Source organism: Lagopus muta, chromosome 4 (assembly GCF_023343835.1).
Source record: "Lagopus muta isolate bLagMut1 chromosome 4, bLagMut1 primary, whole genome shotgun sequence".
Lineage (NCBI taxonomy): Eukaryota > Metazoa > Chordata > Aves > Galliformes > Phasianidae > Lagopus > Lagopus muta.
Window position 1 is genome coordinate 983,774 of NC_064436.1, and position 502,850 is coordinate 1,486,623.

General features: G+C 43.2%; 6 protein-coding genes and 6 long non-coding RNA genes across 47 annotated transcripts; 7 read left to right on the forward strand and 5 right to left on the reverse strand.

Annotated features, from left to right (window-relative positions):
• Window positions 1–52,942: 52,942 nt before the first annotated feature.
• On the reverse strand, window positions 52,943–61,948 carry LOC125691814 (uncharacterized). Its single transcript, XR_007376271.1, has 3 exons — window positions 61,853–61,948; window positions 60,474–60,579; window positions 52,943–54,187 (listed from the first exon to the last, which is right to left on the reverse strand). It is a non-coding gene; the product is annotated as an uncharacterized LOC125691814 (long non-coding RNA).
• A 479-nt stretch (window positions 61,949–62,427) lies between these two features.
• LOC125691810 (uncharacterized) lies at window positions 62,428–83,000 on the forward strand. Of its 5 annotated transcripts, none has more exons than XR_007376262.1 (4): window positions 62,428–63,236; window positions 75,886–75,948; window positions 76,036–80,334; window positions 81,136–83,000. It is a non-coding gene; the product is annotated as an uncharacterized LOC125691810 (long non-coding RNA). The 5 variants fall into 5 exon arrangements; XR_007376263.1 differs by having other exon boundaries at window positions 76,036–76,123; window positions 78,910–83,000; XR_007376264.1 differs by having other exon boundaries at window positions 76,040–76,123; window positions 78,910–83,000.
• Window positions 83,001–83,115: 115 nt separating this feature from the next.
• Window positions 83,116–129,878, reverse strand: LOC125691811 (uncharacterized). Of its 4 annotated transcripts, none has more exons than XR_007376268.1 (5): window positions 129,812–129,878; window positions 99,099–99,170; window positions 94,102–94,158; window positions 93,279–93,398; window positions 83,116–86,533 (listed from the first exon to the last, which is right to left on the reverse strand). It is a non-coding gene; the product is annotated as an uncharacterized LOC125691811 (long non-coding RNA). The 4 variants fall into 4 exon arrangements; XR_007376267.1 differs by lacking the exon at window positions 129,812–129,878 and adding an exon at window positions 103,461–104,153 and having other exon boundaries at window positions 93,279–93,391; XR_007376266.1 differs by lacking the exon at window positions 129,812–129,878 and adding an exon at window positions 103,461–104,153 and having other exon boundaries at window positions 83,116–83,209.
• TRIM2 (tripartite motif containing 2) lies at window positions 91,104–176,329 on the forward strand. Of its 11 annotated transcripts, none has more exons than XM_048941638.1 (12): window positions 91,104–91,477; window positions 138,496–138,677; window positions 140,667–140,904; window positions 146,898–147,049; window positions 147,739–147,919; window positions 150,810–151,533; window positions 158,878–158,981; window positions 160,268–160,435; window positions 166,733–166,901; window positions 168,064–168,134; window positions 170,804–170,944; window positions 171,948–176,329. In XM_048941638.1, exons 2-12 carry the CDS (start codon window positions 138,544–138,546, stop codon window positions 172,098–172,100), a joined length of 2,235 nt encoding a protein of 744 aa, XP_048797595.1. In that variant the 5' UTR covers window positions 91,104–91,477; window positions 138,496–138,543; the 3' UTR covers window positions 172,101–176,329. The 11 variants fall into 11 exon arrangements, with proteins under 11 accessions (XP_048797595.1, XP_048797602.1, XP_048797601.1 ...); XM_048941645.1 differs by having other exon boundaries at window positions 91,104–91,384; XM_048941644.1 differs by lacking the exon at window positions 91,104–91,477 and adding an exon at window positions 91,991–92,168.
• Window positions 172,608–180,517, reverse strand: LOC125691812 (uncharacterized). Of its 2 annotated transcripts, none has more exons than XR_007376270.1 (2): window positions 179,400–180,517; window positions 172,608–177,903 (listed from the first exon to the last, which is right to left on the reverse strand). It is a non-coding gene; the product is annotated as an uncharacterized LOC125691812 (long non-coding RNA). The 2 variants fall into 2 exon arrangements; XR_007376269.1 differs by having other exon boundaries at window positions 172,608–178,516.
• Window positions 180,518–180,599: 82 nt separating this feature from the next.
• MND1 (meiotic nuclear divisions 1) lies at window positions 180,600–215,265 on the forward strand. 7 transcript variants are annotated; one of them, XM_048941654.1, is made up of 9 exons: window positions 181,033–181,179; window positions 181,757–181,822; window positions 182,553–182,610; window positions 183,191–183,244; window positions 184,335–184,483; window positions 195,860–195,934; window positions 197,660–197,774; window positions 211,109–211,153; window positions 211,905–215,264. In XM_048941654.1, the coding sequence occupies exons 1-9, from the start codon at window positions 181,177–181,179 to the stop codon at window positions 212,009–212,011; spliced, it is 672 nt and encodes a 223-aa protein (XP_048797611.1). In that variant the 5' UTR covers window positions 181,033–181,176; the 3' UTR covers window positions 212,012–215,264. The 7 variants fall into 7 exon arrangements, 6 of the variants coding, with proteins under 6 accessions (XP_048797610.1, XP_048797611.1, XP_048797609.1 ...); XM_048941652.1 differs by lacking the exon at window positions 181,033–181,179 and adding an exon at window positions 181,207–181,394 and having other exon boundaries at window positions 211,905–215,265; XM_048941649.1 differs by lacking the exon at window positions 181,033–181,179 and adding an exon at window positions 181,397–181,501 and having other exon boundaries at window positions 211,905–215,265.
• Window positions 215,266–225,290: 10,025 nt separating this feature from the next.
• TMEM131L (transmembrane 131 like) lies at window positions 225,291–292,451 on the forward strand. Of its 6 annotated transcripts, none has more exons than XM_048941626.1 (35): window positions 225,291–225,471; window positions 225,653–225,723; window positions 232,101–232,144; window positions 253,398–253,469; window positions 254,475–254,598; window positions 255,053–255,169; window positions 257,477–257,584; window positions 261,747–261,824; window positions 263,641–263,794; window positions 265,339–265,397; window positions 265,760–265,868; window positions 266,808–266,913; window positions 267,472–267,625; window positions 268,249–268,419; window positions 268,709–268,778; window positions 270,159–270,276; window positions 271,039–271,183; window positions 271,706–271,815; window positions 272,553–272,625; window positions 274,680–274,822; window positions 275,417–275,559; window positions 275,886–276,072; window positions 277,052–277,237; window positions 278,728–278,877; window positions 279,439–280,055; window positions 281,442–281,575; window positions 282,893–283,017; window positions 284,572–284,729; window positions 285,149–285,334; window positions 286,452–286,530; window positions 287,533–287,615; window positions 288,531–288,642; window positions 289,576–289,664; window positions 290,453–290,595; window positions 292,036–292,451. In XM_048941626.1, the coding sequence occupies exons 1-35, from the start codon at window positions 225,348–225,350 to the stop codon at window positions 292,315–292,317; spliced, it is 4,824 nt and encodes a 1,607-aa protein (XP_048797583.1). In that variant the 5' UTR covers window positions 225,291–225,347; the 3' UTR covers window positions 292,318–292,451. The 6 variants fall into 6 exon arrangements, with proteins under 6 accessions (XP_048797583.1, XP_048797588.1, XP_048797582.1 ...); XM_048941631.1 differs by having other exon boundaries at window positions 271,042–271,183; XM_048941625.1 differs by having other exon boundaries at window positions 225,292–225,471; window positions 287,530–287,615.
• Window positions 292,452–302,597: 10,146 nt separating this feature from the next.
• LOC125691799 (toll-like receptor 2 type-1) lies at window positions 302,598–377,002 on the forward strand. Of its 4 annotated transcripts, XR_007376253.1 has the most exons (8): window positions 303,152–303,369; window positions 306,244–306,317; window positions 307,255–312,732; window positions 314,358–314,425; window positions 341,547–341,628; window positions 342,209–342,353; window positions 348,676–352,489; window positions 376,168–377,002. XR_007376253.1 is itself a non-coding variant. In XM_048941632.1 (4 exons), exons 3-4 carry the CDS (start codon window positions 306,259–306,261, stop codon window positions 309,638–309,640), a joined length of 2,445 nt encoding a protein of 814 aa, XP_048797589.1. In that variant the 5' UTR covers window positions 302,598–303,003; window positions 303,270–303,369; window positions 306,244–306,258; the 3' UTR covers window positions 309,641–309,655. The 4 variants fall into 4 exon arrangements, 3 of the variants coding, with proteins under 3 accessions (XP_048797589.1, XP_048797591.1, XP_048797590.1); XM_048941632.1 differs by lacking the exons at window positions 314,358–314,425; window positions 341,547–341,628; window positions 342,209–342,353; window positions 348,676–352,489; window positions 376,168–377,002 and adding an exon at window positions 302,598–303,003 and having other exon boundaries at window positions 303,270–303,369; window positions 307,255–309,655; XM_048941634.1 differs by lacking the exons at window positions 303,152–303,369; window positions 314,358–314,425; window positions 341,547–341,628; ... (1 more) ...; window positions 348,676–352,489; window positions 376,168–377,002 and adding an exon at window positions 302,598–303,003 and having other exon boundaries at window positions 307,255–309,655.
• On the forward strand, window positions 312,687–342,234 carry TLR2 (toll like receptor 2). 4 transcript variants are annotated; one of them, XR_007376255.1, is made up of 5 exons: window positions 312,687–312,732; window positions 314,358–314,425; window positions 316,181–319,518; window positions 341,547–341,628; window positions 342,209–342,234. XR_007376255.1 is itself a non-coding variant. In XM_048941635.1 (3 exons), the coding sequence occupies exon 3, from the start codon at window positions 316,212–316,214 to the stop codon at window positions 318,555–318,557; it is 2,346 nt and encodes a 781-aa protein (XP_048797592.1). In that variant the 5' UTR covers window positions 312,687–312,732; window positions 314,358–314,425; window positions 316,181–316,211; the 3' UTR covers window positions 318,558–321,384. The 4 variants fall into 4 exon arrangements, 1 of the variants encoding a protein (XP_048797592.1); XR_007376254.1 differs by lacking the exons at window positions 341,547–341,628; window positions 342,209–342,234 and adding exons at window positions 322,454–322,521; window positions 337,119–337,138; XR_007376256.1 differs by lacking the exons at window positions 341,547–341,628; window positions 342,209–342,234 and adding an exon at window positions 322,454–322,563.
• Window positions 352,414–355,756, reverse strand: SFRP2 (secreted frizzled related protein 2). The gene is made up of 3 exons (XM_048941655.1): window positions 354,850–355,756; window positions 354,215–354,295; window positions 352,414–352,718 (listed from the first exon to the last, which is right to left on the reverse strand). The coding sequence occupies exons 1-3, from the start codon at window positions 355,508–355,510 to the stop codon at window positions 352,414–352,416; spliced, it is 1,047 nt and encodes a 348-aa protein (XP_048797612.1). The 5' UTR covers window positions 355,511–355,756.
• Window positions 377,003–377,126: 124 nt separating the features above from the next.
• LOC125691808 (uncharacterized) lies at window positions 377,127–381,394 on the reverse strand. Its single transcript, XR_007376258.1, has 3 exons — window positions 378,944–381,394; window positions 378,670–378,827; window positions 377,127–378,220 (listed from the first exon to the last, which is right to left on the reverse strand). It is a non-coding gene; the product is annotated as an uncharacterized LOC125691808 (long non-coding RNA).
• A 38,526-nt stretch (window positions 381,395–419,920) lies between these two features.
• LOC125691809 (uncharacterized) lies at window positions 419,921–427,691 on the forward strand. Its single transcript, XR_007376259.1, has 4 exons — window positions 419,921–420,062; window positions 420,319–420,514; window positions 421,788–422,000; window positions 424,392–427,691. It is a non-coding gene; the product is annotated as an uncharacterized LOC125691809 (long non-coding RNA).
• The last annotated feature ends 75,159 nt before the right edge of the window (window positions 427,692–502,850 follow it).

Below are 502,850 nucleotides of genomic sequence, written 5' to 3' on the forward strand. Positions count from 1 at the left end.
CCCCGGCTCCCCAGGTGCCTCTGCGTAACAGGTTTGAGGCCCTGGAAGTTGAGGGGGGGACGAGTGAGAGTGCGGAGACGGGTTCACCCGTGAGGTTGCCTCAGGCGAAGCGGTCGCCCCCAACCCTCAAGACTGCTTCTACCCGTAAGGACAGGAGGGTGATTGTCATAGGCGACTCCCTTCTGCAAGGAACAGAAGGCCCTATATGCCGGCCCGACCCTACCCGCAGAGAGGTGTGCTGCCTTCCTGGAGCACGGGTCAGGGACATTTCAAAGAAAATTCCTGGGTTGATTTGGCCTTCAGATTATTACCCGCTCTTAATAATTCAGGCTGGCGGCGAGGAAGTTGATAAGGAAAGCCTGAGGTCTATCAAGAAAGACTTCAGGGGAATGGGGCGAATACTTGAAGGAGCTGGGGTGCAGGTGGTCTTTTCTTCTATGCCCGTGGTGTCAGGGAAAGGTACAGGGAGGATCCAAAATACCCAACTCTTCAATAGATGGCTTAAGAGCTGGTGCAGGCGCAAGAATTTCGGCTTTTTTGACCATGGGGCAATTTACACTGCACCTGGCATGATGGCTGCTGATGCATGCAGCCTGTCCCTGAGGGGTAAGAGGATCTTAGCTGAAGAATTAGCGGGACTCATTGACAGGTCTTTAAACTAGGAATGAAGGGGGAAGGGGACACAATAAGGGCTACTGGAATTGAACGGGTCATTTGAGGGCTTATACCAAACTCCATGGGCAATGACGGCAGAGTGCATAGGGAAGGACTAGGGCAGGGGGATGCTGGGGATGCTGCTGTTCTAGGGGATCCTAGATCCCTTATAAAGGGAAAAGTGGCGAGACGGATAGCCCGGCTGAAGTGCCTTTATACCAACGCACGCAGCCTGAGTAACAAGCAGGAGGAACTGGAAACTGTGATGCACTCGGGAAGTTATGACCTTGTTGCTATCACAGAAACATGGTGGGATGACTCCCACAATTGGGATACTGCCGTCGACGGCTATAGACTCTTTAGGAGAGATAGGCGAGGTAGGAGGGGTGGGGGAGTTGCTCTCTATGTCAGAGATTGAATAAACTGTGAGGAGCTCCCTACGAGAAGCAGTCAGGAACAGGTTGAGAGCCTGTGGGTTAGGATTAGAGATGGGACAAATATAGGTCAGCTGGTGTTAGGGGTATACTACAGACCACCTGATCAAGGGGAGGCTGTCGACGAGGCTTTCTTGCTCCAGATGCGTGAGATGTCTGGCTCACGGGCTCTTGTCCTGGTGGGGGACTTCAACCATCCGGACATCTGCTGGGAAAACCACACGGCGAGCTGCAAGAGCTCCAGAAGGCTCTTGGAATCCATTGATGATAGCTTTCTGGTTCAGGTATTGGACAGACCGACCAGAGGTGAAGCGTTGCTGGACCTGCTGCTCACCAACGCCGAGGAGATCATCAAAGGCGTCAAGGTTGGAGGCTGCCTGGGCTCCAGCGACCACGCCCTGGTTGAGTTTGTGATCTCAAGCGATGTGGGCCTGGCAAAGAGCAGGACCAGGACACTGAACTTCAGAAGAGCAGACTTCAAGCTACTCAATGGATTGCTGGCCAAGATCCCCTGGCGCGCTGCCCTCAAAGACATGGATGTTGAGGAGAGCTGGCGGCTCTTCAAAGAGGCCCTCCTGGAAGCACAAGAGGTCTCCATTCCGCTGAATAAGAAAGTGGGCAGGCGAGGTAGGAAACCGGCATGGCTCAGCAAGGACCTGCTGAGAGAACTGAGGGCGAAGAAAGGGGTGTACAAGCTCTGGAAACAAGGCTGTGTCACCTGGGAAGAGTACAGGAATGCCGTCCGGACTTGCAGACGTGGGATCAGGGAAGCCAAGGCGCAGGCAGAACTGAACTTGGCAAGGGACGTGAAAAACAATAAGAAAACCTTCTACAGGTACATTGCCCAGAAGAGACAGGCCAAAACGGGCGTACCTACTTTGGTTAATTTAAAAGGAGAACTGGCTTCAACAGATGAAGAGAAAGCCGAGGTGCTGAACGAGTTCTTCACCTCGGTCTTCACTGGTGGCCAGGATTCTAGTCTTTTTCACGTCCCTGAACCCTGCATCCCCAAACCTCTATGTGGGGACCAAGGAGGTAAATCCCTCCCCACTGTAAGGGCAGAGCAAGTCCGAGAGTGCCTCCTTAGACTGAATGAATACAAGTCTATGGGGCCGGATGGCGTGCATCCCAGGGTCCTGAAGGAGCTGGCCGAGGTGGTTGCCGAGCCGCTCTCCATCATATTTGAGAAGTCGTGGCTGTCAGGTGAGGTCCCGGACGACTGGAGGAAGGGTCACGTCACTCCCATATACAAGAAGGGGAGCAGGGAGGACCCAGGGAACTACAGGCCGGTGAGTCTCACCTCCGTGCCTGGGAAGATCATGGAACAGATCCTCCTGGACAACATGCTCGGTCACATAAAGAATGAGCATGTGATCCGAGACAGCCAGCACGGCTTCACCAAAGGAAGGTCATGCCTAACTAATCTTGTGGCCTTCTATGATGGAGTGACGGCATTGGTGGACGAAGGGAAGGCGACCGATGTCATTTACCTGGACCTGAGCAAGGCCTTTGACATGGTCCCCCACCACATCCTCATCTCCAAATTGGAGGGAAGTGGATTTGATGGGTGGACGACCCGATGGATAAGCAATTGGTTGAAAGGCCGCAGACAGAGGGTGGTGGTCAATGGCTCTATGTCCAGGTGGAGGCCGGTAACAAGTGGTGTCCCCCAAGGGTCTGTCTTGGGACCGGTGCTCTTTAACATCTTTATTAATGACATCGATGAGGGAATTGAGTGCACCCTCAGCAAGTTTGCTGACGACACCAAGCTGAGTGGTGCGGTTGATACGGTGGAAGGAAGGGATGCCATTCAGAGGGACCTCGACAGGCTGGAGGGCTGGGCTCGGGTGAACCTGATGAGGTTCAACACGGCAAAGTGCAAGGTTTTGCATTTGGGCCGGAAGAACCCCAGGCACCTGTACAGGCTGGGAGGAGTGGTCTTTGAGAGCAGCTCGGCAGAGAAGGACCTGGGGGTCCTGATGGACGAGAGACTGAATATGAGCCAGCAGTGCGCTCTGGCAGCTCGAAAGGCAAATGGGATCCTGGGCTCCATCAGGAGAGGGGTGGCCAGCAGGGACAGGGAGGTGATTGTCCCTCTCTACACGGCTCTTGTGAGGCCCCATCTGGAGTATTGTGTCCAGGTGTGGAGCCCTCAGTACAAGAAAGACATAGAGATTTTGGAAAGGGTCCAGAGGAGGGCGACTAAGATGATCAGGGGGCTGGAGCACCTCCCCTATGAGGACAGGCTGAGGGAGTTGGGCTTGTTCAGCCTGGAGAAGAGAAGGCTGCGGGGTGACCTCATTGCAGCCTATCAATACCTGAAGGGAACCTACACCCAGGAGGGGAGTAAACTCTTCAAAAGGGCTGACGACAGCAGGACTAGGGGAAATGGTTTTAAGTTGAAGGAGGGAAGATTTAGGTTAGATGTTAGGGGGAAGTTCTTTACTAGGAGAGTGGTTAGGCCCTGGAACGGGCTGCCCAGGGAGGTTGTGGATGCCCCGTCCTTGGACGTGTTTAAGGCCAGGTTGGACGGGGTCCTGGGCAACCTGATCTGAATATGTATGTTGGTGGCCCTGCTAGGCAGGGGGGTTGGAACTACATGATCCTTGGGGTCCCTTCCAACCCGGGTGATTCTGTGATTCTGTGATTCTGTGTGCAGCACAGCAGGTTTCCCTGCATGTCACCGCTGAGCTCTGGTCAGCGCCGCTGGATGTTTTTGCCAGTGATCACAATGCGGGAGATGAGAGCATCCTTGTGAAATCCACCGGGCATCCTAAGGCACGAGGTGCTGCTGGCATCCTGAGGTTTTCAAGGGGCAGCAGGGGGAACTGGAGGGCTCAGGGCAGTAGCTGGGGGCTCTTGAAGGGACCGCGAGGTGGCAGCAGGACCCCCAACAGCAGAGACGTCGGCTCCCCAGAGCCCCGTGTATGGCTGTGAGAAGGGTGGAGGGTGTAAGAAACGTAGAATGTGCACAGGGCTTATGATTGCCATGACTCAGGCTTGACATATTCATATATCCCTTTCCCTGTTTCCCTTTTTCCCTTTCCCTTTTTCCTCTCCCTTTTTCCTCTCCCTTTCCCTCCACAAGAGAAGACGGCTGTACTCTGAGGGCAGGCGGAGGTAGGACAAGGGTCAGGAGCAAGGGCAGAAGGGTTTCTTTGTTGCTCAGTGGAAGGAAGGGCTGTGCTTAGCGCAGGCGGATTTGCCCTGGTGTTTCTTACAAGGACTGAGGGTGGGATGAGAGGCGCCCTGCAGTGGGCGTGCTTGCCAGTAGGCAAAGGAGAAATGCAAATGATGCCAGTCAGTCTCTGCGCTGTACTGGGGAGCCAGCCTGGGAGCAGAGCGACGTGAGAGCCCCACTGCCTTCTGCCTGTGAGCTGAACGGAAGGATTCCTGGGCTGAGATGGATCTCCATCTCTGCAGCTCCTGACCTCTTGGATTTGGTGATCTGGTGCAGGGAAGCTTTTGGCCATGATTTATCATCGCCGTAGCTAACCTGCGTGGGAAAAGTGTCAACTTTAGATCTTGCATCCAAGCTTTGAACACAGCTTTGACTTGCCAGTGCTTCCCGTTGTCTCCACTTGTCTGGTGCCTCCCTGAAAAGTATGCCTGGTCTGGAAATCTGTTCTTATGTCCTAGCTTTTGTGCAGTAAAGGAGCTTTTGAAACGTTGCTTCTTGCAGCAGTTCAGTGTTTCAGGAGAGAGAAAAACACAGCTGGCAGAGGCTGGATTTCTGCTGTTAGTGAAGCTGAGCTGAGCTCTAAACTGGCTCTTACACTGGGAACGTGAGCAAAGCCTGCAGGCACAGGGGATTAGCTTTTCCCTGCGGGCTGAGCACGTCAGAGGCAGGTCATCGCTGGGAGAGCTCGTGCTTTACAGCATCAGGCCGTACAGAGAAAGTAATTCTAAAAGCAAGCTTGCCAGTTCTTTTTGAGCTGAGCGGTTGTTGAGCAAGGAAAGATTGGAGATGCTGTTCGCTCATGGAAGGCGGAGAGGCAAAAAGCAAGGAAAGGGTGTGCTGTGCATGGCCAGCTCATCGCACCTGCACCGCTCCCCCTGCTCCAAGGAGGAGCAGCTCAGCGAGCTTGGCCTGGGCCACTGAAGGGAACACAGCAACACCTGGACCAACCCCTCCATTCCCGCCCCCTCCGCACGCCTCGCCACTTTCCTGCTTTTCATGCCAGGGTGGGGCGGAGTGGCTTTCAGCTGAGTCCGGTCACGGCGCCGGCGGAACCGCCGTCCCCAGCACTGGGCCGTGTGGGCGACTGGCGGTGGCGCTGGGATGGATGGACTGCTCTGCACTGCAGAAGGAAAGCAGCAGCCCATCCGACTCCGTTTAGACTGCAATAAAGGACATATCTCACCGTAGCTACGAGCCAGTTGAGTCAAAAGGAGCTCAGCACCTCAGCTTCCTGGAGCGTGGCATCTCGTTTAAAATAATGGGGTTTGAAAGCTGAACAGTGTCTAGTCCAACAAGCTTATTCTCTTAGGCCGTGGTGAAGCTGAGGAAACCAACTCAGGAATGGGACACGGCATGTGTTGTGTCAAGCAGGTGATGCCTTTATTACAGCCGGGTGCGTGGGATCGCTCCACCAACACGCACAGCCAGAGAAGCAGGGACTGCAGATTTATAGGCGTAGCATGTACGTATCCATCACATTCCAAGGACATGGGCAGAAATTCCAAGAAATAATTCACATCTCTGGTGGTCATGAGATGAAGGCTAATAGTCATCCTCGCTGTCAATTTCCAACCTTTTAAGGGGGCCTGCCCAAACCGGCTCCCACTGATGTTACGTCATGCTGAGGCATCCGTTTTGCCATCTGATCTTCAGCAAGAGGACGTCAATTCTAAGCCGATTCCAGAAATCCCATCAGAGGGAGCAGATGTTCCGGCAGACAGAACAAACTGTGATCTTCAAGGACCCTTGCGGCACAAACCGTTCTATAGTTCAATGATCACTAAGAAACATCCCAACCCATGCCATCCTGTGCCTCTCTGATCTTCCAGGACCCTTCCAACACAAACCAATCTACGGTTCTTTGATCAGCAAGGAACTCCCAACGCTGGCCATCCCAACCAAGCCATCCTGTGGTTCTTAATGATCTTCCAGGACCCTTCCAACACAAACCGTCCTATGGTTCTATGATCTTCCAGGACTTTCCAACGCATCCATGCTGTGGTTCTTCATGATCTCCAAGGACCCTCCTGTGCTGGTGATGTCACAATGCCGTGCTGAGCTCACAGAGGCCCCGGGGCGGGGCGGGGGCAGTGGGTCAGCGCTCACCCTGCCGGCCCCATTCTGCGGGTGTGCAGGTCTGCGAGCAGCTGTGCGAGCGGTGCAGCCATGCGGGCCCAGTTTGCCAGCGGAAATTTAACAGCGCTGCAGCGCGTGAAGCTGCTGCAGGAGCTGATGCAGGTGAGCTCTGGGTGGGCGGGCACAGAAGGGCCGGCGGGACGAGCTGCCGGCTGGAGGGCGCCCTGCCCGTGGCGCGGCAGCAGAGGGCCGGGCACCTCCGGCGGGATGCAGAGCTGCCGGCAGCGCCTCGGTGCCAGCGCCGCTCCTCTCTCCTCCCACAGGCTCATGAGCGGGTTGTGGAGAACCACAGCGCTGAGGCCAAGGAACTGCTGATGAAGGTGAGCGGATGCAGCGGCACGGGCCGGTGTGGGTGTGCGGGCTCGGCAGTGCTGCCGTGGGGCGTGGGGTGGGAGAAGTCCCCCCGTGCGGGGCTGCAGCTGCAGCCCTGCGGGCGCCGGTCGCCCCGATGGAGGAGGTGGGAGGGGACGGCGGCACGGAGCTCCGTGGGAGCGCCGGTGCCCTGATGGCCTCTCCTCCTTGCCCGCAGGAGTGCCGGAAAGCACGGGATGAAAGAGGGGCTGCTAGGCGAGAGGAGCTGGAGCAGGTAGGGTGGAGCGGGGGCTCGTCCTCAGAACTCGGCGTCCTCACGGCTCTGGCTGTGAGGAGGACCTCGGTCCCGGTCCCTTGGGTCCGTGGGTCCCAGCACAGCCATCCCACATGGCCCAGCTGTTGTCTTGCAGGAGAAGCAGCTCATCGCCCAGCTGGAAAAGCAGCTGCAGGCTGAGAGCGAGGAGATTGAGGTAGTGTGGAGGGGCGAGGGGATCGGGGCTGCCCGCCCCCAGGCTGGGGACCTGGAGGAGGGCTGCAGCGGGCACAGCGCTCACGCTTTTGTCTGCCAGGTGCTGCGCCAGGAGAAACAGCGCCTGCAAGAGGAGCTGGAGGAGCTGGAGGTGGAGAGTGCCTGGTGAGTGGGACTGGGCCCTGCAGCCCACGCCTGCACCCCGGGGTCTCTGCAGCACCCGGGGCAGCAATGGGGCTGCAGCGCTGCTGGGCTTGGGGCTCGGGTCCCGTTCGGCACGTGGCGGGACGGAGCAGCCCCATCCCAGCCCTGGGGTGGGCGCACACTGCTGGGGAGCCCCCGCGGTGACAAAGGCCGGCACCCTCCGACCGAGCCTTGTGCCCTACAGGCAGCAGCATCAGATGGAGCTGGAGGCAGCCCCCGTGCCTGGGGCTGTGCTGCCGGAGCTGGTGGAGGCACAGCTGGTAAGGGGCAGAGCCCACCGCACCCCCACCCCACCCACAAGGGTCTCCCCGGGGACGGGGCTCCCTGCAGCACCGGGGCTGTGCTGCTGCGCTGCCGGCTCCCGCTGTCCCGCACGAGCCCCGGCTGTGCAGCAGGGCCTGACCACCGTCCCTGCCCCGTGTTCACCTACAGGAGAAGGAGGAGCGGGCGAGGAGACGAGGACTCGCCTTCTGGATGCAGTGAGTGTCCCCTCGTTGCCCCGTGCCCAGCCGCCAGCAGCCGGGCTCCCGGCGGGGGGCTGATGGCCCGGACCCCCACTGCAGCCGGTGGGGCTCCCAAACGGCCCCTTCGGCACTGTGTGGGGCTGTGCTGCCGTGGGGGGGGACGCCTCATTCCCGGCCCCCTTTCTCTTTTGCCCCGCAGGACGATCTGCGTCATCCTGGTCTGCCTCCAGCTGCTCCTCGTTGTTGTGCTGGGCTCTGCAGTGCTGTACGCCCAGCACTTCGACCAGGAGCTCTTCTATCGGCTCCTGCCTCGAGTGCTGCCCCGGGCAACGTACGCTTCCCTGGCGTACTTTGCGAGCAGCACCCTGCGTGTGGTCTGTGATGGGCTGCTGCCCATCTGACCGCCGGGCTCGGTAGCCCCTCCCAGCTCGGGGCTGCGCGGTGGGGCGCGGGGAGAGGGCTCTGTCCCCATGGAAGGGGCCTCTCCTGTGCTCCTGCCCCCCGGGGCGCACAGGCACAGCTGTGGGGCAGTGCTGACAGGCGGCTGAGTGCCACCCCTTTGGACTTCTCAGTGAGTTTCTACTGTCGTCGTGAGCCGTCGTCGGCTGAACACCACCTCCTGCAACGACCCAGCACACTGGAGGGGTCCGCACCTGACACCAGGACGTGGCTGGATCTACGAGCGCTTTGCTGCCTGTCCCTCTTTCCCCATTTTCTGCCTTTTTGTCATCTGGTATTCTTTGGCTCTTTGTCACAGCCATTGCCTACAGTTGTTACATCTAACGTTATTCATTGCAATCAGCCCATTGGCCAATGTTACCACCAATTGGTTGTTGCTGGCTGTTAAGAAAGCTCTCAATAAATGGTCATCTATTATTCCTCTGAGTTTGGGTGACTCCATTGCGGTAGCGGCCCTTTGCTGACCAGGGGAGGCACGACTCAGGAGACGGAAAGAGATTCCGCCCTTCAAAAGGCACCGAGTGGGACGAGACGTAGATGGGAAGAGAAACGGGATGAGCAGCGCCCCTCTGCACACAGACGTCTGCTGCTGTGTCTGCACAGATCTCTTCTGCCCAGTGGAGTTTGTCCATGAAGGCTGCAGCAAAGAAAAAGTGTCTCTGCTGGGGGGCTCTGGAGAGGCATAGAGATGGAAGACAGGAGAAATGAAAACCAAAAGCAGAAGCCCAAGGTCAAATGGTGCCAAACAGCATAACCCCAGGAACAAGAGGCTGAACCCCTTTAGCAAAAGCCTGAAGCCAAGGCCCAAAGATTTCACCCTTTTAACAAGAAGTTGCACCCCAGTGCCAAATGCTGCACCCCTTTCACCAAATCCCGCGTTAGCAGGACTGGTGGCTGTGGCTTTAGACCCCTGCCAACATTTATGGGCGGAACAGCTTCAGGGAAGGGGACGCCGGGCGGTCAGGGGACGGCGGCGCGGGGGCACCGCCGCCGGCCCCGTCCGTCCTCCGTCGGAACCGAGCCGTCCTCCGTCGTTGCGGCGGGGCGCCGCCGGGCTGCGAGAAGCGGCGGCTGACCGCGAGCGGCGGGACCCGGCCGGTGTCGCTTGATCGCCGAGGTCCGCGGCTCGGAGCTGTCTCTGGCAGAACCGCCGCGACTTTTAGCGAGGTACGGGGGGATTTAACCGCTTTCCTCATCGAGGATTCCCGCGGCAACCGCGCGGACACCGCTCTCAGTCGGGCTAGTCTCGCGAGAGCAGCTGACGCAGCGCGGGCGTTGCCTAGGCAGCGGCGGGAGATTTAAACGGGCGCAAACCGGAAGCGGCCCTTGATCGCTGTTACAAAAAGCCCTCGGGACACGTCGCTGCCCACCTGAGACACAGCGAAGGAGGTAGTACGGCTCTCTCCCAGGCTGTCTGAACGTGGTGCTTTTGTAAGGTACCCCTGTCTGCACTCCCCTGCAAGGAGTCCTGTTTTTGCTATTGGTGGTAAGTGCCCGGGCACTAAGCGAACCCGGCAATAGTGGGAGGGTACTGGGCAGCAGGGCAGGGCTGATCACTTGCACCCCTATAGGACTTTCTTGTTGAGTCAGTGAGCCTGCTGGTAGCCATGGGTGCACCCCGGCAGAAGGCTTCAAACACAAAAACTGTGAGGAGCCATGCAGAGGTCCCGAGCACGCGCGCCAGAAAGACAGTAACCAAGAAGACGGTCCAGAGCCAGGCTGAGGTCTGGTGCATGCATAGAGAGGAGAACAAGGGTATGAAGTGTGTGGCGACTCAGACAGAGATAACATCACGAGATGCTAGTGTGCAGGTCACTGGCTGTGAGGAGTGCCACAGCCTGGCCTTTGCAGTGCCACAGGAAGCAGGCAGCACTTGTACAAGGTGCGAGCAATTGAATGACTTGCTCAGCCTTGTGATTAGCCTGAAGGAGGAAGTGGAGATGCTGAGGACTATAAAAGAGTGTGAGAGGGAGATTGACTGGTGGTGTCAGTCCCTCTCAACCTCAGGTTCTCGGCACACAGACGAGGCTCCTCACGGAGCACGTCCGCCCCTGCCACCTTACAAACACCTGGTAAAGGGGAACCAGCCAGCTGACAGCGTTTCAGCGAGCCCCCTGTCCTCTCTTCCCCCTAACAGCAATTTGAGAAGGGAGGAGGAGTGGAAACGGGTACCTGCTCGGCGGAGGGGGCATCCCCCATCCCGACCATCCCCGGCTCCCCAGGTGCCTCTGCGTAACAGGTTTGAGGCCCTGGAAGTTGAGGGGGGGACGAGTGAGAGTGCGGAGACGGGTTCACCCGTGAGGTTGCCTCAGGCGAAGCGGTCGCCCCCAACCCTCAAGACTGCTTCTACCCGTAAGGACAGGAGGGTGATTGTCATAGGCGACTCCCTTCTGCAAGGAACAGAAGGCCCTATATGCCGGCCCGACCCTACCCGCAGAGAGGTGTGCTGCCTTCCTGGAGCACGGGTCAGGGACATTTCAAAGAAAATTCCTGGGTTGATTTGGCCTTCAGATTATTACCCGCTCTTAATAATTCAGGCTGGCGGCGAGGAAGTTGATAAGGAAAGCCTGAGGTCTATCAAGAAAGACTTCAGGGGAATGGGGCGAATACTTGAAGGAGCTGGGGTGCAGGTGGTCTTTTCTTCTATGCCCGTGGTGTCAGGGAAAGGTACAGGGAGGATCCAAAATACCCAACTCTTCAATAGATGGCTTAAGAGCTGGTGCAGGCGCAAGAATTTCGGCTTTTTTGACCATGGGGCAATTTACACTGCACCTGGCATGATGGCTGCTGATGCATGCAGCCTGTCCCTGAGGGGTAAGAGGATCTTAGCTGAAGAATTAGCGGGACTCATTGACAGGTCTTTAAACTAGGAATGAAGGGGGAAGGGGACACAATAAGGGCTACTGGAATTGAACGGGTCATTTGAGGGCTTATACCAAACTCCATGGGCAATGACGGCAGAGTGCATAGGGAAGGACTAGGGCAGGGGGATGCTGGGGATGCTGCTGTTCTAGGGGATCCTAGATCCCTTATAAAGGGAAAAGTGGCGAGACGGATAGCCCGGCTGAAGTGCCTTTATACCAACGCACGCAGCCTGAGTAACAAGCAGGAGGAACTGGAAACTGTGATGCACTCGGGAAGTTATGACCTTGTTGCTATCACAGAAACATGGTGGGATGACTCCCACAATTGGGATACTGCCGTCGACGGCTATAGACTCTTTAGGAGAGATAGGCGAGGTAGGAGGGGTGGGGGAGTTGCTCTCTATGTCAGAGATTGAATAAACTGTGAGGAGCTCCCTACGAGAAGCAGTCAGGAACAGGTTGAGAGCCTGTGGGTTAGGATTAGAGATGGGACAAATATAGGTCAGCTGGTGTTAGGGGTATACTACAGACCACCTGATCAAGGGGAGGCTGTCGACGAGGCTTTCTTGCTCCAGATGCGTGAGATGTCTGGCTCACGGGCTCTTGTCCTGGTGGGGGACTTCAACCATCCGGACATCTGCTGGGAAAACCACATGGCGAGCTGCAAGAGCTCCAGAAGGCTCTTGGAATCCATTGATGATAGCTTTCTGGTTCAGGTATTGGACAGACCGACCAGAGGTGAAGCGTTGCTGGACCTGCTGCTCACCAACGCCGAGGAGATCATCAAAGGCGTCAAGGTTGGAGGCTGCCTGGGCTCCAGCGACCACGCCCTGGTTGAGTTTGTGATCTCAAGCGATGTGGGCCTGGCAAAGAGCAGGACCAGGACACTGAACTTCAGAAGAGCAGACTTCAAGCTACTCGATGGATTGCTGGCCAAGATCCCCTGGCGCGCTGCCCTCAAAGACATGGATGTTGAGGAGAGCTGGCGGCTCTTCAAAGAGGCCCTCCTGGAAGCACAAGAGGTCTCCATTCCGCTGAATAAGAAAGTGGGCAGGCGAGGTAGGAAACCGGCATGGCTCAGCAAGGACCTGCTGAGAGAACTGAGGGCGAAGAAAGGGGTGTACAAGCTCTGGAAACAAGGCTGTGTCACCTGGGAAGAGTACAGGAATGCCGTCCGGACTTGCAGACGTGGGATCAGGGAAGCCAAGGCGCAGGCAGAACTGAACTTGGCAAGGGACGTGAAAAACAATAAGAAAACCTTCTACAGGTACATTGCCCAGAAGAGACAGGCCAAAACGGGCGTACCTACTTTGGTTAATTTAAAAGGAGAACTGGCTTCAACAGATGAAGAGAAAGCCGAGGTGCTGAACGAGTTCTTCACCTCGGTCTTCACTGGTGGCCAGGATTCTAGTCTTTTTCACGTCCCTGAACCCTGCATCCCCAAACCTCTATGTGGGGACCAAGGAGGTAAATCCCTCCCCACTGTAAGGGCAGAGCAAGTCCGAGAGTGCCTCCTTAGACTGAATGAATACAAGTCTATGGGGCCGGATGGCGTGCATCCCAGGGTCCTGAAGGAGCTGGCTGAGGTGGTTGCCGAGCCGCTCTCCATCATATTTGAGAAGTCGTGGCTGTCAGGTGAGGTCCCGGACGACTGGAGGAAGGGTCACGTCACTCCCATATACAAGAAGGGGAGCAGGGAGGACCCAGGGAACTACAGGCCGGTGAGTCTCACCTCCGTGCCTGGGAAGATCATGGAACAGATCCTCCTGGACAACATGCTCGGTCACATAAAGAATGAGCATGTGATCCGAGACAGCCAGCACGGCTTCACCAAAGGAAGGTCATGCCTAACTAATCTTGTGGCCTTCTATGATGGAGTGACGGCATTGGTGGACGAAGGGAAGGCGACCGATGTCATTTACCTGGACCTGAGCAAGGCCTTTGACATGGTCCCCCACCACATCCTCATCTCCAAATTGGAGGGAAGTGGATTTGATGGGTGGACGACCCGATGGATAAGCAATTGGTTGAAAGGCCGCAGACAGAGGGTGGTGGTCAATGGCTCTATGTCCAGGTGGAGGCCGGTAACAAGTGGTGTCCCCCAAGGGTCTGTCTTGGGACCGGTGCTCTTTAACATCTTTATTAATGACATCGATGAGGGAATTGAGTGCACCCTCAGCAAGTTTGCTGACGACACCAAGCTGAGTGGTGCGGTTGATACGGTGGAAGGAAGGGATGCCATTCAGAGGGACCTCGACAGGCTGGAGGGCTGGGCTCGGGTGAACCTGATGAGGTTCAACACGGCAAAGTGCAAGGTTTTGCATTTGGGCCGGAAGAACCCCAGGCACCTGTACAGGCTGGGAGGAGTGGTCTTTGAGAGCAGCTCGGCAGAGAAGGACCTGGGGGTCCTGATGGACGAGAGACTGAATATGAGCCAGCAGTGCGCTCTGGCAGCTCGAAAGGCAAATGGGATCCTGGGCTCCATCAGGAGAGGGGTGGCCAGCAGGGACAGGGAGGTGATTGTCCCTCTCTACACGGCTCTTGTGAGGCCCCATCTGGAGTATTGTGTCCAGGTGTGGAGCCCTCAGTACAAGAAAGACATAGAGATTTTGGAAAGGGTCCAGAGGAGGGCGACTAAGATGATCAGGGGGCTGGAGCACCTCCCCTATGAGGACAGGCTGAGGGAGTTGGGCTTGTTCAGCCTGGAGAAGAGAAGGCTGCGGGGTGACCTCATTGCAGCCTATCAATACCTGAAGGGAACCTACACCCAGGAGGGGAGTAAACTCTTCAAAAGGGCTGATGACAGCAGGACTAGGGGAAATGGTTTTAAGTTGAAGGAGGGAAGATTTAGGTTAGATGTTAGGGGGAAGTTCTTTACTAGGAGAGTGGTTAGGCCCTGGAACGGGCTGCCCAGGGAGGTTGTGGATGCCCCGTCCTTGGACGTGTTTAAGGCCAGGTTGGACGGGGTCCTGGGCAACCTGATCTGAATATGTATGTTGGTGGCCCTGCTAGGCAGGGGGGTTGGAACTACATGATCCTTGGGGTCCCTTCCAACCCGGGTGATTCTGTGATTCTGTGATTCTGTGTGCAGCACAGCAGGTTTCCCTGCATGTCACCGCTGAGCTCTGGTCAGCGCCGCTGGATGTTTTTGCCAGTGATCACAATGCGGGAGATGAGAGCATCCTTGTGAAATCCACCGGGCATCCTAAGGCACGAGGTGCTGCTGGCATCCTGAGGTTTTCAAGGGGCAGCAGGGGGAACTGGAGGGCTCAGGGCAGTAGCTGGGGGCTCTTGAAGGGACCGCGAGGTGGCAGCAGGACCCCCAACAGCGGAGACGTCGGCTCCCCAGAGCCCCGTGTATGGCTGTGAGAAGGGTGGAGGGTGTAAGAAACGTAGAATGTGCACAGGGCTTATGATTGCCATGACTCAGGCTTGACATATTCATATATCCCTTTCCCTGTTTCCCTTTTTCCCTTTCCCTTTTTCCCTTTCCCTTTTTCCTCTCCCTTTCCCTCCACAAGAGAAGACGGCTGTACTCTGAGGGCAGGCGGAGGTAGGACAAGGGTCAGGAGCAAGGGCAGAAGGGTTTCTTTGTTGCTCAGTGGAAGGAAGGGCTGTGCTTAGCGCAGGCGGATTTGCCCTGGTGTTTCTTACAAGGACTGAGGGTGGGATGAGAGGCGCCCTGCAGTGGGCGTGCTTGCCAGTAGGCAAAGGAGAAATGCAAATGATGCCAGTCAGTCTCTGCGCTGTACTGGGGAGCCAGCCTGGGAGCAGAGCGACGTGAGAGCCCCACTGCCTTCTGCCTGTGAGCTGAACGGAAGGATTCCTGGGCTGAGATGGATCTCCATCTCTGCAGCTCCTGACCTCTTGGATTTGGTGATCTGGTGCAGGGAAGCTTTTGGCCATGATTTATCATCGCCGTAGCTAACCTGCGTGGGAAAAGTGTCAACTTTAGATCTTGCATCCAAGCTTTGAACACAGCTTTGACTTGCCAGTGCTTCCCGTTGTCTCCACTTGTCTGGTGCCTCCCTGAAAAGTATGCCTGGTCTGGAAATCTGTTCTTATGTCCTAGCTTTTGTGCAGTAAAGGAGCTTTTGAAACGTTGCTTCTTGCAGCAGTTCAGTGTTTCAGGAGAGAGAAAAACACAGCTGGCAGAGGCTGGATTTCTGCTGTTAGTGAAGCTGAGCTGAGCTCTAAACTGGCTCTTACACTGGGAACGTGAGCAAAGCCTGCAGGCACAGGGGATTAGCTTTTCCCTGCGGGCTGAGCACGTCAGAGGCAGGTCATCGCTGGGAGAGCTCGTGCTTTACAGCATCAGGCCGTACAGAGAAAGTAATTCTAAAAGCAAGCTTGCCAGTTCTTTTTGAGCTGAGCGGTTGTTGAGCAAGGAAAGATTGGAGATGCTGTTCGCTCATGGAAGGCGGAGAGGCAAAAAGCAAGGAAAGGGTGTGCTGTGCATGGCCAGCTCATCGCACCTGCACCGCTCCCCCTGCTCCAAGGAGGAGCAGCTCAGCGAGCTTGGCCTGGGCCACTGAAGGGAACACAGCAACACCTGGACCAACCCCTCCATTCCCGCCCCCTCCGCACGCCTCGCCACTTTCCTGCTTTTCATGCCAGGGTGGGGCGGAGTGGCTTTCAGCTGAGTCCGGTCACGGCGCCGGCGGAACCGCCGTCCCCAGCACTGGGCCGTGTGGGCGACTGGCGGTGGCGCTGGGATGGATGGACTGCTCTGCACTGCAGAAGGAAAGCAGCAGCCCATCCGACTCCGTTTAGACTGCAATAAAGGACATATCTCACCGTAGCTACGAGCCAGTTGAGTCAAAAGGAGCTCAGCACCTCAGCTTCCTGGAGCGTGGCATCTCGTTTAAAATAATGGGGTTTGAAAGCTGAACAGTGTCTAGTCCAACAAGCTTATTCTCTTAGGCCGTGGTGAAGCTGAGGAAACCAACTCAGGAATGGGACACGGCATGTGTTGTGTCAAGCAGGTGATGCCTTTATTACAGCCGGGTGCGTGGGATCGCTCCACCAACACGCACAGCCAGAGAAGCAGGGACTGCAGATTTATAGGCGTAGCATGTACGTATCCATCACATTCCAAGGACATGGGCAGAAATTCCAAGAAATAATTCACATCTCTGGTGGTCATGAGATGAAGGCTAATAGTCATCCTCGCTGTCAATTTCCAACCTTTTAAGGGGGCCTGCCCAAACCGGCTCCCACTGATGTTACGTCATGCTGAGGCATCCGTTTTGCCATCTGATCTTCAACAAGAGGACGTCAATTCTAAGCCGATTCCAGAAATCCCATCAGAGGGAGCAGATGTTCCGGCAGACAGAACAAACTGTGATCTTCAAGGACCCTTGCGGCACAAACCATTCTATAGTTCAATGATCACTAAGAAACATCCCAACCCATGCCATCCTGTGCCTCTCTGATCTTCCAGGACCCTTCCAACACAAACCAATCTACGGTTCTTTGATCAGCAAGGAACTCCCAACGCTGGCCATCCCAACCAAGCCATCCTGTGGTTCTTAATGATCTTCCAGGACCCTTCCAACACAAACCGTCCTATGGTTCTATGATCTTCCAGGACTTTCCCAACGCATCCATGCTGTGGTTCTTCATGATCTCCAAGGACCCTCCTGTGCTGGTGATGTCACAATGCCGTGCTGAGCTCACAGAGGCCCCGGGGCGGGGCGGGGGCAGTGGGTCAGCGCTCACCCTGCCGGCCCCATTCTGCGGGTGTGCAGGTCTGCGAGCAGCTGTGCGAGCGGTGCAGCCATGCGGGCCCAGTTTGCCAGCGGAAATTTAACAGCGCTGCAGCGCGTGAAGCTGCTGCAGGAGCTGATGCAGGTGAGCTCTGGGTGGGCGGGCACAGAAGGGCCGGCGGGACGAGCTGCCGGCTGGAGGGCGCCCTGCCCGTGGCGCGGCAGCAGAGGGCCGGGCACCTCCGGCGGGATGCAGAGCTGCCGGCAGCGCCTCGGTGCCAGCGCCGCTCCTCTCTCCTCCCACAGGCTCATGAGCGGGTTGTGGAGAACCACAGCGCTGAGGCCAAGGAACTGCTGATGAAGGTGAGCGGATGCAGCGGCACGGGCCGGTGTGGGTGTGCGGGCTCGGCAGTGCTGCCGTGGGGCGTGGGGTGGGAGAAGTCCCCCCGTGCGGGGCTGCAGCTGCAGCCCTGCGGGCGCCGGTCGCCCCGATGGAGGAGGTGGGAGGGGACGGCGGCACGGAGCTCCGTGGGAGCGCCGGTGCCCTGATGGCCTCTCCTCCTTGCCCGCAGGAGTGCCGGAAAGCACGGGATGAAAGAGGGGCTGCTAGGCGAGAGGAGCTGGAGCAGGTAGGGTGGAGCGGGGGCTCGTCCTCAGAACTCGGCGTCCTCACGGCTCTGGCTGTGAGGAGGACCTCGGTCCCGGTCCCTTGGGTCCGTGGGTCCCAGCACAGCCATCCCACATGGCCCAGCTGTTGTCTTGCAGGAGAAGCAGCTCATCGCCCAGCTGGAAAAGCAGCTGCAGGCTGAGAGCGAGGAGATTGAGGTAGTGTGGAGGGGCGAGGGGATCGGGGCTGCCCGCCCCCAGGCTGGGGACCTGGAGGAGGGCTGCAGCGGGCACGGCGCTCACGCTTTTGTCTGCCAGGTGCTGCGCCAGGAGAAACAGCGCCTGCAAGAGGAGCTGGAGGAGCTGGAGGTGGAGAGTGCCTGGTGAGTGGGACTGGGCCCTGCAGCCCACGCCTGCACCCCGGGGTCTCTGCAGCACCCGGGGCAGCAATGGGGCTGCAGCGCTGCTGGGCTTGGGGCTCGGGTCCCGTTCGGCACGTGGCGGGACGGAGCAGCCCCATCCCAGCCCTGGGGTGGGCGCACACTGCTGGGGAGCCCCCGCGGTGACAGAGGCCAGCACCCTCCGACCGAGCCTTGTGCCCTACAGGCAGCAGCATCAGATGGAGCTGGAGGCAGCCCCCGTGCCTGGGGCTGTGCTGCCGGAGCTGGTGGAGGCACAGCTGGTAAGGGGCAGAGCCCACCGCACCCCCACCCCACCCACAAGGGTCTCCCCGGGGACGGGGCTCCCTGCAGCACCGGGGCTGTGCTGCTGCGCTGCCGGCTCCCGCTGTCCCGCACGAGCCCCGGCTGTGCAGCAGGGCCTGACCACCGTCCCTGCCCCGTGTTCACCTACAGGAGAAGGAGGAGCGGGCGAGGAGACGAGGACTCGCCTTCTGGATGCAGTGAGTGTCCCCTCGTTGCCCCGTGCCCAGCCGCCAGCAGCCGGGCTCCCGGCGGGGGGCTGATGGCCCGGACCCCCACTGCAGCCGGCGGGGCTCCCAAACGGCCCCTTCGGCACTGTGTGGGGCTGTGCTGCTGTGGGGGGGGACGCCTCATTCCCGGCCCCCTTTCTCTTTTGCCCCGCAGGACGATCTGCGTCATCCTGGTCTGCCTCCAGCTGCTCCTCGTTGTTGTGCTGGGCTCTGCAGTGCTGTACGCCCAGCACTTCGACCAGGAGCTCTTCTATCGGCTCCTGCCTCGAGTGCTGCCCCGGGCAACGTACGCTTCCCTGGCGTACTTTGCGAGCAGCACCCTGCGTGTGGTCTGTGATGGGCTGCTGCCCATCTGACCGCCGGGCTCGGTAGCCCCTCCCAGCTCGGGGCTGCGCGGTGGGGCGCGGGGAGAGGGCTCTGTCCCCATGGAAGGGGCCTCTCCTGTGCTCCTGCCCCCCGGGGCGCACAGGCACAGCTGTGGGGCAGTGCTGACAGGCGGCTGAGTGCCACCCCTTTGGACTTCTCAGTGAGTTTCTACTGTCGTCGTGAGCCGTCGTCGGCTGAACACCACCTCCTGCGACGACCCAGCACACTGGAGGGGTCCGCACCTGACACCAGGACGTGGCTGGATCTACGAGCGCTTTGCTGCCTGTCCCTCTTTCCCCATTTTCTGCCTTTTTTGTCATCTGGTATTCTTTGGCTCTTTGTCACAGCCATTGCCTACAGTTGTTACATCTAACGTTATTCATTGCAATCAGCCCATTGGCCAATGTTACCACCAATTGGTTGTTGCTGGCTGTTAAGAAAACTCTCAATAAATGGTCATCTATTATTCCTCTGAGTTTGGGTGACTCCATTGCGGTAGCGGCCCTTTGCTGACCAGGGGAGGCACGACTCAGGAGACGGAAAGAGATTCCGCCCTTCAAACGGCACCGAGTGGGACGAGACGTAGATGGGAAGAGAAACGGGATGAGCAGCGCCCCTCTGCACACAGACGTCTGCTGCTGTGTCTGCACAGATCTCTTCTGCCCAGTGGAGTTTGTCCATGAAGGCTGCAGCAAAGAAAAAGTGTCTCTGCTGGGGGGCTCTGGAGAGGCATAGAGATGGAAGACAGGAGAAATGAAAACCAAAAGCAGAAGCCCAAGGTCAAATGGTGCCAAACAGCATAACCCCAGGAACAAGAGGCTGAACCCCTTTAGCAAAAGCCTGAAGCCAAGGCCCAAAGATTTCACCCTTTTAACAAGAAGTTGCACCCCAGTGCCAAATGCTGCACCCCTTTCACCAAATCCCGCGTTAGCAGGACTGGTGGCTGTGGCTTTAGACCCCTGCCAACATTTATGGGCGGAACAGCTTCAGGGAAGGGGACGCCGGGCGGTCAGGGGACGGCGGCGCGGGGGCACCGCCGCCGGCCCCGTCCGTCCTCCGTCGGAACCGAGCCGTCCTCCGTCGTTGCGGCGGGGCGCCGCCGGGCTGCGAGAAGCGGCGGCTGACCGCGAGCGGCGGGACCCGGCCGGTGTCCGGGAGCGGCTCCTGGCTGAGCCGGGCAGCCCCGGAAGAGAGGGAGCGACCGCACGGATCGAGACGCGTTCGAGCCCGGCACGGAGTCCGCAAGAGCCTTCGGCTCTCGCCGGCTCCAATCATCGGCAGCGCTGTGCTGAGCTGCTGCCCCGCAGCCGCAGTCCCCAAGTGCCGGTTTCCGTCTGTGCGTCCCCGTGCGGAGCTCCCGGAGCCGCGTGAAGCCGACGTGGAGCCGCTTCGTGTTGGCCCCGAGGAGGGAAGCCGTGAGGGGGGGGTGATTGTTCGGGTGGGAGCTGGTTGGGAATGCGGTCATTTCTCTGTTTATTGCTCTGTATGTTCAATGATTAAATGTTTAGCGTTCGTTTTTCAGCACTTCTGTGTGCAGTCAATTCTGCAGCTCTAAAGACCCCCCCGTCCCCGTCCCCGTCCCCGTCCCCGTGCCCACCGCCGGGTAAGGACGGGGCGGCACAAACCGCTGTCATAGGACTGCAACCACCAGCCCCGTTCCTTCCCCCAAAATCCTTGCCCCTCCTCAACGCCGCGTGGGAAATGGTTGGGGTGGGATTCTGGGAGAGCTGGGGCAGCTCAGCCTGCGCAAGAGGAGGCTCGGGGGGATCCCGGGCACGGCCATCGGTCCCTGCAGGAGCTGCGGAGAGGACGGAGCCGGGCTGCACCCGGCGGTGCCCAGCAGCGGGACCGGAGGCTCACGCTGCAGCACAGCAGGTTTCCCTGCATGTCACCGCTGAGCTCTGGTCAGCGCCGCTGGATGTTTTTGCCAGTGATCACAATGCGGGAGATGAGAGCATCCTTGTGAAATCCACCGGGCATCCTAAGGCACGAGGTGCTGCTGGCATCCTGAGGTTTTCAAGGGGCAGCAGGGGGAACTGGAGGGCTCAGGGCAGTAGCTGGGGGCTCTTGAAGGGACCGCGAGGTGGCAGCAGGACCCCCAACAGCGGAGACGTCGGCTCCCCAGAGCCCCGTGTATGGCTGTGAGAAGGGTGGAGGGTGTAAGAAACGTAGAATGTGCACAGGGCTTATGATTGCCATGACTCAGGCTTGACATATTCATATATCCCTTTCCCTGTTTCCCTTTTTCCCTTTCCCTTTTTCCTCTCCCTTTTTCCTCTCCCTTTCCCTCCACAAGAGAAGACGGCTGTACTCTGAGGGCAGGCGGAGGTAGGACAAGGGTCAGGAGCAAGGGCAGAAGGGTTTCTTTGTTGCTCAGTGGAAGGAAGGGCTGTGCTTAGCGCAGGCGGATTTGCCCTGGTGTTTCTTACAAGGACTGAGGGTGGGATGAGAGGCGCCCTGCAGTGGGCGTGCTTGCCAGTAGGCAAAGGAGAAATGCAAATGATGCCAGTCAGTCTCTGCGCTGTACTGGGGAGCCAGCCTGGGAGCAGAGCGACGTGAGAGCCCCACTGCCTTCTGCCTGTGAGCTGAACGGAAGGATTCCTGGGCTGAGATGGATCTCCATCTCTGCAGCTCCTGACCTCTTGGATTTGGTGATCTGGTGCAGGGAAGCTTTTGGCCATGATTTATCATCGCCGTAGCTAACCTGCGTGGGAAAAGTGTCAACTTTAGATCTTGCATCCAAGCTTTGAACACAGCTTTGACTTGCCAGTGCTTCCCGTTGTCTCCACTTGTCTGGTGCCTCCCTGAAAAGTATGCCTGGTCTGGAAATCTGTTCTTATGTCCTAGCTTTTGTGCAGTAAAGGAGCTTTTGAAACGTTGCTTCTTGCAGCAGTTCAGTGTTTCAGGAGAGAGAAAAACACAGCTGGCAGAGGCTGGATTTCTGCTGTTAGTGAAGCTGAGCTGAGCTCTAAACTGGCTCTTACACTGGGAACGTGAGCAAAGCCTGCAGGCACAGGGGATTAGCTTTTCCCTGCGGGCTGAGCACGTCAGAGGCAGGTCATCGCTGGGAGAGCTCGTGCTTTACAGCATCAGGCCGTACAGAGAAAGTAATTCTAAAAGCAAGCTTGCCAGTTCTTTTTGAGCTGAGCGGTTGTTGAGCAAGGAAAGATTGGAGATGCTGTTCGCTCATGGAAGGCGGAGAGGCAAAAAGCAAGGAAAGGGTGTGCTGTGCATGGCCAGCTCATCGCACCTGCACCGCTCCCCCTGCTCCAAGGAGGAGCAGCTCAGCGAGCTTGGCCTGGGCCACTGAAGGGAACACAGCAACACCTGGACCAACCCCTCCATTCCCGCCCCCTCCGCACGCCTCGCCACTTTCCTGCTTTTCATGCCAGGGTGGGGCGGAGTGGCTTTCAGCTGAGTCCGGTCACGGCGCCGGCGGAACCGCCGTCCCCAGCACTGGGCCGTGTGGGCGACTGGCGGTGGCGCTGGGATGGATGGACTGCTCTGCACTGCAGAAGGAAAGCAGCAGCCCATCCGACTCCGTTTAGACTGCAATAAAGGACATATCTCACCGTAGCTACGAGCCAGTTGAGTCAAAAGGAGCTCAGCACCTCAGCTTCCTGGAGCGTGGCATCTCGTTTAAAATAATGGGGTTTGAAAGCTGAACAGTGTCTAGTCCAACAAGCTTATTCTCTTAGGCCGTGGTGAAGCTGAGGAAACCAACTCAGGAATGGGACACGGCATGTGTTGTGTCAAGCAGGTGATGCCTTTATTACAGCCGGGTGCGTGGGATCGCTCCACCAACACGCACAGCCAGAGAAGCAGGGACTGCAGATTTATAGGCGTAGCATGTACGTATCCATCACATTCCAAGGACATGGGCAGAAATTCCAAGAAATAATTCACATCTCTGGTGGTCATGAGATGAAGGCTAATAGTCATCCTCGCTGTCAATTTCCAACCTTTTAAGGGGGCCTGCCCAAACCGGCTCCCACTGATGTTACGTCATGCTGAGGCATCCGTTTTGCCATCTGATCTTCAACAAGAGGACGTCAATTCTAAGCCGATTCCAGAAATCCCATCAGAGGGAGCAGATGTTCCGGCAGACAGAACAAACTGTGATCTTCAAGGACCCTTGCGGCACAAACCGTTCTATAGTTCAATGATCACTAAGAAACATCCCAACCCATGCCATCCTGTGCCTCTCTGATCTTCCAGGACCCTTCCAACACAAACCAATCTACGGTTCTTTGATCAGCAAGGAACTCCCAACGCTGGCCATCCCAACCAAGCCATCCTGTGGTTCTTAATGATCTTCCAGGACCCTTCCAACACAAACCGTCCTATGGTTCTATGATCTTCCAGGACTTTCCCAACGCATCCATGCTGTGGTTCTTCATGATCTCCAAGGACCCTCCTGTGCTGGTGATGTCACAATGCCGTGCTGAGCTCACAGAGGCCCCGGGGCGGGGCGGGGGCAGTGGGTCAGCGCTCACCCTGCCGGCCCCATTCTGCGGGTGTGCAGGTCTGCGAGCAGCTGTGCGAGCGGTGCAGCCATGCGGGCCCAGTTTGCCAGCGGAAATTTAACAGCGCTGCAGCGCGTGAAGCTGCTGCAGGAGCTGATGCAGGTGAGCTCTGGGTGGGCGGGCACAGAAGGGCCGGCGGGACGAGCTGCCGGCTGGAGGGCGCCCTGCCCGTGGCGCGGCAGCAGAGGGCCGGGCACCTCCGGCGGGATGCAGAGCTGCCGGCAGCGCCTCGGTGCCAGCGCCGCTCCTCTCTCCTCCCACAGGCTCATGAGCGGGTTGTGGAGAACCACAGCGCTGAGGCCAAGGAACTGCTGATGAAGGTGAGCGGATGCAGCGGCACGGGCCGGTGTGGGTGTGCGGGCTCGGCAGTGCTGCCGTGGGGCGTGGGGTGGGAGAAGTCCCCCCGTGCGGGGCTGCAGCTGCAGCCCTGCGGGCGCCGGTCGCCCCGATGGAGGAGGTGGGAGGGGACGGCGGCACGGAGCTCCGTGGGAGCGCCGGTGCCCTGATGGCCTCTCCTCCTTGCCCGCAGGAGTGCCGGAAAGCACGGGATGAAAGAGGGGCTGCTAGGCGAGAGGAGCTGGAGCAGGTAGGGTGGAGCGGGGGCTCGTCCTCAGAACTCGGCGTCCTCACGGCTCTGGCTGTGAGGAGGACCTCGGTCCCGGTCCCTTGGGTCCGTGGGTCCCAGCACAGCCATCCCACATGGCCCAGCTGTTGTCTTGCAGGAGAAGCAGCTCATCGCCCAGCTGGAAAAGCAGCTGCAGGCTGAGAGCGAGGAGATTGAGGTAGTGTGGAGGGGCGAGGGGATCGGGGCTGCCCGCCCCCAGGCTGGGGACCTGGAGGAGGGCTGCAGCGGGCACGGCGCTCACGCTTTTGTCTGCCAGGTGCTGCGCCAGGAGAAACAGCGCCTGCAAGAGGAGCTGGAGGAGCTGGAGGTGGAGAGTGCCTGGTGAGTGGGACTGGGCCCTGCAGCCCACGCCTGCACCCCGGGGTCTCTGCAGCACCCGGGGCAGCAATGGGGCTGCAGCGCTGCTGGGCTTGGGGCTCGGGTCCCGTTCGGCACGTGGCGGGACGGAGCAGCCCCATCCCAGCCCTGGGGTGGGCGCACACTGCTGGGGAGCCCCCGCGGTGACAGAGGCCAGCACCCTCCGACCGAGCCTTGTGCCCTACAGGCAGCAGCATCAGATGGAGCTGGAGGCAGCCCCCGTGCCTGGGGCTGTGCTGCCGGAGCTGGTGGAGGCACAGCTGGTAAGGGGCAGAGCCCACCGCACCCCCACCCCACCCACAAGGGTCTCCCCGGGGACGGGGCTCCCTGCAGCACCGGGGCTGTGCTGCTGCGCTGCCGGCTCCCGCTGTCCCGCACGAGCCCCGGCTGTGCAGCAGGGCCTGACCACCGTCCCTGCCCCGTGTTCACCTACAGGAGAAGGAGGAGCGGGCGAGGAGACGAGGACTCGCCTTCTGGATGCAGTGAGTGTCCCCTCGTTGCCCCGTGCCCAGCCGCCAGCAGCCGGGCTCCCGGCGGGGGGCTGATGGCCCGGACCCCCACTGCAGCCGGCGGGGCTCCCAAACGGCCCCTTCGGCACTGTGTGGGGCTGTGCTGCTGTGGGGGGGGACGCCTCATTCCCGGCCCCCTTTCTCTTTTGCCCCGCAGGACGATCTGCGTCATCCTGGTCTGCCTCCAGCTGCTCCTCGTTGTTGTGCTGGGCTCTGCAGTGCTGTACGCCCAGCACTTCGACCAGGAGCTCTTCTATCGGCTCCTGCCTCGAGTGCTGCCCCGGGCAACGTACGCTTCCCTGGCGTACTTTGCGAGCAGCACCCTGCGTGTGGTCTGTGATGGGCTGCTGCCCATCTGACCGCCGGGCTCGGTAGCCCCTCCCAGCTCGGGGCTGCGCGGTGGGGCGCGGGGAGAGGGCTCTGTCCCCATGGAAGGGGCCTCTCCTGTGCTCCTGCCCCCCGGGGCGCACAGGCACAGCTGTGGGGCAGTGCTGACAGGCGGCTGAGTGCCACCCCTTTGGACTTCTCAGTGAGTTTCTACTGTCGTCGTGAGCCGTCGTCGGCTGAACACCACCTCCTGCGACGACCCAGCACACTGGAGGGGTCCGCACCTGACACCAGGACGTGGCTGGATCTACGAGCGCTTTGCTGCCTGTCCCTCTTTCCCCATTTTCTGCCTTTTTTGTCATCTGGTATTCTTTGGCTCTTTGTCACAGCCATTGCCTACAGTTGTTACATCTAACGTTATTCATTGCAATCAGCCCATTGGCCAATGTTACCACCAATTGGTTGTTGCTGGCTGTTAAGAAAACTCTCAATAAATGGTCATCTATTATTCCTCTGAGTTTGGGTGACTCCATTGCGGTAGCGGCCCTTTGCTGACCAGGGGAGGCACGACTCAGGAGACGGAAAGAGATTCCGCCCTTCAAACGGCACCGAGTGGGACGAGACGTAGATGGGAAGAGAAACGGGATGAGCAGCGCCCCTCTGCACACAGACGTCTGCTGCTGTGTCTGCACAGATCTCTTCTGCCCAGTGGAGTTTGTCCATGAAGGCTGCAGCAAAGAAAAAGTGTCTCTGCTGGGGGGCTCTGGAGAGGCATAGAGATGGAAGACAGGAGAAATGAAAACCAAAAGCAGAAGCCCAAGGTCAAATGGTGCCAAACAGCATAACCCCAGGAACAAGAGGCTGAACCCCTTTAGCAAAAGCCTGAAGCCAAGGCCCAAAGATTTCACCCTTTTAACAAGAAGTTGCACCCCAGTGCCAAATGCTGCACCCCTTTCACCAAATCCCGCGTTAGCAGGACTGGTGGCTGTGGCTTTAGACCCCTGCCAACATTTATGGGCGGAACAGCTTCAGGGAAGGGGACGCCGGGCGGTCAGGGGACGGCGGCGCGGGGGCACCGCCGCCGGCCCCGTCCGTCCTCCGTCGGAACCGAGCCGTCCTCCGTCGTTGCGGCGGGGCGCCGCCGGGCTGCGAGAAGCGGCGGCTGACCGCGAGCGGCGGGACCCGGCCGGTGTCCGGGAGCGGCTCCTGGCTGAGCCGGGCAGCCCCGGAAGAGAGGGAGCGACCGCACGGATCGAGACGCGTTCGAGCCCGGCACGGAGTCCGCAAGAGCCTTCGGCTCTCGCCGGCTCCAATCATCGGCAGCGCTGTGCTGAGCTGCTGCCCCGCAGCCGCAGTCCCCAAGTGCCGGTTTCCGTCTGTGCGTCCCCGTGCGGAGCTCCCGGAGCCGCGTGAAGCCGACGTGGAGCCGCTTCGTGTTGGCCCCGAGGAGGGAAGCCGTGAGGGGGGGGTGATTGTTCGGGTGGGAGCTGGTTGGGAATGCGGTCATTTCTCTGTTTATTGCTCTGTATGTTCAATGATTAAATGTTTAGCGTTCGTTTTTCAGCACTTCTGTGTGCAGTCAATTCTGCAGCTCTAAAGACCCCCCCGTCCCCGTCCCCGTCCCCGTCCCCGTGCCCACCGCCGGGTAAGGACGGGGCGGCACAAACCGCTGTCATAGGACTGCAACCACCAGCCCCGTTCCTTCCCCCAAAATCCTTGCCCCTCCTCAACGCCGCGTGGGAAATGGTTGGGGTGGGATTCTGGGAGAGCTGGGGCAGCTCAGCCTGCGCAAGAGGAGGCTCGGGGGGATCCCGGGCACGGCCATCGGTCCCTGCAGGAGCTGCGGAGAGGACGGAGCCGGGCTGCACCCGGCGGTGCCCAGCAGCGGGACCGGAGGCTCACGCTGCAGCACAGCAGGTTTCCCTGCATGTCACCGCTGAGCTCTGGTCAGCGCCGCTGGATGTTTTTGCCAGTGATCACAATGCGGGAGATGAGAGCATCCTTGTGAAATCCACCGGGCATCCTAAGGCACGAGGTGCTGCTGGCATCCTGAGGTTTTCAAGGGGCAGCAGGGGGAACTGGAGGGCTCAGGGCAGTAGCTGGGGGCTCTTGAAGGGACCGCGAGGTGGCAGCAGGACCCCCAACAGCGGAGACGTCGGCTCCCCAGAGCCCCGTGTATGGCTGTGAGAAGGGTGGAGGGTGTAAGAAACGTAGAATGTGCACAGGGCTTATGATTGCCATGACTCAGGCTTGACATATTCATATATCCCTTTCCCTGTTTCCCTTTTTCCCTTTCCCTTTTTCCTCTCCCTTTTTCCTCTCCCTTTCCCTCCACAAGAGAAGACGGCTGTACTCTGAGGGCAGGCGGAGGTAGGACAAGGGTCAGGAGCAAGGGCAGAAGGGTTTCTTTGTTGCTCAGTGGAAGGAAGGGCTGTGCTTAGCGCAGGCGGATTTGCCCTGGTGTTTCTTACAAGGACTGAGGGTGGGATGAGAGGCGCCCTGCAGTGGGCGTGCTTGCCAGTAGGCAAAGGAGAAATGCAAATGATGCCAGTCAGTCTCTGCGCTGTACTGGGGAGCCAGCCTGGGAGCAGAGCGACGTGAGAGCCCCACTGCCTTCTGCCTGTGAGCTGAACGGAAGGATTCCTGGGCTGAGATGGATCTCCATCTCTGCAGCTCCTGACCTCTTGGATTTGGTGATCTGGTGCAGGGAAGCTTTTGGCCATGATTTATCATCGCCGTAGCTAACCTGCGTGGGAAAAGTGTCAACTTTAGATCTTGCATCCAAGCTTTGAACACAGCTTTGACTTGCCAGTGCTTCCCGTTGTCTCCACTTGTCTGGTGCCTCCCTGAAAAGTATGCCTGGTCTGGAAATCTGTTCTTATGTCCTAGCTTTTGTGCAGTAAAGGAGCTTTTGAAACGTTGCTTCTTGCAGCAGTTCAGTGTTTCAGGAGAGAGAAAAACACAGCTGGCAGAGGCTGGATTTCTGCTGTTAGTGAAGCTGAGCTGAGCTCTAAACTGGCTCTTACACTGGGAACGTGAGCAAAGCCTGCAGGCACAGGGGATTAGCTTTTCCCTGCGGGCTGAGCACGTCAGAGGCAGGTCATCGCTGGGAGAGCTCGTGCTTTACAGCATCAGGCCGTACAGAGAAAGTAATTCTAAAAGCAAGCTTGCCAGTTCTTTTTGAGCTGAGCGGTTGTTGAGCAAGGAAAGATTGGAGATGCTGTTCGCTCATGGAAGGCGGAGAGGCAAAAAGCAAGGAAAGGGTGTGCTGTGCATGGCCAGCTCATCGCACCTGCACCGCTCCCCCTGCTCCAAGGAGGAGCAGCTCAGCGAGCTTGGCCTGGGCCACTGAAGGGAACACAGCAACACCTGGACCAACCCCTCCATTCCCGCCCCCTCTGCACGCCTCGCCACTTTCCTGCTTTTCATGCCAGGGTGGGGCGGAGTGGCTTTCAGCTGAGTCCGGTCACGGCGCCGGCGGAACCGCCGTCCCCAGCACTGGGCCGTGTGGGCGACTGGCGGTGGCGCTGGGATGGATGGACTGCTCTGCACTGCAGAAGGAAAGCAGCAGCCCATCCGACTCCGTTTAGACTGCAATAAAGGACATATCTCACCGTAGCTACGAGCCAGTTGAGTCAAAAGGAGCTCAGCACCTCAGCTTCCTGGAGCGTGGCATCTCGTTTAAAATAATGGGGTTTGAAAGCTGAACAGTGTCTAGTCCAACAAGCTTATTCTCTTAGGCCGTGGTGAAGCTGAGGAAACCAACTCAGGAATGGGACACGGCATGTGTTGTGTCAAGCAGGTGATGCCTTTATTACAGCCGGGTGCGTGGGATCGCTCCACCAACACGCACAGCCAGAGAAGCAGGGACTGCAGATTTATAGGCGTAGCATGTACGTATCCATCACATTCCAAGGACATGGGCAGAAATTCCAAGAAATAATTCACATCTCTGGTGGTCATGAGATGAAGGCTAATAGTCATCCTCGCTGTCAATTTCCAACCTTTTAAGGGGGCCTGCCCAAACCGGCTCCCACTGATGTTACGTCATGCTGAGGCATCCGTTTTGCCATCTGATCTTCAACAAGAGGACGTCAATTCTAAGCCGATTCCAGAAATCCCATCAGAGGGAGCAGATGTTCCGGCAGACAGAACAAACTGTGATCTTCAAGGACCCTTGCGGCACAAACCGTTCTATAGTTCAATGATCACTAAGAAACATCCCAACCCATGCCATCCTGTGCCTCTCTGATCTTCCAGGACCCTTCCAACACAAACCAATCTACGGTTCTTTGATCAGCAAGGAACTCCCAACGCTGGCCATCCCAACCAAGCCATCCTGTGGTTCTTAATGATCTTCCAGGACCCTTCCAACACAAACCGTCCTATGGTTCTATGATCTTCCAGGACTTTCCCAACGCATCCATGCTGTGGTTCTTCATGATCTCCAAGGACCCTCCTGTGCTGGTGATGTCACAATGCCGTGCTGAGCTCACAGAGGCCCCGGGGCGGGGCGGGGGCAGTGGGTCAGCGCTCACCCTGCCGGCCCCATTCTGCGGGTGTGCAGGTCTGCGAGCAGCTGTGCGAGCGGTGCAGCCATGCGGGCCCAGTTTGCCAGCGGAAATTTAACAGCGCTGCAGCGCGTGAAGCTGCTGCAGGAGCTGATGCAGGTGAGCTCTGGGTGGGCGGGCACAGAAGGGCCGGCGGGACGAGCTGCCGGCTGGAGGGCGCCCTGCCCGTGGCGCGGCAGCAGAGGGCCGGGCACCTCCGGCGGGATGCAGAGCTGCCGGCAGCGCCTCGGTGCCAGCGCCGCTCCTCTCTCCTCCCACAGGCTCATGAGCGGGTTGTGGAGAACCACAGCGCTGAGGCCAAGGAACTGCTGATGAAGGTGAGCGGATGCAGCGGCACGGGCCGGTGTGGGTGTGCGGGCTCGGCAGTGCTGCCGTGGGGCGTGGGGTGGGAGAAGTCCCCCCGTGCGGGGCTGCAGCTGCAGCCCTGCGGGCGCCGGTCGCCCCGATGGAGGAGGTGGGAGGGGACGGCGGCACGGAGCTCCGTGGGAGCGCCGGTGCCCTGATGGCCTCTCCTCCTTGCCCGCAGGAGTGCCGGAAAGCACGGGATGAAAGAGGGGCTGCTAGGCGAGAGGAGCTGGAGCAGGTAGGGTGGAGCGGGGGCTCGTCCTCAGAACTCGGCGTCCTCACGGCTCTGGCTGTGAGGAGGACCTCGGTCCCGGTCCCTTGGGTCCGTGGGTCCCAGCACAGCCATCCCACATGGCCCAGCTGTTGTCTTGCAGGAGAAGCAGCTCATCGCCCAGCTGGAAAAGCAGCTGCAGGCTGAGAGCGAGGAGATTGAGGTAGTGTGGAGGGGCGAGGGGATCGGGGCTGCCCGCCCCCAGGCTGGGGACCTGGAGGAGGGCTGCAGCGGGCACGGCGCTCACGCTTTTGTCTGCCAGGTGCTGCGCCAGGAGAAACAGCGCCTGCAAGAGGAGCTGGAGGAGCTGGAGGTGGAGAGTGCCTGGTGAGTGGGACTGGGCCCTGCAGCCCACGCCTGCACCCCGGGGTCTCTGCAGCACCCGGGGCAGCAATGGGGCTGCAGCGCTGCTGGGCTTGGGGCTCGGGTCCCGTTCGGCACGTGGCGGGACGGAGCAGCCCCATCCCAGCCCTGGGGTGGGCGCACACTGCTGGGGAGCCCCCGCGGTGACAGAGGCCAGCACCCTCCGACCGAGCCTTGTGCCCTACAGGCAGCAGCATCAGATGGAGCTGGAGGCAGCCCCCGTGCCTGGGGCTGTGCTGCCGGAGCTGGTGGAGGCACAGCTGGTAAGGGGCAGAGCCCACCGCACCCCCACCCCACCCACAAGGGTCTCCCCGGGGACGGGGCTCCCTGCAGCACCGGGGCTGTGCTGCTGCGCTGCCGGCTCCCGCTGTCCCGCACGAGCCCCGGCTGTGCAGCAGGGCCTGACCACCGTCCCTGCCCCGTGTTCACCTACAGGAGAAGGAGGAGCGGGCGAGGAGACGAGGACTCGCCTTCTGGATGCAGTGAGTGTCCCCTCGTTGCCCCGTGCCCAGCCGCCAGCAGCCGGGCTCCCGGCGGGGGGCTGATGGCCCGGACCCCCACTGCAGCCGGCGGGGCTCCCAAACGGCCCCTTCGGCACTGTGTGGGGCTGTGCTGCCGTGGGGGGGGACGCCTCATTCCCGGCCCCCTTTCTCTTTTGCCCCGCAGGACGATCTGCGTCATCCTGGTCTGCCTCCAGCTGCTCCTCGTTGTTGTGCTGGGCTCTGCAGTGCTGTACGCCCAGCACTTCGACCAGGAGCTCTTCTATCGGCTCCTGCCTCGAGTGCTGCCCCGGGCAACGTACGCTTCCCTGGCGTACTTTGCGAGCAGCACCCTGCGTGTGGTCTGTGATGGGCTGCTGCCCATCTGACCGCCGGGCTCGGTAGCCCCTCCCAGCTCGGGGCTGCGCGGTGGGGCGCGGGGAGAGGGCTCTGTCCCCATGGAAGGGGCCTCTCCTGTGCTCCTGCCCCCCGGGGCGCACAGGCACAGCTGTGGGGCAGTGCTGACAGGCGGCTGAGTGCCACCCCTTTGGACTTCTCAGTGAGTTTCTACTGTCGTCGTGAGCCGTCGTCGGCTGAACACCACCTCCTGCGACGACCCAGCACACTGGAGGGGTCCGCACCTGACACCAGGACGTGGCTGGATCTACGAGCGCTTTGCTGCCTGTCCCTCTTTCCCCATTTTCTGCCTTTTTTGTCATCTGGTATTCTTTGGCTCTTTGTCACAGCCATTGCCTACAGTTGTTACATCTAACGTTATTCATTGCAATCAGCCCATTGGCCAATGTTACCACCAATTGGTTGTTGCTGGCTGTTAAGAAAGCTCTCAATAAATGGTCATCTATTATTCCTCTGAGTTTGGGTGACTCCATTGCGGTAGCGGCCCTTTGCTGACCAGGGGAGGCACGACTCAGGAGACGGAAAGAGATTCCGCCCTTCAAACGGCACCGAGTGGGACGAGACGTAGATGGGAAGAGAAACGGGATGAGCAGCGCCCCTCTGCACACAGACGTCTGCTGCTGTGTCTGCACAGATCTCTTCTGCCCAGTGGAGTTTGTCCATGAAGGCTGCAGCAAAGAAAAAGTGTCTCTGCTGGGGGGCTCTGGAGAGGCATAGAGATGGAAGACAGGAGAAATGAAAACCAAAAGCAGAAGCCCAAGGTCAAATGGTGCCAAACAGCATAACCCCAGGAACAAGAGGCTGAACCCCTTTAGCAAAAGCCTGAAGCCAAGGCCCAAAGATTTCACCCTTTTAACAAGAAGTTGCACCCCAGTGCCAAATGCTGCACCCCTTTCACCAAATCCCGCGTTAGCAGGACTGGTGGCTGTGGCTTTAGACCCCTGCCAACATTTATGGGCGGAACAGCTTCAGGGAAGGGGACGCCGGGCGGTCAGGGGACGGCGGCGCGGGGGCACCGCCGCCGGCCCCGTCCGTCCTCCGTCGGAACCGAGCCGTCCTCCGTCGTTGCGGCGGGGCGCCGCCGGGCTGCGAGAAGCGGCGGCTGACCGCGAGCGGCGGGACCCGGCCGGTGTCGCTTGATCGCCGAGGTCCGCGGCTCGGAGCTGTCTCTGGCAGAACCGCCGCGACTTTTAGCGAGGTACGGGGGGATTTAACCGCTTTCCTCATCGAGGATTCCCGCGGCAACCGCGCGGACACCGCTCTCAGTCGGGCTAGTCTCGCGAGAGCAGCTGACGCAGCGCGGGCGTTGCCTAGGCAGCGGCGGGAGATTTAAACGGGCGCAAACCGGAAGCGGCCCTTGATCGCTGTTACAAAAAGCCCTCGGGACACGTCGCTGCCCACCTGAGACACAGCGAAGGAGGTAGTACAGCTCTCTCCCAGGCTGTCTGAACGTGGTGCTTTTGTAAGGTACCCCTGTCTGCACTCCCCTGCAAGGAGTCCTGTTTTTGCTATTGGTGGTAAGTGCCCGGGCACTAAGCGAACCCGGCATTAGTGGGAGGGTACTGGGCAGCAGGGCAGGGCTGATCACTTGCACCCCTATAGGACTTTCTTGTTGAGTCAGTGAGCCTGCTGGTAGCCATGGGTGCACCCCGGCAGAAGGCTTCAAACACAAAAACTGTGAGGAGCCATGCAGAGGTCCCGAGCACGCGCGCCAGAAAGACAGTAACCAAGAAGACGGTCCAGAGCCAGGCTGAGGTCTGGTGCATGCATAGAGAGGAGAACAAGGGTATGAAGTGTGTGGCGACTCAGACAGAGATAACATCACGAGATGCTAGTGTGCAGGTCACTGGCTGTGAGGAGTGCCACAGCCTGGCCTTTGCAGTGCCACAGGAAGCAGGCAGCACTTGTACAAGGTGCGAGCAATTGAATGACTTGCTCAGCCTTGTGATTAGCCTGAAGGAGGAAGTGGAGAGGCTGAGGACTATAAAAGAGTGTGAGAGGGAGATTGACTGGTGGTGTCAGTCCCTCTCAACCTCAGGTTCTCGGCACACAGACGAGGCTCCTCACGGAGCACGTCCGCCCCTGCCACCTTACAAACACCTGGTAAAGGGGAACCAGCCAGCTGACAGCGTTTCAGCGAGCCCCCTGTCCTCTCTTCCCCCTAACAGCAATTTGAGAAGGGAGGAGGAGTGGAAACGGGTACCTGCTCGGCGGAGGGGGCATCCCCCATCCCGACCATCCCCGGCTCCCCAGGTGCCTCTGCGTAACAGGTTTGAGGCCCTGGAAGTTGAGGGGGGGACGAGTGAGAGTGCGGAGACGGGTTCACCCGTGAGGTTGCCTCAGGCGAAGCGGTCGCCCCCAACCCTCAAGACTGCTTCTACCCGTAAGGACAGGAGGGTGATTGTCATAGGCGACTCCCTTCTGCAAGGAACAGAAGGCCCTATATGCCGGCCCGACCCTACCCGCAGAGAGGTGTGCTGCCTTCCTGGAGCACGGGTCAGGGACATTTCAAAGAAAATTCCTGGGTTGATTTGGCCTTCAGATTATTACCCGCTCTTAATAATTCAGGCTGGCGGCGAGGAAGTTGATAAGGAAAGCCTGAGGTCTATCAAGAAAGACTTCAGGGGAATGGGGCGAATACTTGAAGGAGCTGGGGTGCAGGTGGTCTTTTCTTCTATGCCCGTGGTGTCAGGGAAAGGTACAGGGAGGATCCAAAATACCCAACTCTTCAATAGATGGCTTAAGAGCTGGTGCAGGCGCAAGAATTTCGGCTTTTTTGACCATGGGGCAATTTACACTGCACCTGGCATGATGGCTGCTGATGCATGCAGCCTGTCCCTGAGGGGTAAGAGGATCTTAGCTGAAGAATTAGCGGGACTCATTGACAGGTCTTTAAACTAGGAATGAAGGGGGAAGGGGACACAATAAGGGCTACTGGAATTGAACGGGTCATTTGAGGGCTTATACCAAACTCCATGGGCAATGACGGCAGAGTGCATAGGGAAGGACTAGGGCAGGGGGATGCTGGGGATGCTGCTGTTCTAGGGGATCCTAGATCCCTTATAAAGGGAAAAGTGGCGAGACGGATAGCCCGGCTGAAGTGCCTTTATACCAACGCACGCAGCCTGAGTAACAAGCAGGAGGAACTGGAAACTGTGATGCACTCGGGAAGTTATGACCTTGTTGCTATCACAGAAACATGGTGGGATGACTCCCACAATTGGGATACTGCCGTCGACGGCTATAGACTCTTTAGGAGAGATAGGCGAGGTAGGAGGGGTGGGGGAGTTGCTCTCTATGTCAGAGATTGAATAAACTGTGAGGAGCTCCCTACGAGAAGCAGTCAGGAACAGGTTGAGAGCCTGTGGGTTAGGATTAGAGATGGGACAAATATAGGTCAGCTGGTGTTAGGGGTATACTACAGACCACCTGATCAAGGGGAGGCTGTCGACGAGGCTTTCTTGCTCCAGATGCGTGAGATGTCTGGCTCACGGGCTCTTGTCCTGGTGGGGGACTTCAACCATCCGGACATCTGCTGGGAAAACCACACGGCGAGCTGCAAGAGCTCCAGAAGGCTCTTGGAATCCATTGATGATAGCTTTCTGGTTCAGGTATTGGACAGACCGACCAGAGGTGAAGCGTTGCTGGACCTGCTGCTCACCAACGCCGAGGAGATCATCAAAGGCGTCAAGGTTGGAGGCTGCCTGGGCTCCAGCGACCACGCCCTGGTTGAGTTTGTGATCTCAAGCGATGTGGGCCTGGCAAAGAGCAGGACCAGGACACTGAACTTCAGAAGAGCAGACTTCAAGCTACTCAATGGATTGCTGGCCAAGATCCCCTGGCGCGCTGCCCTCAAAGACATGGATGTTGAGGAGAGCTGGCGGCTCTTCAAAGAGGCCCTCCTGGAAGCACAAGAGGTCTCCATTCCGCTGAATAAGAAAGTGGGCAGGCGAGGTAGGAAACCGGCATGGCTCAGCAAGGACCTGCTGAGAGAACTGAGGGCGAAGAAAGGGGTGTACAAGCTCTGGAAACAAGGCTGTGTCACCTGGGAAGAGTACAGGAATGCCGTCCGGACTTGCAGACGTGGGATCAGGGAAGCCAAGGCGCAGGCAGAACTGAACTTGGCAAGGGACGTGAAAAACAATAAGAAAACCTTCTACAGGTACATTGCCCAGAAGAGACAGGCCAAAACGGGCGTACCTACTTTGGTTAATTTAAAAGGAGAACTGGCTTCAACAGATGAAGAGAAAGCCGAGGTGCTGAACGAGTTCTTCACCTCGGTCTTCACTGGTGGCCAGGATTCTAGTCTTTTTCACGTCCCTGAACCCTGCATCCCCAAACCTCTATGTGGGGACCAAGGAGGTAAATCCCTCCCCACTGTAAGGGCAGAGCAAGTCCGAGAGTGCCTCCTTAGACTGAATGAATACAAGTCTATGGGGCCGGATGGCGTGCATCCCAGGGTCCTGAAGGAGCTGGCCGAGGTGGTTGCCGAGCCGCTCTCCATCATATTTGAGAAGTCGTGGCTGTCAGGTGAGGTCCCGGACGACTGGAGGAAGGGTCACGTCACTCCCATATACAAGAAGGGGAGCAGGGAGGACCCAGGGAACTACAGGCCGGTGAGTCTCACCTCCGTGCCTGGGAAGATCATGGAACAGATCCTCCTGGACAACATGCTCGGTCACATAAAGAATGAGCATGTGATCCGAGACAGCCAGCACGGCTTCACCAAAGGAAGGTCATGCCTAACTAATCTTGTGGCCTTCTATGATGGAGTGACGGCATTGGTGGACGAAGGGAAGGCGACCGATGTCATTTACCTGGACCTGAGCAAGGCCTTTGACATGGTCCCCCACCACATCCTCATCTCCAAATTGGAGGGAAGTGGATTTGATGGGTGGACGACCCGATGGATAAGCAATTGGTTGAAAGGCCGCAGACAGAGGGTGGTGGTCAATGGCTCTATGTCCAGGTGGAGGCCGGTAACAAGTGGTGTCCCCCAAGGGTCTGTCTTGGGACCGGTGCTCTTTAACATCTTTATTAATGACATCGATGAGGGAATTGAGTGCACCCTCAGCAAGTTTGCTGACGACACCAAGCTGAGTGGTGCGGTTGATACGGTGGAAGGAAGGGATGCCATTCAGAGGGACCTCGACAGGCTGGAGGGCTGGGCTCGGGTGAACCTGATGAGGTTCAACACGGCAAAGTGCAAGGTTTTGCATTTGGGCCGGAAGAACCCCAGGCACCTGTACAGGCTGGGAGGAGTGGTCTTTGAGAGCAGCTCGGCAGAGAAGGACCTGGGGGTCCTGATGGACGAGAGACTGAATATGAGCCAGCAGTGCGCTCTGGCAGCTCGAAAGGCAAATGGGATCCTGGGCTCCATCAGGAGAGGGGTGGCCAGCAGGGACAGGGAGGTGATTGTCCCTCTCTACACGGCTCTTGTGAGGCCCCATCTGGAGTATTGTGTCCAGGTGTGGAGCCCTCAGTACAAGAAAGACATAGAGATTTTGGAAAGGGTCCAGAGGAGGGCGACTAAGATGATCAGGGGGCTGGAGCACCTCCCCTATGAGGACAGGCTGAGGGAGTTGGGCTTGTTCAGCCTGGAGAAGAGAAGGCTGCGGGGTGACCTCATTGCAGCCTATCAATACCTGAAGGGAACCTACACCCAGGAGGGGAGTAAACTCTTCAAAAGGGCTGACGACAGCAGGACTAGGGGAAATGGTTTTAAGTTGAAGGAGGGAAGATTTAGGTTAGATGTTAGGGGGAAGTTCTTTACTAGGAGAGTGGTTAGGCCCTGGAACGGGCTGCCCAGGGAGGTTGTGGATGCCCCGTCCTTGGACGTGTTTAAGGCCAGGTTGGACGGGGTCCTGGGCAACCTGATCTGAATATGTATGTTGGTGGCCCTGCTAGGCAGGGGGGTTGGAACTACATGATCCTTGGGGTCCCTTCCAACCCGGGTGATTCTGTGATTCTGTGATTCTGTGTGCAGCACAGCAGGTTTCCCTGCATGTCACCGCTGAGCTCTGGTCAGCGCCGCTGGATGTTTTTGCCAGTGATCACAATGCGGGAGATGAGAGCATCCTTGTGAAATCCACCGGGCATCCTAAGGCACGAGGTGCTGCTGGCATCCTGAGGTTTTCAAGGGGCAGCAGGGGGAACTGGAGGGCTCAGGGCAGTAGCTGGGGGCTCTTGAAGGGACCGCGAGGTGGCAGCAGGACCCCCAACAGCGGAGACGTCGGCTCCCCAGAGCCCCGTGTATGGCTGTGAGAAGGGTGGAGGGTGTAAGAAACGTAGAATGTGCACAGGGCTTATGATTGCCATGACTCAGGCTTGACATATTCATATATCCCTTTCCCTGTTTCCCTTTTTCCCTTTCCCTTTTTCCTCTCCCTTTTTCCTCTCCCTTTCCCTCCACAAGAGAAGACGGCTGTACTCTGAGGGCAGGCGGAGGTAGGACAAGGGTCAGGAGCAAGGGCAGAAGGGTTTCTTTGTTGCTCAGTGGAAGGAAGGGCTGTGCTTAGCGCAGGCGGATTTGCCCTGGTGTTTCTTACAAGGACTGAGGGTGGGATGAGAGGCGCCCTGCAGTGGGCGTGCTTGCCAGTAGGCAAAGGAGAAATGCAAATGATGCCAGTCAGTCTCTGCGCTGTACTGGGGAGCCAGCCTGGGAGCAGAGCGACGTGAGAGCCCCACTGCCTTCTGCCTGTGAGCTGAACGGAAGGATTCCTGGGCTGAGATGGATCTCCATCTCTGCAGCTCCTGACCTCTTGGATTTGGTGATCTGGTGCAGGGAAGCTTTTGGCCATGATTTATCATCGCCGTAGCTAACCTGCGTGGGAAAAGTGTCAACTTTAGATCTTGCATCCAAGCTTTGAACACAGCTTTGACTTGCCAGTGCTTCCCGTTGTCTCCACTTGTCTGGTGCCTCCCTGAAAAGTATGCCTGGTCTGGAAATCTGTTCTTATGTCCTAGCTTTTGTGCAGTAAAGGAGCTTTTGAAACGTTGCTTCTTGCAGCAGTTCAGTGTTTCAGGAGAGAGAAAAACACAGCTGGCAGAGGCTGGATTTCTGCTGTTAGTGAAGCTGAGCTGAGCTCTAAACTGGCTCTTACACTGGGAACGTGAGCAAAGCCTGCAGGCACAGGGGATTAGCTTTTCCCTGCGGGCTGAGCACGTCAGAGGCAGGTCATCGCTGGGAGAGCTCGTGCTTTACAGCATCAGGCCGTACAGAGAAAGTAATTCTAAAAGCAAGCTTGCCAGTTCTTTTTGAGCTGAGCGGTTGTTGAGCAAGGAAAGATTGGAGATGCTGTTCGCTCATGGAAGGCGGAGAGGCAAAAAGCAAGGAAAGGGTGTGCTGTGCATGGCCAGCTCATCGCACCTGCACCGCTCCCCCTGCTCCAAGGAGGAGCAGCTCAGCGAGCTTGGCCTGGGCCACTGAAGGGAACACAGCAACACCTGGACCAACCCCTCCATTCCCGCCCCCTCCGCACGCCTCGCCACTTTCCTGCTTTTCATGCCAGGGTGGGGCGGAGTGGCTTTCAGCTGAGTCCGGTCACGGCGCCGGCGGAACCGCCGTCCCCAGCACTGGGCCGTGTGGGCGACTGGCGGTGGCGCTGGGATGGATGGACTGCTCTGCACTGCAGAAGGAAAGCAGCAGCCCATCCGACTCCGTTTAGACTGCAATAAAGGACATATCTCACCGTAGCTACGAGCCAGTTGAGTCAAAAGGAGCTCAGCACCTCAGCTTCCTGGAGCGTGGCATCTCGTTTAAAATAATGGGGTTTGAAAGCTGAACAGTGTCTAGTCCAACAAGCTTATTCTCTTAGGCCGTGGTGAAGCTGAGGAAACCAACTCAGGAATGGGACACGGCATGTGTTGTGTCAAGCAGGTGATGCCTTTATTACAGCCGGGTGCGTGGGATCGCTCCACCAACACGCACAGCCAGAGAAGCAGGGACTGCAGATTTATAGGCGTAGCATGTACGTATCCATCACATTCCAAGGACATGGGCAGAAATTCCAAGAAATAATTCACATCTCTGGTGGTCATGAGATGAAGGCTAATAGTCATCCTCGCTGTCAATTTCCAACCTTTTAAGGGGGCCTGCCCAAACCGGCTCCCACTGATGTTACGTCATGCTGAGGCATCCGTTTTGCCATCTGATCTTCAACAAGAGGACGTCAATTCTAAGCCGATTCCAGAAATCCCATCAGAGGGAGCAGATGTTCCGGCAGACAGAACAAACTGTGATCTTCAAGGACCCTTGCGGCACAAACCGTTCTATAGTTCAATGATCACTAAGAAACATCCCAACCCATGCCATCCTGTGCCTCTCTGATCTTCCAGGACCCTTCCAACACAAACCAATCTACGGTTCTTTGATCAGCAAGGAACTCCCAACGCTGGCCATCCCAACCAAGCCATCCTGTGGTTCTTAATGATCTTCCAGGACCCTTCCAACACAAACCGTCCTATGGTTCTATGATCTTCCAGGACTTTCCCAACGCATCCATGCTGTGGTTCTTCATGATCTCCAAGGACCCTCCTGTGCTGGTGATGTCACAATGCCGTGCTGAGCTCACAGAGGCCCCGGGGCGGGGCGGGGGCAGTGGGTCAGCGCTCACCCTGCCGGCCCCATTCTGCGGGTGTGCAGGTCTGCGAGCAGCTGTGCGAGCGGTGCAGCCATGCGGGCCCAGTTTGCCAGCGGAAATTTAACAGCGCTGCAGCGCGTGAAGCTGCTGCAGGAGCTGATGCAGGTGAGCTCTGGGTGGGCGGGCACAGAAGGGCCGGCGGGACGAGCTGCCGGCTGGAGGGCGCCCTGCCCGTGGCGCGGCAGCAGAGGGCCGGGCACCTCCGGCGGGATGCAGAGCTGCCGGCAGCGCCTCGGTGCCAGCGCCGCTCCTCTCTCCTCCCACAGGCTCATGAGCGGGTTGTGGAGAACCACAGCGCTGAGGCCAAGGAACTGCTGATGAAGGTGAGCGGATGCAGCGGCACGGGCCGGTGTGGGTGTGCGGGCTCGGCAGTGCTGCCGTGGGGCGTGGGGTGGGAGAAGTCCCCCCGTGCGGGGCTGCAGCTGCAGCCCTGCGGGCGCCGGTCGCCCCGATGGAGGAGGTGGGAGGGGACGGCGGCACGGAGCTCCGTGGGAGCGCCGGTGCCCTGATGGCCTCTCCTCCTTGCCCGCAGGAGTGCCGGAAAGCACGGGATGAAAGAGGGGCTGCTAGGCGAGAGGAGCTGGAGCAGGTAGGGTGGAGCGGGGGCTCGTCCTCAGAACTCGGCGTCCTCACGGCTCTGGCTGTGAGGAGGACCTCGGTCCCGGTCCCTTGGGTCCGTGGGTCCCAGCACAGCCATCCCACATGGCCCAGCTGTTGTCTTGCAGGAGAAGCAGCTCATCGCCCAGCTGGAAAAGCAGCTGCAGGCTGAGAGCGAGGAGATTGAGGTAGTGTGGAGGGGCGAGGGGATCGGGGCTGCCCGCCCCCAGGCTGGGGACCTGGAGGAGGGCTGCAGCGGGCACGGCGCTCACGCTTTTGTCTGCCAGGTGCTGCGCCAGGAGAAACAGCGCCTGCAAGAGGAGCTGGAGGAGCTGGAGGTGGAGAGTGCCTGGTGAGTGGGACTGGGCCCTGCAGCCCACGCCTGCACCCCGGGGTCTCTGCAGCACCCGGGGCAGCAATGGGGCTGCAGCGCTGCTGGGCTTGGGGCTCGGGTCCCGTTCGGCACGTGGCGGGACGGAGCAGCCCCATCCCAGCCCTGGGGTGGGCGCACACTGCTGGGGAGCCCCCGCGGTGACAAAGGCCGGCACCCTCCGACCGAGCCTTGTGCCCTACAGGCAGCAGCATCAGATGGAGCTGGAGGCAGCCCCCGTGCCTGGGGCTGTGCTGCCGGAGCTGGTGGAGGCACAGCTGGTAAGGGGCAGAGCCCACCGCACCCCCACCCCACCCACAAGGGTCTCCCCGGGGACGGGGCTCCCTGCAGCACCGGGGCTGTGCTGCTGCGCTGCCGGCTCCCGCTGTCCCGCACGAGCCCCGGCTGTGCAGCAGGGCCTGACCACCGTCCCTGCCCCGTGTTCACCTACAGGAGAAGGAGGAGCGGGCGAGGAGACGAGGACTCGCCTTCTGGATGCAGTGAGTGTCCCCTCGTTGCCCCGTGCCCAGCCGCCAGCAGCCGGGCTCCCGGCGGGGGGCTGATGGCCCGGACCCCCACTGCAGCCGGCGGGGCTCCCAAACGGCCCCTTCGGCACTGTGTGGGGCTGTGCTGCCGTGGGGGGGGACGCCTCATTCCCGGCCCCCTTTCTCTTTTGCCCCGCAGGACGATCTGCGTCATCCTGGTCTGCCTCCAGCTGCTCCTCGTTGTTGTGCTGGGCTCTGCAGTGCTGTACGCCCAGCACTTCGACCAGGAGCTCTTCTATCGGCTCCTGCCTCGAGTGCTGCCCCGGGCAACGTACGCTTCCCTGGCGTACTTTGCGAGCAGCACCCTGCGTGTGGTCTGTGATGGGCTGCTGCCCATCTGACCGCCGGGCTCGGTAGCCCCTCCCAGCTCGGGGCTGCGCGGTGGGGCGCGGGGAGAGGGCTCTGTCCCCATGGAAGGGGCCTCTCCTGTGCTCCTGCCCCCCGGGGCGCACAGGCACAGCTGTGGGGCAGTGCTGACAGGCGGCTGAGTGCCACCCCTTTGGACTTCTCAGTGAGTTTCTACTGTCGTCGTGAGCCGTCGTCGGCTGAACACCACCTCCTGCGACGACCCAGCGCACTGGAGGGGTCCGCACCTGACACCAGGACGTGGCTGGATCTACGAGCGCTTTGCTGCCTGTCCCTCTTTCCCCATTTTCTGCCTTTTTTGTCATCTGGTATTCTTTGGCTCTTTGTCACAGCCATTGCCTACAGTTGTTACATCTAACGTTATTCATTGCAGTCAGCCCATTGGCCAATGTTACCACCAATTGGTTGTTGCTGGCTGTTAAGAAAGCTCTCAATAAATGGTCATCTATTATTCCTCTGAGTTTGGATGACTCCATTGCGGTAGCGGCCCTTTGCTGACCAGGGGAGGCACGACTCAGGAGACGGAAAGAGATTCTGCCCTTCAAAAGGCACCGAGTGGGACGAGACGTAGATGGGAAGAGAAACGGGATGAGCAGCGCCCCTCTGCACACAGACGTCTGCTGCTGTGTCCGCACAGATCTCTTCTGCCCAGTGGAGTTTGTCCATGAAGGCTGCAGCAAAGAAAAAGTGTCTCTGCTGGGGGGCTCTGGAGAGGCATAGAGATGGAAGACAGGAGAAATGAAAACCAAAAGCAGAAGCCCAAGGTCAAATGGTGCCAAACAGCATAACCCCAGGAACAAGAGGCTGAACCCCTTTAGCAAAAGCCTGAAGCCAAGGCCCAAAGATTTCACCCTTTTAACAAGAAGTTGCACCCCAGTGCCAAATGCTGCACCCCTTTCACCAAATCCCGCGTTAGCAGGACTGGTGGCTGTGGCTTTAGACCCCTGCCAACATTTATGGGCGGAACAGCTTCAGGGAAGGGGAAGAACTGAAGGGAGGCAGTGATGTGGGGGGTTGAGGACTGCAGGGATCAGAATGGGGGAACTGGAGGGAGGAGGGTACTCCAATATTCAGATGGGAGGGGGACCATAGAGCAGGGTGTGACCCTGGGGGTCAGAAAGACGGACTAGGGGGGTTGTTGCTGAACCACTGGGGGGACACAGGGCACCTCCTACCACCAAGCAGAGGTCCTGAGCGATACAGAAGCTCCACTGGGCCAAAGCAGAGCAGCATGTGGCCCCGGCTCCCTTAAGCCCAGTCCCCTCCTTGGTGCCCCCCCCCAAACACCCACCTGTAGAAGCTGAGGCAGCACACACTCCCCATCTGAACTGCTGCATCCAGGTGTAGGGCCCTCAGTACAAAGAAGACAGGAGAGGGTCCAGAGAAGAAACACAAAGATGATCAGGGGGCTGCAGCACCTCCCCTACAAAGACAGGCTGAGGGAGCTGGGCTTGTTCAGCCTGGAAAAAAGAAGGCTGTGGGGTGACCTCACTGCAGCCTTTCAGTACCTAAAGGGAGCCTACAAACACGAGGGGAGTCAACTCTTTGAAAGGGGATATAACTGCAGGACAAGGGGAAATGGCTTGAAGTTGAGGCAGGGAAGATTTAGGTTGCATGTCAGGGGGAAATTCTTTCCTATGAGAGTGGGGAGGTGCTGGAACAGCTGCCCAGAGAGGCTGTGGATGCCCCATCCATCCCTGGAGGTGTTCAAGGCCAGGTTGGATGGGGCCCTGGGCAGCCTGGACTGGCAATAAACGTGGAGGTTGGTGGCCCTGCCTCTGTTGGGAAGGTGACAGAGATGGTATTTGAGATCCATTCCAACCTGGGCCATTCTGTGTGATTCTGTGATTCTGTCCTGGTTCTGTCAGCGCTCCATGCCATCCTGCAGGCTGCACAGCGCAGTGCTGTGGAGCTGTGCTTCCCGGCCATGAGCTCTCCAGCACTCTCATGTGATTTCCGCCTTTCCCAGGAATCTCCTGTTCCCAGGAACCTCCGCTGCTCCCTTACACACACATCTGTGTGCATAATACGTGTGCAGAACCACACACCCACATGCAAGGACTTCCCTGCACACATAGCTGTGCATTCACACACCTGCAAGCACATCCTTGCACAACCCTGTGTGCACGTTCCATCCACGTGCACGCAAATGTGAGCAAAACCACACAGCCATGTGCAAAGACTTGCAGTTGCTGCAACAACCCTGAGAAATGGATAAAGAACTCTGACAGCAATGCAGCACGGGGAGGAAGGAATGGATCATGGTGCAGAAGAAGGACGGAGAACATCAGCAGGTGGGATTCCCCTTTTGCACGGTCACCCACCGCTACGGGACTCTGCAACAAGAAGCTGCACCCTGCTGTGGTCAGCACAACTCTGTGTGTCAGCTGTGTGCTGCTGGAAGTCATCTGACCTGCTACGGTTTGGAGAGCGGCAGAGAAAATATTCTAACGTCTGCAGGGACAGCACAAGTTAGGGTCAGTGACAGAGTGTTGTTGCTCAGCAGACAGATGCTGAGCAGAGCACAGCAGGGCCAGGACATTCTGACCAGGGTCAGGTGAAGACTGCACACGAGATAAGGCACAGGTACAGGACAGAGCCTGAGACACAGCAAGTGCAACAGCTGTAAGAAATCCTGCCTGCCTGTCTGCATAGAAAAGCACACAATAACACGAAAGGAACAGGTTGGCCGTTGACCTCATCTGGAAAAACAGCACAGCGGATGCATGGTGTAGACTGTGAGCCTGCAGTGCCCAGCCAAGAGAGAAAAGGAGAGCAGGGCCTGACAGCAAGCAGAGCTACAGGAGAAGAAGCAGCTCACTGAGCAGCTGCATGTTTTGTCCCTCAGCACGAGGAGGGAGAGGGCAGTAATGCCATAGCAATAACGATGAACTTTGCTGCTGCACCGAGAACTGTGCCTGAGGGAACAGCAGTGACCAGAGCGTTTCTCGCACACCCCGTGGGCACTGGGGGGATCTGCTGGGATGGGGGGAAGCCCTACAACGTTGTGGGACAGCTAAAGGAGGACCCCAAAGGGGCACTCTGGGGCAGCTATGGGGCAGAGCCACATCTAGGAGCTGCCTTTACCCAACACACTGCTGGTGGTGGAACTGCTGCTGGCTGCAGGCAGCGATGGGGCTGTTCTTGGGTGCTCTAGGATGGCTTTGGGGCTGCTATGAGGCAGCTATGGGACACACCCACAGCTCAGTGGGGCTAACATACCCCCACACGGAGCTGGTGGTGAATCTGCTCCATAGCCCCCCATTGCCCTTTTGACCCCCATCTTGCCCAGCAAGACGTGGGCAAGGTGAGGGTCAGGGGACGTTATAGGCAGCTGATCTACAGCAGCCCCAGAGCCAACCTATAGCGTCCCCTGAACGACCCAAGAACAGACCCATCACTGTTCACAGCCTCATCTGGGGTTATGGTGCTCACAGGGTTATGGGTCATGTGGAGCCCTGGGGTCACACTGAATTCTATGGGGTTATGGGGTCACATGGGGCTATGGATCAGAGCTTCACTTTTGGGCCACAGGGAACCCCAACCCCCTCTCAGGAAGAAATCAGTAAATGCACTCCAACACCACCCCACCCCACATGCCCCCTTCTCACCCCAAACCCCTCCCCACGTGCCCCCACACCCCCTACACCCCTACACTACCCCATGTCCCTGCTCCCACAAGTCCCACCTTTCCCTCATGCTTTGCCTTCTCCTGTGCAGCATCCTGCTCCTGCAGCCTGTGGCCCGTATCCCCATATTCCCCCATGCTCCTGTGCCTCCATATCCCCAATGCCCCCCCCACTTTCACCCACATCTGTGTCCTACACCTGCTTCAGCTCCACAGCAGTCACCCCAGCCCCAGCACCGTATGGTTGTATGGGATCTGGAAGGAAAAGGAAGGAAAAGGGGGTGAGGAGGTGGCCTGGAATTGATGACAGGGGTCCTGTCAGGGACTGTGGGTGTCTGTGAGGTCGCTAAGGAGCCCTTGAGGTGGTAAGGGAGGTCTGAGAGAGGAAATAAGGGGGTTCAGTGAGAGTCCAGTGGGGAACGTGGGGTGCTGCTGTGGAGGTCTGTGTGGTTTTTGGCCAGCTATGGGGGAGGAGTACCAGGTCTGAGGAGGCCATTAAGGAGCTGTGGGGTGCCTATGGGGTCTTGCTGAGGAAATACTGAGGGAGCTATTGGGGCTCTGAGGTAATTATGGGTGAGCTGTCATGGGAAGGTAAAGGGTGACCTTGGGGAAAGCAAGGAGCAGTCTGGGCGATAGAAGGGACACGTACAGGAATGCAAGGGGAATCCAGGCTGCGGCAAGGGGACAGCAAGGGGATGAACAGGGGAATGTCCCAGGAACTGACTTCTTCTTTCAAATCCACATCTTCTGCTTCCTGACCTAGCTGCAAAGCTGCCAGAGGAGCTGCAGTACTGCTGCCCGTCTCCTGCCTGTGTCACAAAGAGCTGCACGTTAGCGGGGTGCAACTGCCATTAAAAAGCCAACTCCATAATTGCAGTCACAAAACCATCGCCTTCAGGATCTGCAATTGAGCACAAGAACTTCTTTAGGTGAGGTGACGGAGCACTGGAACAGGTTGCCCAGGGGGGCTGTGGAGTCTCCTCTAGAGATGTTCAAGACCCGCCTGGACACCTACCTGTGCGACCTGCTGTAGGGAACCTGCTTTGACAGGGGGTTGGACTCGATGATCTCTGGAGGTCTCTTCCAACCCCTACAAGTCTGTGATTCTGTGATATCCATTAAGAGAGACAGAAAGAAAAAGCTACAAGGTAAGAGTTCTTTTTTTTCTTCTAGTCAGCACACCACAGCTAAATCTTCCATACTATGACTTTTTTCTTGACAGTGATGATCCCTTAACCTCACACCTTTAGCACAGTGCTTTCTGTTGAGATTCCCACCAGTGTCAAAGTATTAGTGCCACTTTTCTGCCTGTCTCTTTTGTTGTCTGTATTTTCTGGAATGCGAGGATTTCTTTTAGTGGCCTGCAAACACTGTCCAGATAACCAAGCACTGCAGGAAAAGGCAGGGACAAGAGTCAGGGGCAAGACGGTAATCCCAGGAAATCCTGTGTTGAAATCACTCAGTCCCATGAAGGAGCACAATCCACACAAATCAAATTCAGAGCAACCCAGCTCCTTTGGGGCAGAAAGGAAGGATGCCTGTATATTTCAACTGTACTAAGTCTGTAAGTACTATAAGCAAACTGAGTAACTCTGTCTTGCAAACAACAAAGGAAGTGCAGGCTCCTGGTGACAAAGATCCACAAGGACCTGAAGACATGAACATGCTTAATACATGATGAATCTCGAATGTGGGGTGTGGAGAAATCTTATATAGTCAGAAGGATTACTAAATGCAAAGATGACTGGATTTGTACCTATCCTCTTTAGTGAGAAGGCCAACCCCCCATGCTTTCGTTTTAGTTTAGATTTTTCAAGGGATTTAGGAGATTGAAGGCTCGATACCCTCAGGTGTCTGTAGGAACCTGCAGGATGTGTATGTGCAGGAGCAAGCCCCAGGAATTGCAAGTAGCAGTTCATTGTATGCAAAGTATGGGCAGTGAGTGCCGTGGCCGGAGCACACCCAGCTGTGCTATGGTAGGTCTGACACTGCCGTCAGCCCCTCAGATTCTTTGCGGGGACATCTCTCAGAATATAATGCAGAAAGATAATTTATCTGGGGACAGCATGGTGAGGTCTGTGCCATGAACAAGGAAGATGCAGCACTGCAGACAGACTTTATGGAGCTGCTGCCCAGGAGATCCAGAGGCTCCAAGTTGCGCCCAAGCATGTGCCATTTTAAGAGATGTGAGATGTTCACTTTCATCCTCTCCTCCCTCTCCCAAGAGCACTACTATATCCACACACATGCCCATGTGTGTTCCTGCACCACAAGTCCTGGCAACAGGAAATTATTTCATGTTTCCACACAATAACTGCACTGTTGTAGTTCAGCTTGTGCCAAGTACCAGCTTCAAAACACAGCTCCTCCGCTCCCTTTGAATCACTGTGCACAGTTAGTGCACAAAAGCAAGTTCTCTACAAATTCACAACCTGTCTCTGCATGCAGCAATGACACTGCACCAGCACAATGTGGCAACAAGCGCTCTCTACCACACACAATTCAATGCAGGTTGCAAATGCATGTCTATTCTGTATGCACTTTTTTTTTTAGCACCCAAGAAAGGTCAGCAGAACCATGCAAAGAGATTTAAAGAGAGGGACACTTCACAGTGATTTCCCATTAATACTCAGTATGAATTGCTAAGATAGATGCTCAGAAGTGCTGAGATGTATCATGAAAAGAATTGCTTTGCTGAGACCAGGAAAATGCCAAACACAGGAATCAATTCTCAATGGAATTTGCCAATGCAATCCGTCTCCCACAAATAATGATTTCATTCAGACTATTAAAACATGGTAACCTATTATGCAGCATTTTATCAAGTCACTATCCCTGTACTAGCAGATGGGGAGTCTATAGTACGAAGCAGCAGATTCATTTGCCCAGAGCACTGTGATACCACAGTAGCAGGGCAGTGAGAGGTGTCAGTGCTGGGGGTGGATCTGCCCCCAGCTCTGCTCCCAGCAGCCTCACCACCAGCACTGACTGCAGTCCTGCACATGGATTTCCTCTGCTTGAATCCCTGCTGCGCTCATGCATGCTCCATGCAGTTGTCAGGCACACACACGCATGCTTGTGCCCCTGGCTCATATTGTGGAGCTCTGCACAGACTGGGGCAGACAGCATCCTTCTGAGGCCTGAGATAGAAGGGAAGAGGAAAAATCCCACACATGACACAGAATTATCACACCAAAGTTTTATGAGGCTCTGTTACTAAACACAGTGCGACACGGGCTGTGAAACGATGCTGGGGGAGAAAACAAGGCATTTACCTGGTCTGAACAAGGTAGACAAGTTCCTTGAATCTACAGCCATTACTCATCATTTCATCCTGTTCTTCCAGAAGCAAAAGCTGCACCAAGGGAGCAGGCAGAGGGTGGGGAGAAGAGGGAGAAAGAGCTGGTCAGTGAGCGGGGCTAAGCCAGACATGGAATAACGCACACAGCAAAACAGCCACATCAACTTGCTCCAAGACATGCTAAGTCTCAGGGAATTGAGGAGCAGAGTCATCAGATAGAAACTATTTCTGAATAAAGATGCAAATCAAACTGAGTGATTGTCTCTCTTCCAGCAGCCAGTCCAATGCTTACCATGAGACAAAGAGAGAACAGTATACACAGGGAGATCTATTGGCTTTATCTTATGGTGTAACTGCCCTTATGACAAAATTCCTTTGAAATTCACTTATGCTTATTAATTTACATACCCTGTTCCCATACAATTTTGCCAAAAAGAGCTGTCCGTGCTAGCCAAGACTTTATTGATAACATTTACAGGCAGGACTAGCTTAGAAATGCTGCTAGTTCCTGTGGTCCTCTCACTGTCTGAGAAAAAGCAGCCCACGTCCAGTAAGCTAGCAGCTAAGACAGTGATTACAGGAGTCCCCTGGAGAGGATATCTTATTGGCCATCCCTCTTGTAGAGATAAAAAACACCAGAGGGGAAGCTAGTCACAATACAACACATATGGAAGTCTTACACGAAAACTATTACAAATAGCTTCATAATGCTATGTGTGTGCAGAAGAGGGGTCAGCAGCAGTGAAACAAAAGCTCTCTGCTGCTGTTTCCACAGTGGCCTTAGAAGCTCCTGCTCTCCCTCCAAGAATAACCCTTCCATCAAGCTCTGGTAGATCTGAGCTTGGAGCAAAGCAACAGGCATTTTACCGTCTCTTTTGTTTGTCTGGAGCTCCACATGTGCTGAGGGAGCTGGTGGAGGTCATTGCCGAACCTCTCTCCATCATCTTTGAGAGGTCTTGGAGGATAGGGGAGGTCCATGAAGACTGGAGGATAGCCAATGTCACTCCGGTCTTCAAAAAGGGCAAGAAGGAAGACCTGGGTAATTATAGGCCAGTCAGCCTCACCTCTGTCCCTGGAAAGGTGATGGAACAGCTTGTGCTGGATGTCATCTCCAGACAACTGGGAGAAAAGGAGGTTATCAGGAGCAGTCAGCATGGATTCACCAGGGGGAGGTCGTGCTCAACCAACCTGGTGTCCTTCTGTGATGCTGTCACATGCTGGGTGGATGGGGCAAGAGCAGTGGATGTAGTCTACCTTGATTTCAGCAAGGCTTTTGATACTGTCTCCCACGACATCCTTATAACAAAGCTGAGGAAGTGTGGGATAGATGAGTGGACAGTGAGGTGGGTTGAAAACTGGCTGACTGGCAGAGCGCAGAGGGTTGTTATTGGCGGTACAGAGTCTGGTTGGAGGCCTGTAACCAGCGATGTTTGTCAGGGGCCAGTGCTGGGTCCGGTCTTGTTCAACATCTTCATCAACGACCTTGATGAGGGGATGGTGGCCACCCTCAGCAACTTTGCGTATGATACGAAGCTGGGAGGATTGGCTGACACGCCTGAAGGCTGTGCTGCCATTCAGCGAGAGCTGGACAGGCTGGAGAGCTGGGCAGTAAGAAACCAGATGAGGTTTAACAGAAGCGAGTGTAGTCTTACATCTAGAGAGGAATAATTGCATGCATCAGTACAGGCTGGGGGATGAACTGCTGGAGAGGAGCTCTGCAGAGAGGGACCTGGGCATCCTGGTGGACAACAGGCTGGCCATGTGCCAGCAGTGTGTCCTCATGGCCAAAAAGGCCAATGGCATCCTGGGGTGCATTAAAAAGAGCGCGGCCAGCAGGTCAAGGGAAGTGATCCTCCCCCTCTACTCTGCCCTGGTAAGACCTCATCTGGAGCACTGCGTCCAGTTCTGGGCTCCCCAGTACAAAAAAGACAGGGATCTCTTGGAAAGGGTCCAGCAGAGGGGCACAAAGATGGTGAGGGGCCTGGAGCATCTCCCCTGTGAAGAAAGGCTGAGTGAACTGGGTCTGTTCAGCCTTAAGAAGACTGAGTGGGGACCTGATCCAGGTCTATAAATATCTAAGGTGTGGGGGGCAGAATGGCAAGGCCAGACTCTTTTCAGTGGTGAGTGGAGACAGGACAAGGGGAAACGGCCGGAAACTGCAGCATAGGAAGTTCCACATGAATGTGCATAAGAACTTCTTTACAGCGAGGTGACGGAGCACTGGAACAGGCTGCCCAGGGAGGTGGTGGAGTCTCCTTCTCTGGAGATGTTCAAGACCTGCCTGGATGCCGACCTGTGCGAACTGGTGTAGGGAACTGCTTTAGCAGGGGGTTGGACTCGATCTCTGGAGGTCCCTTCCAACCCCTACAGTTCTGTGATACTATGATTCTGTGATCATGGTGGATCACCACTGTCCCATTTTAACCTTTGAGTCACAAGGTGGTGCAAGAGATTAGTTTTTTGCAGCATTGTCTCAAAGCTTGCTAAGGAACACAGATGGACATGTCCTGGGCAAAGGCGGAGAAGTCCTTTGTCTGAGGGACACAGGACACATCCAGGCAAGCCCCAGGCAAAGCTGGCAAAGTCTTTTGGGTGAACATTTGCAGGCCAGGGGCAATGAGAGAGAGAAAGAGAGAGAGATCAGCCACAGCTTAATGAGTGGGAAGCAGTCTTCTATGTAGGCTTATCTCAAGGAAGATGCCATCTCAGAGGTACTGCACACAGCTCTTACCCGAATGCCCAGGAATGCCATGCGGGTAGCAGAAGGAAAATGAAAAAGGGACGAACAACCTTGAGGAAAGGTGTCTGACATCAGAAGGCTCACAAGCTAATGGACTTTCCTGAGCCTGCTACCTGAGACCTGCTCCTTCCTCCTGGACTTGCTCTGTTGCTGTACCGGCTTGCTGCCTAAGGCCAGCCATGCTGCTGCTGCTCTCCCCTGCACTTTTGCCTTGGACCATCAGAACAGCATGCAACAGGATGCTGCTGGATCTTGGTGGTGACTATTCCTGCTTTAAGCAGTTCTTGCTTCTTTTCTACCTTTCCTATCACCCACTTTCCCTTCCCCATCACCCTCATTCATAATAATCACTGGCCTCCCTTTCCCTGTCTCCCTATTTAAGATTTGTAATAAACTGGTCAAACCAGTATTTGGACTGGTGTTTCTTAATCTCTCTCATGTCAGGTATACATATACCAAAGAACCTCCTCTTCCTCCTATAAATTAGAGCTAGACACAGAGCCAAGGCCACGGTCAGTGAAGGGCACAAGGAATAGAATAAGGATGGCTGACTCAATCTGGCCAAAGGATATTCCATACCACATGACATGAAGTGGAAAGAGTTTCGAAGGAGGTGGGAGTCCATCTCATGCTTTTCCACTACCTGGGGGCTAGCTAGGCATCGTTTGGGGATGGTGAGCAATTCCTGGTGCATCACTTGTCATACAGACACAAACACGCTACATAAATATAGTCATAACTACTATTATTTTCACTATCGTAGTAAATGGCTTTATCTCAACTCATGAGTCCTGTATTTTTGCTCCCGATTCTCTCCTCCATCCCACTGGGAAGGGTGGTGTGAGCGAAGGACTGCATGGTGCTGAGCCACCCCACAGCAGGAGCACAGGGCAAGGGGGCAAGCAAGAACTGCACTGTGTCCAGGAAAAAATGAAAACGGCCTTGAGGTACACAAGTCAACTGTTTCATTTTCCAAAAAACAACATGAAACATTTCCCTCAGTAGAAGCATTTGCAAGGATATTTTAAATGACTGAAAGCATAGGAACCCATTAACATTACACTGCTGACTAAATGTTATTACACAAAATGCAGCAACTCCTGCAACCGATACCTCCAGGTACAACAAGCAGAAGGTGTTGGGTTGGTTTTGATGTAGAAGAGTTTGAGCAGAAATCTGAGGCCTTCCTGGAAAGCGCCTTGCAGAGCACATCATTCCTGCACCAGGCAGAGCACTGCAAATCTCTCATCTTTCTGAACTTGAGGTTTGAAACCACATGGTGTTTGTTGGGAGTTTGTGCCCCTAAACTCCAGAGCACATTGAACTGTTCCCTGGCAATTCACAGCTTGCAAAGTGTGAAACACAACAAAGAAAGGAGGAGATTTAGGCTGGACTTTGAGAAATACTACTCTTCTGAAAGAGTGGTCAAGCACTGGAATGGGCCGTGATGCTGTGAAAGGAGGAAGCAAAAGCCACAGCTATGCACAGAAGTGTGCTGGAAGGATTCAGTAGGAGAAAGAAACCAGCACAAGTCAACTAAACAGATTCCAAAGAATCAATTTATATCTCACAGTTACAGAATTTTTCACACAAGAAGCACTGCTACACATACAGCACTGTATTTTGAAAGCAGCATGTCCAAATCAGCCTCCTTACCCTGCTCTAACTGCTCAGCCAAACACAGAAATAAAAGACACAAACTGTTTCTTTGCTCATGGCAGCAATGAAGCTCATGTTTTAGTGACACACAGAACTGCATCTCCAGCTATTGTGTCTCGCTAACCACAAGCTCAGTTGTGAGCTGTCACTCAGCCTGACACCACAAGCAGAAAATAAACATACATAAAGAGGTGCCCTTATCTACACATGCAAATCTGGGTGTGAGGAATAAAAGGCTCATTGGGCCACATGCAAAGCAGGCAGCAGATAGGCAAGAAAACAGGAAGGAATGCAAGTCCAGCTCCTCCACACAAAAGACAGGGAGAGCTGAGTCAGCACAATGGGAGGAGTTATGGCACAGCTTAAGAGCTTACAGTCACTTCAGCTTTCCAAAGGAGGGTGCCTGGGTAACTCTCACCATTATTCTGCAGGGGTCTTACAGATGCTTCATACCGATTTTCAATGCCTGAATTTGGGATAGTACTAAGCTGCCTGTGGCGGGAATGCTCGAGGTAGGCACGTGGACAAAGTTGCTCACAGAAAGTCCAGGTGGCAAATACTGATTTTGTCCAGTTAATGGTTCTATGACTATGAATGAAAAATAAAAAAAAAATACAGAAAATAAAAAGCATGCAATCCTTTAAAAAGTTACCTGTCTACTGCTTTCTGTTGCTCCTGTCAGCACGACACCTAAGAGGAGCATTACATGTCCCTGCACCTGACTAAAGATGCATCCAAATCTATGTTCCATGCAGCTCCATCTGTGTAAAAAAGAAACATGTACATAGATGTTCAGAAAATTCTATGTGCAGATAAAACTGCAAGGTGATTACATATTCCTTTTAGCAATAATATTAATTTATAATTCTAAGATAATTTTTCATGAAGTACTATGAAAGATCAGTGAAAAGGAAGTATATTATGAAGCATTCTGATTTGAAAAAACAAAAAATCTTACTAAATGTCTCCCCATCCAAAAGGAAGCATTCCAGGTACTGTTAACTGCAGTTCAGAGCACCATAAAATGTGGCACTTTCCTTCCTACACAGGCTCCTCATTTCTCTAATTAATGCAAGATTTGTGGAAATTAAAATAAATCAATGAGAACAGTTCTGCTGAGGTAGAAACCCACTGCTGGGACACCCCCAATCCTGTTCCCACCTATTTCTTCATCCCTCATCAGTTCCCCTCTCAGGCTGATTTGCTCAGCACAAAACCTTCCAAAAGGCCGCAAGTTAATCTCTGCAAGCAGGGCCACAGCTTGCATTATCCCCATCTTTAAAATCTGAAAGACAGGACACAAAAATGCAATACATACACAGCCCCTCCGAATTACATCTGCTAATTCTGCAAAGAAATCACTGCCTGTTTAATGGTAGTCGATTCATTCTTTATTGTCACATTAACATTTAGTGCTATCTGTAAGGCTTTCTTTCATCTGCTTTTATTTTAGCACTGCTGTTATTCTGGGCCAGCAAACAAAATGGATCTTACACCAAGTACGGAGGAACTTCTGAAAGGCTGTGTGCTACTTCCCCTGCTCCAATGATCTGCTCTTTCCACAGGTGGATCCCCAGTCAAGGCCTAACAGTTCCAGGTATCTCAGTTTCCCAGAAGCTAACTGAGAAAAACTTCCAGACACTGGCTCTGTGCTGCAAGAGCTCCAGGACAGCAAAATCAGATCAAACTCCCCACATTCAGTTCCCTTGCTCTCCTCTCTCCCTGGTGCCACTGCTTCCTCAGACCAAGGTGCTTAAGAACAGCATTTAAGATCTGCCTTCACAGCCCTGTTAGCCATTTCCACACTGCCCATTTCATGCTGAATTTGCACAATAGGACAATCAGTGGTGTTCCTTTCTCTCCCACTCGCTGTCTTACTGGAAATTCCCACAAGACAAGCCATAGGGTTTCACAAGAGGCAAGAGAAACAGAGGGATATAAAACACACAGGGATTGCATTCGGGTGCAGCAGAGAAGTCTGCTGCCAGGGCTCTGAAGGAAAAAAGTGACAGCAACCTGACACCATGTGCCTGAAACACAGCACAGCTTAAGGCAAGCCAATTCCTCACCTTTCCTTCTTTTCCACTGGTATCAAACTGCTCAAAGCTAAAGCTCTGTGAAATTCCCCTGAAGTCCCCAGTGCTGTGCAAGTTGCAAATCCACGCACGATAGGTGCCCCAGCTCCCCAGTACAACAGAGCTCTGTTCACTGCACGTGTTCTCTGAAGAAAATGAGTATTCCAACAGTGAAAAGTTTGCAATCACAATCCTCCCTGTTCAGCTAACAGCTACAAACCTTCACTTGTCTGAGGTGTCTGCAACTGTGATCAACACCAACAGGATTTTACCATTCAGTGCCTGAGCATTGTAACCACTAACAAGATCATTCCTTCCTCTTACCCCTAAATTTGAGGGTCCCTGTTAGGTGCATGTGGTAATGCCAACATCAAAAGTACCACAACCACACCACTCAGCACTGCACCTTCCCAGTACTCCTGCTAGCACAGGACATGGCAGTCACTCCTGCACACAAAGAACAACCAACCATGCATGCAGTTTTTATTTTAGCCACTCTGCCCTTGCCTGGCATTTCTTTCACCATTGAAGGAAGGAGCACCATCAGCTCCCTCTTTGCACAGCTGTGCGTTTGAACTCTCTGATTATAACAGAAATTTTAACATCTGATAGTTCCTCAGCATCACTTCATGTTGCTATATCAATGACTACCCAGAAGCCTGGCCAAATCCCAGCTGGCCAGGGAAACCTAACCCAGCCAGGGAAGTGACCAGGTCACTGCGAATGCCCTCAGCTCCCAGGAGCAGGCAAGAGATCACCTGAGCACATCAGCTGCTGGCTGGGAGTGCAGGCAGCAACAGGGGTGGGCTGGCACAGAAGTGACAGCAAATCGTCACAGGCATCCAGTGATGCTAATGCAGTGGCTTGTTCCATTAACACTGCACTTCAGGAATTTCCCATAAGTTCATATTTTGAGTGTAATACTGCAGAGTACAGATCTCTCTCGTCACACTTTTTACATTTATATCTGCAACAAGTAAAGCCCATGATGCAGGAGGATGACAGAATTTTCTCACTCCAGCCTCTATACCTGTTCTACTGCCTGGGTGCAACTTTCCCAATTTTCCTTCCCAATTGTCCACAGTTGCAATACACTTTAATTCATTTTACATGCCCTCTTATTCATTTCTTATGTGGAAATACAACCACTTCTCTAAGGAAACTTAACAGAAGGTGCTATTTGTTGCTACGTTTTCAAGCATGACAAGCTGCAGAATTGAGAAAATTGCCTCTTGTACACCTATATACACAGCATTGTGGCACACCAAGAAAACACACAGTAGTAAATAAAGGAAGTTGGCACTTTTAAATGCTACAGCTTAAGCCACCTTGCCAACAGCCTCACTTTGTGCAAAACTAGGCAACCAGCAATCAACAGCCTTCCAGCCGCTGCTCCCTCCTGCTGCCCCTTCGCCCATCTAAACAGCAAGTCCCAGCCCCTCTCTGATAGACAGAGAGCGATCCCTGACACAGAACTGGTGCCCCCAGCAGGCTGTCTGACATTGGCACAGAGGTTACAGGAAGTGACAATGAAAAGAATCTCTTCTGAGGTGAGAAGAATATTGGCCAAGGCAAACAGCGTGCTGAAATGCCCTGCAAAGCACCAGAGAAATGTAGGAATAGCATTCCTACTACTGAATGCTTGTGTGTTACTTTACTAAGTAATCGTATCTATTATTCATAGGTCATATTATTCATAATGAGCTGAAAAACATCTCACCAGTGTAAGAAAAACCTGATTACAAGTTTTGTCCCCCATCTTAAAGCAACCACACTACTTGTTTACACCACTCCTATCAGACAACTACAGTCCTCCTAGCAGAAACACCAGTAAGTAACCAGAATGTTCTTCCCTCAACTGACAAAGCAGATTTTATCCAGCTGCAAGTTTGACTCTTCCCTAAACTCTATTAAATAAAATCATTGCTCACCTCCTTTCAGACAACATTCCATTCTCAAAGAAGGGTTAACACGTTTTCCTGCTAGCAGAAATGGTATATGCTAAGAAAGCCACGTTTTTCCTCTTCCTGCTCACTTACAACCAGCAAAACATTCCCACTGCTCTCACAGGTAGAATCTCTACACTGGTGTATAATCTATGGATACACAGCGCTATAATTAAGTAATACATGAGAAAGTTTGGCTATGTAGGTTATTACACCTAAAAGAACAGATACGGGACTAACTTGTCCTAGGCTCACTGGAAAACTCCAAAAGGCGTGATCTCCAGAAAGAGATCCTTCCCTACTGCTAGTCAGCACTTACATGGGGTCTAGGAGAGGTGGAGCCACCCCTTCCAGCAGCAGAGGAGAACTGTCTTCACCTGTGCTCCCAGGGCTGATTCATTGCTTGCCTCAGGTGATCAGAGGTTCAGGTCAGGATTCAGCAGTTCCCATACAGCTGGGCACCAGAAAGGCAAAACTCTTAAGTGTGGCAGTCAACACCTGCTAAACCCTAGTGACCATAATAACAGATATTTGGAAATAAGCGCTCTGATAGACCAGGTACACGTGCCTACTCCAGTGTGATATTCGTTGCATCACAGGCTGTGCTCAGAAAGGGAAAAGTAGCTGTTTCCAAATTACTGTTCAAAGGAAAAAAGGCAATTCAGTGCAATGATGGGTTTCCATAGCCATTTGGTGTTTCAGAAATGTCAGGGTTCTGATAGGATGTTGGTATTTTGGTACATGTTTAAAAAATGCTGTTTACCTTCCACTTACTTACAAAGTAGCATATTTTTTGACGTTTACAGCCAAATTGAAGCATTTCAAGTATTGTGAAGGGCTCCAGTTTTTGCCGCTACTGTGGGCAAATCATCAGTTTCTCCTGTCCTTCTGTACCTCCAACCCTCACTTTGCTCCAAAAATACCAAACTGTGAGGATTTTTGACAAATGGCTGCTCATTACACTCAAGCTTTTTTGTAGCCATTGTTTTTTTTCTCCCCTCCTACGTCATGTCACAGTTAACCATAGTACTCAATTTTCTGTATTATTCTGCTAAAACTAATCACTGAATGAAATAACTACAGAAGTTGTCAAGGACAAATGACAAAACTGAGTACAACAACTAAAAGAACTTTTCTAATAGCCACTGACTGACTAATCTGAAGCAGCAGGGATCCAGTTTCTGCTAAGTTGTGCATGGGGAAAAAAAGTAGAATCAGCAGCTTTCTCAGCTTAACTTTTAATTTACTTTATCTTCTTTCTTTAACTCTCCTACTGCAATTGCTTCTGAGCCTCAAAGCAGCAACAAAGAAATGAATATTGAACTCGCACTTAAGGTTACACTTCAGCATGACATAACTCAAACAGAAGAAAGCTTCCAAAGAGAGGCATGTGAGGAAGCAAACAGTGATAGCCTAGCATTACCTCAGGTGAAACAGCCCCTCTCTCCAACTCATGTTCTAAATGAGGTATTGACTTTTGCACAGGTAAAATGCAAAGCTCCTACCTTATGGAAAAGGTAAATCAGAAAATGTAATAAAAATCTGGAGCTGTGTATCAATAATTTAGGGCCCTTATATCCACTGGAACTTCACTTGAGAATTGTAAGGAATTTTAGATCTTTGACTTATAAAATAAGCTATTTTCCAGCCAATAACAAGATGAATTTGTATGATTCAACTGCAGCTTCAATTCAAATGCCATATATAGTTAGCACACACTGGCGTACAGGGTTCAAATACAAATTTCAGATAAAAAAAATATCTAAGGGTCTGATCCTGTTAGTTTTTCATGCCTGCAACTACCACAAGAGGTCAGTAAGCAAATAATAGAACGGCCTGGGTTGAAAAGGACCTCAAAGATCATCTTGCTTCAAAGCCTGCCATGGGCAGGACCAGAACTCACAGGATTAAGGTCTCTGTTCTAGAGAAAAATCAGACAAGCAAATCACATGTGATAACAAAGAAACTTTCACTTTTGAGAAGAAAAAAAGAAAGAGACATATCTTGATCCATTTCCTGTGAAATGCCCATTCATTCCTTATCTATAAAGCAAAAAGTAAAATCCATTTCAAGAAATCAGTATGTGTTGAAACATAATGTAATCACACATATACATAAATAAATCTTTCACAACTATTACTGAACTCTTCAGTTTCAGTTTGCCAAAGGAAATAGCTCTGATTGGTTTTATCAGCCCTCCAGGAAAAATATTCTGTATGAAAGTTCAAGACAGACGCTTGTTTCTCTCATTCTTAAGCCCACTGCTGCCTGTAGTCTTGCTGAAAAGAACACTCATGCTGTGAGAGCTCTCTACAACAGTTAGCCTTGTTACATATTACATATTAACAATGGCTCTACAGCTTGTTAGAAATGTTTTTCTCCACTATTTCTCTTCAAGACATGGTCATAGGGAATGTCAATAACAACAGGGAAACAAGATATTATTTAAATACTTCATACGTAGAACTTACATTCAACTCTAAAAGCACTGCAAGGCAAAAACTCCTCTCAAGTACACATCTTACACCCCACACCCTCTCCAAGTTCAATTTCTCAAGCATCCATGTGCTCCCCAGAGCCCAAGACTGACACTGACAAAAACAGTCAGCAAAACAAAGGGAAGCACTCCTGCAGAGATACACATCGTATACACCTCCCATATTACAACAGAAAGGTTCAGACTTTCCTAGTAGGATGGGAACCATAACTTCAGAAACTTTACTGTAGACAGCAAACTTTTTATTATTCAGAAATGCAGCCCTCATAATAAATCATTTATATTCATCACTGTGATTAAGTCTAAGCATTAATGTCATTTGACATGAGCAAATCATAAGAAAGTCATTGCCCATAATATAAAGCAAAAACAGTCTGTTTGAGAGCAGCATCAATGTAAGCGTACCAAATCCTAAGGATTCTCTACCTTGCGCAGTGCAACATAAAAACATTGGTCCACTAAAACAACTAAGGGTCAGACATATTAGTTAGAAAAAAATATATAAATCTGAAGGCTTGTATTAGTTTACCAATTAGTTTTGAGATTGCTCTTAGCTTCTCTCATCAGCCACAACTCACAGCCTTGGAAGTCATTCTCATCATTTTCATGGAGCTTATGGGAAGGCCTGGTGTCGTCTAGGAAGGAAACAGACAGGAAGTTCACAGTTATCTTCTGTGTCGTGAGCTGCTGCACATTATAAAGTTCTCTGCAGTGCTCACTGCCACAGTATGCAAGCAGGCACACAGCTCCAAAACAGTTCACACATCCTTTGCTCTGTACTTCAGAGCAAAATTAGTTAAGCAGTGAAGGGAACAAAACTGCCACTCTTCAATATCAGCATATTAACTTTTGTTGTGATGTGATCAGCTATTGGGCATTTTCTGTTCCTAGAAATAATGCTAAAACCTGTATTTATGATTACCTTAGCCTCAACAACCACTGGGAAATTCACAGCACTAGGATCAAAAGGAAAAAAAGCACCACTGAAAGTACAATTAGCAGGTCACAGAATTATAGAGTCATAGAATGGCTTGGGTTCAAAGGGACACCAACGATCACCAAGTTCCAACCCCCAAGTTACAGGCAGGGCAACCAACCTCCAAATCTGGTACTAGGTAGGTTGCCCAGAGCCCTATTCAACTAGGTCTTGAACACCTCCAGGGACAGTGCATCCACAACCTCTCTGGGCAGCCTGATTCAGCACCTCACCACTCTCCGTGTAAAGAACTTCCCCCAGATGTCTAATCTAAACCTTCCCTCCTTGAGCTTAAAACCCCTTGTCCTATCACTGCCTACCCAAATAAAAAGTTGATTTCCCTCCTGTTTATAATCCCCTTTTAAATCAAGTGGACATATATATATAGGGGTGGGTGCAAGCCCTGACGTGCATTCCTAAATCGGGGTAGCCCAATCTCAAACAGCAGCATGCTGGGTCACCCATTTGAACCAGTGCAGTCACTTGTCTCCTCCATTAAAAGAAGAATCACAGAAAATATTAGGTCCAGTTGTTGATCACAGCAGCTCTCCAGAAGCTGCCAGTTACTCCATCAGGAGGAAGTTCTCGACAAGAAGGAAATTACCCCACCTGGCAGACACTAAAAGGTGGGCAGTGTGCTGACAAGGTCAGTACAGAAAACCCACACCCATGGTACATAGCTTTGAAAATCTGATTTGAAGAAGGGAATAGACAGGGCAGCCAACGCATGGAGCTAGAGCCTCCTGCTGACTCCCAGCTACCTCCCATTAACCACCCTTCACCATCCCAGCACCTCCCAGTATCCCCACCCACATTCCCAGCGGCTCCCAGTAAATCCCAGTCACTCCCGTTTCCCTATTGCAGTGGTCCCACTACATGCCGGTGACCCCCGATATCCTCTAGCCCACCTTGCATACACTCCCAGTGCCTACCTATTGCCTCCAGGCAATATTTCTCCCAACCCCTTCCCGCTTCGCCACACACACGCAGATCGCTTATGCCCTTTGGGGCGGCACAACCAATCAGCGCAGAGCCGAGCAGAGAACCCACCCCGCCTCCCCCGCCTGCGGAATAAGTGCACTCAGTGGGAGGTCCCGCCTCCTCGCTGACCAATGGGCGATCCTAGAAGAGTGGCAGTGCGGAATACCAATAAGAGAGAAGTGACTGTGATGGCTTGTCCAGCGGGAGAATGAGGAATGCCTGTAACGTGTCTAACCCCCCCATTCTCGGAGGTAAGTTCTCGTGGCCTTATGCAGGCCCGTTATTGTCTTTAGCCAAGTTACACGCAGGCTGCAGAGACGCAGCAGCAGGCGGCGACGTAGGCGGCGCGGAGGAAGGCAGCATTGCGGCGAGCGACGTGGGCCGGGCGGAGGGCGGGAGTGGCGCGACGAGTGACGGCAGCGGAGCCAAAGGGCAACAGCAAAGGCGGGGTTGCGATCTCTCTTCCCTGCGGTTAGGGGTGGGGTCGGAGCTGCTTTCTGCAGCGAGGGGCGGTGGCAGTGGGGAATAGTCGGAAGGAATTCTTCCTTGTTGAATTTGTTTAAGCCCTTCCATTATTCGGTGCCGGGTAAAAGTTTAGCAGCCGTTCTGTCTATAGGAATAGAAGCCTCGCGGAGTTTTACGCCAGTTTTGTCCCAAAGCTCTCCATCAAAGGAGAATCCAAATTCAGGGACGTTTTTGCTTATCCATTTGAGAAAAGTAGCTAATGCTGAGGTAGATACAGGCTGATTCTGAAACGTTAAAGCTAACCATAATGCTGCAAGATTTCCTTGCTGCTGCATCGTTAGCGAACTGCCCATCGTTCCCAACCGCTCGCCTTCTGTCCTGCAGAACGCTGCGGGCGCCAATCTCTCCATCGTTCAGCCAGGTGGCGGTGCCGGGCCGGGCTCACTCGGCCTCGGCTTGGTTTGCCCCATGCAGTGGGCACCTTTTGCAGCACCTGATGCACGAACTCAGATATAAACGATCCAAATCATTTATTACAAGTTCTAACATCACTTATATACCTTCACAAGTTTTCTTTTTCTAGCTTTCACATCCACCCCTACAACTTTCCCTTGCTCCTATAACTTTATCTTGCTCCACAGCTGCTACTCCGAACAGTTTTTCTTGTATTCCCACAGTTTTCTGCCATCGATCAGCATTCCTGGTCAACTTCAGAGGACTAGAGGCTTGCCAGCATGGCTCCCATCTGCAAGGAGGGTCATAAGAAGGACTCGATGAACTACAGGCCTGTCAGCCAAGAACTCAGTGCTGGCAAAGTTTATGGAACAGATCATCTTGAGTGAGATCGTGAGGCATTTATGAAACAACCAGGTGTACAATCAATGAGCGTACAGAGGTGTAAAATCAATTGGCATACAGATTTTTAGGCTAAGTAGGATTATTGTAATAGAAAGATAATAAGTGGAAAATGCTTACTGATGTTGTAGGCTCACAGTGTTCTCCATGAGGAGTGATCTCCAGGAAGAGATCCTTCCTCAGTGGCAGTCAGCTCTTAAATGGGGTTTAGGAGAGATGGAGCAAGGCTCCAGCCCTTCCAGTAGCACAGGTGAATTACTGGGAGTGATGGTGAATGGAGTTAAATCCAGTGACTGGTCATGAGTGGTGATCCCCAGGGGTCAGTACTGGGTCCTATCCTGTTCAGTATCTTTATTGATGAAGAGATGGATGAAGAGATTGAATGCACCCTTAGTAAGTATGCAGATGACACCAAGTTGGGAGGAATTATCCAACTTCCTGAGGTTAGGAAGGCCATACAGAGGGATCTGGACCGGCTGAATCATTGGGTGGAGGCCGATGGGGTGAAGTTCAATAAGACCAAGTGCCAGGTCCTGCACTTTGGCCGCAACAATCCTGCACAGTGCTACAGGCTTTAGGCAGTGGCTGGATGACTGTGCAGAGGAAAAAGAGCATCAACCAGTACCCTCAGGTCAGCTGAACATGAGCCAGCAGTGTGCCTGGATAGCTGAAGAAGGCCACTGGCTTCCTGGCTTGTATCAGAAATAGCAGAGCCAGCAGGAATAGGGAGATGATTGGCCTCTTGTACTCAGCTCTCATGAGGCTGCATCTTGAGTACTGTGTTCTTTATTACAAGGTCTTTATTACAAGGAAGACATCAAGGTCTGAAGTGTGTTCAGAGAAGAGCAATAAGGCTGGTGAAGGGACTGGAGCACAAGCCTTATGAGGGGTGGCTGAGGAAACTAGGATTGTTCAGTTTGCAGAAGAGAAATCTCAGGGGACCTTATTGTTCTCTACAGCTCCTTGAGAGGAGGTTGTGGCATGGTGGGGTTGGTTCTCCTGGGTAACTAGCAATAGAACTAGAGGAAATGGCCTCGAGTTGTGCTAGCAGGTGCCCAGGCACATGGTTGAGTCACTGTCCCTGGAGGTGTTCAAGAAATGTGTGGATGTGATAGTAAGGAGCAGGATTTAATGGATAGCGTTGGTTGTAGGTGGATGATTGGACTAGATGATGTTAGAGATCTTTTCCAACCCTAATGTTTCTATGATAATTAAATGATTAATTAATTCTGTGATGCAGTGTGAGACTTTATCTGCCACTCATGACAGGAAGAAGTATTTTGTAGGGTACAGTGAACAGAAGAACAAGCTTGTTCTTCATCTTCCTCTGATCTTCCTCTGATTTTCCTGTTTTTTCCAGTCCCATCTTTAAGTTCTTCCCTTATGTACAGACTCAGCAATTTTGTGGATGCAGAATTATGCAGTGATGTCAGAAAATGACATGTGCATGTGAGCCCTGAAATGCAATATGAACTTATTAAGTGAGGCTCTCGGCTAAATTTCTAACTGCCCTCAGTCTGTAGAACTGCAGCTGTTTCCTGCAGTGATAATGTCATCTTGTTCTTGTACGTGTACAGGCCCACCACTCTAAAATGGGAGGCATTACTTTCAAAGCAGACCTTGAACACTGGAACTCAAAGAGGCAAGGCCCAGGGTCTCAAAATCTGAAGTTAGCACTGTGTAGAAAAGGTTTTTGGGCTAGCTGACCTCCGCACATTGCTTACGACCAAAATCATTTTATGAAGTAATTCCTCTGCAGTCATTCTCACCTGTTCCTTACACCAAATTCATTCTGGCTGTGTGTGACAGGACTCAGTTTTTTACTGCAGGATGACTCAGAAATGTCCTTGGTTTCAAATCTGAAATTTGTTTTTCCCCAGTCTTTTCATCCCTGTGGCTCCATCTCATAAGTTACTCACATGCATGAAGTAGCTGGATTCTTGTCTGCTTTCCTGCATTTGGGGTGCTCTGGAATACAAGCTCTGGAGTACAAGAAATTAACAATTATTAAAAGAAGCGATTTCAACTTATAGGCCAGTTCTTCACTAATATGAATCTGTCATTTATTTCACTGTACAGTAGTCTGAGATCAAAACAGCAAATGTTTCTTTAAGGTAGTGAAGTAACAGCTGTATTTCTGCTTCCTTACTGGGAGTTAGTGGCTTAGGTAATTGGGTTTGTTGCTATTGGAGCATCATCAGCGTGCATTCATTCTCTGTGCAGCCAGCATATAAAATTTGCAAGAGCTGCACACAGCATATACTCAATGTACATCACTTAGCAGCCTACAAATAGACATCTGGCGACTGGACTAAAAAAAGCACTTGGTAATACAGGCAGATGAGTTAAGAACAAGTTTTCCTTTCTTATATAAATGATTGTATCTGTAAGAGACTGAATGCTGAACAGGCCAGCTTTCCAGCCAGAAGAGGGGAGGATGAAGTACTGTTGCAACATTTTCTTGTATTTTTAATACTTTCCTTCAAGGTCTAGGTGGCATTTTGCAGCAGTTAATTGTTATGGACACAACCCAGTTCTAATCACCTGAAGGACTGGACACTTTGCTCCTTTGACTGAGGCCTTATACTGGTGGTGAATATGTTTAAAAAAATCCTGTACTGAAAGTAAGTTTGGACTTTTGAGCAGAGTTTAATGGTTGCAGAATCCTCCCTGCCTGAATTGGAAACTAGGAAATCTTCAGTTTGCTTGAGGAGCAGTATGCAGTTGTGGATGTTGGAGCCTCAGCTAATAATTCAACAGAGATTTCCTGGGATTAAGCTGTCAGTAAGGGTATTGTCGTCATTTAGACCACTGACACCTGAGTAGGGGCGTGTTGGCTGACTATCAGCAACTGCAAGGAGTGCAGAGGATGAGCTTCCTCCTTGCCAATGAATGTCAAATCCCTAAACATTTTCACACAGTTCATGTGTATTTGCCAGACAGCAAATGCTGTGAGCAGCAAAGCATAGATTTGAGCTCAGTTTCTTTCCTTCCTCAAATAATGCATGTGTAACAAGATAGGATTGTCTGTTTCCATTGCATGTCTTTCCATTTGCATTTCAATCTCACATTATTATCAATCAATTTTACTATTCTAATTTGAAATGAGAACTAGTTCTTCTTAAGAGAAGAACTCTTCCCACTATTATCTTAGCTGGATTTTGCCTAGATTCTTACAAAATCTTCTCTTGTCTTCATTCTTCCATCCACTCTCTTGTGTTTGTCTTGTATGTGCACCCATGTCAGGTTAAACAGACATCTTTTTGAGCACAACCTTTAGCTGGCTTGTTGCAGAGGAAAGAATGCTGTGTGACTAACTCATTGTTTTATAATGTTTGTATAATGTCTCATTAAGCAGCATTTGGTCCCACAGGTCTAAATAAATGGTTAATTTTTGTAATGAAAGTTTACAGGAGGATTTTTTGGCAAATGTTTTTATCTGTGTGTGTGCTTTTACTTTCTGGGTATTTTGCACCTTGTATGCAGTCCAAGACCTCCAAGTGTTTTATAACGATAAGAGTTAATTGGCAAATGTTTGCTGCTTGGGGAAAAGAATACTGCTCCCGTAGAAAAATACAGTCATGGAAAGCTGCCTTTGTAATACTGCCACACATGGGTGAAGCATTTTACAAAGATTTGATCTCCCTACATTCACAGCTCCAACTCTAAAAGAGACAAAGGATAACTATTCCGCAGGGTTACAAGAGCAGGATTAAAAGGGCATAGGTTATGGATCAAGGCTGTAATGTTTTGTAAACGAGAATGTGGGACCCACCTCTAGGCCATGGATTCTTTTCTTGAAGTTTATCTTTTTTTCCTGACCTACAGATGGGCCTTTCTACACACACTTCTATTTATTTGTTTGTTCTGTGCATCAAAGCCCTTACCTTGGGTCAGAATGGTGTGAAGCTACCTGCTGTAGAGAAAAAAGAGCTTGAAAGGGCTGACAGGTGACTTGTGTGAATCTCAGCCTCTAGTTCAATTGCTCTTCAGTAAGTTTCACTTATGTGAACAGAATTGAAATGGAGAGCAGGCTAAAATTTGGCCTTTAAAAATATGTAAGAAAGATTTGTCCCATTACATGCCATATCTAGCAGTGCAGGAAAGCCATCATGGGGTATTTCCGTGTACTGGCCTAGGCTGGTTGTGAAAGCAGTTTGTGCTGAGGTAACTTTGCCCTGTCTTGCTTTGTGCAAGTGCTTCAAACTGGTGAATAAAAACAAACCCGAAAGTCATCTTTAGGGATCTAGAAGTTTAAAAAAAGAAGTCCACTGAAAATGGAGGAAAATGTTTCTACTGGACAGCTGATTATGCAAAGAACCAGGCTGTGTTTCTCCATTCTGTTTGTGTGTAACAACAACAAAAAGATGCTAGTTTTTTTTTTCAAAAAAGTCATTTTGCAGTGAAGCAAACAAACAGATCTAGTCAGGAATTTTTCCTCAAACTTCAGTGGTGACAGAAAACATGGGAGGATAGATGATGATTTGTTATGCAGATGTTTGCAGAGCTGTTGGTATTTATGACTAAAGACTGTTCAACCCTGAAGCTGCAGTGCTTTGGTGAGGAAGAAGCTGACAGGTTAATGCGAGAACCTCAATTTCTCTTCCTGTCAGTGTAAGCTGATTTCAGACCTGATAGTAAACTGCAAGTAGCTAGCTGCAGTTGTAGTACAGTATTCAGTACAGTAAAATGGGTCTTCCTTTTTTATCCCGGGTCTTATTTGCTAAAAATAACGTGGTCAAATCTGAGTGGACTGATAGAGGAACAAAAAACTGTTGTGTGATAAATATGACTTAAGTCATCAAATACTTTTTAAATATTCATTCAGAAGTGTTGGTGTTGAGCAATTACCATGTTTGTGTTGACTGATCTGTTGTTTTGAGCTTTTGTTTGAGCTTGCGATAATTAGACCAGGACAGCAGCTTTGGCCCAAGAGAGGGGAAAAAAAAAAAAAAAAAAAAAAAAAAAAAAAAAAAAAAAAAAAAGGCTTAAATGCACCTGTGTTGGAGAAAGCACAGTCAGTTAGAACCCAGTGTTAAGAACACAATGAGCTCCTGAGCTGTTTTCTGAAACCTGTTTTTCATATGGGTTACTGCTGTCTGAAGAGCTGTGCTACCAGTGCTTGGTTGTGTGACTCCTTTTCCCCCTCTGCCCAGCCAAACTGAGAACAGAAGCTCTCAGCTAACTGTGACTCTGACCTCTGTGCCTGCCCTGGCCTGTAAAGCTAGAAGTTAAAAACCTCCCTTCATGCTCTTGAGAGAATGTCTTGCCCTATGTGTGCTTGCACACTGATTTTTTTGGATAAACGTGTGTAGAGGAAAATGTATGTATGCCTGTCTGTCTCGCTCCAATTTATGGGAGGGAGATGAGGTTCTTTAATATCTGTATACCCGGTGTGAGATTAAGAAACAACGGTTCATATGTTGTTGCATCCAGTTTATTACTAAGAACTAATCAGGGAGACGGGGAAGGGAAGGAGGGCGATAGAAAAGGTGGAAAAGAAGCAGGAGTTGCGTAAAGCGGGGATAGTCACCAGCAGGATCCAGCAGCGGTCCCGTTGCACGGTGTTTGAAGGTCCCGGGCAGAACGCAGCAGAAGACGGGGAGCAGCAGCGTGGCCGGCCTTGGGCAGCAGGCAGGTAGACGAGGAAGTCGAGAAGCCAAGTCTTGAAGCAGCAACAGTGGTCAGGCAGCAGGCTCAGGAGAGTTCAGCAGCATGCAGGAGTCACCTCAAGAGGAATCTGATCGTCAGGAATCCCTCTTCTTCTTCAGGAGGAATCTCTTGTCAGAAAAACCTTGAGTTCGTCATGAGGAATCTGTTGTCAGAAACCTCCCGTTCTTCATGAGGAATCTGTTGTCAGAAACCTCCCGTTCTTCATGAGGAATCTGTTGCCAGAAAACCTCCCGTTCTTCATGAGGAATCTGTTGCCAGAAAACCTATCCTCATGGTTTTCAGTTCCTCTTTTATCCTCCTTGTTCTCCTGCCTACGTGACAAGGATGGGCCTCGAGCAAGAGTCATTGAGTACCTCCTGAGATGGCCATCATCCGGAGATAAGCCCACACAAAGGAGCACTTCACAGCTATTCAGCTGTAGTTCATCTCGCTCTCGTTGCCCCTGGCCTTGTCCATCAGCGTTCCCCCAGACAAAGGATCTCACAACCTTTGCCCAGGACTTGCCTGAACTTGTTCATCTGTGTCCTTCAAACAAAGGATTTCACAATCCTTGCTCGGGACTTGAACAAGTCCATCTGTGTCCCCAGCAAGCTTTGAGACACAGAAGTTAACAGTATAGTCTCTTACACCACCCCGTGACTCAAAGGTTGCTTTAAAATGGGACACAGATGATCCATGATGGTGAGAGAAAAAGATAGCAAGCATAGGGGTAAAGAAGGGGGAAGAAGGGGGTAGGGAATCAAAAGTTTCATACAATCATTACAAGAGATTCATCAGGGTGGGCCCTGATGTGCTTGACTTCCCCATCAATAGAGGAGGTTACAATCTACATAGGTGATACAACACATCTTATAAAACACAGAACCATACAATTAACAAACATAAGAGTTGCAACAGCACACAATATCAATTTGCCAGAGACACCACTCGGTGATACCTCGGGAGTGGTGACACGAATGTTACATGGTGAATAAAAAGTTGAAAATGAAAAGAGGCAACCATACATTCGGCAATAACCAATAACAAATAAATATAACAAATAGAGATACAACATTACTACCCACAACACAAAACATAGTGCTTTTGCAACCAAAATACAAAATGTAATCAAGAGGTATATTCAGTATTCTAACATGATCAAATTTTCAATATTTCTGTCACAAAACATTAGAGTTCTTTCTGTGTTCAGCCAAGGTCCATACGAGTATTCTGAAAAAATAAAACGAGACACCGACTTGCCCTTTTTTAGGGGGGGTCTTTGTTAATATGGTTAACAAAAAAAAAAAAAAAAATGAGGGAACAATCCAGCAAGTGTTAATTTTATATTCCTTTTTCGCGGTGTCCTTGGCCTTCCAAGGATATTTGTTAAGGTATCCCGTTAAGGTTAGGGAAACAAGCCTCAGGTTAGTTGAGCCAAACACAGGCTGGCCCAGGCGATAAGTGTTTCCCCTTTGTTGTGAGCTTTCTAATACATCCACCCTTCACCGCCCCCACCCCGCTCACTTGGGAGGGGCGGAAACATCAGTTTACTAATGGCTTGGAGAGCCCTTCAGGTTCCCTGAGAGAGGCCCTAGGACCTGGGGTTTTGCTCTCCTCGAGATTCTGGAACTTTTGTTCTGGCCACCAGTTAACTAATTTCTCTAACCTATCAGTTGTCAATCCATCCATCAAATTTCGTGGAATGCCCTTTTTCCAGCCCAGAGTCCAAAGTCCATTACGTTTATGATCAATACTCCGTCTACCTGTTTTTATTGGGGGCAAACCCTTTTCAGCTCCATTAAGTTTTGGGCTAGGTGGCCTGGGGGCAAGACTGGCTGTTGCAAGCCTTACACCTCTTGGCTCAGATTTACTGGGAAAAGAAACCACCGGCCCATATTTTCTTCCATAATTAATTAACTCTTGGGCTACCTCCCCCCACGTCCATACTTTGCATCCTGACTGCAGATGGTTGGGGGTTACAGTTTCTTCTAACACTGCCCGGGTTCTTTCTCCTTGTGACATAGCTTGTATCCTTGCTTGTAATTGTATGCCTATGGGTTTCAGTGATTCTGGAAGCCCTCTAATTAAAGGGGTCATTCTCTCAGGATCAACGGGCATCATCATGGGCGATTCATGATGTGGCTGCAGCTTTCTATCATACATCAGTTGGAGACAAGCAGCCTTTTGAACGCTTTCTACTAATTGGTCAGTAGTTCCAGTAATGGCAAGAGGGTCTCCCCTTTCTAAAGGGTTGAGACCACCTGCCCAATAGGCAGCCCTTTGCGTTAATGACCAGGGAGCACGATTGTTACCAGTAGTTAAAAATACTCCTGGTCCCCAATAACCTTCTGCTTCCTTTTCTGTTAACCGAATCTGATCGCCACCAGTGAGACTCACCCTCCATACATATTCTGTTTCTGATTCCTTTGGAGAGCGGCTAAAGTCCTTTTTGAGTTTTGCTAGTTCGGTGGCCGAGAACGGAATTTCCTTAACATTCATTTGAGGATCTAGATCCTCACTGTTATCGAACGTATATTCTGTTTTTATCAAGGGACGCAGTGGGGCTATTGGGATTTCTAATTTGTCTAGTCTTTCCTTTATTTCTTGTAATTCCTCCTGAGGAAAAGTTTTTTCTTGAGGCAACCTATGGGTGACAGTATCGCCAGTATCTTTACGTGTTAACAGTTCCTTGAAAGCCATCTGCAACAAGGCCGAATTATGTTTCTCTCTTTCCAGTTGTTCCTCGAGATTAACTATTTGATTCTGCAGAGTTTTTACGAATTCTTGTGTAACTCTAACCGACTCCTGTAATGCTTCTATGGTTTGGAGTTCTACCGAATGCTTTTCATTTCGGAACTCCACGGCAGCTTTTAAAGCAGCCCCGAGAATGGCACAAATAAACGACTTTCCTTTCCCAGCTCGTGAACGAGCCTCATTCTGTAAGACACTAATACGGTCCGAAACACTTTGCAAGTTATACCAGTTCTGTCGTGCCCAATCCATGCCTGATAAAGAGGGTCGAGCACCATGTTTTTCTAAAAGATCAAATAATACATCTTCACTTTTCATGGTGGCAATGCTGTCGCTCATTTTTTCAATACAATGAAAGGCCTACACTAAGGGAGGAGGAGGTACACGTGTTCAAAAGCTCAGTTACTCCTCACCGCTCCTCCCAGGGAGATACACCACACCTAAACAAATGCAAATGCTCCAATCACTCCTCCCTTTTGTTGACAGGAGCACACAAAGACAAGAAGCTAGAACAAACTGTAAACACCACACCTAAGTTACAGTTCACTACTTGCAACTCCAGGAGGTGCACACAACTCAAACCACTCCTCCCTTTCTTTGGGGGGAGCACAAAAAATGTGAAGCTAAAGCAACACTTTCTAGGTTTCAATAGGGTAAATAAAACTTCTTGGAGAGGCACACACGTTTTAGTCACAAAATATCACTACCTCACTTCCCCAAGAGGCGCAAGCACGCAGACACACCAAATTTCACACTTCAGTTACCAAATAACCAGAGAAGTCTTCCCGAGGAGGCACACACGTATTAATCAAAATGCAAATAGTCAAAATACGTCCCCGAGAGGTACACACATAAAAGGTAAAGTTTCAGAATATGGAGCGGTCTTCCTGGAGAAGGACGCACGTCTAAATTTTCAAAACTATCGCTCCTTGCAACTCCAGGAGGTGCACACAGAAAAAAAAGTTTCAAACTATATCTGGAAGGACAACACTCTCACAGCGGGTATCCTGCAACGACTACGCCAATAAAAAAATGTCTCGCTCCAATTTATGGGAGGGAGATGAGGTTCTTTAATATCTGTATACCCGGTGTGAGATTAAGAAACAACGGTTCATATGTTGTTGCATCCAGTTTATTACTAAGAACTAATCAGGGAGACGGGGAAGGGAAGGAGGGCGATAGAAAAGGTGGAAAAGAAGCAGGAGTTGCGTAAAGCGGGGATAGTCACCAGCAGGATCCAGCAGCGGTCCCGTTGCACGGTGTTTGAAGGTCCCGGGCAGAACGCAGCAGAAGACGGGGAGCAGCAGCGTGGCCGGCCTTGGGCAGCAGGCAGGTAGACGAGGAAGTCGAGAAGCCAAGTCTTGAAGCAGCAACAGTGGTCAGGCAGCAGGCTCAGGAGAGTTCAGCAGCATGCAGGAGTCACCTCAAGAGGAATCTGATCGTCAGGAATCCCTCTTCTTCTTCAGGAGGAATCTCTTGTCAGAAAAACCTTGAGTTCGTCATGAGGAATCTGTTGTCAGAAACCTCCCGTTCTTCATGAGGAATCTGTTGTCAGAAACCTCCCGTTCTTCATGAGGAATCTGTTGCCAGAAAACCTCCCGTTCTTCATGAGGAATCTGTTGCCAGAAAACCTATCCTCATGGTTTTCAGTTCCTCTTTTATCCTCCTTGTTCTCCTGCCTACGTGACAAGGATGGGCCTCGAGCAAGAGTCATTGAGTACCTCCTGAGATGGCCATCATCCGGAGATAAGCCCACACAAAGGAGCACTTCACAGCTATTCAGCTGTAGTTCATCTCGCTCTCGTTGCCCCTGGCCTTGTCCATCAGCGTTCCCCCAGACAAAGGATCTCACAACCTTTGCCCAGGACTTGCCTGAACTTGTTCATCTGTGTCCTTCAAACAAAGGATTTCACAATCCTTGCTCGGGACTTGAACAAGTCCATCTGTGTCCCCAGCAAGCTTTGAGACACAGAAGTTAACAGTATAGTCTCTTACACTGTCAAATAATATACAAATATATATGTTTCAGTAACACTTACTAGCTCTATCTGTAGACATTGATTTTCCAGGTTTTTTCATCCTTTATTGTCCTGACAGCTGATTTTACACCCGCTGCTTCCTTGCCTGATTATAAACTAGTCTTTACATGATTGCTATCACAGTGATTTATGCCATAACCAGCAACTCCTTACTGAGCTGAGGTTAGGATTTTGAAGCAAATAAAAATCGTAGTGTACCAAGCTGTACTAATCAGAATGCACTGTGTTCTAAAGACCAGAGCAGTATTAATACTGATGAAATGCCATCATCCTCAGTTTCTTAGAAATCTCAAAAGCAGACTGCGTCCACAGTCACATTTCCTTAGTCTCAAATACTGTGAGTCAGCAATTCTTGGGCTTGAATATGAGTTAGTACTCTGAGAGAGGTCAGCAACATCCCCTGTCCTGAACGAATATTAATTTTAAAAAAATATATGTGCCTCCCAGCTGTTCGCAGAAACAGTTTAGCAGTTTGATAGTGGTAAGAGCACAGAAGGGTGATGTAAGACTGAAGAGAAAACTGAAAGAGAGAGGAAGTGATTAGACAATCATATCATATATAGAGTAGGAAGGATGCCGGAGGTCTCCCTCAGGCAACCTTGTAGGCAGCATGGATGTATTCCTTACGAAATGGGACAGATACATAGGAAAATAATAGCAAGGAAGTGTAAAACATTGCTGTGTGTAAATTAGGAGCACAGAAGAGAGAAGGCCTGGGGGGGGGGGGGAAGGGGGGGGGAGGAAGAGAAAAAAAAATATATGAAGTGTATATAAAGAAAATGGTCTTTGTCGAGCTGACAGAAGAAAGACCTTAGAAGAGAAAGTTGCAAAACTGTAAAGAATTGATGCTTATGAAATGCCAAAACACAAACCCTGGCAACAAGGGAAAGGAAGAACTTCGGATCTTACAGGTTTTCAAATAGACTATAGAATACTATAAAATTTGGAGTTAATTTTTACTCTCATCCTTTTGAATGTCTGTTGATCAGGGATTATACTAAAATTCTTGCATTTTCATGGGCAGAAAAGTCACTGAGAATTTTAATATACTATATAATTTTAGTGGCCTTTTCTGCCAGAGATCTCAGTTTTTCATGACCACCACTGGATGGCATGGGGAACCACCCAGAGAGCCTAACACTTGAGGACTTTACTTTTTAGCAGGTCTAGCTCCATCAATTTAGGTATGCCTGCAGTATATCAGAGAGGAAATATACTCCAGGTGGCTTAAGCTAGGTTCGTGTTGAACCATGACTGACGTAACATAAGGCTATGTGCCAAATTTTGTACTCCTCTCATAGCATTTGTCCGTGTTCTTGAAAGCTGTATCCCCCTGTCCTGTTACCTTTTTTTTTTTAAATGTTAATTTTGAAGCACTTAGGAAGAAAAGGAAAAAGGATCAGAAAACAAAACCAAAGATATAAGTAGAAAAGACTCAAGATAAAAACAAAAAATGAAAAACAATGCAGATGAAATAAAATCCATCAGTCAAACTGGTAAATTTTCTAGGCCTGCAATATTCTTGAAAAGTTGGGAAAAGAGGAGTGCGACAGAAGCAACTTTTATTTGTTCCAGTTCTTCAGAAAATTTTTTTACTAGCCAGTGCTGCAAGCTCACCTAAGAGAAAGAGTTATTTGTTCCTATTTCTGAGAAATTGCATTTGAGAATTTGGAGTACTGCCCTCATAATAATCCCCCAATATAATAATTCTCGTGCCCCTGTGCAGTAGCTCTTCAACATATAGTCATGCCAACGTATGCATTTTTATTTAGAAGGTTTCCACGTACAAATTATTCTTGCTGCCTCTGTTGAATAAAGAAGCCACATGGGGCAGTTTGACTCATTGGTTCATACGTACACTAGCTTTAAAAGAAAAACATCTTTGATAAGTTGTTTGAATCTACTGACATCTTTCTGTGGAACTGTGATCTTGGGCAGATACGACCATCTATTCATAATTATGCTTTGGATCTGGAATTTTAGCTTGAAATATTCACCAAAAGCTCTGCTGTAGCTCTGCACTCATCTTCTTGTGAATGGCGTAGGCACTGTAAGTGAGGAGATACTCATATGCCTCATATTTGTCTGTACATCACCTGGCGGGATTGGGAGAACAGGCCTTGAGTTCATGTGCTGGAGTAAAAGCAGCACACTCCATTTTATATTGATTATATTATTAAATTAGAATTTGTAGCCCTGATCATGCTGTCATTTGTCTCTAGTTATGATAAATCTTGTTCATCTTCACTGCTGTGGAGGCCTGCAGATCCTTACATCAGTTACAGGTAAATGTTTGCTCATTTGTGCAGATGCTTTTTGCTCTCTAGGTTCAAGTCCTGTCCTTACCTCCTTTTTTTTTTTTTTTTTTTGAGAGAGAGAGTGCATCAGACATCACCACTGTGCTTGGCTACTGTTGCTTGTTCTGGTCTGCATTCGGAGTTTCCATTGACCTTCTGTGAGGTTTGTTCTGTAGGCTACATTTGTCATTACAGAAGTGCTTTGCAGTATGGGTGGAGTAGGTCATAAGCATCTTCCTGTGTGTATTGAACTAATGTGAATCTCTCCTAATGTTATGCTCCTTAACACATGTATATCAGCTAAAAACATTAATCCCTGAGCACCAGATAGTATTCTTTGATAAGCTTCTGGCAGTTTCAGTAACCTGTTTTTATGGCAATAGAGTGTAGGGGACTGGGGGTGTAAAGGACATTTAAGGTAGGCCAAACTGGAGATACAAGTGATAACACCTTCATAACATAATACAACAAAATGTTTCTCCATACTGAGGAATATTTGTGAGCAGTTGAGAAGATCAGCTGCCAAGTAATATTCATCCCACTTCAACGCTTGTGCTTAAAATACCAGAGAAGCTAAATTCCTGTAAGAGTACAAAATAGTCTACCTATAGGGGACATATCTGGCATAAAGATAGTACATCTCTTTAGTCAGTCTTATGCAGAAACGCTGAGGAGATTCAGTCCCACCAATCATCAAAAAATGCCAGTCTTATTTTCTGCTGCAGTGAAATCTGTCTATTTGCATGCAAATGTTCAGCACTTCAAACACTGGAGCATCAAAAGTCAAGCTCATTATTGCCTAAAGAAATCTATAAGGGGATTGAAGGAAGGAATACGAAACTAAAAGCATCAAAGGTACTTCAGTACAGTTACAGCAAGGTGCTTCATGTCAATGTGGTGTTGAATCTGTGTAACATTAGTTTAGCGATGGGATGTGACACGTTGATAAAAACAAGACTCTAGCAAAGCAGTTGCTGACAAATTTAAGGCCAAGTGTAGGACTTGAAAGGGACACATCATATGTAGAAGGATGAATAAGATAAATTCTTTTGTAGAATACTTTGGAGCTCCTCAGACATCTGAAAACATAAGGGTGAGGTAATGTGTAAGAAATTACGCAGACCCTCGGTAGCAAGATAAATCACACTGATTAGGAACAACCTGATCCCTAGGGACATGTAGACATCTCTTTGCAGCTAGAAGTCCAAATGCCTATGCTGATTTCTAAATAGAAGACATTGTTCTGTGATATTACTGCTCTTGTAATTCCTTCAGATATGTCACAGAGTCTGTAGTGAGGTAGCATTTAAATAGAAAAATAAATATGCATTTCTTGGGAGCTAGAGTGCTTTTATCATAATAGCCATTCAGCACTTTGTAAGCACTGTATAAAAATCTGTGTATCATGGAAAGAGTTGTTCTGTTTCTTCTCTGAATGTTTCATTACTTGATTAATTTAGTCGTATACAAGCATAGCATGATATTCCTTAGCTGCTTCCTTCCAAGTGGAGGGAAAACATTTGATAAAGGACATGATTTTCAGCAGATCAGTCAGAGCAAAGCCAATTGCAATTTCTTTTTATATAGTCATCTTACCTGCCAAATTTGTACATTCTGCCTCCAGCCATTTCACCGCAAGTGTTTTTTACACTGTTTGTATCACTGTAGGCGAAGAAATGCTAACACTTGTGTTTATTTTTCATACTGCAGTTATTAACCTGCTTTTGCGTAGATTTTACCTTTGCCCTTTTAAAAACCAGCTGGAAATTATCATCTTGTAATGTGAGTTTCAAAACTTCACACAACTCATATCAGAGGATAAGAAGAGGTTAGGGATTTTCAGTAGGAAGATTCTTCATGTTGTATCATAGCTAATGAAGCTACCTGTGAGGGTTACTATCTGCAGAGAGGACATCTTGGCTCCATTTTTTTTTCACATTCAGGCAGTGCAGTGCAGTGTTCTTTCAGTAGCTTCCAGCAGCTCACTTGTCCTCATTTAGTGGAAATTACTTGTGCCAGTGTGACTGGCTTCAAAACTAGGTCTGGGAAATGGTACATTTAAAATATGTAAATAAAATATATTCAAATTTCAGTAGGACCAATCCATTCTGTGGCACTGCTTTAGAGTGCAGTCATGCCAATAGTTGAATTATGCAGGATATGAATTTCTGCCAAAGGGCTGCATCTCTGAAGGATGGAACTAAGGGGCATACAGTACTAGATGTCCTTTTGGAGATGACGCGAAATCACAGTCCGAAAATACGAGATCTCTTTAGAATTAAAAAAAGTAATATTGTCATTTTTGCAGACTCCTCTGTATTTTCTACTACTACAGTGAAGGAACTAGTCTCTGTCTTAGGTATTTCTAAACTCCAGTGTTTCCTACAAGTGTTTTACGTGCATATTTTTTAATATACTACATGTCATGAATGATTTGAACAAGTTATACCTAAACTTTTTTTTTTTTTAATATTTTGCACAGTGAAAGAAAGGATGTAAAAAAAGGAAGGATCTTATTCTTTTAGCATCTGATCAAAGACCTTTTACAAGTTGTAGGAAGTCACAATTGGTTTCAGTGAATGTTGAATCAAGCTCCAAACCAATGAACTCATGTTCATCGATGCAGACCTTGAAATATTCTAACCAAGTGGATAGAAAGCTTTTCCAGAGGATTCCAGCTATCATGTGACTCAGTCTGGTTCCTAACTCTGCATAGGTCCCTCAGCAGTATAACTGCTTTCACCTTCTTCTGAGCTTTGCAATAGCCTGAAGCAACAAAAAATCCCTCCCCTCTTTGTGCTTTGCTGTGTATATTTTTGATAACAGACATACTTCAACTGCCACTGAAGTCTATCTAAATAGGAATGTTCTGTGGTACTTTTGTTGCTGTTGTTGTTGTTTTGTGTCGGAGATATGTTTTGTTGATTTAAGACATTTCTGCAATTTCAGAGACTTTCACTGGTGCGCTTGGTGTTCAGAAGCAGCTGGATTTTTTTATCTAAACTTCCCAAATGGGATTTATTCCACAAACTCTTTCCAGAATATATTTGATTTAAAATACATATATATGTGTGTCTTGATATTTACTTGTGCTGTCATCTTGTTTTCCTGGTATTTTTAGTACAGAATAAAATCTTGAAAACATATGCGTAAAGCAAGTGGTTTTAACACATTTCAAAAAGAAGACCAGGGGGTAAGAGACAAAGGCATATCAAAACATAGACCTGCGGGGCATCTAGAATCAAATGTAGATCATTAGTTTCATGCTGCAGCATGCAGAGAAATCTCAGAATTCAATCCAGATGTAAGTGAACACATGGAAATAATTTCTGTGAAAATGCAAAATCATGAAATGTTGTATTGCCCATGTAGTAAACAACACTATTTCAATATTTTCACCATTTCAGTGACTCCTGCACTGTCAGTTTCTCAGCCAGGCTAAACTGCTTAGAAAAAGGAGGCCCTCCTGAGCTTTATTCTGTGTGATGATATTGTGATCAGATGTTGGCACTCTGAGAAGTGGTCTGACCCCCATGTCTTAATGATAATCCGCACCCATAGGAGAGGAATGTTTTAATTATTGCCAGCTAACTGAAAATCCTCCACAAGATGAAAGTGGAAGAATAATTTGTTTACATAAACCAAACCATAGATAACAAAGTTAATAGGTACAGAGAGAAGCCAAAAGAAATACAAACAACCCCTTTGCACCTACCTGTATTTTAGCTCAACTTCTGCTAGCAAAGAGTCAGAATACTTTGTCTGGGATCCAAGTATCAGACAAAAAACCCTGCTCTGGATTTAAACTCTGTTTAGAGGTTACCTCTATCTGACAGATGCCCAGGCTCTTAGAATTCTGTTTAGATTCAGATAGTCTCTCTTCATGTTATCTTTTAATGCAACAGTTTCTTAGAGGCCAGCTCTAATATTTCTCATACAGGACTAGTGCCATATTGTGCATTCCATACTGTATAGTGTCATACAGTACAATAAAATAGGGGGCAGTTAGCTGGAGGGCTGCTACTGCCCAAGGAATGGCTAGGCATCAGTCAGCAGGCAGTGAGTAATCACATTTTGCTTTGCCTGTTTTGTGTATATATAATCTATGATTATTTTCCCTTTTCTGTCCTTGAAAAATGTCTACATCTCAGCCCACAAGTTTACTTTCTTTTTTCCAGTTCTCTCCTCTATTCCACTTTGGAGGAGAAGGTGAACAGCTGTATGGTACTTATCTGCCTACGTATCCTTGTAAACAAACACTTTCAATACTGAGAACAGACCAGAAGCTTAGTGCATCAACATGTCAATAATCAGTGTCTTTGGTGAGGCAGTGGATTCGCGATCAAGGATCTTCAAGCCTTGAGAGACACCACTGTAAGTTGCTTTCTGAACCCACTGGTAAAAAGGAATGGAGAGGACCGACTTTTTAGGTGCTGCGTGTATGCAGAGAAACATCGTTACTAATGGCAGATAAAGAGTTGTTGCTCTGTTTAAACATACCCAGGATAAAATTAGATTCTGCGTAGTTAAGGGAGTGGGAGCATTGCTTCCAATGCTGCTGAGGAGCAGGGGCTGTAGAAAGTCTGGTGTTTTTTTTGTTTGGTTGGTTGGTTTTGTGGTGTTTTTTTTGTTGTTGTTGTTGTTGTTTGATACCATGTGAATTTATTGAATTATTCAGCAGTCTAATGTAATCTCCATCCAGCTGGTCTAAAACCCATGCACTGGTTGTGCAACGTGAAGGAGGTAGCCACCGCTGTACCACAGTATGTAAAGGTCTCTTACTGAAAGTATGTAGATTAGAGGTCAAAATGAAACCTGACTATGGAGACCCTGGATTGCTCCTTCGTAATAAAATTGCTTCTTTCATGTAACATTACAGCTCAGAACAAAACACAAATGTATTAGAATTAGTAGATCTGATCTTAATCATCATATATAATTTCACTTTTTCAGAGGAACTGCAACTTAGTGGAACTCTTCTAGTGAGAGAAGTAAATGAAAGATAACACCTATATTAACTTTAGTTGTATATCTTGACTCTGGTTGTATATCTATACTGTTTTCCAATTTTTTTTACATCCGTACGTACATAAAAAATTGAGAGCTCTTTAAAACTACATGTTCCATGCTGGTTTTTTGGTTTTTGTTTTAATTTTCTCCTTTGCTCTTCTTCAGACCGTAGATCCGGTTCTTAGATGCTGTCAATGAAAGCCCAGCTCCACTGAGGCCTGCAGCAGATATCCTATCAATTTCAATGAAGCCACAATTTTGCCCTGAATTTACAAAGTTGTCATGGTTTTATGATTTTGGTTATCGGTGTTCCACATCACAACATCATGTAGTGCACCGGGAGTTAAAGTGTTAATGCTCAATAGCATTCAATTCTGATTATATTGTATTATGGTGTGCTATCTTGCATTCCAATACCATATTTAGTAAATTAGTTTGTTTCTCCTCAGATCATTGCCGCTGTTTTTAATTATTTCGGGGTCCTGTTTCCCTTTTGCAGAGGCATGGATTCACAAAATCCCTCTGCCCTGCTGGCCATGGAACTGGACCAAACCAGCCTGTAAACCGTTGACAGAAGTGGTGGAGCACTACAAGACCATGTGTGCCATAATGCACACCCTAAATGCCAGTGGTCTTTTTTCAGGGTGCTAAGACTTTTAACAAGGACAATTAATTGCACATGACACCTTCTCTCTACAAATAATTTGGTATAGATTACTGTGCATTTCAGAAAGTAGTGCTGTCCTATCACTTCTAAGTTGGTCTAGGTACAAACCTTCTCTCTGAAACTTGGAGAGTCTGTAGTCAACACTACTGATATGTTTGAGATCTGAACACTGTTGTAGTCACACAGACTGGAAATTGTGAGAAACACGCTCAAGATCAAAAATTTCTGATCAGGCAAAAATCTCTGCGAAGAGCAGTTTATTCATTATTGCAATAATGGGTGCAACCTCCTACTGATGGGAGGAATTGCAAATCTGATCAGTGGAATCTATTCTGTTACATACGCCGGGTCCGACACAGGTAAAGCCTCTCCTGGCACTCATTGGTTGAGCGTCTCAGGCTCACAATCTTTTGCAGTTGCTACGTCACTCTTCCATACAATGTCTGTCACCAACCCATTGTTTTTGGGTACGTTCCGTACTTTGTACGGTGATAGAAGGACAATATTTTCAACAATCCAATTACCTAGTGCCTGTGCCAATTTTACCTAGGTCAGAACACCCCAGTCTCAACTTCACTCTGTTAAGCAACTTTCTTTGTGAAAGGCAAAGTATCCTGTGCTATGTACAGAAATACTGGAAGTTTCCACTGCAGAAACACAATCTACTTCTCACAGAATTCTGGAGAAAAGCATGGATCTGTAACAGTGGCACTGATTGCAAGCAATTTAGTAAGATAAATGAAATAGATGTAGATGCATCATAGCTGACTCATTTAAGACTAGGGTTCTTCTCTTGAGTGTAATGCAATTATCCAAAATCACAGACCTTCTTGTGGGTACATTCAAACCAGACTGCTTTTCATAAGAGACTCAGCTCATTGACTGTGCTGGATGTCTTTTGTCACCATATCAAAATGTATTTTTGTTTCATTCACTGGATTAAAGGAGGTTACTTAATGTAGTGACTTAATAGAGGAGGGAGATACTCTAAAGGTGTAGTTCTCCTAACAGTCAAAAGATGGTAGTACAATTTCTATTCCAAGCAGCCCAGCAACACAGGGTAGTTGCCATGCATCCATTGTTTGTGTTTATGCAAGGGATGAAGAGAATCCATAAGAGTGTGTCTTTTAGCCCTCCACAAAAGAAGGGTAAAAGTCCATACTTGGGATCACAACAACCAGCTGTTTATCTGGCAGTGGTTATGATCTCCCAGCCCCGAGGACACGAAGAGGTGCTCCTGCAGGGGGCTGCTATGAGACCCCCGGCCCTTTGCACTGCGGCCGGAGCCGTGGCCCAGCACCGGACTCCTTCATTTTGTAGCTGATTTTGGTTTTACGTTTTTGTTTTATTTTTGGGGGGGAGGGTTTTGCTACTGGTTTTGTTTTGGGTACTGTTAATCGGTAATTCTGAATATGGTCCTGATAGCCAGGTTTAATTAGCTTTAGTGCAGGTATGGAGTCAGCTGGTACCAGAATGGACATGTGTAGTGAAGGCTTTAATTAAGGTCTAAGGATCCGGGAGAGCATGAACTGAAAATGTCCTCATCATCCTCCGTCTTGCTTTCAATGAGGTCTAAAAGAAGCAAATGATAAAATTAAAGCAACAAGATTAATTAGGTCTAAGTATTTACTAGATAATATTAATTTGAAATTATTTTATGGTGTGGTGCAAGTTGTTCATAGCAAGAAAACAATGCCTATGTGGAAAACTATACTAGAGTTCCCTTAATTAAAAAGGAGTAAACACGCTGTGCACTAAAGTGCCCAAACAGACGTTGATGACAGGCAGTTAGCTGAGAACTGTGGGCTTTTCCCTACTAATTTTGTTTTGTGGAAATACAAATCAAGTAAGGTGCTGACACTAAAGAAAAGAAACTATTTACTTGCTTTACTCGCAAGTCAACAACGAAATTTAAATCCCATTTTGTCTGTAATAAGTTATGTTAAATTAATTGCTTGCTTGGCTATACTGCTGATTGTAGCAGTACTTGGAAAGCTTATTTGACACAAGAGATACATAATGTTTGAATCACTTATGATATTGTATCCCTAAAAAAGAAATGCTTAGATGCACGTGGTACTACATCTGAACTGAGAAAGCTGGAACTTGGCAGTACTCAGTGAATGCAGGAACTGGGGAGAATTTTTGAATCAGATGAGGTTCCTCTGTACACCCTGAGATGCTACTGTGAATTTGCTTAGAAATAAGACTAACAACTTGAAGTGTTGTGATACAGATGTAATGCTTTTAGGTATGGAATATTTACTTGAAGAATTCCAGTTCTGCACTACAGTACTGTGAATATTGCATTCAGTCCCAACACATGAAGCTCAGAATTAACTACCCTGGGGGGTCGGTGAGAAACGTTAATGCTCAGCATAGAAATAGCCAATAGAAAACAGTGAGCACAGGATTTCATCCTTGCTTTTAAGAGCAAAAGCATTGCTGAAAGTCACCTATTGATGTTTTTCAACTCAGGATTCCCATTTGAATGTCATCTGTTGTGACAGGACTATTCAGAGGCCAAAACAAGTAGTGATATTTTTCAGTTCTCAGGCTTCATAATGAAGGATATATTGCTGGAAATGCTCATCCAGGTGTGAGAGCATTACGCTGCAAAACCAAGGAGTTGTTTTCTATTCTGTGGTTTCAATGTCAGCCTAAGAACAGGAGAGAGTTTATAACTCCTAGAGTTAAAAGATTAGTTTCAGGCACTGGGATTATCTGAGATCTGTCTAAATCAATCTCTAAGTTATGTAGGGAAAATGATAGCAGGAAAAGGCTCACACCTTTGATTCCTTCTCACCAAGCTCTAACTTTCAGAAATCAAAGAACAATTTGTGCATGGAAGATGGCTTCTGTAAAGTCTAAAGGAGAGAAATGATGCCCATGCAGACTCAATTAAGCAAAAGAGCTTAAATTAATGATCTCTTATTCTTCTAGCTCCTGGTCTGAAAAGTCTGAAAATGCTGGGTAGACCCTTGCAAACGGCATGGTGTACAGTGTACAGTGCTCACTAGATATAATCTCATTAAAGCATTTCCAGATGTGTTTGAAATCATGAATGGATGTAAAATGCAGAACTTGCAACAGTGAAAGAGTCTTAGATGAGGCTAAAATTGTGAGACAGCTAAGAAGCTCTGCTCTGCCTCTTAGATGTGGTGATCTCTGGGTATGAGACAACTTCAACAGTTGTTTTTTTTTTTTGTCTTCTGAACTTCTGCTCATAGATACAATCCAGAGAAAGAAGGAAACTTGGACAGTTTTCTGGCTGAACTAGGAATCCTCTCCTGTGGAATCTTGCAGAATTGTTTCCCACTTTTCAATTATAATGTTAATGGTTATGTATCTGCTTTTCCTGACTCTCTAGACAAAGTAGTGAAGCATGGATGGACACTAGAACTCTACAATTTCAGGTGGTAAATGGCAAATCTTACTCTTCTGTTTGTTGTTACCTTAATGTAGCTTCCTCTACTTGAGCTGTATGAACTCAGTGCAGCTTCTTTCTACTGTATCCACTCTGTGCCTACAAATCAGATCAAGATCACTAGCTAACATACTGCTCTTGATGTTGTGTGGCTTTAAAAAAATAAATCAGTGTAAAACATTCAATTCCATATTTAATTTGCAAATTTAATTTGCAAAAAATGAGTACAGAAAGAATCAAGTAAAACAGAGTGTGAAGTGGCAATAGTTGGGATTGGAACCTTTTGTCTGGTCTAGTGATCTAAGCATTTTGGATTGAAAAGGGAAATATTATCCTGCAGTCTTTGGTTAGAAATTCCGGATCCATCACCCTGTGGAGCAAAGAAAACCATCAGGTTGCAAGCAAATAGTAGAACTATAAGGCTGTTTTAGGCACAAGGCAAGAAAACCTTGCACCAAGAACAAAAAAATCAGAGAACCCTAATTATCAGCATTCTGATATAATACTACTTGATCCAGTAAGGGAAGTCCATTGTCAAATATTTCTTGGAAAAAAAAAAAAAGTAAAATCTAAAAATTGGGAGAATTATGGACTTTGTATTGGAAAAATAGCAAAACATCCTGAGTTCAGGGCTCAGATGTTGAGTTCGTACTTAAACCTTATGCAGGTGTCTTGAATTTTCTACTCATTCAGCTCCCTTGGGAATAGGCTGACTTGTTTTTAGGTAATCAAGGTTTGTTTTTTTTGAGAGGAAGTGCCTTGTTGGGGGATGGAATTTTGCATGTTATGCTGTCACAACATGTAATTTCACACAGTAGTCTTTGTTCCACTCTCCGGGCAGTTGAACATTATCTCTGCATCTCACCCTAGGGAGTGAGTAATTCACATGCACTCGTATCACAAAAACCTTGGGGATTGCTGGTTTTTAATCTGCCCTTAATGAAGCCTGCCAGATCAGTTTACACTACTTGTCACTATTTGCTGGCCTGGCTGCCAGAGCCTTGGCCATGATTTCTGCTTCTAAAACAAGGAAAAAATAGGCCTGCAGCTGTTGATTGAAATTGAAATCCATGAGGAACTCAGACAGAAATCCACCTTTGATGTGTATCCTGTGTGTTCTAAGCTGGATGAAATCAGATTCATTTTAACCCCTATGATGACCATTTCCGTGGCTGAACTCAGGCAAGATCCATGCAGGGACTGAGATCAGATGCAGGACCTACCAGCTCTCAGGAGTAAGATAGTGTTCATGAACCCATGATCTGGAAAAGTCCCACAATAGAGTGAAACTTCTTGCACAGTTCTGCAGCTTTTTAATGACCATGCACAGAGCAAGAGTGTCTCTGTTACTGCACTCAACTCCCCAGCATTGCAGGTTTATGAAGCAGTATGCTGATCGCTGCCAGCTCAAGATGCATCTGTTCCCATGCTGTAGATGTGGCCTCAAGTACTTGGCAGTCACTGTAGCACTTCAGGAAGAAACATAAGAAATATAAGACTTTGAAACCCTCTAGGTGTCTGGAGATATTCACAGCAGCAAAAGAGCACCTCTTTTACCTGTACACATCTGAACCAGCATAGAAGACACTCTGCCTGTCTTCTCTAAAAGCAGTTATTCCCAGGTCATAAAGCACCTTTTGAAACCCCCCAAAATTGCTTTTACCACCAGGGATGTACTCTTGGCTCTACTCTTGATGAACAGAAAATATCTGAAGCAGACACACGACTTTCTGTTAGTGCTTTAACCAACAGTCCAGCTGCACAGTCTTTGTTCCCTCCTTCACTTGCTTCATTATTTGCTAATAACAGGACAGCAGCTTCAGAAAGATTCCTATCTTAGAATAACCTGGAAAGATCTCATTTTAAAAAGAGAATGTTGGTTACATTTTCATCTTAATGCTAGGAGAGTTGAATATTTAAGTACTGAAGTTCCCTCCTGTCTTTTTGCCCATCAACCTTTGTGAGGAGTACACGAAGGCATAGGCAGTGAATTCAAGATAATGGATACCTTTGAATGCCATTGGAGCAAGCAGGAGATACTTGTAACCCGGATGAGTTCATGGAGAGATGATAAGATTTCTTGGCATTCCCCATTAGCTACATTACACAGCTCTCTGCTAATGCGGTGGCTTTTGTGTGTGGTTCCTATGAATTGCTTAAGCACAGAACTCCTGAGAAGGGGATCTGCAGCTGGTAGGTGTGGTTAGAAACCAACACCCTGACAATCCTGCCTGTTTCTTTGTGAATCCGTCTCACCCTTTTTTTTCTGCTAAAATTTTTTCCCCATCCAAATCATGTCAGTGCAAGAAAACAGAAAGAAGGCACTTTTCTCTATAAGAGGATTATGGGAGGAAAGAAACTGCAGTATGAAAAGTAGTACAAATCTGGTAAATGGTCAATATTCTGGAATTAAATGTAGCTACATTTGTACAAGCAAATGTAGCTAATTATCTATGTAAAAGCCTAGCATGAAGTGTATTGAGGTGGCATGTGCAAAAAAGGAATGTAATATTGTACAATGTTTCTATTCACACTTCTCTCTACCTTTGAACAAGGCCATCTGTAATATTGTGTTACTAACATATTTTTTCGTAGGGCTAATGTAACGACATGGGAAAAGGTATAGGAAATGTATAATAAATACTGCTGGTATACCATTTTGGACAAGCCCTGGAAGTCTGCCTTTCTGAGCTGTAGGATTGCTAGAATGTTCATTGGCATATGCCAAACAATGTCCTGGTCATAATACCTCAATTACATGTTTTCTGAGCCTATTCTCTGAGAGACTGTTATTGAGCATGCTGAGATATCAAGAGAAGCTTGTACTCCTGGAGTGAGCTAACTCTGTGCTGGAAGGAAATTCAACAGCAAGTTCACAAGTTATAGCTGCATCCCTGCGGGGCTGAGTCCTGCTGTACATGCAGATCTGTCTTTTGTTAGTCTAACTGCCTTCACAGCAGTATCCCAGCCAAGTCACTTAGTGAGATCAGAAATCTGTGTAACTTGAAATCCCCAGGTAGCTAAAGACAGAATTTAGGATAAGAAATGTAAGTGCTGCAAAGTTCCTTCTTAGGCTAACTTACTGGAACTGCACTGGTAGTAGTGAGATGCTGACTTATGCCCCTAATGCCTTTACACCCTATGTATGCTTGAAGAAGCAGCAAGCAATCATGAATTGAATATTTGCATAGTTAAGTGGGGATGGATTTCCTCCATACTAAGCTGACAAGATGTTACTTAACTTGGCCTAAAAATCATATAACCATGTCAGCTGTTATTGTGCTTAAATTGATAATCCGTGCTGGGAGAATTGGTGCAGCTATGAGAATTAGTTGAGCTTTCTCATTTTGTGTTAAATGTTTGCCTTAAAAGAAAAAAAAGTTCATTTCTTTACCATCTTTTGTTATAATATTGATTTCTCAGTTTGTCCCTCTTATCTTTGTACAGTGTACTCTCTGAAGTTCAATGTTTTACATAGCAAAATACCAGAATAACATGAATTTAGGTGTCAGCTTAGCTCTTTCTAATCTGATCATGGAGTCTTTTCATTTTATTGCTTTTCTTTTGAGTATGCTATCTTTCCTAGGACACTAAACAGTGTTTCGGTACACATTGTCTAATTACTATGTAATTTGTGTGTAGAATTAATTCAGAAGCTGATGAAAATATATAACTTTTTTTTTAAGAAATCAAAATATCGTTTGTAATACACTGTGGTTGGTGTGTCCTCTGGATAGAAGGTGAGAAGTGGGGTTCAAAGATCTGATAGGCCTGACTCCTGTCTAGATATGCAGTAAATCATAAAAATTTCAACCATGCAAGGTGCAGAGAATGTTCTGGTGATGGTGAACTTTCACAAACCCGGTTTAAGTTAACCATTACTCCAAATTCCTTTGTTTTTCTCAGGAAAGAAGAGAAAATGTTTAGTACTCTCACATCTTCATTGAACACTTGAGTTTCACAGATAGAAAGGATGAACACATAATCTGTGTGCATTGCCTCTGGCAAAGACAGTTAACTGTCAGCATGATTCTTAAAGGGGGTGTTCTGCATATATCGATTGCGGCTTTCAAAGCAATTCATTGAGGAGTTTTCTTTTTTAACTTACAAGTAAACTTTTCCAAGTTAGAGAAATCCCATCACAGAGGGCTTGGCTTAAAGAATGTGCCACTTACTTGTGTCACTGGCACCTTTTTTGTGAAACCCTGGACTTGGTTCTTGAATAGCTGCTTGGAGAAGCAAAATCCCAATCAACACCTTGCCTTCAGGCAGCATGAATTGTTCTCATACACAAGGCAGGAATGTAAAAGCTGTGTGGTTTTAAACAATGCTTCCTGCCTATGTTGCCCATCTACAGTGAATGCCCCTTTGCACAGTGCAGCGCAGGGGGATCTTAAAGATTTTGGGAAATATTCTGTAGGCAGGCTGTTTACTCGTTTGTCTTTTGGGGACATACAGAGGAGATCAGTGCCCACGTATATTAATGCATGTTATGCTAATAGGAGTTGTGAGATCAACAGGTCTGCAGAGATAGTGAGCCACTGAGACTCAACACACAAGGTAGAATTTTATTCATGTTTCCTGTCTTAGTTTCAGCTGAGATGGAATTGTTTTCTTCAGACTGGTGTAATGCTATGTTTTGGCTCTAGGAGAAAAACAATGTTGATAATACACTGATATTTATAGTTGCTGTGAAGCAGTGTTGTACAGAGCCAAGGCCATTCTCAGCAAAGGGCCCAAGGAGGTGGGAGGGAACAGAACTAGAAGAGCTGACTGAAACTGTCCAAAGGGATATTCTGTGCCATATGACATCGTGCAGAAGGAGTTTTGAAGGTGGTGGCAGCTCACTGAGCTCTCTGAGCTCAAGGGGCTAACTGGGTATCGATCAGGGGGTGGTGACCAATTGCTTGTGCATCACTTGTCATACACATTCATAATTATATGTATATGTACATAAAAATATATATGAATTCATAATTCTTTTCCTTTTCTCTATCTTAGAAAAAAGGTTTATCTCAACCCACGAGTTCTACTTTATTTATTTATTTTTTTTCCCTGAATCTCTCCTTCATCCCACTGGGAGGTGAAGGAAATGAGCAAGTGACTACGTGGTGCCTAGCACCTGCCAGGTTAAACTTGCCCAGCAATATTCTTCAAACTCAAGTCATATTCTTTGTGTAAGTAGGTGTTCTGAGTTCTTAACCATTTGACTTGTGATGCCTCCTACCAATAAAAAAAGCTGTTTACAGGCATAGCTGGCAGGAAGGCACATCCCCTACCTATCTCACAGGGGCCACTAACCATCTGTTACATGACCACCACGTCGTGTTATTCCCAGCCACGCAGGTTTTCAACTGCTGACTCTTCTCAGCCTGCACAGCCCCAGGACTATCTCCCACATAGGATCTGATAGATCTGCTCTCCCTGCTGTGGTTGTGGATAGGTTTGTCTCCTCTCAGCTGAAAGGAAAGCCATGTGAACAGCAATTTGCCTTCTCTGTTTCTGCTCTGATGCACGCTATGCCTCACTGACTCTTACAGCTCCTTTCAGGCACTTCCTCAAGTTTTAATGTGGCACCATTTCATAACGTGTAATAAGCAATGGTGAGGCTGATGCTTCATTTTTGAACAGAGTAGACATAGCGAGATCCTTGTTGCTGGAAGAATAAGCTGAAAAAATCCTTTGCACTTCAATATGCAATATTGATTGCTGTCCTGAGACCTGATGTCAGCTGAATGTCTTCCTTCCTCCTCACTTCCCACAAATACAAAATAAATGGATCTTGTTTACTGGAATTCAGAAGGTTTTTTTGTTTTTGTTTGTTTTTGTTTTTGTGAGAGGTTCTCTGACAGTGCCCCATGCCCTCTCATCTAATCTGCAATATAATTTGTGCTGTATTTTACATTTAGATAAAATTTTTAGGTAATTATGTTTCTTGCCCCTAAGACAAATCCGCTCCAATTTTATAGTGAGAACTTCGGCATCACCTTATTATGACAAAGAATCTAGGCCATATACATTACATAAGGTTGCCATAGTAACACTTTCTCCAAGGGGAAAACCGAGCAGCAGTTGTTTCCACAGAAACCACTCCCCGCTGAGACAGGTGCCTCCGGGGGCACTGAAGGGAATATAAATGAGAGAGAGGCACGCACAGATGTTGTAAGATCTCCACAGTGTCTCTGCGTCGTTGCAAATCCAGCTATCCATTTCTGGGTTGATTTTCAGTTCGTTGGTTTGGACCGTGTGACTGGCACCTTCTCTTGGCACGTAAACTCTGCCTGCCCCTTCCTTCCTTGGAACTGGTTGTGCGGATGGAGGTATGGAAATGCTCCATGTTGGCAGTGAAGTGACTGCATCTGATAAGAAAGTCCAGAGCTATAGGAGCCACAGTGCGTGGAAGGATTTAAATGGTAAATGGGAATTTCCCCTTTTTATTAACTCTGCTTTTCTGAAAGAAGTCAGCAAGGACAGGTATGGACATAATTCCTTCCGAAGAGGAGTCTTGGCTAATTTGTCAGATAATGGTTTTGTTCTTTTGGGGTACAAGCACGTGCAGCTTGGCGAAATGTATGATTAAAGGTCAGGGTGTTTTGAAAAGGAATTAAGTCCTAGGATTTGTTAATTGACAAAAAAGGAGCCATTTCTTTAATGTACTTCAGTGTCACTGAAGGCAAGTATGGATTCATATTTCTGAAATCCTTTTGCATGTTTATTTGCAAGATTAGTTTTTCTGGGTTTTTTTTGTTTTTTTTGTTTGTTTGTTTGTTTGTTTGTTTTTCTGCAAGAGCAATAAAATGATGATATACATTTAAGGCTTAATGTGGCCATAGCTGCAGATTAATGCACTGGCTACTTCATCTTCATCCTGTCATCTCTCTGCTGCTTTATGGGGAAAGCAGGCTGATATGGTCATTAAATCTGGCAGCTGTGTTGTATGCGCATGGGAAGCAAGCAGAGCACAGCATGTAGAAAATGAGTAGCTTTCAGATATCAGCCTTCCTTTCATTGCTACGAGACTTGAAAGGCAGACTGAAAAACTCTCCTTTTTGTAATCACCAGTTGCTGGAACGGTGTGCAAGTATTAAAAATACTGAGGCAAATGTAAGTATTCTTTTCCTGTGCAGTGCTTTGATTGCTAATTGGGATTTCTACCTTTGTGTTCAGCTTGGAAAAGCAGAGGGATGAAAGCTGAAAACATCCTGAGAGTGAACGCTTCTCTGCAGTATTGTTTTGGCTTTCTGTGGAGAATCTGCTGAGAAAAAGGGATGTATGAAAGCTTTCCGGAAGAAACAGTTTGCAGTTGTGTTTGTTGATCTGGGGGAGTCTGCTTGCCACTTTGTGAGTGGAGAAGCCTCGTAAATGCAGGAGGTGCTTCTAGATAGAATGTTTTCAGCTTATATTAGGTAATACTAGATACGCAGTGAGAAAGAAAAACTTCAACATTAACGAGCTTCTTGTGAACATGCAGGAGAGAAATCTACGATGGTATTTTTCACATTGAATCATTAAAAATTCATACATGCAGAACCAGACTTCTTATTAGGAATCTCAGCAGTACCTCATTATTGGAAACGCAAACAAATAATCATCGTAAGGGGCACAAATCTGACCTGCTAAGAACAATGAGCATACCGCGGTGAGCAGTGCATGTTTTTAACCCATTTTACTCTGTTTACACGTGAAGAGAACGTTTATCTGAGGTGGTTGGGAAGGAACGGAGTTGCAGGTTTCTTAGTGCTGTGGCAATACCATAATGAAAAGAATCAGCATTTGGGTTTTTTTTTTTTTTTTTGATCTCTTGCTAAGGAAGAAACAGTATCATGTTTCTTAACTTCCTTTCTGATTCAAAATTTCTGTGGTACCGTTGTCCCATGGAGTTTACGAGTAATGAATTCTTAAGCTGTGAATTAAATCTGCTTATTGAAAACAAGCATACAAGTATGCATATCAGGTAATTGCATGAGAAATACAGGATGCAGCTTTGTTCATGTTGCCATGTCGTGTTTCTTGCTTTGTTTACATGATTTGTTATTTCTTAGGCATACTGTAGGCTTTTTGTGAGCCTTGTGAAAAATGCGTTGTAACAGATAACAGGTGACATTAAGCAACTAGAGAGAGAATTGTTCTTTGTAAGGAAAGGACTAAATGTATTCACAGTACTAGTACTGTGTCCCTAATGCTGTTGTAACACAGGTTACATGTTTTGCTTACCTGTTGTCTTGAAGCTATACTTCAGCTTCATTTTGCAGACATATACCTAGAAATGCTTATCTTCATTGTCACAACTGAAAAGAGGTTTTGGAACTTCTCTTCCTCTCGTCTCCCTTTTTCCTCATACACAGGAGAAAAAAAAAAATCAGAAATTCATATTTTCTATGAAACTAAGCTGTGTAAATGGTAATTTCTGATGACAGCTGTGGAGCTGGTTTTCCTGAGCCTGAGTGGCAGCTGGCCAACTGCTGAGGCACGCGGTGACCTTTCAGGACAATGTCTATCACAGAAATATCAAAATGTTAAAATGGCAGACGTCAAATGCCATGTGCATAGGAAAAGGCTTGTCAGCTGGAAGGCTTCAGCTGAAGGCAGTTAATCTACTTCTTGCCTGGATTAAACATTGAAAGCTGCCTCCTAAATCTGTACACAGGAAAGAATTCATATGTGTCCTGAATAATTTCAAAAGTTCTTCTGTAAAGATCTGGGGATGGATACACATTTTCAGAGCTGTTTCATTGAAGATCTGCTCTGGAGTGTCCAGACAGATGTCCAAAAAAGCAGCATCTTTGCCTTTTCTTCTGCACTTTGCATCAAATACTAGCTTTCCTCCCAAATCTCTCATCCACAATGTAAATTGATTTTGATCAAAACTAATCATTGCTCGTTGATGGGCAGCAGGATGCTGAAATTCTGATAGCATGTGCAGTGACTTTTAGGCATGTGCATACTGAATATTAAACAGTCTCCTGCAGTGCTTGGTCCTACAGCCCTGAGCTGAAACCTCATTTGTAATTGCATGCACTGATGCTTTGTAGCTTACTTTGAAGGCACTGAAGTCTGACCGTTCCCATGCTCGGTTGTGTCTCAGCTTCTCGCTCTGTAAACAGTACAGAATTAGATCAGTGATGCTTATTGCCAGCACTATTGGTTCTCTCCCTGCCAAATATTTCTGAGAGGTGTGAAACTGCTTCATCCTTTACCTCAGTGTGTATCAAAACAGTATGTGTGGCTGATCAGGAAACTAACCTGTTTACCTTTTGGTTCACCTCAGAGAGTAAGAAAGGGCATACCTGTGGCCAGCCTTGTCTGGGCAGTTTGCAACTGGCTACAGTTCAAAAAATTCTTAGTATTCTCCAACCAAGGCACAGGGTGCACTGCTAGCACAGGTCAGAACAGTCAAACTGACTGCAAAACAGTCAACAGCCAGACCTTATGGCACAAATTCATTGATTTTCCAGTGTTCCTTTATTTCTCCTTTATTTTCAAAACAGTTTTATTGTCTCTCCGTGTTTTCTCTCTTGCTACAAGTGAACAGTTTTCCATCTGTATTTTAATGCTCTTCACATCTACTTTTAGAGGAAGCCCCCTCACTCACTACCTGTTTAAAACTCAGAGCATTGCATTCTCTGAGCACCTTCTTGTTTTGGAAAGGCTGTCTCCATATTGTTTTTTTTCTTTACAGTCAGTATTCTGTGATCACTTCTTCTTCTATTTCCCTACAGAAATTATGTAGCACATGAGGTAGGTAACGATACATTCTCTTAAACGTATTACAGAAATTAAACTTTCATCCTCTTCTTTTCCTCTTCTCTCCCTTCTTACTTCCCTCCTGTCTTTTAATTGCTGTCTGCTTTCACACAAGCATATCTGTGATGTGGGACTTAGCAAGATGTAGAAATTTTTTGGCCTTCCAAACAGAGCATTATGCAGACCTAGCTGAGGAATAAAACAGTAATTATGTCTGAATTAACGTGACCAACTACAATAAAGCTACCTAGCAAGAGTTTGGGATTTTAATATTCAAACAACAAGTCATATGTAGTTGTAATCTTTTTTTTTATTATACGTGATGTGGAAGAACAAATAAAATAAAGATGCTGCTACTTCTCTGTGGACTTTGTGTGAAGAAGAAAACCAAGAAAAATAACTGTGTATATTCTGCGTCCAGTTCTGGGCTCCCCAGTACAAAAAAAGACAGGGATCTCTTGGAAAGAGTCCAGCGGAGGGCCACGAAGATGATGAAGGGCCTGGAGCATCTCCCCTATGAGGAAAGGCTGAGTGAACTGGGTCTGTTCAGCCTTGAGAAAAGGAGACTGAGAGGGGACCTGATCCAGGTCTATAAATATCTAAGGTGTGGGGGGCAGAATGGCGAGGCCGGACTCTTTTCAGTGGTGAGTGGAGACAGGACAAGGGGAAATGGCCAGAAACTGGAGCATAGGAAGTTCCGCACAAACATGTGCAAGAACTTCTTTACAGTGAGGTGACGGAGCACTGGAACAGGCTGCCCAGGGAGGTGGTGGAGTCTCCTTCTCTGGAGATGTTCAAGACCTGCCTGGATGCCGACCTGTGCGACCTGGTGTAGGGAACCTGCTTTGGCAGGGGGGTTGGACTCGATGATCTCTGGAGGTCCCTTCCAACCCCTACAAGTCTGTGATTCTGTGATTCATGAACCGTTATAATTTGTTTTAAGCCTAATTATACAGAGCCTGGTTGTTTAAAAACAACAACAACAACCAACCATGCAGTGTCAGATCAGCTCACTAAACATTACACCTGATATGAAATTCTGACTGCAGCAATGGCATTATCACTTTATTCTGCATATGACGTTATTATTACTCTTTACTGTTGCAGTACCAATGAACACTCTTACTGGAACAGCACTGTACAAAAAGGTGTCTATAGGTACTGTACAGAAATATAAGATAATCCTTGGACTCAAATAATTTAGAAGCTGCTTTAAAAATAAAGCAAGAACTTAGCCATGAGGGAAAGAAGCAAGTATTTTAAACATGACCCAGATGTAAGAACCCTTATCATACAACTAGTTTTCTCATTTATTTTTTTTATCTGAAGTCAGAATACAGAACATTATAACCAAAGTGATTCTTAGGATACCAGATATTGAGAGAATGCCTAGATGAAATTTAAAATTGTAATTAAAATAAGCAAATGACATAGACTTACTGTTACTTTATTCTAACACTATCTTACAGGTTCACATGGGATAGCTCCCTTGGGCTGTAACTGCTTAGCTATGAAGTTAACAAAATGTATTAATTGAAATTAACTCCACTGGCCAAAGCATGCTACGATTACAAGTTGTTGTGGAGTACTGATGAAGATTCCCCATAAAATATTGTCTTAATGATTTTATTATTAACTTTGTCACTGTCAATTACCGGATTAAGAAGGTTCATGATACTCTTGATCACTGGGGCAATAATATGCATTATTAGGTTCAATGAAGAATGTTTACCCAAGTTACTTACATGTTCTAAATTTCAGTGTTAATTATTGGAATGAAACAGCAGCAGTGACACTTGGCTGACAGACAGTAATGGATTTGTCAGGAGTCATGTGCTGTGACTCAGCCAGGTGAGCAGTGGGCATTACAACATCTGTGTTTTCTGTGTGGCACACTTTCCTCATTTCTCTGCTCCTTACCCATCTTGCAAGTAGATTTCAGAAGAAGTCACATGTCTATTAACATCACCTTTTCTGCTACATTTTGTTTGTTAGTATATAGTGAGCTAGGCAGTGTTTTTTATACCTGTAAAGTAGGACTGAATCTGCCACCTGCCATCAGTCAGAAGTACCCTGTGATTAACGGTGCTGTATTATAATAATATTATATTTCATTCTGAACATATTTCATTTATTCAGTTCACACGATTTTTAGATCATCCTTCATAAGCAGTATTGTAGCATGTGAATACAAGCTATAACCTAACTGAGCAATGTAACTTGCATAACTAAGCAAAATTGAGTAATCAATCTTTCTGAATATTTATATTTTGCAAACCACTATGACTTCTTAGTTCCAGTTCTAGTCTGAGGGCATGAACCTAGCTGTATATGCGGGAGTGATGCTAAAGAATCCCAGAGGATCAAGGTGCAGTTGGAAAGATACAATACCTTGAACTTCCAGGTTTTTTCTTTGAGGTTGAAACTATGCTTTGCAATAATTGTATAACTTGTAAACTTGTATAACTATGACAACGTATGCAAAACTAGCAGTGGGCATTGGTATGAATAAAAATTTAAATGTATTCTCACAGCAGCACAGTTGCCAGTTCTATAAAGCAATCATAAGAATCTAAATGAACAGAAGCTGCTGAACATGAAGTCTTATTGTACTCATTAAATGCATTATTTGTCCTTCCATACCGGGAGCAATAAATAAGTGTTCTGAAAGATAATTTGCAACCATGCAATTAATCATAAATCTAGCTTGATCTGGTTGTATAAAGCAGTGTTTTATCAATCTGGTTAGCCAGCACTTTGAATGGATTTTGTGGAACTCGCTAGTTCAGGAGTATTAGGGCAGGTGCCTCATTTTATTTTATTTTTTTAAGAGAAGTTACCATGATCCCCAAATGGATAAGCTGGAAGGTCAAAGGCAAAATGATTTATCCCGAGGAGCTGTATGTATTACTGTTAAAAAGGTTCTGAAATCCTATCCTACAATTCATTCCTGAAAGAAATGACCAGATTTTGAAGATGGTAAATCAGAAGCAACCAAACCACTGCAGCTTGTTTGTCTCTTAGAAGGAAGATTAATCTTAATGTAAAGACTTCTGGACTTTTGAGCTGTTTTTACTTACCTGAGGGAGTCATTCCAAAACAATAAGCATTCTTTCTGTTCTGTTTCTGTTTGGCTTGTTTGTTTGTTTGCTTGTTTTCTGTTCTGTTTTTGTTTGTTTGTTTGTTCTTCATCCTGATTCACTGTGAGTTCACTCAGGGGGCTTCTTTAGGAACCAAGTGATCTTCCTCTGCTGAATGCATCATTAGGAACTAGCTTCTTTTCTTCTTTGGATGGAAATAAGTTCACTGAAGTATGTCTTCAGTTCAGCCTCAGCAGACACAGAAATTACTCCTCTGGGTTAGCAAGGCTGGGGTTTTTCTTTTTGAAAGAGGAGGTTGATGTGACTCCCTTGATATTCTGAGTGCTGCCAGGCTAACACATCTGAATCCATAGGCTGTTCTGCTTTGTTACATCATGTGTAACTCTCAAAGAGATTTTAGATTTGTCATTAGTTCATGCTGAGGCATTAGGTAATTGCTATGTGAATGTGAAACAATGAGGCTGAAGAACTATTGAAGAATTAAATAAACTAAAACTCCAATTATTTTAGTATGCTTGAGGTTGCTGGGACAGTAAAAATATTAGTCTTGAGACAAGATGAAGCCAACCTACAAGTGAATGTAACTCATTGCGTATTCTCATGGTAAAGTTTTACCCTAAAGAGGCTTCTAGCAACTGTCAAGTTTTATCCACAGAATGGCACAACAATGTTTTTCTTTCCAGAATGAAGACTGTGCAGTTTGAAATGGGAAACAAATAATGTGTTCCATTTATTTTTGTTTTTAAGAGCATGCTCAGAGTTAGCAGAATGAAGTTTACAACTTTGAGGACTTTGTATCGTGCTTATAGTGAACACTGCAGCATGGACATCAGAGACCTTCGAGAAATCAATAGTTATCGATGAGGAAAGGCATTATGCTCATGGTAATTACTAGGAGGCTTGTAATGGCTTGTTTTGATTCTGACCTTGATTCTACATGTGGGAAGATGATGGCAGCTAATTCCGGTTTCTAGAAATGTTATTGTTTAGTGTCAGTACAGAACAGAGAGGGCCACATTGCAAAGAGCTTGTTATGCTTGTATCTCAAGAATTAGAAGTTTACATTGTTGGGGCAATTAAAGGCAATGTTTTTAACAAAACAATTCTGTCCTTTAAAAGTTTTCTGAAGAGTTTTGCACTGCTTTATCTGTGAATATACAAGGGTAGTCAAATGCAGAGAGGATCTCACCTGATTCCAAATGCTGTGGAAAACAGAGAGAAGAAAGCTTTCTGATGCTCCTTGGTCCTTAGCCAGCAAGCCCTAGGAGAAGTTAGCATGGGTGTTAAGTAGCCCTCATTTATGGAACTGGGAAAAGGTTACTCAGATGTTTCAGCATCAGAGGTCCCACATTAACCTGATCCTATCTTCTGAAATACCTTTTCCTTTAAGTGTACTTCCTCTCTATTTGTCACTGAGGCAGGTTTGAGGATGGTTAGAGCAAGAAGTAGCACATCACTGTGTTGTCATTTGTGCTCCTGGTGAGCTATCCAAATAAAGGCATTTATTTAAAGGATTTAATTGAATGTGGAAATTAAAAGTAGGTGCATGGCTGCCCGCCACACTATGGTTCCCCAGGTCGGTGAACTGTGGTCTCTTTACTGAACTGTCTGTGAGTGGCTGTGTGTACAAAGAAGTTCTTAGTAGTTTGTTTGTTTCCTGAATCAGAGCAGTTGCTCAAATAGCCCAACTTTCACGAGGGAAGATTTGATGAAGAGTGCAGCTGGGATGTGGTTTGTTCAAAAAACTCCATCCATCATTTCCCAAAAGGCACAATGAATAGCTTAATTGTTATTGCTAATGATTGTTAGCACTTTATTTGCTATAGACAAAGTACGAGCCAACTCAGAGCAATACTGTGATAGGCATTTTTCCACGTCTTGTCTACCAGGAGCTGTCAAACATAATTCTGAGCAAGGAAAGGAACACTAAGGGAATACTCTTAGTACAATATGCAAAATAAAATAAATAGTATTCTGTGCTGGGGAAAATTTACAAGGGAAATAAGTAAAGACGCTGCTTTTTGAGAGAGCCACCCATAGGAATACTTATCCTCAGATCAAAGTGTCTCTTTCCTTAGTGTCTTGCTGGTTTAGTTTGGCTGCTTCTGCTGAAGTGGATTCGGTGAGCACTGTTTAGTTTCCTTCTCTGCTGCAAGGCTTACACTGAAGGCCATTTACGGTGTAACCCTGTATAAATTTCAATGCAGTTCTAACATCTCTAGAGGACTTCAGAGAATGACAGGGTTTGTTTTTCTTTTTGGATCAAATTTTCTACCTGAATGGGATTTATATTTTATATATTTACATATATCAGTCTCCTCTTACTATCTGATTGACTCATCCTTTTTTGCTATCTTTAACCTATCCTTAAAATTACAAAGAAATATAGGTTTAAAATAATTACATTAATTCAAACAGTTGCTTAGTTTTAGCAATTATCAATGCCTCTTTCTGTGAGTCTCTGTTTGCTTGAATCAGTGAGCCACTAAGAGCAAACAGTAATTGGTTCAGAGCAAGAATCCTCCTTTAACTATGCCACATGGCTGATCTTGACAAGCATGCAGAAAAGTACAAGAGAAATTGTCAAGACCTGCTGTTTGCCCAGACTCTCAGAACCAGGCAATATTGCCTCACCACAGATTTTGTTCCTTGCGTGCACACAGACTGCAGTGTGCAAACTACAATCTAATCCATGTCATAGACAGAGACACAAAAGCCCTGGCAGGGCACTGGTCTGCCATCAGCTGAAAGTGTTTTAGGAGAAATCAGGGAGTCCACGCTCAAGGAATGCAGCAGAACAATCATTACTAATAAAGCAATAAGGCAACCAAATGTTGAAAGAAGTATTTTATTAACATGTTTTTCTAATGGCAGGTAAAAAAAAAACTACAGAACTACAAGCAGATTCAGGTAACTGTGATTTCATATTACTATAAAATTATCATAATGACGCTGAATCTATACTACAGAGACTTTTAGTCTTTTTCTGCTTTCAGAAAACCTTTACTTAGATAGCATTGGTATTGTTCTAGCATAGTTGTTTTTCTTTTAGTTGCTAAAGGTAGAACACATAATATCCCCAACTACTTTGCTGGTCAGCCAATAATTCAAAACGCTTTAAGTTCCTTCCCCCAAATAACATTAGCAAGAAATCTGTGTAGATATATTTCTTTGCAAACAAAAGCTACTAAGCTGATTTTATAATCATACTGAATGAAAAGTTGAATATCATCATGTTTAATTCTCAGACATGTTCTCTGTACTTCCATAGTAATTACAAGTATGTTCCTATTTGGATTTTTCCCCCTAGCTTATAGTTGCTTTATCCAGATGCATTTTCATACAACCATTTTCTTAAGGCAATTGTTTTAAATGCTTGCAGAATTCTAACACAATATGTATTTCTGGAGCATTATATCATTCCATGGATTTCTCTTCTTGTGAAATCAGTGAATCTGTATGAAATGGGTGTTCTTCCAGTATGTGTTAGTTCGGCAGTTCTGGTTGAATCTTTCCAACCATATGGCAATTATTGATAGCATTGGTGCTTTCGTTCTGCAGTTATCCATTTGTCTCTAGACTTTTTTGTTACTTTTGTCTTTAATAAGAGCCTTTATATACTCAGTTTGCTAATGTTGTCTGCTATCTGTTTTCACCGTGGTTCTTACGTGTGTGATTGACAGAGCTCTCTTGGAGTATTTTGATTTTCACTTTTTTTTTATTAGGCTGCTGCAGTTATTATACAGTATAATTAAATCCAGACATGAGGGCAGCTTGGTCATGACTGCATGACAGCTTTAGCCATATGCTACTTGGATCAGGGACTTTTATGTTTTAACTGAATTCTCTTGCCTGGATGAAGTGTTTAATGTCTCCTGATATTAAGCTCTTCCCTATTCGTGCTGTTCAAACCCCTGTAACAGAGATCTGCTTGCAGACTAGTATGGCTCTGTTTTTATAAGGAACAGGGTGATCACAAGGAATCTGACTTGAAAACACCTGGAAGTCATCAAAAATTCCCTCTTACTGTCCATTTATATGAGGATGCTTTTGTGCTTGCTTACAGTCTTCTGTAGGTGTAAACTGCCACCTTTTGAAGCTATCTTTAAAAGCATTTGTTCATTCATATGGATGATTCTGACTTTTGTTGTGCCTCTGCAGTTCCATTCCAAATATTTAATTATTAAATAGTTTCCACATGCTAAGTAACTAACACTTTCTCTAGGCTTGCTAGGTAGAAAAGCAATGCAGATGTAAACTGGGTGTCACATTTTCTTGGTATCTCACTCACGATTCAGCACCTTGACAGCTTGCATAAAACAGAGGAGTAGAGTCTTTCATTCAAGGAGAGAGAAACTGCTGATTTATGATGAGAGTGGGAAGGGATGAGGGGGACATGTCACTTCTGCACTGTGAGGTGCAGAACACTCCGGCCATTATTCACAGTGCGTGTGAGGGGAGTTAATTCTTTTTAGTTCCTGGCTAAATCCCTGACTGACCTCACTGATGTGAGACCAAAATCAGCAGGAGTTCTCATATGCTTGAAAGGAAGGCACATATTAAAGCACTTTCCTTGAAACAAGATCACTGATTGCTAATTGAGAACCTGAGATGGGCAAATATCTCCTTTTCTCTGAGCATTCTTTGGACTTGTTTGCAAAGGTTTGGTCCTGTGCCAAACAAGTGAGTGGGATATTTATGGCTAAGCTCACAGTGAACAGGAAGACACTGCTTTCTTGAAATGAATCTTCTAATTTTTTGTATCTATTTGTTGTTCACTAGCAAAGATTTCACAGAGAGTGCTTCTGAATATTTTCCCCAAGTTTCCCTAAGTAAGCAGGGACATCTCTACCCAGAAAAGCATGAGGAAAAAGTTCACGTTATAAAGGCCATATCTAGTAAGGGAGATGGCATATTTCTTCAAATCGCTTTTTCTGTTCCAAAGATACTGGTTGAAATGTTTATCCTGTTATCCGGAAAAGCATTTCTTGGAGATAAATTTTCTTGTGTTATTTTAAATTAGGGTGGATGTATGTGCTGCTAGTGTTAGTGGCTCCTTTTGGAAGTACCTGACACTCCGAATGTAGGTCTGACCCAAAGGCAAAGCATTTGTCCTTATGGAGTACATTTGTGAACTCTTAACGCTAATCATAGCTACGGGTTGTTTCAGCAGCCTTTGAAAAATCCCACTAGAAGTAGATGTATTGTGCTGTGTCGAGATTCATTCAGAGAATTTAACAGAGAAATGGCTGTAGTGTAGTACAGCACGGCTCAAAGGAGTTCCTAGCCACCTGGGGTACAGGAGAGGTTCCTTTAGGGCACCATGGTCTCCCAGTCAGGCTAATTTACTTTGCATGTCCGATAAAAGCAGATTTTATTCGCGATTGCAATGGCGGCGTCCCGCAAGCAGGAGCGCCTATGGACACAACATGACAGCCTTTATACCCTGTTTTCTCCCCTTGCCTCCCCCCTCCCGTTTCCCCACTGGCTGGGTACTCCAGGTTCACAATCTGGTTTACATTTGCTATTTACTTGTTAATTTATCTGTTACCTGGTGTCACTCAGCAGCCGTGCTGTTGTTTCCAAGCTGTCTCGGTGCTCTCCTTGCCGTATTGATATGGCGATTTTCTTTAAAGTCTTCGTTAAACAAAGAGCACTGGGGATGATGCCAGGCCTTCTGATGTCTCTTCAGGCGCTTCCTCGGGCAGGCTCTCGTTTTGCTCTCTGGTTTGCTCTCGTGCAGGATATTCTTGCAGTATGTACGACAATATATACATCTATACACCTATATACAGAGTGTGCGTGCCTGGGAAGGTTCGTCTGGAGGATCAGTGATGTAGACTATCAGAGAGCTTCCCCGGGTTAAGTAGAAGGACTCCCAAAAAGAACTATGATAGCGGAGATCATGAAACAAAAGAAATATTATCCAATTCTAATGCAGAAACAACATTTGATTCCCACACTACTAGTCACAGTGAAGTCTAGACATGACTTGAGGCTAAAAAACTCTGATTAGCAGACTACTAGGTGAGATGGGAAACTGAGGACCATGCCCTGCAAGTAGGATAGAACACATCTGAATGGCAAATAAAAGGCCCACACTAACAGTAGTTAGTATTCAAAATGCCTTCTCCAAGCTCTGTGAACCACCTCTTGAATTCAGGGAGAGAAAACACGGAGAGAAGTTGCATAAGAAGGAGAGTAAGCCTGCATATTTTCTGTGCTCTATGTCCCCGGAGTTAATCATTATCCCCACTGCATGTATTTTTTGGATGCACCTTTTTTTTTTTTTTTTTTTTTTTTTTTTTTTTTTTGGTATATTTGTGTTATGTTTGGAAGGAGTGACCTCAGATGTGTCAGGAAAGTAGAAACAAAATTTACAGAAAAACTGCTTCAATTAAACTGAATGGAGAAAAAAAAAAATCCTGGCTTACTCTCCCTTCTTCTTTCTCTGCACCTTGACTTGTCCAACAGTATTTAATTGGCGTTCCAGACAATCGAAGTCCACATTGAAAGTGTTCTATTTTCCAGCCTACTCCTTTTGGAAATAAAACCTTGCTTACGTAGTTGCCTGTGCTTATCAGCTCTACAAAGACGACTTTCCTAAATCAGTATTGGAAACAGTAACAGTTCATATGTCCAAAACACCTTCAATGAGTGTTTCAAAGGGCTGTAAATGTATCCACAAAGTAGTTCCATTAAATAGGTAAGACATAATATTGCCACTTCACATAGGGGTATAAAAGTTACATCCCTAGTCCACACCTAGCTATGACACCAGGGATAGTCAAATAGGATAGAAATTATCAGGCAGCTGTTGTACTTCAACTATTTTACCTTGTTTCTCTCCACACTGCTTCTACTGCTATGGTATTTTTTTTCTAACATTATAGTTTTATAGTAGTATGCTGCATTTTTGCTGCTGCGGTGGAGATAAGCAGGTCTCTGAGTGCAGTGCACCATTGTTTCCACTATTAAGTTCTGGATGGTTATCTCTAACTTGATCCTTGGTGTGGCATTACTGATGAGCATGGAGGATGCATGACAAGCCTTGAAGATATACAGACTCTGAATGGGAAGCTGGCAGAATAGGGGATGTCCCATTAATACCTCAGTGGTCTAGGAAGGAGAGTAGTTGCAAGTCTGATCTTTCTGGGCAGAGAGCCATGAAGAGAGAGGTGCACACAGCAGTTGATTCACCAAAGCATTTGGAGCACAAGGATATTTCCTGTAGTGAGACGTCACCTCCAGGGGCTAGACAAATCTGGAGATTCTTTTCTGGTATTTGCTTGTGCAACGGGGTATTTGTGTGCATGAGGCACCACAGAAGGGTTAAAGAGCTCCGCAGTTTGTCCCTTGCTCTCTAATTAGAAAATGGTCCAGGAGCGTAAAGTTCAACACACACGTGATCTGAGCTGGGACTAAACCCAAGTTCTCAATTGATTGCAGCCTTGTGTGTTAGTGTGCTGCATTTGCACACCATCTCTTCTCCTTGCCATTTCTACAATTCCTTTTCCTTTTTGTAAAAGAAAAAATGGAACAATTCGTGTACAGAGTTTCACTTTTGTCACTATCTAAAGTATTCTGTTGCTTCAGCTTGTGTGCTTTCTGGGAATAGCTTGTTGACCCACTTTATGGTTGAAACCAGGCCAGTAAAACATGACAAAAAATCTTCTTGCTCCACTCTATTCTGTAGTGTCTTGGCTACTGCTGGGTAAACTTGAGAAGTCTGCTTCCAGAGGAGGCATGCAAACTGGCCAGCCTGAGCCTCAGGGGAGCTGAAGTTTCTGGTTGGCCTCCCAGAGGCCAAGAGGGGCAGGCAAAATGATGTCCAGCTGGGATGGTGTTTGGAGAAGAAAGACAGAGGGTGAGATTAGGGAAAGTGAAATAAAATAGTTTTACTGAGCAAAGTATGTGCAGTAGAAGCCAGATGCAAAGATAGCCAGAGAAAAGGTGACAAATTCAGAATGTTACTCTGTGCAGCCTGTAACATAGGGAGTGGGCAAAGTTCAGTTCTGATGATTCAATCCAAGTGCTTTGCTTTCAGATGCAGAAAACTTACATATTTTCCTTTTTGGCCCATCGGAATCTTCCTTCTATTTTTTTTTTTCCTACAAAATTAATTTTTTTTTTTTGTATGTTTTCAGAAACTTGCATTTAACTAAAATAGAACCTCTATTTGAAAACATTTTGCTAAAAGATTTTAGTGCTCGCTGGAGAACAAGCAAGTGTTCTCAAGAGCTTTGGGATCTTGTGTTCAAGAGTGCCGTGATGTTGCAGCTCATAGTTTTAGGTCCCACCCCAAAATGTTTCTGGGGAGAATAGCCAGGTTTCTGCTAGTAGAAAAAGAAAATGGAGATTCTATCTCCAGCTCTTCACTTCTGCTTCCAGCTACAGGATGATTTCTTTCATCTGCAGGATCTCATGCTATTTGACATGGCGGACATGAGTCAGATCACTAATCTGTTTGAAAAATATATCCAGCAAGTAGAATTGTTTCTGTGAGCTGTCACACTGCTCCTGGAGAGGTACGGGAGGGAGGGGACAGGCCTGTGCAGCTGGGAACTGTGATGGTTGCCTCCAGAAGCCTCAGCCATAGCTGGCACTTGGGCTTACTCCCTTGGCAGTGCTGGTAACAATTTTCCTGTGTCGTATAAGGACAAAGAAGCAGTTTCATCCTTAGCATAATTAAATGAGTGGAGTGACAGGAGTTATGCCCAGAGTGACTTTGTTTAAATGTGCCTTTTCAACAAAGTTCACTAAATCAGCTCATTCTTGTTGTCTCTTTTGTTTCTTTATTTGTGGCTACACTGAATTAGCATCTTAAATAAATTGCCATGGGAATCAGAGATGCAATAGCTAGCTTTCTTTCTCTTGTCCATCTACAAACAGCCTTTTCATAGCAGTCTTTTCACAATTTCATGTACTCTGTTTGAGCACTTGATCTATTTCCATCAAGGCTTTTGGTACCCATTCTCTCGGTTAAAAATCAAGCAGCAAAAGATATGTGAAATATGGCATACAATTGATTGAAAATTTCTAGCACATATAATTTACATGTACTGATGGAACATCTTTCTGAAGTGACCTGTAAAACATTTATTGTTCCCAACGTTCATTCTGATACGTTATTTCTATGTTTTGTGAGCTGTGGATTGTAGAAAAGAAAGATACCTTGATTTGAACAAGGAGGGTGTTCTGTGCATAGAAGACAAGTTGAGAAAAGGGAGCTTTGTAGGAAGGAAGAAGGCTGAAAAGGCAGGCCTTGTGATAAGGGGAGCAGTAGGAGTGGGTCAGTAAGAAAGGAGAAACTCTGAAAAGGCCTTGAAGCTCTGGATGAGAAAGCTTTGCTTTCATGGGGTTGTAGGTAATGTGGATGGGATATGAAACAAAAGATGACCTCATGCTGAATTTTCGAGGGACAACAATGCAGGTGCATTGGGAACAAGATCAAATCCCAGTAATCAAAGTGACTGAAGTAATCAAACACTGTGATCACACAGTGGATCTGGGCAGAGATCTATGAACTGAAAATGTGAGCAGAAAAGAGCTCTAATAAAATAATACTGTCAATGTGGATAGCTTAGGGTTAACTAAGCAGTGGATCTGGATAACAGTACAGGCGCTGTAGATTGTATGACAGCTGGTGGAGCCATGCAAGTGCACTAGAATCTCAGCTATCATTGAGGAACAGGCCTCACTGTGAAGAAAAACTTGCAACTGTGACCCAAGCACATTGTGACATGACGATATGTGCCAGAACTCACGCACAGGCTGTCAGCAGGAGCCTGAGAGCTGCGATATGCCTTCCCATCCAAACAAGGTGCAAACTTCAGCATCTGCTTTTGCAAGGGTTCAGATCCTAGACTAAATTAGAGGGGAAGGGAAATGACTGTAAAGACGGTAATTAATGTAACAGCCTGACTTAATTTGCTCCCTGAAAAGGAAATCAAAATTAGGAGCTGTTAAAGCAGTTATTACAATATGCCTAGAACACATAGTAAGGACCAAATAGAAGCAGAAAGCTGAAAAATAGAATTGCACATTTACAAATTGTTACTATAAAAGTGAAATGGGAGCCTGCACAGGTAAATAGTAAAAGCTGGATAAAAAAAAATAACAGAAAGTAGCATGCCTTGGGAGTGCAAGAGAAGAATTAACCAGAAGGGTCAGGGAGAAAACAGTGAAAGCCAAGGAAGTGACATGGTATTTAAGAAGGATTTTAACTATTTCCACAGCAGGAAAATTGCTCAGAGAGACGAAGGCTGAAGTACAAAGAACGATATTAATCCAGGAAGCTATTACAAGAGAGTTGATGAGACAGATTTTAGTAGCAGACAGGGCTCACAGCCAAATTAGAGGCATAAGAAAGTAGGACAGGGCAGGGATGAAATGAGATCAGCAGCTGTAAGCAGAGTATTCAATTAAACAGGAACAATTCAATTCAAGCAACAAAGGAGATAGGAGCTTGGAGAGACAGGTGGGTTCAGAAATGGCTGATTAAAGATCTGAAGGAGCTTAAGTTTCAGAGTGCTCGCTTATGCAATAACTCTTCTGTCTCTTTGTTAAGTTCATCAAACTGACACAGAAAACTTTGCTTCTGTGCTACGTTACCTTCCTTGAAATGATAGTGGGAGCATGAAGAGAGGAGACAGTAAATTGCTCAATCAGCTTAACTGTTTCACAAAATCTTGTGCTAATGTGCCCGGGTTGTGACTGTGCTCTCTGGGGGAGAACAGGAGTGAAAGACCAAGCAGGTAAGGCAGAGAGGAAAAGAAGTATCAGTAAGGGCTGGGAGGTGAGGTCCAGAGAGAGAGTCAGAGTAAGACTTGTGACAGACAACTGAGAAATGACAGCATCAGCAAACTAAGTGTGTTAGGAAGGATGAGAATACGAAAAGGGTGAAAAGAAGAAAAATCAGGGACTTCTGAAGTTAAACATTCTCTACGGTGAATGTGAGCTGGACTTAATTCACAAGGTTTGTTTGTTTGACCTAAAAGAAACAATGCACGGGGATGCTTGTGGATTATCTAAAGGCAGTGGGCAGTAGTATAAATACACAGCAAATGTGTGGTTTTTTTTCCTGAAATTCTTCGTCCTTCCGCCTTTGGCATTTTACTGCCCGACAGTAAGCTGTCGAGCACCAGTCCTTCTTAGCAGCCCCTTTTGTTCCTCCGCTTAAGAATGAAACACAGTATCTCGAACGCCCAGAGGGTGAAGCAGCTAATCATTGGCTCGAATTGCGGCCGGCAGGGCAGACCCGCCTCTTTGCCTTGCGCTGACAAGCTGTTTGTGTCTGTGCGAGGCCGCCCTCCAACGCGGCGGCCGGATGGCCGTGATGGGACTGGCTGAGCGCTGCTCCTGCCTACACTCTGTGGGATTGCAGTAAGTAGCCTGCTGACTCGCCGAGGCTTTTCTCATAGGACAGATGTTTTAGCAAGGCAGACAGGTGCTGTCATACAGAGAGGCAGCGATTGAAGTGCTTTCTCTGGTCTGAAGTAAGAGTGACTGCTTTGTATGCAGTGTCATGGCTACATTTCAGCCTCAAAGGAGACCTTCCGGAGAGGCAAGAGGGGAAAAGTCAATAAGGACACAACCCATTTAAACTTATATATACATATACACAAGATTTTAGTTCTTTAGAATCTTATTCTCCTTTATAGTGGTGTTTCCAGTACTTAATCATCCAGCTGTGTCTTGAAGAGTAGCAGTCTTCGCAAGGTCATAAATGACATTGCATGAAATGGCTAGATGTGAGATACAGTGAAATGAACATTGTCCATAATGCTGATAGGTGCTGTTGTATTTGAAGATATGCCTAGCTGTAGAAAAGTCCTGTTCAGACTTTTCTGAAAAGCCCAAGTCCTGTTCAGAGATTTCAGTCTACTTTACTGGCTGTTATTAGGAGAAGTTCACAGCTCTATAGAACAAAAGACTGCAGAGATGGAATGAGCTCGACTCTTGCCTCTAGTGCCGTTTTTGATGTTCAAAATTTTATGAACAGTAATCTGTTTGGATGTATGCTTCAACTTAATCCTGCATATCAAATACTGATGGACTTTTCAGACTTTCTCTCTCATCCTTTCCACCAGCCAAAGAAAATCATCACGTCTCTATCAGAGCTGAGCACCATGCAGAATCTCAGACGTTCTCTGCCCCTAAAGCTTTGATCAATCTAAATTTAATGTGTTAGCTGCAGTGCTCATCTTTAAATCTCCATTTTTAAATGAAGAAAATGAAAATATGACAGAGTAAGTGACTTTGCTGTGACAATAGAGCATAGTAAGTATCATCACTCAGCAGTCTATGGCAGCTGGACTACAGTATTTATTTTTCTTCATTTCATATGTTTTACAAAATCCTACTGCATAGTGCTAAAATTACTATCTCCTGCGGTTCAGATTGGCTAAGAAAGATACCTTATACTTTGGCTGCTTATCTAAACTGCTTTGAGCTTGAAACTGAGTGGAAAGCACCAAACAGACCAAGCTGCATTGTTGGTTCTGCTTCCCTTTTCTGGCACAGCTGGAATTGCCCCATATGGCACAACAACAGCAATTCAATATTGTTTCCTTTCTTGAGGACCATCCTAGTAATGTTGAATTGCTATTCTGGTCTATTTCTTCAGCTTCCTCCTGAACTAGAGGTACCAAGATCTGTTCAGGCTTTGAGTTCAAGATACCTAGGGGAAAAAAAAAAAAAAGAAGCTGTCACTGTATGCGTGTTCACAATGCCTATTTTTAAAGTAACAGAACTAATCTAAATTTCAGTCACATTCCAGTTAGCCTTGGATTATAACAAAAAAACAAAAAAACCCCAAAAAACCAGGAGAGGTATGATGCCGTGTGCTTTCTAGCTTGCCCACATTGCCCTCTGTGGATGGGCCCAAAAGGAAGGTTCCCTGAAAGCTGTGCATTTTTCTCTGTCCTGATGCTCATGTTTTGGGGTGTTGCACTGTGTCTGCAGGCAGCCTGAATGCAGTAGTAGACACAGTCACATTTACGGTATATCTGCAGTCATGCTGTCATTCAGTAATACAGCAGTTGATGGAGGCTATTAATTTAGGGGTGACCAAAACCCTGACCTCTTACTAATATGCTCGTGGTTACCAGGTTATGAAGCCCATGAAGTTGAATATAATAGTCTAGTTTTCTACTTCTTTGCCCTTGACAATGTCAGCTGAGCTCCTGAAACTGATGGATCTCTTGGGAAAGAACAGCTCCCTAGATTAATACAAGTTTTGAGTTGTAATTTATGACACTGAGCATTCAAATTCCTAGTGAAAACAGGAGGCTTTAAGGGCGCTTTTCCTCTGAGGGCTTCATCTTATTAATGTGTACTCTACTGATGCATCCTATATGCTTGACATTTAACAGCTAGTGTTACCGTAAGAGAGAGACATCAGCTGTTTGGGTCTGACCAGAAAAGTGAACTGTCATGTAAAAGAAAAAATATCAAAGTGCTTGAAAGAAGCAGTAGCAGCTTTCTGCCAGGTGTGGGTAGATTTCCACATAAAATCCCTCACCATCAATACTCGGGTATCTCTATCCACTGGGATAGAGGCAGGGGTCTGCAAACAGTCCCTCCTCAGCTTCTATGGATAGATTGTCCTCTCAATTAAATCTAAACCGTCTGACTAATATTCTTCTTGCTAACATGGAGGATATTAGCAGCCCTGAGGAGGAGGGTTTGGGGGAGTAGACTCACCATGAGCTGGCAATGTCCAGAAGGCCAAATGTATTATCCCGGACTGCACCAAGAAAAGTGTGACCAGCAGGTTGAAGGAAGTGATTCTGCCCCTCTGTTATGCTCATGTGAGACCCCACCTGGAGTAGTGCTTCCAGTTCTGGGGCCCCCAGCACAAGGAGAGACAGAGCTGTTGGAGAGGGTCCAGGGGAGGGCCATGAAGATGATCAGAGGGCTGGAGCACCTCCCATGCGAGGACAGACTGAGAGAGCAGGGGCTCATCGGCCTGGAGAAGGTTTTGGGGAGACCTTACAGTGGCCTTCCAATAACTGAAGGGGGCCTACAGGAAAGCTGTGGAGGGACTTTTTACAAGGGCGTGTAGTAATGTGGTGAGGGGAAATGGCTTTAAACTGAAAGAGAGTACGTTTAGACTAGATGTTAGGAAGAAATTCTTGCCTGTGAGGGTGGTGAGACACTGAAACAGGTTGCCTAGGGAGGTTGTGGATGCCTCCTTCCTGGAAGCATTCAAGTTCAGGATGGATGGGGCTGTGATCCATCTCAACCTGCATCTACACCTGTGAAAGCTTTTAATATTTTTAATTGTATATATATTTTTTTCAAACTGTTTTCCTAGGTATTGGATCCATTTCTAGGTAAGGAATGTTGTTGCTGCTAAAGAGCATCATGCTACTTGGTCATATAAAATGAAAACTATGGCAGGCATGCAGCCTTTTATGTTTAAAATAAGAAAAATAGAAAAGATTGTTGCAGTCAGATATCTCTTGAACATCAAGAGCAGAGGATCTCTTGCTGTCAAAGATTTTGTTGTTGTTGTTGTTCGGTTTTTTTGTTTGTTTGTTTTTGGTTTTGGTGGCATTACTCAAAGTACTGCATTTAGGAAAGAGAACAATTTTGAACCTATAACCTGCCTCAAAATTCACCTCAAAGGAAGAGCAGAAGTTTTTCAACCAAGAAGCTGCTACAAGGAAACACGGGTCAAGGCAGAAAGAAAAGGGAGTGCTGTGTACTCTCCTTGCATATGGCAGAGGGAATTGCAGGGACTAAGCTGCTTTCAGGCCTATGCTGCTTTAAATGTGTTTAACAGGCTCCACTGGTCTCTTTGACTTTTCTCCCTCCTGTTCTGTGTGTATCAGGCCTTTAAGCTGGCAGAGAATGCTGAAGGAAACAGGCATCAGCAATATACAGATACTTGTACTGGCTCTGCTGTGTTCTCATGCTGGGAAGATGATCCTTTGACCTCTGCAGGCAAGCTCTGTGCTTTCTCCTTACTAGAATCGCTGGTTTACAGGACAGAGCTGTCTGCATTGTGCATTGTTTTGATAGTGTGGGAAAGGCGCATCTAGCTAACCAGCTTCTTTTAGGGTACATACAGAAGTGGTATAAAATGAATCGCAGTCACCAGATGGCCTGCCCAGATTCCTCTCTTTAGCTCGCCTTTCTCAGACCTAGAAAACCACGTGTGTCCCAGGATCTGCTCCAGTAGGCAGAAAATAATATAGATGCCACTATTCCTTCATCCACAAAGGAGCTTTTAAATAATTCAGTTTCCTTCCTTTTTGCCTGTCTAGTTGGGTCAGAGGTTTAAGAAAGCAGCAATTTGAGCTTGTAGAATAAAAAGACCTTAATTGAGTGGGCAGCATGCTGTGTTCTGTCCTGGTTGCCGCTGTCTTAAAAAATTATCATAGCTGTCGTTAGCCCTTCCCTCTTATTGCTGGTTGTTCACAGCATGAGAAACTGAGAAGCACAGTACCCATTAAGCTTCAAGGCTGGCACTGCAGTTTCCCTGATCAGTTCCTACTGGGGCTTGCTTTCCTCCTGACCTCCTTTTCCTTGCACGGTGTCTTCAGTGCACAATTTACCTAATGCTCCCGAAGGTATAGTATAATGCCCTAAATCTACTCTAATTCAGATGTTATAGCCATATAATGGCATGGAATTCTGCAGATCTTACTCTGGCAGAACTCCTGCTAATTCTATGATTCCATAATGGCAGCAGCAGACCTGGTTACTTCAGGGCTGAAAACGGACTGTGAGAATCACAATATATTATTTTGTGTGTGTGGTTTAATTTCTGCTTCTAATTGGGATGCTTAATACCCGAGCAGTACCTTTGGCCTTCTTTTCAATTAGTTTTTGAACGTGTAAGAATAAGTTGACAGCTATTTGATATTGTTAATGTGAACTCTCAGCACTGTAGTATGTGAACTCTCAGCACTGTAGTATCTGAACTCTCAGCACATGACAGTTGTTTAGACATTGCATTCTTGAGACTCGGTGTCTAAAGAGATTTTCCTCTTTTCCTCCATTTTCCTCATCATTTCTTCCTGATACTCTCTCTTAGGCTCTTTGATATCTATGCTTGCTTCTCATATACATTCTGGGATCCAGAGCTACACCAAAACATTTTCTTGGTTTCCAGTAGCTATAGAAAATGTAATGATTTTATACTCCAATATGCAGATTAGAATATGTGAGCCAGAATTACTGTGGCTCTGGCAATAAGAGTAGGAAGACTTGCTTGTGTGGGTAGGAAGATCGGGGAAACATTCTCAAATACATGCTCAAGTAAATACTGAAATACTTCGCTTAGGATAACCTCAGCTGAGATTACACCTGCTTCAAAGCCCTGCACCCCATGCTGGGCTTGCACTCTAGATTTTTGTGTCTCCTAGCCTAAAGGCCCTCACTGTTTGCCCCAGTTTCCAGTTCATTCTAGTTCAGAGCATCTAGATCTATGCTTTCTACAGCCCATGCCCCTCTACATCAACCACATAGTTCACAGCCTCTGCAGCTTTTTGCCACAACTCTTCCCACCAAAGAGCTTCATTTTTGCCCAGGCATCCCAGATCCTCTCCTCCTGCATCTCTTCACTCCATGCCGGTTAAAATGCTTATTCTGCTCATCTCACAGTCCTTAAAAGCTCCTTCAAAGCCTTCTGCTCCCTAAAGCGGTCTCCTCCTGTCCTCAAGTCTTTCCCACTACATTCCAGTGTTTGCAGCTGGAGATACAGGAGGCTGTTTCTCCTCCCCTAGAATTTCAGGTTCCTCAGTGCAGGGATCTCAACATACCTCCCTTTTTCCTCTTGTACTTGAAGGCAGAAAAGCAAGGTAAGTTAGGGCATATAGCCCTTTCTATGCTGTAAGAATGGACGTCTCCAGGCAAGGTCTGGAGAAAGACTAAGCCAGGAAATGTTTTAGCGTGGTATGTTTTTTAGAAGAGTAGCCTTCCTTATTTCTCTTTCTAAATAAGCTGTCCGGTATTCAACACTTGTCTTGTGAAGGAACTTCATCCCCCCAGGGGCTTTTAAGCTGTTCGATGTGGTTCTCAATGTGCTCATTTCTTTTGTACTTCTGGTCACATGTTAACATTTCTGATTCTTCTGATTTTCAAACAAAAAGGATTTGGACACATTACTTGTTGTTCAGAACTTTTTATGAATGCAGCCATGTGAAAATATTTCTTGACACTTGCTTTTGAAAGAAAGCTTACTTCTGTAAATGAAAGTTTGTGAAAAACAGCGATACTGAGACATCATGGTTTAGCAGGAGTCTGGACTGACAGTGTGCCCCAGGCGGACCCAGATCCCTGCCATCACAGATGTCAGTGAGAGTCGTGAAGAAGTGGCTTAGTGCTGTGCTTATTCTCCCTTTTTCCTGGGGACAGCCAGGGGCTACTGCAGCCTGTAGTGAAAATACCACCAGCCTTGGGGCTTCTCTGATTACGACATCAAGGTTGTCATTGTCTGAGCTGTTTGTTTGCTTTATGTGAAAGAGGAGTGATGCTGCAAAATACCAACAGCGGTGAAGCAGCCTACTCTGGACATAGCACTAGGAGCAGGCTGCGAAAGATTACCACAACACATTTGCTCTTCAGATCATCACCTGACAATCGGGTGCCTTTCTAGAGCTTTTCAGGCTTTTGCCAAACTCAAGTCTCTGGACAACAAGCAGAAATGCTAAAAAGAAATCCACATTAAGTGAGGTCACTGTAAATTGATACTGACTCAGCACCTGAACCTAGATCCAAGGTATTTCATGTGCTGGTTTTAAAATGCTGGTGGTAATACAATTTATAATATAATTAGTAATTCTTCTGTAAGAAGAATTGGTTATTGGTTATTGACAGTGCCGAAATCTACATTATTATAATTGATCAGCAGTAAGTGAATTGAAGCTCTACCTTAAACTTCTTCAAGGGTAGATTTGTCTCAGGTTATCTGACTTATGATTTTTCTATCTGTACAAAGCATGCCAGCTTGTTTGCATCAGAAGATTCATCTACAACTTAAACTGTGACTGATTTGAAATCTATGTAAAGCCCTACACCAAGTAGTTTACTATTAGAATGAAAGGTGAGCACACAGCTGTGGCGCATTGCTGGCTTGTTAATCTGCTATCCTGAGTTCCCATCATTTTGGCAATTTCATAGATTAAAATTTTAAGGGAAGATGCTTCCTCCACTGAATTCAGACCTTTTGTGTATCAATTTCTTGGTATTTAAACTTCAAAACAACAAGACACAGAATAAATTGCTTTTGTCTATATCTTTACAGTACAGAAATTCCAACACAGCCTCACTATGGACTCAATGGGAGCAGAATCCAACTTGAAAGAGGCATTTTCTACCATCTCCCATGCATCATAACCAGTGTCAGTTGCTGAGGAGGGACAACTTTCCTTGCTTTTACAAGCATACAGTGTCATTTAAAAAAAATCTTTCAAAAATTTAAAAAAAAGCTGAGTATTATCAGTATAGTCAAGGTTCAAGCTGCATCCTTCTCCTTATTTTGAGAAAGCAGACATATTGAAGGTTACCCAGGAGATAAGTGTAAATTAATGTCTTTATTCTACAGGGAAATAAAATGCTGTCTGCACCAGCATCACAAACCGACAGTTGTAATTTGACTCTCCATTTCAGTACCACATCTGACCAAAAATGAATTTTTATTCTGAAGATAACAGCCATTCAATCTGTCATGTGCTTTATCAGTGTGAATGGAAAGAGAGCCTGTATGTCCGGAAGGCCACACAATGGCTTCTCTGTTGCACCCTCGTGAAACATTTTTGTCCCCAGGTCTGAACTCTGCTCTTCCAGAGAAAAGAATCATAGAACCCTCAGAGTTGGACAGGACAATCCTGGAGGTCTTTTCCAACTGTAACCAGTGTCAAGTCCTTTTATTTTTGGAAAATATCAGTCCTGATAAAAAACAAGAAGTAGTGGGTTCACCTCATTTGATCACTCGGTGAGAGAAAAATAACTCATCTCTTAACAAACCCTGTTTACTGACATATCAAAAAGATATCATCTTCACTTTAGCCGATGTCTTTGCATTTCAAGTGCTTCCAATTGACGGTCTCATTAGCTTTGTGGAGCAACTCTGATAAAACAGTGAAAAGTTTTAAGCGCATCTGGGAATCTTTGTATGGCTGAAGACACGTTTTAACAATGAGAATGAAGTCATGGAGAGATAAACCCTATGACAGGATCTGAAAGTAGCAGGTCCAACTCCAAGTGTTAGCAGTGGGGGAACAGAACAAAAGAAAAGGGAAAAATGCTAGAATGCAGGCCAAAGATGTGGTATCATTTGAGTTTTAGGACACATGAAATCTGTTCTCATGTACTTTTTGTATGCCTAATAATATGGCTGAGCTCATGTGTAGCCTTTCACATTGGATAACAGGGTTGTATTTCACTTACCTTGGATTGCTGCCTGTTTTCACAAAAGCTAAGGGGATATAATATCTTTGAGAGTTCTGGCCCTCTATCAAATTCGATTGAAATTATTCAATGACTTGTACAGCTATTGGAAAGAATTGTAACAACACAAGCAAAAATACACAAAAAGAAAATTAGATCATAGTTTTCTCTTTTTTTTTTTCTTCTTTTTTTTTGAGGATCAATCCAATCTAGTTGTATCAATCCCAGAACCAGGTAGAGGATCATAATCATGTAAAGATGAGAAATTGAGCACATGACGAGAACTTGGGATTTAGAGGCAGACTGTTTACAATGGTTTTTATTTTGTTAATGACTCCATGCTCTGATTCATGCTTTAATGAAAGCTGCCTCATTTAGAGATTCTCAGTGTTTAGCTGAGTGAGATTATTCCTGGCAGAAAAGGTTGCAGAAGTCCTCTGGTGAAACTGACGGCTAAATAAAACTTGATATTTTAAAGTAAAAGAGTGCAAAAATAACATTAATTCAGTAATGTGAAACTTCTTTATCTGACAATGAAGAAGACGAGAGGGAAACAGAGGGCAGAGATTTATAGACGAGAGGGAAATTGTTTCCCCATTTTTTTTGTTAGGAAAAAAATGCAGTTTAGTACTGACCTTCAGCTATCAAAAAAAAAAAAGTGTATGCGCACTTAAGCCTTTGGAACTTGAATTTAATCAGGGCAGTAGACCTTTGAATAGCTGAAAACAGTATCTCTGATAATAGCAGATTATATTTGCAATTGCAATGGTTGGTGTCCTGCAAGCAGGAGTGCCTGCAGAAAACAGCGTTGCATTTTTTATGCCCTATTACCTGATGATTATCTTTTCCTCCCGATTTCTCATTGGCTGAGTACTTCAGGTTCACAAATCTTCCCGACTAAACAAACATAAATTACTTCTACCTAAACACATATATTGCTGATTATTTAACCTCTAACATTTGCTTCCATTATTTCTGGACATCTGCTCACCCTTGGTTAGAGATAAGTTTGGGAGGAGGATAAAGGGTCTTGATGCCTGTCTGTTGCATCCCAACCTACCTGTAGAGCAAGGCAGTCTGGCCTTGTCTGGAGGCCCTGGCTTCTTTGATGTTTGTTAAGTCTGTTTTTCTTTTGCTGAGGGTCTCTTATCGAAACAGAACAGCCTTACAACCTGCTTTCTAGTCCATAGTACTATAACCATACTATTTGCAACATTTAAAAACTACTGCAGTTTAATTACATAATTCAGCAATTATATTTCTAAAATATGCTACTAAAATATATGGTATTTGTACTTTTTCACATCAGCTGTTCCTAAGGGCAAATTAGAAAATACAAACACATTGTGCTCTACTTCTTCAGCTCAGTTTCCCCTTTTTCATATCTAATGCAGAAACAACATTCCATTCCTACAGGAGCTTTAAGCCACCAGCTTTTTCTAGGTGCTTTTAGAGATTTTGTTTGTGACGCTTTTGATTAAAATGCTCATTGTAATTAATGGAGAGGATCACCTCAGAGGCTTTCCATCAGGCAGCTCTTTACTAATTTTCGTGAGAGGAAATTACAGCTAAGAAACCCTTCCCACCTGGAAGTGTTTAAAGTATGCGAGTCAGCATTCTGTTCGCTGTTAATAAAAACCAGGTTGTTCTAAATGGCTTGCTAAACTATTGAACTGTTTTAAGCAATGTGCAGTTTATCTTGTATTTACAAGCACATGCATTTATTTTAAATTCCTGTTCCAGAAAGGCTGTTCATGCTGGGAGGGATGCTGCAGGCTCACTTTGCTTCCCTGGGGGGGAGCGCTGCAAGCACCTCCCTGGGCAGTGTGCTTCTCGCAGGGCCTGGGGGCTGCTGGGGGACTATTAGCTAGCCAGCCAGCCCAGCCACGTGCTTGATAGAGAGCAGATCAGTGTGTAGCTGGCTGTTTATTTTCAAATCCTTTGTACTTCAGGTTACTTGTAAGGCTGGTGCCTGGGAGTTCAGCATAAACCAGGCTGTGTTTGTTGCCTGCTTTGCTTGTAATTTGCAATTTGTGAAAACCTGATGGATGACTCCGTGCTCTGCAAGTTAGTGTGGAGATGGGAGCTTCTAACACAAGAGCAGCTTTTACAGAAAACACTGAGTTAAGAAGATTCAGGCTCAAGCTAGGTTGCTTCTTCCCTCCCCCTCTTTTGTCTATTTTTACTGCAATGTTGGTATGTGTCCAAGGAGAGTCAGCCATGTCACTCGGAAATACGAGGAGATAAACTTTCAACTGTTGGCTTTCTTCATGCTGAGCGACTCCAGAGAAAACGAACAGGGAGAGAAACAAGAGAGATCTCCTTAGGTGTACTTTTTTGACTGTCTTCTCTGCCAACGCCAGTGTAGAATACTGAAGAAACCGCAGCAGTCCTTTCCCAGCATTTCTCTAAACAACGTAAGTTACCCTTTCACACGTGTCTCTAACTGTCCTTGTGCTTTTTGTGCTCTCGAGTGCTTTGGGAGTGTAGGGGTTGAGCAGCGAACCCTTGCCAGGTGCTCTGCTGTGCAGAGTAGTGAGTGCTTTGTCTTCATGTCTCTTCGCACATCCAGGGAGGCGGAGGATAAGTGCCTTGACACCACCTTTCCTTAGCAGTCATGCTAGCTTGACTTTGGGTGCCTGTCAGAACCTTTAAACCTTCTCAGAACGTGCGCAGAAATTCGTTTGTAGTTGGCAAATACAATAGCAAATGTTTTGATTGAACTGCGTGTCGAGCTTGCTGTAGGTGCCAGAGTTTCAAAGGGAACTGTGTGACACTGTGTAAAGAGGACAGGATGTGACAGGGGAAATGTTTCCTGCTCTTTAATATTTAAAAGAAATAATTGAAACAGAGCCAAGCAGCTTGCCTAGGAAGGAAATAGTGATGCTTATTCAAAGCAAAATAATGACTCTGTTAAGCTGAGAGGACAGTGTTGAGGTATAATTAGGAGGGAGAGTTTTACTTCTCACAGGTGTTAGATTTTTTGAAGGTGGCAGCTGATGCTAAAGCTGCCATGTTCTGTCGTTCTGCTTTTGTGAAGAACAAGTAAAGCTATTTCCTGACGTTTATCTCCCTTGCTAAGCATCCTTCCCCACACCCCCTCCTTCTCCATGCTACTTTAATTTTATTGCACTATTTTCAAAATGTATTCCAGGCAGACCGTCAGGCAGATTGACAGGTTTAAGTAAGAACAAAAAATTATAACATACCAATATACCAAGAATAAGGCAATAATCACCCTGAAGTTAAATATCATCAGGCCAAAACAGTTATATAAATGCCTGCTTGTATGTGTGTAACAAAACTATGGCAAAAGCACAGTGACTAAGTATTCATCAAGTAAGGATGTGATATGAGAGAAGCTGCCTCCTGTTGCAGCCTCAGACCATTTGAGGGCATTTGTTACCCGGCTAACAGTTTTGAGACCAACTATTGTGATACAATCATTAGAAGCTCTTTCCTTAAAATTCCACACTTCTCATGTAAGAGCTGAACAAGAATTGACTGGTGATGCTAACAAGAGCTTCAGGGTAATGTATATGTTTAATGCCTTTATTGCATCAGGTAAGTGGTGTTGGGTCTCAACTGTTTGTCTTCTTTGTGGAAGTTATTTTCTAGTAGAAGTTCAGCGGTATCTTGGTTTTGAGGCAAGGTATGAGACAAACAATGTCCATGGCCTGATAGCACACACACTGAATTCTGCTATATCCCACAATATGCACTGCGTTTGGAAACTCAGGTCTTGTTTGCACCAAGATGGCAATCAGCTGGGGGATTTCCCAAACTCATGATAGTATTTTTCTCTGGCAGTCTTACTCTGGAGGTCACTCTGTTTCCTGGAAAAGCCTAGATAATTGATGCTTGAAGCCATCAGCATCTTAGGCTTGTCTTTGACTGATAATGGAATTTCATCAATTCATAATAAAACTAGGATTTGGACAGCTTATATAAACACAGTTTATATAGTTTATATATATATATATATGTATGTGTGTGTATATATATATGCATATACATATACATATGATTCCTTTGAGGAAAATTAGATAATTAAATGAACTGGAAAGATCTGGGTGTTCTAATTCAGAGAACAAGGAGATGTACGTTGCTGTAGTAAAGCAAAAATGGAATAATCTGCATAAAATATTGAATATGCAGTTTTAGAGAAATGTAATACTGTGACACATCAATTCGTACAAAAACAAAGGCACAATGTACATTGGTATGTTGGGAGAGATCTTTGAGCCAAATGTGAAAAAACTGGATTTGATCAGTTGGCAAGCAAATTACCTCATCAAAATTAAGTATGCCTGAGGACATGAATACAGCTGGTTTGAACTACATGTGAACATATAGCAGCAAACACATCTTTACTCCAGATAATAACTTCCGGTTCATAAGTTATAATCCTTAATACTGTAGAAGAGCTGTAGAAAATAATCTTTCAATTTTTTTATTTTTTTATTTTTTGTTAATGACAGTGCAGTGTTCTGTGTTAGAAAAATCCGTCAATTCTGAATCTACAAATGTTTCTTGAGGTTTTCTTTCTTCTCCTTATACCTAAAACCCCCAAAACTTTCTCCTGGACATCCACCCACCCGTGATTTGCTGGATAACATACATGAACTTGCTTCTTACGTCAGGTTTCAGGAACCGTGTTGAATAAGTCCTGTGAATCTCACAATAGAATGCACAATCTCTGATGTTATGTTTGGCTGACACCTTCAGTCAAAATTAGATATGTTGTTTCCAGAGAATGTAGGTTGTGGTTTAAGGAAAAAAAAAAAAAAGCAGCTGTCCATGTGTCATGAACAACAGAAAACAAAAGGCTCCAAAACAAAAGAAGAAAATAGTAATTGCCTGGAAGTTACTCAAGTATCCGAATACTGGCAGGAGAAGAACAGGGTCTATGATTCATATAAGTAGGTTTTCATCTCTTTGTTCCTCTATTTTTGATGGCTGATTTTTTTTTAAGATGTACTGCTTCTGTTTGGGCCTGCTGTTGTGTTTGGATGACCCCACTGGGGGTGGTCTGTTGGTGTGCTGTAAGGTCACTTGTGCCTGCAATAGCAGCAGCTGCTTGGCATTTGTCAACCTTTCTGAGCCATTTTATTTATATGAAGACCAGGTTTCATTTATGCGATTTAAATAACTGAATATTTATGGTATAAATTGTAGTATTAAAGTCAGTTGTTTACTATTTTCTACCATGTTTTCTCCACCCCTGGAGTTTTTCAAGAAAAAGATAGGTGACACACTGATACACATGGGTTAGTGGTGATGGGCTGACGATTGTACTAGATGATCTCAGTGGTTTCTTCCAACCTTTTATGAAAAACATTGTGAACCTTTTCTGTCACAGAATCTGTACGCATATCCTGACATTGCATCTCACTCCTCTTAATAATTGGGGTGTTCTGCTGTATTTGGATTAGGAATTGCTTATTTTAAAAGGTGAAAGTAGAAATACGGTTTGAACTGGAATAGTATGAAGTGAAATAAATGACATAGCATGCCATTCTAATGGGGAGAACAGGGAATTGAGTCAGCTGAGAGGCCTGCTGGCCACCAGGCAACCTTCCTGCTTGCCAGGTGGGCGTTAGGGCACAAACTCACAAGTAAATTACATTATTTAGCGACAGTAAGGTTAAAAAAGGCACAGCTAAATTAAGAAGGCTGCTAATCACGGATATGTGCAAGATGTTAACAGCATGTATCCTGGCACCTCATATGTTACATGTAGATGTGGTTGACACAAACATCAAAATATATCCTGTATAACCGGACTGCTAGTAGTTTACAAACAAACTGCTGCAGAAATGACTCTATGACACTTTACTGTTAGATCTAAAATCCAGTCTATAGTAACTTTAAGAATGTGCCTTGCACCCTGGAGAAGACAAATGACACAAAAATGAGCCATAATTGTCTACAGCCTAAAAGGCCCCCTGGTACTTACTGGACAACTCAGCTTTTTCTGGTCAGCACTTTTGCTCAGGTGTGACAATATTATTTATTCTCTCTCACTGTTATACTGCTGAATATTTTCAGTCTTGGATGCACGGTGTCTGTAGGTGCATCGTTGTGCCTCAAGTCAGAATGGATTCTTTCTGCAAAAGAGACATAAAGATTGGAATAGATGCAGTTTCATTTTTAAACCATTCTAAATGTTTCAAATGCATGTTTCAAATGAATGTTCAGCAATCTGATCCTAATCCAGTATGTATTTATTTGCTTTAATGGTATTAGCCTAAACATGTGTATGATCAGTTTATTTCTGGATGACTTTCTGTTTTTGTCATGTAAAGCCACTCTGACTGTTTGGTTTTTTTCTTTCCATTCTGAAAATGTAGAGTGAAGATCCTTTCTATTTATTTATTCTTTTTTTTTTTTATAATGTGTTGAATGCTAGCTGTCCCTTCGTTGAACTCATGATTTGAAAAACTATCACGTGGAGTGATGCCATGAAGGAAAAGTATAAATTTCAGACTCTGCAAAGGTTTCTACTGTATTTGCCTCCTCCAATGCAAAGTTTAGTTGATCTGGATTATTTTGAGGTCAGAGGTACCTGCTATTCTCTGGTATGTTTTGAGGAGTGCTCAGAAGTTTATTTAGCGAGGAAAGAGCTATGGTTTAATTTTTCAGAACTGCTTAACTCTGAGTAATATGAATATGCTCCTGCCACTTCTGCAGAAGAATAAGCCCTCAAAAAAGAGGTGGAATGTTAAAGAAAAAATGCACTTGACAGAGTAACTTACAGACCCCTTCTGGAGGGGGAGGGAAAAAAAAAAAAGCAAAAAGAAGAAAAGATTGCATTCAAAAGATTTTGCTGAACTTGGAAATACTCTGGCAAAGATTCCAACAATTATGTTTAAGGCCTCTAAATGCCTTAAATTCTACAGTAGTCCTTGGAGAAACTTAATACGTGTACCATGTTTAACTCATGGACTCATGGTCTGTATTATTAGAGAATTTGCCTGCCCTTTAAGAAGCACATCTTCCAAAAGAGCAGATGCTCTTTTTTTTCTCCAGTTCTTCTGAGAACAGTTTTATGTTGTACTTACTGTAAAAAGATGTTTAGAAGTTCCTCAGGAACTAGAACGACCATTAGGGATAAGAACTCAGAACTGAAGAATGAGCCTTTGCAACACACATAGACTGGAGGAAAAGAAAAAGGAGGAAAAGTGAATCTAGTTTGTGTGCATTTACACCATGATTTTTTTCCTCCTCTTCCAATGGGGAAACAGAATTAATGAAATACACTGTTACAACTTTCTCTCCTTTAATACTCATGTTGGCAGAAGAGATAATGTAAACATTCAGGGATTAACTCTCAGGAGATAAATCTCTGTAGGTGTTTCTTGTTATATTTAGAGCTTAAGTAGTTGCACTCTGTCAGAGCTGGAAAACCTAGGACCCAAGAAATCAGAACCTGAATGTTGCTGAGCCAATACTATCGTACAGCTTAGTGTGTGGTTTTCCCAAAGTACTTGGAGGGAAACAGGAAAAAAAAAAGAAGTGAATATTTTTATAAAAAATTTCTTGTGTTTGTTTCATCAGAAGATGCACGTTGCACAGCCTTGATTCCATGTAAGAATAGCAGGAAGGCTTCTTCCCATATTGAGCTTCCAGGATGCATATCTGAGGTGTGCAATGGTTGCCTTCACCTTGTGAGCAACCATCATTATTTTGCCCCAAAGTGTGTACTTCAGAAGGCATGCTCTGTGCTGTGCGCCCTCTGTGCAGCAGCTTCTGTTGGGGAAGGTGGACAACTTTGAAATGAGAAAGGGCAGCAATAAAAGCCTAGTTTCCTCCAGATCTATTGCACTGCATTTAGAATAATGCAGAATACTTCTGCAGAAAAGCAGAACAAACGTCAGTCTTAAGGAAGTACTACTCTTTTTTATTTCTTATGGATGAGCTATGTTTGAAAAGGAGGAGGTGAGGGGAAATGCTGGGTTAGTATTAATTTACCATAAAAATGCTCTGTCTTTGAGGTGATGACCAGTCAGTCTCACTGTTGGTGCCTTGTTCATATGACTCAGAAACTTGCTGAAGATGTACTGTGGCCCTCAGTGACATTTTCCATAAACAGTAGTGTATTAAGGCAACTGTCTGATGGATTAATTTCATCTGCTAATCATAAATGTCATGGCTCTGCTAAGCAATAGGAACAGCAATAAGAACAGCCCTGTAGCTCCATTATTATCCATTTGCTTTGCCAAAATGGAGTGGCTGCTATGGCAACTCGTGTGATATCTACACCAAGTATTTTGAAGCTGTGTCTGGGTCAAGTCAGAAGTAAAGCTAGCTCAGCCTTGTAATTTGAGTGGTGGCTGATGGTAGATGCCTGCAGAAGAGCATAAGAATAGATCAGACAAATAATGGTACTCCCCAGAGCGCTCTTTCATCTTCAGTGATTTGTGCTTCCAGCTCTGCTTCTGGTAGAGGTGGTTTCTCTGTAGTTAAAATTCTTTAATCAGTTTATCCTTCATGAGTTTGTCATTCTTGCCCGGAATGAATGTAGTATATTAAAAGCTGTATCATCCTGGGGCAGTAAGTTGCATAGATCACAGGATGGAGTAGTATCCAGTACCTTACTGGTAGCCTTAAAGGAGCTTCTCTTCTGTGGCCAGTAAAAAGAAAGAGTGAAATGCAACAAAATACTGGTTGTGAATAAGAATTAAATTGTGAATTAAATTTAACTCGGTATACAAGAGTGTTTTTTTGGAATGTATCGTAACAGTCCCTCACTGTGGTACTTGAGCTGGACAAGAAGAACAGCTGAAATAGTGCAGAGGCTCTATGCTGTATCTGTAGCTCATTTCCCACAAAGATTTCTCTATTACTTCTGATAATGGTGCCTACAGCTGGTTACTTCACATAGTTCTCTATCTATGTTGATGTTTTGATGATAAGGTGTATCACCTGTCTCAAAAACAGCACAGTACATCTTGTCAGAGTCATCGTGAGCATTGCTTCTAAATTCTCAGGCAGCACTTACAGCTCTTCATGGCATCCGCAGAGAGAAGCTGCAAAGGTCTGATCCTATTTTCTGACTCCAAAATATTTGAGCTGCATGTGCTACTGTCTTGCATCTCTTTCCTTGCAAAAATAGCCCTCATCCAAACTAATGGCTTCCTACAAAAACTTATTTCATAGCATAGAAAGGTACTTGGTCAGTTTGTGCTACTGTGGTTAAACAGCAATACCTGAACTGTAAACTCATGGACTAAGCTATGCGTGCACAGGCTGTGTTCTGTTGTAGCTGTGGGATTCTGGTACTTGAGTGAGACTGCCGGGTGCTGTCATAATCCAGATGATATCACAACTAATTTAAGACAATATTGCTCTTGTCCTGAGACCAGTGTTTTTTCCAAGTGCATTTCTAATTTAAAAATACACCTGTATTCACGTGGTTAATGTTTGTGAATCTTTCTTCTAACTTCTGCTTCCAGTATTTCTAAAGGTACTGAATTTCCCAGAAAATAATAAGGATGTATTTTGATATAGGAATGTGTATACCATGTATTGTATCTCAGCTTGAGAATCTTAAAAACAATGTCATGTGAGTGGTACTACTTTCCTCGTATTTCGTTAGCTATTTGTAAGTTAGGAGGAGTAAGTCAGTTTTAAGAGACTAATATAAATGGAGAAAGGTGCATATGAGGGTCTTTTATGAATGTAGTTTTTGCAGAAGTCTGGCATATTGTCAAGTGTTGGGAATTTGCTTTTGATCAACCTTTCAGTGCCCCTGTAGGAGGCTTGGACATGGCAGCATCTACTGTGGCTGTAGTGAAACTGCCATGGCAATGCACATTGAGAATTGGTGCGTTTCTTTAGATAAGGCACAAGACCTGAGGAACACATCATCTGTGCTGTAGGGAAGTTTCTGCTTTTTCCCATAACAACAGTTCTTTACATAGGAGCGCTGAAGCGCCGTCAGCAAGCCAGTGTCCTTGCTACAGGCTTGTTTACTAGGTGTAGTTCAGCCACTGGGTGTTCCCAAGTCACGAAGTGCTGGAGCTGACTAACGCTAAGTCACATGGAGTGACCTGTGAGTGTGAAGGAGGAGACGGCAGCTGACAGGCTCGGAATCTGTGTCTTTGGAGCTCCCCGGGGGGAGCCATTGATTGCTTTTTGTTATTGTGGTTTGGTCGGTTTAGCTTCCGTATATACAGCCATTGTTATAAGGAGGGAGCTCGTCCTGCCAAGGTTATTCTGACACTGCTGCACTGTATCTGGTGCTGCCGGAATACCTGTGTGTGCAGCTGCGTGCTTACCCAGTGCTGGGAAAGTTCAGTCGTGTTATTACAGGCATAAGGATCCTGCCTGGGCAAACCTCTGCCTGCCACTTAATGCTTGACTGAGGGCTTCTCCGAATGCAAGGACAGTACGTGTGCTTAAATGTACCACTGTGTGTTTGAAAGACATCTTGGTTCAGAAGACTTGACAGACATAGAAGGTAACGTTGCTGTTGGGCTCCAAACAAGAAAATGAGGTGAACATTGTGCAAAAGTTCAGGTATATGCAGAGATGCAGACAGCAGTATTTTATCCTTAAAACAAGCACTGCGGGGTATGTGAGCCTGTGCAGGGGTTGGAGAGGGGCTTTTTTTGCCCCCATCCTTCCCAGTCCCTCTCCCATGTGTGCAGAAACCTATCTGCTCAGGCAGCTTATTTTCCCAAACTGTGCGCTATGGAGAAACTGTGTGCTTTCTGCTTCTGTTGTTTGCTTTTTGAATGTTAATATTCTATCCACTGTTTCTTGCTGTGAAAGATCTAATTTTTCTCCCGATTTATGTTCCATACTCTGTTTCTGCTGAGGTGTGACATTCTGAAGGTTTCAAAGGAAAAACAAATAAACAAAACAACAAAAGGGCTGGGAGTATCTGTCTTAATTTAGTGTACAGGTTGTGTGGCATATGATGAGAGCTGGGTGCTGTCCTGTCCTTTGCTAATTTGAACTTTGTGCTAGATCATCCAAATCCAGCAGAGGTAAAAGGAAACGGAAGAAGAGGAGAGGTCAGCAGGGAATTATGTGACTGAATTCGGGTACCTGGTGGGTGTCATCTCTCCTGGAGGGAGAAACTGCAGAACAGTATGATTAAGCAGAGATGCAGTGTGGGTTAGGTCCAGACCAGTGCTTCAGGACAGATTGGAGTGGGTGGCCTTTGAGCAGTTCAACCTTCACTGCTCAGGTATCAAACGAATCAAGCATTTGCATCTACCTTTTACTTTTCTGGCCATTGCTTAGCAGCTCTGAAGAAAATGCCTACAGCATTTTTCAATGTACATTATATCTAACAGTATGTAGAAAAGTCCATGGATTTCTTCCCAAAGTGATTCCTGCTCTGCCTCTTGCTTTTTGTTTGTATTGCCTGATGTCCTGTGCCTGGAAGTGGTTAATAGTGATTAATATGGAGTCTCCACGCAGCAGTTTTATTTCAAGTAGCATTTCAGAGCAGCTGCTTATGGAAGCTGCAGTGATTTGAGGAAAAGTTTTTTTGCCAGCTTAGCTTTCCCCCCCCCCCCCCCCCCCCCCCCCAACTTGCATGCATATAGCATATATGCTCTATCTGCTCTGGGTGTCGAGTGTAGAATTTAAGATCTTTTTACTTAGACCATCACAACCTTTAGTCCCTAAAAGAATTACTTCAACCTGCCTTACCGTGGATTTTTACTTTTAAAAATAGCTCACCTGAGAATATGATGTTTTACAACCCTTTCTATGTTTAATAAACAAAATATCTGAGGTTGACATTTGACCTGACGTGATAGTATTTCTTGACTTGCCTTTTTCCCCTCATTTCTTGTCCCTTCTGTCTGAAATATTTGGAATAACTGGTCATTTGGTTGGGGACTCCTGGACTTCCACTCCATGCACTCGGATCGTCCTTGCAGGCATAGTAAACCCTGGTGTACTGCTGTGGGAATTAATTGTGCTAGGCCCTATCCTACAGTGAGGTTTGAAGAGCTCAAACAGTCAAATTGCCTCGAAGTTAAGTACCACATCTCAGCTGTGTGATTACCGTGTGATGGCACGACTCTTAACTTGCCATGTTCCTGGATGTGTGCACAGCAGCTACCGGAAAGTCTCTTAGATCATCTAAATTTGGGTAGTGGGAACACGAGGTCTGTAGGGATGGAAGCAGAACTGCCAAAGGGCTGTAGGGGTACTGCAAAAGGAGACAGAGGTTCTGGGTGGGGGGGAACAAAAGGAAAGGGGTCTTTAAATGCCAGCTGTTACGCTTCCCTCCTCTACACAGGAGGGTATTTTTGTATGTTGGAAATATCCAAGTAATGTTTGTCAGGACGGTATCTCTGATAAAAGCAGATTTTATTCGCGATTGCAATGGCGCAAGCAGGAGCGCCTATGGACACAACATGGCAGCCTTTCTCCCCTTGCCTCCCCCCTCCCCTGTTTCCCCACTGGCTGGGTACTCCAGGTTCACAATCTGGTTTACATTTGCTATTTACTTGTTAATTTGTCTTTTACCTGGTGTCACTCAGCAGCCGTGCTGTTGTTTCCAAGCTGTCTCGGTGCTCTCCTTGCCGTATTGATATGGTGATTTTCTTTAAAGTCTTCGTTAAACAAAGAGCACAGGGGATGATACCAGGCCTTCCTACGTCTCTTCAGGCGCTTCCTCGGGCAGGCCATCCCTTGTTCTCTGGTTTGATCTCGTGCAGGATATTCCTGCAGTGTGTATGACAAAATATACATCTATACACCTATATACAGAGTGTGCGTGCCTGGGAAGGTTCGTCTGGAGGATCAGTGATGTAGACTATCAGAGAGCTTCCCCGGGTTAAGTAGAAGGACTCTCAAAAAGAACTATGATAGCGGAGATCATGAAACAAAAGAAATATTATCCAATTCTAATGCAGAAACAACATTTGATTCCCACACATAGGAGGCCTACTCTGTTATTTCAGGCTTGCACCCTATTACAGACTTTGATTATAAATTCAGGAAAGTAAGGAGGAAAAAGCATTAGAACAGTAGAACTGTCAAGCTTTTGTTTATAGCAGTGGCTTCTATTCTTGTTATTCTGGTCTTTAGCAGCTGAGAGCTTTTAAAGAAACCTAATTAATGGCATTGACTTGTGATAGTACTGAAGGTAAGCCCACTGCTGTGGCTGGCCCTCCCATCTCAATGGCAAATACCCAAAAGGGGAAAGAATAACACAAAGATGGGAAAAGCAGTTTGTGCTCAGTTCAGCTCTTCTTGTGACATCAGTGTCAGAAACAGGCAGGGAGTGCTGTTGTGTGAGTCAAGTTTGCATTGGCAGAGAGGGGAAACCAGGCTGTTTCAGCCACTGCTCTGAGCAGCCTGCAAGCCTTGGCAGGCTGAGCTGTGCATGAGCAGAAGATAGGAGGAAACAGAATAAGGTGGCAAAGGCAGTAGAGAACATGCAGTGGGGCTGTGGGTCTGTGAAGGTCTCCAGTAACCCAGCATTACATCCCTGGAAAACCTTTCAAGTTCTTTTCCTCCTCAGTTGTGACGAGCCATGTGCTGGGTCACAAGCTTTGAGGAAGAGCATCTGCTGTACTAGATCACGAGATGGGGGAGTGATCGTGGCTCGAGGCTATGGCTGGGGACAAGCATCTGAAACAGTTGCCCTCTGGTTGGGGGGAGCTTACAGTGGAAGGAAGCCCTGGCTTTTCTTGCCAGTGTGAACTACAGCCTGGGCTGGTTGATTGTGTGAGTTCAGGCTGCAGGCTGTGCTTGCTCTGTGGGAGCTTCTGGGTCTGCATGCATGCACAGCTCCAATAGAAAAAGGTGAAGGTGACTCTGCCACCACCATCCCATCAAGATGACTAAGGCCCCATGATTCCCGGTGTGGCCACAGTCCCACAATGACAGAGCTTGGTTGTTTCACCCTACCTGCTTTCCTGGCGCCAGGGTCAAATTAGCGATGTGGAGCCAGATGAGGGTTGGAGCAGCCCATTCTCTCCTGTATTTGTATTCCCAAGCTAGCCCCTGTTCCTAGCAGGATGACTTTGTGTAATTGATTTCTGGTCTGTCCCGTCTCATATTTTCCAGTCAGGCTTACTTCCTAGAACTGTACTATTTAGCCATTTAGTCTGGGCTAACCCAATCTTTTTTTTTTTTTCCTGCTGACTTCAAAATCCTCTGTACAACAGACTGAGTTAGACTGCTTTTCCCTCAGTTAATTTAAAGTAGAGACTAGAGTTCAGACCATTAATCTTAAACTAGAGTGTTTGGATGACTTATTTAATAGTAGGGGGAGCATACAGCAATCTATAGAATGCTCTGTAAAATAGTTGTGGGTGGGGTTTGGTGTTTTTTCTTTATAACCTGCCAATTATGAGATCTCTCAGAATGTAAATTCAGGTTATGCTTAGAAAATGAAAAAGAAGAAATTATTTAAAAGACAGAACAATTAAAGGAGATGCTAGCAGGAGCTAAAACACTAATTTCTGCATCATTATAAAGATGGCATATGCCATATATTTTCTTCTGAACTTACTTCCAATGAGTGCTGTAAACTTCTGTGGTTGGGTGGCATTTCCTCCCTTACTCCCTTCCTCCTCCCAGATTTCCCTTTCTCCCTTCCTTCTCTCTCTTTTTTTCTTTCTTTCTCTTTCTTTCTTTCAAAAAAAAAAAAAAAAAAAAAAACAACAACCCCCAAGCCCTTCCCCCAACTCAAAACACACACACAATAAACCTATTTGAAACAGGCTGGTAATAACTGTTATGGGGTAAAGTGCAAGATTGTTCACTGAGCCACAAATCCATTTCCTCTTCACAAGGGAGAAGAAACCCACATGTTAACATTAAACATGCAAGAACAAAAATCTCAAGGGAAATGACATCTTGTTTTCTTATTTTTTGGTTGTTTCATTTTCCTTGCCACAGTCCCATGGTTTTGTTTTGTTGAAGAAGCAGAATAATTTCCAGCATATAAGATCTGTGTCAGCAGGCAGCTTCCTTGGAGACAATTGTATAAGAATTGCACTTTGAAGCAATCTCTCATTTGGAGCTGCAGCTCCCTGTGAGTGGATGCAGTTCTGACTCCTGCAGTCTTCTTTGGCCATGAGGTACGTTCTGGGGTCGGCTCTGATTTGAGGGGTATGTAGTCCTTGGGATGGACTGTAAAGAGAAATGGTAGGTTGAGCAACACTTGTCATTTTGCTTCAGTGTATGTAAATAGGATGCTAGAAATAGCAAGGAAAAGCAAGAAGCTGAGTGATGCCGGTATGCTTCTGTCTGAGAGTCTTCCACCTCGGATTTGGGAGTTGCAACTTGGTCTCAATTTTTTGTTTAAAATGTGGCTTTGTTCAAGTGGCAGGAACAAAAGACTTTGGTTCTTCTGGCTGTGGGAGTTAAAAAAAAGAATTTTTTTGCTTGTTCTTTGGAGTGAGGTTCTCTAGGCAGTTTAAAGGAAAAAGGAAAAAAAAAACAACCTGAAGAAACAACAGTAAAACCCCACCCCCTTTTCTCCAAAAATGTGTCTGAAACTCTCTGGCCTTTTTTTAAACTGTGAATCCTGCTGTGCAGGTTCCTGCTTCTTTCAGCGTGCTAAAACATGGAGCTAAAATGAAGCATGCTACGTTCTCTTTGACAGAGTCGAAGGGAGTGAGAGGAGAAGTATTTTGGCACAAGTACCCCAAGTCCTAACACAGGCACGCATGCTGCCTGATGTTTCATTTCAGGTTATAAACTGGATTACAGCATGCTTTTGCCCTGTGCGCATTACCCAGGGAAACCAGGCCGGATCTGCGTGATGTATGAGCAAATCTGGTGAAAGGATTGCCAAATGGGAAATAAATGACATGCAGAGATTCTCTATTTTTAACAAGAATTTAAATTTCACTCGTGATAAATGACTATCAGTACTGTTTACCTGGTCATTCAGTCCAAGATTCAAAAAGTACATTTGGGAGCCTGCATTTTAAGAGTGTTGAACAATATTTTAAACTGTGATTTTTAAAATAACTATATCTGTTCTAACTAAGAGTAGTGCAGACCAACATTAAAACCAACATTTGTTTATTCCTGATGTAAATGGGCTTTTGTGCCTTTTTATTTGTGGGAAGCTTTGTTGGACTCACTGAGCTGAAATACTTGCATATGATTTGTGTTTTTCGTTTTGTTGTCCAAAAGAAAAGATTCACTGTATTTAGAGACGCAAATAGTACCTTGTCTGCAAAACCCACCAGCTGTAATACTGGAGGACAAAGCTAATTCTATGTTGCTTAGCTTCAGTAGCATCTGTGTGTTCAGAATTGCATAGCTGAGAGTAAGCACTGACACCAAGGATCTGTTTATTTCCTTCGGTAGTAGTCTGGTAAAATCTAAACCAATCTCTGATTTGTTATTTGAAGAGAGTAGATAAAAGGAATGCAGCTCTGTATTACTGCTTGTACGAACGTTCAGCAAGTGGCCAGCTTGGTCTCTCTTGGTCCCTCAGCATGAGGTCACCAATTTTGCTGTGAAGCTTTGAGCTGGTCTGGGTTAAACACGCTGTTCCGTGGCATGAGGCACTGCTGCTGGTTTGTGTGTCAGTAGCGCAGCTTTCTGAGGGGACTCCTTGGCTCTGCTTGAAACATCTGCACAGACAAAGGGCGCTTGTTGGGTCTGTTGTTGCTGCTGGAAGTTGAAGCAGGGGAGCACTGCTCTGGGAAATGCTGTGACTCCTGGAAAAATCAGAAGGCGCTCATTAAATGCTGGGCTTTATCTGCCTCTCTCAATGAAAGTGCTTTAGTTCCGCCTGTGGCGATGGTTCCCATAGCAGGGTTGCGTAAGAGCCGCCCTCCCCGTGGGAGTTAACCCCCCCTTCCAATTTGCGAGTAATATTTGCATATGTATTTCTCAGCTGCATTGCCATGCCAGATGCACAGTGGTGGCTGTCTCTGCCAGCTAATCCTGTAATAACATTCTGGTGACCGAATTCAGTGGCCCTGTGTGGAGCCTCCAAACAGCTGATTGCTGAGTAGGGAGGGAGAAAAAATCACCCAGCGAATCTCGTCGCAGCTCTCTACTGCATCCCTATCCCACAATCCCTTGCACGATTTGCTGCAGTCTTTCCAGGCTGAGTGAGAAAAAGATGTGCTAAATAAAGATTGATTGGTCTGAATCCTGAAGGGGTCTCCCACTTGTAAATGACCTGGGGGAAAAGAATTCATGACGACTTCACTGGGCCTCCTCTCATTCTTCCCTTTTTCTTTCCACCTGTCCTCTTCGTGGGATGAAGCATCATTCCTCAGAGCACAAAATACCTTGTGCCTCTCATACTGACCGTGCTGTGATAGGGATCCTTTACCAGTTTTACGTGTGAGCCTTGAGATACTGACAGATGATGTTTTATCCGTTTGGACTCCTGCGGAACTGCAGCTCCATCCCTGCAAGGATTTTGTCCTCAGCACTGCACTGATTGAGCAGTTTTTCGACAAAGATGGGTAGGTCTAAAACGCTCAAGTTTGCTCAGTGTTGTTCCTGGTGGCTGCTGCTGGGTTGCTCCTTCTGTTTTGGCCCCGAATGTTTGTTGTGTTTCTGCATGCTGTAAGAGTGAAGAGGGTTGCTGTATTTTAAACAAGGCACCAAACTGGTTGCAAGAGTGTGAGAGAGAGGAATGCAAATGTAGCTTATCGAGCCTTCTCCACCAGTCGTCTGTGTGGAAATTCTGATTATTAATTTACACAATGTGTTCTGTACTGGCTGATTTCGGTGTGCTGCTATAAATGCCTCGTACCTGTCCACTGAAGCGTGGACAGGCACTGTATCTGTTTTAAGCAGTTTTAAACCCCAGCACCCCCAGCATTTCAAGCGACATTATTGAGGTTCCCCACCCTTTCTTACAGCTCCCAGGCCTGACTTCCTTTGCAAACGTTGCCAAGGGAAACCTGTCCATTCATAATGCATGAATAGACCCTCTGGGTTGTGAATGCCATTGATAAGAGGAGGATGAACAGGCTGCAAGCTATTTGTTCTCCTCAGGCTAGAGTTTCAGGCTTGTTGCAGTTCTGGCTGGGTGGAGTTCAGTGATAGCAGTGTATTGGCAGCAGAGGGTTCTGCTCTTTTAGACAAAAATCCTGTGAGATATAGAGTTAGAAGTTTTCCAAGAGTCTCCCTCTTGGTTGGGCCACAAAAACTGAGAATTCGGTAATGGCTCAAAAATTGTAGAGCTAATTCAAAGAGACTTGTAGATAAGGGGCATTTCTCTGTTACATGACTCAGTTAATATGAAGCAGCTCTTCTGGAACTGTTACTTGCTGTTCCTGAACGTTTTCCTCCCTTTCTCGTATTGTATATTATGGTGTTCTTTCACAGATGCCTCGGGCCACACCCTGACTTCAGCTCCTGAAGGCATGCATGCGTAGCAGGGCCAGGCTTTATGCTAGCTTGGAGATCCATTGTTTCCTCCTTTCTTTGCCGTATAGCTTATTTTGAATGGAAATTAACAGTGAAGGAAAAAAGAATAATGTCAATGTTGGGGTGGCTGGAAAAATGATGCTCCTTGAGCTCAACAGAGTGACAAAGGGGACACTTTTCCCAACCCCTTTTTGCACTAGATTTGGCAAACCTGATGTAGGTTTCCAGTGTGTGCTTCTTAAAGATAAATGGGTGGGGTTCTGTGTCTGGTGTGATGCAAGGTTTCAAAAGCCTTTAGCTTTCCATTTTACATTCTGAAGTGTAAATATAACGAAAAGTGATTCTCAAAGTTATTTTCAAAGGTCGTCTTTTGGCTGTGTTTTTGGACTGTGTTTTTGGATGTGAGGCAAAGGAACCCCTGAAAATCAACTGTGGCAGATCCCAAATCCAGAAGATGCTACTAAAAAAATATGTTTGTCCTGTTAAAATAGCAGTCATACTTGATAAAAGCTCCCATTGCCATCTGAAACTTACGTTCTATTTTTGAGGCATTCCAGTTAATTATAATAAATGCTGCCATTGTCTAAATTCAAATGGATCATCTAAAATGTGCAACCTTTCCTCAAAGAGTCTTTGGTTATATGATTTTTTTCATTGAAACAATAAGTAACATCGTCATTTCCATAACTGCATCACATTTAGCAAAACTGCATCAAAGGTGAAGTTGGCTCAGGGAGGCTGCAGCATCAGATGTTCAATCCTGGCAATAACGTACTTAAGAAACTTTGTAAAATGAACTACTTGTATAGTTATTGTACCATACAGAGGCCACAGCTTGAAATGTTCTGATGAAATTCTGTTTTCAGGTGCACGATTGAAGCTTGGTTCATGTCAGTGTAGGGGGTAAATGACAATGATGGCCTACTGTGATCCAGACAAAATAACAAATATTAAAAATGTTTATTTCTGAACTCATGCTAATGCTCTTACACTGGTAGTGTGAACATCTGAAAATCAAGGTGGCTTGATTTTCAGGCTTACAGACGAAAATGCTTGATTATGCAGTGAGACTGGGGGAATTTAGAAAACAAGGATGAAGATCAGATGAAATGCGCATGAAATTTTACAGGCAGAAGCGAGTTCTCCTCATGTAAACATTTTTTGCTGGTGTAGCTGTATTTGATAGCTGAAAAAGAAATTACAGAAAGTCATATTTGTTTGCTAGAGAACTGCTATTAATGATAGGCAGCTATACGGAGAGCTTTCATATCTTAGGTACTTTTTTTTTTTTTTTTTAATAGTCTGTACTCAATGCATAACAAAGAAAAGCTGCACTGTTCATAACTTACTGGTGACTGGTTTGGATACTGTGCTTCTGATGAGAAGTCCTCCTGATTCTGATTATCTTGCCTGTTGTGTTTGGGTTCCCACCCCTCTCCCTCTTGGTAAGGAAAGTGCAGCTGCATCAATAGTGAAAACATTTATATTTAGAAACACATCGCTGCAGGTCCAGCTGAATGCATTAACACATATTGGATAGTGTTCTCTTTCTACTCCCATCTGTGAAAGCTGAGCATTTTCATTCGTATTCTTGTAAAGCCTTTTTTAACTCCAGCTTTTAAAATGTAGCGTGGGTTCATAACTGACACCTCAAGGTTTAACATGTGTCATTTATGGCACTTAGATAGCTAAATTAATTTGTGTTTATACAATATTCATATTTTTATCTTAGTGTGAGAGAAGAAATGGAGAAAAGGAAAACAAAGGATCAATTCTGAAGTTCCATGTTTTTAGGTCATGAACAAACATTGCATTGCAGGAATATTATAGCTTTTTTTTTTTATTATTATTTTTTTAAGCTCTCCGGTTTCACCATTTTTCAGGGGGAAGTAAAATGGCACATAAGGGCCTCCCATCAATTTTGTGCATGGAGTTTCACATTGGATACTGCTTTAGGGTAGTTTAACTGTGATTAACTTTGTGCTGCTAGCTGAGAGGTAGATCTCCAGGGCTCTGTTAGCAGGAGGTCAGTAGAAACTGCTCCTTGGTCACCTCTGTTTTCCTAGAAATAGTCACTGGTGTCTTGCAATAAGCAAGTTGTACCTGCCCTGCTAAATACACAGCTCAGGGAGAGCAGCTTAGCCCTGGCAGAAGAGCAGGCTGTGTGTTCAAGCACTGGAAGATCACATGTGTCACTGCTGATAAATGTCATGGGCCACAGAAACCTTTGCAGTATCAAGTGACCTTTAAATGAGCGTGATCAGCACCTGCAACAGAGGGCTTGTCACTTCTGCCTTGGAAAGCCTGAGCTGCTTAGAGACCAAGTATTGACTTGAGCCTCCTTATATTCAAACCTGCTGTATCTTTGGCACAAGGGGCACTTATAAGTGGGAAAAGTGTTAGGTGAACCATTTTTAAACTCTGTGTTGCAGCCATTTGGCTTGTGCAGTTTCATATTAAACATTTTGCCAGCAGTACTGTAGATGTAAGAAATCCGGTGTTTGTTAGTACTGGCTTCGCCTTCTGGCACAAAACCATTTTTGTTGTGGTATGTCTTTAAAACCAGACAGCTCTGTAACTGTTAGAGTTCAGAGGCAACATGCCTTTCCAGAATGCCTACTCTGACAGAGGTGGTATAGGTTGTTTCCCACGCTCTCATCAGCAGTAAGATGTTTTAGAAGTTGAATTCTCCCTTGCATCCATCTTATATGGAAATATAAATACCTGCATCAGGATGAAATATGGGTGAATTTATTGTTGATTATGTTATTTCATGGAGACTGTAAGACATCTTTCTTCTTTTTTTTTTTTTTTTTTTTTTTTTTTCCTGCCATCAACTGCAGCAGTGCGCAGGGTAGAAGGGAACAGGACCCATATGTCAGTGGTCTAGGATGGCCAGTGAAGGCTCCAACATCCCAAGTCCTGTGGTCCGTCAGATTGACAAGCAGTTTCTGATTTGTAGCATATGCCTGGACCGCTACAAGAACCCCAAAGTACTTCCCTGTCTGCACACTTTTTGTGAAAGGTAAGTCCCTTCTTTGTGCTTCTAAATAGGCATTTGTCTTGTAGGGGGAGCAGTGACTTTTTCCTGGTAATGGACACGTAGAGGGACAATAAATTCTGGGAAGGCTGGAGAAGCAGGGATGTAGCAACTTTTATTTGCATTGGGCAGGACGAAGGGACATATTTGGATTATGTTCCCTTTATACTGGAGTAAATAGAAAGGAAATGCCATGAAAGGCATGAAAGCTGCACCAGTATGTGTAAGGTGGCAATCAGAATTTGGATCTCTAATTAATAACCTTAAATTTATACTGCTTACTTAGAAACAATAAAAGCCTTTCTTTGTTGATTTACTAATTATAGAAAAAATTATCCCATCCTTTAATGTCCAAGGGTTCGACACGTTATTTACATTATTAATAACTCGTGATTAAGTATTCTCATTATTTTGCAACTTGGTTGAATGAAGTAGAAAACCTCTCTGAAAAGCAGTGGGGGAAAATACTGCAGTCTTATACTGTATTCAGCTGAATGTAATGAACATACCTGGTGATGTTTTAATGTTATATTGCCCATTCAAATAGTGGAGAGAATACAGCATCTGCAAGATTTATTGATTAGAGGTCTTGATTGAGGTGGGTTGCAGCTGTTTGGGTTATACGTGGAATGGTAGGAAAATAATAGTAAAAGATGCTTTGTGTGACCATTAGTTTACCTTTTTATAATTACAATGAACATATTTAATTTTACAGGATGCAAGAAAAATTGTGGGGTTTTGAGTGTGTAAGACAAAATGGTCTTTTGTAGAAGAATAGGAGACTGATTTTACTGAAGTCAGCAGTGCAACTCCTGCTGCAGTCAATGAAGCTAAGATTTTTCACCGTCATGTCTTTCTTGACTTTGGTTCATGTGTCAATCCTAAGGTCAGCTTCTGGTTTTCAGTGTAACCTTTTTACGCTGATCTGGTTATGGAGAGAGGTTGGAAGAACTCCTCCAGCGTACAGCTGATGTACAAAGCCTAAGCTCTCCTTTCACAGAGCCCTTCCTGAGGGTCAGAAGAAGGGCAGCCAAGGGAGGATGAAGAGTGGTGCAAGCAAAGCCTTTGGAAGTGGATGAGAGCCACACAGCTCTGCAAAGTTGCACTTTCTTGATTGGCATCTTGTGAAGAACGTGGTGTAGCACTGCTTGCTTTTCAGACTCCCCAAGAACTGCTTTCTGCAAAGCTTCCTGTCCTTACAAGACTATAGGGAATTGCCAGTTGCAGTCAGATGTTGCACAGTTGTTAACTTGATATTCCAAGGCAGGAGTAGAACAAACCGCTGCATTTTATGGCTCGCAGAATTTTTGTGTCAGATTAGTATTCTGTATAAATCAGTCTTCCTAAAACAAAGAAAAATAAAAAACTCAGACACAAAAATTCTCTTAAACTTTCCTTGACACAAACTGATAACTTAAGGCATGCTTCTCTATATAGTAAAGAGCAAAGCAGAATGAGATCTATTGATTCTTGCTAACTGCCAAATAACATTCCCAATTGAAATAAATGGAAAATTTTCCATTGTCATCATTAGGACCAGGTTTTAGGTCTGAAAAGACTGCAGATAGAAGCTAATAAAGGAGATTCTATTGGAAAGACAAAGGTCAGCTATTGGCTGATGCAATAACTTCTTGTCTGTCAAATTTTATCGGATAGTTTATCATTTTTACTGTCTTGGGAGCAGTACACATCTCAAAGAATGGATCCACTCAGCATGAATGTCTCAAAGAAAGTGCATAACTCTTACGATGATGTCTGCTTATTGAACATTTTTTATGTGGCAGAGAAAAAAGATTTAAAGGTTAAAAAAATCCCTATAATACTTTACTTCTGAAGCCAAGAATATGATTTACCTTTCCTTTTATAAGTAGAGACAGTGCTTTTCAAATGATTTCTTAAATGAAGGAAGGTTTTTTTCCTCTTTGACAACAGCTTCTCTCTCTCTTTCTCCCCTTCCACCTCCTGTTCCCATAGGTGCTTACAGAATTACATTCCAGCCCATAGCTTAACCCTTTCTTGCCCTGTGTGCCGCCAGACTTCCATTCTGCCAGAAAAAGGGGTTTCTGCACTCCAGAACAACTTCTTTATCACCAACCTGATGGATGTCCTGCAACGAACACCGGAGAACAGCATTGAAGAGTCCTCCATCTTGGAGACTGTCACTGCTGTTGCTGCAGGCAAACCGCTTTCCTGCCCCAATCACGATGGAAATGTAAGTGAGATGAACTCCTGTGAGATGCATAGGGATTGATATGTACTGACTGGTCCAGTTTACCATGGGTATTTTATTTTGAATTAGAGACAAGGGGAAGGATTGAAATGAAGTGAGTTATTTTATAACTTTTATAATATTTCAGTAAAGACAGGTGGCTTCTTAAAATTAGCAGTACTCAAATACATTTAGTGGAGTAGAGGATTGCATCTTAAAGTAGTCATGATATGGTTTGATTTTATCAGCTATTTTGGATGAATCTGCCTTCTGGCTCATTGGGTCATAATTGCTCCTCTACAAGCATCAAACCTTTTGTCTTTGGGATGGGTTTCCATAGCTCTCTGACTTGTAGGCTCAGAGTTGCTGTGGGAACCTGTGCACTTGTTTTGGCAGTATGAGGCAAGCACCTTATAAGCACAACTGACATGCGTATTTGCCCAGTAAGATCTGAGGCAGGCCCCAAAAGCCATGTGAGCATATTAATACAGGAGCAAGTAAAAGGGTACTCCAGCTCTAGGTCAGCTCTGGGTCAGCAGAATGAAAACAAGGTGTTTCTGTTTCACCACTGTGCTTTATGCATCTCATGTACCAGACCTTGTACCAGACCCTGTTTTGTTTTGTTTCTTTCCTCCACCTACTTAATTTGCCCAGCATCCCCTCGCATTCACCCGCAAAAAGTATCTGTCACTGGCAAGTGCTCCCAAACTGAGGAGGTGCTCCCACATTGCAGTAGCAACTCTGCTCTTACTTCAGCATTTTCAACATTAACCTGTGTGACTTCATGGTAAACGTATCGGCTCCTGTCTCACAGCCAGGCTTTTGCAAGCATGGAAGTACACCATATTGCAAAGCTGAGCCACACTGCCTGCAAACTTCTGTGCAAACCAAAAAATGTATGCCAGTATTTTAAGACAACTTCCTCAGAACTGTTTCATTTGATACTCAGTTTAGGTCTATAGATTGTATAGGAATATTTCAGTTGATAGGTATTGGTTGCTTTTAGAGGGACAGCTTGTTTCCCTCTCCTTTACTAACCTGCTGCAATTGGGTTGACTTACAGAACAGATATGCTGTACAATCCGATTAATGTGTAAGTGATGTAGCTTTTTTTAATGTGTGCTACACCTGTATATGTGTAATGGCTATTGGTTAATACATTTCTAGTTTTCCTTTGCATTTTAATGAATTGCCTTAAAATGAAATACCGTTCTTTTTTGATATAGTGGTTGTGACAGGAGCCATTTGATTGTGAAATGCGTAAAAACATCAGAATAAGATGTTGCTTGTTTTGCATTTTGCATTATCAGCTGATAATTCTTTGGCTGTGCTTAGAAAAAAAAAAAAGCTTGTCTGCAGTGAAAACAATTTTCACCTTCTACCTCTCTGAAAACTGCTTTCTAGGAAAAGTTGATATAATAAGTCCTCTAAAATAAACTTACTAGGCTTGCCTTGAAACACAGCGTGTCTCTTCAGGTGCTGATATTGATATGATGGAATTATCTTCTTGCTCCAGTAGGTTTTTGTGAGGGAGTTGAGGGGAGTCTGAAGGCAACTCCAGATTAAAGCTTTTGCTAGGAGATTAAAAGTCAACTTTCCCACATTCCTCCTTGTGATAGGAGGAGCTAAGTTTGTAGGAGAACTGATTGAGGTTGGGGGCCCTCAGACTGGCTGAGGACTTGGGCTTTTCCTGCCTTCACAGGTACACAGCATGAGGACACTATATGTCAAGGAGTAAGTGCCTGGCTGCCAGCAACTGTGCAGGTGACTTTGGAGATTGGATGAGGGGGACTGAGATGGTAGCTGGACAAGAATGCGTGCAAAGAACGGACAGTCATTCTGCACTGATGTCTCCATTCATTTTTTTTAATTGCTTTGGGTATAATTATATGTAGTGTAGAGTCAGATCCATTGTGTTTTTACTATCAAGGGAAAAATGTGCAAGTACATTTTATTTAAATACTGCTAGATTTTCTTTGTGTTAGTTTAGAAATAAGTTTGTGTTTAAACAAGCTTTTTCAGTCTCTCTAGCCATGCTGGCTTTAAACCTCTGTGAACTGATGCAGTTATTTTCACATTGACTTTCCTATCTGCTTCTGTCTTGGCCTTCCTGAGGCCCTGTAAATTGGGTACTTTCCCTTCCAGTTGGTCTCCTGGACACCGCTACTGTTTTCCATCCTTGTGTGCACATCCTAGTCCTTCTGTGCACATCCTCTCACCCTGTTGTGGCACATTTGTGTGTGTGCTTATGACGAACGAAACTCAGCTTGTAATACCTTAACATAATGATTTCCTGTGCTTGAACTATAAACCAATACTTCCTCATTCACCCAACACAGAGCACAATAGCACATCTTTGTGAAATTGGGGTAGTAGGGCACATATGCAATGGAACTTCTGAACCTAAGAGAAGATTTTTATCTTCTGTCTTCCCATGGAAATAACATCAGCTTTATTCTCAGTTACTGAACACCTACAGCTCCTGTTGTTTGTTTGTTTTTTCTTCTTTTATCTGAACTCAAAGTGAAACATAGCTTAGATCCTAAGATCCACACTTCTATGAGTGCAATTTATTTTCTGTTTATAGAGTACAACAAGAGAGCATATCCAATGCTAAATTAAATGCTTTTTAACAGAAGTGCATGTCTTATCCAACTAGCTTTTTTTCTCGAGATATCAGATAATAGCTTGATGTATTGACACAATATTGTTGCTTGCTACCTGTGTACTACTAGAAAAATGAGGAATCACCTATCCTTCATATTCTGAAGTCTCTTCATAAGATTCCTTTTAAACCTTTTCTTTCCTCCTTGCTTCTGTGCTTCTTAATATCTCACTTGTTTGTGACATTCAAATCTAGTGTTGTTTGGGGTTTTTTTTTGTACTCTGTAAATAATATTCAGTGTGACTTTGAGATTAAATGAAGAGTCAGAATATCAGAGTTTACCTTCAGTGAGCAGTAGAACTGATAAACTGAGCTAAATGCTGGCAAAATGTTTTTCTCCCTGACTAGGAACAGAAATACAGTTAGGAAGCAGTACTGTTACTTTGATACAATAACGTTTGATTAAATTGGAAAGATGTACAAGGGATTTGGGATGGTTTGCTTGCATGTAAGCATGCTATTTAAGTCATGACAGTTTTACAGAACTTTTCTTTTAAATCTGCTTAAAGCTTTCAGGTTTACTGCACAGATAGGCAAAAGCAAAGACTTAGAACCTGGGCTTTCCTAAATTTCACCAAATAGTCAGTGAGGAGTCCGTGGGTAATCCAGACTTGTATTCTTCTAAGAGCCAAAGCATGCAAATGTAATACACGCACTGGCACTGTGAGATAGGAACCAAGTGTGTGTGAGAGATCAGAAAGAGGGCTGGCAAAGAGCAAATAGCTCCTTTTTACTCTGGGCTACTATTTTGATTCAAACAAATCCAAAGCAGTAGACGAACAACATGATTATTCAAATGTTATTTTGGATAAATGAGGCTTATGATTGCTGAGAGTCTTTTCTTGAGACTTGCGCTTTGAAGGGCTGGAATTAATGTGCTTTGGATTTGTGAAATCCATTTTAGAAGTATGTGCAGCACTGATTACGCAAATGAAAAAAAAAAAAACCAACCTGTAAATTCAGTTAAATTACAGTGGAGAAGACATGCATGGGTCTCTAATTAGAACTTGGTTCTGAAGAATCCTGTTCTGGTTTAGCATGTAGTCAGTAAATGGGATTTCAGAACACAGTGGGTATTAACTTATGTTTCATTACAGCTAGTGGGAATGTTTTCATTGATTTGTTTCATGACTGCTGTAGAATCATAATGGAAACCAGTGTTGGACACCATGCCTATCCTAGAGCTCCCATCCACTTGGGAAAGAGAGTTCAGGCAAAGCTTTTTTTCTGACAACAAACCTGTTAACGTGAGCAGCTTGCAGGGAATGTCACAAAATATGAGGCTCATGTTGGGAATGGAGGGGAGAGAAGAAAAGCTAGCAGTATGTGTCTGTCTGTATGTAGAAATTATGAAAAAAGAATCTTAGTTGATTAAGAAATGCTTGAAAAAATCATAGGGAATCAACTTATCAAAAAACTTCATGCCTGCATCATATTAATAATAGCTTTTCTTTCTCCTTCAACTATGGCACAATCCAAAAACTTTCGTGGGAAATGGGAATCATTTCACTCACACCATTTTGAATGCGGCTGAGACAAAGACTACCGTTTTTGTGTGCAGACATATGTCTTAACTCTTTGTGGTCTGCATGCTAATCCATTTTGTCTTCTGTTTCTCTAGCACTTGAATATATGTTGCTGTAAATGTAATGATGCTTGTTACAAAATATTTAATAGGAAACAGAAGTACTGCATTATTCTTTCATTGTGTCCAAAAACAACAAATATTGAACAAGTAGGGAGCTTGTTAAAGTGTCCTGTACATGAGCATTACGCTGTGAAGAGGCAGAAGGATGAACTTCTGACACAGATTTAAAATAAATGAACACTTACGGCCATATAAAAATACTTAGCTTCCTAATAATCGACATTTTATTTTCCAAATTTTTGAAGCCTTTGTAAAGAATTTAAATCAAAAATTGTGTTTAACTGACTTCCTCTATGCACTGTGAGACAGTATCATATATTAAAGCCTACCAAAGTAACTGGCAGGACTTGGAAGATGTGGTACTGTAAGACTCCTAAGTTCAGAGTTAGTGGAGTGTGTTCATAGGAGTTGCCATTGTTTAGATCTACATGTTCTTTTCTTGCTGATGCATTCTATCTTATCCAGTTTATTTAGGACAGTTTTTACTTTGTCTCTAAAATGGCTTACACAAGTGACCATCAAGTAACTAACCCCTCACTGCATGTGCATTTCATATCTTGTGAACTGTGATAAGACAGAAGAATGGGAATATGAGGGAAGGGAGCTTTGATAGGAAAAAATCCTATTAATGCTAATAAGCCATATGCAAATGGTAGTTCTTCCTTCACCCTCCTAATTCTCAAGACGAGAAGAACCAGCTCCGTTGCACAGATCTGTTACAGGTCCCTCTGCTCACCTGAAAACAGCTGGTTCTACTCTACCTGTGCAACCACATAATGTCAACCAGCATCTCCAGCACACCTCACATAGTGTGAGGTCTGAGTGCCAAAAGCATCAACCAAATTATTGGAGATTCTGATGCTATGTTCTGAATGCAAGATAGCTGACAATTGCTTTCTTTGAAGCAAATATTGCAAGATTCCTTACACGCTCTGAAATAGACCTAAAATACTTTGTGTTCAAGAAGTTTCTAGTTGTAAAAGAATTCTCGTGCTGAAATCGCATATTTGTGCATTATTTGGACTAGCATATGATTTTGGGCACAGACTTTTCTGTCACAATCTTCTGTTTCAATTGTAGATCAGAATTCTAATTACAATCTTAGATATAGGGTTTTGATGGTTTTCAGGGGTTAGTAATAGGATATGGATCTTTCCCCCTACAGCACATTGGTTCATTGAGGATGCTTTTCTGTAGCAAATAAACATGGTGTTTGGTAATCTCAGTTGTGTTTGTGTTGCACAGGTGACCCTGTTAGGAAAAAATAGCTGAAGCTTACATTTTCTTTGGCAGTCCGTTATGGAGACTGAGGTTTGAATTCATGAGGGGACCTGAGTTCCCTGATATTTCGTGGAGAAATAAAGAGACCAGAACATAGTATTGTATAAAGACAATGCTAGAGCTAGCCTTGAGGTCTGATGTTGTTTCCTGCGCTACTGATTTGATGTTTTCCAATAGAATAAAATGCATTTTAAAGAGTGTTTTGGTAGGAAATACATATGAATAACAGATATCTTTTAAGTCGTAGATTATTGACATCTAACATAGCAGAAAGTTTGTTTCTTTTTGAACCATAAGCTAAGAGCTTAGATAACAACATGAGTTTAAGACCCAGAAAGATGTGCTTTGAACTGATTTTACTGCTGCAGCTGTGCTTTAATCTAGAATTGTGCACTTTTTCAGGTGATGGAGTTTTACTGCCGGTCTTGTGAGACAGCCATGTGCAGGGAGTGTACAGAGGGAGAACATGCAGAGCATCCCACAGTACCACTCAAGGATGTGGTAGAGCAACACAAGGCTTCTCTTCAAGTTCAGTTGGATTCTGTCAACAAACGGTATGGAGTCTCCCCTGACTGTTTTTCTGCTTTCATTTTTGCTACCAGCTTCCTCTCTTACTCTCAGTAGATGTTTTAATGTGCTTGTGCCATGGACCTTTTCTTAAAGAATAGAGGTAGTGAGGATTGTGCAAAGAAAGAAAAAATATCGAGTATACCATACCATTGAGTATGATGCATTGAGGGATTAGAGGAAAGATCTAAAGATTCCTATCAGTCTTTTGCAAAACAGAAGCCATTAGAAATTCAAGTGTTCTCCAAAGAGAGAGAATAAAATGTTACGGAGAAAAGAACTAGCTCATCATTATTTTCATAATAAAGAAGTTCTACTGTATGCTTAGAATACAGCACAGACTTTACTCTGTAAGAAGATATTTTTTACAAAGTGGTAGGTCTGATTCCTCATTATTAGTAAATACATCTGCATAAAGAAGAGAAAATCCAAGGCCTCCCTGCTGAAACTTCCTGAAGTCCAAAGGATTTCCACATGTGAGGGCCCTAGCTTAGCCTTATTTTATCAGACTAAAATTATAACTGTGTGGTTATAAAAGGAATGAACTTGCTTCTGTGAAGTGGGGGAGTTTAAAGACAGACTGGTGATAAGTTCATTTCATCAAAAATTTCAGGACAAAGGCCATTGTTTGATGACTTTTGAAACAGCAGTCTTTGTAATTTAATCCCTCCCTCAGGCTTCCAGAGATCGACTCAGCACTTCATTTTATATCTGAAATCATACACCAGTTAACCAACCAAAAGGCTAGCATCGTAGATGACATTCATTCCACTTTTGATGAACTCCAGAAGACTTTAAATGTACGAAAGAGTGTGCTGCTTATGGAACTGGAAGTGAATTATGGCCTTAAACACAAAGTAAGATGCATGTTTTGTTTTAATGAATAACTATTAATTTAATCAGCCAGTTTTTACAAATGATTCAGGATGCCAGTTTGACAAGCTGTGTCTGGGATCTTGAGAATGTTGTCTTCCTGAAATCAAGTGTTGCACAACCTTGCTTGTAGGTGCCCAGCCTCCAAAATGGAATCTAGACTTTATAGGCAGCTAACCCTGTGTGTATGATATGTGAGGATCTAAAATAGCCAGCACGCTAAGCAGGAGTCTGCCCACATGTTTTATGTGCAGATGCCAATAAGGGAACGCCAAAGTCAAGTCTGGATCATTGGGTTACAGCTCCATGACAGTCCTGTGTATCTTCTCCCATGAGTAATTTTTCCCTGAAGGAACCAGGCAAGGTTCCTTTCAAATACTTGATAAGGTATTTCACCCTAGAATTCAGGGATTGAAATGCATGGAGTGCAGAGGCATCTCATTTTCTAAGTGGAATGCAGAGAGCAACAGATTTCAGAGTTGTGTTCTTTAACTTTCTATGTGGATGATTGAATCTTGCATTTTTCCCCTGTATTGTGGACTAAGCTTCAGAGGAAAAAAAACAGAAATTTGCCCCTTTTTCAGAGAGAAGCCTGTACCGTGATGGAAAGAGCTTTTACTGAGGAATAAGTCTGAAATACTCAAATTGAAGACTTTGTCTTCCTGGGCATCAGTTGGCTGTTTTATGTAAAGGGAAGATATCTCTCCTCAGAATAAGAAAGTAGCATGAGCAACTGGAGTTTCAAGAGTGCCTGATAGTAATGACATCTTTGGACATTCTCTGTGATTACTAGCAGCTTCAACATCACCAGGTGTTTGAAGCTGAAGAGAGATGTATTTCAGGATCTGGAACAAGCTAGGTTGTTAGGATGGGCTGGGCTGGTGAAAATTGCAGAATTCTAATACATAGACAAGTGGTGTGCTTTCAGGGATGCAGGGAGTCCAGAATCCTCGGGGCACAGAATTTACTCATCACTAAAGCTAAGGAGCTGCTGAGGAGGTTTTTAGCATAAAAAATTTGGACTTATATCTTAAGTTCATCCAAACAAATCTAAGATGTCCCAAAACCTTATTTTCTCAGCAAGAAAATATAGTCAGCTGTGTGTACAAAATTTACACAAGGTGGTATACAATGTTAAATTATCATATGGTTGTTTAAGGGCACACTTGACTTTTTAATGTAGAGAACCAAAGTTTTATGAAGTTGTACATAAGCAGTGAAAGAGGTATTTCCTGTTAGTACAGAAAGAGTGATGAGAATAAATTTTTGTTTTTGAGTGAGTAGAGAGCCTGCAAAATGTTACAAACCCAAATATTTCCCACTCAGCTTTGGTTTCAAATGAACTGAGAGAGGCCTCATGTAAAATGCAGTAAACACATCTTAAATATTAGTTATGGTAGGACTGAATATTTTCTGTGTCTGTAATGAAAGAAAGCAATACTAAGAGTATAGTTGTTGTAAAATGTAGCTGCAAATCATCTTCCTTCGTGCTCTGTGGTTTATCCCGAGTGTATGGACTTTTATCATCCTGGGACTTTAGTAGTCATGCTATCTGTTCAACTAGTTATTTATGTTCTGGAGTAGAGACAAGGCAGACTGGAAATGCCTTGAAATGAGTCCTGAGACGTTTTCAGGTGTCTAGAGAAACAGATAACTTGAAACTTAGTGAAGTGTTTAAATCAGCCTACTTTCTTTTGCTTGCAGTAGATTTCACACTGTTATCACTTTTCCATATGAATAATTCGTCAGACTTTTTTCTCCAGTAAGTAGAGAAAAACAGATAGTTTTATGCAAATCAGAAGTAAAATGCCCTTAAGAACACAGCATCGTAGCACAGTGTTCGTCAGCAAGGGAAGAGTGTCTCACAGTAATACAGCCAACAGTTTCCAAGTTTAATTAGAACAACTGAATTATTTAAAAAATGCTTACTTTACAGTAGCAGTCAACAAAACAACTTCTGTGATTAGCAGTAATGTTTGTGCCCTAGTTCTTCTCAGTAGGAAAAACATACCATATGTATGACTGAGTACTTTTTGGGGACTTTCTCTTTAAAGATGTGGGAGCAAATGGAATGTTTGAGCTTTCCAAACTCCCATGAGTTTCTCCGTTAGGCTGCTATAATTCAAGGATCATTTTTCTAATTCACTGCGAAACCAGTTTTAGGAAATTTTAATCTTGTTCCCAGGCCATGCCTCACAGTTTTGATGTCAGTACTGCTCTAAGGATTTTAGACTGAGGGCCAGAACTGAGCCTATAATGGAAGCTCTTTTTCAGTCTTGAATATAGAGTAGCTACTTGCTGCCCATCAAAATTGCAGGATACTCAATCCAACTCTTTCCAGTATCCCCAACACAATACCTTCATATTCTTCCCCAAAGAGGAGTAACCCAAAGTTTCCCTTGGCCCTGAAGAGATAATTTTATGAAACTCTTCTTATAGCCTCCCTTATTGGTGGGCCTGATGACTGAAAATCTCTCTGCAGGTACACACATTACAGCTTGCTTTTCAGCAACTATCTCATTAACTGTGAGGGCTAGATGGAAGGATGCTTAAAATTCTATGTTTATTTACAAATTAAAAAAAAGAAAATGAGGAAAGTGAGGAAATAATTCAACCTACTGAGGCAGTGGATGTGTAAAGCCATGGTGATCCAAATGGGGTACATTTTTTTCTGTTGCGGTGTGATATTCCAAGAATTTGTAGAGAGTCAATATGGTATGTTTTCTACAGTGAAACTTAAAAAAAAAAATCCACAAAACTTTAAAGTACTATAAATGGTATTTCTATAAAGGCCTTCAGGGGTGAAGCATGCTAAATGTTGCTAGCATAAATCCTGCCATGTGATGCTGATGTGGTGTTTGGCAATGCATGCAGGTTCTCCAAACCCAGCTGGATACCTTGCTTGAAGGACAAGAGAGCATTAAAAGTTGCAGCAACTTTACAGCCCAGGCCCTCAACCATGGCACCGAAACTGAAGTGCTGTTGGTGAAGAAGCAGATGAGTGACAAGCTGAATGAACTGGCTGAGCGGGATTTCCCCTTGCAGCCCCGTGAAAACGATCAGTTGGACTTCATAGTGGAAACGGAAGGCCTGAAAAAGTCCATTCACAATTTGGGCACTATTTTAACCACCAATGCTGTTGCCTCTGAAACAGTTGCCACAGGTGAGGGACTGCGGCAGACTGTGATCGGACAGCCCATGTCCGTCACCATCACCACCAAGGACAAAGATGGGGAGCTCTGTAAGTCCGGGAACGCTTACCTCACTGCTGAGCTGAGCACGCCTGATGGAAGTGTAGCAGATGGAGAAATACTTGACAATAAAAATGGCACTTACGAATTTTTGTATACTGTTCAGAAAGAAGGGGATTTCACATTGTCACTGAGACTTTACGATCAACACATCAAGGGCAGCCCATTTAAACTGAAAGTGGTCAGATCGGCAGACGTATCCCCTACCACTGAGGGGGTTAAGAGACGTGTTAAATCTCCTGGCAGTGGTCATGTGAAGCAGAAAGCTGTGAAAAGACCTGCAAGCATGTACAGCACTGGAAAAAGAAAAGAGAATCCCATTGAAGATGATTTGATCTTCAGAGTAGGTAGGTGACTTCTCTGCTAACTACTGCCATAAGCTAAAGCAATTCAGGGAAATTGGATGAAAATTTCCCAGTGTAAAATTATTTTAAGATTAAGGTTCTATGTAGAGCAACCTGATAATACTTCTAGGCCTCTTAATTATTACACATATACATTTTAAAAGCACATGTTTCAGACATTCTACTGGCAAATATTTAGTTAGAATTGGGGTTGAGAAATGCATACATCTGATTATCATAAAAGATTTTACATGGCAGAATAACAAGACCAATGCTGCAGATTTGTATTGAACTACTACTTTTAAAAATTGTATGGCAAGAGACAAAGTAGGAGGATTCTGTCTCTAAAATGACTGCCCTAGACGTTAATCTAATTAATTAACCAGGATCTACATGTTAAAACCTATGATCAAACATAGTTATTCCTTGATGTCAGCATAGGACAAAACTATGATTTCCTTTATTTGTTGTTTGTTTCTTTAAAAGTGTCTTGTATTTTTTCCCGCTATCTAAACATGTTTCCTCCTTCATATAATGTGGTAGTATTTTGAAGTTTGTGGGTTTCTAATGGTTTGTAAAATATAGATGCTATTTATTCTGATTTTCTTTCAGCTCTTTTGGAGTAATCTATTTTTAAGCTACCATAATTTATATGTTATACAAATAGTTAACTTATATAGTTAAAAACAGCAACAACAACTTTTCACTTTGCACAACTAAAGAAGAAAACGAAGTTGACTTCCGGTATTATACAAGTCTGTATATCACATTTGAGCACTTATCAAAAAAGTAGCTTCAGCTTTAGCAGAGCCTCCTCAACAATAACGGCACTTGGTTGTCCAAAGCCAAAAGGTGCCTTTTGTTAATTTAATACCCAACATTGCTTTGCCTCTAGCAGGAGGGTGTTACGATCGCAAAACCTATTGATGAGTTGTTAAGGAAAAAAGCCTTGCACAGAGGCAGAGTAATCAGGTCTGGACTCCTGCAGGAATGGAAAGAGACCTGTGGCTTTTCCCAAATATGATTTCACTGATAATGCTGGTTAAGAGCTACAGAGAGTATGTATAGAAGTTTCTGAGATTTTCTGGGCACCTTGTTTTAAGACAAGGTAAAACGAGTTTAGGATGATGCCTGAACCCTGCCTGAAAGAAAACATTTCTTTGATCTCTTCTGGAAGTGGTTGTGCCAGATCATACGATAGAGCATATGCTAGGTTGGATGAGCAGATTTAAAGTCCTGAAATAATTTTAAAACTTTCAGCATTCTTATTATAAAGCTTTCAGTATGGCCTAACATGATTTCAGGTTATGATTTCTACTTCTGTATCCCTTGTTTCTAGTATCAGCTTCTAACCTAACTGCCAAATAGTGCTATGGCTCTAGTTGGTTGCTGTTGTTTTAATGATTCTCTCTACTACACAGTGAACTCTAATACAGTCCTGAATATTTTCTGAAAAGTGTGGTGCCTTTTCATTGTGATGCAGTCATGACTGTGTGCTTTATTTTGGAGCTTTTTCTCCTTCCTTTTCCCTGTCTTTCTGTGTCCTCTCATTCTTCAAAGAAAAAAAGAGCTACAGCTGCACATATCTCACAGCTTTTCCTTGAGGAGAGCCCTCAGGATTTTCCACACTTGAGATGTTACTGAAAAACTGAACTGAGAATAACGCTTAATCTCACTCCGCATTTTGTTCATGGCTTCTCATTTCACAAAATGATCCTAGATAGAGATGTTCTTGTGGGATTATATATGCATCATCTGAGCAGTCTCTAAGGAGTTGTAGCTGTAATGCTCTAGCTTTTTCATACTCTTCCAAAATCTGTGTGCTTAATAAACTAGAACTTGTGACATTTGCGCAGGGATTGTCTTCAGGAATTTAAGATTTTGTTTGGCTCCAGTTTCTAATTACTCAGGACACTTGAGGTTTGGTTCATTTGTTGATGAAGTTACGCAAAATGAAGTTTATTGCTCTTTTCCAGCACAACTGTGTATCTGTTTGGATCCCATTGCTGAATTCCTCTGATAGCCCTGGCCAAATGTGGATTTTTGTTTAAAACTACGGAAGATAAAACTTGCACTTGGGTTCCAGAGGTACATATGGCTGTGCTGGAGAATCATACTGTAACATTCCTATGGCATCCGAGTATATGGAGCGTGCTATTGTACGTACGTTGAAATATGGGCTTTTACGCGGACCTTAATCAATCAGCTCCTAGCAGAAGATCATTCTTGTGTGAATATCAACTTTAACACAGCGTTAGTGCAGATAAATGTTTTCATTCATGGGGAACTAGGCATTGTATCATTTGCCAATTCCATAATATTCATTGCTTTTAAAATGACGTATGGTTCTGTTCAGACTTTTTAAACCTCAGGGTATTGACAGCATTCGTACAGTTGTGTAATGCATTAATTAAAAGGACAGAGCATTTCTTGCTTCCTCTTCTTTCAGTTATTTACATCCTCAACAAAAACCAGGCATGATCTTTAAGAGTGTGTCCATGCAGTTCTCATGTTCTGAATGTTTCAGCCTGCTGAACTTAGTACATTAATGAAAGCATGGAATCGTAGAATGGCTTGCATTGGAAGGGACTTTCAAGATCGTCTAGATCTAACTCGCAAGCAAAAAAATCTATCTTTGTGGCATGTAGTAAGTTTGTGCAAAGAAAACCTGTTTGTGATTTCTAGAAAATAATTGTTGCATATGGTGTTTGCTTCTACTGCAAGGGATAGAAAGCATTGAAGTGAGAGGAAAAGCTCTTCTGTTGCTCTGCTCATGTGCCTTAGACCTATGCTGAGTAGAAGTGAGGGATGTTTGGTAGTAACACTTCCACCCTCCCTGGTAAATCTTGGCCATGTTCTCCAAAGGAGAATTAAGAGCCATGCGTGGGTGGCTACTCTTGTCCAAAGCCCCATCTGGTGCTCTAGCTCTGCCATGCCTTGGTATTTTTTTTCTGTCACTTTTCATGACTGGGTTCTTTGACTGCTTAGCAGTAGTGGTGCCATTTCCCACTTCAACTGCATTTTCTCTTTCTTTATTTATGCCTGGAATTGGCATCAGGCTCAGCCAGATGGAGAATTGGCTCTCTGCTGGAAAGTTCCATTTTTCTTTTCCTTAGAGTGTGTTTAGTTGTCTGTTCAGCATGTAACTGAGCATCTAAATTTAGCTAAATTTAATGAGTAACTCACTCTAATTTTAAGGGGGAAAAAAGCACCTTTAGCAGTACGTTCTGTCAGCTTCCTTACTAGGTATGAATGTCGTCATCTGGGCTGTTATCTATGCTGAAAGTGAAGAAGAGGATGACTGTGAATTTACTCTGTGAGAACTCATGAACAAAGCCTGTGTAATAATAACTGTCATATAATTATGGCTGATAAAGTCTGCAAATTCAAAGCAGAGTTAGGTGGAGCAGAGGTGCTAGACTTAAATTTGACGAATAATAAATGGTGAGCTGTGTGTAGGTTTTAGGGAAATGTTTAAACTTTCTAGGGCTCATACTTATTATTAAATTTTCTCTAAAGACCTCTTGCTGACACTCTGTAGTGATTTTTCCTGTCTGAAAGAGATGGGGCTGTCCATGAATATGTACTTTTTAAGCAACTACAAAAACATAAATAGGTTCTGTGCATAACCATCTTGAAAAAAGACTGAAATTTTCTAACTGCAGTTAGCTCCCTTGTATGCATGGTCCAGAGGAATTCTAGCTACTCAGCAGGAAACAGCTTCTTCTCTTTCCATACCCTTAACTCCTTCCTTACTTTTCCCTACCCAAGCCACCTTACAGCCTGGCTAAGGGCATTGGAGTAAGAATGGACGTATAAGTGTAGCTGGTTGGCATTCTGAGAAAAATCAAAGCCAGGAAACAAGAAGACAACTCTATCATACCTGTCTGTGCAGCCTATATGTTGATCTTTCCATACTGTTCAGTTTTATCTTTTTTTTTTTTCCAATGTTATACAGAGAACAGACCCAGAAGAGTTATTTGATGGTGTAGGTAGGAAAGAAATGGTAGCTATACAATATGCTATGGGTACTGCATCCTCTCAACTCTCCCATTAACCTCTAATCTTTCTGAAGGATTTTTGTGTCATTGAAGACAATCCCTTTCTAATTGAGAGGGGTGGTATGCTGCTTCTGTTTTAGGAAGCTGGTAAGTCTAGTTTAGCAAGCAGAGACATCATTAGCCATATCAGCGAAATTTAGAAAGCAAAACCACTTCTGATACTATGAATATAAGGAATGTACATTGTTCAACAGGTTCATCCAGATGGCCAGCACTTACAAAGCAAAACTTAGTTGCATGATATAATTTTTAAAGTTTCCTGTAATTTTAATAGGTCTTTTGATTTTTTTTTTTTTTTTTTTTTTCCTTCTTCTTGGTGAGATTCAACCTGGCCTGTACTATGCAAGAAGACTGAAATTGTGAAGTGTTCTGGTTGTGCTGCATAGTCTTGAGCTGAAAATGGCTGCCCTTTTGTTGAAATCATATCTTCAAAGCAAAATTAATTGGTTTGTGCAGGGTAAGCTGAATAATACTCAAAGGAATTAGATAGGGATAAATCTAATCTGATTGTTTATTTAGAGAGCTGTTTACAAAAACAGTATGAAAGGAACTGTTCCGCAGCTTCCTAACTGCTCTGCTTGGCCTTACCTTTTGAAAACCCTCCTCTCCCAGTCCCATACAACTTGCTGCAGAAGTTGGAGTAAAATGTCTTTTGTTCTGTTGTGTCCAAACTGTAGCTCAGAACAAGAGAGAGACGGGTCTGGATGAAGACAGAGACAAAAGATTCAGGCTTTCATCTCCATGCCAGGCTTCCTGGGGAGCCCTGCTATACCCCAGACCCTGATTTGGTCCCTAGATTGTCCTCTCTCCCCAGCCCTGTGCATATGAAATGTCTCACCAGGCTAAGGAGGGATGGGTGACTGTCCAGAGAATAGAGGACAAAGCATTGGTTGCCTTGATAGAGAAGGGAGGTATCTTGCAGTAAAAGATGCTGATGTATCTCTCAGGCAGGTATGTTTATAAGGAGGGAATCTTGGCTTAAAAGGAAGGAGCTGTCATCCTTTGTTGTAACAGACATGGTTGCAGGATCCTGCTTTTCCAGAGTGCTTACATACATTACCATAAGATTTCCTCTCACATGAGATACTGGTGTAGTGAGTTATTCAAATTAGAAACTTCAGAGTTTCCTGTTCTCTTCCTGAACTTAACTTGGGACATCAGGTGTGTTTCACTGACCTCATCTTTCTCCAGAGAGATTTGTCCCCTTGTGGAAGGGACTGTACAGAGGTGTGCAGAACCTGTCATGGTCATGGGTTTAATAACTGCAGAATGCTGTTTACGAGAGTATTGTGCATGGAGCTGATTTTCATCTGCACACTGTTAGTGAAGTACTGTTCCAAAACTTACTATGAAATGTGACTATGGCATTCCTGGGTGATTTCTTCTTCTTCTTTTTTTTTTTTTTTTTTCTTTTCGTTTGGTGTTTATCTGTGAAGTCCCAGTGAAGAAAACTCTGGCCAACTCTTTGTATAGATCTCTCTTACCGTTAAAAATGAATATTTTTCTGAGGAGGAAGAGCATACATTCCAAAATGGCTGTGCTAGTTGGTTCCAGATGCTCTAGCTTATGCTTCCTCTTTTCTAACAAGTGTTTTTCCTTTTCTCTCAGTAGTATAAGGAATGCTTCTCACTTTTCATCCCTTTTCTTTGGCTAAATGGCAAAAAGGAAACTCACCATTAGCAAATTGTGGAAAGAAAAATAACTGCATGCATCCTTCAGGCACTGCTCAATAAAACAGTACACAGAAATGGCTCAAGTGTGGGCAACATAATTGGTGTGTAACTCACTGCTTGCTTAACATGTAGTTTCTCCTTGTGCTACAAAACTGAAAATTGCTTTGCTGAGAAAGAGGGAAGCGTGCCGAGTTCAGGGAAGTAAGTCTTGAAACAAAGAAAACTTCTCAGCACCAAGTGCCAAGGAGTTAAATGTTGTTTCTAGCCAGCGACAGCAAATATGCACCCCACACTCAGAAAGAAGGATTTTTCAGAGCATGTGCATCCCTGATGAAAGTTAAGTGCAAATTAGAGCTAACGAATGTTGTATATTGGGAAGCACAGTCAGAGCAGTTTTAATAATTGGACTCCAGAATATTTAGATTGACTAAAATAAAGTACAAGCTTTTCAGTTGAAACCATATATTGAAACCAATTAAGGCCTCATACACAGATGGTGAATTATTGTGAAAACACTTAACTATGGTAAAATAGCTCTGCGTGCAAGCCTCAGAATGAACTGCTTGTGGAATCTTTTTTTAAAAAAAAAAAATCATTCATTATGAGTAATTTTGTGGTTGAAGATTGTAACTGCAAGCTTGTCTAAAGACCCCTGAGCCTTCTTTATGAACACAGCAGGAGTTTGAATACTGTTAATGTGCTCTATGTGCAGTTTGGATCAGAACTTCAGTGCTGACCTTTTGAACACATCAGTTTGATTTGTGCCTGTCCTCAGACTGTCGCAGAACAAACAGCTAAGTAATAAGGCATTTAAACTTAATGAACTTTTGTGAACACTTGTCTTTTTGTAGGTCCTTATCCCATTAGTCCCCTTGATTCTATATAAATCTCTGTTTCATTTCTTCTGGATAAAAATGAGACCTGTGTGTATGTATTGCTTTGTAAGAACAGTCTAAAGTCTCTGCGGAAAGATTCAGTCACCAGATTTTGGTCATTGGCATCAAGTCCTAGTCATTCAAAAACAGTTTTTCATCATGGTTTTCTAAGAAAACTTTTGCAGACTAAATCAAAACTGAATAGCAAAACTGAATGGCAAACCTGTCTTGAAAAGGCCTCATTCAAAGCAGTCACTAATACATTTTTTTTCCTCAATTTCTTGACTTCACAGAAGAGATTTAGGAATTGGAGTGAACACTTGTCGATCATCCAGGTTCTCAGCTTTGTCTCTGTCTGTATGCTCCCTGCACTGTACTGTACTGCATCATCGCCTTCTCACCTGAACAAAAATCCACATTTTTAAAAAAAATCCAGAGCTTGTGAATAAAACATTTTCCTTCTCTAGCAAGAAGCAAATTGTGAAGGTGCCTTGTTTTGTGGAGGCCACGGTAATTCCTCTGTTGGGGGTTAAATGGCATACATGCTAAAGAGTAAGAACAATCTCTTGTACTTTAGAATTGGGATCTGTTACTGCCATGGTTCTGTATTGGTGATAAGAACTCTTGAAAATAGGCATCCGTAGATCAAGGATGTAATAAATAACTGTACTGGCTTTTAGTTTCTAACTTATTTATATGCTACCTAGCCTGATTTATGTGCTTTGTGTTCAATTCTAGGCACCAAGGGAAGAAACAAAGGGGAATTTACAAATCTTCAGGGTGTAGCTGCATCTACAAATGGAAAAATATTAATAGCAGACAGCAACAACCAGTGTGTACAGGTATGCCACTGTCAAGTATTTGTCTGGTTTTTTTTTCCCCATACCTTTGCCTTATTTGTTTTCAGATTTTGTGCAACACAACGCCAGAATGCCCAAGCTGCTTATTGTCTATTGTCATTCCATCCTCTTGACTTGTAGCTATCTTCTTCAGCTCTACACTGTATCAAACATGTATGTCAGAGTTTATTTTCATTCCTTTTTATGCTTGGCAGTGAATGAAGTAGACAGTGCAATAACCTGGAAAAATGTCTTTTTGTAAATATTGCTTCACACTGTAAATTCATCAGTTAGTGTTTCAAAATATAGGACAAGATGCCACAAATATAATTTCTTAAGTGAATACAAGAAAAAAAAATACACACATAGATACTATCTTCAAATGACTTTTAGTCTGCGTAATGGACTTTTCTGTGTGATAGCATGATAAAATCATTTCTGTGTTAGATCTCAAACACCCAGGATTTCTTGGCTTCTTTAACCTGTGTGAAAATCTAGCTGTGTTTTCTCCTGCCCGTCATACATGTATTCATGTTGACTGTTTTTTTTGTTGTTGTTGTTTTTGTTTTTTTACAATTAACAATTTGTTGTCACTTCTTAGGCTGCTATGTGGTAGCAGTGAACAAAGCAGTGGTGTGTGACTTGTTCTTGAGTATGTCAGAACCAGAAAGCCACCTGCAGTAAGAACTTATTACCAAGCATTTTCAAAGAGAGTTTAATATTCATCAGTTCCCTCAAAGGTTGTAATTTGTGGCCCTTTCAGAAGAAGTTCAGTGTCTAATTAATTGTCTAAGGAATGCAAGTAGTGGACTAATTTTTGAGTAGCTGAGGCATCTGTCAGGAAGTGGCCTGGTTTCCTAAGTCAAATGATTACATTTTAAAATATTCTTTTAGCTTCTTATCTTTTTATCTTCAAAAAACTTCATTTCTGACTGTGGTCAAGACAGTGCTTCAATTTCCTCATTTCTAACGCAGGAATAACACCACTTCCTTTCAACTGTCTTAGAGGGATATCATGAACCATAGTTCACTAATGTTTGTAAATTACTTTGAGATCATTCAAGAAACAGTGCAGTGTAAGTGCCGAGAACTTCCTTTTTATAAAATCAGGGTCCAGGTGGAGGCCTCTTCTTACGTTGGGCGCATTGCTTTGAAATATGACTGTGTAAAAGCACTGAACGTTCCTGACTGTCTGCCTGATTACAGTGCTCATTAGTGAATTCTAAACTGTGAGCTCCAAAACATAGATGATGCAGACCTAGTTTTAAAACTAATGTTTTCTGTTACAGATATTTTCCAATGATGGCCACTTCAAAAGTCGCTTTGGCATAAGAGGAAGGTCTCCTGGCCAGTTGCAGCGTCCAACAGGAGTAGCTGTGCATCCTGGTGGTGACATCATTATTGCAGATTATGACAACAAATGGGTTAGCATATTCTCATCAGATGGAAAATTTAAGGTATGGCTTACCATGAGAACTCCCCTGAGATTTCTGTCTTGCAAAGGAATTCAAAGTACCGTTGTAGGGATTTTTTGTGTGTGTCAGGAAATGGCACTGTTTGTTACTTAGTACAAACTCCATTGTTGTGATGTGTAAATGCATAGCACGTCCATGTTGTATAATAATTAGGAAGAGACCTCAACTGTGCTGCCAATGTAATATCAAGTAGAGAGCATATGTTCCATTCTGCAGTCCTGAGCACTATTTGTCTGCCCTTCTGCAGCTTACAGTTGAGAATAGCTAATGTAATCAAGTGTAGGTGGACTAGACAAACTCATCATTAGTAGTTTGATTATATATAAAGCTGTGTGTGTATATGTAGGTACACACAAGACAAACACAAAAACTTTTGAGAAGTCTTCAGTGACATATGGAAGGGAAATGTAAGGCAACTGACTGTTAACTGTGTCCTCTATTTTCTCCATGCATATTAACAAATCAAGTGCATAATTTATATATGGTCCTGTTAGTGAATGCAAGGAAGGGGCAATCCAAGAGATCAGTCTGGTCCTATAGCACAGTCAGGAGTATCTTATGTAGGGTGTTGTGCAGTAGAAAAGCTGAAGGGCAGGAAAAGAATTACTTATTTTCAAAAAACAAGTTCTGAGTAGCGTGTGCTTATTTTCATATGAGCCTGGATGCTTTTTGTGGCAATAAAATAAAACAACAGCTACTGTTCTACGCGAATGCTTGTAAACCTGCAGTATTTATCATGTCTGGGAGTTGGGTACAATTCCAGAATTAAAGCTTACCTCCATTTGGTGCTGTTGTCTGAATGCATATAACCAAGTTGAGCGATGCATGCTGGGCATAGCTCTCTCTAGCAGAGATTAGCATCACTCTGGCAAGTTAAAAAAAAAAAACTCCAGAGATATTTCTACCATAGTTCTACCATAGTTCTAGAGATCTGTTTTGGAGAGAAACCACACGTTTAGCATTTTCTGGCAGCCTAATGACAATGGGCTCGGATCCTGATCTACTCACGTGGCTGTGAACAGATGCCCTTCCTTTATTAGTTTTCACAGAGTGACAAATGCTGTACCAAATAGCAGGTTTTGCTTGCAGAATCCCCCATTTGAGAAAGACACTTGTACACTTCTAACTACACAGACTCAAAGCTAAAATAAAACAATACTAGTATGCAATGCAGTTGTGTCAACGGTTTACGGGCTGGTTCGGCCCGGTTCCGTGACGAGCAGGGTGGAGGGATCCGCAGATCCGCGCCTCCGGAAAAAAAAAGGAAACAGGAGACCCCAGAATAATTAAAACAGCGGCACCGATCTGAGGAGAAACAAACTAATTTACTAAGTATATTATCGGAATGCAAGAAAACACACTATAATACAATATAATCAGAATTGAAGCTAATAAATCAAATATAATGAGAGAGAGAATGTCCGAAAGGTGGATAGGCCTCACCACAACGCTGAGGTGAGATGCGCAGTCCAGTTGAGCAGCAGGGAGAGGGGATCAGTGTCCACGACGAAGGGCAGGCGAGAAAGAGAGATCAGGCGACCTTGCCAGGAGTTAAACCTCCTCTCCCTGACCGCAAGGTCCCCTGGGGAATGTAGTTCTTCTTCTCTTCAGGGCAGGTACCCAGGACTTGAGCACTGACAGTTAAAGTCCCAGTGCCCCACATGATGTTATGATGTGGAATACCGAAAGCCAAAAATCACAAAACCAGGACAAGTTGTTAAAAAAAAGATTTGCATTTGCAGGGATGACATGATCTTCCTTGTTGAGTAGTTTTGAAAGTGTACGGCTACTCAGGAACATCTGTGCTTTGGCTGAAAACAAAACAAAACAAAGATGTAGTTATTTAAGAATCCAAACTTTCTGAGTAGTCCAAGTGTGATATAAATAATTATTCACATATTTAATGTGGACTGTTTTGATCTGCACATGGAGGAGGGAGGGCTCGTTTTCCTTCCTTCTCCAGCTAGGCTGTAAATCGTACACTGTGGATGATGTCAGCTCTGGGGGAAACAGCCATGGCTGTGGAGGAGCCACCTCTCTCTGTCCAACTGGGAGTCAAAGTATTGGGAAAAGACAAAAAAAGAATTGTGATAGTTCCTCCATCTTTGAGCCTAGCTTTGGTTTTAGTTAATATATATATATTTTTGTTAGACTGTACTAGCTGTGTAAAGTCAGCAATGTTTGTGTGCATAGTGCATTGGACTTAGCATTTCTTGAGACCAGAACTGATTAATAAGAGATGAAACACTGATGATAGAAAATACTACTTTTAGATTTCATGCAACAGATAACATTTATCTGAAAAAAAATGAGAATATTTGTAGATGCATCTTTTACATGGAGGGAAGATTGAAGCACAGGACATATATAACAGGTCTAGCCTGTGGAAATCTGGGAAAAACAACATACAAGGTCTCTGTCTGATTAAAGTAGGCAAGGTCTGCTGGAATGCACAGATACACAGGGATAAGCTTCACTTCAAAGGGTAGTGCCCACAAGACACTGTATCATTTGAGATATTGATGGCCTGCTAGTTGTTCACTAAGCATTATCAGGGGTCTTTTTTGAACTTATTCTAACTATTTAGTTGTTGTCTCCTTCTTTCTTTATTTACTGTCCTTTAGCTTCACAGCTTTTTAATACTCATGTGAGCCAGAAAGCAAATTTCTCCTGGAGCCAAGCCCAGGCATTTTCCAAATAACAGAACTGGGCTGACTCATCCCAGCAGACTCTGCCAGGCAGAAAAGTGTCACCTTCCTCAGCTGCTGGTAGCAACAGAGGCAGAGCTCTGCTTTCTCAAGGCTATGAAGCTGGCATAATGCAGAGGTTGGCAAACCCTAAGCTAAGATTGCACCAAAACATGAGTCTCCTAAATTGAAAGGCTGCAGTATTGCCTGCACAATGAAGCATCATACAGGGTCTTAGAACTGGAGGTTCTGTTTCTGGTTTATGCCATAGGTCTTACAGGTGCTGCTGATATTTCATTTAATTTCCCAGTGCTGTATTTTCCTCATTTGTAAAAGCTGGATAACAGTGGTGGCTTCCTCTGTGAATTACTTTCAAATCACCTAAAAAAACTGTTACAGAAAGCATTAATTGCTAGGCTAAAAAGAGAACTGAAGCAACAGTGTCAGCTGCTGTGCCAGTGAAGTTCAAACCTAATGAAGGAAACGGAGACAAGGGGCACAGAACAAATTGTGGTCCGCTGAGGAGAGGATTATTTTCTTTCATATCATAGGACTCTCTTAGACAACACCTAAGATTGCCTGTTGTTAGCCAAACAGAGTTGTAAGTTGAGCTAAGACATCAAATTATGATGGCTGGGAAAAGATGGAAGGAAATATTTTATCTATCAGAGTTTCATTTTCTTGTCTTATTAAAGGGGTTAAGAAGGGAGCTGCTTGATGCTGGCTGCATGTTTAGATAGAAATAGTTCTGTGTGGAGTGTGATAAATGGTCACAATTCAATTAAGACAACCCTACAAATGATAAATCCATTTATTGTGTGACATCACAATGCGTGATGATGGTTCTATCTCCACATTAGGAAGTTGCAAAATGGGGAAAGAAGGCATATTTCAAGTCTGTAAATTAGTTTCTGACAATTGTGAACTTTTCTGACAGCAACAAGATGGGTGGAGTTGAAGCTAAAGCTCTAACACACCTGCATTACAGGGGAAGAAGTTGGTATAATTTGGATTTTTTTTTTTTTGAACTCTTGGAATATCTCACAAGAGAATATTTTCCATTCTAGTACTATGGTTTTATAAACATGTATTTGAAAACCAATCTGAATTCATGAAAGTCTATAAAACATGGAACAAAATGTCCTTGACTGAATTCGATTATTTGTGTTAAAGATTCAGATGGTTCATCCTACTATATTTATTTCTAATGGCAGAAAAGTCTGAGAATACTTCAATTCACGTATTTAACAGCAGTGACTGGGTTTCATAATGCTCTGTTTTAAATAATCAAACCTGCAATTCTGAGAAACCTGAAATAAAAATTCACAAAGCGTATGTTCAGCCAGACCCAGTGATGTGTCATCAGCTTATTTTCATCTGAACTGGAAACAGAGATTCTTAGTAAAAAGAAGACTTTCAGACTCCAGCTGGGCATGATTTATTGCTTACTGCAAATTATATTGTGAGTCCTGTCCCAAGAATAGTAATTTTTATTACTCTCTTCAGTGCTGAGTGTCCATTAACGCAGTATGCGATTTATTCGGTTTTTTTTTTTCCTCTCATATATATTTATATGATCAGAAGGACACTACTCATAAGTCTGAGTCATTTTTCCTTAGGAATCCTGGAAGGCTTCCTAATAATCCTGGTGAGGAGGTGGTGCAGTGCACAAGCAGGCACTCAGGCATCCCTGAGGAAAGAAGGGAATATTTTATTTAATCACTGCAAAGGAAATAAATCTGCTGCTTTACATTCGATTTATTTTGTTGCTGCTTTGTTGTTATGCAAACCTGAATGTAGATTTGCTCATATCTTTCCCTTGGTGATCACCGAGTCATTTTTAATAGTGTTTTTTTTTTCCTGGGGTTATTTTAGTGTGATTTAATTAGGTGTTCATTGTCAAAATATTGAGCAATTTAAGAGAGCATATGTATCTGCACATAAAACAGACATGACTGTTGCACTTTGGCTATGCATAGTCTTGAAGCTGCAAGATTTGCTCCCTGGAGTTTTCTTTGAGACTGAAAGACTGTGTAATAATGCTGTTGACTTCATAGTAGACAGCCTCAGGTTATCTCCTTTTCTTTATTTTGAGGTGGCTCCTGCTTTTATCAACCCCACCCATGAGAATGTACTGTGGAATAGGAGCATGGGGTTTCCTGAGGATAGTTGAGCTTCTTTAGATACTCACGTAGTTGTCTGCTTTGAACACACTTGGAAACTGAACAAAATGAGTTATGTTAATGGATTTTCACCATGCTGAGTAATCTGTCCTGCCTTGATAATCAGGGATTAACACAGCTTTAGCTACTCACATACACTACGTAAGGATGGAATGGCCCACTGGGTCCATCAGGACCAGCCCCAGCTCCAGCAGGGCCACCCATAACAGCTGCCCAGGCCTATGTCTGGGCAGCTTTGGGAGATCTCCATCCAAGGAGGAGACTCCACAGCCCATAGGCTCTCTGGGCAGCCGGTGCCAGGGCTCCAGCATCTACACGGCACAGAAGTGCAGCCTGGCATGCAGAGGGAACATCATGTTCCAGTTGGTGCCCACTGCTTCTTGCCCTGACACTGAGGACTACTGAAAAGAGCCTGGCTCTCTCCTCTTTGAAAGAGAATACAGCAAGTGTGACCTCACCAGTGCTGAATAGAGGGGAAAATTCCTCACCACTTGCATCAGGTAAGTAAGGGAGGCAGAAAAGGCATCAATGTGTCTCACCCTGTAAAGGCAGTGCAGTGAAAAATTGTATTTTCATAATGAAGGTGAATTCTTTAGTGTCTGTTTAACTATAATTCAGTTGGAAACAGAAAATTATGTCAGGCACCAAAGAGATAGATGCAAGTTTGTAGGATGTCTCTGAAAACTTACTGCAGGATCTGGAAGCTGTGGGATCCATCGTTTCAATACAGTGTGTTCAGTGGACTGCCTGTGCAGAACCATAAAAAAGCTTGCAGGAGACCTGACTTTTGGAGCCAACTGGGTAACTGTTTCCAAATTTGCCTGTCATTTAATCTGCCCCGTTGTCTGTTTCTCTGGGAGGAGAGGTGCAGACTGTGGCTTCTTTTGGCTGTTCTTGTGCTCAGAAGAGGCACCTAATGTTCACCAGTTCTGCTGTAGCTTTTCGGTCAGATTGCCATCTGCAGATTGAGGAAAATCAGCCATTTACCATCTCCATCCTGCACATTTATATCATACCCAGCATGGTAATAACTGCGAGACTGTGAACAGAAATCAATCATGCCTGTTAGAAGCCCATTTTCCCTGAATAGTGAGGGAAAGGGAACAAGAAGTCTTCTTTGTGTGTCAGCCTACCCTGTCAGTATGCTAGTACTGACTGCATAGCCATTTGTTTGGATTCAGTTGATGAGTAGCAAATTTTTCACTCTAGAAAGGACATACAGAAAACAGTCTTTCAGCTGAAGATGAAATGAAAAAGTACACAATATGAGCTGATAAAGCAATCACTTCCCCCTGGCAATCTTTTGATGACAGTTTCTCTTCATGCCTGTAATACAGGGCAGCTTTGAACTGCACTAACTTATTTCTATCGCATGAATGCGTTTTTCTGTTCTATGTCTTCTGTTTTAGGCCAAAATTGGATCTGGAAAACTCATGGGCCCAAAAGGCATTTCTGTGGATCGTAATGGACACATCATTGTAGTGGATAATAAAGCTTGCTGTGTGTTCATCTTTCAGCCAAATGGGAAAATAGTCACAAGGTTCGGTAGCCGAGGGAACGGCGACAAGCAGTTTGCAGGTACACTTGATGGTAATATGTAAATCCCCTCTTCTTGCCTCTTCTGCTCACATTTGCATGATGTCTGAGCATGTTGAAGATGCTAAGCTCATTTTTTCTTTTCTGAGAGGGGAAAGTTCTACTAAACATAAAGCTTGTCTTTGCTTTGTCATTTGTTTAATTGGCCAGGAAGTCTGCAACCTATGTTCTGCAAATGTAGGTGTAACTATCTTATTTTATCTACCTTTCTCTGCCTGGAAGCATTTCAGATCAGTGATTCAAGGAAGACAGACCTTAACAAGCATTTTATAAATGCTCTGTAATGCCCCCACTAAGCTGTTAATTATAATCAACTCAGACATCGTGCTTTGTGTCTCCAGTGATCAGATACACATTAACTCATGCCCCAGGTAGTGTCTTCCCATTACAAAATGGGCATAATGGGACAGTGTTAATACTGAGATCAAAAAGACTCACAAATGCAAATGGCAAATGCCAGTCTGGGGAAGCTGCCACTTATATATTCAACTGTGTGTAGGCTGCATGGAGCAGATGAATTATCATTACTTGAATGTTTTCAGTGTAAAGGCCTTCATCCTGTTTGTACTGATGATTTGAGAAAACTGAAATTGAGTTTTTATTTGCTTAATAACTTAAAATGGCACCAAATATTTTTATTCAGGTGCTTTCCTGTTGTCATGTTTGTTTCTTATTCATGTTTTAGTACACAGTTCAACACACAGGAAAAAAAATGCACTTTTTTTTCCCTGACAGTATTTTCTTAGTAACTTTTGCATTTATCCTAAGCTTCTTTGCTTGAATGCTTGTAAGAAATGATCAAATAAAGCATAAAAGATTTTATTTAGGCTTTACTTTTTGATGGCTACTTTCATTATGTACACTACTTTATTCCAAACCACTACACATTTTCTCTTGTTAATCAACATATAAGTATCTGCATAGTCATCCATATATAAAAGGAATAAACAGTACTTACTGATAACACTAGCTGACAAATAAAATAGTTTGTTTACAAGAAGGAGTGCTGAACTTTTTAAAACAGGAAATGAAATTAAGAGGGGTTTGAAATTGATTGTCCCTTTTTGACAGAAGTCAAACAGTGGTATTTTCATTTAGTGGCATTATTATTTTTATTATGATTCATTCTTCTTCTGTATTGCAGGTCCTCATTTTGCAGCTGTAAACAGCAACAATGAAATTATCGTTACAGATTTTCATAACCATTCTGTCAAGGTACCATTAGTTAATAGCAATTTGGGAAGCTTTTTATATTTTTATTTCCTGGGGAAAATAAAGTATTGTTAAAAACATAGAGACGATTCTTTCTAAGTGTGAGGCCCAATTAAAAGACTCGTAGATCGTTGCGTGCACTGTATTTAATAGAGATGTAATCAGTTGCTTTAATAGAGATGTAATCAATATTACATTCTGTAGTTCACTTGCTTAAATATGTGTATGTTATGCCTGAGATAAATAATAACACCTTAGTTATTTTTAATTAGCTGTCTTTTGATATTTTAGATAACTGATAACTTCTTTTGAATTTCCCATTAAAAACTTCCCACAGTTCTAGTTGAATACGAGCACAGCTAAGTGAAGATATCTGACAGGATCTGACAGGATCCTTTTATAACATGATACTCTTAACTGTGTAGGACAGACCACGATTTTCATCCAGTATAGCCTGCACAGAGCAGAACTGTCCACTGGCCATTTGACCAATGAGAAATCTGACTGGCCTATTAAACAGTTGTGATAAGATAGGTGGTAGATTCGTTTGTCCCAGTAATAAACCAGAGCAAGGATGTATGTTGAGATGTCATGTGCTGGAAAACACGAATTGAAGAGTTGCAGGCCATTTCAGAAATTAGTCACCTGTTTCTCTTCAGGCCATACCAGCCCTTTCAGCCCTTTCTATGCTCCTTTTTCCTCCCCCACCATGCAGTACCCCAGGAGCAGCAGATTTCCACCTAATGGCCGCCTGTTTGAATTGAACACAGAGATGCACTCTTGGTTCAGTTAACCAATGTTTGAACTTAAATGATGTATCTTACAAATGTACCTGAAACATGAAATGTCTGTCTGCTTACTGGTGAGCGTAAACAGCCTGATGACCTTAATGGTGCTGAATCATCCAGCTTCTGAGTAGGGACTTTGTTTTGTTGTGCTTTTGGAATTAGAGAGGAAATGTGTTTTGGATTACTGCAGAAAGACCAAGGCTGCTGCAGAAGCCCTGAAACTGTTTAGGTGATTTAGCAGCAGGTCTATGTATCCATAAATCACCTCTCCAGCAGCAAAGCTTATTAAAGAATGACTGGAGAGAGTTAACAAGGGCCAGCTATGAGGAACAAAAACAAATGAAGAGATGTAAGAGTGTGGCATCTTAGCAAATTAAATGAATTATATTGCTAATGAGAACAGAGCATCCTGTCTGTGTCTGGTGTGACTCAGTGGAATAAAAATGTTATTTGTTGCAATTTGGTACTAACTGGAAAAGATTCTTATTTTTGTAGCATTCTGTGCAGATAACTGTTGACACTTTGGAGAGTAGGTGATGCTGTCCTTTTTGGTTAGATAGTAAGGGAAGGAGCAGAGAGTAAACTTTGTTTGAAATAGTAAAGTACATTTATAAGTAAATGATTTTCACTCTTACGACTCTCAGCTTTTTCCTGCCACCAGTGTCTTGAGTTATACATCTTCATTCTGCAAAACATTCTTCTGCCATTAATCTTCAAGCATTTTCCTCACTTCAGGCATCTTCTGTGGAAAATCCTACTCCATATAGGCTCCTCTCCTTCTGTCACTGACCATCCCCATTTTAACCCAGGAAAAGAGCAAAATATCTTCGCCTGTTATTGTCTGATTAGGTGACCCTCCCTACTACTTTTTGTCATCTGAGCTAAAATTGATTTCCATTTCAAAACGCCTTCTGTCCTTTGTGGGTGCTAGAGAATAGGATAATTTTCTTACCTCTCTCACCTTCTTAGCACTTGTCAGTTCTTGGTATTTTCCTGCTTAGGCCACAGCTGGTCCCTTAAGAACACTATTGGACCTTGTGGCAGAGCTGCGTCTGGGTCCAGGACAAACTTAAATGGAGATGGCTATGGAGCCATGCAAATGAGGCATCTTGTGTCTCACTCAGTGTCCTGAGATTCTTAGTACTTGTTAGGTTATGAAAGTCAAAGAACAGTGCATCCATGCTGTCAAGGCTCACTGCTGCTGTCCTATCAGTGCTTTGCTCTTAACTCAGGATGCACAAGTTGTGGAGGGAGTCCTGGGGCCTAAGTGCTGCATGGTGTAGAGAAGCAGGAGGCACCTTTTTTCCCATCTTCATTCTGAGGCCTTTACTGAGGCCTAGTAAAGATTCAAGACTGGAGACCAGTATTTTGCACTTATCTCTTTTTCAGACCTTACAAATATTTTGCTATTTAAATTATAGAAATGCTGCTAATTTTGCTGAACTTGCTTTAAGGATAGGCTGGTGCTGGTATTGCCAGCGAGTTCTTTGTTCTTTTTTTTTTCATTGTCTGATTTCACCTCGTATTCACAACTCAAATTTTCATCAAATTTCAATAATGCAAACACACTGAAATGCACTTACCAGCTATTTGAAAATGCAGATCTAAATGACCCTTGCTACAAGCGTTTTTGTCTTAGTAAATACTTTTGCCTTATGCAAATATATAATTCTGCTAAGTATTTCTAAAACAAGAAGGGTAAAAATGAGAACTATAAATGTCCATGAAAAGGCAGGAAGGGGAATAGTGAGGGGGAAATAGTGCTGGATGTGGGGGAATGTTGCTGGTAGATCTCCAGTTCCCTGTTAATAGGTGAACTGGTTGTAATAGATTAGTAATATTTGATGTGATGCCATAGTCAAGCTTTTGTTTTAACCCTTACAGGTATTTAACCAGGAGGGAGAATTCATACTGAAGTTTGGATCAAATGGAGAAGGAAATGGACAATTTAATGCACCAACTGGTGTTGCTGTAGACTCTAATGGAAATATTATTGTAGCAGATTGGGGAAACAGCAGAATACAGGTAGAGATTTGTGTATTTCAAAGGAGCTTGATTAGGAAAAGCAATGGATTGATAACTGGTTGATCAGTAATGCTTTCAGGCTTCCCAAGAAGCAGAACAGCAGCACTAGAAGTGATGTGTAGCCTTTTGTATACCTCACTGTGGGTCTGTCCACTTTTAAAGTGATGGTGTCAGACTGTGGCCTTTCCAGTGTGAGCGCTGGCAAGTCTGGCGGTTATTGTGATCAAGATCCTTGTCTCCAAGGAGCTTCCTACAAACTATTTCATGACTTGAGAGACTTGCAAAGCTTTACTGAGATGACAGTAATTGATAATAATCACCATAACAGAAGATTGCCAACGTGATGGAAAATACGAAAAAGCAAGTAAACTGTATTTTTAAACTGTAAATTGCCCTTGAGGCAAATGAGGCAGATTTTTGGCATCTTTTTTGAATGTTGCGAAAATATTCCACTTTTATATTGAGAGTGGCTTTTTATCTTTTGAGTATTAATCGTGGTCCTTTCTTGCAAAGAAAAAAAAAGAATCTAGTGAGTAACTAAGCGTATGCATTAGTTTCACTGAATATAAAAATAAGGGAGCTGCTCATCAGTTGTTCTCAGGAAGCACTGACAACAATGCAAACAAATTCCTGGTTTTCTCTCTGGGTGGAAACTTAAAGAGTCATTCTAGCCACAACAGTAAAATTTGTTGGAAAACAAGGTGTTGGTCAAGTTCCCAATTGATTTTGATTTATTCTAGCTGCTTATTTTTTTATACCTCATTGAATATCAAATTCTTGCCAAAAATCCTGGTAGCCTTGATTAGATCTTTTTAGTAAGAAAATATATTTGTATAAAAATTTGCCTATTATGAGAATAACAGATCAGATTCTGTCCATGTTTGTTGTAATATATGTCAGCAGTTTCAGAAATAAGAACAATGGTATAACTGAAAGTAGACATTTGTCCACTAGATCATTTTTTTATTCATAACTTTTCTTATGTGCTTTCTCGTACCTAAAGGTTTTTGATGGAAGCGGATCATTTTTATCCTACATTAACACCTCTGCTGACCCACTTTACGGCCCCCAAGGTCTGGCCCTTACTTCAGATGGCCACGTTGTAGTTGCAGACTCTGGAAATCACTGCTTCAAGGTCTATCGATACTTACAGTAACAGTGAGCTCTGGAGCTGGATAATTGTCCACCTTTAAGCAAAGACTGGTCCCAGAGATCCAAGGCAGGATATCTCCTACTTCAAGTTCATTTTTAACAGTGAAAGAGTCTACTTTGAACTTCTTATGTTAATTTCCAAACTTAACCTTGTTTACATAGAAATTGCACCTCTTACGTTCCTCACTGAACCTTTTGTTCTAAGGGTTAATACACAGAATCCTCTTTAACTGAATTCATAAAGACAATGTGATATTAAATAAGAACTGCAACTTATGGAACTGCAATTAACTAGTTAGACAACAATGAGAAAAATTTGGGGAAAAATCCCCAAAGCTTTTTGAAGACTGTGAAGGGTAGCTCCCATTCAGAGCTTCCGAATTTGAAGAAGTATCATTGTTACACATTATTTCACCCAAAGGTGATCCTGGGAATCATTTAGATCTTGTTTTCATGGTAGGTATTACACTTTAAACATTCTTAAGTCTTACTATCTGTAACAAGTAGGTCCTTTTAGTTAAAAAAAAAAAAAAAGGTGAAGTCACACAAAATTGGTCTAGTTCAAACTGTCAGATTTAACTCAACATTTAGTGCTATGAGAATCAATGCAAATTTCCTGCTCATGTGGGATTAATGAAGGATTTTTTCGTATACCTGTTGTTCACTTTTTCTCTTGCTCTGTGTACTGGAAGGACATTTCAGAAACTGTGTTTCTGAAGCTCTGGAAGAGCTGAACAGTAGTGATACATTAGTGAGAGCTGAATTTCTGCACAACAGCAGACTTTTTGACACCAAACTAGTTCATTGGGATCAGGGTTATTGCAATGTCAACTCAATTAACCTCGTGCATGCCACCCTTTCATATATGTTCATTGCCACGTTTCCTTAAGGCAATTCATTGTATTAACAAATATAAAAATGCAGCAACACACAGGACAGAAAGCCAGAGAGGTACCCCAATGGAGGACCTACACTGTACAACCAATGGAACTGTGGTAAACAGAGGTTGTATAGGAAAGCCAAGGGTTACCAAAGCTATTTCTTTATACGTGAGAAAAAAATACATTGCAAATAAGAATGAATTTGAACCAATTCCTGAAGTCCTTCATCAAAGGGAATTTTGTTAGAGGATAAAATAAAGACTGTGAGATTTATTCTGATTTGTTTGTATGTATGTATGTTTGACTGACACAAATATTTTAAAAAGTAAATGTAGGTTATTTCAGCAAACTGGAACATACGTATGCCATATGACAATGGTAGTACTCTGAAAAATGTCCCTCTTCCTTCCTGCCAGATCTCTTTACTGTGTTCTTTACTGAATTATTAATATATACATTCATATATCAATGAATATTGATATATGATCAATGAAAACTTACAATCTTATGACTTGGTTCTGTTTATAATGTTATTTTTAAGTGTTTGTCTTTTTTAAAGTGGCATTGGCTTTATTCTTAATTCTAAATCCAGTGGTCAAATGATGAGTTACTACCGTAGGCTAATAGAGATGGAGTGGTGCTCACTCTAAGCCTCATTTGAGGAGCTGGTGAGTGTGCTGCCAATGCCAAAAGCAGTTTGGGAGGCAGTGTGTTTCTTTTCTAATTTTTAAAACCTTGAAACGAAAGGGCATCGGGTCAGTAATGGGAGAGTGTTTTAAGCATATTTGCAAAAATGAAAGAAACCTTTGTTAAATTACTTGTTACAAATATTAGATTTATTTCTAAAAAGGTAAAGATTGTTTCAACAAATTTAAGAAAAAAATGTTGGTTTTTTTTTTGTAAAGATGCATTTGACTTGTAAAAATGCAGACCTCCAAATTCTTAAATGTAGTGTTTGTCTACTCTTTTTAATCACTGTTTCTTCTTCTCATTTCCAATTTACAAACTCACACAAAAATCCCTTTTCTTATTTCATTGGAACAAATATTTTGTGTATAAGGCTTGAGATTTGAACTTATGTATACTGCAGCTAAGAAACTGGTGGTAACATTTTTGGAATGTTAAAAATGAAGTTTGTTCTTACCAAAAGAAAAATAACCTTTGCTTAAACTGAGTTTGTCCTAAAATGCTGAAGGTGAGTTACCTCAGATATTATATAGTAAGATGTCCTATCAAAATTTGACAAAGTTGTCAATCAAACTTTATGACGATCAATTAATTTTATTCTAAGTGTCCTTATAAACAACCTGATAATTTCTAGCACTGGAATGCCTTTCAATGGCTAATTTATCAATGAACAAACGTATGTAGCATTTTAAATGCATTCTTTAATGAAGAGGTTCTTTGAGATAAGTAAATGAGAAGTGTACCATCACCATCAGTTATGATAATACTAACAAGATTTAGTTCAAAAATTGAATTTTTGTAATAACATTTTACTAAACATACATGCCTCCCACTGAAGAAACATTGCCAAATCCTTCATTGCCAGGTAGTATGAGAATTGCAGAAATCAGACCCTAATCTATATGTATCAAAATGTGCACTTAAGATTATACTAATCCATGAATCCGTTTTTCTGCAGATGAATTTCTGTTCATTCGGCTCAGTATTGTTCATCAGGATTTTAGGTAACCTCTGTCAGCCCATTGCATGTCTGTATGGAATTCTGCATGCAACTCCCTTGCTACCATGTATTAGGAGTGATGTGGATGTTTTCTTAAGATTGAATAGTCTGTATTGAGGCTTCCCTTAAGGAAGAGCAGAGCAACCCTTAAGGCACCTGAAAAAAAGGCACTTATTTGGATTTCCTTCTGATAGACAACAAATGCTGCCAATTTGTGGCACGGGGTATTTTGTTTCCAAAGGCTGACCTTATCTTCCTGGCACAGGAAACTGAGAAACATGTTGCTTTGGCAGTGTGCTCAGCTAGAATGCTTGACTTACAATGTTACAAAGAACAACCAAAGCAGGAATTCTGTTCTAAAAAAAACCTGGCAGATTCTTTTCTCATTCAGTTAGGTGAACATCAAAACTGCACTACTTGATTTACTGAGTTGTTAGCATCTATTAAAAGCTTATAGGCATTCTGCTGCCAGATTTCAGGTATGATCAGAAATGTTGCTTCAACTTCCCTGGAATGCTGTGACTAGAAGTGTAGCACGAATGACAAAAGTATGTGCTTCATTTAACTAATTTTCAACTCAAAAGTAATCTCAAAAGGTTACCGGTTCTTATGTAATTTGGAGTATTTTAGGACAAACTAGCTAACTGTATTTTTATTATTTTGTGACCAGAATAAAGGAATATGTTCACATAAATCCACTACGAATAGGGGGTTCTTACATTGGTATAATGTAAGAATAGCAGCAATGTGGCTGTGTAAGAAAAGGAAAATGGCTTGAGGCAAAGCATTTGTCTAATGTAGATGGAGAGTTATTTATTAGTAAATGCTCTTCTGGTTCTTAAAAGCTAGAGGGTTTTCAATTTTAGACCAGTTTTTTTTTTACAGTTAAGGATCTGTTGTTGCCATAATGAGGACTGTAAGTGCCCAATATGTTGTGTTTGTTATGAAGAAATGACTTCCAGCTGTGGGTGACAGCTAGTTATAAAATCATGATGTACATTGGCAATTTTCTTGAATAACTGTGAGCAGTGATTGCTTTGGACTGTTGGTGGAGAGTATGAGAAAGGTATTTGTGCTATGGGGTAGGAAGGTTCCTCACTGGTTGTGTTCTTTCTGATGAATGTACAGCACTTCGGTTGATGTCTGTGAGCAACACGGCCTTAACCATGACACTTTTTGCTTTGGCTTTATGACATGGGAATGTTCCCCAGGCTGCACAGCATATGGCAGTATCCCCACATTAGAAATTTCTACCAGTTGATACACTGCAGCTTTCCAGTTCCAAGACTCTATCTTTCCTCTTCATTTTTAAAAGTTTTTTTGTACATTCCACCTTTTTAAGTCTGTTTCATATGTTTTGTGTACACGTAAGTCTTGCACTCTCTTGAAACTCATGATGAAATATTATTCTCACTTGTTTTTGTTTCATTGTTTTGCTTTCTTTTTAAATCCCTGTGAGGCTAAATACAACTTTGTCTCTTTAACACCGAGTATGAAAGATGCACATCAAAGTGTTTGTGTGTGTGTATGTGTGTGTATAGTTTTAGCTTCCTGTGTGCCACGGCATTCTTAATGCTTTAGCTGATGATAAAAATAAAAAGTACTCTGTCTTGGAAATGTAGGAAAATCAATCAAATATGTACCTTTACCACGCACAAATTTCAAATAATAACAATAAAGCTTGTTTCCTCTGTTATTTTTGAGAATTTATTTTTCACGTGTTTCGTACTCTCTGTCCCTGAAAATATCTCCATAATGCAGCAAGATGGAAACTAAGTACAGTGTAGGTCACAAGCCAAAAAGAACCCTGCAGTTGCTTCATGGGTGGTTAGCTTCTATGTAAAAAGGAAAGAGGGACCTGGTCCTTCTTGGGAAGAAGGTGGAGAGATGGGCTTACTTGTCCTCCATGTTCTTTTGAAGTTCAATAATCAAAATGAATATTTTCATAGATGATGGTAAGATTATGAGAAGTAATCTCTTCCACTTTTATCATGGAAGTACATAGTGCCTTTCAGCTATGCGGTGCTACAACCGTCCCAGGGTCTGCTTCAGAAAACCAAACGTCAGTTGTTGTAGAACACAAAATAGGACTTAGTTCACTCCCACTCTTTTTCTGAAAAAGCAAGACTTGAATTCATGCTTTCTTTTTAGATAGTAAACGTATTTTCTTTGTCACTGGTGAGCTCTCTAATCCTGGATTCTTCGATAAATTAATGTGAGTTCTCACTGACTGATCAGAAATGTCTTCTGTCCCCTGGATTATTACACCAAAGATTCTCTGCCATGGGGCAAAATCAAACATGCAGGCAAGCCGAGAGTAGAGAATGTTGCTCTCTACCTGGAAACCTGTGCAGTATGGCCAACTTCCTCTTTGGCCTTTCTCTGGTACTTCAATTCTGCGCAGAGTGCTCATGATCTTTTAGAATATCTGCAGACAGCAATATAAAATCTCAAATGAGAAACAGTGCTAGGGAGAGTAAAGCTGAAATAGCAACTCCCTCTGTAGATTTGTAACCACTTACATACAGTTTCAAATTCAAAAGCATTTTATTGTTCCTTAGGCTAAAGTTCTCTTTCACATCCAGCTGCACTGCTGTCAATGGTTCACAGGCTGGTTCGGCCTGGTTCCGTGACCAGCAGGGCGGAGGGATCTCGCAAAATCCACGCCTCCAGAAAAGGGAAACAGGGGACCCTGAAATAATTAAAAACAGTGGCGACAATCTGAGGAGAAACAAACTAATTTACTAAATACTCTTCCTTGATGACCCGAAGTCTCATGGGCCCACAGAGCTAGAAATAATTCACCCTTGTTTTGCCAATCCAAGTCTATTTGAGCCACCTTAATTTTGGTAGCTCAGTCTACATGATGGTTATTTTGCTGCTCTTCAGTAGCCCGACTCTTGGGCACATGAGCATCTACATGGCACACCTTTATAACCATATTCTTTGTTCAGACAGTTCAGCAGTCCAAATAGGTTTACCCTTTCTTTGCCAGTTATTTTGTTCCCACTGCTGTAACCACCCCCATAAGGCATTTGCTACCCTCCATGAGTCAGTGTAAAGATAGAGCACTGGCCACCTCTTCCGTTCAGCAACATCTAAGGCCAGTTGGACAGCCTTTACCTCTGCAAATTGGCTTGATTCTCCTTTCCCTTCAGTGGCCTCTGCAACTTGTCGTGTGGGGCTCCACACAGCAGCTTTCCATCTGCGATGCTTCCCCACAATACGACACGATCCATCTGTGAACAGGGCATATTTCTTTTCATTCTCTGGTAGTTCATTGTATGGTGGGGCCTCTTTAGCACATGACGCCTCTTCTGCTGGTGATGTTTGAAACTTTCTACCTTCAGGCCAGTCCATGACCACCTCTAGGATTCCTGGATGGCTGAGGTTCCCCATCTGAGCTCATTGCATAATCAACGCAATCCACTTACTCCAAGTGGCATCAGTTGCATGATGGGTGGAGGGAACCTTTCCCTTGAACATCCAGTTCAGCACTGGCAGTCGAGGTGCCAGAATGAGCTGTGTTTCAGTACCGACTACTTCGGAAGCAGCCTGAACCCCTTCATATGCAGCTAAGATCTCCTTCTCAGTTGGAGTGTAGCACTCTTCAGACCCCCTGTAGGCTTGACTCCAGAATCCCAGGGCTCGGCCTCGGTTCTCTCCTGAGGCTCTTTGCCACAAACTCCAAGTGGGACCTTTCTCTCCAGCAGCAGTGTAGAGGATGTTCTTTACACCCTGTCCCATCCATACTGGCCTCAGGGCCACGGCACAGGCTATCTCCTGTTTAATCTGCTCAAAAGCCTGCTGCTGCTCTGGGCCCCACACAGAATCATTCTTCTTCTGCGTCACCTGATAAAGGGGGCTTACAATGAGGCTGTAGTTTGGAACATGCATTCTCCAAAAACCCACTACGCCCAGAAAAGATTGTATCTCTTTCTTATTAGTGGGCAGAGACATGGCAGTGATTTTGTCGATCACATCTGTTGGGGTGTGATGACGGCCACAGACAGCTGCTTAACACCTTCTGTGTCTACAGCAGCTATTCCAAAAGCCATCAATACCCTTTGGGATCCTTGAAATATCCCCTTCTGAGGTAATCAATACCAAGTTTACACAGAGCCCGTGGGCCAGTCGCAATAGGGTGCTTTGCCAGTCTTTACCAGTGAGGTTTATTTTGTCCTCCAACATAGTCAACTTTTGGGAATCCCCAGTCACCCCATGAATACAAACTTATTTTGTCTCTTGGTGACTCGAGGGCATTAGAGTGCACTGTGCACCAGTGTCCACTAGGGCCTTATATTTCTGTGGTTCTGATGTGCCAGGCCATCTAATCCACACAGTCCACTCTATTATCCCTTTCCTCCCCCCTGGCTGGGGGCAGGGACCCTCTATTTGTTACCTCGGTTGTCCGCAGCAAGTGGAGCAATCACCTTTTTGGAAAAGTTCACCTTGGTGGTTGATTTGTCTTGTAATTAACAACATCTGCTTCCAGAGGATGAAGGACCCATTCTGGCATGTACTAATACCTCTGGCAACGACTGAGTCCCTAGCAATGCCACCCAGTTGGCAAGCTTCTCTACTGTCTAGCCACACACTGTTGGCCCCATTATCCCAACATTGAAGTAACCAGGTGACAATACATTCATTTGGGTGATATGAGAAGTTTTTTCTCAGACTTTGAATTTCATTCATTTTCATTTTCAATCAACAATGGTAACGATAACTTGCTCACCTCTCACTCTTTCAGGACTTCTTGTTGCCCTTGTAGGAGTTGGTGACCGCAGTCTTGTTGAGGGCCCTTCCCCTGGATTCAGGAGCGCTTCTTCTGGATCTCTGAGCCACTCCTCTGGAACTCTTTCCTCCTCTTCTCTTACTGTGACTTCCTCTACTTTAGCCTCCTCCTCTTCTGTTCTGAGTTTAGTTTCATTTTCTGTCCTCTTACAAGGGCAACTGACATTGATTCTAGTGCCTCCTGTGGTTGATCAGGTTGGTCAGTTCTGATGTTCTCACCCTCCAGCTCGGCTGGGAGTCTATCTTGTTTGATTATGAGGATATTTAGTTCAGATTCAAGCATGGCTTGATGAGACTGAATTCTGTTCAGTTCCATTTGGAGACCGAATTTTGCGTGCTGGAAGGCATCTCACTCAGTTCCCATTTGGACTTGAGGATGTCCCTCTCGGACCGGAGGGCATCTTGTTTGGACTAGAGGGTGTCTTGTTGAAATCGAAGGTTGTGAAGTCTGTATTGCAGGGAGTCTCTCTTGATTCAGAGGGCATCTCTTGTATCTCTCTCACATTGGAGGTCTTTTCTCTCGACTGGGAGACTCTCTCGCTCAGCTGGAGATTCTTCCTCTCGGCTCAGAGTCTCTCCTGGAAACTGTCCTTTTCGGCTTGGAGACTCTCTCCCTCATTTTCAGAAACTCTCTTCATCTGTGGGACAGTATTGAACAAGGCCTGATAAGCATTAGCCAGGCCCCAAATCATTTGTGCCTCCTCAGACCTGCCTGAGCCACAGCATTCCTGTCTCAAATATCTGTTTAAGCTCTCAGAGTCTTTCAGGTGTTCAGGAGTAAAGTTCCATTATATTGAGGATGTCCATCTCTCTGAAGACTCCCAAGCCTCTCCACACTCCCTGCCACTCAGTATTCTCTGGTTCTGGCGAAGGCTTTCTCAGAATATGATAAATACAAATACTGAGTGAAATGATGAGCAGTACATTCAGGGAGATTAATAATGTGATCAGATGAGCATTCAAAAATGATAAAGGATTCAAAGGAGAGACTGTGAGCCTGCTTAAAAATCACAAGGTCTGTAAAATCAGCAGCTCTCTCTGCAAACACGTTTAAAAGAGAAAGCAGTGTCTTTTTTTTTTTTTTCTCTTTACAGAAGCAAAATAGCAGTATTCAAAGATTACAAATATCCCAGAACACTGGCAGTCTGCCTGGACTTTTAAGGTCAAGTTTTCAGTGAGCACCTGTGAAAGAGATAAACTTTCCCAACAAAGCTCTCCGACTGCACAGAGAGATTCATTCTAAAAAGCTAAAAAGCAGCTTTTGCCTGCATTCTCCACCAAGAATTTTATGGGCTGGTTTGGCCCGGTTCCGTGAGGAATTTCGCAAAATCCATGCCTCCAGAAAAGGGGGACAGGGGACCCCGAAATAACGAAAAACAGCAGCAACAATCTGAGGAGAAACAAACTAGCTTACTAAATACGGTATTGGAATGCAAGACAGCACACCATAATACAATATAATTAGAACTCAAGCAAATAGATCAAATACAATGAGAGTGTCCGAAAGGTGGATAGGCCCCACCACAACGCTGAGCTGAGACGCGCAGCCCCGCTGAGCAGCGGGCAGCAGAGCCCGGCGTCCGGAGGCCCATTTCCCCGCCAACACGCCGCCGGCCGCCGGCCGCTCGCTCTCCGGTGACGCCAGGTGGCGCCGGAGCCGCGCAGGCGGCCTTTCTCCTCCTTGTGGCGCCGAAATCAAACCCACCCTGGAGGCCACGATGGTAAGCGGGGCGGCGGTGGGGTCGGGCGCTCTCCCCTGAGCTCTGTTAGCGCAGCCGGTAGAGAGGGCCGGGCACGAGCTCGCAGGAGCGGACCCGCGCCCGGGCCCGGCGGCCATTACGGCGGAGAATGCGGCGGTGCTCCGCGCGGCGCTGCTGGTTTCCTGTTGAGCCGGCGCGCGCAGCGCCATGAGCTTTAGAAAGCTGTACGAGTGAAGGTGCTTCACCGCCTTTCCCAGCAGTGTATCTAGAACACGAAATCTAAGACTGGTTCTAAATACTGTTGCTGAGAATAGGGATCCGGACGTGCTTCTAAGCCAGTAAGGCAAGGCAGTCGGCTGGATAAGCCCAGAAACTGGGACTGGAGCTGGGTTAGGTGCGATGAAGGTGCAGGCTGGGAACTCGGGCTCGCTGCGCTGCAGCGGCTGTGGCTGGGTGCAGCCAGCCCTGTGGGAGCCGGGCTTGGCAGTAAGGCTCTGTAAGGGGGCACAGCTAACTTAGAGCTGATGGGGGAGGAATTCCCAGCAAGCGTTATTCTGCAAGCGATAGAATATGTTTGTTTGTTTTTCTCTTGTTCTAGTCCAAGAAAAAAGGACTGAGCTTTGAGGAGAAGAGAGCTCGCATGATGGAGATCTTTTTTGAGACAGTAAGTGTCTTGCGGAGAGTTGCCCTGAGTTTATGCTTGGTGGGAAGACTGGTCCTATGAGGGCGTTGTTGTAGAGGCACTGCACAGCTCCAGCTGTGCTTCTCCTCCATGCCCTGTGTCACCACTTTATAAATTACAGCACTGGTTTCATGCAGCATCAGCTCAGGTGGCTTCTTGATGGAGGTGTGAAGCTTCTCAGTGTGCTCCTTCTTCTTGGAGCCACATCTTTGTGTGCCGAGTCTGTTACATGAAGTTTCGAAGGTGGGAGAAATCCCAGCATTTTCATTAAAAAGCACAGATGGAGGGAGGAAACCTGGAGATCCAAAAGCAGAGCTACGGATATACTGTTGATGTGCATAAAACACAGTGTCTCACCTATTACAATATTTATTGTGGCCCTTGAGTATTTGAGCAAAGCAGTGCATCCAGCACTGGCAGCTTAACCTTGGCACAGTGTGCCCAAAGGGTTTACACTAACTTTAGACAAAATTCTGTGATGTTATAGTCAGAAGCACTGCTCTTTTCTTTGGTGTCCTTGAGATAATAGTCCTTTTTCTCATTTCTCAGAGTGTTCTAATTCTACTGAGAGATATACAGCATATTTCTCCAGCAAAATATAAACATACAGAGTTTTCCTAATTGCTTCTGTTGGCATTAATGTAGTGTAAAAGCTGCATGGGCTGAGCAGAGCTTTCGTTTGGAGCTGAAGTGTCCTTTATGTTTTATGCAGAAAGATGTATTCCAGTTGAAGGATATAGAGAAGATTGCTTCAAAAGACAAAGGGATTAGTAAGTGTTTGCACAAATTATTTATTTTTTGTCACTAATGATTTTTGGAACCAGTCAAACAGTATAAATTTTCCTGCCTATAAAATTATAGGCTTGTGATTTTAATAGTAAGGGGAAAATAATTAGAATGGCATACAGTGGCCAATAGCAGGAACACAGCATAAACAGTAACATCAAGAGAATATTCCTATTTCAATTTGCTCATGTTTGCCACTCAAATACGATGGCACTGCTAAAATGAGAGATTGCTGACATGTCACAACAAACTTCAAGTTAACCACTAAAACTTGGGATGGAATTTTTCACAGGTTCTGAGGCTTACCTTCCAGGAGCTCTCATTCTGTGAAATCATTGTGTGTACTCAGAGAATGGGGGATACGCAGATATGTCTGTAATGTCACACATATCTTAAAATTCCATTGTTCTGCTGAAGAACAGAATGGCTGGATAAAGGAGAAGTCTTTTCAGTGAAAGAAAAAAAAAAATCCACTGGTTTTGGATTAGGTCTAAGATGATTTATCTTCACACTGTTGAGTTGCATTGTGTGTTCTTCATTCTGTTTTCCTTTGTGTTTGTGCAGTGTTTGTGCAGTTGCCACTGTCCTTGATGAGCATGTCATCATGGCACTATGACAGTAAGGAATACACAAGTTTGTGGAAAAAAACATGGGCATGTTGAAAGATTCAGGTTATATCAGCAGCCTGCAGAGATGCTGAACATCATCTCCAGAACTATGATGCTGTCTTGATTGGTTTGTCAAAATACCTCTTGCATACATTTAGTTGCAATTTGTAGGAAAAAAATGCAAAACAATGGAAGCAAAGGAATTTCATGTTTTAATAGATGGAGTTTCTAACACCATTTGTACCTTTGAAGAGTCCAGATTCATCCTGCCTGGGAATGTATGAATGTATGGGAATGAGCATTTAGCTACATCAGTAGAGTCTGGGTTCTTCTGGAAAGAAAAACTCAGTCTATGGAAGTACCTCTACACTGGCGTCCAGCCTATATCTTCCAGAAGATGGGGTGTTTCAGGTCAGGGATCTCCTTTAGGCTTGAAATTGGATGTCAGACACTGAAAACTCATATCTTGAAGGTATTTAAATTTGCCATGCTTGTGGATGATTCTGTCTAATCCTTTGCTTGTTGAACTGGTGTATTTTTTTAAATGCTGGATTGTACCCATGTTTGGTAGAAAATGAAGAAACAGTTATTACACATATCTGATGTTACAAGTACTTTCTGTATTGGAACTGAATGTAACCAAATGTCAAATCTACCCCTTGTGAGCCAGTAGGGAGGTGGCCTTCATGCCCCTGCTGCTATTTAATGCTTTGGTAAGCGCTGCAAAGAGAAATGCAATTACATTCCTAATTAAGCAATTGTAGGTTAATGGATATTATAGTTAAGGTTGCAGGACAACTTTTCATGAGTTTGTTATGACACTGTGCTGTAATGCACATGTACATTTTATGATGGTTGTGAGCAGTTTACAAACATCTTGTAGCAGACAGTGCTAAGGAGCAGCAGCCTTTATGTTGAAGCCACTGATTTCAGAGGGATTTGTTTTTGAAGTGGCGCATTAAGCATAGCGTCTTCCTAGCTAACACTGTACTGAAGTATTCAGACAGATGGTTGTAGATGATGTCTTACAATATTAATAGTTCTCCGTGGTTCTAAGGAGGTGCTATGCAGATCTAATCTCATACTTTTGCTTCTATTAGCTTCCATGTCGGTCAAAGAGGTTCTGCAAAGCTTAGTTGATGACGGCATGGTGGACACTGACAGAATCGGAACTTCCAATTACTTCTGGGCTTTCCCAAGTAAAGCTCTGCATGCCAGGAAGCGTAAATTAGAAGAATTACAGACTCAGGTAAATCTGCTTTAAGGACTGAATGGACTTGTTTAATTCTTATACCCTATTGTCACTCCTGCTCATATCGCTTGCTCTTACGCATGGGTACGTGCACATGCACATATGCATGGTGCAGTTTGCTGTAGGAAACATTTGAGAAATGTGGTGGGACATTCTTTCTTTTTATCTTGACAATACCTTGGAAGAGTTTTGGAATCCAGGTTTCCTGGGGCGTAAAGAAACTTTTTTGCCACTTGCTGCTATTCATGATGAACAAGATCATTTAAGGACTTCATCTAAATAATTAGGCTCCATATGCTTTCAAGTGTCGTACATAGTGTAGGCCATCATGTGGTAATGATCTAGAAGCTATGAGAGGTGTGAAATGGATATCCCTAGTAAATGTGGCTGTGGTTTCTACCCATCACTGTTGTTCCTTCACATCTGTTCTTGATAGCTTAATTAGGGAGCACTTTTGCAATCCAATATTGCACTTTTATTAGGAGAGAAGAACAAATTGTCATGATCTTCTGCAAAAGAGCAAGATGTCTTCTGTTCCCACACTGCTGTTCTTTCGATCTGCTACTTTACTAGCTTCTTGGAAGATTTCCTGAAGGGTTTCTAAATCCAGTTTCCTCTTGTTACCTCTTCAGTGAGATCCCCTTGTGCAGACATACGGAAATTAAAGACACTGATTGAGTTGAAGTTACTTCTTTTGGCATAGCTGTTTTTGTGTTCTTTTTTGCTTTTCAATTTGCTTTGATGGGGCAGGTGTTTGAAGAAGGGGTTCAACCCCCTGTACTGACACACATGGCAAGTTCTGTGCTGATTCATGAAGTTAGTGCTGCTTGGTAACCAAGTGTTGGGTTTTCCTGTTTTGCTGAAAAGCAGGGACCTCAAATATCTTTGCTTTGTGTGGCTTCTGTTGAATTTTTTTGTCCTCCATAGCTCAAGGAGTCAAAATTGCTAGTAGGTCTACTAATGAGGACCATGATCTATGCAGTATAAGCAGGAAGATCATCTCCTATGGGTGATTCTGCTGCCTGACAATGGTATTGTCTGGTTCAGGTAAGGTGAATTCATGCCTGTTTGCATTTTTTTTTTCAGTGGAGGTCTTTCTTTTGTCAGTGTAACTGTTGGCAAAACTGCAAGTACTGTAATTCAGTAGCGTGGGGAAGCAAACATTTTACAGTCTTTTCTCAGGATGGTTTTGTGATGGTTCATTTTACTCGTCAGCTCAGAACAGTTCATTTCACTGGTTTATTGCCTGTTGCAATTTACCTTGTTTCTCGTGATGTTGCTGGGCTTTGTGAGGCCAAGTTTAACAGCATGCTGTTATTGCTGCCACTCCTGCTGGGGCTGAGATGGCATCACCTTATATTGCAGCAAAGATTTTGGTTACTCTTTTCAAAGGAGGATAAGGGATGGACTTTTTTACACTGTTTTGCGGCTTTTACACCGTTTTGCATGATCAGCAGAGATGGGGGACAAGTTTCTGACCTCTTAATTTCTCCCAGTCAGCATTGTGTTGGGCAAGCATTAGCTGAGATGGAAGAGAGTAGGTGAAGTTTTGTTCCCTGGGGTTGGTAAGAGGAGGGATTTTCATTTTCCACTACTCATGTATTGAGCCAAAGGAAGAATTGAGAAATTAATACATCCTGACTCCCTGGCAGTTAGCTTTCTTTAAAAAAAAAAAAAAAAAAGTTCTTTGGGAATGAACTTGTTGAAGTAGTCACTTTGCATTTACTGGATTGTTTGTACTTAGGAACACTGAAATATAAAATGAGAAAGCATTTACTTCATTTACAATATTGATTTTTTTTTAAAAAAATAAGGCTTGGAGAATGCTATATTAGGAGGTGCAGTTGTTAGGAATGCAATTGGTGAGTAATGTGGCTCAAGGCCTCCTGGACTGTATTTGATAACAGCTAAAAGGGATAACCTTATTTGTTCAGAATACGCACAGAAAAAAAAAAAGAGTACTAAACATCATCAGATATTTTTTCAAGATACAGATGAGTTTACTTCTATCCCTTTTAGATGGACGTATGTCTCTTGCTCAAACACTGTCTGGGTTACTGCATGGAAGGCTGTTGGACAGCAACTGCTTGAGGCTGGCTGTTGGCTGAAGCCAATAAACTTCTGCTGCTCACCTGCTTGGATGTCAGAGGGAAGTTCTTTACAGAGAGAGTAGTGAGGTGCTGGATCAGGCTGCACAGAGAGGCTGTGGATGCTCCGTCCCTGCAGGAGTTCGACACCAGGTTGGATGGGGCCCTGGGTGACCTGGTCTTGTACCAGATCTGGAGGTTGGTGGCCCTGTCTGTGGCAGGGCTGTTGGAACGTGATGATCCTCGGGGTCCTTTCCAACCGAAGCTGTTGTATGATTCTTTTGGTCTGAGAAGCTGCCTCCTTGTCCTGAGTGCTGATGGGTTGTCCGTGTGCCTTCACGCAGATATGAGATGGGTTCCTGGCTGCATGATATACAAGTGCTCAGAGTTGGCTGGCTTGGAGGCCTCAGTGCTGAGCTGAGGTTCACCAGGGATTTGCTTTGGTACTTTTGCAACTAATACACGTGACTTATGTTAGGAATTACTTATCTAGATGTTTTTCTGTAATATGTGTGCTCATAATTTTGTTTTACTGGGTTGCAGAATGTGTACTATTTGTCTCTTTCCAGAAAAATAAGTCTCGTTGTCTCTTTAATGCCCATTACAATATATATGCAGGATCCCAACGTGCTGACTAAGCAGTTCTGGTAGTCTTTCCATATGCATGCTGAGTTTTCTTTCCTCCTCATATTTCAGGGTATCTAATTTAGCTTTCTACTTACTTATTTTTTTTATCCTTCCTTGCACTGGCCCAGCCACTGTGACAGTCTGCAGTCTCAGCCCCTCTGGACGATTCTGCTCCCTTCTGGCTTGCATTACTGGTTTGTTTTTTTTTCTTAGTAGTAACGGCTGTCCCAACAGAGCCAATTAGAACGACTTCCCTTGTTTTCAGCTTGAGGGTTTCACAGACCTATATGTTTTCTTTGAAATTAAGGACGAGACACATCAAGAAGCATCCAGCTGTGGAGCTGGTGTAGTGTGTCTAGCTTACATCTGCATATTATCCAGTGGGAGCTGTAGTATCCAAAATGCAAATGGCTGAGAATCTGCATTGTTTACATGGCAATATATTGATTATGGCTGTGCTAATTGATTTGCTGATTCTGTACCATAGTTTCCCTGAATGGGTCTCCTGGAAGATGCTAATAAACTTTATTTGAAGCATTTCAGGTTTTTTGCTACCTGTTTGTATCTTGCACTTTCAAAATTTTTATGTCTTGAAATGATTCTGAATTTATTAAGTCTTAAAATGTCTAGCAGAAAATACTCTTCTAATGCTGTAATTCATTAGAACTTTCTGGATTATGCTTAATGGCATGCTACAAAGCCCTGGAGATTATGCTTAGTTACTGCTGTCATGGCAGACTTCTAAAAATATGGTGCTCTGGAGGCTTCTTTTAGAATTAAGCAACCTCATAATTTGGTGCTCATTAGCAGAATTTCATGCTTTTCCTTTTTCTGCCTGTTAATATAGAGCTAGACTGATGGCAAGTGTGAGGTGTAGGTTTTCCTTTCCCACCCCCTTGATGAGCATAAGCTAAAACTGGCTTATTATGATTTAAGACCTTTTATTTTTTTTATTTAAAGCTGGCTCTGTAGTAACTGTAACGATTATAAAATAGGTTTGAAGGAAGAATGTTGCCCTATTGAAAAGAAATGTTGTTACTATGCCCTGATATATATATATTCATTCTGGTATAATAAAGGAAAAATACTACTACTATGATTTTTTTTTTTTTAAAGGTAATGTCATCAGACCATTTACCTTTCCTTTCTGAAGAGGCTTGTGTGCTGGCTGCAGATATGTAGTCCTGATCCTCTTACTTCAGTGAAACTGTTGATCTGAACTGTGAAGAAATTGGAAGTAAATGTGGAGCACCCTTCCCAAAAAGCCTGTCAAATCTGGCAGAGATGCAGCCTTTTGCCTTCATGTCCAGTCGAGACACACGGTGGCCACGGCCAGGGTGAGAGGCAGAGCAGTACATTGGCACATCCTGGAAAAGTTCCTTGCTGTTTGGCAAGCATGCAAATTCACCTCTTTTGCAAAGCCAAGAGCATCCAGCCTGGGGATAAGGCAGCTGCAATACTGCCTCTCAAAGCTGGGTTTGATGGAGGCGTGAGATGTGATCTTAATTAATTGGAACTCTGACCTTAAATTCTTGTCATTTGATTAATATTTAATTCAGAAATTTGGTATCCATGCAGAAATAAAAATACTAGGGTACACTTAAGTCTCACTTCATAGCATTTGTTGTTCTGGAGGGAATGAAACAGAACCGACTTATTCACCGGAGTGCAGAATCAGAATGCGTGAAGTCAGTTTGAAGCAGGAAGTCTTTCTTGTCACAGTTGTGCAGATATCACTGAGCACACCGTAATTCCATCAGAGAGCATTCATTGTATCTGGAATTGGAGATGACTTGGTTATCTGTCTGAACGTTGCTTGAAAAATAGGAAATTGGCATAAAGAGTGAATATGAAAGAGTGCTGTCAAAACTCTGGAATTTGATAACCTATGTTGCTGTTAATATCTCAAGGTAGAATTTGGGCTCTTTAAAAGTTTACGGAGTAATGGTTTGAATTATTTTTTGTAATCTTTGGGCAGGACTTGAGTTTGGGGAATATGAGATGAATATTGTGTTTTGACTTGGACTCTGTGCATAGACCCTGCAGACCTTGTCAGTGTAGGGCCCAGCTGGTTAGGATAGCAAGGTTTAAAAGCTCTTCAAGGACAATTTAGAATATTTTTTCTTTCTTACCCTTTCTTACCGAGGGAAAATACTTGTCAGTGTTCTGTCTACTTTGAACAGACTTGCTTACTACCGCTTTGGACTTTGTAGGCTTTGTAAATACTCTTATGAATAGTAACAAGCATCCTTCATGTTGACATTTTTAGTTTTTTTTCTGGTTCATGCATAGGTGTTGTTTTATTCTGTTGCTTACCAAATGGCACTGCAAATGAATAACACAAAAAACAGAAGCTTGTGGCAAAACATCTCTGAGTAACCATTAACAGTTAAGGCAAATATAGATGGATCTAAGTGGAAACAAGACTGAATTAAGAATCGTTAAATATACAGTGGTTTACTCCACACGAATGACCTTTTAAAGAGCTGCAGTTAGCAATGTAAGATTTATACACAAATGATTGCAGGTTCCAATCCGTTCAGCTTTCCTTATGCAGAAGCGAGCATGGGAAGGGCTCTTCTCATACTCAGTGGGGCTTTCTGAGAGAGAGCCATACCTGACTTGCCATGGGATGTTTCAATCTCATGTGTAAGTCAGGATTATAGGCCTAAATTTAATTTTGAAAGTTATGTTTGTGGGAGTGACGAGAATACCTGTATTACCTGCATGAATACTAGTGCAAAACATGTAAGCATTGCTTATGAGAACACAGATCTAACTTTAGAATTTTATTTTATTTTTATTTTTTATTTTTTTAATCATTATAGTGCTTCATCAGCCAATTGTATGGTGAGTTGAAGCTTCATTTGGTTAAATCTCCAAAAATATGGTAACTTAACTTGAGTTTCTCGTACTGTTTTTAGTCACTGACATAAGATACAATCCAAATTAAAAAAAAAAAAAAAGAGTACCCACTCATTATAGCTCATTATAAGTTACAGACACAATATCATGATATTTTAGAAAAAGTGTTCTTTACCAGAAAAATCCATGCTTCAGCCTTTCATTTTAAATAGCATATATAACTTCTTTTGGGGCTTGGGGTCTGCTTTTTCTCTAGAAAGTGATATTTATTCCCAATTTTTTTGAACTGATTCATTCAGTGGTAGCATTGAGGTAATCTTGTATGATCAAATTTGTAATGTGCATTAAGAGAAGAGAGTTCTTATACTGAAAATTTCTCCACACCTACAGTATATACCAATAATGCAAGGTTTAAGAAAAAATACTTTTTGAGTACAGAAATACGGTGGGCTGTCTTCTCTTTTTTTCTACAATCTGCTGCCAATCCTTTTTATGATGTTCTCTTGCTGTAAAAACCCTGCTGTCTATTCTTTGATTCCTGGGTTAAATGTTCTTACTCTGTATGGTTTTCATCTCTGCTCTTGTTCTTGCCTGTATTTCTTTAACTATGACTGTCTCCCAGGTGCATCTCTCATGCTCTGAGTTCTGCAGCAAATGTGATTTGCTGCCTCGTGTTGCTCAAGTAACTTGTAATGACTCAGGGTAGGACATTACACATTCAATTTTCCCTCCTTTCCACAGAAATCTTTTTTAAAGATTAAAAAAAAGAAGAAAAAGGAAGAAAAAAAAAAAGGTTGTTTGGTTGTATTTAGGTAGCAAGCGTGTACTTTCAATGTGTTTCACCAGAGCTGCAAAACAATACTGAAGCCCCAGCAAACCTGGGATGTGCTGCTGCTGCAGCCTGGTTCGCTGTGTGGGATGGGTGCAAAGTGGCATTGCACAAACGGTGCGCATGCGACCTGAGAGCAGAGTGTCGGTATTGCCGCTGAATGGGTGCTCTGCTGTGCCACAAGCACGCTGGTATGACCAGCCAGCTTGATGTTTACTTCTGTGTGTTTGGAGACCCTGGCAAGTGAGTATGTAAAAAGCAGTTGCGTGTTTGCTTTGTGCAATATTTTAGGAAACAATTTTGCGCATTGATGTGCCTTTTTATTCTTAAGCTTTGCTGTTTCAGTCAACAGCAATTGCTGAGTGATTTCCTTTAGTGGAACTCTGTGCCTTTCTTTTAACACAGCAGGTCTGTTTTCAATATGTTCACATTGTTCTTTGGCTGTTAATCTTTGCATTATCAGTCTTTTTTTTTTTTTTTTTTAAATCATTATAATCTAGAGGAATGCTTTGAAGTGCTTTCTCTGTATGCCTTCTGTCAATTCCACTTAATTTTTTCAACGGTGAGATGGATTTAACATAGGAAAGAAATATACCCCTCAACTACAAATGTCACCTTAAAACTCTTGAACTGCTTTTCTTAAAGCTAAAAGCACACAGTGCTTGCCTCCGGCCTGAAAAAAAACATAGAAAGCTTCAAACTTCAAATGAATAATTTAGGAAAGTTATGAACAATTAGAAAATGGATGTCTTGAATTCTGCTGCAGTGCTGCAGTTTTGTCGGTTGCACAAAAATAATAGTTGTTCATACCATTTTTGGTTACGTACTCTGACTGCAAGAAGATGGTGCATCTGATATTGCTCTGTAAGAACATAATGGCAGTGGGTAGCAGCTGTGAATGCTCATGGTTAGCATGTAAGACCTCAGTTTGGACCTTGTCCACTGCAAGGACCTGCCTTTGCATGGCCAACACCAGATTAGAGATGCTTTAAAATCCTGGAGAATAAGACTAGTGTTGAGCTTGAGCAGTATCAGACAGATTTTGGGGAGGAAGCGAATTGAAATCTGCTGCAATCGCATGTCAGGTTTAAACGTTCCTCTTCCAATTGAACATCACTGAGTTACAACAGTGGAACTTGACAGTAGTGTGTGCACAAACACATTATGAATTACCTAAGTACATCTAATCTCTATTCCTTGGCACAAACCACACCCAGGCTAGGGTTGGAAGAGATGGTTATTTTAGTTATGTGGCACTTAACATGCACAAAGTGCTGCACAAGCTGAGCATGGCAGGACATTGGCAAAGTAAGCATGAGCATCCCTCCGGGCACTTGGGACTGAATTAATGGACCAGGCCAGTGGGCAGTCAGCTGACCACAGCCGTCTATGAAATGAGCAGGATGGTTTCCTACTTAGCTCTTCTGTTTCACAGATGTTAGCTTCTTGCATGTTGCCTCTGTGTTTTGCAAACGATGTAATTACTATTCAGAGATGTTTTTTTTTTCTCTTGACTGATTTAGTGTTGTTTGCCCTCATTCTTTGTTTAAATAGCTTTCTGCCAGGTGGGATTTTTCCTGCTTTCTTGTACTTTGCTTTAACACGTGCTGGTTCTGAGGAGGTCTGTGTGAACAGACAGGTTGGAGATGTAAGGCTTTCCAGTCCAGAAGCATAGATCTGTCTGTACTGTTTTCCACATCTGATCACTTACGCTTGTGGCAGAAGGTTGTTCATGTGTCAGACGACATCTCTTTTAAGAAACTTAGAGGGGAGGCATTAAGTAGCTTATCCTCCAGATCAAACCCACAGCTATTGGCAGGAGTCAGATTTCTCTCAGGGTGCTTAATGTTCCTTGAAATTATTTGTCAGTTCCCTTGAAAAATGTCCCAGGATTGCTCCGAGGACTGAAATCTTCTACCTGCTACAGTGCTCCTTTGCAATCAGACTTTTCTAGAGCTGGTGAGTGGGAAGGCGAGTTTTACCATCTTTGGCCAGATGTGCTCTTTTGCTATCCTACATATGCAGCATTTGCAAATTGGTGGGGGATTTTTTTGTGTGTTTTTTTTGTTTGTTTGTTTGTTTGTTTTTAATGCACAATAACCTATCACCTGCCATTTGCCCTTATCTCTCTGTTAAATAATGTATAAGTTGTCTTCATTCTTCATTTATCTGACTTCTTTATCCTTGATAGCACCCTTTCCTTCTTCCATGTACAGTTATTTTCAGCAGTGTTCTTGTTATCCAAGCCTTCCTGTTTCTCCCATTGTCACAGATTCCTTGCATGGACCCTGGCCATCTGTTCTTTGCCCTTTACATTCTCATCCTGTTTGTTTGCTTTTTCAATCTCTCTTCTCTTTCTACAATTCCTTCCCTTATACCCATCTTTTGTTGTCCATAGGAGTACCCGCTTTGACACACACAGGCTATTTTATTTTGTAAAAAGAATTCTGAAATTCTCATTTTTGAACACACACACACACACACACATAAAAAGAACTCCATATAGTAAGAAAGAAAATACCTTCAGTAAAGTTGTATGAAAGTTGATTGGTTTTAGTCAGAAGAAGGCCTTCTAACCTTGTGGCATGGTAACGTTATACATTACGCAGGTCAGAATCTAGAACTGGCCAAGAAATTTCTCAGTGTTTATCATTACTGTCTCTTTCATAATTAAATGCCCTAGAATATAGAGGACCAAAAGCTGGTAACCAGCTTTTGTTATTTAATTGCAACTATCTGAAAGATTTGTGTTTCCATCTTAGAGAATGTAGACATGTTCCTAAAGAGCTTTATAAATATGGAAAACAGATAAATGAACGATTTTATGTTCTCCCTGTTCCAGAAAGCATTGTCTTATTCTTTGCATGTGTAGTATGTACACCTATACAAGCTCTTTGACATCTCTGTTTTCTAGGTGAGTTTAGTTCCAGCTAAATTCTTTCTTCAGAGATACTGAATGATGAGTGCTCTGGTATTTTTTTTCTTGGGCTTCACAAATGACAAACTTCACCTAGCTATCTATCCTCTGCTGAACTGTATGCTTCAATCTAGTAAGGCATAATGTGGATACTAACACACTTCATTTTATACGAGTTTTGTGGGAAACCCAGAAAGAGTGCTGTTGTTCAACTCTTCACCAAAATTGAGATGTTGGTGTACTTCAAGCCACATACTGAATCCCAAGCTGCCTGTGTGGTTACTTACACTGACAGCAGTGAGTAAACAGCTGGGCATATTTTTCCCAAAATCGTAGTAATTTTAAAGTGATTTCTCTATATAAAGTGAAGTCAAAGTAAAGCATTGCTGTTGAGAGCAGACCTTATCTGCATGTATGTGCACACATCCATGAACACTTTTATCCAGGAGCAGGAAGCAGTTTTGAAGAAAGGAATCTTCCCTCTGAACCAAGTTAACTGAAGTTGGGCTGGGGCCTAATCCTTAGAAAGCACCACTATGGAGCTTTATTTGCCTTCATGTCCTGTATCTTAAGACTTGGCAATAAGCTCTGCATCATATTTTTTCATGCATTTATGGATGTATTTCTGAACATGTACACACTGAACATGAGTCTAGGTAGAAATTGGCTGTGGCTCCAAACCAGCTCTGTTTGCACTGTACGAACAGGTTGAATTCTTGCAATCAAGCTGATTGTATGTAGTCTGCCTGGAAAGGACCATGCTGCAGAAATGATTTTTCATGTAGAGGCCATTGTAGTCTTGTCAATTCAGTTGCAAAAGAATATGAATATGGTTAAATTATCAAGGCTAAGAATTGCAAGAAGTATCTAGGAATGCTCTTCCATTCAGTGGGATCAGTAATGAGAAGAATGAGAATGTAGAAGCAGAGGTGTTGTGTGACTTTTTCTGGGGAGGGCTCAGGGTAGGAATTTGGTTTCTTTTTAAGAATGAAATGAGGGCTTTGACAGCCACCTCCATCGTACTGGTGATTAATCTGTTCTGATTTCTACCTGATTGATACACAGAACATCTTCAAGTTAAACCAGAGTTTGTACTTACAAAGAATGCTACCTTTTTTTTCTTGGTAATGATTTCAAATGGAGTAGCTAATTTCCAAACAAAATGTTTATAAGACTTTTTTTTTGCATTCCCATTCATGTTGTATTTCAAAAAGCTCTAGCTAACACTGAGTACTGCCCCCGAGGAGCAGGGGATGCGTCATACATCCGGCGCAGTTTAAGGGCTTCCAAAGTGTCCCTGCAAGACTTGCAACTGAACAGGATGGACTTGGTTAAACATGGGCAGCAGGCTATTGGGGAGAGATCTATCCTGATGGTAATTCCTCTGGAGTGATGTCTGTGCCGGCCCTGTGAGATATGGCTTCCTCTGAAAGATGCCTCTGCTTCAGACCTGAAGGAAGTCTAACTCTGAGTGCTGCACAGAAGGAGCCATGGCTTTCCATGCCTTTGAGCCATAGAGAACTCTATGCACCAATATACTAAAAGGATTGGGGCAGCACCAATGGCATCCTGAGCCTTGGGAAGGCTGGTATCAGCAGCTGAGCAGGTGGAGCTGCTGCAGCTATTGCCACTGCTTCTAGTCAGTAAGGGAATGGCTATGGGAGAGATTAAAGAGTTGGAAAAGGATGAAAAGAAATCATCTAGTCCAAAGCCTTCCTGTTGTGAGTGCCTTTGCATAGACATGCCAGGTTATGGTACGAAAAAGGTTTCTGCAGCGTGCAACATGATTATGTGGCATGGAAGTTAAACACGTGCTTCCTGTAATTCTTCTCTGTGGGTCAGAGCCATGATCTTATGCTTGGGTGTTTGGGTATTTATTTTGAGTTTATTTTTATCACACAAATTATATATATTTAGAAGTTTATATGCTGTTTATTTAAGTATTTTATTTATGTATGGACTTTTATAAGTGTGCATGTATGTGTTTTGTATGTTAAATGTGTATGTCACTGAAATAGGTTGATTTTATTTTTTGTTTCCTTCATCAGTTTGCAGAAACCAGTCAGAAGAAAGAGATTTTACAAAAAGGCATTGAAAAATCAAAAATTGGACGTGAAAATACTGTAAGTTGTTTGCAGGGGGAGGGTGACCTATTAGGGAAAAGGGATCCAAGTATTCAGAGTTTGCAAGTAGTAATGAGTCATTGGAAATCCGTTGAGATTTCTAAGTGCTGGAGGTGAGGAAGAGAAACAAATCAGATGCTCCTAAATGCTAGAATCGTCCTTTAGCTGGTCATGCACTAATGAGGAAAGTAGTGATAAGTAGCTGCTCCAAGTATGACAGCTTGGGGTTTAATTGTCTAGCCTTTTTCATATTTAAAGAAATTTCAAGTTAAACTTGAACTGCTCTCGTGTATGTGCCAAATTTTCCAGTGGCTCCTGAACTGCCTAATCAAGTAACTGTGAACTTACGTGTTGGGGGATCTTATTTTTTGGTTTATTATTATTCTGAGATGTCAACTAATATTGGTGCTTTTAGCATGCTGAAGCTGTTTAAAGCACACTGCTAAATAACATTTGGCTTCACATTTAATATGCGTGTGAAGTAGTGTGTTTGAGAAATTTTGTAGGGTGTCGTGAGTTGCTGATTTGCTTTGAGGTGCTCAGCATGAACTGGTTTGAACATTCAGTAAAAAAATTTGTTGGAATTCTGTGAGAAAGTGCCATATCTTAGAATCTGAAATGTTTTACAGAGACGTTCTGGTTTGACCATAATCAGTGAAACACAGGCAGGTTTCACATAGAGTTCTGCCTGTTAGGTTTCCAGGTGGACTGTTAGAGGCTTGGCCTTCCCTACCACATGGCCTGCCCTGGTTGCAAGAGTCTGTTGGTCTTGGAAATCCTGTTCTGCTGATGCTTTCAAAACTTCGGTTCCAGCTTAAGCATCAGGAAAAAGTCCTGAGAAATCTGGATCACACTGTTGGTCTCCAAGCAGCTGGCCTCCATGTCCCCCCAGCATCTGGAAGCCTTTGATTTCCATTCTGCTTTTGCAGGATGGGCTGAATTCAGGCTGTTGGCAGAAGTACTGGGAATGCTGGAGTTTGATAGTACCTCAAGCTGTTAGGCTGCTGCGGGGATTGTAAATTGTCAGGTTTTTATCTGGTGTTGCCTAGCTATTTGAGGCCACTCGGTGCCCTCGCAGGAGTTCTTTGAATATCCTGGTTCTCAGCCAGGTGCAGAGGCTGGCTGTAAGTACAGGCTAAAGTAGAAATCTATGCTGAGTTGGCTGTGGAAGTGTTCGTGTTGAGTCTTCAAATTATTATTAATAAGTAGAAAATCTGAGGAAAGTAGTGCATACACTCACAACATAAATATTTGAATATATTTTCGAGATCACTTCTCTTAAACAGCGTGGAACAAACAAGGAGAAAAATACGTTATGAGAATACTCATGTGTAGTTGGTATTTCAGATATGTGGAAATGTAGATGGCAGCTTTTTCTGTAGTACTGTCTTTAATCACAAGATTAGTGCTTCTGCTTGTCCTTTAACTGTTAAGCACAAGAGCAAAGTGAGTGGTTGTAAAACTGCTCCGAGTTCAAAGGCTGTAGGAAATTGTTCTTTTGATCTTCATTTTGATCTTCATTTTCTTCCTTCCAATTTGTATTCAATATCACTGAGTATTGCTGAGAGTTTTGTGTGTGCATAAAATGCTGAACTAGTTAATTGATGGAAAGCAGTAGTGAAAACAGCTTTTAAGTTTTTTTTTTTTTTTTAAAACATGTTCTATGCCATGTTATTGTATTGTTTTTATTCTTAATGTGTATCCCAACATACTTTGACTCCTCAGGCAGAACGTGAAGCTCTGGTGAAGGAACTTGCCGCCCTCCGGCAGGAAAAAGAACAGCTAAAGGCAGAAATAGAAAAATACAGGGAATGTGATCCAGACGTTGTTGAAGAAATGCGTAAGTTGTATTCTGGTTTAAAGTGAACTTAGGAGAAGTCTGCACTTTTTAGCTTAAAATGTGGTGTGCGGAGATTTGCCTGTGTGTAGCTGCAATTTTTTTTAAAGCTGTAAGCATTGCAATACAGGTACTCTAACCATTTGTTTTCATGTTCTGTCATATTACATAAGGTGAGAGCTTTTTTAATTGGTATTTAGTCTGCCAACAGCTGGGCAGTTAACAAACAAAACTAACACTGAAACACTCTGGTACATTAGAAGTAATATTAGGACCATTTTTTCTATAACAACGCTAATTCTGTAACTGGGATCCTATCGTGCAGGAAGAGCATTCACTGGCTTTCATTTGCTTTTAGTCCCATACTGGCTCAATAAGGTATCACTCTACTTCCTTTGTTTTGTCCATTTAACACATAACATTTCATTAGATATGTTTAATTTTTATTTAGTCAGTGGTGTAATAACTTATGTATTGATGTTTATACTGACTGAAATGCTGGCTTTTGGTTGAAGTTTTTACTTCAAATGAAATACAGGGAATAATGAGGAACTTTTATTACTTAATGCAGAATCGAGCACTGAAGTGTACTTAATATTCTGATCCTTAACATGAAAAATGAAAAGCATGCATGAAATTTCTTTGAATTTTCTCTGCTTCAGATGTAATGTTTTATTTATTAGGCTTTAGATTGTTACCCAAACACTATCGCATATTCAATTGCTGTAATGCCGAAATGCCATCGCAGTGATGAGAAACAGGCACAGACCTTTTTCTGGGAACATTTTTGACCAAATCTGAATCTTTCTCTTTCCTTATTCTTCCAGCAGAGTCTGCATCTTTAGAAATGTGCTGTGAGAAGGCCAGGAACATAAACGCAATTGGCAGCACGCCCCAGAATTGGACAGATATTCTTTCTTTAGTGAGACCATGACGTTTTTTTGTCAGTTACATTATCTTTCCCTAAGGATGTAATGGTATGCAGGGGAATATGCAAACTTGAGATTTACTATGCTGTAAATCCTCTGCTGTGTGCTCTCCTAAGGACAAATAACAGGCACACTCGAGCTGCAAAAATGAATACATTTAGGCAGAAATTGACAACAGAGGGATTTGTAGTGACAGGTATTTAAAGTGCTGAGATAGTCTTGTAGTGAAGCACTGCACTGGAGCAGTTGAGGAGCCTCTCTTTTAAAGGAGTTGCTGTGAGCATGTTTCTAAGTACTAGGCACAGAGAGACAAATTACAGCTCGAATGGTAGGACATCCTCTAATAGATGGCAACATGTGAACTGATATCTAGAAAAGAGAGAAATAATTGTAATCATTAATTGCTCCAGGCACGGCCTGCCCTTCTTTAAAGCATGTGGAAGTTCCATGTGAGCTTCTGCAAAAGAGAGGTGAGCATTTAAGGGAACTGGTGCTAGGTGCCTTGTTGGGCTACCTGTAGGCTTCCCAAGGGATTGTGCAGCAGTGCTCTGAAAATAATTTGTTGCTGACCTTCAGTTAAAAAGTTGCTTTGATGCTTTGTTGTATGTTTCAACAGTTACTGTTGCACTGTCTAAAGTTGCTGGCAGCATAAAAATAATTAAATGGAAATATCACTTTGAGGGAGTTAATATCCTTGTCAAAACTGAATGGAATTTCATGATATATGGAAAAACAAAACAAAACTGGGAGAGAGGTGAGGTTGGGGAAGAGACTTCTCTTGCTCTGGATTGTGGGGAAGCACAAAGGCAAAAGAAAAAAAAAAAAGATGCAGGAAATTGTAGCTTTTAGTCTAAGAAGATATAAAGAATCTCATTCAATGGAAGATATTCATCTAGACATAAGCGCTAGTGCTGTTGTTTCTCAGAATAACCTTATAAACCAAGTTGTTTCCTCAGATTTTTAAATCCTTTTCACACTGCATGAGTGATACGTGATTTTCCACGAAATATACAGTTTCAGTAACTTAATCCTTGTGAGTATTTTCAGTTGGATTAACATGGGGATTACCAAATCTAAATTAATTTATTTTCGTTTTGAGTCAGAAATCAGAGATGGCTGTTGTGTTACATAACAGTACTTTTAAAAGCTGGGTTTGTTGTTGTTGTCATTTTCTGCACTTGAGTTTTCCCTTTCCTTCCATAAATAATTTCAACCCATAAGGGAAGCTCTCTGATATTCAGTATAAAATTTCATACTATTAATTGTCCGTCCTGTATTTTTGTATGCCTTGATTTTATTGTGATGCCTTAGAGGTGTGTGTCATATTGCCTTCTGATTTTATCAGCACACGGATTTTGTGATGTGCCTCGTTACTCTTTCCCTCAAAAAAAGCATTGCAGAAACAAACCTAGTGATATTTGTTAGGTTTACATCCTACAGTGATAAGCCTCATTAAAAGACACATGCACACATATTGATTCCAGTGTCAAAATGAAATTTGATGGTTCATAGTAAATATCTGAAGAAAATGAAAATTGAACATCTGTTTTGTTCCCCGTGTCTTAGATGGGAAAGTCATGCTTGACCATGTAACTAAATGTATTAGAATGCATATTCAGAAAGGGCAAACAAGTACTTAATACTGACTCTGTTTTCTGCTGACTTTGCTGCTTGTCCTTTTTATACTAGTAACAAATGTTCTGCCTTAATTTTCTTGGCTTTCGTATTAGAGTATGTATTTGAACACAGAACTTCAGCATTTGTATTTAAATAATTAACTACAGTAAATGACAGCAGAAACATGATTGGCCACTAGAGGAAGCTACATAATGACCTGGTTTTGTGGATATATTTGGATAGTTACATTTTATTGATAGCACGTTGTGAAAATATGCCCACATTTGCAAAATGTAAGTTTTTTTAACAGCCACAGTAGTTCAGTCCTGCAAGCTTGTTTGCCTCTTGGAAATGCTGTTTCAGCCAACTAAGCATGATTTAGCATTGAGTTACAGATCTTTCCACAGTATTACAGTCGCTGGTAGTAAAAACAGACCTTCTGTAACTTTACACTTCTTTGTTGAGCTTGTAATTCTGCTTCAGTTGGTGCAGGACTGAGCCCTGGTTTCTCAGCTTAAATGCAGATTTTTGAAGCTGGAGGGTATTCTCATGGGGAAACGGGTGTTGTGGAAAATAGAGTCCCTGTTTCTCCCAATGAAAGACTGCATAACATAACATGTATGTATGTCTGCAGGACTGGACACACGTAATGCTGGTACATTCCCTAAAACTTATGGCAGAGAACAGAACCAGAGAAAACACAAAGCTTTCAGAATTTTTTTTATTCGTCCAGATTTTTATAAGACTGACAATGAAAAGCTCTGCATAAAGCTCTTCAAGTTTAACCTGTGCAAGTTTCATTCTTTCTGCCACAAAAAAGAGGTTAAGGAGCTAAAACAAAATCTGGTATTTTATAGAGAGGCATATAAATCTTGTTTTCAGTTGCTGTGCAGTTTAAAACCAGAAACAGCTAAATACTTCTAGAATTTAAAACTTGTTCTTTAATGAAAGGAACATTAATTTACACTCTCTCTGAAGTTCTCTAAAGTTAGTTAATTTTTTCTTAGTTGTTTTTCTTAGTTACATAATTCGTTATTTTTTTCTTCGTAGCTGTGCCTCGGTTTATTTGTGCATTTGGACAGGATGTGGTCTTAGAAATGTTATATACTGACTGCAGTTCATGTGCTTGGTGGGATGTGAGTGCTATTATTTATGGGGTTGGCTTTTTGAAGAAATTCTGGGAAAATACCTGGAGTTCAATGAATACCATAAAAACATAATGATCTATGAGGTATGTCATCATAGAATGGCCTGGGTTGAAAGGAGCACAATGCTCATCCAGTTCCAACCCCCTGCTGTGTGCAGGGTCACCAACCAGCAGCCCAGGCTGCCCAGAGCCACATCCAGCCTGGCCTTGAATGCCTGCAGGGATGGGGCATCCACAGCCTCCTTGGGCAACCTGTTCCAGTGCCTCACCACCCTCTGGGTGAAAAACTGCCTCCTAATATCCAACCTAAACCTCCCCTGTCTCAGTTTAAAACCGTTCTCTCTTGTCCTATCACTATCCACCCTCACAAACAGCCATTCCCCCTCCTGTTTATACGCTCCCTTCAAGCACTGGAAGGCCACAATGAGGTCTCCCTGCAGCCTTCTCTTCTCCAAGCTCAACAAGCCCAGTTCCCTCAGCCTTTCCTCACAGCAGAGCTGCTCCAGCCCTCTGCTCATCTCAGTGCCTCCTCTGGCCCCGCTCCCAGAGCTCCACGTCCTTCCTGTGCTGGGGGCCCCAGGCCTGGACGCAGCGCTGCACATGGGGCCTCACAAGAGCCGAGCAGAGGGGGACGATCACCTCCCTCTCCTGCTGGCCGCCCCTTTTTCATGCAGCCCACAACACAGCTGGCCTTCCGGGCTGCAGGCGCACACTGCTGCCTCATGGCCAGCTTCTCGTCCACCACGACCCCAAGTCCTTCTGCGCAGGGTTGCTCTCAAGGAGATCTGCCCCCAGTCTGTATCAATACCTGGGGTTGCCCCGACCCAATGCAGCACCCTGCACTTGGCCTCGTTGAACCTCATTAGGTTCACATGGCCACTTCTCCATCCTGCCCAGGTCCCTCTGGATGCTTCCCTTCCCTGCAATGCATCGACTGCACCGCTCAGCTTGGGGCCATCTGCAAACTTGCTGAGGCTGCACTCGATGCCATCATCTGTCGTTGATGAAGATGCTGAAGAGCACCAGTCCCAAGACTGACCCCTGAGGGACACTGCTTGTGACCGGCCTCCACCTGACACAGAACCATTGATCACAGCCCTTTGGCCGCATCCAGCCAACCAGTTCTTAATCCTTCAAGCAGCCCATCCTTCAAATCCACACCTCTCCAATTTAGAGAGAAGGATGTGCTGAGAGACCACGTCAAAGGCTTTGCAGATGTCCAGGTAGATGACATCCACTGCCCTTCCCCCATCCACTGATGCCTCACTCCATCATAGAAGGCCACCAGATTGGTCAGGCACGATCTGCCCTTGGTGAAGCCATGCTGGCTGTCTCGAATCACCTCTATCTCATCTGTGCCTTAGCATAGCTTCTAGGAGGATCTGCTCCATGATCTTTCCAGGCACAGAGGTGAGGCTCACTGGCCTGTAGTTCCCCGGGTCATTCTTTCTACCTTTCTCAAAAATGGGAGTAATGTTTCCCTTTTTCCAGTCACTGGGGACTTTACCAGACAGCCATGATTTTTCAAATATGGTGGAGAGCAGCTCTGCAACCACACCAGCCATCTCTCTCAAAACCCTGGGGTGGATCATCTGGCCCCATGCACTTACACACATTTAATTTCATGAGGAGGACTTGGACTGTTACAGTGGGACAAAATCCACTCCCCACACCCTCACCTAGAGGCTCAGGGTCCTGGCAGATACGGGAAGCCTGACCACCCATGAAGACTGAGGCAAAGCACTCATTGAGCACCTCAGCTTTTTCTATGTCTGAGGAAGCCAGCTCCCCATTACCTTTCATCAGAGGGTCAACACTCTCCTTGATCTGTCTCCTTCTGCCTATGTACCTGTAGAACCCCTTCTTGTTATCTTTCACATCTCTCGCCAAGTTCAGCTCCATCTGTGCCTTGGCTTTCCTAATCCTATCTCTAGACACACAGACAACAGCCCTGTATTCCTTCCAGGCTACACAACCCTGTTTCCACTTCCTGTACATTGCCCTCAGTTTAAGCTGCAAGTCCCTGCACAGCCACGTTGGTCGCCAGCTTCCCCTGCTCGACTTCTGCTGGGGGATGGAGAGCCGTTGTGCTCTCAGAAGGGTGCTTTTAAAGAGCTGCCAGCTCTGTTCTGTACACACACCCTTAAGGACAGTTTCAGGGGATCCCACTCAACACTTCCTTGAGAAGCCAGAATTTTGCTCTCCTGAATTCTGGTTAACGAACTCTTGTGAAGAATTATCTAAAGAATTTACATGCAGAATGAGAAAATAGATATGGGTTGTAACAGTTCATCTTAATATCCTGATGCTGAATGATGAAAAGGTAATCTTTTATTCACATGCTGGATTATGTGGGGTGAGTGGTTTAGGGCGCTTGGTATGTTTCAGGCGAGCAAAGCTGGAAGTGACATGTGGGGCTTTTGATAGAATCTGGGAAGCTGAAGTTTAGGAGGGTCATTTGACTTTCAGCAAAGGCCCTGATTTTCCCTCCATGTTTCATAGAGTACCTCTGGAAACACTAAGTTTAGCCTAAAATTTGGATTCCAGCTAAGTTTACTCTGCAGTGAAAAAGAAACTGTCCTAGTTGTATAGGCACATGCATATTTATGCTTTTATACCTTAAGCACGTTGTAGCAGGATTACTATTCTTTCAGAGCTTGAATTTATGCTGACTTGCTTTAAAATGAAGCTGTAGTTTAGTTGTTTCAGCCAAAATAAAAAAAAAAAATCAACCAAACAAAAAAAACCAAAACACCACCAACCAACCCCCCAAAAAACATAAAACAAATTTTTTAAAAAATCATTTGTGTTTTGTCAGTGGAGTTTTACTTAGAGATTCAAGAAAAAAAAGCAGTTGGAAGATTGGATGTTTAGCTAGCATGTGCAACATCCTGCTTAAATAAACTGGCTGCTCTGGCAAGTTCCCAATTCTAGAAATTAAATTCAAAAGCTCATAAGATTTAGTTTTGTTCTGTTTTTCTTTTCTTTTTAATAATGTAATTGCAGGGGGAAAAGTATGCTGGATGAGGGGCAGACAGGTGAAATATGTGAGAATTATTTTAATGTCTAAGCTAGTAAATCTTTTATGGTGAAAGTCATTGAGCCACTTAGGAATGGGAGACACTTGATAAAATTTGTGATGTGGAAAATGGCTGCTTCTGACTACGTTTATGTTCTTCCTTAATTTAGAAATGAATTGCCAGCAATCCATTTGGGCCTGTTTTAAAACCATGAAGACAACTTCTAATGGAAGTGATCTATAGGTCACTTTTATTGAAGTTGAAAAGGCTTTTGTGGGCTGATTATTTTGCTCATCTTTTGTGGTGTTGGGTGTACTTGGTTTGTTATATGTGGTACTGTTCATTCAGACTTTTTGGATAAACTTACGGTGTTACTGAAATGAATTTTTTAAAGTATTGATTTTCATTTTCAAGGCTTTCACATGGCAGAATGAGGTCAGGAAAGATATTATGGGTTTTTAATCTGTTGTCTTCCTTATGAAATTGAAGGTCTGTCAAATGGAGTCTTCCTTGGCCTTGCTGAAAGAAAAAAAGAAAACACGATGCCAGTCTTCCATGTGTTATTGTGTGGTAGGGTATGTTTTCATTGTAGGACTGTATATCACCAATGAATATTCTTCGTGTAGATACCTCATTCAGTGGTATTTAACTGAAGATATCTTGCAAGCTGTGTGGTATCATTGCAAAAGTGATACTGGTGCTATATTTGAGAGCATTTCTTTTGTTTCCCTCCTCCTCACTTGAGCATCTTGCGAGCTGTTTTACTGGAAAGAATGGCGTATTTGAGGGAAAAAAACTGGAAAAGAAAACAATTTAGAAATATATACAGGAACACAGGTTTTATCCTTGCCAATGTAATAGACCTTTTTAGAATGGGACAAGTATTTCCTTTGTGTTTTGACTCTGTTTTGCCCTATGCTGTTGTAAGAAAAGAAGAACACAGTCTAGAAGAAACTGCCATAGCATGAATCCTAGGCTACTTTGTAATCTAGATTGCTTGGGGAGGTGAAACTCTCTGACACTAAAACCTTTCAAACAGGCTACAGATGAACACCTTGGGAATGGCAAGGTAAGCCTGGACATGTTTTCAGTCTTGTGCATAGGGTACAGACCTCTTGAGATACCTTACAGGCATTTCTCTGCAGCACAAGAACAAAAAGCTTATTGCTCTGTGATGGACCTTTGTGAGAAACACAGTTCAGCAGCGCAGCTGAAGTCGTACTGGTAAAGTGGGGGATGAGGGGTTGTCCACTAAGAGAAAAGGGGGGGAAAAAAAAAAAAGGAAAAAAAAAAGAAGTGTTGGGAGGCAGCCCTGAGTCAGAAGGCTGGTGTGCTTGGCTTGTTGTGTGTAAGAGCATTGCTTCCCTCTTTTCTCTTTGTCGGCTAAGAATAGATGTATTTTGGTTACACAACTATGAGTTCAGTATGGGCTTTCAGGTAACATACAGAGAAGATAAACAGTCTTTTTCTGTGGGTATGTGAATGCAGTAAACTTGAGTACAAGAGCATCTTAAGCATCTTATTTTGCATAGATGAATCTTTTGATAGTGATTTTGACAAATTCTGTTGGATGTTTTTCAAAGAGACACTGTACATCCTGATACAATTTGACAGTGTGACCTTTTCATATGGAACAGTGGGAGCTTTTGCTGATGAGATGACACTTTTTTCAAACAAAAAATATTGCAGACCCTTTAAAAGATCTCAGAGATATGGAGCAGCTTATTGGTGGCTTTTATATGCACTGCTGCGTCTCAGCACATATTAATACTATTGGACACATATGCTTAGGTTTATTTTCCAACATATAAAATGAATGTTTTTTCCATCCTGCCTTAGCATGTTGTGTTCCAGGCTTTCCAAAATAGTTGTAGGTAGCTGTCATAATAACAAGCACTTTTTTTTCCCTATAGCTCTGGAATATCTTTAGCAACATGTCAGTATAGTTCTGCTGAGTGTGTGATGTTGTCTACATGAGAAATAGTGCATTTGCATTGACTTGAATTCAGTTGTTATGTATTCTGAAGCGTTGTGACTTGTTGATTGATATCACGGATGCAAGTGTTATGTGGCATGCTGGTGTATGGGAGAAGAATAATGATTCTTCCTGACTAGTCCTGGAAATGTTTACACATAAAAATATTGCTTATAATAATATATAAAGTTCTCTTGAAAATTCCAGAGTAGAAACTAGAAGGGAGAAGAAGGCAGCAGTTCTTTCTTTGTTTCCAAGACTACAAGTGACTGTGGGCTACCTCAGGCTCTTGAGATTTTCCAGTATAGCTGTTGGTACCTTTACAGCCTGATTCTTGAATATTATTCAGTGACTGCTTCCATTGCATTCCTTTACATGCATGACTTAAAAAAAAAAAAAAAAACAAAAAGAAAAGCTTTTAGAAATAACCTGGAAGTAGGTCTGGCAAATGCTTGTGGAGTTCTTATGGTTATTGCCACATTTGTGTAACAGTCATGGAAATATCAGAGATGTGTAGAAGGAGTAACCCATCCTCCTGGAGCACGCATATTGCATTGATGAGGCATGTAGTGGTTTTCTGACCGTGGAAATTTGTGAGATTTTAAAGGAACCTCAAGCGGCCATTCCACTCTGGAACACAAGTAGGAACGTTAACTTCCAACATCCCATTCAGGAGAAAAGCTGTAAATCTGTGTGAAGGAGCAGAAGAGAGGAAGGAGGCAGCTGCGGTTCTGCATAATTCTGAGAGTGGCTTGGGGCTTCCAGAGTTGAATCAGAAGCAGCACAACTTGACCATGCTGACTCTTAGCCGATGCATGCCACCAGCTCAGATCTGACAAAGGCATCCTGTGCTGCCAGATGTCACTCCTGGCCGGGAGCTGTCTGTTTGCCCTGGATGGTTTTTTGCTTGCTATTCCACACACTCTTGTCAGGTTGGCTTCTTTGGTCTGCTCCTTCATCCATCCCCGTCTGGATGTCACTTGCCTGCATTAAAGACCATGAAGAGCATGTTTCTTCACTTTCTCTTTAGGTATTCAGCACTTCTGGATCTTCCTTTCCATAACTGGTTTTGTTTGTCCCTGTGTTAAGAAGGGTGCTTAGGAAAATGGTTCAGTTCCCAAAATCTAGGCTTCCTGAGTTCCCTGCAGCTCTGCTAGATACCTGGGTTTGAGGGAGGAAGAGATTCCTAGGAGGAGTGCTCAAAATGTTTTGACCCTTACCCTTTCAGTCTTTATGACTTATTTCCCGGTGTGTTTTGCTGATGTAGCAGTCTAGTGCTGCACGAGTCATAGAATCATTTAAATTAAAAACCATGCTGGCCGTGCTGCTCCTGGGCCTTGCGCTTCTGTATGTGATGTAGTTACTTTCATTTGGCTCAGGAGAGAATGTACACTTCCATTTACTGCTTAGAAAATGCCAAGAACTGGTCAGCCTAGGACACAAGAGTGTAGCTCAGCCAAGTGAATGACGTGTATTCTGCAAGGAAGTGTATTGATGTATTGTCACATGAATGGAAGTAAATATCTACTTCACCCTTCTGTGTGGGAGGCTGATGGGTGTATGATCCTGTGCAGAACAGGCAGTCATAAGCAGCATAGCGTTGAATTACATCAGTACTTTGGGTAGGTGGGTGGGGGATTTCTATTCTACTCCTCTTTGTGCACTCACACATACTCATGACACAACTATTGAAAGTCCCAACAAGCAACTACAGAAGATTTTGGTAATGTGGTCCAAGTGCAGATTCCTTCATACCTCTTGGTTCTTGTGATGGAGTGGGGGACCTCTGGAAGATGCTGGCCATAATGCAGGTATGCAGCTGATGTCTTCAGGTGATGCATGTCCAGCTGTGTTGTGTTACATGCAGCCAGCAGATGAGATTCTGCAGTGGAACTATAGGCAAGAATTGAGCCAGACCCCAGGGCATTTTCACCTTGCCTTCAGATAGGTAAGTTCTCAGTCCGTAGGCATTGGCAATTTTATTTTCTGAAGATGGATAATGTGTTTCCAGACCCTAAATAAATAAAATAAAAAAGAAAAAAGTGATGGAAAAATATGTGAAGATTTTACCATAAGTGAAGAAATTAATGGTTATGCAGACTGCAGTTCTATCCTGCAGTAACAGCAGTGACAGTCCTGCTTGCTGACAAGAGGTAGTGCAAGCTGTCTTGTGTGCATCACCTTGGTCAGGCTGGACATGAGGAGCACATAGGTGGCTTGCAGCTTGCCAGAAATAGCTGCTGTTGGTGTTGATATCGTACACCTGATGGCTTAAGCAACTTCACACATGGCAGGATAAACCCACACCTGTACCCTGTGGTACTGTCACATGCCTGCCAGGGTAAAATGGGAAACTGCAAGCAATAAAACCTTGCCCCAGCCTCTTGTGAATGCATTTCCTGGAGATGTCACGTGCCGGAGGTGCTACAAGTGGCTCTTGTTTCCCCAGCCCTGAGCCTTCTGTCAGCAGAGTAATGGGGGGATATGTGCTTCCAGGGGCCTGGAACAGCCCTTCCTTTGACACTGGCATCTGGCCACATTGTTTGAATGTTACCTTCCATGTCCTGCAGTTCTGTCTCTACTTACTGTCTTTCCACACTTTGAACGTGGCATTTCTCTGCCATTCTATGATTAATCCCAAGTGGTGCATGGAAAGAATGGTGTAGTTAAAATCTTTCACTGTTTTGTTTCAGTACTTAGACTCTCGGCTCTTTCTTGGTGTTTTTTGTTGGTTTTTTTTTTTTCTTGTTATTTTAGTAATTGAACGTGCTGCCCACTGTGGGTTTTCCCCATACAGCTTCCTCCCCTTGCTACCATGATTTCATTTCTAGCCACAGCTCTGTTATCAACAGCCACTGTCATTCTAGCCACTCAGTGGAGTGAGTCCAACCTGCAACTGTTGGCTACCTCTGCTTTCTCTTTAATAGATGTAGAGGTCGCATTTCTAAACCGCATGATTGCACATGTACATTTTAACGTGTTAAGCAATGTCTGAAGGCTGATGAAGCACCTTGCTGCCCCCATATATGCACAGTGGGTGTGCTTTAAGCATGAGACCAGTGCTGCTACAAGCTGCAGGAGCTGAGAGCTGCTGCATGGTGCAGAAGTGCCTGCTCAGCTGCTTGGCTGCTTACAGAAAGCAGGTGCTGTGGAGGCAGTCTGCTCACCCTGACCATCAGGGTGCTGTTACTTTGCAGCCCCAAACCTTTTAGAGTTGTAACTTTGTTACTTGAAGTCAGATGCAATTTTACAATCCGACTTTAAAAAAGTGCTGAGTGCAGTATCAGTGCTTTCATGCAATGCAAGGTCTTGGCAAACAAAGGCCCTTATTCTGCAAACTTGATCTGTGTAGTGTTAGGTGAAGTACTGTTCATAATGCCCTTGGCTGTCAGTGTGTTGTCAGTGCTGCCATCTATGGAACTAAAATAGTGGAGTTAGCAACAAGAAGTGAGCAAAGGAAATATGGAATATCTGTCAAGCAAGGAATAGTTTGCATTTCTAATGCATGCAAATGTGTAAAAATTCCCTCTTCCTACCCACTCCCTTTTTTTGCCAGTCTTTTTAACATCATTTGTAATACGTGGTTGGATATCAGGACAAACTTCTTTACAGAAAGGGCTGTTAAGCACTGGAATGGGCTCCCCAGAGAGGTGGTTGAGTCACCATCCCTGGATGAGTTTAACAACCATTTGGATGTGGTGCTCAGGGACAGGATTTAGCGGCGGATTGTTAGAGTGAGGTTGGACTCGATGATTTTTAAAGTCTTTTCCAACCTGAGAAATTCTATAATTCTTTCTGATTGTAGACCATCTCTAGAAACTGCACTGTTTTTGAGACTATATTCTACCAGCATTTAACCATTACTCATATCACTAACCAAAACATACTGAAGGGTAGAATAAAGAGTGATTATCTTTCTGAGTGCTAGCAGATAATTTTGCAAGATAATTTAACTTTGACCGAAGTATAAGCCTTGTAACAATGGATATCTGATCATATATTCATTTCTGCAGTGCCTCTGTATACAAATCTCATGCTGACCATTCCAATGAATATTATCATGCGAGTACTAACAAGACTGACTGGGAATAACTAAGTTATGTGTAGGTGTGAGAACCATAATGATTCTGATGAATTCCCACGTTACAAACCAACCTGTTTGATTTGATTCACTGCTTATTTTCGTGGGAGCAAGAGGATTTATTTTCTTGATACTGTTTTGCCTCATGGAAGCTGTGTAAATTTACTACAAATAGCTTTTATTATTATGTATTTAAACTGGGAGAGGTGGTAACTGAGAGAAGCCCAGTATAATGAGCAGGAGCATTGTCTTTATGTAATCAAAGGGATTCTCAAAGCTCAGGGGACTTTCCAAAGCTATGTGATATGTTTGTGCAGACTCCAGTGGTTGACTGTTCCTCTTATCATTTTCTTGATTTGTATAGTCATACATACTGATGTAATGCACAGTTTACATACAGGGAGCATTGCAAAGTATTTTCAGTCTCATTTTCCTCTAGTATCTTCAGGCTATGTATGTACAATTCAATCTCCATGCAAACCAAACCAAACATCTCCATGTCTTGAAACTACTGTTATTATTTGACTCTGACTTATGTTTGTATTTTTATTTTTTCCCTCTCTTTCAGGCCAAACAAGCAAAGTAGCCAAGGAGGCAGCCAACAGATGGACTGGTCTGTATGCACTTATTTTGCCTAGGGCAGCTTCACACGAGCAATTTGAGTAAAAGACCTAGTTATTGCTAGGAAGTTTTAAGACATGATGCAGGATAGACCTCACTTACAAAAAACATCCAGAAATTTATTTTGTGTGCACTCATGATTCAAAAAAGAAATGTATTTTCTCAGTTTAACTAATAACTGTGGTTAATGGATCTATTCTTTGCACACCTTGTTAAAATCTGCAACTCTTTTTTTTTTTTTGGTTGAATTAAAATCTCTTAAGATAAGGAAAACTTTAACAGAAAGAGACCAGGAATGGCAGTGGCTACTTTGACATTGCCATGATTCCAGGTATTCAGAAAATTTAATTCTTCTCTGAATTTTCATTTGTTTCTGAAGAGTAGAATGCTTTGTGAAGCATTATCTCTGCCCTCATATAATGGGTGCTAATACAATGTAGGTATTTCTTAACCTTATTCATCAACTTGGACATGCAGGAAATGTGCTGCACAGTTTTGAAGAAGCCTATTGCAGTGACATATGTGTGGAAGTTTAACTTAATTTCCTGTTGTTGCTCAGCTTGACTCTGTGGCTTTACGTTTCCATTTTGCATAGCAAGCAATATGTCCTTAATTTTTTTTCTTTAATTATTTAGAACATTATTTGTAATATCTTATTTAGAATTCATCTACCATTGTATTTGAGTCTACAAGCCATACTTTGCTAAACATTTAAAACGGAATGTTTTGTATTCTGTTTACAGATAACATCTTTGCAATAAAGTCCTGGGCCAAGCGTAAATTTGGATTTGAAGAGAGCAGAATTGACAAAAGTTTTGGAATTCCAGAAGATTTTGATTACATTGATTAGTTGTTCAGCAGTTGATGTCTGCCGCAGTTGTACAATGTTTGTCACTTAATTGCCAGCTGAGCAATATTCACGTGTCTGAATTTGTGTGTCTTCACCAAATGACCACCCTGTAACTTACAGTTTTTGTTAGAGTTAATAAAATTCGAGAAATGTTCACATTTCAATCTTTCCCTCCCACTATTTGGGCAATAAATTATTTCGTTACGTGTGTGAGACAGACTAAGAATAAACAGAGCTTATAGGGACTAATTATCCTAGAGTCCTGAAACTTTATTCTTCTGTCACTTAACTGGGAGTGTTACTAAGACCTAGAAGCTCTAGGGATTTATGTTTAAACAGATTGAAATTGAGTGGGAATAACACAGGGAGATGTGGAGTTGAGTGGATTTTTCCCTCATCTAGATAACAAAATATATAAGAGATATAATCCTTAATAGGAAGCAGAGATGTGCAGCAATCAAGTTTCATTTGAAGTTGTTCTCTGTTGTATTGCCAAAGCTGCTTGGGAGTTTGGTGACATATCAGTGCTATTTGGGTTTATGTACATTTTCTGATTCCATGCTAGAAAAGCAGCTCAGCAAAATGCAAAGTTTCATAATGTCTCAGTCTTGTTTGGTGAACTTTTACCAGCACTTCACTTCTTATTTTTTCCTATTTTCTAGCTCTGATCAGCAGATAGCTACAATAAGCGGGGTGGGAGGTATTGCTCTTGTACATATTGCTCTTGTACCTCCCAAAGCTATGGATGGTGAGACTTTATATAGCATTTCTGCTATATAGCTCAAGGATATGAGCTATACCTTCTAGAAGGCAGTTGGATCTTCTGCAAGGTGGAAGCATGTGTCACTAGAAGGTGTCTGACTTTTTTACAACCACTGATGAGAGTACTGGTGAAAAGGTGAGGTTTAGCTAGAGGTTTGCTCAGAAGCCTGTCTCCTGTGATTTTTCCAGTTAAAGAGTTTCTTAGTAGTTCAGTCTATGTTTAAATCCAAGAATTTCAGGTCTGCTCCTGGCTGCTGTCATTTCACTTCTGTGAAGACAGTGAAATTACTGGGAAATTAGTGAATAGAAAACTTTACTCATGTACCGTTAGAGCAATAAGGATTCTGTATGTGATGCCTGACACATAGTAAAATGTCACCATGCTTACAGCAGTGCTGCAATGGAAACATTTTCTTCTCTGTGTTTGGAAAGATGACATTGATGTTTTAGAAATAAAATCAAATGTATCTTATTAATTGTGCTGGTAAAAGCTTAATACAAATGGTTTGTATAGAGTTGAATGTAGTGGTTCTTACCAGATCTGTTTTTCACTCCATAAACTGAGTGCAATCCATCCATGGTAAGTGATGGTGTCAACACTAAGTACTGACACTCATGTAGTTTGGGTAATGCTTCTTACCCTTGGATTTTGTGCTGTGAAACAATGAAATGAGCTTTTTTGTTATGCTTTGTTGTTTCTATACCATCTCTCTTAAATGATTTTTTTTGATTAGCTAAATGTCTTTTTTTTTTAAATTTTCTGTTAACCTGTTCTATACCGCCTGCAGGTGTGAGAAGCTCCTTGCCACACCTGTATTTGAGAGTATAGGTTTGCTGCATACAAGGTGATAATGACCCAAAAGACTTGTTCTTAAATGGGAATGCTAAGTGCATGAATCTGTTGATGGAGCTTACCTTGTAGAATCACTCTTACATGGAGGAGCTTCTGTCCATCAAGAAGACTCAGGTAATTTGTAGCCTGGAGATGCTGGTGCACGAAGATTTCCTCAGGTACCTGGAACAGCTGCCTTACATTACAGGGAAAGGGCTTCCTTACAGATTTTTGCTGTTTTGGCTGCTTTCCAAATTCAAGAAAGAAATGAAGGTGACTAGCTATGTAAGTTAGCTGCAATATTATGGCTTCCTGTCTGTAGAATGACAGCATGGTGGGCTGCAATAAAGTTATTGAATATAATAAATAACAAATAGATGACTTACGGGAGAACTGCTTAGAGGTTATGCAGCCAGCCAGCATGAGCAAGACTTTCCAAAGATCTAATGCAATTCTCATGCTTTGGTCACAAAACTTTAGTTCAAGAACAAGGAATTTATGGTGATATTTATTTTGTAGAGTTTTGGTTTATAGTAACAATAGAACAAAGGTGTGGTTGTACTCTGTTTTCTACTCCTGTCTTTTACTTATGCTGGTTAGTAGACCTGGCAGGAGAATATATCTCCTCCCTTAAGGATCCCAGAACGGAAATTTCTCAGTTAACAGGAGGCAAGAAGAAGAGGTGCCTTATCAAAAACTGAAGCTTATTCCCCAAGTGGAGCTGATTTATCTTGTAACACCATTCTTATGATTCTATGTTTTTTTCATTCAGATGACATTCAATGGGAAAAGCAAGCACAGATCCTTTCTGAGACAAACAGAGACAATCTGTATCTCTAAAATATTCCAAGATAATTTCAGTCTACTGAATCTGCTCATTCTTGGAAGTTATTCTTAGGAAAAATTTTCTTCTAAATCTTGTAGTGTGAAATTTTGTATGATTAGGTGGTTTGGAGATTGTTTGGATTTCTTTTTAGGGAAGCAGAGAATTGCTTTCTGCTGAGTTACAAATTACCAACAGTTAAAATGATTTTCCTTTTCCTGAGATGTTATTGGCTAATTGGTTATTACCTTATAACAAAAACAAACAAACAAAAAACCCAACAACAACAAAAAAGAAAACAGCTGATCCAACCTTATGTCTCAATTTATATCTTTTTTTTTTTTTCCCCTGAGATAGAATCTGGAATATTTTTGAAGAGTCAGAATGAAAGTGGTGGTTTTACAGTGCTCACTTGTGCTGTCACTCTTGTGGTTATGTCACTGCTATATTATATGTATGTCTTCCTCTTTTTTTCTTTCTGTGCTGTAGCTTTTTTGCCCATGTAAGGTAAATATTTTTATCTGTTGCAGCTGAGACAGGAGGCAAGGCCTTTACTACAGTCCAGGCTTATAAAATGAAACGGCTTCTAGCTCAAAGTGTGCAGACCAAAGATGACTTCTTAGCAGTCCACAGCTCTTACAGGAGCAGTGTCAGGTCCAGCTTTTCAAAGTAATATCATGACGAGTTTACAGCTAGAATACAAGGCTGAGGTGTTGGATAAGTTTGGTATTGATATTGATTGGGCACTGTGAAGCAAACCTAGATCTAGGATGAAATATTTGTTTGCACTCACTTTACTTACAAGTCTTTTCTGTGTAAAGAAGAGCCCACTGAGTGTACCTGCCCTTGTTCAACTGTTCTTTTAGCTAGCCACATGCACACCCTGCACACCACCACACATGAGCCCTAGAGCTCCCTTTGTGGTGCTGGCACAGCAAGGAAATTTCAGCAGTCAGAAGGCTCTGGACTCTGATGTAATTCAGCTGCTAAATCTTTCATTAATGCACTCTGTGAAATGTCATTGCTTTTCCTTTCTTAAGCTCAGAGTGCTTACTGGGAAAATCCAGACTATGAAGCAAATGGCACAGTGATGCCTTGACTAAATGACAGAACTGGAAGTGAAACCTTCTGGAAGAGCGATTAGAAAATAAACCCAACTTGTCACAGTGACTGAGATGCTGGATGCAAGAGTTCCTTAAAGCAGAGAGTTCCTCTCGCCTAGCATGTTCTTAGCAGTCAGATGATCTGGCTGGCGCTTTTCTTTATCTTGTTTCTTGCAGAGGTAGGGTTTGTATGTTTAAGTCTGCTGTCATTTGTCTTTTTTCTCTCTCCAGCATTCTTAAATTTTGCAGTGGATTTTGGCCAAATGTAGTCAGAGGGGCTGCAGCGCAAGTTCAGTTTATTCTGCTTAGCTGGCTGCCTGATAAATAAAGGCTTTCCCTTTCCCACCTGCTAGTTTAGGGACTTCAAGGGATGGAGTGTGCTGGGGGCGGGAGGAGGAACAAGAAAGGTCAGTGAAGGCTGTAAAAGACCTGGAAGCATTTGGTGCCTGGTGGTGATTAAATCTGTGGCAAGCATCTGGCAGTAGTGCTGGGGATGAGGCCGGACATGCATAATTTCAGGGAAGGGAATGGGGATCTAGGAATCTGGTCTCTTGGCAGCCAGGCTTCATTGCTTCTGCTACTCAAGGAGTGGTGGTGGTGGAGCTGGCTTTCATGGCACTCAAAATTTACACAAAATTTTAATTGAGGCAGCAAAGGGACGTCTTGCCTGCTGTAGAAAGTCAGCATGGCCCAGAAGTGTGCATATCTGCAGTCTTGAAGAGCCAAGTCCTTCATTAGCACTCAGTGTCATGTGAGTGGCTCGATTCTTCAGTCTGTAATTGGTTGCTGATGAAAGGCAACATATGCATACACATTCATGTGCTCCAGGAATGTACCTTGGCAGCAGCCTTTCCCTTCAGCTTTCTCTTCTCCATGTTCCTTCTGCTTATTCCTTTTCTATTCTTCTGCTGTCATTTTCCTTCGAGGCATGCTTACAGAAAAGATGTGCAAGGCACTACAGTCTGTGCAGATGGCTGTCTTATTCCTCTCACTAACACACATCAGCACATGCCTCCTGTGCAGCCACAGAGGACAGCAGGCATCTATAAATTAGGCTTGCCTCTTGAAGGTGTATTTGCAGAAAGCTGTATGTCAAGAAGAGAAGAGAGAACTGTCCAAACACTACCAGTGTTTCTGAACCGTTGAGGGTAATTTTAGAAGATTCATAATGCCCGACAAATACATGAACATTCTTCACCCTCTGAATAATTAGGTTATCTGGTCATGTCTTCGCCCAACCGAGTCAAAAGTATTTTGCTTTTGGAAAAAAACTCATCTCCATTCACGTGTTCATAACTAACAGTTTTCAACCAATACCTGCTGGTTAATTTTCTTTCTTATTCTAGTTCCAACCCCCTGCTGTGTGCAGGTCGCCAACCAGCAGCCCAGGCTGCCCAGAGCCACATCCAGCCTGGCCTTGAATGCCTGCAGGGATGGGGCATCCACAGCCTCCTTGGGCAACCTGTGCCAGTGCCTCACCACCCTCTGTATGAAAAACTGCCTCCTAATATCCAACCTAAACCTCCCCTGTCTCAGCTTAAAGCCATTCCCCTTGTCCTATCACTATCCACCCATTCCCCCTCCTGCTTATATTCTCCCTTCAAATACTGGAAGGCCACAGTGAGGTCTCCAGCCTTCTGTTTCAAGAACTCTTACTAGTGTATTGGCAATCATATCTAAAGCAAATCCTCTGAACAGTCTGAGGAGTGCCTTTGTCAGATGATAAAACTGGACTGTGCCAGTGCTGATGCTCAGCAGGGGAACTGTTAAGACTGATGGCCCTGAAGAAAGCCAATAGAGGAAGGAGGTTTGTTGGGAGTGTAGGTGGTCTGAGCTACTGCCCACACAATGAAACAGGGTCCTACAGGGATTCACCTGCAATTGGGCTTCTTCCCCCTGCACCTGCCTTTGGGCTGAATGCCTGCAGAGCTCTGAAGATGAGCTTTTTATGCTGAGGGGCAGAAACTGGTTTATCTCATTTCTACAGCCTACAGTGAGGAAAAGGATTATTGGTTGGTTTTTGTTTTTTCTTTCTGTCTGTTTAAGAAAAAAAAAATGGGGGTTTGGGAAAAAATTTCATCACCTCACGTTTTCTCACATTACCATTGCAAAATAATGCCTCCAGCTAATTCTAGTGATCAGGAGGTTTGTTTTCAATTTTACAGGAAAAGTACTTGGCTATTGAGTCATTGTGGTTTTGCTTGGGTTCATTTGTTTGGTAAAAACATGATCCCAGTGGTAGGAATGCTTTTTGATTATTTTTTTATTTTTTGCATGGACCTCAATTAATTGTAATAAACAGAATTCTTCAATAGGCCTGTTTCCCTCATAAAATACTTTCTATGAATTACACATTTCAGTATTCTTAAAAAGACAATTCCTGAGATCAGTGATTTAAAAAAGAGGGAAGGGAAGGGAAGGGAAGGGAAGGGAAGGGAAGGGAAGGGAAGGGAAGGGAAGGGAAGGGAAGGGAAGGGAAGGGAAGGGAAAGGGTCAAGGCTTTGTAGCAGGCCTGTGTGTTATTCCCTGATCTTTAATATCGTATCTGAAGGAGAAATAAATATAAGAAACAGTACAGAATAAAGTGATACCATAAACTTCAAAACAGCAGTCTCATCTGGTGAAAGCAGTTGAACTGTTTTTATTTCTCCGCTATGCACTGATTTTCATAGGGTATATGTCCTTAGCATCCCTGGTTATTAAAGACAAAAATTAAAAACAAAAAAGGAAAAAGTTCTGCATGCATTTTGGTGTAACTACCATGAGAAGTTAAACCAGGAAGTACTCTTTCTGATCAGATATTTGGACCAAATGAGCTTTGTGTCCACCAAATTGTTCTAGTCCTTTAAAGGAAAGGTGCTGTAACAGCACTCTTACTGTTCTGTCCTTAGATTGGAGTTGAGATAAAATAATTTAAAGTCAGAGCTTCAAGTTAAAATGTTTTATTAAAGTTACAGCTATGAGGCTTTTTCTTTATTCTTTCTTTGGTATTTAAGCTATTTACTGAAGCAGAGTTTTTTGTGAAGTGCTCATCAATGATGTGCAGATTTTGCTCTTAACCTGATAGGAACTTCAGAAGTAAAAAAAAAAAAAAAGCTCAATTCTTTGATTGTTTTTAGGCCTTGGCCCTCTCAGCCTGAAGCCCAGGGAGTAGGTATTGTCTGATCCCTGCCTTGTCCCAGGTTCCAAATTAGAAAAGTATAACTGAAAAGCACTAATTCCTGACTTGCCGAGCGCATTTCCTACATGAACCCTCCAAGCAGCAGCTTTCAGCTTGGCAGCTAAATTATTGTACTCTAGTGTGAGTGCTTCTGCTCCATAAACCATTATCTAATGACATAGACAAGGTTTTAGAAGTAGATAAAAATCAGAGGGGCCATCTTGTATGTGCCCCCAGGGAAGAGAAAGAGCCCCCAGGAATATCTTATCTCTACCTGATGCTTGAATCCCAGATCAATGCAAAACAGACTTCTTCCTCAGAGTGGATGGGTGTTATCACTTGCAGCCTCACATGGTTACTCCCAGGACAGGAAGTCACTTTCATTTGCTTTCAGTTATGTGAAATGAGCGTGAAAGTTTTAGGTGCTAGCAGCCCCATGCCTGCAATGGCTGTCGTTATGGGGCATGCAGTGTGCCACATGGCTGTCCTTGGGCTTCCATTGTCCCTGTGGCAGTAATGGGAAGAAGTGAAACAAAAACATGGCTGAAAGCCCATTATTAATTAGGAAGAGGCTGTCTCTCTAGCTTCAGCCAGCCAAGCGTGCCTTTTAATTTGGCCACAGTCAATTTTCAGTCATAGTAAAACTGGACAAAATAACAGGCTAATGGAGTTGTGCTTGAATGTTGTTCACTGGCCTGGCATTGGCACTGGGCGATGCCCTGCCACAGCTGTGGCTCGAGATAAACCTTCTTTGTAGCACTCTGCCTATGGTTTCAGAGGCTGTACAGACACTGTGATAGGATGCTGCTGCAGCTCCAGATACCTTTGCTGCTCCATACCACTTTGACACATTATTGTACTTGTTTGGGCTATCTGACCAAGTCATGAGTTGGAGAATTACATGCTATTCATTTGCTCTTTAAAATAAGGTCCCTACTAAAAATGTTTTCTTGTTATTCTTAAAATTAGTTTCTACAATAACACTGCTACTGGAAAAAATTGTTTTCAATGAAAAGGATGAAAATAATTTCCTTCAGCAGTCCTATGCCTTGCCAATGGAAATTCCCTATTCCTTTGAGTCTTTACTTCTTGAGGACTGGGACTATCACTTCTGTTCCCTGCCACCAAGAGGTTCACCACTGCTCCCATCCTGTTCGTCTTCCTCTCCCTTCTTTTCACCAAGTGGGAGAAAAAATGGGGAAAAATCCATCAAGTTTCTGCATCCCTCCATCTGACCTCTTGGCTACAGCTACTTAAGTTGTGACATGAAGTGAAAGGACTGGCCTGATCCTATGTTCTCATAAGCATCACAGAAAGCACCACTGTTTTTTTTCTTTGTGTAAACTAATTACTGCTTCCCTCCTGGCAGGTCACTGAGTGTACTCAGAACTCACCTGGTGTCCCCAGTGCTCAGTGCTGACCTGCTTGATCCATGCCACGTGCTTGTGGACCTGCGGGTCTGCTGTAATCACTCCCAGCCTGGGAATCTTTCTGCATTTGTCCCAAGCCTCGTCCCTAATGTGCTGAGATGAATTCAAATAAACAAGAGGCTTGGCAGTATTTTTCTTCACCTCAGCTTTCTGTTGTCAAAGACAGGAGGAGATTGAATCATCATTATTGCAGGAGCAGTTGAGTCTGGTTCTGAGTACAGGTACACAGTCCACAAAAAAGTCACTTTTTTAACTGCTTCCTTGCAGAACCCAAATCCCTTTGGTAGAATCAGGAATCTTAACAAGCCAGGCAGGAAAGCAGATTTTCTTCCAGAAAAAGCATTCCTGGAGTTTACCAAAATCTCACCCTTTTCCAGTTTTGAATTCATCTTTTTCAGCTTTCAGTGCTTTTGATGGACAGTTGCATTGCCTTCAACTATTCAGCTACTTAAAAGAGAATTTGAAACAAACCAGGTTTCAAGGCTTTTTTTAGAATATTTACCATGAGTCTTAGAGATGAGTTAGCTCTTGCTCTTTTTTCCTGAGAAAGTTGCATCAGGCATCTTTTGATTTCTTTCCACATGTTTGTGCTAGATGGCAAACTCTTTTCTTTCGAAATGCTGAAGTGCTTACATTTCTATAAAGCAAAGAAAGAAGACCTTGCTGTAACTCTTTTCCTGAGAACTCATGAGCTGGCATAAAACCTGGATGAAACCTTAGTATGCTAAAAATTAGAGTATGTGCAAGCCAACTTTCTACCTCTGGCTTCTAGGACTATGGATCACAATATATGTTTCCGATGTTTTCAATACCTTTTAGAAATATCAACTTTTTTTCCTCCTTGCAATTATAAATCATATTAGAATCTAAGTATAATATAAATATAATTTTAGAGCATTTTCTCCTATGACTCTTTTGACTTTTAGTTTCCATGTGCATTCCATTGGTGAAATCATTACTTAACATATACTTTTAATGGTTTTTGATTGTCCACAAGATAAATACTGATTGTCCATAGATAAATCCGTATGGCAAGGCACCAATTCATGCTGAGCAGTGATCTGCTTCATTGTATGCTCTGTTAGGAGATAAAGTGCTAGGCCAACAGACAATATAATCCTTTTAAAGTACGCTTCTCTAGCTCCAGTGGTATCGTGCCGTCGGGTCCATGTGATTTACTGTCCCTTTCTCTCTAGTCCTCTAGTTCATACTCTTCACACATGGCAATTTCCAAATCACAGATGTGTTTTCAGGCTGAGGCTTTTTTGCTGTAAGAAGACTGGTTGCAATCCCCTTTTTGCATTTCAGGGAATTATGACGGTAATAAATCACCTCTCAAGATTTCTGTGTTGACTGTGTCTAGCACATTTATAAGAGATTACTACTAGAATCAAGTTTATGTACTTAATGACTTAATGTACTTAATGTGTTCAATCTCGTTGTAAATGAAAAGGGAAAAAATGTTAAGATTTGCTGCTTCTTCACCTGCACAGATGTGCTCAGGACAGTAAGTTGAACAAACCTGCTCCAGGTCCCAGAGGATCTGTAGGCTGATCAAGAGCTGGGTTAGCAGTGGTTCCCATGTGTGTTTCTTCTCCTGTGCAAATTTGTTCAAAATCAGGAGGCGGCTCATGAGAGAGGAGTCAACCATACCTGACTGTGCTGACTGTTGTTTTCCTCCAGGATTTAGATGAAACTGCTGAACTGAGGTACCTCTGTGGCAGCCAAAGAATAGGCAGATGGAAGCTCACTGCCCAACAGAGCTCTGCACACAGCTTCAGTGAGCCTGTACCGTATTTCCGATGGGCTTTTCCTTTTCCCTTAAACTTGCTTCTCAATTGTAACAACTGAACAGACCTCAGAGCTCCTCCAAGCTGATTTTGTGCCCACTGGCATAGCCCAGTGTCCTTCAACAGCCTCTGGCACTGGCAGGTGCCCTGGGAGCATGCAGCTGCTCTCCATCCTTGCTGCTATTTTCCAGCAGCCTTCAACTGACTTCCTCTAAAATTAACTCACTGAAAAAAAAACACTGTAGCCTTAGGGATATGCTGTAAATTTCCTCCCTTAAAAATGAGCTAGCACTCTGGTGGCTTGCAGGGACTGTAACTCCAGCTGGGGTGAAACAGGGTGCGCGTTGTTGCTTGTGCTTCTATACCTGGGAGTAAGCTCGTGGCTTGTAAACGGCACCTAGTGAGGGGGAGAAGAAAAGTGGCATTAAACCCAACTCCAGCAGGGAGAAAACTGAATGGAAAATATGCATTTTTAATATGCCACTGGGTAAGTGTATAAGAGCAGAACAACATTTGCTGTAACCTGATATCCCTCAGGAATGAGGGAAAAGCTGACTGCTTGTTCCACTGAGCCAAAAAATAAGGAAACATGTAAGTGCAAGTGTGCACGAGAAGTAATGCTTCAGAAAGCCACATGCAAAGCTGCAGCACTGAATAGTAAAAGGTGAACATTTTTACACTGACATGTAGCTTATTATTGTTTGTATGATGGGCTTGTACCTGTAGACAGCCCTGATCCTTCTGCATTTGCACAACCGACTATTTGCACAACCGGCTATTTTGGCAGGCCTTGAGGAGATATTGTACAGCGATCTAATTTTCTTGCTGGAACGTAAACAAGTTTTGGTTGTAAACACGTACGCTCTTAGAGAAGCCACCATTGGGATGGATGTGTTGCTGTCACAGGGTGCGCTGTTCGGGAAGCAGCCCCGTGGGCAGTGGCACAGCACGGAGCGCGTTCTCAGCACCATATGTACAGTTCTGAAGCAGCCTCTGTTTTTTGTGCAGCGCTTCTCTGCGTTAGCGCCTGAAAGGCAATTAAGATATTTCAATTACCTAGGCTACTCCAGGAATGCATGAAAAGGTTGCTCTTTTGCGGTGGTTTAGACCTCCCCGCCATGTTGAGGGACCACAAGCTTCAGCAAAGGCTCTGATGGAAAGAAACCATCAGAAAGAATGAAGGTGGGATGCAGTTTCAGGCTTGGGACAGAGTGCTGCTTCCCCTGGCTCTCTCCTGTCTGCATGTTGGGGGCCGTACGGTGCCCCCGAGCTCGAAGCTCTGCTGCTGTCCACCTGAGGGCTGCAGCTTTGTGTCATGCCACTCACTTGACACTTACTGTGAGGAAATAACTGACACTTGACAACTGTGAGGAAATAACTGTCCGGCTCCTCTGGGCAACACGTATGGAAGCCATCAGCATGGCATCATGGCTCGTGGGGTGGCTGGGGCAAATCCCATCGGCAAATCCCTCATGTGCTCATGTGGGAGTGCAGACGTGCTGTTCTCCAGTGTTATTGCTGTGAGAGCAGCCCCTCAGGATTTCAGGAAGAGCTTCAGCAATGTTTTGCTGTGTCAAAGCGATCTTTTAACAGCAGCATTTCCACTTCAGATGTATTTTGAAGCCATTTTAGCTTTGTGCTGTGTATTTCCACTCAATCAGTATCTGCACCAGTGCTGTCTCCCTGTACAGCCAGGCTTCCCAACTTACTGTGGCACTAACTGCTTCTAGTTGCTCTATGGCTTTATCTGAGTTTAACCCTTTGGGCTCCCATTTCCCACGCCCCTTATCTTTCCCCAGTGGGTTTATTCTAGTCATTCTTGGCTGCAGTGTGAAACACAGTCCAGTAAGTAGAAATGAGCCTGTATGAAAACCTTTTGGGGTTGAAGATGAAATCACATGGCAGCTCCTGCATCCCCTTCCCTGCTAAGCATCCCTCCTGCAGCTGGGCCCTGTCAAAGGACAGAGACCGCAGGGCCAGCAGCAGGGCTGGCTGTGCACAGAGCAGCTTTCATATGTTTATCCGTAAGGACCTACAAATGCACACAGCTCAGAAATCACTGCAGACTCAGACAGTAAATATGTATGCATGCTAATCTCAAAGGGCAGCAGGAATTCAGAATGCAGGACGCTTCCCCTATTCCCATGCATGACCTACAGGCATACAAACCTGGCACCAGCCCAAACCTCTGTATGTTGCAGCTCCCACAGGCCCAGCCGGGCGCTGTGCTTTCTGTGTGATGCCATTCCTCCAGAACGTGTCCTGCACCGCAAGCCTGGCGACATTGTCTCTGAAGCTTTCAAAGTTTCTCTTTAGTTTTAAATGCCTCTTTAGGCACAGACAATGCTCCAATAGGTTCTCTGAAACCAAATGAAGCTTATAAAGCTTTGAATGCTATTGTAACACAGCAGGTCCCACGGAAGACTGCAAATCCTGCTGTGTGCAAGGATCCACTGCGCTTTCAAGTGGATGCACTGTACGTGCTGAAAAATGTGGGCAGACCAGGGCAAGAAGAGGACAGTGCATGTCAGCATATTTTTTCGATTACCTCGCGTTTGGTGGTACCGCAGCACTAACACCGCTTTGTAACATAAAAAGGTTAGCTGTCTTCACTTCTCATTCTGTCATCTGCAGGGAATCCGGGACTAGGCTCCCTGCTTAAGTGCAATGCCACAGAAAGTAGCTCATTTGAAACATACTGCCTGACAAGAAAGGGCAATGCTCTTGTTTATTGCAGCCTTCCCTAGGCTGCACTACAGGAGTAGCCCAACGTTGTCTTGTCCTACACTGATCCAGCCCATAGCAGGGCCCGGCAGCGACAGCCAGGTACCGGCAGGCAACACCCTGCCCGCGTCGGGATTTCGGAGCAGATCCTCCTCCCTTAACCACACGGCGAGGGCAGGCTTTGGGTCCCATCGGTCCCTAAGGAATGAGGCCGAGCCACAGCCCCATGGGGTGAGCAGGCGGCTGCAGCCTTCACACAGCGGAGGGGAGCAGCCCTCGTGGCACCTCGTTCTCTATCGGGGCCGAGGAAGGGGTGTCCCCGGGACCTGCAGCCTTATCGAGGGGCTCGGTGACTGCTGCCGCGCCCCGATAGGGCGCTGCCGTCGGGCGATAGCGCTGGGGCGGGCGGCGTACCGCAGCGACGGGAGCTCCGCGAGGGAGGCACGGCGCGCCGATCCCGATTTTAGGAAAAGTCCATAGGTTAAACCGTTTCAAACTAATAACGAAGGCCGAGAGCGCGCTTCAGAGCTTCACCGAGGAGGCGGGGCGGTCGGGCCCGACGCCTCCCAGGGCCCGCACTCAACCTGCGCGTCCCCCGCGCGCCCCCCGCGGGCCCGGGGCAGGGCGCTGCGGCGCAGGGCGGGGCCTCCCGAGCACCGCCCCTCCCGGCGCTGCCCCCACCCAGCCGCAGCACGGCGCGGAGCGGCTCGGCATGGCGGGGTTGTGCTGCCCGCAGCAGGGTGGCTACTGCCGCGCGGCCGCGGCCATGAACCTCCTGCTGGGCGTCTTCCACGTCCTCCTGCCCTGCTTTCGCCCCGGCGAGGCGCAAGGGCGAGGTGAGCGCGGCGGGGGGCGGCCGGGGCGGGAGACGACGCTGCGAGCGGGTCTCCGGGGCGGCCGCCGCGGTGGCGGCGCGGGGACACAAAGGAGCCGGGCCGCGCTCCCCTTCCCCACCCTTCCCGGTGCCCCCGGGCCGGGCGCGGCCGGCACATGTGTGCTTTCTCTTTCTGCCCGCAGCCGTCGAGCCCATCCCCGGAGTGGTGGAGCTGTGGCAGGCCGAGGAGGGCGAGCTTCTGCTGCCCGCGCAGGTGAGGGGGCCGGGGGGCGGCTGCGGAGCGGCTGCGGGGCGGGGCGGCGGCGGGGCCGGGCTGTCAGGCGGCGTCCATGTTCCCGGGGGCTGCTTCCCCTGCACGCCTTCCGCCCTCGGCCCCGGCTGGCCGCCTTCTGCCCGCGTGCCCTTTGTCGTTTTGTAAAGTGTTTATGTTTCATTTGCGAAGCCCGAACGTGCCTGTCCGAGTGCGCCTTTGCGTGGTGAATGCCGAATGTTCGCACGGTAATTGTGCGTCTGTCTGCGTTAATCAGTCCGCTCAGGTGAAGCCATTTTCCGCCCTCCCGTAATGACGCATCATCTGTGATGTCACTCCCCGGACCGTGGTGCATTTTGGTTTTGCTGAGCTCCTTTTGTCGGGTAGTAACAGAATGCGTTGAATTCCGCGCAGACAGAGGAGTTAGAATGGTAGAAGCACGGGGCCGGGCCTGGGAGGGAGTAGCGCTGACAGCGAGGCAGAGCTTTCGGCACCGCAGACGGTCAGTGGGCACCGAGGGAACCAGCTGTGCACTGAGCTCTGCGCGCCCAGCTGCATGGCAGCGGGCTGGGAGCTGAGGAGCAGTGGTCCTTGGGGGCATCTCCTGTCTGAGGGGTTGGCAGGGCGGTTCTTTTCTCTGGAGCCATTATACAGTGCTTGGTGCTCAACCACTGGTAGCCACTGGTGTAGAGGAATGCAGCAGAACTGTCATTTTGCACCAAAGCTAGCTGGCATTGGGAGTTGCCTGCTGATGCCCAGCTTCCCATAGTTAATGTGTACTGCTGTTCATTATGTGCCTAGTGTTACTCAGAAGTGTAGATGTGCTAGATGCTGAGAGGGCCAGAGGTGCCCGGCAAACCTGCCCTTTGCTTGCTCAAGTCCTTACCTTGGCATTAGGAAGCATTGAGCTAGGACCTTGTAATGCAGTCATTCATAGTTACTTTTTGTTGCTGAGGAGTGATTATGTCACATTTACATCCTGAAAAGATGAGATCCTCTTGGAAAGTGCTTTCTTCTTTGAGCATCCCAATAGAAATGAGCTCTGGTGTGGCTGCAACTAAATTGGGTGTGAATGGCTTGGTGTCATTCAGTGCATGACCCTGCTGTACCACTGAGGCAGCGAAAAGGCCGAGGCTGATCTTCTGTAGTTTCAGAGGCTGCACTGTATATGCTGGAAAGCAAACAGATCTAGTTCCAGTTATGACAGAGCAAGAAGTGAAAATCACAATAAGCTTGCTGAAATGCAGCGCTGGCAGTAAAAGCCAGATGAACTAGAATCTGTGAGCACCAGTGGTGCAGAGGCTGCTTTGCATCGCTTTCAGAGCTGGAGGCTCAAGCAGCATCTGCCTAGTGTGAGGCTGCTTGAACTACAGTGGCAGGGCCTGGGTTCCTCACATAGGTTTTAGGACAAAAATTCAACCTTCCAGGCTCAGTCTTACTGCTCACATTTCTACTCCCCTGCAGGCTTTGGCTTAGCACCTCTCAGAATTTTCCATTTGGCGGAAAGAGAGAAGGAGACCTCTCCGCATCCCTGTAGATGTGAGGATAGACTCCTCAATGAGGAGCAGTGCTGCTGGCCTGCTGTTGCTGTTTGTAGCTGTCCTTGAGCTCCTGACGGAAGGGGTGTTGCTCTGTATCAAGGGTCTTGGCTAGTGAAAGTAGTTCAGTGTCATAGCTCTGCTGCTGTCTGGTTAGTACAGAGCTTGGCAAAAGTATTAGCAGGGCTCTTCTGATTCAGACAGCCACTTCACCTGGTAACGTTTGAGTTCCATTCCTTTATTTGAGAGGTGGTGAAACTCGTTGGAGATTTGCTGCTTGTTGATAGCCACTCTGCATGAAACAGAGATCTGACTTGCTTCTGCAAAGAAGCACTTATTCGCAAGAGCAGGCTTTCCCTGTTAGACACCCAGCTTGTTACTGCCCAACGTCCCTGCACCAGTATGGTGGTGGTGTACTGGGGAGGTAAGGGACTGCTGGAATGAAGAGCTTCCTGCTCTTGGGTCAGTAGCAGACCTTGTTTGACAAAGAGGTCTCCACATGTTTAAAGATAGGCCTGGGGGAAGGCATAGGGTGCAGGAAATGTCCTGGTTCCTTGACCAAGTTCTTCCTCTTCTGTTTTGAAGGAAGGTGGGAGGAAAGGGGTGCAGCACAGTAACGAGGACTTGCACTGCAGAAGGGAAGAACCTGAAGAGGGATCCTCCTAGAGCACCAGCCTGCATGTCCTGAGCACTGAGCAGGATAGAGATGAGCTTGCCTTGTCTGTGTAGGCCTTTGGCCTTTTGTTGGCAGCTTATCAGCGCTGTCTGATGCTTTTCCCTTTCTGTAGTGGCTTTGCACTATTATCTTATTTTCCATGCATCATCAGTTGTCTGTGACATAGCAATTTTGAGCGTTTCTTGCTGCATGCAGCATTTGAGAACGACAGTCAGATCGTTCAGTTGCCCAGTCAGCTGCCAAGTTGCCTGTGCTTGCTTTTGTTTGTATGGTTGCAAGCGGAATAAAGACATCAAGCTGAAAGGAAAGGGGAGGCATTTCAGTCTTTGTAGCCATCTCACAGTATCACTGCCAGCTTGCGCTGCATGTGTGCTCACTGGAGCACAGCCGCCGAGGCCTGCACGCCTCCTCCCTCCTCGCTCTACCTTCTGTTTCCTTCTGCCTCCCTCTCATTGTTTGTGGGCCCCCTCCCAACTTCCCTCCTGTGTGAAGTAGCTTCATGCCTTTTTTTCCTTCTTTTTTTTTTTTTTTAATATCTTTCCCTCTCCTTGGGATTAATGTCAGCGTTGGCTTTCTCTGCAGTTTGGCTGCAGAGCGGTGGGCTGGTGGCTGGCTGTGGCTGTGATGCCATGCCTGAGCCTGAGTGATAATGGAGTACGTGAGCCGGGGAGAGGCTAGCATGCTTCTACCAGTCCTCTTCCAAGAGTAATGACTTTGTCCTGGGTTCCCTTCTTGCTTTAAAATGGTTCAAATGGTCCCAGCTGGCAGTGCTGCTGATATTCCCCTTGGGCCCAGTTTCCCTTTTTCTACAGAGGTGGTGTCAAGCATGGAGTGGTTGCAGAGCTGCTGCTTTCTCTTCCTTCTTTTCCTCAGTCTCCTTTTTATAGCGTGGTGATGTAAAATGTCTCTGAGGTGGCTGGATTTTGGTTTTGCTTCCTGTTAGTTGTTCTTTAATTGCTGAAAAATGTGAAGCTTTGCCTGCCCTGACAGCTGGCAGATGACTGGAAAGTCAGTGGGATTTTGGTGCAGGAAGTATCATGAAGTGAGAAAGCCTTGGTTAGAGCAGTTGTGATTTTTATTCAGGTACTGTGTGGATTTGGTTGGCTTTTTTGCAGCTTGTTAATATTAACTTGAATGAAATGCTCAGGAGAAGTCCCTTTGTCCCTTGACACTCAAGCCCTTCTCTGTTTTGCTAAAGAGGGGAGAAAGAGCTTGAAGGGGAGCATTGTGAGAGGGTCAGGGCTTCAGTCTTTATGACCACAAAAAATGAATACCATCCGTTAGTTATGGTGGGCACCATTGAAAGGAACTACTGGAGAACTGTGGCAAGATTATCTCTATCAGAAAGTGCCTGGTAAGTACTTGGAGAATCTGAGGGCAGTAGTGAACTGGTTAGTTAAATATGGAGAAGGGCATTCAGTGGTTTCTTTGTAGCTCATGAAATCGCTGAGGTTGGAAAAGGCCACTAAGATCAGCAGATCCAGCCCCAACCCATCCCCACCATCGATATTCCACTCTTTAACTCCCAGTGCACTGCATGACAACATGATGAGGAACACCGGTGGAGAACCATAGAACTTTAACACCCTTGAGCTGTGTTCCTCAGTGCTATGATTTCATTTTTAAGAGAAATAACGAAGGCCATTTCTGGGCCTCATCATGACCAAAAATGGCAGTAAGTCATCAAAGGGAATATAGATACCAAACATTCCTTTTATCTTTTCCCCAGTGTCTGTGTCATGTCTGTATGATGCAGTGGGTTTTCTGCTTTCCTTGGCTGCTGCAGGTAGGATGTGGACAAAATGGCTCTTAAGGGAATGGCTTGAGTACATTTGAATTTATTTGCAGGTCTTTAGGAAGCTACAGTGACTGCTTGTTTCAGATACTGTGATAATGTTTCAGGCATTGAATTTTTGAGAAAGAGGCAGATGCCGCAATATTTGCTGTATCTTAATTGATTACAGACACGAGGGAAATACAGAGCTGTGTGGGCTTTTGCTATAAATGTTCTGCCTAGATCTGTAAGATTTTTTTTTTTTTTGACCATGTAGTAGAGATTTGTCTTTAGTTCTTTGGTGCTGCTTGGACTAACTAACGAGGTTCGTTTCTCAGCTGGTTTTGAAAGCTGGTGAAAACCTTGATCTAGTGTACGTACCTGTGATATAAGGCACTGTTGTATGTCATTCAGAGTGGCATGTTCTATCAGCTATGCTCAGATTAATACGTGTAGTCACCTACTTCAAAGCAGGGCTTGTCTAAAGGCACATAATTTGTGTGAAAGCCTGAGACAGGCTTGGGGTGGGGATTATTTCTCTGGGCTGTAAAAAGGCCCTTCCAGCCTCCCAGTTAGCTGCTGGATGCTGCTGATATGACTTAAGATGGGCTGGCCATGCAGCTTATGCAGGAACTGTCAAGCCAGGCTCTACGCACTGTGTGACACGAGGGAGGCTCTTTCAGGGCATGAGATAAGCACCTGCCCACACTCAGGATGAGGTCTGGAGGGAGGGGAGATTTCACTTTCCTCTCAGGATAGGCTTCTGTAGCCTGCATTTTGGCCTCGTGAACTGCTCCCTTGTAGTGCTTGTTTGGAAGTATTGTAGCTGGGCAGGCCTTGCTTGCTTTGGCGGTTTTGTGTGTTCTTTAAAAAAAAAAAAATTAAAAAAATTTAAAAAAATCACATCCTCAGTGTAAGTGTATGTGTAGACTGTTGTATAGGGAAGAAGGTTGGAGAATGCTGGAAATGGAGCCTGGCATGCGTAAGCACAAAGTCAGGGGTGGTTTTATTTATTTTTTTTCTTGCACAATTGTATTTTCATGCTGTGACTGAAAAGTAGATTGGGAAGGCTTTCTTCATCATTGCTTAATAAGATTGAAGAGTAGTAGTCATCACTAAGGTATTGATGATTAGGAGTGAACACCGTAATGACAGTCCCAGGTTTCCAATGCCTGACAGATGTTAAGCCATTTAAAGGGAGCCATTTAAAATGAGGATAGGTTGCCAGTCTGCCATGAGAGAGGTGAGGAGCCCTCTGGTTTTCCTCAGCATTGTACAGAGGTACTGGAAATAGCTGGGAGCTTGGAAGAACTGGAGAACAGATGGTGTCTGTGTCATGCCGTACCGGAAGAGGCTTGCGGGCACAAGGGTTGGCTCGATTCTCAGAGGCAGAAGGAGCGCTCTTAATTTTAAAGTGGATTATCTTTTCCCCTATTATTCCATTGCTAATGTTCATACCTGGTGTCTTATGGAACTACTGCCTGCTCCTGCAGGAGCTGGAAGAGCTATTCTTGAAAATGTTAATCTCCCTAAAATCATGCCTCATTTCATTAGCACATATTGGGTTGTAATCTGTTTCGAAATCTATCTACAGCTCTCCTGGAAATTTCAACTGGTCAGGAACACAGTTACCTGCTTGTTTTAAATGGATTTCCTGCAGGGAGCTTATTGAACCAGTGCACGAGTTCATTTCTGTAGGCAGCTCCAAGTGTTCAGTGGTGAACTGCAAGCTGGCAACATTTGTTTCCTACGTGTCTTGGAAATTACCTTTGTCCAACCATTGAGCTGTGCTTTCAGCTTACGCTCCTTCCAGTTTTTGTGTGTTTTGCTGGTGGTTGGTCTGTATTTGGGATTTGTAGATCTGTATTTGGGATCTGAATGCCTTTGTTGGAACTTGCTGCCTTGTGCTTGCTTTTGGCATTACCACGTAACCTGAAAGTTAAGGCATTTTGCATCGTCTTGTCAGATACTGGAAATGATGCTTACTGACACAGGGAACGTAATTGGAAGGTGGAAGTCACCAATGTTGCTGTAGTTTGGAGGTGGTGGATGTTTTCAGACTTAAATTGGTTGTGTGAACAGAATTTGGGAGGGACACATTTGTATAAATGGGAAATAAGCCTGTTAAATCAATGGCTGAAAAAATAATGGAATAGTCACAATAGCTCACCACTTATTTGGCAAAATGAGCTGAGACCTCAAAGGGAATGGTCAGTATCCAACTTATTTGGATCACAAAGGGGTTGCTGAAGGATTTAAGATTTTTTCTTTTTTATCCAGACAAGTCAGAGTAGTACAACTCCAGCAGAATTATAAATAGCACTAAATAGTATATCCTGTGCATGCTGTAGTAATGCTGAGATCCTTACCAAGTGCTCTCTTTCTTTGGTAGGCTGATTCTGAGGAGGATGTAGAAGAGCATCCAGAAGAGCAAAGGTAAGCAAAACTCAAAAGAAAACAAGAGTACTGGATCTTATATTTTTTTGTTTTTGGAAATACATATTTTTTTCAGTACTTGTGACTTACTGGTTTCTCTTCTAATACTGATATTACTTTGTTAGCAAATCCAAGAAGCAGCACATATGAGGCTAAAATAGCCTCTTGCATCTGTTTCTCTTTATTTATCTCTAAGCTGTGTTAAATTTCATTGCTTTTGCATGCGTGCGCACACAAAAAAAATCCCATACTTATCAGTTCTGCTTTATGGTATATTTTATAATTCATTTCTTTAAACAAGAGGATCATTTTGATATCCAGAACATGCAAACGTAAGTAGTCTCGGAGTGTTAACGTGTACCAGGAGGATAAGGAGAACTTAAAGCCAAAGACTTCTTATTATGTTGCTGTGGAACAATAAATAGTCCACTTTATTCTTTGAAATCAGATAAGTAATAAAAGTGTTAAGAAACGTGGCCTTCAGCTTTGCTGTTTCTATTAGTACCAGGCCTCCTCTATTTCAAGGTGCTGGGTAAATAGTGTTGCAAGATTATTTCATTTTTTGAATACACATTTTGTTTCCTCTGAGTGTCCAGATTAAAATGCTTGGACATCTACCAGTGAAACACTTCCTTCCTTTGCTATGCGTTAATGTGGGTACAGCTTTCTGTGCCGTGCCAGTCACAAAGATCACAGAACTTAAAATAAACATGTAATGCCACTGTGTTCTGACGGCTGCTGTTAGCCAGAAATGCTTTGCTCATTTGTCTCCTGTCTTTGCCCTTAGCTGGGGTTTGAGAGCGAGTAGATCTGATAAAACACAAGTGCTGCTGGGGTTGGCAGCAGGGATACGCACAGGGATGGCAGTGATTGACCTGTTCTATGCTGGAATGCTTCTTCCCAGAGTTTCCCCCCCCCCCCCTCCCCCCTTGCTGCCTCATCAGGAGCCTTCTTTTCTGAACCCAGTATCAGCATAGGGCTCTTGTGGCCCATTTCTGTGGAGGTGACTAAATGGCATGGAAAGAGGATGGGAGTGTTCCTGCTGCCTCTAACAGGTGTTGCTGACAGTCTGTGCTTAGTTACATCCCCTGATTCATATCTGTAGAAGGGAAAAGGAATCATTTTTTCTCCTCTTTGAGAAAAAGAGGGTGGGTGAGGTGAAAGCTGGCATTATCCCTGCGTAAATACAGGACCTTCTGTCTTTCTTCTTGGGATTAGTATGGTTTTGATGCGTAATTTTAACTACCTGCCTAAACATGCTCTTTTTCTTGAGATGTCATCAGCCTCAAATGCTGTGCTTAAGGTGGTAACTGAGAAATAGGAAAGAATGATTTGACATTTTGTCGTTCAGATGCTTAAAGACTCTAGTAATTACTCATTTCCAAAAATGAGGGTGTTTTATGGAAATGCAGCTTCTAAGGCTCACTGGTGCATGGATGGAAACATTCCTCTGTCGTCATACTCGAATGCTTGAGGAAACTTGCCTAAACACGTACTCATTTGTGTGCACCTTTCAAACAGTTCTGGCTTGCTGCAGTGTGTAAACACTGATCTATGCCTATAATGAAGGAATGTAATGAAGAAGACCTAGCAAGAATCTGTTGGAAAGGCTAGAACTTGCTAGGTTCTTTCCAGATTAACTTTGATTCCCTTGACTTACGTCACAGTGTGCTGAAGTCATGGGGATTTCCTTTTCTTATAGCAGCAAAACATGAGTGCTCACAGAATCTCCCATCTCGTTGTCTGCCAACATGCCCTAGGGAAGTCAGCTAAACATGCTGCAGTTCCCCAGAGCACTTGAAGCAAAGGATCTGGAAGCAGCAGTGTGAATGGAAGTTAACGGAAACAGAGAATTCAGAATTTTCCCCAGAGCTGAAGAAAGCAGAATATTCAGCATTTTGGGGTATGAATGAGATCTCTTCCCAAAACGCTGTTTTATTCATTTTTAGATTCTAGGCTAATGGGCTTGTTAACCTACTTAAAAATGGTAAAGCGTGAACAGTCTGTTGGCCGACTTCCTGCCTATGTGCATCATGGGGTCTTCCTTTTTGGGCGGTCTTCCTTTGCTGCTGTTTTTTTTTTTTTTTTTTTTTTTATGATTGTGCTAGAGGAATGGATGTTGTCGCATCATTTATGCCTTTTTCTTTCAGTTTGCTTTTCTCTGCTTTCTGTCTCCCTGGATCAAACTCAACAGCGAGAAATACTGGGCGACAGATACTTGCCTTGCTGGATGTACTGCTTCAAGCCACAGTCTTTGACAGACTGAGTCATGCTTATTTGGTCTAACCTGTTAAAAGAAAACTTCACATTTCTTTTAGTTTTTCCTTACGTTTGAAAGTCATCGGTGAAAAGATGCCTTCTGGAAGGGTAACTTTGGTTCAAAATACTAGAAGAGTGTCGGTGATAGGTGTTGACAAAAAAGACTCTCTTTCCCCTGTGCTGAGGAACAGCACAGCTGGGAATAACAGGATTTGAAGACTAAAGTGCTTTCTTTATTACGCGTACGCTAAAGCAGAGTAAGTCAAAAGGCACAGATAAAGGTACAGTACTGCTCACTGATGTGCACAGGTGATTCATTTGAATCGTCTTTCCTCTTCAAGAAAGCAGACACTGAGCTACCAAAAGAAAAAAAGAGTTTTCCAAGGTATGACATTCTTCATCTGTCATTTTGAGGAATTGAGTTTCTAAGCTGAGATAGTAAATAACACTTGCAGTAGTCCAAATAAAGTTGCACTCAGTAAAACAAGCCAAGCAAGTGCCTCTGTGTGTCCCTAGTATGCGCCATCCACCTCAGGTGGGTTCTTGCCTCCAGAGTTGCAGCAGGCATTCAGCACTTCCACCTCTCCTGATCCTGCAGTGGGATTGCTCCTTCTCTCATGGTTTTTTTTGCTGTACCTGTGCTTTAGATGTGGGGGGAAATGGGAAAGTAAAGATAGCAAAGGAGTAGTGTACTGACACATTGCTGTGTCCTGGCATTGGCCAGCGAGACATTTAACATTGCGGAGGTGTGATAAAGTTGGTAATCTGGAAGGATTTAAGCTAACAGCTTGGAACTCCAGGGTGTACTGGTTGTCTGAGACAGCAGTGCAGTCATGGTACACATCTGCAAAACGACATGGTCAGCACTCCTGCAGGTACTTAGCAGGTGAAGGTACTGTGCTTTGTCTGGGAACTAGCATACTTCACGTTGCAAATTTGAGTGTCAGTTTCTCACTGGTGACAATTTCCTCCCTTCTGTGGTTCAGAAGCACAGATGAGCTTGGTACTACTATCTGCTAAGTCACTTTGGAAATCTAAAAACTTACCCAGATGACTCATCCTCAAAAAAGCCTATGTTTTGACAGTCCAGTTCTTGGAAAGTAATGGCATGGAACTGATATAAAGCTTGTGTGCCAGAAATTTGGCTTTGGTGCTCAAGTCAGGAAAAAAAAATAGTTTAGGATCAACTTAATTTTTTTTTTTTTTTGTACTGAAAACAATGAAGATTGATTTATTTTTTCTTTATCAAAACAAATCATAGAGTCGTGGAATCATAGAATCGCACAGGTTGGAAAACGCCTTCAAGATCATCAAGTGCAATCAAAATTCAAAAAGTCAAGGGGAAAAATTAGTGTCCAAATACAAAGTACTGTTCGATGTGGTATTTTCTTATTAAGCATTTTTACTAAGGCCAAAGTTGAGAAAGTTATTAAAGTGAGGAGCTAAAAAGTCACCTGGGAATGTTGAGGTATGGCGTTTAAATGGTTTAAAAGGAGCCATCCTAAAACAGTGTTTTCAGCCAAAGCATCAGTCCAGTGCCACTAACCATTTAGGTTCCATTAGGCTTTCAGTTTCCCCCAGTATTTGAAAAAATTGCTGTGGGCTTTTCCTGGAATATATAATTCTGCAGTATGCCCTGAATGGGTGTCTTCACTGAATTGTACCAAAAAAACACTTTGATACTGGTTAATTTTTGTTTTTAGTTGATATTTTTGCATTCTACTTACTACTTCTCCAAATCACCAGGGGACTTGTCATCTTAAGCTTTATTGGGCGCGTGAAGAAATGAATGTTGTGTGTTTCCCGCTTCCACTTCTAACAGTTACATCTACCTGCTGTCTTTGCGTTCCTCATAGGTAACACAGGGGATCCTGTGAAGCTATAACAATAAATTTTAAAAAAGCTCACTGAAGGAAATTGTGGGAAGGTCAACAAAGTTAAGGAATCTTGTGGACGAAGAAGAAACAAATGGTTTTGGAGGGAACTATTGGCATTACTCCCACTCTCCTAGGTTTCTGTCAGGCATGGCTGGGGTAGCATACTGAATTCCTGCTTCTTTAATCTCTTTATCTCCATTTTATAAGTTTCAATTCATTTGCTGATGAACTTTGCCTTGATGAACTTTGCTTTGTATGCTGTTATGGACAGCTGTGCTCCTTGTGTGTGTTGCTCCTTCCAAAACATGGGTTCTTCTGCAATTGTCATGCAATGCCATGTAATGTGTGTACATGCAATGCCATGTGAAATGCCATGTAATGAACCAATCGAAGAAGAAATACCATGCTTTGGGTTGTGGAATTCTGTCTTTTTTTAGCTTCTTCCTCATTTCCTCTTGCTGCTTTGTCTCTCCCACAGGTCTTTTCCATACTTCTGGCATTGTTTCTTTCTTCTCATGCTTCCTGTACAGGCCTGGGATGGCTGTAGTTCCAGGCCACGTGGCAAGTCTGCCTTGCCCTCTCTGCTGTCTGTGGGCTATCCCCTGTCTTTGGCAGCTCTACAAGTCAGATCAGAAGACAACTCTAGTTTCAAAGTACTTCTTTGCCTTAGTATTTGCCAGACTAACATTGGCTTGCCATCATTCTGTTTTCTTCTGCAGCCTCCCCCTCCTGCCCCCTTGCTTTCACACTGTCCACTGCTGAGCAGAATGCTGAAGGTGTGTGTGCATGCCCAAGCCTGGTTGTACACCATTTTTATTTCTTTTAGGCTTTTGCTAAGCTGTACGTGGCCTATGTTTTGGGATGGAGTCTGCCCCAGATGCACACTCTTTAGAGCTCAACCAGGCCTTATCTGAGCATATGGAACAAGGGTGCCAGGCCTCCTGCTCCGTTGGTTTTGGCACTGGTGCTGAAGCTGGAAGAAGTGGTGGCATGGGCTGCTGGTGCAGCTGTGCCTGAAAATGTGTGCGTGGATTTGGAATGGCATGCAGCCCCCCTCTGCTGGTGCTCCCCAGTGCTGCTGGGGAACTGGGCTGCCTTCTGCTTCAGCAGAACCTGCCTTGCCATCACTCAGGACAGGAGGGCACTGTGTGCTGAGAGAGAGAGGGGGGGGGGAAAAAAAAAAGAAAGCAAACAGCTGCTGTGGCACATTTGTCGTTGTTGTAGCCATAATCTCAGTGTGGCTTTAGCCAGTGTGTTAATTCTGTACTGTAAGTAGTTTGGAGTAAGAACTTTTTACACTTCTACTTTTATATTTTAATACACTTATGATGACTTCACATGCTCATTAATCTGAAGATAATCCTTCTGATTTGTGGACAGCAGGACACAATATACTTAGCTTTATAAGTTTATCATTACTCAATTAGTTTTACTTCCCTAATAGTTGCCATTTAGTTCTCTTTTTTTACCAGAGCTTTATTCTTAGTAATTGTAATCACACTATTATGCAGTTAAAAGGTAGGCATCTGGAATAATTTACCATTGTCAGCAGTCTCCAAATGGGTACCCTGTAATTATTTGGAGTTTTAGTTCTCCTGCTGTTACAGATTGGGAAATCATTATAAAGCGGGAAAAATAAAGCAGCTTGTTTGGGGATTTGCAGAGTCCACTTTTGAATCATAAGCACCAGCGTGTTGGTTTGATTTCTTTAGCTGACTACAAAGTTACCTGAAATATCTCTGTGTGGCATGGTAACGTGTTGGCAGGCAATGCTGTTACCTTCCTCTCGTCTTCCTAGACAGAGGCAAAACAACTCTAGCTTCTAGTACCTCACCTGTTTTAATCTGATGAGGAAATGTGCCCTGGGAAAGCAGACTTCCCACCCTGGCAGGTGTCTGAGTGGCATGACTTGCAGGTAGTTGGGTGAAGGACCCTTCTTGGTAATTTTGGTATTTGCTGTGCCAGTGTAGGTAGAAACACAGTCAGAAAATCAAAGCAAGTAGCTCATCTGTGCCACTTTCGGTTCAGTCTTGGTTATACATTCAGACCCAAAGTGATGTAGAAATAAGGCTGCATATTTTTTTTTGTGTGTGTGTCTTGGTATCTTTTAGAAAGTGCAGAGAAATACAAATTAGGCAATGAGAACTCGGGGCAGTGGGTTTTTTTTTGGGGGGGGGGGTATACAAAACAGACTGTTTTCTGGAGAACAACTGGGCCTTGTGTAAGTTTTAAACAAAACAATTTCTCAATCAGAACCCATCACTGTGAAATTTTACTCTCAGAATTATGAAGGAACATTAGAGAGAACGGAATAGTGTTCCCTGGGAGGATGGTGGGAGATAGCCTTCTGGTTGTCTTTGTGAACTTGTTGGCTTCTGGTCTGCTATGAGGGATCTGCTGCAGTACCTGTTGAATAGTAGTTGGCAGTTCGCCGTCTCAACCACATGGAAATCCACAGACATCAAATTAAGAAACTTCAAGCCCAGGGTAGTAGGTGTTGTTACCATGCTGAAAGCCAACTTTTGCTGTAAAGCTTTATGAAGGAGCTATAAAGCCTTGGAAATAGAAAGGAGCAAGTTAAAATAGTGTAAAATGTTCATTGCTGTTGAAAGTGCAAAGTGTCTTATCCGTGATTTGTGGTTTTCTTGCTTTTTGTTTAGAAGCTGAACTTTCTGACGTCGTATTTCTTGGTGTTGTGGTGTTTATTCACAACAGCACACTGCTTCAGCGAACGTGAGAAATGCAGAAAACAGCTCGCTGCTTCTTACGCCTAGATTGTTCAGAAGCTGTTCTTTCAGACTGTGGGATGGTGACTGTCACAGTAGTGTAGCTGAGCCTTTGTTGTAAGTTACCTCAGTTCATTTGCAGTCCTAAAATTTGAAGCTGACTGGGCCCCTGCAAAGGCTTGTACATCAGTGGATTGATAACTTCACCAACTTATACAGGCTAGGAAGACTCTAGGAAGACGGGGGTTGGACTCGATGATCTCTGGAGGTCCCTTCCAACCCCTACAATTCTGTGACTCTCAGAAACCTGAATGACATGTGTAAAGAAGGTGACCTTTAGTCAAAACTGATCTGACATTGTTATGTACGTTCTCAGTATTTCTTTTTTTGTAGGTAGATCATTTGCCCCCCGCTACTGTAATGTTTCTCTCTGGGAACTAGTAATTTTCTCAGAAGGAATGAAGAATAGTCTCTTCTTTATGTATCTCAGCAACCTTGTGTCAATAATAAGGTTACCTTTGAACTGAAATGGGTAGACAGTCTCAGCTTTGTGAAGTGGACAAAGCAGTAATAGGTGAGCAGTTCATGTTCTGCTTTTTTTTTATTCTCTGCTACTTTCTGCCTTATTGGTAGCACATGTGTATTTATTTTCTGAGTGAGACTTTCCCAGCTGTTTTTCAATCTTCTGTGAATGCTTATGCATAAGCTAGCAGAAAGTTAATAGTTTTTCCTGTTTTACTGTCCTTTATTCCTCTTTATGCCTTTTGAATGCTGTCGTGTTCCTGCAGTACAGCTTCCCTCCTGATTTACAAGGGCTCTTATTCTTTTGCCAGAGGCTCCAAAGTGGGATTGTTCTTAATAGTCTCAGACTTACAGTAGCTTTAGAGACCAGTTTTGAGTCTTTTCAAACATCTGCGATCAACTCCTGCAAAGTTATTTAAAAGCTGACATTGTTTGGTAAGCAGTGGATCCAAATGGTAATGCTTCAAAGAATTTAGGTTTGTTGGTGTGTTGAGGTCTTGACCTTTCCTGTTAAGCTGCTTCATTTGTTTCTGCAGTTTCTGGTTGTAAGTCAAGAAACGGCCACCTGGCATCCTGCTTCCCCTGGTGCTCTGGCCTCTGTGAGCAGCTTTGAAGCATTTCTTCATGGGCAGCAGATGGGCTTTGGGATGGGATTGGGCAACTCCATACAGTGCTAGAGCTGTAGGTACTTGTTTCTTATTAGTGAGAACAGAAATGAGTTTGGCAGTCATGTATCAATGCAAAGTTAACCCATGTGCAAATTAGTGTATGGACTTGAATGCTGTTTCTTGGTATTTAGGACATGGGTCCTTGCCTGAGCAGTGAGTCTGGAATACCTTTAGAACAAGGAGAGACTTAGGAGACTTATTTAACTCCAAGCAAGTAGGCTGTGTGATGTGTTCAGCAGTGGAGAAAGGAAAAAACAGATGTGTGCTTGTTTTTGTGTTGAGGATCCTCTGCATGGGGTCTGAGATGTGGAGATTCCTGTGTTCTACAGTGCCTTTCAACTCCATAGCCACATAGTGCTCTTTGATAAAAGATGTCATTCCCACAAGCAATTGCTAAGACCTGTGCACTTTTGAAGGCTCTCAAACCTTCTCACTTTTTTTTTTTTTTGTCAAGCTTCTTATACTCAAAGTACCCACGGTCTCAAGGATTTCCACGATGGGACCACTCAGAAGCCATTGTCACATTCTGTAATCTGGGTGTTTTATGAGCAGATGGGATCTCTGTATGCATCTCACTCAGTTTGAAGACCTTTAGCAGTTGTTAGTGCACAATCAAGCTGAGTCTGGAGAGGGTTGTGGCATAAATGACAAAACAGATTGATTTTTATTGGAGAATTACTTGTCATGATAGGGTACTTTTCTTTGATAGTAAATTCATTAAAAATGTTTATTATGTGTGGTAGAAAATAAAACAGTAATTTTAAAGTTCATGTATTATGCTTGCCTGATTTGCTGCTAAGCCACTGCTTAGAATATGAAGGTGTGCTTTGCATGAGACGTAAGGAGCTGTGGATGCTAGATGTCCCTCTGACAGATTAGGTTGTGTTTGCTGGGATTAGTGCAAAAATTACTGTGCTGTTTGCTCTCTACTTGAAAAGTGGAACAGTCTGATGAGACACAGCGGTGATCATGCTGTACTGATCAGATTAAAAAGTTTTGTCTGCAGATGTTTTCTGCATTGAATCGCATTGTCTTACTGATTGAAGTTGTGACTTGACATTTTGCAGTTAAGGGCTGTACAATAAACATACTGCCAAAAAAAGGTAAAGACCTGAACAGAGCAAGAATGAAGGTGCTAACTCAATAAGCATAAACATGTAATTCCTGTATTTTTTTTATGGGATTGGAACAATAACATGTTGCAATGCCCTTAGGAAGTGCAATACCATAGAGCATTTTGCAGCTTCTTTTCATGTTGTGGCTTTAATGTGCTCATTTTGTTTTTGTGCTTGCTCACCTGTTAGTGCTTTGTGCCATGTGCATCGTTGATTTGTGTCTAAATTTTGATTCCTGGCAGCTGGAGGAGTGTGGGGATTTGAAGGGCCTGTGCTTGACCTACTCCTTGACCCGTGCTTTATGTTCTTTGTTGCTGTTAACTGCCTTTCTTCAATAGTTATTGTCCCATTTCTGTCCTGATGTGCTCCCTCTTTTATTCACAGCCTTTGCTGCAAGCAGCTGCCTGCAGCCCATGAGGTGCCTGCTGTCTGCTTAGGTATTTCTGTGGCCTGCTGGTGACCTACTTTCTGGGGCATTTAAATTCTCCTTCTGAAAAGGGGGCATTGCTGCCCTTTGTGAGTGGTCCCAGTGTTGCTAGGATAATGTGTCTGGTCCTCCAGATTCATGTAGACACTCTAAAACAATCACCAGCACACTCCTCCATCCCCACATTTTCAGGCTTGCTTGGTGTTTTTCATCTTGTAAGCTGTTAATGCCTTCTGCTGAATTTTACAAACTGTGGAATGGTAAGGTGAGGTGTCAATAAATAAATAAATGTGGTGGTAGCTACAATTCCGTGTATTGTCTACTGCTCACCATAGGCTGGGGCAGCACTTCATGCTTCCTGATTTTTCTCTAACCTTTTGCCACTGTTCTGACAAAAGCTGTGTCTTCCAGCCATCAGAGATTGTTCTGTTGAAGTTCTGTTGTTCCTTGTGTGGGAGAGGGAGAGGGAGAGGGAGATGTCACTGTGGTGTGTGTGTGTGTGTGTGTGTGTGTGTATGTGTGTGTTTGGAGTTCCCATATGGGACTGTGCAGAGAAGGGAGCAGGGAGAGGAGCGCAGGTCAGCTGGTGAAGGTGACCTTGGACTCCAGAGGAGTCGTCCTTGGTCTGCAAGTAGCAGCTGTCCATGACATGGAGAGCTTGGGAAGCCCCAGCTTAAATAGATCAGTTTTTGAAGAGTGCAGAAGCGAAGAGCATCACTTATTAAGTGAACACACATTTCTGGTTTATGAGGGTCATTAAGATGCAAAGCTTTACAGATCTTTGTCCTCAGAGCCACATGTGAAAATGCTGTGCCTACAGAGGCTTGTTCCTTTTCCCTTTCTTCTTAATGACCATGGGGGGTTAAAAGCAATGGATTGACATTTTAACTTGATGAACTCTGGTTAGCTCCTTGGTTTTGAAATAAAGGAGGAAATAGTAGAATCTAGAGGAGGTAAAGTCTTAATATAGTACTTAATTGCAGTATTTTTTGAACTGATGCAAAATACCGAAAGCTGACTTCCTGCTGGTTTTTTTTTCCTCTCCAACTCATTTTTCTCCCTATTCTTACCCACTAGCTATCGTACCCAAGGAAGCAGACAGGGCTCCGGGTGCCTGTTGGTTGGGCATCAGAGCCCACATGCCAGCTGTAACGTAGAGGAGATTTTTGGCGGTGGATGTTCTGTTAATTAACCTATGGAACAGAGAGTTCACATGGTTCTACTTTATTTAATAGTAGGAAGTTGCAGTGTTGTTTACACCAGAAGAAACTGGCATATAGTCTGCTTTGCATTGGCTTCAACACATTCCAGATATTTTGTAGGGGGACCCGATTTCTGCAATAAGCTTTCTAACTACTAATCTTAGTAATGCTAAAATTTTTGAGATGTTGCCAATTTGGATCTTCTAGTATAATTTTTTTCATATTGTCTGTGTTTTATTTTTTAACAACACACTTTAATAGAGCATAAATATTTGCTAGTGCTGAGGAGCAGGCCACAGATAGACCAAGAATGCTTCTTTTTATTAATAGCACTATATGGTGGAAGTGGCATTTCATTTTGCATGCCTGACCAAGAGTGCTGGTGATATGAGACAGATGCACAAGCTGGGTATTTTGGAAGGTACAGCAAGGGGAATTCTGCAGGCTGTCCTCGTGATGCCATGGTCAGAATGTGGAAATGATCTGATGTTGTGGGGACTTTCCCCCTTTTTCTGTCCGCAGATAGGGATGTGCTTGGAAATGTAACCAGTGTTGTGTATGGGGAGCTGGTTCTCGTTTCAATAAACATTTAGATATACTAATGGTTTTTACTAATGGGGGAATGGTTTAATGGGGAAATATTGGTAGTAGGTTGATGGTTGATCTGGATGGCCTTGGAGGTCTTTTCCAGTTTTCCAACCTTGGTGATTCTGTGGGAAAGAAAAGCTTCTACTGGATGGTTGGTGTAGGTGGCTGGAGTATTGAAGCGTACGGATGGAGATGAAAATGCCTAGGTGCAGTGAGTTAATAAAACATGAATAAATGGTAAGTCTTCAATGTTTTTGTAAGAAAAAAGTTCAGTATTTCTGTAGAAAATACATGTCCTGTATCAATATATTCAGTATCATGTGTTGACTCCATCAGATGGCAGAAAGTCTGGTAGGCTACTGCTGAAGGATGAAAAACTTTGTGGAATGACACTGAAACAAGGAGAGGAGGAGCAAAAAGGGTATGATGCATCCTGGCTGGAAGGAGGTAGAACCAAGAGCAGGGTGATGCTCTTATGAGATGGAGAGGAAGTGATCTGGGGATAAAGCTGCATTTTCTGTGATGCTGTTTGGTTACTGGCTGGTGCTTATCTTTTGCTTTCCCCCATGATGTTTCAAAGTGGCCCTAGGGATGGGAGCACAGTGTTTGTCCCTTGCTCCTGGAGCCTACTGCAAGCATAGGAAGATTGTGTTGCAATTTCATGGTGTCATTGTGCTTTAAAGTACCTTAAAGAAAAGTGAAGCCTTTCTCTTTTCCTTTCTTTCTCCTTCTAAATTGTATTTCCGTGGTCGTATGATACAGCTTGTGAAAATGCTATTTGGTGACATGAAAAATTAGAGATTCTTGGGAAGCCAGTGTGTATTGTTCAAATTCTGGATAGCTCCCACATACCTGAGAAAGTCTTGCATGAAGTTTTCTCTGCTGGGGGAGAGAATTAAGACTTTTAATAAGTGTGGCAATCAACAGCAGCTCCAACCTTTTACCCTGTAAAATTAAAATTAAGATAGCAGTGAGAGCTGGGCTTGGTGTGTTGATCCAGTAGAAGTTTGGTGAAAGGATTTTGAAAGAAGATCACGTGTTATTTATTTTCATAGAATGGCTTGAGTTGGAAGAGACCTTGAAGATCATCTATTTTCTAGACCCTGGGAACTTACTATGCTTAAAGCTCTATGCTTAAAGGTTGCTTTCTGTTTGAAGATTAGGGCTGAAATTGACAAAAGAGAAAACAGACGGTCCAGGCTGATGTTTCGCACTCTGTTGTCAGAGCTAGATTTTGCAGCTTTATATGGCGTGTGAGCTTAATGATGTCATGGCTTCTCTGGAGGGACAGACGCTATCAGTTGCACTGTCCATGCTAAAGAGAGTAAGTTAGAAGCAGGTTTTCATTTATTTATTTAAGTCTTAGATATGAGTTTTCTTTCTTTTGTTTAGTTACCTTTTTAGCCATTGTTATTTTATTTTCTGTTTTGGGGAGGGTTTTAGTGCTTCCCAGGTGCTTCTTATTGGCCTTAAGATCTGTCATACAAATCTTAGCTGTCTTAAAAGCCTGTACTCGTTCATTGCAAGAGGAAATCAGAAGACTTGGATTAATAAGGAAACAGCAAGAGTTGACTATTGTAGGAAGATAAGCGCTCTTAATTATTAAGCAGGTCAAACAAAAGAGCCACAGGGCTCTTTTGTGCATCTTACTGAACTGTTCTAACTTAAAATGTTTTTGTTTAAGTTGGAAATTTTTTTTGGCTGCAGCTGTAAATAGAAAAGGGAAATAGTTGGCTGCAATGATTTTTGACAAGAATGTAACTTCCTATTACTCTGAGCTTTGCAGCCCCTTTGGGTTTTCTGTCAATAACCTCCTGTGTTCTCAGGCTAGAGCAAGATGTGCCTCGCGGGATATGTGTTGCATTGCTCTCACTTGTGAAAGTGAAACGTTTGAAGTAGCATTGCTACTGAACTGACAGAAACTGGCCCTGAACCTTGGGAGCTTTTTGAGTAAGATTGTGCTTGATGAAGTGATTTTTATTTAATTCACCAAAAACAGAATCGAGGTTGATGCATTGAAAGGCTGGTTTTATTTGGACTGGAATCTCTTCTCTACTGTTTTGGTCCTCCTTAATGTTAATTTTTGAGTTTCAACATCTCTCCTGTTGCAGGCATTCTGCAGAAACAGCAAGTGAATGCGTTGCTAATTTTAAAGAAATCAGTTTAATTGAGGCTGGTATGATAGAATTGGTACTTTATTTTCTTGGTTCTTTGTCATTGTTAGATTCCTGATTATATTGGTACAGGTTGATAACCTAAAAGCAGTATAAATCACTAACACCTTTTGCCACATTATTGTTTGAAGGGCATAATTGAATACTTGGCTACGGGGCATGCAAAAGTTTATGAAAAGAAATTTACCTTCCTTGTCCTTAGGTACAGTGTAGGTGAGTATATGGTGAACTTTTTGCCTTTCTTAAGATTGTTTTATTCTCCTCCTTCACAAGAGTGTGCTGTAAAGTCTGATTACTTTCAGTGAGGCACTTTGAGATCTGGGTAGAGAATGGTTATCTAAACGTCATGATGCTCCAGTGCAAGACTTAGAGCTCGGGTCATGCTTGGCCTGAGAAGGCTCTGTGTTGTCACTGCAAAAGCCCATTCCCTTTCTCTAGGTACTTTTTTCAGGTTACAGGCTCTGGCTTGGAGCTTGGATAAACAGTGATTATAAGAGGCCCATAGCTCCTGTTAGAACAGTTTTGAGTTGTGAGGGGTCAGCACTCTTCAAAAAGATGTCTGTTTTCACCTGTAGACTAGACCAGGGTGCTTCCAGGTCAGTTTTTCTTAATACTCTTGTATATCTGATTAAAGTTAACATCTTTAAAATTATGTGATCTTAGTGTTAGGTTTTGAAGAACAAACCAGGGCTCTGCAAGCAGTTTTAGGTTTTTGAAGGCTTTGGCAACATTACTTGAGGAAGGGGGGAAAAAAGCATGAAGTTGGCTAAAAGTCTCTGAGGTTTGAAAAACAATACCAACTGACTTGTGTGCCTTTGGGATTTGTGCTTTTATTTCACTCTCATGGAGTAGAAGCATTCATAAAAAGAGCTGAACAACAATATTTTTTCATAACTCCCAAGTTCCAGCATCTAGTGATTCAGGATAGAACAGTGAGAGTGCCATGGCTTCTGAGGGAGCCACTGATTCATTAGGCGAGTGACTCTAAGTAAAAGTAAATGCAATAGATTTGGTGATAATAAAATAGATTACAAAGAAAGAGGAAAAAAAAGGTGAATTACAGGCTTTCTGAGTTGTCATCCTCATAGGTACTTAGAGGTGGTTCTCTGTACTGTTGCAAAAATGAAGAGGCAATTGTTTCGCTGCAAGAAAGAAAAAGGAGAATGAAGGTAGTAGGTCTTTTGCCTGCCCAGATACTCCGGCTTTGCTGATAGCAATGGAGATGCTTCCAAGGAAAATGTTTGATGTGCATTTGAACAAGTGGGCCCAGGCTGAACATCCAAAATGAATAACTAATGGTGTATCTCTGTCTGAATAAAACAGTACTTTGTATGTGTGCGTGTGTGTGTGTGTGTGGCTACAAGTCACAGGTTTGATCTAGGCCAGTGGTGCCTGAGTACCTGATTTGCACAGCCCATGTGCTCACTGTGTGCAAGAGTGACTGAACCATGCCCACAGCTGGAGGAGCCTCTGCAGTGCCCTCCCAGGCCTCTGCTTGGGGGCTTTCAGGACTTTTTCTGCCCTCTGGTTTTTATAATCACTTGGGAAGCCTCGCTTAATGAAGCAGCATGAAGGTGTTGTTAATGCTCTCTGTGTGGCACTAGTCTTCCTTTTTGTCAGAATCCCTGTTCTTAGTTTGATGTTGTTGAAGTAGGCTGTCCAAGATGCCTAAAAAATACAGGCTGCATCTGGAGCATCTCTAGAGAGCTTTGGTTGTTGCTTGAAATCTGGGTGGCTGAGGGATTTTGAAAGAAGAGGTTTCAGAAAACGATTTCAAATAAACCGAAGTCATTGTGAATTCATTTCTTAATGTACTACAGATTTCAGTTGTTTCAGAAATTGAGGATTGATTTACGGGAGGGAATAATTTCATTCTGTTGTTAAACGTGCTTTATTGTGCTGCTGCTCAAATATAAACCACGCACGCATCTGGAGAAGAAAACATTTTCTTTTCATCAAGATATCTATTACAGCATCTTGCATCTAACTGTTCTCTTCTAGAGTTCTGCAGGGCTCTTATGGTAATTTTTATCACACTGCATTTGTTGTCTTTGGGTGTTTTTCAAGGAGTCTATCTAGGTGTGAGGAGAAAAAAAAAGTAAATCTGTGTTCTTATATTTACATCCCGTTGTGAGCACTTTCCTGACGATTACAAATTTAATGCAGTTATGGTTTTGTACTAAGTGAAAATAAAGCACTGCTGGCTTAGATGGCTACTCTCAATAGTTCTTATATAAACCTTCTTGCAGAGTTATATAGGAAAGGACTAGGTGGTGAGGTGAGCAAAAGTTGCCTGGTAGAGCTATGACTGGTTGTGGAAGCCTGGAGACGAGGAGCTTGGCTTCACTCACACAGCTGGCTGGAGGAAAAAAAAAGGTTGCTTGAGCCAGCTGCCCCCAGAAGTCGTGACTCCCACCATAAATCACAGGGTTTAGTTTTGGAGAGAAATTGTCTTGTCCACTGATTTATCAGTGATCAGCTCTCCTTGCCTATTTTTAGCCAAAAGATGCAAGATAGCAGGCATGCAGGCAGAGCAGTTTTACAGTGGTAATGCTGTGTTGGCATCTGTGCTGTGGTGTGCTCCCTGGTGTCTGTAAAGCAGCACTCTTCTCCCACAGGCAGTGGTGCACTCTCACAAAGCCTATGAAGGAATCCTGGTGACGAATCGCCTGTCCCCAGGCGTGTGGAGAGAGGCAGTGAGTCAGTCCTTCCCCTCTTCTCTCAACAGTGCAGCACTAAGAATAGCAGAGGCTTTTTGCCTTCTAAGTTTTCATTGCTTGAAACCCTTATTTTTCTTCTTTTATCTGCTGAACTTTTTTTTAATTTTTAATAAATCACCCGTGGCTTGTGGGGTGTTGGGTAACCTAGGTCTGTACAACTGGGGAAGAGAAGACTGAAGGGGGATCTGATCAGTGTTCATAAATGTCTAAGAGGAGGTGGGAGGCAAATGGGTGAAACCAGGCTCTTCTCAGTGGTGCATAGCAATAGGACAAGGAATAATGGCCTAAAACTTAAACACAGGAAGTTCCATACTAACATGCGGAAGAACTTTTTAATGGTATGGATGGCAGAGCACTGGAATGGGTTGCCCAAAGATGTTGTGGAGTCTCCTTCTGTAGAGAGCCTCATCTGGATGCCTACCTTGTGCAACTTGGTCTAAGTCTAGGTCTTGGTCTGCTTTGGCAGGTGGGTTGGACTTGACGATCTCTTGAGGTCCCTTCCACCCCCTGCTATTCTATGATTCTGTGACTATGTGACCTGATAAACAGAGCTTTGCTCCTGGTTTGCAGAAGACTTTAGTTCAGCTGCTGCTGGGATCTGTTACCATATCTGCATTAATTTCTCCTTAATTAATAAATCCATTCATCAGAACAGTTTTCGTGTTAGCAATATTCAACAGTGCTGACAATACCTGGGTTCTGTTAATGTGTCCATCTCCTTCGTGTGCTTTTTGTTTATCAGGAGTAGTCTGGGGGATGAATCTGAAATCAATCCATAAATGTTTTTTTTAAGTTTCGTTTCTCTGTTTCAGTTTACATATATGAATTGTGCTTTCTTCTGCAGTATACATGCTTTTGTATCTCAGAGCCTCATCCCTGTGGGTTGTAGAATTCATACACTGAGCATATGAAGTGCCAAAATGCCAAACATAAAAAGTCAGATTACAATTCTGTGAATATAATGGAAGCAAACGAACAAAAAACCAACAAAAGAAGCCAACAACCATTATACTGTCTGATCAGCATCACTTGAAGAGGACCTCTTGCATGTTAAGGAATCCTGACCCTTTTGTCTGCTGCTTCCCACAACTGCATGGATAAAAAAGCACAATTAAATGCCCTCTTTGTTTTTTCTCTATCTGTGGTCAACAAAGGGCATGAGAGAGGGTAGGAAGGGCCACTTTTCACAAGTGATGTTTTTCCCAACTACAGTTGTTGCTGTATGAATTATCAGATAACAGGCATCCTAATTGTAGAATCTGAAGTTATCAGCTAAAGAAAGAGGGATAACAGGAAGGTTTAGAGGAATTGATGGGAGAAAAAAAAATCCTTGCAGTGAGCTCTGAACTTCAGCTCAGCTACCATTTGTCCTGCAGGTTGCTGGGGGTTCATATATGTCTATGTATATCTGCATGTATGTGTGTGTGTATATACATATATAGGATGGATTGACTCTTCTGACGTTTTCTAAAAGAAGACAATTTCTTCAGAGTAGACTTGGTCTCCTGTTTGCAGTTTTATGGGAACACTTTTCTTGTGTTCAGTGAAGTATAAATAATACCTCACTGGAACAAAATTTCCTTTTCTGTTCAATATGGGTGGAGGATGGGTAGAAAACCTGTTTGATTATTTGGAGGAAATGTTTGTGAGTAGTATGTATTACATATAAACCCTCATTTTGGAGACTGCAAGTATTTAATAAATAAGTTGTGCTGATCTGGTTGTCTACTGATCTTCTCTAGTAGTAGCAAAGAATAACAAAACTTAAAGAAGGAAGGTCAAAACACTCTCAGCTGCTATCTAGCAGCACTTCATGCACATGTGTGATTAGCATCGCTGTGTTGGAAGCCCTGGGCTAGTCCCATCAACAGAACACCAACATGTCCCCCAAACCTTATGCAACACCAGCAGTTCTGTGTCCCTCTGATGTCCTGTTCCCCACATGTGAACACCTACAGGAATTCTTAGCAGAGGGAATGGGATGCCCTAAGGTCTTACAGCTTGTTGAACAGTCATTGTGAAGGTAGCTGTCAGGCGTTCCTTTCCCCTCTTCCATTTTCCTCCTGTTTCCCTCCAGTTTGGACTGTTTGTCCCCTGAGATTTCAGAATTTGAAAGATGGTGCTCTGTCGGTCAGCCTGAGAAATGGGAGAGGAGTGGAACCTGGCTTTGCTAAACAGGATGGTGGTGGAAAAGCAATGAGGTAGAAACCCTATCTCCACATTAGGGAGTTGTTTCAAGACTTCCATTCTTAGGCTGATATTTGTGGGCTGTTCCCAGGCCTGTTACTTTCTCGTGAAAGTATGTACTTTTTTGGGCATACAGTCTGCAGCCAACAGGTTTTTTGGCATAATTTGAAGTGAATCCATTTGTGAGATTAGGTTTGTTTGTTTGTTTATTTTAAAGTAAGTGTTCTGTTTTACAAGTGACTTCAGTTTTTAAGCCTCTTAATATATCTGTCTTTGAAACATTCTTCTGTGTCAAATGCACTGCTGAGATCTGGTTGGCAGCCTCGGTTGGTTGGGGTTGGTGCATGAGAGTGTCCTGCCAGACTCCAGCTCATTTGGAGAGATGTGGTAGCAGAGTTGTGCTTCTGGTGTTGATGGACCAGCCCCTTTCTCTTTATAGCAGAGGGTTTGGGTGTGATAGGTAGAATGGCCGCCTGCCCTTTTCCCCTATTCCATCCCAACGTCATGTCAAAAGAAAATCAAACCTTCAAAAGCAGTAGGTTTTTCCTTGCGTAGGCTGTGCCGTTTAGTGCGCACGGCTCTCTGGTTATTTTCTGGCACCACTTCCTGGGTGCTGATGGGCACTGCAGGTGCTGGGAGTCGGCTGCCAGGCTGGACTGTGAGCAGCTGGAGGAATGTAGCTGCTCTGCTTTTGGGGCCAGCTGGGGCTCATAGAGGCCTCTCAGGATGCAGGGCAGAAGCAGCTGCCGTCCCATCCCCTGGGCTGTGGGGTTCTGTGGGTAGAGGTGCTCAGCAGCTCTGTATCAGCAGTGTGTGCTGTAGTAAGACTGGGCCCAGAGTGCTCCCGGCTTCCACTGAGGCTTAAGCACAGCCCTTCTAGGTCCAGGCTGCCATTTCCAGAACAAACGGGGTGTCAGTCCTGAGGTGCTGCTGCTGCTGTCACAGGGCTTCTCTTGTTCTCTGATCAGGGAAGGGGTGGCTGTTACAGCTGTCCGAACCGCAATTCAGTGCTTTTTACAAACTAGGATATCCCTAGCTCAGTGGGATGCGGCTTCCTGTATCCCTGCTGCACTGGGTGCCTATTATAGGGTTAGGAATTAAGGAGGAGAGCTGGTGCTGCAGGAATTTCCAAGGAGACAGGTTATTAAGTTAGAGAGCGCTTGGCTTCTTGACCTGCTTCTTGGAGGGGTTCTAAGTGGGAAGAGATACTACAGCAATACCCGTGGGATATGAGAAACATGAGAAGTGGTGATGGGGTTCAAGATGGTACTATAGTACATAAACCACATAGCTTAACTTTTATTTTGTTGTTTATGTTTGTGCATATTAAGAGTCCTTCAATTTTCATTTTTAAGAAATATGTTTTACCTCTGACATTTTGGGCTTTTGCTGTAGAAGCGATTTTGATTTATCTGCTTGCAACAGAAGCACTCTGACTTTTGTGCTAGGCATGTCCTGAAGCTGATTTCTGGGGGAGAGTGGGAGGCAATGGGGTGCTGTGGTATCTCTGGACATGGTGCAGGCGCTGGCTAGGGCACAAACAGGGTGTTTGGGAAGAGACTTGACCTTTCACCTAGGTTTTGGGGTTCTGCATCATCTGATCCTTTGTTATTTTCAGCAACACTCCAGAAGTATCACCTGGGTATGTATAACATTCCTACTGCTTCAACAGCAAGGGAGTTTGCTCCCTTTTGGGAGAAACGTTATTAGGAGAATGATGATCTTAGGAGTAATAAACCAGATTTTTTCCTGACGGGTAATGAATTATGATGGCTCTATTGGTTTGGAATACAACAGAATTATGTGAGTACTTTAATAGAGAAAAGGTGCAATATTACAGAAGCATTTTTAATCTGGGGACCAATTGACTGTACTACTGCTTGTAATGCAGAGCACCTGGATGACTAATGGTACCACAGCCCTTCTCTCCTACCTCATGCTTATCCTTGCTGGATTGCTGATTAGCATCACTCAGTAATGATAAAGCTGGCTCTGGCTAGGATCCATAAAGATTCTGTGGATCTTTATGGATCTTCTAGGGAAGTTTTTAACAGCACAAAACTGGGTATGTAGCTGTAATGAGCAGGGCTGGGCTTGTTCACTGCTTGGTGAGAAAGTGAAGATATGCTAGGACTTCTGTCTGCATTACCGAGCATCAGCTCGTATTGAAATAAGGTGAAAAGGTGCTAGAATTGACAAACTTCACTGTAGATTTTCCAAGGGAAAAGGAAAGATGATGATGACATGCCTGTTTCCACGTATTTCTTACTCTCTTCTGCATATAAGAAATGAGTTGGATTTTGTATTAAAGCCAGTTAGGAAAGGTCTTCTTTTGGTATTGGATTTTCACAAGCTGCTGTTTGCTTTTCTACATGCATGTCTCTGCTCTGCTGGTGCAAGTGCTTCTCTGATTAAACCATGGGTCTGTTCCATGCTGATACAGTTTTCATTTCTCAGGACTCTTATATGGATTCTCCTCTGTAGTTCGCTGCCCAGGCTCAAATACAGGTGCCTCACCGTGACTGAAGAAATGCAAGAAAGGGAGGCTGTTTGAGCCAGCAGTGCCTCTGGAGTGAAATGTGTATCAAGCTCAGCTTATATTAGTATGGGCTTTCCAGTATGTGCTGTTTTACCTTTTTAAAAAGGTTGCTCTCATGTCAGGGAGAGGAATGTATGAAAAGGTTTGGAAATAGTGTTTAGCATAGCCAGTAACGTATCTTCTTTCTCTGCTGTGAGTAGTGTTGTGACCTCTAAATACTAATTGTAGCTTCTTGTCTCCTTTTTTCAGTTTCTCAGCAAAAATGCCTCCAAATGGGAAGGCCCTACACTTTCACCCTTCAGTTCTGCATTTTGGAATGCAGTGAGTATCTTCCACTACTGTTATTTCAATTAAGTGGGGAGGAACAGCTTTGCTGGGCTACCTTTAGGTTGAGGCCATCAGTGAAGATCACTCCATTCTCTGAAGAAAAAAAAGAAGAAAAGAGGGATAGTAAGCAATTGCCATGGAGTTGGAATTATGTTTTGCACCTTGCTATACTTTATAATGAAAAATCAATGTGGTTATAGAAAGCAGGAAAAGGGAGCAGGGAGCCGTAACACATGCTGGGTAGATACAGAACAGCCTTCTCAGGTGATTCCGCAAGATGGTTCTGTTTTCTTCCCCATTCCATTGTTCATTTCTTGATAAGTTCTCGTTCTAAAGGTGGGAGAGTTTGTTGCTTCCTTTGACTTTCAAAAATAAAATCAGAAAACCTCAGGCTAAACATTCTGGTGGAAAATATGATGGTTTCTTAGCTCTCTTTTAGAAGAAAGTTTTAAGAATTTCTTAAACGACAATTGGTATTCCATCAATAAACAAAGAAACAAAAAAAAAGCAGGGTCCCCTTGTGAAAGGAATTTTCCAGAGAATGTGCTGTGTGTGTGTGTGTGTGCGTGTGTGTGTGTAAGTTGTTTTTAGGATATATTAACTCACACACTAGCCTTAAGATATCTTTGTTTTAACTGACAGAAGATGACTGGTTGATTTGTACTTTTGCTTAAATAAAAGATTTTTGTCTATTAATGAAATTAATAGGTGGGGTTGGATTTTTTCTTCCCTTCCCTCCCCCCCAAAACAAACAAACAAACAAAAAAACTCTGTATTTTGAGTTGATGATTAACTTTGGCTGGGTGCACCAGTTGCATCCTAGTGTTAGCTACTGGTCTTTGTATGTTAGAGGATGGAATTTGCTTGTTTTCAAAAAATAGTTGCAACTAGAAAATTGTTTCATATCAACATGTTTCACTGTGATTTGTTTGGATGCCTTTTGTGCATGTTCTGAACTTAAAAATGTGAATAACTTCCTTCTCTTTTTTCCCCTTTTAGATTACTGGGATTGCCAAGAGCTAAAATGCTGCATGCCTACAATCCTAGTAGAGATAGGGAAGTTGTAGTGAATTCAGTGTTTACAGCTTCTAGGCAGTTTCATGTGTCTCCTGTACATAGCTGGGTGAGTGTTGATGTACTTCTGGAAAATACATAATGGCCAAGCCTTCATGCTTCCTTTGGCCTGAACTTTTAATTACATTTAATTAATTACCTCCAATTTTTGTCTGGTTTTGCTAGCACTTTTCTGCTCATTTTTACTGAGACTGGTGAGGGAGAAGACATTCAAAACTTACAGTAGAAAATGTGTTTTACAGTAATCCAGAAAGAAAATAACTGTTCAGCATTAAATTGACTTCAAGTCTCATTCTGTTACATGCAGCATTATGCAGTCATCCACAAGTATGTGGGTGTTCATTGTTGTATTGATGGAGTTGAGAGATATGGGCAGGTGAAACTTTTTAGTGCTGAGGTTGGGACCTACAGATACAGCTGTGTGTGTGGGAATGTCTGTGGGTGAGTAGTGGGTGTTCTAATGAACTGCACTGAGCAAGCTGCCTTCTTTGTGGTCTCTGTAGGTGATTCCAGCTATGGGAAAAACTTCATTCAGAGTGCTTTTTCTGCCAACAGAAGAAGGCAATATTGAAAGCTCGTTATTTATAAATACCTCATCTCATGGAGTACTTTCATATCAGGTAACTTTGCTTATTTTTCACTTGAGTTTTGAGTTTGTGTTTTTGAAAGTTGTATTCATACATTTTGAACTTAAAATAAAAAAAAAAGTCAACTTCAAATGTGTGTTGAATTCCTGATACCAGTCAAGTGAAATACTGTTTACAGTTCATCCCTTTTATCAGATCTTGCTGATCTCATGATTCCTTGTACAAGTATGCATTTCAAATCACAACTGCTAGTGGGGCTACCTGTGGTAGTAGGTATATTTGTATTTGTTTGTGTGTACTTTGAGTGTTAGGGTCCTGTCACTGCTGCTTGGCTCTGTCATAATATTGCAGTCCTGAATGAACTGTTCTGGAATTTGTATTTATCATGGTGGAAAAAAAACCCACCAGGGCATTTAAGAAGTGTCTCAGGTGATCTTCAGCTTTTTTTATGTTTGCAGGTTTTTTATGTGTATGCAGTTTTTTATGTAAATACGCTGGAGATGCAATGTGAAGTGAAAGCTTAATTATAATGTGAAAATGGAAGTAGTGAGTTTTGAATGGAAGCTGTTTGCTATCTGATTAACCAGAGAAGTATAAGGTTGCTAGGTGTTAAGATTTTTATAAGGGATATTTTACATTCCAAATTTTCTTTTACTTTCATTTATTTAAATGAAATAAAAAGTAAGTAAAATAAAAAGTCTGAATTCAAGTCCGATGACTTAAAAACAATGCCAACTTTCATCAACCATTCAGTTATTCCACTCTCATAGTGAATTAGAAAACAAAGCTCCTTATAAGGAAGCAGAGAGAAGTTCACTGAAATACAGATTTTGGAATATGAATATTGCCATTTACTAAGCCACATACTAAGGGTGATGCCAAATGTTGGGGGAACTTTGTATTATGGCCCTTTTCTTTTTTGCATCTATCTTCTTTGCATTCACCCCTAACCCCTTGTTTTTGTTACCTAGCCAGCTCAGTCACAGCTTTCTGTGAACAAGTGGTGGGGAAGCAGTTGTCAGTGTCAGAAGAAACTGATTTTCTGGAGTTGGACTGCTGCTAAAATCAATAGCATGCTGTTATTGGCAGACCATTTCACTAGCCATGTGTAAGGAATGTAACAAGCAGGAGTAACTGTCCACGATTTCAGCTTGTGTTAGGTTTAAGAGTGTTAAAATTGGATCTAACTGTAGTGCTTATACAAGGTATGGCACCCTTGAGAGCTCAGAAGGCTTGAAATGTTTGATATTGCTAACACGTTTGTGTGTGAAGTGTGTATGAAGAAATTGCCTAAGTGGAGAGAAAGTAGCATTATATCAATGTCTCCATCAAAAAAGGAAACATCCCAAAAATGTTTCCTCTGTGTTGTTTTTTATCCATAGCTGTCATAGGTCTTCAGTGAGCACTGTATTGTCCTTTTGATTAAAAACATTGGTGTTTACTTGTTTTTTTTTTTTTTTTTTTTTTCAATTTAAAAAAGATTTCTTTGCATAGAAGTAAGTGAAAAACCTTAAAGGATTTTTCATAGGAGGGGAAAACAAAGCAACCTGAGGTAATCTTACATCTCACTGTCATAAACTAATCTTGACAGAGTGGAATATGAATGCAGTAAAAAAAAAAAAAGTAAAAAATACCAACTTGCAAATCTTGCACTTCTCTGAATATTGCAGACTTCTAAAAACAAAATGATCAACCAGTATTTTACTTAGTTTTGAAGACAAAGCCATTAAATTCAGAATGCCCTTGGGCTTGGAACCGAGTTTTTCAGAAATTCCTGCATGGCCCAGTGATGACCGTAAAACTATGGATGCTGTTGTTTGCTTTCTCTCCATTTTAGACTCCCACGATGTGTAAATATTATATGCAGTTTTGAAAAGCAGTTCTGTTTTACATCATCACTAGTGAAGAAAATTTGGAAGGTGATGCCTCCATTCACTCATGGCTTAAAAACAACAAAACAAAACCAACAGTAAAAATGATAGAAGTGTCTGGTACTAGCTTAGCCAACTTGGATGCAATATAGAATTGCCATATTTTGGGTGTTTCTATTGTAATGAAGAACAGGAAGTGTTTAACAGCTCTCTTTCTAAGATAACCTGATGCTGTGCAGGTGAGCATTTTTCTTTTGGGTGCAGGTGAGTGAAGATGCTGCTGTGCTTCTTATGCATATAATTACTTTGCACAGTGGAACTTTTGAAATCATATATGTTGTCTTTTAAAATAATGTAATACTTCCTGAGGTCCTTAGTAGCAAAATAGAAGCAAAATAGAACTGTGTATTGCTGTGATAACTGAAATAGTTAATGTTGACATAATGACTCATTTCTATTTTAATAACAGGTTTTTGGAGTGGGAACTCTGACATCTCTGGAAGAGCCTAGAATACAGCTAGCAAATGCCTACTTACTGCTTCCACACATTCAGAGCATCCAGGTGTCACGAACACTGGTACAGTAATACATTTCAAGCAGAAGTGAAACCTACTCGGACATGAAAGAATTTTGTTTTCAGGTTGTTGGGGTACAGGGAATTTTAACAGAAATCTAAGTGACTGTGGGGGAGAGGAAATGAGATAGATAAGTAGTTTTACGGTGAGCTGGTGTTTCTGGTTTTATTGAGAGAAACATCTTTTGGCCTTTAGACTGTTTCCACTTCTGTGTGTTTCTGTGGTGTGTTGTGCTCTCAGTTGTGCTGATAAAACTACTTATGTTGCCCTTCTCTAAATCAAAGAGGAGAATCGACCTGTTTTAAAAGAAAACAAAATTCACTATGTTATTACATGACTGGGGAGAGAGAAGCTGAGCAATTTTTTTTTTTTTAACTTTTCAATTTTTACTTCAGACCCATTTCCCAGGCTGGTTCACAGCTGTGATATGCATGAGTTATCACTTAATTAGAAATCATAGCATACTGCATTCTGATGAGAACAAGATTCCAGCTGGAGTATCCCCTCCTACTTCTGTTACTGCTGAAGACATCAGTGCTTGGTTTGGCTGGAACATGGAACTGTGAGGAATAAAATAAGATGGATTTAGGAGGCATAACTACTTAAATTGGAAGAGAAGCTTTAACAGTTCCTGAGATTTAGGTGCAGTTCCAGGCTGGACAGTTTGATTAGATGATCTTAGAGGCCTTTTCCAGCCATAATGATTCTGTGGTTCTATTTTTGTAGTCCTCTAGGCTATATAGACATTCAAGTGAGTAACTAACTGGAAAAATTTATGATTCTGATTTCCTTCAAGTTTTTTATGAATAAAAACTTTTGTATTACGTATGGATTTAATTTTGTTTAAGAAAAAAAAGAGTGTTTTGAATATTTTAGCACATAACAGAATATAATCTTGTATCTAAATATAATCTCTCTTGATTGCCTTCACGGTATCTTCTGTTTGTTTTTCCTGAGAAAAATTCTCACCTCAGTTCTTTTTTCTTTTTTTTTTTTTTCCTGTTAAATGACTGAGTAGAAAAGTTTTGGGGAGCATTTGACATTTGCATTACTGTAATAGTGAGGAGCATTTTCCTCTGCTTTATTTCTCTAGAGTACAAGCTTGAGATCATGCTTGGCAGCACCACCTGGCACCAATCTTGTCCTAGTACACAAGATGCAAGAGAGCATTGACTTGGTTCTCCTAGCTCTGGGTATAATTTTCCTGCCTGGCTATAATTGGAGAATTATTCTTCAGTTCAGTGAATGCTGCCAGTCTGGAGAGAAATACTTCAGTGGCGCAGGCACATCTGTTGAAGGTGGTAGGCAAGATCTAAATCCTGAAAAGAAACTTGTGGCTTGAGTTTGAGTCCCATTTGTGGAAAAGATTTCTCTACATATAGCTGTCTGCTCTAGAAGTGCCCTTTTTAGTTTTCTTTATTCCTGATTGGGATCCCATGAAAGCTGGTATGATTCCTTTTTGTCCAGCTCTTTTAGGATTGCAAGTTGTGTGGGGAAGAGGCCTGTGAGATTTGAGTGAATATGGACATGCAAACGTAAGGATACATGAATACTAAACCATGGAGATCTGAGTGAAAAAAACATTTAAGGCAAATCAGTCATACCTACAGAACTGCATGCTTGCTTACCTCTGTTCTCTTTTATCTGAGTAAAATACACTGCTAATGTTACTTGTGCTTACATGTTCAGGATAGCATAAGCTTCATTTGGGTCTGCTAAAGATACCCTTGCCTCTTATGCCTACTGATGCCACTTGGCAACCTGTGAGAAGGCTCAGTGAGGGCTGTATTGGTGCATCTCTCTTCCTGTCTGCACCTTTTCACACTCCTGTAAGGTCTGGAACCTACATCTGACTTCCAGTCTGAATTTCTTTGTAGCCAATTTGTATTTGTTTGTTGTGATGCACATTTGATTTTGATAATTCCTCCTGCTTCTGGCACTTAAATCCAGAGGTTTTTTTTTAGGCAGCATCACATCTTTCAACTTTTCCTTTGCCATGCTGAGCAATCCATGCTCTGGCATCCTTCCCTGTGGTGTGCTGGTCATTTCTTAGCCAAGCTGGCCACCCTTTTCTGCAGCTTTTCCAATTTGTAGCAACTCCTCTTGTAGGTGAGTGGCCAGAATTGTGTGTAAGGATATGGGTGAAGCTTTTCTTTTTTTGATTCTTCAGAGCCTAACTGTTGTAAGCATGATGTGTCCCTGCAGATTGTTGGTGAACTTGTAACTTCTGCAGTGGTGTGTGACAGGTTTGTGTCTGCTTTTTGGGGACGATGAGCTTCCATGCTGCATTGAGTTTGTACTGATCAATTGTCCTCAAATCTGAAAGGGTACTTCTGTCATTTTCCCATGTTCTTACCCAGGTCTAAAATGGAAAAGAATGACAAAGTTGCCTTTTCTGCTGTCGAATTTCACCCTCTTTCTCTTATTGCTAACAAAGTTACATCTAGGGGATTGATAATGTGTGCTCTGGTTGAGTCAAAAGAGGAGCTGTATCCAACACTGAATTCATAGTGTGCCCACGTGGCCATTCAGCAGCAAGTGGTGACTGCTAAGACTTGACAGATGGTGATGCACATATAGGTCATCTTTGTTTATCCAGCTTCTGGATAGTCTCTATTCTGGTTGCCTGTTTTGGGGCGTAGTTTAATATTTGCAATTAATGCAAGAATATTTCTGAAATTATTGTGAAAATCTTGTATAGGGCCTTGCCTGATGGCTTATTTGGGGCAGAATAAGGAATGCAAGTGTCTGCAGTTCGGCAGTTACATTAAGCAAGTGCTAATGCCTCGTTATTTAGGGCCTTGGAGGTGATAGTGTTTTCTCAAGGACCATTGAGAAGGGAAGCTTAAGTAACAAGGTTTATTCAACCAGTAAACTCACCCCAGAAGTTGCTCTTGGTATAGTTGGACTGCCTCATTAGAACTCCAGTTAGTAGGTTTGGCTGTGAGAGGTTACTAAGTGGTACATGCTTTAGAGTCAGTTTTTTTTCCTGCTTTCAAAACTGATGAGGACAAGAGAGTTCTCAAAAAGAAACGGCTCCTTGGGGTTGATGCAGCCTGGCATGAGCCTGTGTTTTGGTGCTACTGACAATCTTTACAGGGGTTGGATCGCCCTCTTGTGTGGAGCCTGGGTCACTGGTATGAAATCCACTTGAATTAGGGCTGCAGAATATGTGCTGTCCTTTTGGCTGTGCTTCTCTGAAACTGTTCCCTGTGGTATAAATGATACTCAGGTGCACCCTGCTCCCTTTGCTCTGTCCCATGGAGAAATGAAGCAGGGCTTTGAATACTATAAAACTGGTTATTCATAGTCCTGCTTCTTAGCATCAAGTGATTTAAATTCTTCAAAAGAAAGTTGCACTGACACCTTCAGAAACTTGAATCTTCACATGCCGCATTCAGATGATGTTATGTATGAAAAGAGACTGAGTGGGGTTCCACGTCAGTCTCAAAGTCATCACATAACATTGCTGTGATTATGTTACTCGTAGTGACAGAACTCTCATAGTTTTTTTAAATTATTATTTAGAATTGACATCAGCGTACTGGCTGAGCAGTATGTGCAATTAAGTTGACAATCCAGATTTCCGAATGGTTTTCATGAACTGTGCTTGGCTTTGTCGGTGCTTAAGAGTGTTTTTCAAGCTGGCATGCTCAATTCCCCTTTTTTTTTTTATCTTTCCCATTCAACAAAAAGGTAAAGCATGTACTTTCTGTCTGTCCATTTGTTCACAAAGCCTACGTATCAGACTGTGGGAGTGCAGCATTGCATTCTTGGCTTAGCAACTGCATTTCAGTGTACAATCAGCAAAGCAAATATACAGAAAATAGGAAAATAAGCATTTGCATTATGCCAAAAAGGCTCTGTTGAGTGTATTTTGTTGTCTTATCAAAGTTTGTACGGATTGCTTGTATTGATGCTGTACAGATATTTTAATAATCACGTATAATAATAGCTTGATAATTACAATCTTTCTAATTCCTTTCTAGTGAATTGGAGTTGGATCTACTGTACAGAATATTCATTTTTAAAAACATCCTTTCATTGCTGTGTGATGCATATGTAGAGGCAGTCTTTATCTTTGTAAATTGTGCTATGTGAGCCAGATTTGTATAACATCTTTCAAAACAACCTGCTTGAGGTGCTTTTCACTTTCTTTTACAGGCAGAAACGATGAATACCAGCTTCTTACATGTTCACCTTGAATGCAGTTTACCTAGTGATGCATATCAAAAAGTTAAGGTATGTTTTATTATTGTGTTCTACCTATTTAAGCTTTCTTATTTTAAGCCAAGTTTAGAAGAATACTTTCCAGAATTTTAGAAGTTGTAGCAGCAATGCAGTTTCAGATGATTCAGTTTAAAGCAAATTGTTACTTTGGGCTTCTGTAGAACTGTATCCCATGTTATGAGTGAAGCGTTACACCCATCATGCTGTCACCATTACAAGGGGAGATGGTAAAAGAAAACACCTCTCCTTCCCTCCAAAACCCCCAGCTGCCTTGGTGTTTTAATGCATGTCATGTTACTTAGAGTACGAAAGTGAATTTCCTTTCTCAATAAACAGTTGCACAAATTTCACATTCATGCTGACATAAGAGCAATGAAATGAGTGTCCAAAATATGGATTGTCTGAGTTGTGTTCTCAGAGTACTTTAAATGGGGCTTTGATGTGTGGCAGAGCTGAGGAGGGATCAGGCTCTTCACAGAAAAGCCCCCTCCCAATCTCTGATTACTGAGGGCACTAGACTTCCTATTATAGGCAGTGCCAGCAGAATCTCACCTTCCTCTTCATCTTCAAAGGTTGACATAGTAAATAAATACATAAGTTTTCAGTGATGCTGGTGCTTGACTAGCTGATTTGTTCAAATATATAGGCTGGAGCTGTGGTCTGCAGCACCTTTCCTTCACGGGGTGTGACTAGGTCAAGAGTCTGTAGCCGTTTTTTCTGCACAGTATGCGTCACAGTGATTCTGTACTATTCTGTATTGTTTTATTCCTGTGTTTCACCTGTGCATTGTGTGGTAAATGAGGCTAAGTTTGAGATGCATTTGGAAGTTTGAGATTTCACGCAACACAGCTGCCCACTCTGATAGCAGCTATCCAAGGACACATCACCTGTGGCTTCCTCTGTGCATCTGGCAGCTACTGCAAGCACTGGGGATTTCTGTGATGCTATGGGAGGGAGCTGATATCTGGAGAGTCTTCTCTCATGTTACACCTCAGAGTGAGATTTCAGGTTAACTGAAGACATTTTGCTATCTTTCACTAGAGCACTTCACATGCCTCATGTTGAGGTTTTCTCTTACACCTCCTCCTTGCAGTACAGCAACAGAGCCTGAGCATAGTGAGCTCCATGGTGCGATGCAGGACAGATTTATGTTACTCTCTGTTCATTGTCTAGTTTTGTTTTGCTTGTTGCCTTTAGTATTTTGCAAAATGGTGTCTGTGTCTTTGTAGTTACTCATACTCAGCTGTCTTAATGGCAGCCGCTGCTTAGAAAAGGGGATAAGAACCAATTTATATTTATCTGAAGTATTCTAGCCAGATGGCAGTTTGCTATTAAGAATTGTACATGTGTTTGTTTTTCTAAAATTACTTCAGTGAGAAATGGAGACAAAAAACACAGGATTTGGAAAAATTAACTATAAACAGGCCAGTGAACATGAACTGTCTTCCTTCCATTAAGACACATGCATCAGTCTGTTTATGGCACATTTTATTGAAGTCAGAGGATTTAACAAAGGAAACTGTTTTGCAGTCCCTGAGGTGAGACTGACTAAGACAGTCCATAAACTTGCATTCTTTCAAGGTTTTATGTTGTTTTTTGGTTGTTTTTCGTCTGTTTTCACTGTGCTGTCTGCATCTGCACTGTTGTCGGTTTCTGCTGAGAATTTTAGCATAGGTCCTAATTTCTCCTGCTTATCAGCATTTCTGTGCTGAAGATCATGTCTGTTAGATGATGTCTTCGATTGACTTCTCAAAATACTGTACCATAATGAACGGCTGTGTTCCTTCCCCCCCCCCCACACGCACTGTATCCCCTTGTCTTACTCTAGAGTTGCTGTTCTATGTCCGATGATCCAATGCTGCTAGAAATGAGCTTAACGGTAAGAATGGAAAATGCCCAACAAGATTTTGTGGAGCAAAGACAATACTTACTGGAGAATCTTTTTGTAGTTTATGTAGCAATGGAAAAAACGAAGACCTCAGGTAAGTCCTAAATGTGACTGTTAGTTGTGATACAGTAGATTTTATGTGTATTATGATCTGATGTGCTAAATTGAATTGATTTTAGTGACAGTCTGACTTTTGCAGATAAGGAAAAGAAAATTAGCTAAACACAGCATTAGCAGCCCTTGCTTAGGGCAGAGTTACTCAAAGCACAACCCTCTTTGTAAGGGTACAGACTTTAAACTTTGCCAGTTTCATTCATACTTTCCCCATGCTTTTACATCTGCTTGAGCAGTGTGAAAAGATATTGTGGTTATTTGATTTCTTCAACTGTTTCTAATTTCCCTGTAACTAAATTAACAATAGTAGGCCTACGAAAGCAGAATGGTTTGTACACTACTGAGAATAGTGTCTGTTGTGGAAAGTGGGATGATGTGTGCGTTGTTTGTTCCTTCAAGCAAAAATTCCACAAGCAAAACAATCAACTCCTCACAGTTCTTTCTGCTGTGTTTATTGGATGAACAAATCTTGTAAATGAAAGGTTTTCAAGTATTTGTAGAGCTTTGAGGTCTGTTTGGGTAGCCCTTCTTAGACATTTCTGCCAGTTCTACTTTCTGGTTGAAGACGACAGAACTGCCTAAGAATCTAGATTACAATAATATTTTTTTAACACAGTAGTGGAAACAGGTGAAAAGAATATGATCTTTTTGTCTTTTGAGAAGTTCTGATCGGGGTCTGATCACAGTATATGCTATTCTTCCTGTACCTATTCTGTGATGTGATATTTACACGGAACTGATACCCAGAAACCCACTGTAAGCCTATTTTCCCTGCTTATGGGATGCTGGTACTTTATGTTGAATTGTGGAAGTATGTTTATTCTGGTGCTGGCAGAGGATTTTCACATCTGTCATGTCAAGGGTGTTTGCTGTTAGTACTTCTGACAGTTAAAGTAGCGGGGTGTGTTTATAAGGCTATTCTCTATTAAACACAGCACATTTATAAATGCTCATTGAATTGGAGTTTGGTTATATAATCCCTTGGACTTGATGTCAGTGGGAAAATCCAAATTTTTTTCCATCAGTGCTGATTTTTTTACTGTAAATCAAGAGAATGGCACAGTATTGTCCTTTTGTGTTAGGCTGTGTCTACTTATGTACTTTAAGTATAAGCAAAAGCAAGAACTCAGTCCTCCTTTCATGGAAGATTTAGGACCACCCTGGCAAAATAGCTATGTCTTGTGCTGTCTTGTGGCCTTCTCCAAGTCTTTGTAGCATCCTGTGGCTGGGAACAGAGCTTTAGCAGGGGCAGGGGTGGTTACCAATACTTCCATTCCAACCTACTGGCTGGTGAAAGCTGGGTTATATCCATCTGCTGTTGCTCTGGGTAGCAAATTGCCAGATGATAGGACTGTTCCTGTTTTAAGCCCAAAAAGTGTTAAGTGCTGCATGTGGCTTTGCAGGGACAGCTGTTGCATGGAATGCTTTTTAAATTTAAATGAGGACTGCTTATAATGTGAGTGTCTTCAGCATGAGTGCTTCAGTCCCTGGTGAGCTGACCTTAGTGTTCATTCTTTTGAGCAGGTGATTTCATGGTGGATGTGTACGTCTTGCATTCTGGAAACAACCGTGTGCATATACAGGTAATTATAGGCTTCAGCTGGTTCTATGTTAAAGAGTGTCAAATTTGACTTGAGAATTGGACAACTGGCATAATGGCAGATTGATCTTGTTGGTGGCAAATATCACATTTCTATATTTCTAAATTACGCCCGGGCATCTAGCAGACACCTTAGAGGATCTACATTTGGTTTGGTGATGCATTTTTTGTGTTAAAGACATAAGTGTGATTAACTTGAATAAAAATCAGAAGGCTCTGACTTAGAAGTTTTGAGAAAATTGCACATAATGGCTTGGAAATGCGACAAGAAGATAAGCTGACACTGGAGGTACAATAATAATCATAGTAGTGCTGCAGGGGTCATTGTGTTTTGTTCTCATGCAGGAAATAAGGCAGTTGGCGCAAAAAAACAGGACACCTGTGAAATTTGAGCCAGTACTGCTGTCTTCATCATCAACGAACTTTACAAAAGTTGCTTCTATTTCTTGTAAAGGTACAGTATGCATATATTTATAGTAATGATGAGGTAGGGTTTGATTATAAAAAACAGTAGGTTTTTTTTAGCAGGTAGACTTTGAGAAAAATCTTAACAATTTTTTGAGGTGCATAAATTCATTTTGCTAATCATTTCCACCATTCTGTGTATATATGCTGATTTTTGTGCTGATTTAAGACTCTGTAAGCAATATATAGTTTTCAAAAAGGGGAAGAAAACATTCACTGAAATTATTGGCCGATTTTAAAATAAGCGTAATTATTGACTGCTTTTTTTTTTAGCATCCTTTTATAGTTGGTGGCTATTTTCTGTTTCCAGTGTATTTTCTGAAAGACTGTTGTGTTTGTGTGGTCATTTTCTATGACATTTCTTGGCAAGGTCATTAAAGAGGCTTTTGCCTGAGACTAGGCATGTTGTGGAAGGACAAAGATTAGAACAGAGACATTTCTGACTGCAGCCTGTTTCTTGTTCTGACCACTAGACTGCAGTACGTAAACTTACTGTGTTACTGAAACAGGCTGTTCTCATAACGACATGGGCCCTTGTTTTTCCTAATCAAATAAAGTCAGGTAAGGAGAAATAAGGGACTGCATTAAGTGATTGTTTTTATTTTCAGAAGGCTTTTGCTGAAAGGAGGCAGTGTGTTACGATGAATGAGAATGCTCTGCTGGTGCCGCATAGTTAAGATAGGTCAGGTTACTCTTAGCAGCCTTGTTGTGTGCTTTTTGAAAGTGTTGGGCACTTTAAATTCTTAAATTGATGTTTCGATCCTCTGAGAATTAGAACATAACCACTTGGTTTCTTTTTTCACCTGCGTGACAAGTGAATGTTCCCCTTTGTAGTGTTCTTTGAAGTCCTCGTGTGAAAACCATTGCAGATGTGCATTTATTCTGCTGGCTGATGGTGTTTTCTCTTGTGTGTCTGTTCTTTACCCAGCTGCGTTCTGTGATGATGCAAGACCTTACTCTAATGACAAGAGGAACAGCATAGTGGAGGGCACTACAGCACTACAAGCCTGCCTTTCCTGTCCTGTGATGGAAGGGTAAGTTAAGAGTGGATTGTTGTTTGTCAGTGTTTGTTGATATTACACAAATATTGTAGACTACTTTTAGACACAAAGTGAGTTTGCTTTGTCATGCGGTGAGTTCTAAGGACAGCGAAGATGCTTTTTCCTGTTGTTGCTGTATCATTTGCCAAAATGGAACTGTGACTTTCAAATAGTAAGTCTTGTATTTTTTAGAGGTATAGTTTCAAGAGGCATTTAGAAAAAATGCCTTAAAAGCTTATATCACATAAGCATTGCTTGGAGTCTGTGATAATATTTGCACTGTCCTTGTTCTTCCAATGCAGAAGCAGAATAGTGATAGAAAAATCAGGAAACTCTTCAGTTCTCTTTTGCCAATTTCACCCCAGCTTACCTTTGTGATAAACAAAGCAGTGGGTGATGTATTATGACATATGTAGGTATTCTAATGGAAGCTGCTTTATCCTTAAAACCTTAAGACAGCCACTGTTCAAGAATAGTGAAGTTGTTGTGTGGAATGATTGTGTTCAGGGACAATTGCAGTTGTATTTATTTTTATTCTGTACTTACTTGCAGGTATTTTGATATCGATCCTTCTGCAACAATGTTTCATATTGAACCACACCATAATATTTCAGGATTTTGGTCCGTATGGTTTACAAACAACTTTGAATTCAGCATTGAACTGAATGACGTCTACATATCTGGAGAAACAAAGAACATCTTAAAGGTGGGTTTTATTTCAGCTTCATGCAGTGCTTTGTCCTTGATTTGAGAATTTGGTCCTCTGACATACAGAATACATTCTTTTGAAAGACTCTGTGTTCTCAATGCTAATTGAAATTGGTTAAAAGTAAAAGTAGCTCTGTGCCTGTAACTTAGGTCCTGAAAAGCCCAGGCTCTCAGCAGATATTATTCACTGTCCAAGTCACTTTTGTTTTGTTCGTTAGCAACTGTTTTTTAATTTCAGTTGCAACTACAGATGCATCAAATTATAGACCACTGCTCTGTTCTCAGAATTATTGTTGTTTGTGCTCTATAGGACTAAGCATTTCTTCATTGGCTGCAGTGGAAATCTTGAGTACATAGATGAGCATTGAAGTTTAGAAGTCAAAATCAGTAATTCACTCGTGCAATGGCTTGACTCAATCCAGACAAAACAGATTTATGAATAAGCACGCAGTGTATGCTATAATCTAATTGGGCATTTGTATATTTAGATAGGAGACTCTTGTGTGCGCGCTGTATGAATCACTGATGGGCACATGTGTATTAACAGCAAAAACACAAAGGCACTGCTTGCTCTAAAATACTGTTCCAGTTTTAATTCAAGTGTCTTTTGCTTCCTTCTAGATTCTGAACTTTGCTGAGCCTTTGACCCTATCTCCAGGCTGTTGGAATGTATTTTCTTTGAAACTTGATGTGAAAAACAATGTAACAAATGTGCTTTCTAGTATTTGTTTGGCCACCAGTGTGGGAGTGGTGATTGAAATACCTCTGCAGATATTTTCAACTGTGTCCAAGGTATGGTATTCAGTTGTGCTGAATGATCATTAGGTGCTGCAGATCAAACTGTAACAGCCTGCTTCTTTAGTCAGAAATTTGCCTGTTAGTCCTGAAAGAAAAACAAATTCTGTACCTGGGAAGTTAAACCCTCAGTATTAAATAGTGATGGAATTACATTTCTCTGGGCAACCTGAATTCTCTTCCTTGTCTCGTTCAAATTATGCACTAGGAAACAAATTTCTCCTGTTTTTTTTTGGTTTGTTTGCTTGTCATATGGTCAGTGGGTTATTTTGGTTTGTTTCTCCAGCAGGCAGACCTTCATTTTGAAGCCATTGCCCATTGTGATATTCAGTGTTACCTAGGAAAGTCTGATTCAGGTAGGCTTGTCTTGACTTTTTTTAAGCGTGCAGTGGTAATTTTGTAGCAGGCCTTATGTTGAGAATATTGAGATTGTTAATACAAGTCCTGTATTCTTAAAAAACATATGCTTTTCTGAGACTATCACCTGTATAGTTGGCTCTAAGTAATCTGTTGTGAGTATACTCTGCAGTATTTCAGATCTCTAATTCCATAGCACTTAAACTATTGTCCTGTTATAACACGGTTTTGGACTTAACAATATTTAAGACTGTCCTGTAAGTTCTTAATGGAGGTGTGTTGCTCCTTGCTTTCTTCTTGTCACAACCTTCAGAGGTGATCAGGTACAATGATTAAGCTGTCCAACTAAGCTCAAGGAGAGTTTAGAAAATGTGTTTCATCTGGACCCAGATCCTGGAAATCCTGTGCTGAAAAAGCAAACAGACAAAAAACAACCATGTCGACCAATAGCGTGCCTTTAGCCAGAGTTAAATTTGAATGCTTACTCTGTGCTTCTCATGGCAATAATTTCATAGGTTCCTGCAAAAGACCAATTATCAGCCTTAGAAAAGAATACCAAAAGCTGTGTTCTGTAAAACAAAGTAATGATGCTTTTCTCTCTGCAACTGAGGAATCTCAGGATAGCTCCCAGCGTTGCAGTGTTTTAAGTACCGACTTGGCGTTTAGGAAACACAATGTTAGATGACATATGGACATGGTTCTGCTTGAAGAACGTGTAATTTGATGAAGGCTGATTCAGAGTAGTGCATTTTAAGTTTTTTTCATTTCTTCTTAAGAAGGAATTTCACTAAAAAGCTGGGTACCACAGGATTTAAATGTTTGTGTCCTTCTGAACGTATCTCCAAGGTGATCTTTCTTAAAATTTTTTGTATGAGGTTTTGAAGAGGGGCAAAGATTAAAAGGAGATTTGAGGTGACAAGTATGTGGCTTGAGGAATTACTGATACATAGGCACATTTTGGAAAAGCAAAAGATATTTTAAAATAAAATTGAGTAAAAGAATATTGCTGATATAAGTACTCAATGCTTTCTTACTTTCCATTCTAATAACACACGTAATCAGATCTTTTCTAGGGGTATTCTACTTCATAATTTAGGATACTCGTACATTTAAAATAGAAAAGTCTAATGCACATGCCTGAAAATACTGACCTGAACAACCTGTAGTTGATTTATTCAATTTGTCATCAGTCTCAATTGGTTATTTTAAACACTGAGGGCTGTGCAGTAACTTACATTTTGTACTTTCAGACTAAGCTGGTTTGGTTTTCTTTTGTAGAGTTCTGTGTAAGGACTGCTGGTACTATAATGGCTTTTCAGTAGCAACTGTTAGAAACAGCAACAGTATGAAAAAACATGAAAAACCTGTTATCGTTTTAGCAAATCTGCTTTGGCAGAGGAGTCTCTCTCTGGATCGTTCAGCCTGGGATGTGGATTCTGAGCTGGCAAGTGAGCTTTATGAAAGATGGCAAAAAATAAGATGCGGGGAAGCCTGCAGGTTGGTACAGAATCTTTGCGTTGCTTAATTCAAACCAGTAAAATGATGTAAGAAAATATTTATATCCTGAAGCATTCCTAATTGAAAGAAATGTTTTAGACCTTGCTATACCCAAATTAGTTGTCTAGAAGCCTCTGGAGTTTCAGAGCATCCCAAACATTCCTAGTATCTGTTCCAAGGCACTGTCAGTGATAGTAAACATTTCAGATGCCTGAATTTTAGAATGTAACTAATGTTTTGGTTGTGAGCTCCTCCGTAGCTACTCAGTTTAAAGCAGTCAAAGCACATTTTACCTCACCAGTGACGGAGCTGTACAAATCTTTTGTCAGCGGGTCCCATAGCAGCATTCTCAGGATTAGGAGCTTTGTACAGCTTTCCAGGCCTTTAGTCCTCAGCCTAATAGATGCTACAGGTTGAAGGAAGCAGTTGCTGTGAGTAATTCATGTAGAGACAGTGCATCAGTGATATCGGCACCTTTCTGGAATAGAGAGGCAGGGCTGTGAAAGCTAGTCACTGTGTTGCAGATGGAAAAGAGGAGACGGAAGAACACATAAGTTGCACTGACTGTGACTAGGTTTACAGGTTGATTGGCTTTATTTTGTGAAGAACGCTTTTGAAGGGAAGATTAGTAGAAGTCCTGGTTAATTACCATCTTCTGGTTTTTTGTTGAAAAATAAATAGAACGAGCAAGAGGTGGAGGGTGGAAGGAAAAACAAACAAACAACAAAACAACCAAATCTTTTTTGATTTTTACCAATAAAGCAGGAGAAGCATTCCAGGATCAACTCGCTTGATTCACCAGAAGCAGCCTGAAGAGGAGGTGTCGTTTGCCTTTTTCTTGCCGCGGTTGACTGCAGAGCCCAGCCTTACGCTCAGCTTCAATGCCACAGCAGTTAAAAGTAGCGTGGTGAGAATGGTTGTCCTTGTTCTCAGCTGATGAATGTTTGCTTCCGTAAAGAATGAGGCCTGCAGTTAATGCTTGGTGATGCTCAGCATTTTCAAACTGCTTGTAGGCTGGTGTTTTGAATTCTTCATGCAAGTCTACTGTAGGACACCACGTTTGTTTATCCCTTTGGTTTTCTGATAAGTTCTTGAGCTACTTACGTGTAACATTTTAATACAAGGAGAGGAGTGTAACTATTGATGTTAACAATTACGAAGAAATGTTGAAGTTCTCACATCAGAATCCAAATGAGAGGGTTATTTTAAAGGGGGAGGAAATCTATATCTTTGCACATATAGGTGCACTGTGCACTGTTTCTGCAGTTGAAGACATTGTGAAGATGTCCTATCCCATGCAGTTTTATACACACATGGATATATTAGGACTAAAGCCAAGTGGAAGTCCCTGGAAAATTCAGCTCATATTAGTAACACTGACTTATTATCAGATATGTAGTTTTTAACTTTCTCCATCCCTACTTTTTAGGTAAAGTATTTCATACTGAGAAATCCTTCATCCTTTCCAGTTGCACTGCAGCTTCTGCCGCTCTCTTACTACCCTGATCCCCAAGCTTCACTGAGTCTGCTCAGCAAATGGTAATTAGTATAACTGTCTCAGAATACTGTTTTTTCTTTTCAAAATTGTATTTGCTTTATGATTGCTGCTTATTATTTGTTTATGTTTCTCGAAGCATAAGCTATATGGGGATCATTTTCTTCTTCTTTTTGTAAGGTACAGTCATCAGACAGGTTCAGAGCATCTCCCTGTTTGGCTCTTTTCGTTGATTGTGTGCATTACACAGTCAGTGCCAAACTGAGCATGTTTTCAGCAAATTTGTCTGCCAGCCACAAACAATAATTGATCTTAAAACTGCTTAGTGCAGTTTTGTGCTGGCTGCCCAGGTGAGGAAAGCAACTCCCACATGTGGGAATGTGCAGCTCCCAGCAAAGCTGGTTGAGAAGCATGTGGTCTATAGACTGTGGTCGGTGAAAAGAAACCGAACCTAAACTAATAAAGGATGTTTTTATCTTTTTGTAGAAGCCCTTATATGAAGCCCCAGTCTCTATGTAGCTGCTTCCCTAACATCATTTATTTGTGTGTTTATTTACATATATATGTATGTATACACACACGTGTGTGTATGTATATAGATATACACATAAATATTTTGTTAGAAAATGCAGATCTACATTTCCACAGTATTTCACATCTCCTGAAGTGCAGTTGTAAAAATATTTTTTTTCAGGACAAATGCTCAACCTGTGAGAATAAGTCAGTGTAGTTCTGACAGAGTAGGTTTGAAATGCTTAATCTTTTGTTTTGGTTTATTTAGGTTTGGCATAAATATTCAAGCTATTAATTTCACCACTACTGAGTTCAAGCTCATGGATGAATATTCTCACAGGGTAAGATGTTTAATTTCACTAGAAGTGATCTGACACACTAGTTGCATTACATCTGATTGTTACCAAGTACTACTTAAAAGAATGTAAGTGTGCTTTCTCAGTACTCTGTCAAGCTTGTGTTTTTGCAGTCAGTTTCTTTCCAGAATTTGAGTCTGTTCTCCAAATTGAAGACAGCTGGGAGAACCTGTGCATGCATGTGTTGAAAAGGCCGCAGTTTGCTTTCTGTCTTGAGACTTCAGTTTAGCCCCAGGTTGACCAAGTAGTACAAGGCTTTTTGTGTTGGTGACATCAGAAGATAGCAGATAATCTTTTCAATAGAAGGAAATACTGTCCAATAGCTCAAGGATGGGGGAAGCTACATTTCTGTGCTTCATCTCAGTCTCTTTGCAACTTCAGGTTGAGGTTGGAAAGTCATAGCTGTCTGTGGTTCCCATTACCTCATTTTTAACACAAACATAGCGATGCTTAACTGTACTGCATGCCAGTGCTGGTCTGTGATTGTGCCCCAAGGTCTTCTGTCATGGATAGCAGCTAGATGATGTGCTGCCGAGGATGCTGGCATAGTCTGACTACCAGAGCATTGTCCAGGATACCACTAAGAGTTTATTCTCATGTTTAGTATAGGGCAATCTGATCTAGTATTTGATCTAGCAGCTGGCAGCCCTGCCTGTGGCAGAGAGATTGCAATTGGATGATCCTCGAGGTCCCTTCCAATTCAAGCCATTCTACGATTCTAGTTTGTGCAAAAGTCTGGAACTGACATATGCTCCTTACTTTCTGTGCACGCTGCAGCTGTCTCTTTAATGCTCTATGTAAATGCAACAAAAGATTCCTAGCTTTTAAAAGCAAAAAGAGTCTGTTTGCTGCACTAATCAAAACTGACCTTTGTTTTTTGGCAACAATTAGCTGCAAAATAGTGTTAAAACCTCTATGTTAGTGTATGTGTTGCCTGTATTTCACATAGGGACTTAAGAAGCTATGGGAGTACCAAGTCACTAGGTATGTATGAATACAAGATGGAGCTTGTCTTGTTGTTAGCCAACTAGTTGTTAATAGTCATATTTTTTAACATGTTCTCATTTTCCCAATCACTTTAAATACACATGTGATGAATAGTTAGGCTTACTTTTGAGTGCAAGCACATCTGTATGTGGAGTTACAGGGTGAAATTTGACAACGTCGTATGTGTTTTACTTCTAAAGAATATTAACTGTTAACTACAGGCTCTGAAACTTTTTTAATGTTCTTTTTTTTTTCATTGAATAGACTAAGAATAAAAACATTTTGGACTAGAAGAGATCAGAAAAGCTACTAAGGTTTCAGCTATGAATTTTAAAACCAAGAAAGAGCCCATTTTGTACAGTTTATGGTGTTTTTTTTGTTTCTCATCTTGCTTTCCTAAGAGGAGATCCGCAGTTCTGGAATTGAAAGTTTCAGTGTAGTTCTCTCTCTCTGCTCATCTCCCTGTCATTATCTTTTCTTTTTTTTTAAGGGAAAAAAAAAAAAAGAGCAGTATTGAAATGAAAGTATATATATTTTTATGCTATTTCCAGTCTCACCGAATGTATAGTAGAACTGATCTTCAATTAGTGTGGTAGAGAGTTCACTTTGGCTTGTCTCTGGTAACTCAGAATGTTTAACATATTTGCCAACAATCTGTTTCTTACTTAAATCAAGTTGCAAGCTCTGTGCCAAGGAGAGCACAGCTTATTCAGTATGCTGTCAGTTCTAGTTGTGTTGTGAAGTGTTTCAGCACTCCTTAAATATGAAGGATGCCGTGTAATTTCTTTACCATCTGAACAAATAAAGTCTGTTTTAAAAAATAAATTACTACATTCATTGTAGGAAGTGCAGTAATATGAACTCTTGCTCAAATAAATAACCTCATCTGATGTTTGTTATCAGATTGAAAGTTAGTAGTGTAACAAGTTAATTAGCATTTGTCACACCTTGCCAGAAGTATCTTGTGCTAAGTAGAGGTGGTGCTTTGTTTTATTGATATCTTTTAAGGTATATGTTTTCTGTGAGTAAATAAATGCATTTTTGTTTAACAGAATGTACACCAAGAGGATCTCATCAGCAAGAAACACAGTTCTGAGCTGCTTCAGTTAAATTTACGACCACTGGAAACCAGGAAAGTTGGTGTAATTTTTACACCAGTTGACTACAAAAGAGTGGCATCCATTATTTTGATCAGGTAAGCCAGGTTTCACTTTTCAGAAGCAAACAAATCAGTGAGCAAATGATTCTTCTGCATTGTGAAGACAAATGGACCAAGTTTGACAGTCAGAACCAGTTTAATGGAAGCTGCTTGAAAGGTCTTTGTGCCTTATGTTTAGGTCATTATAAAGCAGAACTTCAGCTTTTCTTTCTTTTTTGGGGATCACTGGGTTAGGAAATGTGTATGAAGGTGTACTGTGTGTGTATAGCCAAAGCAATTGATCAGCAGATCAATAGCATTCTCATGTTGGGTGGATTTGCTACTTTAAATGTTACTGCTTAGTGATAGGATTTAAATACCATATTTGAAAGAGGTTATGGAAGAAAGCAATCATTTTTTAACAGGTGGCATTGTTGATAGTGGCTGTGGTCACAAAACTTGTTACTTCATTTTTTTATTTGCTGATGGTGAATGGTTTCTGGGATAGCCTGTTTTTGTGGGAAAACAATCCAGGTGTGGCCAGTGATTGACACATTGTCTTTGTTGTTGGCATCTAGATAGCAAAGCCATGATCTTGCAAACTTCATTTATGTCTTAACAACTGATTGCTTGATTTTTATATTGTGGCAGAAACAACTTGACTGTTCTGGATGTGGTCAATGTAGAAGGCTATGGAGCCAGAGAATTACTTAAAGTAGGGGGAAGACTGCCAGGTGCAGGAGGATCTCTTAGATTCAAGGTTCCAGAAGCTACGCTGATGGACTGCAGACGACGTGAGTAAGAAGAAGCAAGTCTCTGATTTAGTAGCTGCCTGCGTTACTTCAAAGTGGCATTGACATGGTGCAATAATGTTAAACAAATGGAATATTGAAGTAAAAAAAAGCTGAAGAGTGATCATGAGTGGTGTAGGTTCTGACGTAACTAGCCTCAGCCAGTGTTTGAGACAAGTTCTCCAATTAAACTGCTGCAAAACAGTCATTAAAATGTTGGTCACTTCTGAATATTTATTTGGAGTGAGAGTAAAAATAGTTTATTTCTGATCATGAAGGAGTTTTTTAAGCACTGTACAATAATAGTTCTGTTGTTTTGTTTGTTTAAGAACTGAAAGACAGCAAGCAAATTCTGTCCATCACGAAGAACTTCAAAGTAGAGAATATTGGGCCTCTTCCCATAACAATTTCATCAATGAAAATCAATGGTTACAGTTGCCAAGGATATGGATTTGAGGTGTTAGACTGTCAGGAATTTTTTCTGGCTCAGAACTCATCACGGGAGATCAGCATCGTGTAAGCACAAAGAAATTTGCTGACTAATTAACTTGATAGGAAATTTTAAATAGTTTCAGTAATAGACACTCCAGTAATGCACACAAAACTTGGACTTTAAAAATAAGTTTCACAAGTGTTTCCTCTTTTCAAGTGAATAATATAATGATGCTTATAGTAGTTCATTGTTGTTAAAAGCAGCACACATGCTTTTCTCATTGTTATGAAGTAATAAGCGAAAACAAGAGTTGTCACAGTGAGTAAAGAGTGGTCTACCAATGGCTCTTTTTCATTCTTTGTTTTTCTTCACTTTGTCCCAAGTAGCCTGACTACAATCTAGTCATGTTTACCTAACATTGCACATAGGTCTAAAACTGGTTCTTATTAAAATCCTGTTGAATTAGTCATGGCTTAAACATAAGGAGAGGTAACATTACTGTATTACAGTAGATATGGTTATGTATACAATGAGTTTCACCTCTGGTGATTGGAAAGGCAAGTCACACCTTCTAGCAGTACACATGGCAGCCAAACAGAATTTTGGGATGGGGCAGGGAAAGTAGTGGAAGGGCAAAATCTGATGTTTTCTTCCCCTTTCCCCATCTTTCTAGCCTTCTAGACATACCTTAGAACTTGACCCTTTCCAAACTGGCTGTCTGTACATTTAACTGTGCTTTTGATGAGTGTTTCAGTTAACATGAGTTGGTCATCTTGCACCTTCTTCAGAAAAGAAAAATGAGTTGCTGTAATGCATTAAGTGCATGGGTCCACATGGACATTGCACTTATTTTATTCCTTGAGGATGAATACAAACTCTTACCTCTGTTAAGTGCTAATGCATCTGTGTAGTTTTAAGCAGACAGTGGTCGTGTATTTCATTGTATTTTTTTGTGTTATTAAAGTAAAAGTCACGTATTTTGTTGTATCAGCATGAGTTCAGAAAATGAAATTTAGCCCAGCAGTGGAAGAATAACACCAGCTCTGTCTCCTTTCCTGACAGATTCACTCCAGATTTTACGTCTTCGTGGGTAATCCGGGAGCTTACACTGGTGACTGCTGCTGATCTAGAGTTTCACTTCACACTTAATGTGACTCTTCCTCACCATTTGTTACCTCTCTGCGCAGACGTGGTGCCAGGACCCAGCTGGGAGGAGTCTTTCTGGAGGCTCACTGTCCTCTTTGTAAGGTAGTGTGTTCAGAGCCGCTGGTGGAAAATCAGCAAGCACTTCTGACTTCTAGATGTGAGAACAGGGCCTAGATTTCTGCTACATCTAACTCTGTGATAACTAGTGTGATCCAGTAGTCTGTGATAGTGTTCACAAGCATTTCATTCTGCTCCTCTTGATAAACTACCATGTCAGGGTTGGAAAGAAGGGTTGGGTGTTGCGTTCCCCCCACAGGAATAGCTTTGGGTACCCTTGTTGCTAGGAGATTTGCTCTCCAAGTAGAGGTGCACATGGAACCTGTTCATCCCTGAATGTCAGCTGTAGAATTGAGTAGACTGGTGGCTTACTTTATAATATTTCTGAGAAATCAGCATGAATTTTATTTATGAAGTTTCAGGCAACTGAATAAGGACCTACTTTTCCTTGTGCTTCCTTCCTCTTGTCACTTACACAAGAAAAACTATTAGTTTTACATTAACTGGCTTATTGCTTGGTCTTGGGAAACTGTTTTAGAGTCCTGTACCATTAAGAATTCTGCTCTTATGCTTTCTTTTTTGTCTTGCTTTGTAACCTTTCATACTGTGTACTGTGATTTGAATGCTCTGCTTGTGGCAGATAATTTCTGGTGCTTTCATTGCACAAACCCTGAATTCCTGCAATTAAAACTGGCAAGCACTGAGCATAAATGCCATGATAATACAAATGGTGCACAGTTAATTGAGATCATGTTGTAGACTGTAGCTCTGTTTGCACTGATATTTTGACAAGTGAACCAGCAAAAGCACCGTGTTATGTGGTTCTAGATGGAGCAGAAAGATAGAAGGATAAGGATTTGATAACTCAGTAGGTTTTCATTCTGTTGTCTAGCTGACAAAAGCTGTACTATATGAAAAGTGATTTGATGAATTAGGATTTTTGTTAGGAGAATGTCAAAAATTAGGAGATTTTTGTTCTGATCAGTCTGTTTGTTGCAATTAATGCACCAGAGAAAACAAGAGGACATTTTGCAGTCAGTTTTACCTCAGAAGAATGGAGGCATCTATCTGCAGATGCAGCCCACTTTATGTTAGTATTTCCTCTAGGAAAGTACTGTAGGTAGAGGAAGGAATAGTAATAAATGAAAATAATGGCATAACTATAGTGTATGTATGGAAGACACTTACTAGGTTAATATGCAATCATGCTGTGATACATTGTCATTGTGTTGTAGTCAGACTTTTTTCTAACTGGTCTTTAAATCAGATTAGAGCTTTCTCTTCTAGGATGAATTTTTTTTTTTCAGATTTTGTTTTCCTTATAAAATTCAAGATTGAGCTTTTTTTTCCCAGATAATAAGCAGTAAGAGCTGTAAGATTGAAAAAAAAAAAAAAGCACTATTAGGATTACTGGTTTGCATTTTTTCTCATCTGCCTTCTTCCTTGAAATTGACTAACAGAATATTTGAAAAGCACATCCTGTGACAACATTCCTGACAATTGTAGACACCGGTTTTTGTTTTCTTCTTTGACAGCTTGTCCCTACTAGGTGTGATTCTGATAGCCTTCCAGCAAGCTCAGTATATTTTAACAGAGTTCATGAAATCAAGACAGAGACCAAATCCTAGTTCTTCATTGCAGCAGAACGACAACTCTGTTGATGTCATCAGCTCTGATTCTTACAAGTAAAAATAATTTTTCTTCATTCTTTTTAATGTGAAGTAGTGCTTTGCCTGCTAGTACTTTGATATTGCCATGGGCTTCTTTAGATGAGATCCTGTTCAAGGTGACCTCTTTCAGAGTGTTATCAATATCGCGGCATGTGTCTATCTTCACAAAAGAGAGATGTAAGAACTCGAGTTTGTTCACCTTGTATATTGTTGGTAGTTCATAGGGCAAAAATAGGGTGATGGAATTAATGGAAACACCATGTACAGCAGCCATGGAAAGCTAAGAGTGGAAGCTAAAGTGAATGGTCCTCAAATCTGATCTCCCAGGTCTCTGAGCTTGGGCATTTGTTCAAGCATGTGAGTGTGTGTTTGAAGCACATACTTAGTCTTTCTCAATTCCCACTGAAATCAGAATGTGCTTGGCTGATGGGATGTATTTTCCAACTAACACATTTTTATGGCTTGTGAATATGCCCCCTTTTATTTCAAGAGTATACTATTAAACAATTCATGATCTCTTCATAAATTTAAAAAGCAACCAAAAAAAAAGTCTGAATTAGTTTTTGTTTTCTGCAGGGGCAGCTGTAAGACATTCATGGATTCCTATAGTTCCTCAGATAAAGGTAAAGGGAAGGGCTTCCTGTCTGTAGGCACTACTTCTAGCAGAAGTCAAAATGCTGCAAAGAGAAGTCCTGCGACCTACAGCCACTCTCAGAAGAAACACAAATGTTCAGTTTACTACAGTAAGCAAAAACCAAATGCAGCAGCTGGCAGTGCCATTGCAACTACTGATGAGAAACAAAATCAGATTGTGGAGAACCAAATCTCAGCACCAAAAGAGGACATTTGCGCTGATGTTGTCAGTGAGAACTGGGTAACTCTAAAATATGCAAATGGCATAAATGTTAACAAGAATTTAACTCTTCCAGAAAACTTTCTGGGTAAAGAAGAAAGTGCACTGAACAATACAGTTCTCATTAAAAGTAGCTCTTCAGAATGCAATCTGAAGGAAGATCTTCAAACATTTATGTTTCCTAAGGAAACTAACCTTAAAGCTTCTGAAAATCTATCTGAGCTCAAGGAACAGGAGTTCTGTCCTGTGAAGATGTCTAAGAAGCTACCTGAAAGTCACTTGTCAAGAAGTTCACCTCAGCAACAGCCAGAACTGCAAGAAATTTCTAGGAAGAATAGCGGTAATTAAAACAAAATAATCAGTTACTGAATTAAGTTATTAAGCAAAGTGTAAAGTTCACTGTGGTCAGGATTTCTTTCGTTTCAAGTCAAGGTGTGACATTATTTATGTGAGCAGTATGGTATTTTTGCTTACATTCCTAAGGAAATGGCTTGCTTTAAAAGTTGTTGCTTCATGAGACGTTAGTTGTACTTGGTTTACAGATTCAAGCCTGTGCTGAGGTATTCTAATGGTTAAAATCGTTGTTATCGATCTACTTTTGAGACACAAATTGCTTTTATCAAATAGGGCTTCAGCAAAATGGTTGCGTGCTAAAGACTGCCATTTGCTGGAACTGTGGTGGTTCTGGTATGTGGCAGTTTACTTAGGGAGTAAGCCATAATGGAGGGGTTCCAGGCACTGCTGCAGTGTGCTGTTGCTACCCTGGACTGGTCTCTTACCCTTTGTGTCCTTAATTGTTAGATATGGCAGGCACAAGTTTGCTGTCTAAGACATATGGTACTTGCATGTTTATATGGAAGTGAAGCATTTTTAGAGCTCTAGCAGCCTTCCTTGCCTACGCAAGCAAGACAGGAGAGGGTGGATGAGATGCTGTAGTTGGTTGGTAGGTAGGAAAACGTGAAAATGCTTGGGTGTGCCTTTCCCATTTGAGAAAACCAGTTCAATGTGATAAGCAATTGCATTCCTTGTGCACTTTTCATGGCTGGTGTAGTCAGAGCTCAAGTTAGTTCTGTCCTGTGCAGTGTTTCCAAGGTTCAGGCAGAGGACTGTGGTTTGTCTGGGCAGCTCAGCCAGCTGTTGAGAATTGCTTCCTCTTTCATCTCTTTGCTTTTGTTCACAGACTACACAAGAGTAATTTGTCTTTCTCACAAGACTCTCAATAAACTTCTAATGCTGCATCCATCCTAAAGAAAGGATGAATTGCCTTTATCTCTCCAGTGGACCCAGAGGACACACTAGAGACTTAAAGATAAAACATATATATTAAACTACCCTCTTTTGAAAAGTCTTTTCTCCGAGCTTGTAGGGTGTTTTTTTATTAAGACCAATATTCTCTGGCTTCCATTTCTACCTTCTAGACCCCATGGCTGGGACCCAAACCATTCAAATTCAAATGAGTAGAAACTGAGATTTACGTAGTCCCACTAGTATGCATTGATACAGAACTACTTGCTGCAATTGCTGTTAGTGTTGCACAAACATTAGCTTTGAATATTGAAGTTTTCAGCATCAGAAGCTTAAATATTCTGGAAAGCTCATGGTTTGGGAGCTTTCTTTGTTCGTTTGTTTTTTAAGATGTAGGCCAAAGTGAAGGTAGAAAGCAGTGTGGATGCAGTTAGGAGCTCCTTCTCTTCTAAGGCAAACTTGTATTACTTTTTAATTGTAGGGAATAACCAGCAAGTGCTTCTCAGGAATGAAACAGAAAACTGTGAGACCTTAAAAAAGCAGATCAACATAAAGCCTTCCACTGAGAAAAAGATATTAAAAGGGCGTAAAGAAGAGGAGATTGCTTCTTTTGAGGTTTGTATTTCTGCTTTTTAAATTTAAGGTGATCTTGTTATTTATTTTTGTGTATGTGTATAGGTATGTTTGTATGCATATGTAAAGACTATTACAGCCAGAGCCATAGTTTGAAACATAAATCAGATGAATGTAGAAGAATGCAGATGTACTGTCTCACATGCCTTGCATACTAATGCTAAGTTACAGAAAAATTTTGGGTAAAAATTAAAGCAGCCCTCGTGATGTTGGCTGCATCACAGGCAGACGTTTTCTCCTGTGTCATCAGAGCAAGCAGAGAAAGTCTGGAGTCTGATGGCAGATGTCAGCCACAGCAATGATGTGGGAGCATATCCTGGAGGTGCGGGGGTGGTCTGGAGGGGCACATCTGCATTTGTCAACCTGATCTCCAAATCTAGGGCTTTGTGTCAGAGATTTGCTAATGAGAATAAAGCAAGCAGAAGACCCTTAGGTACTGAAGCTGCTGAGAAGAATCGTTCTTCATCCCTAGTTTCTGAGCACAGGATAAACACAATGTATTGTACATGTGTTGTAGACAGTGTAAAGAATAAGGTAGACATGAGAAAAGTGTCACCTGGCAATTAAGAATTAATAACTAACATCTAAGAACTTGGTTTACTTGTGTTATAGTTGCATGGCAGTAAGGTGTAATGAGGATTTGCATACCGTGTTTGTTTAGAGGTCTAGTCTTGTTTTGGGAATTGTTGTTACAAACTCCTTTTCACGTGCAGCTGATAGTGCTTGTTTGTTTTTCCTTGTGTTTCTTCAAGTCACTGTTATTTGTTGGTTAAGTTAGCCCACAATTTCCACAGTTTGATTCAAATGAATGCCCACCCTTCTCACCCCCCCCCCCCCAGTCGCTGAGGAAAGGGAGGATTTATTGCTGCTGAACTTGCACACAGACTGCTCATAAATCTGGCAGATGTTTTTTTCTTTTTCTTTTTTTTTTTTTTTTTTTAGCACATGGTGTATTTTATTGACTGCCTTCCTTTTTCTCCCTGTATTTTTAATTTCCATGCAAGTCAGGGCTAGATGCTGTGAGGGTGAAACGTTAACTCCAGGAATTCAGAAACCTTTCTCTCATCATCTGTTGAAGGACGGGTTCTTGGAAAGACTGATCAAGCTGATGGTGTAGGAAAGAGAAAGAGCTGTGGAGAGGCACTGAATCATACAGTAACTATGCAATTAGGTTGGGCTGTTTTGTCCAGAAAAAAACTGTCTTGAAAATCTAATGGAGTTCATTTTATTGAGGTAACTTCATTTCATAATGCATGTATTCTCTTAGCTCATTGCTTGTTTTTTTTTTTTATTCTTCAGCAAGAAGATGCATTTAGGAAGAAGAAACCTCAAGAGAAAAAGGAAGGAAATGTACCAAATACGAATTGGAATAGAAACAGAACATCTCGGAAAAATAAGAAGAAGAATGTTAACATACATACAAGGTATGTGTTGCCTCACTGAGTCATGAAAAAATCCAGAGTTGCAGTAATGTTTGCTCAGTTTTGCTGAATTTTGCATAGTACGTTAGGCAGATTGCTTTCTCTTCAAACAAATACTCAATAGTCCTGGCCTGGGGCTTTGTTGCTAAGAATACACAGTGTGAAATATCACCAGCAAAATAAATATTTATCCATTTGTAAGCCTGTGTGTGAGGAGACTCAGTGCACTGCATAGCAGTGCTTGCTCTCTGCTATGGCATGACATTTGCTGCCTCTAGATTTGGATGGCTAATGTTCTGTTATTGTATTGTGTGGGTAAGATTCAGACACATTTTTTTCTGTGAAAAAGGAAGACAAAGTTATTCAAATTATTCTACTATCAGGAGAATCATCTGCTGCATAATGTAACGTAGGGAATGTTGTCTTCTGATAGTTTTGAGGGAGGAAGAAAAGAGACAAATAATTGTATTTTTGCCATAATGATTGAAAAGTTATCTACCTCAGAGGAGCTGATAAGTAACATCAGTGAAGCTTCAGTGGCAAGTGTTGACAGTGGGTTAAAGGGGCTCTAGGTTCAAGTAGACAGTGTGGTTACCTTGGGAAGTTACTTGTTTTGTCCCGAGGTTCATTTAAATACATTTCTGAGGTCAACTCGGAATCAGTAAATAATTCCAATAAATATTTTTTTCATATTTCTAGTATTTATGCTACATTGCTAGTTATTAAAAACAAAATACAAATTTTAAATGGCTGCTAAAACTTACTATGATAAAATCTTCGTTCTTTCCCAGTCCTTTGAATTAAGGTCACAATTGTACAGAACCTTCCTGGATTTACTTTTTAATGTGAGTGGTCCTGTTGAGGTCAGCGGGCTTAAGGAAATTGTTAATTTGAAGGAGTTGTATTGAGTTACAACTTATTATGAACAAACTAGTATCATTGTGGGAAGTCAGCATATATAAAAGGCTTTGCAGGTAGGAAGGAGAAACAATGGAAGTACTGAAATTTGATGTCTGTTCCTCAAACTGATTCACAGTTTTCTCATTTCTATGGCAAGGATGTAGCTGTATCCTTTTTGCAGAAACTTAGCTGAGTTTTATTCCTTTTGCCTTAGTATTCTGATTACTATATTGGCTCCAGATATTTCAGTTTGACTAGGAAAACCTTGAAATTACTTAATAACCAGATTATTCTAGTTGTAACTGTGTCAGTGAAATAGATGTAGGGCACGTTTTCCAGTCAACCTAGATCTCCGTACAATGCTAGATAGTGCTTATTGTTATAACTTATAAATGCCCTCTTCATTAGAGAGTAGAATTAAACTTGCATGCATTGTCTTGCTCTCCTTGAGAAGTAGGAGTCTGTGTGATAGAATATTGTGTTTTGGGGAAGCCTTAACAGAGAGTTTTAAGGTAAAACTGAGGAAGAAGACTCGTCAATCTATTCCTCATCCCACATTCTGCCTTGGCAGCCTTTTGAGTTGGGGTGTTTGAGTTGGGTGTTCCTTAAAAGGAAAAAATAATGATGTATGTATTTCTTTGGGTGTGGTTGTATTAGGGTCCCCGAGCAGAGTGAGTTGAAGCATCTGTGCAGTGAATATGAAAGACTGGACGTGAGAGCGAATATTGGAATAAGAGCTTGGTGTCCTCAGGGTGATGGGGAAAATTGTAAAGCAGACCAAAAACCTGGGAGCTTGTCTGTACAGGGAGAAACAGGTATGCAGTCTGAATTGTCTTAAACTGGGGAAGAAGCATAAAATGTTTTCCTGGGAATAGGACCGTGCTCATTTCCTGAGACCTCCTTGTCCCTCTTGTCTTCAAACCCTGTCATGCAGATGACAGGGCTGGCAAGAGGAGCAGGCACTGCTTCTTTCCCAGAGCTGGCAGTGCCAGGGCCATCATTCCTGCTCGTTTGGCAAGGGCTGTGTGTGCCTCTAACTGTGCTGTGTTCTCACTTGTCCTCGTTGCACTGGAGCTGTCTTTTAGGCTATAAGCTTCTCGTAGTAGGGGCTGGCATGTTCATCTTGATGGGAATTTCAGTAGATACTACTTTTTCCTATCAGGAAATATAGGCAATTACTGTAAATACATATTTCAGGTAACTTTTATTTTATTTGTTTTTATTATTTCTTTAGAAAGGTTTTATCAACGGTCCAAAAAGAAGTGTTTGGAGAAGTTTTGTTCTGATTCAAGCTCAGACTGCGGAAGTTCATCAGGAAGTGTTCGTGCCAGTCGTGGGAGCTGGGGTAGCTGGAGCAGTACCAGCAGTTCTGATGGAGATAAAAAGCCCATGATTACTGCCAGGCATTTTCTTCCATCCCGTAAGTTCTGTCAATATCATATACATCTGCAAATAGTGGGAGAGTTTCAGCCTTCCTGCTGAATGTAGAGCTGCCATGGCGTGGAGTGTAACTTGCCTTTTTGTAAGGGGGGGCACCTCTTGGAGGTAGCAGGGCAGATTTAAATAACTTGGTATCACAGTTCTGTAGATAGAGACAGTGCTAGAAGGCTACAAAGGAAGTGTCAGGCTCTGTGCTAAGGAGCTGCACATCTTGTTTTCACAGAAAGATGGAAGAACTGAGTGTCTAGTCAAAAGAGTTTTTGTCTTTTGAATGTTATGTCACATTAATTAAAAAAAAATAAAACTAGTATCTTGTTTGAGTTAAGAAATGAAACAAATGAAAATGCAAATGAAAACTGTGTGCAAGCAGTTCAGAACGGATCTTGGGGTGCTGGAATTGGGTAACTGTATTTGAAGTAGAAGGAGCCAGGAGGCCTGATACACTTGAGAGTGTGAGAAGTGGCAAACGTAGTTAATTACTGCAACTTTTGAATGCCTGAATACCATTAAAATAGTTGAAAGCCCAAGACTCAGTTACTACCATTGCTGGCCAAATTGATGTAGCGATAGAAGTAAATGTTTTAAAAGTGCTGAAGTGGCACAAGTACAAACAGCCTTCAGTACCTGAAAGGAACCCATTTTGGAGAATGAAAGAATGTGCCTGCGTTTGTATGTACATTTGTGTGTGCATGAAGTGTCACAGTCTTATGTTAGCAAGGACGCTGTGTGATGAGTCTGAACCTGTGATATGATGGATAATGATTTGTGGGCACGTTACTTTATTGTCAGATTTTACTACTTTAGAAGTCATATCAAATTAAGAATAAATTTGATAGTAAGAATTCTCTTAACGTTTAGAGTGTTGGTAATCACTGAAGTAAAAATACATTTAAGACCAATTGAAAAATAAATCACTTTGTGTATTAATGCAGTTAGTGATACTCTGATAGTAGATAGTGACTGATTCTTCTCAGACTAGTGATAGTCTGAGAAGAAACTTTGTTAACACCATTGATGAGTCTATCTGTGTGTATAAATATTCTGTGCATACTTCTTTTTGTAGGATCTCTGATTTTCACAGTCATTCTTTTCTTTAGGGGAGAATATTTCACAAAACGATTTTCCATCTGAAACTCCTATCACTTTAAATCTGTCTCATAACATCTGCAATACCAGGTAAAAAATTTGAATCTGCGCCTGTAAGACATGAAAGAAACTCCACCAACTTGAAACCTTGTCTCATTTTGGTGAATTGTACCTCTTGTCTTAATTTATTTGGCTTACTATATTTTTATCATCTCATTGCACTTTCTACTTAGAAGAAGAATCTTTCTCAGTACGTGGAAAGATCTGTGCAGTTGAGACAGAAAGAGGATTGTGCAGGGGAAATGTAAAACAAAATTTGAGAATGAAGGAAATTATTTTTCCTCACTGATTTCTTCCAGATCTTAGCAACTTGCTACATTTCCATTGGCCCTTAGTTATATTAAAGTAATAATTGATTTAAAAAAAAAAAGTGGAAGTGAGACTTTCAAGTTGATGTTATTCTTTTAATGAGAATAATGCTCTCCTAGGAAATTGATTTCCCCCTCCACTTCTTTCCTTTCTACTTCTTCACTATAGTAGAAATAGCATCTACAGTTCTTATCACTGTGAATTCTCATTTCACTTCTCATTCATGACTGTCTGTTTTCACTAGCAAAAATAATTTAATCCTTTTCCTCTGGGTTTCTGGTGCTTAAAAACGCTCCCTTTCCACTCACAAGTTGTTTCTTTGATGGCATTCGATAAACACAAAATTGATGTTTCATGTGTGCCTATTGTGTCTTCATACACATAGAAGTCAACTTGTCTGAAAGTAGTTGGGAGCACCGAAATATCATTGGAGCTCTTATTCATCTTAATGGAAGAATGTTAAATTAATTTGCAAGAGTTTGATGCTTGGATAATATAAGTGAGATTATTAAGATGTCTTTGTTTTGTGTGCGTAATTAGTAGCTGATGCAGTGGAAATTCAAAATAATGAGAAAACCAGGGAAAACCTGGGAAAGCAATAGCAAGAGTTGTATTCCCTAGAATATTTTTTTCATCTGTATATCTTTCTTTTGAAATACTTTGGAAATACTTAACATAAGAGTGCCTTGATTTAAGAAATTCCATTTTCTTTTCATTTAGCAGAGACTTGAATAGCATTCCTCAGTATCCTGATACCTTGTGTCCCAATTTCACTGATATAGCTGCAGATCCTGAAAAGAATAAAGGTCAGTTACTGATTTAACAACTTGAGCTTTGCAGTATGTGCCAAGCAGCGTCAGTGATGTCGCTGATGTTCTCTGCATATGCAGAGATCATACACACATTGTTAGATCTTGACTTCTAGGCAAGTTAAGATTAAAGTTAGCAAACAAAATCTTACAGCTTTGATATTCTTCTGTATCTTCTCCATGTGAATTTGCATTTTGAGTGGTCAGGTGGAGTTTGAAAACGAGTTAAAATACATAGCTCTTTGAGTAGTGTGCTCCTGTGCCTTTTGCTGTAGGATGAATGTCTGGCAAGGTACAAACAAGAAAATGGTAACAAAGTGCTGTTGAGCAGTTAGGTTAGAATGATAGTTAATGGTGATAAGACCAGGGGGGATGGTTTTAAGCTTAAGGAGGGAAGTTTCAGATTAGATGTCGGGGAAGTTCTTCACAGAGAGAGTGGTGAGGTGCTGGAACAGGTTGCCCAAGGAATTTGTGGATGCCCTGTCCCTGCAGGTGTTCAAGACCAGGATGGAAGGGGCCTGGGCTACCTGACTTAATACCAGATCTGGAGGCTGATGGCCTTGTTTGTGGCAGGGGGGTTGGAACTGAGTGGTCTTTTCAGGGGGAAGAGGGAAGGGCCTTTTCAACCCAAGCCATTCTGTGATTCTATGATAGGTGACTTGAGAACTCTTGCTTTGTTTTGTGGAATTACAAATTCTTCATTCAAGTGTCTTCCTACATATATATATTTTTTTAAGGAATAGAAATTTTGAGATTTGTTTGAAGATTGATGTTTAAGTAGGTTGGTTGATATCTCCAGATTTTTCATCTGCCATTTAGTCTTTGTTGTGGAGAATCTAACATTGCGATGATATCCACAAGTGGTGAAAGCCTCTGTCCTGTTCTGCATGTTGTTCCCTTTCCCCTGTTTAGGTCTTTATCCAGGAGGAGACTTGTGGCCTCCCCAGCCCATCTGCCTGACAAACTACAATCTTGAGAATAATCTGCCATGCATGATCCAAGAAACACCCTCAATCCACAACAGGCAAGTTACGTTTCATGCAAGCAGCATGGATTATGTTTTGTTAAGGTTTTCTCTGATGCAGAGGACTTGCACTTGAGCTTATCTTTAACTATCATCTGCCTTGCAGATATTACAATTCATGCCGTTGCTTCAGTCCCCTAGTCTTTCATGGTTTTTTCATTAGTACGTCATAACTTCGCTCATACGAACTCACTGGTGTTCCTACTCATATACAGGTATATGCCTTCAGTTCAAGTCATATTCTGTCATCCAAAGTGAAAGAGTGGGTAACACAAATCCCCAAATGATGATGATGTGATCACAACTGGGCTGCTAACCTCAACTGTCTACAGACTGCAGCCCTGATGACTTGAGTAATGGCTGGCAGTCTGCTCTCTAAGTCAAATGTTTAAGAATTACTCTTGAAAGTCTTCTTGAAATACTTGAACTATTTGAATGAAAACAAGTATGATCCCTACACTAAGCATGCATAGTTTAGGAAATCTGTGGTGAGTGATGTACAAATCCCCTTATAGAGTGCTCTGCATAGAAATGCTAAATAATGCATTGCATCCTTTATTTTTTCCCCGTCAAATCATGGTATTTTATTTTCTATCTACCACTTCTGTGCCTGTGGGCAAGTAATCTAATTATCTTCTTTTTCTGGAAGAAGAAGTTGAACCCCACAAGGTGTTGCAGAACTCTGGTAGCTGTCACTCCAAATTGTTCATCCTCTCAGGGGGAATAAAGAGTTCAGTGAGAGGATCGCCATGATTATGTGCTGGCAGAGTGGATGCTGGCAGAATTTGTAAGGCAAGCAGAATGTGAGGAGCCTCATCATCAGTTACAGGCATTTTACACCCGATAGCTTTATGGTGAATAAGTATGTTTAAATAATTTTCAGAAGTTCTGCAAATTGTTTCTGACAGCACACTTTTCTTTTTCTTGGGACAGCTTCATTGACTGGAATGCAACTTGTGACAGCCAGTTTTCCAACATGTATTGTCCATTAGAGATGAATGAATATGGTGCTATTCCAGAAGGTAAGATGAATTTTAAAAGTTATCACTGAGCATGTTATTTCTCTAACCTAACTTTTAAAACAAAAGGCTGAGCTTGTCTATGAGCATCTGGGTGTTTGAACTTTATACTTTCCAGCTGAGTACTCCATAGGAAAAAAACACTGTCTGCATGTGGTAGATGGGAAAGCTGGCCTTTGTATAGAATCATTAAGCCTGAAAATCCAGTGTAAAGGACTTGGTCTGAGAGGGAATAGAGAAAAATGCTTGTGATCACAGTATTACACAATTCTTTTTTGCACAATTTTGTTTGTTTCTCCTCTGGCTTGCTTTCCAGTGTGTGAAACAGAAAGCCTCTTGTGACCAGTTACCTTTGCAGGCTAGAGTTTCTTGGCTTGGGACACACTCTGGCAAGAAACTAAAATTCTTTAGCATTACCTAAGCAGTAATTGAAGATCAAGCTACGGTATCACAGGCAGCAGGGTAATCTCTTGGGTGCTTAGAGCTGAGGCATGTTGGCAGTGAAGCCAGGGTAGACTCTGCCATGCACTTTCTGCAGCTAATAAAGACTGCTTTCTCCAGAAAGGAGATTGCCTACTCTTTATCCCATTCTCCTGACAGCAGTTTGTTACTGGGGCCTAGTACAAAATGGCAGTCTTGTTAAAGACTGTTACTCTTTGCTGCTGCATTGCCTGGAAGCTGCCTAAAGTCACCGAAAGCTTAGCTTGGTTCCAGCATGTCTCACTCCTAGAAGGTTCAACATTGAATAAGGCAAAAGCCTTATTTTCTCTTCCCTGTTTTATAAACCGCAGAAAATATGAACTACTCCAGTGGCTTCCCGGGCACAGCTGCGATGCAGAACACAGCCTTCATTGACCAGAGCTGCCCCTCCACCTGGAATGCACCGCAGAACATGCCGCCTACCTGGGAGCCCGCCAGTTATGTCAGCTCCACAGTGAGTATTGCCACTGCCAGGCACTGCCTTCTCATGCCACTTGAAAAGCCTTCCCAGTGTGTACCTGCCTTGCCCTTACCTACTGCTTGCATGTTGCTCACGTTTCCTTTAAGTAGCCTGACATGTGTGTTTGGTGGTGGTGTTGGTAGCATGGATTTCTCCCAATTGTTGGTCAAGGTTGTTACTGGGCTTTGTCTATAAAACTCTCAAGATGGATCATTTTTGCCTGCAAATTGATTAAAATCATCTTACATATGGAAAAATATTTTGGACTTGCATAGTCTACTGAGACTTTTTCCTATCAAGATCAACCTTTCCAGATGAGGGTAAAATACAGAGAGTGCTGACAGCAAAACCCAGAGAGATTTAGAAGTGGTCGGCCTCAATGGACAGCTGCTCTCAGTGACTTTGACATTTTTTTTGGTTTTTTTTTTCTTTTTTTTTTTTCTGGGAAATCAAAGTGAGTTAAGCTGGATTTGTGTAGATTTCTGAATGCTGTCTTTGACCTCTTTCTGTATGGACTAATCATGTCTGTGTCATCCCACAGTGCAATGTGTGGCTGACCTCATTTCCAGGCAGTCTTTACTTACAACTGCATTCTCTTCAGCTCAGATTTCAAAATCTTATATTTTACTTTTTTTTTATACTACATTTGTAATACATTTGTTTTGAAATAAAAATATTCAGATAAAGCAATAAATATTTCGACTTGCAGAACTGAAAATTCTACTCAATTTAAAAAGTAGCGAAAGTGGTAGAAGACTGTTTCCTAAAACAGATGGAGCTTTATTTCATATTCTATTCAAGAATGCCAGGAAACACAGAAGGTAGAGATTGGAAAATACATTGGATAATTCAGTTCATTTCCCTGGCAAACTTTTCACTACAGTACATTTCAGTGTTTCATTCAATTTTAAAAGTCCCAAGACTTCCATGACCTTTCTGAGAGGTTTCCTTGCAGACTAATACATCTTGCTCTCCAGGAGTTCTTCATAAGCTTTCGAAATTTTTCTGCCTAAACTCTCTAGCTCCCAATTGGATTCTCTTTTCCATACTGAATATCCCTCTTTGCTTCTGGTGTGCATGATCTTTCATTAATGACACATACATCAACCTTTTCCTCAGGCATCGTTCTGTTTTAGTTTTAACTCTCCAAATCACGTGTGATGCTCTTTATCCCTCGTATTTCTTAATAACCCAACCAGAACTAAATACTGTATTCTTGTTACAGTGACATTGGTGCCATGCAGAGAGCATGCTAATGCGGCTGTAATCTTTTGGGCAACTATATTGCCTTGTCACCTTGTTTAATTTTCAGCTTGTGAGTTTCCAAAGTTCTTTGCATAAACATTGCTTTCTCCCATTTAGTACACTGCCATGCTTTCTGTGGTGAGTGGGCTGTTTTGCAGCTCCCCATGATACTTTTATCTTGTTCTGCAGCCTTACCTCTCGAGCACCCGAAGCTTGTCTCCAATGTCTGGACTTTTTGGTTCCATCTGGGCACCGCAGAGTGATGCCTATGAAAGCTGCTGCCCTGTCAGTGCCACGACCCAGCACTCAACCCATGTCGAGAACCAAGCTGTTATGTGTAAGCAGGAATACTATCCGAGGTTTAACCCATTCCGTGCCTACATGAACTTGGACATATGGACTACAGCAGCAGCCAACCGAAATCCAAATTTCCCACTTTCGAGGGACTCGGGTTACTGTGGAAATGTGTGAAAGGAATTTGATTTAAAAATGTGAATAAAGATGCTTGCAATTTTGATTACTAGAGTAAGCTGGTTGTTGAATAGATTACAATGTTGGTGGATATTTTGGCACTTTTATATTGAAAATAAATTTTTTTTACTGAAGTATAAGCATTCAGTGCATTTTGAAAAGCAAAACGTTCAGGATGCTGCTATTGTCAAGTGAAGGCTATAAATTTAAATCTCAAAACTTTTCAAGAATAGATGTTAGGTTCTTAGAAGCATCCATGAACCCATACTGCGCATTTCTTCTGAGGTTTCCATTCTGCAGTATAAGCTAGGTGTCTTGTGGCACTTGTAGGAACAAAATCATAAAGCAAATAATTGCACTGTGCTGAACAGCAGCGCTGAGAGCTGCTTGCTGATGAGGTCAGACGTGTTCCAAGTGGTGCCGCTCTTGCTGCTGACAGTTGTCAGTATAAACTTCTGGAAACAGACGAATGGCCGAATTGTGGCTTGCTTGAAACTGCAAGCCATCAGTTGGATGACATGATGCTTGTGCATTGTGGGTGAATGGGCATTTCCTGCAGGAGCTTCCCTTGCCAGTGGCTCCTGATACCTTGCGTTTAGATTTTTAGCTTTTTTGTTGCAGTATCATGTTTTCAGTGTGCTTCACTTGCCCTTGTCTAAGCGGCAGCACTTGAATTGAGCAAATACTGCTTTGAGTGCAGAGTTCACACCACTCTCCAAATCGGAATGGTGCTGTTTGTTCATATTTTGGGGCTGAACCTTTGTAGTGGGAAGAGCAACCAAGGAAGGACTGTGACTGTCACAGTACAGCCTTTTCTTCTGGCATTACAGCGTGTGTTTGGGAGTCTTCACTCTTCAGGTGAAGATGGCAAGGAGATTGTGGCATGTCCTCTGCAAGCAGGCCTGTTAAATCTGAGCAAAGGGCAGGGTCCAAGAGCAGCCCCTAGCACCTGCTTGGAGGAGGATTATGAAACAAAGTCTCTGCGGTGGCTGCAGGTAATGGCAGCAGCTGCAGGCTGCAGCTGAGGAAGCTCAGGAGGAGCAGCTTCCTGCTGCACAAACAGAAAGAAGATGAGTCTTCTTGACTCATCTGTTTGACTGTGTTTCTTAAGAAGCACAGTTAATAAGAAGAAAGTTCTCACATTTCTTCTTATGTGAAGGCAGAGCAGCTGATGAGCCCTTGTGCAAGGCTACTTGGCAAACTAGGAGCCCAGACACGAATTCCAACTCTGGAAGTCATGTCACGTTGCTGAGCTATCAGACCACATCTTCTGACCTGCTGGTTTTAGTTGGAAATGCCATCTCAGTTCTTGAAATGTTACCTCAGAAACAACACATTTCCATAAGTAGTTTTTTCAATGCACTGTTACTATCAAACAGGTTTTGTTGAAAGATCCCTTCAGTGCTGTGCGTGTTCAAATTAGATCAGTAAGAAAAGGATGATTGGAAAGCTGCTGCGCTTAACTGCTTTGGCTGCTCAGGTGGAGAGTGCTTCTAAGCCATCCTTGGAATTTAGAGTCAGAAAAATCAGATCATCCCTGGGTGCTTTTCAGAACCAAGAGTCTTTGGCTGCTACTCATGATGCGTCTTGCTGGAATGAACTCTGACCAGAGTAGCTGCTGCAAAGTTCCCATATTAATATGAATTTTGCTTCCTGAATTCAGTCTTAAGCTACAGGAAGTAGTCTTAGCCACTGACATGCTTTCAGTGCACCTCTTGCCTGTGGCAGGGGGCTGCAGAAGGAATAGAAAAGGAATGCATACACAAGAAACATGAAAAGAGCAATCATTTAGTTTGAAATGCAATTCCCCCCGGGAGCTGGGTAGTATTAAGCAAAATCTTTCATGTAACTTTTTGTAACAATTACAGAGAATTCCCTTTCTTAATGAGCAGTCCACTGAATACAGGTAGAGATTAGGGCTCAATTCCTCCTCTAGTAAAGGGGAAGATAAATAATTCCACTACAGATTTCTTTGCACCCAAATAACTAATTCTGCTAATTCTGGTCCAGAAGAGCTTGCTTAAATGTAGCTATAAAGGCATGTAATAGTTTTGAGCAATATAATTTCGTATTTCTTGCCTCATGCCAGGAATTTCTATTAGCAGGTTCAGGAGCTTTGTCAAACTCTCTGAAACTTATGTTTTTTTTCTGAGAATCTTCAAAAACTGTAGAAATAGTTAAGATTGCCAAGGGAAAAAACGAAAGTAGTGGTGTAAAAGAGGAGATGTTTGCACGGTTCACTACTAGGGCTGGTTATGGAGAGAGGGACAAAATCATAGGCAGGGCAAAGCTTTCAGCATGGATTTCTATCCTAGTGTGAATGCTATGTAAACTTAGGATGTTCAGCATTTTCCCAAGGATAGACTTGTCCTCTGCTGCTCCTTTCTAAGCAGCCTGGTGCATCTTGGGCATGCACTGGCAACTGGAGGGACTGAGTATGAAGCTGCGCCATCCCCTATTTGCACAGGACACCTTAACCAAGTCTGCCTTGTTTGTCCCCAGTTTCCATCCTGGAGCCAAGGTGCATTTTATGAAAGTTCATAGGTACTATGCAAGAAAGCATCTATTGCAGGGAGCATTGAAGTGCCGCAGCCTAGCAGGGCTGCAGTGAGCCCCTCCTGTGGCTGAGATCTCTGTGACTTGCACAGTGGTGGCACGGAACGCAGTGGAGCAGCTCCCTGGGACTCAGGTAAGTGAGGCTGGTCCATGTGGTGCTCCCCTCCTGCAGGAAGGGATTTGAACTGGACAGACTGGTTTTGGTGGTGGTGGGTGGGGCCTTGTTTTCTAGTATTTGCTCTTATCCTTTCCAGCCCTGGGCAATGCCTGCTGCTTGTTTTTCCTAGTTGTTGAATCACCCCCATTGTTTGTACTCTCTGCATGCTTGCTGTGAGCTGTGGGTGGGACAGATGCAGGGTGTTACATCTGTGTCACTGTGGCCATGTTCTGATTGCAGCTCTGCTTCCCTGCCCTATCCCGCTGTTGGGTCCTCATGCTCCTCACCACTATGCTGAAGCTCATCACTGGTGCAGGGATGCAGGTGCACCCCAGTGCTGACAGCCTAGCATTGCTGCTCCTGTTATCTGTGTGCTGGTGATCCTACGGAAGTGCCACTCTGTGCTTGCCTGATAAAAAGCCTGCCTTGTTGCTGTGGGTTGTATGCTGAGCGCCTCACTTTTTCCACAGTGTCTGTTTTAGTTTGTTTCTAATTGCTTGCTTATATAGTTAGCTTAAATCCCCTCAAATGCTCTTGAATTTGAGCTGGTACCTGGAGAGGCAGGGTGCTCAGGATCACAGCTGTCTCAAAGCTAGACCTATAGCTTGCAGCTTAAGCAGTCATAGGGTGGGTGCTGCAGTGAGACATCGGCACCCTGCAAGGAGCTGCTGGGGTTCCTGGCTCTGACTTGTGGTTTTTGCTCAGCACAGCTTCGTGGTTTCATTAGTGTGAAGGTGTTACACCATGCTGTGTATGAAATGGCAGAGCACACGAGCCGGATGTCAACAGTGAGAACGGAACCTTGCAGAAGAATAAAAAGAAAAAAAAGCACTATAACCCTTCCGCTACTCTTCTCAGATGGTGACAGGGCTGTGGGAACATGTTGCTTGCTGCTAGGTTCTCACAGGAACAAAGCAGGGTGACAGCAGTGCTGGTGAGCAAATGGAAAACAATCTCACTGCTGCCCTGTGTCTCCAGCATTGTGGAAACCCATAGGATCTTGAAGGTTGGAAAGTCCACTAAGATCATCTTATCCAACCATCAACCAATCCCTATTAACCATGTCCAACAGTGCCGTGTCCTCCACATTTCTTGAACACCTCCAGGGATGGTGACTCCACCACCTCCCTGGGCAGCCTGTTTGAAAACATCGCCATCCTTATACAGAAGAAGTGTTTCCTAATATCCAACCTGAACCTCCCTCAGGACAACTTGAGGCCTGTTCCCTCTGTTCTATTACTATTACCTTGGAGAAGAGGCCAACCCCCACCTCTCCACTGCCTCCCTTCAGGCAATTGTAGAGAGCAGTAAGTCTCTCCTGAGCCTCCTCTGCCTCAGAGGACAGAGTATTCTATAAATAAAAACAGGAAACAGGTTCAAAAGTTCAGTGGTTTTTAACTAGTTCGGTAACTAATTGTCTTGTATACCTACAAAAATATTAGTTTTATCTTTATATAAATCAAAGGAATAACTTTGAAGCACTTACCAGGCACATGCAGTCGTGCATTTTAATAAGTGTCAAACCAGATATATCTGTGCAGTAATGGTGACTGACTTGCTGATTTCAAATTCCTGCACTTATTCTTGCAGTGCATAAAGCCTAATGACTGCTCTGTTTTGTTTTTTTAATTACTGCTACTGTGGACACAAGGTTGCCCCAAGCACACTGCAGATATTAAGAGGTGAAACGTCTGAAAGCCAGAGGTCTGAGAGAGAGCCTGATGAGGATATATTTCATGGTGGGGAGAGAGGCTGAAGAGCTGCGTGTGTCTCTTACCTAAGCTAATTGCATCAGCACCTCCCCCCATGTGTTTGGGTCAACACACGTAATCGTGGATATCTGTTTTACCTTCCTGACAGGAGATGAGAAGGAAGACCATAGCATGCCTGGCTTAAGTTGGTACAAGTTGGCTCTGAGCTCCAGCGGGCATCTTGTACAGGTTGTGTTGATTGTCATGTTGCTGTGATGGAAACCATAGTGCTGCACTAGAGCTGTTTTTCCAAAGCATTCTGGGGTGCAGATATTTTAGGGTTATGGTTGAGCTAAAGCTTGCTCTTAGAGAAGATGCCAACTTTTATCTGCTTGTCTGCAAAACAGCTGCTTCTGCTATCCTCAGGTGTAATGTTAGTTTAATGTCTTGCTACCATGTCCCACTGCTCTGCTGCTCAAGGCAAACCTCATAATATCTCAGGGGAATGCCATGGTGTGCATGATGGCTCTTCATCTATGTCAGTGAGATATGGCTTTCCTAGACATGGGCTTCTACTTTTTTTGCCTGATCTTTATGCTGCATGTATGTTTGTTTGTTTGCAAGGAATCTCACCTTGTAGTTGCCTTGATTGAAAAGCACTACTTTGTCAGTGGGAGCAGAAATAAAAGGTATAGTTGGGAAACCCTTGGGCCTGGGACAGGTGGCACCCTTCCTCCGCATTCCCCATTTTTCTTTGCAAGTAGATCATCAATGTCACACTTAGTAACACTTGCAGTGTGATTTAGTAATCAGACAACGCAATCACTTCAATGACAATTGAGGGGGAATGAAGCAACTTCACTTCCTGGCTTGCTCTTTAAAATGCAGTAGGGGCCTGGGTAAGGCTGGTTCTTGGAAAGACAAAGGAAGATCCGTTAGTAATCTCCATTCCTTTCATTTTTTTGTTTCCTTGTTTTGGTGTTCTACGATGTTTACCGAGGACATAGAGCCAAAGCATACCACCCGAGTGAAAAATGGCAAATGGAGGAGGGAGCCGCCCAGCAAGGCTGGCACCTTGCCCTCGAGTGCTTTAGTGCTGTTAGCCAGAGTGCCTGCCTCCTTCCTGCAGATAGGTGCTGACACAAACCTCCTTGTGCGTGGCCACAGGAGAAAGCTTGGCAGACCTGGAATGGCTCTCTGGCAAAGGGAGGGAAGATTTGGCCTGCTTGTTAGCTTTGGTAGCATTTATGCTTGGCCTTGTGCCACCACCATCATAGAAAGCAAATGGAGAGGGATTGTTTTGTGACCAGGTCCCTTTCTGGGGGATGTGGGCTTCTCTGGGGACTTCCTATGGGATGCAAATGGCAGAGCAGTTCACTGGCAAGCTGTTCTGCAGAAGCTGTGTGGAGCCAAAACAGGTGGGAGCGATGACACTGACAGTGGTGTCAGTGCCATCCTGGTATGCAGCAAGACATAGGGCTCATAGCTTTCTGCCTAGCAAGCCACTTGCTAGCTCCTTGCATGGCTCCCATGCAGAAGCAGGGCCACTCAGCGTGTGCTTCACGGGGGGGGGGAGTGTAAGGAATACTTATTTTATGAGGAAATTTAAACGTTACACAAATTACAGAAAGGTTTAGCACCCTGATCTAGCTGTAGGTGTCCCTATGTATTGCAGGGGGATTGGACTAGATGGCCTGTAGAAGTCCCTTCCAACTGAAATGATTCTATGATGATTCTAGGACATCTGAACAGCAGAGGAGAGGAGTGCAGCCAGCCTTTGCCCTTTCTGTCCCATCTACCACTTTTTTTTTTTTTTTTTTGCTTTTTTTTTTTTTTGCATTTTTGTTAGTGACTTGAACAGTATCTGTTAAAAGTGTAAGGCTGCACAGACACCACTGTTGCAGATGAAGACATATGTGCAGTGGAGTGAATGTCAGGAGGGAAATCCTCCCAACACAGTGTCATGCATCTCAGTGCTGTGCATGGATTGTGGCTCCCAGAGATGAGCTAGAACAAAGAGCACAAGGAACCAACCTAGGGAAATAAAGTACTCTGAGGGGCTGATTTTAAAGTACATTTGCTGAGACTGTTAATCATGGAACACACACGAAATCAATTTAAAATGATGTCATAATAATAGCACATGAAAGGAACACAAACATTGCATAACTTGTATAAACAGAAAGGGATCTGTGTGCTGACACTTGTAAGTGCAAAGCTGAAAGGCAGGCAGGTGTGCAGCCTGTGGGCCAGAGGGTGTGGAGAGCTTTTCCAGGAACAGAGCTCTGCTTGTGCCTCCCTGTGCAGCCATTCCAGCACCTGACCACTCTCTGAGAGAAATAGGTCTAATCTAAGTCTCCTCTGGCACAGCTTGTGCCTGTTTTGTTTGATCCTGTTTGTTGTCTGGAAGAAGAGGCCAAACCTCTCCTCACCACAACCTCCCTTCAGGAAGCTGTAGAGTACAGTGAGGTCTCCGCTGAGCCTCCTCTTCTCCGCACTGAACAATCCCAGCTCCCTCAGCTGCTCCTCATAAGACTTGTGCTCCAGACCCCTCACCCACCAGCTTTGTTGGTGAGGGGCCCAAAACTGGACACAGCACTGGAGGTGCGGCCTCACCAGTGCTGAGTACAGGGGATGCTCACCTCCCTGCCCCTGCTGGCCACACCATTCCTAATGCAGGCCAGGATGCCGCTGGCCCTCTTGGCCACCTGGGCACACTGCTGGCTCCTGTTCAGCCAAGCACCAACCAACACCCCCAGGTCCCTTTCCTCTTCACCGTCATCCAGCCACTCATCCCCAAGCCTGTAGCACTGCATAGGGCTGTTGTGCAGCACCCGGCACTTGGCCTTGTTGAACCTCATCCCATTCAACTCAGCACAGCCATCCAGCTTATCCAGATCCCTCTGAAGGGCCTCCCTGCCCTCAGGCAGATCCACACCACCTCCCAGCTTGGTGTCATCTGCAAATTTACTGAGGGTGCACTCAATGCCCTCATCTAGATCATCAGTAAAGATGGGCCCCAGTACCGAGCCCTGGGGGACACCACTTGAAACGGGTCGCCAGCTGGACTTAGCTCCATTAACCACTACCTGCTGGTCATGGCCCTCTAGCCAGTTCCTTACCCAAAGAAGGGTAGACCTGTCCAGGCCACAGACAACCAGTTTCCCCAGGAGAATGCTGGACTTGTCACGTGGACTTGTGACAGTCCAGATGGAGGGGGAGCTCTCTAACTGTCTCCACCTGAATCACCAGGGGCATATTCTGCACAGCCAGATCAGGGCGTAAATTGCCCAGAGGATAACCAATCTGCCTATTAAAGGCAGATGAAAAGAAGGCATGGAGGACCTCAGCCTTCTCCTTATCCTCATTCCCTGCTGCATCAAGTAAAGGATGGAAATTCTCCTTGGTTCTTCTCTTACTGTTGATATATTTGTAAAAGGATTTCTTATTCTCTTTTACTGCAGTGGCCAATCTGAGTTCAAGTTGGGCTTTTGCCCAACTTCCTTGTAATCTCCCCATGTAGCCAAACCCTTCTTCCAGAAGACACAAGACTCTCTTTTTCTTCCGGAATCTCAACAATAGTTCCCATTTCATCCACACTGGTCTTCTTCCCCTACAGCCTGCCTTCTGGCACTGTTCTTGTGCCTTTAAGATTGCCATCTTGAGGAGCGTTCTGAGCAGGTCAAAGTCCTCCCTCTGGAAGTTCAAGATTGCAGTTTTGCTAGCCACCCTTCTGACATCTCCAAGAATACAGAATTCTACAATTTTGTGGTTGCTCTGCCCAAGACAGTGCCCACCCTTTACATCTCCCACCAGTCCTCTGTTAGTGAAGAGCAGGTCCAGCAGGGCACCAGCCCTGGTAGTCTCTCGTACCAGCTGTGTAAGGAAGCTATCTTCCACACACTCTAGAAACCTCTTGGACTGCCTCCTCTGCACTGTATTGTTTTTCCAACATATATCCGGGAATTTTAAGTCTCCCACGAGAACAATTGCTGGCAATCACACAACTTCCGCAAGCTGCTCATGGAATGCCTTGTCCATCCTTCATCCTGATTAGGCAGTCTATAACAGGACCCCACCAAGATGTTGCCCCTATGTGCCTTCTCCCTGATCCCTACCCACAGACGCTCAACTTTATCATTCCTAACCCCAAGCTCTTCAACATCAAAACATTCCCTAATTTTGTTTGTTCTTTCAACCAAAAGCTGCAAATTAGGGACCAAGTCACTCCAAAGCAGGTGTTGTCATGTGTCCTACACGTGATAAAGACCTGCAGAAGTTGTAGAGTTACTGCAGCTCCCTGCTGCTGTCTCTACAGGCTGTCTAAGTTGCTTTGCAAGTTAGCCAAGTGTGTACTTGCAAATTAGCTTAGGATGTCTGTTCTCAATCATGTCCAAGCCTGCAGAGTCAGGGAGCAATCAGAAATATATATTTTAGTGGAAAAAACTCATTACTTGAAGATATTTCTGTGGCTCTGTCAGACTTGACATTTGTTTTTCAAATAATTATTGACATCATCTTATTATGGTTTTTATTTTGATTAGAAATTATTTTTCTTGAGTTATTAGAACTGCATCTAAAAAGCTGGTTTGCAAAGATTATGCAAATGCAAAAGAAACTATAGAAATAATCCCTGCCAGAAACAGCAAAACTGTCGCTTTCTTGGTATACAAGAACTTGGAGAGAGCAGGCTGGATTTTGTCTAATTATTTAAAAAATATGGTGCTCAGACAGCAGATAAATCAAGAAAAGTGCCTGGCCCAGAGAAATTGCTTCTGATGTTCTAAATTCAAGATGATCGGGTTTCCTCTTTCTGCAAGGCACTGTCACATCTTAAGTACCTCACAGCATCAGAGATGGAGGAAGGCAGCAGCTGAACACAGCCTGAACTGCCCATGCACAATAGATCCTGGCAGTGTCTTTTTTGGAATGAATACAAAAACCTTGATAGTATTATGGTTTATGTGGTATGTGATAATAAGCTGATTCATTTCCTGCTCAGATTCTTGTCCAAATGTTAGATCTGTTTTGTTGTTGTTGTCTAAGAAGCAGTTAAAGAGGTATCTTTGCCTCCTGGCATGGTGTTTCTCATCTCCATACAGGAAACAAACTCTAAATGGTTCTGCTGCAACTCGATCCTGTACTCAGGAATGTTTCTCTTCAACACCACCACCACCAAAAAAGGAGCACTTTTTTAATTGTATCAAGGTAGGATGAGGTCCATGTCCACACTCCCCTCTCTGCTGAGGAAGCACATTAACATTTGGGCCTTTCCTGCAGTGAAAGGCTTCAGCACGCATGTTCCTGTTCCCAGCCTTGGAGCAGGGGAAATCTTCTTTCCTCCTCATAGGAAATCTCAGTGCTGGGATGCTACACCCTCATTTCCTACCACCACCTGCCTGTCCTCTTTGGGCATTGGGACCCTTTTGCTGGGTGCAGGATGCCCTGGGAAGTGCTTGGAGCAGTCACGCCTAACTTGGTATGTTTGCACACACTGAGCAGCACACTAGGCAAGTCCCCTGCTGGAGTAACAAATTGAGGTGATGCTGATAGCACAGCTTCCTGTGTTTGCTTATTAAAATGTAAGGTACAAAAGGAGCTATGTTGTGTAGCCTTCCCTCATGTGCAGCTGCTTTGTATTGATGCAACTTCCTTGGGAGGCAAAAAATCACCAGGAAAATCCAGGCGTTTTTTTTCCCACTGAGTCATGCTGTTGCAGCTATGCCAGAAGGCAGAGCTTTCTGTGTTGTGTCAGCCTTTGTGTCATAGCTTGCAAACCTCCTTCTGTTAGGGCAGCAAATCAGCTTCAAGCTCTTCTGGCTGAAGGCTTTTGGAAAGGGTAAGAGCAAGTGGAGGGAAAAAAAACTGCTTCCTTGACAGGGCAGTCTGAAAGGCTGGCTGCGGAGTATGCAACCACTTGCACAATGTTACTGCACTCTGCCACAGTGGCAAGGCGAGGACATTGCACAAGGAAAATTAGAGGAATCTGTGCTTCTGCTTTTCAGCTGGGCCTGCCGATTTGGGCATTCAGCTACTGCCAGCATAGGCCTGAAGAGGAATATGATGGAGTTAACGTTGCTTAATTTACATTATAATATTCCTTTTTTTCCTTCTTTTTTTGTAGTTCGAAGATGAATACATGAAGCACTGTGAAGCAGATTAAAGCACAGGCACCAGCGGTACATGCCGAGGCTCTGCTCCCAGACCTGTGAACTGATGCCAAGCCTCCTGCTTCCAATTACACAAGCCTTCCACATCTTGCTCCGGAGGCTGTGAGCACAGGTTTGACCATCTCCAGGGGGTGAGGAGGGTGCTGCAGGCTCAGCCCTGCTGCTGCTGGCAACCATGCATACAGTTCACTGGGTGAGCACCAGGAAGCAGCCCTATGCAGGTTGCAAGGCATTTCTGCTAATGCTGCAGGCTGGCCAACAGCCTCAGGGACTTCCTCTCTGTCCTGCTGCCTCAGCATTTTCTTCCAGACCCTATGGGAGGGTGTTGCCTGCCCTTGTTGAGGCCCCCCCTCCATGCTCTTGCTCCTTGTTTCTCAGTCTCCCAGAAGAACAGCAGCACAAGAGCTGTTTAGAGCACGGATACTGCCATGCAGGTGGAAAGGGAGAAAGAGGGGGACTGGCTGCAGGGTCATCTCAGGTGAGAGTGTGGAGGGGGAGCAATTGAAAGAAAGAGATCTACCTGTGGAGGGTCAGCACCACGCTGTCAGGATGAAAGGGCTGCAGGCCTGCAGTAGCTGGAGCCTGCTCCTAAGGACCTGAAGCATTGCTTGGTTCGTGGCTTTTGACCAGCACACCTGTTTCTGTGGGGTTCTGTCCCACGCAAAAGCATAAACATGTTTTTATGTCAGCTTTGGTTCATATCCAGCTAATACATACTCCTAATATATCCTGACCTGCCTGGTGGAGGAAGGTTGTGGTCAGAGACTGCCCCTGCCAGCAGCAGGGATGTGGGTCGCAGTGCTGGAGCTAAGGTCAGGGAACTGCCTGTGGTGGAAAATGGGTGCTGCATGCGCTGCTGCCAGATGCACGATGACATCTAAAGCTTTAGAAGCAGTATCTGCAGCTCTGTCTCAGCTCTGCATGCCTTCTGACAGGCTTGTGTAGGGTCTCTGCTCTCTGCAAGAGCACAGGCTTGCTGCAGCTCTGTGCCCTTCTGCTGGGAAAAAGCGATGTAGTGGCCAAGGTATATAGCTGCTTCAAAGCACTGCAAGGAGGAAGGAGAATGATATCTTCATGTTGAGTATGGAAGAGGAGAGAAAGCACTCACAAGATGCAATTTTGTTCAGCGCAGTTACTCTGGAGAAAAAGCAGGTGAAGTGTATTCTTGCTTTAAGACAAGACTTTGTTCCCACTGTGATTTTGAAAGAAGTTGTACTGCGCTCAGTGATGCTGTGGGAGACAGCTGCTGGTTTCTAGCCTCTGCAAGGCAGTGGAGGGGACAGTTCTGGCATCCTCAGGCCTTCCCTGACTCTGGATAACCTGATAAGTCCTGACAAATTGATTTCCTGGAATGTGAGAGAAGTCGTGTAGAATTTGTTTCCCTGTTCATGGAAACAAGCAGATTTCTCACTCTCATTTCTTGGCTTTCTAAGCTGTTTGGGAAGAGAAGAAGGGCAGGGTCCCCGTAGCCTTCTCCTTCTGGAAGAAACCAGAAACTTAGGCTCTGTTTCATACTGTGATCTATGTCTCTCTATTATCACCCTATACTTTCTGTACAAGTGAAACCCTTGAGGCCCCGGTTAGAAGTGTGCTGAGAGCAGGCTGAGCTTGAACCTTGGGAAGAAGTTGCTGATGGGAAAAGAAACAAAAGCTGACCCCTACTTCAGATCGCCACAGGTGCATGGTGGTGATGCCATAGCATGCAAGAAATTGTTATGTGCTGAATGAAATACAGGGCTCTTGTGTCTCTTCAAACCTCTTCACAAACTGAACTTTTTAAAAAAACTTTGTCAAGGAGTTGCAATTTTGATGGCAAAAATGTACAGGAATTAGTTGCACCAATCTCAGAATTAACATTTTAAAGTGTTCTGATAACCCAAAGTCCTCCCTGTTTGAAAAACAAGAGCCATTCCACTGAGAGATGTGAGAGGAAAGCAGCAGCTTTTGGGAATCTCACAGTATCTCCTCACTGAAATGCTGTGTCCTGCAGCTTTCTCCATGTCTTTTTCAGAGCAGAATTTCTTTAAAAATGTTACACTTATCATCTGTTTTAAGGAACAAACAGAAAACACCAAGGTTTTTCAATTCTTTCAATTCCTCTTTTAGAAAGTGCTGAATTTTTACCCTTATGTGCAATGCTAATTTTAAGGCAGTGGGACTGAGGCGTGCTATCGAGCTTGTCCCTGCACTTTGTCACGGTTGAATATCTGCTGCCACCAGGGCCCGGGCAGGTGTCTGGGAGGCGGCTGCAGTCAGTATGTCTGTCTGTCTGTCTGTCTGTAGGCAAGCATTTCTCAGAGCAAGCAGACAGCAGAACAGGGCAACTTCTGAGTACGGAAAAAGTAGATGGAAGTTGCTGTCAGGAAGTTCAGAGTTTGAATTTAATGGTTTTCCCCTTCAGTGCTGGGAAGGCTTCGTGCCTGCACCCTGCTTGGCCATTTGACCAGGTATTTATTTCCATTCAGTCAGGATAAATGTCTCTTCTTTTAAAATCACCTTGGATATTTACAGAGGGATGCTTTTATTCAAGCTGTGTCTTCTTTTTGAGTATTTTTCCTTTTTTTTTTTTTAGTATTGTTATGATTTTCATGTGTTTTCTACTGGTGAGGCACTGGCACAGGCTGCTCAGAGAAGCTGTATGTGCCCTATCCCTGGAGGTGCTCACCACAGAGGGGATTGGGACTGGGTGGGCTTTGAGGTCCCTTCCAATGCAAGCCACCTTGTGATTGTACTTGTTGATAACTTAGGACTGCAACATCCTAGGAAAAGAAAGGATGGTGAATGTTTCTCCAGTACTCTTTTTGACTAAACAGCTTGACTCCAACTTACATGTGTTGCAAGATACAGATAATTTACAGAGCCCAAACAAGCTGAGATCTCAATACAGTTAACAACTCCTCAATGCATACCAAGCAATAAATATCGAAAGTAGAAAGACGGGAGCAGAATGCTGTTCTTCCTCAAAACTATTTCTGCACCTAATGCTGCAGGAAGTGATTGGGAAAGAATGACTTGTTCAAAATAGTTGTATCAGCCTTCCCAGTGATGAGAACTGACTGTCAGGAGGAGAGGAATCTGCTTCTTTCAACTTGCAGGGAAGAAGGTGCACAAAGAAATGGTTTTCATTTCTGTGTCCCCATTCAGCAGCAGCGCTAGAAGTAACGGAAAGCAGAGTCTGAAGGGCAATGTCATGCATGGTGGGCAATCCTGAGCTCTTTAGGAGCCGTGGATTAGTTAGAGGGCATTGGAAAACTGTCAGCACTAACTTTTCTCCAAGGTGGGATATTCCAGGCGGGAATATTTTGTAGCTCCAGACCTTCCATAGGATTTGCAGCTTTTGTTGTAATTGCAGATATGAGATGACTACATGAACCATACAAGATTGGTATATGAAGAAAGAGAAGGTCGATGCTCAGTACACCAGGCGTAAGTATTTACTCTTGGCAGACCCAGGACTGGGGGATGCTGTTTTTCTGCAGTACCAAAACTGTTTTCAGCAGGCTTGTAAGCTTTAATAAGTGATTTATTTTCTGGTGTAACCAATAGTGAAATGTTCTTGGGCACCAATAGCAGGAAAACACAGCCCCTCTGTAAATTAATATCAGTATTGTTCTAATTATGTTAGTTGATGGTGTGGTGGTAATGTCTAATTCTCATCTGTTCCCAACATTGATTTACCAAAAAGGGCAGAGTTGTTGGATTGGGTATCAGCTTGTTCAGCCTTTCTGATAAAGAAAGTAAATTGCTTGCAGAGTGTTTAAAAGGGTGTGCCAGGAGTGCACTCAGCTTTGCTCTTTAGAAGTCCTGAGGCTCCGCTGTGGGAGACCCCAGGATCACTTCAGCAAGGTTTGCCACACGGTAAGCCCCAGAGTCTCAAAGATCTGGCGTGGACTGCAAGTCAGTCCGATGCCTTGTTTAATTTCTGGCTTGTGACTTCCTGGTGGCAGCACCCGGCTGACAGACTAGTACTGCAATGGCTGTGTTTCTAACTGTCTTTTCCTGCTGAGGATTGAGACATAGCATTGTAGCTTTGTTCCTGTGAGAGGATGTAATGCGAAAGAGTGAGGAGGCAGGGGCTGTAAGATGTCTGCATGAAGGACTTTAAGAATGGCCTTTATGGCTGCTGAGACACTATGTGGCTGTAACTCTGAAACAAATGGCTTGCCATGTTTTCAAGTTTAGGCAGCTGAAATAGGAGAGAAAGATAAACATCACTGGATCTCTTACAGATAAAATTTCAATCTGATAACAATAATCCTAATAAAATTCCTTCCTAATAAAATTGCACAGGATTTTAATTGTTACAAGTTGCTATCCAAAAACAAGTTCAAAACTCCTCATTTATCCTTTCTGTTAACTACAGCAAAATGTTCAACCAAAGTAAACAGAAACCAGCAACTAAGCTGATGTGGCAAGTGTGGGTGATCTACATAGCTTTGGCTGCACTCCTCCCTGAAGAACAAGCCCTGGGACAGGCCTGTCTTTCTTGCGATGCCACTCAGTCTTGCAACTGCTCTTCCATGGGTTTGGACTTCATTCCCTCGGGGCTCACGGGCAAAATCACGGCGTTAAACCTGGCCCACAACAGGATAAAGCTGATCCGGGCACATGATCTGCAGCAGGCTGTGAACCTGAGAGCCCTGCTGCTGCAGTCCAACCAAATCAGCTCCATAGACGAGGACTCGTTTGCCTCCCAGGGGAAACTGGAGCTGTTGGACTTGTCAAATAACAGCCTGGCTCACTTGTCCCCGGTGTGGTTTGGGCCCCTTTTCTCGCTCCAGCACCTCCGCATTCAAGGCAATTCCTACGGCGACCTGGGAGAAAGTTCCCCCTTTTCCAGCCTGAGAAACTTGAACTCCCTCCACCTGGGCAACCCACACTTCTCCATCATCAGGCAAGGAAACTTTGAGGGCATTCCGTTTCTCAACACGCTGAAGATTGACGGTGGCAATCTCAGTCAGTACGAACCTGGAAGTCTGAAATCGATTAGGAAGATAAATCACATGATCATAAGCGTGCGAAGGATTGATGTATTCTCAGCAGTCATCAGGGACCTTCTGCACTCTGCCATTTGGTTAGAAGTTAGAGAGATCAAATTAGATATTGAAAATGAAAAACTGATTCAGAACTCTACTCTTCCTTTGACTATACAAAAACTCACATTTACTGGTGCTTCATTCACAGATCAATACATTAGCCGAATAGCAGTGTTATTGAAGGAAATCACATCTTTGAGAGAGTTAGAAGCAATAGATTGTGTGCTTGAGGGGAAAGGAGAATGGGATACAAAAGAAATTGCAAGTAGTGGGCAAAGTTCTGTTGAAACAGTATCAGTAACAAATATGACTATTCTGGATTTTTATTTGTTCTTTGATCTGGAAGGTATAGAGACACAAGTAGATAAGCTGAAAAGACTCAGCATTGCAAGTTCTAAAGTATTCATGGTGCCATGCAGACTGGCAAGATATTTTTCATCACTTTTGTATCTTGATTTCCATGATAATTTGCTTGTAAATAATCGCTTAGTTGAGACAATCTGTAAAGGTTCATGGCCTTCATTACAAACTCTAAATCTAAGTAAAAATTCTCTGAAATCACTAGAACAGGCTGCAAAACATATAAGTAATCTACACAAACTGATTAATCTTGATATTAGCGAAAACAATTTTGGTGAGATTCCAGATGTGTGTGAATGGCCTGCAAACCTGAAATACCTGAATCTCTCCAGCACTCAAATTCCCAAATTAACACGTTGCATTCCCACAACTCTTGAAGTGCTGGACGTTAGTGCTAACAACCTGCAGGATTTTGGTCTGCAACTGCCAAATCTGAAGGAGCTGTACCTGACAGAAAACCATCTGAAGACCTTGCCCGAAGCTGCAGGCATTCCTAACTTAGTGGCCATGTCGATCAGCAGAAACAAGCTCAACAGCTTCTCCAAGGAAGAGTTTGAGTCCTTCAAGCAAATGGAGCTGCTGGATGCCAGCGCCAACAACTTCATTTGCTCGTGCGAATTCCTCTCCTTCCTTCAGCGTGAGGCAGGGATAACCCAGGCGCTTGTGGGGTGGCCAGAAAGCTACATCTGCGACTCTCCGCTGGCGGTGCGAGGGGCACAGGTTGGGAGCGTGAGGCTGTCGCTGATGGAGTGCCACCGGTCCTTCCTGGTGTCTTTGATCTGCATTCTGACGTTCCTGTTCATCCTGATCCTGGTGGTCATTGGGTACAAGTACCATGCGGTCTGGTACATGAGAATGACCTGGGCATGGCTCCAAGCCAAGCGGAAGCCCAAGCGAGCCCCCGCGAAAGACGTCTGCTACGACGCCTTTGTCTCCTACAGTGAGAACGACTCCAACTGGGTGGAAAACATCATGGTGCAGCAGCTGGAGCAGGCGTGTCCACCCTTTAGGCTGTGCCTCCATAAGCGGGACTTTGTGCCCGGGAAGTGGATTGTGGACAACATCATCGACTCCATTGAGAAGAGCCACAAGACCCTCTTTGTGCTGTCGGAGCACTTTGTGCAGAGCGAGTGGTGCAAGTACGAGCTGGATTTCTCGCACTTTCGCCTCTTTGACGAGAACAACGACGCGGCGATCCTCCTCCTGCTGGAGCCCATTCAGAGCCAGGCGATCCCCAAGAGGTTCTGCAAGCTGCGCAAGATAATGAACACCAAGACCTACCTGGAGTGGCCTCCTGATGAAGAGCAACAGCAGATGTTTTGGGAGAACTTGAAAGCAGCTCTCAAAGCCTAGATAGGATCATTAAAAACTGAGTCCCTAGCCATCCTCTTCTGGATTTATTTCCATTGCCTTTTTGTGCCTTTATCTAGCTGTATCTAACAGAGGTCTGAGCTACTGTAATTGCTGTTACTTGCTTTGAAATTGTACTATTCTTGTCTCTGTGATCATGACATTTCTAAGCATTTTAATCAGCAGTCTTACCTAAAGCAGTTTTGTTTAAAGATTTGCTGTTGAAAAGTTTTTTAGATACACAACTGTCTATTTTATATAGCTTTATCTTTGCAAAAGCTTTACATGAGAGCCTGCTTAGCCTAGGTTTAACCACTTCAATTGCATCCTAATGTAAGACAGTTTATGCAGCAAGGATTTTCCTCCTAGCTCCATACTGAGTAGATCTAAGGACTGATTCTCAATAGTATTTCATGATCGTGGTAAGTTAAATGTCAAAATCTTCTAAAAATCATAGCTGCAAACTTTAATCTACATACGTGCTTTCACACTGTGATGCTTGTTCTTTCTTAGTGAAGAGATGCTTCAGAGGAGGATCCATACACTTTTTTGACTTGCTTAAGTGTAGTTGTTGAAGTGCTCACCTGAAGTGTGTCAACACAATACCAATGTAGTCTTTAATTTCAAGACCATACTCTTCTCTCCAATCCACCAGCCCAAAGTGGGTGTTCCTCACCTTTTTTCTCTGCAACTTAGTCCGCAAAACCAGAGCAGCTGAAGACTTTCCCACCTCAAGCACTGTTGGATGGGCTCATGTTATCTTAGGAAGATGGCTGGGACAAGGATTGTAACTGCTGAAGAAGTGGAGTAAACAGAGACACCACCACCAAGCTCTTCCTTCAGATGTCATCCGAAAATGAAGGGGAGTCTCAGGTGGCGCCTGTCCTGGAGATGCAGAGAGTTTCAGCCGACCCTTAACAGCTTGAATCTGGTCAGCCTAATAACTAACTGTCTACTTGATCAGGTCAGTGTTTAGGCATAATGTTCTTGGGACTGACATTTGCAGGTATGCACAGAAGCAAATCTTGAAAGGCTTCCCATGGAAATGTTTACAGTACTTATTACTTTATCTGGGGTTAGATGATAGAATCATGAACAGCTTGAGTTGGAAGGGAGCTTAAGGACCACTTAGTTCCAAAGCTCTGCCATAGTGAGGAATACCTTCCAGTAGGAAAGGCTGCTCACAGTCCTATCCAACCTGGCATCCACAGCTTCTCTGGGCAGCCTGTGCCAATGCCTTGCTGTTCTCTGAGTAAAGAATTCCTTCCTAACACTTAATCTAATTCTACCCTAACTTGAAAGCAGCCTTGAAATCGTAGGACAAGTTAGTTGTTCCTGTTTCAGTATATTTCCAGAGTGTATGTTCATGTATATTTACAGATATATGAGATTATGTATATATGCTCTTGTATATGTATGTTGCATATATATATTCTATATTTTTATTATGAGTTTCACTTTTTTAGTGAGTCTTGTGGCAACCTGAATTTGTCTGAAGGGTAAAGTTATATGTGACTTTGTCTAAGTTTGTGTTGTTGGAGCATGAGCACAGAGGAATGTATGTGAATGTTTCAGTGTATTTCCAACAATGGTCAATGCTTTTTCTTTCTAAGACGTTTAACTTTGTATGCCTAATGAGAACTGGCTTTCCTGTGGATAGATAAATGTATTACGTTACTAAATGAAAAAGAGCAACATCAGGCTTTTTTTTTTTTTTTTTAATTTGATGTTCTTGTCTTCCAAAATCCTTGTCAGTAGCAGTTATATTTGGGAGTCATGCTGGACTTTGGATACTTTTCTAAATAAATTTGCTGGTCTTCTTAGTGCTTTTCTATACTCTTTCCTGCTGTCGTCATATCACTGATTAATTCCTAACAATTCCATTGTAATTGTGAATCAATAATAAAAGCCAAAGGCTTCAATACTTCCACGTCAGTTCTTCTCCTTTCATTTTCTTTTTCTGTGCCATTTAACATAGAAGGCAATTAAAATTACCTTATGTACAAAAAGTGAGATTTTACATTGAAATATGCCTCTGAAGCCTTACCAGTGTTGTGCAACACAGAACAGGTCTGGATAATCAGGTTCTGTCACAAGTCTGGATAATTATTCTGGAGTCCGTACCCCCACGTACAGAGTGGGCTTTGCACGATACTTATAAGGAAGCATCCTGGCACCTTGGACAATGACTGTGGTGAAATCCAGGGGTATTAAATCAATGTTTGTTTTACTTTCTCGGGCTTCTTTCTCCCTGTAAAGGCTTGCTTCTCCCTTTGTGGCTACTGTGCTTTCTTCTGCCTGAGAAGAGAAGTAGCTGACTGTGGGCCATAAGCAGGCGTTTCTAATGAGTGGGCTAGATGGCGTTGCAGGCAATTGGTTTGTGATGGAATGTCAAAGTATGGGTGTATGGGCTGAGTGTATTTGGAAAATAAGGAAATCTGCTTGTACACGTGTGTCTCTGTGGGCGTATTTGTATGTACTCACATATACTTGTGTGTGTATACTTACGTACCCATGCTTCTGTGTGTATGTTATTCATACGTGTATGAATATGCACACACACGAGATTACATTTTCTGAGGGTGTAGCATGGTGCATACCCTGCTTTCAGTTCTAGTTTCCTGGTGTAATGACTTCTGTAGGGTTGGTCCAAAGTCTGCTTTTTTCAGTTCACTCTGTTGGATCAAAATAGCACAAGGGCCAGTCAGATCTGAACTTTTGGCAAGTGACTAGTGAATCATGTGGTAGCAAACACTGAGCATAGATAAAAGTGACTGGGAGGCTGAGTGCCTAGAGATAAGGAGGGAAATAGGTGGAATTGACTTTGTGATGTGCTCTTACCACAAGCCCACATTTCATGGACTCACTCATTTAAAGAAGATGAACAACATTACTGATTTTGTGTCAATCAGATTCTCCACATAGGAATTATCCCACATACATAGCTGAATCTGAAAACTGAAGTGGTAAGGAAACAGCCACATGAGAGGAAGCTGGGTGAAGAGCAGTCATCAAGAGAGAGAAGAAACATAAAGCAGGATAAGCAGCATGCAAGCACTCGAGATGGAGCACCAGGGAATGGTTTCTGCACAGAGGTGAGTTTGCAGGCTGGAGGTTCAGAGAAAAAGAGAGACGCTATGATGCCGTTGTGAGAAGTGAGGAGGGTGCACTGGACTATCTAACCTCTGCCACCAAGCCTTACTCCTCAGTGTGGGAGATGCAGGATGCTTGGGTGCTGGGCAGGGGCCACCTCCTGGAGGGCATAGTGGGAAGGAATTTCTTGCTGCCAGCAGTGGAGATGGTAGGAGCAATTACAGGCAGCTGGCAGGGCTGCGTAGCAGGCAAGTGTTGAGTGGAACACTCCCTGGGAGTACCAGCAGCAGTGTCCTTCAGGAAACAGGGAAGGAGTAAGGCAGCTCATGAAAAAGAGACAAGCTGGGTCAGGCTGGAAAACTTGTGCTCAGTTTCCTCTTGGAAGGATGCCTTGTGTGTGCTTTGTCCAGTTCATGTGTTGTCCCGTTTGTACGTCACTGCCAACTGCCCAGGGAAGGAGAAATGTGAACATGGGCTGCTTTTGTTTTAGGAATCCAACAAGAAGGAGCTCAGTAAGCAATGTCTCAGGACAGGGGGGTCAGCTAGCTCCTAACTTCACTCTGCTATCACCATCACTTTACATGTGTGTGTACGCGTATACACATATGTGCTATTGATGCATAACCAGGATGTGTGTAATACGTGCACAACTGAGTGGGAGGCAACAATTTTCCCAGTCTGCTTGTGCATCGATCCACACTGCATTCTGTAGCGTTTCTAGAATTTAATACCCCTCTTTTAGCTTGATGCTGCTTCCCAAGCTAGAATCAATTTGCACGCTATTTGCATGCACTTACATGTAGCATCTATTAGCATTTACAGAACCTTGCTCTATTGACACTCGTGGTTTTGTTTAGGAATATGTTCCTATACTTCTACTACTTTTGTCTAGGAAGAATAACCTTGAATGTGCCTGGGTTATCTTTGTCTGTAAACCAGAAACACTTTGGGAATTTAATTCATTATGATGCCTTATGGTACAAGTGTTATCTGTGAAAGTTTTCCCATATTACCTGTATTTCAGCTTCTATGTGGCAATTTATTCTGTATCCATCACAAAAGGGAAAAAGTGATTCCTTAATAGGGTGGTAAGTGGAGCGGGGAAATGTTTCTGAATGGGTGTGGAGGGGTCAGAGAAGGACCCTGGAAGTCAAGAAGCAGGCTTACAAGACAGGAATGGGAAGAGAATGGCTGAAAATGAATGAGAGTAAGAAAAGAGTTTCCAAGAGTGCCCCCATGGGACAGACAGTCAAAACAACCTGGAAAAGACACTCGGGGTAGTGACAGGGTAGAAAAATTCCTCCTGTACCACCAAACTGAATTTATTCCTGCCCTCCCTGCCAGTAAGGAGGAGAGTTGTTTGGCTCAGCCAAGTGTTTCCAGTGTGTTACCTGTCCAGTTCCCTTTTGTTCTGCCAATTTTCAATCTGTACATAACCAACCTTTAGATAGATTTTGATGGATCATGCTGCCTAGTTGCTTGTGTTTTTTTTTAATTATTATCTCTTTTCCTAACTAGTGTGCAGCTTGATGCCACCTTAGGCTTGCTATTATTTTAGTAATCACACTTGAATGTGTTGCTCATGAAACTGATCTACACTGTAGCTTTTTCTGCTATTGCCTTACAGCACTGTGTTATCCAGCCAGCTTCACATAATCAAAGAAGCCCCATAAAAAAGCCTCATCTGGACAGCAGGTGAGTGCGACTATAGATTATAACTTTGGATGGGATTCACCTGCCTAAACAGCTAGACAGCTATACAAGGGATCTTCATTTAAGATTATGGTATAATTTTTCTTGGAGGTATCGTATCTTATTACGTGTCTACAAGACAGGATGTGAATTGCCCCTAAAAGCTGTTATTTCTCTTCAGTGACCTTGAAGTACATGGTGAGTGACCACAGCTTTAAAGTCTGGGGAGATTATTGTGTCCTCCAAGACTGAAATCTCTACATCAGAAAAAGACAGAGATTGAGGGAAAATAGAGCATGAAGTCAAAATACTTGTCGTCTTTTTTAGGTGGGAAGAGATGGAAGGATCTAAAAAATGAACCACATCCTTTCCTCTTGTCTCTGTATGTCCAAACAACCTCATCTAGTTCTGCCCCTTTTGAGTGACTTTAAGCAACTCTAGCTCAAATAATGCAACTAGAACAGGAGGACTTGTCTGTATGAACTTGCCTACTTGGGCCAGCTACTGTAAAACAAACTGGGGTATGAATTCCGAGTACAGTAGTTCTTCTGCACAGTATCTCAGTGGGATGACTGAAGGAGAAAGTACTCCTCTGTGAGTCAATCTAACCTTTGGGAACAGTTCATTTGTCTCTTTGGAGATGGTTCACTCTTTTGACCCTCAGTAAAGTGACAACATCTCTGGCAAGGATTCTGTGATACACTGGGAAACGTTATCTCATACTTTAAAAGTGCTCTTTGATCCTTGCCAAGAAAGCATAAACCAAAAAAAGGTTCTAAATGCAACATATTATAAGTATTTTTAGGGGAAAACTGCCCTCCCTAGCTTTAAGAATTGTTTTATTCTAGTTCCTCAAAGAAACTAGCTAATATCTCTGTTGGAAGTGAGGTCAAGCTGGGTATTTTGGTATGCTCTGCAATACAAAAAAAAACACATAATCAATATGAAAGGTATGAAAGTGAGGAGAAAGAAGAGTGAGAGAGAATCCACCTACAACTGTGGGGGTTATCTCTAATCGTTTCAATTCAGATCACAAGGAACTGGCTGTGAGGCTGGAAAAAGAAGTGGATGTATTCCAGCCAATTGACCTGACCTGCAGGAAGCACCCAGAACCTCTGATCCAAAGCAGAAAAAATCCCTAGCCGAGGGGGAGGATATGGCAGTAAAAAGGAAGATCTAGGAGTCAGCAAATTGTAATGGTCAGTTCTACCAGCTTGTGTTTCAGATTCAAGTATTAGAGTGATCACAACATGATAATGATAGACTACACAGACATATCTCTTTGCATCTAGCATATATATGCCAGGGATAGCCAAAGGCAGAAGAAAGTAGTTGAAATATATGCAGCCTTCTTCTCTGTACCATCAGAAGTGAGATTAGACATATGCTTGAATGAATATTAAATATTTCTAAATGGGATTGGATTTGTAATAATATAGCAGTTATTCAGGTCTCTAGTTAAATTTGAAAAATATGTGCAGCTGTCCATTCATCTGACAGTACTCACTCAAACTGAGAACATGGTGGAGAAAGAAAAGAGTTAATTCAATGTAATTGGCATTTCGCAAATTATTTTGGAATATTTAGGTACAATAAGCTTTTTGTGTGTGTGTGTAAAATAATGCAATTCATCCCTGAAATGCATTAAAAACAAATGTTATCATAGTGTCTTCAGAAAGACAGAAAAGAGGGACTGTGTTTTAGCTATATCCAAAGCGTAGCTACTCCAAAACTAAGTAATCATCTTGTATTTTGTAGATATTTCAAAGTTTAGGCAAAATAAACAACTATGCATACTTGGAAAGTGTGGGTGATCTACATAGCTTTGGCTGCACTCCTCCCTGAAGAACAAGCCCTGGGACAGGCCTGTCTTTCTTGCGATGCCACTCAGTCTTGCAACTGCTCTTCCATGGGTTTGGACTTCATTCCCTCGGGGCTCACGGGCAAAATCACGGCGTTAAACCTGGCCCACAACAGGATAAAGCTGATCCGGGCACATGATCTGCAGCAGGCTGTGAACCTGAGAGCCCTGCTGCTGCAGTCCAACCAAATCAGCTCCATAGACGAGGACTCGTTTGCCTCCCAGGGGAAACTGGAGCTGTTGGACTTGTCAAATAACAGCCTGGCTCACTTGTCCCCGGTGTGGTTTGGGCCCCTTTTCTCACTCCAGCACCTCCGCATTCAAGGCAATTCCTACAGCGACCTGGGAGAAAGTTCCCCCTTTTCCAGCCTGAGAAACTTGAACTCCCTCCACCTGGGCAACCCACACTTCTCCATCATCAGGCAAGGAAACTTTGAGGGCATTCCGTTTCTCAACACGCTGAAGATTGACGGTGGCAATCTCAGTCAGTACGAACCTGGAAGTCTGAAATCGATTAGGAAGATAAATCACATGATCATAAGCGTGCGAAGGATTGATGTATTCTCAGCAGTCATCAGGGACCTTCTGCACTCTGCCATTTGGTTAGATGTAAGAAAACTAGCATTCAGTGTTCCTGAAAAAATACAACTTTTGAGAATTATGTCTTCCTCTTTCGCAAACAAAATATCTTTAAAACAGTGCTTATTTACAGATGCTACTGTACCTGTGATTGTCAGCATTTTAGAAGGCATGCCAAGATTAATGGAGGTGGAGATGAAAGACTGTACACTCTTGGGCACTGGTCAGTGGTATACACAAATTCATGCAAAGCAGTCACAATCTCTGAGGGTTCTGACAATAGAAAATTTATCTATAGAAGAATTCTATTTGTTTACAGATCTCCAGTCTGTACTAAATCTACTGTCTCTTTTTAGGAGAGTCACAGTTGAAAATACCAAGGTGTTTCTGGTACCATGCAAACTTTCACAACAACTTCTGTCATTGGAGTATCTTGACCTTAGTGCAAATTTACTTGGCGATCAGAGTTTGGAGCATTCGGCCTGTCAGGGTGCATGGCCTTCATTACAAACTCTAAATCTTAGTCAGAATTCATTGAGTGACTTAGAAATGACAGGTAAAAGCTTGTTTCATCTAAGAAACCTAACTCTCTTAGACATCAGTGAAAACAATTTTGGTGAGATTCCAGATGTGTGTGAATGGCCTGCAAACCTGAAATACCTGAATCTCTCCAGCACTCAAATTCCCAAATTAACACGTTGCATTCCCACAACTCTTGAAGTGCTGGACGTTAGTGCTAACAACCTGCAGGATTTTGGTCTGCAACTGCCAAATCTGAAGGAGCTGTACCTGACAGAAAACCATCTGAAGACCTTGCCCGAAGCTGCAGGCATTCCTAACTTAGTGGCCATGTCGATCAGCAGAAACAAGCTCAACAGCTTCTCCAAGGAAGAGTTTGAGTCCTTCAAGCAAATGGAGCTGCTGGATGCCAGCGCCAACAACTTCATTTGCTCGTGCGAATTCCTCTCCTTCCTTCAGCGTGAGGCAGGGATAACCCAGGCGCTTGTGGGGTGGCCAGAAAGCTACATCTGCGACTCTCCGCTGGCGGTGCGAGGGGCACAGGTTGGGAGCGTGAGGCTGTCGCTGATGGAGTGCCACCGGTCCTTCCTGGTGTCTTTGATCTGCATTCTGACGTTCCTGTTCATCCTGATCCTGGTGGTCATTGGGTACAAGTACCATGCGGTCTGGTACATGAGAATGACCTGGGCATGGCTCCAAGCCAAGCGGAAGCCCAAGCGAGCCCCCGCGAAAGACGTCTGCTACGACGCCTTTGTCTCCTACAGTGAGAACGACTCCAACTGGGTGGAAAACATCATGGTGCAGCAGCTGGAGCAGGCGTGTCCACCCTTTAGGCTGTGCCTCCATAAGCGGGACTTTGTGCCCGGGAAGTGGATTGTGGACAACATCATCGACTCCATTGAGAAGAGCCACAAGACCCTCTTTGTGCTGTCGGAGCACTTTGTGCAGAGCGAGTGGTGCAAGTACGAGCTGGATTTCTCGCACTTTCGCCTCTTTGACGAGAACAACGACGCGGCGATCCTCCTCCTGCTGGAGCCCATTCAGAGCCAGGCGATCCCCAAGAGGTTCTGCAAGCTGCGCAAGATAATGAACACCAAGACCTACCTGGAGTGGCCTCCTGATGAAGAGCAACAGCAGATGTTTTGGGAGAACTTGAAAGCAGCTCTCAAAGCCTAGATAGGATCATTAAAAACTGAGTCCCTAGCCATCCTCTTCTGGATTTATTTCCATTGCCTTTTTGTGCCTTTATCTAGCTGTATCTAACAGAGGTCTGAGCTACTGTAATTGCTGTTACTTGCTTTGAAATTGTACTATTCTTGTCTCTGTGATCATGACATTTCTAAGCATTTTAATCAGCAGTCTTACCTAAAGCAGTTTTGTTTAAAGATTTGCTGTTGAAAAGTTTTTTAGATACACAACTGTCTATTTTATATAGCTTTATCTTTGCAAAAGCTTTACATGAGAGCCTGCTTAGCCTAGGTTTAACCACTTCAATTGCATCCTAATGTAAGACAGTTTATGCAGCAAGGATTTTCCTCCTAGCTCCATACTGAGTAGATCTAAGGACTGATTCTCAATAGTATTTCATGATCGTGGTAAGTTAAATGTCAAAATCTTCTAAAAATCATAGCTGCAAACTTTAATCTACATACGTGCTTTCACACTGTGATGCTTGTTCTTTCTTAGTGAAGAGATGCTTCAGAGGAGGATCCATACACTTTTTTGACTTGCTTAAGTGTAGTTGTTGAAGTGCTCACCTGAAGTGTGTCAACACAATACCAATGTAGTCTTTAATTTCAAGACCATACTCTTCTCTCCAATCCACCAGCCCAAAGTGGGTGTTCCTCACCTTTTTTCTCTGCAACTTAGTCCGCAAAACCAGAGCAGCTGAAGACTTTCCCACCTCAAGCACTGTTGGATGGGCTCATGTTATCTTAGGAAGATGGCTGGGACAAGGATTGTAACTGCTGAAGAAGTGGAGTAAACAGAGACACCACCACCAAGCTCTTCCTTCAGATGTCATCCGAAAATGAAGGGGAGTCTCAGGTGGCACCTGTCCTGGAGATGCAGAGAGTTTCAGCCGACCCTTAACAGCTTGAATCTGGTCAGCCTAATAACTAACTGTCTACTTGATCAGGTCAGTGTTTAGGCATAATGTTCTTGGGACTGACATTTGCAGGTATGCACAGAAGCAAATCTTGAAAGGCTTCCCATGGAAACGTTTACAGTACTTATTACTTTATCTGGGGTTAGATGATAGAATCATGAACAGCTTGAGTTGGAAGGGAGCTTAAGGACCACTTAGTTCCAAAGCTCTGCCATAGTGAGGAATACCTTCCAGTAGGAAAGGCTGCTCACAGTCCTATCCAACCTGGCATCCACAGCTTCTCTGGGCAGCCTGTGCCAATGCCTTGCTGTTCTCTGAGTAAAGAATTCCTTCCTAACACTTAATCTAATTCTATTGTATTTTAGTTTAAATAAGGAGGAAATCACTTTGGATGCTACAAGCAGTTCAGAAATAGAGCAGGCAAAATGATTTGTCCTTAAAGTCAGTGAATATCACATGTTCTAATTCTGAACATGCACTTATTAAAAAAGGGGAAGGGGCTCAATTATTAGAAGTTAATGCAGCCCATAACTAACTGAACATCAAAACAAGTGTATGTGTAAAGGCCAAAAGAGAAAAGTCTTCCGCATCCTCCACTGCCTTCACAGTACAAGCAGTTAGACCAGCATTTCCTCTACCAACAGACACATACCTCCAGCTACCTCTGCAACAGGAAATATTTGCCAAAATTTCAGGTGGCTTTTCCTCCACAGAGAGTTCTATGTGACTACCAAGCATATAATGAACATTACTGCGATTAGGTCTTCCTCCAAGTGGACATTGGGATATGTAGGAATTACAGTACAGCAGCTCTTGTAAGAGGCAAGGGGAAAAAAAAGAAAAAAAATCTAAAAGTAATCTTACATTACCTTACATTAATAAGATGATGAAACTATTTGGGTGCTATGTTTCAGACTTTGATGTATACAAAGCCATTATCTGACTTAAAATTCTTCTTATCTGCTACACAACTTCCTGTTGTAAAAATTTTAACTAGAAGTCACTAGCAAGGTATTTAACAATGAAACAAACTTTAAATATTGGCACTTCCTTTTTTTTTTTTTTAATGGGTATAATAAGAAAATAAGTACTTCTTTTCTAGCACAATCTTCTCATTAAATGCAGCAATTTCTTTAAAAAATGCCTTCCTAATATGCTGTAAAGTCCTTCTGTAATGTGGAAAGAGACCCGATCTTGCAAAAGGGTACATAGCACAGCAGAATTGTACCAACCAGCTATACCAAAAGCTACTTTGTCTGGTCTTTTTTACAATTAAGCATGAAATATGCATAGGGCAGTGCACAGGAAAATATCCAACACTGCATTCTCACTAATTTCTCACTTCTGTTCCAGATATAGGAAGTAATTAATGTATAGGACTATGCTTACAACTGGTCAGCCCATGTAATACATGTTCCCACCTAATCTGTTGTTAAGGAAATTGGAGATAAAAATTACCAGTAGGTAAATCTTGGTGTCTTCCTTAGCTGAAGTCAAAGAGAAAGTACTGGGTTAATGTTTTGAATTGTCTTCACTACTTTTTTTTTGGAGGAGTAAGATTAAATTTAAATATCCTCCTCACATACTGTGAAGTCACAAAAGTGGACTTTAAAAAAAATTATTTTAACTCAAGCAGTTTTCTACAGATACAGCAGCAAATCTTCAACAGATATTTCTTATGCTGGAGAAAAAATGTAGTTTACTAAGAGGAGGGGAAAAATAGCACTTGTTCTGAAAGTGGGTTATACCAATCTCATTATTTAAAGAACAAAAGCCACTGCATAGTCCTAAAACTTTACATACTTTACATTAAAACACTCCTCTCATTATATAAATTATTTAAGAACGTCTTAAAATCAAGGAGGAAGATATAAACATACTTTTTTTTTTTTTTTTAGCTTGCTTGGATTTTACATAAGATAAAGCCAAACAAACTATCATCTTCCCTAAGTATAATTGCTCTTTAATAATAATTGTTTTTCCATTCATTTGATGTGGCCATCTCATCCCTCCACTGCAGATCAAAACAAGAATTAGCAAGTAATCAGGCCACAGTTTAGAAAATTCAAATCGAAAGCACACTTGTTAGGGAAATGATATGGGTAACTCAACGCCATCTTCAAATCAAGCTTTTTGGCGCAGCATGGGCAAGTCTGTTTCTTGCCAACTCTGAACCAACCACAGATGCATAATCCATGAAACCTGGTATCAGGTGTATTTTCAATAAATCCTTCAAATGTAAACAAGGCTTAGAACATCAATCTGAAAATGTATTCAAACCATCCACAGAAAATTTTTATGGCTGATTATGGATACTGCCTTGTTTGAAAACCCAGCAGTTTCAAATGGCTTAAAACATTTAGAATAGTTAGAAAAAGCAAAGTTCTGAACATCCAGACCAGTAGTCATTTCCAGCACACAGGAAACCAGAAGACTTATGTTCTGCAGGAGGAAGTGATTAGTGACAGTGTTCCAGCACAAATGCTGTGCCTTTCTTGTTTTCTGGAGTGCACAATGATGGGCTGTTTGGACCCCTGAGAATCAGCCACTGCGTATTCTGCTAGGCTATAGGCTACAACTGTGCCATCCTTTGGGGAGGCTTCCACACCTGCCTTAAAACTACTTGTCATACACAGACCCAGGCATAGATGGGAAGTCCTTTGCAGTGCGTAGGATCCTGAGCTAGAAGACCTGGCTGAGGGGTCAGCGTGCCTGGTTTGCTGGGGCTGCCCCAGAATACAGTCAGGCATGAAGTATCCGAAAGGTAGATCTGGGTATGCAACTCTAGGGTTATTGCCGTTCTTGCTTCAGTTTATCTGTCAAAGAACGGCATGGACTCAATTTGTCACAGAACTGAAATATATTTCATAGTCTGATTTTTACTTTTCTGTCTTATTCTTTCTGAATGTGGGGGCTTTCTTTTTTCCTTAGTATTTATTACTGTTGTGATTACTTTTTAATGCAGCTTAAAAGAGGAGAAAATGACAGTTCCATAATCACATGAAAAGGATATGTATGATTACAGGACAGCTGGTGGGTATTTTCAATCATCCCTTCTTCATTTGTATCCACAAATATTTTCTGCTCACAGACTGAACAGATGCCATTGGACAAATTTCTTATTAAGCCAATGATGTTGTAAAACTGTCAAGATTGGGTTAACAAGAAAAAAAAAGTGAAAAAACATCAAAATATTTGATTAGCATCAAGTGTTCACAACTACAGTCTAAAAGATGTCAAAGATATGAATAGTGGGAAAATGGCTACAGTCATCTCCATTTACTAGTGCCAGGATTATTACCAAGTGATAGTTAAATCTTACTGTAGTTTCAAGATCTTTTGCAACTGTCTGCTTGATTTTGACAAACTGAGACATAAGAGGAAAGGGAAGACAGAACTACATAAGAACTACAGAAGAAGAACTACTCAATAAGCAACTATAAAAAGGAGAGGAGAACAAGATTCTTTTGCAAGAAGATTCTTTTGTGAACCTGTCTTGCCATGATGGTTAGGAAATTTTGTAATCTCTTGTCTGCAGGGAACCACCTGTTGGAAACTCTGGTATATTTCACAGGCTAGTAATTAATTAAGGCCAAACTTCTAATGATAAGATCATGGAATCATCAAGGTTGGAAAAGACCTGTAAAATCTTGTAGTCTGACTATCAGCCCATCCCCATCATGCCCACTAACCTATGTCCCTCAGTGCTGTAACTCCATGTTTCTTGAACACCTCCAGGGATGGTGACACCACCGCCTCTCTGGACAGCCTGTGCCAGTGCCTTACTGCTCTTTCTCAGAATAAAAGTTTCTAATATCCAGTCTGAATCCTCCCCTGGCACATCCTGAGGAAATTACCTCTCATCCTATCCTGTACCTAGGAAAAGAGGCTGACCCCCACCTTGCCACTGCCTCCTTTCAGGGAGCTATTGAAAGTGATAAGGCATCCCCTGTGCCTCCTCTTCTCCAGGCTGAATAATCCCTGTTCCTTCAGCAAGAGAGTTTGACAGTTTGTCAGTGGCACAAGAGCTGCTCTCCTTAAGGGAAAACGTTAGTTGTCTGCCAGAGTATCCAGTAGGTCTTTTTCTCACAAGTCCAGGAACTCAAAAATTCAGGAACTCACTTCTAGTCTTTGCAAGTGGTATCCAAAATGATGATCCCTAGTACTCACACCAATGGTGGAAGCTGTGCGGATAAAAGAGATCTCTGCAAAATCGCTGTGCATCGCTCCATTGTACAGTCCCTAAAAAAGCAGTGTTGCATCAAAATCCATGGAGCTGTCAGTCTTGACCCTATCACAAAGCCACAGTGAGTTTATTCTTGACCAGAATACCAGAACCAAATATCAACAAGATTCGTAGTATAGTTAGCTCCTGCTTCCCTCAAACTGAAGATTTAAGTTATTTCTTTTTTTCTTTTTTCTTTTTTTCTTTTTTTTTCTTTTTCTTTTTCTTCTTCTTTTTCTTTTTCTTCTTCTTCTTCTTTTTCTTCTTCTTCTTCTTCTTCTTCTTTTCCTTTTCCTTTTCCTTTTCCTTTTCCTTTTCCTTTTCCTTTTCCTTTTCCTTTTCCTTTTCCTTTTCCTTTTCCTTTTCCCTTTTTCCTTTTTTCTTTTTCTTTTTCTTTTTCCTCTTCCTTTTCTTTTTTCTCTTCCTTTTCTTTTTTTCTTTTTTTCTTCTTTTCCTTTTCCTTTTCCTTTTCCTTTTCCTTTTCCTTTTCCTTTTCCTTTTCCTTTTTCTTTTTCTTTTCCTTTTTCCTTTTCCCCCCAGCAACAGTCATTATCACACTTGAAACATTAAGTTTCAGTATTAAGAGATTCAATGAATGAGTGCGGTGGCTGAATAAAGTTTCAGGCTTTTCCCTTCCTATCATAATATCGTAAATACAAGTTGCAAGCTGACTATGTGATTAATAAGAATCAAGAAGTAAGACAACCTGAAGCTCCAACAATTCGGATTTCATTTGTTGAGATGTCTGGTGAAGAGACCAGCCAGGAACAATTCCAGTACAGTCAAAGAAAAATCTATTGAAGAAGAAATCTTATCAATTTCTAGTCCCAGTTTTACCAGAAGATGCCCATCTGAAGGATAAATTAAATCCAAGCACTGTAAATGTTATGGGTAAATAAACCACAATTCCAGTTGCACAGATCCTGTGTGTTTTGCAGAGTGGCCCGAAATGCCAATGTTATGTTGAATAGGTTGAACTTCTACTGAGGTATTTATTTAAATCCAGATGTGGATTTAAGGAATAAATTCAGACTCTTCGGTATGCATCTCCAGGCTCAACAGCAGCTGGGATGACTGCTGTTGATGAAAGTCTGTAGAATGAAAAAACAAGACAGAGCTGATGGGATGAATTTAACTCACCCAAAGCTACCAAAAGCTCCCTGTTGCCTGCCTTGCGGTTCTCCAGCACAATCCTTCTGTGATATGCCTACTTACTGCAGTTTCCTTTTTCATTTTTCCTGGTAGGTTGTCATTGTGTAAGCTGCAGAGAGAAAAGAATAAATTTTCAGTAAATTTGCTGCTTTCTCATACAAATCTATATTAGAGCTTTGTTACAACGTTTGCTCTAAAATGGAGTCCTAGTTAGCTGAAAAATGGTATCACTGCCTTCTCCTGGGTAGTCCTATAAACAGGCCAATTAGCATGCATTTGCATTAACTGTTTCAAAATTCCTTATTAAGTGTTATGTTTGTCTTGCTGTTAATTTTCATACTTTTAGCCTCTAGCTGAAACGCAGAAATATTCTGTCATGTGGATGAAAGATACGAATCTATTCCTACAGTTGAAAATTCCAGTATTGATTTATTATTAATACTTTAAGGTCTGGACAATTCCATAAAATAATACATATATATTGCTGCTAAATGGAAGCTTCAACATCTGGATCACATTATTTCAGATTTTCCTCATCCACCCATCACAGAAAGAGGAATTTCCTGACAAATCAGATTGCTGCCCAAAGGTAAAATGTTTTTCTCGTTACCATACTTTAAATGAGCTCAAAAAGACCTAGAAATGAAGTCAGCACAAGCATCACAGACAATTTTCCTATTTTCTAATTATGCAGATTAAACAGGTCATACAGGCACCAACTTAAAAATTGACCATCTGTACTCTGCCCCTCTCACAACATTCTTCACTCAGAGTAAGAAAGAATGCATATTACAAGCAAATTCAGCAGAAGGGCATTATCCCACTACCCTTTCCATCTTAAAGCATATGGAGAAACCTGCAAACGTAAAGAAAATAACTGTGTAATAATCAGATCTGTTGTGACAGACTGACCTTACCAGAACTCGTTGACTTGGCAACTCAAGCTAACTGGCTCTCTAAAAATCTAGTTTCTTTTGATGTAGAATATTCAAATACTCAAAAGTATTTGCATGAGAGGAGTAAGAAATCAGTTGCTTGGATTTTCTTTAGATTTAAATTAATGTGCTTATAGTTGATGGCATGCTAACAATTGGTAGAGATTTCTTTATTAAGCAAATCGCAGAACCTTATTTTCAAGTATAGCCCCATTACTTCTGTACAGAAATCAACACTGTCCTAAGCAAGCGTCAGTTTGGAACTGCATTCCAAAGTAAGTTCTCATGACACGATTGCCACATAATACAAGATAAATAATCGTTAAAATGGGGCCAGAAGTATGGCTTTTCTTGTTCAAAGTTTTTCTAAGACCATGACAAATCTGCCTTTCTATCTCAGATAGAAATTTTCTGTCATGCCAGGGAAGTACAATTTTGTCCACATATTTCATATTTATTTAACCAACAGGCAGCTTCCAACAGCAAGAAAATTGCATTATAAGAATCAGCTGGGTACCTGATAGTTATAATTTCCTTTGGGAAAATACAGAGTCAGAACTGTAATAAATCTTTTCCTTCCTTCCCCATTTGATATGCTAGTCTTCTGCTTTTTTTGTTGAGTAGAATGGATAGGAAGGACTAGAACAAAGTAGGCATGGCTTTCAAATGGTCGTAATTCTCTGAATATTACTTGTAATTGCCACTCGTATCACAGAGCTACAAGCATACAATTGCCTCCACTTCACTTAATTAAAGGAATGCCCCATTTGTGAGCAAAATGGAGAGATGGGAATTTTATTTGAGCACAGATACAAATCTGTTGAAAAAGAAAGGCTTTTACACTGTTAATTAGCAAAATGCAGGCTCTGTAGCTATTTTCAAGTATCTGAAACAACAATGCCAGAATTCTGAAAATTCTGGAACGATGGTTTTCTCTAACATGCTTCCCCATCTTAAGGAAATGTAACCCCCAAATATCAGCTACCATTTAGAAAAAAAACACAGTTGCCAGAGTGGCCCACAAACATTTGATTAACAGCAGAACTTCTTTATTTCCCTCCCTCTACTTTCTGATAGGATCCCACTCCTGTTATTTTATACCTAGCCATCTGGTGAAGGGCAACCTCCTTCTTGCCAAAATTATCCACAGCTGAGCCTTGGTTACTTTGCTGCAACATTTTGCTCTCAATTCTTTGAAATAAGAGCCTTCCCCAGCATGTTTTTTTTTTCATCATGAGACATTTTATGTTCTTGATAAGCCTGCAAAAGCCACTTTTAGAAACTAAAGGCTGTTGCTGTTTTTCTACCATTCAGTAAGTAGTTGCTGCTACTTCTGTTGTTATTTTTTGAGCAAGCCAATACTCTTTTCTTTTTTGAGCTAGTTCTATGCTCCTCTTGGCTTTCATATCCGTTTTCATTTAAAAGAATCCAAGCATATTCTTTTTTTCATATTTGCAAAGCATTTTGAAGAGGATGGAGTCAATCACTGCAGCCCTTTGCTTTATTTTTCCTACAAAAAATGTGCAGTTCTTTCTGAGCTATGCATCTAAGAACAGGAGCAGGGACCAGTACACGCAAGCACCCATCCTTAACACAAGGAGTCTGTCAGAAAGGTTTTCTAGTTGATGTTTCCTACTAAGCTTTAACTTGCAATGGAAGACTAGGGCTGCTTGTTTTATTGATCTCCTTGGACAGAGAGTAAATCACAGAATCACAGAATGGCCAGGGTTGAAAGGGACCTCAAGGATCATGAATCTCCACCCCCCTGCAACATGCAGGGCCACCAACCTCCACATTTCATACCAGCCCAGGCTGCCCAGGGCCCCATCCAATCTGGCCTTGAACACTTCCAGGGATGGACGGGGCATCACAGCCTCTCTGGGCAGCTGTTCCAGCACCTCACCACTCTCATAGTAAAGAACTTCCCTCTGACATCCAACCTATTTTTTTTTGTTTTTTTTTTTGTTTGTTTGTTCCTAAAGATTCAACTGTGTTGTATTAAACAAGGGAACTCGATTCTGCTGTGCACAACCTGCTTGTGAACTATGTGGGCATAAACTGAGTTGTCAGAAGCTGGATGGCAAGTAAGAGCAATGTATAAGCGAGCAAAAGCAGATGGTTGTTTTCCATTTAGCAAGCATATGGTTGTTTTTCAAACTTTGACTTATTTGAATGTTTCCTACCAGACAGAAATGATATGCAAGCATAACAACTGCCACCTGGAAGAACTGTGCCGAAGAAATCTAGATCCAACTGTGATTAGTGAAGCAGGAGATTGTTTTTGCTGTTCATTTTAATGTCAAATGGACAATTTCCTGTCTGAGTTAACCAAGTTGTTTAAATACTGATTGTGACTTCCTTTACAGCTTCTGCTCTTAATCAGAGGGTTTCCTTATCCAGTGCGGCAATATGTACCAATTATTTTTGCACCTGCCTTATGTAAGGATCTTGGTACCATTCAACTTCATAGCTTTGTTCTGTTTGTTTGACTTCAAAGTAGAGTAGATAAAGATTTAGGCAGTTACCGTGCTGGTAGAAGAAAGACAGGGAGCTGTTGGAGAGGGTCCAGAGGAGGCCACAAAGATGATCAGGGGAATGGAGCACCTCCAATATAAAGACAGGCTGAGGGAGCTGGGCTTATTCAGCCTGTAGAAAAGAAGGCTGTGGGGTGACCTCATTGCAGCCTTCAGTACCTAAAGGGAGCCTAAAACAGGAGGGGAGTCAACTCTTCGAAAGGGTAGATAACTGCAGGACAAGGGGAAATGGTTTGAAGTTGAAGGAGGGAAGATTTATGTTGGATGTCAGGGGAAAGTTCTTTACTATGAGAGTGGTGAGGTGCTGGAACAGCTGCCCAGAGAGGCTGTGGATGCCCCGTCCATCCCTGGAGGTGTTCAAGGCCAGGTTGGATGGGGCCCTGGGCAGCCTGGGCTGCTATGAAATGGGGAAGTTGGTGGCCCTGCGTGTGGCAGGGGGGTGGAGATTTGTGATCCTTGAGGTCCCTTTCAACCCTGGCCATTCTGTGATTCTGTGTCATGTTTTGAAAGAAAGCAAACTAATGGGAAGAGATCATCAGTGTGTTCAGAAAGGGCACAGAAATATCCAGATATGAGCCATGAGGGCAGTGACAACTGCATACCTGTAAGCTAGTGAAAAACACTCTGAAGTGACTTGACACGGAACAAATGTGATGAACCAACCTAGCAGAGACCTATTACCAACTAGCAGAGACCTATTATGAGCTGCAGCATTCTCTTACAATTTCATAGATAGATGGATGGAGGAAGGTACATTTGTCTCAGAAGAGAGCATGAAGCGGAACTGTTAACTTCAGGTGCCGATGATGCTATTTTTATTGAGAAAGGCTCTACTCCAGTTCCCAGTTCCTCTTTTTCAGAGGGAGGCCTCAGTGCTGCCAAACAGCTCTGCACTTACAGCTTAAGCCTTGATGTGTTTCTGATGGGGATGTTCAGCTTTGTTTATTTTAAAATGCACTGCAAAAGCACAAAAGCCATTCACTTCTTACTGAAGTGTTGCAATGCTTGTGCAATACTGGAGCCCTCCTAAATCAGACTAATTGCCTTTAGAACTATGTCTTCCATAAGGGATACATTACTTCTTAGTTCAGACTTGGCTCTTGTAAGCTAATAGTTGGCAATGAAGCTGAAGTTGTAAGTTAAACAAGTAATATGATAGTATCGCCCAGATTACCTCTATTCTGACACAGCTAAATCATTCTATGATTCTATGTAGTTCACTTTAAAGTGCTGCTGTAGAGGGTAATGGCAAAGGAATGCAGAGTGCACTCTGCTTCAACTACCATAGGCAGATAGGACCTTCCTTCCTCATGGTACATGCATGCTTCAGGTGTGTTCGGCACTTACTTGGTGCCAGTATCAGGGAAAAGACATAGACAGTCTGTGCAAGTTCTGTCATTTCAGTATTCTGTTCTTTATTCTGTGTGCCTGTTGAAATCAATAATGCTAAACAGGATTGGAGAAAAATATGTGAAAAGCTAACGTGAAATGACTGAATGACAGAGCAGTGCTGCTCTAGAAGACAAATTAAAGGGAACATCATGGTTAAATTGCATTTTATTTCTTTGCACTGTGTGTGCTCGGGTAGCAGCACATGAACACCTGTGAGCTGCATTCTTTCTGACTCCATCAGACACTTCATATGCATGAATGTTGGCACGGCTGACATGTCACCATTGCTCTTGATGCTGCGAAGTAGACCTGAGGTCAGTTTCACAGCCTCTTCGTTTCACTTTTATGCCACTGTGAAACTCCACTCACAGTAAAGCTGTCATATATCAGGCTGCTTTTATATCCCTTACTAAAGCAGTTTCTGTAAACTGTATCAAGGCTCCATTCTTCTCTGTTTAACAGAGCTGTCAGAAGTCAGAGGGTTTGAATCTACTCAGCCTAAAATCCTTCAGAGTCAGAGCACCAATTGCTGAGGGATTAGCAACTGACTGAGGCTGTTATCAATGTTACTGCAACCAAGTATCTCAACAATAGCAAAAATAAATAAATAAAACAAAATAAAAAGGGGAAGGGGGGGGGTGGGGGGGGTGGGGGGGGAGAAAACGTCAACCAATAAATGGCCTGAGGTGCTCATCAGCTCATAAAGAGGGAGATGCTGAGAAACTGCTGATACGCTTAAAATTCTGCCTGTCCAAAATAGCTGTGCAGTCCCCATTTACACAGTTGCTTTATTTATGTAATGCTTGTTTACCTAAACCCCATGCTGCTTTTCAAGGACTGGCCCTTTCCAACCTGTTTTACTTGTTTGACTCTTGGGGTGGAAATCACTTTGCTTGGGCTTTCTCAGGCTTGCAGGGAGAGGAAGTGAGCTGAAGCACCATAAGCTCTCGTTTTAGCACCTCAACCACAAGACAAGCTTTCTCTCTGTTTTGGTACATGCATGAATAACTTGAAGTGAATCTTGGGTTTTCTCAGTAAAAATTAATTTTAAAAAAGATTGTTTTGTTGTGCCAGAGACAACACTGATGCTTTGCATGATCAATATATTGGTGTTCTTCTGCATGGAAAAATAAAGTAACAAGCTAGATAGTTTTTATAACTGGAACTGTTATCCTGAAAAGGAGATACAGGGTAAATTAATGGCAAGCTCTTCCCTTGGCATTTTTTCCCTATAACTGATGTATGAATCATTCCTATGAATTTTAAGCAGACATTTGATAATCTCAGATGTGAGCATCATATAATCTTCCAGTGCAAGCAAAATGCAAGCTCAGAAGGTGACCAAAACTTCTACTGCAACTCACTTCTCTATAAAATGAGAATCATAACTGATGTTTATCTTCCGAGGTTAATGAGAGTTTCCTCATCCAGTAAAAAGGAGGCAGTTAGAGCTACAAAGCAACCTCCTAAATTTGAGTGTGGTGGCATCCTTTTCGCAAGAATATTGGTCTCAGTTTCATTTTCACCCCGACTGACCTGGATGTCAGTTCTCCTCAGACCTAGAGCTTTCTATGTCTACTTCTCAGGACTCAGCAGCACCTCCTGGCTCCTAGGTTTATGCGTGCACTGAGCTATGCATCCTGAAGCAATGCTCAAGCATTATGTTGGCTGACGTGCAGCAGCTGCTCTGCTCCAGCATAGCTGTTCACTGGTTTTACTCCATGTCCGTAGCACATATGTGCCTCATGCAGCAGAGGCATCCCACCTCTACCACAGGCAATGTGCTGAGCGTTCCCTAGGCAGTATTAAAATGATTGCAAAGGGACTTTTTCTTCCTATCAGACTCACAGGGATTGTACGTAGGGAAGAGGCACTGCACTACAATAGCTACAAAGATGCTGTCTGATTTGTTTTGCTGGGCAACTGACTAAGTTGACAGAAAGAATAGACCCAGTAATTTTTATTCTCAAAAGAAAATTCTTGATTAGCTTGTAGCAATTGGACTGATCAATATGATGGGAAAAGGTGTTTCACCAGAGGTGTAATGACACAGGATTGGCACAATTGAAAGGTGCTATGAGGGAAGGGAAAAAGATTGCTTACCCATATCAGAAGATTACAGATTCACAGAGGAAAGATCCACCAGGGAGAGAACTCCAGAAAGAGATCCTTCCCAGTGGCAGTCAGCCCTTAAATGGGGTCTAAGAGACATGCAGCCAGACTCCACCCCTTCCAGTCACGCAGCTAAACTGCCTTCACCTGAGCTCCCAGGGCTGACCCAGTCCTTTCCCAGGTGATCAATCAGGCTGTGCCTCAACAGTTCCCATACACTGTACCCTTCACAGTATGAACATGAGATGATTGAGCCAGCTGGAGGGTGAGCCTTCCCTAAAACAGGGATCCAACACACCCTAACACTTATACAATTGCCCATCACGATGCAGGTTGACACAGTGTAAGACAATTGATGGTTTGTGGTTGAGGTTCATGTTCTCTCATGGGCCAGTGCTTGATGGTGCTACTGGAGGCATGCAGTTGTTTGCTGCAGGTCCATCCTATGTTCCATCAGTCCCACCGGTCCCACGTAGGCCATCACTGGGTGTCGTGCTTGATGTCACAGCGACACTGGAACGCTGCAATGCCATTTCATCCTTCCGGTGATCCTAGAGACTCAAAGACTCACAGTGAGTAGCACAGATGTTTCAGAGGGGAAGGTCTGCCCTCCAGGGCAAAATACAGGCCATATTCCTATCTTGGGTCAACACTTCAGCTTACACTGGGGATGTCCCAGCCACCTGTATCACAACCTTTGGCCAGATATCTGTAGCTCATAACTGTATCATGCACCAAAGGGGGTCCTGATCTGCCACAGGGACATGAGGAGGGGCCCTTAGCAATGAAGACCAGGGTGCTGACCACCATATCAGTAGGCCATGTACCTATTACTGGAGGGACTACCAAGACTCCCACCTCCAATAATCTCCTCCAAGTTGCAAGCAGGCCACATCACTTTGGTCCTACCTGCACCTTCCAAGGCCATTTTATCCTATGGGTACCTGGTTCTAGATGCTCAGAGGCAGGGGACAGAAGATTATTTTCATTGCCAATTTGGGGTCTTATCCAATTATCAGTGCCCGTAATTTGGATCCTAAGCAGGGTGGCCCATGTTGTCTGTAGCATTTTCAGGGCACTGGGTCTGCCATTTCTGATCCCGCAGGTTTTTGTAGAGTCTCTTTGTCCACCCTTGTAGAGACTGAGAGTCTGTCTTCAGGGCAGCCTTAAGAATATTGTTATAGCGTTCAATAAGGCCTGCCCCTATCAGATTATACGGCAGGTGGACTCGCCACTCAATGTTGTTTTCTTCTGCCCAGTGTTGTACCACTGCACCAGTAAAATGAGTCCCTTGGTTCCTCTTGTTCACTTGAGGTGTCCTGTAAGCAGACATCAGTTTATTAAGTGCCTTGATGGTATGTGCCTGGTTTGCTCTTGGCACTGGATAGGCCTGCAGTAGCCCACTTGCTGGGTTGACACAGGTCAGGGTGTATTTTGCCCCCTCAGACCAAGGGAGGGGTCCAAAGTAATCAACCTGCCATTGCTGGAGAGAACTGTGTTCTCTAGCAAGGTGGGCTGGTGTTTTGGGCAACGATCTCTGTCTCATCTTGGAGCAAGTGCCATAGTCTCGGCATGCCTGGGCGATGTCAGATCATTGCATGGCAGTCCCCATACTTTAGCAGCTGCCCACATTGCCTTTGGTCCAGCATGCCGCAGCTTCTGATGTAACCAGCGGGCGATGTTCTCAGATGGTGAATTCTCAATTCATCGAACTCGGGCCAGCTTCATCATTTCCCAGTGACTGTAGGGGCTGATAACCAGAAACATGGTAGATATGTACAGTCTTGTATTTAACTACATTCCATATATCTAACCACATATCTCTGCTCCAGATTGGTTGGGCATGAATAGTCCATTCCAGGGTCACTCTCCATCTGACTTTTGCACTGGCCATATGGGGGAATTATTTAGGCTATGTGCAGGTCTTCTAGCCCCAACTTTTTCTAATTCTTGCACCATTCATGATATTTCATGATATTTCTTGATATGAAAAAATTGAAGAATATCAAGAAATATTTCTTGATACAAGAAATTCATATTTCTTGTCTACCTGGGAGTCTATACTGTCTCACATTAGTAACCCAGTGTGGTTTCAGCAGACAAATAGGCTCATGCTTCACATGGCCTCACAATATTGCCTGCACTACCTGGACACTAACGCACCTCTATTGGAGTCTGAACTCTCCCACAGTCATCTGGAGAGCCAAACCCTATAAAAATGTCTATTGCCTCAGTCCCAGAGTACATCTTGGCATAGACATTTTTTATTCCTGGGGCAGGAGATGCCCAACCCCCAATTTTAACCACATTCTGGGTAACTGGAATGGACTGGCCCTCAAAGCCAATAATCATCACTGTCTCCATTGAATTTAGACAGATTCCATAAACAATTGATGATTCTGCTTCCGTGTCAGCCAACTCCATAATCCTTTGTATATTCTTTCGGGACCAAAGATTGTCAGTTCAACATAGAGCCTCTGGTCCTGTCTGGAGGTCCTAGGTACAGGGGAACTAATATCCTGTCACATCATAAACTGTCCTATGAACAGGTGTTTTTCTTCAGGTGGCTCAGACATCATAGCTTGAGTCACCTGAGGAGGCTTTTACCTGCTAATAGGGACTATAAAGTCCTCTAAATTCAAAGTTCTCATTGGCATTTGTTGAATTATTCATACTCCTGATCTTTTGGGAGTATTTTGAAATTTCTGGTCATTTCCTAGTTTTTCCATAATTGAAGTAAAATATGATTAGGCTGCTGATCAGTCTTGGCAAAGGCCACCCCAGCCCGTATGAAATCATTAAACATTTGTTTTTGAGACAAATGGGGCCTGATTGGGGTGCCTGTGGGGCAGCCTTCCTGCTCTTAACTGGAAGAACCTTGGCTTCTTCTACCACCCTAACATTACACCTTGTTCTTAGGTGCTGTTGCCCCCAAATCAGCTACCAACTGGGCAGCATGTTGGACAATGGCATCTGAGGTCACTAGGGGGTTCAGTATGGAAACAAATGTTCCATAAGGTGGGAAGGAGCCTGTTGTAAAATCAGGTCTCTTATGCCCACTGAAAATTTTGCCAAGTCCAGACTCTCAAATGTTTCTTCATATATTGCTTCTCTCATGCCCGACTCACAAATAGAGGTCTGAAGGACCTCTGTGGAGGACCATAAACCTGTGTGCAATGGTATATCAGTTTTATTAGGCCAAGTCACATGGCACTGCCATCAACCAATCTATTAATGAATGGTTTTCATCCTGGTGTTGTATTGCAGCATATGATTTTTGTCTAAGGTCTAGGGTGCAAGGTAATGGATCCCAATTTAGAAATTTCTGGTCTATTTACCATGATGCTTTCTGCCCCTGAGCCCCATAACCTTAAAAGCCATGCTGGTATGCTTTCTCTAAGCTCCTGTTGAAATCCTTTAACTAAATCCATTAATTCAGTTGCTGTATAGGGACAAGTTGTTACGTGCAAATGCATTTTGGCAGGGGGCCATTGATCAAGGGGCACCCCTGCTAGTCTATCTTGTACTGTCTTAGTTTTCTGAGTTATTATAAGGTGGATCTCAAAGGGACCCATCTCAGATGGAGCTTTGAGATCTGATCTAAAAGCTTTGTTTTCTGAATCATCCATGTCCATTGATTTAGGAGCCTGTGTATCTTCTAATGTAACATTGCAGACCTGTTTTATCAGGAAAGTTAGACTAGATTTCTTTCCTGTAGATGTGCCAAGTCTTTGTTCCAGTTTTTCAACACAATGTCATAGCAGTTGATTTTTATTTTCTAAGATATTTTTTGATATTTTTGCTTGATTTAAAGCATTTAATAATGGCCATGCCACAGTAAATGTGGCTAGTTGGTACTCCTGTGTAATTAAGGTATACTTATCTAACCCATAGAAATACTCTGCCATGCAGGATGGGGAAGAAATATCTCCAGTAATCCACAGGAGATCCCATTTCTCAATTATAAATGCAAATTCACAGTAGAGTGATCCCAGAACACCTGGGATAAGCCCACCCCCATCTTATCTAGGGGGGTGACATTCTCCCTCTCGACCCATTGAAAAACATTCCAAAGAAAGGATTTCAGTATTTTAGCTTGGCTATATCACCAAATGTTACAATTGGAAAGATTAACACAGTGGAAGGGCAATACCAGAATGTAACTGCAAAGGGACCAACATGGATAGGATGGTATTTTGCTGGAAAAATAAAAGTGCTCACCTGTCTCCAAAGATCTAGGCTTACAGGAAGGACACCACAAGAAACAAATCTCCAACCAGAAACCCTTCTGCAGTCAGTCCTTAAGTGGGGTCTAAGAGAGGTGCAGCCAGGCTCCACCCCTTCCTGTCATGCAGGTGAATTGCCTTCACCTGTGCTTCCAGAGCTTATCCAGTCCTTCCCAGGTGATCAATCAGTGGAAGGGAATAAAGCAATTTGGAAAAATTAGAAGTGAGACATCTTCATTGTGATTTTGCTGAGTCAAGTAGAGGCTTTGATATTCTAGTAGGAGTCAGCAGATACCATGAAAGCAAGACTTGCTCCTGGAGTTTATGCGTATAATAATGCACCTTTATGAATGTCCTGGGCCACAGCTGAATTAAACTGCAGCAATTGTACAGTGAGAGAAATACAAGTAGTTAAAGTATACGTGGTGAAGAGAAGCATGGGCTCTGTCTAAGAGATGTCTTGTGAAGATGCCCAGTGGTGGCCCATTGTACAGAGTGCTGTACAGAGTGCTGTACAGAGAAGTTTGGGATTTGAGTTCGCAGCAGTGCTGTTCAGATCCAGTGGCTCAGTGAACTGATACCTGCTGGCTGGCTGTTGCCGCAGCTGGTGGGCATCCGTAACAAAAAATTGTGTGTTTGTATTCTTTTGATCAACTTCTTTCCCCCCCAGTAACAGAGATAAGAGATAAGACAAGAGGCAGTGGCCTTAAGCTGCAGCAGGGGAGGCTCAGGTTGGATATTAGGAAATATTTATTCTCAGAAAGAGTGGTTGCCCAGGGAGGTCAGGGAGTCACTGTCCCTGCAGGTGTTCAAGAAATATGGAGTTGTGGCACTGAGAGATGCGGTCAGTGGATATTGTGGTGATGAGTTGGGGTTGGACTGAATGATCTTAGAACCATGAAGGTTGGAAAAGATCTGATTCTAAGATTGATCAGAGATCAAGATAAGATAAGATTGAATGGATTAAGTATCGATACGTTGGCAATTCTGACCTAAACAACTCTCTGTTTAAAAATCCTTTCTCTAAGTGTGCCCTCATTTGTGCCTTCTTCAGGATTTTGCCCTCAGTGGAAGGTACTGATTGATACTAAGCTCAGTATGTTGCAGGGCTGTGCATCCCCTAGAACATGAATTATATTACAATAATATAATTAAATAATGTCAGACACTGGCGGAAGGGAAAAGCCTTATCTACAAGAGGAAGTGATATCTGATTTCCCTGTGAGTACATATCATTTTTATTAATTTATACATTTATAAGTACACTGGGTTACATTTGATTTTCTTCTTGTGATTTCACAATATTTTCCATACCGGTTGTTTAACCCAGAATTTGCAATGAAGTCTTTACAGTAAACCTAAATCACTAGGAACTGTTCTTTTTATAAAAGTACTTACTTTATGTTTCTAAGCGCTCTTTAAAATGAAACAACAGGTTTTTTGTTTTTTTTTTTCTTTTTTCTTTTTTTTTTTTTTTTGCAACAGTTGGCAGTCTAAAGAGCGTTTACCAAAGCAGAAATACTCAAGGGAAAATTTGTATATATTTTTATCCTAATTTTTCCTTCTCCTTTTATAACCCTTATTGACCAAGAGTTTCAGAGTGCTTGACAGAAATCTAATCAAAGCCAAGCAGTTGTGTAAGATAGTGTAAACTGAATCATACAAATTTCAACGATGTGTCCAATTAACACTTGGGGCCTTGTCTCTCAGTCTCTTGACAACCAGACAGCATTGTTGGTTGGTGTTTTATCATGCCATTCAACAGAACACAAAAAATGCTTTAAATTTTATTCTTTGAGCTAAAAACTGCTTTCCTTGATTCATCTGTGTTTTTATAAACTTGTTATGCTTAAAAGACTTGCTTTGGCCTTAGAAGGAAGGAACTCCTGGTTGACAAGGCTGGCTTGTGGGACTCATGGGAAGCAAAAAATAATGCATTTTTTTTTCTTTAAGTTCTCTGGGAATGTCAGAATGATTGAAGCCCCAGAGCAGGTCTGTCAGATAAATTTAGCAAATTCTCCACGTTAATAACTGTAATACAATGCTGGAAAGGAAAACCCATTAGGAAAATAATAGTAACGAGCAAACATTTTATATCTAATGATGCATACAATTTACCAAGAAAGTAAAATAAATAGAAATATTGGATATATTTGTGATCAAAGAACAAAGTAAGATGGACATCAGCTGGTTTCACTAGAAGCTTGAATCACTGAAAATCATTCCCCTGTTTAAGCAATAAAATGTTGTATTTCTAAATACCCTGTAAAATGCAAAAATGGGATCTCTTCTAGCAGAAGTTGAAAGGCTGTTGCTTTTAATTGTCATTTGCACCGGTTAAAATTAAAAGTGCAAATTTCTGTGTACACAAATATGCATGCACATGCTGTGCTCTGTGGATTGTCTATTTTATGTCCAGCCTCTGGATATTGTCATATAAAAGAGGAATGTTTTTATTTTGCGAAGGAGGTGCTCTTAAAAAGCAGCAAAGCACACCAGCCAAGGGCAAAATAGCAAGTTAATCTGTCGTAAAGCAAGACATGGAAATGTGTTTCTCCTCATGTGTGCAGAAATTAGTTCAGTAAATATCTTTACTTGAAATAATGAAAATCCAAGAGCTGATCCCTCTACTTACCCCAGTGATGTGACTCATTTATAGATAGGAAATTTCAACAATAACATAACAGTTCTTCTCAGTCGCTTTTAATTTTTCAGCTATTAGAGTTGTTTGGAGGTTTCTTTTTTTTTTTTCTTTTTTTTCTTTTTCCTGTAGAAGTGGAAAACTAAAAATGTTCATTTCATAAAATAAAAGCAGTGCGATTTTAGTAGTTCCAGGACCCCAGAACATGGGGAATGATAAAATCTTTTGGAAGACTTGCAGTGGAGCCATGGTAGAGCTGTCTTACACAACAGAGCTATCTGGCATCTGTCTCACTGTAAAAATGGGAAATAATTATTACAGAAGAACAGCATCACTTTTGCCTCTGGCTATGTTCATCTTGACAAAGGTATCAATGCCTCAGAAAATGGTAACAGAATGGGAAGGCACCAGGAAGGCTGGGACACACTGGTCGGTCAGGAACAGAGTGCCATTTGCTTACAAACTTAGGATCTGGAAACCTAAGAGGTATGGAGCTGGATTTCAGGAAAATTTGGGAAGGGGAAGATGGCTGAGGGCTGGAGAAGAAGCTGAAACTGGGAGGCATGAAGCTAAGAAGATAATGTGGCAGGAAGATAGCAGCCATATCCCAGTAAGAGCGCAGCAAAGAAGTGAATGATGTTCATGGGTAGCTGTTGTACAGGGTAGGAAGCTGCCTGAGAATAAAGCAGAGTTCGCTGAGGTCAAGCCCTTCATATCTGCCTTGCTTGCAGCTCTGTGTATGGCACCTTTCCCTTTGGTATCTTAAGCCTTGGTCTTGCTAAAGCTTAATGAAACACACAGTGTTACTCACCAAAGTGAAGCGGTGTGGCTGCCTTTGCAATGCAAGCTGTGAGCAGGCCCATGACTTGTGGAGAGGCAGCTGCGGAGCAGCATGTTGTGTCTGCAGGCAGCTCCTGCAGATACAACCCAACAGACAACCCAAAGCTCTGCAGACCAACATCACACGTGCTGAAATCCATGCAACAGGGCAGCCGTGCGCATGCTTAGGTCTTGCTGAATTGAAGGGAATTAAATGTCTTCAAATTTCAATGTGCTGCATCCAGTGCTTTACTGGACAGAAGTGAGCCTCGGGGCTAATGCCTGTGTCAGAGAGGCACGTAGCCTCTGTGCTGTTCTGCTGAAGGGAGGAGAATTTCTGCCTCTAAAACAGCTTTGGGACAGCAGCAGTTGAGTCAAATACTCACAATCCTCGCCTCTATGTTTTAGCTGTATTCAAATGGGAGCGCATTCCATCTTAGTGCTTGCTCAGTTCTGCATCTCCTAACAGACTGTCCCAAAGCTCCCAAATTTTCAAAGAGTTACATGGGGATTTATCCAGCTAAATCCCATTATAGTCAATAGGAGCCGGGTGAATAATTATGCTGCAGATCTTTGTGAATAGCAAGGAAAGTTGCCAGTTACTGCTGATTACGACTGACTTTTTGTAGAAATAGATAGACGTGCCTGGTGGGCACTGAACGTAGACCACCAGGTTACTTCATGTAGCAGTGCGGTTTCCGTGTTTACTCTGTGTGTCACTTCAAAGAACCAGTGTTGATGACTTCTGGTCCACTGTGTTAACAGTCCGTCTCCTCTCCGTCTTCCGTCGTTTCCCTTCACAATCTGAGCAACAAAAAATGGTGGTGTAAATAGAGCTCCAACAAAGAGCTCTGTTGAGCCCATAATGCTCCCCTGAAAGGAGGCTGTCTAGGGGATGAATGGGACAGCCTCAGCCCAGCAGTGGCAGGGAAATAGATGACGCGGCATTGGGCAGCAGCAGCCAGCAGGGTGCATATGCCCAGTGTAGTGACAAATAATGGTGAAGCTAGTCAGTTGGAGGACTAAATGAGAGTGTATTGTCTAACCCTGTAACCGTAACTAAATTGTAACCTGAAAAGAGTTTATAAACATCTGGCCGCTGGCTCATCTCTAAAACTTCATAGCTAAATCTGAGGTGGAACATTTTGTAAGTCTGTACCACTTGGAGATATTACAGTCTTCAGGAGATTAGTGACATTTCAAGATTATAGCATATATTAAGACGTGGTTTGAACACCTCTTCTGACTTTTCCTGTTCAATCAGTTTTTCTAAGACCAACAATTATGATTGATGCTATTTCCATTTGGAACCATAATCATTTGGAAACTCATTTTGCTTTCACAATATTATGCTGCTAATCTGATAGCTCTGTCCAGTATTTCAAACAGTACTCTAGCCCAGTGATATACTTTAATTTCACTAATTGTTCTATTCATATATTTATTCCGATGCTCACCTGCTTAAGCTCAAGTGAAGCAACACATCTCTATGTTTTGATTTCCCCCAAATTTATCAGTGGAGGGGCACATTTCCCTGTTCACTTAGATTTTATTTTAATATTGTATTTCAATAGCAATGAAAAGAATATATCAGATTAATAAGCATGTGGTCTCCTATGCAGAATGGCTTTTCAATCTTTTTATAGCTCTCATTATTAGTAGGATAACATCAATGTGCTCCGCATTTGTGTTGCAAATACTTAGAATATAGTTGGAATCATTTTCTTATTACTTAAATGATGCACTGTCGCAGCACCAATTGGAATTCCTGTAGGCTACAGCTCACAAATTGTTTCATTTAGTAAACCTAATTTATAGGGCTGCAGAAATAGTTGCTGGGTTTGAAAGTATTTTGGCAGCTGAACTGAAAAAAAATTGTTACAGACTGAATGGAAACTTCATTTCTTCAGAATTGTCAGCACATCACCAATAATTGATTTGGGGTTATTCAATTTTTATTTATTTATTAACTTATTTATTTATTTTTTTAACACTTGGCAAACTGTTTCATTTGGTTTTCAGGTACATTCAGTGAAAGGAGAGGATGAGATCATAAACATGAGAGGGAAGTAGTTCCAGCTCTCCTGCTGTATCTACTGGTTGAGTGAGTAAGGCAGCTTACTTGGGATGCTAATAACTTAAAATTCAAGACTTTGAAGCACTTCGAGATTGTGGTAAGGGTCACCTAACACTCAAGTGAAAGCCTTACCGTTGGGATCCAAACTGATAAACAGTGAAAAAAGTCTAGCAATTCATATTTGGTTAAAGGAAATTCCCTTAGTGCGTAGACTGACAAAGACAGATGGTGTATTTATTCTTTATCCAAAACATAATTAATACCCTAATTTTTATAACATTTTTCCAAGAGACTTCTGATCAGGAAATCTGTGAGCAATTCTGCACATTTTGGAAAATGTGTTAAAAAAGAGAAATTAACCCTTTACAAGCTATTTTGAGTTGTTGGGGTTTTTTTGCTTTTATTTTGCCTTTTTTTTTTCTTGGGGGGCCGGGGGGAGCTCCCCATGCTATTTTCACTGTCTCTGGAGTAACCTAGCTACTAACAAGGCATTACTTTTCAGTCTATCCGAACTGCATGCATTTTACACCGCTCTTGGGTATTCTTCCTGCATTTTAGCATTCTTAATTAATAAACTTTATTTCTTTTTCCTCTCTATCTTTTTCAGGACATTTTTTTCAGGCTTGATTTAAAGATGCATCTGCTATGTCTTTGTTGTTTAACTCTGAATGCCCCCAGAAGCAAGCAAAATACAAGAAGAGGAAGCTTCTTCAGGTGCAGACCTAAGTACATGCAAACTTCGGTCACTCAAGGTCAAGCCTAGCAAATCTGACTATTCCCGAATAGCCAGATTTTCTTTCCCCCCCACTTGCCTTCCCCCCTTCAACCTCCATGCTACCTGTAGGATTTATACTGTAACAGAGAGAATAAGCAAGAAATGTCAGATTAACAACTGCGTTCTGGCTTTAAGGTAGCAGCTTAAAGGTGAGGCGAGTCCTTTCCCCAAACTGGGGGTTCACTGTGATCTGTTGCATCCCAGTCTCTAAAGATAAAGTTGAAGAGCCAGCCTTACTCTGCTTTCCCAGGGATTTGCACTCTTATCTCTAGTCATTGCTCACCAGCACTTTTATCTGTCAAAACCCTCTCTGCTGCCTTAGCAACATGCATCCAGGCTCTCTTCCAGCTGACATAAGCTTCCTGCCAACTCCTGATGACAAGTGCTCCCAACATTTCCAGCTGTCAGCCATTCAGCATCTGCCACTCATGTCACTGGGCTCTGCACTTAGCCATTTGCCTGATGCTGTGCAGTGACAATGACAGCACCCTGACTGCAGTCTGTTGTCTACTTCTGTGTTCAGGCACTGACAGTCAGGGTTACTGTTTTTAATTCAAGGTAGCTTCTGCTGTTTTATTTCTATGCAAGTACATGTTTTCTTCCTACTTTATCAGCTATTTAAAGTACTATCGTAGATAAGTAGCTTCAGTAGAGAAGTATCAAGTTTACTCAAAATGTTTCTCTTCTCATTGGATTTTGAGCAGGAGCAGCTCTTCTCCCTGGTTCTACCTTTTTATTTATTTATTTATTTTAAGCTGTTTGTGCATTATCCTTTCAGTAGTATGTCAGAAATGGCACATCAGCTAGATGAGAATCTCACTCTGAATTAGATAATGCCGTTACAATGTTCACCAGCACCTTATTCTTATCTCTTTTTTTGAGTGTTTCTGTGTTAAGTTTTCCACAAGCTCTTCTAGTTTCTCTTTCTACTTGAGAGGATCAAAGATAGAATGAGTGTGGGAGACAGACAAGCAGGAGGGGAGCTCATTCTGCAGTGAGCCTGGGCCTTGGTGCTCCACTTATCAAGATTACTGAAAAGCCAAAAAGGTGCCTGGGCTGAAGTCCTGCTATTAGGATATTCTTTTTCTGACTTACCTGCAACCATGGAGCAGTTCACATTTAGACACAAAATGCCCATGTTAAGTTTGTTAGTATTGTTAGTAGTTATTGGTAGGCAAACCTAAACTAGGTTGCAGCGCTGTACCAGCATAGGAGATGTGGTTCTAGATGTTTCACGTGATCTTCTCGAGCTTCACATTCAGTCTTTGCTCCGGATGAGGTTTAACAAAAGCAAGTGTAGAGTCTTGCATCTGGGGAGGAATAATTCCATGCACCAGTACAGGTTGGGGGATGACCTGCTGGAGGGGAGCTCTGCGGACAGGGACCTGGGTGTCCTGGTGGACGACAGGTTGGGCATGAGCCAGCAGTGTGCCCTTGTGGCCAAAAAGGCCAATGGCTTACTGGGGTGCATTAAAAAGAGCATGGCCAGCAGGTCAAAGGAGGTGATCCTCCCCCTCTACTCTGCCCTGGTAAGACCTCATCTGGAGTACTGCGTCCAGTTCTGGGCTCCCCAGTACAAAAAAGACAGGGATCTCTTGGAAAGAGTCCAGCGGAGGGCCACGAAGATTGTGAAGGGCCTGGAGCATCTCTCCTATGAAGAAAGGCTGAGTGAACTGGGTCTGTTCAGCCTTGAGAAAAGGAGACTGAGAGGGGACCTGATCCAGGTCTATAAATATCTAAGGTGTGGGGGGCAGAATGGCGAGGCCGGACTCTTTTCAGTGGTGAGTGGAGACAGGACAAGGGGAAACGGCCAGAAACTGGAGCATAGGAAGTTCCGCACAAACGTGCGCAAGAACTTATTTACAGTGAGGGTGACGGAGCACTGGAACAGGCTGCCCAGGGGGGTGGTGGAGTCTCCTTCTCTGGAGATGTTCAAGACCTGCCTGGATGCCTACCTGTGCGACCTACTGTAGGTAACCTGCTTTGGCAGGGGGGTTGGACTCGATGATCTCTGGAGGTCCCTTCCAACCCCTACAAGTCTGTGATTCTGTGATTCCATTTTGAGAAATGTCATTATGTAGGTGACTTCATAATGAACCTGATGAGGGATGTGAAAAATAACAAGGGGTTCTTCAGGTACATAACCAGCAGGAGACAGACCAAGGACAGTGTTCCCCCTGTGATAAATGAGGATGGAAAACTGGCTTCCTCAGACATGGAAAAAGCTGATATAAAAAAAAAGCAATAAGTGCTTTGCCTCAGTCTTCACTAGTGGTCAGGCTCCTCCCCATGTCTGCCAGGACCCTGAAGTTCTGGGTGTGGGTGAAAGGAGTGGATTACATCCCACTGTAAAAATGGAACAAGTCCAAGACCTCCTTGTGCATTTGAATATATGTAAGTCCATGGTCCATGCATCCCAGGGTTCTGAGAGAGATGGCTGGTGTAGTCGCTGAGCCCTTCTCCATCATATTTGATAAATCATGGTTGTCTGGTAAGGTCCCCAGTGTCCGGAAAAAGGGAAACATTACTCCCATTTTTGAGAAAGGTAGAAAGGATGACCCCGGGAACTATAGGCCAGTGAGCCTCACCTCTGTGCCTGGGAAGATCATGGAGCAGATCCTCCTAGAAGCTATGTTAAGGCACAGATGAGATAGAGGTGATTAGAGACAGCCAGCATGGCTTCACCAAGGGCAGATCATGCCTGACCAATCTGGTGGCCTTCTATGATGGAGTGAGGCATCAGTGGATGGGGGAAGGGCAGTGGATGTCATCTACCTGGACGTCTGCAAAGCCTTTGACATGGTCCCTCAGCACATTCTCTCTAAATTGGAGAGGTGTGGATTTGAAGGATGGACTGTTGGATGGATTAGGAACTGGTTGGCTGGATGCAGCCAAAGGGCTGTGATCAATGGTTCTGTGTCAGGTGGAGGCTGGTCACAAGCGGTGTCCCTCGGGGTTGGTCTTGGGACTGGTGCTCTTCAGCATCTTCATCAATGACAGATGATGGCATCGAGTGCAGCCTCAGCAAGTTTGCAGATGGCCCCAAGCTGAGCGGTGCAGTCGATGCATTGGAGGGAAGGGAAGCATCCAGAGGGACCTGGGCAGGATGGAGAAGTGGCCATGTGAACCTAATGAGGTTCAACGAGGCCAAGTGCAGGGTGCTGCATTGGGTCGGGGCAATCCCAGGTACTGATACAGACTGGGGGAAGATCTCCTTGAGAGCAGCCCTGCGCAGAAGGACTTGGGGTCCTGGTGGACGAGAAGCAGGCCATGAACTCTCAGTTCTTGATAGAGGGACTGATTTCAGTGCAGCATTTTCTTATGAATATCTGAAGTCTGCTTCTGTGGAGAAGTCAGGACATTCTATTTCAGTCTCCTGTTAAGTCATATATTCTAGTGAAATGCTGGAACAAAAGAGTTAAGGTGATTTTAAAACTTCAAGCTCATTGGTGAAACTGTGATACCTCTACATGCTCACATTTTCAGCAGTCTAGATCTTGTTTCCAAAATTCTTGGATGCCAAGTATATTAAATATTTTGAGGACATATGTGGTATCTCAAGCAGTGGATAAACTTCTATGAGCATATAATAGCATTAGATACTATATTATGCTGCCTCCAACAAAAATAACTTTTAGTCCTGCTGTTGTGTAACGTCCTTGAAAATCAAAAGCTAAGTATATGTTGGGAATAGATCTTATGCTTCAGTTATGTGGATGCTTGAAAATCCATGTTCTGTTTCAAAAACCCCCATAGTAGTAAAAAAAAGAAAAAAAAAAAGAAGCACTGAGCACTGTTCATATCTCTGGGATATTGCAGAGTTATAGATCATAGAATGTATAAGATTCTCTTTAAAACTGTTTTCTTCCCTTTCCCAAAACAAATTAATACCCCTCACCCCTAATTCTTAAATTACAGTACGTCTTTCTGATTTTTTGGTTTGCCCTAGTTTCCGAAAATCTACCTCTCTAAACACTTTTGCTTCACCTATTACACCTAAACTATTGTTTTGCTTAGTAAAGTGGCCTAACTTTATTCAGGTTTGTGCCTCAGAGTAAATTGAAATGATTAATAGCTCAGTGTGTGTGCAGTGATATGAACCCTCCAGCCACTAAAGCGCCTTATCGTAGGCATATACATTCTTTGTTATGTCTGTTCTGTAAGACATTGAGCACAACACCTAACCTTTGTTGATTTGTCTTTCTGGACAGCTTTCCCGTGCCTACAGCAACTGATTTTGAAGTTAGCTCCACCAGCTGTGCTGCTGTGCAGCTTTCTGTGTTGGATGGTTATTTTTGACCAGCTGCATTGCTGTGCAGCTTTCTGTGTTGGATGGTTATTCTGATGGCTGTGAGAACAATGGGCTGGCTTACTGACTGCTGAGGTGCTCCTCCTGGCTGGGAGACAGGCTTGTTGGCTGACCTCCACCAGTCGCCTGCAACTCTGCTCAGAGATAAAGGCTCATATTTTCCAAGCTATCCAGGTGATTTAGGAGCCCACAGCTCACCCTGAAGGGGCTGGATGCATTTGGAAAATGTTAACCTATTGAACCTCACCCCAAACGGATGTAGCACCGGCTAATTAATGTTTGTAAGGCAGCTTGAGGTCTTGCATTCCTGTGATGTGAATATCTTGCACTCTTCGTTTAGAGGCAAATAAGATCCATTCCTGTGGTTGTGTCATCAGACAGGCAGTACTGAATCTGCATCTGTTGATAAGAAGGCAATGTGTAAATAAATCATAGGAACATATCTCTGAAGCCTAGAAATAAGAGCTTCTGGCTCCAAATACAAAAGCTTGGGCTGTCCAACCTGAGGGAGACCCCTTACTGTTCTGGAAGTGATCAAGCCATCACTCCTTCTTCAGTGTTACCAACATTGGCCACGTCATGAGGACTCACAAAACTGGTAGATGGTGAGGGCAGAGCAGAAGCAGCAAACAAAAGGCTGTTCTGCCACCTTCCTGTAGATCTCTCATGCTACAGCAGGCACCAGGAGATGATGAGGTAGAGTCATGGTAGCTCTACTCTTGGCCAGTACGCTGGGTGACTGTGGAGAGGTAGCAAAATGTCAGGAAAAGGGTTGAGATGGGTGCTCCTTAGCCCCAGTGGAGGAACATGGAGTTAGAATTGTAGGACTGAGATTTGTGGGTGATATGCAAGGGAAGGCATCACAGAATCATAGAATTGTCAAGGTTGGAAAGAGCATCCAGTCCAGCCATCAACCCATGCCTGTGATTTCTCTACATCTCTCACTGCCATATCCACACAGTTCTTGATGGTAACTGCATCACTTCCCTGAGCAGTCTGCTCCACTTTTTCTGAGAAGTTTTTCCTAAAATCCAATCCAAGGAGTGCTGTATCTGTATGCTCTATATGTTGTCTATACTCTCTAGAAGTCTTCATATTCTCCTGTTGCATAATAAGAATAATGGCTATGCCTGGGATGACTGGTGTGTGTCTGTGGTGCTCTTTGTAGCACTTAACTCCCCCTCCAGTCCTCAGAGAAAATCATTAATTTATTTAATTAATTTAAATGTCTCTTGCTGAATTTCTCACACAGGCCTTTTCATTTCTTAAAGCTAGGCTATTAGAATTGTTGTGACTTATGCACAGTCATGCTGCACGAGTCCTTTAATAAAACATACTAAGTGAGAGTGTCTGTACAAGAGGGGATGAGAGAGAGGCTGAATAGCTTCTCTGTGAATGTCTGAAGTGAATGAGAAGCAAGAAAGAAAGGAAAGGATTAAGAAGTAACTGACGAATAGAGATGATAAATAAGGAAGAAAGGAAAAGACTGCAAGGAATGGTGCTGATAGGTTTAAAATTTGAATTTGGACAAACTTTTTTTTAAAATATTTCTTGCACATGTGGGGAAAATGAGAAGTTGGGGGGAGCCTTGGATTATAATCATTGTGCTGCCTTGATTATATACCTCACGGGGTTATCCTTAGATATAAGTCCGTGACAGAGGGACACAGGCCCGGGAAGGAGAAAAAAGGAAGGGGTACGAAAGTGAGCTCTGGGAGAGGGGGAAGGGCAGAAAGCTGGCAGATAGTTTTAACCAGGAGAAAACACAATGGCAACGATCTGAGGAGGAACGGTAATTTACTGAATTTAACCAAATCAAACGAAATGAGAGACACGAGAGTATCCAGAATGCCAGACAAACCACAATGGTGTGAGGGAAGGCGCGCACTTTGCTCCGCGGTGAGATGAGACGAGTGGCCAGGGGCCGGATGGAGGGAGGCGGACGCTTGGGTCCCGTCCGCGGCTTCACCCCACTGCCTCTGCCCGCCAGGTCCTGCAGGGATGCCGCCCACTCCCCTCCATCAGGACACTCACAGAGTCCACAAAAGGCCGTGAACAGAACCGAAACATTAACTCGTTAATTCCCAGCGGTCCACGTGATGTTCTGATGTGGAATAGTGACAACGAAAAATCGCTAAACCACAATACACCGTTCTGATTGCTGTGGTCTGGTGATGAGGACATAAAACTTGGAGTAGAAAGACACGCTTCTTTTCATGACTGCAGAGGAACCTGCTGGGTGGCTTCTGGGCGAGTTACTTTACCTCACTGTGCCTCATTTTCCTGATCTACAAAACAGGGACATTAGTGTCTGTTTTTTGAAGGCAGTCTGAGAAACTTAAATGGAAACTTCTGTATAAATGTCAAGTATGATTATTGTTCTTAAACTAATCCATTGTAGTCGACTGCTTTCATAGTTTTTATGAAAGCAAATACAATGGAGCTACACAGTTGGCTGCCTAACAATGTTTTTTTTTTAATTAGAGGAAGACAAAAAGTGTCTAAAAAATGCAACAGCAAGTTGTGTTTTTTCATTAGTTGGAAACAAATTCCTGCCATAACTGAATCATGCTGTACCAGGTAATGAATTTATTCCACACTAAATGCAAAACACTGATCAGGAGTAGCAAGTCCTGATCACTTTTTACATGTTGGTTTCACTCTTTGCATGACACAAAGATTTTCAGTTGTTTAGTGAATAAGACTAAGGATAAAAATGTGAAAAATGTGTGTGTTTACTTCTTTACCAGCATCTGCCAAATGAAGTTTCCTCAGGCTGTGACTCTGAAATTCTGATTTTTGGTTGAAGAGTTTTCAATGTCTGGCTTATACACCTTTGGAAATGGGTTGTATAACATCAACCCTGATGTTCTCTTTCCTCAGTGTGGAGAATGGTACCCATCTTTTTCCACAATGCTGTTAGAACAGCTCAACTCAGAAAGTGTGACTCCTATTACTCTTCATGTTTGCCCAAGCCCTGTATATGTGAAAGGTAATTCCACCTCTACCAGCTCACTCTGAGGCTGGATGGTCCCAGTGAGTCCATCCACGGACATATGCAGAAGGCTTTATCAGTAAGGACAGAATGCTGCTAATCCTGGACACCAGTTACACGACCGGATTCAAATGTTGGCAGATCTGGCTTATTCTTGTTCTCCTCCATGGTTTTGCTGGTGTAACAGTGTTTATTTTGTGGTGGAAGGAGATTTTTTTTTTTTTTTTTTTAAAGACAGAGTGATGTCATGGTTTCTTTTCGTACATCCACGCCACTGAAGTAAAGATCTCTTGTGTAGTCTTGCCCTCGGTATGACCCCAGAGTGAATAACTTGTGACCTGTCTGTCTTCATCAGCATCACTACTGCTACCTTCTAGGATAGCCCAATTAAGATAATTTTATGGTTGCTCTCTTAGAAGAGGACTTAGTGTCGGTTAGGCAGGCTGTGTGGAGCAGTCCTTGTTGTTGGTTTTGGTCCCCAGAGCCTGCATTGCAACTGCTGCCTCTTCAAAGCACTTTCCTTCACCAAGCAGCACAATCCCATTTTTCTGCAGGCTTGTCTCCACCCGCCGGCCCTTTTTCTGTGAGCTAGTTCCTTCTAATATATCCAAGACCCATTTAGTGACAGGTGTTAGGTGATGTGCTGAGGGAGATGGGTAGAGTTATGTGACATCTGGATGATGATGGACACGGTACTGATATGAAAGTAATTACTCCCAAGTGTGAGAAGATTCAAATCTGTTCTGGGAAGCTATGTCCATTCAGAAGAAAATTTTTAAAGCAAAGTATTGGACTTTAAATTGATACTGTTTCACAAAATGTGAAAAACCAGTTTGGAATTTTTTTCTTTTTTTTCTTTTCTTTTTTTTTTAATTGTTATTGCTATATTTCTGAGGATGCTTATGAGGACTGATCTTGTCTTACTTGCTCAAAGTCCTACCATTGTTTGTATGGGATATAGTAAACGCATGAAGATTCGGGAAGAGGGCAGATAAGAATTTTTCTGAAACAAACTAAATTTTGATTTTTTCTTTCAATCCTGATAGTGAAAAATCACACCAAATACATGAAATGATTATGATTATTTACTTCTAAAAAAAATCTGGGGTTGGATTTGCATTCTCTCAGTGAATGGCTAACATATAGCATTGTCCTTGTAAGTACTGGGTTTGTCATCCTCTTAATGAGGGTGAAAGGAACTTTATATGCATGGCAGCAGTGGCAGGTAAGATTATTTTTCACAGAACCACATAGTCCACTTTGGTTGGAAGTGACATTAAAGATCCTCTAGTTCTAGCTCCCTGCCATGGGTATCTTTCTCTAGAAGATGCTCAGAGGCCCATCCAGGATAAGTATAATAAAACTCTAGCAGGTAATGCTCTTCCATAGGAAATATTTGCAGGAACAATGCTGAAAGACATTGCTCTAGTTACACTATTAGGGTAGTGCAAACGGTTTATTTTCTAAATAGGAATACTGAAAGTGCACACAAAACATACTTTATTCTACCATTTAAATTATTCTGAACTGTTAGTAACAAATCAGGTTTTTGTCTACTCTTGGACAAGTGTAAGAAATGGATAAATGGGTATGATTTTTAAGCAAGTGATTTCATTGCTATTCCACATCAGCAGAGTCTTCTGAGATGGGATGAAACTGTAGGCAGTCAAAGAAACCACAGAGAAGTTTTCATCTTGAAGAGCTCAACAGAAATCTATTAAAATGAGGTAAGTGTACCCCAACCTTCACGTTACATGGGTTGGTCTTTGGGGAAATGAGGTACTGCGTGGTTTTCTTAATTGCAGCCAGCATCAGCAGTTTCACTGTTGGTGACTGTTGGTCATTTGGGGTAGAAGGGTGAATCTTGTTTTGCCATGACAAGGCGCAGTTGGACACCTTTTTCCCAAAACAGATTAAAGTGAATTTGTCCAAGAACAAATCAAGACAATAGGAAAACTATGATGTAAAGTTTATATACAAGAATATAACATTTATCTGGAGTATTTACAAGGTTAATTAAAGCAATATTTTACAACTCTCTCAGGTTAACCACTAGGTATGTTACAGTTAGGCTACAGATGGTTTAATTTGCAAAATAAGAAGAAAAACGTTGCATTCAGATAAATCAGTTCCAAAACCTTTATGTTTTTTGGTTTTTTTTCTCCTAAGAAAAGGGCTCAGTCTTGTGGAAAACAAAACTTGAGAATGGCTAATATACCCTTATTGGTGCCTATGTATCACATGCAAGAGTTGTAACATGACCTTTATAAATTTAATATAGATGGCAAGCCATTTCACCTCAGTGAAAGAGTCGTACCCCTTGTGACGGGCCAGGCACACACATCTGTCTTCCCGTCTCCTACTTTTGCACAACAAACACGCATGTATACAGAGAGGCAGCAATTAAATGAACCAGCATTACCAAAACGAAGAGGGAAAAGCCTCAGGGAAGAGTCACATTTGCAACCATTTAGAACAAACAAACAAACAAAAAAAAAAAAACAACTGTTAAGTGAGATAGTTTAATACTTCCCCAAAATAGTCATGATATATATATTTTTATTACATTTAACCTATGTACAGAAACGGAGGGCTCTCCCCATCTCGGAGATTGGTTGCTGTGTCTCCTGGCCAGGGCATCTCAAGGCGCAGAGAGGCTGAAGAAAGAAGGCTGGGGAGGTCTGGAGAGCTTGGGACAGAGGAGGCCGCTGGAAGCCAACACAGCCAAAGCCACTAACACTGCAGTTTGCGGATGCTGCGGGAGAACCGCTTGAAAGCCCGCTGCCCTTTCTGCCACCGCTTCAGCGAGGTGATCACCAGTTCCCCAGCTTGCTTTTGCCCCATCACCAAGTAGGGGACGTTGATGTCGTTCATCTCGTCACAGGTACACTGGAGGCCACCTTTCAGCCAGAGCACGATCTTTCTCAGATCTCTTTCGGTCAGCCCATTCAGCTTGTAGATGGTCTTGCTCTTTGTTTCAGGGGTGATCTTGGTATCCCCATTGATGTAGGCAATCTCCTTCACTTTTATCTTCAAGGCTAATAGAGCAAGGGGAGGAGGGAGGGGGGTGAGAGGGAGAGAGATTAAGAGTTTTTTTCCCATTAGTGCACATAAAGAGGACCTGGGGAGGGAGGTGCTCTATTGCTAATTAAACTGTCAGGGCTGACAGAGGAGGCAGCAGGTGGCTCCATTTCTAAAGCCAGAAAGGGCATGCAAGTCATTTCAGTTTGAATCAACCTTAGGGCTGAGGGTTTTGGGGTTTCTTTTCTCCTCTTTCCCCTCCCCCTCTTTTTCCTTCCTTCCTACATTAATATTTTCTTCAGCTTTTCTCCTGTTTGCAAACAGAGGGAGGGCAGCTTTGCTATGTTAAGCAGCACTCCAGTTTTTGCTGGGATGGGATGTATTCCTGAAACCCTAGAATATGAAGGGGTGGTGGGGAGGTGAATACCTAAACCTAATCTGAAACCTGATCTCTACTGCAGCTGAAAAGTTCTAAGCTTAATTTATTAGGCTGGAGAGGATTTTAGGCAAACCTGCAAGGAAATGATATTTCACATACATTGTTGTTTCTTTGAAAGAATAGATCCCATAGAGGGCAAATTGGTCCAACAGCTGCATTTGATTTGGTGAAAAAAAATGAGGAGGGGGATACAAGACGCTTTAAGAATCTGTGGGGCACATTTAGCTTTAGGAGGATTTATCTGAGTGCAGTTTGCCAGGCCAAAGCTATTGGTTGTTTTAGCAGTTATGTCCTGCAATCAGAGTTCCACAGGTTGTGGGGTTTTTTTGTTTGTTTGTTTTGTTGTTGTTATTGTTCATTTTAAGAGAAGCTTTTGAATTCTTGCAGATATTTCTAGTACAGATCTGTTTCCAGGTATATAAATATATATAATTATTTAGTTATTATAAAGTCTTTATATATATATATATATATATATATATATATACTGCCCTGTTATGATTCCCCTCCTCATTCCCCTTTTCTCTTGAAATGCTAATATGCAGATAATGTACCCTTCAGCTGCCTGTGTTGAACGGGCTTTCTCATCCTCTTCTAACCCCAGATCTTCACATTAGGTTTACATCCCCAATTTTCTGTGCATTACCTTCTCTGTCAGATAATACACAGAGTTTCATTCTTAATCTGTGGAGAAAGTCTTTCTTTCTTGCTATATGCCATGCAGCTCTTTCTCATATGTCTATGTGAAGCTTTGCTGTACTTCTCCCCAGGCAATAGTCCAGATGAAAGATTCCTTTTTTCACTATTTTCTATTCGGCTTGGCTGCAGTGTCCACATAAAAGAGTACTACTTTGAAACAGCCCACAGGAAAGGACTATAAAAGAGCCGATTTTTTCTCAGAGATGCAATCTTATGTTTCATGACCAGAATGGTCAGATGCAACAGGATGGACGAGTCCATCTGCAGATGAGACAAAGCCCTGCCTTTATTCAGGCATGTCTCTCTGACTCCACTGGGAGTTTTACCTGCTCCTAATCCCTCAAGTTTTAATCGAGGGGCTCTGCTGCCACTTACCAAAGTCATTTTTGCAGAGGTTTTCCATGATGTCATTATCGTCCTCATTTTTGTTCTTGCACGCATCGCAGACTTTGGGTGCTAGAAATACAAGGGACAGTCCTTGTCAGGCTCAAGGAGAAAGGAACAGCAGGTGGCGTTGGGAACCCTTCGGGGAAACACGGCTTTTCCAGCCGGACAGCCTGACCGTGCGCCTTCTCCCTTTCCCTCACTTTGGTCACAAGCCACTGGAGGAGAGCACACAAGGTGCTCTTAGGGTCACGCTAAACCAACCTTTTTCTTTCTTACTTTTTTTTTTTCCCCTATTGCAAAAAGAGCAAAAGCGGGTGGGGGGAGCTCCCCAACCCCATGCTTCAGCAGTGGTTGCTGCAAGAGGGGGATGCCCCCATTACTGTCTCAGGGAACCATGTAGCTCCAGCCGGGGGTCACAGATATTCTCCACAAGGAGGTGACTGCTGCCACCCTCACCACCCGGCACACCTGAGGGGATGTGAGCAGCTCTGCAGAGCCGAGCCCAGAACTTCATTTCAGAGCAGTGGGGAAAGGCAGCGGTTCCCAGGGCTGGGGTGCCATGGAGGGAACCTCCTCGAGCCTGACCGAGCAGCGGACCCAGCATCGGGGCAGCCAGCTCTTACCTTCCCTGGTGACTGGGAGAATGTGGTCACTGCTGGCCAGCGGGATGCAGAGGTCATTGTCCTTGGGGAAGCGGCTGCAGTCCAGCATGTCGGGCCAGGGGAAGCCGAAAGCAGACATCACTGGCGCGCAGCTCTCCTTCACCTCCTCACAGAGCGAGTGGCAGGGCTGGATGATCTCGTCCAGGTCATCGATGCAGACGGGAGCAAAGAGGGAGCAGAGGAATTTCCTGGTGTCGGGGTGACACTGCTTCTGCACCAGCGGGATCCAGGTGGAGGCCTGCTCCAGCACCTCCTGCACCGTCTCGTGCCCCAGCAGGTTGGGCAGCCGCATGCTCTGGTACTCGATGCCTCGGCACAGGAGCATCGGGGCGGGGATGGGTTTGCAGTTGGAGCGCTTGTAGGAGAAGTCGGGCTCCCCGAAGGGGAAGAGCCCGGCGGCCGAAGCCAGGCACTGGGAGGCCAGCAGGAGCAGGGCGCAGAGGCGGCGCGGCATGGCGGGGCGGTGGGCTGAGCAGAGTGCCGAGCGGCCCCAGCTCACGCTGCTCTGCTGCCTGACGGACGGAGGCTCTGAGAGGTGCGGGGGCCAACGGGAGTTCTCTGGATGTTTTGTATGCAAATGGCAGGGGGAGCGGGGGGCTGGGAGGAGCTTGGTGACAGCCATCCGGAAAGGATTGGTCACTACTTTCTTGCTCTGTTTCGGCTCGGGGGGGATTGTCTTTTGGCAGGAAATCCTTAAAAGTGTGTGCGTGGGGAAGGGGCGGAAACATCCCCGCGAACAAAAACCCCCGGAGCCCCTTGTCCGAGCAGGGGCTGCGGGGCCGCTTCGGGGTCGCGGCTGCTCCGCGATGAGCTGTACAGCTCCCCGAGCCGCTGCGGAGCGGCTGGACGCTCCTCTCTCCTCGCCCCCCCGTGCCCACGCTTGGTCCGTTCACCGTTCACCGACGGTGAAGTGATGTTGCCGGCTCACTTCCCCAGTCTTGGACGTGGGAGCAGGAGGTGTAAGCCACCTCACTGTGGGAGAGTGCAGAGTACCCCCACTTGTAGCACCCAGGGCAGCGAAGGGCAAGGGGGGGGGAAGAAAATGTGAACCACAAGCGTGCTCCTTACCCCTGATGGAGGTACCTCCCTGCCCACGGGGCTGTCCCGCAGCTGTGTTTGAGGGTCTGAGGATGGACCCCTATGGAGAAGCTCCAAACCTGCACCAAACCCTCCTGCCCAGCCTACCCCTGTGAGGTGCTGAAGACAGAGGTAGGCAAACGCTGGATGTGAAGCTTCTGGACTGACAGTCCTCTCCAGATCAGGGATTTTTCCTCAGCTCTGAGTGTCCAAGGGTTTTTGACATCCCATTTCTTGGCACATTCTTCTGCATGAGACTGGCCCCATGCTATGCAGGCACATCCCTTTCCCTTCTGTCTTCACCTAGAAGCTCCCTCAAAGAATTATGTTTGTGCTGATTTGTCACAAAGAGAGAAGCAGCAGACAAAGCACTGAGATCCCAGCGCAGCTCTATTGCTTGGATATTTCTGGCATTTTTAATAATATTATTTATGGGATTATTATTGAAGAGAGTAGGCCTGTGTAGTATCATTTTGTGGTAAACCACATTCATTAATCAGCTACTGAATATATCTTCTTATAGAGATGTTTTATGGGAAGCCAGCCCTTCCCATAAAACCCTTATAACTTCTGTAAATTGCAGAGTCCCTGTACATCCAGTTTTGGTCACTGTCTGTGGCATAAGAAAGGGAGGAGACGTGCAGCATCCACCGAGAGGGCAAGGGGCAGCCATGCTTGCCTAGTGGCTGCATTGCTGCCGTGGGCTAGCAGCTGGTACCTGTTTGAAGTCAGTGCCAGTCATTTCAGGGAGGGTTTGGAGGATCTTTCCAATAGGGCATGCTCATGGGTGTGACTTCCCTGTAGACCAGCCTCTCAAACACTGAAAACAAATACCATGGATGTCTAGCACCCTTTGTGAAAGTGCTTAAAAGCAGTCAATTTCCTACAGCTCCACATATTCTTGCCGTCTATCTGTGTTCAATTCATTTCTTTAAGCAACAGATCTCGGCCTCAGTCATCTTCCATGGCACTGAGCCCCACCAAATGGACTTCTGGTGTCCATTTTAAGCCTGTTTTGCCAAATCCTGAGGAATGCCAGAGGTTGTCGCCGTTGCTGCTTGCAGGAGATGTCACCTCCTGAAGGTGGTCCCACAAGCCTTGGTCCCCAAAGTCCTCTTCAGGAAAGAGGATCTACTAGCGTGTTTACTCTTACTCTAAATGAATGACAGGGATATTTATTAAAATGACCTTTTTTTGGTAATTTTTAATCTCTCTCCTTTTTTTTTATTTCCTGACGTTTTTTTGTGTGCCACTGACAGCCCTTCAGGTGGAAGTCAGTGTGGTCAGAAGGCAACTTGCCAGCTGCCTATGCCACTGTCTACAGATCCAGCTAGCTGTGCAGACTGCAAGCAAGCACCCAAGATCTGAAGAGACTGTTTAGACTACAGATAATAATTGCTTTCTACACCAGAGGATAAGACATTTCTGACAGAAATCTGCTCAGTTTTTTCCACTGTAAGTGTTTGCTTGCTTGTTTGTTTCCTGTTTGCACACCTTTTTTTCCTGCATTTTTTCCTGAGTTAAGCTTTGATTTGAGATGAGGCTTTATGAGACCTCCTTTTTTCCACTTCTAATCAACTTCGGCAAACTCATTTACTATAAATTTGAAATGACCTGAGATCATGTAAACACAACCGGCCCAAGCTTGCCAGAACCAGGCAATCCCTGTTACCCTCACTTTGCCCTCTTGCAAGGAAAGTGCTGAAGTAGGAGGCTGAGCTCTGTTCTTGTCCATGCAACTGGGGTAGGGCTCCCTGGGTCTGCAAAGCCAAATGCTGTTTGGGGGCTCAAAATGACACAGGAGGCTCGAGTGACCCCCGGTGAGATGGCTGCTGTCTTCCCAGATCCTGATTTATAGGCCCCTATGTTTGCCTTCCTCTGCAGGAGCAAAACAGGACTCGTGGAGGCCGTGAGTGGATAGCCTGGGGTCCCCATCCTAGAAAACAAACTGTGAAGAAATAGTCTGATGGATACTAGTGAAAATGAATTAACTGTGGGGAAAATGAATTGACTCCTTTGTTCTTGAGAGCGATCTCTGCTGTCTAAGCAGCACGTGTGGTCTGGGTCATCAATATCAAAGTCATGGTGCCACTTTCTCTGTCTCAAGCCTTAGTGTGAGCTCAGATCTTCTGTACCTCTTTCTGGCCTGTCCTGGTAGTTGAGAAGTGGTTGGGGAGATGCATTGATGCTGGTGTAGTGAAAAATGGACAAGACCTGCTCCAATGCAGGCAGCATGAAATACTGTTGGTCAGTCTCTCCTTTGTATATTCTTCTAAATCTGCTTCCCTGAGATCACTTACTTTGAGATCCTTTACCTGGCTATACAGTGCATGTGAGGACCACTCTGCAGTCCTCCATGGCCTGCTGACATGCTTTGCTGGTGTGATGAGTTTGAAGTAAAAGCCTGATGCTTGCCTTAGGCTGAACCCTGCTCCTTTACTGCTGATGCACAGTCAGTATCGTGCTTTTTGGCCTCAACATTGTCCAGATCTGGGACTGGGCAGCAGTCTTGTTTTCTCTTACCGCAATGTTTCAAAGCTCTGTTGTCAAAAACTGCATGTGCTGTAAGTTTATCTTTTTTCTTCCCCCTCCCTGTCCTGGAAGGAAACCTAAAGAAATCACCTAGCCTTTCTTTTCTTCATTTACAGTTCTCAGTGAGGAGGCAGCAGCCATGCATGGTGTAGTAAGCAGCTCACTTGGGGCACCCAGCATGTGCTGAGCGGTGCAGGTTGCTATGTGCCTGAGGGGAAATGATTGTCGGGCAGTATGAAAGAAGAACCTCGCGGTGGTGGTTGTGCATGCTGTGTAGTTATTTCTTTGTCCAGTGACACCAGGTATCGACGTGGAGCATGCGCTGTTTCTACCCGCTGTTCTTGGGCTGTTCTGTTCTCCAGAAGCACTGAGCTGAGGACTGGAACTAGCCCGTATGTAATCTGTGTTTGATGTTGCAAAGGGTGAAGATCAGACCGGGGCTGATTACTTTCAAATTGAAAACAAACCCAAGTCGCAGCACATTTCCTAGTTTTTCTATCTGTATTTTAGCACAATGGTTCACCTTGCAGTTAGTATCTTAAAATCCTCAGGCAAGTTTTGCCAGTTTTGAATGTTTTCCACACGAACATTATTAAATATTATTCCACGCCTCGTGTTCTTAATGTTGCTTTCTACTTTCCTCATCTCACATTAAATGGTAAAAGTAGGTACTTGGATGCTGTGCTATACACACATACACATATATTTGTATATAAATTTAGATCTATATGCGTGCTAGTGCTTTAGCAAGTTAAGATCCTTCAAATTTATCTGACATACATCTATATCTGGCTACAGTTTTTGTCGTGGTAAGCATTTTTTGCTCACGCAGAATGTCTGTTTGTGATTACTGCTCCTGTTATTATCTATCTCATCTATGTGCTGGATGACAATTAGAGATAGCAGAGACCGCAGCCTACATGGCTCCAATGGCACGGTACCTGGTGTTCCTACTGTATTTTATTTAAAAAAGCTATAATGTAATATATCTTTTCTTTTCTCTTCACAGTATTTTCTGCTCTCCCCTCCTCGTCCTCCTGTAGTCTGGTAATAGCAAGTGCCTTCAGTGGTGAGCAGGGCCCTGCTGCTGGAGCAAAGACAGTGCTTATGGCAGGGGACCTGTGCTCCAGGTAGGGCGTTCATGCTACAGGAGGGAAGAAAGGAAAATAGCTGCTTTCCCATGGAAATGGCAGCATCGGGCAGGAACGCCACCTTTATCGTCTGCAGTAAGACTTTGGTACTTGTTGCCAGCCATGAGGGGTCTAGCTTCAAATTTCACTCTTTAAATCAGGAATTGGGCAGGCTTTGGCCACCTATGTCCTAGGTAGGTCTCTGTAGCATTCCCCTGATCAGTGACTTGCCACTGCTTGGGAGCACCTATGGGTGCTAGTGTGTGGGTTTCTTAGCTCCAGCCCCGTGTTTGAGCTCAGCAAGGTGTTTCAGACAGCAGGTGGCTTTTGCTGATCCCTGTCAGGTGACTTTGTCTGCACCGTGGACACGTGATGGGCTCTGGTGTTGATCTGAGGGCTGGGGATCTTGTTGTGCTACAGGCTTGTGGGGAAGAAGCTGCTTCTTTGCCTCTGTGGTGCTTAACAGAGAAAACATCTATAAATGAGTGTGGGAATGGGGCAGATACAGAAACCCGTCTTAAGAACCAATTCCTACTGTCAGGGAGACGATCACGTTTACAGTTGAATAGTCTAATGGCCTCGAGGATTGGGCATGTGTTAGTTGTTGAGAGAAATAACTCCTGAAGAACAACTTGTAACAAAACATTCTTAAACGAGTAAAATCCAGAGAAGCTGTTGCCTACATCTATGCTGTTTAAAAAATATTATTAAATGTGATTTAAAATAAAGCAGTGGGACAATCAGATCAATTTGACGCCATAATCAAATCAGCAAATGAGCCTGTGTTAGACTGTAGTTAAATTACAAAGTGATTTAAATCACTGAGCCATTAGGCACATACATCAGTAATTAAAATGCATTTGGAGACTATAAAATTGGTATTTCCATATATTTGTTTTTATAAAATTCCAGATGTTTGAGGCCCATTCTGAAGAACCTGACGTAAGACCAGTTTGAGTGAAATAGCTGATGATGGTGTTACATGAGTACCGTTCAAGAACTTCAGAAATTATTAAAAAAAAAGCAGCAACGGTCACTTAGTGAGCACTCATCAACAAGGAATATATTCAAACTTTTAGTCATTGTCTCCAGTTTCTTCTTTCTTATACTATTTGCCTCCTTGCAAGTTTGAAATTCAATTTTAACTTTCTGGACTTCATACAGAAAAGTAAACTTGAATAAGCTTGTAGAGAAACCCATCTGACATGCATTTTGAACACTCTTCTTCCCCATCTGTACTTTTTATTTCTTGATACGTGCAGATGCGTGCAGGTAATTTAGGAAGAAGGGATGAGGGATGCTTGCTCATTTTCAAATGCTGAGTTGCTCGTACAAGTTTCCTTTGATCTGTGTGTTTCCCAATTGCTTGTCATAAACAAATATGATACACAAGTGGTGTGTTTTTCTCTTACCTCATTATCTTAATTTCCTTCTAAAGAAATTGCAGTGTGCTAGAGCAGCAGCTTTGCTGAGCAAAAATCTTGCTTGCTAGGTTTATTGCAGACTCTTATTCAGATACGTGTGTTTTTATGTGATATGAAAGTGCTGTGGGCTGAAACTTGGCTGTAAGATTAACCTAGCCAAGGGATCTGACCTTGGTGTCCATGTTGGTGCTTGGTTGTCTGGTTGAAACTGTGTCGTTTTGAAGGAAGCTGTGTCTTGCAACCCATGTTCCCAGTCAATATGTAGCTGGTTTGATTGACTACTGCTAGGGAAAACTTAGATTTGTGTTTGGGATGGAAAAAGTGAGAGCATAATTCTCTGGTTTATTTGTTTAAGATTTCCTCTCTGTAAGGCTTCAGAGCAAACAAAAGTTTGCATAGTTGCTGTAAGTAAGGTTGCAGCAGAGGATGTTTTAGGTTCAGGTTAGGATTAATACTTAGGCCTGTGAGAAGAGAGAGAGATTACATTGTTTAGTGAAATTCTGTAACATGGAAAATACAGATACCTTGGTTTACGCACTTGTATCCTTAGCTGCTTAAGAGTTACACATTTGGAACTTGAAATTGTGCCTGATGGAAAAAGATGAACAAAGCTGAAACAAGTCTCCATTGTGGTTCAGCACAGAATGATCCTTGCAATTTCAAATTAAAACCTTAAGAATGATAATGTTAGATCAGATAATAGGTTCTCTTTCACTCGGATTTCTGTCACCTGTGTCTTTTTTCCCCCTTTCTTTCCTCAAGTGCAACATGTCTCTGTGGGCCTTTAGATTTCAGCTGGTGCTGCATTGCACAGGCACCCAGGGAGTGCAGCTAACAAAAGCAGCTCATTCTGGTCTTGGGTCATCAGCTAGGTCGAGCTCAGGCGTCTTATGTTGCCATGCATATGAACAGCTGCTGATCCTTTCTGTCGTGCACCCCAAAGTGACAAAAGTCGCTGTGCCGGCTGGGACGGCCCCAAATCCAAGCGCAGCCGTCCTTGGGGCAGCCACCTTCTCTGCCCTGGGGAGAGGTGGTGACAGCGTCACGCAGGGCTCTGCTCAGTGCGCGGCTCCGGGTGCCATTAGCCGCGCTCCAAGCACACATCCCGTTCCAATTATTCCCAGCACTGGGGTCAGCGACCTCACCCTGCTGTTACATCATCCCATTGCCCATCTTAATAGGGACGTTTCTCTTCTGCCTCCTTCACAAAGGGCCCACTGACAGTTCCCAGGAAACCTTTGTCCGCTCCATTGCAGCTCTCACCCGCTGGGGGCCTCAGCCCTGGGATTCCTCCCTCTGCTTTGTGTCACTAGCCACGGGCATTTTACAGCACCATTAACCCAGGCCCCAGCACAGGCAGGAAGGTTCAAGGCAGTCTGCCTTCCCTCCTACCCAACTTTTTTTTGCCTTTTTTTTTCTTTTTTTTTTTTTTTTTTTGCCTTTTACTATAGAAATATCATCTTCCAGTCTTGGCTATTAAAATTCGGTGTGCTCCGACACAAATGGAAAAAGTGAGGAAGGAAATCTTAGGGTGAGGCATGATATTGAGTGATGTTAGCCTTGGCTCGTGTGTTGTGCAGAGTGATCTTCAGCCCTGAAGATTATCTCATTGTGGTTCACCTGAGGTGTAATTAGCCTCCAAAGTGATCTGAGAGGCTCCAGGAATGTGCAAGATGTGCGTATCTGTGATTGCTGTTCCCACGTTTAGGCTGCCCAGATTTAGGGATTGAACCGTTCTTCTCTGTGAAGAGCAGGGAAGAGCCTAATTGAAATAGAAAATTGCTTTTGTTCTTCGGCCATATGCTATGTATGGAGAACATTTGGCCGGTATTTGGTTGCAAGTTCCCCTGGATGGCTTTTGCACTAGGTCTGTGTCTCCCAGTGCACTTGTGCAGGTTATTTTAATATCCTTACTCATGCTCTGAGTGGGACTGGCAAAACCGAAAGGTTTAGCTCTTCAGACTGCAAAGCCAAAATAATCAGGCTTTAAAAAGTAATCTCATTGGACATACTCATCTGTGCTTTGAACTGTTTTGACAACAGATTTCATCCCCCTTGCTATCTCCCAGAGTTCCAGACACAACTGAGCTCACTTCTAGCTAGAAACCAGAGCCGGTCTGCAGTACATATTTCATTAGGGAGAAGGCAGGGACTGGGTAAAAGGCTAGTAGACATAAATATGCATTATGGTGTTCAAAGCATTCTTTTTCCCCCTTGAAGTATTTCTTAGACCAGTTAGGTGAGAAATTCATTATATGTGAGGATTTTGTAATAGCAAAGTGAATTAGCTGTTTGCAGACCTGCTTCCCTCTGTAAATGGGAACGTGCCATGCGACAGTGGGCCGGATTTTACTGTTCTAGGCATTACTGATATAGCTGTTTATTCTCTGAGCCTGGAAGAGATCCAGCAGGATTTAGTTTTATGAGGTTTAATGTAAAGGTGTTGTATTTCATGAGATGAAATCATAACACAGCGGGTTTGCAAGAATTCTGAAAGATTATTTTTTCAGAGTGTTGGCAAGCACAATTCTCTTGTGAATTACGTGTCTGAAAGAGAAATGTAGATCTTCTTTCATTGGGTTGAAATGATAAGTAATCCTTAATCCTTCCTAGATGGCCTGTGTCATTAATGCTGGCCATGCACGCAAATGTGTGCAGGTAACAGCTTTAATTCTGTAATGCTATGCTGTGCGTGGCTGTGTCTCTAGCTATAGGAGCTATCCACATATTTGAAACGCCTGCTGTTATTTTTGGGATGTGTCTCTGAATTCAGTTTTTTGCTAGCCCTCTTGATTTTGTGAAGAAGGGAGAAAAGCATCTGGCATCTCTGACCTATTTATAGTTGTAGAGGGCCTAATAATATTATTTACTGCATCTGCAATGTGTCCATGAATACTTTTATTGAGCATGATCAGAAGATTTTCCTTGGACTGTTTAACTGTGGAGAATGACTATTGAGCAGTTACTTGAGGTTTCCCTCCTTATGTTTCCTCATATATTAAGCAGATGATATCTCACTGATTTAATGGTGGCAAATCCCAGCTACTTTTCTCTGCTATATAGCAGTCTCCCCATTTAATTTGCTTTGTTCTGGGAAAGCAGAAGGATGGCTCGAGGAAGAGGCTCAAGGCTGGGAAAAACCTGGCTTCCATTTTCAACTTTGCTTAATTCAGTGTGATTTTGAACAAATCATTGTATCTCTCTGCATATGTTTTGTTTTCTATTAAAGGGGCTTAAGAAAATCTGCTTGCCCCAGAGGGACATTGTTAGACTCAGTTCACTAATTCCTACCCCAAGGCCCTTTCAGTCTCCTGCAGTACTGAGCTCTGGAACTTACCTTATTATTTAGCCCAGCATGGGGGAGATATTCAGCCCTGTTATCAGTCTAAGCGAAGCTCTGTTTGGGCTGGATGAATGGTCACAGGTAAAACAAAATCCTCCGGTTGTGCTTTTTTAGGACAATGTATCTTCAGCCTATGAGGAAAGCATGCATCTTGCTGCTTACAGATTTCTAAACATACTTGGGGTTTTGCATATGAAATGCGTATTTCATAAGGAGAGAGCAAATGCTGACTACTTAACACAGGTCTGATTTAGGAGCTGGTTTAGAGCATTTACATCATAACGTACTCTTGAACTTGGGTCACCCACTGGAAGCATCATATTGTTGGCATCACAGATGGTCAGAAGAGGCAGTGTATCTGTTACTTTGCCCTTCTGTTTGTACTTGGAGGTGACAGAAATATGTAGCTGTGCTACTTTTCTGTTTAAATTTACACAGAACCGTTTGCAGAGGGGACCTTGCACACTGAGCCTCTTGTCGTAGCTGGGAGCTTAAACTCAAAATGTCTTTCAGACTGGCATCCATTAATCAAGCATTGCTTTTGAAGACGTAAATCTGATATCCCTGATTATGATTTTTTCTGTATTGATTTCAGTGCAGTATGTTCTTGTGTCCTTTGGCAGTTGCAAGTCCCACTGATGGAGTGAATCTCCTGCCTCCCCCTCTAACAAAAAAAAAGAATGGTACTGACTACACATAGATAAGAAATTTCCTCTGTGTTTTGCATTATGGTTAAGAACCATCACATAAAAACACTTAGGGAAATATTACAAGCTAGTATGGAGTAACTAATTTTTAGCTCTGAACACCATATAAGGAAGAAGTAGATGAGGCTCTCAGATGGCTGGAAGGAGACAGCCATGCACAGACCCTGGTCTCTGTGGGAAATGTGAGCTGGCCTTGTATCTGCTGAATAGATAACAAAGCCTCCTGCAGGTCTTATGCCCTGCTTCATGAGATTCTGATGATAATATAAAACCTGATACAGACGATGGAAGAGATACTGAGAGGTGATGATCTGATAGTCCTGGGCTCTACGTGGCCCTGTTTGGTGAGAAGTTTTGGACCAGATGGTCTCCAGTGGTCGGTCTCCCCACCTCAACCATCTGGGCTTCGGTGCATTTCTGAAGCCATGAGAAGTATGGCTGTGTGGGACAGTTGGAGCCAGCAGTGCCTTAGGAGAAACTGGTTCTCAGAAGTCTAGAGTCACCATTCATGAGCATTTTAACTGCCTGGTTTTTGAGACTCTGGAATACCGCAAATACACAGACTCATATTGTGGAAGCATGTAAAATGGAACATCCTCTGGTAAAAATAAATCAAACAAAGAAAGCCTGCCTGTCTCATAACAACAGCACAATGAAACATGAAATGTTCCTTTCCTTGAAACTCCAATTTTCTGTGATTTATTTTGCCAGTCTGTAATCAGAAATAGCTGCTCCATCAGAGTAGGGAATGCAAGTAGAGCTGAGGTCAGAGTTTGACACAAAAGTGATGTATGAGCTGGAGTCAAGGAGGAATTCTGAGATCCCAGAATAGAAAACATGCTGTAAATATTAAATTCAAGGTGAGAGGAGTTGCAAATACTTCAAATTATGGGTTCTAGGGGAAAGTGAAAAGATGATTTCCAGAAGATAGCCAATATCAGAGCCATCATTAATCCCTAGTGGGCACCTAGAATAGCACACTGAAGTGCTCTCTGATCAGGTTTTTCAATTTTGGCTGGTCTGTATACAAGAACAAGATCAGTAATGAAAAGTGTTATTCTTTGCTAGTGGCCCTGAGAGGAGAATTTGACTCTGAAAATGCTGGGAGGATACAATAGTTTTCAGGATTTGGATTCTTAAAAAATAAAACAAAAAAAAAAACCCAGCTTCTAAAGTATGGAAAAACACTGCATTTTCATCTGCTCTGGGGATGAAACATATAGGGTTTCAGAGGAGATGAAGCCTCCTGACTGTGCTGAATCCCATCCTTCCCCTAACAAATTTCAGGCCATTTGTTCATAGTGCACACTCCAGCCAAATCCCCCAGTTCCTGGGGGTAATGGCGCTCTTTGGACACAGTCTGCCATTGGTTAAGCACTTTGCTGTGAGGAGCCCTTTTTTATTGCACTGAATTGCTCAAGCTTTGCTGGAAATCCAAGGCTTTGTCTGTGTGCATGTGCATGGATACACTTGTAATAATTCTGTATTTAACTGTTCCCCTGTGTGTGTATGTGAATGTATCTGTGTACAGACATACTCTCTGTGTATATTCACATTCTGATTGTGTGCAAGTACACACAGGAGACAGATTGAATGCAGAAGTTGCTTTCTTTTCCATTTTATGCAGCTAAAGAAAAAGCATGCTCAGCACGGTTGTAGTGCATCTTTACAGTTTTTTCTCTTTTATTTAGGAAGGCAAATATATATATGTGTATATTAGTGCAAAAATGCATAGACAACTGTTCATAAGCAGTGTATCTGACTTCCTTACCAAACAGCCTGTGTCCCCTGCAGTAATCAGTAGTTCCAGGCAGTGCAAGTGTACGCTGATGCAGAAAGTGTTCTGGAATAGAAGGAAGGTTTTTTTTTTCTTATTTCCCCTTTTCTTTTTCCTGAGATTTGTATGCTTGTCCTTGCAATGAAAATCAAGAGGTTAAATAGGTGGCTTTTTTTTTTTTTTTTTTTTTTGTAATTCATCATTGTTTCCATTGCAAGAACATCCCAAACTTTTGGAATGTATCTGCTCAGTTACTGTGCACTTGGGTTTCACCATCATATTGCCATAACAATTCTCCCTGCATGAGCAGTACATGTTGGAGTGATTGATGAGATGCTCGTTCAGCCCAGGAAGAACGATTTACTGGGATAATTGGCCCATGATTTCATAGAAGTGTGTAGGATGTCCGACAGATAAAAGATGCTTTGCATCTGATTATAATCCCTTGAAGCAGTTCTTCTGCACTGACTGGAAGCCACGTAAAACATGGGTACGTCTGTGAAATCCAAATCAGGCTCCTTTATTTTAGCTGACACCTAAGGAAGAGAGAAGTTGCTATAAACAAGTGTAACTCCTGAAGCTTGGAAGTACTGTCTTTGATGGCTTCTATGGAATAAGGCAGGAGCTGTGGATGACTTAGTACTGCGCAGGAGCCTTTTCTCCTACGGTTTAAAACAGAAATCTTATTGACTGTAGTTTCACGAGGCAAGTTGGAGCAGGTGCACTCAATATCCACTACCCATAGCAACAGTCACATCAGACAAACAGTTTTTGAAATGTGGCGATCTGGTTGTGAGCTGCATAAAAAGCAGATGATGGAATGCTCTGCTCCTGCACTTGTCTGTGACTTCCTTCTTTTTCTTACTGCAACCCTTTGTCTTTAATACAGAAGCAGAAGTTTCTGGGAGGTTTGCTTGTTTTCTGTCCCAAAATTTGCATAGTGACACAGAGGCTGCAGGTCCACTGTGTAGGCTGGGCATTAGCTGTCATGGTAAGATTTGCGGTCCTGAATCTCATAAGTGATTTGTAGTGAGTGTTGTGCAAATAACCAGCTACTGTGTACGATGGCATAATGACAATGCAATGGGGAGCAAAGCATATCCATAGGACACCATTTGCCTCTATCCTCTCCTCAGTTTATTCTCCAGTCAGCAGTTGCTCTAGCATACCCAAGATGGTGTGTGATTGCTAAGGCTATCATCTCTGATTCTGCCTCCCACTCCCCAGAAGTGGCCCTGCTGCATATCCAGTTGTGCTGGCCATCCAAACCAGTGCCAGAGCCTCTGAAGACACTGTGCCTTTCCAAAACTATGTGGTGAAGATCATGTACCTTTGCAGACCTGTGCTAGTAGCCAAAGGGGCTGCCTATATTGATTTACTAGCAGGGCTTGGGAGAGGGCTGTGGGAGCTGGCGGGAACATCAGCTCAGTAATTTCTTGGACTCTGCAAGGGAATGTGTGTATCTGCCTGGAGGGAGAAAGAAAGCTAGGGTTTTAAGGAAGATCACAATCTGATTTCTCTTCAGTCTGTGAAAATAATACACTTATGCAGAGCAACCTCTAGCTGTAGGGTTTTCAGTTTCCGCTTGCTTCCAGTGAAGATGTTTGAAGTGTTTTCTCTATGGTACAGTATGTACAAAGTTTCGTTGATGGATTAGGTAATGTTTGAATTTTGTATGAAAATGTGTGCAATTATCTCTCAGAGCTAAAGGAAAGGCCAACACATCCATCTTTGATCAAATACACATGCTTTTATTTTCCGCTGTGCTGCACACACAAGATTTAGTGATTTTTAAGTTGTACTTGTGTAGAGATTGCATGGCACATAGAGCAAGCTTTTCAGTAAATGAAACTACACAATCTGGCGTTAATGAACCACTGAAAACTCCTGCATTTTCTGATACACAGTCCAAGTGCCTTTGGAAGCTTGATCTAGCTGCATGGGTTTTGATTTTCATTTCCAAAAAGTGCTAATGGAGTAAACAAGTTCTAAATATTGGAGAAAACATATTTGGCTAGTAGAAATTCTTGAAGCCCATTTCTCTTTGCAAACCTCACACTGGTGATTAAGACTGAAGAATACTTTAGGCCTTTTGTCTGCAAGGTACACGTCTTACGTAGGGTTCTGTTTTAATTTACTGCACTTGTATGCAGGTTTTTCAAACTAGTCACAGTGGTCTCCTATAAATCACAAGAAATAGTCCACCCTCAATACCCTTTCCAGCCCTACACAGTGAGTCAAGGCTTGTCAAAGACCATTTTAGAAATCTTGAATAAATCTGACATTATGTTGAGACAGCTGTTAAATATATTTCTTTCTTTCCCCCCCAGGTTTCCTTTCCCTCACTATGAACAATGCAATTGGTTTAGTGCTATTTTTAGCCTGACTTTTCATTTCAGTCAGATGTATTCCTACCTTCCATGAAAACTTAAGTTAATTTATTCTAACATGAAAAATACTGGGAAAGTCTCTACCCCCCACAAAAGATTTTACAAGCTGAACTGGAAGCTGGCTTTTGCGCATACACAATCCAGATGCCTACGTCCACCATTAAAGGAGTGAAATTGGATTTCAGGGTGCAGCCTTACTTTTACGCACCTCTTCCTTCGTAACAAATGTCTCTTCTAAACAAAAATGCTGGCAGCTGTTGGAAAACTAGCGTTTGTGTCTGAGGGCAGTTTGCTGTAGTCTGCAGAAGGGATGGTGGGAGTCTGCTGATTTTCTTACTTCATTAATAGGTTTTTGTCTAGCATGAGAGAGTGGTGTTTTTTTGTGTTTTGTTTTGTTTTGTTCCTGTTTTTGAAGACAAGATAGTGAGAAACTTTGGCTCCTCCTCCTGGAGGTATTCAAGGCCAGACTGGATGGGCTCTGGGCAACTTGGTCTAGTTGGTGGCAACCTTGCCAATAGCATGGAGTTGGAATAGATGATCTATAAGGTCTCTTCCAACTCAAGCTATTCTGTGAAAAACAGAGGTGTCCTCTTGCTGTCATGGATAACCCAGTGATGTATCTGATGCCAGTGGGAGTTTTGGTGCTTGTTTTGAGAGGCAGTGACTAGACCACACTTAAGCTAGTGAGAAGCTTTTTCTGTCCTCTGGAAGTGCCCCTTTGTTCTCTACTCCACGTTTCCACCTGTAGAATCATAGAATGGCCTGGGTTGAAAAGGACCACAATGATCACCTAGCTTCAACTCCTGCTATGTGCAGGGTCACCAACCAGCAGACCAGGCTGCCCAGAGCCACATCCAGCCTGGCTTTGAATGCCTCCAGGGATGGGGCATCCACAGCCTCCTTGGGCAACCTGTTCCAGTGCCTCACCACCCTCTGGGTGAAAAACTACCTCCTAATATCCAACCTAAACCTCCCCTGTCTCAGTTTAAAACCACTCCCCCTTATGCTATCACTATCCATCCTTGTAAACAGCTCTTTCCCCTCCTGTTCATAAGCTCCCTTCAAATATTGGCAGGCCACAATGAGGTCTCACCAGAGTCTTCTCTTCTCCAAGCTAAACAAGCCCAGTTCCCTCAACCTTTTTTCATAGGAGTGCTGCTCCAGCCCTCTGCTCATCTTAGTGCCTCTCCTCTTGACCAAGAGCTCCATCTCTCTCTTGTTCTGGGGGCCCCAGGCCTGGACGCAGCGCTCCAGATGGGGCCTCACAAGAGCCGAGCAGAGGGGGACGATCACCTCCCTCTCCTGCTGGCCGCTCCTTTTTCATGCAGCCCAGAACACAGTTGGCCACAGTCGGCTGCAAGTGCACACTGCTGGCTCACATCCAGCAGGAGAGAAATTCAAACAGGCTTCCCAGGAGTTCAGACAAGGCACACTTTTGGGTGAGGGTGAGGATCCACTCCTTTGAGCTCTGGTATTCGGGCAAAGACTTCTGTTCTCAATGCGATGCTCTGGCTAATGGTGCTCATTGTTGAGTCAGAAACAGGACAAATGGGGTGGGCTGATGTATCCTGGCTGTGCTCATAGCTAGACGTATGGTACACTCTGCTTTGAATTTCAGAGTGAAGGAATAACCTCACTAGCTTGGGAAAAAAAAACAAAACAAAAAACACTATAACTAAATCCTCTATTGTTGCCTTTCCAAAGGGGATTAAATGAGACAATAACCAATAAAAAATACACAGAGTTTATGAGTCTGTCTTCAACTGGAGTTTAAACAAAGAGGTCTGGGCTTTTAAAGTGCCTCCTCAAATGTGCAGCTCTCTGGGAATGTCTTCTCCCAGAACTTGCCTGGCATCGCAACAGAGAGTGCTTTTTCCCTGGATACAGTGGCCAGGGAAGTGAGGCATATGATGAGGTGGCAGTGACAAGCGGCTCTGTCCCCCTGCGTCTCTGTGTGTGGCCAGCACTGCTAGCGGGTTAGAAGCCCATGCACCAAACAGCTTGGGCATCCTGGCCTACTGTGCTTTGCATTGATGGGATGGATATCCCATCTTCACTTTGGGGTGCTGAAGCAGGGAGCTGAGCTGCTTTGCATTCATTGCCACCATGCTTTACATACTGCAGTGCATGGGACAAGTGGACATTTGTGTTGTGTCTATGGCCCTCCCAATTGTAGACTTCCTGAGATCAGAGGGAGTAAAGCCCTGCCAGGTATTAGACCTTCTAGCATCAAGTAGTGACTAATAAACATGAACTGCAAATGTGGTGGTGTAAGTGTACCTGTTGCCTTGGATCTTTTCTAGTATTAATTACTGATGATTGCTGGTTGTGGTAATGCACCTTTTCTTTTCTCCTTGTCTATTTATGCAGAGATGCCAGAGCAGTTAAAGAAAAAAAGAAAGGCAAATTTCTGTTGGAACCCCCATTTTGAGCTGCATATTTACAAGTGCAGAATGATACTATCTATCTGCCTACTGTATGCTTTTAAACATGTATTTCTACAGCCACAAATACCAGATCATAATATGTTAAATAAGAAAAACCCTCACATCTGGGGAAAATGAAAAAATGGAGCCCTAGCAATGCATAAACTAGGGTTTGTACGGAACTCAGATGTTTTTGGGAGCCAATAGATATAAAGATCAGTGTTCATATGATAAAGTTCAAATTCAGTATTCCCACTGTTTGTGTTTTAGACAGAAGCAGAAACTCTGCAGTCTGACACTATCTGGCATCAGCTCAAACTTCAATAATTTGACATCTCTCTGTTTACATCAGTATCCCAGGGCAAAGCAGCTCCCTATGAAGTACTTTTCACTCCAAATTCATATCTTAGTTTCATGCCTATGATAATGACTAAAGTAGCTGATTAGCAAAGGCAATCCTCTTTCTCTTTTCCCTGGCCTTTATTCTCTCTTGACTATACTTTGTTTTCTCTCCTGTTTGATTTTACAGTAGTACTGCATCAAATGTTACTCATAATCTTTTGTCCTCAGCATTTCAAATGCCTTTCACAGAGACAGTCTATGAAGTGCCCATATGCCTCTGCAGGTGTGAAATTCTGACCCCACTGTGGTCTCATTTGCAATGTGGTTTGAGCTCTAGCAGTCTTTTGCTCTGCGTTTTCCCACTGCACAGATTTCTGGGGGGAGTTAGGAGTGAGAAGGATGTATAAAGAGAACTAACTATCTGAAATATGCTGCTTTTCTCATCCTCCATTCTCACTATCAGCCCAACCTCTGTTCATGCACGCTCCTTATATGCAAAATTAGCTAAAGGAATTAAGCATAGTATAACACAGCTTGTGAATTATTAAACCAACCTTTTATTAATGTTAAGTCTTTCTCTTACTATGCAAATATCTGGAAAATATTCTGTAGATACACCACAAATTGCTTTATAATTTTTTATTTGTGTTACTTTGTTCCCTTCCCCTAGATCCACAAGAATATTGTTCAAATCCTAATTCTATGGTGTGTCTCTCCAGAATAAAATATAATGTTCAATTATGCATTCCATTTGCAAAGTTCTGGATGCATCACCTTGCATTACATAAATTAAACAATATGTTTTAAAGAAGAAACAGAAAGAAAGGATATGACATATAAAAGTAATGGAAGAAGAGCCTTCCATTATGCTCTGTTTAAAGTCAGAGGGTGTAAAGTAAATCAAACAGAAGTCGACTGTCTTAAAAATGGAATAAAGACATGGCTTAGGTGATGCCATGCTATTAAAACCTTCCACCAAGATAAGTTCAGGAGTAGTCTCAGGTAGCTGTTGTGAAGATTTTATTACATACATGTTTTTTATACCCATTCCATACACCTGCAGAGGTATATGGGCATTTCATAGACTCATAGAATGGCTTGGATTGGAAGGGACCCCAAGGATCATCAAGTTCCAAACCCCCTGCCACAGCCCAACCAGTAGATCAAGTACTAGATCAGATTGTCCAGGGCCCCATCCAACCTGGCCTTAAATATCTTCAGGGATGGAACTTCCACAGCCTCCCTGGGTAACCTGTTCCAGCACCTCACCACTCCCTCAGTAAAAAAAACCTTCCCCTACATCTAATCTAAATCTCCCCTCTTTAGTTTAAAGCTATTCTCCCTTGTCCTATCACAATCTGCCCTTGTAAAAGGCTGATTTCCTTCATGTTCATGAACTCCCTTAAATACTGGAAGGCCATAATGAGGTCTCCCTGCAGCCTTTTCTTTCCTGGTTCCTTCATCCTGTCTTCACAGAGGAGGTGCTCCAGCTCTCCGATCATTTTCATAGCCTTCTTCTGGACCGTCTCCAAAAGCTCCGCATCCTTCCTGTGTTGGGGGCTCCAGACCTGGATGCAGTACTCCAACTGAGGCCTCGCAAGGGCAGAGTAGAGGGCGACAGTCACCTTCCTGTCCCTGCTGGCCACCCCTCTTCTAATGGAGCCCAAGATACCACTGGCCTTCTGGGCTGCAAGCACAAACCGCTGGCACATGTTCAGTTTTTCATCAACCGGGCCCCTATGTCATTTTCAGCAGGATCGCTCCCAAGGACTTCTTCTCTGTTTGTGTACATGACCCAGGAGCAAAACCTTGCACTTTGCTTTGTTGAACCTCATTAGGTCCACAAGGTCCCACCTTTCGAGTTTGTCAAGGTCCCTCTGGATGGCTTTCCTTCCTCTTGTTGTATTAACCACATTGCTCAGCTTGCTGTCATCAGAGGTGTGTTGCACTTTGCTCTGTAAGTCCCTTAAAATTTTGCCTCTGGAAGGCTTTCTTTATTGTGGGCTCTAACAACTGTTACAGCGCTGATTGCTCCTTGAGGTTTCTCTCCAGCAAGAAAACCTGAATAAGACTGTGCCTTCTCCTTCTGTTTAGATTTGTAAAAGCATAATTATTGTGAATTGTTTTCCCCTTACTCTGAGTTGGTGCTTTGATGCAGCACCTGCTTTGAAGCTGAATGAGTGAATCCTTTTGTCATTCAGCATAGTGAAATCTCCCTGATGGTACTGCCCAAAATACGCTGTGTTCTCTCAGAAGCCTCTTCAGCTTTCTTGTGGCACTTTTTGTTGTGAGTTACAAGAGCCTGGTGGGTTTGGCACTCCTTGCTGTGGGAGTTGCTGAGGCCAGAACTGGGGCTTCCTCTTGGGTAATGAAGAGACCTGATGAAAGCCCTATGTTAAGCACTGAAGCTCTGAAGTCTGCTAATTGAGGCAAGGCAAACACAGGGCATTAATTAGCTTTAAATTCAGAGTGTAAAAATGTCTTCAAAGTGAGCCTGAGCACAAAAAAAGATGTTTGCTCTTCAGTGCAGATGCCTTGAACGTTACTGACATTGGGCGAGCAAGCTCTGGAGAGTTAGAAGCTAGGAAGAACAATTACTTCCTTCTCCCCTGGGACACAACCAAAGTATCAACACCCCTTGGTGTTTTTCCGCAGAGGCTCTTTGCCAGCCAGGTTTGCTAGAAAGAGCATTTCAAGCATTCTTCCTCAGCACATCTCCTTTTTTTCAGGAAAGTGCAGTGATTCTTTCCTTGACACCTCACCCAGTGCTCTTGGCAAAACTGTCAAATGCGTCATTGCAATGGGAGGCTCCTCATCTCAGCTGCAGCAGTAAGAACTGGCTGGGAAGTGTGGGCCAATCCTCAGAGGACCTGTTGCAGAGTATTCTCAGTGGAAATCCTTTGACTCTGGAGCTTTTTTGCTCTGGCAAGCTCCCTTCGCCTGTTTGGATGCAATGAGAGTTCAAGACACATAGCTTTTGTTTGGTTATCCTGGAGGGAACTCTTTGCTTTTCATTTAGCTGAAATGCTGGGTGGTAGAGAGGAGAGTGCTTCAGGCTGCACTGGTGTTTGCCTTGTGTGAGGGTGCCTTTTGGTAGCCCTATGACTTCTGAGCTGGGTGTTCACACCACAGGAGTGGTATAGACAAGCAGAGGTTTAGGTACTTGAGGGAAATGTAACATTTCCCCACTCTCTATTTGTAGATGGGAATCAGATATTCTTACTTGTATTTTCACCCCAGTTTCCTCCCAGTGGTTTCCAGTGCTTTTTCCTTCACCAATACTCATCTATTTTGTGCTTCTCCTCTCTGGATCTTCTGCCACAGTGTCACATGGCCTTTACTCACCTCAAGAACTTTCAGGCTGTTAGGAAAGAAAAGTAGTTGGAAGGTTGATTGCTGTACAGGAAACCACAGAAGTCCTTACAGGAAGAATTATGTGAGTGCAAGGAAAATAACCACAAGAAAATGTGCAGTCTGGAACACTATAAAAATGGTGATGGGGAGGACAGCTTTGACTGATAGAAAGTTTGATTATTTGTATAATATTCCTGCATGAAGTGGTGCTTGTAGAAGGCTAGTTGTAGAATAGCCCTGAGAAGACAATGCACAATGTTTCTTTATTCATGGATCTGAGAGAGACCTTGGTTTTTGAAAATGCTTTTAAATGATAGCATATGAAGAGTGAGAAAATGCACAAACCAGAATACAGTGTAGCATCAACTCTGATGACTTTTTCAAAATCAAATGTGTCATATTCTAGATTATTTCAGTATGTCTTATAGGATGTGATACAAGTAAAACATGTACTCAGCATAGAAAGCACAACAAAGTGATCTGATATGTTAACACAATCTCACCAGCCTGGCATGTTGGAACAAACAAGGAAGAAGTATGATTTCAGGAACATCACAAGAAAATTCATAGAATGGCTTGGTTTGAAAGGGGCCTTAAGGACCAGCATGTGACAGATAAGAAAACAGGAAGACAACCTTGCACTTGGCCTTGTTGAACCTCATCAAGTCTATGTGGACCTACTTCTCAAACTCCCAGTCCCTTTGCATGCCTGCCTTCTGTTATATCAGCTGTATCATTCTGTTGAATAGTCCAGCCTTCAAAACCATTTCTTTCCAGTTTAGAGACAAAATGTGATGCGGGACCATGTCAAAGGCCTTGTACAAGTCCAGGTAGACAACATCAGTTGCTTCATATGACAGCCATGACTTTGCAGATATGAGGGAGAGCAGCTTGGCAACCACGTCAGCCAGTTCCTTCAGGACTCTGGGATGCATGTCATCCAGCTCCATAGACTTGTACACACTCAGCCTCATAAGGTGGTCTCAGACTTGCTCTTCTCTTGCAGAAGGAGGTGCTCTGCTCCCCAACTCCCACCCAAAGCTTTAGGGTTGGAAGAGAACTGGGAAGCCTAAGAGATATTGAAGACTGAAGCAAAGAACTTGAGTACTTCAACTTTCTCCATGTCTGCTGTAGTCAGTTCTTCTTTTTCATTTACTGGAGACCACTAAACCACTGAAGATTTGCTGTCCCATGAAGGCTGCTCTTCAAAACTGAGGAGTAGCAGGAGTTCTAGAATCTGAGATACTTATTTTCTTTCAAACTCCTTAAGTTTCTGGAGAAAAACTTCAGGGGACCATCAACCCTGAACACTGAAGACCTTTTGAAATAGCAGGGGATCTTTCACTGACTTAGTTTCACTTCTAGCACCACTCCTTCTATCAAAAAATCAGATAACTGTGTGCAGTAATTATCCCTTCCTCTACGTAATAGCTGGGTGATTTCTAACAAACTCACAAGCTGCTGTAAGTACAATCATGTTTCCCTGAGCTTCACTATGGTTTTATTGGCAATTTGGATTAAAATCACAGTTCCCTCTGAACCAAGTGGGTTATCCCAGTGTGCTAATGCTTCATAAAAAAAAAAAAAAAAACAAAAACAAAAAAAACAGAAATAATAGAAGAGTAGAAAGAGATTAAATGACACCCAAGAAAGGTGTGAAGGTGCATCATGCACTTTGTAAAACTGACTTAGGGAAAAGATAAGCAGCCATAATAGCGTAAAGGGAAGTCAAGTCATTAAAAGGGATTGCAGGTTGTGTGGTATAAATGCCTATAATCAGGCTTTGAAAGTGTGCTGAATACAACTCTCCTGACAGAAAGGAATCTATGGGCATGTTTTCAAATAGGTTGTGGTTTGCTTAAGTCTTCGCATAAATATGTATCTAGGAAGTTGTGTTAGGTGTCTCCATGCCACTGTAATTGTTTTCTCCTCTTGCCATGCCTCTTTGGTCAGATCTTCTGGACATGATGTCTCTTGGAAAGGCTGGGATTCCCAGTTTGGCCACACACAAGCACCAAGAAAACTGTGGATGCTATGGTATCTCCATGCCAAGCAGTGAGAGGTGGCCTTAACTGGTCAAGGTTTGTCTTCCCAAGGCATTTTTAATTGCTCTAATTATCTGTGATCTCTCCTGGATGAGGATCGTAACCTTTGACATGCTCCAGTATCCTGGCTCAATTCAAACTCGGGTAACTGCACTCTCCCTTTTTTTGCAAGCTCGCTTGGTAGAAGTGTATTCCTCTTCAGGAGCTTATTATTTACTTCAAATCTTAAATTGATGCCTCATGTATTAAAGCAGCTGCAGAATTTCATCTTATTGGAAAAAGAATGATTTCTGTGCATAAAATCCACCATAACGATTCCAATTTGCAAAGGGAATGAGTGTTACTCATTCCAACAGCAGCATATGTGTACAGCATCTATTATCCAGGAACCTCATGAAGCTCAACAAGAGCAAAGTTCCTGCAGAGGAACAACCCTCTGTGTAACAGTACAGGCTGCAGGCCAACCAGCTGGAAAGCAGCTTGCCAGGAAAGGACCTGAGATCCTGATGAACACCAAGTTGAGCAGGAGCCAGCAATGAGCCCTTGGAGCAAAGAAGGCTAACAGTGTCCTAGGCTGCATTAGAAGGAGCGTTGCCAGCAGGTCAAAAAGGAAGATCCTTCTCTTGTACTCAGTGCTGGTGAGGCCACAGCTTGTCTGCTGCGTCTATTTCTGGGAGGCATGGATGTATTGGAAAAAGAGTTCAGTGAAAGTGGGAACAAAGATGACAAAGAAACTGGAGCACCTCTTCCACGAGAAGAGGCAGTGAGAGCTGGGACTGTTCAGCCTGCAAAAGAGAAGGCTTTTCATCAATATATACAAAATACCTGAAGAGTGCAAAGAATAGAGAGCCAGGCTGTTTTTAATGGCTCTTTTTTTCTATCGAGCGTGATAGAACACTAATACAGGCTGTTGATCTCCTTGGAGATCTCCCAAAGCCACTCGAACATGGGCCCAGGCAGCTGCTGTGGGTGGCCCTGATGCAGCCAGGGCTGGGCTTGATGGACCCTGAGCCAGCCTCGGTAGTTTTGTGATTTAGGATAAATTCTGTTTCTTAATATTTTTCTGATGTACTTTGAAACAAAACCATGTGAAGAATGTATGTGGACCTATCTAAGAGTGCAGTTTGACACAGAATTTTTTTGCCTCTCCAGGTAAGATTTGCCAAATATACTTTTCAGTCTTGACTCAAAGGTCTTCAATAGCATCAGAGCAACAAGAATACAAGCCAAATACCTAAGTGTGGAAGTTTGGCTGGCCTCTTCATCGTGCACAGTATAGCAGAGACTGCAATAGTCTATTCAGCCTTTGATAGAAGAATGAGTCCTGTGGTCTGTCCATTATCTTCATCGCCTCTGCCTGAGCGTGTATGATTGTTCTTGGTGGTTGTAATGCTATAATAGGATGGAAAGTATCATGATAATAGCAGGGTAGAAAAGTCTTTGGCTACAGTAAATGAGAATAAGCCCAAATACAGCAGCTGCAGAAATGAAGGAAAAGAGCTGCTTACCTTTGGAAAGCCTCAAGTAGGCAGGGATCTCCAACAACAGATACCCTCATCTCCCATGCCAACCCTTAAATGAGGCCTGGGCAGGGGTGAATCCTGGCTCCACCCCTTCCAGTCACTCAGATGCACGCAGTGCACCTGAGCTCCCAAGTTGGCCCTGCCTTCCCACCAGGTGCTCAAGCACTGTTTCAGGCCATGGCTTAGCATTTCCACTGCAGTGGCTTATTCAGTCACCTAAGTGTTTATTAATACTGTACAAGACTGCTGGCTTTGATGTACTGGCCTTCCTCCTATTTATAGCCCCTCTTGGCTGTGCATGGGTCCTTGTCTATATGGCCACCAGCTCTGATCTCAAGAGCAGAAGTTCTGTGAGGATATTCCATATAGACCCAATGCATCTTGTAGTCTCTGTAATTTTGCAGGCAAAAACAAGAAGGCAGCTGAATCACAGACCCTTGAAGACCACCAGAGCTGTTCCAGCCCTCTTTGGGTAAGGCTTGAAGGGAGTCATCTGAGACTTTACTACCTGTTTGTATACCACCAAAGCAAGGAAAATACCTTTGTTCTCAGCTTGGATGCAGTGAAGGCAAATGCTTTCTGGTTTCGTCATTCTTTCCCAAAGTAAAATGCTTTCAGAACTCCACTGGACAGATGGAGCTCTGCACACATGGTTTTCCATGAATATTGCATTAATCCATATTCTGTGTTATAAATTACAATCAATCCATTCTTGTGCTAACCAAGCTGCAGCTGCTCCCAGATGAAAAGCCTTTTGAACTCTGCCAGACGAAATATTCCGAGTCTCATTCCAAGGTGCATGTCATTGTGGTTCTCAGGCTCTCATATGTGCTTAATTTAGAATATTTATCAAAGTGTACATTCTGCTGATGGCCAAGTGGGTGCCAGTGCTTACAGTGATGTTGTCTGCAAACTAACAAAAAGCTGAAGTTGTTTCAGGAAGTGGTAATATATTGATTTCAGCTTCAGTACAGCTAATCTGTAATCTAATTTGCAGTAAATCTTTCAAAACCCAGTGAATTCACTGTGTGATAAATTAAAAGAAAAGTATCAGCTGTGAAGTTTCAGGATGGATCTGGACTTCCTCAGGTTTTGTGGTCTCCAGATCCAGGACATGCCTTTTTTTCTGTTGTGAAGACAGGAACTATTTGTAAGTGTGGGCACAAGAACTGAGATGCAAGTTTTCTTCTGGTTCTCATATAGTCTGATTGTGCCTTGGCTTGTTAGAAGAAAAGAGCAGCCTTGCCCTTTAGGTGTATATTTCACAGAATGGAGGAAGTTCATAGCAGTTGTTTGAATCGGATATCTGACTTTTATTTTTTACTTTCTTTTTCTATCTTAATATTGGTGTTGTGGATTATGTTCAAATTCTGTAAACTAATAAACAAACACACTGATGACATAATGTGGGAATTCACTTCAGTGAATGTGCAGTGTTATGTGATTCATACTGAATCTGCTTTCATGTTGACTGAAACAGAAATGTATGATTTGTTCACTCTGTGAGTTAAGGACCTTCACATTTAGTGCTAAGGGCTGAGTACCCTGAGCACCCTACCTTTCCAGTTTCAGGCCACTCCCTGGAATTGTCTGAACTCTAAATTATTCTGTAAAGAAGTTATTAATATCTTAACTATAGTTGCTTGGTAGTGAAGTTGTTCAGATTGTACCAGATTTGAAAACTATTAAGCTTCAGTTATGTCTTGCCAGTAGCTCTTATTTCTCAAAAAATGGGACTGTAGAATAGTTTTCTTCTTTTTAAGGGAATGTGTGTATTTTAAAAGGAGCAAGTTGGGGATTTATAGGGATCGAAACCCAAATATTTTCTCTCCCTTTCCTCCTTGTCTTGAAATTGCTGTGTCGACAGAATTTTTGGGATGCGTGCATGAATACATAAAATTCATCCAAAAATTTGCAAATTGGAAATTTCCTGACCAAATCCTTACACAGTGTTTTTTTCTGGGAGGTATCATTGCCCGTTATTAGCCACTGAAACACTGGGGGGCAAACTGGAACACTGGAACAGGCTGCCCAGGGAGGTGGTGGAGTCTCCTTCTCTGGAGATGTTCAAGACCTGCCTGGATGCCGACCTGTGCGACCTGCTGTAGGGAACCTGCTTTGGCAGGGGGATTGGACTCGATGATCTCTGGAGGTCCCTTCCAACCCCTACAATTCTGTGATTCTGTGATTCTGTGAAATGCTGAGCAGTTCCCATGGCTGCTCCATGTTGGTTGTCCTCCTCCTCCTCTCCCTTGAATGGAAGGAAAATGGGTGAGGATTGTGGTGATGGAGGAGCCTGGTGCTTATAAAAAAAATAAGTGCAAGATGCCCTGCCTGTTTCACTGCTTGAATTCCTGCAGCTGCTCCCAAGAAGGACATAGTCCGTTTGATCTGAAATGCTGAGACAACTAGCGTTTTATATTCACACATCATCTAGGCCATTGTTTTTATTACTCACAAGGGATAATTGCATCCAGAAATTTCCAAATGAAATGTTATATTGGGCAAAACAACATCTCACTGACATTTCAATTATATGAGTTATTTTCTAGCATAGATCAGCAATAAACTCCCCTGAAGAGTGAATTAAATAGGAAGCAAGAAAGCAGAGATGGGGCAGTTGCCAAGCGTCAGTATGTCTAGCACCTGCATTTCTGTCCATGCCCTCACTGCTCTTGCCTTTATGCCTACTGCAGTCAGCCAGTGAAATGCAGTGGTGCCCATAGGCAGCAGGCACGCGCGGAGGAGGGCTCTTTCTGCAGGTGTGAGCTACCTGGGACTGCGGTCTCGAACGCGGGAGTCCCTGGTTTCTGCCTTGGTGAAGTCTACCAGGCGAAGCTGATGAGGTCGGAGTGGAAACACGGTCATCCTGGCTTTCAAAGGATTTTGGTCAGCGCTTGGGAGAGCACGCAAACGGCCGTTAAGCGCCTCTCCGGTGGCAGGCTCTGGGCAACAGCCCGCAGCTGAGCTGGGGCGCCCACGCTCCTGCAAACCCAAAGCCGTACCACCAGAGGGAGCAGGAAGGAGCTGCCTCGCACAGATGGAGCAAACGCTGTTTTTCCATTGTTGCCTTAGCCCACGTGCCAAACAAGCGAAAGCCCTAGCATAAATTTCCCTTATCCTACCATAAAAATGCTTTTATTGGTAATAGCTTATTTCACGCACTGAACTTACATTTTATTCTGGGAAAAGAAACAACCCACTAAGAGAATTTTCTGAGAGTCATTTTGGAAAAAATAGGCCTCCAAGCACTTCCTAATGCACAGTCAGGCTGAAATAAAGGTCCCAGTTGACCATTCCCCATGAAGTCCTTGCTGGGATTTTCACATCTCAGTATGTAGAGTTCCATCTGTACTCTTTGATAAAGATCAGGAACAAACTCTTCTAAAGGGTTTGTTCAACAGCAGGCAAGAGAGCCAGGGCTGTATTAAGTACAGGCAAACTGATTAACTTCTAGGTCCACTTCCACTTTCCCTGTGGTTCGTCTCAAATTAGCCTCTGATATCTCAGTGTGAGATTAATCCAGTGTGATGAAGTTGAAGTGGTAATGGTTCTTTTTGATAGCACAATGTTTTCTCTATGACTGTTCTAGACAATAAAGACAGAATGCCAAGCTGCTTATAGGAAACAGATTTTTCTGGTTCCTAAACAAATGCCCTGTTCATGTATGGATACAGAAAGAACAAATTAACTGCTCTAAGATAAATTAAAGTTTTTTAATCAAGATGTATCTATATGTTTTTGATCTAAAATATTATTTTAGAGGCCCAAACCTTAATTTCCATGCTTGCAGCTGCAGGCTGGACACAGCCACTCAGTGCTGCCAACCTGGTTGGGATTCTGCCGCATCCCTGCAGTGCCCAGGTAAGGCGTTCCCTTGTGGCACTTGGTCCTGCAGGTGGTTTTGGGCATGTGGCTGGTTTTTTGTCCTGTTTGGCTATAAATTCCTGCCTGAAGCAGAAGCTAGTGCTTCACATGCCTCAGGTACACTCAGATAGCACCAGCAGTGTAACTTAAAGAAGGGCTTGGGATGCTTCTGCATAGTAGTAGATTCTCCACCTGGTTCACAGGGGCTTGGTGTGAACGAAATACTTCATCCCTGCTGGATGTTCACAGCCATATGTAAACAGGGGCTGGTGAAGTTTACATTAACAGTTGTTGATTGCTGCATGATCAGCACCATGTCTCCTTCCTGTAACCACACCAGCATATTGCTGGAAGTTTTGGACGAATCTGTTACTAGCATCAATGACTGTGCTCAGTAAACCCGGAGCTTTGGGCTAAGCAAGAGCTGTGCGTGTGTTACGTACTGTACAGCTGCCCTCTGTGGCTGCAGGGAGCTGTGAGGAGATGGGTCTGCAGAAATGGGCATCTCCTTACCAGCAGCAAATGCTCATATATCACAGTTTAAGAGAGCAAGTAAGCCACCCCTGGATCCCTTGCTAGGTTTTTTCAGCTACAGTCTTGATGGTATAAACCATGCACCAAGAAACGTATGGAAGAGAGACCTGGAACACCGGGGTCTATGCTCTGTAATTATTCCTATAATTAATACTCATCATCACTTGAGTATTATTGTCTGAGGTTTTTCCCCCTAGGCCCATGAATTTCTTTAAACCACTGAGCACATTTGTGTCTTGTTTAATGTTCTTGGCTCTACAAACAACTGTGGTGTGGTCAACTGAAGTACAATCACTGTTGCTCTGATGTTACAGCATCGGTGATTAGAAAGGATTTGTTCCTGAACACCTTCATAAATAGAAGAATGAATATACCTGATATCTTTTATTCTAACCAAGAAAAAATCATTCTAGCTTAGCATCTGATCAGAAAAATAAACAACTGAAACAGACCAAGATTTATCAAGGGCAGGGAAAAAGGGAAAAAAATCCCTTCTTTTTTTTTTAGTGAACTGCAGTATCAAACCTCTGAGCCTTAGATAAAACATTTAGGAAAGAAATAGCCACTATAACTAATGTGCTATTAGTTCTGCACTAATGTTACTAATTAGGCTGTCAGTTTAATGTGAAAAAATGAATAAAGCACTGCAGTGTGCAGCTTTGTATTAGTCAGTCTTTTTCTGCTCTTGAGCAAACTTGTTCTGCATGCCAGAGGTGAAAGCATTAGTTGAATACAGAACCTGTTTATAAATGTGGCACAGCTTGCATCTTGACGGGTGCCACTGCTGTTCATTTGCACCTTTCTGCTGTCCAAAATTAACCTTGCATAGCTTGAAATTCTGCATGAAATGAAAGATGGGTTCTGTTTTCAGCTGGGCTGCTCTGGCCTGAATTAAATCTGCTAAACTTTTGCTGTACCTCAAGGTCCTTACCAGACCATCCAGGCAACTGGGGATCAAGCTAAATGGTTCTGCTCATTAAATGACATTCTGAAGGGAGATAGGAAGCTTGTCAGGGCTTTCAGTAGGTTATCAAGTGATGCTTTTCTCTACAACTAATTGTGGCAGAGCAATGGGGCAAGGCTGCGCTGGGGCATCAGTGGAGAATTTTGGAGGGACGAGAGCAGCATTCTTGCCATGCTCTTTGAACTTCTAGACAGCCTCAGCTGCATGGGAAACCACAGCTGAATTCCTCATGTCAATGTCTTCATTTTGGTTATTGTTTGAAGGAATCTCCTTATATCCAGTTTCCAATCAAAACATCATGTACTTGCTAAAATCTGAGCTCCAGTATGAATATGTTGCACTACAGGGACTGAAGTCTACCAATCATGTAACATAGATAGCCTTTGAAAAACAAATCCTTAATCAAAGTTACACTCCATTTGTTTTTCAAATTTCCATTTTCCCTTTAAGTGGCTGTTTCATTGCTATGAGAAGCATTAAGAGCTATTAATGTTTTTCTTCTTGTGGCTCTTTTAAAACTGAGCTTCCTTTGTTACTAATATCCTGGCAGTGGATATTCTCACTTATCTGCCCTATGCTCACAGGTTTGATCCAAGATTACCTGGTTTAGTTTCTTCATGCAGAAATGTATGTATTGTTTTTTTAACTATTTGAATGTTTTCATTGTAAAGTGCCATTTCTTTCTCATTCTATTGTTCTAATTATATATTAAGTTAACTTAAGGCAGATAAATTCTTCCTTTATGTATTTTTGTCAGCCTGAAGTTAATTTAATATTAACACATAAAAATAACAGGGAGGTTAAATGAAATAATAGATGAAGCTATGCTGTAACTCTTTTATACCCAGCTACTGAAAGAAGGTATAAGAAAGCTGCAAAATGTAAGCAGGCCAGTTTCAGCCTGAGAAGGTGTGAGAAACAACTACTTGTTCTAAGAAGATACACTGTGCATTGATTTCTACACAGGTGCTGCCTTTGGTCAAAAAAAGGGCTGAAACAGAGGATGTTAGGAAAATCACTGCTGCAAATTACCTCTAAGGTGCATGGTTTTGTTTTGTTTTTGTTTGTGAAATAGCTTTTCTGTTTGAATGCTTCTTCCTTGCACAAGAGCATCACCATCTCAAGTAGGAAAATCTCCAGGATTGTCAGGTAATTGGAAGCCTGGTAAGAAAAATGTTTTCATTCCACCATGGACTTCTTCTGAAGCAAAAAAATACTTGTGGAAGAGCTGGACTTCTCCAACACTTAAACTCCTGGACATGTCAGTGACGGTTTGTGCTGAAGTGATTACTGAAACACACTCAAAGCATGTTATCAAAATGTTTTGACTAAAAATAAAAATGAAAATCTACAGCCAGTTGAAAAAGAATGATGAAAGTCTGATGAAAGACTATTTCAAGGCAGGACTTCACAGACACACAACCTTTAGACTTTAGAAAATGGGAAAGAATTTAATATTCTCATTTTTCCCCAGTACGGACTTTTAAAGAAATTTATCATTGCTGCCTATCAGCACGTTCATCTAGTCAACAAGGCAGGAAGAGGGCTATCTGTAGAAAGAGCTCCACTTTGACTGTTTTGGATTTGCCCATTCCTTCTCAATATTATGTTTTTGCAGGCAGCTCTGCCTGCTTCCCCTCTCCTTCAGCACTCACAGCTCCAGTAACCTCTCTCCTGTAACTTGGTCCTCAGGGTCTGTGGCCTGCAGATACAGATGTGTTCAGTTCGTTGTCATCTTCATGCTCTTTTCAGTGACCCAAATGCCAGTCATCCCAAATGACTTTATACACTGTTAGGCAAGTTTCTTATGCAAGACTGTGCCAAATTCCCATGACAAATCACTGTAGAAGCATGTTTTTTTGTCCTTTCCCCCTTTTTTTTCATGTATGTTTAAGCGCTTCCGAGGCATCACCCAGGTCACTATTACCTCATGCATGACGCACATTTTCTGGTCTGTATCATTTGGTTTTTGTGGTGTAAGAAAGCCAGCTAATGCTAGATGAGTGCTGTGTGTAAACAAAGACCTCCAGGTCTTGTAGCTTTGTGTCTGCTTTCTTGTCTATCATTTATCATCGTTAATGTGTGTCTGCTAACAAGGAACTATTCAACCAAATCACAGGAGGGTCTGCCTAATGTTTTGCCACCAGATTTGTGAGGAGGAAAAGGATGGAACAGAGATGAATAATCTTAAGGAGTGAGAAGTAAACAGGGACTTTTAATTGTAATTCCTGGCTGTCATCATCCTAATTAGCAATGGATCTACTTGATGCCTCAGTTCAGAGATTGTGAATAGTGCTGCTCTGTGTTTGTCATGGTGATTGATGTATTTCTTGGTAATAACCTGGTAGAATGTACAAAGCTGTATAATAAATCTATAGAGCACACTGCCCTAGAACAATTCAGTGACACTTAACCCAATTACATGAATGGTAGTGTCTTCTGTCTGGACTGAAAAGTCAGTCTGATTACATGTTAGGGGTGTCTGCTGAACCAGAATATTCAAGGGACTAGATAGAAACAATAGTCCTATGAATATACACTGAATTTAAGAACAATTATTTTGTTTTTTTTCTCTGCTCATTTTGAATTGTTCCTCATGGAAGCCAGCTTTTGCTACACAATCCACAGGGCAGCAGGAATGGAGGGACAATGGAATTGCAGCTAAGTGAAGCATATTTTTTCTGCAGTCTCTCTGATGCTTTCCTGGAACTGGTAAGAGAAATGGTGTATATCCCACAGAATGCAAGATGTGCTTGTGCTCATGTTACATGCACAGTGGTTACGGAGGGCAGCTCTTAAAGCCACTCAGTAAAATCATATTAATTTTAGTGGGCTTTTGACCAGCCTTAGCTGAAGCCCATGCCTTTGAGGAATGCGGTAGCTACATTTTAATTTCACTTTTAAATAATTCCCAGCGTTCATTTCTTGTATTACAGCATCCTTTCCCAGAAGTAATTTCTCATGCCATATTACCTGGGAGATGACTGCAGTAGCAGAAGCAGATGAAAGAGAGCATTATCCCATGTCTGTCTTCCTAAGAAAGCATTTCTTCAGTTGACCTAGTCTTGAGGAATAGTTCAACTCTGGATTACAGTGCTTGTGGAACAGAGCAATCTTAATTTATGTGGCAGGTCATGCTAAGATACTATGCAATATCTGATTTTTTTTTTTACTTATTCATTAAACGGTTGGATGTTGAGTTAAATAAATAATCAAAGAGTATTACAAGGTCAAATAGCTAATTCTCTCTCAGACAGTACAAGGTACTTGGCATTAATGAGCTGCACCTCACCAGACTTTTATGGGATAAACTTCATTTTGAGAAATTTATTGCTTTGAAATGTCTGGCAAGTGATGCTGAATATTAGTTGCAGTAAGAAGAATTGAAGAATGATCACTGGGAAGGGATTGCCAACAAATTCTTCTCTTTTGGCTGGCCTGTAAGTTACAGAAATGTAGGATTCTAATGGGACTTTCACACCCAGACACAGACTATAATTCCAAGCCTTATTAATAAAAGTTAGGATTTGCAGAGAAGCATGGTTAGAGCCATGGAACTCTCAGTGTTTAAGATTTGTATTCTGCGTACAAAACAGCTGGTAACACTCAACTCCTGTATGTTTCAGTGTATAGTTGGTATCTATATCCTCCATTTCCAGACACCAGAAAAATTGGGTACTGTAGATCACACAATCTATCCATAGGGAAGTCAAATACAGACTTTGAGTGGAGTCACCATGCTTAACTTTTGCATTAAACTGTTTCTTGTTGCATTTAAGGAATGCATGTGCATTGTATTTTTGGTCACTCAGGGATAATTGCTGAATTTTCTCTGCTTTTGGTAAAAAAAAAAAAATTCTTTGCTTTTGGTTGGACCTTCTGGAGGCTGGAGATGATATTGCTGGTGGAACAGCGCATTTGGGGAGCAGAGTTAAGCTTGTTGTGACTGTTTTCCTATGAACCATAGGCATGCTGATTTTAAGCTATGTATCTCTGATGGAAATAGAAGAAAAGCCATTTTTGCTTCCTGGTTTGGAAGGAGGTATGCTGTGTGCAGCTGTGGGTGGTGGTGTTGATATGCACTCCAGTATGCAGTCTGTACTTTGAGTGCATTAGAGCAGAAATAAGTTCCTGAATTTAGCTGCTGCTAACTCCAAGACCCTGTTTGATCAGTTATTGTTCAGCAAAGCTGAGTTAGTAGACTTGACTCGCATTTTTTAAGACCAGTCTCTCATTTCAAATTATTTGAAACACAGCCTCCCTTCCTCCACTTTAAACTCCAAAGCTGCAAGATAATTGCTTCTTAATTGTTCTTTGATCTTTGCTGAATTCAGTCTGGTTTACTTTTGCTGTCACTTCTCACAGGGATGGTGCAAAGTGTGATTTGTCTGTGCATCCTACACAGAAGAAAAGGAGCTTACATGGTTTTGCTTATAATTTCTTTAGTCCTATTAAATGAATTAGCTAAAATTGAGAATTCAGCAATGAGGCATACTGAAAATCTTGTTCTCTGGCAAATCCATCACTTGCTGTGTCACCTGGTATTATTTTGTCTTCCCTTATCAACTAGTTGTTTTTTTTTTAATATAGAGAGAATGTTGTAGTCTGAGAGACCTATTTCATGTGTACTACAGCAGAACTCAGTTTAAGATGGAGGGGATAAAAATAGTTCAGAAGACTTTCCACATTTAATATGGAAGTTTTCATTTGTTGAAGTCTAATAAGAAAACAGTTTTTTTCTGTGAATTTGGTGAATGACTACAAAGGTTCCAGACAGCACTCTCAACTTTCATTGTGCATGTTTCTGACTTTCTCTTTGTGTATTCTGAGATTTTATGCAAAATTCACTTGAAAAGACTTGGATTCAGAACAATAATAATAATTTAACAAATCTTAGCATGCAATAAAACAGCATATTTATTTGAAATACCTCAGTGTCAACACATTTTACAAGGAATACTTGCACAAAGTATTCCCTGCACAAGAAGTAGAGGCAATACTTAGAGGTGGAAATCCTGGTGTCTTTTAACGCAGGAGACTATCAAGAGCTTTACCAGGAGTCTCATTTTAAGGGCTGTATGTTCCCTGTGAGCCACAAGCCGTTCTCTTGGCTTAAGGACAAAACAGTGTATAGCCCTTCTTTCTGTTGCTGCTATTTCACTGCAGCATTCCTGGATATTAATGTTCTTCCCTCATTCATTTAGGTTCTCTTTCTATTTATGGAACAAAATGGACAAGCTAAATCTTCTGTTTGTCTGGTGGTGGTCACTGGAATATTTAAGCTCATGGAGGGAAGGTTTAGAGTGGATGTCAGGGAGAAGTTCTTCACAGAGAGAGTGATGAGGTGCTGGAACAGGTTGCCCAGAGAGGCTGTGGATGCTCCATCCCTGGAGGTTTTCAAGACCAGGTTGGACAGGGTCCTGGGCAACCTGATCTAGTGCCAGATCAGGAGGTGGAAGATCCTGCCTGTGACAGGGGGGTTGGAACTTGATGATCCTTGTGGTCCCTTCCAACCCATTCTATGATTCTAAGATATATCAGCAAGCTGATGATACCATTGCTGTGTACTGATGAGTATAGCTAGCCACAGATTTTTATAGCTTGGATGGGAACATTTTACAGAATCACAGAATCACAGAAACACCAAGGTTGGAAAAGATCTACAAGATCATCCATTCCAACCGTCCACCTATCACTAATAGATCTCACTAAACAATATCCCTCAGCACAAAATCCAAACATTCCTTGAACACCTGCAGGGTCAGTGACTCCACCACCTCCCTGGTGCCCTGTGCCCAGTGCCTGACCACTCTTTCAGACAAGTTCCTGACATCCAGCCTAACTCTCCCCTAAGGCGGCTTGAAGCCATTCCCTCTAGTTCTATCATTGTTACACGAGAGAAGAGGCTGATCCCCAGCTCACTGCAACCTCCCTTCAGGTAGTTATAGAGAGCAATAAGGTCTTCACTGAGCCTTATATGTATAACCTTCCCTGGCACTGAGGTCAGGTTAACAGGCCTGTAGTTCCCCGGATCCTCACAACCCTTCCTGTAGATGGGAGTCATGTTGGCAAGCCTACAGTCTTCTGGGACCTCACCAGTCAACAAAGAGCACTGATAGATAATGGCGAGCAGTTCGGCTATCGCCTCCACCAGTTCCCTCAGCACTCTTGGGTGAAAGCCATCCTGCCCCATGGACTTGGGCAGTCCAGCTGGAGTTTAATAACTGTTTTGGCGAATCTCTAAGTGCCATTATGAACTTTCTTAACTCCTTTTCTTGTTTCCAGAGCATTTAGTTTTAAGTCTCTCATATGATGTTTTCTCATTACGATGTAAAGAATCACAAGCAAATGAAAATTAGAGTAATATTGCAAAAAAAAAAAAAAAAGAAGAAGAAAAAAAAAGAGAATAGGATACAAAAATCTGTGATTTTCTGCTCAGAGAATTTCATTTTTATTAAGTTAATGAAAAGCTTAGTAGTGCACTGTTCAGCTGGTAAAATATATCTTGAGATAGTGGAATTAGCACCGTTAGCACTTGAAATCTCCAATGGCAATACACAGATACATACTTTTATGTCTATGAAACAGATTGGCAGTATCACCTAAGTGCAGCTAAAGTAACGCAACTAATGAAATAATAACACATGGGAATAAATAAAATGCTGTTCAACAGGTGAAGAAATGCTTTAAGTTAAGTATGAAATCTGTGTGTAGTTCAAATAATGTTCGTGTTCTGTCTCAGGCCCATCAAAGTGAGAGTTAGGTCTGCCTCTGTATACTTAATATGGCCTGGTGCCTTTCCAACAAATATTTTATTATGGGAACTCTCCCAGTGATTTTGAAATGTGAGCAGCATTTTGGACCTCCTTATGGATTTGAAAGTGATTTTTTTTTTCTCTGAAACCATTGAACAGAGACAAATGTGCAGAGAAGTGGAAGAATGAAAAAGTTCAGTCCCATTTTTAGGCTGTTAAAGGCAAATACAAACATTTCTGTGCAGACCCACCCCTCCCACCTGATATTAAGACACAGCTAAAATATTTTGCTAAAAACTGTGGACTGTGGTTAGAGCTCTGGCAGAAGATTTTCCTTTTATGCCTGCTGCAACTGTTTTGTTACAGAGAATGCTGTTTCTATCTCTTCTGCACAGGTAGTTGGGCAAACCTGCAGTCAGAGCTCTGCTTGTCCTTGCTTAAGTAAAAAAGCTGGGAGGATGAACTCAAGTCTTCTGCACTGTACCCTGATACTGAGCTATTCTGAAATGATGCCATGCAAAACTTTGTTTCCTTCTCCTATGGGAGAAAAATATCATTCCAAGCCTTGAGAGTTGCTATAAAATAAAATGGCTGGTGGATGCCTTACTGGTGATGGGAACAGATGAGGATTTCAGTCTTGATTCCTAAATGATCCTCCTTACTGCAGTATTTGACCTTCCTGCACATCTCCCTAAACTAGCATTGTAGATGCCTATTTCACACATGGGAATATGGAAGGAAATCTGTTGCAGAGCTGGGATTTCATTCCTCTCCATACAAGCACCTCATCCAGTGCAGTACTCCCAGGATCTTTGTTCTGATGACTGCGTATTTTCTGTATGCAGCCAAAATTGTTACTGATTCATCCAACATTTCCTTAGGTTGTCATCTGTCTCTGCAAGTTTTGTATGCAATTTTTCCATTGATATGGATAGGAATAAGAATAAGAACCCAACTTAATTGTCTGAATACAGAGTAAATTTTATGAAATATTCTCCTTGACATTGCTGGCTTTTCTTTTTTTCTTTTCTTTTTTTGCTGGTTTTCTTTCTTTCTTTCTTTCTTTTTTTTTAAATTCAGCTATTAGTTGTATTCTGAAAACAAAGACTTTTGTTTTTAATTTTCTTTTTCTTCTTAGCTTGAAACAAAACAGCTTTACAGTTACCACGAATAGCTCCTAAGACTTATGGAAAATTAGCAAGGTTATAAAACCTACAGAGTGTGTGTGTGGTTTGCTGTTTCAGCTGCACTTTTAAGAAAAAGTAATATACGCACTTGTCCTCCTTATAAAAGCATCTATAAATTAACACTCTTTGAAACATTTCTGATGTGTAGCACAATTTTTATGTATTACAGCCGAAATGTGGCTCCTCCATTTGTAACACTTCAGTTCACTTAAAATGTCATGCTAAGATCCAAGGGGTCTCCATTCTGGTCCTTTCCTTGGCATTTTCTGACCATGCCTCTTTCTTTCACAGGGATGAGGTACAGGATGGCTGTGAGGTGTGGAGGACACAAGCGTGGGATTTCCTGTGTGTGGCAAGTGGACATATGAGGCTATGTTCCAGAGGACTTCCTGCAGGACCTCGTCCTGGCTCTCATCCACCCATGCCTCCACAAAGGTTGTGCCTGAGAAGACCCACGAGGCAGCAGTGAGTGTGACTGTGGCTGGAGTACCACATCCTGCCCACCTCCCCATGGGTTGCTGGCCATTGTGCCTTTGTCAGCAGTGGGGTAATATCCTGCTGGGTGCGTTGGGTGGGCTGGTGCCTGCACTGGGAGGGCCTGCTGACACCTGTGCTCCTGTCTGCTCCAAGTGCTGGCACAGCTGTTTCTCTGCCGTCCTACAACTTCGAGGGTGTGCTTCAGAAACATGGGGCAAAGTTCTTTCTTGCAGCAATTAGAGTGAAGAGGAGAAACTTAAAGCAAATGAGAAGGATTGAAGTTAGCTCTGCTTCCCAGGAGTCTTTCTTAAACTCTCTCTTTCTATAATACGAGTCAAAATACTACTGATTCTACTAAATCTTCAATTTTCTTGCTTTTTGTGTATTGACACCAGGACAAAGCAATTACAGCCCCTGGAAACACACGAGTGAAGCGAGTGAGGCAGAGATATTAGCACTGCTGTAGTCCTTCCCCGCCTTGTCCTCTGCCTTTATTAATCTGCATGTGTAAATTAAACTGAAATTAAACTCTTAATTTATCACCATGTTGTGGTGACAGCATGCCGGACCATAATACTTTACAAACACGTAGCACTACATTAACATCAGAAACAGATTCTTCCCCTGAGAGAGGGGAAGATTTCAAAGAATGCAGAAGGATACCACAGGGCTGTAATCCGTCTTGTTGCACAGAAAACAACCAATTGTTGAAACCCTCAGAGGGGGAGGTGGGCCCAGAGATCTGCACAACACATGTAGGCTGTGACTTTTCCGCCATTAAGAATGAAGATGGGAAATTTTGAAAGAAAGAAGCTTAGGGGGGGAAAAAAAAAAAGCCACCCAAAAAAAAAAACCAAAAACAAACAAACAAACAAAAAAAACCAAAGAAAATCACCCCAAAAACACAACAACAGCAAAAGAAACAAAAACAACAAAAAAAAACATGGTAAAAGGGAGAAGATATGGTATGGTAATAACTCAGTGTGACTGCCCAGAGAAGTGCACTACTCTGAGGACCATCCCTCTGTATGCAGGCAGTCTCTGCTACAACAGGGTGAGCCTCTGCCCACATCCCTGTGCTGTCTTCACCTCTGCCACCTGTAGTTGTAGGGCACTGAGCTGCCCCTCTTCTCTCTGTGGGATGCTAGCTGATAGCCTGAGATCCACCACGGCCATCTGAGTGGACATCTTGTGGTCCTGAATTAGCTCAGCACTTAAATACATGCTTAAGGGGTTCTCTGAATTGGGTGCTGTGTGCTTTGCTGGCTCCCTCCACATCTCCTGGCTCCCTGAGCGCTTGGCTTCACCCCTGCTTTACCGTTTAGGATGCTCCCACTGTCCAAGGCTCGGCCCCTCTCCATCTCCACAGCACTCAGGAGTGCCTCACAAAGTAGGTCGTTTTGGGGCTATTTTGTGTGAGAGCTGTGCTCGTTCTGCCCACACCCAGCCTTGCAGGTAGGAGCACATTCTGTCCAGCCAAGAGCCCCACAGAGCATGGTCCCCACTGGCATGTCTGGCAGCTGCCCCTCCTTGCTGCGCAGTCTGCAGAGATTTAAGTGATTTAAAACCCTACCTCTGAGGGTTTTGGTGGGAATAAGCTACAGATCTGAGCCACTTAATTGTTAAATAAAGTTCCCACCCTCAGACATCTAGGATCTCTTCAAAATGTTGTCCTCACTCCTGTATTCAACTTCAGATTACAAAACTCTCAACAGTGTTTTGATTCCTACAGAGGCGAGTTTATTTGCTCAGTCCTGCTCTGCTCCATCAAAGAGACCTCACTGGGAGAAGTCAGAGGGCCCCATTCATCAGGGAGGAAATCCTGCTTGCAGTAGCAATGCTGTGCAAGAAAATGCAAACCTGCCAAGCTTTACTTACCTTAGCCCAGTGTGTGGTGAGGCATGCTGATAGATGCATGGTTCCAACATGTTTTGGACACTGGCCAGGGAAAACTCATCAACTGGAAGGAGCAGGACATGCATGCCCCTGCCACCATGTGGTTCATGGATTCCAAGCCCCTTGGAGTGGCACAAGAGTGGGAGCAAAGAAAGTGTGCAAAGCAGCCGTGAGTGAAGTACATGCAGCTGGAGGCATCTCTCAGGGGAAGAGGAAAATGGGAGAGCTGTGAGCAATGATTAGCTGTAGCCATTAAACTCAGAAAGCAGTGACGTAATTTTGGGAGTGTGATTGTACCATCTGAACTATCCTAGAAGAATGTCAAGTGCTGTGAAAATAACACCATATGTTCAGAGAGCCTAATCTGGAGGTTTCCAAACCACAGGGCTGGATTTTGCTGGGATACTTTGCAGATGCAACTCACAGGGTGTCAGACTCTGAGAACCTGTCCTTTGCATCCCTTCTTGGGGCAGCCATGCCAAAACCTCTCTGGAGCCACGTGGACTGGCAGACAGGTGGATGCCATGGAGTGTTTCCTGCAGGAGCCCACACAACTTATGCCAGCCTGTTGTGCCACTGTGCCACCATGCATCTGGATGGGATCCCATGACTTCCCCCAGCAGAACCTGGATTTGTGTTGTGGAGGAGTTGAACCAGCAGGCTGACACTGCCCACTGCCTTGCAAATCAAAAAAACCACCCCGATACCCCTTTAAAAGTTGTATTTCAGGCCTCCATAAAGAAGCCTATAAGGAAGTCTGAATTAACAGGATTGTTTTGTTTGGAGATTTTCCTCCAGGACTGAGGCTGTATGTATAGGACAGACTCAGAGCTTTGGCATTTGTGTTAAGATCAGCTTACAATTTGATATTTTTGATCAAGTAGTGCTGGGGGGCAGATGTGTACATCTGGGTGCCACAGCTGGGCACTCAGCTGTGCAGTGCTGCCACTTTGAAATGGGGGAGCAGAGGGAAAAGCATGCCTGCTGCCGCTGTGAAAGTTAATATTTCTGCAATTCACCTGCAAGAAGCATACCCCATCAAGTGCTGCATTTGAGAAATAAGTATTTCTCCCTTCTAGGCTTGGAAAGAAAGGGCCTCATTGAAAGGAAAGAAAAGAAATCCTGGTGATTCAGCTGAGTGGAGTGCAATGTACTCAGAGAAAATAAGAAAGGAATGAAAGTGTTAGCAGAGACTTGGTTATGGCAGTGGAGGGGTATTAGCCAAGTCAAAATGGATTGTCAGACTAGGCTCTTGTTTGTATAACCTCCCATGTTCCTTGCACTGAGTCAACATCTAGCCATCTGGGATGGGGGAAGGGAATAACTTTTTTGCTTAGAAAAAATAAAAACACGCAAAAATCAGTTAAATTTATGTTTCTCTTTTAACGGAAGAAGTGTTGAAAAGGAAAACATACCTTTTGGAGTGAAGCATTTGTTTTTGTTCTTTATAAGTACTTGTTTGAGTTCATGTTTGTTAAATGGCTTGTAGTTATTTAATCATGGGGATTTCCTTTGCTAACATAAAAATAGGTGTGATTGAAAAATTCATAGCAGGAAAACAAAACTGCCTTTCACCCACTTGGACTTGTTTGATTTGATGAGATATTTGTAAACCTCTGTAAGCACATGTGGCTTATAAGCATGTTTCTTTCAGAAAGGAATACAGTTCAGACACAGCTTTCTCAAGAAGGCACATGAAGGCTGAAGGAATAAATAATGGCACAAACCACGAGTCCACCCAAGACTAAGTTCCCAAGTGTTCCCTGACAATGGAAACTCAAAACAGTTGAATAAGAAAGGCAGAACTACTTGGCTAGCAAAGGTGGATTTTGAACAGCAAATGTAATTTCATTTTCTGACCTGCCTCCTAACGTATACAAATTCGGTATCATATAGTTAAGACCCCTTGGCTTTGCTAGGTGCAGCACACACGCATTTAAAATGGTAGGAACCTCTTGTCAGTCTACATTTTTGTGAAAATAATGGTGCTGTGTTTTGTGCCACACTGTCCTTGATCCCAGTCAAATGCCATGAGGAGAGGGATTTCGATTGGCTTGGGATAACTTTGGGTCAGGTCTTGCTTATGCCTTGTGCTATGGGGGTGACATATCTGAGAGAAACTTCCATGGCTCGGTCCCCACTGCTCCATAAGGGAGCATGAAACACAGCACAGCTAGTTCACATGTGATTATGCTGATGAGTACAGAGACAAGAGGAGGAGGAGAAAGAAGAAGGTGCAAATGCCAGGATGGAGAACTGACTTCAGCCCTCCAGTGTCACCATGGCTTTTTGAGAGTCAGGGGTTACCATGGAGTCCTCTGCAGCATAGCTGGCTGAAGTCTTGCACTGAAAAAGCATCTGCTGGTGTCTGCAAATAACATCTTTACGTGCCTGTTGATGTCATCCAATTATCCACCAGAAATTTTCCCTAGAAATCACTCTGCCATTGGAGCTGAATAAATTTGAACAATAAATCCAGTTGGTGACAGAGCCCTAACATTTTGTTTTGCTATCATGCATGTGGACAGATTTGTTAACTTGCAGAATTCAGTACATCATAATCAGTTTCTGGGTCATTGAAGAGACTTGGCAAACTTTTACTGTGCTTCATAATGTGGGTTTTTGGGGAGGTTTGTTTTTGTTTCAAGTGAAACCAGAGAGAGAGCCTTGTATTTGTGTGTGTTGAAATATGATTTATTTCTTCTGTTTTCAGAAGTTATCTTTGTTTTTGCTACCCACATGGAAAAGAGGAGCTGGTGTAGCTCTTTGATGATAAAACAAAAAAAGAAAAAAACAATTATGGAAAAGAAACGTTCAAAGACACTGTATACCATTCATTTAATTTTAATTTCATTTAATTCAAATTGTACTGAGTTGTAAGCAACATGTCCTATCTAATTCTGACCCACTAATAAAAAATGTTTACTCAGTAAGGGTTAATTTTCTCTCGTGCACAAGGATCTAATTCATTTAAATCCCTGTTGAGCTTTTAGCTCATAAATGAAGTGTTATACAGTATTGCTGGAGCTCTTGGCATTGGGTGACTTTTTCCCATCATCATGCTGACAAATGAGACATGCAAAATCTGTCCACCTTGCCGTGTCTGTGACTGTGAGGCAGAACGCAGCACCTCTGCAGTGAGCCTCTTGCAAGAGGTCATGTCTGGAGGACCTAATCTCACCCATGGGGAAGGTGGTGCACTTTGCTGGGTAGAAGTTCTGCTGCAGGGCACTCTGTGCTTTCTGAACTTCAAGAGGAGTTAGCTTATTTTGCTGAAAATGCCTACAAAATTTAAGCAAATGTGAGCATATTTATGTCCTCTCAGTTTTTGTCTTTGGTGTATGTGTATTGTTATATGAAGCTATGGAGATGTTATACAGTGAAGTATTTTAGAGTGGTGACATAATGATTGTGGAGATGCAGGGGTAATACTGTGCCCAGGCGTGTTTTTAACATGCAGTGCTGTATCTGAATCTGCAAAGTCGATGTTTGCACATAAGACATAGGCTCCTACCCCTATATATGTCAAAATAATAGAAATGGACACAACTATATAAAGATAAATGTATGCGTGGGCTTCATGTCATGACAGTGTATGTCTTAAGGGGTTATTCATAAGCTTTGTCCTATTGACAAGAGGAAAGGAGACACTTATACTTCATGTACACATGCTGAGCAGGTTTTCCTTTACTGGGTTCACTTTGTGCTCTTCCGGCAAGTTAAAGCAGTCTTTGTATGGGGAGAAATATAATTTGCACATCAGATTATTATGTTTTTGCAGCAAACTACTGGTCAAAACTTTGCTTTCAGATGTTTTGTCTTCATTAATGACATGGAAGAGTATGAATCAGCAGAGGCCAAGGAGTGAGACTGTTGTCCTGACATGGATTATTTTACTATAGGATTCACAAACAATTTCAGTGGTGTGAAAATCTTCTCATACCTCTCAAGCTGTTGCATTGTGTTGTGTTGTACTGTACTGTGCTTTATTGTATAGTGAAAGGCTGCAGTGTAACATGTCTGTAGCTTCCTGATTTCTCCTTGCACTGAACCATCTAAAAAGTTGTTGGAAATTTGGAATCCTTTATTTGTCAGTCTACTTTGGAGTCACAAGTCAGCTGTCTCCTGGTAAATTCATATTCTTCCCCCTTGTTGATGAATTATTCATGTTTGGCATGAAAGGACATCTTAACTCTAACCTGGTTCTTTAGTATTAGCTTAGGAGAAAGAAAAGGAATGATGCACCAGAAACAGAGCAAAACTGCAGAAGAGAAGATGATTTTACTGTAGACATTATTTATATTAAATGACAATACTGTCATAAATGTACTGTCAATACTGTCAATAAATGTATTTCAACTGCTGACTGCAATGAGAGCAGTTGTTGCTTAACTGAAGTGGACAACTGTTCATAAACTTATCAGAGAATTATTCCTGCTTTCAGTTCAAGCTCTACCATCTTCTGAAATAACTTTTATAATTAGATAAGTCTCATAAACTGGAGGCACACATACATCCAGGTCTATCAGCGTCCTTCAGTGTTCAGCATCTCTGCTCTTGGCTTGTAAGCTCCTAGCTCTGGGAATGGAGTGAAGAAAGCCATCTTAGAGACAAAGTTCCTTACCCAGTGAATAGACAGAAATCAGCATATGAAAATGGGCTAAACTATTGCAAAATCATGTCCATAACAGCAAGTAATGAAAAATTGCTAAGAACTACAAAGAACAACAAATACAAAACATGTAGTAGATGGAAAACAGAGTTATTCTGTAGTCATATCCAGAAGGCTTAAATTTTGGAACAGCCTCTATTGGGAAGTAGCCGAATCATCATCACTGAGATCTTTCAAGTAGAGATTAGACAGAATCTATGAAGGACATGCTGGGCACACTGGAGCTTAATTCAGAATGAGGCAGCACATGCTTAATGGGATCAAATACTAGAAACGCAGTGCTGGAAAAGATTTCAGAAGGTTAACTACATTAGTCCTGTTATGGACATTTTGGCAACACATTTACAGTACAAACTGGATTGAGCTGTTTTTTGAAAACACCAGTGTTAGAAAATCTTGATTGATTCAGAATTATTGTCATGTATATGAAAGCACACTTTTGCCTTTGGCTTTCTTCAAAGCTTAAAGACTCATACACTATTTGTACTCATCTTCTAGGTTTGGTAGATACTTCACTCTACCCAGCAGTGTGATTTCCAGAGTCACTAAACTGAGGAGGAGAACGCTGTCTGACTGAACAATTATATAAACAAGAAATATTAATACGCATTAAAAGTTACTAAACTTCTGTCAATAAAATTATAATTGCAGGCTAGAATGTCCTCTGCTAGTTGCTTATGGACCAATGTCTCATTGCATCACTTTCAAAATCAGTGTATTTATTTTGGGGCTCTGTGTTTCAGATGAGTTCCACATGTACTCCAGATTTAACAAATTCATCATTGTTGTTCTATTATGACTTGAAATAACTTCACTAGGCTTTATCCAGGGTTCTCATTTGTTTTTCATACCATGGATCACATTTTAATTCCGTGTCTTCTGTATATCTCCTCTTTCCATTTTGCAATTTTGAAACGCGCTTGTGGTGTGGATTGTTATTAAATACACGGAAAAGTTTGGAAACCATTCCATGTAGTTTTAGCTTTAAAATGGCTTAACAACTGTTAACTAAGGACTAAGGAGAGCCAGCTCTGTATGACTAGACAGCTCTCCACCATGGGCCATTTCTGAGGACATCTGTCAGTATCATTTTGTAGCAATTCACTTCTAAGTTGTCTGTGTGTATTCATTTTTCAAAAGTTTTTTAAAGGATTCTACCTTCCCTAAGCACTTGCTCTCTTTCCATCTCTCTTTTCCTCTCTACTGATGCGACCAAAGCTAGAAGGCCAGTTTAGCCCATGGCTTCTGTATGCTCATTTATGACTCCTCTCTCTTTTTCCTAACAAAGAGGTGCTGCCTGCTCACTGTTGGTAGTGAGGAAAACTCTGAGGAGAGCTCAAGGAGAGCATAACTGACTCAGTTGTGTGGTCAGTATGACTGTACAGCTCATGATCCAAAAGTGTACCTTACGTATAGAAAAAGAGCATTCTTACAATGTTTGCAATAGAGTGATTTATTAGTGCATTTCATTTGCAGTCATTTAGAACTACTCTACTCCACCTGTCTGTTAGGCCAGCTCCTTTCTCACTCTGTAGTGGAAATGCTGAGTCAGGGCTTGAACCAGTGGTTGAGCACCATCCCAGGGGAGATCAGGTGCATGCAATGGTAGATATTTCCTTACCAGGATTCACTCCTTCCCAGACCTCATTTAAAGGTTGGCAGTAGAGGTGAGGGTATCTTGCTAAAGATCCTTGCCTACCTGAGGTCTTCTGAAGATAAACAGGTTATTTCTGTTATTTCTGTTATTTCTGTTATTTCTGTGCCCATGGCTGTTGCATTTGAGCAAACTCTCACTTGCTGCATCCTAGGCCTTTTTCACTCTGCTTTCATTGTTGCACTGCCCATCATGTTACATGCTCTTACCAAAGTCTCATTTGATGTCACATCTCAAGTGCACCGTGTAGCTCTGTTCAAGAAGGACGTTGTGAAGTTAGAAAAGATGCAGAGAAAGGCAACAAAACTTATTAAGGGATGGAACACAGGCTTGATGGTGCCAAGACAGTCCTGATGCAGAGATCTTCTCCCAACTCTGCTGCAGCATGTAATACGTGGGAATGCTGTCAGATAACTGCAAAATTAGGCATCTGGCAGGGAAATATCATTCACAGGCTTGCTGTGGAGTTAAAATATGGAAAGTGCTGGACACTGGCTAAAAATCTGCCATTTTGACCAGAATTACAGAGGTTGTTATAGGTAAATTTTGCTCTGTTAGTCTTTCATAAAATCCTTATGGAGCTTAAAGCAATGGGTTCCTCATAGGAGTGAAGTGAGGGGGAAAAAGCATTTCAGTTGTTTCAAAATGAAATTTAATATATGGAAATTAGGAGAGGAGGTGGTATCACAGGGCAGAAGTTTCTCAGAGATCCAAACCCACTGTGAAAATCTCTTTCAGTGCTAACATAGAGACATGAATCTGGCCTCCCAGTGATTACTCACCAGCTCTGAAAAAAGCATGGATACTATTTCAAGGTTCAAATTAGACAAAAACAAGATGCGCTCTGTGACACACTGGACCCCAATTTAATGGCAAGAACCTCCAGTTTCTTTGGCAGCTCTGAGCTCTACAGCATATTGAAAGCAATGTGGAAGCTTCATCAGCATTCCCAAACTCTGGAATACACTGAGTAGTACACTATTTGGTTACATGTGTTATGAGGATTGAAATTGCCCTTGTACATTGCTTCATCGAGACTTGAGCTGTGGCTTTGGCATGATGAAAATGGAAGGAGTTTGGGACAGAGAAAGGAGGATCTTCCTCACATAGCAGAAGGATATGGAATTGTTCTTAGGGAGTTATGAATGTTTGACTCCATGAGAAGCACATAATAATCATTAAATTGTCCATGCTTTTCCTGTATTTGAGGTATGCACTTGTTCTGCCTGCTGAGTGGTGGGTAAGTCTAGGCTGTATGACTTGCAGGAAGGGTAGGGTGTGCCCATAGGACACAGTGCTGTCTCTGGTTGAGTTTGAAGAAACACAGGGTTTCATATCATGCACATCAGCCAGCCAGGCTGTTCTGCTCAGATAGAGATCTGCTGGGGATGCTACAGAGTGTAAGGTAGAGATAATCACTGAATTCGTTTCTGGTCAGTCTTTATTGACATAGATACTCAAAATGATAAATGTATTAGTAGCTGAAATCAGAGTTTGAATGATTTTCCTTTATCTTTCAGATCAAATATTATTTTATATGATTATTGTTTTATCAGACAATACAGTTTCAGTGTAAAGAAACTTAAAATTTGAGCACTTTTAAGTAGCAGGATCTTTCTGCCACATAACATGACATGAGCTATGGCCTTGCTGTCAGTGGCCTCCCTGAAGCCTTTAAATACATGCACTGACATCTGTCATTGAAGACAAGACTGTTTCCAAAGTAACCTGTTGAACCTGGTTAGAAGCTGGTGCCAAAAATTCTCCTCTTCTCCCATTAAATAAAGAAGAAACGAAGATCAAGGTAGTCTGAATGTGACGTCAAATTAAAGAACTTTCCTTTTATAGTGAGGCTATATGTTACAAGGTAGACTATAGAGACAAAAGTAGATAGGAGTAGCTATATGCAAGTGCAAATGAGAATGTTTCTGGTGGAATAGTGGCTGGATAATGTTTATCTCTTAACAGTCTGAGATACGATACAGGAAATTGCAGATCAAGGGCTGAGCTGGAGGAAGAGTTGTGGCATTGCTCTTGCACTATCTGCAAAGTGTTCCCACTAAGTGATCCTGCTGATAGCTTTGTCATCTGAAGTTACAGAGTGCTAAAAGCACAGGCTGGTGAAACAAGCTGGAGGCACTATCTTGCAGAGAGTAGGACTGAAGAATCATTTTTGGGAAATATAGTGGGGGAAACAGGCGGCTCTGGCAGATGGAAGGGCAGAAATCGGACTAAATATAGCAACAAATGGCACGGTGAAGAAAGGAGACAAATACTTTTGACAAACCATGCTAGTATAACCTCCTGCATTGAGTGAAGTTTGCTCGCATGGTTATGCAGTCTTTAATTAGGTTAATTTTTTCCATAGCATATCAACCAGGTTATGGCATGTATAGACTGGATGTCACATACAGCTGATCAGACGTGCTCCAGATAACATATTCTGAGCCACTTTTTGTTCTGTGAAATTCAAGCACACAGAGGGTGCTTGAATGCAGAAAGTGATGGTTAATGCATAGAAACGCTGCTGAATATATCCCTCATGGACAGGATTTTCTTTGTCTGTAATGGCTGTGTTACTTAAACCAAACTTTTCCATTTGAGGGAGAAAAAAATAGAAAGATGATGAGGATTTTTCAAAAATATTTATGAAATTTTGGAAAATATTGAATCAGTATTTGAGAATGTTTTGATTGGCAAGAAAGGTTTGGCTGTTCTACTGCTTGCTAAAAAGATGGCTATTTTTTTTTTAATGAAAATTTCCAGATGTTTGAAGTGGAGTTGAATAAAAATGGTAAAAACATTTAAATATAATAAAAATTCACAGTAATCCCACTGATGTCCATACGTGCTGGATCTCTGTTGTATTCTTAATATTTTTAAAGAAAAAGGTGATAAAGCATGATATTTATTTATTCTCAGCCCTAGCAAAGGATGCTTTTAGAAGGTACTTGATGTCACTGATTGCTTTGGAAGTATGTTTGAATCAGCTTCTTTCTGTTACTCTGCTCTAGCTTTGTATTTTAGGAGGATACTGCAAATACTGAAAGCTACTTCGTAGTCACCACCACCACAAGTGAACATAGGGCTGAGAAATGCATTTTCAGAAGTGCTGCAATTGGCTGAAGTTTCAGAAGGGCTTTATGTTTGGCTGTTGTGTTCAGAACTTAGGAACAGGGAGAGATGGGAGAAATAGGATTCCTTTTTTTCTTTTTTTTTTTTCCTTCTCATTATCACCAAGGACTTGTTTAACAAAAGCCTTTTAACTTAAGTCACTAACTTAAGTTTAATTAACTCATGATTCTAAATTAATATGTCAGGCTGTGGCCTATGTTTCAGAGGCTCCAATCAGCCAGTTCCTTCTGGCACCGGGAGTACACACACACATCTCAATAAAACATACTTAGGTGCTTAACATCAGACATCTGACTTTGAAAAGAAATAATTTACTTTTAATCTGTCTTTCTTTAGTTTCTTATTCATGTGAGATCCCAAGAGGCAAGCAGATTATCTTGACATTTTCCTTTGCCTTTATTAAGGAAAAATTCCTGCTGGCTTCCACTCAGTGGAGATTTGGATGGAGCAAGGCCTGAGAATAGAATGATTAAGCCTTTGTCAAAACCTTTCTTGCTTCTTCATGACTTCCAGAGCTCTTCTAAGTCACTCAAATGTACCTCCAGCACCAGGAATTAATCATCTGCTGACAGAAAGAGAGTGAAAAGCTATTAGTTTTGTAGGACATTTTCCCCTGCGAAATTCCATTGCTGGTTGATTCTTTCACAGAGATGATGTTGAAACTGAGAATAAATTCAGTTTCAACATTTTCATATTCTTTGCAGTTACTGCCAGGAAAACGCTTGACTCTTATGCAATAACAGCCTGGACTCCTTTCACCATAGGAACGACACTATAATGATCTCAGCTCCACACATCCTGGGTTCTGGATGCAGTATGCTTGGATGGGCTTCTTTCTCCCCATACAAGCTTCAAAAGCAGCCTTCAGTTTGTGCTCTCAGAAATCCTTTTTCACCATGGCTTATGCCAGGTGGAAGGACACATGTGCCCTTCAGTACAGCTACAGTCACACTGGCTGGCCTTGGTAGAGGCAGCCCCGTGAGCAGTGAAACCAAATCAGCAAGTGGACAAATGGCCCCAAACTTGCTCATGTGCTCACCCATTTTCTCATGGTGATCCTGCTGCAAAAACTGAGTGTTTCTGTCACGTGTCCCTTTTAGAACCCACCTTTTAGAACAGCTTGTAAACACATCATTTACATTTTAATGTAGAAATATGCAGCATGAGGTTCATAAGGTGAATTTCCCAACTCAGTTCTTGTTTTCTGGTTCTCAGGGAAGGAGGCTGTGTTGCAATTGTGATTGAGAATTGCACTAATTAAATATATAAATATTTTTTTTCCTGCCTCAGAAAATCTCGTTGGTGACCTCTCATTGCAGAAGGAGGTGATGTTGTCTAGAGGCTGGAATGCTGCAGCCATATCAGCCTCAGGGCTCCTGCTGCCTGTGTGACCTATAGCACAGTTGCTGAGCTTGTTCACCTTTTATATGGAAGGTTAAAAATACCAACCACATGAGATGTTGTAAAGCTTTAATAGCTCAAAAGTACCTTGAAATGATCAGGTAGAAGACAGCAAATGGACATTAATCTGCAGTTTGTTAGTTCCCTTCTTGTGCAAGATAGCCAGCCACTGAGTCATCCCATCTACCTTTTTCTTAGCAGCTAAAGCACGTTAGTGTGGAGAAACGTGTGGTTTGTGCAAACAACAAAACCCTGACAATGGAAAGAAAGAGTACTTACATGACACGGGAACAGAATGACTCAGTAATTAGTTCTTGGAAAGGAACGTTTTACAGCGAAAGTGGATAAATTTAAAGAGCGGTCTCCGTTACAAAATCATCCCCAAATGACTTAATGTCATACCAATTTCTCTGTTCTTTCAGACCTCTGAGGCAAAATGCTCCAAAATTATTCAGAAGGATCTTCTTCTAAAAAATCAAAGCAATCTAAACCAAAATCACTTCTTCCCCACTGGAGGATTATCTCCATAGGCTCTCACCTCTCTCTCTGACCTTAGGGTTACTACACATTATAATGAGGACAAGAATGAAACTTGATCTTTTCTTTGTCTTTAAACTTGAAGAATTGTGCTACCCGAAGGATTCAGTACTTTGTGATTTATGACTTCTCTGCTTTATTATGAAGAAACATTAAACATCTTTATTTAGTACGCTACATATTGCTTTATCCAAGTTTGTCTGCTGATAGCAACATGCTTGCTCTTTATTCCCTAGAAGTGCCATGCCTATCTGTAACCTTCTATACTGTTATCAGCTCTTCAGTGCTAATCCTAAATTGTACAAGGGAAAGGCTTCCCAATCGTCTGGGTAATTGTCCCATCTGAGGGTTATTACTCTGCTTCATAGCCTGCAGATTCTTCTGAATCATTTCCTCTGTTAATAAAGTCTTTTAGTTTTGTTTAAAAAAAAATCTGCACCCAAGATCTGATTTAGACTGACCTCTCCATGCTTCTCTCTTCTCCTGTGCAGCCCTTGACTGCATTTCCATTAACACCAACAAAAGTTCCTCTTCTGGTTGAAAGGGATTAAATGATAACGTGCTAAAGTGCTGTTGGAGTGTGCGTGACAGCATCAAGCTGAACAATATTTTAAACAGATAATACTGAAACAGGAGGCAAAGTTACACTTTCCCCCAAAAATCCAACAACAAAAAAATCCCAAATAATTTAAACTGAAGCCTTGTGTAAGCCAAAAGCAAGATACCAAGCCAAGCCAAGATTCAAACAGATCTGTATTCTGTTCTGCTGTTTGCCTGGAAATCATGTTCCACCCAAAGTCAACAGCTAGCCAGGAAGAAAATCATTAATAGGAGACAGTGAGAGAAGCTGTAAGTACCGCATGCAACTGAGTGTGAGGACTCAGACTTTGTTGATTACCTGAAGGTGCAAAAGTCTTGAGTGTTATCCTTTGTCAGCTTTGATTGTTAAGGCAAAGTTCTCTCATAAAAAGACTTGCTGCCTGTCCTGTCACTTCCTTTTCATTCCTTCTCAATTTGCATTTGGTTACTAGAGCAAACATGACTCTTTTTAAAAGTTTGGGATGAAAATAAAAATTCACTAGCGCAGTATTATACTATCAAATCAGAACTTTGCTCTTTTAGGACAGCTCATTTGACTCTCAAAAGAAGGAGGCAACAGATCACCCCACGGAGCAGTGACTGGTAGCATGGAAACCTGGGCCATCATCTTTGCAGCTCATGTGGTCTCTGCCAGCTCCTTCATCTCAGGGGAACATGTTTCTGTGTGCATGGTAGGTGTCACTTTCTAATGAGGGTGAAAATCCACCTAAGTACAGAAACAAGGCAGTATCCAATCTGGGAGCACACGGGCTCTGGAAAGTCTCTCTGTCCACACAAAACCTTACAAACATGCAAATTTGGGCCTTTAAAGTTGATTCTTCCACAAATGCAAACACTATCAGTCAGCTTTAATTTGCCTACTGTGTACAGAGTCTTGCTTTGCAAGAGTGTGAGAGCTTGTCATGCCAGTATGATAAATCATGAAGTTACTTCTTTATAGAGGATGTAAAAAAACCTCAGTGATTGAAAAAAGCCTGAAGGCAAGAAGTAAATCAGAATCTTAGTGGGCTCAATGCAATGAGTGTGAAAACAAGCTGGAGAATAGTAGTAAGAAATGTGAATTTGGGGTGCAACAGATCAAAATTTTTTTAGGAGAAAAAAAAACACCAACAGCAAAAACATGTGGCTTCACAAGGAACTACTTTAAAAATCTGAGGTTAACAAATGACCAGTTCTGGAAATGGAAAACAGAGGTGGCAGCTACACAAGAACATTCTCTTAGTTACTGCTAGCAGGAAAAAATGAGAGTAGAAAGCCATGATGAGTTAAAGCTAGGCAAGGCAAAGCAATATGGAGGATATGGAGGGGCATTTACAAGTAGATTAGTGGAGTTGTGGGCAAGTGAAAATAGCTTGATAATCACTGAGAGGACAGTAAGTTAAAAACCAAACTATTTTGGTTTTCAAACTATGCTAACATGCACATAGGGGTTTTCAGACGTAATTATAACCAGTAAAGCATCTAGTGATTAAGACAGAAAGAAGATATCTCAGAGCCAAGAGGTCTTAAAAATCATAGAATCACAGAATGGCCTGGGTTGAAAGGAGCACAATGCTCATCCAGTTCCAACCCCCTGCTGTGTGCAGGGTCACCAACCAGCAGCCCAGGCTGCCCAGAGCCACATCCAGCCTGGCCTTGAATGCCTGCAGGGATGGGGCATCCACAGCCTCCTTGGGCAACCTGTTCCAGTGCCTCACCACCCTCTGTATGAAAAACTTCCTCCTCATATCCAACCTAAACCTCCCCTGTCTCAGTTTAAAACCATTCCCCCTTGTCTGATCAACAGCAACCCATGTAAATAGTCATTACAAAAACCTGCAGATGGTAGTATGTACATCTGAAGGGTCCAGTGTACAAAGAAACAGGTAACATACAACATTCTAATTAAAAAAAAAAAAAAGAATAGTGAAGTCCTTTTTAAGTTAGGGAATACTGATTATTTCATTAAATAAAAGTCACTCCTGTTACACAGTGATTCTGTCTGTAAAGATTCTCAACCCCCCACTGATGCTGCCTGGGAATGCATTTGGGCATGGAGCAGAGCTAGGGAACAACTCCCAGAGCTGAGGCCATCTGTGAATGGCGCTTGAGCCAATTCTTGTGTTTATGATCATTATTATTAATGGCTAGAGAAAAAGTAGAGTCTGTAAGAGACATTAATAGGGGAGATAGCACCCAACACCAAACGCAGTGAGATTTTACCCAGCTTATAGGAGTGAGTAATGTGAGACTCAGCAGCTCAGAGGTTCAGAAGATACTCAGTAGTTGTCTTTGGAATTGCAAAGGTAACATTGGCTCAGAGGGGATGGTGGAAACCAGCTATATGGAATATAGATACTCAGCACGTATTTGTAAAACATCAGATATTAGAGGTGTTCATCAAAGTGTTTCTAACTTAGTCAGTTGCTTGACCATCTGTGGTTAAAGTGGTTGTTCACTCAGAACATCACCAGTCCAATTCACTTTGTTTCCTATTATCCATCACTTTCTTCCTTTGGTCCCCCCATGTCACTTCACTGGGCATGACCTCTCCATCATCGCTGTCTGCTCTCATCCCATCCTCTTCAAACCAAACGAGCTTTCTTCCAACATAGGAGTGGACCCTCTGAACAGACCTCTGCATTTTACTGGCTCTGTCCTTACCACGGGGAAATGAAAGAAGGGAGAATATTTATACTGTGGTCACGGGCATAAGTTATTTAATTCCTAAAATGCACTTTGCTGTGAAGCAGTTTCATTCTCTTGCTTTGCAGTAGCCCCGGGAGGCTTACAGAGCATTGCAAGAATGCTCTTCTGCCTACCATAGCTAGGTAATGAATCATAAGCCACTGTGGGGAAGTCCTTGCTGGTAGACAACTTACATTAGTTTTTATGGTGTTTGTGTCTGAACTCAGAAATCCTTCCAGAGTGTCCCTTAGATCCCACACTGAATTTCTGTAGGGTCATCTGCCTTCTTTCATGTGAACATCAGTGACAGAGCATCTCCCAGATGAAAAAATTATATATGCATGAGACCATCTGGAAGAGTAATGCTTGGAATGTATATCCCAGCAAAGTACAGTCACTGTATATCTTGTACAGTCATCACTCTGATAGAAATACTTCTGATATTTCTTCTTACTTCTGCAAGACATATTCATGGCTGCACACAGACAGAGAGCTAAGTACCGCCGGCATGGGTGAGTGCTGGAACCTCTTGTGCAAGGAGATGAATCTGAGACAGTTGAGAATAGAAGCATGAGGGCAGGGAAACCAAGAGGAAGAGAAGGATGGATGAAGAAGAAGCCTCATCCATTTTTTGATTTTGGTTTGATCAAGTGTCCAGCCTCAACTGGGCTGGGAAACTTCTCCCCCACATAGGACCCTGAGGTCTTTAGTTGGAGACACTATTTACTTGTTGTGGCAAAAGGGGCAAGGCCCAAGAGATGGAAAAGACAGACTAGTGTGAAAATGAGCTGAAGATCAGAAAGTTGAGTCAGAACTGGGAGAAAAACTCATAACTTTTCTGAAGAACTGAAAAAAAGTGAGATTTTTGAGTCTGGTGCTATGCCAGTAAACGCCTGGAGAAATGCATCCCGGCAATCAACCAGTCCATGTCCCTGAGGGCTTGTGCCTGGGTGGATGACAGCAGCCCTGGTGCTGGGGGCTGAGGGCTGTCAGCCTGAGAGAACCCTGCTCACATCTTCTCGTCTGGGGGCAGAAGTCCAGTGAGGATGCAGAAAACAAAGATCAGAACATTTTGCTGTCATTGCTCATTAAGGAGTGCCAGCTGCTCATTAAGGAGTGCCAGCCACTCTGTCCATTGAGACAAGGAAAGATGTACTGTGTGGTAATGGCATTCAGTGCCATCCCCCTCTGGAAGATTTACCTGCAAAGGCTAAACTGAAAAAGGACAGATTATTTGAATTCCTCCTTCCTGCTAGCACCTGCAGCACAGTGGTGCTGGGCCTGCAGATCCAGCATAGGCACATGGCATCACTGGACCAGTTGATAGTCAACCTGCCAGACAGATGCACAGACTTGCCACTTGTATTTGTTCCATGAGTGAAATAGTAGCTTCTCTACTGCTTCCCAATGAGCAACACTGGGAACTTTCTAAATTGGTGAGCAAACAAGTTGCTAGCTTCAGCTTCAAACTTTTCTCTCCATTAAAACGGGAGAATCACTCATACGAGTGAAATGTTAGCAAAAACCTCAGGTACATATTTTCCAGTTCCACTGTGCAGCTTATCCCTTGCGGCCCTGCTGGCAGTAATTTGCTGACATGTGGAAAGGTCTCCCTCTCTCCCTCTCGCATACATATGCATGCTGTCTTTTTTTTCTCCTCAATTTAGAGTGATGTCTCATGGCATGAGATTAATCTTGATGTGCAAAAGCAGTGCATTCTAGGTATAGTTAAATAATTGGGTTCTTTCCAAAACAGACATAGGACAGAGTGCTTACTGTTCCAGATTCACATGGGCAAAAGTGAAGAAGTACCATATGGTAGCCATATTTATTTATAGAATGCCTGCTACTATGCTCTTAAGAGTTGAGGCACAGGAGATGATAGTTTATTTACAGATATGTCCAAAATGCTGCAAAGCTGGAAAAGATCAGTAATCATTTAACATTGCATAGCTTGTCTATCTCTTCACATAAGGTAAATATTATAGCTGTGGATACACTGACTTAAGTAAACAAGTTTCCCTTGTAACATGCCAGTAAATGAGTATATGTCATGTCAAGCCTGATGTTCACAGTGCATAGGTTAATAATGCAGAAAGGAGGTATATGGATAGCTGGACTAGCTTTATAAATTTGGGTGTGCTGCTTCTCTGAGCTGTTGTTTCAGCATCACTGCTGGGTCGCTGTAAGTGAGGACATGCTGACAGAACCGTTTGCAGTCGCTCTCCACTCCAGGAGTCAGGGCATTCAGCTCATCCCCCATAACCATGCAGTGGATAGCCCCTGCTGCCCTGCTATATCACTTGGTCATCTGCTTGAAATACGCACCCTGGAATCCTTCAAGAACAACCTTAGGTTTCACATATGTTGCTGAGAGTTTTATGAGGCCACCTGTCTGGAACCAGTGTGTTGGTACAAAATGCCTGCTACAAAATTAGGCAGTATTTCCATATATATAACTTCTGTTATGGAATTCTGAGTTTCACTATTTATCTGTTCAAGTGTTGAGTATATGAAATATATAATTTCATATCTCATAAATAGCACTAAGGGAAAGCATCATGAGTTAGGAATGATTTTGAGTCTGATTCAAACTGTACAGTGTTAACTAAGTTTTACAAACTATGGATTGTAATTTGGGGCTTTTAACTGTGTTTACATCTTATCTCTGTTTGTCTATCTGTCTCTCTGTACTCTTGACATCATATCCAAAAGCCTGATGTAGAAATTCTATTAAACAATTTCTGAGAGGTAGAGAAGTACAGTTTTACAAATTATAATCGAGAAACTGAGACATTTATGTGTAAATAAATGAGATTCAGGTGCTAAATATTTTGTGGAGTTGGTCTGAGAGGCTTTAGCCCACTGGGACTGGCTGCCAGGCATTTTGAAAAGCATTGAAGGAAACCTGCTTGAGTCCATAGGCGCCAGCGTGTTTCCATAGGCGCCAGCGTGTTTTGAAATCTGATAGCAAAAATCCTATCCAAGTGCCAAAATTCAACACTACAAACTTTATTTCATTCTTATTTCAGCTGACATTGTGATTGTGCTTGATCTTTTAGTTACGTGGTTTTTTTTCATTGGCTTTATCTTGCTCTGTCTAAAAATTAACAGCTTAGTAAGTAATTAATACATTCAAAATAAAGTGGATTTTTTGGTGCTGTAAATATCAAGAAAGACTTTTTTTTTGCCAGGATTGTGCTGGTGACTGTGTTACCGTCAGGGTAAATGTGTTGTATCAAGCTTAAGGACTTGTGTCTAGCATAAATTTTTAGACTCCTATGGAGGCAACCAGGAACTCAATTCTTTTCAGATGCTGGGTTTCAAATATATAACAAAGAATCATTTATCTTTGGAGAGCAATGTATGTTTCTGTGTTTACAAGTCTACTTACAAGGTCTTGGTTGTGTATTTGTGAGAAGAGTGTGATCTGTGGGTTAATGATTCAGTTACTTTATGTTCACTCTTAACCCCACCAAGGTGCACAGCCCTTCCTAACAAACCAGCAGAAAGATGGCATCTTATACCCACGTCAGGAACACCAAGTGCACCAAAGAGTGTATGGTAGAAGCAGCAGCTTAGAAACAAAAGTAGTAATTAAAAAACAAAAACAAAAAACACACAAAAAAACCCAGCAATGTGCTAACACCTTGTGGACAATATTAAGGAACGTCTAAAATGGAATGAAACATTGACATTTTTTCATATGAGGCAATGCACGTATAAAACTTTTCTCCTGTAATTCATTTTTAGTGAGGAATTGCATTTCTCAGAAAAAAAAAGTATGCATGGATTTTGGCATCGTTATGGCCAATGGATTTTATTGATCTGGTTGCAAGTGCAGTATTAATTTAAGGTAAAAAGTCATGGCTGAAGTAACGCACAGAGTCCTTTTCAGACATTTTGTTGTTTTCTAGAGAGGATGAGGCACAAGTACGAGTCATCTGCCTGGCTGCTGGCGAAGGCTGAGGGAAGTGCTGAACCAGTGTCCCAAATCTCCATGGGCATCATCCCAATACAACTCCTCTCTCCCCCTCACCCCATAGGACAGCACCCTCAAACACTGTGCGGTTTGTTTGCTCATCCCATGCACTGGTCTTCAAAAGCCTGAGAGCAGCCTGGTGAAGTCTGCATGACATCTACTTCGGGGTTTCCTGGTGCTGGCTTATGAAAAATGCATGACTTGGCCCTCAAAAGGCTGCCTCTGCCTGGACAGGGTCCATGTGCTCTTGGGGATGTAAATGTACAGCATGGCATTGCCTAAAGGTTACAGAATTCTTGACAGCTGCCCAGCTTTCAGCAATCTGGATATTTGTACATGTAATCCAAAACTCTCGGGCTCACAAAACTACTTTTTAAATTAGTCTCATTATGTCTTTTTATTTGCATGTCTCAACAAATAGTTATTTTACATGAAGAAGACGTTAACAAAGGTTCTCTGCTTTGCTGGTTACAGATTCATAATTCTGAATATCTGTTACAGTATCTTCTGGTTTTCTATTTCTGCTTATGGCTTTTTGGCTTAATCTGGGCCAGTCGAATAGCCCATCAAGTTAATGGAGAAACTACAGAATACTGCTTAACAGCAAACAGCCCTATAGGGTAGCATTATGGGTGATTTTTAGCAAGTTCTGGTCACTGAGTCCATCAGCATTCTTAGAATGAAAACAACTTAGTCCTGAAAATAAAAGAAACGTGTCCACTAAGGACATCAAATCTTTCCAATGTGGACATTCCATTTCATTTTTATATTTTTTAATGAATGTTCACAGAGTAACAGAGTGAGTTCTTGGACACTCCGGCCTGTAACTTCTCAGTCAGTCACTCCCTAGAAGTGTTACAGAAGGGTTTATGTTGATTGAAAATCATGTTGGGAAGCATGGTGTGCTTACTTGCTCTGTTATCTGTCCTGCCCACACAAAACCATCGCATTCTCAGCATAAACTTTTGCCTCCCCATGGCCGCTCTCCTCAGCTCTGCTCCTGCTCTGCCCAGGCTGGTCCATCAATGCCATGAAGGTGGGAAAAAAAACACTTTCCCCATCCCTCTGGGGCAATGTCACCTCCTTTGTCATGATGACAGCATGGGGAGGAGTGGGTCAGGATGGAACATGACCTGTGGTGTTGCCCTTGTCTAGAAACACTTGGGTTGGGAAAAATCAGTAGACAGGAAGGCAAAGCACTGGGAGAAATCCGGGGGTTTGATGACGTTTCTCACCAGCGAAGTAAAGGAACTGGATCTCAGAGATTTGTGCCCAGGTGCAAATGCTTGGTAGGGTCCTGGCAGCTTGCCTGAGCTCAGGTTGTCAGCACTGAGGAGTTTCAGAGGCAGTATCCTCTTGCATTCTTTACTGCTTGTTGTTAAGAAAGTGCCAACAGTGCTTGCAGAGAGCTATGAGAGATAAGTTAGCGGGTATAGTCAGGAACCCAACACACCATGCAGGTGTGAGATACAGGTAGAGACAACCAATCCAAATTGTGATGCATGCTGAACTTTCATTTCGGAAAGGATTTTTATTTATGGAAGAGTTTGCCAAAATCAAAGATAAAAAGCAGTCCATGCTGAGTCAAGGGAAAACATGAATTTAAGGAGGGTGAGAAAATCTTAGAGGAAGTCATTGACTGGATTTTGTGGAAATAAATTGGGAGTTACCCATTTATCTGTATTACTTACCATCACAAATGTACGTTTAGATAGACTCTGCTTTTGGCTCTGACATACCTAGTCTTTGCTAAAAAAAAAAAACAAACCAAAACATTGCTTCCATAATACAGGAAAAAACAAGAATGATAAAATCTAACTGTATTGTAAACAAGCTTTCTGTATGAAACCTGCGGTTTGTTCTCCATTTTGTTCGACTTGATCTTCCCTCTACAGTGGGGCTCTTTGGCAGCTCTGGTGATTTCACATCATGTTTGTGTATGTTCTGCCTGAGGGTAGAACCTCATTTTGTTCGTAATTTCAACACAAAGGATGGAATAAGTAAATATGAGTGTATGCAAAGTCCACACACGCAGACACGCACACACACGTGCCTAGCAATAGGTATTTGCAAAGTCAGGCAACAGCAGATGGATCTGTGGCACTGTGAACATTCTCAGTGGGAACCTTTATAGACTGTAGCATACCTTTTTCTGGTACACTGGTTTTCTGATGAGATTCCTGTAGTGGTTTTTGTTTGTTTATTTTTCACGATGTGTTATAACTGGGTGTTAACTACTGGGTTCCACATGAAATGTCTGTGTTGTGTCTTGAGAATGGAGAGGATTCATGGCTACAGGTCTAATTTCAGACAAAGCTGTACTCCCGCACAACAACCTAGGACATATTGTGGAGAACTAAGTGTGCCCATGTGTGCTCTGAATCACTGTGTAAAATATTTTGAAAATAAGTGTTTCTTAGAGTGAGCATTAGAGTTGTAGAATTCTCCCCAGGGTATTAAACCTTTGCTGCCATAGTACCTTTGGAGAAGAGATGATCATTAATGCTCTTCAGGATACAAATTCAACACAAAGCTATTTTTTATTATTTTCTGTTAACTTTTTTTTTCTCCTAAGATAGAGATTATGAAATCACATTGACTGATTTCTTTATGATGTAATACACACTTATTTTCCATCCAAGACAATAAAACATATTATAAGTGCCTTTTTAATGAAAGAGAAAGCAAGGCCTTCATGTCCTGCAACATCTGCTGGGAACATAATCTAAATTGAAAACGTATGTTGTACTTGTGAAGAGAGAGAAGTCTTCCAGTGACAGGAAGTGTCCAAAAAAGTTAATGCCAAAATCAGTAAAAAATGCGTGACAGGAGGAGAATGAACACACAACCCTTTTTTTTTATTATTTTTTTTTATTATTTTTTTAGGGGGTGGAGATGGCCAAAGACAGCAGAGGAATGGGGAAAGCTGGGAGGCAGGATTATCTGTGTATTGACAGAGCTGTTTATTTGCTCCTGGCAAAAATAAACCCCGCATATATAGGCATATATTCCCCCTAGCATTTTTGTATTTACAAAGATGGAAAGCCTGATCTGTCGCCAAGTCCCATTATCCCTTGACTTCAGTCAGACAGCATATCTCACTTATTGAATCAGAGAATGTTGTATGTTTTATGAGGACAGAAGGGAAAGGAGATGTTTACTGTTATACCCTCCCTCTGCTTATTAGCACATACATCTACCTCAACATCAAAATGAGATATCTCGTGTTTTAGCCATAGCAAGGCTAGACAAATAACTCAATAATGTCCATTGAAAAAAATTGGGATTGCCCCTTTCACCACCACCTGTGAGGGGGCTGGGAAGTTCTGTGACGCAGTGTACAGTGCTTCCAAAATGCTCCTGGTTTGGATACACTGAGTGGTTTATCTTCATGTTCCCAGGTGGGAAGAAAGCCCATTAGCTTGAATGTACCTGCACTAAATTCTGAAAACATTTCTTATGTGCGCTTTATGCCTTGCCTGAGCTCAAGCATCCTTAAGTACTTCCAGTCATCTCATAAATACACCTTTGTATTCTGCCTAATATATAAATACCATGACCCGTGTCTGAGAATGTTGGGAATTTTATTAGGTTCATAAAGTTTTAGTTGTGGTCAAGGCCAATGGCTCCAAAATAAATAAACACAGAGAGGAAAATGAGTAACAATTTCTTACCTATTTCTTTTCTTCCCCCTTGAGAGTTTCCCCAGGACCTGTGAAGTACTTGCTGCTGTGGTTTCTGTGGCTTGCTATCAAAGTATCTGCAAGCCATCAAGCAGGAGGCAGATGTAGAGGCAGAGATGAAAGCTGAGAAAAGTAACTGAAAGGCAGCTATTGGGACATTTCCACTGATCTCCTTTGTCTCTTCCTACCTTAAGGATGAGGAAATAACTGTAAATAACTTTGAATGATTTGTGGCAGCTACATTCCCGTGTAATGCTGCTTTTAACGAAGCTGCTTGTTGGGGAAAGCTTCCCTAACCCTCTAGATGGAGTAAGTGACCAGCATGGCCAGATGGGGACGTCTCAGAATGCAGCAAAATCTAACTCTGGTGTTGAAGTCTTCCATCTGGGGTTGCCTTTCCCATGACTTTGGATAGAGAACCAGAGGTGCTCCTTCTGTAGCTTAGCGCTTGCTTTGCCTACAGGATTCACCACTGGTGGCTAACGTAAAAGCAAGAGTATAGAAAAAAAGCCAACAGCAACATTAACTTCTTCAACAAAGCAACATGTGAACGCAGTTCGAGCTTCAGGAGATGGTGCTCCATTGGCATTTTGGGCACTTATCTTCCTCAGCAGAGCCACCATGCTCAGGACATACATGGTACATAGGACAGAAGCTGTTTTTGCTTTCCTTGTGGAAAGATGCTGAGTCATCATGAGATGAATTCAAGTACCAAGAAGCCACCATGCCCCTTAAAACAATTCTATAGTTAGCTGCAAAGCTTCTGCTGCATTTGGGTTAGGAAGTAAGAGGCAATATCTTATTGTTCAAGAATTTTTAGACTCATTAAAAAAAAAAAAACTCAGCTGCAATTACAAGCCAAGTAAGACCATGCTGACTTTTCTATAATTTTCTCAACTCACAGCTGCACATCTACCAGTTAGAGCTGGTTGGAATATTTCCAGCGAATCAAAATTTTTTTGGAAACCTCCCCATGGATTACAAGGTCTGAAATTCTAGGGCTCTTAGAAAATCTTGGAATTGACAGCCTTCAACAAGCTCAAAGGTGAATTCCTGGGAGCACGCAAGCAGCTGCCTGGCCTTTAGCCCCTGGGCGATGCATCTACATGGTTGCACAGAGATGCTTCCATTTAGGCTGAAGAACGGGAAGCCCACTCAGTGGAAAACTTCTGGAAAAGAATGGGTTGTGCAGGACCTGCTACAGACTAGCTCCAAGAGAGGAATAGATGGCCCTGGATCTCAGGTGGAGGTAGGAGCCTTCCTTCAATAGAGTTGATGTTTGCTGGACCTCATAGCGGACATTGGCTTCTTAGGCACCTGGCTCCCTATGGGCACTGCAAGAGGAAGCCAAACTCCAAGCCCAGAACTGTGCGAGCAGCACCCAAAGCACTGCCAGATGTGATGCCTTTGGTTTTGGAGACTGTGCTGCTCACAGCCTTTTGTATCTTCCATCCTTTTTTACCCTTTCATTTTTTTTCAATGCAAGTGCAAAAGCCCAAAATGACTAACATTCCTTCCAAGGCAACGACCACAAAACAGAGAATCAAAGCCACAGAAATGCTTTCTTTTAAAAATTACTCACATTTCATCAAGCTTTGCTTATACAAAGGTGACAAGTCCAAACCCACTGATAGTTCAGCTATGTGGCCTGAGAAATGCAACAGCACTAACAAAGCTGCTCTCAGATGTACAGAAACACTTTTTTTTCTTATTAAAATACCACTTTGCAACTCCAATCCTCAGCTGTCAGCATCCCTTCACAATGGCCCTTCTACCCATCCTGCTGTAAATTAGGCACACGTTGCGAAGCTCCTCACAGTTATGTGAGCTAAATATTCACCCCAGAGTGGCTCTGAAATGTGGTGAGCTCTTCCTTTTCCACAAACCTAACTGAATCGACCGTGCAAGTCACTTTTTTCTTTCATTAGTAACACTGTATTTCATTTCATTTCAGCAACAGTTGTAGGCAGCTTCCCAACACTTACTCTTAAAAAGGGACAACAGTGCAAAGAGAGGATGTCCCCAGAGGCAGATTGTGTCCTGCCTCAGCTGCTCACACATGCAGGACAGATTTTTTGAGCACAACAGCCAGTTGGGAACAGGACTGCCCCTCTTTATCTTGCAATTATTTGGAAACTCCGCTTCCACTGATGAGAAACTATTTCTGTGTTTGAGCATTGGTACTTACAGAGAGTTTTTGCATGGATGAGTGTATCAACAGTCACAAGTGTGACACACTCAGAGGTGCAATGCATGTGTGTACCCCATGGGGTAATACGGTTTGAACAGCAAATGGTTTCTTTCATCCTGTCCTGTCTGCAGCTGAGCAGTTTCTGGCTGGCAGAGGGACCTGAGCAGAAAGTGAGCAGGGTCTGGCAGGCAGTTTGCTGTTCTGCTTTTGATAGTTTAGAAAAGAATAATCTCAGTAGGCCAGTATAAAGCTCAGCAGTTAGGTTCTTACTCAGTATCTGTATCTTCAGAGTATCTTCTTATTGAAGCAGATGACATTTTAGAGCATACAACTTGTGTGACAGCTGGCAAAGGTAGCACTGAGGCTATTGGCAGTGGCTGCAGAGCTCCAACAAGAATGACAGCCTCAAAACCCAGAAAGTACTCAAAATTCTCTACAGAAGTGGGAGTCACCAGAGTGTGTGTGATGCAGGATCTGCCCTGTGGGAATTATGAACAAAGCTGGTGTGCAGCAGGTTGCCCAGCATCCAGAAGTAGAGCCTTCCCATAGTTTGGACACTGTGGTATGGTAGTGATAATGTTGTGAGGGCTTCAAACAGTGATTGAGCACCTGGTGAGAAGGCAGGGACAACCCAGGGGAGTTCAGGGGCATGCAGTGCACCTGTGTGACTGGAAGGGAGGGGGGGGTCCTGGTTCCACCCCTTCCCAGACCTCATTTAAAGATTGGCAGTACAGGTGAAAGTAGTTTGCTGGAGACCCCTGTGTACCAGAGGAAAAAAAATTTAAAAAAATCTTCCCTTTGTTTCTGTGCCCACAGCTGTTGCATTTGAGCAAATCCTTGTTTGCAGGAGCTTGGGACTGTGCTTCTTTGCTGTCATTGCTGTGATTTCTGTCATATTACAGGTACCAACTCCACTATTGGCTGGCTGTACGTATTTCCTCATCCTTCTCCCCAGCACACAGGAAATCTTGGAGACTTGTTCTGAAAGAGATGTTTTTTCTTTGTGCAGGTGGTGTCTTTATAAAGCAACAGCTTAACAGAGTAAATGCCTTCAGTGGCATTCTTTTCTAAATGCTGTGAAAAACCTAAGCTGAGCTGTGAATACAGAGCAGTTTAGATGACAGTATGTTTTTCCCATCTGATACTTTTTTTTTTCAGCTGTTAGGAGAAGTAGTTCTAATGTACTGAAGAATGTTTCTTCGGTATGTGCAAGGAACTAAGGGTGAATTCACGTTTAAAGCATCAGACCAAAATTCAGAGGGAAAGATTTGGCTGCTCTCTTCTCTACAGACTTCCTCTGTGCCTTAGTGCTCTACTCGTGCAACAAGGAAGCAGCATCCATAGGGATGTAGAGGTAAGCATGTTCTTACAACTTCAGACTGAATTTAAAGTTCTTGTGAAGCATGCACTTGAATTTGTAACAGTCCCAATGATAAAACCTGTCCAAATAGCACACACATTATAAATATGGCATTTTTTAGAGGTAGAAATGTTGTCCTGTAGGCAAAATAGATTCCATCAATGACTCTCCTCTCACTATCTCAATGGTGCACCACAGCACCGTTGAGCAGCAAGCAGAGGTGCACTTTATCATGGGAAAAATATCAGAATCTTTTTCATCTGTGGTATATTTATATTTTTTTTTTTATTTAGTGAGTGATTATATTATTAAATCATGGTAATAAAAATATTATTGGAATGGAAGTTTGGAGGTCGTCTAGTCCAAAACCAGGCTGAAATCAAAGCTGACTTCAAAATGGTAAGGTTTGAACATCTCCAGAATGGGGATTCTGCAGCCTCTCTACGTAAGTCATTCTGGTGCTCAGCTATCCCCATGAGAAGAATCTTTTCCCTTCCTTCTTATAAGAGAGAGAATCACAGAATGGCCAGGGTTGGAAGGGACCTCAAGGATCATGAATCTCCAACCCCCCTGCCACATGCAGGGCCACCAACCTCCACATTTAGTACTGGACAGGCAGATAAGATGAGACCTATTTCCTGATTGCCAGCAAAGCCTACATGTTAGACACCTACATGTTAGACTTCAGGATTTTTAAAATGCAGATATCTGTGCACTTTTGTGGAGATGGGCCTTTTCTTTCTGGAGCTCGGCATTTTCTCACATTGAGCAATTGCTGACAAAGGCTGGGACAGAGTCTGCTAATTTTTCAAAATTTTGTGAGCAGAGCTGAATATGTTAAGTATCACAGAATGATCTGGGTTGAAAAGGACCACGGTGATCACCTAGCTTCAACCCCCTGCTGTGTGCAGGTCACCAACCAGCAGCCCAGGCTGCCCAGTCCCAGAGCCACATCCAGCCTGGCCTGAATGCCTGCAGGGATGAGGCATCCACAGCCTCCATGGATCACCTCCCTCTCCCTGCTGGCCGCCCCTTTTTCATGCAGCCCAGAACACAGCTGGCCTTCCGGGCTGCAGGCGCACACTGCTGCCTCATGGCCAGCTTCTCGTCCACCAGGACCCCAAGTCCTTCTCCACAGGGCTGCTCTCAAGGAGCTATTCCCCCAGTCTGTATCAATACCTGGGGTTGCCCCAACCCAAGCAGCACCCTGCACTTGGCCTCGTTGAACCTCATTAGGTTCACATGGCCACTTCTCCATCCTGCCCAGGTCCCTCTGGATGCTTCCCTTCCCTCCAATGCATCGACTGCACCGCTCAGCTTGGGGCCATCTGCAAACTTGCTGAGGCTGCACTCAATGCCATCATTTGTCATTGATGAAGATGCTGAAGAGCACCGGTCCCAAGACCGACCCCTGAAGGATGTGCCTTAATAAATAAAAAGCTTCTAGGAATATCTACTCCTTGATCTTCCCAGGCACAAGGTGAGGCTCACTGACCTGTAGTTCCCCAGGTGATTCTTATTCCCTTTCTTAAAAATGGGGCAATGCTTCCCTTTTTCCTGTCACTGGGGACTTCAGCGGACAGCCATTATTTTTCAAATATGATGGAAAGTGGAGTAGCCAATAAGCATAATTTTTATCTTGTTTCAAGTAAGAACAAATAAGCATGGTCATATCCAACTGCCTTCTATCAATTAAGATACTTCACGTTATTGGTGAATATTGTGAAAGAGAGTTCTGGCTCCTTGATCATACTTCTTACAACTGAGATCACTCTTCTTACAGTTCTCATGAGCTTTTCTAGGAGAACCTGTATGATGTGGTTAAAGGATGGTCAGAGTTTGAAATACAGGAATTTTTTTTTTTATTCTAAAGGGAACAACATACAGAATCACTTTAAAGTCTACAGTGCAAGTTTATTTCATCTTAAATACCAAGTAATCCTGATAATTTGTTGATAAACAGCATCAATTCCAATTTCTGTGGACATCATTCATTAGCGAGTTTTTGAATGTTACTCTGTGAGGCAAAGTACAATTTCTTGTGTCATTTTCATTGGCTTTCAATCACAAGTTGTGAGGGCATTACTTTCTGGTCATTATTTTTGTTACATATAAGATTATCAGATATTTTGGCACTTGATATATGATCTTCTGAAAGCAGTTGAGCTTTTAGACAGCTGGGTTGTTTGGGGCCGAAGGAGGTAGTATAGCAGAGAATATGATTTGGGGAAAAGTCTATGAGAGAAATGGTCTACACATGATGATGGCAAGATACTGGCACAAAAATTATAATATTATGGGTAGCTATATGAAATACCAGACGTGGAGAAGTGGAATGCCAAAAAAAACCAACAAGATCTCCGGAGGATGCCTTTGGCATGTCAACATTAATGATTAGGCAAGACGCTATGAGAAAGGAGACTTTTTTTTTTTTTTTTTTTTTTTTTCCAGGAGTAGAAAAAACAGGGGTGTAGCTGTTAAAAGCAAGAATTCCAGGAGAGGAAAGGGGAAAGGGAGGGGGAGGGGATGGGAGGTGAAGAAGATGTACTAAGTGATTCTGGAAAAGCTAAATATTTGAGTTAGGATTTTCCAGTTTAGATGTCATTGTGTTACAGATTCTATCCCAACCAAGAGAATTCTGAGTAAATTGCAAGTCTGCCAGTGCTATTAAGGTAATGGAGGACCTGATGTGCCCAATAGAAGGGTGAGGCAAGTATCTCAGACATCAGCAGGAAACTGTAGTAGCTCTTGTATTTTACAGGCAGCTACATATAGACATAGTTAGAATAAGCAGGATGGTCTTTCTCCAGCAGCAAATCTCTAGAAGGACATCTTGGCTTATTCATAGTTCTCCCTAATGAAGTTCCACAGAGATATTTTTGTGGAGATAACATTGGCCTTGCTGCATTCTGGAATGCTGCTTCTATTTGGAATTAGAGTCCAGTTATTATTGGGTATGTTTCTAATGTTTTTAAGCCAGTCACTCTTCCCACACTCTAATATTGCAGCCCAACATTTTTGGTTTTAGCCAGTCAGATGTGTTATAATTATGAATCTGACATTTGTTTTAAGACTTGCAGACCTCTCTCATGAAACATTAATTTTCCCAAGCATTTGCCAATGTTCATGCAACTTCCATGTTTGTGAGGTATCTAAACAGGGTGCTATTAACTACCAGGGCCGCGCCAGTCACAATACTGTTTTATGCCTGCAAATTGTACCTAATTAAGACCTAAGTAGTCACAAGTCCCTGGCATATGATCCAAGTCTTTCCTATTTATCAGGGATACAAGTAGTTTGTGGTCAGTCAGAAGTCTGAATGACTCTCTGGAAGAGTTTTTAATACATTTTTTTACATTATTCATTTACAAAGGGACACTTCACAGTCTGCAGAATGATTTATACCACCAGCAAATGACTGGGAGCAGTACGTTGCAGTGATTCTGCGATACACAGCACGGTTATGGGCAGTGAGCATGGGTGTGCTTCAGATGGAGCTTCTGTTCTGTTGAGAATATATTCTTGTATTATTTTCAAACATCAGGTACTTTTATTTTCCAGGAGCTCATTCCAAGGATATATTACTGCCATCCATAACCCAGTGTCGATTTCACTTTGACAGAGATTCAAGATTTTGCATTAATTTATTACTTTCTTATGCCAATTTACCTTTCCTCACTGTGCCCCTATGCCTGGATTTTTATGCACGTTGTTTCAATACTTCATCTCCTTTTGATGTATCCTGATGTTTATTGCCTTTTAGATCTGAGTACCAAGTGTCTCTAGAAATCTAGACAGGCTTTTATCGTGCTTCTTTTCTTACTGGCAATTTCCCAGGACTTTGTCTATACAAGCAACTATTCCTTTTCAGGTGCTGCAGTACTCTTGTCATTTCCTTTGGAATATATTGGGTGCAGAAGTGATGCCAAAAGGAAGTCTGAGGAAAGATCACCATCCAAAAGCATAATAAAAGTAGTTAACTTGGCGCCATCTGGGTGTGGAACAATCTGCTAAAAACCATTTGTGGCATCTAAAAGGGGGGAAAACTCGGGCATTCATCTTGGAAAGATGTTGTCCCCTGTGGATGGGACAGTGCTTCTCTCAAGCACTTTGATTAGTTGTTTTAGGTCAAAGTATATGCTGACTCATCCATTTTTGCTAAGGCCTTATTACTGCTGGTAAACACTGTTCAGCGGGTTTGGCTGTTTCTTCTGTAATGCTGACAACACTTGGACTGCATGCTCCTGCTCCTTCCCTAGGAAGCAGAGAGCTGAACTTACTGTGACTCTCTAGGCATTGTCAGTAAATGCACTGCATTGTGTGTTCGGGAGATGAGTTTAATGGCCCTGTTTCTTCCACTGCTCATGTATTGCTGTCTTTTGGTTGATACAGGAATGCCATTGCTGTATTTTACTGGCAGTTAATTTCTCGACTCCTGGGATGAAACTCAGTGCCCCAAGTGCCCTCTGACATTGCAGGTTACTACAGCTCTTACTGGCCCTTATGCTCCTATGAGTAGGAACGGCTCAGTCCCTCATTACTTGCTTTCAAACTGTTATTTCCTATGTCTCATTTCCAAATGCTATCACTGTGCCTTCTCTCTTGTTTCTCATTTGTCTTCAGGCACAGAAGACTGCTTTCTACCTATTTGTCTTGCTCTGATCTCTGGAAGTCTGAGAGCTTTTACAGCACAAACTACTTTCCTTCATTCTTGCTGTAGCAGGTATCATCAGCGCTGGTCTCAAGCCTCTTCTGACTGTAGCTCTCATGTGTCCTTGTGTATGTACTTCCAGTAGATGCCTATCCCACCATAGCTTAAAACAAGGGTGTGGGCTCACAGGGAATTTATGTGGTGGAGGATGCTGTGCTAGTTGCACAAGTTTGGGCATGGGTGCAGCTGGGATTGTGGCTCAAGAGCACTACAGCCTGATAAAGGGACATGATGAGAGTGATGCTGGCTGTGACTTTTTAGTACTGTCAGATGATAGCTAACCAGGAGACAAGGTTCTCAAAAACACACACATCTTCCTACCATCTTCCCTCTCAAGGAACTCGTGTTGGAAACAAAGAAACAAACAAACAAAAGAAACCCCAACACTGTGAAATGTCTCCCACTTCCCCCTTTCTATTCCTGCCCATTAGCTCCCTATCGGTTTTTTTTTTTTTGTTGCTGGCATGGGGCAACATCTGTAGCCAAATCACTTGCTCTGTGTACATGCAAAGGCTGCCCATTCTTTGTTGCAGGTAATCAGGTGAGAACACCTGAACAACTGCAATAAGAGAAGAGCTATGACTGGGAAATTTATCCTGCACAGGCGGGTGATTAGTTGTCAGTGTGCACGCTTCCAGCTGACGACATCTCAGCCAAAAGCTAAGGGCTTTCACAGCCAAACTGTGGGACTTTGAAAAGTGAGAGCTGATAGTGCTTTCCCTGAGCAAGGGACGTGGTTTTCAGAAATCATCACTTCAAAATGATGATTTTAAAAGCATCTAAAATTGAAAACTGCTTTTGAAAGTTTTAGCTTAAACTTCTGCTGTTATACAAAAGGCATAACAAACTCATTTGAACCTTGGAACTGAAATTTTCTTGTATCTCCAAGTCACAGATTCACATCCTGCATACTTTCTTCATATACCTCTGTTAAGTACTTTCAGCTGGACTTGAGGAGAGCAGGATTTGATCACAGTTATGCATGTATATGTTCCTATCCACGATCAAGAATTACATGGGCCAGTGTATGCTAATACTCTACTTCTGCCTGGGGAGCATGCAAACTGAGATGCTCTGTTTTTAGAATACAGAGGGAGAAACGTAAATTCACTGTAGTCAAGTAGAAAATGTAAGCACAAGAAGCAAAGGAATTTCCGCTTTGGAGTAATACACATAGGAATATGAAGCAAAGGGAACCTAGGAAATTTTAGCTAACGAACAATGAGATGTTTTTGTTTTCCCTCCTTCCTTCCCTCTTTCCTTCCCTCCTCCTTCCTTCCCTCCTTCCTTCTTTCTTTCTTTCCTTCTTCATGAGAAACAGGAAAAAGTTTGGAACTCATGCCTCCCATACATCACAGGGCTCTGTACGCCACAATAAGAAATTCTGAGGGCAGTGTGCTGTAAGTAATTTAATAATTTAGTAATTTATAGAGACACCAATTATTCCTTTCTATGTGCCTGTTCTTCACAATTAAAATTGCAATTGAATTGAAAAGAAAGGAATGAACTTCTCTATCCTCCTTCTCATTTTTCCTTTCTTCCTTTTCTTCCCTCCTTCATTTTTTTTTCCTCTCTGCCTTTTTCCCATCTTCCTTCTGTCTTTCTGTTTCCCAGTCTTGTCTTACCTTCATTCCCATTTATGAAGGAAAGTCACATCACTTATACCATTGGCTGAATCCATGCACATGGAGTGAGAGCTCAGTGTTCAGATGGTGTATGGAAACTTGATAAATGATGAAATTTAATCAACTGCCTGAATCCTCCACAACACATGGATGTTAGGCACGCAGACATATAAGATATCTTGGGTTGTCCTTGAAGATTATTGCCCAGGTTCATCTGCATGGCTTGGTGCTTTTCATGGCAAGGAACTGAGGAAAGGGCTTCCTTTTGCTGGAAATCCTCTTGGTCCTGTCTCCTCCAGAACAAGGGGCTCTTGGTACTTCAGAGAAAAGGGAGTAACTAAAAAGCCATTGCACACTGTACAATGAGCTCTTATTTTACTGAACTCCTGAGGGTTAAAAATCTCTAAATATGTGGAAAAGACATTCTTGGTAGGGTTGTACCATGAGCTTTCATACCTCTGAGATTGCTCCCAGAATCCTTCCGGGGATTAATTTTCTCTCTGGTCCCTTTCGATTTGTATTTATAAAAGGGGGGCTCTTAGGTCTCATTTTTGTCACAGTGAGTGTTAATCTTACTACTGAAGGTTCTCTCGGCACTTGTTGCCGTATGGTTTTTTCTTCAGCACCAGTGTTAAAGTTTTGAGGGATCTCTGAGTTCAGCACACACACCCTTTCTCACTTGATTATGTCTGACTGTTACAGGTTAATAAACATTTCTAAATCCTAAAATAATTTAAGGAGGTACACGTAGGTTCAGATATTTATCTGACTTTATTTGGAACAAAAAGAGGAGTAATAGCTAGTAATAACGAATAAACCAACTTGCTTTCCTAACTAACAACTGGCTTCGCAGGAAGCACCAGCTAGTAGTCCCATGCAGTTCGACGTCTTCGCCAATAGGTGGTGCTAACAATTACATTTCGAATAGGATTCTTGTGAAATCTCTGTAATCTATTTGCAACCTAAATTAAAGGTTTTATGTGGGCATGTGCGCTTATGTAGTGGTATGATGTCCCTGTATTTATGAGCTGTGTAATTGTACATTTAGTTCTTTTTAAGCGTAGGAAAGCCACACTGTAATGTGTAATTATAACCTTGGTAAGTATAACACCATTAAAGTCAGGGTAAGTGGAGTGCACAGCAGAGCAGTGATAGGGTGATGACAGAGTGACATGTTATAACCAGTATGGTATAATAAGAATCATGTTGTTCCTGCCATTAAATATGCTGCTCTCCTTACTAGCTAACCTCTAGTTCCCCAGGAGGAATGGGGTAGAACTCAGTCTCAGCAAAACTCTTGCTGTGTCTGTACAGGTCACATTTGATGGTTACTCACCTGGCAGTGGATCCCAGGATCACTGCTGTCCTGGGGACCTTCCACTGGCACCAGTGGGAAACTGTTTGCTGACTGGGAAGTGAGTACCAGCTAGCACTACTGAGGAAAGTAAAAGTCTTGGTGCGGCTGTGTGTCATAAATGACTCTGCAAGTTGAAGGAAAACCTCTAAAATTCCTGCCAGAGATCTCTAGACAGCCTTTTACTAATTAAGTCGTAGAACTGTGAGCACTTTTATATAGGATTGTGGAAGACAGCACTTCCAATGGAGGCAAGTCCCAGGGCCTGTTTGGGTAGCTGGTCTGGTGGTTCTGTTGTTACTTCAGCAGGAGTACATTGCTAGTCTGAAAGCTGTTGACAGTCTTCTCAATGATGCTTTTTTTCCATGTTTGTGTTTTGTGTTTTCTGGCTGGCTTAGCCTGTATCCTGTAAACTTTCTTATTGTGCTTCATATTTGATGCAATGGCATTTACTGTGGAAGGGAGAAAGCTTATTAACCGCAGGCCTGCCTCCTGCTGCCTGCAGTCAGAGATGGCCTGTGACAACACTTGAGCAGATGTTTCTGTTTTGCAGATCAATGGAAACTTTATAGAGATATTTCCCTCTTCAGTCCAAAAGCAAATGCCAGCAAGTCTGAGATCCAGTAACCTTACACTGGACACCAAGAATTTTACTTGCTTTACATATTTGCTTTTTTTATACACACACAAACTAGCTACCAGAAAGTTGTCTTTAACATTGTTTTTAATGGCACCTCTGATAGGAATAAAGCTGCTGTCCACGTGTGGGGAGCAGCCTGGTTGCCTCTGCCTGCACATGAGCATGGACTAGAGCTTGGCACAGGCAAGATGCAAACCAGCCTGTTTGCCTTCTACTTCTTGTATTTTCTGGATCTGAGTCTCCTTAAACTCTTTGGCACAAATCTCTATCTCAAAGCATAAAAATGTGTTATTCTATCTAAACAAAGGGGTTGAAAATGCACCTTTCTTGGTGTAAATTCTCTTCATCTGTGGGGATTGACTGGAGAAAAGCTGTGGAGATGAAGGGAGAAGAGAGGCATTTTGCAGCAAGAAATAACAAAACAGGCTTGCAATGACTGCCTCCCATAAAGCATCCTCATAAGGCATCCCATAAAGTATTCCTCTGTCTAGGTAAGGCCTGATCTGGAGATAGAAGTGCCTAAATGTTTAGTTATCTGCACATCTTGATGGACATCCGCATGAAGAGACAGCTGTGCTCTCTTTGGGCATCACCTCTTCTCAAAAGGCATCTCTCACTTAAATGTATTGCTGCCTTCCCCCTTTGGGTGAATGGAGAGAAGCAAGCAGACCCCAGAAGTACATAATCTGACTGGGCAATAAACAAAGTTTTCTATTAATCAGCTGCCATTCCTGTGTTGGACAGAAAGCCCAAGAGGCCACGAAGTTTGAGAGAGGCTTTCTTTCAGTGCCTGGCTTTTCAATGCCTGCTATTGTGTAAAAACAGTAGGCAGTCCAACTAGGTCATACCAGGGACTTGTAAAAGAACAGTTCCTTACCTTGTCTTTCCCAACTAAACTTTGTAACACTAATGGCATTTAGAAAACAGCACTGAGATTAGAAAGGATATGAAGTGTTTTTAAATTGCTTGTTAATCAAAGTAACCACAGATATCCAATTTACTTCTGAGGTGCTTGTCCTTAGCTGTCTACTGCTGTCTTCAGAGAGCAGCCCCATGGCCCTGGGCAGCAGCAAGACCATTGTGCTTTATACTTGTGGTACTTTATACCACTGTGCTCAATACTTGGCTTCTACCTAAATATCTCTTCAGGCATCAGCAGCCCCCCATACCTCTGATATCACTCTCTAGCAGCACAAGCATTCTCAGTTTCTCATTTCCTTTCATTAAGATGTCTGCAGCTGCCAGTCCATATGCTTCTCTTCGTATTCTGTAATTTAGAAATACTAAATGCAGATCTGCTTGTTCCTCTGCCTCCTTTTACAGCGGGTGCTCTATTATGTTGGTAGCATCACTCTGCCTATTGCTTTGGTGTGAAGGGGACCTGCAGTTTTGTATCTGGTGCTTCACAGCAAACTGTTTAGAACTGCAGATTACCTGCCTGTGCTGCAGTCAGCACTCCTGGATCTTAGATGAGTCCTTTGTTTAGCAGGGCTGTCTCCTGCTAAAGCTAATAAAAGCTCTTACCTGTCCTCATGTCAGACTCTTTGTCAAGCAGTGGCAGTAGGTGGCATAATGTCCTTTCCAGCCTTCTCAAGCCTAGTGGTTGCACAGAGAGGAACCAGAAGTGGTTTAACAAGAACAATTGTAGAGTCTTGTACCTAGGGACGGACAACTGCATGCATCACTACAGGCTGGGGAATGACCTGATGGAGAGGAGCTCTGCAAAGAGCTCCTCTGGGGGTCCTGGTGGATGACAGGTTGGCCATGAGCCAGCAGTGTGCCCTGGGGGCCAAGAAGGCTGATGGGATCCTGGGATGCATTAAAAAGAGTTTGGCCAGGACGTGGAGGGAGGTGATCCCTCCCCCTCTACTCTGCCCTGGTCAGGCCTCACCTGGAGTATTGTGTGTAGTTCTGGTTATGGGTTCCCTGGTACAAAAAAGGCAGGGATCTCCTGGAAAGAGTCCAGCAGAGGGCCACAAAGATGATAAAGGGCCTGGAGCACCTCTCTTGTGAGGTAAGGCTGAGTGACCCGCATCTGTTCAGACTTGAGAAAAGAAGACTCAGAGGGGATCTGATCAGCATTTATAAGTATCTAAGGTACAGGATGCAAAGAGACAAAGCCAGACTTTTTTCAGTGGTTTGTGGCAATAGGACAAGGGGAAATGGCCGCAATCTGAAGCATAGGAAGTTCTGCACAAATGTGTGTAAGAACTTCACAGTCAAAGGTGACAGAGTGCTGGAGCAGGCTGCCCAAGAGAGTTGTGGAGCCTCTTTCTCTGGAGATGTTGAAGACCTGCCTGGTCACCTACCTGTTCAACCTGGTCTAGGTTGCCTGGCTACCTAGGTTGCTTTGGTAGGGAAGTTGGTTTTGGTGATCTCTAGAAGTCCCTTCCAGCCCCTACAATTCTATGATTCAGTAGTTGAAGATTTGAAACTTTTGACACCCAAATGCCATAGTCAAAACCCATTTCAGTGTTGCAGCACGCTCATGTTTTTGTCAGCATCTGCAAGACATAAACTAGCTCTTGAGAGGATCTCAGCAATACCTGTCAAGTAAATTTCAAGGGCTTCTCCAGTTTCACCTGTAACCAAAGCACTTCAGGTGCTTTAATTACCTACCTCACAGCTCTTAGTGAGACCAGCACAGTCCCACCTGCATGTCTTCAGGTGGGTTAAGCACAAATTTACTTCTCTTGTTGTATATTTTGAGGGATAACTGTCCTTTTCATATCTATTCATACTAGAGTAAGTGGAGAGGTGGTAGGTTTTGTCTTGGTATCTCTCTGCCCGTTTTGCCGTGTTCATTTTGATCCTAGATATTTCTGTTAAACAGAATGTGTATTATTACTTGCCCACTTTAAGGCTAGTGTTCTGGTGTTTTTTTTTTTTTCAGTCTTGTGCTGAGTAATGGTATTTACCTTCTGATCAACACTTCATTTACACCATCAGAAATATACTGTATTCAAGTAAATCATCAAAGCCATTGCACTTCCAGTCCACACGAATAGGAGGCATCTTCTCCTTTGCTAAATAAGCATGTGTGTGTTCCAATTTGCACAGTTTCCTGCCAAAACCTTCTATCAAGTACAGGAAAGCATTTGGCATCCACCACCTCCCCAGAGACTTCTCCCCTCGGAGGGGAGAATTCTGTTTTTCTGTGTTACATTCTTTCAATTATGTACGTAAATGACACTTTTTAACACTTGGCTGCTTATTTTCTCTCCTCCTTAAAGTCTAGGAACTCACAGTTTCTTTGTCTCTCCATGCTTCTCTGCTTCTCCTTCCTTGATTTGCTAAGTGCCACATTTTAGCCATTAGCCCCCCTATTTGCTGTGGTTTTCCTTGTAATGTTAGTGTTACTCTTTCTGGCACTTGTGTAGTGCTTGAGCACTCCAAGACAAGACGGATCTGGATTCTTTTTGCAGATGCCCGCTGTCTGCTTGGTTTCAGCTATATGCCACAGCAGGGATATCTGCATATGCAGCTTCTCCTGGATTCCAGCTCTGAACTGTACTGCTTTAAATGGGGAATGGGGCACCTTGAGGCGGCTCAAGCATCATCGGGTTCAGTCCTGTTATCTGCTGGGATCCTCCTCCGTGATGCCAGTCCCAGCCCCACACATAGCAACAGCTTAGCCACCAGAAAATTAAGCAGTAGTCTTGATTAAATTTTTGGCTAAATAACATTAACAGCTGTTACTTCCCATGCTTGCCCTTTTAGCCAGCTAAGAAACAAGTAGTTCTGAATTATTAAATGGTGTAATGGCATCTCTCTAGTCTTTTTTTTTTTTTTTTTTTTTTTTTTTTTAATGTAGCATGCACAAAACAGAAATGATGAAAGCTGCCCTTAACAGCCTTTCTCAGCCATAGTCCATCACGTCTTCCCACGCTATTCTTTGTGGCATTGACCTTATGACCCCACTGAGCATCAGAGAAGAGAAAGGAGAGGAGACCTTGATCTGTCAGCCTACTTGGTGGCCTATAAATAAACGAGCTTCTGCCTCTTGATGCCCAGCTATAGATCAGAGACATCTGCCAGTGTGAGTGAGACAGGTCACCACGGACCTGAGAAACCAGAGGGGTGAGGCAAATACTAGGGAATGGATGGAGAGGCAAGGCTGACTCCAAAGTGGATGCTGGAGCACTCTGCTGTTAAGTTGATTGTACCTAGAGTGGAATGAGGAACAGGAAAATTCACATCTTAATAAAATAGTGGATTTCGGTATAGGACTGCATGCTTTTGATCGGGATTGTGGTCTTGGCTCTGTCCCAGGAGTCTGTTCATCTCTGGGTAGGACACCACATTCACCATGCCTCTGCTGCCTCATTAGTAGGATGAAGGTGACCATCCTAATGTTCTTTGTAAAGCACTCTGAAACTCACTGGCAAAGGAGCTGTGGAAATGCAGAGCTAAGTCAACTGAAATGGCTGCTATTTTTGCTGAAGCTTGAAGCTTCTCAGAAGGCTGAGTTAACCAAAGTGGTTGTTAGACAACAGGAGAAATAACTGGGTCAGGAGCTATATTTATGAACAATGGCAGGGTCACATTGCTCACTGTGAATAATTTATCTGACTAAGACATATAGTTTGCATGATTTTCTTAAAACAATGGCCTGTAAGTATAGCAGTCTGCTGAATAATTTGAGAGATGAGTCAATGGGATTTGGTTAAGATCCAACGGCTTTTTGAATTATTGAATCCCTCATTCCCAGATCCTTACTTGAACAGCACCAGCTGCAATGCGAGTAGGTTCCCATTCACTCCAGCTGGAGGTTCCATTCATGCAGTGGGTGCAAGAACATGCTCAACACTGTGGGCAGAAACTGGCCTTTCAGGTCATGGGATCAAGTCTTGGCTGTTGCAGCCAAGCCTGTTATGAGGAATGGAGGCTTGTGGTAAGTCACTGCCTTTTGCTCTAGATAGCTGAGTTGCTTATGGTCTGGATTTTTTTTTTTTTTTTTTTTTTTTTTGACATCAAAGCTCAAGCATTGCAAAGTAGCATTTGCTTATTTGAGCATTTCTGCTCACAATAAACCCACATGAACAGTACAATTAGCCTTCATAGGGCATTATTCTGAGTGTAACGTAGCACCCTTGAAAACTTTCAAACTGTATTTGTTGGCTCCTGGACCCTCACTGCCTTCTACCTGAATAAACCTTTGTGGCATGAGTAGTGCGTGGTAGTGTCTGCTTGAGTGAAAAGCCTTACTAGTTTCTGAATGTGGTTCTTTCAGAGTTAGAAAGAAGTTCCTATATCTCAACAGCCATTGCCCTTTCTCAGCTCCTTCCTTTCACCATCTGAATGAACAAGATGAAGTGGGCAGTGCATTGAATGGCCATCTGGTTTCTGTAGGACATGCTGGAAATGGCTTCTTAATTGAAGGTAGAGAAGCTAAAGTCTGATTTATTCCCAACTTGTCCCACTGGCTAAGTGTATGCCTTGGAAAGAATTCCTTCGTGGTTCTGGGCTTCAGTTTTCTGCTCTGAATTTATATTTTTCTACCAGCTATTCCACCTCCATGTTAAATAACAGGACATAGTGTATTATCGGGCATTTCAAAGTGGACAGGACAGGATCCATGGAACTGAAGGTTGCTTACATGTGTAATGTTCTGTGCCCCCCAGTCACTCACAGACACAGTGAAAATGTTGGTGCTCAGCTGTATCCTGGGCATGAAATACAGGCTGTTAATTTAGCACTGAATTTACTGCCTTTAAGTGAATGTTATCTATGCACCTAGACTAACGGAATGTATTTGCTTGGTCGGCAAACATCTTTTTATGGGCATTTAAAATAACTTGGTTTTCATTTTCTGTTCCCTGGGCACAGTTTATTTCTTTAAGGTGAGGCCATCACAGGTGGCCCCATTTCATTTGTTACCATTCCCAGTGCTCTGTGGTATTGAGCTGGAGCCCTGGTGCTTCAGGACAGACCAGAATGCTGGGCATGAGACTCAGCTGTGCACGGCTGCTGTTTGCTGGCACTGGAGCACCCTCAGCAACCTATTCAGAAAGTTTAGAGCTGACTTTGCATTTTTTGGCCTTGATCTCTGGCTCTGAAGTTAATTGGGATAATTTAGAGTTCACACCCGTCTCCCTCAGGGGTTGGTTTAAAAATACATGTAATGTGAGTTTGAAAATTATTTCTTTTGATTGGAAGTATTTGGAAATGTTCCTCTCTGCTGGTTTTAAAAGGTGTCATTTTTTTATGAATGCTGAGACGTTGATTAATAAAATTCTGAAAGCATTAACTCAATTGAGCCAACTCCAATTTTTTTTTTTCTTATTACAATTCATGAAAATAAATGCAATAAAAAAAAAAAATCCCAGCAGATCTGTTAAACCATATCCTCAACAGTCTCCCTCCTGATGGCCTTACCAGATGTTTTACAATGCTGGAGGCAGTGCTGCTGGCTCTTTTCTCAAAGGACAGACAAGCAAAGCCTTGGCTCAGCACGGCGAACCATCAGCTAGCGACCCTGCATCTCAGGCACATAGTAGGCTAGCTTTCAGTGCAGTCAGGACTCAGTGCAGGAGAGATGATGCTTAGGTCCATCCCAACAACGCATGCCCCTGAGGGTGTCTTGGGGCTGCTGGCTGTGGGCTCTGGCTCTGCCCACACAGGAAGGATAGGACAGAGAAGGACTGTGCCCACCGGGCATCAGGAGACCCACCTGCCCAGAGCATCTCCCCTGCTCGTACTTAGCTGGTTACCCTTTTTCCAGCGCTGCAATATGTACCCTGGAATAGAGCAGGAGACAATGCAGCTCTTTGTGCTGGTGAGGTGGGACTTCTGGGCTCCCAGTGTGCTGGCCAGGGAGGATTTATGTCTCTGGCTGTGTTTGGGACACAGGCCACTCAGGATAGCCATCCATCCTCCGTGTCTGAGTAAGCTGGCACAGGAGATTTATTTGGAAGCTGGCCTACCTTCTTCCTAAGGTTTCTTTCTCCTTTATGCTGTGAAAGCTAATATATTGTTCAAATTAAAGCAAGCCTGGGGACTGAAGACAGAGCTGGTTATTGAGAGGAATGGACTGATGAGGAGTGGGTAATATACTTAAAGACTGTGTAAAAGCCACTGGGGACAATATAGTCTGATTTATTTGATTTAGCATAATTTATAGCACACTAGACTATGTTGTGATTCTTCAGGATATCAGGAAATTTGCCTTCAATATTTAAGGATCTCTGGGCAGGAACACTCCAGTTCTTTTATTGTTTTGGCCCTAAACATGGCACATACCACAGAAGAATTTATAAGTGTATAAAAAGTTTTTAATAAGTTCAGTTTTGGAAACTAAGATTGGCAAGTGAGGATTTCTGCTTCACCCTTTCCCAAGAGCATGGGTGGACTTCTTTCAAAAAAGCAGTGCTACATTTGTGGTAGTTCACCTCTTTTTGTCTTTGAGACACACCAAGCCTCAGTAGAGCCTCCAATGTCCAGAGGCCAGCAGCTTGGCTGGTGTCAGTCAGCAATGAGCCTTTCTCCTTGTGCCTACTGAAAACCACAGATCTTGTCGGTTGCGCATCTCTGCTGTTTCTGAGATGATCCCTACCTAGCTAGAAATCTGCTTAGTGGAACAAATGATACAGTCCTTTTTTTGTTGTTTTTCTGTTTCTTTTGTGTCCAGTGCTGAGAACATGGAACAGTTGTTTAAAAAAATCATGACTTTTATGTCGTGAAAACCTTCTGTTTTGAAGTTAATCCTCTAATAATTTTATCCTCTCCAGAGATCCTTCCTAAAGGGAGATACGTTAGGTGAAATCGGGGCTTTCATGGGAGCAGAAGCAGCACGAGATCGGGTCCCTCAGCACAGTACTGGGGAAACTAAATCTGATCTGTAAGAACACACAAAGCAGAAGGGGTGAGTTGTCACCAGTCCGTGCCACGGCTAAGTGCTTCTTATTGTACAGGAGATTTCAGCTGAGTCCACACCATGCTGACTATTTGTAGAGGGATCTCCATCTTAAATTAGTGAAATATTGTGATTTCAGCTGTTCTCTGGACTTTCCCATTACATGGCTGATCTGTAGGCACATTCCATCCCATCATACTTTGCATACTAAGTAGAGTGGGCTGCAGCCCTTGTGTCTTCAGTCTAACAGCTGAGGAGTTTTGACTCCCTGGTGATCTGTAAACTGCAGTACTACTTAAAACCTTCACTGACAGTCAAGCACACATATTTAGTATTTAGTTTCAATCGGCCACTTAGTTTTAACAGAATAATTCTGGAGTCCACCGTCTCTGGGCATCCATAATTTATGAGCACCTCTTTCTTGGTTGGTTTAGTAAATTGTAACTAAGAGTGTTTTGAAATTTCACGATTCATCTATGTTTTTGCCAACTACTTTGGTTCTTTTCCTTTTGTTTCTTTTTTATTTTCTTTCTTTCCATCCCCTTTTTTTTGTTGGATGGATGTTCTTAATTCAGAGTTTTGGTTTGGAACGTGGTTTGTCACACACTTTCTTCTGTGCCAGAATCCTTTACACACTCTACTAAGGGTAACTTTCAAATTATAATATCTTTATCATAGAATCAATCATAGAATGGCTTGGGTTGGAAGGGACTGTAAGGTTCATCAAGGTCCAACCCATCTGCACTAGACCAGGCTGCCCCATCCAACCTGGCCTTGAACACCTCCAGGGGTGGATGGGGCATCCACAGCCTCTCTGGGCAGCTGTTCCACCACCTCACCTCTCTCATAGAAATAACTTCCCCCTGACATCCAACCTAAATCTTCCCTCCTTCAACACAAAACCATTTCCCCTTGTCCTGCCGTTGTCTACCCTTGTGAATAGTTTATCTGTATAATAGCTTTTAAAGACAATGTAGATTTGGAAGTGTGATGGGTCAAATCCAATTGGCTGAAAAGAGCCTGCTCTGTGCGGATAGACATCGTTCTCCTGCAACATCTCATTCCACTCTCTCCTTACTTTTTGCTCTCTCTGACCCAACCTGTTGAAAGGCATCTGCTGAAAGATGAGTGCAGCTGTTTCATAGTGGTTTCTGCAGCTGTTTCTTTTGATGTCTAAGTGCATTTACTGAAACAGGGCTCGAACACCTGAATGGGTCCGAACCATGAACCTCCAAACACAACTCGGTGTATACATATTCATTTAACAGTACTCCTCATCTTCTGACCACCAATCTCCTGCTGAGCAAAAGGGACAGTGTCCCCCCAGAGCAGGCGTTGCACAGGCATAGGGAGGGCCTGCCACTTGGAGAAGAAAAACAGTGGGCTGGAAGGTGTGGGTAAAGGGGAAGGTCTGGATGGGTGAGTGCCTTCAGTGGTGGGTCGTCAAGGTACCACCAGGTGCTGAACTTCTGGACAAGCACATTCACTACAGCAGTGAAGATACCAGAAAAATAAAGGACAGCTGCTTGAAGGCAGAGAATACAGGGGCTTCCAAAACCCTTTTTGTGCCTTTGCCTTGGCTAGCGCCTAAGAGCTGGGCTGGGAAACAGAGAGCCAGTTTATTGTAAATAGAGGAGTCAGTATTCCTTGCATATGTGAACTTTTTCATTTCTGGCAGCCCTTGTCAAAATAATCCTGTTTTCCTCAAAACACGTGAGTGTTTCTGGGCTCTCAGGAAGGCTTATTGCTGACAAACTCAGTGCTTGTCTCTTCAGGCAGCTGGAGGTGGCGGGGGCACAACTATGATGTGGGCTATGTTAGCAGCTCTCATAACTTTCCTTGTTGTTTATCATCTCAGCCTCCAGAGTGCTTTGATTAGGCTGGAATCCTAGCTTTCCTATTTATTTATTTATTTTTAAAGCAAGTTTCTAGCCCTTGTGACTGTGGAAAAAAAGTAGCTTGAAAACATGCAGTGTGCTTGGGATGTGCTAAAATCATAAAGAGCCCAGCTGGGTCTGCAAACATGGGATGCTTGTTTAAAAAAAAAAAAAAAAAGGGGGAAACACTCTGGATTTTTTCTTTGCCTTGCAATACCTTCTCTCTTGTTCTTGCTCCTCTGAACGCATTGGGCTGTAGCACAGCTCCAAACCTTAGGATGCTGCATTTCCAGCATCAGGACCTACCAACTTGCTGTCATTATCACACACAATCCTGGGTGCAACACCACTATTTCAATATTATTTTGTTAATGGGAGAAGACTGCATCAAGAGTTAAAATGCACCAAGACATTCCCAGCTATGACAAATTAAGGTCTAGGAAGTATCCTCAGAAAAAAATATCAGACACGAGCTGCAGAGCCGTTAATTTTCAGTAGGTAGTGCTCTGCTGACATGTGGGTGTGTTTTATATCATTCCTATAGTAAAGTAGAGTGGCTGTTGCTCTTTTGCTTAGGCTGGCTGATTTGTCTCAGGCAGACAGCTCTTCTGGGGTCTGCAAAAGGAGGATTCAGGTTGAGGAGAGACAGGATAGAGAGCAAAAAAGACACAGTGTTGCTTTGCTTAGATTTATATTTATCTGTCTGACATGCGGGTGATAGAAAGAATTGGTGTCAACTCTTGTCAGTAAGTATATTTTTATTATTAATAACTCTTTGTTAACATCCATAACATGCCAGGCACTGTGCAAACCCAAGAAAAGCATACTGTCTCCCCAGAGAGCTTGTACTTATCTAGTTTGTTGCAACGGTATTTTTTATAATACCATATATAAATCATTCTTCTATCAGTATTTATTATAGAGATTTTCTCTTCCCTATTCATGTTTTCATGGCAAACAAATTTGCCACAGTGAAAACACCCTGTGGTTCAATCTGACTATGTTTAATAGTTTCTTCCTGGGAAATCACTGGGAGCCATCACTGCAGAGAGGCCCTTAGCTTTGAAATCTGCCTGAGCATCATTAATTTTGGTGGTTCTGAGTACACACCTTGCATCAAGCACATGCTGAAGTGCTCTCCTGACATTGAATAGATGCTTTGATGAAATGCAGTGTAAACTCTCAGAGAGATGAATTTCCCCAGGGATTCACCATGGTGGTGGTAACAATCTCTGTCACCAGGCTGAGTTGGGCAATGTGAGCTCTGAGGTGTGAAACTACCAAGTCGTCCCATCCTACCTATGTCCAGACCACCTATGACCACCTATCCATATTTTCCCACCTATTTTTTTGCATTTCCCACTGCAGTAGGAAACAGTAATAATAGTAACACAACTGTATGGCAGGGTTTCCTCTTAAGCATCTTGATGCATTAATTTATGTCTCTTCCCTATACATTCTTCAAAGCATGTGTTTGGTTTGGTTGTTCATTTTTTAGGGGAGGGGTTGTTTGTTTTGTAGGGTGTTTGTTTGTCTGTTTTGCAAAACGAAGGAAAGATTCTAGACCAGTGATGGTGCAGGATAAATGACTTCTAAGAGAGCAGATGAAATCACGACGAGCCGATAGTGCAAGACAAAGATTTTTAAAAAGTCCTTCATTAAGCTTGAGTAGAACAATATCTATCATTAAATGAAGGTATATAATGAAATAAAAGCAACAACAGTAACAACCAAAGCAAAATAATGAAAGGTAAAAAAACAATAAATCACATTTATATGAACTAAAACCAAATACAGTAATATCTAGTCTCCGTGGGAGGATAAATGAAAAAAGATAATGTTGGAATAACTGAAAAAAAGATAAAAGAATAATACCTAATGAGGTCCTTAGGGGCCTACTGCACAAGCAGCTGATTCAAAAGGAAGTGAGTTATGCTCACAGAAAATCTTCAGGCTTGTGTCCAGTCGCCCTTGTTCTTTAATGCCTGCTGCTTTCTCATGCCCACTGTGCAGGGAGTGCCCAGTGGTGGCTCCCGGCAGTGAGTGGACCGCAGTTCCCTGACCACACACAATGAATGGCAATGGCTGGGTGTTGTTCCTCTGGATCACCCCTGGATCTGAACCTTCTGTAATATTCCATAGGGTTGGATGTTAGGCAGAGAAAATGTGAACTACCATTTTTTTACCGTTGTTAAGGTAGGAGTCACTGGTTTGGAGATGAGACATGAGAGGAAAATCCCTCCCCACCTGTCTCCCCATGTTTTTCTCTAGCCTACCTTCTCTGCAGGGATTTTTATATTCCTCTGAGGTACCAGGACTTATACCTTCATTTTTCAGCATCCGTTTGAACGAGCTTTGGCTGCTCAACATAGGGAGACAGATGTGCACTGATCCCTAGGAAACCAGCTATGCTGGGCTGGAAGTTACAGGGAAACAATGTGCAAAAGCCAAGCCACAGACAGGAGTCTCTTCAGGGTTTCTGAACGACTGTTTTTCTGGCTGACGCTTGTGAAATAAGTCAGGTTGGCACAAGCACTTCACTGAGGATTTCTGTGGACATGTGAACAGAAAGGCTCTTGCAAGGCTGTGGGTAGTGAATGTGGGTAAATAAGTTTCCTTTTTTCGAATCAGATTGGTTTTATGTAGGCGTGTACAAGCTTATAATTAACGTGGAGACAGCTTAGAGAAAACTGATGTACAAGGGCATTCAGTTCTTGTGAGTATCTCCAGAGGTGGCAAGCTTCAACACTTGAAGCCCTGGAATGCCAAACTGGTTCCACTCTGAGCTTTATACTGCAGTTCCTAAGAAAGCTTCATGAAAAAAGTCATTTCAATTTTCTTTTTATAATACATTATAAAAAATAAATTATAAGATGCATCATAAAGAATAATAGAAAAAGGACATATTCCAAACATTAGACAACCATAGCATGAAGAAACGCTTTCCAAGGTATCTTAATTTGTGTCGTGTGAAGAGGAGGAGTGTGGTACATGTCCTCAAGCAGGGATTTTTGTAAAATTATTTAATAAATAAGTGGAAACAGTTTATTTAGAAGCACCGAACAAAAAGATTGAGGACTGGAAAGCAATTAGAAGAGCAATAAAATATTATTATTATACATCCAAATGACTGTGACTTGATATATCTTGTCTCAGCTTTTTGATTTTTCCCAAAAAAAGTTGGTAGCAACAGTGAAAGGCTGTAAACAATGAAACAATATGATGTAATTGCGCCAATATGTAAGCACAGAATAAATGTTCTAAAATATTACATATCAAATTATCTGCAAGAAGTAGAAAAAAATGATTAGATTTTAATTCTTTGGAAACAGAGAAAAATTATAAGCAGAGCTAAGGGGTTTATTGTTATATAGGTACAAATTCCTTATTAAAAATTTGATCATGATTAGGGCCAAATGAATATGTTGATGCTGATGTGATGGTTGGCATAAATGAATGATGTGTTTCATCATGATCCAAGTAAACAGAATAAAAGCGGAAAACTCAAACCAAACCCAGCAACAATGACAGATTCAGAATGCACGTCCCGTATCTCTTTTTATCGACTCGCAGTGTGATTGAGGATGTACTGACTTTTTAATGAATTTCATGTACCACAGATGGGAGCCTTCTAGGACCAAGATAGTGGGTAAGCACTCAGTATGACATTTTTATAAGGCTCTCAGGTATGAGTCTTACTATGAGTTCCAGCCCAGATGGACGGCAGCTCTTAGTTAACTCTGGATTAATACAGGCACTACAGACAATGTGTAGGGAGGAGAAAATGTTTATTTTTTGCTGAGGCAATTCAGGGTCTTTCCGAGGGTCAGTGGAAAAAAGACAAAGTAATGTAGAAGGAATACTGTGACACTGCTCTTTTCCATCTCTGGTCCTTCGTTTTTATCAGGCTGACCTTAACTTTTCGGTATCTTCAGTTGTGTCAGCGATATGCTTAGGTCAGTTCATAAGATTAATAAAACATTGCACCTAAAACCATTACCTGTTATTTTTACTAATTTTCCAGCTCAATAGAAACAATTCCATTTTGTACAATGTACTCCCACAGCAAAAGGATGCTTTTGCACTGTATGCTCTGACAGGCAAGTGTAGGAGGCTGTAAATTAAATAAAATAGATTTATTGGGATTATTCAGTTTTACTTTATGAGTCCATATTTACTTTATGGACTTGTCGTCTCAAAATAACCTTTGCTACCCTTTCTTCTCTTAAGATCATCTAGATGGAACATCTGGTAGAAGGTCACAACCAGAATGGACCAAGACTCGGTCAGCCCATGCTCTGTAACAAAAGAAATGAAGCACGTTTGTTTTGTTGTCAGTATTTTAAGAAGTATGTGGAGGGAAATATATACATATATTTACTATTTACACATATATATACTATAGATGTATATACTACACATGTGTATATATATATATATACATATATGTGTGTGTATTTGGTAAATAACAAGGCCTGGTTGATTGTGAAACCTTCACTCTGAAGACATTTGTGCTTTGAGAGCACATAATTTTTGTAACGTTAGTCACGATTTCACTGTGAACAAGGGCATGGCAATCTGCCCCTAAACGAGATATGCAGACAAATCTCATTTGGTCTGTACCCCCTAGGGTCTCTAATTGACATTTTATGAATCCAAGAACACATATTAATTTCATTTACAGCATGTCCAGTTTTGCTAAGCATCCAAGATGCTAATCTATCAGTGGTATCAGCAATAATTCTTACTCGGCTCAGGGCAGGCTCAGTGCTTCAGCAGCAGCAGCAGGCACACCATGTCCACTCATCTCTCTTTTAGGGAAAAGAATGTTCCTCATTTCTGAGAGTAAGAGGGTACCCCTCCCCCAGCCACAAGGAGGGCCTGCCTTGTTTCAGACACAGCTTTATTATATTTCCTTGTACAAACTTCACATGAGACAACGCTCCAGTGAGACATTACTCAGCATTACTGGGGAAAATAGTGTCAAGACAGAAGGTGAGGTCTGGCCAGCAGACTCTGCCCTACAGTAATATCTTGCAAGTGTCACGCTCATGCACCAGCACCAACAGAGATATATCTTGCTCTCTGCTTTCCTTTTACAGTTCATCAGCACATATCTGCACAAAAAAAGTGCCTACACTCAGTGACAATTGGCTGTGCATTGCAAATGTCCCCTGCTACACCCAGAGACACTGGGTGCAGGAAATGCGCTGTCAAAACGCAATGGCCCAGCTTACAGCTTGATTGGGCATTTTATCATCTCTGAATGATGTCTCAGCTGGTGTGAACTTTTGTATCAGATATCAGCATTCCCCTGTCCAAATTCTTTCATGTGACTGGCTTTGGTTAGAGGAGGCCCTCTTGCTGAATTTAATTAGATAGAAACATAATTTAAGAGCAGATGATACTAGGCATTTCTCATTACCAAGAAAGATGGCCTGGAGCATTGCTCAGTGCCCAGGAGTCTCCATAGCACATTTTTCTGGCTGAGAAAACAATGTGCTACATCCAGGAAAAATATGAAGCTCACATCTGTGCCTAGAAACTGTCAAACTGGTATCATTATAAGCTGCACCGATATTTAGAAAAAAAAAAATCCTTAATTTAATTATGGGTGTTTTCCTTGGTTAGTGTAAGATGAGTTCTGTGAGGGATGTGAGGGTCTTTTTCCTATCAGGCTGCTGCAAGGACAGCATGCCTTCCTGTCACAGCCAGTGACAGCTTCCCACAGGAAGAAGGGACAGCTTTCCTGTTATGTCGAACAAATGCATGCGCTTCCTACTGGTCACTGACAGTCTGTCCCCTCTTACTATCTGCAAGCAGTTTGTGATCTGTGGGACTGTTGTGGTTTTGTTGATCACATCTGCTGAGAAGTGATGATGCCCATCTTGCCACTTTATACGTAGGAACTGAATTTCCTGTGCAGGTCCTTTTCGCTTTGTTTCACTTAATGGTGAAACCAGCTTGCAGATGAATTTGGATTATTCTCTCTCCTTTCTTAAAAACTTCCTCTGCTGTATCACCCCACATAATGATGTCATTGATGTACTGCAGGTGCTTGGGAGCACTGCCCTGTTTTAATGTTTTGATCAACCCATGGTAAATGGGCAGCCTGTTTTCCCCCCTTGGGTCAAATGGTTCCAGGTATACTGAATGCCCCTCCAGGTGAAAGCAAACTGTGGCCTGCATTTTGTGACCAAAGGGATGGAAAAGAAGGTGTTAGCAATGTCAATGGTGGCATACCATTTGGCTGCTTGTGACTCCAGTTCATACAGGAGTTCTAACATGTCTGGCACAGCAGCACTCAGTGGGGCTGTGACTTCATTCAGGCCACGGTAGTCCACTGTCAGCCTCCATTCTCCACCGGCTTTACGCACTGGCCATATGGGACTATTAAAAGGTGAGTGAGTTTTGCTGATCACTCCCTGACTCTCTAGCTGATGAATCAGCTTAGGAATGGGGAGCAAGGAATCCCTGTTGGTGCGGTGCTGCCACCTGTGCACTGTTTTTGTAGCGATTGGTACCTGATGCTCTTTTACCTGTTGCAACCCCAAAACAGATGGATCTTCTGACAAGCCAGGCAAAACTGGCAGCTGCTGAATGTTGTCTTGTGTCTACAGCAGCTATTCCAAAAGCCCATCAATACCCCATGGGATCCTTGAAATCCCTCTTCTGAGGTAATCTATACTGACTGTGCATGGAGCCCTTGGGCCAGTCACTATAGAATGCTTCTGCCAGTCTTTACTAGTGAGGCTTATTTCTGCCTCCAACACAGACAGTTCTTCAGAGCCCCCAGTCACTCCAGAAATACAAATCGATTCTGTCCCTTCATAACTTGAGGGTATCAGAGTGTATTGTGCAGCAGTGCCAACCAGTGCCTTATATTCCTGTGGTTCTGATGTGCCAGACCATCAAATCCACACAGTACAATACACTCTATTATCCCTTTCTCCCCCCGACTGAGGGCAGGGCCCCTCTATTGGTTACTTGCAACAACCAAAACAGTTTCAGTGGTAGTTGATCTGTTCTGTAATTCTCTCACCCATACTTGTAGTACAGGAGTGGGTTTTTTGTGCCACTTCTTCATGTCTTCTCCATACTCACATAAATAACTTCACAGCACATGACATAGATTTACTACTGTCCTTTGCTTGAGCAGGAAGACATTTGCCTTTGATAGCTGAAATTTTAATCAGTTTGATCAGCTCCTTCAGCAGACTCTTTTGATCATTCTGATACTACCATGGGTTCATCATGATTAATCAATAGAGACAATTCCTCCAGCATGCCATCCTGTTTCTTCTCCATTTTATCTATCATCTTATCCACACTGTCTAGTCTTTCTGCTAATTTTGACATGGCTGGATGGAGGTAATTTTTGTTCAAAGTTTTAAAGCGTAATAATCAGTTCAAAAACTGAGAGCCTTCCCTATTGGTCCTCATATCTATCAAACGTTACTACTAGTGTACTGGTGTACAATTCCGGTGTTGTTCTTGCGAGTTTCAGACATATATGTGGCATACTCCTAACTCTCTCAGGATCACAGTCCTGGCGTGGATTGTTAGGAAAAAACATGGAGCCATACAGCATCTCCCCGATGGCTGTTTCTCTCAGATACTGCATACCTTTTTGAACACTATTCCATTTTCTCATCTCAGGCTCCAGATTATCTTTGAAGGGGTATCTTTCCTTCACAGCTGATAACATTCATTCCCAGAGGGTGGTGACTCCATCCGGACATCTACCAATCCCTCTGTCAATAGCTGAGTCTCTGGTAATGCCTCCAAGTTGGTGAGCTTCATTCCATCTACAAGCACACTACTGGCCCCGTTGTCCCAGCACGGAAGCAACCAGGTGACAGTAGTTTTGTTAGGGTGCCGTATGAACTCCTTTCTTGAGCCTTGGATTTCAGTCATTTTCAGGGGTCAACATGTAGTGGTAACAGTGACTTCTTCTTCCTCACTCTCTTCTCCGTGTCTCTTAGTTTTTTTCCATTGCCTTTCTCGATGACTTGGGAAGGTCCTTTGCCTGGATCTTTACTTTCTCCGCTTCTTCTTCTTTCCGTTCTAGTAGCAATTACACCTGTTTCCATTTCTGCCTCTCCCCAGAGGTGACTGACATTGATACTGGTGTATCCTGTGATCAATCAGGTTTGACTTGGAGACTTCCCCCTTTGATTTGAATCTCAGCTTGGAAACTCTCTCTCTCCAGAACAGTATGATATAGACCTTGGTAAGCATGAGCCAAGCCCCAGATAAGCCATCCCTCCTCAGATCTTCCTAAGTTGCACTATTCCTGACTCAAATACTTAGATTCTCAGGATCCCCCAGGTGTTCAAGAGTGAAATCCCATGACATCAGAGGTCCCCACTCTTTCTGTAAACTGTTCCCACCCAAGCTATAAAAATCTGTGGCTAGCTATACTCATCAGTACAACAACAATGGTATCATCAGCTTGCTGATATATCTTAGAATCATAGTATGGCTTGGGTTGGAAGGAACCATCAAGTTCCATCAACCCCCTGTCACAGGCAGGGCCTTCAACCTCCAGATATGGCACCTGGCAACCAGTCTAAACATCATGCTGTCTGTTAAATTAGCTAATCCTTCTGGGGTATATAGGTGCCAGGCAAGTATCTCCATCAGTGCTCTTAATTGGCTATATATATATGCAACTCCAAAACAGAAAATGATGAACAATAAAAACCAAATATGTTCCAAGAAATGTAATGGCCTTTAATCCTTTATATGATGCTCCTAAAATGAAGAACATGTTCATAGCTGCCAGTTGCTAGGAAAAATTAGAGAGTTAAAAAAAACCTCGGTACAGAGTCTAGAGTCTTGCACATCACCCGGCCTGTAATCTAAGCTATTAGATAGAGGTCAAAGCTAGCTACAGCACTCTGCAATTCCTTGACTTCAAGAAAATTCAGATTCTGTTCAGTCTGCCTGCATTTGCCACCAATACTTATCACAGAATTATCTCTAGATCTGTGTCCATGACAGGGGACAGCAGGTCCACAAGCCCGGAAAAAAAAAAAGAAAGAGAGAGGAAGAAAAAAAGTGTTAATGGTTTAAGGCCACTCCAGCCTGGCCACAAGACTAATGAGGCAGGGGACTCATGGACTCGACCCCAAGAGAGGGGAAAAGGGGAAAGGGTAGGGAGATAGTAGATGGGTCTAAAAAAAAAACAGACCAGTTGCAACAATCTGAGGAGGAATGTTAGTTTACTAAATATGATCTCAGAATGCAAGATAATCAGTACACGACAATACAATTGGAAATGAGGCCAACAAATCAAACAAAATGAGACAGTGCCCAAAACTAAGGCCTTACTCTATAGACTGCAGGGGGAACACCTGCTTCTCCACCACGAACAGAGAGAGAGAGCCACTGGTGACCAGACAGCAGCTCCACCTTTTTTCCTCTGGGCACAAAGTCCTCTGAGGAATGCCACTCCTTCCCCCCACTCCAAGAACCAAACACCCAAAAAAGGCAGTCCATGGAACCAGAGCATCAACTCCCACTGCTTTACATGATGTTGTGATGTGGAATACCGACAACAAAAATCACAAAACCATGACAGGGATGCTGGTGAACAGCTCAAGAGGAGCTCGTGGATCAGACCTGCCTCCTTGTGATCAGCCATGTGGCATATTCCTGTGGCCTTAGGAACAACCCAAGCCTTGTCCTCTCCTCAGGCAGTCTGTAAAATTCCCTTCCAGCTTGCAGCTTTAGCAGCCATTTCCACAACTGTCATTATGGGAAGGGAGCAGGATGGGAACAGGAGTTCAGAAGACGGGAGGAAGGGCTGCAGTCCTGGAGCCACAGCCTGGGTCTTTGTCCTTTCCATTTTGATGTACCAGTCTGCTGTTGGCAGACAGAAACCACGTTTCTGTGGTTTCTTCAGCAACATTTTCTGGAGAAAATCATTTGCTGTCTTTTTTTTTCAAGATAAGATCAAAGAAGAGCCAGCACAGTTTGGGAAAACTAACAGCACTGGTGCATCTGAGCAGGATGCATCTGCAGTAGGGCATGGCTTATAGACACCACAGAATGCCTCTGGTGATATTCTGGCCTGAGTGTGTGCAACAAAGCCTATTATCTTGGATGTCAGGGGGAAGTTCTTTACAGAGAGAGAGGTGAGGTGCTGGATCAGGCTGCCCAGAGAGGCTGTGCATGCTCCATCCCTGGAGGTTTTCAAGACCAGGCTGGATAGGGCCATAGGTAACCTGATCTAGTGCCAGATCTGCAGGTTGGCGGCCCTGCCTGTGGCAGTGGGGTTGGAACTTGATGATCCTTGGGGTCCCTCCCAGTCCAAGCCATTCTACAATTAGATGATTCTATGATCTTTGCAAGCTTCCTGTGTGACTGGAGCCACACCTAAGAGCATGCACCAGAGGCAGCAATGCCTGTGTGGGGCGGCAGACACCGAGCTCCTAGATAGAGCTGTAAGAAATAGCGAGATGGCTGAACAAAAAAGCACATGGCTGGAAAGGCAGCCATCAAATTCCTCTTACTCCTTTCTCTGGCACATTATTCTCTCTACAAAATGTTGACTAAGATCCTAAGACAGACAACAACTACACATGGAAAAAGTAAGTGTCCAGGCCATGGTTATGTCCTATTCCCTTTCCCCAGCAGGTGAGTATTGTGTAATGGAATTCTGCTCAAGTTTCAGTTCTATTCTTAATATAGCTATTATTCTTCATACTTCATATGAAAAAAGAGCCATGTTCTGGGTCTAGCATGCTATTTGATAGGAGGTTTTGAAAAGAAGTTAATTCATAGAAAGATAAAATAAAATTATTCTAATTAATTTAATTCAAAACTAATTTAAACTAAATTAAAGTAAACCATGTATATTTAAACAAAATAGATGTATTTTGACCCAGGGGTCCTTGAATACAAAAATCTGCCATCCTCTGCTCTGATAAATGAACTTCCAAACTAGAAACAAATACAGGTCTATCTTGAAGACAGTGTCCAGATTCTGAGTTCAGGTGTAACATAACACGACTGGTTTGCCATGTTATCCAGAGTCAGAATAAAATCCACTGGGAAACTGAGGGTCTCTCCCTAAGTAACATGTCAATGAGCTGATGACAATACAGCTTTAACAGTAGAAATGAATAATTCAAGACCCATTCATGTGATTGGAAGTTCCCATCTCAAAGCAAGGCCACTGTTTCAAGAAAACTTAAAGCCCTGAAAGGAGAAAGATCTTGTTTGGTTGCACTTCAGAAAACACAAGAACTCCAGTCCTAAAGCCAAAGAATCTAAGTAGCAACATTCAATTCCCAGATCAATCTTTCTCTTTTTTTTTTTCTTCCAGTGTTGAAGCAGAAATATTATCAAGAAAGCATCCCTCACAGTGATTTCAATGGTTCCTGTGGTCCTGGAATAAGATACATAAACCTAAAAAAAAATGCTGGATGAGACAGAGCAGCTTTGGAAGACAGTTCTTATTCATGGTCAGGTTGTAAAACAGTGGCAATGGGCTTCTCAAGACAAAAGGTTTAAATAGACCTTTCTCCAAATATATTATCAGTTTAGAAGACAAGATGTTGGATCTAATTCAGTTTTCATTCATTCTTCTCCCAGTTGAAATAACTTCAGACCTTTAGTGTGAGAACAGTTTCTAAAAATAGGTAAGAAGTTACAGGATTGATGAGAGAGACGGGCATGTCCATGGGAAAAGGTTGGGTGGCCACAGTACTCTTGGCTCCTCTATGCCTTGGAATACTTTGTCTGGTTTTTGCTGAGTTCTAAGTGAAAACGGAATTCTCTTGAATTATTCATTATGTTTTCTTTGGGTCACCTTTCCCTATACATTATGCCAGCAAAATAAGCAAATATAGGAGTCATAGCTTTGGTTTTGATGTGGATATGTGTGAAATAGAGCAACTTAGGAGCGCCATGATAACCACATGTGCTGCTGTGCGCATGTCGTACAGACAGATGACCATAAACAGGAAAACGCAATCAATCATGCTGGTGCTTTCTTCCCAGCCCTCTTCTCATGTGTCCTCATCAGAAATTCATTGCTGTGCACGTGTAAAAAAAAATGATACATTTCTAGTGCTTTTCTATTGCTTTTTTTCTGATCATTCTGTAACATAAGGGATAACATTTGCCTCTCTTTGTTTTAAGTGGCAATAATCCACTTGCTAACTGGAAAAACTACAAGGCAGCACCATCGCATGGCTCAGTACAGCATCTTGGCTGAGGGATGCATATTCCCATGGTATGGGTGCCTTTCCTGAATGAAGTCTTCTTTCCTTCTCACATACAAGGTTTTCATAAATATACTCTTGCTTAAAAGACTTTTGGGCTTTTGTTGTAAAAACCTAGAGTGATGTTCTTCACCATCTGATGACTTCTAAACTTCAACCATGTAGCATCAAGTCCTCTGAGCAAAGAGGTGACTAATAAGCTGCAGATCTGGTTAGGAAGTAATATTAGCCTTCTGCTGTCTTCACTAGTTAAAATGATATGAGTAACATGTGATATGATTTGAAGTCCTTGCTGTCTGTATATCTGCATGTATGTCTGTTACTGCTTCAGAGGAAGTAGTTTTCCTAATGAATATGTTCTTTGTTTAAGAATGGCAATGAAGTCCTGTTTTATTCTTTTTTCCTATGATTTCATGAACCATCTCCAAGAGAGCACTTGTTTCAGGTGATGGGAAATACCTGAAATTTGAATGAGACCAGTTCCATTAGCCTGAATCCGCACCCTGATATCCACACTGCAAGAAGCCATAAACTCTTCCTCTGTTGCCGGGAATTAACTTCGTCGTGTATCTCAGCCCAATAAGAAATCTCTGAATCTGTTAATCTGTTCTAAAGCTAGAGTCAGCATTGCAGGTGTTCGTGAGCAAATTTAAGACAGAACTTCAAACAGAGTCAACATGGGTTAGGTTTCCATGCTGGACAGAGGCACCTAGGCAAGGGATTTGCTTTTTTTCCCTGCTCAGTGTATCTAAGCTCCCATGGATTTCTGTAAAGACTGGGAAATATTCAGCATCTTTGAGAATCAGGCCACCCGTAGAGCACCAACTAAGAGCAGAGGGTGCTACTTTATGGATATCAAGTTACTGAGCTGCTTTATTTATGCTCTCTGCTCCATGAGCTCATCTCCCTATAATAAAAGCCATTGAATGCTAAAGTAGCAAAGCTGGCAACTTCTCAATGCATCCTCCTGCTGACTCTGTGTCCGTGTGCACAGCTTTCTGTACTTCTGTTCTGTGGCCTCTGGCTTTTATTATCAAAACTAGCAGAAGGAAGAGAGAAATGCAGAGACATAATGTAACTTCCAGTTGTGTCTGCATTGAAGAAGATGGATTGAATTTCATCCTGAATGAGCAAATTTTAAGCAAATTTTAAATTTTCTAGTAATATTCTCCAGTATCTTAATCCCTAATGTCATATTTAGGAAGTTAAAAAACAGAAACATAGCACATACCCTAGCAAACCAGTCAGAGCAGCAAAGATTTCTAAGGATAAAATTTTGGAACAAGTTATTTCCCGGGAAGTAAAAATTAGTGAAGACATCTTTGTAAATAAAAAAAAAAAAAAAAAAAAAAACAACCCATAGAATGCAGAATGAGGAATGTTGTTTATACTTTCTGTGCAAAATTTTCATTTCAAATTCATTTACACTCCCGGGCAGTACAACAGCAATAACAGTATATATATATGTATGTAAATATGTACACACACAATGGCAGTAATAATGGCACATCTGTGGATTCTCACATTCTTTTCAAGGTGCTATAAGAACATCTGCTTGTACTCATCAGAATCCTCAGTGGTTGCTTGTTCCCATTTTACAGGTTGGACAAATTAGACAAGGAGGTTAAAGAACATCTCCCTGACCACATAGGGAATCAGACAACGGAGTGCGTATTAGATTCATAATTTCCTGGCTCTTCTTCCAGATACTTTGTGCCAAGGAACAAGCTATTTTTTTCTAATGTAGCACCTTAGTTATTTGACTTTACTCTTTCTCCCTCTCTTTCTCTGTCTTACCTTGCTCCATCTCACCTCAAATATAACTAAACAAGAAATATCTCTTTTAATACACAGTTTTGTATTTAATCTGTGGTGCCAAATAAATCAAATAAATACAGTTACCAATCCAGAAAAAGCAAGGAGAGTTTATTTAGCCGATGTGGTGGCATAGATGGGTTACAAAAACCTCCCAGATTTTTGGCTTAAGCTCCAGTTCAACTCACTTGCGCTGGCTGGTCAGGGATGCACAGCCTCCCAGGTAGGACAGGTACAAAGGTGACAAAGCCAGCACTCTGAAATTGCAGTACCCTGCTGTGAATGTTACCCAAAACACATATCTTGGCTCCTCATTTTTCTTTTCCCATAGCATTCCAGCTGAACACATCTCCATACCTGATTTTGCTGAGATTTAAATGCTGTGATGGAAAAATTTTCCATGTCTCCTCAAATAGGTCTCCAAAGGTTGGTTTTTCTCTATAGTCCTTCTTTGTGCTGTGAAGAAACGTTCTTAAAGGCTGTTACGTTGTTTGCTTCAAAGGTTGGAGGGATTTGATGTCCTGCTGCTGTTGCCCAGTTCTCCATCAGGGCATACTGTCAAAGGGTAAGCAGGACCCCATAGGTCTCATGGCAATGGTACCAATGCGATAAGATACCTGGGAAGGTCACATCACAGTGGTCAAAGCAGGTGTCAGCTTGTGTCATGCAATTTGGCTGAGCTCATGCTTGTGCTTGTTCTCACTCCCCTTAGCATAAGCGGGACCTAGCCACCACAGGAAATTCAGCATATATGCCTAGAAATGCACAGATTCATTGTTGATGGAAATGGTGAAATCCATCTACCCTAATGAAAACAGCTGAACTGATTAGGGGGACACCTCTGAGGAGGCTGCAGAGATGATGACTCTCACAATGGACTAAGCACATTGAACCATTACAGCAGGATCTGGAAAGCTTCGACTGAGTAATCTGTAGGTTAAACACATTAGCCCATTCTTAATCTGCCTTAGATCCCTGTTCCTGCTTTTTATCCAAATTACAAGCAGCCTTGAAAACTTGAGAGGTGAATGTAGCACTTGTTCTCAACTGCCCTTGTGGTGCTTCTCACAAGAAAACTGACTTCTTATAAAGCTTATTGCTCTCTTATTTTTCACCACAAAGAGAAATGCATCTTCTCTGTGAAACACAGCAATGCATTATTGGTACTTTCCTTAACTTTAGACTTCAGCGACTGATTATTTAAAGAGTTCATCAACTCTGTTATTTTGCTACATCAGTCAGGAAAAAAAGAAGGTCTTTCATCATAGGGGACACGTTTCTGAGGAGAACCAAGGGCCCAATGTGCTGCTCGGACCCATGCCACATGGAGGTGTATTGCCTGCCTGGAGCCCGGGTGAGAGACGTTGCTACAAACATCACTCAGCTGGTTAAGCCCTCCATTACTGGTTTTCCACACTGGAAATGAAGAGGTAGGTAAAAAAAGTTCTCAGGCAATCAAAAGGGACTTCAGGGTTCTGGGAAGACTGCTGAAGGGATCAACAAAGCCAAGTGCAGGGTGCTGCATCAGGCCGGGGCAATCCCAGGTATTGATACAGACTGGGAAAAGATCTCCTGGAGAGCAGCCCTGTGCAGAAGGACTTGGGGTCCTGGTGGATGAGAAGCTGGCCATGAGGCAGCAGTGTGCGCCTGCAGCCCGGAAGGCGAGCTGTGTATTAAAAAGGGGCGGCCAGCAGGGAGAGGGAGGTGATTAAGGTTAGAGTGGTAGGACAAGGGTGAATGGTTTTGAACTGAGACAGGGGAGGTTTAGGTTGGATATTAGGAGGCAGTTTTTCACCCAGAGGGTGGTGAGGCACTGGAACAGGTTGCCCAAGGAGGCTGTGGATGCCCCATCCCTGCAGGCATTCAAGGCCAGGCTGGATGTGGCTCTGGGCAGCCTGGTCTGCTGGTTGGTGACCCTGCACACAGCAGGGGCTTGAAGCTAGATGGTCATTGTTCTCCTTTTCAATCCAGGCCATTCTGTGATTCTATGATTCTATGTCTCTTCGAAGCATCACAAACATGTTTGTGTGGTGTCCTTTGTCAAGGCTCTATTGCTGGCCCTGTATGATGGGACATCTTTCCCCACATCCTCAGAGTCATCTGGCTACTCAGTCTATGCCCACAAATGCACATGGAGATCAAAAGCAGTGGCAAGCAGTGGGAGCAGAGTACACTGCAATAAAGGAGAACATTTCTCAAGATCAGGCTCAGCAAGGCCATTCAGCATTGAAGAACTTCAGCACTGGTTTTTATCCCAGTAGATGAATGGTTACTCTGGTGCTGGGCAGTATGGTGTGTCTTCTTCTGCTGCCATTTCATAATCCTTCATACAAATATCACCTGGATGTGGATCAGGCTGTTTTGGTTTCTAATCGTATGTTTTAAGAAGAGTCTCTGGGCATAATGTTCTGTTTATAGAATATGTTTGGGCTTTACACATGCCAGAAGAGTACACAGGCAGTGGCAGGGGCACAGATTGTCTAGATGCCAACTTTTCTCAAAAGAAAATCTTCATAAATCACTTCCCTGAGCTGTCAATGCTGTTAGCAGCTCCCTCTGGCTCTGTGCAGCTGAGGGCTTATTTTGAGCATAGCAATCCTTGCAGCCAGAGCAGCCCTGCTGGCGTTTATTTTTCTACCCTAATTACCTACAGTGAGTGAAAGCTGGTATGGGCCGAGGAACTTTTTCAAATCACACTGAGTAATCAAAAAGCGGCGACAGGACTCTTCAGTGCCTAACAACTAATTGTGCACAGTAGCCAGCATCCATGCTAGAGCCAGCTTGGCACCACTTGCTCCTTCCTAAGCATCTTGGTAATGAGCATTCCTCACTGAGGGATTCTTAAAAAAAAAAAGAGTTTTTGAAAGAGAAATAGTGTGGGCATCTGGACCCAAACCCATAGAGCTAATGCTGACATACAGACAATGCACACAAAAGCTTCCCAGTGTCAGATGGGAAGAACATGGGCCATAAATTCTCTGTCCTTAACTGGTAGCCACACAGAAGGTTTAAATTACAGATGTGTGCAAATTAGCTTCAGCTTGTGTCTGAGTGGAGGAGCATTTCTATAAGGGGATCAGAGGTAAAGGCTATTTCTAAGACTCCGTACTACAACAAAGTCTGACTTAGGTGCAGATCACACTCACAGATAGGCAAGGAATGCATTTATCTTGTACTGGGTTACCTGTGCTCACTTCGTTCTGCTACTGTTTCCTGCACTGATGCACTAGAAGAAGGTGCTTCATCCATGCTGTATAGCCTGTTCCATAGAACTGCCCATAAAACAAAAAAAAAGTGAAGCTGCTGTTTCATTCAGGTTGGGTATTAGGAAGAATTTCATCTCAGAAAGAGTGGTAATGCTCTAGATAGGCTGCCCAGGGAGGTGCTGGAGTCACTGTCCCTGGAGGAGTGTAAGGAATGGGTAGATGCAGTACTTAGGGACAGGGTTTAGTTGACAATATAGTAAATAGTCAACAATAGTAGACATAGGTGGGTGGTTACACTAGACAACCTTAGAGCCTTTTCCAACATCAACAATTCTATGATTCTTCAGAGAGCATCATTCTGCAGATATCAACATTTAAATCTGTTTTTTTTTTCCTTATTTCTACTATCTTCAGGTTCTTCTCCAGAATATGCAAAGAGAGCTATCTTCCATTTAAGATTTAGTGTATATATGCAGAATTATGCAGATCTGTTTTCCACCCTGAAACTCTTCAGTAAGTCAGTTCAAATTCACCACACTTGAACATTTGCTTTCAATAAGAAAAAATGTTGATCAAATCAGTGTCCTGGCCAAATCTACTAAGTTTTCTCTGGCAGTACCTTTAATGAGTCCCATTTATTAATTTTTTCCCCCTGGCGTACTTGTGTAATAGATTTCCAGATATTAGCATCAAGAAAGGCAATATTTGGCCTGTCATGTGAGAAAAGTAAAAACAAACAAGCACACTTCCTTTTGTAGTTCTGTACCTCATGCTCTCCTAATACCTATGAAAAGATTGTTTTGTGAAGTATAAATTTGGAGTGAAGTGTTAAAGTATGCTGGTTTATATATGATTATGTACAAGAATGCATATGTTTGCGTATACACGTGTGTACTGTAACGTGTACATTGTAATCAAGAGAGCACTGACCCACGCAGCCTTCCTATTTTTGGCAGATCCTTTTTATTTTTTTCCTCTCTCTCTCATTGTTCTTTGTTCTTTGATGTAATTAAGCTAAATTGACGTTTCCTTTGTGGTATTTAAAAAAAGAATTATCATTTTTTGAGCTTTCAAATATCATGAGTGTGCATTTTGGCTTCAAATTAAAATGATACTTGATTGTGCTTTTGAAATATTATGGCTGGATAAATTAATCACATCATAAAGTCCAGAAGAAGCAAACAATAAAAATAATAATAAATATCATCTGCTACCTCAGCCCAAGCTCAGACATTATACTTTAAAGCTTTATTATTTCAAGAGGACATCTAACTAAAGGAGGCTTGTGCAACACGAGAATCAGCCAGACATGGGTGTTTGGGTATGTGCAGTGCCCAGAGGAGGTGGAGGTGCAAGCAGCCCTCCTGGTAGCAGCCTGGGCTCTGTAGGATGCAGGATGCTTTCCCCTCCAGGCAGCAAAGGGACTGTGCATGTTGCCCTGCCACAGCCCTGTCGGGACCACCCATCTAACTGGGATGTGGTCAGGTTTCCTCCACTGTGTCCTCAGCTCCCAGGTAGGGCCAGCAGCAGTGCCAATTAGTTCCAATTCTGGTTCTAGTTCTGCAGTATTTGCCTCATTTAATGGAAACCGGACTAACGCTATCACTTTATTTCTCATTCTGTGGGCCATCAGCTGGTAACGATACAATTCTTGTTTACTGCTGACCTTGGCTAGATGTGAGAGGGTGACTTATGTAAACGATTCCATCTCCCGTTCCCAGACCCCCGAGCCATTATTTCCTTCTGCCCTACCAAGCAATGCACTGTTTTTAATAAAATATATTGCCATTGCTTTGAATACTTTTATGCTTCAGCTGTTGAAAAAATCTATTCACAGTAGTCTGGATTGGGCAAAAATAGTCCAAAGGCAGCACTCATTGCCAACATTTTCTTTGGTTGCTGCTACTGAAATTTCTCATTTCAGTCTGTGACCGAAGTGCAAGGTAGTTATTCCTTTTTAATTGTGAGTATGGTGCCATTAAGACTGCCAAGTAACAGCATAGCCAACTCCTACTCACTTTATAAAGATAAACACTAAAGTCATCACTCACTTTGTGGCTGAAAAAGGGAAAAATGCGGGAGCATACCAGATGAACTTCAAACGTTGTGACCTCCAGTACTTGTCCAAAAACACAGCTTTGATACAGATATGGCAGTTACAAGACAGCATTTACCTGCTTACTGTGGGTCCTGCAATAGAGGAAGTGACCACAAGTGCAACTAAATTTACATGTGAAACCATAGCAGGGCCATCTTCTCTCGTACACCAAACTGTGAAAATGTCATTGGTCATTCCTGAACATTTTTTAATCATGTTTTTCTTCAAATTTTCCCACTCTGTGGGAAATGGACATTTAGAAAGCTCGTCGCAAGTGTAGATGAAACCAAATGTTGCATTGAAATGTCCTGAGGGACAGAAAGCCCAGTTTTCAAGAAGCTGCATGCAGTACACATTCAGCATACCCAATCCTTTTTCAGCTTAAAAAGTTTTCTGCGCTAGACCTTATCATAGGAAACACAATTTTTCCCATTAACCTCATTATAAACTATCTCAAAGTGACCAGTGGTGAATCACAGCTCACAGATTGCATGTACTTCATCAAATACTTCATTAATCTTCAGCAAGGCCTTGTTCTTGTGGAGCCACCGTTGAGACTCCCAGCCCAAAGAGCTGCATTTGCTCATAGAGGAAATAAAACATACTCTTGTTTTTATTGGCATGAAGAGTTGTGAGAATAGCAGTACCCAGCACCATGAGTTGTGGTGCACAGAGAATAACGTTGTCATCGGTTTCCCCTAAAAGAATGTGGTGAACATTTCCTGCTGTCTCCACAAGAGCCAAGTGCTGGGATGAGATCCTGGGGCAGGAGAACTTATTTAGGAAAATGGAAGGATCTTCCTTTCTGCACAGAAAGGGTGGTTACGCATTGGGAAAGGCGGCCAAGAGAAGTCCCAATCCTTGGAGATATTTAAGACATGTATGAAAGTCGTGCTTATGGCCATGGTTTAGTGGTGGACTTTTAGTAGTCCTTTTCCAACCTAAATGACTCCATGATTCAAACACATAAAGCTCAATTTTTTACCTGACAGTGCTTGAGCTGGAAAGGAATTCAGAGTGTCTGTCCTTAAACTCGAGGGTGTGTGTTTGTAGATATGTGGTGGCACATGTTTGGATGTGAGCAGCACTGCTGGTTCCTCCAGATCCCAGGAAGAGGTATGGAGAGCTGCAAGTAGTCACTGCCACGCTTTTATTCTCCTCCCCCAGCACTAAGCAGCCCCTTAATGCTGTTGCTAACATACAAAAGACTGTAAAAACATTTCTGAAAAGGGCAACTGAGAAATTCCCTAAAGTTGGTGGAAAGTGATGTCTAAGTGCTGGCTTTGGTCCAGCAGGCACCCTGTGCACATAAATGTCTCCTCACTGGACTCACGCAGTGGGCTGCTTGCTTGAACAGGCAAGGATCTATGTTATACTACTGGTAACACGAGATCCATGGCTGGTTTTTGAAACACATTTAACAACTTGCTATATAGAATAATAGAATCATAGAATAGCTCAGTTTGAAAAAGACATTAAAGATTATCAAGTCCAATCACAAAACATGACAAAGTAACAGTTCTGTGAAACATCCAGCTTGCCCATGCTAAATGAATACTTCCACGAGAATTCAGTAATGTTCTATTAACCCTCTTGCTGCCTTTTCAAGGTGCTGATTAATAAAACCTAGCAAGCAAAGGACATGAAGGCACGGCTGCAAATTGGTGCTGTCCCTTGCTAAGTGTTGCCAGCGCAGGAGTAGCCCAGGGGCATGCCACTGAGGGCAGAAATTCAGAAACTGCCTTCCCCTCATCTACACACACCAAAATGGGAGGCAGTGAGGCGGCCAAGCAGTGACTTCACACATTCCCCATGTATGCTGCCGAAGGGGCCTCAGAGGGAAAATAAGCAGCTCACAAAGAAAGGGGTCCAGTTGCAATTACTGCAGAGAAAACTGGGAGGCTTTATGGCAGGCAGCCCCTGCGGGGCAGGGCTGCTCCTCCTGGGGATGAGTCCACAAAGGTTTCTTATGTCCTGAGCACAGACATAGCTGACACCACATCGACTTCACATGGCTTGGAAAGACCTGCAGTACAAGGATAAGGGTTTGTAAAATACAGGCTATGCATAAATATTTGTATGGCTCTGTGTAAGGGGTATTGTAATTTTTTTTTTTCAGTCAATATCTGGAAATCTACCTGCAGTGTAGTATGCAAGTTTCATTTATGTTAAATGTATAGTGATTTCTTTTGTTTGTGCAGAGACTCTTTTGAAGATGGGCTACTAAAAGAAGAGAGACAGGTGACATGAACATTAAAAAACAAATACTGATTAAACATGTGGAAAAAAAAAAAGCAGAATCCAGCTCCCTAGACAAAGGAAAATGGTGATGTGCTCACAGTACAGTTTGTGCTGCTAATTCTATATCCATAACAGAAGGTTCCTTCTCATCAAATTAAATTAAAGCCAGGCCCAATTTTTGAATCTTGCTTGTTGCCTGGGTCAGAGGGAGAAGGTGGGAAGAGCTCCTGCAGGAGTACTCAGTGGAGCTCAGCAGAGGTTAATAACATTTCTACAGAGGTGGCAGCATTTGTGAGGAGAAAATAAGCTATTTTCTAGAGAAGTGCATTCTTGCAGATCCTGTCTCAGTTACATCCTCAGGCCATCAAGACCAAAGTAATCTTCGGGGGCTTAGCTGCAGAGTGTTATACATACTCATATGCTATCCAAGTAGAAAATTACACAAGATGACCTCAAATACCCACTTTGAAATTGTTCTGCATTTTGGAGAGATGTGTATAAAATTTGACCCCTCCAGTCTTCAGCTGATCCTGTGTTTCTTTTCCATACAGAGAGGGGCAGATGGGAGATGAAGCGGATGCCACTGGAGGATTTTCTCTCTTTTCAGCCTCCTCCTTAGAGGAGAGAGGTACCCTGCAGGGGCTGTGGTGGAGAAATGTGCTAGTTGAACCCCCATGAAGATTTGGTTTATTTAATCTGGCTAGAATGATGGTAAAACAAGAAGATTCTGTAAGAATTTTCCTGGTGTGAGACACCATCAAAATTATCTCATTTTGAACATTCCACTGTGGCTGATGAGAAATGCGCGTGAAACTATCTGCTGCTCAGAAGAGCTCCTCTTTCACAATCCTTTCATCAAACAAAACTAAATATTTGGGCTGGATTTATTTATTCATTTATTCATTCATTCATTGCACAGCCATCTCTGGTGTACTACACCACGTTGTGACACCAGCTTTCAAAACCATTCTCCCCTACTGCAAGGTTGCAGCAACATTTCGAAAGTGCTTTGGTGCACGACAAGGAAAGCATAACTCAGAAGAGGCAGAACTGATGTTACAGAGAATCTGTTCATCACTCATTAACATCTCAGCTGTGTTGAGTGCAGTGGTAGTGAGAAATGCAAGCTGTTTGGGGGTTTAGAAGTAGTTCATCCATGGATGAACACTTCGTAGACATTTTCCAACAAGAAACTCTTTATCACAAAGCTAGGACTTTTAAGTGAATTATGTAGTTTAAGTCACTACATGATTGTTTTCGGGATGATATCAGAACATGGAATATACATCTAGAAATGTTATTCTTGCACATTAAAAGTCAACAGAGTTTGTGGTTAATGTACAAACCTCAACGAAGATGAATTCAGATTAAGGACTTGTCTGAAGTCACTGATGTCTGATATGCACTGCTTAAGGATATGCTGGGTAATTGTATTTATAGTAACTGATTGCCATTAACTTCTGAAGTGCGTTGTCCTTTTTTTCCCCTCATGGTCACAACATTTCAGAAACAAGTGTGAAAGAATAGACAATTGCATTTTACTACTAAAAAGCTAAAACTCCTGTGTAAGCAATCACTGCTAATCAGGAATTTTGGCATGGAAAGCATGGGAGAGGAACATGCACAGAGCCACACGTTTCCGAGCATGAGAAGATTTTGAAGTGAGTGGAAATGGTTGGCGTCACACAGAGAACATGCTATTTAGATCCCAGCACCTACCTTACTTCTCTGTGCAATGTGGCTGTAGACCAGAGTGGTGGTTTGGAGAGTTGTGGAATTCTCCCACCTTTACCTGTATTGCCATGGAGGGGGGGAGAAGTTCTGAACTGGACAGTTTTGGTGGAATACAGCTGTAGATGGAGGCTGGAGAAGATGCAGGGTCTGCCTGTGCTGATGGTGGCCCCCAGGGAAAAGGCTATCTTGCAGCTTCATCTATAAGCTATCCATCACTGCAATCTGATTTGAAGGCTCAGCCTAAGGGACTGTGGCCTGCTTCCTCTTTGTTGGTCTATCCCAAGGCTGCTCTTTGGAGGAGCAAAAAGAAGAGAAGATGTCCCATTTGTCAGTAATAAGTGTCAGACTGCTCTGACCCACAATTTGTGGAAGAATTGCATAGAAGAATATCACAAAATCACAGAATGGCCCGGTTTGGAAGGGACCTCAAGGATCATCAATCTCCACCCCCCCCTGCCATATGCAGGGCCATCAACCTCCACATTTCATACCAGCCCAGGCTGCCCAGGGCCCCATCCAGTCTGGCCCTGAACACCTCCAGGGACGGGGCATCCACAGCCTCTCTGGGCAGCTGTTCCAGCACCTCATCACTCTCATAGTAAAGAACTTCCCTCTGACATCCAACCTAAATCTTCCCTCCTTCAACTTAAAACCATTTCCCCTTGTCCTGCAGTTATCTACCCTTTCAAAGAGTTACTTCCCCTCCTGTTTGTAGGCTCCCTTTAGGTACTGAAGGCTGCAAAGAGGTCACCCTGCAGCGTTCTTTTCTCCAGGCTGAATAAGCCCAGCTCCCTCAGCCTGTCTTTGTTCATAGGGCAGGTGCTCTAGTTCCCTGATCATCTTTGTTGCTCTCCTCTGGACCCTTTCCAACAGCTCCTTGTCTTTCTTGTACTGGGGGCTCCAGACCTGGACACAGCACTGCAGATGGGGCCTCACAAGAGCAGAGCAGAGGGGGCAATCACCTCCCTGTCCCACCCCTTTTCTGATGGAGCCCAGGATCCCATTTGCTTTCTGAGCTGAAGAGCACACTGCTGGCTCATGTTAAGCTTTTCATCCACCAGGACCCCCTGGTCCTTCTCTGCAGGGCTGCTCTCAAGGACTGTTCCTTCCAGTCTGTATGGATGCCTGGGATTCCTCCGGCCCAAGTGTAAAACCTTGCACTTTGCTGTGTTGAACCTCATTGGATTCACCTGGACCCACCTTTCAAGTCTGTTGAGGTCCCTCTGAATGGCATCCCTTCCCTCCACTGTGTCAACTGCACCACTCAGCTTGGTGCCATCAGCAAACTTGCTGAGGGTGCACTCGATTCCATCATGGATGTCAATGATAAAGATGTTGAAGAGCACCGGTCCCAAGACAGAGCCCTGGGGGACACAAGTTAATAAACAGCTTAAAGTTAATAGATAAATAACTGACTTCTAACATCTAAATGCTGTAAGTTAAAATGAAATACGATTTTGAAAAGATGGGTTGCACTTAATTTTTTTGCAAGTAACATACTATAACATTGCTTGAAGTCCTTTTACATGACTGAATTTTGCTCTAAGATAACATTTAATGTCTGGCTTACAAGAGCTAATAAGCATCTAAGTAAAGAAATCTTAAAATGTCAGTATGAGGCTGGCTACAAAGAATGACTTGTCTCTAGCCATAAGCTACACACTAGAGCTAAACAGTCACAAGTGCTTTTTCCTGGAAGCCGTCTGCACAAATATTGAGTAATTTCATAAAATTCTGATTTAGTAATTTGCCCACTAATGAGGTGATAGCACAGGTCTGAGTTCCCTGGCATTTCTGCTGCAGCTAAAACAATAACGATGTGCATTTCTTTTGCCACTAGCATTATTGCAAAAGGAGACACTGGAATGAAATCCAACATAACCTACTGAGAGAGTCTGTAAAATATTTTCCTATCAACATCAGAATAAAAAATAATGTGCTATTCCAGAAAATTGAATGGCACCTGCATTCCACAATCTTCATCAGGTCAGCCTGCACAGGGTTTTGTTTTCCTTGGCCTGGTTTGAGGCTACATTTATATTAATTCCATCCAGTTCTATTTTAATTAGTTTAAAATCCTAGACACTCAAGTTCATCACTGTGTTTGAAAGACTGCGTTTCAGAGGCTTTTGTCAATACAAGCTTTTTGTGCTGAAACTTAGCAGTTGCAAGCTTCTTTCAATTTCCCCCCTACAGACACTGCCCCTGGCATGGTGATGAACACCTTGGTGAACCCTTGTGATCGGAGGCTGCCTATAGAAAAATACTGCAGGGGTCCCTGCCAGAGCAGCCTCAGCTTGCACCCACAGCCTCAGAGAAGCACAGTCTGTGCAAGGGAGCAGTGGGGATACTTTTAGTTCTGCACTCTTGTCACTGTTTATTGCCTGATTCCCATGAGACTTTTGACCTATTAGAAAATGGATCTCATCTAAGAGATAACTAGATAATTAGGTAACTAGATAACTAGATACTCCACTGAAAAATAAAGAGTAAGATTGCTTTTAAAATACCTGTTTTAATATCCACTTTCATGCTGTGTTTTGGAAAGATGTCAGTGTCCTGGGTTGTAGAGAGAACTAGGGAGACAATGCAAGGCTCAGGGATGGCTGCTTCTTCCTTCAGGGGACCAGTGGGATGTATGGCTCTCACCTTTGGGTTCAGGGGGCATTTCCATCTCAGCCAGACACTTGCAGACCTTCCTTAAGTATTGGCACCCTGGAGGTTCTTTAGCTCAGTCCCTGGTTAGGGTGTTTGGGGGCTGCAGTCTAAATACTGACCTGGAGAAACCAAACTTCAGAGCGGTTTATTGCCCCAAGCATGGAATAGAGTCATCTAATCAATAAGGTTGTAATGGACCTCTAATATTATCTAGTCCAGCTGCTGACTCATCACTCCGTACTTACTACCCATGTCCCTCAGTACCACACTTATCCTTTTCTTGAACACCTCCATGTATGCTGACTCCACCACTTCCCCAGGGCAGCCCATTCCAACGCCTCTCCACTCTTACAGAATCATCAAATCAAGAAGAGGGGGTGGAGGGGTGGATGATTGCCTGTAAAAAAGCTCATTGCCAAAAGGAATGGGATGAGCTCGTGTGGAACACAACAGGATGGGTTGTCACTTCAACAGCAATGACTCAGGCTATTTAAGAGAATGGGTAACTAGCCATGCGATAAGTTGCTCCATAAACTTGTTTCACTTACCAGATAGTTTAGAGGAAAGCCAGATGAACCAAGAACAACTAGGTACAGGTGATCCTGCCTGGGATGGGGTTCCAGGCCCTTCCCAGCCCTCCTCCCAGTGGGAATTTAGCTCTGCATATAACCCCATTGCATCTGAGCCTGCAACCCGTCTTCAAGATCAGTGGGAAACATTCATCAATTATATTACCATCAAGCTTCCGCATGAGGGATATGCTCTCTACCAAGCTGTCAGAAAGGGACATGGCTTCTGCCTTGTGAAATGGCCATGAATGTGTATGTATATCTATGTTGCATGTATTTCAGAGTTTGCTTCTAAGCTGGCCTTCCAGTTTAAAACTTCTAAGCTGTTCACAAAGGAAACCTTTTCAGGTATGAAACAGGGAAAAAAAACCAGCAAAACAAAGCAAAGAAGACCTACTTTGCATATATGCACTGCCTTCTGAGATTTTAGACACCTATTTATTTAAGAGGTAAGTTGTATTATAATTTCGCATTGTGAAGTGAGGAACAAAATGGGGAAAAAGAATTATAAAGGCTAAATTTGAGTGAAGGCCAGGGAAATCATTGTCATTTTGTGAATTCCTCCTGTGGCATGCTCAGAACAGGATCCTCACTGCACAAGCTGCTCTTTATATACACACTTTATATACACACTAGAGGTAGCTGATGCCTGACCTCCGCTTAGACCTACTGCACTATTTGCATTATTTGGGAATTTTGGGCCATCCAAGTGTAATTTTTTGAACAACCTTCCTGTGTCAGATCTCACACCTGGGGACCCAAGTGGCGTTTCTCAGGATGGGAAAGAATGGAGAGATTATTTTGAGGAAAAACTAGCTGTTCTGAGGACAAACATCCACCCAAATTAAATTAGCTGTTAACCTAGAAATAGAATCGCACAATTCTTAGCCAGAATGCAGTACTGGAGTCACTAATGACATTCACTTCCCGCAAAGCCCTTCTTCATGCTGCAGGGCCTTTTCTCAGAGCAAACACGGAGCTGCCTGGAGTTCTGGCAGCAGCATCACAAAGAGGTGTCTGGGAGGAAATCTGAGCTCCTGACTCTGCATCCCCGGGAGCACATGAGGACATATTGTAATTAACCACAGCATGAAGCAGAAACCCAGCTGCCCAGTGCCAAACCTTCAGGGTCCTTCTTACCCTAGGAGACCCATGCAGGTCCAAAGGTACCTCTTTCAAATTCTCAGAGCCCTTCTATGACCCAAGCCCCATTTCCACTTAAAATTACTGCATTATACTGTTTTTCAAAAGACATATTTTAAGCCCTAATACTCAGTTTAGTGATGCTGTAAATTTATGTCACTGTATTTCTAAATAATGCAAAATGAAAAGGACTTGGGGACGACAAGCTAGACATGAACCAGCAGTGTGCCATCACAGCACAGTAAGACAACTGCAACCCGGGCTGTATCAAAAGAAGCATGGCCACCAGAGTGAGGGAGGTGATCCTGCCCCTTTACTCTGTGCTGGTGAGGCCTTACCTGGAGTACTGCATCCAGATGTGGAGTCCTCAGTACAGATATCCTCAGGAGAGATACGGACCTGTTGGAGCATGTCCAGAGCTGGGCCACAAAAATGATCCAAAGGATGGAACACCTTCCCTATAAGGACAGGCTGAGAGAGCTGGGGCTGCTCAGCCTGGAGGAGAGGAGGCTCCAGAGAGACCTGAGAGTGCCTTTCTCTATCAAAAGGGGGCTGTAAGGAAAGGGACAGAATCTTTAGCAGGGTCTGCTGTGACAGGACAAGGAGAAACGGTGTCAAACTAAAAGAAGGGAGATTTAGATTGGATATAAGGAAAAAGGTTTTTACAGTAAGAGTGGTGAGGCATTAAGGCAGATTGCCCAGAAAGGTGGTGAATGCCTGGTCCCTGAAGACATTCAAGGTCAGGCTGGACAGGACTCTGAGCAATCTGATCTAGCTGTAGGTGTCCCTGTTCTTCACAGAGGAGCTGAGCTAGATGACCTTCGAGGGTTCCTTCCAATTCAAATGATTCTGTGATTCTATGAAATGATAAACATCTGAAGCACACCACGCCGTGAGAAGGTACATGCTCAGCTACATTGTTTGATGACAAAATGTTTCACTTAATACCTTTTCACTAAAATACTTGTAAATGGAAACACGTGACTTTTATTTTTTTAGTTAATTGGTGAAGTGAAATGTTTCACTAACCCACTTTTGTAGGATTCTTTCCAGGAAATCTCTCTAGATGGTAACATTAGGATGCCTTTCTCTTCAGTTGAAGTTACACAAGAAAAAACATCATCATTAAAATTAATACATAGCAAAACTCGTCCATTTTGTGGTAATAACCTCAAAACGTGATCCAAATAACACTAATCAAGCAGTGCTGAGTCTTGATTAAATTATGTATTCAGCCTGTACTATGTGCCTAATATTAGCCAAAGAGAAACGGGGAAAGAACAGCATTTGTCTTATTTCCAAGAAGATAAATAAAAAAGAATAATGACAATTATACTAATTTTCTACTTGTCATTCCCTCAGCTCTCATCATGTGGTTGCAAACCCTTTTCTTCCTCCCTTTGTAACACAAAGAGTTGCCATCAGAAGGGCAAGACCATCAGGTTTTCCAGCCAAAACAGGGCACTTGAGAGTACGTAACATTGGAGGACAGTGCAAAATTTGCACAGCCTAGATCTCTTCCAAGATCAGGAAGGCAACCACAGCAACAGCTGTTGGCCAATTGTAAGCAGCACTGGTGGCACCATTTGGGAGGTGGTATAGTGGCAGTGGTAATGGGATGAAGACCCATTTTCATTTCACATGAGTGGTTAAATGTTAGCAGTTGCTTCCAACTGACTTACGCATTACAATATCACAGAACAGCTGAGGGTAGAAGTGCCCTGGCACATCTGGCACAACCCCAGTCCCAGCAGGGCCATCCAGAGCAGGGTACTATGGGCAGCCTGTGACAGTCCTCCAGCTACTGAATGAGTAGCTTAAGGTGAAAAGCTCTAAAGGGAGAAAAATGCTTCTAGAAGCCAAAATACTCCTGCATTTTCCATCCTGACTTCACAAGACGTGGTCTTTTGGAAAAGCAGGTAAGCATGTGACAGTGGCACTCAAAACTTTGGCATCTGCTCACAGCTTGTCCTATTTAGCCTGTGGAAACATCAGGTTTGAGAACATGTGCACAGCTGTGCAGTTCCAGTCCTCTGTGAATGTTCACAGCCCTCAAAGGATTCACAGTAATAAACCTTGGTGAGCACTGCCTGGAAACAGTGGTTTTCTCTGTGGTCACCCTTCCCACAGGGAGGATGCTTCTGCATGCCAAAGCACTCCAAGGGGAAGAGCACCCACGTACCAAAACTGCTCAGACAGGGCTTAACAGGCTTTTTTTCCATTGTATTAATGCATGCATCAGCAGATCCTCTGCATCAAAGCTTTCTTCAGCACCTCAGGATTTTTCTGCACCCTCTGGAGACCCCCAGCAGCTGCTCGTGCTTCCAGAACCCCTGCAGAATTGTTTACTGTGGACTCCTGGGGCACGTCTGCTGGACCATGGTGCAGCTGCACGCACCCTTTCACCCAGCAACCAGGACCTGCTTGAGATAAGAAGTCCCCTGTGGTGAGACTGCTTGCATGCGAGGTACACTGAATCAACAAAGCGGCAGCTAAAGACAACGCTCTAATAACTGCCATCAGTAGACCTCAAGTCACCAGGAAATGTGAGCTGAGCTGCTGTAATTCATTTAATATGTTTAGTACAAGCAACACAATTTCAGCCCAATAGATGTCTGAGAAACCCCTCACCAGTGTTAACTGGGAGCAGGATGCAGCAGCTTCCCTGGTGCCCCCAGCTAGGGTTGCAGTGCTTTAAGGGCCCTAGGCCCTTTCCCCAGCTGCTCTGCAAGTCAGTGGTAAACTTCAAGCAAACAGGACAGATTACTCAAGGTCCTGGAAGCCGTACTCAGGGTCCACAAGGGCCCTGCAGAATGCTCACCTCTCATCTCTCCCTCTCCACAGTGGTGGATGCTGCTTCAGATGCTCTCGTCACTGCTTCTGGGCAGCCAGAAGGATGTGGACCCCAGGAGTGGTGAATTTCCTTGTGCAGAGATGAGTTAAGACAGATACAAGATACTGTATCCCCATTCTAATTTATTTTGAAGCATGTACATTCTTGAACAAGGATATTAGATGGCAAAAGCAATGAGAGCTTAATAGCTCACAGATGATGCACACACACTCCGTGAACCCCAGCAGACATCTGTGGCCCAGTCCCCAGTTTATGCCTCTCCCTCTTTACTTTCCTCAAACACTATTCCAAGTGTGTAAAAATGCTAAATCCTACAACAACTCCCCTTTCCCTGTGGACTTGGCAACTTTGCAATGTGAAACAAAACCCATCCAAAGTATCAGCAAAGCCTTTTCTTTTTTTTAATTCTAAGGCTTAGATGACTGTTGACAGCAGATACTTGAGTTAAAAGGCATCAGTTGTCTTTATCAGCATTTGGCTATTAACAAATGTTAAAAATGTTGATGTTGTCTTTCATTTGACACTCACACACAACCAAGAATCTTCCCTGAGACAGAAAAAAATAAAGGTAATTTTAGGCAGAAAATTAGGAGAAATGCTCTAATAGTTAGGTCTATTAGTCTGTGGAATCCTCCCCAGGAAAATGGTAGTAGGAATCCAGTGCACCAGATGAAGCCTTCCATGGAAATGCCCTGCTAGAGCTGCTCCATAAAGACTCCCAGGGCTACAGAGGAAGGAAGTTCCCTGGCTGCAGAGACATACCAAGGAATACCAAGGAAGAGTAAAAAGCACAAAATTAATGAGCTTCTTGATGGGAAATGTAGGTATAGGTATAGGTGAAGGTGCTCTGGGTGGGAAGAAAGGTCTGTACAAACCATGGGTACCACCATAATTGTCATGTGCAGACCCAACAGTAATGATGGGGAGCAGAAGAGAAGAAAGGAGGGAAAAATGAGCAAGTTCAGGAATCAGACTACTCATTAACAAAAAAGCAAAAAAATAAAAATAAAAAAAATAAATTAAAATCTGTGATACCCAATCACAGTATTGCTTGTGTACATAAACTTTATAGCTCATGCAAACCTGGTCCTGTCTATTTCCCCGTGGAATAAAAATAGAGAATGAGAAAGGCAGGCACATTTTTTTCTGAGGATTTCAAGACTGACATTTGGCTCAATGACTCCACTGGTTCCAAGTCTGCTAGTTAGTACTCCACACCATCCCTGCGACTCATCAGTGTCACCCCCAATAACGGCGCCTTCAGCCTGCAGAAAGCACCTTGGGGTTTTCACTGGTGCAAATGAAGGAAGCACAAAAAAATACTTGCAATCAGGACTGGAACAAACTTCACATTGCACAGCTGCAGGGAAAGTGCCATCCCCTAGAGACCCTCTAGAATTTGATTAAGGTATATGGAAACTTGACTCAGATTTTATGAACATTCATTTTTATGATACATTTTTAAAGGGACAGCATATATTTTTCCAGCATGTGGAAGAAATCAATATTTTGACAGGAATAGCATGTTTTGAACATGAAGCTGTTTTTGACAGTAATTGAAGAAGTAGCACAGGAGCAGTAGAGCAGTTGGAAGGGAGGTCACGCAACGAGCTAGCCCCAAAAACTGAGGTGGAAATTGCACTGGTATTTCTTTTAGGAAAAGGGAGAGCGGTCAGTAGAAGGCAGAGAGTTCCAAACCCTGCACACTGAGCCTCATTTATGAGCTGAAGAGCACATGGGATCACATGTGCATTGGGGTCAGCACCTTGTCTCTGCATTGGTATACGTAGAAGTATTTTTTTCAATTAAATCCATTCTCAGTGTGGTTTGCCTAACTTACTTCACCATCTTTGTGCCCCTCCGCTGGACTCTGTCCAAGAGATCCCTGTCTTTTTTGTACTGGGGAGCCCAGAACTGGACGCAGTGCTCCAGATGAGGTCTTACCAGGGCAGAGTAGAGGGGGAGGATCACCTCCCTCGACCTGCTGGCCGCGCTTTTTTTAATGCAGCCCAGAATGCCATTGGCCTTTTTGACCACGAGGGCACACCGCTGGCTCATGGCCAACCTGTCGTCCACCAGGACAGGTCCCTCTCTGCAGAGCTTCTCTCCAGCTCTGCAGAGCTCTTTAGAGCTTCACTTTTCTGTAGCCCCCAAAATGGCAGTGAAACAGGCTGTGCACTGTATCATCCTTGAGTGCCCACTGAAGTTGAGTGTTGCCAGAGGTTTACACCCTGACAAAAGCAGCACAAACACCATTGTTTGCAGAAAGATAGTTTCTCTGTGGAAGACATACTTTGCTAAAACACCATCATTGCAGTAGGAACTCTCTCCATCTGTTTTTATGTAAATAATTTCAAGTGTATGTTTTATATAATGGATTTTGTTTGAATTAGTTTTCACCAGTGAGATGAGGATAAAGATTTTCTTTTATATTACCCAGCTGGTTTTACTTCTTCTTACCATCTGATACTTTTATTATTTCTATACAAATTCCTTTTCTGCAGGAGATATATTACTTATAGCAATGCTGCATGGTGTGAATTTCTTATAGCTCGTTCATTTTGTCTTTCATATGACTACTTGAGACTGGAGATACTACGATAATGAGGAGTTCTAAATCTGTTAAATATTATGTGGTGTTTCTTCAGGAGCCGTTCCTGCTGCCCATCCACAGTCTGCACCATTTTACGCACATTGCTCAAGGAATGAACTAATGAGCTAATTCAGACAGAGCGGCAGAACTGAGTTATTTCATTCATCAAAATCCCTCATGGATGTTGAAAATGGTAAGGTTTCAGGGACAAAAGCTATTTTTACTGTTTTTTACTATTTTTCAAGACAAAGCCTCTAACCTTGCAGGCGCTAATGCAAACAATAAATAACAATAGAAGTTGTTGAGGCAGCTTTGAGAAATGCATCAATGATGAACACAGTACTGCATGGGTGTCGTTGAGAAATTTTTTCAGAGTACTGCAGTGTTTTGTGAGGTGGTAGAAACATTCTTTGACTCTATGAACCAGTATAGAACTTACCCTGACTTCCCATGTAATCTGGATCCAAAGAAGAGAATACAAGAGGAAGGAAATTACATACATTCATATACTTCTGGCAATTTCAGATTGAAACCTTTTGACATTTTTGTTTGAAACTTTAGTTTTAGAAGTATCTCTTGATTTAAAAAATAAAGGGGGAAACAATTAGAAAAGCAACTCAAACACTTCTGCCAAACCACAATACATACAGAATGTGAGGTCATTTTGTAGCTGAAGCTGTACACATTCAGGTCGTACACACTGATGCTTCATAGAGTTATAAACTCATACAATCACCAAGCTTGGAAAATACCTCTAAGATCACCTAGTCCAACCATCCACCTACCACCAATGTTGCCAGTAAACCATACTCCTTAATATCACATCTACACGGATCTTGTACCCCCAGGGACAGTGACTCCATCAACTCCCTGAGCAGCTTGTTTCAATGCCCAGCCACTCTTTATGAGGTTTTTCTTAATACCCAACCTGAATTATGCTTTGTATTATGCTAAATCACTGACCCTCCATTCAAGAGGGATACTCTACAAGCATTTACTGCCTGTTTCTACTGTCTGTTTTACATGTATTGAAATACATATAAATTCATTTACCTTCTGTAAGTGAAGTGCATGAGAGACAGGGGGGAAATATAAAGTAAGCATTGCCAAGCTATAGCAGTGAGGCAGCACCATATAAAGACGGTAAGCAATTTCTAGGTATCACCTGCAGCAATCTCTCTATAAATAAGCAACAGCAGTGAGGGAGGCAACTAGGGAGAAGAACGTGAAACACAAGAATTCCTTTGCATTTCAAACCCAGCTCTGGATTAAACCACAGGAAAGAGTGAGGCTGAGGGTGACAAGTTAATGCTATGCTGCTGAAAGACAGAGCCCATGCTGGAGCCAGAGCTTTGCTGCAGGGCAGCCCCAGGTGAATGTGGCTGCCACCCACCACCTGCCTGAGCCCCTCAACACCCATCGCATGCCCAGTGGCAGCCTCATTGTAGAAGATGCCGGACTTAGTGTTATGCGCAGCATTGGTCACTCTCTCTGGTCAGAACCGGACTCTAAAAATCCCGACACTACTGTGGCCTGGGGAAGAACAGTTTGCAGCTGAATCCCATCTCTAGGAGCAAAGGGACATAGAGTTTCTGAACACCACGAGGTGTGCAACTCTGGGCTACTCTGGGACCTGTATCAAGACTTTCTTTACATCTTTTCTGAGTGATATAGGGAATACACAAAGTACAGAATCCAACTGTTTTCTCGTCACCACTGCTACCACAAGCACTAACCCAGATCTCGCAGCTCCTGATCCAGGTGCTTCTTGAACACTGCCAGGGACGGTGACTCCACCACCTCCCTGGGCAGCCATTCCATGCCTGACCACCTGACCTCCAATCCTCTGGGACCTCACCAGTTAACCAGGAGTGCTGATAGATGGCTGAGAGCAGCTTGGCAATCACCCCTGCCAGCTCCCTCAGCACCCAAGGGTGCAGCCCATCCGGTCCCATGGACTTGTGACAGTCCAGATGGAGGAGGAGCTCTCTGACTGTCTCCACCTGAATTGCTGGGGTTAGATTCTGAGTAGCATCCCTGACTTCCAGATCAGGTCATAAAATGCTCAGAGGAAACTGGTCTGGCTATTAAAGGCAGATGTAAAGAAGGCGTTGAGGACCTCAGCCTTCTCCTTATCCTCAGTGGCCACGTTCCCTGCTGCATCAAGTATAGGACAAAAATTATTCTTGGTTCTCCTTTTACCGTTGATATATTTATAAAAGGATTTTTTATTTCCTTTTACTGCAGTGGCCAATCTGATGAAATACAAGAATTGCTTCTGGACAGCGTCTGTCACCTTTATAGAATCACAGAATCATAGAACCACAGAATCATAGAATCACAGAATTGCCTGGATTGAAAAGGACTACAGTGATCACCTAGTCCCAACCCCCTGCTGTGTGCAGGTCACCAACCAGCAGCCCAGGCTGCCCAGAGCCACCTCCAGCCTGGCCTTGAATGGCTGCAGGGATGGGGCATCCACAGCCTCCTTGGGCAACCTGTTCCAGTGCCTCACCACCCTCTGGGGGAAAAACTGCCTTCTCATATCTAACCTAAACCTCCCCTGTCTCAGTTTAAAACCATTCCCCTTTCTCCTATTGCTATCCACCCTTGTAAACAGCCATTCCCCCTCCTGTTTATACGCTCCCTTCAAGCATTGGAAGGCCACAGTGAGGTCTCCCCACAGCCTTCTCTTCTCCAAGCTCAACAAGCCCAGTTCCCCCAGCCTTTCCTCACAGCAGAGCTGCTCCAGCCCTCTGCTCATCTCAGTGCCTCCTCTGGACCTGCTCCCAGAGCTCCACGTCCTTCCTGTGCTGGGGGCCCCAGGCCTGGACGCAGCGCTGCAGATGGGGCCTCACAAGAGCCGAGCAGAGGGGGATGATCCCCTCCCTCTCCTGCTGGCCGCCCCTTTTTCATGCAGCCCACAACACAGCTGGCCTTCCGGGCTGCAGGCGCACACTGCTGCCTCATGGCCAGCTTCTTGTCCACCACGACCCCAAGTCCTTCTGCGCAGGGCTGCTCTCAAGGAGTCTGTATAAACACCTGGGATTGCCCCGACCCAATGCAGCAGTTTGCATTTGGTGTTGTTGAACCTCATTAGGTTTTCAGAAGCCCACTTCTCCATTCTGTCCAGGTCCCTCTGGATGACTTCCCTTTCTTGTATCAGTGTATTGACTGTACCACTCAGCTTGGTGTTACCTTCATCCACTGAAAGGCCTTGCAGACTACACCACATTGCTATATACACATACTGGATGTGCCTTCAGCACAAGTGAACAAATGAGCAATCTCTAATATATTTTATTCTCATAAAAATAGAATTTCTCCCTTTTTTAGTGAGAAATGCTTGCAATTTCTTTCCTGTTTCCTGTACATACAGACTCTAAAAACTGAGTTATTTCACTTTAAAGGAGCCACTGGAGAGCACTGGATCAGTGCATGGGCAGATCTGCCTATAGAATTACTGCACACTTGCCACAAGGTTAGCATCAAATTATGTTGGGCATAAAATGGGAAATTACATGACTATGTTACCTGACAGTGTAAGTTTCCTCACTGTACAACTGCGTTGATTGTGGGCAACATTTTTAATCTCAGCTTCTATCCTCTGTTACAGCATAACAGGGGAGGAAAAAATGCACAGGACTTTTTGGATCTCCTTTGAGATTTGAAAATAAATCAGAGCATGCATATTTTTTAAGAACTAATTTTGTCCATTTTCTGTCCTTGGCATTGTCACGAGGACATCGTGTTTTCCTCAAACTGTTTTTTTTCCATCACATTTGCCACAGTTCTTACAGGTGTGTGTCCATCCAACAGGTGGGTCACTAGCCATTGACCACACACATGTGAAAGCCACTACGCCAACCTCAGCCTGTCCTCCCCGACCGACTCCATCCTCTAAATCCTGTCATGAAGTGCTCCAGGCTTCCTCCACGTGGTAGGCAGGAAGCAAGTGCTCATGCGAACAAGACTAAAACATTTCTCATAACCTTTGTGAACTGGCTGGCATCCTCCACCTGGATGCTGTTGCATGCCCCAGTTGTCCCTCTGCACCCACAGGTTTATTGTCCCAGAAGATGCAGTGACCTAGGCTCCTCACTCCATGCCAGACCCTGCTTCATGGCAGGACTTGAGACAAGGTGTTATCTCCAGGGGAAGGGAAAGCATCCTGGCTTTCTCCTCCACCAAGGAGCAGCAGAGGGTATGCTCTCTTTCCAAAACCCAATATTTTTTGCTTTCTGGGCACCACTGATCTTGCCTGAGACTTTCCCCAAGCAGAAGAGAACAGATTTTTGCAAGGCTGATTGGCTGCCAGGAGAATAAAATGTTTATTTTTTCCCCAGCATGTTACCATAAATATTCTCCCTGTAAAGCATCCTTTCACTTCTGTCTTGTTTAAATGTCAGAGGATGTTCACAAATGTTCCCCTTCTCTGCATTTGTTGTTGTTGCAAGTGAAATGTGTGTATGAATCCCTTACCACATAAATTCCACTGAGGGACAGGAGGGACAAGTGGAAAAACCCTGGCTCACATGGATCTCTCTGCAACTCAGACCATCCACAGGCAGCAAAAGCAACTTTTTTCATCTCTGCATTTTGTACCAATAGTCACTTGTTAAAATACACAAATATTAGAGAGAGTCCAGAGGAGAGCCCAGCAGGAATGATCCCAAAAACATGACCTCTGAGGGAAGGTTGAACAAATGGAGGCTGCTCAGGAGATGAAAAGACTGAGAATGGGCAAAGCAACAATCGTGTAATACATAAATGGCTGTCATAATGCAAGGAGAAGCAATGTGTTGTTTTTTGCATCCCTGGGAAGAGGACAAGGTATGGAGGGCTCAGCTCACTGTGGAGAAGGATCATATCAGATGTTCTGGAGATCACTGAATAGGACAGGTACTGCTCTGCATTGCATGTGGGGTCCCTACAGCCAAGGCCAAATCAAACTTTTATCAAGAATGATACAGGTATAATTGATCTTACTCTAGTACACAGGACTGAATCTTGAAATCCATCTGCAGTTGTGCATGTCTCCTTGGAGTAAACCCACGGTCTCCTTGGAGTAAACCCATGCATTCCTAGATCCATCCTCCTAGGAGGGAAGCACATCTGGCATCCTAGAAGCACCACTTGAGTACCTAGAAAATAAAGAAGACTAGATGTGGGAGCAAGGGAAATTTTAAGCACAGAAAATTTTAAGGAAAGATTGCAGAATGAATTCAGGACTGAGTTTCAAATATTTCCAAATCTCTGTCACTAGCATCAGTGCTCTCAATAGAAATCATGTTAATATGCAAATCTTTTCAATTCATCCATTATCTTTTCATATTTTATTGGGTTTTTTTAGTCATTATTTTAACTGTAAAAATACCTCTTCAGCACAGTGCCTTCGGTGATATTAAAGAAAGTTCTTTTATTATTTCATGCAGCTCCTGAGAATAGCCTATGTGTTTTGCATAGATGCAGTAGATCAGTAAAAGCCCTCTGTGTGCACTGAGTCACAAACCAGCCATTTTGCATTATGCATTCACGCAAAGTGGTGACAAAAATAATGAATGACAGGCCAGAAAGCTAGGAAAAATCCTCCTGTCAAGCAACCCAAAGAGCCAAATATTCAAGGCCCTTTTGAAACAGGTTTTTCCAGGCCTTCTTCTAGATCCTGATATGCAAAACACATCAGCTTACACTCTCACCTTCTTGGGTGTACGACTAGAAGAAAAATGTATCTTTGGATTTCACTCTGCACACTGAAGCTCACCTGTGTCTCAAAGGTCACAACCGTGTCTTGACCAAGGGTTAAATTTTGATCTGCATTTTTAAGTGCACTTAGTGAGGAGTGAAACAACTCAGGAAGAAAGGAAAACTCATTGTAACCACAAGGTTTTTAAAATGTCATGCATTTGAAAGCTGCCCTGAATGCAGCAGAGGTAGATTTAACCTAGCTGGTGGGGTAAATGAATTTGCTGCTTTCAGCTGATCTGCTCATTATAACTCATTATGAACTGCTTCTGGTATGTAGCAAGAAATGGTAGGAGGTTTCTCCAAAACCTGTTACGTGTAGAGGTATACCAACAAATTATAGATGAACTTGGTGATTTTCATTATGGCAGTGCGTGAAAGCCTCTTCATTATGACTCTACAGAATTCGGGGATGCTTTTTTTCTAAATAAGGAAAATCACTGATGATTAATACGTTCTTGGAAGCACATCAGGCTGCTTGTTACAAACTTCACTACTATGGAAACATACCAAGTTTTGTAAATAAATCACTATGTCTTACCAACATATATGGTACACAGCTGACCCAAGTGGAGAAAAGCAGATGGAGTATAAAACATCTTGCAGAAGCTTATGCCTTGATTTAGAGCTAGTCTTCTATTTGTCTGGACTGCATCAACATAGCAATGAAAACAAACCAAAATCTTTAGAGGCCACAAATGCCACATTCTCTCTATTGCATTGATGAAACTTTTAATTGCAAAATGAGTGAAGCTCATTTCGAACCCCATAAAACTGTCAGTTATGTTGGCCTTAACACAGTTACAATTGTTGCAGAAACATACCTTTCTGCTAACTCTTTCCCCTTCGTCTTAGGAATACTGCTCCAAAAAAAGTGGAAGAACAGAACTCCACAAAACACAATTTGCATCACTGGTTTTGTGATGCCGTTGTTAACAGCCAAAGTCAATACACTGCTGAAGTGTGTGCTTTCCTGGTTGCATAGAGGTATAAAATGAACCCAGTTTCTCCTGTAGCATTGTGAACTGGAGAAACTGAGTGCATTGGAAGAGCTCCATATCCACTTGCTGCGAAAGAGAGGAACTGATCTCTAAAAGCAGATTTACAAATCTGCTAGCATTTTTTTTTAGTGTGATTATGTCATCCTCAAAAATGAGTTGAACTCTGCATGTCCAGAATTCCAGACCTTACACTTGGTTCTGTGGTCTTTCTACATGACTGCGTAACAGGAGTGTCATTCAGCTTCAAGTATACGAAAATTATGTGTCACATATTCATAATTCATGAAAATAATAACTTTGCAGGAACATGAAATAAATACGTACAAATAAAAATATTCCCTACCACTAACTACATGGAGTTGAAGGGAATTACACCAAAAAATGCTTCTATTCTTTTTTTCTTTTTTTTTAATGCTAACAGTCACTAAATTCTAAGGAAAGTACCTCGCAAAATACGTTTATGCAACTTCTCATAGAAATGCCTTATATTGTATTGCTGAGCTGTACAAATAAAGAAAGAGGGATGCCCTGTAGTATACTATATTACGTATTGCAAGGCAAGATATAGGCTGTGATGAGCATGGGGAAGGCAAAGCCACTCTTCCTATGTTAGCTAAATACATTTTGATGTTTCTGAAATGAGAAGGACTGCATTAACTTAAGAGCTCTCTGAAAGGGTTTGGACTGGTTCTCTCCTCTTGCAGAGCACTGGAGGGAGATGTAGCTGCTGAACGCTTGGCCATCATCAGTGCTAGGCTAAGGTAGGACTGGCAAACTAGGATGAAGCCACTTTCACCTCTAATTGCTACATCTAATTCCACGTGCACATGCTGAAATCACAAGTCATTCCAGGAAGTCAAAAACAGTGCAATAAATAGAGCCAGAAACAGACTAAATAGAAGTGTGCTCTCTAAAAGCATACATACAAGTACTTCACAAGAGTTTCAATTCAATCAGCAACATTTTGCTCTCACTTATATGCTTCCCATGAAGGCGTTTTTTTTTCCCCTTTAAAAATGATCAGCACCACATGAAGGAATCTCAGGTGCTTGATGAAGCCCAAATAAACGTTTAAAGTACATAGAGATAGGAGCCAGTTACCTCTACACCCCCAGCTGAGCTATGCTGTTCAGCGTTGACTGCTTACTGGGCACAGAACCAACAAAAATAACTGAAAGGCCTCAGTGGGCTACAAACAAAACTAACAAATCCACCACTCAATTCCTATGGTTACAGCTTCGTCTTGCTACCCTCCACAGGTTTCTCTTTGGGTTTAATCCCAAATAATTGTCCTCATCTAGCACCGGCTTATCTGCATGCAGTTCTCTTTCAGACTCCTCATGTCACAGGGCAGTAGCTGGACTTCATCGAGCAAAGGGTAAATTCACCAATCTCCTTTGGGATTTTTCTGTCCTGGTGCTTGTTTCCACATTTCTCTGGTCTAGCAGTGGCTAGACGTTGAAGTTAGAGTACTTCAGCAGCCACCCCACCCCATGTAAATCCACACGCCTTTGTCACTGTTGTTTTGTAGGGACCTGCTACTTCTAGAGCCTCCCCAACTCAAACAAAACAGCTGATCAGTGGGGAACCTACTAGTCCTGCTTTGCAAGTGAAAGGCTCATCACTTTCAATATCAGCAGGCAATTTAAAAATGGAATTTGTGGCACTCTGCAAGAGGCTTCTGTAATTTCAATTAAGCTTTCTTTGGAATGGACTATCTGAGAAAATAGCAGTTTAGGAAAATGAAAGATTTATCTACTTATTAGCAAGTCAATAAAAGCCATGAAGACTCCAAACTTCTGCTTTGGCTTTGTGTGCCTTAACAGGCCAAACAACCTAGCTTCATTTGAAACTGGTTTCAAATTACTTGCAGATGGCTGGATGTAGATGAAAGACTGCATAAAGGTGTTCCTTATTCTATTCTTTACTCCCTAGACTATTAGGCTATGTGCTGACACTTGGATACTTGTTTTACAATATCATTTGACATGTGGGATTTATGTGTCAAAATTTAATTTAAAGCCAAGAAAACGTCAACTAGCAAGTACAGAGAAGCAGTAAAAGACTGCTTTTCAAGACAGAAGTCAGTGAGTTGGACTCTGCCAAGTCTCAACCCTGTACCAAGCACACCAAGAAAAATTTGACCCAACTGCCAGCAAACTAAGATTCCTTTGGTGTGTTCTGATGAGATTCCATTACTGCCTTTATCATTAAGAAAATAATGTAATAAAATGAGACCTTTTCCCTGAATACATTCATAAAGATAACTTGTTGGTCAAGCTCCAAAAACCACTGGAGCCACATTTAATTTACTGTTTTTATGGATTTAAGATTTGGTTTGCTGCTACGTTCAGTCCTCTGGAACAATACAATGGGAAATTGTAATGGCATATTTAAAAGAAAGGGCTCATAATCTATCACTGAAGCTTTAGAATGCCTTATTCAGACATCTACAAATAAAGGCTACCAAAAATGATCATTTCACAAGGTTTCACCACTGCTCACCAAAGCACGAGGGGGAGGAAAGACTCGAATAATCATTAATACAGCGTTTTGTGCAAGTCACCTTATAATAACTTGGGGAAGAGAACTGTTAGAAGAGCTGTAAAGTCTTGCAACCCCCCTCTGCTGATCCTCAACTTAAGAGTATCTGTGCATTACCAGATGACATACTTCTTTATTTCCAAACGATAAGAAAAACAGTGAGTTACATGAAAGTCCATCTGATGTTTTATATGTAGCTGCTCAGGAGGGAATTGGCCTTTGGTCTGATATAGGCTGGTTTGTTTAGCAATAGGGATCAGCATGTCAACATATTAGGAGCAATACATTAGTTTAGCAAAAGGACTTTGGATGACAGGTCCAGGTAGAGGAGACCTTGAAATCACCATCACATAAAAAATACTGAGAAAATGAGAGCACCTCATGAGTGCAGAGCCATAGGCGAGGTAAAGACAGCACCAGAATCCTGTAGCCCCCACTCTCTGCAAGGGAGAAGCCCTGTTTGTTAAGGGCCTGATTCCACACCTGCCACACTGAGCAGGAACAGTTCCAACTGCTGCCTTCAGTCAGGCTTGCTGCTGTTGCCTTGAGATGTAGGAAAAAGGGGAAAGGGCCCTGTTGAGTTTCAGCACATTTGAAACAAAGAAGGCTCTGGTGCAGGCTCCTTTTCCACCTCCTCTTCCCAGTTCTGAGAAGACAGGCCAACAGACAAGCTCATTCTCCACGCTGCTGTTCAGGCTGCTGCTCATGTGGCCCTGACGTAAGTCAGCCCCGGGTAAAGGAAAATAAAAGCTCCCAATGGAAAAAGAACACCAAGCCACTCAGTTCTTTCAGATATATTTTAGGACTGTGGGTTTCAGTAAAGAATGTCTGACATTCTTTTGGATTGTCCCAGGAAATGTGCCCATCTTCTCACTTAGGGGCAAGGGAGGCAGAAATCTGCCACCTTTATTTAACCACCATCACTGATTAAATGTTCCATATGTAGGGCTGGCCACTTCAGCTTCAGCTCAGGTAGCAAAAAAAGCACCTTGTTTAAAAAGCGTGGCTGGTATGGAGCCCTTCCCTAGCTGCAGAATTAAACAAATACAAGTTTTTAATTTGCATTCAGCAGTTTCCATTCGTGCAGCTTTTGCCAGAACACTGAAGACATCTGTGATTTGTAATTTACTCCTCAGTGATTTTAAATGAATGTTTGGACTCTCATTGATATCTGATTTTATTGCTCGTTTTGTTACCAGGGGAGATTTCCACGTGTAGTTTTTATATAAACTCAGTCTGGTTTCTTGTTCTATCCTCAGGATATAACATGTCTTGCTTCACTAGGAGCTTGGAAACAAATGATCTGTCTTTTCTGTTGTTGTTTTCTCCTCTTCTCTACTGCTTGTGACTTATATGCTTTATTAATTCCTTGATGAAGGCAACTTCTTTATTGTCAGAATTTGTCAGTGATGCTGGGGCTCTCCCTCCTTGCAGTAGCAGTACAAGGGTCATCACAGCAGCCAGGCATGGGGGGTGCTGCTTGGCTCCATACCTCATGTCATCACATTTACATGTCCTCATTTACATGTCCTAAAACTTGCAATAAAGCCTGTGAGCTTTTTCTCCATCATAGGAACACTAGTGCTGTGTAGTAAAGGCCTCCTGTGACAAGCAAGAAATAGGTGAGATCCAATACCACCAGGGCTATTTCTACCAGCTCAGCTTGATCATCATAGTGATGCTATGAAGCCCACCCCAACCAAAGTGGCTTTTGGGAAAATCTGACAGGTGGGAGTAAAAAAAAAACAACTAAACAAACATCTGGGAGACCAAATGTGAGGCTCAGATCAAGTTACAAAGGTTAAATCTAAAGCAGTAATCATGACCTACCTTAAGAACATTGGAATCTGGAAGCTCCATCAGCAAGGACTGAGCATGGTTCTCCTGCGACACAGAGACCTGCACAAATGCTGGCAGTCTATCAGGATTAAGCCAAGTCAAAGCCCCCTGTTGAGACCCCCTCAGGTGGTCATTCCTGTTGATACCTATAGCATGCCCAACACTGCTTGTCACAAAAGGACCTTTCAATAAATACAACTGCAGCACTCCTAAAACACAGACATAGGGAGGTGACACCCTTAGACAGCAGGCTTAGACAGCAGTGGAGCAGCTGTAATTCCCAGCTAAAGAGCAAGCAAACCACTTCATTTCCTCTTCCCCTTGGAGGCCTTACAGCTCACCAGGTTCCCTGACCATGTTTCACCTGGGCACCTAATCAAACAAACTGCATGAAAAAAGGGCTCATTGAGAAGCATGTCAAAACCTGCAACTCTATGTAAGATAGAAGTTGTTATAAAATTATTTGCCAAATAAGCTCAAGTGAGCCAGAAGCACTCATTCCTAGCTAAAGCCCTCAAAGCAAGTTTGCAAGTTGAAAAAAAGTTTTAGGACTCTTGAAGCAGAAGAAGAGGGAAATGGCGTTCACATTTATGTAATTCATAATCCCAACAGAGGGAATGCTAATGCCTTTTGATTGATTGCAACAATTATTTTCTGAAAGCGAAAAGATCCCCAGACCTGAGGACACTACACAGAGCAAATGAAGCATTCTGTAATCTTAACTATGACTTGAGAAAGCTATCAGGTATACGCTCCACCTAGAGTACCTGCGTAAGTGCTTTTCTGTGTAGGGCTGTACTTAAATCTATGCTATTTTTTTTCTGAAATAACCTTTGTTTCACCTTTACCTTAAAGAAAGCGTTCTGCTTCATTTGGTTTTTAAGATAAATTATTTTCTACAAATGGCTAAAAACATTTTCAATGTGTTTTCACTAATTTTTCTGATTTGCTATTCATAAAGCATACAAGAACCATCCTTAAAATTAACACTTCACTATCATATAGCATGAAGAACATCTATCTGTCAACACAACACCTCTGAATATGTTCACAGAATGGTTTGGATTCAAAGGGACCTCAAAGCCCACCCAGTCCCAACCCCTGTCAAGGGCTTCCTCCCACAAGATCAGGCTACCCAGGGCTCCATCCAGCCTGGACCTGAGCACCTGCAGGGACAGGGCACCCACAGCTTCACTGGAAAACCTCCCTAGCAGCATATATGGGCCATTAGGCCTTCATCCAGCAAATCACGTAAGCAGTCCCTTAACTTTAAGTATATGATTAGTCCCGTGGATAAAATGCTTACTCACTTCTTCTGTAGTAGGTCAAGGATTTAAGGTCAGATTTAAGCAGGTCCACGTATATTTGGATTAATAGGCAAAATAGCATATTATGTCCATGCAGTTTGCACTTTTCTGCCTTTGATAACCTCTTCAGTTCTTAGAAACAGTCACAAGTATATTCCTCTCTGAACAACAGATCTGGAGGTTTTAAATCTATGCCATCCTTCAGTCAGTCTTGTACAAGAAATGCACTAATATCTACTTTAATGCTAAGATGCTTAATTGGATTTTCCCAAAAGTTTTGTGTATGAGCTCGGAGGAATGGTCTCCCAGACACCTGCAACCAGACTCCAAAAATAAAGTGCCATGCAGAAGCACAAGGAGTATTTTTCAGTGCTATTTGGCTGGGCATCAGCAGTAAAGCAAACTGAACATTCAGATAAACCGAATGTTTGCATTCATGAGCCATGGCTCCTACAAGCTTCTCCTACTACAAAGCATGCTTTCAGCAATAAGGCTAGTGATGCAACTTTGCTGGCTGCCCCACACTGGTTCCAGTTGCACCCATGCCCTGGGGATCACAATGGGGGGAGACAGGGGTGACCGCCTGTATCTGACACTATCTGCCTCCCCATCCCCTCACCAAAATACAGAAAAGGAAGAAACAGAGAGAATAATTGCTAAAACATGGTCTGCACTCAGAAATTACTTCCCCCCCCCCCCCCCAGTATACACTGGAATCTCCAGTAAATGGAGTGTGTAAATTCTTTGTGAAACTGACAGAGTTAACAGAAAAACAAAAAATCAAACATAAAGTGGTACAGGCACACATAGGCATGTGTGCCTATCTCTGTGTTTATTGTGCTCAGACACAGAGAGAAAATGTGGTTCCCTTCTTCCAGTTAATTGTATGCCTTCCCCTAGCATCCTATTCCTGTACATTCAAAGGCTAATTTTTCAATTAAAAACACTAAATTTAGTTATTTATTTCAAATGACAGCCACAGCAGACATGCGGTAGGCTGCTGGAGTGCAATTACCCAATTCCACCAGTCTCTTTTCTTCTTGGATGGCAGTCACAGACTCCAGATGCCAATGTACTGAGGCTAATTTTTTCCATCAGCAATATCCAGCTTTTTGGCACGCTGCTCCAGCCTTTCTGCTGGCTGCCTCAGAGCATTTCAATGGCACTGTTCTTTGCATATTGCCTAGGAAGCTGATTTACCTGGGTGGTATTTTAATCAGTGTTTTGCCTGAACCGTACATTGTATGCTATGGCTTCCTACCAATAAACATACCTGTGAATTATCTTCTCATTAGCTTTCCACAAAGGTATGTTCTTATTTGTAGCCAGGAGCTGGAGCACTGTGCTAAAATGTTATTTTGCAATTCACAGTCTCCTGTGGTCAGAAACCCAAGGTATGAGCACTCCTGTAGTCCTGGGCTGAAGAGCAGAAGAAGCTGGCCAATTCCCTCAACTCCCCAGCCAAACTGGAAGTGAAATGGTTTCAGACAGATCCCAATTTCAAATTGCATTTACTTGTTTCATCAGCAGAATACTTCACTGAGGAGTGCTTTTCAAGTTGACTAAAATGTTCTGCATGATTCAAAGCTTTAAGAACAAGCTGATTTCAAGGTGGAAAATTGTTAAGAAAAATACATTTTTTTTTTTCCTAATTTGATTAGCAAATGTTAAAAACAGGCAATAAGGACAAAGATTGATTTCTGCTTTTTTTTTTGTCCAGAAGCATTGATGGAATTTTATATGAATTTACAAGGAAGTTTACCTATGTTGAAGCATCCAATATTTTAAATAAAGCATAGAATCATAAAGGTTAGAAAGATCGATATGACCATCCAGTCTGACCATCAGCCCATGCTTCTGATAGCTCTAAACCATGTTCCTCAGTGCCATATCTGCCCTCTTCTTGAACACCTTCAGGGACTCCCCCACCTCCCTGGGCAATCTGTTCTAAAGTCACACTGAGAAGAAATTGTTCCTAATATTCAACTTGAACCTCTCTTAGTGCAACTTAAGGCCGTTCCCTCTGTCTTATCACTTACTCAGAAGAAAAGGCTGACTTCCACTTCACACAACCTCTCTTCAGGCAGTTGTGGAGAGCAATAAAGTCTCCCGAGCCTCCTCTTCTCCAGACAGAAAGCTCCCCCAGCCACTCCTTGTAGTATCATTGAATTCATATCATAGAATAAACCTGATATTAAAAGATCGTAACCAACTACGTACGTAGACATGTGGCTCTAGAAGTGTTAGACCTGAGCTAGGGATGCCTAAATCAGATACCAAGGAAAACAAGGTAGCTGCTAGTTGAATGCAGCCTGCCTGAGGAGGACAGATGCCCAATAGTGGGTTGGCCTGAGAAGCACTGGCTGGGAAAGGCCTTCTGTGCCAGGGCATTTCCTCCTGTGCAATTTCTTCTGCTGTCCTAACTGGTTTTAGTGGTGTGAGCACTCATGAGAGCCATGCCTGCCTCTTCTGGAGCTGGTGACATACCATGCCAGTGGCAATAAGAACATTTCATTCCTGTCCGTGGAGCCTTTCTCCCTTTCTCCTGCCCTTCCCAATGATGACAAGCAGATGGGGAATGGAGACGAGTCATTAAAATGCATTTGCCCATTTTGTCACCAATGCCAGAGCAGGAAATAGGACTGGAACAATCTGTAATTTTTACTTAACAGAGAACAGGCTGTCTGTAGGAGGAACTCAAGTCTCCTTCTTGCATTTAGTGGTGATTTAGTCTCTGTCCTGGGATGTGCTTGATCTAGCCAACGCCTGGACTCCTTCCCTTTACCAGCTGCACAAGAAGCCTGGCATCAGCCTGAGGCACCTCCCAAAAATTTGGCTCCACTGTCAAATATGATTTTTCCTGACCTCTTTTGCTTCTCTGACCTCTGGAGTACTTTGCAATCTCATTTTCCATTTAACTCAGCTGGGTGGGCTCTGTACTCTGTGCTGCAAATACAGATTGAAGGCTAGCTTTCCTCTGCTCGCATGGCTTGATGCTTGGAAAGTGGTCAGTGAGTCAAGAATGGTGCTATGAAGCAATTTTTTGCCTTTGAGAAATCCGTTGATATTCTAAATAATGGCTTTCTTTCTTTTTATGGATGAAAATGGGCAAAATATAAAAATAATAGCACTGGGTGTATCACTCCTTAAGTGTCAACATGTAAAGCCCACAGAATCACATCTTCACAAAGCTTTCCTGCTGCAAACCAATCCTTTCTAACATCACTCAGTGTCAGTGACCAGGCGATTTGACTCATAAGTTGACTGCTTACTTTTAAAAATATTTCTGTAACCTGGGAATCATTCATCTATGACTTTGGCATAGAAGCAATTAATCAATCATATTCTGCTGCATAATCGTATGTACTGACCTTGATGAGATCATTATTTCCTTACCTCTTGCTAAGCTAATGTCATTATTTGGTTGCTTGGTTCTTACTTTAGCTTTAAAATAGCGTTTTTTTCCTTTATTAAAAAACTCTCCTTTCTCATGTACTTTTCTGTCCAACAGAAGATTTGAAACAGTTCTTTTTCAATAAGAAGAAAAGTATCATCATTGTTTCTCAGTGCTCAGTAAGAAAAGTGGCCTTGTCAGGAAGGAGTAGCGACTGTGTGATAGATGATGGAGTTTTCAGAGGTTGTTTAGTACACAAACTTAACAGTAAACAAATTCAGTAAATAATGAGAAAATGATGTAGAGCATTTTTGCTGGAGACAACAAGCATGAAAATCAAGATGAATACACTGCTTCAATTTCACAGACAATAGAAATGAGAAACAGGCTGCATACATTTCTCTTTAACTTAGAGAATAAAATGTTTTCATTGTCTAAAAACTAGATTTATTTTCAATAACACTCAAACCCTGTTTTTCTTCCAGATAGCTATTTCCCTGAAATTTTCAGGAGTAGGGAGTAGCTGTCTTAAATACAGCCAATTAATTTGGTTGCTTTGCCAGCTGTTAGACAGCAAGCAACAACGTTCTTGCTATTAATTGATAGCCAGAGAAAAGATGCAATGGATCACCTCAGGCACCTCAAATCAATCTTCCTTCAAAACATTTGTTCTGAAAATGTAACTTTGCAAGTGATTGATAAGAAGAAAATTGGCTGCAGTGTTTTCTGCCACACTGATCAGAAGCGTCCATCTTTCGATGCCCATGAGACTGATCCCAGTGTTTGGTGGCCTTTCCAGATGTACTTCTCCAAGTACCAGCCCACAGCCAAAGGTGTACCTGATTGACACTACCATGAAAGTGACTGCTCAGCATATTTTCCAAGGCAAGAAACAAGCAGGTGGAAGCTTCACTTCACTGTTGCTTTCAGAACTGACCTGATTTGAAGCTTCTTGTCTCTCTGTCTCCTACCATTACTCAGCTCCACACTCCTTGCTGGACAGCTGCTAAGTGCCGGCCCAAGGGTCTTTCCTCAACCCCTCTGTGCCCTGAGACTGTAGGAGAACTCAAAAAAGAGATGTAGAATCAGCTGAGATGAACCAAAAACGGCCCAAAGACACAAAGCAGCAACCACATTCTTAGAACAGGAAACAATAAGAATAAGTACCCCTATGGACATAAAACATACAGGGGAAGGAAGAGCACATCTCAACACACTGAGAAGAGCAAGGGAGTGTGAGGATGAGGCACCCTGAAAGACAAGCAAGGGGATGGGATTCCAAGTCTGAAAAAGGGAAAAGAGATAAAGCTTTGGTTGTGAGCAAGTAAAACCAGAAATCTAGTAAGGATTATAAAACATTTAAATAAAAATGTCAGTAGAGAAGAGAGCCCAGAAGTCTGGTAAAAATTAACTCATGATTTGCACACTTTACTGTGCTGCTCTCCTTTGCAGGTACATGAACCCAGTTCCCACAGAGAAAACTCACTCTTAAGGTGGTGCAAAAATACTGCTACTAGTCTCAGTCTGGATAAAAACAGAGGAAACAGAATCCTTGATTAGCCAGAAAATTTACAACAGAAATGATGTGTAAATAATTAACACGTTACTTCTACTGCAGCAACAAAAGCAGGACACATGGTACGGTATGGTGGACAAGGATGGTATATGCTGATGCCTCCACATAGGGACTTTGAAACAGAACTCTAGTTCTCAGTTCTCTATTAAAAAAATATACATGGGAGGCAAGGTTTTGTTGTTGCTGTCCTGAGACTTCTATATATAGGTTAGGCATTGGCCATGAAGCCTTCTTCAAGAATCATCTTATTTACTAGCATTTTCCAACTCTGCAATGGATTGAGCACAACAGAGGTGAGCAGATACCTATTCAAAATTGCACTTCATGGCAAACTGGCTAAAATCATGTCTCCCGATCAAAATGGGGCACGTAAAGCATTGTATGGGCAGAATAAAACCCCAAAGGCTAAATGTGAAGGGCAAAATATTTAATGACAACAAACAAGCCACGTCACAGAACAAAACTAGCCACATCTTACCATCTGTTAAGCTGTTAGACCCCTCTATCAGTACGGCTATACTGCATGATTGTAACAGAGGAGGGATCATATTGGTTTATAAGGAGAATACATTTTTCTGCAGTAAGTGGAAACTAACTGAGAGGAACTTCATTTGTGCGCTCAGCCCAGGGATTTGTCTTGGCCACTAACATTAACTCGTTCTCTTGTATGGGTGTATAACCAAGATATTATAATCACAATACAATTGTGTATAATCAATAGATATCAAGATGTTATAATTGCAATATAATCAAAAGAGTAAGGCAAAGCAAACAAGGATCACAAAAGAGAATAAGTAGAAGAGCTTACCCTTGGGTTGAGCTCACTAGAAGATACCAAAGAGGAGGATCTCCAGAAGAGATCCTTCCCCTCTGGTAGCCAGCTCTTAAATAGGTCCAGGAGGGGTGGAGCCAGGCTCCACCCCTTCCGGCAGCACAGGAGAATTGCCTTCACCTGTGCTCCTCTGGCTGACTCATGGCTCACCTCAGGTGATCAATCAGAGGTTCAGGCCGTGACTCAGCAGTTCCCATACACTGGGCATGTGTTGCTGCTGTATATGATAATGTGTTGGTTCTGTCCTTTTAAAGATTGAAACATCTTCCCTTGATTTTGCACTTTTTAATGGACTTAAACTTATGCTTTGGAGCATGTTTTCCTCCATGCCCAAGAAACCAGGTGTTCTCAGAAATTCCTGCATGGTGCAGTGGGAGGCGTCGAGACTTGCTTAGCCCTGCTAACATCCTCAGTCACGAGCTCAGATGCATTATAAAGTCACTGGCCACCACAGTCTGTGATTTTTCAGAGACTGGACACTTTTTGCAAGGTTTCTTACATTGAACTGGTGAACACACTTCCTGGTTCCTTTCTTCAAATGCTGCAGAAAATCCTTCTACAAACATCAAATCTCTTCCAGGCTGGTCTTCAATTTGCAGATGTTGTGACACGTCTGTGTGCTTGTCATTTGGAGATGAGGGGATGGCATTGCTAAGACCCCTTTTCGGCAATGCCAGGGTACCATTTGTGCCAGTTAATATGGGCTTCCCACAAGTAGAGATGCTAAACCTTCAGCAACATAGCCACAACTGCTTCCTTTTCTTACAGTTTTTGACTCCAGAATCCTTTAAAATATTTGTTAGTGTCTGCAGTACATAAACTGCTGATCCAATGTTTTAGCTTTTAAATCACATGACACTAATACCAGTTTTAATAATTCACTAGTGGTCATATTCGGGAAGTATTCCCAAACATGCACATCACTCAGAACAATTCATTTTTAATGCCATGAATAGAAAAAAATAACCCTTTTCCCACACCGTGCTTAATTAAATAGTGAAATGCACAGCAGCTGTTACTTGAGGAAAACCAGACGTATAAAGAGGAGCAAAAAGAGATTAGAATTGTTAAAAGAAAACAACTTAGCACAATTTGTCCATACAGCTTATCATGTCTCAGCAGACACCAAACCCACAACAGAGCACATTGTGATGGTTTTGGTACTCCTCTCCCAGGCATCTGCTGCTGGCTACAGCACATGGGATGGTTCCTATGATCTTCTCCAGCAGCCTAGGGAGCCATGAGTGTGCTGAACTTCCTGTGGCTGCCGCTGGAACAAAGCTATAGCATTCGGGGAGGAAATGCCCAAGGCATTTGAGCTGTGCCCTGAAGAGCAGCTGCCCTTTGCTCTTTCTTGCAGCGTACATTCCAGCTCCAGTAACTGTCCCAGATTAAGACTGGGCTAGATGTGCGCAAGGGTGCAAAGAGCACAACAGTCTCTGCAAAGCCAGATATTACCATGATCCCTCCACTTTAGGACTACTATGAGTGCTTATGCTCATAGTCCTGACTGTTCATTAGCAGAAGCTGTCGCTTTTTCATCCAAGATCACTTAGCTGAAGTGTTTTGCCAGTAAATTTTTGGCATCCACTTTGTGAGGAATACCAGACACAGTAAACAGCTTGCTGCATCTACATTTTTAAATAATTGACAGCTCCATTTTGTTAATTTGTAGAGAGACATTGATGCATCTGGCAGTTCCTCGAGATGCCCCTGTGCTTGAACAGCAGCATCTGAGGAAAGAGCAGACTTCTAGATGCAATTTTTTTGCTTTTTAAAATGCTGTTTCTCTTCCCAAACTCTTCACAGTCTACGTTGAGATTTCTAAGGCTGTCCATCATCATAGAAATAAATAATCACAGCACTTTGTTTAAATTAATGTAATACACTAGGGCCTATGATCTGTCATGTTTCTTTTTTGAAGAAAAACTGGTCGAACTGGACTGAGAGAGCAACTGGATGGGGAGCAGCAATACTGACAAGAAGGCTGGAGACAAGTTTTGTGAACAGCAGCTCGGAAGTCCTAGGAGATTTTGCTGTTTCCCAAGGAGAAACACTCTATGCTTGCCTTTTCTCTTCAGGATTCTTGTTCCCTACCAGACCCTTGTGACTACGCTGTCACGCAGTGCAGCTGCGCCTGACAGCCCACGCTGTCACAGCTATTGTGGTGGTCAGGGACTGAAATTCAACCTCCAGATATAGCTGGGAGTTACTTCAATGTCAGGGGAGACGTGGAGCCAGCTAAAGGACTTGAATGCTGGCGCACTGCACTAGCCACATGGAAAAGTCACGCAGTTAAATGCTGTAATCCAGAACAGCCCCTTCAATGGTCAAATATCCAGATAGCTTGTTGGGCTCCAGGGCAACAAACAAAAGCAGGATGAAAACACAGAATTCTGCAGATCAGTAGATGCGTTCCACGCTTCTGAAAATTGGACCGCTTGGATTAAACTGCCTAACTCAATTATTTTTAGGGAAAGAAGGGGAAAAATAACCTCGAAGTCTGCAGTTTGTTATCACATCCTAAGACCTTTCTCAGATTTTTGATCAGATGGAACAAATGGTCAAGAGGGAATATCATTCCTTGGTGGGGTCTTTCCATAGTTTTATATAACAGATGAATAAATTTACTTGGCTTGTTTGTAATGTTCTGTTGACTAGAGAATGGTAGCAATTTTTTGGAAGAAACATTTTTCCTCTGAAAAACGTGTATTAAATCCACCAATTTCTCTGTATTCTGGCTGATTTTTTTGGCCAAAAGCATTCAACCATTTCAGAAGAGTTTAAATATTTTGATTTTTCATTAAAACGAAGTGCTTTGATTCATGCTGTACTCAGAACCTTTTAAAAGTAAGTTTTATAAAAGCTTTGATTCATCTCTCAAATTCATTTCTGGTGGTAGTTTTACAATGACTCAATTCACTGAATCTTCTTCAACTCTTTCTTTAATTTTTTTTTTTTTTTTTTGGAGGGGTTAAAACGGGGGGGTTCTACCAAAATGAAAAGCTTATTGTCTTAGCATTTCTCCATTCAGGCAGTTGGGGACAATTATTTGCCCTCTTTACTGAAGTGTTAGAAATGCCTTATTAGTGGGATTTGAAGCTATGAAGCTGCAACCTAAACCAGATGAATCACAAGAGGAGAGTTGAAAGGCAAAGTGGTAACACTCAAAGCAGGGAGCTTATGATCATTGCACAGGCACCGTGCACTGAACATGGGGGCCTGTGCTCAAAGTTTTCCGGAAGCTGAGTCTACTTTTACTTGCACGAGACTGCTTGCATGTCTAGAACTTCTTTTATCTCATTAAATATCTTGTACACAAAGTTTTTTTAATGCTATCTTGACTACACTTCCTATGCCAGCAGAGGCAGCCTCTCACTTGCTAAATGGGGTCAAGCTACCGCTTCCTATTAGTGCTTTCACATTGAAATTCAGCAGTTCCCTTGGAGGTAAAGGCCCAGATCAGCAGTTTACAGAGCAAGGCTCCCTTTCATAAGACTTCTCTCACCTGAAGAAATCTGTATTTTTAATTTATTTTTTTTTATGTTCACTGGCACAACTTCAGCAGAAGGAAACAAGTATGACATTGCAATGCTTAAATGAGCATCGCTTAATGCTGTAGAGCTGTAATGCTCTTATGGATCACCTCTATCCATCCCAATTTCAACACACTCTTGACTAATGAGTGCCAGAAAAGGACCACATTTGCACAGCAATCACTGTACCAAGTACAAACACAAGAGTGTCCCCACATTGTATAACAGCCTTACATCTGTAATCAAGGAGATGAAGGCTCAACTCCCCTTTTTAGCTGAAGCATTGTACAAGGAGCTTGAGTTTGCCCACTAAGCCACCACAATTCCCAGCTCTTTCTCTGCATCACTCTTTGCTATGACAAAAGAGGCCAATGCTGTGCTTAAGATGGAGTGCCATGCTGGAGAAGAAAGTGTCCATAATGTGCACATCCCTTGACTACTAGTCTTTGAGTAAACTGGAATTTTAGGTTTCAGACCATTAATCAAAGACAGAATACATTTGCCCAAGATCTGATCTTATTCATTTCATTGACTAGGTCATAAAGACTTTCCATTCTTAAGTCAAAGCTAGAATATAGGGGAGAGAAAAAAGTAATACACTTTCCAGGGTCCAAGGACCTCACATCAGTACAGAAATAATTCACACCCTCTACAAATCTCTATCGAATTAAATTGGAAAATTCTCATTTCCCTCACCTTAATAAATCTGTCTTAGTCCTTGTGAACTGGCATTATGCACTTTACTACTGTTTAATTCCCTCTTGATTCACACCTCAGCCTTTTCCCAGTGTTCTGTTCAGCCAGGCCAACAAGCCCACAGTGATGACGCCAGCTGTCTCCACTTCAATATTGACTTAATATTTACATTTATATGAGTCACTTAGGACATTCATTTGTCATTGAAGACATAAAACTCACCCACATTTAAAGGCCGGTCCATTCTCAGGTAGCACTTCCAAAACTCCTGAAATCCAATTATTTAGACCTGTGGTTTAACCTACAGGACTACTGCATTAGCGGCAGGCAATTTGCCATCAACCAGGATAAAAGCATCACCTACTTACCTCTTCTATCTGTCAGCTCCTGTGTTTGCTTGACATTAACTTCAGTGCTAAGTCTTTCTGCTTGGCTTCATCCACTGCGGCTAACCCAGTGGGATTAACAGCTCAGAGTCATTCAACGCTGAAGCCAGCCGCAAACTGAAGAACAACCCCAGCTCCCTGTCTTACACAGCCTTGGGAAGGCAGGATGCTTCTCTAACCACCTGAGTAGGAGCTCACTGAGAAGTCCTTGTATCCACCTACCTCCAGAGCACATGGGGCATCTCACTGAGAAGCAGAGAGGGCTAAACTCTTCTTTCTCCATGAAACTCAGGACAAGGCAGCCAAAATTCAATCTTGTAGGAATTTTCTCTTCGACCTGCTTTTGTTTTGCTCACCAGGAGTTGAGGGTACTGGATGAAAGGCTCATCTAATACAGCAAAGTCTACTTTTTCCAGAACACGCTTCCAAACTCCAGCCATTTGTGGCCAAAGGATTTTGAGCCAGAAGAAATGTCACTCCATTAACACAGCCCCTGGTGGACTTTTTTTTTTCCCCCCCATAAGTATATGATGCAGGAAGTTCCTAAACTCTTAAAATACAATACACAGGCACATCTGTGCCTACTTTTTTTTTTTTTTTTTTTCTTTTTTTTTTTTCCTTAAAAAACAAAGTAAGACATTAGTTTGGAGACAACTTGTTTCATTGATAAGCAAAATGATTATTGGAACATCTTTACATCTTTACTTAGGAGCCAACCAGTTACATAAGCAAAATGAACCCAATTAAAAGCCCATTTTTCTTCCAGCCACAGTTTTTGGAAATATTCATTGTTCAGGCTGGAGTTTTCCATGCCTAGAGTGATTTATTTTTTCATATCCCCTTAAAGTTGAAGCAAAATCCTTGCAAACATTTTTAGGTTATGGGAGAGTGATTCTAACCAAACTTTCTTCATAAAAGCTACAGTAAAGACAGATGAAGCTTTAAACTTGGCCATAACTGATCAGTGAAAATTAGCATTCTTGCATGTTTTGAAAGCAATTGACTTTAGCAAAGCTGCAACTTCTAAAAACATCGTCCCATCTTCTCATGGCTACGATGATCTCTACAGAGTTTAATGTGTCCATTTCAAAAATATTTTTATCTTGCTGTAGAAACTGCAACTCAGTTAAGTCAACACATGAAACAATTACCCTCTTTTTTTTGGGGGGGTGGATCTCTGAAATGTCACCACTGCTTTTTTGGAGTACTTCCTCTAATGGAGGCTCTCTCCAATCAATGTTGTACTTGAAACAACATAAGAAATCATATAAGAAAATGTTCAGCAAAGCAGTAGTCCAGACAAAAAACAATCCCAACTTCATTCAGTATCATTTCCTAAGTGTTGTGCTGAAATATCTCCTTATAGCTAGGTACTACTCACTTGTACATCATTTTTTTTTCTTTACATGCTTCTAATACTGTTTAAAAGGCTTCACTGCTTGCATTGATGTTCAAGAAAATCTTATGAAGCAATTTCCACCAAGTCAATAGAAAAATCTTCAAAACAAGATTCTTCTTCTGGGAATCATTTCCTTGGACAACTAATTACACATGATTTTTTTTTTTTTTTTTTTTTTTTTTTTTTACATAACTTAAATGCAACTTAAAGATAAAAACATTTTCACTAATCTGAAAATTGCTATCGTGATTTTCCCCTATTTTTGAAGTCTTTATAGCATTTACAGAACATGTAACAGATTACTGCCTTTAATTTCTGCACTAGCTAGGAAATGGTGTTATCCAACCAGCAATGCTTAAGATCTAGATGATTAACACTCATTGTACATAGATCACTCCAAAAGTAATGCCTACTATTTATTTCCATATAAACTACAACAGATATAAACAGCACATTTGACTGAGCAAATTCTCAGCTACAAAACACTATTTTGCAACGGAGGCACTACCATGAGCTAAGCGTTTTCATCAGCAATGAAAAGGAGGCTGCATGCTGCACCTGTAAAAAAAAATCTGCACCAGTGGAAGTGATCCATTGTGTTGATGAAGGACAACCCATTTTGTGAATGGAAAAATTCAGTGCCACACCTTTGCTTCATACACACTTCCATGTCAGACACCATTTTGTCAGACTGCCCCCCTGCTGCCATCTGTCACACAGCAACAACATGTAACAGAGGTTCAACTTCTACTGCCATACCATCAACATCCACCTCTGGCACGATGGCCCAACAGAATAAAATAAGAGGCACTACTTTTGGAGCAGCCCTTGCACATGCTTCCTCTCCCCTCAAGCTCATCTGTTCTTCTAGAACCATCCATCTATTTTGTCCTTTGTCAAAGCTCACAATGCCACATTCTGGGCTCTTTCAAAAAATAAAGTGCACGTGAAAGATTTGGCAGGTAACAGCACATGGAAGATTATACAAGAGCATAATGCTACAATTACTTTCAATACTTTAAAAAAAAGCACGGATGGCTTTTGGATGGATGGATGGAGCAGATTGGAGTCTTAAGAAAATTACTTTAATTCTGTGAAATCTAAGTTTCGACCGCTTTACAAGTTACAAAGATGCAGCCATAACTGCATAAAACCCGCTAATATAAATACAAATAGACAACCCATAACAATTCCTATTTCTTTTGGAGTTACGAACTACTTTCCCTTCTAATTTTAGCAACGTGCCAGACTGAAGCATCTGCTACAAAATAAACAAGCAACTTCTGTATACTTTTCAAAACATCCCACAGATCCTTTAATATTAGAGTGAATCTCTATTAGTGCAGGAAGGACTGGAACAGTGAAGCTCCTCAGCAAGAACCAAGTCTAACCTGAGATAAAAGCCAGCTTTAAAATCCTTTGGCAATGTAATATAGCGGCTTGCATTAGAAACCATAAGTTACCTTTGCTTTTATGGGCAACTATTCCCACTGGCCAAGTTCTTAGTTCTTGTCACTTGCCACTTTGAACCCGCGTTAAATGGTTTTACAGTAACTGGGCAGGACTGTAAGCAGCGAGATGCAGAAAAAGGAATTTATCCTCAGAGGCTCTCTCGTTCTGATGGGTTGCCTTTGATCCCACGAATACTGGATTGATGCTTTCAAGTCAGTCCTAGCAGTGGGTGGATCACCTCAGGAGCCACTGGAGAACAAAGTACATTCCAAAGAGAGAAACAGTAGGACCTGGCTTAGAGTTCCGAGCTGCAATTCAGGGACTTGACCAAAAAAAGAAACCTCACCTTTGAGCCAAGCCATCTGACAACCACAGAATTTGGGACAGCATTCAGCTTGCCTTTTTTATTATTATTATTATTTTTATTTTTTAAATATCTCTTTGTCCAGCCTCCACTTTTCTCCTGGAGAGATCATCAGGTTTGCTCTTCAGCAGCCACTGTCAAACACAGTTATTCCCTGAACTGTACTCTGTTTTGCCTGTACTTTGTGAAAATGGCAGGAACTGTTTAACATTTATGAAAACGCAACAGAGAAAAGATTCCAGCCCTCTGCTCTTCAGGGTAGCTTAAATACTGACAGTGCTTTCACAGTACTGAAATACTTGAGCAATCGGAAGTCAAAAAAGTGAGAAAAGCATTTAGACCACCTATAATAAAAGAAATGGAAGGAAATTAAAGAAGTTAAAGAATTATTTTTCCTTTGATGAAGCCAGCAGGGAATTCTTTAAATTCTTCAACCTACACTGAGCTACACCGTCTAGAACTAAATGTGAAACCAAACAAGATTTAAGCACATGCCTCCAGAGGCATTTCAACCACAGCCAGTTTCCGCTGCCATAGTACGCCTCCCTCAGCATCTTCAACAGTGTCTTGTTAAAGTCATTTCTGATTCATAAACCTTAGCTTCAGATTAGTGGGTTTCATGACAATGACAATAAGCTACAGATTTCTTGCACAAGGAAGCATAAATGATGTAGTTTTCATGTTGTAAGCAATCTTCCATGTATCTGAGAGAACAATCCTATGTGAGAATTCCTACTGAAGCCCTGTGGAAAATTGGATTCAATTGAATTATTCCCAGATGGCTAAATTCAGCCTCATTTTTGCAGGTATTAAAAAAAAAGAGGGAAATATTATGGGTGCTAGAGACCAACAGAAGAGTGGGACTTTCCTGTGCCTCACCACGGAAACAGGCCCGATTTGAAAGGTGTTTGAAGAAAGGGACTGTTCTTACTGTGTTTGTACTGCAGCATTCTGCCTAGAAGACACCAGCAAACTATTCAAAACAACAAGAAAGCCAATAGAGAAAGTTCCTGGAGAGGAGATAGTACAGTTTTTTTGTTTGTTTGGTTGGTTTTTTTTGAAGTGTTTCCTTCAGAATTTCCACAAAACTGCCATACAATACTATTCAGATTTTAGGTTAACCATAAGTACATAACATTCAGAGATCTGACTTGGTCTTTGAGCTACAGATGACACTGCAGACTTTCAGCAAGGAACTTGGGATCCAGATGGTTTCATTGGTGCAGCATTTGAATGAGACAGACCCCTGTCCCTGCAAGTAAGGCACAATTTTCCCCCGAAACACCAACTTTCCAGCCCAGAATTACCTGGATCGTAGCATAAGGTGTTCTCTTCAATCTTTCTGTCTTGCACTTCTGTTTTTTCCCCATCAAAAACCTTCCCTGCCCACTCACAAACCCCAGTTGTAGTTAGTATTTTGCCCTCTGTGAGTGCACAGCTGATGGAATTACGTAGCATACAAGACAACTGATACACAGAAAGCTAAGCTGTGTTGGAGATAGAATTTTTATTTTTATTTTTAATCCTAGCCAGAGATGTCAGCAGGATTTCTGTACTGGACTAGCACATTCATCAAATAAAATAGCATTGTACCTTGTTCTTTGGTTGCTTAACCTGTATTTTGCTCTGTTCATCCTTTTGCGCTGCATTATTAAAAAAAAAGAAAAAGTAAATCCTCCCCTCCACAGAGGTTTTTAACAGATGCCTTAAAAAATAAGTTACTAATAAGCATAATGACTGTCCTAGGTTGCACACTTAAATCCATTAAAAAAAAATCAGAAATCTCTTCCACCCAAGTCTCGAAGGAAAACATCTCTTCAAGGCTATCAAAAATACTCTCCTTTAAGCACCGTCTCAAAAGTTCTGCAGATCACTTTTTAGAGGTTTCCAACTGCATTATTTATAAGTTTCTTTCCTCTCTCAGAATTCTTTATAGTTGGAACTGTAGCATTAGTGGAGCTCGGTTTTAGCTACAGAGGCAAAAATAGAAACAATAAAACTTTAAAACTTATGGAAATATTTTATGAATAAGCTGCCATAAGATATCAAGCATCTATGGAGCACACTGTGGTGTGAAACACTCAAAGATGATTTACTGCTGCTTGCTGGAGGTGACCTACATAACTTACTCATATAATCTCCACTCAAATAGTGCATCTTTCCAAATACACACCGCTAAGCATTTCAGATCACACTCTGGAATGTTACACAGTTTATACACATACACACACACCTTTCTTACTTTCATCTCTAAAAAATATTACATTTAATGGAAAACTGTGCTTTCAGCCATCTGACGACTGTTCATCCTTGTTCCATTTCTGAAACAATTCTGGCAGAAATAGATACTACGTAAGAGAACAGCGGTAGGGCAAACAGAAGAGGAAAAAGATGTAGAATCATACAACTGAATGCTTAAATAAGATGTGCCTGCCTTTGAATTGCTATGAGCTATTTATTAAACGCGATTATCTCTTGATGAAAATTCAAACAAAGTATTTAAGTATTTGAACTCCTGGTGCTTTTTGAAACAGCTCTATTGATCCAAAATTCACATCAAGAAATGGTGGTTCTAGATAGCTTAATGGATTAAACAGCCTTCTGAGTTACAGTGCCTTTAAGAGTACTGACATCTGTGCCAATTTACACCATCTTGGACACCACTATCTCAGCACATTCTCTTTTAGATTCGTATTCACGTTTCATGCAACTTCCTTGCATGCTCTTTTCTTTGTGCAAAGCAAGGCAAGTTCTTTCTTCAAATACAACTGTGCAAGATACTAACAATTCAAGCACTGATCATATCTTTCTGGTTTGTACAACTGAAGTAACATGAAGAGCCTCTAACAGTTTAGGAATAAGAATTACTCAGTTTGTAAATGAGAAGACGTTACTGAGAGAACACAGATGAAGATAAATATAGATGAATAAACAGCTGTGATTTTTTTTTTTTTTCCCAAGAATCAGAACTACTTGCAAATAACTCAGACTTACAAATGTTCAGTTGCAGTTTTATAAGAATACTGGGATAACAATTGGATTCACTTCAAGATGTTAAAAAAAAAAAAAAAGGTTCAGAGGAGAGCCACCAAAATTAGTAAGGAACTACAGGGATTCAATCATGACGTGAGAGTAGTGAAAAAAATATTTTTAGCAGGCAAAAGAGTTTAAAATAAGAGTTGCTTTATGGTGAGCAATAATACCAGAAATTTTCTTGATTAAAGAGCAGAATAAGATATTACAAAAAAAAGAATAATAGGAAAATGAAGTTTAACAAATTCAAAAGTTAAATTAATCCAGATTTCCTCTAATAAGATGATCAAGCTCTATTCCAATCAATCTTGCTCGCATCACTGTTTTTATTGGCAAACATTAAATAGCATGGAAAACAAAGATACCCACCTGATCTCACTCTGGCACTGTTCTTCCTTTTTTAAAGGTCACCCTCTGCTGCCTCTCTGGCGGTGATCTCCCTACTGCACTGTTCATAGGGCACAGTGATCTGCAGTGAGCATGCAGCGTTGTAGCTCTAGAACAAATCCTTAGTTGACACCGTGTCAAATACTTCTCTGAAACTCAAACACATGAGTGCTACTGAATATGTTCACCGAGTTATCTTCTGAAAGACTGTGGGTTTCAGCACATTACCTACTTTTGAAACCCATGCACGATCCTGGTGCATCTGTATCGTGATTCTAGCCTTCAGAAGATAACTAAACAGAGTCCAAGGATGTGCAAAACAATTTATTTCCCCCTTCTTTGCTAAGGAAACTCCAGCAACAAAGTCTAGTGGCATTCTCTCATCCCTTCCTTGAAACTTCAGATAGCATGCCTACCTATGCTACTGGGAATGGAATTTCACACACACATGTATAGTCTTCCTCTATTCTAGGCCAAGGACTATTCTTTTCCTCCTGTTTGATCATGTTTTAAAATCTCTGAGGTATCCTCCCACCTTCTGTCCCATTTCCTCCCTTGCCCTTACTATTTGGTCCATTCTGTCATTCCTCCATGGTCAACATCACTAGCTTTACTACAAATTAAGGTTGAACATCCTTTTACTTAAGCCAAGAGTCATAATTTTTTATTTTTATTTTTTAATTTCTACCTGATTCCCAGTGGTTCTATTTCTTTTCTTCCTTCTGGTGAGCAAAGAATCTTTGGCATTTTGTTGTAACTTTCTCCAGTCTATCTACTTATTTTTGCACTCCTTTGTGCCCTTCAAAACACAAACAATCCTTACTGGAGAACCAATTTCCTTTCCCTGGATAGTCTTCACTATCCAGACAGTCACAGAGAATGTTCACATCTTTGGCTTGACAAATTCTAAACTTCCTCTTCCTTTCAGACAGGAGTCTGAATGCTGTCAGAATACTGCCCCAATGTCTTCACCTCTTACCTACAAAAGTTTGTTCTTTGAAGTCAGTAATCCTTGAATATATCTTACATAGTAGGGAACAGTGGGGAGTCTGATCAAAGCTATTTTGGGCAGTGTAGCTACAACAGTGTGATGCTCCACTTGAGCTAATAACTTTCAATAAGTTAGTTGGAGCAAAGCATGCAGCAGCACAACTCGAGACATTCAGACAGCTCATACAGAACTAATTTTGTTCTCTCTGCTGGCTAGATACTGTTAAGCAGACCATTTTAATTGTAGACCCATTTCTTCCTTTTATCCAAATTTTTTTTTTTTTTTACTTGAACACATTAACTAGCAATCATAGAAGCAGGCTTGTTTTGTTTACTGCAGTCTAGTGTTCTGTGATGTCCTAGTCACTTACCAGAATAAAAACTCATCGCATAAATTCACAGAATTACAGGGGTCTCTGCAGGTCATCTTGCCCAACCTCTCTGCTAAGGACATTCTCCACAGTAGGTTGCACTGTAACATTATCATTACTAAAAAATGAAGTGCTGTATCACAGGACCGCTCATACTTCCTAGTGCTGCTGACTATCAGAGGACCCAGAATCATAGGATATCCTGAGTTAGAAGGGACTCACGAGGACAGAGTCCAACTCCTGGCTCCACACAGCCTTTCATCTTCCCC

Bases quoted from the DNA above. Each gene is read 5' to 3' on its own strand.
- TRIM2 (XM_048941638.1), top strand. From the start codon at position 138,544: ATGGCCAGTGAAGGCTCCAACATCCCAAGTCCTGTGGTCCGTCAGATT. The intron at 138,678-140,666 runs GTAAGTCCCTTC...CTGTTCCCATAG, and splicing joins CTGCACACTTTTTGTGAAAG to GTGCTTACAGAATTACATTC. The intron at 160,436-166,732 runs GTATGGCTTACC...CTTCTGTTTTAG, and splicing joins CATCAGATGGAAAATTTAAG to GCCAAAATTGGATCTGGAAA.
- MND1 (XM_048941654.1), top strand. The intron at 182,611-183,190 runs GTAAGTGTTTGC...GTGTTTGTGCAG, and splicing joins TTCAAAAGACAAAGGGATTA to TGTTTGTGCAGTTGCCACTG. The intron at 197,775-211,108 runs GTAAGTTGTATT...CCTCTCTTTCAG, and splicing joins AGACGTTGTTGAAGAAATGC to GCCAAACAAGCAAAGTAGCC.
- TMEM131L (XM_048941625.1), top strand. From the start codon at position 225,348: ATGGCGGGGTTGTGCTGCCCGCAGCAGGGTGGCTACTGCCGCGCGGCC. The intron at 254,599-255,052 runs GTGAGTGTTGAT...TGGTCTCTGTAG, and splicing joins TGTCTCCTGTACATAGCTGG to GTGATTCCAGCTATGGGAAA. The intron at 274,823-275,416 runs GTAAGCCAGGTT...ATATTGTGGCAG, and splicing joins GCATCCATTATTTTGATCAG to AAACAACTTGACTGTTCTGG.
- LOC125691799 (XM_048941632.1), top strand. From the start codon at position 306,259: ATGAACCATACAAGATTGGTATATGAAGAAAGAGAAGGTCGATGCTCA. The intron at 306,318-307,254 runs GTAAGTATTTAC...TGTTAACTACAG, and splicing joins CGATGCTCAGTACACCAGGC to CAAAATGTTCAACCAAAGTA.
- TLR2 (XM_048941635.1), top strand. From the start codon at position 316,212: ATGCATACTTGGAAAGTGTGGGTGATCTACATAGCTTTGGCTGCACTC.
- SFRP2 (XM_048941655.1), bottom strand. From the start codon at position 355,510: ATGGCTGTCACCAAGCTCCTCCCAGCCCCCCGCTCCCCCTGCCATTTG. The intron at 354,296-354,849 runs GTAAGAGCTGGC...TTGTATTTCTAG, and splicing joins TCTCCCAGTCACCAGGGAAG to CACCCAAAGTCTGCGATGCG. The intron at 352,719-354,214 runs GTAAGTGGCAGC...TTGCTCTATTAG, and splicing joins CCTCTGCAAAAATGACTTTG to CCTTGAAGATAAAAGTGAAG.